This window comes from Aquila chrysaetos, chromosome 12 (genome assembly GCF_900496995.4).
Source record: "Aquila chrysaetos chrysaetos chromosome 12, bAquChr1.4, whole genome shotgun sequence".
In the NCBI taxonomy this organism is placed as follows: Eukaryota; Metazoa; Chordata; class Aves; order Accipitriformes; family Accipitridae; genus Aquila; species Aquila chrysaetos.
Window position 1 is genome coordinate 23,424,307 of NC_044015.1, and position 457,314 is coordinate 23,881,620.

General features: G+C 38.5%; 11 protein-coding genes, 1 long non-coding RNA gene and 1 other non-coding gene across 40 annotated transcripts; 7 read left to right on the plus strand and 6 right to left on the minus strand.

The window, feature by feature from the left end:
- The first annotated feature begins 5,856 nt into the window (after positions 1–5,856).
- On the plus strand, positions 5,857–60,600 carry ARHGAP29 (Rho GTPase activating protein 29). 6 transcript variants are annotated; one of them, XM_030032594.2, is made up of 24 exons: positions 5,857–5,990; positions 8,842–9,187; positions 31,472–31,615; positions 40,360–40,456; positions 40,814–40,886; positions 44,917–44,977; positions 45,458–45,595; positions 45,898–45,962; positions 46,460–46,570; positions 46,702–46,782; positions 47,078–47,266; positions 47,509–47,646; positions 48,967–49,157; positions 50,956–51,125; positions 51,666–51,794; positions 51,967–52,065; positions 53,595–53,758; positions 53,998–54,186; positions 54,337–54,474; positions 56,088–56,320; positions 57,109–57,415; positions 57,587–57,695; positions 58,065–58,184; positions 58,718–60,600. In XM_030032594.2, exons 2-24 carry the CDS (start codon positions 8,926–8,928, stop codon positions 59,617–59,619), a joined length of 4,110 nt encoding a protein of 1,369 aa, XP_029888454.1. In that variant the 5' UTR covers positions 5,857–5,990; positions 8,842–8,925; the 3' UTR covers positions 59,620–60,600. The 6 variants fall into 6 exon arrangements, with proteins under 6 accessions (XP_029888454.1, XP_029888458.1, XP_029888456.1 ...); XM_030032598.2 differs by having other exon boundaries at positions 58,772–60,600; XM_030032596.2 differs by having other exon boundaries at positions 53,634–53,758.
- Positions 60,601–62,731: 2,131 nt separating this feature from the next.
- Positions 62,732–149,558, plus strand: ABCA4 (ATP binding cassette subfamily A member 4). Of its 7 annotated transcripts, XM_030032589.2 has the most exons (52): positions 62,734–63,047; positions 66,527–66,573; positions 68,497–68,633; positions 71,533–71,625; positions 75,973–76,066; positions 76,589–76,730; positions 78,495–78,634; positions 82,625–82,752; positions 86,365–86,562; positions 90,807–90,896; positions 91,281–91,521; positions 93,063–93,202; positions 94,303–94,419; positions 95,188–95,385; positions 99,917–100,122; positions 100,928–101,104; positions 104,041–104,263; positions 106,090–106,311; positions 108,248–108,452; positions 111,075–111,173; positions 115,219–115,443; positions 118,063–118,240; positions 119,596–119,727; positions 121,041–121,180; positions 121,983–122,120; positions 122,385–122,572; positions 123,372–123,462; positions 124,069–124,274; positions 124,683–124,731; positions 125,258–125,499; positions 125,945–126,069; positions 127,377–127,475; positions 128,508–128,697; positions 130,858–130,952; positions 131,866–131,898; positions 133,055–133,160; positions 133,283–133,357; positions 133,818–133,987; positions 134,994–135,171; positions 136,612–136,727; positions 138,440–138,587; positions 140,041–140,164; positions 140,910–141,039; positions 141,945–142,065; positions 142,918–142,980; positions 143,092–143,198; positions 144,200–144,341; positions 144,919–145,053; positions 146,527–146,630; positions 146,718–146,810; positions 147,153–147,402; positions 148,345–149,558. In XM_030032589.2, exons 4-52 carry the CDS (start codon positions 71,560–71,562, stop codon positions 148,465–148,467), a joined length of 7,002 nt encoding a protein of 2,333 aa, XP_029888449.1. In that variant the 5' UTR covers positions 62,734–63,047; positions 66,527–66,573; positions 68,497–68,633; positions 71,533–71,559; the 3' UTR covers positions 148,468–149,558. The 7 variants fall into 7 exon arrangements, with proteins under 7 accessions (XP_029888452.1, XP_029888451.1, XP_029888453.1 ...); XM_030032591.1 differs by lacking the exon at positions 66,527–66,573 and having other exon boundaries at positions 62,733–63,047; positions 115,219–115,350; XM_030032590.2 differs by lacking the exon at positions 66,527–66,573 and having other exon boundaries at positions 62,734–63,060.
- Positions 149,559–149,616: 58 nt separating this feature from the next.
- Positions 149,617–175,142, minus strand: LOC115348983 (very-long-chain enoyl-CoA reductase-like). 4 transcript variants are annotated; one of them, XM_030032608.2, is made up of 13 exons: positions 174,952–175,142; positions 164,012–164,062; positions 163,463–163,514; positions 163,082–163,126; positions 161,645–161,748; positions 159,447–159,562; positions 159,223–159,328; positions 154,639–154,711; positions 154,515–154,558; positions 153,046–153,103; positions 152,226–152,314; positions 151,125–151,170; positions 149,617–151,025 (listed from the first exon to the last, which is right to left on the minus strand). In XM_030032608.2, exons 3-13 carry the CDS (start codon positions 163,476–163,478, stop codon positions 150,898–150,900), a joined length of 825 nt encoding a protein of 274 aa, XP_029888468.1. In that variant the 5' UTR covers positions 163,479–163,514; positions 164,012–164,062; positions 174,952–175,142; the 3' UTR covers positions 149,617–150,897. The 4 variants fall into 4 exon arrangements, with proteins under 4 accessions (XP_029888468.1, XP_029888466.1, XP_040983967.1 ...); XM_030032606.2 differs by lacking the exon at positions 174,952–175,142 and adding an exon at positions 174,417–174,467; XM_041128033.1 differs by lacking the exon at positions 174,952–175,142 and adding an exon at positions 168,486–168,542.
- Positions 174,560–199,639, plus strand: DNTTIP2 (deoxynucleotidyltransferase terminal interacting protein 2). 4 transcript variants are annotated; one of them, XM_030032602.2, is made up of 8 exons: positions 174,560–174,584; positions 189,972–190,016; positions 191,094–192,820; positions 194,338–194,473; positions 195,174–195,269; positions 195,649–195,813; positions 196,951–197,060; positions 199,144–199,639. In XM_030032602.2, exons 3-8 carry the CDS (start codon positions 191,094–191,096, stop codon positions 199,235–199,237), a joined length of 2,328 nt encoding a protein of 775 aa, XP_029888462.1. In that variant the 5' UTR covers positions 174,560–174,584; positions 189,972–190,016; the 3' UTR covers positions 199,238–199,639. The 4 variants fall into 4 exon arrangements, with proteins under 4 accessions (XP_029888462.1, XP_040983965.1, XP_029888461.1 ...); XM_041128031.1 differs by lacking the exon at positions 174,560–174,584 and having other exon boundaries at positions 189,900–190,016; positions 191,094–191,171; positions 191,529–192,820; XM_041128032.1 differs by lacking the exons at positions 174,560–174,584; positions 189,972–190,016 and adding an exon at positions 190,113–190,367 and having other exon boundaries at positions 191,094–191,171; positions 191,529–192,820.
- GCLM (glutamate-cysteine ligase modifier subunit) lies at positions 176,745–189,492 on the plus strand. Its single transcript, XM_041128034.1, has 7 exons — positions 176,745–177,013; positions 180,003–180,068; positions 181,797–181,881; positions 182,648–182,704; positions 183,971–184,173; positions 185,408–185,522; positions 187,270–189,492. Exons 1-7 carry the CDS (start codon positions 176,894–176,896, stop codon positions 187,437–187,439), a joined length of 816 nt encoding a protein of 271 aa, XP_040983968.1. The 5' UTR covers positions 176,745–176,893; the 3' UTR covers positions 187,440–189,492.
- Positions 199,640–204,710: 5,071 nt separating the features above from the next.
- BCAR3 (BCAR3 adaptor protein, NSP family member) lies at positions 204,711–317,967 on the plus strand. Of its 5 annotated transcripts, XM_030034265.1 has the most exons (16): positions 219,836–219,942; positions 241,614–241,733; positions 245,066–245,180; positions 262,996–263,323; positions 279,503–279,542; positions 287,409–287,498; positions 306,055–306,183; positions 307,348–307,790; positions 308,443–308,543; positions 310,339–310,979; positions 313,737–313,852; positions 314,720–314,891; positions 315,070–315,193; positions 316,023–316,235; positions 317,039–317,205; positions 317,687–317,967. In XM_030034265.1, the coding sequence occupies exons 2-16, from the start codon at positions 241,647–241,649 to the stop codon at positions 317,711–317,713; spliced, it is 2,793 nt and encodes a 930-aa protein (XP_029890125.1). In that variant the 5' UTR covers positions 219,836–219,942; positions 241,614–241,646; the 3' UTR covers positions 317,714–317,967. The 5 variants fall into 5 exon arrangements, with proteins under 5 accessions (XP_029890126.1, XP_029890125.1, XP_029890127.1 ...); XM_030034266.2 differs by lacking the exons at positions 219,836–219,942; positions 287,409–287,498 and adding an exon at positions 204,711–204,795; XM_030034267.2 differs by lacking the exons at positions 219,836–219,942; positions 241,614–241,733; positions 245,066–245,180 and adding an exon at positions 256,129–256,220 and having other exon boundaries at positions 262,992–263,323.
- Positions 204,878–204,962, minus strand: TRNAR-UCU. Its single transcript is given in 2 exon segments — positions 204,878–204,913; positions 204,926–204,962. It is a non-coding gene; the product is annotated as a tRNA-Arg (tRNA).
- A 421-nt stretch (positions 317,968–318,388) lies between the features above and the next one.
- FNBP1L (formin binding protein 1 like) lies at positions 318,389–380,059 on the minus strand. 5 transcript variants are annotated; one of them, XM_030034270.2, is made up of 17 exons: positions 379,754–379,973; positions 349,166–349,281; positions 340,888–340,941; positions 339,187–339,334; positions 338,721–338,783; positions 337,001–337,105; positions 336,327–336,455; positions 334,045–334,191; positions 332,100–332,303; positions 329,536–329,694; positions 326,291–326,305; positions 324,223–324,332; positions 323,462–323,594; positions 322,904–322,998; positions 322,251–322,399; positions 321,705–321,863; positions 318,389–320,622 (listed from the first exon to the last, which is right to left on the minus strand). In XM_030034270.2, exons 1-17 carry the CDS (start codon positions 379,775–379,777, stop codon positions 320,615–320,617), a joined length of 1,818 nt encoding a protein of 605 aa, XP_029890130.1. In that variant the 5' UTR covers positions 379,778–379,973; the 3' UTR covers positions 318,389–320,614. The 5 variants fall into 5 exon arrangements, with proteins under 5 accessions (XP_029890130.1, XP_029890134.1, XP_029890131.1 ...); XM_030034274.1 differs by having other exon boundaries at positions 318,389–321,863; positions 379,754–380,059; XM_030034271.1 differs by lacking the exon at positions 379,754–379,973 and adding an exon at positions 339,629–339,898 and having other exon boundaries at positions 318,389–321,863.
- On the plus strand, positions 379,283–380,746 carry LOC121233675. Its single transcript, XR_005933615.1, has 2 exons — positions 379,283–379,347; positions 380,413–380,746. It is a non-coding gene; the product is annotated as an uncharacterized LOC121233675 (long non-coding RNA).
- Positions 380,747–391,606: 10,860 nt separating this feature from the next.
- On the minus strand, positions 391,607–403,919 carry DR1 (down-regulator of transcription 1). The gene is made up of 3 exons (XM_030033174.2): positions 403,241–403,919; positions 397,719–397,882; positions 391,607–393,759 (listed from the first exon to the last, which is right to left on the minus strand). Exons 1-3 carry the CDS (start codon positions 403,458–403,460, stop codon positions 393,613–393,615), a joined length of 531 nt encoding a protein of 176 aa, XP_029889034.1. The 5' UTR covers positions 403,461–403,919; the 3' UTR covers positions 391,607–393,612.
- Positions 403,920–405,573: 1,654 nt separating this feature from the next.
- On the minus strand, positions 405,574–413,417 carry LOC115349221 (retinol dehydrogenase 8-like). Of its 2 annotated transcripts, XM_030033170.2 has the most exons (6): positions 413,128–413,412; positions 411,851–412,012; positions 410,448–410,627; positions 409,313–409,406; positions 407,396–407,579; positions 405,574–406,449 (listed from the first exon to the last, which is right to left on the minus strand). In XM_030033170.2, the coding sequence occupies exons 1-6, from the start codon at positions 413,222–413,224 to the stop codon at positions 406,216–406,218; spliced, it is 951 nt and encodes a 316-aa protein (XP_029889030.1). In that variant the 5' UTR covers positions 413,225–413,412; the 3' UTR covers positions 405,574–406,215. The 2 variants fall into 2 exon arrangements, with proteins under 2 accessions (XP_029889030.1, XP_029889032.1); XM_030033172.2 differs by lacking the exon at positions 410,448–410,627 and having other exon boundaries at positions 413,128–413,417.
- Positions 413,418–413,512: 95 nt separating this feature from the next.
- CCDC18 (coiled-coil domain containing 18) lies at positions 413,513–443,441 on the minus strand. 2 transcript variants are annotated; one of them, XM_041128093.1, is made up of 25 exons: positions 443,207–443,441; positions 441,744–441,891; positions 441,417–441,567; positions 440,985–441,152; positions 439,917–440,026; positions 438,903–439,031; positions 436,737–436,833; positions 435,843–435,964; positions 433,971–434,280; positions 432,485–432,588; positions 432,216–432,376; positions 431,318–431,538; positions 430,442–430,552; positions 429,502–429,633; positions 428,592–428,726; positions 427,937–428,014; positions 426,702–426,818; positions 425,163–425,330; positions 424,569–424,711; positions 423,945–424,108; positions 422,862–423,075; positions 422,170–422,269; positions 420,979–421,095; positions 420,366–420,509; positions 413,513–416,268 (listed from the first exon to the last, which is right to left on the minus strand). In XM_041128093.1, the coding sequence occupies exons 1-25, from the start codon at positions 443,439–443,441 to the stop codon at positions 416,218–416,220; spliced, it is 3,630 nt and encodes a 1,209-aa protein (XP_040984027.1). In that variant the 3' UTR covers positions 413,513–416,217. The 2 variants fall into 2 exon arrangements, with proteins under 2 accessions (XP_040984027.1, XP_040984028.1); XM_041128094.1 differs by having other exon boundaries at positions 422,155–422,269; positions 441,417–441,590; positions 443,207–443,254.
- On the plus strand, positions 443,440–452,461 carry TMED5 (transmembrane p24 trafficking protein 5). Its single transcript, XM_030033173.2, has 4 exons — positions 443,440–443,649; positions 446,091–446,188; positions 446,885–447,068; positions 449,514–452,461. The coding sequence occupies exons 1-4, from the start codon at positions 443,440–443,442 to the stop codon at positions 449,730–449,732; spliced, it is 711 nt and encodes a 236-aa protein (XP_029889033.1). The 3' UTR covers positions 449,733–452,461.
- Positions 452,462–457,314: the final 4,853 nt, after the last annotated feature.

A 457,314-nucleotide genomic window follows, 5' to 3' on the forward strand; every position in this document is an offset into this window, starting at 1 on the left:
CTGGCAAAGAAATATTTTTAACTTGCACTCCATTTTTCTCTAACAATAGTTATGGAACTATGGAGGATTAGGGGTTTTATTTGCTGTACTTGAATTGCCTTCATGTTATGTTAGTAGTTATGCAAATGGCGGGGGAAGGAAAAGTTTCTAGCCACATTTTTTTTTGCATCTGATTTATCAAACACTTAAGCTATTAAAACTGTCAAGAGCACATAAAGGAATTTTTGCTTTACAGATGAGAGCAGCAATGGCCAGCGCTTTCAGAAGGATTTTGGCATGCTCCAGAGCCGCAAGAAAGAAACCCAGCGACAGCAGGGACCTGCACAGCACCCCACAGGCCTGGCATCCCGAAACAGAAACAGGGTAACACTGTCTCTGTATCTTATAATCTACTTCCAACCTTTAATTCAAAACACAAAGCCAACAGAAGCTACCTCGCAACCCCCTTCTCCTGCAAGGCAAATCCAGCACCAACAGCTTTGCTTAACCACCTCTCTCTCAGCTGGCAGGCAGTAACCCTGCTACCCAGAGCACATGAAACCAGCAGCCCGGCTGACAGCCTTTGGCAAGATACCACCTACAAGCAGTTCCCAGCCAAACCTCCTCGGTCCCTGTAGAAAGAGCCTGTTTCTCTACTAACCCTTAATTGTTGGGCTTTCTCTCCCTTAAATCCAGCTGGTACCGGTACAGCAGGTGGAACTAACTGAGCCAGGGTGGTTAGCTTCAGGCCTCCTGGATCCCAAAGCAGCAGGTCGCTGTGCCGTAATTACTGTTGGTTAATAGCGCATTTGGCAAGCTGTGAAGGTTCTGGAAGTTGTTTCCTTCATGCAGTCTTTCCTCTCATTCCTCACCACCCACTGTCCTCCTTGGCAATTGCTAGTTAAGGTGGAAGTTTTTTAAGAAACTGCTTGTTAGAAGTTAGGAAATGGGGTGCTGCCCATGCCAGTGGCAATCCTTTTCCCTGGAGGATTAGCTAATGGAGTTGTTCTGTGTCCAGTTGCATTTCTCATATCGTGCTTCCAGCCTTGCATCATTTTTGAGGAACAGTTTATGATGGTATGTAGCTCATCTTGAGCAGCGCAGGATGTTATATAAAAAAGGGAAAGACAAAGGGAAGAGTTTTAAATTAGATCAGCTGATATAACTGAAAAGAGAAAGCCAAGTTTGGGGGCATCAGGTGTGAGAACAACTGCTGTGCATTAGGCTAAATATCAGCTAGACCATCTGAGAGAAAAAACAGACAATAATTGTGAAATAGAGGAGAGATTAGTGGACAAGGGGACTATTAGCAGGGGGAGAGGTGATTAAGTGATTATCTCCTATAGAAAAGAAAGAGGCCTCTTCATCACGTTAAAAAGCATGCAGGGATTATCTTGGGGGTGAATTGTAATGAGCCATTAAACAAAAACCACGGTTTTTAATACCTGCTAAAGCTATGAATTTCGTTTCCCTTGCTCATCTTTGGAAGTGTTTTGTGGTACGCCTTGAAGATCAGGACTGAGAAGAGAGAGATGGGTGATCCCTGGGTGAGAAGCATGTCTGCAGAAGATGGAGCGCTTCTGTCCTCTATCAGTTGGCTCTGCAGGTTCATTCCAGTGGTAGTGGCTGCTGCAGTTTCACCCACATAGCTCCCCTAAGGGCATTTGGTGCACTGGCTGCAATGGAGGATGTTCTAGGAAGTGCGTGTGAACCTAGGTATCTTGATGGGTTCTCAGGTGGGCAGGTGGCATTTGTTACAGCCAAAATGGAGATCGCACAAGAAAAAAAAGAAATTCTTTTATAAACCGGCAGTAGATACAATGGGGCAGGGGGAACAATTTTTTTAGTTTTCTCAAACTTTATACAAATAATTTTCAGGTTTGAGTTCTAGTTGGTCTTCATTGACTATTCATTAAAACTTAAAACGTAGCTGTAGGCAAGGTTTTGTTTTACCAAAAATGTCACACTATTTCCTTTAACAGGAGCTGAGTCTTGAACTGTTTTCTGATATACAAATGATGTTGGCCTTTTGCAGGAGCCTGTGTGTAAGATTCTTGGAAATAAATGGTTTATGGAAATACTTCTTGAGAGCAGAATTCTGCTTGCTGGAATGTAAGCAGAAGGTGGAAACTTCTACTAAGTTACTTCTGTAAGTAATTTGTTTAAAATTATTTATAGTGATGCTCAGTGTGTGGCTAGAATTGGGTTGCCTTCTCAGGTGTTGCTTCCCTTGCTGACTTGGCAGGTAACAACAGTAACAAATATCCAGTTCTGTACTGAGTTCTTATTGCTCAGAGTAAGATATATACTCATAATTTATGTCTTCCAACTGGTCTAGAATATTTGGCACTTCTGGAGATACACAGAATAGAGACAGTATTTTGAAACTGATTTCTTAACAAATGTTACTTTCCCAGTTCTAGTTACATTAATGCTGCTACCTGGGAATGTTTCTTCTCGTAACAGTGATTGGAAGCTGCAGTGTAGAGCAGCTTTCATCAGGCAGGCTTTTCCTTGGAATTCAGAGGGACTTTTGTGTGAGTGAAGTACTGTTCAACACCGAGAAGGGAGAAGCAGGTACTCGGAGTTTAGTCCAATGCCAAGACTGGGGTTTTTGGGGGTTTTGGTGTGTGGTTTTTTTTGTAAGAGAGATGTGCTATAGCTTTTATCTCACTGTGTACACATGCTCTATCAGGAAAAAAAAAAACTTAAAAGAATCACACAAGTGGCTTTTAATGAGTTAGAGATTTAAGTGGCTGCTCACAGGAAAATTCAGCATTTTTAATGAAAACAAATTTGATTTTGGTGTCTCTTCTTGAAGAATACATTGCTGAGACACTGTGCTATTTTTATTGCCCTGGTCTTCGCTATTTGTCTAATAACTGATTGTTCATTGAACGAAATGATTGTTCGTTCCAAGCAAACTATGATAATTGGATGAAGTGCTGAAAAAAGGTGACTTTAAACAATTTTTCACCTGCTCAACTTCAGTTGCTTCCCTGAAACCTGCATTAGTGATGCTGTCGGTTATACTTGGCTAAAAAGGGGCATTAGCCCTGGAGACTAGCAAAGGATGACAAACACGCAGCAGCTGTCAGACCCTTAATCCTCCTTCTATTTTATCTACTGCAGCAAAAGTTGCAAGCTGTGCTGTACACCTGGCCTTTTATGCAAGCCGTATTTTCTTGAAGGTAGATCTTCTTATTTCCATTTCTCTTTCATATACTTTCCAAGACAATTTAGGAGGTAATCAACACTGTACAGTCTGGTACGTGGTTGCAGCTGTTTTGTGCTAGTCTCGATTCGGGGGGATTGCAGAGGACTCTGTATTCAATTTGGCAGCCAAACGGAAAATGGGGAGGGAAAAAAGCTCTGAACAGCTAAAATGAAAAAGGATAATTGTTTGTTGTTTTACTTTGAGGAAAACCCCAAACTTCACTTAATATTCACATAATGTGGCAGATGTGGGCTCAAATCCTTTTTTCAAAAGATGTTTGAAGCTAGGCCTCCCACAATGTAGAACACTTTTATGTTTTAAATCAAAAGTGCCTGAAACAAAATATTTCAGAAGCATAAAAACATGTAATCCTAGTATTTCTATTTTTTGTCACTCTCAGTTTGACCTCTAGAACTGATTTTTTTTTTTTTTTTTTTTTTTTTTTTTTTTTTTTTTTTTTTTTCAAATAAAAGGTATGTCTACCTCAGAAACGGTGAAAGGACTAGAGCTGGATATGTACTCGCAACAGCTGAGTTTATTCTTCCTTGCATTTTCTAAAATGTGCCTAGGAATGGTGTAATTATGGCAAGATGAAGCCATTTTTGTCTTTAGAAAGAGTGTCTGTAAGGAAGAGAGAGAGTCTGCTGTAGCTATATGCTTTTCTTTCTAACAAAGGTTTGGCAGACCAAATAGTATCCATTGCTTTGTATTCTATCTATTGATAAGTATAGGTGGAATTTCTTGTTTATCTTTTTTATTGCTATTGGACACTTATCTAATGGTTTCAATGACTTTTCCCACAGTAAACCTTTAATGCTTTTTCTGATGATGTGATTGTTGATTGTACTATTTAACTCACATTCCCTACCATACTTCCTTGCTTTCACGCTAAATTAGTTTACAATTGTTTACTCTGGCTTGATTTTGACATCTTCTGGATCAATCACCTGAATGATCAAAATCTTTTTGAAGCTCAGGGCATTGTTTTCTTTGTTTGCTTTTCTCCATACTTAGAAGACTTGAAGAATTGATAACCATTTACTGGATTTTTAAATATACATAATATTTTATTTAGAATTTCTTTAAGGTAAAGAAAAGTTATTGAACAGTGCTTAATATTGACACTAGAGATAAGTAATGTTACAACTTGGTTTGGTTTGGTTCCTTACTTTCAGGCTTTATAAATTCTAATAGAAATGGAATAGAATTCTTCCAACAGAAGAAATTTTGGCATGTATGGAGAGGAAGAATGGACCAAGGAGAATGTTGGTGCTCTGACACAAAATCCTGAATGGGTAGTGTGCTGGAGTGGCTGGGGAAGGAGCCTGGAGCAAGGATGGGGAGGGAATTCCATGATGTAAAGCCTGCAACTGCTAGGGTTGAGGGACTGGGCTAAGAATTAGATGCTGAGGGCTTTGATATGTTATCGAAAGTATGTCCCATTCCAGAGCTTGGGCATCGGATCTAAGTTTGCTGAATTTAAATGGCTTTTTATTAGTGAGGAATAAAGTGTGGGTTTGTAGTTCCTGCCTCTAGATGGAAAAGCTACCGCTGCCATCAGTCGCTGTGAGCTGACGTAACAAAAGTCTGTACAGAGGTCTGAAGGTCCTGATGCTGCTGGGAACTATGTGAGTTTCTGTATGATGCTGCAAATTTCTGCTTTTCCAACTTCTTTTTCTTCTTAACCAGAAAAATGTGCATATATGTGCACGTGCAAATAAAGTCAGTGGCTAAATTATGCCAACATTTGGGCTGTCTGGGCGGCTGAATCCACTCCCATCCTGGGGGTATAGTCTGACGCTGTTACATTTTGATTTTGTTACTGCTTTTATTTTCCCTAAGTAGCCAACAGACCAAAGCGAGCCCAGTATAGTAGAAAAGAAAGTGTGTGTGTGTGCACGCGCGCATCTTACTCACTCGTAACAATACTGGAAGCTGTACAATGAATGACATACAAGATTCAGGAGGAGAAAGCGTGGGAGGTCGAGTATGAGAAATATATTCTCTCCTTTGCCACAGTGTTTCTGTTTCCTGTTGGGCGAATCACTTAAAAGTAAATCCTGTTTGCTAAACACCACGAAGTCTGAATTTGGACTTTTCCTCACTTCTGAAGCTTGTTTTGTGCACACCACTTACACCCGCGCAGCATGCTCGCTCTCCTCGCCCCGAGCCGTGCACGCACATACGCTAAACGCCCGGCAGTTCTGAGCTCCTTCCAGGAGGAGGTACGGGCCGTGCCTCGCACTGAAGCGGCGGCGGCGGCTCGGCGGGGCGGCTGCCGCGGGTGCTCCTCGGCCGGCTGGCCGTCGGCGCAGCGACGACGATGCGGCGGGGGCGGGAGGGCGAATCCTCCCTTCCCGTGTCCCACCGGCCATTGTTCGGCTTATCGGCCCCATCTCGCCTCTCGGCTCCCCAGCGCCGGGTCGGGTCGGGTCGCGCAGCAACAGCAGAGGAAGAAAGCAGACAGAAAAGATGGAAAAGGGAGAGCACACGGGAGAGAAGAAGAACACTCCACCTGGGGCCGAGACGAGAGAACTAGAGGGAAAGGGGGGAGGGTACCAGGGCACAGGCCATGGGCGGGGCAGGGGCAGAGCCACGCCCTGCCGGCGCCGAAGAAGGACAAAAGGAGGGCAGAGGGTCGTCAGGGGGCGGCAGCCGGGAGCGGCGGCGACCCCGCGGACGGCGGCGGCGGCGCGGGCCGCGCTGTGGGGAGGGCGCTCGATGGGCAGCGGGGCGGGAGCGCGAAGGGCCCGCGGCGGCCCGGCTGCTGCCTGCGCTCGGCCGCCGCTCTCCGGTAAGGGCCGTCCCCGGGGGAGGTGGGACGCGCCGCGGCGGGAGGGCGGGGGGCGTCGCCTGTCGCCGCCGGGAGGAGCCGCGGGCGCGGCGGGGCGCGGTGCGGCGCGGCGAGCGGCCGGGGGAGTGGGTGCGGCCGGAGGGGTCCCTTTTCCGCTCCCGTCGGGCCCCCGGTGCGGGTCTCGCCCCTGCGAGCCCGCCTCCCCGCCGGGCGGTTCCCCGGAGCGGACCCCGGGCCCACCTCCGCCCTGCCCCGCACCTCGTGCGGTCTGCCGGAGGCGTCCCCGCGGCCTCTGCCCGCTACCTGCCGCGCCGCCGCCCCCCCCCGCGGCCGGGCGGCTGAGGGGAAATCCCTGCCCGCGGAGGACGTGCGGTCTGGCGGCGGCGGCGGGCCGCCAGGAATGCGCGGCGGGGGCAGGGCGGCGCCCCGACCCCCGCCCGGGGCACGGGGAGCGGCCCTGCCCTCGGCCGGGGGGCCGGCGGCGGCCGAGCGACGGGGCCCCTTCGGGAGCGTCTTACCTTTTTTTTTTTTTCCCTTTTCCCTTTCCTTTTTGGTTTTTTCACCTCCCTCTCTACCCGGGAAATTGTGCTGGGAGAGCAAATTTCTGAAATATCTGGCGCTTTACGGTGGGGTTTTTTTTTTTCCCCCTTTTCCGTCGGGACTGGCAATGGCTCGCTCCTAACCAGACGAGTCTGGAGGCGTTTATAGAAAAGCTGGTGGACGCTTTTCGTTTTCAAAGCCGGAGTCTCCTGAAGAAATATGAAACGCTTCTCAGTAATGAAAGGCATGTGTTCTGTGAGGGAAACTTTTCCCCATCTGCCTTGTAATGCAGGAGGAGCAGACGTAAGGGCTAATATTTGTGAGGAAAAGGTGACTGTTGCGCTAAACTGTTCAGTTTTGGTTCTGCTGCTGCTCCACAGCAAAAATTTCACTCAAGTTTTCCCCGTTCAGAAACACTGTTATCACTCTTGCGATTTTCAAAGCGGTGTCATTATTGTACTACTTGTTGCTTGTCTGAATAAAAAAACCCGCAACATATCTCTAAAATAACACAACTTTAAAAGCGTGGACTTGCTACAGGAACAGGTCTAACACATCATGCTACTTAAAGTTGACTCTGAAGCTGGCCAGACTTAAGAGGCATGTCTTTTAAATAATATGAAAATCTCTATCTCGATATGAATAGATACCACGCTTGCTAAAAGGAGAGAAGGTTGTGTGGCTTTTTTTTTTTTTTCTGGAATTGCAAGGTGGAATTGCAAAGTAGCTTTGTAGCCGTGAGAATTATATGTGGGAACAGAAGAAACTGGCTTAAACATTATGTTTAATGTAAACCTCACTTCAATCTACTTGAGGTGTTTGGAATTGCTTAATTATCTGCATTATTTCTATAGTCTCATGTGTACACTTATAGGTACTGACTTTAAACAGTAAACAGAAATTAGAGCAGTTAATTTGTGTTAAATTCCGAAGTTTTCTTCCCCCTGCCCCCAGCGCACACTCCCTGGAAGGCCTGCCAGATTAATTACCAAAACAACTGCTATGACCACATTTCCTCTGATATTTTTAAATTGCAAAGAGAAATAAAGCAGAAATAATGGAAAAATAATTGAAGTGCGTTAGAATAACGCTTGTTGAAATACATAGTGGGAGTGTTCAAAATGTTAAAGGTGCTACTTCTTCAGTTGGGCTAACCAAATACAAACATATGTGGGATAACCTGTTTCAACTTGCATTTTTAGATTGTCATAACTTTCAATTTTAGGAAAAATAGTTGAATTTGAGTTTTTGCTGCAGATATGTCTGCAACCCACGTTAACTTTTTAGCTGTCCTGTTCCAATTTGGTGGTTTTTTCCTTGCAGTGTTTACCATATAGTGTAAACATGGAGAATTTCTCCTGGTGTTGAGAGAATAATAGCAGGCATTGTGTGAGTTGCTGGAACCATACCTGACTCTGCCACCTGGAGTTTGCGGCTTTGAAATGAATCGCTTAACCTGACATGGGGAAATTTGCAGTGGCATTCTGTTTTTCCTAAACAAAAGGAATGCAGGTAGTTGCTTACTTATACCAATATAATCTCCCCCAAATTTGTGCATTTTTATGGTGGAACTTTTAAGGTGTGCTAAAGCAGAGTAACACCCTTCAGGATAACTGCATTGAGATTTGCAGATAAACTTTGATTCTAAAATACTTTTAAATCTCTTCACTTTTCTACGTCTTTCCTTTGATTGCCTTTCATATTAAAAGATAGCAGGCTGAAAAGCCCACATAACTTCTTTCAGGATGTTTTCCTTTCTGAGACGGACTGTGATAGGCCACAGTTTCTTGCTTGGCACAATCTACACAAAGAAAATTCATCCTATCAGATCAAGGCTGTCTATTATCTTAAGAGACAGGATGCTGAACACAGCTTGGTGGTTGATGCAAGCGGGGATGTTGCTCATGGTCTATATCGCATCGAGTGTTTTTTGCAATTGTATTCAGTTGTAGTAACATTTCATGGTAAAGAACAGGTCTCGGTAAATGTGAAGAACTTGATTCTTAAGGTTTTGGGAATAAATATTCAGGGAAGAAACTTTTCTCACAAAATAAGTATGCATCATAATTAGCTTTTGAAATAATTTCTGCATACCATTGATTTTTGTGCAACACTGTATCTGCTGTACAAATTAAAATAACTTCAGTCAAAAACCTTTGTAATGCTTCAGTTAAGCATTGTGATGTGAAGCAGAATCATCTTGAAAGAAGTTTTGGATCTTGTCAGTACAAAAGTATTGCTTCACATATATTTCTACACTAATCAGCAATTTTCCTTCTCCTCCATCTCCTTCCCCCTCCCAATTTTTAAGGGTTTCATCGTTGGCTTGTCAAATGGACATTAAGCGACGCTGAGTGTTAACTGCGAGAGCTCTATAAGCACAGTGGCTGCTGGGATGTTGCGACAGAACGGTGGAAGTAACAAGCGTGGTTTGGGATTAGCCCGACTGTCTACCTCCAACTTCTTCACCATCTCTAATTCAGGAAATTGGGGAATGGGGCGCAGCACCAAGAGCAGCTCTCTGAGCAGCATTAGCTCCAACTCTGACTGCTATGATAATCCTGTTGTGGATCCAGAATATATCATGCAACTGGTGAATGATGTCAGAAAATTTGCAGATGTGCTACTCTATTTGAAGGAAGCCATTCTTTCAGAAGGTGTGTCAGTTGTTCTTTATTCTTAGTTCTTAGATTATCTGAAACTCTCACAACTCCATTCATATGTTCTTAACTAGTCTTTACTGTGGTTATTTCCCCTTACCCTTTACCTTCCCCCTTTATCCTCCCTTCCTCCCCCCCTCCCCTCCCCCAGCGTGATGATTACGGGAAATGGTGGTTGTTAGTTTGGGTTCTGTATTTCCTCATCAGAACACTGTGCAATCTGTTTCATAATCGTAACAAGGGAAAATAGGCTTTTAGCAGGCTGTCTAGGCTGATGCTAAAAGTTAGTGAGACCATCAACTGATTAGTTTTTAGCTATATGAATGTTTTTTGTAATTCCAAAGAATTCTGTTAATATTTCAGTGATGTTTCAGTTTTCTAGGCTGTTTTGGTTTGGTTTTTGAAAGTCTTATACGCTAGTAGTTTGAGTTTTAAGGTAGAATGTAACTCTGCACTTTTTTCCTCTACAAGATAAGTATTTACCATCTTCTGCCAGCAGGTGGAAACTGCAAATTTTCTTGCTTATGAGGAGTGTACATTATTGTGTGTTACTATTCCTTTAGGGAAATGGTATTAGTCTATTTTTGGTCATCAGCAGGAAAGCTTTTATCGAACTTCTACAGAAACGTTACCATGTTAATAGCTGAAATGACATCCAGAGCAGTTTTGTATAAGATGTCCTGAGTGCTGAACATTTGCAGTCACCTCTGTTTCAAGTGAGTCTGCACACAGCTGAAATAGCTCTGCCAAAAGGTGTATAGAGCAAAAATTTGAGACTAGCGATCACTTCACGTCCACAGGGTTTTTGCGGAGTACACAGGATGAGCAGAGTTATTTGTGAGATGGGGTGTCTGGCGCCTACTGACACTGAAACGGGCATCCTGTAGGAAGGGACTATCAAAATACTGAAGTGTTCTAGTTGCCACGCAGCAGCTGTTAGTTAATGTTCAGTTTAAAATTTTGGACTCAGAAGATCCAAAAAAACTAACACAGAAGACAGGAGTTGTTGTCTTGTTTTATACTACATTGTGGAATTAATTTGTGAAACAGTGTTGTCCATTTACAGGATTGTTAATTTATAAAGGAGAGATGTTTCTTTTCCACAGTTGGGAGTGTTCTTTTTGACCTCCATCCCAAAATTTCATTATATGAGTTCTGTAATATTGGGCTTGCTTATTGCTGGCTGGAGACAACCTGGAAGCTGCGTAGTTTGGATTGCATTTCTCCATCTTATTTATCTCTGGAAATGTTTACAGTTGTCTGTCCAAAAATTAACAAAAACTTACTAAGGTGATGGAACAGACTTCTTACACATAAAATTCTGGCTCATAATGCTTGCAGCTTACCACCATCCTGAGATTAGTTACGTGAATTATTCCAAGGTGGAATCAGTTTCAGGGTTGGGAAATTAATTTCTTCTTTTTTGGACAGCATTAATCTATTGACTTGATGTAGATTTTGTTGAATAGTAAAGCTTTGCTCTAAAGTTTATGAAATAAGAACTAAAAATAAATTCTGCTACTAGCTACAGGAAAAAAAATACTTTGAAGTGTATATGTTGCATCCATCTTCAAGCAGTTCAGAAGTGGCAGATGTAAGTGGTGCGACAGGGTTGCATCAGTGAGCTCTTGTATTTGCCTGGTAAGTGTTCCTAGAGTCTGCTGTAGGTCTTTCAGCCTCTAACCACTATTCCTTCAGTTAGCTTCTACATCTACTGTTAGTTGTAGTATTGCCACTTCGGCAGTTTGTCTAAAAACTCCCTTCTGTGCACGGTAACTTCGCTCTTGACCACGTGGCTCCCTGTTTGCCAGGGCCAGCAACCGCTGGGGTCTGCATCAGTAGGTAGGCTGATTCCAGTGGGGGTGTGCCTTGAATTTTGTACCGACCGGTGGCTGTGTTCCAAGGCAGCTCAGATAACACGAGCAGGGAAGAGCCTAGCCAGTTATTCACCCGTGGTTCACTTAACATTCTCCTGATGTAGTGATACTATCTTGGATGAAAAATCTAAACTGTTTTGGATTATAACATGTATTCGTGTCTAAACTAGATCATAAGTGCCTTTGGATTATACACTTGTGCTGTGTTTTGTACGGTACCAATGCAAGTCGATAGGTAACGTGAGCAAGTTGAGATCTCTTTTAAGGGGAGAAGGTTATGTAACTGAAATCTGTAGATTTCAAGGCTATTTCTCTTTGCATTACTTATGCTAATATAATTTAATTTCTTACAGTAGTCTCATTGTCATAAGGCTGAATAAATTTTGGATATTACTTTTCAACAAAGGTAAACCCAGCATTGTAACTTACTTTGTTTGTTTTCAGATTCTCACCCAATAATGTTTGTTGTATAAACCAAATCTAAAAAACTTGGAATCTCCTTGCTGGCACCAAGTGGGAATCTTGTTTCTTAATGGTACTTCACATAAAAAAAACCCAAAACACCTCCACCCCACTGTCCCCAAAAAACCCCCACCCCTAACCCACAAACAAAAAACCCTCTGAATGTAACTGTAGAGTTGAAAAGTTTGTCAGCTGTTTGGACATGAGGGAGCTGCAGTTGCCTCTTGTGTTGAGTGAAATACCATGTGTTCCACACACTTCAGTTCTTGCTGTCTTTTTTTAAATTGCTGTTTGAATCTAGGCATTGTACTCACTGGATGTAATGATCTGTTATTAGTGATCCAACTTGAGGCATAAGATCGAGATACTTTACCAATGTCTTCATTAAAGAAGAGGTCTGGGCATTTTTTGAACCTAGGTCAATGAATCCAGTCCTGTTTCACAGGAAACTTTTTATTTAATTCTAGTTGATGACAGGCTGAACCTGTAGTGGTTGATCTCCACAAACAGTTAGTGCATCAGCCTCTTGGTCCAGTCTTCAGTTAAATTTCCAGATGAGCAAGATTGTGTCATACGGCAGATATTAGTAAGGATAGTTATACTGTCACCATGTCTTCTGTGTTTGAACTGAAAGGTCGTCTTCATTTGTAGCACTCATACTTTGAGGTCAGAGATAATTGAAATATATTGAGAAGAGTCAAAATAAGTCAATCTTCTTTCCTTTCTGATAAGAAGAAAATGAAAATGGTTCATCAGAAATCCCTGCCTGGAAGGCCAAACTTAAGAGTGTATGTTGAATTAATACCTAGAACACTCAGATCATTACCTGCAATCTGTGCTATTCTTAAGACTGTTTATTTGAGTTTTCAGTTTTATTGATGACATTCTGTATTCTTGATGTACCCCAGATTTAGTTCTTATTTCAGTTTTAATGTACATCCTAAGTACAAACTGTTAAGACATAGTGGCTTGAAAGCTGGTGAGTTTTCTCTTTGTGTTTTGAGTTCCAGTAGTAACTTTCCAGCTATGGGCTAATAGTGTGAGAATCTGATTGTTGCCTTCAGCTTGCACCCCTCTCTGAAAAGGTAGGACGTACAGTGAAGTACAGTCTAAAGGCTGGAGCTGTCTGTGATCTTCAGAGGTAGTGGCACTCAAGAAGAGAAGTAATTTTCCGTGGTAGAGAATGGTTTAGGAACTGAGAATTTGTTTGCTTCCCACAGAGACCGGCTGAGGGTTTAACAACCTGACCACAGTATTGAAAATACTTAAGAATTTGAAGTGTCTGAGGTATACTTAAGGTAAATCCTGTAACTTGAAGAGCTTAATTTTTGTCCCAAAGCATGGGTTTAATGTGTCTGTGAGTAAGCACTGTTGAATTTTGAGGCTGGGTGACATCTACATGCATAATATGTTCTTTTGGACAATAGGAGGTACGGGGTAACTCCTATATACTGTCCAATCTTTTCAAAATATAAGGATGCCTATACCTCATAGAAGTTGTATAGAAAGCATGTAAGCCACTTTTGGGGACAAAATATGCAGGACTTTTCTCTTGCAAACTTTTATTAGAGAATTTATCAGTTCAAAAATAGTATTGCTTATTGTACAGGTATGCAAAGTTGAGAGTCTTTTTAAGAACAGATATTTATGAGATTGGTGACACTGCAGTCTGTGCTGTTACTGCATATAATAAATTCCACTGTTGCTTTAAGCAAATGATGCCACTGCGTGGTCTTTGCACAGATGAGATTCATTTACTCAGGTTTAAAAGGGCCACACAAAAGAATATTTAGGATGCAGTCTGAGTTCTAATTAGCAGATATTTTACTAAGTGTTTCACTTTTAAATGGTAAATAGTAGCTTTTACTTGTATCACATCAGAGATGGGAAAAACATTCCTGTTTCCCTAGTCTGAAGATAATTAGCTACTAGTTTTGTGACATCTGCTTTTTTTTTTTTTTTTTTTTTTTTTTAAGGAATGTAATGTATGCTTCATACTGTAAGGTCTGCCCTTGGGACTGTGGGAAATACCACTTCATTACGAATAGCTGTAAGGGTAAAATTTGCATGTGGTTTAAAAGTGCAGGAGTAATTATAGTCTAATATATAATCTTCTTGACTGTACTTCAGAATATATTTTGAAATTATTGCTTGCTTTATCACAAACTTTGAAGTAATCTTCAAAGTGTGATATTGTGTGCTTCATGTGGGTAATTCTGCATCCTTTTCATGAACAAAAACTTTTTTCCTCAAGCTCATCCCATCTTCAACGAATGTAAATTGAAGCTTATTTGAAAATGTTAATATAACCTTTCTTCCAGATATCTTGGAAAACAGAATAGCAAGACAAAGCCCTTACCTTTCATTGCAGATTTCTCTTTGAGGATCAGATTTTGCTGCCTGGTTTCTTAGAGTTTGACAAGATTTTATTTTTATGCCCCCCTGCTCCCCCCCCAACTGAAGCAGTGGTAAAATTACTGGTGAAGCTGGATGGCCTGGTCAGGAATGGCTGCATCCTCTTTATAATAGCACCAATACTTTCAAAAGGATCAGGAATGCTACCTAACTTGAAATCTGTCAGATCCTTATTTTTGAAGGATAAGATATTCTGCCCAGTGGGACAATTTTAAAGGTGTGTCAAGTAAAATAGTTTCCTCAAAATAAGGAACTTGTAATCTCTAGTGACATCAAAACCTTGTTTTAGCACCACAGAGACTGGTATTAATTGCATGCTACACTAAAAGCCAGAAGCTGTCTACTGAATATAGTGCCTGAGGGTCAAAGATGAATGATTTCTCTTTAGCCCTTCCAGGCTTGATAATGTGTGCTTTTTTTAGTACTGTCCATATTTTTAGTATGATTAAAGCACTGTAGTATCTTTAGCATTTGATTTTTATTTCTGTATTTTCTTGTAGTGTAGAACATTAATGTCCTTTTTCTGAGGCAGTATTTTTGAAAGTCAGTTTGTCCTGTTTTGCTAGGGAAATCTGAAGTTCATTAGCTATTGCAGTGAAGATTACAGATTGAAATTATGATAATTTATAACACTAGGTGTAATTTTGCTGTTTGTTCTTTATTCCAATTTTGATGTTTCTCAATGAAAGGTGCTGTCTTTGATACACCTTAAATTGGATGTATTTACCTGTCTAATGACACCTCATAGTATGAATGCTTGGTAGGTGGGTGAACTGCTCTAAACAAGGATTTGATAAAGCGTTTACCTTTCTTTGCAACAGTCTCTGGAAGGAATGTTTGGGGATTTTTTTGTTTTGAGGGAAGTAGGAGTGATTTCTTTAAAACTTTGTGGAAGATGGTGCTGGTTTTCTGTTTGATAGTATTTTGTGTCCTAAATAAAAAAAACTTTTATGGGAGAAGGGAAAGCAAAATGCTGTCAGGGCAGCTAACTTTCAGGGACCGTGAGAACATAGTGATTATCAAATGCATAAACAATCTGCTTGTCAATTGATTAAATGACCTTCAAGAATCCTTGGGAAAAGGCAGAGGAATTCATGTAAAGCATTGCACATTGTTTCTCTTACTCCATGTAGTGCAAAAAAGGGAAAAACAAACTGTCTAATAGATAATAAATCCTGTTACAGAAATAACAACATTTGAGGATGTTGACAAATAGTCTGAAGTGGAATTTTAATGTTAATTGCTTCCAGGATCTACTGAAGTGTTATATACTTGTAATATCTGAAGAATAATTCTGTAACTTATTATTAAAATGTGACCTTTTTTGTACTTTGTAGCTCTACTCAAACTTGGTCCACAAGGAACTAACTGCACGTTTTAAATGTATTAGCTTGTAATAACATTGCTCATCCTCTTGCTGAACAGAGGTGTTAAGAGGCGAATTCTGACAATTTGTATTTGCTGCTTGGATGTTACTGTTCTCATAGCAAAGTTGGCAGAAGTGACCTTGTGAGCCAGGGTAGCAGGGAAGCCAGGACTAAACCAGACTGGGGTGGGTGTAAGGCAGCTGGAAGGAGTAACTTCTGAGGGTGTTCCTGCAGAAATGACAGGTTTTTCTTCCCCACCAACAGCTGAATTGATGGTACGGTTCTGTAACTGTTGAAAATCTACAAGATGCATCTAAAATCGTTGTTTTCTTATTATAGAGCTTGTTATGTTTAGAGCTCTGTTTTAAACCATGCTAATAGTGTATTTCCACAGCAGCTTAGAGAAGAGACTTAAGTGTGAGCTGCTGCGATCTCAGTGCTTCTTCCTGGCATTGGCAGTAGTTCTCTGGTGACTGCATAGCAAGCCAGTTCTCGGGGCAGATCTGCCTGAAAGCTAGTCCTAGGAAGAAAGGAACTAGTGTTCAGCCGGATCAGTTCCATGAGCTGACTGTAAGGCTGTACTGAATACCAGCAAAAGAGGGAGAAGGCGGCTGGCAAAGGAACAAGTGGCCAGAGGTTAAAATGGAACAAGACTGTGAGGGTCTAGTTGGCATGGCACTCCACCCTGCCATTACAGCATACGCTGCTAAGCCCTGTACCAACTCTTTTGTCTCCTCTACTGAATGCTAAGTTTGACAGGGGTATAGGAAAGGTGGGGGAAGGGGTGGTGGTGGAGACAACAGCAAGTAGAAAATGCCCTTTTGTAGATGGCAAATTAATCAGCCTTCTTTAGCTCTGAGCTTTTGGTGCATTTGAATTTGACAGTCATCTTTTAAACTTGCCTTCCTAAAACCTGCAAATATGCAAAGACATATGTTCTTCCAGTCTTTCTGACCTGGAAGTTCCTTAGTATACCCTTTCACGTATCTCCAAGTAGTAGTCACTTCTAAATATTAGTTCTGTCAATCTGAAATTGAAACTGTTCTTTGACAAATGTGAAATAGTCTTTCAAGCTAAGAGAAGTAAAGGATGTAAATAAGAACAAAGTAAATACTTCCTGAAATTTTTTTTTAACAAGTAAAATTATTACTAGGAACGCAAAGCCAATAGTAGTGATTATTTTTTTTAACAGCTTCTGATGCTTTTTATGGCAAAACTCAGGAAAAAAAATAGACAGGCATGTAAGCTGCTTCTCTTAGTCAAGCTCTAGGTTGACAGCAAGCCAGAGACCTCCTGGTCATTTTCCCATGCTTCCCTTACTTTCACACTGTACTTTCTTCCTGGTCTCTCTCATGAGCAGGAAGCACTGTGATCCCTGGCAGTGAGTCCTGTTCCTGTCCAGTGCCAGATTCCTCAACCTGAGAAGTTCTGCAAAGAAAGCAGAAGTTTGATGTACTCCAGAGAACGCTGTCCGTAAAATTAACTAGTGAAGCCTGAATGAAGGCAAGTCCACAACAATCCAACAAAAAGTAGTTTACAGTCGAAGTTTATGGGAGACAGCCGTAGCTACAGACTGTGCTTTTCCCCAGGAATGTTACACTTAAGCCGGGAGAGAGAACTTTCCACCTTTCTTTCCATTTTACTCCAGATTGTTCCACAAACTGTTTTGCCCAAGTTTCTTGTTTTTCTACAAGTCTGCCATCTTGCAGGCTTTTGTTAGGGAGTCTTGGACTTTCAGATGCTGTGACCAGAGCCAAAGGAGCTGGGCATTTTCTTTTGCTTTGCAGGTTTGCAGTATTGGAGCACCGCTTAATTAATGGGCAGTCATGGAACAATTCTGCTGTTTCCAGTACTCTGAACAAGCAGAGGAAAAAAACCTAACCTCCTCTTGAAGTTCAGTGCAAGCAAAGCCGTGTTCTTCATAGTCAAAGTGTAAGCTGCCTGTTAAATGCAGGTTGCTAATGTTGGATAGTAAATGCTGTTTCTTCAGTTTCAGGGAAGATTGAAGTTATTATTTAACTTAGTGGACCAGCAGATAAGTTTGTGACTGATAGTACTACCCCTCCCCCAGTTGCATACTCCACATTCCTTCAGAACAAATGTTCACTTGTTGCTATAGTGTCTAAGATCAGCAGTCAGGAGGGGGGGGTATGTGTGTGTGTCTTGAAGGCCTGTGAATGCTTAAAATGTAAAATCAAGCATTATGTGCAGCCCGGATATTTTTGTTGACTTAAATAATTAGCATATCTTTCTTTAGGAAAACTCTGAACTATTTATAAGAGAGCACAGGCATTTTTCATTTTTATGGTGCTTCTGAAGTGCAAAAAATGTAATACAAGGCAAAACTCCCTTCTTCCTCCTTTTTGCATTTCTGATGTACAAAATCTCAAAACACTTAAAGAGCCTTAGCTAGTTTGTTAATTGGAATTAGCTTCCCTTTCTGTCACAGCAACTAGGCTAATGAAACTGAAATTGCAAGATTAGCAAGATCAAAGGTGAGTAGTGAGGAAGAGGTTGAATAGTCAGATTTTCTTTTTTGAATGTAAATGTAAAGTTAGGCCTTTCAACAACAAAAATTCTTCTAATACAGTTTGCAACTTAAGAAACTGGAACACTTGGACACAAAAACGTGTATGTCTCAAAGAACTCTGCCCCAACAACTGAAAGATAAGGTTTGATCCATATCCAGTGTGAAGTCTTGTGTTCTTAACAGCAATTCCTGTGTACATGTAGGAGCTTTTGTGCTTAAAACAAAAACCCCTTGCCCTAAATTAGTTTCCTACTCTTGGCAAAATGTATTATAATGTATCCACAGAAATATTCCATCTTCTCATTTCTCTGATGCATCAATTTATCAAAGTTGGAATGTAAAACAAGAACATCAATACAAGTAATTTTTGTATGCCTAACAGCATAGTTATGAGTTGTGACTGTCATCTTAATGATCTTGATTTCATGAAGATTTCATAGACTAAATCATTCCTTTTGCACCAGTTTCATTGGGAGTGTTTGTTCTTCCTATTTATGTAGCTAGATCACAGAACTGAAGCTGACTTGTTTCTTAATTCCATGCAAGTGTTCATCTAATCTGGCAGTTATGGTGACTTGGTTATGTTAGATCTAATGTCTTGTTAATGGATTGGAGTTAGAACTGTGTGGCGGGGTAGGAGATGTGATACAGAGCCTGGACCTTGATCTTTGTAGGTAGCCGTTTCCCTTTTTTAAGTGAAGTAGGAATTTTATGGGGGCTCATTCCATTTTCTCCCTAAAATGCCTCTTTTTGTAGAAGATTGAGGTTACTCATGTAAGGTTGTAGAAATAGTTATGTTTGGGTTAAACTTTCAACTTAATGACATTCATTACAGAACAGTGTAACTGAAAAACAGAGAACTTGAGGATTTTTTTTGTAGAGGCTGTGACTTAGCTGAGCAAGGGATTTTTCCTTTTTACTGTTTTTTCCTTGTTCACTGTTTGAAGGTACTTTCTTGGGCTAATTTTTAAAAATATGTAGGAATTCTTATTTGCCAATTTTGGTTATCTTTATTTTGGAGACTCTGTCAACTTAAGACCAAGGTTGATTTATTAAACTTACCTCTTCAGAGTTGTGTTCTGTGTCATGACTAAACTGCTTTGAGATTTTTGAGCATATTTGAGCAAGTCCAGTTATTGCTTAAATCTGAAGTGACAATGAAAGCCGCATTATTGTTTAAATTTCAAGTGACAATGAAAATATATCTAATGCAAGGAGCAGTGAAAAGCTTTTAAAGGAACTTTAAACAAGACATTTCTGGGGTTAGGGCACTCAGTTTTACATAGTCCTTTTGATTGTGAAGCAGCATTTAAAATGGCTCCGGTTGCTTTGGTCTAGAATGATGATCAGAGAATGAACGCTGGTACTTTGGTGTCTCACCTTGTATGTCTGTATGTGAAATACAGACTTTTTTATTTTTTAATGTAAATGGGTATTGGAGAATGTATGGGAGAAATAAGAAAGCATAAGGTTCAAATTCTGTTGACTTAAGCCATTCAAAAGAGCTATTGTAATAATATAGCATGTTCCCTTTTCCAAATGTGTTGATTGTCTGTGCTGTGTTAAACTTGGGTTCAGGGCCCACAGTTGGGTTTTGCAGCAGTTCATTACATTTTTAAGAGTTCTGTTAGTACTTCTTATCTGTGAGATGTAGAATGACTGTGGTATTATATAGGTTGCTGTGCATACTGTGAATGCTAAAGAGAAAAGGATGCTCTTGTTTTGGAAAGAATAAAGTGTTTCTTCTAGCTCTTGCAATGTCTTAATCCTTTTCTAGTTTTAGGAATCTGCAAGATGTGGGAGGCCTGGTGAGGAAGTTTCAGCTAAGATGCATTGAAAATAATGTTGTCTTTGATTAAAATGAATTGCAGGATTGTAGATCAGTAATTTGCAGGAAGTATATTTGTACAGTGGAGTTGAAGCACAAGCGTGTCCTTTCTCTCACCCCATGCCTTTTCAACAAGAGATTTTGACATCTTTAGGATTTGGGACCAAATTTCAGTTTTGTAGCGCAGGATTTCCAAAGGGTGCTCTTCTCTGAGCATTGTATTGAAATTTTTCCAGTTCATGCAGGTGTCATTGGTTTAGGGCTCTGTGTTATGAACAAATTTAGCACCTCAGTTGATGTTCTACTCTTGGAGTACAGCATATTCTTAGCTCTCTCTGTAAGATCAGATGTTGCTGAAATGGTTATGGACAGGGAATTCCTGAAGGATTAGCTTAAAGCCTGCTCAATGTTCATGAATTCCTGTTGCTGTTTTAGTATTGATAGTGATATGAATGGATTCTTCAGTACGATGCTTAAGTTATTCTGCATTTTTGTTTGTTTTCTGGGGATTTTTTTTTTCATTCATTCATTGTATATAGGGTATATAAGGTACTTTGTTCTAGGTGCTACTGCAACTATGGAATTAAAAAGTCTGTCCAGAAGTTCTTCAATGCTGATAATGTGGAAAAAAATGTTTACTGGAATCACTGCAGTGGAGGTACAGAGAAACAGAACAGTGCTGGTCAACGAAATGGGCTGTGGTCTTGGCGCAGAAGTAGGTTAACCACTGCCAGCAGAAGAGCAGTTGAAGGAGGCAGCTTTTTGGAGGGATAGTCCTGTTTGTTTTGTGCTTCTGTTTGATAAGGTGCAAATTGTTTATCTGAAAGCTTAGTAGCATACATTAATTGTGATAGCTGAGTGAAGACAGTTAGTGAAGGGCCTTGAGAAAGTGACCACGATAAATAGGTTATGCAAGTGGTGAAGAAAGGGAAACTAACAGTAGGATTAAGATTGCAGAGTGGTCAAATTAAATGCTCTCTGGTATTCCTGCTTAAGCCCTTGTTAAGAACAAGCAAACAAATTTGGCAAGGAATGGAGAACTCCTTCTAGCTGTAGCTGGCTTTGGCTGATGACTGGACATGAGATTTTAGAGAAGGTGGCTGAGAACTTAATTTGGAAAGCAAGCAAGAGGTCTGGACTGTATAAATAAATCGGATTCTTAGTAATGAGAGAAGTTTATTGTACAACATCAGATGCTGCGTGCCACTGGATGAAAAACTAAATGCATGGGGCTGCTGTTCAAATATGTAGTTGACCAAGTTCTGCCTGATTCTATTAGAATTTTCACATTCAGTAGTTTTTACTGGCCTGCATATCCTTTGGTTGTTTTTTTAATTTAGCATTGACTAGCTGGAATGACAGCTTCAGTGGTACTAGGGTGAAACAGCTGTGTAAATCCAGAGCCATAAAGCAAAGAGATTCTGTGGTTTGTCTTTTTTACCTTTCTATTGCAAGGTATTTGTGAAGAAATACTACTCAATTCAAAATCCATAGTGAGCTGTGCAGTGGGTTACTGTTGTCTTTTGGGGTGTGCAACTGCGGTGTGGCATCACTTACTGCTATAATGACAGAGTAGTGTTGTAGTGTTCTGTCTCCTCTTCATATGAAACAGTCAGAGATGTTTTGGTGTGAAATACCTGATACCAAAATGTTATATTGCAGAGCGGATTGACTGTTCCTGAATCTAAGAAGTGGGAAGATTTTGAAAGTATTTCCTCTTGAGCATTCAAATGGCCCATCACTCTGTGTTACCTGTGCAAGTTATATAGTCAGGCTTTACTCTCTTGGGTGGTTGTTTCAGCAGGTCTTCAATGCTGGAACTTCAAATAATTAATCCTTTATGTTCACCAGGTTTTAGACAACTAATGGTACGGGCTGCTGCCTTAGTGATTTGAATCCCACTTAAATTTTAAGTTGATTTTGCATACTCTTTTATTTTAATTGAAAAAACAGAAATGGAATACTACCACATCCTATAGCAGTTCATAATTGTTTTAAAAGATCCTTTAAAAGAAATGCACAAAGTAATGCACCTCTTGTTTAACACCATATAATCTCATAATCCTGGCTTTGTGTGGTCTTTTGAAAACTAGGTGGGCTAGCAGCAATGAAATAGCTTCTTTGCTCAATCGGTGACTTAGGCTAAAAGTGGAAGCAGCAGCCATGTAGAACAAATAGTATTTTAGATTAAAAGTAAAGTGAGTTAAAGGTTAAGTATTTTTTTTAATAATCTCTTGATGTGTGTTAGCAAAGGTTAAATTTATTTTCTTTTGAATGAATGAAAACAAAACTTTCATACTAACTCATCTGTGTGCCAGTTTGATATGGTAAGATCAACTTTCTAGGGAAAGGGTTTCCTTTTCCAACTTGTTCTTTTTTTTCAGAAATTTGTGCTGTGAAACTTGAGTGAGTATTACTTCATATTTTATTGGAACTTGAACTGATTTGCAAGGACCACAGTTGCTTAAAGCATAAAAGTGGTTTTTTTCTTATTTTATTTTAAAAGTGTCTTCTATTGGCAGCTGTTCAGTCCAGGGACTACTTTACTAAGTTTTAGTGAAACGCCCTTGAATAAGAAATAAGTAGCATACTACTAAAGGTATAGTTTCTAATCCTGATGGGTATGACTTTCTGGTGAAATGTGACTGATCAAGCTTATTGCAAATGTATTCATCATAAAGAATGTAGTTTTATGTCCACTTGACAATTCACGATTCTAACTTAAAATGTGTTCTGAAAGTGCTGAAGTATTATCCTCACGTAGTTTTATTCTTAAACTCCTGGAAGACCCAGGGAAACGATACAAGCAGTGGCTAAAATGGCCATGTAGTGTGTTCACTCTCATTTGTCAGAAACAGGTAAATAAGGAAACTCCAGCAATTTTCATTACTGGTTTTTGGTCTTTAAATTTGGGGTTAATAAAAGATTAATGTATTCTAAGGATTAAACTGCATGGCTGAACACATCTAGGTTAGTTGACTGGAATCTCAAGGCTAGTAGAATACAAAAGTTGAAGGAATGTAGCGTACGGCATATTGAAATAGATTAATGAAAAGCTGCATTGTGGTAGGTTTTTTTCCAAAAGACTTCCCCACATACACAAATGGGGAGTTCATCTATGAATTTAAATGCAAAATGAATGTGAAGTAACAACTGTTCTGCTGATGTCAGTTGGCAAACCAACATAATGAAAATATTTAACTGCTTTCAGTGTAGGCAGAATTACAGGATTTTGATTATTCTGATGTACTTTGCACGGACACCATCTATTTTCTTGACTTTTTGGAAAGATTTTTTAAGACATCTTGATTTTTATAACTTTCCTTTAATTTCTGGAAATGAATTGAGCCTTGGTTTGCCCTATTTACATAAGCAAAAAGGACTTCTTACGTAAGCATTGACTTTTCAGAAGTACAGAATTGGCCCATAATTAAAATGGGGTAGGAATGTTAGCCGAGTTTAAAAACAAACAAACAAAAACTGCCACAGCTGAAGGTCACATTAGAGGCTAGTCAGCGTGGTTAATGGTCAAATCTAAATGGAGAGACTGATGTATTCTGGCCAATCCCTGATAGCAAATGATAAATCTGAAAGGGCTGTTTGGCTATTTGTGGTACACACCAAAAGCTCATCATGCTAAAAGTCTTACCTGGAAGGCTAGACTAAAGGGGGGATAGTTGTGTGTTTCCTCCAAGAGCAATTTTTCTGCAAAAATTGCAAGCCTGCACTTTCACCCTGTTTTAAGATCAAATTTAGTAGTTTACCAGTAAAGAGGTAACTGACCTGCCAAATGTTAAATTCTTTCTTGTATTATAAAAACATTATTTGCATATAATAAATGAAATCAAACATTGCTACTTTCAATATACTGTATTCAATAAGCTATTTGCAGGAAATTTCCATGCATTCTCACTGAATTGGATCTGTATATTATTCTCGGAAAAACCTCCCAAACTTCAATGCTTTTATGTCAAATGCAGGGGTCTGGGTTACTATTTTTATGCCTGCCTTTTCTTCATTCCTAATCACACTTTACATGTCCTTAGAATTTTCTTCATTGAAATAATTGCTTAACTGTTTATTTTCCATAAATTGTCACTTTTGCTGCAATATAATGTGATTAAGACATTGGTTGCAGTGGATTCTAGAGCACGCTGCCAAAGACTGTATGAATTTGGTGTAGTGTCTTTTAATGATGCCATGACAACAAGGGTAGCCATGATACAGATTAACAAAAAAGCTAGGACTGACTATCTTTCTATTTTGAAAGCTTCAAGTACGATGTTTCTTGACATAGGGATGCGTAGGTAGCTTCTAATTCTGCATCATAACACAGGGTTGAAATGTGATGACTTCACTAGTGCCTTTGGCAGCTTCCAGCCTTGTTAAGAGATTTTGCAAGGATAAATTCTTCCAGAAATTCTTTGAGTTTTTGTTATTCAGTGAATTAAAATGTTTCATTCCTTACATTTGCAGTATGTTTATACAGCCAAATAAAGGAAGAAATATATTAGCTAAGACTGCTGTTTTCTCATCACTCCTGAACTGTGGCCACCAACAAATAAAATAACTACACCACCATTAAAGGAAAAAAGTTCTGTTCCTTTTGTATCTGTACAATTGATGAAAATCACATCTAGCCCATGTGTTTATTGTCTTACAAAAGCTTCCTTGAGACTAGACAGCAGTGACATCGGTCAACTTTACTATGGTCAAACCAAACTGTAAAACAGTGATTAGTTCTTGTGTCTTGAGTGTGATAGTGACCTCTGTCAAATCAGACAAATATGGCAGGCTGCTAATTGTGTTAGAATGCGGCTGATGGGGGAGGAGAGCAAAAATAAAATGATGGGTTAATCTGGGACTGCTTCTCAAACTGCAGATGTAGGAATTAGGTGACTTCCACACAGTTCATTGTTCTATGATTGTTTTGCCTACTCTGTGATGCTCACTGGGAAGACTCATAGTCTGGATCAGGTTCAGAACTGAGTGCTGACAGTTTCCTAGTACACAATATGGGCACTGATGAAGATGATACTAACATGATTTTAGTTTAAAGTTGTTTTACTTTGGATCAGCTTAATTCCAAAGATGACTTGTTTTTTTTCACCTGGCCTAGGTGGCATAACTAGTGATACCATGTAATCCTTCTGTGTAAGGTAATGGAAACAGGTTCTAATTTACCTTAATGCCAAAAATGAGGTTATTAGTAAATAAGAGTTGACAGTCTTTTAGCTGAGATGTTGGTCTTGCAGATTGAAACGTTGGTTACTCAAACTTATTTCTTCTGAATCCTTCCAAGATCGAAAGCGATGAAGAGCTGACTGTTTGCGTTCCATAAGGTGAAAATTTATGAAAGTTCTGGATCCAGATACTCGGATATTGGGGAAATTGCTTCCCAGTTTGTGCGCTTGTTCTCACTACCACCCTGCAAGACTGTTCTGTCTGTTTTTTCCCTTTCTCCTGAAGGAGATTGGAATTTATGCAGATGACGTGAAGTGGCACTTAAAACCAGAATTGAGGCTTCTATATTTCAGTGGAAGTAAAAGGGGAGCTGAAGTACACAGTTCTCAGCTGATCCCAGGAAAGCAGCAATTTACAAAGGGAGTTCTCAAAATGGGGACTAGACCTAGTGAGGGTGATCCTTAGTTTCTGCCACTGGCTATGGCCCAGTGGCTTTGTACACAATGGGCATGTAAGTGTTCTCATCCAGTTGCAGTTACTCATCTTCTTAAACTAGTGGTAACATCCATAGACTGGGTGAGTGAACTCATGGTAGACACTTACCAAAGACAAGGCATTTAATCGTGTTTGTGAGGGTAGATGGAGAAACTGTGCAAAAAATACAAGTTACTTTGTTTATAGTAAGATTTTCACAAGTGAGATGAGTTTATATATATTCCCCCCCGCCCCATAGTCAAAAGACTGGTCTATATATATAAACTTGTGGCCGTAGACAGTATGCATGGCAGGTTGTTCCACACTGGTACTATCTTTCACTGTGTGTAATGTTCTTGAAAGCTACTAAATGCATGAAGTAAATAATCACATCTTTGTACTCGTAAAAAGCTTCATAGGGAAAGCGGGACCTTATTAGGTGATGTGAACTAGAACATTTGCTTTGAAAGTCTCATATGTAATCTGACTTCAAGAATTTTTCACAGATGTGTTACTTTTCAGTTGGTTTATCTAGATCTACCCTGTCTTTCCTTTTCATCAATGACCAACTTCAGTTCTAAACTTTTAGCCACAGCAAAACAACAGTTGTATTAGTGGTTCCCCTTCTCTAACGACTGGTGGAAATTGGGTAGTAGAGGGAGAGCCTGCTGCCATTAGAAAGTGTTTATGTTCTATGTGGAGAAGTGGTAAGCAGAATGGTGCATGCATTTTCTGTATGGGTCTGAACAGTAATGTAGGATATGCAATGGCCATGGACGGGAAAAACCGTATGTTAGTCTGTATTTAAACTTGTCCTGGTGTACGTTTGTTGAAATAAAAAGCTTCAGAAATGTTTGGGCCAACAATAGACCAGGTCAGACAAAAGAATACCAGCCAACTGACACAGCAGTGCCTTTCCCGACTGCATGTATTGTGACCAGCCCTGACTTGGCAGGGAGGGTGACTGGCACTGACAAACTTGATGAGCAAATTTTATTTTGTTTTGCATGAACAGAATCCATAGCTGTAAGGCCATTATTGCTTGCTAATATTTACTAAACAAAGGCTTCCTGTTGAGAAATACCTAAAATTAGAAAAAAAGTATCTTATGCTGTTTTTACATTAGAGATGGATGAGTGGTTATAAGATGAAATGGTTATAAATGAAGTGGTTATAAAACTGAAACCATTGAGGAGTGGGATGATAATGACAGCAGTGTGCTACTGAGATGGCTTGGCTAACACTGACAGGCTTCCCAGCTGCTTTGTTATATCATTCTTGTGTGTTAGGTTTGTCAGCTTTGAATACATGCTTTTTCACTCTATTCTTCTTTCTCCATTTCTACAGAGTATGCTTTCATGTGGTTGCCTTTACATTTTGGAAGAGTTTGTTTTCGGCTAATGTAAATGACAGTTTAAGCCCCAATGAGAGAAGATTTGCAGATAGGCTACTAAGCTCTCTCCACGACTTTTTTTCCCCCAGTTTTAAGGGCTCTGTTTTTTTTTCTTTTGGTAGAGGGCTGACTGATTTCTTCCAGGAGATTCCAGGAAACTAGTCACTTAAGCAAACAGCTGAACTCAGGTGCCTAGAGAGGTCCTCTGTGCTGCAGGATCACCGGCAGTGGCAGTCCTGTGGTCCCAAGTACTAACTACTCTTCTATGGTATTGCAATTTGTGTTATTAAGCTTGGGAAATACTTTTTTTTTTTTTTTTTTTTTTTTTTTTGAACTGATATAGCATCCATTGGTGGAGGAATTTCCTGCTTGACTTTATGTGGAGAAATGGATAAATAAGTGTGTAGAGTGAGATAAGGGATAGAAGAAAAACTGAAAGTAGATATTAATTTTTATGACTGCTTAAGTTAGATTGAATTGCTGCAGGAACTTAAGAGACACATTTCCTCATGCATTCTTTTCACTGTAAACAGTGTTTGCTCTACTGTTGTTTTGGTCTCTTAGCTGTTTTCAGACTCCTTTAGTATTAAAACTGTGTTTCTGCTAATCTCGCATGTTTAGATTGTTTTACTACCTGAGTTTTATAAATCTGTCCTGAACAGGAAATCTCTGTTTTAGTGTCTGTTTGGTGAGTATCAGTTGCTGAATGCAGTGTAGTTGTGGTTCCTGATGACTTCTGCCTCCACCCCTCCCTCCCTAAGCAGTACTTGTCACAGACCTTTTGTCTTCTGAAGGCACAGAAACAATGTTTCAGATATTTTGTAAACAAATAATACAGTGATGGAATACAAAGAAATCTCAGTTGGGTGTAGCCAGACCTTTGCTTTGGAGAGTACAAATAACTAATCTCATGCTTGAATGCATTATTTTAGCAATAGTGTTCTTCTGGATGGTATGATAAACATCTAATTCAACTCAGCAGTTGTTTTCAACTTGCATTTCCCTTTGAAGCTTACTGCTTCTGTTTCAGACTTCAAGAGGCTTGTGTCCCTTAAGTTTTTTTCTTTCTCTCTCTCTTCCACCTCCCACTTATTTTGCTTTTTTTCCCCAACTCAGTTGGTCTGGTAAGATAGTATCACATCTTCATACTAAGAAACTGCATTCTGGGATCAGATATGCTTTAATCAGTTTTCTGAATGTTTTTTTGTTTTGTTTGGTTTGGTTTTTTTTAATGCTTTGACCTAACCTGTAAGGAACCTCAAGAGTCCATTTTATTCTGTAGTGTCAAGCCTGTAGCTGTGGGTCACGCTTAACTCCCTGGAATAATTCATGGAGTTTGTCATATGCCTGGGATGCACTCCTTCCTGAGGACTCTTAAACTGGGAGTAATCTGTAGATTGGTTTGGCTGCTTTCCTGCCTTGTTTCCCCTCCCCTACTTGTTAGGCATCCAAAAGTCTACCCGCCATGTCACCAAAAGGACCTGCTTGTGGAGTATGTGCATGGGTATTCCTGATCACATGATTAGGAACTCTTTTCTCTCCAGCCACAAGTGAACATCTGTGGATCAGAAAACAGGGACGCCTTCATCTTGGCCAGGTAAGAGGTGAAGTTCTGGTCAAATGGTGCCCTTGCGCAGACCATCTCTAGTCAGTTGGCCTCGATACTCATGCCCTTCATGTGAGGACTGCATATATTCTGCTTAGACAGAGACAGCTCATGGGGAAGGTTTGTGGCATACAGCTTTCAGATGCCTCTTTCAAAAGCCTATCTGTTCCCAGTTCTGCCAATATAAATCACTAGTCCCAGTGAAGGATTGTGGAATATTTGTCTGCTTCTGGAGGTTTGTAAGAAGTGATGAGGCATGCCCTCCATAGACTACCTGCTCCTTAAGTATTTCAAAACTTAAGTCTACACGCTAGACATGTTTCTTAATGAACTAATTGGAATTACCTTTAACTATCTAATATTCTATTTCCTGAAAATAACATGTTACTATAATTTTCAGATATATTTTCTATGTTGTCTGATTCACTTTGGCTTTGTGGGCATCCGTACAGCTCTGCTGTCTTTCCTTTTCCCCATTGCCTTTGCCTGGAGCTGCCCAGTACTCCCAACAGCATGTATTCTTGCATTGATGGAGTACAATTGAGGCTTTGATGGATTAAATGCTGAAGGAATCATTAAAATTAACTGATTTCATTTTGACAGCTATAGAATTTCTCCAAGTGTTAGAAGGTTGGAATCGCCATTCTGGCTTAGACTAAAGCTGTGTCTAACTTGGTGTCTGAACTCCAATGACTGCCAAAAGTGAATAGCTAGAGAAAAGTAAAAATGGTAAATTGGACATATCCTCTGAACCCTTTCTGCTTAGGGGAGTCCTTGAGCTGTTGCAGTTATAGTGTTTGTTTTAGTACAATGCTTAGTAGTTCAGTAGACTAAAGAGTGGAGTAGTTGAGTGAAAACAAGTTGTGGATGCAGGTTCAAAAGGAATTAAATGAATTCAAATACAGCAGGTCTGTAAGCAGTTGCTGAAGTGTATAAGAGCAACTGTGGTGCAGCAGGTGTGGGTGCTGCGGGACTGACCCGCAGAAAGCGGCCAGTCTTGTCTAGTCTCCAAAGCAGCATCGCCCGCTGCTGTGTAAGGCACAGGCTAGCTGGACCCATGGCCTGACCTAGTAAGGTGTTTATTGTCTCATTAGTAACCCACAGGGAAACTTAGAAGAACTTGTCCCTTCTCTCCTTGTTTCTGTGTACGCTTCTTGTGCCGCTGCTGTGTTTTGGTAAGAAATTCCACAGGTCTCTTACGTGAAAAATCACTCTTTTGTGTTTTGAATTTGGCTCCTGCTTGCTCTGTTTAATCGTCTGAGGTGCATCGTGTTTAACAGAAAGACATTGGTAAGTGATTGATTCTACCCACTATTTTCATGCCTTTCATGATTTTCTGATACTCTTTCATATCCTCTATAAATCATCTCTTACTCAAGGTCCCAGCTTCCGCTATTGTTGCTTGCATGGAAACTACTTCAAGCCTGGATTGCTTTCCCCATGAAGTTCCAAACTCTGAGCTACAGTATGCCTTTAGATCAATGTGTGTTTGTCATACATTTTAGTAGCAGAGATAGATTATGTACTGAATCATAGCCATGTTTAGTACCAGCCTCTTATTTTTTTTGCCTTTGCTGTGTTTGAGTCCTCAGTTAAAAACCATTATGTATACATGTAAATGAAGATAAAGCCACAACTATGTTTCTCTGATTAATTACTTAGAGCTTTCTTAATTTACTGCTGTGTAAGATGGGTTTTCCTAGAGTTCTGTGTGACCTGTTAAGGATAGAGCTTCCTACTCCCCGCCAGCAGGAAAAAACACACAAAGTGCCAGTGAATGTTAGATAAAGTTTTTGCCTTAGTCCACTTCCTGAGTCAAGGTTTTTCCTTTGACCATGTATAAGCTAGTCTGAGCTGAAAAAAATCTCATTATTTGACACCTAGGGAAATAAAGCCTGGAGCACAGTGGTCCTTAGAAGGCTTGCTTTTGAACTTGATACAATGGCATGTAATTTGTATGTAGTCCCCCCACCTACCCACCTGACAGTAGTGATGTACTGTACTGATGTATCATGTTGTACTTCATTGATTCCTCAGAAAAATTTAGGTGCCTATAGCCTAAATATAATGTCTCGTAGCCAGGACAAAATGGCTCAGGTTTGAAACTGTTCTGAGTAGCACTGGATCAATTTGCACTGTACTGTAATTGTCTGTATTGACCTGTTTGTTATCATGGCCACAGACAACACAGAATTGCCATTCCTTTTTGCTCAGTGGGGAAGTGAGTCAGCTTGTATTAGATCCTCTTTTTCTTTTTCATAAGCTAGACTTTCCTGAATTTGAAAGCTTTTTACCACAACTTGCAACGCAGCACTCTAGTGCATGTGAAACTCTAATTCCATGCACCAGCACCTTTTCCGTAACAGAATGGAAGAGCTTGTGGTTTAACCTATGCCATGGAGGCAACAAGAATTATTTAAAAGGAAAAAAAAAAAAAAAAAAGGCGAGGGGGGTGGATTTAGGGGTGCATAGCAAGAGGCATATGCTGTAGAAACCATTGCCCTATATGTATGCTTGTTTGAGAATTTTTCTGATTAGCCCTAATTCCACAAAATAATTTAGGTGTTCAGCTTTTTTATCAGGACTGACATGCTTAAAGACAGACCTTTTTAGATCTAGGCTTATATACTAAAGATGCATAAGATTTGACAGACACTTGAGTTAAAAACTAGCCAACATTTGCCAAAAATCTTTCTGTAATTCTATGAATACACAGAAATGGTGTTGAATTTGTATCAGGTGAAGAAGTATCAAATGCGCAATCCAAAACTGCTTTTGCTTATATTCTTTTTTTGAATGTATGTAATTATCAAAATGGTGGTTGATGAAATGACATGAGAAAAAGATGGTTTAATTCAAGTCGTCTTTTGTCCTGCCCCATCCCCCCTTTTCCCCCCCCCCCCCTTCTTTTTTTAAAGTATACTTGCTTGACTTTTGGGGAGAAATTAGTAAATGGCATACAACATTGCAAGTAAACTGTTGGCAAATGATAGTATAACTTTTTTTTAAACAATTTCTTTGTTCTAAGCAGGCCTAGCTTCTGTATGGCCTAGACTTCAGTGCAGCTGAATACCATCAGAGTGGTTTGTAATGTGATGAGGCGTAATTCACTGTTTTAATGTAGTTTCTCCTTTGCTTTTTTCAGAAAATCAAGATGGCCTGCATCAGGTAGTACATGAACGCCTGGGGGAGTTGCTACGTGTTTTAAAAGCAGTGATAAATAAACATCAGACTCTAAACTCAGTTGATATTCTTAGTGCTGCAGGAACAGTTATTGCAAAAGTAAAAGGTAAGGAATTACTACCTTTCATATTCTTGCAAAATTGTAATTAGTGACTTGATTGACTCTGCCTTGGAGTTACAGATAGGTTTCTATGTATACAGGAGAAACAGGGTTTCTCTACCTTTACCTTAACACTTGTTTAAAAATACTTTCTCTAAGTGAAAAGTAATATTAAATAGCTTGTTCTCCTGCTGATGTAATAAAATTCTGCGTATAGGAAGCTAGCAGCAGACCCACACTGAATTCCAAAAGCACAAGCTTTTGATCTTGAGCTTTTCTTTACCTGTGTATCACAGAATAATATCACAGAATAATAAACCTCACGTTTATCCACTTAGAGATTTGCGAAAAATCTTTGCTTAATTCTATGAATTTGTAGAGTTGGTGGTGTATTTACGTCAAGTGAAGAAATAACTAAATGAGCAATCCAAATCTGAATGGCCTAACAGTTATAAATGCCACAAACAGTGGTATAAGCATGGTAAAGGTGTCAACAAAAAAAAAAAAAAAAAAAAAAAAAGCCTTGCAGACATAGACATTAATACTTTCTATTGCTGGCGTCTGCTGCTGCAGTTCTCTGCATGTCAGATCGATGCAAATGAAGCACACAATTGCTCCAGCTCCATAAACCATAGCTGTTTCTTCTTTGTGTAGCCTTTGACTGCAGCTCTCCCTACTCTGGAATAAGTAGAGTGTATTATTGTGGACCCAGTACAGTTTTTTTCTATGTGGCATGGAGAATGCTTTGAGTAGGGTTAAACCTCCACCTCTTGCCTGTGTTAGTCATGTGGACCATCTTCCTTCAGAGACGCATAATTTAGTTTTTCTCCTTATTCTAGGGTTTTCCCCCTTGTTTCCTAATTATCTTAGTATGTCTGAACATACACTGCTGATTCAGTAAATAGAAATATTGGTTAAAATGCTAATGTGTTTAGCTGCCTGATTCCTATATCTTGGATTCTTGCAAGCTTCTTATGGATTCTTCCTATTGATACATAGTTTTGCCAGTTTGCTTGATCTGGGCAGTACTAGCAGCCCACCTTGCATTTTCTTCCTGCTACATGTAGTTTCCTATAGATCTGTCCCTGGTATTTGAAATGATCACAGGATTATAACTCTGCAACTTTTGAGAACTTGCTTTAGGGAATTGTACATAACAGTAGAAATGCCAAGGATATTCCTGAGAGGTTACTGTTTGTCTTGTTGATCTCGGGAAGAGTTAAGTACATGTGTACAATGGTAATCAGATATTTATACATGAGAACAGGTTAAATGTTTAGTGAACATAATTCTACATCCACCTTAGACAAGCTGATTCCACGCTTAAGTGCTATGGTAAGATCATTGTGTGTCTTCCACTCCCCCCTAATTTCAGTGAACACAGGACAATGTTCAACTGCTCTTTCTTTAATTTAAGAAACATTGAGGAGAGCTGACTTCAGGTATGCAAGTAAATCAAATTATATCAACCTTTGCTAAATCATGTTTCCAAAAACTATTGCAATAATATCTATCCTTTTTGGACTACATAGTTTATCAAGGTTGTTCTTGATATGCAGTGCCCCAAACTGATTACTGTCTGTACTGTCCAAGTTTACCATTACAGAGTAGAACAGTAGAATTACTTTCCTTGTTTCACATGGTAACATTGTTGATTGACTCCATAATGGTGTTGGCCTTTTGTCAATTTTTGTGTTCGATTTAAAGTGTATGGTAAGTCCAAGGTCACTTTCTGTAGTTCTAGTGCTGAACCAGTTTTCCAGATCTAGATTTATATATTCTCCATCCTACCCCTCCACTTCTGAAGTGGAGAATTAAGCACTTTGTTGAATTACATAATCCATTCCTCCAGAGTACTCGCAGCCTTCTGAATTTGATGCCATACATATTTTCTTCTCTTCTTGGTGGACACTGTTCCATCATACAGTTTCAATAGCACTGAACCCTGGGCAGATGCTTTGGTGTTTCATACATTTTCTTATATATATCTGTTTCTACTTGGTTTGATGAGTAGCTGTTCTTTGAATAGTTATTTTAGGATTTCATTCATTTCTCTTGAGAGCAGAAGAAATAATTGTAGTACTGAGCCTTTTTTTGGCAATACAGATATTTACAAATACTTTCTAGCTTCCTCCCCAACAGATTTTAGTTCATATAATTAATATGTTTGCACTTGAAGTAGGCTACCTACTAACATTTGCATTGTACAGTTCACTCACTGTTAATATATTGAGTTTATGAGGAGCTACAATCATGGAGGGATTGCGTTATTTTAGGTATGAAAAAAACCCCTACTATTAAGAAAGCACTGTGCATATTGTATAATTACAGAATTTTGAAAGTAACTCCACTCTATTGTTTTCAGAATGCCACTTGAAACAAAAGCAGAACAGTTATGTCTTCCAGTTTTCTGTCAGATGTGTTCAAGTGGGTCACGTTGTAAGACCATACTTTAGGTACATCTGAAAAGTCTGTGTTCAGCCATAGCTCACTTGAACTATCTTAAATATGATCTTGTATGATGAGAAACCTCTCAAAGAAAAAAGGCACGAAAGGAGTTGATTTTGTTACGGTAACAGTCTTCGTCTTTGAGCTGGAAGTGGACTCCAAGTTTTGACTTTTTCCCCTCTCTTGGTTACATTACTTTGTGAATAATTTTCTCATTGGCAGTGCTTTGACAGTACTGAAAATCTAGCTTCAGGACTCCTGCTACAGTATCCAAAGTACAATGATGATATGGTGCATAGTGCTGATCTGATACAAATGCATTCTTCCAGCTTGAATAAATAGATAAAAAGTGTTTTCTGATGGAATTAAAAGTTACGGCATGCAGTTGCTGTTCATAGCATTTTCACTAATTTCTCATTGAGTTATTCATCTGTCTCATAAACAGCATATGTTCTGGACCTAGAACAGAGAGGCTGGTGTAAACTGTCTGGTTGTTCTGTGCCTAAAGCAAACACAAACTCACTCTGTGGCAAATTGTTGTTCCTGTGATCCAGTGCTGTGTGACTTGGCCTTGCAGAGTTCCCAAGTTAATTGCAAGGAAACGGAGCTCCGGATCATGCTAAAGAAGGTGGTCTTGGTCAGTCCTGCCTCAATATTTGTAGCCTTTGATACAAAGAGGTACTTTCTTATCAAGACTTCAGTAACGCCTATCAGTGTTTGCTCAGCCACGTATTGTATTCCTTATGTGTCTGGAGATGGAAATGGGGACTTGCAGGGCTTCAGCTCTTTCTGAGCAGTACTTTGGTCCTACTTCTACTTCTCGGAGAACAGCAAAACCTTTGCTGTATGAAAAAGGCCTACCTCCCCCCAGCATAACCTGTGGTAGACGTGAAGGCAGTTTGTCTTTAGCACCTGTTTCGTTTTTACAGCTGGTTTTTGTGTGAGGATCATACTGGTCTGTGTTTGTATTCAAACTGAAGTGTATGACTGTTGGAACTGAGGAAGCTGAACTAAAAATACAGCATGTTGTGGTGAATTGTAAGCCTATCAGACCTCAAGTTTGCTTACGGTAGCCTGTCGGTAACACATGTGTTCACAGGTTTTCAGCTGTGGTTATGTCACTAGAAGTAATGTAACTTTTGAATAAACAGGAAGCTACAAGAATGTGAGGAGCTGGTAGGACAGAACCAGTATCCTTTTTCCTCTTGTCTTCCCAGGCTGTGTTAATGTGACATTACGAAAAGTTCATCTGACTCATCTGTTTCTTGTCATTGGAGGACAGAACTATAAAAAGACATGGAAGCACTCTGTATCTGTAGTCAGATTTATGACTAGGAAGAAGATTAACCTTGCACGGAAAATTTCTGATGTTTATTTAGGAGAGGATGAAATAGAAACAAGCTGGGATTTACATGTGATTTCCTCCCCCTCCACCCCCTTCAGAAATAGAAGCATAGCTGGTTTAGGTTCTAGAAAGACCTTTTTGAATCTTTGCATAATGCTAGGGTTTCAAATCTAGGTTGTATGTAGAACTTCATGTAGGGGCAAATGGTTTTTTTGACAAGTAACTGCCTTTGCTCTTTAATGAAATCAGTTACAATAACTTTGGAACCAGTGATGGTCTGTGACTCTGGCTTGTGAAGTATTCTTATAAGCTTGACAAGTTGCACTGTGATTTAAACCTAATGTCCAGTGTGGACAGACCACCTCCTTTAAATTGCTGTAAGTGGGAATATTTTGAATGCTAGCAAAAATTAGAGTGCTTGTGCCCCTCCTTCAAGGCTCTCAGCCATTTCTCAGGTCCTTCAGCGGGAATGATATGAATGTGCTTGTAGTTCTGCTTTGGATGTCTAATGCTTTTCCTTTTGGACAGATTGAAGGAAAAACTAGCTATAGCATGTTACCTTAATCTTGCTACAGAGAATGATGTTTGGCACAACAGATAATGTCAGACTTTTACCATTTTAAACTGAGGTTGCAGGAAAATGTAGGGGAAAAGAAACTTGATTTCTCTGGTTATATCTTGGACATGACATGGTTCACCGGGCCTCTTTGCTTGGACTCTACTACTTAAACATGCTTACTTGAGTGCTTCGTAAAGAGTGTCTTTTAAATGATCTGGAAGAGTTGAGACTTACTGAAGTGTCTTGCTTGGAACCTGTTTACACTCGTGTTTCTGGAAGTCACTTCCCAGTCTGGCACACCATCATAATCATAGTTGTTATTTTCCCACTCAGTATCTTTAAACAGTTGATGGCCCCAGAGTACATGGTTTTCCTGATCCCATGCTGAATTCAAGTTTGTACTGTTTTTTTTTCTCTAAATTGTACCTTTTGACTTAATTGAATGACTAGAATGAATGCAAATTCCTGGTAAAGCTGAAAATTGCACTTGTCTTGTAGAAATTCCCTGTTTAGGTTTGGGTTTTTTTCTAACAGTTCTGCATCGAAGTTAAATACCTCTAGCAAGGTGAAGTAATTTCAGTTTTGTTGGTGTATCTGTGATGTAAATTCAGAGCAAAATTTATTATGGAGGGAGTAGGAAACAGTTCTTCAAACTTGCCTTGTTGGCATCCAGCTAAAGCTGGGGAGGCTGCCAGACTTGGTAGTAAGTACAGGCTGGTGAAATTATATGGCACAGAGAACTAAAAGTAGAACAGTGGGGCCTGGACAGCCTACTGATTCTCTCTAGCTGTGTGATCATAAGAATACTCTTCTTCTGCCTCTTTCCAGTCTGTATACTACTGTTCTTTACTCAGGTTGCTCCCCACATTTTTTTACACGTTTTTAAAGATGAGAGGTAATAACAGGAAGTATTACAAGTCTTCATTTTGGGAGAAGGAGTGTTTTTTGGTCTTGGTTGGGTTTTTTGTTTGCTTGGGTAGTGTTTTTGGTTTTGAAATAGTTCTGAAAGGTTCTTGAAAGCGTTGTTGGGAGTTTAAGGACAGAAAACTGCTTGTAAAGGTATTCAGTTCCAACAAGTCAGCCAGTTGCTTACTGCTTAAAAGTCAGCTAGTAAAGTATGGAGTGAAGATCTATTTCTGTCTAAGGAAATAGGTGGTGATGTTACCGTATCTGTCTATTAGGTATGAGAAAATTGACCTGCAGAGAGTAAATTCTGCAAGCTGGTGTAGTTTAGACTTGTTGAGGCTCTGCAGGCAGCTGGTAAGGTAGCTTTGCCGCTGCCAGTCCTGCATGTGTCTGTGGGGAGGGGGAAGGAGGAAGCAAGTGGACTCCAGCATGGCCGTGTCCCCTGGGTTTCCTGGGCTGTGCTGTCTTGATTTGGCTGGAAGGGGACAAGAGAGCATCGCAGAAGCTTGTGTGCTGTGGTTGCTGTGAGCTGTCTAAGCATCATCTTTTAAAGGCCCTGGTTGCATTTTGGTCTTGACAGCTGACAGCCTCTTCTTCACAGTTCAGAAGCTTGCTCAAATGTCCTCAGGCACTGCTTCAGCTTCTGGGATTCTGGCTTCCAAAACTTCCATGGCTGTTGGTGGTTCCCCAGCCTGTTCTGTGCTTGATTCAGAAAGCTTTTGATGGCATGACCCAAGAGTTGAAACTTTGCAGTGTCTTGCAGCATTTTGATGAGGTTGCCAAACCCACTTCAATTTGAAGACAGCTTTGCCAGCCTTGGAAATATAGATCTACTTTAATACAAGCTAGGCTTGCGTTTCAGGTACTGGATTCCAGATTTTAATGTATTGCTATCATATGATTATTTTAAAGTTCATTCCATGACATCTAAAGTCTTACTTAAAAGCGTTGTTAAGTTGTATACTTGCTTTGAAATCTGTAGAACTATAGATAGATAGCTGTCCTTTCCAGACTTGGAAAGATTACTATAGTTCATTGTTGTCAGTAGCTATTGTGTGCAGTCAGGATGTCCTGGGGAAAGAGCGTGCATGGTTTAAAGTTGATGTTAAGTACATCAGCATTCCAGTGGTAGTAAGCTAGAAGAAAGCTGTTTGTATTCCACTGAATTACTAAGAGCTTGGACTAACCTTTTTGGGGAGAAGTGGTAATTCTGAAAAACTTGATATTGGCATTCCATTTGTGATGGATCCTGAAAAGAAAGGATTTCTCTGGTATATGAAGTGTAAAGCTTAATGAAACTCTTCCTGGAACAGGAAGGCAGAGTGAAACAGACAGCGTTTCTTTAGGGAGAGGCTATCTAATGTCTCATTAACAAAGTGAAAGAAGTGCTTTTTCTCTGAAGACACTGCAGCTAATGGATATACGAATGTTGCAGTGGTAAGTGCTTTGAATGTATAGACAGTTTTTGTTGGTTCCTTTTAATTTTGAAACAGTTTGCATTTTGTGCTGGCACTCAAATGATTTTTCCAGTCATTAGTGGCTGGTAATCAATAGATCTCATAGTAACTGTTGTTGCTTGATGATTTGGAATCCAAAGTTTAGATTTATAAGTGGTGTTATCTCTGGAAAGCTGAAGTTTTCAACTAACTTGAATTTAAAAAAATAAAGAAATCCACTGCTATTTACAAAGGTGTTAAAAAAAATTTATATTCTGTGGAGCTTTATTGATTCTTATGTCAAACAAAGGTGCCAGAGGCATTTTTTTATGTAATTGCGAAGTGTAGAAGAATGAAGAGGTAGGAGAAGCCTTAATTTAGCAATGAACTGTGGCAACAGAGACAGTTAATATTTTTGTAATACGTGGCAATTTTTTTTTTTTTTTTACTGTAAGCTTATTACAACACGTTTTTCCAGATTTGCAAGTAATTGTGAAAATAGCCCATGAGAAGAATACGTATTTTCTGTAATACCTTTGTATAGAAATAGTTGTTACAAAAATGTTGATCAGGTCTGTTGGCATGTTGTATAAAAAGGAATGGATTCAACTGTGTTAATTTACTAGTTAAAAACTTTTCCTTTCACAAAGGAAGTCTAATGGGGCAGCAGATTACTGTACTTTCTTTGTTTGTTACCCATTAGTGTTTAGGCACCTGGCAGGAAGTTTGAATACTTTTCAAGATTGAAGTCTGTTACTTTAATTTGATAAGAAAATGTGTATAGAATGGGCAACAATTTAATGTGATTTAATTTTTGCTACTTCTAGAAATGATTGCAGTCCATTATTTCCATACTTACACTTGAAATGTAAGGAGTATACATAAATTAACATTGTCACAGTTCTTGCAAAAAGTGATGAATTAGGGGTGAATAGCTGTATGTGTCATTGCAGTATCTCTGAAACAGATGAACATAAGTGTAACTTAGGCATCTAGATATTTAATAATATTGCATTGCTTAAAAAAATTAAACTTTTAAAAAATAAATACTAATGTGAAATTGTCGCTTCTCACAATGTAAAATTGGGAAAACTTCCATCCAGAGGGCTCAGCTTTGGCACAAAGGAGTGTATGCGACTTTTCTACAAAAAATTTCCCAGTCACCAATGAACAAGAAGTTAAGCTGGAAACAGGCAAAAATGGTTGTGCTTTCTGCCTTTTCCTTTCTCTCTCCTCCCGCTTGTCCAGTAGTTGTTAATAGAAACTCTGGATGAATCATTCTTCTTGTCTCATTATTCCAGTTTGTCATGGAAGCATGTTAAAAGCTCAGTGTTGAGTGGCTAAATACTTGTCTTGATAACCAGTTTAAACCATATAGTTTGTCCAGGAGCACTCCTCTTCGTATTTTGGAACAACGATAGTTACGCTGAGTTTTTTCCCCACTTTTAACAGGCAAAACTGAAGGGCTTTTGCCAGACTGCGGAGCTAATAATTAAAGGGTTTTGCAGTGGACACTACCTTTTGGTGGCTTTCTGTTTGTACTCAAGCCAGAAATCCTGTGTTTGGGATGGATACATAGGATCAGATACAGTCGGAGGGGGGGACACCCCCATAAACTACTGCTCCTGTTCTGAATTCTGAAACTTCTGCCCAGACAAGAAACAGTTTTTCAAATATTTGGCTGCATTTCTGAGCAACTTTGGGTGTTGCTGCTGCTGTTGTGTGATTTGACTCTTGCTGGTAAATGACTGTTTTTCTCTTCCCCTCACGTTACCATCGTGTTCCCACACAAAGCTGCTTCTTAAGTGGGAAGATATAGGAAGTGAAAGGGTAGTCTGATTTCATTGTGGGAAGCATCTGGATTGTGTTAATTTCTTTCCTTTAGTGTTTACTTTATTACTAATCTTCTTTAAAACTGTGTTATTTCAATTGTTCAGAAAAGTATAATGTTGCATGTTCTGTAGGAGACTTTGTGTATAAAATTTGTCTTGAGGCCTAGTAAACTTGCTTGATTGACCCCACCTCTCACCCATTGGTTTTAATTTTTTTTCCTAAGCGGTGAACTTCAAAGAAGTTAACGAAGAAAACAAGAGAGAACTCTTCAGTGAAATATTTTCTTCCATTGAAACGTTGGCATTCACCTTTGGAAACGTGTAAGTTGGAATCCAGAAGGAGTTTTTAAAGAGCTCAGTGGAGCTGAATCAAATTAAACAACAACAACAAAAACTTTAGTTTTCTTTTGTACAAATATTATCTGATAAACTAATTTAAATTAATCTCATCCAGAACAAGTTTACTGCTTTGTTTGGGTGTTTTGGGGTTTTGTTTTTTTTCTTAACAAGGAAAATGATGGTATAGAAATTGCAGGGAATATAAGACTACTTCTAAAAATTATTTGCAGAACTTTTAAAGGATATTAGAAACACTCTCTGAATTTTTGTTCTCTGTGATCTGAAATTGCTTGGTGAGGTAAAGTAATGAAGTAACACAATTCTTTGTTTTTCTGGCAGTGTTTCAGACTTCCTTATGGGAGATGTAGACAATGGCTCGTCATTGGGACTTCCTGTATCTCGGAGAAGTCGGGTAGGCTAAACACGTTCTCTTGGAGTGTGGAATGATATCTTTTAAAGGAGATTTTCACTTCCACTGAAACTCTGTGCTTCATGGGGCTGGGACACTGAGTGTTAAAACAAGATTAAACCCATGAAAAAAATGCATTCAGGGTTTTGGATACTTGAATGTATTCTCAGTTCTGAATGCTAGTGATGACTCAACAGGGCTAGCGCTCAAATATATAAATGATAACCTACTGCAATTGTATTTCAGATTTTTAAATTGTTAAAGTGAAAAGAACTAAATACTTAAAAGTAAGATACTTGAATGATTTGCATGCTGAAGTAGTTAAATAGACCTGTTAGACCTAGAAGCTAAAGATTTAATGACCTCTTTTGGGCTTTTAAAGACTAATATTCATTACAAAATAACCTTTTCTTCTTCCGGAGCCCAGTTTGTGCTGTAGCTGTTTCAACAACAATTCACTAAGAGAGCTGAAATAGCACTGTCAACTTATAGGTTGTCAAAGAAAAACATTAGCGTTTTAAACTCCCCTTCAAACACTTCGAAGGTGAGATTAAAAAATGCTCAGTACCAAATTCTGTTATGAATTTTTGTGTATCTAGAAGCAGACTTTCAAGTAAATCAAGTCAAATTAAAAGTTACATGCAAGGAAAATGCAACTGATAATTGGTGTGTATGACAAGCTAAATTGTAGCGAGGTTAAAAATTTTAGATTGTGGGTTTGTTTAAAGGCTTCATTGAAATGTACTTAAGGCTTCGCATTCTTTGACACAGGCTTGATCATAGCAATGCTCTGCAGCTACAGCTGAGTAGTCTTTTTAAATTTTCACTATGTTTGATAACACACATGTGAAAGATGGATGATCACAGAAGTTCTACTTCTGTAGCTGCAGCAAAACTCATGTTTGCAAACAACATGGAGGGGAAGGAGGCTGCTTGGAAAACTGGTTCCAGCAGACTTAGAATCAGATTATTAGGTTGCTGATGAAAAGTACGAAATAAAATAACATAGAAGCCAGCATCTTATGTAACTTAAATGAGATGATTTGAACAAATACTATTTCAGCTATTCAGTTCACCAGCAGAAGGAAGGCGCTGAATTTGCCAACATTTTAATCTTGTAATGGCTTTGCAATGCAAAAGCATCACGTTCCTGGAATGAGATGGTCCAATATATTGTATTGTGAAAGTGAATGCCTGGCTAAAAGATCACTCTTCTGAACATGGGGGTTGGGGAAGACCAAGGGCAAATTAGAATATAGCGAGATGAAGAAGGAATTCTATTCTAGATGCTCCAGAAGTCGCCAGCTTATATTTAAAAGTCCTTTTTTGTAGTGTCATTTGCTTTTCCTAATGTGGAAGGGAACAACTATAAATTTTGGAGCAGGTAGGATAATATGGTTCAATTTCTTGGAAATCTGTCTTAAATTTAAGTGCATTTTCATTCAGGCAGATAAATACACATTTAACAGATGAAGCATTTCACTTTGATTTGCAATTCAGAGAGCAATTTGGAGGCCAACTAGGTGTTGAGTGTTAGGAGTTAAATGCAAAATACTGAAGTAGCTGTATTAAGTTTTCATTCCTGTAGGTGTGTACATTCAGTGGTTGAATGTAGCAGCTAGCTGTATCTTAGAAATATTAGAGCATAACATTTTGGTAGAATTTAATATGTAAATGCTTTGAGGGTTAATTAAGGAGAGAGCTTTTAATTGCCTGTTAAGTTGGGGACCTCCCTTACTGAGCTGTTGAGGATTTGCTCTAAGGAGGGTGGGGGCTGATCTTGCTTCTCTTGACTGCAGGGGAGTCTACATTCTTTAGTTCAGACATTCCACTTGGAAGCTTAAGTTAAATGATATGTATACCCCCTCTTAGCAAATGTAATTGTTCTCATTTTAGCCCTTGTAGTACAACCAGAAGTACAAGGTGGAAGCAAAGGTATTTCTTAATTAAAAACAGAAGAGCTTTAGAATACATTGGAAGAGACGAGACAGGCATGTCTGACCTTTTGTTACTCAACAAGCTATTTGAATGTGATTTGACACTATGTAGATCTGAGAGCATAATAAAGGAGAAGGATAAAATTTTCAAAACGTGTGCAGAGATTTGCCTCTGTCAGGGTGAGAGTTCTTGAGTAATGGGGGAAAAAAGGCAGAAGAGACTGGTTGAAGTTGAGAAGTGAAATCTGTCTAGAAGTCAGGCTTTTTTTTATTTATTTTTGCTAGGCTGACTGGGATGAGTCACTGGATGCTTGAGGGGGCAAGCTATATGGGTCAAGTTATGGTAATAAGTTGTAGGACATAAGTAAAAGTAGTTGTTCATGTACTTGCTTTTAAAATGTGGTATTACATATTTACAGTGGGTGAATATAGATGGATGAATGAGCATTGATTAGCTGCCCTAACTAGACTGTGTGCCTGAATTACTGGAAAGGAGTGAACAGTTCTCAGGACTAAAATGATTTAAGTCTTTTAGAATGGGAAATAATTTTTAGGACCAGAACTTTTAAGTGCCTCCTGAGTTAATATAAAGTATGGGGTTTTCCCTCTTACTTGTTCTTCCCTAACAACTGTATGCCACTTTAAAATCTAATTGAAGACAATAATACTTTATACCTAAATCAGAACTAAATCTAGGAATGTTCAGGCTTTCTGTGCAACCAAATATTGATCCATCTCTCAATTCAGATTATTTTATTTTTTTTTTACCATTTGGTTGTTAGACAGCTTTGGATGGATTTTCCACCTGTTCTGAAAAAGCCCTTCCATTTTACTGAAACTCTCTTTTACTAAACAGCAATTGTACTGGTATTTTGCTTTCTTAGGAATGGAGCTGGTCCTTAGACTGTAGTTGGATTCTGTTCAATGTAATTGATGATTAATACCTTGCATATTTTGGTATATGGAAAGCTGCTTTTGCTGTGAAGTAAACAATGATGATTGAAGGATTTTTGTGTGATTTATGATCAGTTTCCATTTACATTTAAGAAAACAAACAAACAAAAAAGAACTACTTGCATCATTGTTACTGTGCTCTATTTTAGCTGTAAGCCTGAAAATAAAGCGGTACCTAAGTCTAAAATGGAAACAAGCTGTTCTTGTAAAGCTTAAGGCCACTTTGCAGCTATGTCTCGGCCTTGTCTTCTGCCTGCTCTCTGCTTCCGAGTTTTCAAGAGTAGTTTATTCATTTAAAATGATGTAGGGTTATGTTGGGTTTTGTTAGGTGTGTTTTGTTTTTTTTTTTTTTAAAGGGTGTGATGGTTACAAGAGTAGTTTATTCATTTAAAATGATGTAGGGTTATGTTGGGTTTTGTTAGGTGTTTTTTTTGGTTGTTGTTTTTTTTTTTAAAGGGTGTGATGTTTACTAGGTAAGCTTCTTATTCATTTAAATTTGTTCAGCGGCCTGGTTTACAGCACAGTCCTACAAATAGTTCAGCTTGCACAGTTAAAGGGGTAGCAACATGCAGCAGGAGGACAAAGGTAGGGATGAAATCTTGTGCTAAATTCCTTTTATTATTGGATTAAATTCTGTCAGGTTGTACTGATTGTCAGGGCTTCGTTGGCAAGTGTTGCTAGTCAGCTGTTGTGCCTACAGTGCACACCAAGTAATTTAGGAGAAATGGTAACTTTATTCCCTTGAGGAAGAAATACAGGATTCTAATGGCTTGTAGAATGGTGTGTGTTATATGTATATGACATTAGGTCTGTATGAAATGCTTTTTAAAAGATAGGTAGGGATCTAAAAAAATCTGGAGGTCACTTAACCTGATTTGTTAAACAATTAACTCTTTCATCACAGCCTTTCAAGATTGTTGATTTAAAGGTATAGAATGATTCCTTGCTATTTGTTATGTCTCAGTTGACAGCTATGGGAGCTTAGAAGGTATTGTGCCTTAGATGAGAGGGAGTTACAGTACAGTTTGTTGCTTTATCTGCAAAAAGAGAAAGGGGCGGATGATGCCTTTTATTTTGTTAGGCTGTCAGTTCCAGTGAGAGCTTTTCTTTGCTAACTTAATGTTTTGTTTCTTGTACACCAGTCTTTTGAGAATCTTTCTGTGGAATCTGGGGGCTCACTGCATGAGAGGGATGATATTCAAGGTAGGTCATTAATATTAATAAACGCCATTCTGTATCTGTGTTTTCATCTTCTAAAATGTTATAAGTAAGTTGCTTGGTCACTTTTTTACACCTATGCTGCCATTAAAACTTCACTGTAAAAAAATATGCTATTGCAGAGGTTGTATGCTTTTGTGAATGACCAACCTGGGCTGCTTTTCGGGGTGGGAGGGGGAAGAACCACAGCCTGAAGCACTTCTCTATGTCATCATATGATTGGTGATTTGTTGGGTCACTTTCTTAAAGAAAGTTATGCTGACCATATGACTACTTCAGGTAAAATACTGTGGCCCTTTAATTTGTTCTAAAACCTCTGTCAGTCCTGTTTAGAATCAACTAGCATTAAAGACCAACTCAAGATCAGAGCTGCTTAAGCATTCACAGTTGGCTAATACTGGCTTTGCTCTCAGTGTGTGGTCATGTCTAAAATTCACTTCTTTGTGTTCGATGCTTTATTTTCAGGACATCTTCGAGCAGAGGAGGTTGATAGCATGCTCCTAAGAAATGACAGTGGAATTGAATCGGCTCTGTCCTATGCTAAAGCATGGTCAAAATATACCAAGGATGTAGTTGCATGGGTAGAGAAAAAGCTTAGCTTGGGTGAGTGGCTCTTTCTGGCATTTAATCAGCTTTGTCATGATGAAATTAAATCTGTTGTCAGGCCTCTGTGCTGCAGACTGTCAATAATGTGATTTCTAAATTAGTAGCTGTTCCACTGAAGTGGACAGAACTATTGCACATTTCCTGTAATTAAAGGCCTGAAACAAAGTGAAGGTGGGCCCCTCTGTAGCCTATCTGTTAGACGAAAAATGTAAAAAGCATTTATTTAGCATGTGGTACAACTGTTAGTGTAAACAGTAACTGTGATTTTTTTTTAATTTTTTTTTTATTTTTTTTAACAGAAGTGGAGTGTGCTAAAAACCTAGCAAAAATGGCTGAAACCGCTAAAGCTGTTGTTGGACACCAGGTGAGTACATCGTAGGGGCTTTATTTTAAAGTCTTAAATATGTATTGGATGCCTTGCCCAAAAGTAAAACTTTGGGGATGTTGAGGAATGGATTTTTAAGTTGATACAGAATTGATTTATACTGTAAATCACTGGTTAAAACATCTGCTGTATTTTATGTCTTCCCATCTCCTATGGAAATTTGGATATATACATTTATTTTTGTTGAAAATGCAGAATAGCTTTGTAGTTTTCACAATATGCTTTTTTTCTGTCTAATATCTTGTATGCTTTGTGATTTGGACTTGTAGACTTCTCTTTCAGAGTGTTTTCTTAGTAAGATGAAGCATAGCTGAGGAATTACTCCTTTCCTATATTCAGACCTAACTCAGACTTCCACAGACATATAATACCTTACTAAATTAATTGAAAATGTAGTTCAACTATACAGACATTTAGAATGTCAGCATACCTCCACCTTACCTAGAACATTAATGTTTTGTTGTGTGTAATTTTAGGATTATATGCCATTCCAATCAATATTCATTAATGCTTTTCAAAATGATATTGAGAACAATCAACTTTGGCAACAAACAGCTGCTGCTCTCCAGTCTAACAAATTTGTGCAGGTAAGCTTAAAGAAAAAGACAAAGATATTGTTTCAGTTTTTAAGAAGTTCTGTAACAGCACAGATTTATTCAAAAGACGAAACTTGCAGCCTATAAGCCTTTTATGTACTCTATTAATGTTTCCTATCTAGCCTCTTCTCGGAAGGAAAAATGAGTTGGATAGACAAAGGAAAGATATCAAGGAGCTTTGGCAGCGAGAACAGAAGAAAATGGTTGGTATTTCTTTCGTATCTAACAATGTTCAATCTAAAATTCTTAAAAAGGACAAAACTTTCAAACTAGGCTGTTATGCACTTAATTTCACATGTGGAATCTATAGGGCTTATTGGATGTAGTATGTAACTGTCAATTTCATGACATGCTTGTATTTGTATCATTCTCTGACTATGTACTTTGAACTGCAGCGTACAGACCTGTGTGTAACAGCCTCTTTAAACATCACATTAAATAACTGGAAAATTAAAATCATTAAGTCTTTTGTGTCTTTCCTTTTGTTGCATTCTGCAGCAAGAGCTGGAAGCTGCTCTAAGAAAAGCAAAATTGCTATATGCACAGCGTCAAGATGAGTATGAGAAGGCAAAATCCTGCACTGCTCGTGCTGAGGAGGAACATCTTAGCTCAAGTGGAAGCTTTGTGAAAGATTTCAGCAAGCAACTTGAAAAAAAACGAAGGCTAGAAGAGGAAGCTCTTCAAAAAGTAAGAGTTCTTCCTTGCTTTTACAGTTACGCCTACACTGGTTTTACTCAGGCTTTCACAATGGGAATATTCAAGCAAGCGTTCTGTTCATAATTCTTAACTTTAATCATGCTATGCTCTTTTGGGCTTTTATCCTGAATGGGAATCTCCAATTACAAGCATCTTGGTGGGGTTTTTTTCTTGCTTCTAATATCAAGGCCTGTCTGTAGTCCATACACCCTTTATACTTGTGTTTTCTCTAGGCTGAAGAGGCCAATGAACACTATAAAGCAAGCATGGCAGAGGTTGAAGAAAAAAGAAATGATTTGGAAAGCTTTAAAAGTGATGTCTTAACACAGCTTCGGGAGCTTATTTACCAGTGTGATCTTACTCTTAAAGCTGTAAGCATGCTTTTTAAAATATGTTTGGCACAGATATATAAATATCATTAAGACTAAGAGAAAGCCCCATCTACAGTGTTAACTGCTTAAAATAGAAAGTTTTCAAAGGACAGAGGTCAAGCCAATAGAAAAAGAAGGAAAACTTTTAATATGTTTGTGGTGTTCTCTTTCTGTTAGGGGTTTAAAAAAAAGAGGCGGGTAGGGTGTTACATGTCTTGAATGGTTTGGGGGTTTTTATGACCTGTTGCCTTGCAAGACCCTGACTATGCAATTCATGTAAAATCGAAGAATATTGATGGCAGTACTGTTACTCTGTTGCTTAAGAGTACAGCTCCCTGTTTCCATTGTTTTCATTAGTGCATAAGCAAAGATGATTGGCTCATGAACAGAATGGACATTAATGCAATAGCAGTATGGAGCCTGCTAATCTTGATGACAGTCTCAGTTATTACAGGACCTGTTGTGACTAATTTAATGTATTAATTTACTGCGTGTAAATAAACAAAGGATCGTGTATATCTACAGTATATCTACATACACAGGTTTTTAAAAAAGCTTTAAGAGCACATTATGCCAATAGATGTGTACTTTTTCTAGATGAGACAAAGACAATTTAATTTGGGGGGGGGGGGTGGAAACCAAATATATACACATGCTTCATCCTCAAGCAACCTAAAAAACAACCCATAAGACCAGTAGACAGTCTAGACAAACTTGTCAGTTCAAGTATATCTACATTGCAAACTACTTTGCAACCCCAAAGCTGAAGAAGCACCCATGCAGTGTCCCCTTCCCTGGTCTCTGCCTTGTGATAAAATATTTTAGAAGTTTTATGTAATTTAACAAAGAAAGTGTTCAGTTAATCTGTTCTGTTGGGACAAGGAGTTTTGTCCATTTCTTGTCTTAAGGTGATATGAAGCTCATCTAGGTTTGGAACTCCAACCACTTCATCATTGTAGTTGTGACTAGAATTCCCTCCAGAGCATGAAAAATGCCTTTTTGGTAGCAAAAAACCTTGCTGTTTATCTTGATCAACCCAAAGTGGGAAGCCATTGGAATTGCCTTTGCTACCTGGAGGATTCAGTAACCCAGAGAGAAAAGGAATACTGGTATCTATACTACAGATGAAGTTTTTGCAGTTGACTTTCAGGAATCTTGCACAAAGTCTATACCTACAAATGTTACTATTTTCTAGAATTTTTGTAGTCTTATTGTTTAAATAATTTTCTGTTGGGATATTAATTTGGGTTGAGCAAAGTGCAAGTGAAATATCTAGTAAACAATCTACAAATACTGAATTTTTTTTTTTTCTCCTAACAGGCAACAGTTAACCTGTTCCAGCTGCAGCATGCTCAGGTTGTATCTCTTCCAGTTAACTGCCAATCCCTCTGTGAGAGTGCCAAACTCTATGACCCTGGTCAGCAGTATTCAGAGTTTGTGAAAAGTTTGCCAAAGGAAGGTGTTCCTATTGAATCAGGTTCTTTTGAAACCCAGAGTTCCCAGGTTGATGGGTGAGTCCCAAACTACAGGTGGCATTTGCTTGGTTTAGAATTAAATGCTAGGCACATGTGTTTAACCAGTAAAACAATATTTTTGGAGATATTAAATGAATCCTGGTGTTTTACCATGCTTTACCATTCTCTATTTCTTTGACTCATCTTTTGGTAGATTACACATAATGTTGACATTAAAACCTGACTTTAAATTCTGAAGCAGAATGTCATTTTGTGTAATAAGACTTGCTAGAACATTGACAATTGTTGTGCAAGAATTGACTTGTTCCTGTTTTAATGTAGATACTGGTTAATATGAAAAATGTAAATTTTACACTCTGTAGCGTGGTGTGGCAGTGTTTGACAATCAGTTTAGAAAGTCTGAGGAGGTAGTTTTCTTCTTCTGCAGGCCTTGCTGCTACACTACCTTCTTTCATGTTGTTTACATTTGGCAACTTTTTGGCAGGAAGTGTTGCTTGATTTCTGTCTCATGTGACTAAAAAAAAGTTGAGAGTCCACATATCCCTGTGTTATAACTTAATTATTTTTTTCCAACCTGTATGAAATGGCAGTTTTTACTGTTAATCTATTAAAGATACAGCTAATGTGGAAGTAAAGACTACAAGACAAAGACTGCTCCTCCTGTCAGTATGCCAAACACTTTTCCACCTTTAACTTGTTGTAAAATAGTCATCTTGGCACTAAAGTACCATAATATCCATTCTAATCTGTGTGTTTCACAGTTCTACAGGAAAGTGTCGTCATGGTCTTTCAAAGGAAACTAAATACAAAAAACCTAAAGCTTGAGTCAGACTTCTATCAACAAAAGCCAGGAAATTCAAAGTTAAAGCTGAGATTCTTAGTTCTTGTCTGTAAATTTCCTGCCTTTTAAGACTGATTTAGGCTATACTCATAAACTTTGACTTAGGAGGATTTAACTATGCAGCTCCCTGAGAAACTGATGAGCATGAAATTTCACACTCTTTGTGTGCTCTTCCAGCTATTTACTGCTTAAGATTTATAGGAGTGTGTTTTTTCTCCTCCCCTCTCCCCACCTTTTGTTTTCTTTGACATGGCCTTGTGATTCTTCCTGTACTTGAAGTGATCATTTTTATTATTTAGGTCTGCATTTATTTAAGGGACAGTAGCTTGGACAAATGCAAATGATAATGTTTTAAGTCTTTATTTCCTTCAGCTGGATAGGGTAGAACTGGTTAAGGAACAGCTTCCTGACTGCTAAACTTGGCTAGCAGGCCATTTTGTCCACAGGGTGCTTCAGCATTTTAGATTAATTACTGTTAACAGTTTTCTGTCCTTATCTTGAGAGCAGATTTTCACAATGGACTCACTATAAGCTCTCTGGCAGCTTCAAAATATTTTCTGTGCTTTTAAAAAAGCACAGCATTTTAATGCCTGTATGTTTATAGGTGAATGGTCCTGATGGCTGGGCAGAGAATATTTTATGCTTTCTTCCGAAAGTAGGATGCAATAGCCTCTGAATTATTGTGATCTTTAGATGAACAGATTTACTGTTTTTTCGAAGTCCGCAAAACAACAGTCATAATACCTTGCAGAGATGTGGAAAAGCTGATTTATGGGGCAGGGGGGAGGGAAGACTGGGAAATTGCACATGTTTAATTAAAAATAAATTGCCACTTTTTTTTTTTTTAACTTCGGCTTTAATAATTACATGTCAAATATGTATGTTCATGAACAGCAATTAAAGCATTTTTAGTGCCCAGGGATAAAAAAAATACATTGCTTTTCATTTAATTCTATCTTAATCACTCTTCAAATTACTTTATTCTTTCTGAAGGGTTTTTAATAAGCAATCAACCAACAGTGTCCATACGTCACATGGTAACTTATCTCAGTGTTCAGGAGACTTTCCTGCTCAGACCTTAGATGATGTGGGAAGCCCAATTTATCATCGTTCACAAAAGATTGGAGAGAAGAGATCTTCCAGCAGCACAGATATCCAAGGTGGTTCTTCTGTATTTCATCTGGAGTTCAGTCTCTAAATAAAAATACCAGACAAAAACAGGTGCTTGATGTCTCTCTGTCAGAAATGTAGCATTGAAAGGGTTAAAAATGTATTTTTAAAGTTCGAAACCTATAAAAACAGTTATGTACTTGAGCGTAAGGACAAATGGAAAACTGCCTGTATGTATACCTAGATTCTTTGACAAGAAAGGTGAAATGCAATTCAAACAGCTAGTATTGTCAAGTGCAGTGTACTAAACTATTTCAATTAACTGTAGCAATTTAATTCATTGGTTTTGTAAATACTACATTGATGTCAGGTCTTTTGCAAAAGTACAAGTTTCTAGTTTCTGAAATTCTTTTTCTTGCATCCTGAAACTTTTACAGGAATATATGCTGTGTTTTTTTCACTATATTGCATGTTTGTGTAACTTCTGCAATATTTTCCTATTTTTAATATAATCATAGTTAGTCTTTAAATAAAAAGAAAATAATGTAATTTTGTCCTTGACACTTGGAATTTGCGGATTTTCTTTTCAAAAGCAATGCGAGGGCCACCACCATTCAGATCATGGTCAGTTGGCAACCAGAGTGGAGGAATGTGCAGTGATTCTGAAAGTGCGGGGGGAAGCAGTGAGTCACGATCCATGGATTCTCCATCTGCTAGCCCAGGTACAGCTGCCCTCACTGCTATACAATTTTGAAGTCTTTTTCTTTGGACTGTTTTACATTAACGAAGACATCGTTGTTAGTTTAGCAAGGGTTGGACAGAGCCTATAATGAAAATTAGCAGTGGGGTGGAACTGATGCTTACAGCTTCCTGAAAATTTTTCTCATCTGCTAGGGGATTTTAAAAGACGACTTCCCCGAACACCTTCCACTGGTACTATGTCATCTGCAGATGATCTTGATGAAAGAGAGCCACCATCTCCTTCAGACTGCGGTAATGTTGTTTCCATACCTGAAGTCCCCAGAAGATGCTTTTTGTTGTAGAGTGTGGCTTTCCTTTTAATGTGCTTAAGAAAAGTACATTAACAAGGCTGTGATTACCAGCAGCATTGCTTTTCAATACAGTGTGCATCCACTTGAGGTTGAGAACTGAAGAATAATGTTCAGGTCATTTTAATGAGGTGGTGCAGAATTGTCTTCATGCATTTAGATTAACTATATGGGCAGCCTTTGAACATTTCTAGTGTCTTCACCCTCCTGAGGTAAACATAAATGATCCACTATCCATTCCCTCCAGACATTTGCATTTAAAATTAGCTGCATGGCAATGAGGTATGTAAGATCACTTGGAAAATTCGAAGTGAGATGCACAGATACAGAGAGTTGGTAATTTGCAAATTGGAAAAAAGTGGATCCAGATGTTTAGGGTAATAACTGAGATTTTACCCTTTTCAACTTAGATAAGCAAGTCTGGTAATGTCTGTCCCAGATTTCACCAGATCATTTCTAATTTTCAAATGAATTTTGGCTGTATAAAGACAATGTTGCCACAGGTACTAAAACCTGAATAACTGGATTATCAGAAATAGTTCTATGGGATGTCTGCAGTACTTACAAACTATTTCCGAAATGTTTGTGGCACTTGCTCAGTAAAGCCTTTAGGAAATTCTTCAGTTAGTCCTTATTTCATAAATGTATACTTTGCCTTCTAGGAATGAGCCTGTGGTTAACAACACTAATTTAGATCCAGATTTCAAGTATGGCAACATGTTAATGAATGCAAACTTTCACTTGGAGTGGTATTGTTTAGTCAATACTTGAGCTTTTAAGAAGCTTTCTGGGCAATTAACTCTATGTGTTAATTTTAAGTTTTCATCTGTAAAACAAATGAGTTTGGTTCACAGAGTTCTTGATAGCATTTTAAGTAAATTGCTTGAAAAAAAAATCGTCACAAAAAGCACCAGTTGCTACTCTGTTTTAGAATCCTCTGGAAAATATTTTTATGTTATCATAGGAGACTGAGAATCAGTGTTTGTTTTTTATTTTATATGGATTCTGCTGTGAGCGTGTGTTAATTCTTCCCCTGCTGCAAAGTATTCTTTTTTAAGTATTTCAGAAACACTACAGGCCAAACCATAATGTCGTCTTTCATCCTCTAGTCCAGGATTTTGAAATACATAGAATGAAACTTTCATGAATAGTTGCCTAAACTGCAGGGCAGTTGGAATTAAATGTCCTAATACTTCCACATGCCATTAATACTGTAGAAAACTGAAATATTTAAAAATGCAAAACTGATTGTTTGATTCCACTTTTATGTAAGATTATTTGATAGTTAATGTGTCCATTATGTAAACTGTAACATTGTTTTGCTTCCTTGTGATTGAAATGTTTTTGATTACTTTGATAGTTGCTATTACTTGCAGAATTCTGTGTTCTGCAGCATGGTTCTAAAAAATCAGCACAAATACCCTATTCCAGTAGTAGATATTAGAATGACTGTAACAGAGAAATTCTCTCCAGGTTTAAATGATCTGACATCTGAAACTGCAAATTCTCCAGGACCTTTTAGAAACACTAATATGTCCAAAGCAGCACAAACGCACAAACTACGGAAGCTGAGAGCTCCATCTAAATGCAGAGAATGTGACAGCTTAGTGGTATTTCACGGAGCTGAATGTGAGGAGGTAAGCTGAAAAGTAGTTTAAATTGCTGCTTGGGATTTATGTAAAGTCGGGAGTTTTGCATTATTTTTCTGTATAAAAAGTACAAACTTTGTGGCTTGTAGAATCATCATGAACTCAAAGCAAAAGCACAACAGACTAATGAATCTTTCCTTTTGCTCACATGTGGGGTGACAGACAGCAGAGATATTTCTTAGAGTGTCAGAGTGTATCAAACCATGTGCTTTTTTTCCTCCCCATAGTGTTCACTTGCATGCCATAAAAAATGTTTAGAGACTTTAGCTATTCAATGTGGGCACAAAAAACTTCATGGAAGGCTTCACTTGTTTGGAGTGGAATTTGCTCAAGCTGCTAAAAATGTTCCCGATGGCATTCCTTTCATCATCAAAAAGTGTACGTCAGAAATTGAAAGCAGAGCGCTGAATGTCAAGGTATGCTCAAGTTTGTTTATGAAACTTAAGTATGAAAATCTGCTTCTAAAAAAAAAAATCTAACATGTTAATGCTGTGCTGTTGATATCATCTGTGGTTTACACTTGCCTTTCAAATTAAAATAGAGTTGTGCTGGTCTTTTAATTTCAGGGCATCTATCGTGTGAATGGAGCCAAATCAAGAGTTGAAAAGCTTTGTCAAGCTTTTGAAAATGGAAAGGATTTGGTTGAGCTCTCAGAACTCTATGCACATGATATCAGTAATGTTCTCAAGTTGTATCTCCGCCAGGTATGTACTTGAGAGGTCAGATGGAAAACCAAAGTAGTGTAGCATATTTCTTCAGTACAAGAAGAAAAAAAAATCCTTTTCAGCAGTCCTGCAGCAGAAGATTAAATGAGTGCCTTGTATGTTTGCAGTAGGCTTCTTTATGTTCACATGGAGCCTGTGACAGGGGCAGGGAAAGCTGCTGGTATTACAGTCTGTATTCCACATGGGCATAATGTCTTTTTAAATATTAGTACCGTACACAGAACAAGCTTTTCTTTATACGCTTGTTGTGAAGCTTTAATTTTTCTTTATACACTTGTTGTGAAGCTTTAATTTTTAAAACCTTTCCCGTTACCGAATTTACCTGTCTTATGTGAAGTTTAAAACATTCCCATATTCTTGCCTCCATGCGCAGGCAGATGCTAATATATTGCTGTTAATATATGCTAACAAAAACTTCATTAAACACAATGGTCATGATGATGTGTTCATTATGGAGGGATTATCCATCTTTTTCTTTTGAAATGGAGCTTTAAAGCTTCATGATTGAGTTTTCCAAAACAGTTTTAGTATGTATCTGAAAAAATGAGGCTGGGATGTTGCCCAGTGAAATTACTTGAGTCACTCTGAAAACTTGTTAACCCTGAAAGGAACAATCCTTAGCTGCATGGTCCTGTCCTCTTCCTTATGCTGGCTGTCAGAGATGAGCATTCCAATCCTATGATCATCACCATTAAGTTAAGTGCTTTTGAAAAATTACAGATATGTACTCTGCCTACTTATTCAAGTAAAAAGGTAGCACATTATATACATCATACTGGGGTACCAGTTTGAGGCACTGTGTTGTATTTTGAATAGGGCTCATAATTAAAAAAAAAAGTCAAATAACATGTTTTCTTCTGGTCTTATTACTTCCTTTGTAGCTGATCTGTTCGTGTGGTTTTTAGGTAGAAACATGCAGTTGAGACATTTTTAGACAGAATCCTGAGTTAAACCCTATTTAAGACTAATTATTAAAACTAATTATTTTGAGTTTTTATCTAGTCTTCCTACATTTTGCTTTTGTCTAAGCTGGGACAATGCAAATAGGTCAGGTTTGAGGTTTTTGTCTTTTGGGGGCTTTTGGTTGTTTGTTGGTTTTTTATTGCTGTTATTAACATTCATTTTCATACTGAGAGAATACTTAAATCACAATTAAAAACAAATTTTACATAGTCTAAAATCCAATTTAAAAATGGAATATGGACCAAACTTAATACCACATGTAATACACTATCAAAGACTGGAAAAATAAATAACTGCTCTATTATCATGGTATTTGTGCATTGCAGTGTAACACCCTTTCTCATAGGAATCACTTTCTTGAAATCTGTACCTGTATTGATAAGTGCTTAGTCTTGAAGCTATTGCAGGAAAGGGCTAGCAAAAGATTTCCAGAGAAAGGTGTAGGGAGGAGTGTTTTAGTTACCTGGGATTGGTTTTGACAAATTGTGGTTTGAGCTAATGAACATGGATTAAACAATGTCTTCATCTAAGAAAATATGCTAGACCAAAGTTGAAGAAAAACAGGAAGGAAACCAAGGAAGTTAAAATTCAGGCTTGAGTATGTTTCTGAAACGTTCTTATTTCTTCAGCTTCCGGAACCCTTGATTTTGTTTCGGCTTTACAATGAGTTCATTGGACTTGCAAAAGAAAGCCAGACTGTTAATGAGGAATTGGATGCTAAACAAGCTAGCCCCAAATCAAAGACAAGACAGTCAAACTGTATTGAACTGAATAGGATCATCATTAAAATGAAAGATCTTCTGAAACAACTGCCTGTACCAAACTATAACACTCTTCAGTACCTTATTGGACACCTTCACAGGTGAGAAAAGACTTTAAACGCAAACTGAAGTTGAAAAATAAACTGCTACATGCTGTGTAGTAGGAAACCCTTGTACCCTTTTGATGACTGTAGAGGAAGAAGTCATATATGCCTTAAAAGACATTGTTCTGTTGCTGTTTCTTTTTCTAGTGTAATGAATTCTCAGGCGAGAGAAGAATATGAAATAGAAAGAGAGGGAAAGAGCTGAGCTCCCTTATTCTTGATTCACTGCTAGTGCTAGCATTGGGGTCAGCCAGTAGTAACTAGTGGCAGCTGCAGGGACCTAGGTATGATTTAAATCAGGATATGACCCAGATAGGGCAGTGATTTGGTGGCTATTAATGGAAAATTGAAACTTGTATCATGTCTGTTAATAACCATTTTCCAGTTATATTTCACTTGTCCTCCAAATGCTGGATTGTATGATGATGTGTGATGAGGATGTACAAAGCTGATGACTACCAATAAAAATGGGTAACATTGGGCCACAGCTGTATTATTACTGAGAATGAGAGAGATGTCCTTTTCCCCAACCTCAGAAATGCAAATAGCCACAAATAACATTAACCAAATAGGACATAAAAACACCCTGTGTGGGAAGTGCTTAGTCCAAGTTGCTGTTAAATGCAACCTGCACTGAAGATTCTGCCTGCCTACCAAACCCACCTGCAGTTTTTTTATTGTCTTTTAGCCTCTTTTAGATATTAAAATATTATGTCTAAATATTTCTGAAGTAGTAAAACCCCCTAACTCTTGGGGTTTGGGATTTTTTTTCCCTCTTTATGCAGGGTTACAGAACAGTCTGATGAAAATAAAATGTCAGCCAGCAACCTTGGCATAATATTTGGCCCAACTCTGATCAGGCCACGTCAAACAGATGCTACAGTTTCTTTGTCATCACTTGTGGATTACCCTTATCAGGCCCGGGTAGTGGAGCTGCTCATAACATACTATGAAAAGATATTTGATGTTTCATTGAAACCACTTCTGAGCACATCTCAGTCTGAAGAAACTGCCATTACAGTCAGTGTTGCTGTATCACCAGAAGAGAGGGAGCCACAGCAGCAGAGGAAGTCGTTTGTTGCTGTAAAGGAAGTGAGTGACTTTTCTTGTGCTGCTGCAATGTTACCTGTGCCTTCTTAACTTCTGTGTCAAATGCTTCAGTGTTCCAGACCATATTTCTATTAAATCTTTGTGGGTTGGTTTGTTAAGGAGTGCCTTTCCTCTTGAGTTCTCATTTACGTTTGCTCTGACTTTTGTTTACAGGGTATTCTGATAGCTCCAAGTGAAAGCAGAGCTTCAGAAACAGCTGCATTGTTTTTGGAATTGAACAATAGCAAGAATACAGAAGAACAAGTAGATACATCTGTAACTGGTTAGTGTGATTTTATTAAGCCTTGGGGTGGGTGAATAAGCAGTCATGGATACATTAGATTATAGTGCCTACAGCTCTTCAGTTTAGACAGAAGCAAGTGATAAAACCTGCTTATCATTGATTGATATACTGATTATCTTTGTAAGAGGAACAGAGACTTAAATCTTTCTAAAGGCTTTCAAGAAACATGTGTTTATGGAATCAGAGCTTAAAGTATTTGGTAAGAGAATACAACAGTGTTTTGGTTTCTCCCTTTTAAAAAAACAACAACAAAAGACAATTATGCTGTGATTGGATTTCTGAAATCCACTGTGCTACTGCAAACCAATATCCAGCAATTAACATGTTTTGACCATTGTTTTCCCACAGAATGTGTATCATTGCCATTCACTGGAACTAAACCAGAAGGCTCTGGAAAGAGTAATTCTGTGACAGAATCATCAGCTACCAGCATTTTGGATATTAATATTTCTGCTCCAAAAAAGCCAGGTTTGCTAACCTAACTATAAATCTTCTATAAGATTTTTTTTTTTCTGTTTATCTGCCTGTGCTACTACAGTGGTTTGTTTTAATGTAGGTGTGATTTCATCTACTTTATTTATGAATAACTATACATGATCACTTTTAATTATACTGATTTTCAGCTGGTGTTACCAGTTCAGTCATGTCCTGTACATTAACAGTGCAACATTCTGCAACATATTAAAACTGAAAATATTCAAGGATGGGAAAGCACCAGCCAAAAAAAAAAAAAGTACAGTGTCTCTTTGCCTGTTTTCTCCTCAGTGTCTTCCTTGGTTACATCTGTACAGTATGTCCTTTACTGCTATTGAAATGCTAATGTTTGGTTAGAGTAGGATACTCCTAGTATATATACAAGGTATACCTAAAAACAGTTATCCTGTTAAAATACCAACTCTCAAGGGATTATTAATAAAGTTCATATTCTGTTGGCAAAAGTCTTGCCGACTTCTCTTTATATTTGGTGCAAAGATCGTCACATCTATTTGTGTGTGTTTTAGGTGATGCTGTGAGTCCAGCTTCAGAGAGAGACAATGATTCATTTGTTTCTCTGGGTGAAGACAGCTGTAAAATTAACTTATTTCCTGCAAAACCTAACCGTCAGATTACCAAAGTTCCATTGCGGGTTCCAAGGACAAAACCAGCTAGTCGCCCTGTAAGCCTACCTGTAGACCGAATACTTCCTCCATGTGTTTTGAATGAAAGAAATTCACGAAATGCAGGAGCAGTAAGTCCAGAGAAACTTGGCAGAAGCCCTACTATTGAAGAAGTTTCGGAGGTGAAGGCACTCCCTGCTGTTAATACCTGCAGCAGATTTCCTTGTTATGACACCCAGATGCTGCGAAAAACTTGGGACAAGCAATATAAACAGTATGATATCACAGCAAGGACAGCAATGATCGTGACTAATGTCCCACAGGAGAACCGAGCACTTGAGAGTGGAACTGCAGGTGCCTTATCTTCATCGTGCAGCATTGGTAACAATTCAGCTAATGCCATTCTTCCTAGTAAGCCATATTCTGTTTCTGTCAGGTCAGGAAGGACAGCAACAGAAGGGAATGGTCCTGATGCCAATTCTCTTGCTGCCTTCAGGGCACCAAGAACATTACAGCCACCCCCAGGGACATTTTATAAACCACCCTCTAACAAATCAAAACAAAATGAAGAGGGTTCTTTTGCTAAAGCTTGTGCACCAACTAGTGCTAGCTCTGTGCTTCACCAGGATAATACTGTGAAACTGGCTAGGAGCTCTGCACTTCCATCAGGTGATCCTGAACAAAACACAATCGAACAAAAAACTAGCTCAGAGGATATTCACCCCACAGATCTGAAGCCTACTTACCAGAGACTGAGACCAAAAAGGATCCAAGAACTGGAACACAGGGAAGCTCATTTTGTATAGGGTGCAAATTCCTCTTGGACTTTATGCAATTTGTTGATGTTGCCAGTGGACGCTTCCCTTTGCCCCTTTATCCCTTGCCTTCCCTTGAGAATCCCACTTTTGTGCCATATTGGAGTTATTTTTATATATGCAGCATTTTAAAAAGGGGGGGGAGGGGGCTGGGGAATTGTGAAGGAAAAAGTCAAACTTTTTGTGATTCAGTAGCTTTTCATAAAGATTTAATGCATTCCCAGTCTAGATACAGCTAATGAGTTCATTGAATAAGACACTGAGCTTCATTTCATCGTGTGGAATGGAGTGCTTATGCACAGAGAAACAATTGTTGCATGTAGCACTGAAAGGAGCCATTTTTCATAATAGATGTTACAATAAAAATGGAAGGTTTAGTGTTCACTGTCTAAGCATAAACCAAAGCTCATGCTTTGCTCTGTAAAAGCATTTTTTCAGTTTTTTAATCCGTGCAATTAAAGCTTTGCTCCTGAACAGACTTACATACTGGCAAGCATGGTCCATAATTATGTATCATATGTGTATATTTTAGGCAGACAGGGTTATCTGTTGCCAGTTTTCTATGTTGTCACTTTAATTTTTTTTTTTTTTTTGTACAGCAAGGATGCACTTACTGAGCTTTACTATTCAGAAGCAGCAATCAATGCACGTCTGGTTTCTTGTATAGCTTAGCAAGTGGGGCAAATGTGCACAGCCTTTCATTTGGATGCCCTTCTGGAGAGACTACCAGTTGCAGTGGTGCTGTCTTTCCCAGGTGATGAAAAGGCAGTGATTTGCTTGCTATAGATCAGTTTCACCACTTAGCCTGGTGTAACTGAAATGAAGAGCATTGTTTCCAAGTTTTGGTGAAAGAGCTGAAAATAACCAAAAATCTGCATTAGTAGGTGCATCTAATGATTTTCACTTTGTATTAAATGGCTTTTATGTGTACACTGTGTTATATTTGCTTTAAAATATATTAACTTGTTAACATTTCAGTGACTCTATGGCTTCTATATCTGGATTTCTTCTAACTTATTAAAATACAGATGTTTGGCCTTTGCAATAGTATAGTACTCTGCTGCATCTGTCTTCCGGGGATGGGGGGTGGCACGCTTTTCTTAATGAGATTACAATTAGCTTGACTTTTTCTCACATACTATAGAGTGCAGTTACTTTAGCATGGTACTTTCTACTGATAAAAGAACGAAGAAGACTTTCAGATGACAGGAAAAGCAAAGAATCACTTTCCTGTTTTTACAACATAAAATGTACTTGACTTTCCTACTCCATTCACTTTGCCCTTCTTCCCAAAATATCCCAAAATAAATCCACACTGTATTCAGTGGATGTAATCTGATTTTAGTTTCCAGAACAAAAGTTATTAAACTTACAATGCTGAACTTCTGATTCCTTGTCACATTTCCACAGAAGCATGGCTTGCATTTTTGGCAAAGGCCGTGCTACCACTGGATGGTTCTGGCCGTGCTAGGAGCTATTTCTTTGGGGAGCTGCCTCATACTACAGAAAAACTGAAGATGCCAGATGCTCCTCTCTGCCCAGACTGGTACTGTGAGTTGCATAATAAAATAAGAGGAGGGATAAAGGCTTCTTGACTTAGATGGGAGTTTGTTCCCCTTTGCGAGTGGAGGGGACCCCACACAACTGGTTAATGAGCAGAAATAGTGTTAATGAAACATTACAGGCATTGTAGCAGAACCTTATAGCACAGCTGTGAAAGGATGGCGCTGATCAGTATAGATTAGGGCCACAAGATGGCAAATTGATTTCTGAACTACCATTAAATCTATTGTCTCACTATATTTTTGAAGTGTTTTAGCATATGTCTATCACTGAATATGCTAATAGCTTAAATTGTAGTAAAGACTTCGTCCAGTTGGATGGAGGGTCTCCAGTACTTCCCGGAGCAGGCTGCTAAGATGGAGAATTATGATAGCGCATACTAATCTGTGAGAAGCAGACAAATGTTTCTTAACCAAGTCATGATACTGGTTACTACTGGTTGTTAGTTACCATATTGCTCTTTATGTACCATCTGCTTCCATGTTTAGCTAGTGTGAAAGGCTTCTGCTTTTTTAAAAGTGCTTCGGGTCTTTGTTTGATGTTTCCCACAAGCAGGCAGCAACTGGTGGGCTCAGCTGGGAGCAGGAGAGCGCAGCGCCTTTCTGCATGCCTCTGTGTGTTTATGAGTAGGTGTCTCATAAAACCAAATTATTTTATGAAAAAATCATCTCTTTCAAAAGATGAATTAAGCTTGTCCCTGCTTTGTAATGTCTTTGACTCTTTTTATGCAATACAAGTGAGGGAGCGAGCACACTTCTTTTGAAATTAAAACCTCTGAAGCTTATTTAAGAGTTGTGACCCTGCTACCCAGCGTGGTGACGCCACGAGAAGGGCTGTGGCGTGGAGTCCGGAGGGTTCTTCCAGAACCTTCCAGCCAGACCGGGGAAAGGGGCAGCCTGCGGGGGGGCTGGGAGGCAGTGGCTTAAGGGCCAGTGTGTGACTTTTTAATGTGTAAATTTTTGGAAATGTTTGCACCTTGACGTCAAGGCTGTGTTTTGTTCGGGTTGGTGCACCGAGGCCTTCCCCTCCGTGTGAGGAAGTGCCTCAGCAGGCCCCGGGGAGCGGCGGGCGCCTCCTGCCAGCGCAGGACGGAGCCGTGAGGAACCGGCCGCGGCAGAGGTGGGACGTGACAGGCCGCGGCAGCGGAGCCTTAAGCCTGGTGGGAAAGACTTTGGCTTTCTTTTTGACTGGAAATGTTACTGATGGTCCCTATTGTTTCTTCTGGTTCTGATGCTGATTTCCCGAGGTCTTGTGTTTGAAATTGCTTCACCCCATCTGAATTGCAGTAATCACACCCACCCGCCAGAGGTGAGGGGCTCTGGGTCATGCAAAGTGCCAGCACCCTGCGGCTTGCCCTCTGGGAAGGAAACCTTTCTGTGCCAGATTTGCTTAGTAAGTGCGTTTTCTGAAGTGGTAAAGCACTGCCTCATCCCTCTTAAAGCTTTGGCAGAGTACCGACTTCCATAAATTGCTGACCTAATTAATCATGACATCTGTTTGTTTAGCAGGGCTCCTAATGCTACCAGAACTACCCTTCTGAGACTTATCTTTTCAAATACAGGGCTTTGTTCAGATCTGAAGATACACCTTCAGAAATGCCAGCCTCCTAGTACAGATTTTATTGTGCTTGTGCTGATCATATTGGATGTTTGTGAGGATTTTTATTCAGGAGTCCTTAAACTCGTAGGTTGAGCTGTTCTGTATCAAGCAGGGGATTAAAACAATCTCCTTACAACTGAGCAGTGTTATTCTGCAAGCACTAACTGCATCTAAGATATGTGTTTCTTTGCAGCCAAGCTGAACATTCCTTCAGAAACCTTCCTCTTTCCCATAGCACAGCAGTGCTCACACATGAGGTAAGCTTTTGTGGTAAGTTTTCCAGTTTTTTATTGCTTCTATTTCAGAAGTCCTTGTTTGCTTGCAAATCCATGAGTTCTTTTAGCTTTTGTAGTCTAGCAGAGGCCTAAGTGAGTCCATCTGAAAGCTGACATGAAACGCTCTGCCAAGACAGTTAGTGTGCGTGTGCTAACATTGGTAACTTAGTTCAGAGCATGTTTGTACTTTTTAAGTGACACCTCTACGTACCACTGTGGTTCACAGTACAGGGTGATCTCTGAGCACACAAACTTGATTATTTTTGGATGAGACTAAACTGGAACATGTGCTTCAGCACTGTACTTGATGTGCTGCAGCTGCTAATGCATGTTCAGTCCATGGGGCCAGACTGGAGCTTATCTAAAGTAACACCCAGACACATACTGTGTGGGTGCTGAGTCCTCAGCACTCACTATTTCACTGTAACTATGGTCTTACTGGGCTACTCCACTTATCAATATACAGATAGACTTAATATGTTGGGGAAATGGGACAAACCATTTCAACTTTCCCCTAGTGAAGTTGGGGGGGACTGATATTTACAAACAATGCTATTTTATATAAACATGTCAACATAGAATTAAGTTGCACAGGAGGATGCTTTGGAGACAAGCCTTCTGAATAAAATGTTTTATCTGCATGCCCATTTATCTTAGTCGAGAGAGTGGAGTTCTGTTTCTAAATTCAGAGATGTGTGGCATCCTTGAAAAGTGTTTTCACTCACAGGTAGAAGAAAAGGCCATCCTAAACCTTCCAAAATGTGAAATGAGGAAGGTGAATGCTAGGAAAATCCTCACTCCTCAGCCCTTGTGCTGCTGGATGACTGAAGAGTGTCTATGTGAAGTAAACTGGATTATGCCAGAAGTAGCAAACATGCCTTCTGAGTTTGCACTTAGTGTGCTTTGTGCTTGTTTTGGGATGATTAGCCCACTGCTGGGTTTGCATGTTTACAGAATCTGTCTAAGATGCCACATTCTCTTGTGTTTGACATGTGGAGGAGTCTGATTCTGATTGTCTTTGATTCTTAGAAATACACCTTTATAATGGAAGTTTCGCTGGGTCTTTTCTTATGCTCTCTCTGGTTTCTTGTCAGCACTCCCTTTGAACCATTATATCAGCAACCTTGTGAATAATCCAGCTTCCGCTAGTTTCTGTGCACTCGTTTCTTTGCAGCTTGTTCTTTGCTGTCTATTCAAGTAGTGCAACATGTTTCCTCACTTTCCATCTCCTTTCTTTAACTTTTTTACTACCAGCCATATCAAAGAAATATCATTTGACCCCAGCTTGCCAGAACTTCCCATTCTTGTAGTTGAGGTCACTCCTTATCTATTTCGTGGAGGGAGGCCTCTGAAACACATTAGGAGGAGTTTAAAAACCTCAGCTTAGATTTTCTGCAGAAGTTTAAGATAGCTGGGTGCAAAACTTACCTTAATTCAGAAAACCCCAGCTGGTGTATGTGTAGTTTCCTCTACACACACAGGTGTATTTGTTTATCTATGTAAGATACATATATACACGCATGCTCCTACAGGTCACCTGGGCAAAATTGTGTTAGCATTGATTGTGTTAGCTTTCTAGTGAGGCTGTGTCTAGGTACATGCTCTTCTAAAGAACATCTCACCAGTTAAGAAATTGGAGGCTGAAAAGCATTATTCCTGAAAATTAGAAGTGTTGGCCCATGAGCATACCCAGTACACAGGAGTGTGCATATTTTCAAAGGTATCTTTTAATGTAATTTTTAAATTCTCTTATTTTTAGAGAAATCTTTGCTTGTGTTGCTGGGAAGTTTACTAGGGATGTTTTTATAATTTGCTGGACAAACAACATTTAACCAGATTTGACTTTGTAGTCAGAAGTCAGGAATAAGCCTGGAAATAAGAAAACTAATAAAATGCTGGCATTTAAAATAGCTGTTTAAAGTATGGCATATGTAGGTGAGGGGATAACAGAACACGCATACATATGACCCTGTGTATTGCATGTAGATGTTCATGAAGTACATCACAGGGAACTTTTACGTTATCAGATATCTGTTGCAGGCACAATGCAAGACCTATCGCCTAATCTCTTATTTCCACTCATTGCTTTCATTATGTTCTGTTACATAATTGGAATGCCTCCTTTTTTGCTGCTGCTGGCAACAAACTACAGATCATTAGGAAATCCCTAAGTGATAGTGGCAACTGTGGGTAGAGCTACCAGAGAAATCGTGCAGTGCGCTCCATAAACTGAACAGTATTTTCCCCTCCCATGTGACACGATAGGCCCCACATAAGCTTTCTCTGTTTACTTTCAAAGATCCCATGCTTTACAAAGCAAAAATGGGTCACAGGCATAGCTGATGTAGTTGAACATAGAAAACAAATATACCCTACCATCATCCAATTGTGCTGTAAAAAATCTAATTAGGAGAGATTAGTTTAATCTGCTAGAGCTGTCTCTGTGTACATGGGGACAGCAGAAAAAGGATCTATTTTCTTAAAATAACTTGACTTAGAATCTCAGGCTTAAAATGTTTGTTTGCTGAATAAAACTATTAAATTGTCTGATTGCCTCACATGTAGTCATGGTGCTTAAACACAGTCTACAGCCAAGCAGCAGCAGCACTAGTTTCTCTGCTTTGCACTGCCATTAATCAGAGCGGACTTTCCTCTCTGGCTTTATAAAGCCCTTTAGTTCTCTGTCAAGATTGCAGGAGGGTGAGTCTCAGTTGTTATATGAACATATGTCCAAGAGAAATTAGATCAAAGCCACTTGTAAAAGGGAGGTTGCCATGTCATCCTTTGTGAAGGAAGTCAGGTTAAAGTCAGTGGTTTAGGTGGCCAGTCTGTGCAGAGGCTTGAAGGTCCTGAGAATGCATTGGGAAGGAAGCAGTGTGCTGAGTGCAGTGCTCTGCTGTCAGAGCTGCAGTGTGGTCTGGTGTAAACCTATCAATTGTTAAGTTCAGTGAAACAAAGTTTTGTGGAGAATTCTGAAAGCTCTCCCCAAAGCCCTGTGAAGGAGAAAGAAACAGGCAAACGCTGTCACATCCCTTTTTATTTTTTTAAATAATGAAGGCTGGATTGGTGATCAACTTCTACTTGGAAGAACAGTCACAGCGAGGCAGTGAGGGAAGCTGTGATAATGCTTATACAGAGCCATTGCCTGGCATAAGCACTGGTGGGAGGTTTTGCTACATTGCTGTCTCTTTCAACCCTTATAGATTCTTATCTACAAAGAATTCAATGTTCACTCGGTGCTTGTTTGCTTCCGGATCTGACCATACTACTTGGGGGTAATTTATGTTGGAGATGTGAAATGAGCCATTTAACACTACTATGTAACTTGATTTAGTAAATATTAGTTGAAGTAGGACAGAGCTTGTTGAAAACGTCTCTGAATGCATCTCTGGAGGCCTTAATCTGAATACACATAAGGTCATGTTGTATTTAGCTTAATGTATTTCTGTGTGAGTTTGCAGCTTGCTGACATTTTAGAAGTTCTATAAAATATAAAATCGAAGATCAGGTGAGAAGAACGAAAATTTTTTTCTCCTGTAGTGGTGTTGTGAAAGGTACTTTTGTGTCTTGCTGTCTCTATTCTTAGAGAGTGATGGTCCTTGAAGAAATGTACTGAACTACCTGTATTTCTGCACACGCAAGTGTTACAAGAACAAACTTCCCAGGCCTTTCACAAGGGAAGTGTAGCAACAGCAAGGACATTAATTTTGTCAGAATAATTTGTGAAAATGAATGGGGTGAAAAAAAATTGTCTTCTCCAGTTACTGCAGTTCTGATTTGTCTAGAAAGCCCAGAAGAAATTTCCAGTCTCTCAAACATTGTCTCCAATAGAAAAAAACACTTGTGCCACCTTCATGAAACAAGTGGAGCTTAGAGAAAGTATTGAAATTCCTATGAACTAAGTTTTGAAGTAGTAGGAAATATGTCTGTCTTCTCTAAGGCCATATCAGCAGACATACACTTGAAAGAATCTGCTAATAAAATTATGGAGGGTGATAGTTGTTTGTCACGATAATATTAAAGAATTTGAGAATTAATGAACACGTTACACTGTTCTTAACCTGATGGTAATGAGGAAGGCTGTGATATGACAGTACCCCTGGAGCTCAGGCTCCTCGGCAAAAGCAGGAACATACTGTAGGTAATGATTAAATTCAGAAGAAAATGGCTTAAAGAAATACTTAGTTGAGATAAATTCTTGGTAGCTTTTGATAATAAGGTGTAAGAGGATAATAAGGTGTAAGGTGTAAGAGGTGTAAAAGGACCCTTTGCTAACTGCTTTTGACAGTCTGGAGGCCAGGAATCTTCTACTGAAACACCAGGATGAAGTCAGGGAAGAGCTATTGTTTGTTGTTGGCAGCCAGTCAAAATATGAAACCTTACTATACATAATGCTGATTTGCTTACCTCATTTCTAGGCCTCACTGTTACCTCACATAAAGTAAAATATAGAAATATCAGTTTCACTGCATGACTGTCTTCAGCCTCCTGTGCTATCAGCTGAGAAATAAATGGTTAACTTTATTCCTAACCCAGACACCTTTTTGTGGTTCTAGCTGTAACAGTAGAATATGTGCTGTCTAGCAAGGTCTAGGTGATAAAAGCTGTCACATTTCCCTGCTGAAGAAAGAGTGAAGAAAAGGTCTTTTTTTTTCTTTTGGTTTTTTTTTTTTTTTTTTTTTTTTTTTTTAATTACTTCATTGTTTAAAGTTTTTTTTTAACCCTTTTTTTTCCTTCTGATGTTGTCCTGGAGCTTGTAAGATAGAATTGAACTTTGAGAAATTAGATTTTTTTAAAAATTTAAAAATTGAATTAATTTATTTCTACTGATTTAAAATCAGTATTTACATTTATTATACTGTGTATTAAAACTAGCGGTAATGACTGATGCAACCAATTACTTGTTTTACTTTCTTGTCTTCTGTCAACAATATATGAGTTTTCTTCCTGAATGTATGCAGCAAATTGTTCTTCCATGTAATAGTATGAACTTCTAGGAAAAAAAAAAAAGAAAAAAATTTTAAAAATAAGTACTATTTTTTATTTTCTTGAGTTGGAGCTTTGTAAGAGTCTTCCTAAGCTTCAGTAGTGTGCTGGTGATAGAACCAAGTTATTTTTGTTGGCCTTTACAATGAGCCTGCTGGAAAGGAACTCAGTTCCTGCAAAAGGAAAATTAACAAAACACAGATTTTCATATGCCATAGATATAAGCCACATCCCTTGAGCATGTTGCTTTCAGGCAGCAAGCATATGCCATTTTAAATAGTAACAGTCATAATTCGCATTAGCTTCTTAATGAAAAACTGAATGAACAGTTCAGAAGTGTGGGGGGCTTTTTCTGGTTTTAGGAGGGGCTTGATATCTATGTTAATAAACTTTGCTTATTTGGAAACTGAATTTCTTCTAGTGCCTGTGCTGTTTCTAATTGCAGCTGTCTCAAGCCACCACTGATTTTGTGAGCAGGGTGCTGCCTTTAAAGAATGAAGATAGATCTCCACCATGACCAATCACTCCAGAAGTTCATTCACCTCCTGAGCTCAAGTGGACTTCTCAACACATTATTGCTAGGTACTATTTTTATCATGGTCATACGTCATTACTTTATTATAGTGTTTTGCTCAAATTAGTAGAGCTTGAATCTTAACGGCACAATTCTATGTTAGTCTGTCTGAGTAATGCCCAGATAGGAAAGGATATTTCAGGATTGAAAATTAAGTATTCCTTATTTATTCTGTGCTGCTACAGAATCTGAGGCTTATCTGTCCAGTGTCTTCTGATTGCATTATTTAAGGGGTTTTTTTTTTCCCTACACTTTCATCTCATGTTCACCTGTCTAATTCAGATTTCTAAGCCATATAAGGTTAATATACTTTAACGCATCTGTGAAGCTGCTCCATTTAGGAAAGCAAGGTTCTTTACCTTTAGCTCCTAGTGAAGGTTTTATAAACAAAGCAGTCTGGGGAAATATAAATGTATTCTTTTTCACCCTAAAATTAGAGGTAATTCTAAAGTGTGTCTTTAGAAAAGACAAAAATAGAATCTTTCTTTAAGTTTTATATGTTGATTGTACTTCATGTATTAATGCCATAACTTGAATAGTTTGGTTTTAGGCCAAAAGGAAAAGTACTTTTAAATTCTGATGCATTTACCAGAATCTTAACTTTGGTAATCAATCTAGTAGTCACTTTCTTGAAGAGCAATTCCTTTGGCACTTTGTGCATATTAATTAGGTTGTCTGTCACTGAATTACTCCTCTTATAAGAAATATCTCTCCCCACCACTATCAACAAGTGTAAATAGCAAGGTTTAATATAAAAAACCTTAAAAGTTAAATAGCAAGCACAGTCTGGATAACCTTACTTACTGCCCTTTTTTTGCCCAAGGTTATTGGTTTGGGCTTTTTACTACTTATATTTTTAGTCTCAAAAATAGCATTTTTTTCTGGAAAATCTAGCTAACAGCATTTGATCTGGCAATCCTAATCCCGTTTATGGCCTTGCACTGCAAATTTTCTTACTAATAATAGTGAAAGTTACAGGGTTGTGCAGGTATGTATGTTATACATAGCAAGAGATTTAGGAACATGAGCTAAGACTCTCTGTACTGCTAGGGAATCTTTCACTGAGATAGAAACTCTTAATGATGGATGGCTCATTAAAGAGCCAGGAGGAAGAGGAGAGGCCAGGCCATTGGCAGACTGCAGATTTTATGGCCTTGACACAAAGGCTTGAATTTCCTTTCATAGCTGTTGCAGAAAGATTGCAGTGTCCATCTGGGGTTTAGAGGAAGGCAAGAGGAGCTGGAACAAAACTGGCTTTTCCTCATTTGTTCAGCTGCAGGATTCATTCTTCAGCACAGCAGCAGGTTGGAGAACTCTGGGTTATGCAAGAGTGTCAGAAAGCCACCTGACTGCCCATAGTTGGCAACTCTGTGAAGCAAACCTCACTGGAAATTCCAGAGGAGTGGCAGGCGTGCCACACTAATGGCAGCTCCAAGTTGGTGACTGCTGGGAGCTGCCTGCAACCAAAAATAGGACAGCTTTCCATCTGAGAACGTTCTATGAGACATTAGCCTGCTTACATGCAGAACCTGCTGCCACTAGTGAAACTGCAAAAGTATTGACTTTTCTTGGTGGTGCTCAGCTGATTTTATTCCTGGGTTCTAAACCCTTCCAGCAGCTAATTGCTCAGAAGTGCCCTGGGTTGGGTAAATGTCTGAATAAGAACTAGATGTGCTTCTTTTCAGTTAGTGAAGGAGAAAAAAATTTGAATGTTAGTGTCTAAATTTAGCCTTTTCTGTCTCCTGAGTACACTCAGCAATCAAGTAATCAATCTAGGTTGGTTTCCTAGTGTCGGCTCTGAAAAAGAAATGTCTGTGTTCTGACACTTAGGCTTGCAAAGTTGGCCTCCATTACTACATGGTTGGCTGCCTTTTTGCAGAAATACAGCATGGCAAACTCTGGAAGGACTAGCGTTTAGCCAATTTGATACAGAATTTCTTATTCTTCTGTATTCAGTTCTTTGGTCTCAATGTCAAGACTTCAGTAATGTTTCCTCCCATAATGGGTTGAAATAGGCTTCAGATCCCATCAGTGTGAAGCTAGATCTCCCAAAGGAAAACTGGTCCTCTTCTGCATGTCATGATGCATGTTTAGGATCCCAGTATTGTCTATAATATTAAGACCATTTTTCAACGTATCGTGTTAGGCAAAGTCACCAAGCTGTGGGTTAATTTTTTACCCTTTAGCTGGTATTTAGATTTATATGTCAAATTCTGTTTTTCCTTTTGAAGGTAAAAATTCATGGTGATTAAAATTAGTCATGAACCTAGAAAACAGAGCATACAATGGTCTAAATTCTGTTGTGTACCTACTAAAGTGTAGTGGGAGTTGCTGAATTTAAAACGATAAAAATATGAGATCCTGTATTTTTTAATAAAATGGCAACAAAATGGATTTGCTTTTACAAAATCCATTCCAGGCTGTGTTAATCAATATACCTTTATAGTGTCTGAATGGAAAACCTAATTCTGTCTTTATCATAATAACTAAACAGTTTTATGTAAAATCCTGTCCAGCTGTAAATCCATCTTTTCTTGGAAAAAGTAGTTTGAAAGCACAGATTTAATGTGATAAATGATGCAACAATTAACTGCTTTCATTACTTGCAAGTCCAAGTTAATAGCTGTATTCATTGTTAATTACTTTTTTCATTCGAAAGAGATGCTTTTCCTTTCTATTGCTTTTTGGTGCTGACAAATGTGTCACAGGAAACAGCCTTCAAACAAAGGAAAACTGTGATTTTTCATGTGTGATAGTGTATCAAGTGCAAAATAAAATGGTGCAGACAATGAAAGGAACCGATCTCTATGATAACGTAATCTTAAAATAAGAACAGAAAACTGTTATTTTGCTCTGAGGTCTGTTTCAGCTGTCAGCTGAGGAATGGTAATGCATCCTTTGCCACAGGTTAACCAGAAGTGTTGATACAGAAGAATGAGCTTCTTTAGGCAAGTCAGACTTCTACTCTGGAAGAACTGGATCCTCCGGAAAAGACAAAAGGTAAAGTATTAGTCTTTGGATTTCAGCTTTGGACCATGCACTCTACTGGATGAAGTGACTGGTACATTTATCAGCATGTAAAAATCACAAATTCCTCAAAGAATCAAATGTGATCTTTGTATGGGCCTGCTGTCCAGGATCTTGTCTGGTGCAGTTTGCAAAGCTGCTTTTTACAGACCGAACATAGAATACTTATACTGGGATTTTCTTTGACAAATAGTATTGTGTACCAGGAGAAGAGTTGTGGTGGCGTCCTTTAACCCCAGCCAGCAATTAAGCACCATGCAGCCACTCACTTACTCCCCCCCCATCCAGTGGGATGGGGGAGAGAATCGAGAGGGGGGAAAAAAAAAAAAAAAAAAGTAAAACTCATGACTTGAGATAAAGACAGGTTAATAGGACAGAAAGGAAGAAAATAATAATGATAATAATAAAATTACAATAACAATAATAAAAGGATTAGAATATACAAAACAAGTGATGCACAATGCAATTGCTCACCACTCGCTGACCAATGCCCAGTTAGTTCCCAAGCAGCGATCTGTGCCCCCGTCCCACCCCGGCCAACTCCCCGCAGTTTACATACTGGGCATGACATCACATGGTATGGAATATCCCTTTGGCCAGTTTGGGTCAGCTGTCCTGGCTGTGTCCCCTCCCAACTTCATGAGAAGCTGAAAAATCCTTGACTTAGTATAAACACTGCTTAGCAACAACTAAAACCATTAGTGTGTTACCATTCTTATTCTCATATTAAATCCAAAACATAACACTATACCAGCTACTAGGAAGAAAATTAACCCAAAACCAGGACATGTGGGTAGTAATATTTTTGTATTTTCACAAAAAAAGATCTGCTATTAGAAAACATCATGAGCACCATTCAGCTCAGGGAGGTTTGATTCCTAACTGTAGATTTGCTCCTCACATCCAGCTGCTCTTAGATGTGAATCCAGTTAGGGCCCTAAAGTTCACACAAATTTTATCTTTATTAATATGGCTGAATGACATAAGGTGAAAATCAGACAAGTATTTTAAATCCTTTCAAATCGTCTTAGATCTTATGATACTTTGTCTTAGAGCAAATTTATCTATTACTTTCCACCTTATTTCATCGTAGCTCTTTTTTTCTTCTTCTCTTTTTTTTTTTTTTTTTTTTAGAGACAAATTTTCTTAGGATCAAACAAAACCTCAAACTAGGGTATTGGTCATCTGATGTACTGCAACTACTACTGTCCAGCAAAAGAAGTTCCTCTGAGGTCCTATAGAGATAGACTACCTGTTTCAAAATAAAAATAATGAAAAAGTACATTACGGCATCTGTGAGGCTGTAACATTCATGCAAACAATTTTGCTATAATAACAGATTAATAGGGTCAAACTGAACCATGGGATGAGTTGAAATGCTTACCTATGCTGACGTGATTTTAGTCATTAGGAATGACTCGTGTGCTGAAATTTCCAGGATCAAAGGATTATCTGATTTTCTTCACAGACAAATAGAATGTCCCTTCTTTCACAGCTTCCCAGCAGACTGTCTCCCACAGTCTACATTACCATCAAGAGCTGATGCATATAACATTGCTAGCTCATGATTTAATACAGTATGAAAGTCACCAATCTATACTTGAGGTAAATTACACCAAATATAAGGACTCCTTTTTGAAGCTGGACTTCAGTTACCGATTGTCAAAGAGCTGTAGTACTTTGGTTCTCAAGTTCAGGGAAAAAAACAAAAAAACCCCCAAAAAACCCAACCAGAAAATCCACATCTTTCTGATCTTCAAATGTGCGTACTGAGAGAATTGGAAGCCGCTGTTTTTTAATTTTTAGCAAATGGGTCTTCATGTAATTCTTCAGTATTTTCAGTGTATGAAATACTGTTTTATTTGGGCAAATCTGCTCACATGTGTGACCCAAAGTGACTGCTTGGGTTTCAGGAATTCTCTTTTTTCTTGTTTACTTTTTCCTATAGAATTTTCAAAAATGCTATCTTGGTGTTGCCAGAGATCCCTTTCTGTGATGATCATTCCTAGCTTCTAAGCACAGTGATTTAATCCACAACAAAAAAATATTTTCTCCACTCTGAAGAGTAAAACATTTTACAACAGAGTCAGTAGAAGTAACTTCCTTTTCTAAGTATATAAACCTACACATTTATTTGTCCACACAGAGAAACTAGGTAACCAAAACAAAAATCCATAATGTCAAAAGTAGCTATAAAATGTATTTTGGGAAAATAAGTCTGGTTTTTGTTAACCATCATGCAGTACCATAAATGGAAGCATATCCAATCTTCTATTCAAATTCATCATTTATTCTAATCTAATTCACAAGAGGAAAGACTTAGTTACAGATTTAACAGTTGATTCACAGCCAATTTAAGCTTGTCATATTTATATGGTCTTATCACTGTGCTTGGTCCATTACAGGTCCGTCTGGATATTACATTTCTCTGTACATGTTGCTGGGATTTCTGGCTGTTTATCTTAGGTTTCTGCAGGCTTATGGGCTGCTCTCTGATCCTTCTAGTGAGTTCTGAGACACCTGTGTGTCCTCAGGAAAAGGATCACAGGAAAGAATCAGGAGCCTAACAGCGCTTGGTCCGTCCTTATCGCATGACACATTGTGTACCAGCTTGAAAGAAAGCTTCCCTTGTGCTTTAGCCTTCAATCCCTTCCAAACTCATTAGCTCAGACAGAAAGGAATTACTGAATTCAAGTCTGAGGATTTTGTATTTCCTGGGAATGAAGTAAGAATCGACATCTGAACAATAAACCAGATGAACTCTGCAACGAAGATGACAACCAAGGAGTCTCCCCGGTTCTTACCCATCTGAATTTATAGGTGTGTAGTGCTTGTCTCAAATGTCTTATCAAGTGGATGGCAATGGGTGTTAATCAGACCTTGTGGACCCCTGCAGAGAATGGTCTGTAACACTGTATTCTGAGCTGTGCACAACAGCTGTCAAGGAGAACTGTACAATGGCAGGTTTCCTTCTCTAATAATTGTGTCATCTGCGCTTTGCTACTGGTAAGATTTTGTCTGTCTATAAAAATATCAGAAAGAAAGCCTTAAGAGAAAAAGTGCAAGATAAGAAATGTTTGCCTGGTGTAAAGCTTTCTACCTTTTTGCTGTAAGCATAAGCTATGCTTAACTAAAGCTATTAGACAAAGTTACAGTGGAAAAAACAGGGCAGGTCCAAAAACCTGTTCTTAATTATGCTGTGGAGTATCTTTTGCCCTGCATCACTCAGTTTGAAAAAAAAAACATTCACACGTGACCCATCTTGTCTCTGGCTCTGCTGCTGTATGCATTATTGTTACATATTTGGTGCCTGGTCGGGGAGGCAGGAGCAAAGCAAAGGAGGCAGGGAGGGCTTTCCTGTGCATGTGCTACAACCCCGGTTCTGGAGACAGTTTGTCCTGGCTCTTGTAGGAGAAAAAAAGTGCCACGTGGCTGGACACAAAAATCCTATAGCTGGACCTCGGAGCCCAAAGCCTCTGTCACAGGATCAAAAAGTTGTAGTTTCAAACCTCTGCCAAAACACACAGAGACAGTAAAACAAACTGAAACACAGGAGTGGAGGAAACAGACTGAAAACCAGGCAGGATGTTGCTCTGACGTAAAGCAGTGCCCTTGATTTTCTGTCATGACTGGGAGCTGGTGACTGTTCTAAGTGTATTGAAAGATCTGGGCAATGAAGTGGCCTTTGATGGGGTCGTCTTTGTTATTGAATAAGGTGTTTGATCTTAATGTATACATTTCTACCTGTATTAGAAAATTAATAATGTTGAAACGAATGATGACAAAAAGAAACAAAAGTAAAGATCAAAGAATGCAAGCTTATGCTAAAGTCTTTTACCTCTGGGTAAGCACAGTGCACTGACAGCCTACTAATGAGCCTAGCATTGTGAAAGCATGGTTTAAAAAAAACCCCACATTTTTTCTCTTTTGCATCTAATCCTTTTTTCCTGTTTTGTTATAGAGTCATCCACTTTGTATAAAAACTATTTAGACTTATATGTGGTCTATCTGGCAGTTTAGTACTACCTGCCATCTCTTTTTATCTCACTCAGGATGCTTAAAAGTTTCATTAGAAGAGATGGAGAAGATGGAGAAGCTGCTGCATTAATGGTGATGCTTCATGGTGCTCTGATGAAATCCTTGCTATTTCCAGGTGTCCTTTCCAAATGGTGAAACAGGCAAGGGATAACCATGGGCACATGCTGCACTGGGTATTGCTGCTGTGAGAAGGAGCCTCAGCCCTCTAGTCACTTAGTAACACTATACATGGTTCATCTGCAAAATTTATTTTTAATTTATTTTTTCTTTTTTTTTTTCCAGCTTCGTTTTCTGGTGGAGCTTGTATGGCCCGTGTCATTATTTCTTGCCCTTGTCTGGCTGAGGAAAACTAATCCACTGTATCGCCAACATGAATGTAAGAACATAAGATGTTTTAATGCTCTGACTTGTGCTAGATAATGGCTAGAAGTTCTCAGACAGAGATAATGGAGCTGGTTGCCGAGTATTATTCTCCAGTGGCAAAAGAACAGACTTTGCTTCAAGTAGTTTAGTTATTTATAGCCATATGTTATAAGATTTACCAGTGAGGAGGGAAAAAAAAAAAAAAAAAAAGCTCTAGTTTTGCTGTGAGATGCTTTCGGACTTCTTACACAAGGTATCACTATTCTATGAAGTTGTAGGTTTCTGTAATTCTGTTACTGAAAAAGTTACTGCCTCACTACTTATTTAAAAAAAAAAAAGTTATGTCAATTTATTTCAGTTGAAAATAGCCATATTGCTTCTATTAGTGACTTTTTTTTTGCTTAGTAAAAGAGAAACCTGTATGATTTCCATCACATTCCTTCTGTAGTGAGCCAACCCATCATGCTATTTAGATTCACACAAGCTGCATTAGAAAAGACACCTAATCATTTATATTTCTGTTTCCATACTCAAGGTCACTTCCCAAACAAGGCAATGCCATCTGCAGGAACACTGCCATGGTTACATGGCATCTTCTGTAACATGAACAACCCCTGTTTCCGCAGCCCAACCCGTGGAGAGGGTCCAGGTGTTGTGTCCAACTACAACAATTCCATGTAAGCAGTGCACTGAGGCATATTTTAAAGAATTGTTCTGTGGTGTGAATGAAAAGTGAAAGGTGAGCATTTAAGAAAGCACCGGCGTGCAAATACTGGAAGACAAAAATTTTCAGTTCTAGCACATCAGTTTCATTCCAACGATGGCCAGCGAAGTTGAAACAGAGCTCATGATGGTGGGTTTGGTCCTTTTCAAGAAAGAGTTCAGTTGTAGTAGTCCCTAGGGAAGATGTGTTCACTTAGTAAAATCCATCCTTTCTATTGCCTACTGCTTAGTGAACGTCTCAGGACAAATTTTTTTGATATAAAAGTATGAAACCCCTAAGCTTTCTTTTCTCATCACTTGAGTTGTCCCTTCTGTATGACAGCTCTGATGAAGTAGCAGCAAAGGAAAATCTGCGCTGCCACTTCTTATGTAGCACCTGTTTTGGCTACATACTAGTAAGACTTTAACCAGCATAGTAACCTTCAGATACTAAGCTTATTAACAACATAGGATAGAACATTTCTGGACTGTTAGTGAAAAAGAGCTGTGGGAGTGCTTTATTGCATTGTTTGTTATAGCTGAGTCATGAAAGACAACATAGTGGACAAAGACCCTTAGGGTAAAAACCTGTTAGAATAGCTATAAAAAATGCTCCAAATCTCCCTTTGCAAATAGTCCACTTTGGAGCATCCAATGATTAAAATTCATGAGCTAACAATGTCAAGGCCATTAAAGCTCCAGTCATGTGAAAGTCTGTAACTTGGAGTTAACTTAGCATTTGACCTTTTGTTCCTAGTGAACAGAATTTAAAATAGTCAGCTGCACTTTTTTTGTGGGCTACAGTCAATCACACATTGAAGCTACAGGGTTCTGTTTTCTATATGTTCTGGCTTTTCTAGGTTGCTTATTACAGAGCAAACTGTCCCTTTGTGAGTCAGAGTAAATTCAGCTCATTACAGAGGAAGCAAATACATTGTGTTTTATGAAAGAATTTAGTCCTTCCTGTTTGCTGTTTCCTGTAAGCTAAAAGAAGTCAAAGAGGACTGAGATATACCATTCCTTGTATGGAAAAACATAACACCGTTAAAGAAGTGTAATGGCCTCTCCTGCTGCGAATGAGAATTTTTTTGTACTCGTTTATAAACACAGGGCCTGATTGCATCCTCACTTGAACTGCATGTTCTAACCCAGAACCAGTAGGTGAACAGCTGCCTGTGACAGTTTGTCACTCCCGTTTTCCTGCCTTTCCTAGAAGAAATGCTTTGAAGGGACCTGAACACCACCCTTACATTGGAGGGGACTGAACTGGGGAAGGGAAGAGGATTCTGTGTCTGAATGATTCCATGTCACTTACCTGGCTGAGCAGGGCTGCATGTGCCCAGAGTGCCCCATCCAAATGCTGGAGCTGAGCCTGGGCCAGAAGCAGAGCAGATTTGCACCATAGCTGTGAGGTGAATGCTCTCTGGGGAAGGTCCTGTCTCCCCAGAAAGATCAGCGTGGCTAATGAAGAAAGTGTATGAGAGGCCAACCTTCTGCAACACCAGTAGCCCTCTTAAACCTTCTGTGAACTTCCAAATCTAACTGAATCCCACACCACCTGGAACTAGTCTGTATGTCACCACAAAACTGACATTTGAGTTTCAAGACTAAGGACAAAATAGTTTATTTTTTCCTCATCCCTAACACAGAGAAAGTTGACTTCACTCTTCTGTGTGTGTGAAAGGTTCTCAAGAGTCATCAGTCTTAAATTATTGTTGGTTCACTATTTCTTCTTTCAGCCTTGCAAGGGTATATAGAGATGCTCAGGAGCTCTTACTGGAAGCCCCTGAAATCCGTGACCTTGGCAGAATCTGGGAAGAACTGATCATTATGACTCAGTTTATGGAAACAATGAGGACTAATCCTGAAAGAATTGCAGGTAATTGTTTTGTCTATATCCTTTAGACTACTGAATTTTTCCTTCTGACTGCTGACTGGTAGTTATTCTGCAGATTGACAACATTATAATTTATTTCATATGTGGCTGTTACTCTGCTTACTGTTAGAGAGGGTAAGTTAAAACTCATCCAGTGTTGTAACAAACACCTTTCATTTGAGAGAGAGAGGCAGTCAGCTCCATTCTTCCTTAAATAACAGTAGGCAAAACACAAACCCATGGATATCTCACCACCCAAAGTAAAACACATGGATAAAGAGATTTCATTAGTTATTATTACAGTAGAGGCAGGAGCAGTAAGAAAGCATCACTGGAAGATGCAGAGGAATGGAAAGCTAGGAATATGCCTGAATATATACTAGCAGCATAAACCAGAGAAGAGCTTGGAGATACTTTGCTTCAAGTGTTAGCTGAAATAGGTTTGGAACAGTGAAGAAGGAAACACTTTCTTGTTCTGATGATGTGTTTAGAGGGAGAAGGCATTGCACACGTCTTATAAACAGGATTGCAAATTATATGACTTCATTAATTTTTTACTTAACCTGCTGAACTCAAAACTCAATCCTGGGGAAAAGTAGGAAATGGACTAATAATAAATTTTTCATTGAGTATTTGGGCTTTAAGTACAAAATTTGAAAAGATACTTGTATTGTCTTTGTGTGGCAAGGTTTTGGTAGTGGGGGGGTTACAGGGGTGGCTTCTGTAAGAAGCTGCTGGAAGCTTCCCCTGTGTTCAAGAGAGTGCCAGTACCCGCCGGCTCTAAGATGGACCCGCCGCCGGCCAAGGCTGAGCCAATCAGCGATAGTGGTAACGCCTCTGTGATAACATTTTTAAGAAGGGGGGGGGGGAAAGTTGGGACAGACAGAAACAGCAGCCGGAGAGAGGAGTGAGAACATGTAAGAGAAACAACCCTGCGGACACCAAGGTCAGTGAAGAAGGAGGGGGAGGAGATGCTCCAGGCGCCGGAGCAGAGATTCCCCTGCAGCCCATAGTAAAGACCGTGGTGAAGACCATGGTGAGGCAGGCTGTCCCCCTGCAGTCCATGGAGGTCCACAGTGGAGCAGATATCCACCTGCAGCCCGTGGAGGACCCCACGCCAGAGCAGGTGGGTTCCCAAAGGAGGCTGTGACCCCGTGGGAACCCCACGCTGGAGCAGGCTCCTGGCAGGACCTGCAGATCTGTGGAGAGAGGAGCCCACGGAGCAGGTTTTCTGGCAGGACTTGTGACCCCGTGGGGGACCCATGCTGGAGCAGTGTGCTCCTGAAGGACTGCGCACCGTGGAAAGGACCCATGCTGGAGCAGTTAGTGAAGAACTGCAGCCTGTGGGAAGGACCCACATTGGAGAAGTTTGTGTGGAGGACTGTCTCCCATGGGAGGGACCCCATGCTGGAGCAGGGGAAGAGTGTGATGAGTCCTCCCCCTGAGGAGGATGAAGCGGCAGAAAATAATGTGTGATGAACTGACCGTAAACCCCATCCCCATCCCCCTGTGCCACTGGGGGGGCTTGGTAGAGAATCCGGGAGTGAAGTTGTGCCCGGGAAGAAGGGAGGGGTGGAGGGAAGGTGTTCTGAGATTTGGTTTTATTTCTTATTACCCTACTCTGGTTGATTTGTAATAAAGTGAGTTAATTTTCCCCAAGCTGAGTCTGTTTTGCCCGTGATGGTAATTGGTGAGTGATCTCTCCTGTCCTTATCTTGACCCACAAGCTCTTTGTTATATTTTCTCTCCCCTGTCCAGCTGAGGAGGGGGAGTGATAGAACGGCTTTGGTGGGCACCTGGCGTCCAGCCAGGGTGAACCCACCACAATACTCCTAAAACTAAAGGCACCAAAATGGATTGGCTTTAAGAACTGATCTGTCTCATTCTCAAATCCTTTGCCACAGGAATAATATTCTAATTAAAATCAAACAGTCACTCTCCATATACTTTTAATAAGATGTGTACAAATCATCTGATATACATGCTCCACTATCTTATCCGAGGTTTCTAACTAGAAGTAAAAAAGGGACTATCTCATTGTAAATAACAGTGAGACAATCAAAATGCCCCAGAATGCAAACAAGAACCTGAGTATAGTCTGAGTTGTGGTTTGTACACAGCTATAGAAACCAAATCCGTCTATTTAGAGGTGAGGAAAAGCATGACCTGGCATGGGTTTGCAACATATTGCTAAGGTACCACACCTCATGGTTTGCGAAGTTGCCTTTGCATCCCGTATCAACTTTACTCAGCAGTTGGAAAATAGAGTACATTCCTCCCCGCTCCTGTGAAATATAATGTTAATGCTCTTTCAGAATTGGGGTGGGGTGGGGGTGGGGTGTTAATGTGTTTTACTTAAAAAAAAAAAAAAAAAAAAAAAAAAAAAAAAAAAAAAAAAAGAAGTTAGGAATCTTCTGTTTCATGAGAGAAAGTAACAAAGTCAGTTCTGTAGCTAAAATAATAAAATGTGAATTGCCACATTTTTCCATTCAGAAAAAGGTACTGCAGAATTGACTATTTAAGTTCTCTGTGTGTGTAGCTTACTGCTATTGCCTGTAAGTAACAATCTTAACAGAATATTGTTATAGCTGCAGAGCTGATCAATGAAAAATTAAGAAATGTCAGAATTGAGCTTGTTCCTCCTCTGGATTCCTTAAACCAGATCTACCTCTTGAGTCCTCCTTCCTTTTCCCATTTGCCTCTTACACTGACGCATTTGATGAGATTTGTTCCTGTGGTGTGCTTTTTCCTCCACAATGCCTGGGTGCCAGGGACAGCATCAGTGAGAATGAGGGACAGGCCTCTGCTATTGTTTTCAGTGTTTACTGCTTGAACAAATACATAGAGGAGCAACTGAAGAAGTTCTGCTCAGCCCCTGGAGCCCTAGGGCAGAATACGATTATTGCAGATGGAATTGTGGAAGTTAGTTGTCAAACTCTGATGAGACTCTACTTAACTCACAGAATAGAGATGCTCGGCAGCAAATTTGTGCATGTTTATGTGGAGATGTCTAAAGCTACGTTCCCTGTGTCAGTATGATACCTGCTACTCCTATCAGTTTCAATTGCCTGTTCTAAAGACTGGAAGAACTAGTGCTTTTCAAGCATTCTTTGCCAAAGTCTGTTGATGCTATGTGAACTACCTTTAATAAAGGCTGTAGTATTCAATGGACATGAGCAACATTCACTTTCCAAGCTTTCACTTGGACCATACTGAGGTGGAATTCACACTGATACTGATTTGTAACAGAGACAAATTAAAAAACATTGGCACTGTTTGACTTCAAATCAGCAGTATTTTGAATATTGTTATAGATGGGATTAGGGAAATTTGGTGGCCTCTCACATGTGTTTAATTTAATAGTGGGTAGTCTCATTGGTTTGCCTGAAGATTTGTCAGTTTTTAGTTTAATAGTTGGTAATCTAGTTTAATATGACTATTAAACTACAAACAATTTATGCTTCTCTAAGGAAAATGAATTTTTTCTTGTGAAAGATTTTTCAAAGGACAATTTTTGCAATACTATAGAATAAAATTAACTAGCTAAGATTAATGGACAGCAAGTGATAAATTAGCGTAAATGTAAAAGATTGGCTAAAGTTATTTACACAAGGCCCAGAAGAAAGGACACTAACAACGGTAGCACACTTGAATCTGAACATTTAAAATAAAGCATTGCCTCAGAAAAAAGACAGACACTTTCAAATGCAGTCAGGGATGCTGTCAATACTTCCACTGCTGAAGTTCTAGTCTGAAACACCTTTGAGAGATCTGATATGCAGAGTCAGAACATTCAGCATTTTCTGATGATCATTCCCCAACAAAGGATTAAAATTATTTTGAATTTCAAAAATAGGTTTGGACCCCATTAGTCACTATTAAGTATATAAGCCAAAGTACATACTTTCTGCAGGTTTAAGCCAGGGTATGATTTGTTCTTTAACTTACGTTGTTTGGTATCTCACTGATCTCTGCACTCCTTTCTTCACCCAGGAAGAGGAATACGAATTCTAGACATTTTGAAAGATGGGGAGACACTTACTTCCTTCTTGCTGGAAGATGCTGGCCTCCCAGATATTGTTGTTTTCCAGCTTATTAATGCTCAAGTGCGCCCCGAACAGGTGGGTAGAGTATAACAGCTACCAAGCTGTTATCTCTGTGGAATGCAATCTCTTGAGTTGTATATGCAAAGTAGCCTCAGTGACGACCTTGTGCCCAGAATACCTGCTACCTTATAGGTTGGTTGTACAACTTCTCCCTTTGTTTTTTGTGAATCTAGAGGAAGAGGCGTTTATTTTGTCTTTAAAAAACATTTTGAATATGCATTAAATATAGATTATTTGGTCCGATGCTGTTGTTGCTCCCAAATAATGAGCATCAAGAAACGATACTGCCAAGCAATGCATCTGTCCCCATGATTAAAGACTTGGCTCAAAAGCATAAGACAGCTGGGCATCCTTTTGAGACAGCACTCCTGATAAACTGCAGCAGAGAACTATTTGAGGTTCTTAAATTCACACTTAAATTCTCTGCCCCAATATCACCAGAGTAATATGGTGTCTTTATGGAATTGTCCCACATGAATAGGTGGGAGTGGAGAAGGAGACCCACTTTCTTAGATTCTGATTGAATAATAGATCTGCTCAGAAAATTCAGAGTGAAAACTGCAGGTCAAATCCCTCCTGAAGCAGCTAAGCAGGGGACTGTGTTTGACCAAGTTCAGGCTGTTTCTGCCTCTGCATGTGCTGGTGGCTGGGAGCTCTGCGAGGAATGCTGTATTAATGAATGAATGTTGCTGAATCAGAACTCTGGAACAATTTCTACACTGCATTAGTGTGTGGGTGGAAGCAAGTGAATAATTGAGGCTGAAAGACTCAATTCCTCTTTTTCACTGCCGCATAAAACACAAATGCTGGAACTGTGTGTGGCCAGAAAGAGGGAGGGCATTAATGAACTTGAATGCAGTTCCTTTTGTGCACCACAGGTTCCAGCTGGTGTGACTAGTAGCCAGATTACTTATCTGCTGTATTCTTGATTAGTACCAGGGGAAGCCCTCCCCTCTCCTCACTTTGTCATGAAGCAATACCACAAGACAATACCGAAGTAAGTGTCAATTGATACATCTTATTTATTTTCACACCTCCATATCAGTTGAGATGGTGAAAATTTGCTTCCTTGCTGCTCATGACAAGAAGAATATATACAGATACCCTGCTGGGCTTCTCTTTCCCTTTTTGTCCCTAACCTCTTCTTTGCCAGACATCGCTGCGCCAGGAGAACTGTGTGCTGATGTATTAGTGTCTGTTAGCTCCCCAGTGGCATTCATTCATCTACTGTTAAAAACTCTGCCTGCAAGTGTATCAGGACTGAAGTTTTTAACACCATCACTGAAAGTATGATTGAAACCTGCTGGAACATTGAAACTTGGTCTTTTTCTGCTGTATTTTCTGTGCTGATGTAGAAAGAGACGTAGTTCTCTTCATGCTGGAAATTAAAGAAATCTGAACATCAGTTAGAGAGGAAGCTGGAGGAGACCTGGTGTTAAATACCACTTTTGCTGTCCTCCATAGGGTTTTCTTGTTAGCAGTAATCACAGGGGTACAAGATCATCTCACAAGAGCTGATTTACAGCTATGAGGAAAGAAAGTGCTGTGAATACTTCCTCCAAGAGCAACTGATGCAGACAACTAATCTCATAATTTTCAAAAGACCCCAAGAGAATTATTTTCAATAGGAATTGAACACTTGATCTCCCATGGGAGGTAAATCGCTTAATTCCTATAGACCTTCTTGATAAGCAAGTTAGTCAGGCTGGACTTACGGTTGGTTGAGGTAGAAGTTGCAGAGCCATGACTAGAACCTAGATCTGTGGTCATCTTAAGCCTCAGCCATGATAATTCATCTCTAGTACTTCATGCTGCTCTACCCTCAGTTTGCTTGCATATCACTGTACACCCTTTCCCCCGGCTCTGACGGCACAGAGCTGATCAACCTGAAAGCAACTTGTTTACAAGAGCCTGACTGTTGCCAACAGCTGGCTGCAGATCTGGGTCTGAGCTGCCTGGGAGTGCAGGAAATGACACACAGAGCTGAAAGCTAAACCTGATCAAAGAGCCAACTAACTGAAAAAAAAATTTGGACTTCATCTTGCCAGCTTTGGCCAAAGAGTGACACATTGATTAAAAAACAAAAAAGTATTGAAGTTTTCCTCGGAGGGCCTGCTTTTTTGAGTCATTCTAAGATAAGGATAAGAGACTGATGTTAAATCACAATAAGAAGTTCAGGAAAGATTGGCAACAGCCCACTCTACCGGAAAAATTGGAAGGGTAGAGGTTTTATGTTTTTCTAATCCCATCTGTTCATGAACATTCTTGAAATGCAGTTACAGTTTGTAAATAACCTCTCTTTTGTGTGTGTGTGTGTGTTTAATCTTTCTCAATTATGTTTATGTCACAGTTTCCTCTTTTCACAACTATAGGATATTTGCAGATACAAAATTTTAATAATGTTCAGAATCTCTTAGATGGCCATGTTAATTTGCTTAGATAGGAAATAAATGTGTACCTATGTCTGACGTGGAGTAGGTGTAGTGTATTTGTTTTGATCCAAATCAAATGTCTTAAAGACTGGAATGCTCAGCACATTATTTTTCTAAATAAAATGACTTTCTGTGCAGATTTTGACAATTTCTTTTTCTATGCAGCCCATTAAATTCCTTAAGCCTAGTGATATTTTGTCAGTGCATAGTTCTTGTTTGTCTGAAAATCTGTGTTGGTCTCAAACACAGTAGGAATTTATAGTCATCACAGTATTGTGAGCTTTTTTCCTTACAATTTGTACTGTGAAAGCAGACAGAGGATGGGAACATTAGCTTATGAGCAATTTCCAGTGCTACTTTTTATTATATTGCCATGTATTCTGTGCATTATAAAGCAAGTAGAACTGAGTCATAGACTACCAAGAAGAGTATTCCATTACAACAATGTAAATCCCAGGTACTGGGATTTCTTTGGAGTTATTCTGCATTTACATTGGTTTAACTATAAACTAATCTGTTCCCAGTGGTTGAATACTGAAGAAAATAATTGTTTTTTTTCTGTTCTGTGTTTATATTTGAAGTGGTAATCAGTAGATGGGTGTGGTTTAATGTAAAATGACTTTGTAAAGCCTGGCTGTATGCCTGTGCACAGTGACAATGAATAATGGCTGTGGGGAAGCATTGGGGTGGAATAGTCATAACTGAAATAAAATACTGAGGGAAATCAAGCTTGAGAATCAGTGGAACTGGCCTTTTTCTCTTAGAGCAACTAACAGCAAAAATATAACTAGCCTAAACATGAAAGGTAGAGTGATGTGGCACAATCGGTTGGTCCTGGGGAAATACTTTCAAGCAAGCCGTAGCTATCCCTCCTTAACCACAAGGATGGGTAGTATGGCATCAGGTATGCTTAGATGAGAGAGAGAAAGAGAAGATGACTTGCAAGATCTTTTGCAATGAAAGGAAGGATCACTAATGAGAAGAGGAAAAACGTGACTGAAGACACAGTAATCTAGCATAACATCAAGTGAATGTGGTTCAAGACTTAATGCTTCAGCTGACCACATTCTTCTGCCACTCATGAAAATATTAGCAGGGGCTGATATCAAGGTGTCCACTTTTGATAAATCTTTAATTGTTCCTGAGCAGTATAAAGATTCCACAACAGTAAATGAAATATTGATTTTGGTTGCAGTTTGCCTACGGTGTCCCTAGCTTGACCCTGAAGGAGATTGCTTGCAGTCAGATGCTCCTGGACCGCTTTATTATCTTCAGCAGCCGAAGAGGTCTCCCTTCTGTGCACAAGGCCATGTGTGCCTTGTCCCAGGAAAGCCTACAGAGAGTAGAAGATGCCTTGTATGCAAATGTTGATTTCTTTAAGCTATTTCAGCTGGTAAGTATTAACACAATCATCCTGCCTTCTATTGTAATTTTTTTGGCTGATATTTCATTGCCCTTCAAGAATTTTCCTTGTAATACATCACCAATGTTGCAAGTGGTCTTTGTTTATTAACCCTTGCAAATGTAAGGTTATGGATGTGTGATCGTTAACCTACCATCAGCAAGACACTAGACAGTTCTGAGTATGCTTTGGTATGAAACAGATTAAATTCAGAGTACAACAGAACTAAAAGATTCAAATGTAATTTTAAAATCAGAGGTGTGTGGAAGTATTATCTGGTCTTTCCAGTCTGTGTCGCAAAACAGTGTGTGGCAAGACCTACAGGGACATTGCTGAGGGTTCTGAAAATGCCCCATACAACCCATCCTGTCTTCACTCCATCCAGCATGACAGAATTTTATGCTGAAGTCAAAGCCATGATGCAGCTTGAGTTGGGCTAGCCATATGAGCCTTTTTAAAAAAACAAAAACCCACAAAACCAAACAAGTTGTGCTGGCTTTCATCACTTTTTCTATAGAAGCTTTTCCTTACCTGTGTTCATTTTCATTGCCCTTCTTTGTGCTGTTCCTGTTTCTGCTGTAACCTTCTTGCAATGAATTAACCACAACTGCAATCTTGGTTCAGTATGGAGATATTATGCCATTTTTATATTTATTTATTTGTTATTATTTATATTTTATTATATATTTAAAAGTAATAAGATGAATTATGTATTTTTTTTTCTCTATATATATAGAAAATGGCATAGTTGTAGGGTGGGGTTTTTTGCTTTTGTTCTCTGTTCTTTTAATAAAATTTTTCTAATACGCCATTTGTATTCTGCGCACTGAGCTGGTGCTTTCAGAGAACTATTCGTAAAGACTCCAAGGTCTCTCTCCTCATGATAGCAAACTTAGAGCCCATCACTGTGTATGTGTCTTTCATGTTTGTTTTCCCCATGATCATGACTTTGCATTTTTCAACTATGAATTTAATTTGCTGTTTTTCACCTTTTAACTTAATGTCATGAGACCATCACATTGTCAGTTTGCTGTATACAGCAGGCAGGATATATGAGCAGCTGCTGAAGTTACATAGAAATTATTGATTGGACTTTTCTGCCACAGCAGTGTAACATCATGATTAATTTAACATGGATTTTATTCAGCTTTGAGTTGCTCAGAACTGGGAACAGAGGATGCCAGAAGCTTTAATTGACACACCAGCCAAATTACTGTTTGATTACTGTGGTATTGACAGTCATTCATTGTGCCCATGTGATTTTGCCAATCCTGATAAGAGTCTGTGGTGGGCTTTTGAAAGATGCTATTTTCCATTTCTAAAAATATGCTCAGATATTTTCATATATCTGATGCTTGCTGGAAGTAGCAGAGAATTAATGCTACAGTACTTCTAAGATAGATTTTCAGCATTTAAGGACTTCATGTGAATATGCAGACTGCACTTCCCAGCTTTAAAATTAAGCTGATAACGTATCGTGATTTTGCTGCCATATCAAATAAAATGGAAAGATGAGATTTGATGAAGCAGTTGTCTGTGTTTAAAAAAAAAAAAAAAAAAAAAAAATCTCACATGGCAAATAGGAACATAAACCTGAAACCAAAATCCGGAGTTGTGAAAGACGGGGTGTTCAGATGCAGGCTTACGGTCTGGTCTGTTACTGCAAGATCTGTCTGCCAAGACTTCCCCTGATTATTGGAAGTCTGTGTGTTGGAAGGGTATCCACAGCCTGATTCCCAGTGGGTTTTAATGTGCACCCAGCTGCAGAGAAGAGGGATTATCTTTTCATGATGCCTAGCACAATGAGACCACAAGTTGGTAGAAGCTTTTCCCACACTCCCATCATTATAGATGTTAAATAATAATTTTAATATATTTCTTTTTTTTTCCAAGGCAGAAGAACCCCTTTTAAATCAAAATCCATCTCAGTTACTCCTGTTAAACTAAAAGGTAGACTGTGCATAAGCACTCCTTGCCACAGTTATTTTTACAAGGTACTTCTCCACCACTTTGAAATTAGTGTTTCTTGTTGAATTTGTGATCAACATATTCAAGTATGTATGTGCATAAACATACACTCAAATCCTTCATGTGTTCATGTATACACTCTAGGGGTTTTTGCCAGAAATTAAAGCAATTCACATTTTTGATAGCAAGGCAGAGACAGAAAAATAAGACCCTTCCTTTACTGTGTGGCTGGCTCAGCTGCAGCAAGGAAAATGAGCCTCTTTCTGGAGCACTGCTGTTCTTGAACCTGCCTGTTTAGGCTTTATTTGAAGTTCTGTAATTTTGGGTGGAGAGAAGCAGTTCTTCACTAAGCATAGACACATGTTGCTGAAAAAGCTGCTTTGATCAGTATCACTACATGAACTTGATATGTAATCAAACTGAGTGTAAATCTACACTTAGTTATATCTGCAGAATGAATTTTCATTGGATTTTTAAAAATTTTATATTAGTTTTAAAACTCCTACATTAGAAATACCTGTATATTCAAGACCCAGGTTATTTTCTGTACTCTTACACTGTCAGTCACTCTGTACTTCATGGTCTTCAGGCTACAGTTGTATACTATAACCAATGACATACCAGAATTTGGTTTTGCAGAGCTCCTTGTTTAGTAGGGCTTATTTTAGGATGGGCAGCTGACTGTGGATTCCAGAACTGGACCTTCTATTGTTGGAAAGAAACTCTTCAATGTTTGGGCTTTTCCTTTTTTTTCATGACACCATATTCACTTCCAGTGAATATGAAAATAGTTGGATAAATATTTTGGAGGAAGCTTTCATCCTCCTCTGTACTTACAGTCAATAAACATTTCCAACTGTATGCTCTGATATTTAGGTCAGATGAGATTGTAGTTTGTATATAATGTCTGTTGATCCTGTCTTATGTGTGCTTCTAGAGAACATTAATTAGCTGAGTACAAATCCAGTCATTTTAGGACGTTGCTGTTAAGACCTGATTCATACCGAATGCCTCCTGCAAGAAATAGTATTTAGGAGCAAATGTGTAATTTTGCCCGTATTTCTCTTTTCCTCTAGCTACAAGGAGGTTCTTAATTCCATATTTATCCCAGGCTTTTCTCTGGTTTGCTTCAGATTGTTTACAATACCTGTTGCTCACAGTTTCAAAAAGGCCAGGTTAAGGCAAGTGCTCCAAGAATCCTGTATAATCTTTGCAGAGACTGGTTCCCCTTAGGGGACAAAGGAAAACTGTACTTTGAAGCATTTTTTGTGTGTGTATACTTCCTGCCTGAACTGCAAGTGACAGATCAGAACATGCTAACATAAGCTTTCCATAAAAACTCCTGCCTTTGTGATTCCCTGCCAGGTACCTACACAGTGCAGCTGTCTTCTGCTTGCTTAACCACCAACTTACTGAAAGGAATGGCAGGGAATCAGCAGGGTGTATAGCTACACAGTTTTGGGGAAGTCTTTACGGGCTTATCTCATAAATATTACAGTCTAGCTACCTAAAAGTCCAGCTTTATATTTTATTGTAATACTAGAAAAATAGATGCCTGAGAAAGCCTCAAGAGTGCTAACTCCAAGCACACATGTGATTCTTTAGACAACTGACAAAGAAGGATGCAGTGATGCAAGCAAAGTGGTATGTGACAGCATGCCATGGTGTCACCTGTTTCTTAAGAAGCCAGTGATAACTAAAGTGTTAACTTTTGCTGGCAAGGCCATTTGGCCAGTCTGCTGGAGCCTGGAGAAGTAATGGTTTCTGTCAGATGTGACAGACAGTGAGGACTGGACTGTCTCCAAAATCAGGAAATCCCTCAAGTGTAAAGTACCACCACTTATTTACCTTCATGGCAAATGGGGGCTTCTGTATCACAACCTTTGCTAAATTTAGAAGTTACCATGAGTCTGTACATATTGCTGGAAGAATAGCCTCTGTGAGAAGCAGCTTCTCAGAAATCCCAGTTCCTGCATTCCTCCTCCATTTTTGCACCTTTTGGCATGGTGGGCTTAGATACACAGAACAAATCCCAAGCTATATTTTCAGTGGCCTGTGACTGTTTCAGCCTCATATTAGTATGAACACTTACACAGGCTTTTGTGTGAGTCTGCACATGGGTACTGGATTTATGGCTCCACAAGACAGGCTTACAAGGCTCACTGTTCCAAATAACTCAAAAGTATTTGAGCTAGAGATGCCATTTGGATTTTCTTCTCTCAGTAGAAACCATACAGAACTCATCTGTATTTCTGATGTATTCACAGCTTCCCACTGTGTTGGACAGAAACTCACCAGGTGCTGACCTAAAGGCCTGGGGGAAGGTGCTGTCTAATGTCTCCCAAGCAGTGCAAAAGGTAGGTGGTCTAATAATAGATGGCATCACTTTTCTGGGTAGCACGTAGTTCTCCTTTTCCTTTGTTCTTTTTATGTTCCAGTTACCTGCTTTATCAGAAAGAAAATAGACTTGTTTGGGAAGAGCTGATTCCTTAGAAATTCATTCTTCTCTCACTACAAAATAAATGTAGACATATGCATTGGCAATTATGAAGCATATTCTTTTCTTCAGAAAAGACATGAAAGAACAAGAACTGAAAACAGTGCCTGTGACCAGGACAGATGAGATAAAAAGATGAGGTTCTGACTGGATCCATACTTTACCAGTCTGGGCACAACTGAGACCTCACCAGATACTTACCTCCTTTGAGGGTTGCGGTTAACAAAGTCTTGTCTTACTGCAGCTAGCCAGGAAGCCAAGCATTCAGGACCTTTTGATGGTTCTGCAACCATTTGTACAAGATGGAAGACCGGAATCCTTAGGCCAATTGGTGAGCTCCCTGTCTGATCTTTTCTGTGGCTACCCAGAAGGAGGTGGATCCAGAGTGCTTTCCTTCAACTGGTATGAAGATAATAACTACAAAGCTTTCCTGGGGATTGACTCAACAAGAAAGAAATCCAGTTATCTTTATGATAATACAACCAGTAAGTTTTTCCACCAAACCATTACAGAGACTGTAGACAGGTGCAACTTATGTTAGAATACCACTGTTGCTTTTATCAAATAACATTTTTAAGCAGTTGATTCAGGAAATTAGAGACAGGTTAAATGATTTTACATCATACTTACTTCATAGCTGGAAGCAGAGAAGCCCAGGAATTCTGAACTGACAGAAATACACATTTGCTTTCAATATGAAGGCATAAATAAACATCATCGTCATCATAATTAAGACAGTCCCTCTGTCTTATCTTCTAATATATGCTACTGATATCAGGAAGAACTAGATGCTTCTGAAGAAGGTTCAGGAAAATACAGTGCCGCATTCTGGAATTACTTTTCTCCAAGATAGGGGTTTTTTGTTTGTTTGTTTTTTTAAAGTCACTCAACTTGATTGATGGCGTGGAGCACAGGAATTTTAAAATCTCTCCTTTTAAATAATCAATTTGATACATGGTGGCTCTTCTGTTTCTGCATAAAAGTACATATATTTTTGTAGCAGTAACGTTCTACAGCATAATTAAATCTTACATAGAAAGTATTTCAATTTACCAGTTTTTGTTGCTTTGATTTCCTCACTTACCTTCTTGCTATTATAATAGGAGAGACTGCAAAGAGGAGCCAATTTTATCTTTTCTACCATTTGATATTTTACCTTTTTATTATGTCCCCTTCTGTTTTCTCTTTAGTTTTTCTCTACATTTAGAATACCAGCATTTTTTTCTGTACTAACAGTCATATTATAGCTGGTAGTAGATTTCTGTGTCCCTTCTGCTATGATAGATAGGGTGGCATGGTTACAATGTACAGGTGAGCACTTTGGCTGTAGAGAGACTCCTACCTTTCACCATTTGTGTTCATACTTGGCTCTACTTATGTCTGAACCTTCAAAAGACCTGTAGAAAGCCCAGTACTCCATTAATTCAGCCAGGGAACAAAATAGTTGCATACTATCCAAATAAACTGATTACTTCATAGTGCAGGAGTAAGATAGAAATATTTACATTAAAATGTTTAGTTCTAAATTATTGTAGGATCCAGTTCTGAACTGTTCCGGAGTTCAACATCCAAGCCTGCTGGATCTCCAGTCCAATAGTTTATACTGTGTAAGAATTAACCACTAACAGGAGAAAAAACAGCTTTGTATCAGTAAAAACTACAATACAAAGGAGCTAAGTTATTAGGAGAAAAGCAGCTAGAGCTCAAAACTGTTTAGTGAGATCTGGGCTGTCTAGTTTCCTTCTATTTGAAGTACCTTAGAAATAACAGGAACTTTCAAATGGTTAAATTTATTTATGTTTGCTCTTCCAATTCCTATGGTGTCTACTTTACAACTCCAGTATCTACTTAATAGTCTTTTCCATCTACTCAGGTGTTGTACTTCTACATTGCAGAATGTACTTAACCCATTCAGATTCAAAATCCTTTAAACTGTCCATATTGCCAGTAAAAAGCCCTGCAGGACATTATGTATGATAGGATTTGAGTAGGGTTACATAAAGACTGTCTTTCTTTCTGTCTTTAGCACCCTTTTGTAATGCATTGATCCAGAACTTGGAATCAAACCCTTTAACCAAAATAGCCTGGAGTGCTGTGAAGCCCCTGCTGATGGGAAAAATTCTCTTTGCTCCTGATTCACCTTCTGTACGGCAAATCCTAAAAAATGTAAGAAGTTCTGAAATACAAAAATGTATATTTCTAAAAAATTGCATCCTAAGAAGCATCTTTGGAAAAACAGTGACCCAGCTACCTCAACCTAATCAGATTTTCTTCTCAGAACTCCATTTGTTGTGATAGTCATCAGAGGAGGGACAGTTACTCTTTGTTTAAAAAACAGGAGGCAGATCTTCACTGATTCATCCCATCTTTGTCCACACTAAATGCTTTTTCCAGCTCAAGTAGCCTTTTGTTGGCATGATTCCACTTTTGCACTAGTAAAAATAGTAATGTTTATATATATTTTACAGATGTAGGAACATCAGCAGCTCTGTGCCAGTAAATATTTAAATGGGGCAGCTATGAGGCTTGGATAAACTCATTGAGACATAACACTGAGAGATTACAAACCAATAGCAACATCATTGTTTAGTATTATATATGTTGAAATGATAAATAATTTTCACTTCATGAAAATAGGATGGAGCTTGGACTCCAGCTAACTGCCTGAAGTTGGGTGAAATGAATCTGAGCAGTTAAATCAAAGTTGCATATGACCTAGGTTTTGGCCACCTCCTAACCAGCAGTTCAGTTACTCTCAACATCTATGTAAGGGACAGAAGAGCTGCTGTTCGTAGTTCACACAGGAAAACATCAGATTTACAGCAGCCTAACATTTCAAATCTTAACTAATATCTTAACTATGAGAGTATCTGTCTTCTCTAATTGCCTCCCATTTACTCATCTACCCACATCATCATAGTTCTTTAGTTCTTAATGGAGAGATAGTCAAAGGGAAAAAGAGAGGAAGACATCATTCTACCTAAACCCTGAGCATTTAGAAGAATTGAAGTTAACTGGGGTTAATGTGCACTTGTTTTTTCCATTACATATACAACAGAAATTTATCCCAAGTGACTTGGATTTTACAAATTCTTTTTCTGAGCATTATTAACACTTCTGCTATTTTAACAAGTTTATTAAGTATTGAAGGTAAAAACTACATTTGTAAGTTACAGGTTTCACTGTCACTGAACAGCTGGATCATAAATTCTGTTTATTTATCTCCTTAGCTTTCTAACAGTCTTTTCTGCTGTTTTATTCCTCAGGCAAACTCCACTTTTGAGGAACTTGAACGCCTCAGGCTGTTGACCAAAGCTTGGGAAGAAGTAGGACCTCAGCTGTGGTACTTCTTTCAAAACAGCCTGCAAATGAATATGATACGTGTATGTTATAACTTAGCAGGGATCCTCAGTAAGAGCAGCCTTTTATTATCCTTTATTTTTACCAAGGGAGAAGAGAATTAATTTGGAAGGTTTGCCTGGAAGCGTAGCCTTTGCAGCAAGGAATCTGTGGCCTTTAAGGCTTATGGACTGGTTACTGGTCTTGGTTTGAAGGCTAGTCTTAGATGCATTACAGCATCTCTGACAAAACATCAGATCTGGACGCTCTCTAGGATCTGGTTAATGACTTCTTAATAAAGGCAGCAACTGCTACTTCCCTGTCTCTCCAAAATGTCCTTCAATAACAGACAACTTGATTTTCTTGGGTTCTGCATAGGCAAAGAAGGCAGTAGGGCCATGTTTTTGCTGGGCCCAGCAATTTACTACGTTAGGAAATTGTTTATTTTCACATCCCTTAGATCTGACTTTGATCAGCTGCAAGTAATATCTGTGGTTGAAGTTTATAAAGCAGTTCATATCTGAGAAAACATTTGGTTTTTCACACTCTTCTATATTAGATTAGACATTTATTACATTTATCCTCTTGCTTATAAGGAAACAATGCAATAGTCAAGGACATGTTTCATCCATTCTTCAAGTCTCACCTCCAGTTCAGCTATGCAATTGCCCATTTATAAAATTAATTCCTTAGCATACTGTTTTGTACTACTTCATAGCTCAGAAAGAGCTATGGAAATGGAAGCCTTTCTAGCTAAACAGGACACATGAAGAGGATCATTGTAACGAAGCTGTCCTGGTGTGTTTCCTCAGGACTCTCTGAAGCACCCTACAGTGAGGGACTTCTTGAACAGCCAACTGGGTGCTGAAGGCTTAACTGCTGAACACATAATCAACTTTCTCCACAATGGGTCTCCAGGGAGCCGGGAGAAGGGAATGGCAGACTTTGACTGGCGGAACATCTTCAGTGTTGCAGACCAAGCTCTGCGTTTGCTCAGTCAGTATCTGGAGGTAAGGTCAGCCCTCCCACTGCTGGGAATACTTGTAGAGAACATCTTAAAGCAGGGTAGGCAGTACTTGGGGTCTGTGGCAACAGACAAGAAGGTTAAAATCATAAGACATCTTCATTCATTTCAAATTTAATCTCAATATTAAAAGCATGTTTTTAAAATAATACAGCAGTACAAGAGCATGAATACTTACCCTTATGAAAAAAACCTTCAATCTGATGATCCCCAAATGCTATATTCAAAATGTTGGTTGAACGTCTGAACAGACTTTGATGCTGAGAGGCAGAAAGTGAATGCAAAACCTCATGGAAACTTTTTTTGTAAGTACTAATAACTGACAGGCCACTAAGTTCAGCAAGACCAGGACCAGAGAAGCTATTAGTTCTTTGGTAAGTCCCCTTTCAGGTTTTTAAGCACCTGATCAATATTCCATTGAAACCAATAACGGAGTTTCCACTTGTTCTGTAGCCACTTCTGACAAGGCACCTGTGTCTCTTTCCTGGAATCTGTACCCCCCTTCTCTAGGGTGCTGTGTTTTTAGTGGGGCTCTCTGAGGCTTTTTGAGAGCCACAGTGCAGAAAGTGAGATGAAGTTTCATTACATAAATAAAAAATGCTAAAAATGTAGATGAAAATATCAAGCCATTGTAAAAATACTTTGGAAGATACTCTGTGTAAGATGTTACTCTGGTATGGGCAATCTAACTTACTGATGAGTTCACCAGATTCAGATTAAGTCTAGTGCAAAAAAGGCTATATTTTTTTAGAGGGCTAGGCAAACTGCTACATCCATGTCTTCCCAGATCTGGGTAAGTGACACCAGGAGTGTTTTGTTTTACTTTGGTTTGTTTTTTTTAATCCTGCGTATTTCTGACTGTAGGTAAAGGTGTGTTTGCAACTGAACCTGAGATGGGGTGGATTCCTGCTAAGTTAGATAAATGAAATGCTGACTCTTCTTTGTAAACTTATGAGCCCAGGCAGAACTAGTGGACCCTGCAATGTTGCAGATTAACTCTGAGAGTTTAAAAAACTATTGCTGTTGGCAGTAACATTAATACTTGGGAAATCAACACTTAGCATCTGCCATATGAAGGTCAGGGTCTTTATAGAGATTAATTACATCTTACAAGCATCTCTGAAAGAAAAGTATATATTTAGTTATTATTTAATAGCTAAATAAGCTGAGCCTCAAGCTCACAGAGAAAATTGTTGCTAGTTGTAGGCAACAGGACCAAGCCTAGCTCTCTGAATTCCAATCCAGTTCAGTCTAAAAGACCATTCATCCACTGCAAGAAGGCAGGAACTGAGAGTTTATCTTATCTCTCTTTAGCTGTTACAAGAGGGAATAATAAAGCTTTTGCACAAAGCTCTGCTGATTCTTCTGCTGATCTTTTTGCATCATGTTAGCAGAACTATTTCTTACTCAAGCTGAGTGAAATATATTGCTTGCAGCAGGTCAGTGCTTGAACATCCACAATATCGGAGCAGTTACTGTACCTGGTAATAGATCTTTGTGTCCTGAAGTTCTTTGTAATGGGCTTATTCTTTTAAGTCTGCTGTTTACACTGAGTTGTTAGCATTTGAGAACGTTTTCACACAGTGCCAAGCACAATGGGAACAAATAGCTCCCTTTCAGGGACCATCCTACTCCTTACTATAGTATGCAATGAGGAGAGGTGTGCTGCCAGCAACTATCTTTGGAGTCTCCAGATCTCTGCTGCAAGCTGTGGTGCAGCTGAGAATCCCACAAATTATGCAGTGGCTGCTCATCCTCACCACCCCAAGAATTTCCTGTTCTTCCCTTTGATTACCTAAGGCCACAGAACAGCTAACCTGTTTGTGAGAGCTACCTAGTCACCTCTTTATCCTTATTGTCTGGTTTTATCTCCCAAACCTGCTCTTAGTATTTTAGTTTTGGTTTTCCCACCTTCATTGGACCATTTAAAATTGTTAAATAAATACTGGGAGAAGATCTGAAATAAATTTCCCCAAGTGGTTGATGAATTAATTTTGATATAGTGAGGTTTATGAAGGCACAAATTGTGTTGCAGTTCACTGAAAGAAAGCCTAGGTAGAGCATGCAGCCTTTGTTTTGAATGCAATTAATGTTAAGGGAAAGAAATTCTAGCTTTTGGCTAGTAGATTACAATATAAAATCTCTTTTCACTTTCAAATTGTGTGAATTATTGCAACACTGGTGTCTTATCCTATGTTCTTACAGAAGCTTTCATTTCATTCTACTCACACAGAAGATCTATAAGCATTTGTGTTTTCTCTTTCGAACACTTGCTGCTTCCTTGACTGGACCCCTGGATAAGATCCTATACTGCTCCTCAGCCCAGTCCAGACACTGTCTATTCTTCAGTGAAAATCTAGACAAGATCAGTTGTCTGTCAGTACTTTGCCAGTGCCATTCCCACAGATGGCCCTGGAGAACTACATGAGTTCTTCTGCAGCTGCAACAAGTACCTTGAAAATAATTCCTCAAAACAAAGAAACAGCAAATAGTCCTCCAGACACTGCAGATATAGTTCCACAGCAGGACTTTGCTGTGGAAACACTGACACTTTGGCAAGAACTAAACTGAGTTCCAGAACTCAGTTAACTGTGTGGGATAAACATATCCCCAAAAATTTAATACAACCTGAACCATCAGTCTAATTTTATTTCTTTTCTGGCATACAAACCAGAAAGTTTTTCTGCCTTATTTTGCTTTCTGATATGAAATTCTATGTAGTTTAATTTTGTAAAGCAAACTAGGAGAATGAACATTTGCAAAACACCAGGAAGAGTAAACCTACAAAATAATAAAGTTATCAATTTAAGTACTGTTTTGTTTTGCTGCCAGTTAAGAATATATTTTCATATAGATCCCATTAAACTGTAATACTTCAAGTTTTAAAGGAAACAGAGCATGATTTATCACAGGGAAATGTTAAATTAAGGATTCTTTAAGATATCTGCCCATTAAATAAGAAGTTGTCTGTATGCGCACTTTGATGTGGAGTAATTTTTGGTTATTGACCTGCAAGAGATGATCAAGAAGATAAGATCAAACAAGTTAGCCTCCTGGAATTTTTTGAAGCAAGGTAATTCAATAAGTATCTTTCCAGTCCATCAGGGGGTTAAATACTTCTACTCTCTGGTAATGTCTTGTCAGTTCTGAAGGGTGGAAGCTAAATATACAAACATAAGTCTGTAATGTTACAGATAACTAATGATAGAGTTTGTAGTGTTCACAATCTTGTTGTCTTACAATGCCAGTTAGGTAGGAGTTAAATGGGGGGGGACATAAAGGGCTTAGATTTTGATGACTTGGTGTCTTGTATATGGAGTGATAGTAATACATTTCACAATAATGACAGAGACTAAGCAAGAAGGCAGTTTGCTGTGAAGGGTAAACTACATTTTATTATTGAGATAGCTGAAGCATGTTAAGTTAAGCCAGCAGGTTAATCACATGCCAGAATTTGGTAGGGACACAATATTATCAGTAAGATCCATTGACTAGTTGACTGGCATTAAATAGGAATAAATGCCTAAATACCCAAGAGACTTTAAGATTCAAATTTATGCCCTGACTTTCCCAGCGCTTCACTTGACAAAGTGCTTTTCAGCTGAAGTCCATGGCTAATGTGCTTTTCTTATGGATCAGTCATCCTTTAGTTCCCTGGTGTTCACTCAGGCACTTCCTAGGCTGAAAACATGTCCCAAAACTTGAAAAAGGATAATGTTTTGATTCAACTAGACTGCTAAAAAGCCTTCGTGGCCAGATTTATTTTATAGCTCAGTTAATTTTATCTCCTGGATGCAGACTCTGGAAACAGTTCCTGATGTTGGGACCTCATCTGTGCTGCAGCTTTAGCCCTTCCAATTCAGATATTTGCCTTTTTGAGGGAACCTTCCAAGTATAGTCTAAGTGGCAGAGTTCACGTTTCCATGGCTGGACGATTACAGCGGCTTAAATATATTTTTAAAATTTTTTTCATTCTATCTAATTAGTAACTGTGGCACAATAGACTTTGGCTGAACCTAGTACTGGCTATACTTTTTGTACAGGTACATCTAAATTTGCCCTGTCATACTTAAGTTGCAACAGTAGCTCCTGCTTTAGTGGCCACCCTTGCTTGATTTCTTACTTGTCAGGATGGACGCTTCTTGAGCTTAGAGGAGGCGATCCTTAAATATCAGGAATAAGCTGCTTTCAAAATTACTCCATTAACCCACATTGACCACAGCAATGCTAAATCTGAGGTTTACAGTTCTTTTTAGGGAGAACAATGTTTCTGAGCTTGTATTGATAATGCTGTGTGTTTTGAATTTGTCATAAGAATTAGACTAAGACTGGGGAAGCTTTCAAGAAGGAGAGAGTCAACTTTTAATAGTTTCAGCATAAGCTTTTAAAGCTGAAAATAGCAACTACTTCAGATGAACCTACCTCCGTTTTCTGTTTTCAACCACTGATGTTTGCTTTAATGTATGCCTCTTAGTAGTTTATTCCTATGTGATTTTTCTCTTTGTGATTATTTGTAGTGCTTGACCTTGGATAAATTTGAAGGCTATCTCGATGAAACTCAGCTTACTCATCAAGCCCTTCATCTGCTGGAGGAAAACAAATTCTGGGCTGGTGTGGTTTTTCCAGACATAGAGCCTACAACCAGCAGTCTTCCACCACATGTGAAATATAAGATCCGGATGGACATAGATGCAGTGGAGAAAACAAACAAAATCAAAGATAGGTAAGTGGTGGTTCCTTCTCAGTTCTTGCCTGCCATAACACGAATATGAGAGACATAATGATATATAGAACCTGCATTGGATACATGCATGAAATGCAACAATATTCTCCAATAGTTAGTATGTAATGCCGTGCACAATCATCTCTAGTTACAAGTGGTATCACTCTTGTGATAGGCCAGGCAGTGGGTAGGTGCATGGATACATTGCAAAGGGATTGACTCTGCTCAGAATCTATTCAGTAACTATCCAGTAATCTGCTTAAGTTTTTAGTTGGATCCATCACTGGGAGAGGCAGACAAGGAGGTCCTACGTGGATTGTGACCCAGCTGTCCTCCACCTGGATAGCAGAACTTCTCTGCTGTTCCTCCTCAAGTTCCCCTCAAATGGACTCACTTAAAGGGATAGCAGAAATAATTTCTCAGGATTGTCTACATAGAGGAATATAATGGCGTCGTAGCTGTAGTCTAGCTGTTCCGGTTTCATCTCCAAGGATACTGTATTCCAAATACAGTTATTTCTATTCTAGAACAGTTACTGTGCTCCATGATTAATTTATGTACATTTTGGGCCAAAATTGCTATTCTGCGTCAGCGTAGAGAAAATTAAAGGAAACAAAAGAACCTTCGAGGTCATATACTTGCTCAAGCAATGTGGCCTGACAGAGCAAAATCTAGAAAAGACAACTCCAGCAGTGCCCCTACAATTTCAGTAGCTAATATTTATTTATTTATTTATTTTCCCCACCTGCCCCTGCCCTAAAGCCACTGTTTACCCGAATGATTTCCATGTGAATTTTCTTTTGAGGTACTGGGATCCTGGTCCAAGAGCTGATCCTGTGGATGATTTACGTTATATCTGGGGAGGCTTTGCATATCTCCAAGACATGATTGAGCATGGGATTATAAAGACCCAGACCAACGCTGAAGTGCCATTAGGAATTTATCTGCAGCAAATGCCATATCCATGTTTTGTGGATGATGTGTGAGTAAAAGCAGTTTGTCTTAATTCTGATGAATACTTGAATTGCTGGGTGCTTTAAGACTCTCAAGCACCGGTTCTAACCCTAGTCCTAAGGTATATATGCAAGAGCAGTAACTGAGACATAACTGAATGAATTTATTCTTCTTATCCTGTCATAACCCAGACTCCAGAAGCTGCCTTTGCCAAAATGCTACCCCTAATCCCAATCCTGGCCTTTGTTGCATCTAGGCAACCAGTGTCCAGACCTAAAATGAACACAAAACTTGCCCCTTAAAAGCAGCGATTTTCTTCCAATTTTGCATATCATGCAAAATAAAAAAAGGGACTTTTTGGCCTTACTTTTCCAGGCAGTAATAATAACCTAACCTAAACCTTCATATTGATTACAGCCAAGAATCCATTGTCAACAGGGCACCACAACTATAACGCTTTGATCCTTAACAGCATCAGCCCTTGAAGTACCTCTGTGATTACACAGGACCCAGCAAAAATGTGAACTTTTAAAAAGTTTTTATCTAACTAAAACTAAGTCTCATGCTATAGCATATGACCAGTGCCTGTAGCAAAACTGAACACAAAGCACAGACCCATGTTAGAACAAACACTGCATCCTTCAGTTAACTATGCAGAATCCATTGAAGTATAGTAAGCTTCTTTTCTCTAATTACATCTCTAAAGCCCAGCTTTCTTTATATCCAAAGAATCATTTCCTAAAGAAAAATTGAACAGAAAATGCTTGTCCCAATGGAATTGGTACCTCTCTTGCTATCTCTGTAAGTCTTGAAGAATCAAACAACCTAGTCTCTTCAAGTGTATTACCAAACCCTAACCCTAGACTTAATCATGTCTAGATATACCAATACACAAAGCTGTAGTTTTTGGTCTTTGAAGACACCTACAGGCCTTGCAGAATCCCAAGAAATTTAGGCTCTTGTAACTCTTTCTTACCAAAATCCTAACCACATCCCTAAACAGGATTCCATTTATGGAATCTACATGACTAGTATCTGCAATTAAACTGGATATATAGCATTTGTTTCTGTTAACATCAACCCTTTTCTTTCCCTTGTGGATGCTAGTGTTCAACAATAACCTGGTGTCCTCTAACCTTCTCCCTAATTCCTGTCCATGTTTTTATGCAGATTGACTGTTTCTTGTCTTAAATCTCACATAAATCTAGCAAAGGATTCCAGGACTGTGGCTGCAGTTCATTATTGCAGGCACCAGGAGCTTCCTTCCCTGGTGAAGAGCAGAATAAAGAAGCTAAAGAAGAAAGAGGTGGTTTGTTGCTCTGTAATGAGAAAAGAAAGGGACTGTGCTCCTGGGCATGGAGATTTCATGGCTACATGGAGACAGAGGGGCTGTGAATGCTGTGGCCCCCATTAGCACTGCCTGAACCGTCACATGTGCTCCAGATTTTATGAAGTGGTGCCTCTTCCCTGTTCACAGTCTGCCTGTTCCATTGCTGCAATCTGTGCTACTGCAGCTGTCTTGGTATACATTTCACTCCAGAGGAGGAAAAAAAAAGGCACTATAGAAATAATTTCATAGTTCTGTCAGCGTGCTCTGTGCAGGCAAATGCTAGTACTTCAGATAACGGCAAACTGCAGACATACGTAATTTGACCTGTCATACCCATCAGTCATTACCTGTTGTTCTGACAAAATGTTGCCCTGGCAAGCCTGCTGTTTATTTACTCCCCACTGAGAATAGTGCTGAGGCAGAAACCCCATCTGTGCAAAGGTTCTCTGAAGCCTGCAGCAGCCACACACAGTTCAGGGCTGATATCCAAACCCGGTGATGGCCTCTGCAGAGAGCCTGCTTAAGTGAAGCAAGCGCATCCTCATGGTAAACATGTATGTTGTGCTATGCATGGCCTTGTGCTGGGTTACATGTGTCCACCAACAGGCAAAACCCAGTGTAGCCCAGGCCATTCCACAAAAGCATGGCTTTGTGTCAGCAGGCCAGATCGCTCTTCAGGAATTTTTGGTAAAGTGAAGATTTTCCATTTGTTTTGACAATGGAGTAGCTATGATAGCATATGGCAAAAATGTAGTTCTGTAGGGGCCAGATTTAGGAAGCTGAAGATTTTTTGCTCCTTTTTGGTTTTAGCAGATCCAAGCTTTTGAGCTTTAAAGAATTAAGTCCATTTGGGTTTTGGGGTAATTTCATTGAAAAATTGCAATCCCAAATTAATGCAAAATATTTTCAGCTTTTTCACCCCCAAATCTCTTCCTCACCCTGACAGCACACTTGGGGCAGTGCTTCACCAAGGATCATCTGCCAGGGCTGACGAGCCATAGAGTCTGGGGGGAGGGACAGAGAAAGGGAGCAGCACCTTCATCACAGTACATGAAGGGCCACCCACAGCAGCCTGTCCCAGCACTGTCATTTTGGAAGTGGTACTATGTGGGTCAGTCACAGTGCATTCCCTGAGTCATGGTTTGTATGAATTTCAACAGCCTTGCTGGCAGCATCTGATGCTTTCAATGGTTAATTTGTTTAATTCTTTTGCCAGTGAGTTTTAGGAGCATAAAACCACAGTGACACTCCCAAATTGTTAACGTTAGCATATGTCTTAAAATATTCTTTGTACATCATAGTAAAAGTATTATGGCAATTCACTGTGAAGAGAGATGTATTTTCATGAGCCACCACATGTTTTGTAGCCTTCAGTAACCCTTAGAACCTCTTTGTAAAATAGAAATAACATTTATCTGTTTCATGGGAGTGCAGCAACCATTAGTTCTTTACTATTTAGGTAGCTTGTGAAGTTCACCAGCAATGTGTTACTGATGTTCAGACTGAGAATTTCCAGTCCCATGTTTAATAAATGCATTCTTCCCCACTCCTTTTCCTTTTTGTTCTTGCTTTTCATCTCAATATTTCTCTGTTTTATCTGAATTTAATACATTTCTCCCTTCTTGCTTTGGTAGCTTCATGATCACCTTAAACCGCACCTTTCCCATCTTCATGGTGCTAGCTTGGATATATTCAGTTTCCATGACTGTGAAGAGCATAGTGCTGGAGAAGGAAATGCGTCTGAAAGAGGCTATGAAGAACAGGGGTATAACTAATGGGGTGATTTGGTGCACTTGGTTCCTAGACAGCTTTGTCATGATGGCTGTGAGCACGTTCCTCCTCACAGCACTGATTATGGTAAGGATTGCCACTTTCAAACTCACTATTCTGTTTGCACTGCTGATACCAGTTTGCCGTTGAGGAAGAACAGTAGCCATTCATAGGGAGATGTGAATGGCTGCTGGCCTGTTCTGATCGCAGCACATAGCAGGCACATTCTTCTAAGCAGACCTCATGACAGCATCAGCACTTGGTAGAGACAGAAAGATAAATTCACTGGTAAGATTTATTGTGAGATCCCCCACAGAACACTACATCAAGCTGATTACTCTATATATTGTATTTCCTGTAGACAGAGGCAGATCTCTCAATAAATAATAATTGTTGCTTTAAATAGAAGGAATTATAATATGAAGAATTTTAATCTTGTAATTCACCGTATGTGATTCATTTGTAATATTCAGTGCTTGCCTGCTTAGAAATTATGCCATTATTTCAATGGAAAAAGACTGCAAGGACAGAACTTTCAGGAAAGCCTGAAAAAAAGAAAAAAAAACCAACCAAAAAAAACCCCAAACCAACAAACTTTTGCTTCTGTAACTCAGAGTTGCTGTAATTTTTGTAACTTTCCAGGACAGTTTGGATGTTGTCTCTAAGTACTACCTCTTATCTCTGTTACCTGAGAACCAAGCTCCTCCTAGCTGCTACATTTAGTTTCATAAATCTCTAGCATTTCGATAGGGAAGAATGCCCTTGCATCTTTTCTGATGTGGGGAACTGGTATTGGTATAAATGCATAGTGAGAGTTCAATCCACTCTATTTTATCAGCCTGTCCTGATGAGTTGTTCTAGTTCCTTGCAGTTCCATTACAGCTTGGGTGGGTAGAGAAAGCTTACTTTATTTGCTACACTGGTTTAATTAAAAATCAGGAGGTAATTAATACCAGAGAGGAGTGTACTTATACCTATGATTCACTTCCTCTCTTGGATTTCACTATGCCAGTGTGAGGCACCTTAGTAAATACATTCTTATGAGAGATTGTATCACTGTTGATAAAGAAATCAGTCTCAGAGGCCCAGTGGCATGTTGCAACAATGTTGAGACCTATTCATAGCCTTATAGACCTATTTGAGCCTTATATAAGGCTCAAAACAAAGTTGAGCCTAATAAATAGGTCTCAACATTGTTTTTTAGGTGTAAATACATTATAGCAGTCCATGATCTTCTTGATAAGGAGTGTTTAATCTACAAAAGCTCCAAGGAAGAAAGGTCAATAAAAGTTCACCCAGTGGGTGGGTTAGTACACAAGGATCTCTGAGAAACTTGGATTCCTCAGATGTGATACCCTCCTGGAGTTTGAATATCATTCAGGTGCAGAAGCTTTATAATTTTCCTGTTTGTTTGGGGGTTTTTTTAAGATGCATTTTGTCAGGCTTCCTTACATTGTCTTTCCTGCACGTTGAGCAAGTGAACTGAGGAGAAGATGAGAAGAGATCAATGAAAATTTATTATGATAATTCAAATAGTTTTATTTAAAATGTATGAATTTCTAAGCAGGCACATCTTGCTTGGAATCATTTGCTTATTAAGACGGGGACAGAATGCCCCTATGATCAGTTACGATCTTAATTCAGTCATCAAATATGCCTATGAACTCCACAGCCTATTGTACTAACCTGAAGTCACAATCCGGGAGCAGGGATGAAGTTAGATGAAGGATTTGTTATTGTAATGACCTCAGGTGTTGAAACATTACTGCCTCGGAGAGTTAGAACTTATATTAGGTAAGAAATGCTGGCTTATTACTCATTACATGTTACATGTCAATGGCAATTCTGACCTTTTCTGCTAGTTCAGAAAGGGTCATTACTACTAAATTTTTCTGTTTTCTTTTTGCTTACAGTCTGGACAAGTACTACATTATAGCAGTCCACTTCTCTTCTTTCTATTCCTACTGACATTCACCACAGCCACCATAATGCAATGTTTCTTGTTCAGCACCTTCTTCTCCAAAGCAAATCTGGCAGCTGCCTGCAGTGGAGTCATCTACTTCACCTTGTACCTTCCCCACATTGTCTGCTTTGTCTGGCAAGACCGCATGACTGTTAATCTGAAGATCCTAGCAGTAAGCCTTTCACTGATTATATGGTATCTTTGGGTTCAAATTTTAGCTGCCCTTCTTACTGTGCCTGTATGAGTAACAAAGCATTGCACACCTATTCTTCTCTGCTTTTTTGATTCGGAGAGGGGGAGACCTCTGAATCTCTCTCAAATAATTAGGGATTGCAAGTGAATAAGCCTTTAGCAGGCCTAGTGACCAAGAAATATTTTCATGGCTTTTAGAAAATTCAATAAAATTAACTTTACTTTTTGAATGCTAGGAAATTAGCATAATGTTCAAAACACTTCATTGTAAGTCAAAGCAAATTTTTCTTCTGGTATGTTTAATAAATACAAAGGCAATTCATGACATGGGTTTGGTTATCTTTCTTATGTGCTATAACGTAGTTAACAGGGTAATATCTAATGATGAGAAGACCTCAGGTTCATGTTCCTTCTTTACCTGAACATAGAGTTAGGATTTGAACCCAAGTTCCAAAGCTCTGAGAAATATCTTCCATCTAAGAAGTTGTAGACATTCTCCATGCAGTGCTTTCTTCTTGGTTCTTTTCCATTATAGATAAGATACTTAACAATTCAGTGGAGCTGGAAACTTCTTGCTGTTTTTTGAAATGGAACTGTGAACTTACAAAATTATTCAGACTGATTTTCTGTTGCCCAATGAATCAGGAAGGGGAGTGGGTGCTTGAATCCAGTCTCCTCATCTTTGCTGAGCATTCTAACAACCTAGGTAAAAGAGAAGTACTGTCTTCTCCTCTTACACTAGGAAATCTAATGAAAAAGAAAACAAAACACTTTAAAAGCTGTAACTAAGTGTAAATATTGGCTTTCTTAACTGATGTACTGTACAGATGTAGTATATACCATTTTTAGTTCTACCAATTAGGGCAATAAAGTGCAAAACTTGATCCTGTCATTAAGTAAGGAAATGAGTAGGGCTGGCCTCTGACAGGTTCTGATTTGGGAAGAAATCTTGAGACTAGCACACAGTCTAAGCAGAAAGACAACTCTCTTCTCAGCCTAAAGTGAAGGAGGCGGCATCCATGTAAGAAAGGATATTTGCTGGCCACAAGTCATGAATATTCTTCTCTGTTCCTGATACGTTTGGTCTTATATGTGTTGTTCGAAGGTCAGTCTCTGAAAAAGAGCTAATTAGAAAGGATAAGGGGTGGGGTATACATGTGTAGGGAGCCTGAAGAAAAAAAAAAAAAAAATTAAGGACAAGTAAAGTAATTGAACAATAAATATATTGCTGAAAACCAAACATTTTTTACTTAGCACACTATGATAGTGCCTCACTGAAAGCTGCTGTTGGGATCCCTCTTGTCCCCTCATTTTCCTAAGGTCTGGCATTCCTGGCTGAACTACATACCCTGTGAAACAGCACTGTATCACTTCTTGCTCTGGTTTTTTGCAGTCCAACATTGAAGAGGATGTTTGGATACTATAATGGTTTATTAGTTTGTTGTGTGAGAACCAGGTAGCAGACACACCAGGGGAGGGGATGGTTGTGGTTTTCCTTATCCTCAGCATCTGGTGTACTTTCTGTCTTGGTACTCATAGTGGCCCTGCCCCATACACTCAGGAAATGTTTTGTTTCTCCAAGATAGGCAAAGGTGTACACTGCAAACTTCTAGATTCATCTATAGTATTTTCTGAACAGAGATATTAATGGAAAAAAACAAGCTGTGAAGGTTGCCTAGTAGCTAAAGAAATACAGCCAAGGTTGAATTCAGTCTATTATGGCTAAATAGTTAGAATTGCCACTGTTCAGAGGATTAAATATCCCAGTCCAATATAAAAGTTAAACCACTTTTCCCTGATCATTTGTTAGGCATTACCAAGTTTTGAAGTCCAGTCTCTAAAGGTCATCTTCTTTTGTGCTTGCTTTACAAAATGTCCATCTGTCTGAATTGAATGTAATTTTTCCTTTATTCCAGAGTTTGGTCTCTCAAGTAGCTTTTGGTTTTGGTACAGAATACTTGTCACGCTACGAAGAGCAAGGTCTTGGCCTACAGTGGGGTAACATCAGAACCAGTCCCTTGGAAGGAGATGAATATAGTTTTCTTTTTTCCATCAAAATGATGCTTTTTGATGCTTTTCTCTATGGAATACTTTCTTGGTATCTTGATAATGTTTTTCCAGGTATGTCAATTTCTTATTCGTACAAAGTAGTGGTAGTTGTTGTAAACTATGTTAGTCTAATCAGTCTCTGAGTATTTCTCTGTCAGAAAAAGGGTATTTGACATTGTAGACCATGAGTCTTATCCAGTATAGCACCACTGGTTTATTAAGGGCTTCCACTTTCTCTCTTTCTTTTTCCTTTCTCCTATTTTAGTCCTGAAAAGAATAGGAAAGGAGGAAAGAGTAAGAAGAAGAATGCAATTTCTAGTCCTGTTTTAAAATTTAAATAGAAAATAGATCTTCAAAAATATCTGTTAAAGCCCAATTTGTGTACATATTTTTCTTTCGAGAGGTTTCAACCATTTCTAGTGAGAATTTTTAAGATTTTTGAAAATATAGAAATAACAGTTCTAGTTCACATATATACTATGGTCACATTAGGCCAACTGTTCCTTAAAGGATGGTACTATTTTCTGAGACATATACTGTGTCCTAGGCAGCTGTGAAAGTTCCTGTGTGGATTTATTTTATTTCTAAATGGGCATCCTGGTTTTAGTGTGAGTTCACAAAAGGATTATCAGTTTAAAAGTTTGGGAACTTTCTTTGTGAGAAAATGGTTTGTCCTTGTACCTTAAAAGATTATCTTGCTTCTTATTGAATATTGTTACAATATAATAAATGCAGACTCTTATGCTGTCCAAGCAAGTGAGCTTTCTTTTCATTAGTTTATTACTCCCACATGTGAACTGCAGTTCCAGAATGTGTTTCTTGGCAGATCGCTTTTTTTTTTTTTTTTTTTTTTTTTTTTTTTTGCTTGAGTGGTTACTCAGAATTTGAGATATTGCAGATTTTCTAGCTATGAAGGAAAATTAATGATGTATAGGGGGGTAAGATGGTGCTTGTCTGCACACATCACTAATGATAGTTAATCCAAATCAAGAAAAGATAAGGATTTGTTAAATGGTTTTAGATGTGTCTGAGGATATTTTGCTTCAAAATTAAAGTATGACCTATGCTTTGGTTTTGTCCCTACCAAAGTGAGCTATGCTACACCAAATTAATGCCTTTTCAGTTTTTAAAAAATGTGTCCTCACAAAGAAGTTTAATGCAATTTTAATATACTTATTTTCAAAGCTGATTTGCAGTAACTTTACTAAAAGTTCCTATTTGGAGAAGCCCGTGTTGCAACTCTGTTTATTTAAAAAAGAATGGACAATGTACTATTGCCATGAACGCAGCAGGAATTAAACAACATGAGTTTCTTTGCTCATAGATCCAAGTTGTTTTTTTTCAGCCAGCGCTTCACACAAAAGTAACGCCTCCCAGGGTTTCTATTCATTAGCTTCATTTCCTCCCAGTATTTGCTCTGAGTGTCTCCTTGGCTTTTTGCTCCTCTGTTCCTGTGGAATTTCTCATAGCATTTCTTTATCACACACATGCAGACCTACCAAATCAATGCTGTAGTCTTTGAGCTTACTATATGAGTTCCCTAGATAATCCTTTGAACCATACGGTTCAGATCCTGCTCAAGTTTTCTCTGCAGCCAACCACCCATTGGCACACTGGACCTTTGGCTATTTGAGCATTCTGCTCCATAATGGAGTTTACTTGGGTTTTGCATTCATCCTGAATGAGAAGCAGTTGTTTTGGCCACCAGCTTCAAAGGGGTATAATCCAGTCCATAACAAGTACAAGGCAAAACTGCTTATGGATGCAGACAGAGCATTTGTATGCGTTAATGGGAGTACAAGTGGTCGCCTGAAATACAGGGTATTTTTGGTAAGTCAAAAATAAGCAGACACTTTCATAAACAGTGGGTTTCAATATAGAAAAACGGACCATCTTTCAGTGAGCATTACAAATTCCCTTTGCCTATTTTGAGTAAGTAGCACAAGACCAATAACATCTGGGTTCACAAGGATACCAGTTTTAAACATAGCAGCTCAAATCCCTGCATTCTATAAATCAATATGATCCAGGAAAGCAGTGTTGACTTGCACTAGCTCTAGTCTGGCCTGACAAGAACTGATAAAGTTATCGTACTTTGTATTTTCAAAACAAAATCAAGCTGTAACCAAAAAAGCCCATTTCTGCTTAAGAAAAGGATTACTCTGTTGTCACTTTTCCTGCAAGGCTGTGTGCTGAAATAATAGCCAGAGTCTCTTTTCTTATTGCCAGTTGTGAATTCAGGCCTAGGGTATTAAGTGTAAATATAATAAGCTTTTCACTCATGTCAACTCTCAAGTGTTAAGTGGGCCTTAGAAGAAAATCCCTGAGTGAGGCTGGGATCCTATCTTAAGTAGTCAGGGTGTTCCTTAACAGCTGCTGCCTGGGTGGTGAGGATTCAAATTGTCCCCATGTAGGGAGTAGATTCATTCTGTAATTAAACCACATTCTACTTAAGAAAAGGTACGGCCAATCAGATCACATATTTTCTGAATATTTTATTCCTGTCCAAAAGAAAAAAAAAATCCACAAACAAAATCTATTCTGTCAGGTACTTGGTGGATGGTTTGACCTTCTGATATGCAACACTAGGACTGCAAGTGTTTATAATTATAGCTCAAACTTTACCTAGATGAATTTGTGCCTACCAAGGAATGTGTTTATGAAGTGCACTTTACCTACTTATTTTTGCTTTAGGGGACTATGGGCTACCACAGCCTTGGTATTTCCCTGTGCAGGAATCTTACTGGCTTGGCTCTAGAAACCCAAAAGCTGAGAAAACAGCAACTGCTGATGGTAAGTTCTTTTAAAACTTTGGTGTTTAGAAATAACTTCAAAACCACTGATCCGCTTAGAGGTGACTATGTAACGTTTCCATTACCTGGGCTGCTGCAAAGATTAGAGACAGCTATACACTGGGAATCTCAGCAGGTGCCTTTGAACTTTGAGTGGCCTGCTATTATTGGAGTTATTAGACGTCAGTCACTGTTCCATCTGAGAGCCCTTAAAGCATGGGTTAACAAGCAACATCAAACCCCCACTCTCTAACCAACACCTTTTGAGACACTCAAGGAGTTCTTATTGCTCAACACAGTATTTGTGAAATGAGCCAAAATGAAATAGAATGTTGATCTTATTTACGCTAAGGCTCCCCCATTTTTCTAAACCTGATTCTTTTCTATCTTGTTTGACACTAATTTAAGTCTGTTTACTTTGGGTTTGTAAGCAAGATCAAAATTTATGCCACCCTTGGACCAATGTGGATGAGTGCAAAAGTCCTGCTTTTGTGGATTTTTTTTCTGTGCATTGATACTGGAGTAGTTAAGAACAACATGTGGATGATTGTATTTAAATAAGAGTTAATGCAGACTGATGATTAATGTCTGGAATAGAGGCTTGCTGAAGGTGGTGTTTTGAAATCTGTCTTAAATTTGCAAGGTAACAGTGAAACCAATCAAAATGACAGATGAAGAAATAATTTTTTCAGTCTTCTCATTACCATTCTTACCCTTCATCAACTCAGACAGACTGCTGACAAGGCAGTCTCATCTCGGTGATACCTATAAACCAGAAGGGAGTTAATCCTTTCTGTGAACATGTTGATAATACGTTCACTGCTCACATGTTTTGATCAGAAAAGAGGAGGTTATAACATTGGTTTTTGTGAAGAGGCTTTGCCTTTTGGTGCATTCTGAGGGAATAAACAGGTTTTCCTTTAGACTCGCTGTGAGGGTATTCAGAATGGTAGAGGCTTATCTAGATATTATGGAGTCTGTTACCTCCTTTGGCTTTGCAAATGCTGCCCACCAGCTTAGAATTTGACTCTCCAGGAAGGAGAAGGAAAGAGCCAAAGGAGGACTTAGAGCATGTTTATAGATGAATGGAAAATTTCCAAAGACCCACATGTCAGCCACTACATCTCATTGAATTTCTGTGGAATTTGAGCGTATCCTGCACCAGAGCTCCTTTGAATATCTCAAATTTGGAGCACAGTTACTTACAGGATTTTAACGTTTCCTATTTATTTAGTTTAAGCCTAAATTTAGTAGAAATGAAATCCATTTTCTGGTTACCTTAATGCCTCATAAGTTCTGTGTGTTCTTTAATTTATTTCCAATACAAGGCAGACTCATGATTTCTTAGTACCCAAACTAAAGGTTGTGAAAAGGCTTGAAAGCCCCCAAATATTCAGTTGCTCAGGTAGGTCAGGGTTTTTTTTACTTTATTGCCAGTTTTTTTTATTTTATGAGTTTTTTTCATAGCATTTTTTCGATTACTTAGACAAAACATTTTGCTTAAGTGAAACCTAGAGTTTATTTTGTGGGTGACATTACGTCAGATAGCTGAGCTGATCTAACAGTTCACTGTTGAGGAAAAATGGGGCAATCTTGCAGTCCCTTTCACAGCTCACATCCTAGTTCTGCTGATGCTTATCAGTCCCTGGTAAGATTAAGAGGTAGATCCTTCTGGAAGCCATTCCCAAAAACATGAAGGACAAGGTGATAGGAAATAATGAAGGTGGATTTACCAAGAGCAAATCTTGCCTAACCAGTCTGATTTTCTTCTGTGATGACTGGATCAATGGACAAAGGGAAAGCAGTGGATGCCATTTAACTTGACTTTAGCAAGGGATTCAGGGTGGATTCATGTAGTATTCTGATAGCCAAATTGATGAGATACAGGCTGCTTGAGTAAACACTAAAGTGGGTAGAAAATTGACTGAACCGTTGGGCCCAAAGGATTGTGATCAGCAGTACAAAGCATAACTGGGGACCAGTTATTAGTGGCAGGGGTCTGACACTGGACTTAATACTGTTTAAGGACTTTATTAACAGCCTGAGTGATGGGATAGAGGGCACCACGAGCAACTTTGTGGAAGATATCAAATTGGAGGCAACAGTGGAGTGCAGGGCAACTCTTCAGAGGGACCTCAACTGTCTGGAGAATTGGCTTTATAGGAACCTCATGGAGTTCAACAAAAGTAAATGCATAATACTGTGTCTGGGATGGAATAACTCCACAGGACAATACAGACTGGCTACCACCTGGCTGGCAGGCAGCTGTGTAGAAAAGGTCTGGCTGATAACGTGTTGAACATGAGCCATCAAGTGTGCCTGTGTAGCTATGAAGACCAGATGCATCCTGGACTTTATTAGCCAAGAGTATAGCCATCAGTTCAGGGGAAGTTATTCTTCCCTTCTAGTCAGCCCTTGTGAGGCTGCATGTGGTGTACCGTATTGTCCAGTTTGGGGATCCTCATTGAAAGGAAGACATAGAGTTACCGGAGGGAGCTCAGTAAAGAGCCACCAACTTGATTAGGAGCTGGAGTGTATAACATACAAGGAGATGCTGAGAGAGCTGGATCTGCTCAGCCTTAAGAGAGAAAGCTAAGATAGAGCTAGACTTCTCAGATGTGCCTAGTGGAAGCATGAGAAGCAATGGATGTAGGCTGGAAAACAGGAATTCTGATTTAATATAAGAAAAAAATTATTTATTTTGAAGGTAGTTAGAACACTGGAACAGGTTGCTCAAAAAGGTTGTGAAAACTTCATTTTTTGGAGATAGTCACTGTAATCTGAATTGGCCCTATTTTTTTGAGGATTGAACTGAAGATCTTTGGAAATCCCTTCTGATCTAAATTATTCCATTATTATGTCAGCTAGCCTGAGTGTGCTGATACTTATTTCATCCTTTCTTCTACAAAACATTGCCTTGGGTTTTCTCAAGCAGGGACAGTTGGAAAGGTCATCTCTGATTAATTCTTTTGTAGGAGGCATGTGATTCTTACCTAGTTGAAGAACTAAGACTCTTCAGTGCCTCAGGTTACTTGAACAACTGTAGAACTTTTCTCAACACTTATCTTTCCTTCAAGGGTAATATTAAGCATTTTCCTAATTTATCATAACTGGTTAAAGTGTTGGGAAGAAAACTGGATAAGAAAATATCAGATAATGTAAATGCACAGCTGAAAATAAAGCTAAACTGGTAAATTATCTTGGTATTTTTAAAATTTACTTCTATCAGTGCACTTTTGTATCTCCCGCTTTGCCATTTTAGGTGACATGGTGAACTTGCTTATGTTGCTATTTGTGCACCAGGTAATTTTATACAGTTTTATGGGCCAAAATTTCTTACAGCAGAAAGTTACAGTGGAATTTCACAACAAAATTAAGTCCGAGACCATCTGATAAATTACAATTTTGCTAGTTGCACTCTAGGCTTGAATTTGTATTATGTAAACAGTTCCTGCAGGGGCTCCCTCTTCTTACATCACTGTTCTTCCTGCTTCAAGCCTGTCCCCATTAGGGGTTTTATGTGACTGTTTTCCTTCATGGCAGCAAGGTCTAAGACCAAACTGGAAAGCCAGAAATTATTGTACAAAAGTTAACACCAACTCATGCATTCTGGCCTGGACCTAGTCTCTTAATCTAAGTAGCAGTTTAGCAGTTTGCTTTTCATTTAACCTTTTCATTTTGTTTTTCTTCCTCTCACTCTCTGTAAGTCTGGGAAATGTTTGTATGGCCTTTCTGTCCATATGGTGAAGAATTTGGTCTACAGCTGCATGGACAAAATATAAAGCATGTACCTAATATTAGTCAGGGTCTTCTACTCTGAGTCTATAATTGCAAAATTGTCAGTCATCTTCCTTAAATATCTGTTCCTGACCCTGTGAAGCAGATTTTAAGCTACATGGCTGTGAGTGCTGTGTTCCTAACCTGATAATTAATGCTCTTGGAGAGCTCAAGGCTTTGGACTACCTCCTTTTCCTCAAAGCACCTCTAGAGATAAGAGGAAATTAACTTTTGGTTAATTAAATGTTGGTTACATTTGGTTTATATAGAAAAAAGTCTGGAGTCAGAAGGCTGTGTGGATCAGAAGGCCGTGGAGGGGGAAAAAAATGAAAGCAGAACAAAGAAATCTGAAGAACCTGAAAAGCCAGAAGAAAAGAGTGACAACCAGAGGGAGAAGGATGGTAAAAACAAACAATGTAAACACAAACGAGAAAAAGAACCCGGCGAGCAGGGGAAGCCTAAGACAGATGTCCAGGACAAAGATGAAATTAATAGTAAGGAGAGAGAGCAACCTGAGTACTTCTGAGATACTATACTCATTGTACTTCATAACAAACTAGATGTAGGAGTGACTGGAGTCAAACCAGAAGAGCCCAGTAGGCTGCAGAGGATAGCATGCGACTGCCAGAGCTAAGCTCAGGGGAGGCACTGACTCTCCCAGCTACACTCTTACTGATTCCTCTACATTCACAATCCCTCAGACTATTTTAGCCACCATGCATAAGAGAGCTGCCTTTCAGAAGAGCTCTGTAACTTATTTTTTATCATGCAAATACAGGCTGTTTCTATGGCAAGTTAGTGTTCATGCTGAGGGAAGCCTCAGAGACATACATTGACTTTGTAGAATTAAACAGAGCCATGACTTCAGTAAAAATCTTAATGCTGAGAGAAGCGTTCTTCCCTCTTAGTCCCCCTCTCCCCCACTTTTTTTTTTTTGCCTATCTTTAGTGTGTCTTGCATCTGTAGGAAAAGGCTGGTTTCAAAGGGATTTATCTGAAGTGCTCTGTGTGTGTGTCTGCAGCCTTTTCTGATGCTGACATTAGCCACCACCTAAGAATTCCTGAATGACCTGCCTTGTTTTCAAGTCCCAATGTCATCTTTTGTAGGGAGCAGAGGAGTTTTCTGTATGTGATGCTCAGAGGAATGCATGTGGATTCTGTAGCAGAAGTAACTACTACAGACAGCTCTCAGCCCACTCTGACTCTCTTGAAAAGCTAGAGATAAAAGTGGGGTCATCAGAGCTCCTCACGTAGGCACTGAAAATATGCATTCAGGGTGAATGGAAACAGGACAGGACTTCAAAAGAAAAAAAGACAGGCAGAGGGCAAAGGTTATTTCAGCCAATCTTCTCCTAGTACTGCCTTATCTTTGTGGTGCTGTATTTGTCAGCTCCCAGGTTCCAGTTGCTCTATGGCCACAGAGGAAGGGCTTTGCCTGTCACTGCACAAAAAAGCCTGCCTTCCCTTTCAGCTAGCCACCCAGGAACTGGGAGACATGTGGAGAAGCCAGGAGCAGATCTGGTATGGTTCAAGGACACAGTTTCCAAAATGGCTTCATGTAAAAGCTAGTGCTTCGTGTAAGAGTAATGGGATGGGAAATGGAGAGTAGTTCTAACAGCTTAACTCTAGTGCAGTCCTATACTAGCACAGGTTAGCAGAGCAGGGCAGACACACTATAAATCTGTCCTAATTGCCTGATACATTTTAAGCAGAACTTTCACCAAAGCCCCATCCACATCCCCACAAATGCTGCCATCTCTGAAGAAAGACCTAAAAGGTCCAAAATTGCACTGAGGGAATAGTATCAGAATGGAGAAATATGAATCACAAAAAAAGGGAGCTCAACCCTCCACCAGTGTCCTTCAGGTGATACAAAGCAGATACTGGGGGAGATCATCAAAGAATTTGCCTCAGAACTTGTCAGTGAGTCTTATAGGCAAATATGAATTGAGCTCATGATACACGTTAAACCAAGGATGGTACCTCAATTGCCAATATATGTGTAACTATCTAGCCAGAATCTGTGTGAACTTTTGTAAATACAGGGATGTTTGTATTTGGCCCAGTAAGGTAAAAGGAAACCTAGATTTGTTCACAAAGCAAATGAAAAGTTTGTCATAAACATAATTTTATTTAAAATAATGCTACCCATTCTAGATGAATTATTTCAGCTGCTCTGTAGTATACACAGCTCTCTCATCTACAACATATTTGGGACTTTTTCCTGAGCATTGTTTATAATGATAGTCATACAAGCCACTGATGGAGGTGTGGCTGGTTTCACCCAGATGGCATTGGCTGCTCTCCACACAGGCCTGCTGGGTACTGAACAATTTAAGTAAACTGCAATTGCAAAACAAGCCTCCCTACAAAGCCTTAAGCATTCTGTGTAAACAAAAGTGGACAGGGTCTTTAGTTTAAATTTCTCAACTCCCATAATTCACATTGCCCAAGGGTTTAATTTACTTCAAAGTATGTTTTGTCTAGAAGCTGATGCAATAAAACATCCTGATGGTGCTATTTACAATAATACATTTTTAATCCTGAGAGAAAGCCATCCCATGTAGTGCTCATGTTAGGTACTGCCTAAGTCTTGAGCTGGCCTCAGCAAGGGGGTAAATTTCACCTACCAGGATTAAAGGCAAAATGTTTTTTTTAAAGTATCATAGTAAAAGAATGCACAGCTGGGCAGATGATTTGAATGGCAGATTTCAGCCTGGCTAGAAAGACAACCTGCTGCTTGTTTAATGTAATCTCTCAGCCTATCTAAGTATCTACAGTCAACAATCCCAAATAATCTTCCTGCTACACAGTGAAAACAGAAAGCATGTTCAGCTTCGCCTGATCCAATGAGTTACCTCTCCACAGACCATTATGATTCTGGGCTCTGCTTCTCCTGTGATTGATACATGGATGAATCTAAATTGCACTGCAGTTAGAAATCTTGCCTCACTTTGGTACTGGTGTGACTGGAGAATCTGGCTCTGGCATATGATGCCGTATTTTACTGGGTATGTGCTGTTGCTTCTGCGCTTATTCATGTGTCATTATTGGAACTGGGATTAAAACATGTGCTTTTATTCTTTTTTCATTCTTGATTTCTTGTCTTTCAAGTAAATACCTTCTTTGAGCCTGAGCCAACAGGATTGATTCCAGGAGTATGCATTCAGAACCTGGTGAAGATTTTTGCGAACAGGCCCAAGCCAGCAATAGATGGGATGAATATTACTTTTTATGAGGGCCAGATCACAGCCTTCCTTGGTCACAATGGAGCAGGAAAGACAACGACCATGTAAGTCTGTATTTCAGAAAAAACAAATCCAGGGCAGTCCTCTGTTGCTCTGCCCTGAGGAGCAGTCTTCTCTTTTGACTCTTGCCTTGTCTCTCTACCACCCCTGCAGCTAGATTGACGCACAACAACAAGCTTTTTCCAGACGGGGAAATGCTCCCCCTAGGCAAAGAGAAGATATCCTGGATTAGCTAAAGCCCTGGGAGGGAGGCAATGCATGACAAAAACAAGTGAAAGTCTAGAGAGAAGGAAGCAATTCTTTTCCCCAGAATTCATTTCCCGTGGCCAAACTCCTGATAGGTAATGAGGGAGAAGGATCTTCTGGCTGAAAGATCTGAAGATTTGAAAGCCACCACACTCCACATGTTCTTGGTTTCTCTAACTGGCTTTAAGTCAGTCACGTTTTTTGGTCTGTGTGCAAAGGAGTATAAAATATAGGCCCTCTGTAGACAAAATGGTTACATATATGCAAGATCCATGTCCGGATTAAAATGTTCCTCTAGTCCTAGAACCCTAATGTCTCAGGAAGCTGGACTTCAGGTATGTTTAATTTTCTTTATACAGAACTTTATTTGGCAAAGTAGGATTAATTGGTGAACAAAGTATTTCATGAGTCTGTGACAAAGTCTTTCACCAAATGTTGAAAGAAATTAAGTGTTTCATTATGATTTTTCCCAGCAGATTTTTAAGCTTTTTTAAGTAAAAAAAGACACTTATTTCAAATGCACTTTAAATTGCCTTTTAATTTTTTAATTGTTCCACAAGAAATATGTTCGACCCAAAATAAAAGCATTCTAATATGCTGAAATGTTTTGTAAATTTGTTTTTCTATTCTCCTGATAAAAACAAAAATTTCTATTGCTTTGAAGTTTTCAGAACTGAAAAATCTATTATTCGTCCAAATCTAGTAACAGGTTCCACCTATTTGCAATATAACATTCAGCCCCCTTCCATTTTACAGAAAATAAAGGTGTAGGGCATGAGTCAGTGCGACTGGAGACCTCAAAACATTATTCTCTATCTTGGTCACAGCGAGCTTCATTTTAGACCCATTTGTACATAGGGGTGATGTAATGTGCTGAACAAACTACTCTGAAACAGTGTAGCTGACTAAACCAGTTTTTTAATGCAGACCAGAACCTTACAGACAGGTGTATCAAAAATTATATTAGCAAATCCACAAGATTCTCACTGTAGCAGGGCAAGAGTATTTATATGTGTGCTTTTTACTGGAACTGTTTCATCGAGGCCTGTACTAAGAAGTCATCATGCTCCATCTAGTGGAATCATGCAATGCACCTTTCTAATCAGGCACAGAAAGATAGGAGAGTGGGAATTTCCTCATTTTATTTTCCCAGGTCGATACTGACAGGCCTCTTCCCACCTACCTCTGGAACCGTGCTGATTGGCGGTCTGGATATTCAGACTCACATGGACTCCATACGGCACAGATTAGGCATGTGCCCTCAGTACAACATCTTATTCAATCAGTAAGTATCATTCTATACTAGCTTTAAGAATAAGGGTCTGTTGTGGTTTAACCCCAGCCAGCAACTAAGCACCATGCAGCCGCTCACTCACTCCCCCCCCGCCACGATGGGGGAGAAAATCAGGAAAAGAAGTAAAACTCATGGGTTGAGAGGCGAACGGTTTAATAGAACAAAAAAGAAGAAACTAATAATGATAACACTAATAAAATGACAACAGTAATAATAAAAGGATTGGAATGTACAAATGATGCGCAGTGCAATTGCTCACCACCCGCTGACCGATGCCCAGTTAGTTCCCAAGCAGCGATCTGCACCCCCTGGCCAACTCCCCCCACTTTATATACTGGGCATGACATCACATGGTAGGGAACATTCCTTTGGACACTTTGGATCAGCTTTCCTGGCTGTGTCCCTTCCCAACTTCTTGTGCCCCTCCAGCTTTCTCGCTGGCTGGGCATGAGAAGCTGAAAAATCCTTGACTTTAGACTAAACACTACTTAGCAAAAACTGAAAACATCAGTGTTATCAACATTCTTCACATACTGAACTCAAAACATAGCACCCTACCAGCTACTGAGAAGACAATTTAACTCTACCCCAGCTTGAAACCAGGAGAGGGTCCCACTCTGCATGCTTGACACATCCCCAAAGTCTGTGTAGTCTCTTTCTCTTACTGTGCTGGCAGTAGATATGTCTTAGAAGCACATATCCAGCTCTTAACAGTCAAATGGGGTAGGTGTTGCCCTTCTCCAGTAGAAATCTCCTGCATCATTTAGGTGGGAACAAAGAAGTTTCCAAGGAAAATGACAGTAGTCTTGGTGTTGGTGTTTTCTGTTGCAGTGTGGGTTTGCAGGAGTTCAGCCTGGGGATTCATGCACTATAATTTAGGCCTCCTAAAGCAAAAAAATCTGAGCGGACACTTTGCACCCATTTTGCACTACCACCCGACCATTTACTACCTTTGCAAGTGATTTCCAGCTTCACTGCCAGCACCCTGTGTTCATCTCAACAGCAGACTGTCTTCCATAATGCAGCTACTCACATTAGCTCCCATTTTATTCCCATAAGTGGATAGCTTGATGCCTGCTATACCTGTTCCTTTAGTAGCAGGTTCTGCTTTGAAAAGGCAGAGAAAGAGCCTATGACATCTGAGTGAAGTGTGTTGATCCCAAAGAAGATCTGTGATCCAGATTTAGGGTAAACCAGCCTCTCTTCCTTTAGCAAGATAAAGCTAGAGTGAATTTACTGCTGCTTGGGAAAAAATCTGCTTATTCATTTAAATTGCCTTGGTGTCTTTCTGTCTGATTTCACAGCCTTACTGTAGCAGAGCACATCTTGTTTTACTCTCAACTGAAAGGGAGATCCAGGGATGAAGCTGAGCAAGAGCTGGAAACAATGCTAGAAGACATGGGCCTCACCCATAAAAGGAATGAAGAGGCTCAGAATTTGTCAGGTGCCCACAGTATTGTTCTAAGACGCTTTTTCTGCTGCCTTTTCTTTGTCTTCAGGCAATTATTGTTTGAATTAAATGTTTAAGGCCATATTCTGACACATCACTGTGCACTGGGGAGGTCTTTACTCTCCAAAGAGTAAATGGGACTGTACAAATAGTAAAGCTGGCATAACCTGTCCCTAAAGCTTCTGTTTCTTATAAATATACAACAAATTCAAATATACTTAAAGCTGTTATTTTTAAATGAGCATATAAAAAAAATAAATCAATGTAAGAAAAAAAATGTTCTATTATTTCAAATATTATACTATCATGCTGCTCCGCTGTTTGGATCAGTACTCTATAATACTGTATTATATGGTAGGAGTGATTTCTTTCATTCTAAAGGTACAAATCCACATGGTGCATTTGAACACATTTCACTTTCAGATTCAACAGCTCATTTGAATAAAGTCAGGTGTTCTTATACTAGTTTGTCCTGATTGCAACTATAAAAGTTGGCTAGTTTCACCTGAGAACATAAAAATCTCCTATCTTACTGCTTTTGCTTCGGGCAAGAAGCAGAAAATGCAGTGCATAGATGAAAAAATATATTTAAAAAAATAACAAAGGTTTGAAAAAGCTGTTCTGAACTTCAGAAGAAAAATGTGACTACTGATTTAACTTTGCAGAAATATTTGTGCGAGGATGGGTTTTGTTTCACATGTATCAGTTTGTCCTCACACTGAAAAGCAATGTTAATTACATCCCTGCCACTTACGTAACTTATCTCAGATTCCTGGATGTGTCTGTCCTCTGGTAGGTGGAATGCAAAGGAAACTGTCTGTTGCCATCGCTTTTGTGGGTGAAGCAAAAGTGGTAGTCTTGGATGAGCCCACTTCTGGAGTTGATCCATATTCCAGGCGGTCTATTTGGGATCTTCTGCTGAAGTATCGCTCAGGTAACAGGTTTGAGAGTAGAAATTGTTTTGTTTTGTTTTAAAACCTGTTACAGATGCAGCATGTCCCTGCTGTGTAAACTGTCATGAGTAGTGGGATATGAATACAAGCAAACAAGATTCTTTGAACAGACACCTATGGATGTGGCAAACCTGGGACCTGGCTCTGGTGCAGAGAAAACCCTGCATTAATTGCCAAAAAACTAACCACAGTTTTGAGTTCCAGAGAGAGTCCATGCCTTGAACTTTCCTCCTTGTTCCTTCTAGGCAGAACCATCATCCTCTCAACCCATCACATGGATGAGGCAGACATCCTTGGAGACAGAGTAGCCATCATATCCCAAGGGAAACTCTTCTGCTCAGGCTCTCCTGTATTCTTGAAGAACTGTTTTGGGTCTGGTTTCTATCTCACTCTTGTTCGCAAGATGAAAAACACCAGAATTGGAAGGGCTACAGTAAGTATGTAGTTCTTTCCCTGCACATGTGATCTGAAAAATACTTACACGTATTCATGCACTGCACCAAGGTAGAAAGCAGTTAAGTGCTGCTTGAGGCTGTGTACAAAACTGATTTCAAAATGAAGAAAGTAATGAGAAAATTTGATGACACCTCATGAAATTATATGGATACATGAGTCTCTCTGAAAAATCTTCTCTGGGTATATATATATATATATATATATATAGTCAGCCAGACAGGTGAAAATAATAAGTGAATATGAAGCCCTCAGTGGTCTACAGTTCATTCTCATCAGTTGAGTATGTCTAAACTTTTACCAATCAAGTTACCTTTGTCCATATACAGGTCTTTCTGATGCTTGCTTTTGCAGTACACTAGTTGTAAGCATGGTGTAGTCTAGTAACTAGCACAGACACCAGAAGAGTCTACATTTGCCCATAGCTAAACCAGCATCGCACAGCTTGAAAAGTAAGGATCTGGATTGTTTCTGCTGTTAGTAGTGCTTCCAGTCTTAGTAGCAACATGATCTGTATACTCATGGCAACGGCTGATTGCATTTCCCAGGTATTTTGCATGCAATGTAGAACTGACAGATATGCTTTGTGCAGTGGATTTATGGTTTTTGCATTGCTTAATCCAGTCCTCAGCTGACTTTCAGTATAATATGTTCAAGATGCTCCAGTTATGCCGTATTTTTCACTGACTCAAGCTGTTCAAAGGCTGACAACTCTTACATCCTGTTTTGCATGCAACTGAAGCACTTTCATCTTTGTATCTGTTGCTTGTCCATGCTAGTCGCTTTGTAGCTGCGGATCTCAGTGCTCCTGCTCCTGCTCCAGCTGTGCACGCAGTGACAAAGAAGAAGCTCCAGAGCAGGAACTGGATGGTAAGAAGTGGGGTGATTCAGCATTCCAGCACATAGCTATGTCTCCTGTTATGCTGTAATCTCATTTTACAGATCAATGCTGCTGAGGCCCACTTCTTCAGTACTTGTGTCTAACATGTATATTGTAACATGAATTTGATAAGGTTTCTTTGTGGCTTGGCTTACCATTGCTCCTTTTTTATGTATATGTGGTCTCAGGTACAGATGATGAACTGGAAGTTTGTGTGCTTTAGAAGTATAGACTGAGTTTTGAACTGCTCTGCACCAAAGTGTGTAATTTGTTAATGAAACCTGAAGCATATTTAGAGCAAAAGAAACTGGCTTTCTCAGAAAAAGTAATTTTGGCTTTTCTACATTAAGAAAAGAAATTAAGTAGATATTCCTGAAGATTTTGTTGTGCTTTATTAACAGACCTAAAATAGTTTCCTGCTACATAGTTCCAGAGCATAATTAGCAACATAGCCCAGTCTATTACAGAATTAACTGAGATATTTGTGAGTTATGTAATAGAGCAGTCCCCTTTTGTATAGTGCAAACAACAGCTTTTGAATCATGCTTAGCATGGTTAAATATTCATTCTTTGAACACTGTTTTGACTTTTCACAGGAGATCTGAATGAGCTAGCAGAAGTAATTCATCATCATATCCCAGAAGCAAAATTAATTGAAAGCATCGGTCAGGAACTCATTTACCTTTTGCCCAATAAACACTTTAAACAGCGATCTTATGCCAGTCTCTTCAGAGAACTGGAGGAAACATTGGATGACCTGGGACTCAGCAGTTTTGGAGTTTCAGACACACCACTTGAAGAGGTAACAGACAGATTAAAATTCCTGCTGATCTTATCATCAGTCCCCAAAATGTTTTCTGAGACAGTTCCTGTTCTTAAACATGTAATCTTATTAATTCCTAATATCCCCTTCAAAACCTCAGAAAGTCTTTGGGATGGGTGTAGAGAAAGGATCCAAGCCTTACTTCATGTTAGCCTTGTGGAACATGATTCATTAGCCTGAAATCTGTCTTTCTTTGTATCTTAGTTTATTCGTTTCTTTATTTTTTTAGATACTTCATAAGAGACCTCTGATTGTGTAATAAGCAGGACTACTGAAAGTGTATCTAAATTTTTTTCTGTTACGTTAAAGGATGATGTATAGTGTTCCAGAGGTCAGGTTATTGTACCTGTTCTATTCCTAACCAGGAGATGTATTTGTCTATGGCAGGTTTTCTTAAAGGTCACAGCAGAAGCTGACCCTGGAATGCAAAAGGCAGGTATGGATCCATGAATCAGTATTTGATAAACTTTTCTTGGGACTGTTCTGTATTCTGAACACCAAGTAAAGAGGAGCCTCAGAACTTTCAGTCTTTGTATGGTGTTCTTGCCAAAATAAATTTGGTCAGCAAATACCTGTTTTGGGGGCCTGACGTGATATCTGAGAAACAAGATGAAGTCAGCAGAAAGACTTTTATTTTGATTGGATGAGGTTCTTAACTATGTAAATAAAAGTAGAGGGTCAAGCCCCCAGATGTCAATGGTTTTAGTAGTTTTATAAAAAGTACTTTGCTGACCATTAGTTCATAAACTACATACATAATTAACTTGTTCATCCTGCTGAGTAAGAGGAGTGTTAACCTATATGATGCCACTAGATATAGCCACAGTGCAACAGTTGTAATTAAAGCAATCTGGTGATGTGATATTTACAGTTGGTAAAATCCGGAGCTCATTAAAATGTTTATGCTACCCTCATATATGGAGGATAAAGTGTCTTCTCTGCCCCTTTTCATCTTAACCTAGAAGATACTCAAGAAAATGGTTCTACTCTTGGCAAAACTTCTACTGAGAACAAACCAGCTGAACAAACTGCACTGAAAACTAATGACACTTCTCGAATGCCAGTAGGCATAGCAGGAGATCAAAATGAAGGCAAAGGGTCCCGACAGTATAAAGGTTTTCAGCTTGTACATCAGCAGATCAAAGCACTGCTCATCAAACGGTTCCACCATGCCTCCCGCAGCCACAAGGACTTCCTAGCCCAGGTATTGCCTGACTTTTGCTGTTCTTGACTCTTTCCCACAACATTCTCAATGCTGTCTTTCCCAGCAATGTCTCTATACAAAGCAACAGAGGTGTTGCAAATGGGTAACAATGTAATGTAATGTAACGTAATGGTCCCTAACTGTTCTAATTATGATTCCAACTCTTCTGCATCGTATTCTATTTCTTTCTGCCTGGAGTCCCAAGTTCACGATTCAATCACTACTAGCACAGCATTTTATTTTTAACCTAATACATCTCTGTGACAACCAGAATCTTAACCGAAAACATTCAAAATTAAATTGTTGATGTTCAGGAGCTAAGCTAGATCTGATCTGTGTGCTCCTGCTGTCCTTCCTTTGTTTATATATATTATGAGGTATGTACAGTGTCACTCTAATATATTATGTCTAATAACCTAGTGTGATGTTTTCATGTTCCCTGCAGATTGTTCTCCCTGCTAGTTTTGTGTTGCTGTCTTTAATACTTACAGTCATTATTCCTCCGTTTGGAGAATATCCTGCCTTAACCTTACACCCTTGGATCTATGGACAACAGTTTACTTTCTTCAGGTAAGAGGAATCACTGAGTAAAAGTACATCTGTCATATATACCACCTTTCCTTCCTAGCATTTAGGATCATGGGGCCCTGTCTTACTGGGCGTTTCTCACTCTATGTGGTATAAAAAAGGATTCACTCCACTGGAATTGGCAGATTTAAAATAGCGTGAAATTGATGCAAGTGGAAAATATAGCAAGTGGAAAATAACCAATAGTCCTTCAAATATCTTGCTATCTTTGGTACTTCCCTCTTCCTACCTGAATTCATGGGCTTAACACTTACAAAGTTACGTCCTGCCTAACAGGAGATCCAGGACAGTAAGAAATTTGACCGTTTCTGATACGCCATTGAACTACTCCTGTATTCATAATCTTAGAGAACAATGAGATTCAAGCCTACCTGCTGACCTGTGGTAGATTTATTTATAGTTAGTACAGTATTTGGGCAAAGTTATGGAAACAAGATAAAAGCAGAGACTCTTAGGTTTTATTAATGCTGCTGCTTAGCAGTTTCTCCCCACACAATATCCTTTGGCTGGGTCTAAATTTTTTTTGTCCACTAGCACTTTGTCTCCTTTCATTGTTCATAGAAGCTTCAGTTCTGTTCTTTCCAGATCACTGCACAATTCCTCTCTGCTCTCCTGAATACTTGCTTCGCCTTCACTTCCACGTATTCCAAAGCTGAACTTGCACCTGTTCAAAACATATGCAATGCAGAGGAAATTTATAAACAGCGTTTAAGTCCTAGACTAGATCACAACTAGCAGAAAGCAACAAAACTGAAGGCAATAATTCTGAAGCATTTTACTTGAGTTTCATACTGAAAATTCACATGAATCTTTAATTTACATATGGTAGTGTGTTGGAGCAGTTTGATATTCATACTTGTATAACACTTGGCACTAGCAATATTCTGTAGTCTAATGTTATTAGGTTGTTAGTTGCAGACGCTTCACTATTAGCAGCATTGTCTCTTTGGCCTCAGCAAATGAAAATGCGGAATATGTTTTTCATCTGATTACTGAGTGTGACAGGGCAGAGAGGGTAGAAATGTGGATTCAAGCCTTTTTGGAGAATATTGCTATAGGACTATGTCAGAAGTCATCCTTTAATATTAGGAGAAAAGGACCATTGCTTTAGCCTGTTAACTATCTTGGAAGGTTCTGGGGTTTTGCATAAATAAATAAAATAATTGCATTATCAGCATTTGGAGGGGGGCAGTTGGTTCTACCATATGGCTGTCCTTCACCAGTTGCCATGTGTATTCCAGTACAATAGTTTGAAAAAAATTTTATAAAGTCCTTTCTTATTCCCTTAGCAATGAGCGTCCTGGCAGTGAGCAAATGGTCTCCCTCACTGATGCTTTCTTGAATAAACCAGGATTTGGAAATCGCTGCGTGAAGAATCAGCTTCTTCCGTAAGTAGCTAGATAATCTCTCTTGAACGAGATTCTAGCAGGGAATTACTAGTGGAACTTGTAGTGAAACAAGAATGAATTGGCTTGACTTTTCATTAGAGCCAATGCTTCAGATATATTGTTGGCAATAATTCAGGTCAAAAGTAACAAACAAACAGCAAGATAACCAATGCTACTGGATTAAGAATGATTCACAGGGCTCAATGTGACTAGCTGGAAACCAGCTCCTGTAGCCTTGTATTGAGAATTAAGCAACCTTGAAATTTATGTCAGTAGGCCAGTGGGCTCAGACCCAAATCTTCACAGCTTCCCTGACATTTTCCACCTGTGAGTCCCCTCAGGTTCCTCCTGTTGCCACTAGTGTGTTTGGAAGCAATAGCTTCAGCAGTTGCTTAGATTGTGAAGTGGCAATAGGACAGTCTCTATGATTTGAAGCTATTCTCACTCTGAAGTGAGGACAATGTTAGTAGAGCTGTTACTTTAACATTTGTTGTCCTACCCACTTACCCTGCCTGTGAGTCCTGCTTTGGGGGCATTTGTCACTGGCATGCTATGCGTTGCCATTTGTTCCTTTTCTCCTGCCTCTCTCCCAGTCATGATATCCAGCAGCTTGATTTTTCTGGCTGTCCTCCCCTCTTTCTTCCCCTTCCTCTCCTCTGCCTGGTACAGCAGGGATAAAGACGAAACATCAAAAAAATAGATAAAAGAGTCTGCATGAACAAGGAAAGGGATAGTTTCTTCACAAAGATATGTGTCCGCTGCAGATTTCATGTCTACTACTGAGTCAAACACAGTCCTCTTGTTCCTTCAGTGTCCTATCTGCAAGCTGAAGACAGTAAAATTGGCAGAGATGTGGGGAGAGATTATATTTATTCATGTTTACTGAGTACTCTAAAATGTTCTTCTTATTTGTAACTCATGCCATAAGGGCTGAGAGGAGAATGTCTGCTGAGAGTGTTGTGATTTTGTGGATTTGTAAGCTCTCATAAACTGTATCTCTGCATAGCTTAAAGAGACTGTTCCTCTACACAGGAACTACCCATGCAATAATATGCCAACTGCCTGGAACACACCTGCTGTTCATCCTAACCTAAGCAGCCTCCTGCTGAGCCAAAAGTGGAGCCCTGAGAATCCTTCACCTCCCTGCAAGTGCAGCACTCACAAGCAACTCACTATGCTGCCAGAATGCCCTGCAGGTGCAGGAGGCCTCCCGCCACCACAGGTTGTGTCCTTGTGCCATAAATCTTTGTAGTGCAGTGCTGGAAAGGGGATTAGTGTGTAAGTACCTTGCCATGGCAACATACATGGAAGGAATTGAGTACATTTTTAAGGGAGCAAGAATTGCTGGAATTTGGAATTCAGTTTCAGAAGTATTGGGAAATCTTGCACATTTAAATGAAATTTCATTACTATTTTCATCCAAATCGCAAACTTTTCATATAGAAAAAAAATCACAAAAATTTTAACAATTTATCAAATAATTTTTTAAAAAGTCTTAATTTTTTTTTGCCTCAGAGAACAATTCTATTTAGAAGATTGCCTTTCCTTAAAGAAGGGAAGGGAAAGAGGGAGAAAGAAGAAAGGAAGGAACAAAAAAAGTAACGATTTTGAAAAACATGGGGTGGGGTCATCTCATTAAAAATGGAAAAATTAATATTGAGTCAACCCCAAATAATTATTTTTTTACATATCTTTTGGTTCCATTTCTAGAAAGAAAGTTCTAAGCTAGCAAAACAAATGTTTGTATGCATGTGCATGAAGAGGAATAATTTAATAACCATTGATGCTGTATGGAGAAGAGATGAGCTACATTCCCACCTGTTCCTATCAATGAATAATCTTAGTCGTGCCCTTTATAAAATGTGCTTGCTCTTTTGAAGAGCAAAGGAAATTTATAGCCTGTTAGTGTTTACATTTACTAAATGTTTTTCTAACAAGTTAAAGAAAACGGAACTACAGCCACTCTTAGAGTAATAGCTCACTATTTAATATCTCACCATGCACACCATTCAACTTTAATATTCTTGTTTGCCAGGCTGCACACATTAGCCAAATGACTAAAATAATTCTAGTTTTAACAGTAATGTCACAAGCTTAATAAATTTCTGAATCCAAATCCATGACACAATCTCTCAAAAATACTGATTCAGCTTGCTTTGGTTTCTCTATCACTATTCACAAAACAACAAAACAAAGTTGTTTTAGATATCTGTAGAATTCCTGTTTATGAAGAAAAAAAAAAGAAATTAATAAAGAGGTTATATTCTGACCTTATTCACAGCATCCCAAGTTATTTCTGATTTCCAGGTAATCCTTGTCCAATGGATAGCCAAAGTTGAATTCTGCTAATTGCGTGCTACTGTATTTGAGAGGGAAATTTAGTCTAAAACTTCAAATCCAAGTAGGATGCAAAATTAATTTTTTTGTTTGTTTGTGGGGATTCTAGTCCTCTAAGGAAAATGTGTTTATTATAATATTATCCTGATAATTTTGCAGGATATGATAATTTTATATAACTTGTCAGGAAGAAAGTCTCCAGGGAAGCAACAGTATGTAAATAATTGTGAAGTATGTCTGAGCATAGACAGCTCATTTAATGAAGGGACTATGAGGCTGCTACCGGTCTTCCTGTGTATTGTCTAGAATCAGCTAGACATCTGTCATGTATCTTCTGTGTCATCCAGTACTGCCTCTCTGTGGACAAATGTAGGAACTTCTGGAAAGTTCATTAGACTTACTTTCTAGGTCATTACTAGGTCGTTTCAGGTTGCAAGCTTTGCCCTCTGAAACTGCCCAGGAACCTTTTAAAGTATATTCTACCTTGGGATAAACTCAGCAAGTTTGAAGTCTTGCATTTCACAGCAACACTATATTTGCAAAAGACTCACAGAAGCGTCATGTGGCATCATTTTCATTACAAAAAAAGAGAGTAATAATTTTCATTCAAAGTATCTAACATGCTAGTGAAGGTGAAGTTTCATATTAGTTTTTACTTCAACTTGCTAAATCACAGAAAACTACCTGATCTTCATTGGGACCTCAATTTATTTGAAAAGCTTCTTTCTTTCACAGTGAAGAAAAAGCCTTGAGCAACGCTGGCCTTTGTTGCAAATAACTCGGGCCAAGTTTCAAAGTGAAGCGCAACTGTTTTGTGTCAGGCATTGCAAACTTCTGTGATTTCATCATTTCTTCTGAAATCTTAGTAAAGTAAGGATGTTTGGGCTAGAAAGTGAATGACCCACTCTCATTTCAGTGATAATATGAACCTGAGCAATTCTTCTGAACCAAACCTACTTTTGCCATTTTCCTGACAAACACTTACTTAATAGCTTTAGAGACTGTAAAGTTTACTGTGATTGATTAGATTTTCTTTTCTTTCCAGAGAGTGCAGCACAGCACAGAAATTCTTCAAGATCTGACCCACAGAAATATTTCAGATTTTCTGGTGAAAACATATCCCACTTTGATAAAAGGGAGGTAGGTTTGAATCTCTCTTGTTTTTTCACATGCAGTATTTTGTACCTGGCCACGAAATTCTCATTTAATAATAACATAGCACCTGATTTGCCACAGTATTGTGCAGACTTGAGCATCATGTCCATATTCCTGATGTAAGAATTAGGAGATGCTCATTTCAAGAGAGTTAAATTGTTTTAATTATACCTATTTTTATAATCAGGTACTCCTTTATAGGCAGAGCTAAGTTTCAATGTTGATGGAATACCATGTTAATGGTAACTGTGTCAATGGTGAGAAAACTGGTGCCTTGGCACAGCATGATGAACTGCCTTACAGAGATACTAGTTTGTGTCCCTGAAGAGCTGTAGCCACACCAGCATGATGAACTGCCTGACTTAATTATCACTTGCTTCCCAGAAGTGCTAAAGAGCCAAAGGACAATGTTACATATATATACATCTATCCTACTGATAGCTCCTCAGCTTGCCTGAGCATTGTGCATGGTAATTAGCTGTGCAGTGTCCATGGCCTATTATTTTTGATTCAGGCCTTGCTACCTTTTCAATTCCCAGCAGAGTTCTTTGAATTCTCATTATATTAACTTTGTGCTGGCTGCCTTTGACTAATTCCTCTTAGCACGTCATAATTGCTTTAGATACATCTTTTAAAATCAATTCATTATGGATTTAGGATAGAGCCAGTATGCGTCACTTTAGAAATCTTGCTTATCTCTGTATGAGCTGGAGATGAATCATGTCAGAAAACAAAACAAAACCAAAAACCAAAAACCCACTGCAGGGAATACCAAATGTCCTGACAACCCCACAACTCAAAGTAATAGGAGTTCACCTTTCATTTCCATTTAAGCCTGACAATACCATCGACTTTGGTTCAGTGCATTAAGAGACAGGATTCTTTTTGTCTGTTTCAGCTTGAAGAGCAAATACTGGGTCAATGAACAAAGGTAAGAAACAAGTTCACAGATTATGGTGGTAAATAATGGAACAATGAATTTCTGTTTATCCACGGAGCCTCGCAATGTTTCTCTGAATGGTCAAGGGGAATTGTGGCAGATAGTATAGAACAAAGAGATGGCTTCAGTGGGAAACAAGTTGGGGGTCAGCAAAGGTTTTATAAAGACAAGGGGTTATATTTGTTTGGACTACCCCCACAAGGATGAAGGCCAGAGGCACACAATGGAACTATCACAGTTTTATTATCTACAAGAGTCAGACTAATGGGATCTGGGTGATGGAAAGTTACAATACAATACTGCACTACATTGCAGTAGTGCTCTGATGCCCCTCTTTCAAAGTGCAGCAGAAAAATATAAACCCTCCAAAAAAAGGACCTGGGTAAGATGAAACCTAGATGCCAGCCTATCAAATACAGAAGTAACAACCGTGACACCTCATCCCTGGTCTGAATATGCGTAGTAGTTATAAAACAGATTCCACTAGTGCTCCATGCTTATGTAGAGGCATCAGCTAACCCCAGTATGATGTCTACTGCAGATACTAAGCTTGAAAAGATGACTGATTAGCCTGAAGAACATACTTACTTAGTTTTTCAGCAGCAGTAGGAATTCACTTCAAAGGTGGCAGCCAGATGACTGGCTTCCTTCACGGAATATCTGCTTGTTCATGTGCAAACATTACTTTCTATAGGATTTGACTTTGGTTCATCTCATGCAATAGTATTTATCATTATGGAGTATTGGCTGGCACCAGCATTGCTGAATACCTGCTTCTCTCAGGGCAACTGAAATTTTAACTGAGGTCCATGCTGTCCTCAGTCCTCCATGCTGTTCAAACAGTTATATCTCAATTATCTTGATTTAAAGATTTTGCACTGTAGAAAGAACTGTTTTCTCCAAGTCTTGTATCTAAATAATAATTTTCTTGGGATCCTGGCATGAACCCCTCAGAAACTGTTAGAACTTCTATTATTTGTAAGCCCTATAAAGACCTAATACAACCTGTTAGAAAGAGATTGTTATACATTAATTATGTGATGTATAGAAATCAAACTTATATTAAGTGGATTTTTAGTATTTCCATCAATGTATAGAGTTTTGGGTCTGTGGTACAAGTGACTAATGATTCTGTTCTCTTTGTTAGATATGGAGGAATTTCTATAGGAGGAAGGCTCCCAGTCCTTCATGTTTCTGGAGATCAAGTTGTCAATTTTTTAAGTGATCTTGGCCGAATGATGAATGTGACAGGAGTAAGCAAGAATTTTTTTTTTTTTTTTTGTCCCCTTACTTAAGAATTGTTACAAAGCTGAAAACCTGCAGCACTGGATTTCACCCAGACAACTGATCTTTAGCCTTCTCTTTTTTATTTTAGGGAAAAACTTCACTGGCTGCTGCTAAAGAAATTTCTAATTTCCTTAAATACATGGAAACTGAAGATAATATTAAGGTATTTGCTGGAAGTAGTCTGCTAGCTCACAGTCTTTCTTGACATAGGCTTCAGATTGTGAGAATATTGCTAGTGGCATTCTCAGATGCAAGAAGAGCTGAAGTACTATACTTATTATAAGTAACATGGGATACAGTGTTAATGCAAAGTTATTTCTAATGTGAGATTTTTTTAACCATGTTCTTGCTGTCCTAAATACTTCTGAGTAGAACACATTCTGCTAAATTTTAAAATGTGCTTCTATAAAATCCCTTGACAGTGGTTGTCCAACCCTTTTAAAAGCATAGTATGTGAGCTCCTCCTGCTGGACTGTGCCTAGGAGCTATGAATTCCTGGTGCTGGATTCTTCCCTGCTGACAATGTCCACCAAAGTAGATCAAAGGCAGCCAAGTTTTCTCCTGCAGCTCAGGGTTATTAATGAAGGCTTCTGAAATGAATCTGTGCTTTCTGACTCTTTTAGGTGTGGTTTAACAATAAAGGCTGGCATGCTATGGTTAGTTTCCTTAATGTAGCCAATAATGCAATCCTTAGAGCTAACCTGCGGACTGGCCAAGACCCTGAGGAATATGGGATCACTGCTGTAAACCATCCTCTGAACCTCACTAAGGAGCAACTCTCTGAAGTCACTGTGTAAGTCTGCCTGTGCTCTGCTGCTGGCTTTTATCCTTCCTTCTCCTGGCAGCTTTACCACCTCCAGTGTACTCACACTCTGAGGTGAAATAGTTCAATTGGCAGAATGCAGAGAGCTTTCCCTGAAGTTTTATTCTAATCAAGAATTAGATATACAATCTGTTCTTTTCTGTCTCATTATATTCCTATAAGAGTTCATTCCCATCCCGTGTAGGAGCTATGACTATTAGTTATACATGATTACATGTTTTTGTTGATTCCCAAGCACAAAGATTCTGAAGTCTTTGTTCATGCTCCAAAGCCAATAGATCTACTTGTAAAATAACACGGAGATCATAACCAAAAAAAGAATCAGAAATTATCCTTAAGTGACTACAGGTAGGCAGTAGTCGGCAACCTCCATCTTGGTGCCAAGGACAGCACACAGGTAGATTTTCAACAGCATGTAGTAGGGTTGGTGTATTCCAGAATCTAAAAGCCATAATTTCTTGAAAAAGACGCCACTAACAAGACATGACATCCTGCTCATGTCTCTCCACTCATGTCTCCTATTAAGTTCAGAATTCAGTGAAACTGAAAACTCTGCCTAAGCACAGAGGCAAGATCTGCATATCATCTCAGTGTCTGCGACTTGCCTCTTTGAGTCCTTCTTTTCCCAGCTCCCAGAGCACTTCAGCTATTGTGCCTTAATGTCTTGTTTGAGACACACCATACAGGAAAGGCTGTCAAACTGAAATATTTATATATAGGAGTTGAACTGTTCCAGAGAATGAAGGCAAGTAAAAAATCAGGGAATGGTGCCAGCATCATCCATATTTGTAAGCTACAGTCCCCGACACAATTTGGGAAAATACACTAGCACATTTTGAAATTGGAAAAGTCTTCTACTTAAAAAATAACTTTGCTACTTCTAGATCTTAAAATTCCCTCCAGATTCCCCAAATGCTAATATAGTGTTGTGTTGCATCCATTCTCTTGCTCACAGTCCATTCTTGTGCTGTTTTAGGCTGACCACTTCAGTGGATGCTGTTGTTGCCATCTGTGTGATTTTTGCCATGTCCTTTATACCAGCCAGTTTTGTTTTATACCTGATCCAAGAACGTGTAACAAAAGCCAAGCATCTACAGTTTGTCAGTGGTGTGAGCCCTGCAGTCTACTGGCTAACTAACTTCTTGTGGGACATAGTGAGTAACTGCTGGTCTGATTTCATAGCCTGTGATTATTCCTGGGTTTGCATGAACTGGGGACTAATCAGTGAATCGAGTGAAGGTGATTCTGAGCATTGCAAAGCATTCACTTCTTCAGGTGTTTCTCAGAAAGCATGCTAAGGGTCTGATCTCGTAATTACATTATGTAGAAATTAAGTCAGGTGCACAACTCATTATTCAACTAATGAAGCTGAAATTGTTGTTATCTTAGGGTTTCTAGTCCTTACAACTGAATGTATAATAAAGTAAAACTTACCACAGCAGGGGAAAGCCCAGTTGCCTGATGCTAGTCACTCCTGCCCTATAGAAGAACCATAACATGTTTCAAGATATTCAAGAAATCTAAGTGGGGGAGATTCACAGGCTGCTGGAACAGTAGCTGGAGGCCAGACGAAATACTCTAGGGTGTCTAAAATGACATAGATTTATTTGTTTAGGTCACTGAATCATGTTCACTGTGTTATTCCAAAAGGATTTAGACCACAGGCCCAGGCTTGCTTAGACACAGCTCAGCTACCCTCCCATTACTCCTCAGGCCACTTTGTCACAAAGGAGCAAATTCTTTGCCTGGTTGAGACACAGCAGGAGGCTTGTTTTCTAGCCATGCCTTCTCAACAAAGAGAGCAGCCAACAGCTTATGCAATAAGAAAAGCATGAACATGGAATTGAAAAAATTAAAAAGAAAAAAAATTGAAATAATTGAAAAGCCCAAAACTCTTCAGGCTTTGGAAGGTGCTCTTTAAGGAGAAAGTAAAGCAAAGCATTAACTTAGGAAATGAGGGGAAAGAAGCAGGTCTCTGAGTTACTGTCCCCTGCTAGTCACAGCAGCCTCCCAGCAGCTTCCTTGACAGGAATTCTGCTTGGCCATGGCCCTTGACAGCATGATGCAAAGGTATTGGTGTTAGCAGTTCTGTGAAATGCCATCTTCCATTCTGCATGGGGACCTCTGTGCATTGCACTAGACTAGCGCTACTAATACTGAACAGAAAAATTGAGAAGAGCAGTGGCCAAGCATACTCACTTTAGCCTCCTCCCAGGAATGTGGCTCAAACAACTAGCTTTTTCCCTCCTACACAGCCTTTGCATCACCAGAAACTGCACTTCTCTTGCATATACCCAGCCTCTTTCTGTGGGCAACCTGCCAGCAGGACCATGAAATAATTGGCTCCCAAACCATAATCTAAGACACAACAATATATGTTGTATTTTTGATGAATGATCTGATAAAAGATGTCTCAGAAAAATGTCGAGTGCTGCCAGGGACCCACTGATCCAAAAGCTTGAGTGTGACTAGTCTAGCTCATAAATTCCAGTGTTCCTCAATACAAAATCCTTTTGGAATAATGTGTAGGATCTGGATATGTTTGCAGACCTTCTCGGGTCTTACACACTGATCTTCACCCTGTGATGTGGCAGGTGAATTATGCACTGAGTGCTGGAATGGTTGTGGTTATATTCGCTGGATTCAACAAGAAAGCATACACTTCTCCAACTAATCTCCCTGTGCTTGTTGCCTTGCTGCTTCTGTATGGGTGAGTGTTCAAGGTTATTCCTGCATGTGGGGCCCTGTATTTCACATGGAAATGATTTCATGTTATTGAGCCCAGTACTTAGTGAAATCCAGCTTTAAAGAATAAAACTGAGTGGATACAATACAGGTTAGAACTGGATTCTGTCCCCGCTCCAGGATATTTACACACTCTGGCCACATGCTGTAAAAGAAATTTTTTTTGTCACTGCCTTACATTTTTAAGCATTAAATGTGATCCTTACAGGAAAGTATATTTGTTTGCTTTGCTGCTTTCTGATATGTATATTGTGTAGGAATTTAGTGGTTGTTCATTTGCCACATTGACAGCCAATACTAAAATATCTTTCAGCATTTAACCCGAGGGCAAAGAGCACTGAGTCTTCAATACTTTTTTTAACTTCAAATGAGCATTTGTGTTGGCAAAATAGCATTTTATAAGGCTGACTGAAAGTCACTTTCATTTAACTAGTGATCATATATTTTTATCTATAAAATCATATTCCTGATAGCCCTGCAGCTGATGTAGTCTAGGCAAAATGATTGACCAGATCTATTTCTCGAGTTAAAAAGTGAAATGAAGCTTTTCACATCCTCCTATGTATATCACAATTAAGCCTAAGAGGGAACAGTTCTTTTCTGGGCAGACTACCTTTAATTTTCCGAAGTTTTTGTGTTCTTTGAATGAAAATCCTGAGAAAATGCAAAGCATTATCATCAGTTAATTTCTGTAAAATACCCAGTGTTAAAAAATGCTATCAGAATGTTCATTTGTTTTAATTTTTTATTATATATTTTTAAAGTGCAATAGTGGTATCTTTAATAAGTTGTCTGTGGCTCTGTATTTTTTTTTTAAATAAGGTAATTCATGGCTGTGTAGATGGACATTTAAAATGTCTTTGCATATTTTAAAGTATCTACCAACATGAAATTTTCTGAAAAAATATGATCATGTGGCAGTCACTTCAATGATAATTTCATAATTTGCAACTCAAAATAAAAAAACAGAAAGAAATGTAAATTCATAGAATCTTACACTAGCCCTTGTGTCCAGCTGCAGTCACAATGGGAAACAGGATGATTCTTTCTGACCGTGTGTGTATTGTCCTGTTAAGCAATTCAGGTGGTTGTTACAGAATTCTTTCTAGTCAGATTGATTGTTGCTAAACATTGTAAATTTATTCCAGAGGAATACTCCTCTTAGGCTGCTGAATGTGCATTTGCTATGTCCCAGAAATCATGGCACAGGAAGCTCCAAATTAGGAGTAAAAAAAAAAACTATGGTAGAGGAGTTAGAAAAGAATATAAAGATTTACAGAGTTCCTGATTTCTTTGGACAGTTCCAAAGGCTGAGGAGTATCTAGAAAAGCAGTACATTGTATTTGCTTTATCTAACATTTCTTTGTCTCTCCCTTCTGGTGTACAATCCAGTGAGATGTGCAAGGATACCTGTGGTGATAATAACCTTGCTAGCATTAAGTTTTCTCAATTTTAGCCATTTCTATTGCCCTGCATTTTAACAGCAAAAAAGACTAAGCAGAAAAAACTTTTTATCTAGTAACCAAGGAAAGAATACTGTAGTGGCATCTCTGGTTGGTTACACCATTTCATTATACTTGGGATTAGAAGAAAGCTCAACTTTGTGTTTTCATTAGGGCAACTGACATGAGAATACTGAGAAGCTGTTATCATAGTTTTTCTATCTTTTGCATGCAGATGGGCAGTAATTCCCATGATGTACCCTGCCTCTTCCTTCTTCAGTGTCCCTAGCACTGCTTATGTTGCCTTGTCTTGTATTAACCTCTTCGTGGGGCTCAACAGCAGTGCCATTACATTCATCCTGGAGTTATTTGAAAATAACCCGGTAAGTAATGTTTTTGTTGTCACCTGGTTTTAAAGAGCTGTGCAAAGGGTGTCTGAGCATAACCATCTCTAACAGTAACTGTCTTTCTCTACCTTGCCATTTTTTCTGGCAGTAAATGAGTGGGTAACTTGCTGAGTAACTGCAGGGACAGGCGGGCAGAATAACCCAGAGAAGCAACTCAAGGCAACTGATACCTTGGGGTACACACACAAGGAATGACATGGAGTGTTTTTCATCCCTATGAGCAAACTTCTGTACACTTTCACAATTGGGAAGGAGGGGACACGGCACTTAGTGCTTGCTTCTGCAGCTTGGATTGTACAGGAAGATGAAGATGGTAGAAAATCACGCAGTCACTACTAAGTAAGGAAAGACACTTACTCCTGCTAGTTATTGCGTTAGAGGAGATGTTCTGCTTATAGTAGCATTTTGAGAATTGCCCAAAAATGGTTTAACACTACCAGAAAGGTGACAGAAAGTACAAGAATTAGACAGAATACAGTGAGTGCCAAAATTAGTTCTTAGAAAGGCAAAGGCAGTTGATAAAACACTGTTGGCTTGTATGCACTACTGCTACCACCTCTACAGTTGCTGATACCCTGGGCACTGAGACTGATACCCTTTCTACATCTGACAGCAATCCAAGTAGCTGTCATTACTGATAGTGCATTTTCAAACACCATGTGCTGATCAAGCATTGTTGTTTGCCAGGAAGGAGAAACAGACCTTGATTAAGTTCATGGTTTCAAGGGCCAACTTTACAATACTTTCTGTCCCTGGTGTTCCTGCATTCTCAGCCATGCTTCTTGATAGCACACGGTTCAATCTAGTGCCATTCAGTCTGTGGGACAGCAGGACAGTATTGTTACCTTTGAGAATATGTCTCTGTTGTAGACACCGTATCTCCAGAGGGAAAATTGCCCTTCTCTGGATGCAGTGTTGGCACAGCTAGACTGCTACTGGCACTTAATGCTGTTTTGGGTATCTCCACATTGCACCAAAGTCTACTGTATAGTTATGCCCAGACAGTGGTACTTTTCAATATTGTGGCAGCCCTGATTATGGAAATATTCCAGCTATAAATAAAGATGTTACGACAGAAAAATGCCATTCTTTCTTGTTGCTCACAGTTGCTGTTTATAATAGCTGACACCAGAATTGCATGTTACCTCTGCTACATAGAGAAATACTTCATTACAAATATTAATTTCTCTCCCCTTTGACAGTTTTTCACAAGCACCTTGTCTGGTACAGTGTATGCCAGCATTCTGCTGTGCTGTGTTTTAGATTGCAGATGCTTTGGATGTAACTTGGTAAACAATCTGTTTTCTCTGTTGTAAGAACAAAGAACACAGTTTCTCTGACATGACAAAGAACTTTTCACACATGTTGCTATGTTTTCTTAAAGAAGTCTGGTTTCAACTGCTTATTGTGTTGTTTCTGTTTCTTATAGTCTTTGCTGAAGTTTAATAAAACCTTGAAAAATGTGCTGATTGTCTTCCCACATTTTTGCCTGGGCCGTGGACTCATTGACTTGGCAATGAACCAAGCTGTGACTGAAGTATATGCCAGGTTTGGTAAGTAAAGCCAATAAGCAACAAGTTATATCACATGTCCTGACCTTGGATGAGATGATTGGAAGTGTTGTCTTGGAAAATTAGTGGCTATTTCTGAAATTCTCCCCTTTCACATCATCAGGTGGATGAGGAGTATGAAAGTTCAACATCTCTGAAGAAATCACAGCTTCTGATACAGCTGCCAGAACTATACGGCCCAACCAGCAGTCTGTATTGGAAATGAACCCATTTGTTCAGTGCCATACCCTGGCATCTTTTTATCATTTGTTCTGAAGTCCTTAGATCATTACAGGAGGATATATTATTTCATTTCATTTTAATACTTCGGCAGCCCTCATGTTAATGCTTAAAGTGGCTGATGTTCTTCAAATGTATCCCGTTGGGATATGGCTGTCTTTGATATCAGACAACTTATTAAAATAATAGTCATATAGCAGAACTAATCTGTTTTTATTCAGAAAATGTATGTCTTTCACATAATCCATGCATATTTCATGGTATGATATCCAAACTAGTGATATTCAGAGAGGTTATATTCATTTTTACTCCCATGCAGCAGCTGAGCTTGGAGCTTGTTTTCTTAAGAACCTTTGTAAGGCACTGGAAAATGAACACATTGCCTGATCATGATCAAATAAAGTAGAGAGTTTCATCCTAAACCATTATCATTATGCCTTTTGTTCTGAGGAGCAGTGGGTTTTTTCAGCAGTATTTCACCTTGCTTTCTGGTGCTCTTTCTCCAAAGGTGAGGAGCATGTTTCCAATCCTTTTCAGTGGGACTTTGTTGGAAAGAACCTGGTTGCCTTGGCTGTTCAAGGGGTTGCATTCTTCATTCTGAATCTCCTTATGCAGCACCGTTTGTTCTCTACAAGATGGTATGTCTGAAAGCTTGTATTAATGTTCCTTTATTAGCAGGGTGAGTGTCTTTGTTCTTCTCTATGTCACTCTTTTTTCTTTTTCCTTTCTTTTTCTCTGAATTTGTCAGCTTTTTTTTTTTCTGTTTACTTACTTGATTTCATCTTAACTTATTGACATCCTGATTCAAGAAAGCATTTACAAATGTGCATTATCTTAACAGAATTTAAGAATATATTATTAAAGAAATGAGTTTTCTTGAATTAAGACTTTAGTGTAAATTTTTTTAGATTAAGACACTGTAATAGTGAGATTATAAAATTACTTGGAAAGTTTGTAGTGTCATAAGTACTGTCATGAGGTACTAGCCTGACATCCCAAGTCAGGAATTCTAGTCCATGGCACAGGACAGTTGTAGCCTGGACACTATGCAAGCTTCCCCTCTCTGCTTTACAAATGTGGCTCTATCTCAATGAAAGCAACTACCTTCCAGGTGTGAATGGGTCATTCACTTCTGTTCGAGATTGCCTACAAGGGTACTAATTGGTACAATTATAAAAAATACTGTCTTAGAGCGATGTCTACTCAAAAGATCTGTAGAATGACTATCACTCTCTACTGAAGAGCAGCCAAATAGTGAAAGCTGTGGCTGAGGGGCAGGTTATGTCATATCAGTGACTGACAAGGCATGCTCTTTTGAGCAAGCCATTTCCTCCCTTTTTAGTATTTAGAGATTAACTTTCAAAGGTCAGGGATTCTCCCAACAGCAGGAATGCTCCAGCCAATGTCACATTGTGAAGTTTCAATCCCACTGCTTCCACCAGTCACATTTTTGGCAATTGATTAGCCATTGTTTCACACAGTTATTCTAACTGCACCCAGGGCAACTCATTGTTTCTGCAATCAATCTCTTGGGTTTTTCCAGGTTTGCGGAGACAGCCATGTCACCTATTATTGGTGAAGATGAGGACGTTGCAGAAGAAAGAAAAAGAATTATGAATGGAGGGAGCAAAACAGATATCTTAGAATTACAAGAACTGACCAAGGTAGTATTTTGAGAAGAATGAAACAAATGAGTCTAATGTAAATTTATTCTTTCAGAATGTATTTCAGCTGTGCATTCAGATGTTATTGTTTTCAAAATCAACCTTGTGCCTTAGAAAATAGCAAACATCTTAGAAGTCAAGGCTATTTCCTTTGATTAGAAATCAAACCACAGGGAAGTCCAGCAAGGACAGTGCAACCCTCCCTGCTTAAGGTTTGCGGTTTTTTAACCTCACATCATCTGATATGACTGTTACCTATTGAGTGTCCATTTCTACTACTAGTCTTTTCTTCTACAATGCTGTTTTTTCCATAGGTGAGTTTAAATCAAGGTAACCATTTGGTTGCTTTCACACTGAGGGCTATAGTTATTGCTAATTTATCTTCTTTCCAGACACTGAAGGCATCTAAGTTAAGCTATCAGAATGCATGCAGGCTTGAGCTAGAGAAATACAAAGACTACACACATTGCTGGGATCTCATGAATAGAGAACTGGAGTATCATTCTTCAGACTGTCTTGCTGTATTGTTCCACTTTAGTTTGATATGTCAGAGATACTTTGTCCCAGGAAAGCATCAGGTTTGTCTCCTAGTGCTAAAGATATGAAGTAAAAGGCTGCATGCAGAAAAATTGGTATTTTTAGGGGTCATTACAAATTTATTTAATGTGAATAAATGTCTGACTTTGTAGAATGCTTACTCTTTGTTTTTAATTTTTTTATTTATTCCTGTCTTGGTTCTAAAGTTGCCTCGTCCCAATAGCATTAAACTAAAAAAATTCAGAAGATTTTCTTTGCTGCAGATATCTTCAAATAGGAGTTTTCTTTTTGTTTTTGTTTTCCCTGTCAATTTAGATTTATGCAGGTAGGCACAAGCCTGCAGTGGATAGACTCTGTGTTGGCATCCGTCCTGGAGAGGTAGGTTGTTCAATAACACTAGATCACATTCCATGCATCAGTTCAGATTTCATGCCCCTGCTGATTTGCAAGTTGGAAATACTAAAGAATGTGATAAATTTTGTAATTTAGTGCTTTGGTCTTTTGGGAGTGAATGGCGCTGGCAAAACAACAACATTCAAAATGCTGACTGGAGATACTGATGTGACATCTGGAGATGCTGTAGTGGCTGGCAATAGGTAAGTAACTTAAAAAAAAACCTGTGACAGTCCATTTACTGGGGTAGAACTGCCCAGATCATAGTCTCAATGATCCAGCAGCTCTTTTCCAGTTTTATGGCACTGAGAGAGACCACAGCTAACACACACTGGCACTTCATACTTTTAACACTCTGTTGTAAAATCTGTGGGTAAGTTATAGTAATGCTAACACTGGGACAAGGCAATCAGATTGAATGGCAAGAGCTGGCAAACATAAGATAGCCAGTCCAACAGGGTACTTTGATCTGAGCTTTGGGACTTTTCTCTGGCTGTTTCTAGCATCTTTGTTTACACAGTGCTGGCATAATGCCATTAAGTTAATACAGCATGATCTGGTATTTGCTTATGTTAGTTTAGTTCCAGGTTGTGTGTCTTGGTTTGTTAGGTGTAGTTGGGATTTGATTCTTTGTCCGTTGATATGATTTGAACAATAGCTATTTTGTTGCCAGGACATGGTCTGGGGCAATCTGCTCTAGGTGACCCTGCTTGAGCAGGGTGGGTGGACAAGATGCCCTCCAGAGGCCCCTTCCAACCTGAACCATTCTGTGATTCTGTATTTCTCCTGCTCCTACCATCACCACCAAAGTGTTAGCCTTGTGTCTTCCCTGTCTGTTCCCAGTGACCATGCTCTGAAACAAAATTGACTGATTTTTTTCTTCTAGAAATAAACACCTTTTGCAAAAAATAAGATCTGAGTGGCTGTTTGAAGAACTTCTCATTAAGTTAGCCTATACGTAAATGGGAAGATGGGTGAGGGGAAATGGTCTTACACTCCTAATCAGGACTGAGCTGACTTACATGAGAATATATTCCTTGCTATTCTGTACAGACAGGTATTTTAGCAGGATGTTGTATCAGGAAGAATTCATTCTCCTCTTACAAGAGTTGTTGCCCCAGAAAAAAAAAGATTTATTCAAACTGTCCATCTCTGTCTTAAAACTAGTATTATAGGACTAAGATTCTTTTCTTTGTTTCTCCAGTATATTGACCCACATTTCTAATGTCCATCAAAACATGGGATACTGCCCTCAGTTTGATGCCATTGATGACCTACTCACAGGACGAGAACATCTATACTTATATGCACGCCTGCGGGGGGTTCCAGCAGAGGAAATCAAGAGGGTAAAACATTCTTGCTTTTGACTTATACATAGTTACAGTGAATATTTGTGATGATTAACTAGGCTCATAACATGCGAAGGGCCAGAATTTCTAAAGTGGCTTGCCATTCTGTGTGTTGAAGTCCTGGGAATGGTTCCTGTCATTTGGACGGTTAAGTACAAGACTGCACTATCCAATGCAGGTTCTTAGACATTAATGGTACTTGCAAAAATGTGATGTCAACTGTGGAAGGCTAAAGATGCAATTGCTGTGACTCAGAACTGCACTGGTTGCTGTTTTGTTCTTGTCTTTAAAGTTGTTTATGTATAAGGAAGAAAACATGAAGAAGATTCCAGAAGAAAATAATTTAAATTCTTGCACAGATAGGAAGTCTACAGCTGAGGCTGGTTTATGGCTTTCCCTCAAGTAGTTAGAATTCCCCTCATCATCATAAATTTTTTGGCCTCCCCTGCTCCAGTTCTAAAATGAATATGCTAAAACCCAGGGAATTGCCATATCTCTGCCAGAAGAGGGACGTATCAGCAATCCCATCTGTTATGCATTAGCTGCTGTGTGAAAAAGATGGTCTTTCTCATAGGTTGCTGAATGGGGCATCCAGAAGCTGGGGCTTCCTTTGTATGCAGACCACCTGGCTGGTACCTACAGTGGTGGCAACAAGCGCAAGCTCTCCACTGCCATTGCGCTGATAGGCTGCCCGCCACTCGTCTTGCTAGTAAGTGTCATGGTAACATAGCTCTGTGACAGTTCAATATAACATCTCATAAAACTACATGCTAAAGAGGTACAAGGATGTTTATGACAGTCCTTGCAAGCTCCTTTCTGCCCTCAACTTACATCTACTTCAATGTAATTTTGAGTTCTTTAATTTCAGGGATAGACTGGGATGCATAACTATGTTTCCAATGGACCCCAAGTGATTATGAAAGATCTTCAACAAAGAATGGTTTGAGATAAAATCTATAATCCAGACAAATCTGAATTTAAGTCCATGTTTGGTTTCAGTCTACCTTTTCTTGTCAGAGTATAACCACTCATGTAAGAGATGATCTTACGACACATACCTCGCTGTTTTATCCAGCAGAACAGAGGAGGATAGCTACCCTTTTGCAGCCTTTAATATATTTGGAATAAATTATACAAATTGAGACCAAACTATACAAATGCTGAAATGTAGTTCTCATCAAATAGCATAAGTTATCAGATAATTGTGTATCTGAAGGGAAATTCTAAATGCAATTACTACAAAAATTCTGTATTTAGATTATACTGTACCACCTGAGTTTGTAGGCTAAAAAGAAACATTTCAATAACATTTTAATAGCATGACTCCTTGTGCCATTTAATATGCCTTTACATGTATTCTGCCTGTACATATTAAATAGCCAGATAAAATGTTTTCTCATAATTTCTTAAGACAAAATGTTGAATGAAATCTTTTTTTCCAAGATTTTTAAAAATCTTTTGTTACTAACTGGGTTAACTGATTTATGCAGGAGCAGAAAGTTATCTGGTGTAAATCAGGGTGACTTCACTTGCTTCTTGGTTGAGATATGTGTCCTATATGTTTATGTAAGTAAGGTTACTTGGGGAGAGCTCACTCTCCTCTTACACGAGTTGTTGCCCCAGAAAAGGAAGATTTTATCTGAAGTGTCCATCTCTGTCTCACAGCTGGTATTATAGATATAAGATTCTTTTCTTTGTTTCTCTAGTATATTGACCTACATCTCTAATGCTCATCAAAACATGGGAGCCAAACTTGACACAATTTGATGTAACTGCTGCTGCATAGATGTCTTTCTGTTTATTTCTATTTTGGGTCCTAAATGTTTTTATAATGAGATATCACAGATGCTTACATTTTTGATATCTAAGACCCTAGACTGGGAACTGCCTTTGTTGTAATGGTCACTGCATTTCCTTCCCTGTAGCTGTGCCCTACACAGACAGCATTATATTCTTACCTGCAGTTTCTTGTACTTATTTCCTTACTGCTTTGTGCCAAGAAGTGCATTATTAGCCATTCACTCATATGCTTCTCAAGGTGCATGTGCTTTCTCAAGGCACAAATTTTGGTAGGGAAGCAGCTACATGCTAAGGCCCAAACACACAATGACTTGATTCTAAATAGCTTTTCTTTTTCTTATCTGCTTCTCTGACTCTGATGGTCTTATCGTTTGCCTTACAGGATGAACCAACTACTGGCATGGACCCTCAGTCCCGGCGCCTCCTGTGGGACTCTATTGTCAGTGTGCTCAGAGATGGGCGAGCTGTGGTTCTAACCTCACACAGGTAAAAAGAGTTAGAATGCAGAATCCCAGAGTAGCTGAAGTCCATCTGCTGGCTTTTATCTCAAATATCTGTTCTCTGTTTTGAAAGTATGGAAGAATGTGAAGCCCTCTGTACTCGTTTAGCCATCATGGTAAAAGGTACCTTCAAATGTCTGGGCACAATTCAGCAGCTAAAATACAAGTAAGTAGAATATTTTAATGGTGGTGTTTAATGGGAAAACTCAGTGTATGTGACATGTACTGTTCTTAACACAGCAATCCAATCTGAAGAGCTGTTGTTTAAACAGACGCATTTCTGGGTGCAACTCTGTGGTATCCTAGACAATTTGAGCAGATCTCATTTCAACTCTGTTGTGCTACACACCACGTCTGCAGGGCAAATACAGGGCTTCCTACAAAGCTAGATTTTATGCATTATATTTCAGATACTGTTAATGTTTTCATAGTTGCAGAAAATTAATTTCCTTTCTGAATAATGAAACCATCTCTTCATCCAATGCCCAAATCCATATGTGCTCCCCAGGTTTGGAGATGGCTACATTGTCACTCTGAAAATCAAAGCTCCAAAGTCTGGGCTGCCTCCAGATCCTACTCCTGCTGAGCATTTCATACGTATGAACTTCCCAGGGAGTTTACAGAGAGAGAAACATTACAACATGCTGCAGTATCAGATTTGCTCCTCCTCTCTGGCTAAGATTTTTCGGTTAATAATCTCCAATAAGGAAAACTTGCATATTGAAGAATATTCTGTCTCTCAAACAACTTTAGATCAGGTAAGTAAAAAATAAAGCACCCATGAGAAGGACTGTCTGCCAAGAATTAGGCAATGCAATGGGGATGTATCCAAACAACTGAAGGACCAAACTGTTCAGAGTAGAGAATTATCTTGCACCACTTTCTCAGGCAAAATTCCCAGACCCCTCATCAAGGAGGGTGGATCAGGTATGAAATCCGTAACTAATTCCCTGTGTAAATAGGTGCCATTTGAAAGCTCGTAAGGCAGCATTTCCCAGATGACAGAATTCACACAACCCATTCCTTCAGGAGCAACAGTCTGAGAAAGGTCAGCTCTTCAGGATGAGGCTTGCTGAGCTGGGAAATAACGTTTTATTTTAAATAAGAGATTTGGACTGTGTTGTGTCAGAGATACTGTGATATCTAGTTAAATGTTTATATGCGTCTGCCATGCACTTTTATACAGGAGCAATTAGACACACAAAACCTGGAAAGTCCACTGGGACTGTTGGCAACACCCACTTGCTAGAGGGTATTAGTCCCATCTGCCTGCTTTCCTAAGTAGCTGAGGGTGCACATATGCAAAGCTGTGTTTGATAGGAATGCTACAGAGATATTCTCGGCTGCCTTACAGCTTCCTACTAGAATATTCTGTCTCCTCTGTCCCACCACAACCAAACTCACTTATGTTGTGCAAGCCACGGCAAACCTTGCTGAACCCATCTCTTGCTTAACAAAAAATAGAATTTTAGTTGCAAGTAAATGCATCCAAAGGAAGGAAGTTGCAATTAATTTTATCAAAATAAAGAAGGAATTAATGATCCCTCCTGATACACAGTGTCTCAGTTCAGTTCATGTCTATGGATTCCCCTTTCTGTCTCTTCCCTGCAGAGAGGCCAAGAGGATGCAAATGTACAGAGACATTCCACTAATTCATCTCAGTTGATGAGATGGTGATATTTTCTGCTTTCCTCACACAGGTTTTTGTGAACTTTGCTAAACAGCAGATGGAGGATGAGGAAATTCCTTTGCATCCCCGTGCAGCTGGAGCCAGCCGAGAAGCAAAGGTGTCCCCTGCTTTGCATCAGCAGGCAGTTGCATAGACTATTCCTGCAGTCACTAGCGGCTAGCGTGTGCGCAGTGTAAAGATGTGCCATACCAGAGCAGTACAAGGGTAAAACAAAGGTTCCCATGCTCAGTATTATACTGATTTTTTTGCACCTTTCTGAGCACTGTGCTTGCAACAGCAACAGCCCTAGCAACAGCCAACTTCTACTGCTGTACCAAGAACACTACATGCTGAAAGTGTCAAAGGAAAGGCAGGTCCTTGCTATAGAACAAAATCTTTCTCTAACATAAAGTTCATTATAAGATACAAGAAGAGAAGTCTCATTCCTCCTTGTTGACGTGTAAAGAGCATTAAAGACAGTTTCTCTATCTTGTCCTTTCAGGCTGGTAGGTTTTTTTTGTTTAACTCTTACGTCAGCTGCTACCAGTCAGCAGACAGGTCCCAAGGCAGAGAGTATTGCCCAGCTTAGAAGTAGATTCCTGCCATCCTGAGTGCACAGGACTACCAAAGTCAGAATACCAGTGCTGGCTGATGTGTCTAGTGCTGGGAAACTGCTTCATTGTCTCACCAGGCTGCCAGTGAAAACGGACTGTTGTCTCAGCAAGAATGGGAATAATTAATTCAGATCTCAGACTCAGACAAGAAATTTGCTTTAAAAAAAAAAAAGATCTTAATGAAAATGATCTCATACTCATCTTTAAGTTTCTCAAATAGAAGCAGAATGTCAAAACGGAGATTAAAAGAAAAGAGAGTATGTCCAAATCTGCCAGAAGTTTTGTTTTCTCAAACAAAGAAGGAGGAGGCCTGGAAAGATATCTTTGTTACTAAACAAGATAAAATTTTTCTTCTTTCCTGTGACTGGACCTTAAGTGGGTGTAGTGTGAATAGGGTATGTGCTTTCTCTGTGCTCAAAAGGAAAATTTCAACCTGCTTGTACTCCACACTGCACTCAGTGGGAAATCATTTGACATTTAGCTCTTTTTTCTTGTTCATAGTTAAAATAGTGGAAAATAACAATGCTGAAAACAAATTCATAATCATGTATTGCTTCAGTTACCAGATCTAACCATTTCTAAGATATCTTCTCTAAGATATGTCATACAGAAATAAAATCTGGGTCATGTATTTTCGCTTTGTTAGGTTTTTTCTTCAACTGATGTAGATTTTTTTTTTTATATATATATATATATAAGGACATTCTTGCTTTTTACTGTACAAAATATTATGAAACTCCAGCAACCAGCTGTAGTCTTCCTGTTTTGCCATAATTATTTCAACCAATTTCAAAATACAGTCTAGAATTTATTGCGTATTTCACCCTTACAAATAGTTGCAAAAATCTTTCTATACATCCATTATAGATAAATAAATTAATCATGAAATAAAACAGTATCTATGCATTCTTTTCGTATTCTAAAATAGCTTCTTTAAAATGTCATTCAAATAGATTGCAATAGTCTTTTTTTACTAGATTTGCACAAAACCCAACTAAGTCCCACTGAACATCTTGAGGAAAAAACAACCAGGAAGTCCAAAATGTAGCTGATTTTTCTCCCTGGCTCTGAAAATAGGAAGGGAGCTAGCATTCTGAGGACTAGCAGTCACTTCGTGTATTTACAAAGTGTATTAAAAATTATTCAGAGAATGCTGACATAAAATGCTAGGTAAAAGGTCCTTTAGTATCATAGGGACTTGTTATATGAAAACAGGCCCAAAATCACAGATATAGCATAGATCAGCTCTTCTGAACCTTATTTACTAGTATGCAATTTAATAAGGTAGAAGACTAAAAAAAAAAAAAACAAACAAAAAAACCCCAACAATGCAGGATGTTACATCCACAAATACTTCTTACTTCAGATTCTCGTGGCAAGTTAGGGGTTAGACCCAAATCAGGTATTTGAGATATTGCCTGTTTTTTTATTCCAGGAACAATTCATATTCTTTGGTAATGTTATTTGTTACAAAGCACCTGCCTCCAGGCAGCACACTCTCTTCTTCAAGTCAAAGATGACAGATCATGCAATCGTCTTCAGGCCAGCTGGCCACTCTGGCTGAGCTGAGCTCTCTAGTAGTTAGCTGGTATGTACTCATTCCAATGTACTTATGTCTTGCAGAATGCCACTGCTAAATTTGGAGCTGCTTTTCAGCACAGACTTCTCAGTATCTCTGATCCATCAATCTAAATAGACTAGTACAGGAAAATCTAAGTCAATCAGGTTACAGTGAACTGTAGGGGCTTTTGACTACCAGCTGTGCAATGAAGCCTTATTTTTTGAAGGTGCTTCTGAGTTGAGAATTCTTGAATGTAAGGAAGTGTGGCTTTCAAGTGCAAACAATTTCCCTCAGCAGTGGAGATTCAACATGCACCCAAATCCTTTAAACTAATTCACTTATTTGGCAGGAGGTTTATGAGCTTTTTCTTCTTGAAGTTCTGTGCAATATTCAAATTAATCCTTTTTTCTTACAACAAAAATGGAATAATTGGCATTCGAAGGCTTGGATAATCCTTGAATTCTCGTAGATAGGTGCAGTGTTTATCCTTTGCCCAGATTGTCATCTGAATGAAGCAAAGCAAGGTGAACAGCCCCACTGGAAGGAAGGGAGAAAAAGATACGTTTCATTACCAGATTAAAACCAAACTCTTGTTGCTGCCATCACTTCAGGATGAAGTACCAAAACATTACTCACCTGGAACACACTGAGTCATGATAGTGAAACTGATCCAGGTCCCCACCTGTTTTGGCCAAGGAAATTTAAAATATTTCTGGTGACAGCATTTGCATTTATGTCTCTATTGATCAAAAACAACCTTGTCCTAGTATAGGTAAATAAAAAAGCCAAGGTCAGCCAGATCAATTTCTAGTGTTAATAACCTTTAGCCAAAAAGGTGAACAGTGCCTTACCACAAACAAAACCTTCGTGTTTTCTTCCATAGCTATTATCATGACAAAATTTTAAGTATTACAGCATAGTGTCCTTTCTGTTTCTCTGCCTAATTTGTATTTGTCACATCTCCATTAATGCTAGGAATGGTAACTTTCTGTAGTCTGAGGCCAAATGCTGTTCTCATTAATGTCTGTTAATCTCTACTGAAGTTAAAACCTGATGCTGTCTTTCTGTGCAAGAGTGAATTTTACACTGAGTTGCACTGGTTTTAACTGCTTTTGAACTGAGTCAGGAGTTTGGCTCCTGATTAAGGAATATGAAGCAATAAACTGTTTCAAGCTTCTAAAAAAGCAGTCACCACCAACACAAATGACTGTATAACTTAAGAAAATGGGGAAGACAACCTGGGCCTATTTTCTGTTTTCTCTACCACAGTATCTTCTATTTGTCTATTTCCCTGTTTTCTCCACCACAATATCTTCTGTTTGTTTGCCCGCTATCTTCCTGCATACTGTTATATTCGTGGGCTCTCTTATATTATAAATCCACCAGATGCCCCCATGCCCTCACTGCAACACACATTCAGTGGCAATCTCCCTGTTCCTGTCTGCAAAATTTGCACTGCTTTAAAGTGTATCTGTCTGGTCTAGCAGCCACACTGAAGCATAGGCCCAGGGTCTGAGCTGTCAGTTAAAGGTTAGCCCTGTAAGTGCTGCCTCAAGGGAGGAGAGGAAGAACAGACAAGTTCCTGCCTGCAATCTGATTTAATGGGGCCTTGGGGAGGAGGGGAAATGTATTGAGCTGAACTGTTTCAGAGGTTTCTTCCATGTTTTAACATTCCAAAAGAAATGAAAATATATTCAGCAAAACTAAAATCTTAACATCTTGTTTGAAAATACATACCTCATATGTATAGTTAGGGCAAGATACAAAGAAAAACAGCCATGTGAAAGGATTCTTTGTTGGATATGGGATCTTACGGGTTTTGGATCCTATAGATTAGAAAACAAATCACAAAATATTCACACTCCTAAATTTATTGTTTCCTATAAAGACAACCCAAACCTGCCTACTCCTGTGTCTCATCACTGTCAGAGGGACAAGCAGGATCTGGGAAAACAGGATGTCCTCTGGACCCACAAGAAGGAGTAGGATAACTGTGAGGAAATGTTCTGGGCATTAGAAAGTCATCTACATATACCTTTGATCACAGCCACTCCTGTAAGAGGTACCTCAAGTTTTAGATTTAGAAGTTAAGGGTTTTCTCAGATTGACTGCCAAAATCCCATTCTGTGACATAGTTGATAGCTGTAAGATGTTTGGCTTGTGCCCAAAGAACCCTGGCCTGCACAGAGATCTCGTGCCCCTGTAGAAGCCAGTGAAATTACTTTCCCCTGCTAGTGTAAGCTATGCTTTGTTGAGCACTGTTGCCTTTTGCACTACCAGTGTAACTAATATAACTGCTCCCCCCAACACAATCTGGCCCTAACCGATAAAAATTACAGTAACATAAGAAGTGCTGTTTAACAGTCTGGTGTTGGATTCCTTGCACTGTCTGATCTTCCCTAGAATCCAATCTTTACAGTACTGAGCAACCTGCACACCCACAGCAGTCATCTGGTGGGTATCAACGCCCTACGGGATCAGGTCTTTCATGAGGTAGAGTAACTGTAGAAATACCGAATAGCTGCGCAAAAGTGAAAAATGATAGTGCAATTTTTACCATTTCTCCGGAGGTCACTGAGTGCAACATGAATGGAAAAATTTCCAGCTTCACACAGCTGCAAGAAAAAGCATGACAGAGTTAAAAATGTGCTTCCCTTCTATTTACTTTTCTTCCTTTTGTTATTTCCTGGGGTACTTAAAAAAAAAAAAATCAAATCTATTATAAACAAGATTTAAAAAATGGGAGTTAATGCACCATAATAAATATACTTAACCAAGATTGCTCTCTGACAGGAGGATGGAATGTCTTTGTTCAAACACGAGTCTATATTATACTCTGTTATATACTTATGATATTTGCCAGCAAATACGGACTCAAGTGTCCAAAAGATCAAATTTACTACTTATACAATCCCCATGAGATCTAAAGGCCATAAACCAAAGAGGATAAAAGTAAATCCAGGAGATACTTGCTTTGTCTTTTGATTATTTTTATGTCTTCAAAAACACCCAAAAAATTGATCTGGATCGTTTTGGTTTCTCAAAAGTTATTAAAATCCCAAGGAAGATATGGGTTGCACTCTAAGTAAGTTTTCTTCTCTAGAGTATAATTGATATGAATCATGAAATATAATTGACCCAGCTTCCTCTACTGGTTTTAAATAATACTTCCCCAATCAATTATGTAGAAAGTGTATTGAAATGACCCATTTATATGATTATCGACAGTCTCCAGTGTCTGCAAAGCTTATCTATTAAAGCAAATGACCGGTGGTCAGAGCTTCTGAGTTTTATTCCCAGCTCTGTGCTTTCAGTTACGTAGTCTCTCTATAAAATGGGAATAGATTATTAACTCACAGAATTTTCATACTGGGAAGCTACTTTGAGATCCTGCAGTCACTGACAACTAGTTTCTCAAAGCAAGTGAACAGCTGATGTTCTAAACAAGTTAGTTATGCATACATAGGAAAAATGGGTGTATCTTTATTGACTACACTAATCTTGCTTCTGCATGTATGAAATGTTCATAGGAACTGTGAGAATGAACAGACAGTAACTCAAGAATTTGCTTCATAAGGAAAGCTGTAAAAAATTTCTGAAGCCCAGCAAAATGAACCTCTCTCCCTGGAAATTATCAGCAACATGCTTTCTTAGTTGGCCAGTTCTCAGAGTTTTATAACCTGTTGTGATTCTTAACACTCAATAAACAGTTCACAAAACAAACTCACTGGCTTTTAAACATAGTGTCACAAACTGGTTGTTCCAGGATTCTTTTAAAGATTACGAGAGATCATCCCAGCAGATAAATATCCCAGTCTTGGAATAGGTACTGAATGAAAATCTTCCCTTGTGTACAAGATCACATTAAAAACTCATAGATATATATGTTCTGTGTGCAAGTGGTCAGCTTTAGTAGTATGTCCCAAGTGTTCAAGTATCTGCTTATTCTATTCACTTCTCCACTTATACAACATAAGAAATAAAGCAACATGTTTTAGCATTTTATAAAAAGAGCAACAGACCTACCAGAAACATGATCACAGCAAAATTTATCTGTTTTTTCCCATAAGCTATAAAAAAAAGTTTACATGTGATTAGTACTAATATACAAACACATAAGTACTTAAATCAGGACTGTTTTGCTACTTACAAGGAGGAGTGTAAAGAGGATGATTGATATAATAAGCAAGCCAAGCTGCAAATCCCCAGTAATACAAGCAGTTCTGAAAAACAGGGAATTTTTCTTTGTTTTAGTACAGTCCTCTAGGCCAGTATTCACTGTAAGGACCGCTGATAACAATCAATTGGGCTGATCCTTCAAGTTGCTGATAATACAAAAAATGACAATACTAAGTGTGGTAAGGTGGGAACAGAAAACAGGAAATAACACAAAGGAAGTAGTGCTCATAGAGTAAGATTTCCTCCCAAATATCTCAGAGCTGTTAAGTTTATAAACAGTTTGAGAAAGTGTGATCATACTATTGAAAACAAATTGATTTTGTCTGGCAAGCTATTTGGCCAAAGATGAAGTGCCATACAGACTGTATGTTAAAGAGAGACTTGTTTTGCTAACCCCTGAGACTTTTTAAAACCAGATGTAGGTACTGTGCTGTCTTCCCTGCTTATTACTTTGTATTGCCCAGTCTCTCGCCTTTCTTCTCCTCCTTCACCCCACCAGTTTTCTTTCTTTCCATGCTTTACCTTTTCCTACCTAAAGTCATCATTGCCTGATGCTTTCCTCTGTCCTTTCACTGCAATATCTTTAGTTTTGTCCCTTCTGCTGCAGTCCTTGGCTTTCTGTGATCCAGCTTCCATTCTCTAAACTCTGATAACATAGCTGTCGCTAATGGTTGTACTGACTCATTCCTGACCAATCTCAGAGCTTGTTCAAAGGCTTCATCCATGAAAAAAACTACTTACAAAGACAATATCTACCTCTTGTTTGGTTTTCCTGGCCCTGCCTCTTGTGTTTTTTCTTCTGACACTCATTGTTGCTTCAGTATCTTGGTGACAGGTTACCTTCTCCCTCGTTATATATCTGTAGGTAGGAAGGAGGCCTTTTCTTGGCACATTACTCTTCTTCCTCTATGCTCTCACCTCTAGGTGCTATTCACTTGCAGACAGACTTTAACCCTTGTCAACAACTCATAAATTTGCCTCTCATCAGTTGAGATTTCTTCCTTTATGAAACCTAGTGCCTCAGTTTTTAATGTTTTGGGGCATCACCTGGACTTCAGCAAGAACAAAACTGAGCGCTTTAACTTCCTTTCATCACTTTTCCTGTTCTTTTCCTTCCCCTTATCTTTCCTTCCCTCCTATTTTCACTCTTCAGTAAAACACTGATCCTCTTACTCTTTCTGGTGATGCTTATTTCTTGGCCTTCCAATAGGTTCATGTACCTTAGACATTTCTAGGTCTTCCTGCTTTCTCCTTCACAGCTTTCCTTTCCTGCTCACACAGCCAAAATTCTTATCCAAGACTGCATTCTTTCCTGTCCTGACTGGTTTAACTTTTTTTTTTGGCTTTGAATTTTGCAGCCTTTTCCCCCTATATATACCAGAACTGCATTTCTAGCACTAATACCCCCAAAAGTGATGACCTCAGCATCTGCAACCCACACTAGCTGACTGAAGTGTCTGCCAGTGTGTTTTTCTGAAAATGCTGGTGAGGGGTAAGCCCCTCGCATCTGCTGCAAGCAGTTGTGTCAAACATTCTGTTGCATTTCCACTTTCTTTTCAGAGTTAATTGAACCACTGAAGTGCCCAGAAACCTCAGACAAAACGGACACCCTTTTGGGTATGCTGTAACACAAACACATAGTATGTCCTTGCTCTGAGATTATATATTAATAGATAACTGATGAGAAAGAGCAAATTATTAACCAATAATTACAGATCAGGTGGGACAAAAGGGCAGAGAGATTAAGTAACTTCCCTGTGATGACTTCCCTCTTCCTCAGGAAAAGCAGCAGAGCCAGAAGAATGACTGCAGTGAGGAACAATCTAGTTAGTGTCCTGTCCATAAATTATTGCTTTCTCCCTAACACTAGCTTCTTCCACCATCACCTACAATTTATTAACTGCTGTACAAACTTAGGTGGAAACAGTTTCTTGTAATCTTGGAATGGCATCTTATGAAAAACCCTTCCCTAACTTCAGGGCTTGCCATAGTATGGATCATATGGCAATGGATTTCAGTAAAGTAAAATTAAATAAATAAATTATCATGGCACAGCTCCCAACAAGACATGCTGTAATTAAACTGAACAAGTACTATTCGTCCAAAGAACATGATTTACTGCAAGAGTATTCCTCAGTTATAAGAAAAGGAGCTTTAAGATGAGTGGAGTCTGCCACTGCTAAGGTCCTTAGCAGTAACACTACAGATGTCCAGCTGCCACTAGAAGCCTTATTGCTCATACAAAAGCCTCCAGTGAGGTTCAGATAGGAACAGCAGAGTACATGCAGACTTCATAAACTCACTTGAAAGAAAGAAATGGTTTCTGTCCATCTTTCATATTCCAGATGAATAATAAAGCTTTACAACAATCTCTTATAAAAAGATTTTGTGGATCAAGTTCAGATATTGCAGGGATCCCATAAAGAAATTATTCCTAAGTTTACAAAGTTATGGTTCGGATTTTTGTCTTGTCTACTCCAAATGATGATCCCTGTGATGATTAAAACTATTTCTTAATGCCCTGCCTATGTTTATTCATGACCAACATGTACCCTTCTGTTTGTCTCTTTATATTGTTTTCTGATTAAATGGTATTTCTTTAGGTCTAGTGTTTTCTCCAGATGTTTTTATAGAAAGCAAAAATATCCCTTTTTTCCCATGAAAATGTTCAGTAAGACCAGTCATAAGACTAATCTTTGAGGAATTCCACTGGTACCTCCCTATTATCAAAGGTCTGACGTCCTTTTCTGGCACAACCACGATCAACTTTCCTTTAGTTGGTTCCTTTATCACAACACAATTTTTGTATTAATCCCTATCTTATTCAGCTGAAGCCAGTTCTTTACTAAGTTCAGATAAATCAGGTATTCTACCTTTCCATTGCCTAGAAAAATCACATATCTTAGAAAGAATTATACTATGTTAGTATATAGCATGAACAGCTTTTGGTGAACCCCTGCTGCATTTTACAGCATCATTTATTCCTATTTCCATTTGGTAAACAAAGGATGAAAATAAAAAATCTCATCAATTCCTGTCTCACATCTCTGCTTATTGAGATTGAAGTGTCTCTTGTTAAAGATGGTTTTCTACTGTGCTTAGGAAATAAGCTATCCATATCTGCTATGTATGTGATCAAACACTTCAAGTAAGAAGCTTTGTCTACCATCTCTGTGTGAGAGAAAAAAGGGAAGAGGATGTGATATTTTTCTCACTGGCACAATTTTGGAGTAACACCACCAAAGTCAATGAAACTATAAAAGCAAATCAAACCCAAACATTGCTAAGCAGGTAGAAGAAGAACTGTGAACAACTTTAGAGATGAAAGCAAGTGCCACCAGCCTGAGAAGGTGGAAACGCAGAAGTCATCAGAACGACTGGTACAAATGTCAATTTTAGCAACAACAGTTTGTATGGTCTGAAAGGAACGAGTAGTTGTCAGAGATGGCAGTGAGAAAATGAAGATTTATCACACTGTACAGATTCTTTTTCAAGGTAAAGTTGCTCATTTATCTGCTGTTCAGCATGCATTAGCTACTACTGTGTCAAGAACAAGTCTTTAAGAGATCTGCTAGCCTTCTAACAATGCTTGCACTCTTCCGCTGCAGAAAACAGTAGATTGCTAGGGAGGATTCTTTCTGAGGGCCACTGCTCACCTACAGACCCTCCTTCCATTTAGAAAGCATGAAGCTATCGCCAGAACTACCAGAGTGGCTGCACAGCTGTAAGGAGTTAGCCACAAGGCAGAGCTTCAGCAGCTAGGAGTATCACTGCCATAATGCAAATTCCAAGGGATTGTCAAAATACCAAGTGTTAAATACCCAAATGCTGATATTATACTATACATTTTTCCAGTTCTAGATGATAATCGCCTGTCTTCCTGACTATAAAGTGTATTTTTGAATATCTGTGTACTCTGTTGCAAGCATTTGTAAAATAACTACAGCCCATGCATAACCATGCAGTCCACTGTACTACTTCACAGACATCCAGGAAACAGGGGGTCTGCATCTCAACAGCTGCCCTATGCCACAGCCACACTGATAACATCAGGGAGTGCTCCTGCAGGAAAAGAAAATGCAGAACAACCGAGCTTGCTTTGCACTGGATCAAAGGTAAATTAACAGTTGCTTAACAGCAAAGACGGTGTTAGGGCCAAAGATGTAAAACAACTGTTACAAAAAGTAGATTTTTTTTTAAAAAGAGGCAACCCTCCCAATATTGTGCTTGCCTGTGCTACCTTAAAAGTTAACATTGTTAGTAAAACCTTCATGCCCAAGGAACTAGCTGAGTGAAAAGGAAGGGTGTGCTGAAGGTTTAAAATTCTAAAAGAGCGATGAGAATACTATAACATGAATAACAGTATGGCAACATGTGGGTTATACAATAGCGACATTAAGAAGTCTTTTGAAAGAACTACAGATTTATGGGTGAGATTTGCTGTGTATTATTATTACAGAAGCCACACCAAAAAATCTGTGCTGCAGAAGTAGAGCATAGGTTGGCTAGGTTGGATTTGTAAGGGGGGCTATGGATAGATGCTGGCACAATTTACCTTCACAATATTCCTCAGTGGCATAGTCCCATGGGAGAACCGATGAACAAATACTGTTTCAATCAACCTTTTGATGTAGTGGAAAGAATGGCAGATACATGCCAAGCTAGAAACAGCAAGACAAAAGCATTTAAGAGTGCTTAAAAAAACAAGTGTGGCAAGACATTTGGAATAAGACTACAATGCTAACAAGAAATACTGCTCAAGCCTGCAAACAGACTTACTTAACTACTGGATGCGGGCTTGATGTAAACCTCTCATCCAGTCCATAGACAAAAGGCATGCGGAAATAAAACAGAAAATAGATGAACAATGGACCTGTATATTCTATCAAAAATACCTGCAAAAAGAGAGAAAATAATTAGACAGCTGAATTAGATGGTGGTTTTGCTTTGATTTCTTTGTGATAACTAATGCAGTGGGATAAACACCTCCACTGACTCAGGATGGCATTTAGAGAGGCAGGGAAGGAATATCAGGTTTGGGCTTGGGCTATGAAAGTGGTAGACATGCATGTAACTGTTTTGCAATGCATTTGCCTCAGTTGCATACAAACAGCCATTGCCAGTGCAGCTGACACAGTATGGATATGAAAAGATAATCATGGCAGCCCAGGGATCATGATAAACATGCATGCATGTTACATTTACACAGCTCTCACCCTCCTCTTGCCCTCAAAAACTGTTGCTTTATTCTGAGTTAAAATGAAATTTGGTGAAGAATTTATCTTGAAAAAGAGCAGCTTTGTTTCTAATGAATATACTTTGTTTAAACTGGAAACACAGCTTGTAAGTGTTCACAGGTGACTCCATCTGTATGAACAGTTAGTACAGCAGATGTCCCGGAAAACAATCAATTCATTCTATGTTTATACAATCTTTAATTTGAACACAAAGAAAAAAAAAAAAAGAGGAAACTAAAGAAGCTATTATCTAATTTGATTTCATTTCATATAGGTCTGTATTTCTTAGGAGCATCATTTCAAAATGAAGTTAACTTACTTTGGACCAAACATTAACAGTTGAATTTTCCACACTTCTATAAGTGAGGAAGGAAGGTCCCTACCTCATTTATGGAGAAAGAATGGAAATTGATTGCACTTCTGTCAAAAAAAAAAAAAAAAAAAAAAACAAACAAAAAAGCACAACCAAAAAAACCCCACCCACTGTTTTCTAATGTATTTAGAGTTATTCTGACACTCAGAAAAGTTGTGTTATCAACTTCTGTAGGAATCAGCATTTTCTCTGGCCAAGATCGGATTTGATTGTAGATGAGAAGTTTGTCTTTTTTATTTTATAAGACTGAAGTATTTCTTGGCTTATATTTGAATGAAGTAGCTTGAAGGGCAGGGAGAGCAGAATATAAAGGAAAGATTATAGAATGGCAGAAGTCTGGTGTTACTCCGCACTGTGATATTTTGGTATATATTAATGCATTTGTGTCTTGGAGTCTACATCGCCATTAGAAGTTTTGCCTGTCTTACTGGTTTTTTGGGTTGTGTAATCGCAGCCTGATTTATCAGCATTGCATCCAAAGTACTGATGTGAAGATTCAGTCTTGCAGAACATTTGACTTTTTCTATTTTACCTCCTACGAATGTTGTCTTTGCTATTTGTCATTAACACAAGATTTTATTAATGTCTCATAGCTAAGAAATAGTGAATGTGCCTTTAAATTACTGGGTACTTTTCCCTTCGTGCTGTGCTGTTTCATTAGAACTAGTGTAATGTGTGCATCATGGACCTTCTGAAGAACTGGAAGGGTTACTGGTCACCTCACTGCACAAACAGCAGTGCTGTGTTGCCTGACGAGTGAGTTGTGACAGAATTTGCATTTGAGCTGAGACAGTAAATATGTGAGGTCTTTGTGGATGGCTACTAATATTGCAGAAATGATCAGCTGTCATTAGCCTGCCACTAGCATCCTGCGATGCAGCCACATGCAGAGAGCTAACCGATCTTACTTTCATGCATTTTCCTGCAGAAGTCACTTCAGTTACTGACATGTGAAGTTGCTCACATGCCTTTTTCCAGGACAAACTTGTGGGAGTATAATCCTGATCTTTGTCAGGAGAGTTACACAGGCCCTGTGAAGCAGATCCCCCAAAGGCATTTAAACACCTAGTTCCTAGTGATTTTGCAGCAGGCATCTAAATCCATTTGAGAACCTGCACCTTAGTTCAGTAGACCCAGCCTACCCTGCAGCAAGTTTTTCACTGCTGCTCTCCCAGGGAACTAGGCATTCAGAATATCCTGTTGCTGCTTTCCCTGATTAAATGAACGGAAGCAATGAGGGTTCATTGCCTGCATCCACTATCAGAGCAGGCATCATGCAGAAATATTGGAGAGAGATAAAAAGTGATGTAAGGATTAATTATGGAAAAATAGCCATTATAATGGCTCAGACTTGAAGCATAGCTCACCGTAGTCCATCCTATCTGTGGCCCTAAATCTTTAAAGTATAAGGTAGCAGTTGTGCCAACAGGGAGGTGCTGCAGGATTTCCTCATCCCTCAGGGACTTTCCTTCTGAGAAGGAAAGAAGTAATTACATCTCAGTGAAATTCAAGTGAACTTTGATAGCATACTAGCTTTATATCATGCTTTAACTGATCTGTGAGATTCTTTGATGTGACATGGGTTTACTGGAATCTCAATAAACAAATCAAGAATGTTTATACTTAATTTTGATTTATCCCTGTAATCGCATATAAGCCTGGATCCTCTATTCACACCAAGACAGTTAGGAGAATTCTCAATCCTATGTGCCTGCCTAATCTAGCAGACTTGCTACAGCAGAATTTGTTGATGGGTCACTGCCCTTTAACATAGTTCACTGACCTCCTAGTCAGCTGCACCTCCATCTCTCTTCTCTCTCTTCCTCTTTTCTCATTGCTTATTGTCAGGCAAACAGAAGCTAGGATAAGCTGAGATTGGAAGGCTCTCCCACAGAGGATTTCATTGCCTCCTCTTTTCCCAACCAACCAGCTAGGAGGTGATTCCACAGGACTTGAGCTAGTACTCAAGCTTTTAATGCCTAGATTTGGGGGAATCTCCAGAAGGCCAGCATTTTCTCATGGCAAGTCTCACAACATAAGTCCATGGAGGAGTCTGACAAGGTAGATCTTTGAAGAAGGAAATAAGATACTCATATGCCTGTTTTCCATGGACAGATCCTACACAATGAACTAATCTTCACCAGCATACTTTTAAGGGACTGTTTAAATAAAATTATGTGTAATGGAAGCAAAAGAAGAAAGTCCTACATTTTATACTGAATGCTAAGATGAATTAACACAGTTTGGCTATTAGACTTTCTTTTGTGCACCCAGGCCATGTACTAAGGCTTCTAGTAGCAATACCTACAACTGCATTAATGAAGTCAGCCAGCTCGCATCAGCTTTGTCAGCAAATCCTACATCCATGGCAATGTGTTTTGCATTATCTTACCTCAAAAGAACTGTAATTCCTGCCTGAGAGCAGAGGATTATGTGAATTGATACTCTAACTAATAGCCCTTTTTAGTACTCCCAGCTGAGCATCACTGTGGAGATCATTTCACTGCAGCTAAGGGAAATTAGTATCTAGATTCTGTGCTGCCTGTCTGAAAGCAAAAGTGCTCAGTAGTTAGAAAGTGCTCTGGAACAATGTGCAGACTCCTGAGTTAATAACCAAGCACCAGGCACATGGGTGGAACTCTGTTCAATACTTTCAAAGAATTAAATTTGTTCTCTTCAGCTTTCATAGTGCTAATTCACATAGCTGGAAACTCATTCTTAAGAGCTAATACCCATGCAAAGTACACCTTTTATGCCAGGCCCCTGCTCAGAGCTTTGTTACTCTAGCTCTCACAAGTACTTACTTGGATCAAGTTTTATCGACTGTCTTGCTGGATACCACCGAGGATCTGTAAGACCATACAGAATTGTGTGATAGACAATGCTTGTTTTAGATCATCCACTATTATAATGAATGCAACACAGCAAGATAAGATTTTGTTAAAGATTTTTAGGAATATTTATTCAACATGAATATCTGTGAGAAATTATGCAGCAGAAAAAATACAAAGGTTTATCAGGATAGTATGAAAAAATGATACTGAAATCTCACTGTGATCGCATTCATATGCAGGTTACTTCGCATTATGTGTGTGTACATCACATGTTTCAAACTATGTGATTTTCTCCTATTTATATACTGGATATTCTGATGTGATGTGAACTGCTGCAAAAATTATACTCACATAATTTATGGAACATCAATCTGATCTCCCTAATTGTGGCATTTGGTTCCACCTAGGCAACAAAAAATATTGTATATGTAAGATGCATATTTTGAAAGACAACTGCTAGGTGTAAGACTATACAAGTAGAAATGTGACTCAAACAATATAACTGTAACTTTCTTACAGATGGCTAGGATTGGTATGGATGATTCAAAGCACTTCTTACAGGAAAAAGGAAGGACAATTTGTGGCATCTGTTTCAGAGGCAGCTTCTCTAGCAGTGATCGAGAGTTACTACAACAGCATTGACAGTCTGACGGCTTATGAGTGAGTAAGGCACAACTGGCACCATCTTAGTGAAGCAGCTGAAGTTGTGCTCTTTGCCCAAAAGCTCCTTCTGCAAAAGGGTTGAAGTACTCTATAGTCAGTATGAAGTGTGCATAATCGTTGCCTCTTCAGTGGCCAAAGAAAGGCTATCAGATTAAATACCCTTCATAAACACTAAATTAACTTAAGTAAGTAATTTTTAAATAGTCACCTAGCATTTTAAACAGATATTTGGTTTACCTTATCTAGGTAGCATAGCTGTTTCTTTGTCTTCCAATCAAGGATTTCCACCTGATAGGACACAAAATGATATTTACTAATTATTGGCTAAATAATCTTTAAACTCTTAGTCGATTCCCAAATTCACAACCATTGTTCAGAGTGAGACACCATTCTTCTCTGATCTGTGGACTGTGTTAAAAACACTTCTGCTGTGCTCAAGAGACAGCTTTAATCATAGCCAGGTTCTCAAAGCACTCAACTTGCAAAAAAAAAAAAATATTCTTGAGAAATAAATTGTCTTCCTGGATATATTCAGAAGCAGAATTAGCTAACTTATTGATCAAAACACATTGATCTGGGTTATTTTCTTACACTAGAGCAAAAGGAACAAAGAAGGGATAGAGAAGCTTCACAGGAATTGCTCAGGAACAGAATTTTTATGATTTGTAAAACTAGAAAGGCAGTTTGAGAAAAAAATTTAAATGTGCATACATATGCATGTAAGCAAATATTCTGACTATATACAGCTTGAAGATTAATGTGCATTGTTCCCAGAATAATTGAATTGTAAAGAAAGTGGAAAACATTGGTGGACATAATGAACAGATGCAGCTAAAGATCTGGACTTCACAAATCCTTAAAACGTTGTTACAGGAATACTCAGTATTACTCCTGCCTCTCAGATCACCTGTATTAGTAACTACATATTAGCATTTTATATTCCAAGCAATGGTTTAGCTACAGCTCTGAGAACAAAAGAGCAGTTTATTTCTGTGATCAAATGGCACTTTGGCAAAAGGTTGATTAAAATTATTTTAATCAATAGCCAAGCAGAAAAGTCCCCAGAGTTTTCAAAGTCCAGTTGCAGCAGGCTAGCAAAACCTAAACTACAGTGATGGTGTTTTAATTTCATTTGTTCTCATCAAACACTTTGTAATGGAACTTTGTGGTATAGCTAAGAGTAAAAGCTGAAAGCTTATCTGTCACACTAAATGACTGGGACTATCATTACTTAGTACCAGAAGAGTTTGTTGGGTTTTTTTTTAAATAAACATCTAGCATTAATTAAGTTCGGTATTAACTGGCCAAGAGGGTAGATTAACAATAGACATTAAATATGATTCCTTACTAAAAATAGGAGTCACAGTCCTGTATCTTTCTAAGAGGGTTGCTTTGAAGAGATCACTTGGTTAAAGTATCTTATTTCCTTCTTTTACTTGTCCCAAATTTTCCTTTCTCTATTGGTGCAGCAATGGAGCACTTCAGCTCCAGCCAGAAGTATCAAATCTGATCTCCACGAGGAATACTAATGCAGTGACATTTTCTACATGTGTATTGTAAGCTCTAAGTGGTACATCAAGGGTGGTAAGCACTTTTCCTCCTTCTTGATACATAACGAATGTGTGACAGATTATTGGGATATTGTATGTTTCCCCTTCATTTTTTATATTTGAAATAACACAAATTTCAAGCTTTAATGTCTTTGTGGTACATCTCCATCAGAAAGCAAACAAAGTGGATTCCCTTCCCAGAGGGCTATTCTTGAAATACAGCATTCTGACTCTTGCAGTCCACAGAAAAAGTACAGTGGGGGCTGTAAACCATTTTTTGTCCCTTCTGATGCCGAGTTGCTACAAGGGTTATTGAAACCTTTGGTGTACCTCAAAGCTCTTGTGTCAATGAATACCATTGGGCTTCCCTACGGACTGCAGCAGGGCCCACAGCTTTAGCAGTCTCCTTCCTGTTCCGTACCCACTCCCAGCATACACATATTGGATCAGAATCCCCCAGGAGCAGTTTTTGTCTGTGGCCTTCAGTGGCTGTTTTAGAGAAATCTTCTCCAGGCCAATTAGAAAGTGGTTTGGATATCTTTCTGCCACCTACACTCTTTTAACTGGGCTATTCTCATTATGTACAAGGCCAGACTGAAAATTATAGAGCATTTTCTTTTGCTCTGTGGTTTTCATGGGAGTGGCTGTACAGAAATTTAGGTACTTCTGTGAAACTTTGGAATCAGTGTGGAAAACAAACAAACAAATCATCCAAGATCTTCTGTGCTGTTATTTGGGTCCATTTCAGCATGTCTCTTTAAAGTGCCAAACTGACATACCTGCCTGTACTGGCCCATTTCTTCAAATACCAAGAGGGAGCCTACAGACATGTCGGATCCAGACTCTTCCTGAAGGTGCACAGTGAGAGGCAATGGACATCAGTCGCAATATGGAAAAATCCAATCAGATACAAGGAAATTTTTCCACCATGAGCTTGGCCAAACATTGGAACAAGTTGCCTAGAGGGGATGTAGAATGTCCATCCTTAGAGGTATTTAAAACTGGACTGGACAAGACCCAATGCCTTTTGATCTGGTTTTATCTGCTTTGAGCAGGAGTCGCACTACATGGCTTCCAGAAGTCCCTTGCAACCTAAATTATTGAATGTTTCTATTTTGGGGGTTTTTTTTGGGACACTTATTCCTGAACTTCAAACATTTCAGTTAATTTCATTTACTTTCAAGATCTAAGCAAATATCAAACATTCCTTCCCTTTTCAGAAAGACGGATGCAGGAACACAGTGTTAGATTCCACTCCAGCCCATAGAAAGTTGTGCAATGACAGAGTGAAAACAAGGTGACTGTTTCCTCTAATTATAATGCCTCTTAGCTGTATCAGAACCCCCCCCCCCGCCCCAGTGTTTAGATGTTCCCTGCATAAGGGACAGAAAAGCCTGATCCAAGGCAAGAAATGTTATCTTTCCTGAACATAATGGCCAATCACATGAACCCACGTAGCACTGAACACAGTGTTTCCAGTCTTCAGGCGCAGCACCGAGTCAGTTAATGTATTGGTTGGCAACAGTTTTTAGACACCCAGCAATCTGTTCTTGGAACATTTACTGATGGGTATCATCCCTTTCAAACATAAATTGTTTGGCTCAGAGAACTTTAATTTCTATGTGTTTTCAAAACATTTAGCACAATAGGACACTGACTGTTGGCCTGCACTAGTGCAGTATGACTTACAGTCCACTTATTTGGTGACTTTTTAAAGGCATTTTAGCTTCTCTAAAACTACTCTGAGTAGAACTTAATCAGTAGGCAGATTTGTGCAAGATAGCTATGTCTTTTATAAGTGACTACAAATATATATCTTCAATGTTTAGAAGACATTTGTTGTAGTGCATAAGGATTAAAGATTGATAGTGTCTTTAAAAACAGAAAAATTCTTGATTATTATTTTTTAAAAGAGGTCAAGGGCAAAGAATAATCAATATACAATATAAGCAGAGAAAAGTACATTCAACTGTTAAACTTTTATTCAGAAAATAGAAGGGGAAAATAAAAGGGGAAAAAGTTTATTCATAGGGGAAAAACAGTTGAGCAAACAGCGTTTAAAGAAGAATTTTTAAGATGCAGTGTCCCTGCAATAGGTCAAATTCCCGCAGCTTAAAGCCATATCAAATGCTTAAGGATCAACAGATCTTCAAAAATTATGTGATAACTATTAGGGAAATACTGACACACTTATCATGTCTCTGCACCTTGGAAGTTTTATTTGCAGCCATTTGTACTCAGCAGATTCAGTAAACTAGCTGAGTGAGATTTTGTGAACACTGACGTAAGCATATATTGTATTGATTTCTTTTGGAATTACTCAGTAAAAAAACCGCTTATTTTACAATCTAGGAACAAACCAGCCCAAGAAAGAGTAATGCAGAATGCATTCTCCCTGAACTATTAGAGTGCTTACATAAGTCAGGTTCCTTGAATTTAACACTAAAAAAAATCCATTTTGGTTGCCACGGTCCTAATTAAATCTTTCTAAACATTTTGTTTTTCCTATGGAATTAGTCATTTTCTCTATCTCCTTAGACTTTTCTGGTAGAATGTGTTGTTCCTGAAGGAAGTAAGCACGCCTTAGTGTGATCTCACACTACAGCATATCAAGAATAACTTTCCTGAAGTCAAGAGAGTTAAGCCAAAGGGAAATTACTGTAAGTGTACTTACACTGAAAACTGTGTTTGTGCTGCTGCTACAACTGACTCAGTATGAGACTTCCCTTGCACAGGAATGTACAAACTGTTGCAGAGGATGAGTCTAAGGATCCATCTAGAATGGTATCTTTCTGATATAGCCAGCAGCAGGTGACTCAGAAAAAGTAATAAAACAGGGCAAGAATGTAGTGACTGGGGGGAGGGGAGGAGACAGACACAGAGATTGCGATTTTCCTGCACCACAAGTGCTGTCTTTGTATTTAATAGCTTTTCATGGATTTTTCCTCAATTAGTTTATCCACTCACCTTTTAAACCTGTGTAAACTTTTTGCATGCACAGTGTCCTGAGGCAGAGAGTTCCATAGCTTAGCCACATGCTGTGTGAGGAATTCCCAAAGCAGAACCAAGGCAAACGTTTAACCAGAAAGCAAAATTTCATCGTCTTACCTGTGGAGTGCTGTACCTTATTCTGCAAGTAGTCCAACTAAGTGAAGCCTTACCTCTCTGAAGCAATTGGCTCATATTTCATGAGACTAGAATCTTATTACATTATTTCACTGTGTATAAAGAGAAGAGATACAGTGACACCCATATTTGAAAGGTTTTATACAATTAATTTTCACTTTTGTAGAATTTAGATGTCTAACATTTATAGGTTCATAAGATATACACTAGGTACTTACTCCTCAGCTTCCTAAGTTCTGCTCCTATACAAGCTAATGAGAAGCACTGTCTGAACTGTGCTGAAACTCATAGTACATTTTTATTTCTTCCACCTGTTTCAGACTTGTTAGTTAGGTGTGCATCTAAATCCTCGAGGACCTTGATCCAGTAAGCACCTTTATCCCAAGGTCAGCACAATGCACAGCATTTAGATTATTCCTGAATGAAACTAAACTGTCAGCAAAGGAGATAATCTAGTTCTTCACGCTTTATATGTAATGATTAGACACACTGACAGGAGGTGGGAAAATTACTTTAGACTGTCTTCTGCCATTCCCCATCCCTCCCACAGAAGGCTTGGCTGGCTTGGGCCACCCAGCAAGGAATTAAGGATTCAAGAGAGAACAAAAAGTACAGGCAGGAGAGGACAGGAATGTGTTCTAGTGAAAAGGGCTGTCTCCTACCAAAGAGAAATCCTGAATTCCTGTCTCTCTGGGCTGCTTCAAACACTGCTCCCTTCCATTGTCATTCTGTTCAGCATTTCCCTACAATGGATGCCTTTTGGGATACCACACAGTGAAGGGGTAGAATTGAAGTAAACTTGGGATATGTTAACCAAATTGTCATATCCACTCTTGGAGCTGGGTGCCTAACCTGAAGGCATGGCAAACCCCCAAGTCCCTTTGCAGGCCTGGACCTGAGGGTGGTAACAAACATAGAGCTACAAATGGTTATCCTTCAGAAAGACAAATCCAGTTATATAACTGACAGGAGATAAAATGAGTTGGTGTAAGAATGGTCGGGAACGAAAAGGAAAGTGTATTCCCTTGGAGCAGGAGGCTGGTTTATTTTTCACAAAATGGAAGAGCTGTTAGAGGTTTGTGCTTTCACAGCGAATTCTGGCTCTTGAAAGCATATGAAAGCTTTCCAGCTTTTACTAGCACGACATCTTCCAGGAGGATACACAAGATGGGAAAGGAACCTGCACCAGTTAATACTGACTCAGTGGGTATTTACTTACACTGGCTAACACACAGCCACACATTGCCAATTTCCCAGGCATACTGAAGAGTCACATCATTCACTGAGTATCACTGTCACTATGAAGCAGACTGGAGTGCTTCCATCTGAGAACCTAAGCCAGCTTTGACTCAACACCAAGTAGGCATCCAGGTTTTTCAACACCACTGCGTAGCCTTTTCCATGCGCAACAGAGAATATTGATTGCCTCAGGGCTTTAGTTTATGCCCATCATTTTCTACAATGACAATATTTAGGTAGAAGAGGTTTATAAATTATTTGTGAAATCACAGTAATTTCTTTGCATCAGTACTGTGATTTGCAATGTTGACCCTCAGTATCTATAGTTCCATTACTGCTCTTCATGGATCATTTGGTGTATGGATGTCAAAGTGTATGTCCAGTGTATGCTTTTGACATGGCATTGAAAAGGCTGAAGAGAGACATTTTTTCCTTTTATTTTTACCTAGAGGTACCAAGGATGGGTCTGCTGTCTTTTGACAGGGCAAGAAGCCCTGGGAAGTTTGGAGCCCTTATACTGACAGGTGAACTCACAAGATTTGTATTAATTTTTAAATATATACTTCAAAGAAGTCTACTATTTTTTCAAAAATCAGACTTTTGATTTCAAATGTAGCCTTCAAATTCTGAGTAGCTCCAGGTACTTCCTAACAAGTAATGTTTTGCTATCATATTTTCCTATACAAAATTAAAAGTTTCTCTCTCAAGCTCTGTAGAGAAAAAGGACAAATTGCCATCTTTTAAATGAAGCAGCACAACTGACTGTAGAAAGTGTTGGTAAGTGTGTGGAGAAGTGGTGAGGGAAGAGAAAGGGAGAATGTTTTTCCCTATCTTCTCATCTCTTTCTGTGATAATAATCTTACGTGTTACTTGTGAAAACAGAGCAGACATCTTCAAATAGCAGGGCAATTTTCAGTAGTGTCCCTTTAAATGACGGTTCAAATATCTCATATGTGGCCTTGTCTTGCTCAGGCAGCTCTTGGAGGATACAGAATCTTAAAATCCTCTGCAGTCCTGCTTTTGGCACTTGCTCTCAGTGCTCTTACTTGATGAGGCTTTAGACAGCATAGCTCTGAGTGGGAGAAACCTTTGTAACAGGAGCTGTGACATCTCAGCAATGCTAGCTAGGCAGCAGTCACCCCCACCCCCCCTTGCATTCAGAGGGTTTTCATCACAGTCAGAAGGGGGGAGAAGCTTTAAATGCCAGCAAGGGGGGGCCAGTACGTTATTGCTTTTAGACTGTACTGCATATGTCAGTTCAATCTATCCTCAGGGAGTGAAGACTCCAAAACATTTTTGGCTATCACTGCTCACAAAAGGCACTTCTCATCCAAACCAGTTAAAGAAGCAAAAGTACAACTGTCGTTCTTACGACACTAATTTTCTACAGTATGAGTGTATTTGTTCAAGCATCTTTCCTCTAGGAAGTCAGAGCACCATACTATTTTCTTTATATGAAACGGTTTTGAAGACCTAAACCTGTCAAGTAGAAAGAAAGGGTAGAATTCATTAGCCTAACTTCAGAGCTCTCTACTACAGACATTTACATCTGAGCATGTCACATAGATATCCTTTGTATGGAAAGAAGAAAAGCAGGCACTTGTAGGATAAACTGTATCATAAGCTCTGAAATATATCTAAAATAGGTCAGAAGAGTTGTTCTCTAATCAATTTGGAGAAATGACCACTCCTAGAGAATATTAATTACCTAGCTATAAGTGTCTATCCTAAGTCTCTAAATTTTCAGAGGTGAATCTCCTCAAATTATCAGATGCAGTACTTTCAGGTATGCACATATTTCTTTGAACTGTAGTTATTCTTGCTAAGCTTCTCCTGAGCTATTAGTGATACAAAAGCTGAGGTGAAATTAGAAACATACCAATACCTGAAGTAAACAAGACCTATTCTAGCATTATTACAGAATAAGAAATGTAGAGGCAGCCATCAAGATACAGGTCTAGGAGTACAGGGACCTGACAGGTCTAATACAGGCATCTCATGAGCAGAGGGAAATCACTCAGCCACTCTTTTTTTTGCTGTCCATCCATTAGGTCCAGCATACTTTGGCTTAATTAGGTGGTTGCTCATAATTCTTGGTACTAAGTTTGAACACAGCCAATTCAAAATAAGGAGTAAAAGGTATTTCCAAAGCTGAATTTGCCTTTCACTGGCTTATGAAGTTACTTTAATACAATGTTGCCTATTTTTTAAGTGTTTCTGTTTTCAGCTGCACTGAAAAAGACTCTCATAAAGAAAAGGAAGGGAATTAACAGCCAGCATCTCAGCGCTCACAGTCAGTCTGCTGTTCTTGCCCATCTTTTTGTAGGTCTGTTCACCAAAGAGTAATTTTATTCATGCATAAGGGAGAGGACCTTCCTACACACTCAGGAACCTATGAAATTGACTGTGTACTAAGCCTGATCAAAAGCACAAACTTAACAAAACAGGAAGAAATATTCCACCAATAAACCTCTGCTAAACTTGTAATAGTCATATTCTAAAAAATTCAGACAGTGACAGTTTGGTGATTGTAAAGCGCTTTGTGATTCTTATAAGGAAGCACCACAGAAGAGCAATAAAGGGTAAATGGTTTAGAAACGTACAGGTAAAAGTACAGAACTATACAGTACCTCAAACAGGGAATGCTAATGTTTGTAGCACCAATAGAAATCCCCCGCCCCCAGGAAGCAATGGGAGAGGTGGGACACTTACCTTCTCTCTTTTGATAGCTCAGTTTTGAATGCATGGTGGAGAAATGCAATTCAGAATTCAAATTCAATGAATTTGTAACAGAAAGCAAATCAGTGGGGAGAACAGCACAGAAAGTCCTGTGCAACAGCACTGCTCAGTGCTACCTGGGCTGTCTTTGTCCACGTTCTACACCCTGAGTTAGCTCAGACAGACACTGGATGAGCTAGGCAAATCTGTTTCCACCCATTATCTGTTGTACAGAGAAAAGGACTAAGACATACAAGGCTGACATGTAAATTCATGAGGCATTCTGAGTTTGCATTAGTGTTGCTTAGACACAGGCTCTTGATTTAGGACTCAAAAGACCTGTATCTGCTGCTATTGTTCCGCCTAGCAAGATGGAACAGGTCATTCCACTTTTGTGTGTTTCCCCATCTGCAAAATCAGGCAGCAATAAAGACATCCATGCTTTTGAGGTCTTCTAGTGTAACAAGTGCTATTCAGAAGTTCAGTACGGCTAAGGCAGAAGAGCAAACCTGCAGACCAGACAATGACCGAAGACATTCAGGAGGGTAATACACATGTGCCTGCCCCTGCGTTTGGATCTCACAAGAGTTTGGGACACTGGTAGAAATGCAGGAGGTAGTGAAAAGCTTTGTTGTTTTTCCTAAAAACAGGGAAGTCAACACTGCAGAGCAAAAGGCATGGTGCAGGTGCCTACCTCACCCACAAGAGCTAGAGCCAGCTTATTTTGCTGAATTGTTTGTGAATTCCAGAACACTTTTATAGCTTTGAAAAGCAAAATCTGAACATTTAGGTCATGGTAAGTAACTAGAGGAGCAGCTGCTTTTCAGATTGTTTTGGATTCTGTTGATGTTATAACAACAATTTTTTTGCATGGGGGGAGGAATTGCGTTCATTTTTAGGTGAGTCGTGTTGGAGAAACTGAAGTGTAAGCCTGCAGAAACACATTGAGGATTGCTGCCATTTAGCTCGTACCGACCTTTTTGTAATACAAGCCACTCAAGCTTTGTATTATCCAGCCTAACTAATTCCAGTGAAGAGTCGGTGTGGCTGTTTATGTAAGTTGATGAGACACATCACCCTTCACACTCCCCAGGTGCATGTTACACTGCACTTTCTGTAGGCTCAAGGAGCTGACTGCACTGAACTCCGTCCAGCTGTTTTTCATTTCTCACTCAAGAGTCGAATGCACCGCGCTAGCACAGGGCCGGTGGAACCTGCCCGGGGCGGGGGCCGCGGGCACCGCTCAGCCCCCGCTCCTCCCCGCCGGACGGTCCACGCTGCGCCGCCGAGGGCAGCCGGGCTGGGAGCCGTCCCCTCGGCCGGGGCACCTGCTCCCTCGCCGGCTCCGCGCCGGCTAGCACTGCCGCCCCGGGGGGCACGCCCGCACCGCGCCGGAAGGCTCGGCGGGACGGCTCTCGGCGAGGCGCACGGCGGCTGGCGACAGGGTCTTCCAAGAAGTTGGGGACAGAAGGTGCCGAGAACATTCCTCGCCCTGGCTCTTTCCCTACGGCTGGGATGCGCTGCCAGACCCACCCCGGCAGGCTGACCACGGCATACCCTCGGGAGGATCCGCGGGAAGCCCAGAGCCGTTGATCCGGCGCCCCCGCGGACCGCCGAGAGCCTGCCTGGAGCCCGGGGACACCCCCCCACCTCTCCGGGGCCACGTCCGAAGACCACCGGGGACGCGGGGGAGAGGAACATGCCCGGGGAAGGGAAGGACGGGGCGGGCGGGGGCCGCTTCAGCCCCCTCGCCCTGAGGAAAGCCCGGCGAGCGGCGTGCCCACCCCGGCTCCCTCCGCCCGGCTCCAGCGGCGGTCACTTACCTTGGCAGACCCGGGAGCGGACGGCTCCGGCTCCCCGGCGCTTCGATGCAGATGGAGGGGGAGGAGAGAGCCGTCCGCCGGGACCCCGGGCTCGCCCCGTCCGCCGGCGGCAGGACGCTGCGGGGCCGGGCCCGGCCCGGCCCGGGCTCGCCCCGTCCGCCCCGGCGCCGCGCCGCCCGCACCTACCTCGAAGAAGCCGGCTCTGCCGCCCATCCTGCGGGCTGCCGCCGCGCCGCCTCCCGCCGCCGCGGCACCTTCCCCGGGTCCCCGCGCTGCGGCCAATCAGGCGGCGCCCGCCCCCCGCGGGGGGGGGGGAGAGGGGGCCGGCGGCAGCGCCGGGCCGGGGGAGGCGGCGCCCGGACCCCCGCCGCTGCCCGGCGGTGCGCCTGGGGCGACTGCCGAACCAGTTCCGTGTGAAGCCAGCAGCGGCAGCCCGGGCAGCCTGCAGCGGCGCGGCGGAGCGCCGGGACCTCGCACGAGCCAAGTTCTGCAGCTCCCGGCGTTCAAAAACCGGGAGAGAAGCGCAATAGTCACCCCCCCGCCCGGAGTGACGCTTCAGCGGCATTTCATTCAAACAGGCAATTTATTTTTCTTTGATTACTGCAGGAAACCAATCGCATTTTTTGCAGATCTGAAGTAGCTTAATGAGATAACCTGCAAAAATACAACTGACCATGAGGTAGAAAACCTCCTTCTCTCTTTCTCTGATAGGTTACCTTACGTTTCAGGGGCGACTGGACTGCCAACAGAACTCTGCTGAGATGCCGCCTTCTCCTGTGATGCCTTCCTGCCGCCACTGAGAATTAAATGCATGACATAAAGCGGGACAGAGGCTGAGACTTTTTTTCCTCCAGCCAGTCTTCATTACCTGATATCCTTTTTCCAGAGCTAAGGTAATTCAATATCAGCAAATTCTACAATGCTATAAAGGATGATTGCTTTTTCACTGCCATAAATTTCCATTAGAGAGAAAGATTTATGCTACGCACTGTTTGAAAACCTTCTGTAGTCTCCAAATGTAACCTGCTTCCATACAATTATAACCATCAAAGCTACTTACATGAAATATCAAAGAATAAACTTCACCAAAAGAAAAGGCCTCTACTGGAAAGCCGGAAGGCCGATCAGAAAGACCCAACAGGACAGAATTCGCTACTACAGTAAATGTGCGTAAAGCTGTGAAGTTGTATGGAGGTGTACGCTCCTTCTCAAGCCAATTACGAGTCTGGATGGTTAACCCTTGGGCCATGTTAGACCTTCTGGATTCGCATGTTAAAGAAAAAACCAAAATTACTGCTTTTCCAAATAGGCTGACATTTCTTTCAGTATATTTCGCTTCCAGATGCTCTGTATTCACACAATGAGGAAAACATTTCAAATACATGAAAGTAATCCAATATGGAAAAGTAATCAGAACACAAATATAAAGAACATTTAAACTAACCTTCTGTACCAGAAAGCCATCAGGCAGTGCTTCAGACTGACAGAAGTTATGCAAATTGGTTCTCTGTATTAGTGCAACATGCAGCCTGGGGAAGGAAAATCTGTTAGGAACACAATTCAAATTCCTGTGCTGACAGCAAAATTACAATTTGTGGCTTACTGTTCCCTTTAACTGCAGTTATGGGGGGGAACCACCCCCCACCACCACCTTGAATCTCCAATACAGAAGGACTTCTATGTCCAGAGTGTGGCTTTCCAGAAGCCACCCGGTCTTAAAACAAATCCTCAAACCGTAATCCTTCAAGTTTCACCCAGTGTGTCTTCACTGAAATCAGCTGGTGTAAAACTGGAGTTGTACCCTGACATTAAGTTTTATGTTTCATCAAAACGTAAACATCACTGAACTAAATAAGCATTTGGTTTCCTTTTTGGGGCCTTCTACCTCAGCATCCATCAACGACTATCTGTGACTTAAAAGCGTCATGACTAAAAGTCAGACAGCTGCATTAATTTTGCAAAGCAGCTACCGAAGTAATGTTTGGAGGTGATGACACCGGGCCCACCGGAGTGACTCAGGGGCCGGCACAGGCACGGAGCCCCGTCTGGCCCGGCAGGCGGCTCGGGGCGGGTTCCCCGGCCGCCGCTGGGGGCCGAAGCGGAGGGGCGGGGGGGTGAAGGTGTTACCGAACGCCGGGCCGCTCCCACCCGGCAGAGCCACGTACACGTGCCCCGGGCGCTCCTCAGGGCGCGACGCCAGGGCCGGCTCCCGCGTCCGCTGCCGCCCCCCCCGCCCCGGGCCGGACCGACACACGGACCCCGGCTCAGCGGCCGCCACGGCCCGCCCGGGGCGGGGCAGCACCGGCCACGCTGCAGGCCCCGCCCCGCGCTCGGAAGGCCCCGCCCCGCCCCGCTCCGCCTGCGGCGCCGCGGCCGCCGCCCAGGGAGCGCTGCCCGGTGAGGGCAACCGCCTCGGGAGGGGCGGCGCGCAGGCGCGTGGCGGCGCTGGCGCTGCCGGGCTGGTGCGGTCCTTCCCGCGCTGGGCCCGCCCCGCCGCCCATTGTCCTCGTGCCATGTGACCGGGGACGGTTACAAAGCATCCCCCCCCCGGCCCCCGGGCGCCGTTATTTGTGCTGAGTCACGGCGCGGCGCTGCCCGGTGCCGCAGGTGTCGCGGGGAGTCCGGCGGCCGCAGCAACAGCAGCAGCAGCGCCCGGCTTTCCCATGGGGACGGAGGGCGCCCGCGCCCTGGTGGAGCGGGCGGCCGCCCTCACCCTGCAGACCGGCAACCTCCTCAACTGGGGCTGCCTGCGCAAGAAGTGCCCGGCCACCCCCGCCGAGGAGGTGAGCGGAGCGGGGCGGCCCGCGGAGCTTCCCCTCGGGGCGCCGCGGCGGGCGCTCCCCCTGAGGCGGGGGGCGGGCTGCGGCGGGCGCCTGCGCGGCGGGGGGGGGCCGGGGTGGGCCGTGCCGCAGCCGAGCGGCCGGTGCGGCGCCCGGAGGAGCGCCGGGTTGCCCCGTCCCCGCCGCCGGCGGGAGCGGGGACGTCCGAGCGATCGAGACGTTACCCGGAGACGGGCTCGTTCTTCTGGCCCTGCGCAGCCCGGCCCGGTGTCCGTCCGTCACCGAGGGGAGAAGGGTTTAATTGCCCTGACGACCGCCTCGGCGGCGCCCGCCCTCCGCGCTGTGTGCGCCCGTGGCCGTACCGCTCGCGAGGTGCGCGGTGGGAACGGCAAAACGGGCTGTTGTTGTCGTCGTCGTCGTCTCTTTCGGGTGCTCTGGCCCGTTGGGAAGTCGGCCGGGCCGGTCCAGCCTGCGGAGCGGCACCGCGGGGCTGGCCTGGCCGCCGCCAACCGCCGGCCTGGCGGCGGGGCGCGCGGGGAGGGAAGCCGGCCGGCTGGCCGTGCTGGGGAGCGGGGAGGCGGCCGGGGCAACCCGCGCTAGCGGCGGCGCAGGGGAGCCCCCCACGGCCCCGGCAGCACTCTGCTGTGTCCGAGTCTCTTTCGGAAGGAGCCGGACCGCGTTTCTGCTCTCGGGGGATGAAGGCTGAAAACGTTTACAAGTCGAAGTACTGTTTGTAACGGCAAAGCAGATCCCTGATACCTCTTGAGCGAGAGGAGGGTATGAGTAGGTCTGAGCTTGCGTTACAAGTGAGGAAAACTCTCTTTTCTAACCTGAAATTAATGTAACTTCTTGGTGGTGACAGGTCTCAGGAAAATTAGCCGTTGCTGTCTTCTTTAAAGAGTGTAGCTGTCATTCTTTTTTAAAAAGTTGAAAGAACTTTTAAATCACCACTTTAAAACTGTTACCTTTAGCAGTATGTGTCAACACTTAGAATAGTCCTGATAAAATTCCTGGAGATCCTGTGGCCATGAACTTCAGAACCACTGTATTTACTGTCTTGTCATGACACGGTAAGCTGAAAACAGTCATTTAATAATGAGAAGAGCTATGCGTTTGGCTGATGATTGCTGTGTAGTGGCACTACTGAAAATCTAAAACTTGGTGACTGGGAGGATGATGTAATGAGAAGGAAGAATTCATCATACTTTTATTTACTTGTCGTGTGGTAATAACTTTTTTTATTTGGCCTGGTTGCTTATTACAACATTCTGTGATCTGTGAAATGGGGCTAGATTCTGTAGCGAAGAGATAGCTGTATTGTAATGGCCACCCTTGTGTGAGTAGTTTCTGGAGGGTTGTTTTTAAGAGTGGCCAGTGTCCATAACTAATCAGTTAAGGTATTTAAATTCTTCTATTTACAGGGAAATCTGCATTTAAACATAAGGCTGCCTGCTTTCCAGAGTTGCTGGAATTCCAAAAGCAAATAATTGGCATTAATTATCAGAAATAAATTGGCTTTTAACTCTTTTGTTTGGTGTACTTAGTGTGTGCATAGTTCTCTGTGGCAGAATGTAAGCTAAAATTTTGCAAACTGTGAACCCTAATGTTAGGAGTTTGGGAATGTAGCTGTATTTGGAAAAGCTGATCAAAGCAGTCAGATACACTGTGCTTTTCACATGTGTTGAGGGCAGGGGAACGGTGTGCTTTGGAGACAGAGGCTTGTGCATACAAACTGCAGTAGAAATAGAAAGTGTAACAGCTGCAAAGTAGCAATATATAGAATATACATATTTAGCACTGTCTCACTTTCCCTCAGAAAGGAAAAAATAAGATTATAAGTTGCATCAAAATAGGCTAAAGAGTTCCAGCATTGTGGATAGCTATTTAGTGGGGGGGAGTCAATTCTTGCCTTTTGACTCAGTTATTTTTTTCATGCCATTGTAAATGATTGGGAAAGAAGGTATAGAATTTGCACTCACTAAGTATTATTACTGTATTATGTCTTAAACTTTGTGATAGCCATTTCTAGTAGGGAAGTTGGCTTATAGTTTGTGCATGGTATTATGAGCTCTCTGAATTAATGTTAGGTGTCACAGGAAACTGCTATTTAATGGTACAAAAAGTAGGTACCTGCGTAATTATAAAATATATTGCTAAAAGTGAAGTAAAGCAGCAGCTCATTAAAGTGGTCCTACCTGTGGCAGATAGCAGTCTTGACAGTACATTTCCTTAGCCTGCAGAGTAACAACTCCCGAGATTTATCAGAGGGAAGCTAGAGCATTGGTACAGCTGAAGCACTGGTACAATATGCAGTTAATTAGCTGATTTAGACTTAATAGTTATGCCTTACTATGTTCAAGAAAATCCATGATCAGAATCCTAGTCAAGTTAATTTTGCATCTGTGGATGCAGGAAAAATGCAAGTGTGGGGTAGAATCGGAAGGTTCCCCTTTTGGTAAAGAAGGACTTAAAAGCATTAGTGGTTTGGCACAGTGGAATAGGTAGGCAGTAAATGAAAAGGATCAGATGCATCTTGGAAAGAGAAGTATTTAATATAATGAGTATTTAGTGATTGATTGTAAAGTCTCATTTCTAACAATGTCACAGCATGTATGCTATTATGTGAGTACATTGTAACTTAAGAATCTCTATGCAAAAAAACCCCAAACCAAAACAAATAAAAAAACCAACCCCCCACACCCTAGTTCTTGCTTGCTTAGTATTGTTCTTTCCTTTAAAGATGGCATTGGTCTGGGAAATAAATGAAATACAGTACTTGTGTTACTGCTAAAACTCTTTGTGAAAGAGGAGAGGAAAATATCTAAGTAAACTAGTTTGAACAAGTTTCAGGTGGAAGCTATGAAGGAAGAATCTTCTGAGGTTGAAGGAATTGTGTCATTAGTTCATCTGCTCAGTCTACACACCTATGAATCATTGTATTTCTATGCAGCTGTAACATACCTACACTTCAATATGAAAAAATATTTTGTAGGTGCGGGACTGCATTCAGAAAACACTGACTGAATGGAGCTCAAAGATTGGACAAGACCTAAATCAGGTGGGAGAGGTATTATGCATGTTATCCATGTTACTCATGAAAACAGAGAAATATGTAGTTGGTTACACCTTTTAAAATATAAATGAATCTATTAAATTTCTGTAAAAGTATCTGCAGCTCCAGATATTTTGAAAGAGTATTTCTCACCCCCCCCTTTTTTTTCTATATTTAGTAAATTTGGAGAGGTTAAGAAATACCAAAGTAAAGAATCCTGTTGATGGCAAGTAAGACAGTTCTTAGCAAAATAAAAGTGCTGGTCTGTAAGATTTCAAGTTAATTGTTGCGGAAATCACAAAAAAAACCCCAAAAACCTGTGTACCTTAGAAGTTTGCTGGCATGCTTGTAAAGACTCAATGGAGAATTATCTAAACTATGGAGATGATAAACTAGATAGCTAAAGATCATCCTGTTTGGAGGGAAACTCTGAAGCGTAGCCTTGGTTGTCTCAGAAATATTTCTGAAGATGCAGAAGTGGCAATTTTTCCCTTAAGAGCTAAGGACTTGCACATAATTCTTAAAACCACAGTCCTGGGCATCTGACATCAAGATCTTGGTGTATTTGCCTGCTCTTCTTTCACAGTTGATTCTGAAATTCAGTGAAACAGTAACAGGTTCCCACTAAATACATTATTTGCTCTGTGAAATATTAGCATGTTTCATTTAAAAAAAAAAACACAAACCCACACCAAAAAACTAGAAAAACTTTCATGACCGTTTATTTGGGTTTTGTTACCAGTTCTTGTGTAATGGCGGCATCAACTGCACATTGCTGCATTCCACACTGGAGTGTGGTGAGGCAGTTACTGCTGAATGATTTGTGGAAGATCTAATGATTGCTCAAGAAGAGAACATAAATAAACATTTGCCTCTAAGATGTAGTGATCCATTTAAAGTTAATTATTTAGGGTAAGCTCAGTTTTACTGTCAAAACATGTTAACTGCATAATTCCAAATTCTTTTATAAGTTATATTGGTTTGCAGTAATTAAAAAAAAAAGTTAACTTTTGTTTAAAATGCTGACTGTATGGAATAACTCAAAGACTCGCTTGAGGATTTTTTGGTAGGGCGGCAAAAATTAGCACAGAGTTCTTGGTTGGGGGTGGGGTGTGTGTGTGTACAGTACAAAAATCTCACGTAGGTAAAGACTTAAAGTCAGCTTGTGCCAGCTGACATGAGATGGCAGCCTAGACTTAAATGAGGTCGGAGGGTGAAGTCTCTGAAACTTTCCTAATGTTTTGTTTCAAAATTACTGTTTTAAATCTGTATTTTAGAGCATTTTCACTGTAGGCTTTTCATAGGCTTCACTGAAATTACAAGATACTTTATGCAAAGATGTTCACACCCAACACCGAAACCACCTAATTCTGATCATGGGTTTTTTTCAGTTGGTCATGGGGGTTTTTTTAAAGCAAGGCATTTTGAGTTGGCACAGTGATCTGTTTACACCAGAAAATCAGAACACTACTAAATCTTATTCCAGTAATTCTTACCAGTAATTTCTATATTTTATATTAGGGGCATATAGGGCCTTTCATATAGCTTCATTTTCCTGACCTGCCCTTGGAGATCAAGAAGCAAGGGTTACTTTCTTTCTGTCATTGCATTTTTGTACTATTTTTTGTTTCTAACTGTTGTAAGTTTTGGGTTTTAAATTGCTTAAAAACATTCTTCAGGAACCTACTGTCTCCTCTTGACAAGTTGTTCCTAAGTCTCATGTACTTACTACAGGAAATACTGGAGGTTCTGGAATGTACTGTAGCTCAAGCTATAGAAAAAATAAATCCTGAAGAAAGGGATGAGTTGAAAGTATCAGGTAAGAACATAGTAAAAAATCTGCTGGCATAAAAATATTTAGTATGGAGTCATTAATAGGATGTTCATATATGTATATTTTTTCCACCATGTTTTTTTTGTAATTGCAAAGTCAAATGACATCAGTGCACACTGTCATACTGTGAGTAATCGAGAAGTTGGGTAAGAAAGACTTTAATTCATATTTCAGGTTTTAAAGCAGCTCGGCATTTTTCTAGTTAAACTTACATCCCCTCGAAACATTTTAAATGTATTTTGTGAGTCTTTGACTTTTCTGAAGCAAAATATTACAGATAATACTGCAATTAAGAAATAGCATTGGAAGCACATTTATTTGCATAATTTTTCCAGGTTGAATTTGATGAACTTGAAGGAGGCAGTCCAAACTAACACTAGTACATTTTGAGTCTCAGTAAGTTGTGAAGAGGTCTGTTTGTACTATTATATTTGGGGTTTTTATACAGGTTGTTACAGTTATTGCTTAGTGTCTTGATGCTTAAGTCCTAGCTTTACAGCTTATTAGATCATCTAACTGGATTTCTTGTTCTGAGACTGCACAACAGCTTTGAAATTTAAGAGAACAGTGTCTTTATTGGGAGTCATCTTTCAGAAGGTTGTTTTTTTCCAATTTTTTAAGTAATTGGTGTATATTCTAAGAACCCTTTACCCAAGAACTCATAAGTAGTGTATATAGCAAAAGTAAATAGCTATATATTTAGTAATAGCTGGCTTGTTTAGTTATTGATTTTCAGTTTCTTCAAAAATAGCAAAACTCTTCGTCATTGGATCAAACTCTTCATCGATCAGAGATGCAGTTGACCTGGGTAAGTGTGAAACTCAAACTTCTGGTAGGGTTTCTTTACTTCAGTATTTAGAAATAAAATTAGAACCTTTTCCATCTAAGAGGTGTATGTAGTGACTGTCACAAGTATATCCTGTTTTTCCTATTAAGAAAGACTTAGGTTGTCAAGTCTAGTTACATGTTGGTTCAGTCAGTAAACTTATTAAATGTGGATCATTGTAACCTTGGGTCCAAAACCTCAAATCTGATTCCTTGCTCCAAGCAGGAGCAAGTTTTTATTCTTTCACACAAAGCTTGTTAAAAAGTGAATAGCATGTGATGTTTTAGTAACAGTGTTACAGTAGTTCTTACCAGTTGTTGTTAGTCACCAGTTGTTTTTAATATGATGAACTTCGCTACTAACTGTGTAGTATTCCAGAGATTATTTAGGAAATAAAACAGTGCTGCAAGCAGCTGATGAAATAGTTACGTTTCCTTGAAAATACAATAAAATGGCTGTACTGATACATAAGTTTTGTTAGCCTAAGGTAGCAGTAATTGTGAGCAGCAGTGAACTTTACCACTTTGGAATATTGTTGGGCATAAGGGGTTACCAAAGATCAAAGTGTCAGATATCATTCTTTTCTGTTGATACCCCAGTTAATAGCCTCTTTATTGTAAATTGTAGTACCATTTTTTAAAATTACGTTGATAGAATCCTGTTCCAGAAGGAAATAATTTATTTAGCTACTTAGTTTTATTCTTTTTGCTGTGAAGAGGAGGCCTCATGACTTGCATCTTTCCTAAAGCTCAGTGATACTCCAAGACTTGCTACTTCTCTCTGGCAATTTAAATCTCCATATTCAGTGTGCTTTTAGTCTAACTCCTCACATATAACAAATAATTCTCCTAGTCCATGCCCTGTACTTGAGTTATAGTTCGGAGTGAAAGTTATAAATTTTGGAAGAAATTGAGAGTGAAGGAATCAAGAATTGTATGTCACCACTGTCTCTAGAGGAAAAATTCAGTTTTAACATTGAAAAGGAGAAAAAAGCGTCACACTTTGTTTGGTGGGGGGGGGGTTTGTTTGCTTGGTTTTTTTTTTCTCCCGAGACCTACAGTTGTAACTTGGCCTTCAGCTGTATGTTTGATGGTTTGCTAAAAACTGATACACTCAGAATTTCAAACAGTGAATGGGAAACTAGTAGAGTGAAGCAGAATGTGTGGTTTTTGCTGAATTTGAAGAGTCATGCTGCTTATGTTTGTATCTTACAAAAGATTTTGCAGCGTTTCTGTTCTTTTTCCTCAGCGTGTCGTGCCCTTGGAGTTGCTCAGTTAGACTCAGTCATTATTGCCCCACCTCCTGTTGAAGATGGAACTAGCCTCTCCTTGGAGTATTTGCAACCTTATTGGCAAGAACTTGAAAATCTAGTTCAAAACAAAAAGATTGTGGCCATAGGTACCTCTGACCTAGATAAAACACTGTTAGAGCAGCTGTATCTGTGGGCACAGGTGAGAACAAACTTCCTACTTGTAGTATTTCTAGGACAGAGTAACTGTTGTTTTGTTGGCTGGCGCACTGTTAGATGGGTTTATATATAAAATATTAATTAGCCCTGTTATTTTCAGCATCTTGTGGATGGTCGCCATGTTGTTCAAGGTAGGGGAGGCTCAAAGTGTGACTCACTTTTTCAGCATGCTTATGTACAGACCAGCAAAAGCTGGAAACCACAGGTCTGTTCAGTAGCAGGTTCCTTGAAGAACTGAGGGTTTGAGTTTTGAGTGCCTTTATATTTTAGGAAGGAGTACTAACAGTACTCTTAAACCTTCAAATTTATTGCAGTGACTCTGAAAACAGCTGTTTTCACTTTAAGCTGTGTTATGAATGGAGGGATTTCCCCTTGGAAAAATGCTGCTTGAATGCTAAGCTTAAATGTAAAGAGGAGGACAGACCATGAATGAAGTGGCACAATACTTTGTTGTCCAATGTGACTAATTGCCTCTTAACTTTTGAGTGATGGAGGTCTATACTAGTATGTGCCCATGCTCATGTAAGCTTGTGGATTTACTGTTTCCTTATTAGTTCTTTCAATACTCCTTTTACAACATTTCTTTTGTGGTATGTGAACATACTGTATCTGCATAAGAGGTCCTGCTGAGAGTCCTGATTTGTGCTCCTTGCTGTTTTGTGTATACTGAGAGGAGGATAATTGAGGGGATTAATGACCACCTGCATGGTGATCATGAATGCAGTTTGTGATGAGCAGAGAAAGAGTCAGTGGAAGAGCATCCTTTTTAACTTAATCTGATTTAGACACTTATCTGAAGGCATGGAAGACAGCAAATTATATATCCTTTACAAAAAATTGTCTGGATTTTTTATTTGAAGTCTTTTTCAAACTAATGCCCCTATAATGGTTTTACCTGGGGGGGGGGGGGGCAGAAACTGCTGCTGTTTAGGGAGCATAGCAGACAGGAAGCTGGAATGGTTTAGTACTCAACTTGCTGTGGCAGCACCTGAAGTTAGATCCTATTTGTTTTGGGCTCTGTACTGCAGGAAACTGCAGATGTAGGAGTTGCCTGTTCAGCATGATGCAGAATTAAATTAGCCTTGTTCATACCTTAAAACAATGGTCAAAGGCAAACTGTTCAAAGCAAAATTTCTGTTCTAATAGAGGGTATGGGGGAAACAACTAAAATAAGTACATTAATATTTTTTCTTACAAAATTATTCTGCTATTTTCAGGTGAAACCAAGTAGTAATCAGGTGAACCTAGCCTCCTGTTGTGTGATGCCACCTGATCTCACAGCATTTGCAAAAGAGTTTGACATACAGCTGTTAACTCACAATGACCCAAAAGGTAAGGCTTTGCCAGATTAGTGAACAGAAGACTTCTAAATGCATTTATTCGGTACAAAATCAGGAATAATCTTTCTCTGAACTTCAAAGTTCATTGCACTTGAATCCTGAACAAAGGATTCTAAAAGTTTCTCCTCTATAAAATATTTCTATTTTAAGTTCTTGCTTCTTTTTCAAGGAAGGGGGGGGGAAAGGCAATCTTGCAGCCTTGGATAGTTTCTTGAAATCATTTTAATCAGAGACAATAAAGTAAATAGAAGAACAAACTACTGAGAAATTTGTGCTACATATGTTCAAAAAATAGCTTATTTCCACAAAATGTAGAATGAAATGGCAGTTGTATTGCTGAAGGCCAGTAAATGACAAATGAAAATCCACTTTCCTGGAACTTGTCTGTGAAAAAATAGCTTGCATAGAAATGTTGATGGTCAGTTGATTTTTTTTTTTTTGAGTAGTTTGGTAATGTTAGACATGCAAAATCACTACATGTTAAGCAGGATTCTTTCGAAGTAGTGACTTCTTAAAATAGCATAATTACAAAAAGAGTTGGTGCAAATTCTTCACCTGTTTTGTACAGTGATTCATTTACCAAATGATTGAAGGACTTAGAGGCTTTCCTTTAGACTCTAGAATTCTCAGTTACCAGCTCCCTAGAATATTCTGGGATATTATATTAGTTTCTCTCCAATATCATCTAATCTTCTTCACCATAACGATGCCTTAAATATCTTGCTGGAATTGTAAGCGAGAAGTCTTAAACAATATTTAGTTCATTCCTTTCCTACCTTCTTCCTTATGACCAACTGTTCATGATGATCATACTTTTCCTTCCTTCCCCTTTCTTCCCATTCTCCCCCTCCCCCCAAAGAAAAAAGTATATGAAATGTTATTTATGAAGTATGTGCTTTATAGTACCACTGTTGCAACTAATGAATTTCATCAGTGCTTGAGCATGTACCAGCACTGCTCTGGCAGCGTGCAAGATGAACTGCCATTCAATCTGACAGTTTCCATGTCCTGTTAAGTCCAAAGTACAACTTGCAATTTAATAAATACTCTCTATTGGGAATCATGAAATGAAGAGGAGGAGGATGTGGATAGAAAACAAAGCAAGTAGTGATTCCTTTATGCATTGTTTGCTAAGCTTAACTTTTCTGTAATGGTCAGCTGAAGAGTATTGAGACTCTCTTTAGGGAACACTCTTCATCTAAGAAATTGTTCCCTTGACTGAATTTCCAGAAGAAACTAGGAGGATTTGTACTTGCCTGCCTTTTCTGCTTTGTGGCATTCAAGCCCATTTTTCTTAATGCTTTTTGGGCCTGTGGTTATTATGAGCCCAGTTATGGGAGATGCTATAAATGTTGAGCTTCCAGTGACTGCAGAGGTAGCTGAGAATGCTCAGTACTTTGCTGATTTCAGCCTTATGCTTTACACACCCCTGGCTTGTCTAGCTATCTTCTCAAATTTAATTGTCATTTTTTCCTGCTAATGGCTCTGCTGATCATCTCCATTTGGTATTGTAGAAATCTCAGTTAATTAGTTTTGTGGGAAATACTGAATGTTGCAAAAAAGGTGTCCTGAAGATTTCTTCTGTAATATTCAACTGCTTTTACCCTACATGCGTTCTGGAAGAGTGCATCTGTGGAGTATCTGGCACTGCTTAAGATTTTTGACTGTAGGAAAATGTTGCTTTCTGCGGCTGTTTACATGACATTATTTAAAGCATGAATATCCTTTTTTAACTTCAGAATTACTTTGTGAAGCAAGTTTCCAAGAAGTTCTTCAGGAAAGCATCCAGAACACGAAAGCACACGAGTGGATTCCTTTATGGCTTCTCCGGTATTCAGTCATTGTTAAAAGCAGAGGAATTATCAAGTCCAAAGGCTATATCATGCAAGCTAAAAGAAATGCCTCTTAAAACACTTTCTTTTTCTTTTTTTTTTTTTTTTTTTTTAAATGGCTTACTGTTTTAATTTCTTGGGGATGGGGGGAACATTGCTTTTTTTATAGAAACACTTTTACAGCAGTTGTAAAAAAGACCAAAAGTTGTAATTATTCAGTGTGATGTCAGCAGGAGTGTCTGCAGTGTTCTAACACTATTTTTCTTTCTTAACCTATTGACCAGTTAATTTAAAATATGAAATATTTTGGTTTTGTTGTTTTTAATTGAAATTATCTATAGAGAAACAGTTTAAAGTATTTTTCTTTGTATGACCAGTTCACTGTAAAATTATCATTATATTTTAGCTGCCATGAGGTAGTATAGAGAAACTTATATATTTTTATTTTTTAAAAAAATGAATTTCTCTTAAAAAAGAGTTACTTATCTGGTAGGTACATAGATTTCAAGCATTTGAGGACTAGTTTTTATAGAAAATTGTCATCTTTTATGAAAAATTACCCCAAAAAATTCAACTGGTATCTCATTACTTGGTATGTATATATAGGCAAGTCAGCTGTTTAATTTGTGTGGATGGGAAAATTGGTTTATTTTTAATACAGTGTAAAAGACCTCCATGTTTTAGAAAAAAATGCATCTTCCAAATTATTTTCTGACTGTTACTTGAATTCCTTCTGGCTTCTTTGTGCCTCAGTATGCTTTGTTTAGTGTTTTCACAAGTGTGATGGCATCTTTACTGTTTGAAATAGAAAATGTATTATTGTGTGAATGTTTAAAATAAGAATTGAAAACAAGTGATGAAAAAATTTGTTAATTGAATATTGAATTGTGCCTATCGTCTCAACTGTGGCTTGGTTTTTTTGATACTTACGAACTACGCAATCAGAATCAGCCAAGTCGGAACAGATAGTAAATGTTGAACCTGTTCACTATAGGATTGTGTAAAATGGATGACTTCTTTTGGGGTTGCCTAGGAAACTTTGTTGCTTGAGTGCCATTCAGAAATGATGCGAGCAAGGGTTAGCTTGAAGTTAGGTATATTTCTGGTCGGCAGTAGCTTAGTTCACTGGCTTTTGAATCCTAGAGAGGTTGCTGCAGCTAAGGCAAGGCTTCTGGTTTAAAGTACTCTTTCTGTCGAAAAGGCCTTTTCATTTCCTTGGCCTTTAAATCAGAACAGATAGCAAAAGTTCAACTTGTAGTTTAGCAGGAGCTTGATACTGAGTGTCTAAAATACTCATTTTTCTTTTGATTTCAGGCAGGAGCAGGACTTCGTACTAGTAGTACTCATTAACTTGTACATGTTTTGATATTTGGACTGTAAGGGAATGAATTTCTGCCAACATCTTTCAAATGTTGTCATGTAGGCAGCTAGTGGAAATTGAATGCCTGTAGGTAGCATCTAGAGTGCCAGCTTCCTATAAACCATCCCACTAAGTTAAAAGATTAATCTTTTTCAAGACACCTTTTGAGTCCTCAAATATCTTATCTGTAGATGGCAAATACTGGGAGATTGTCCTGGACTACTTCAGTTCTTTTGATAAATGAGACGGGGGAACTGGAACTAGTAGTGCATCAATAAAAGTTTGAATTTTTTTCTCCTAACCAAAATGTAGTCTTTTTTTAATGTCGGGTCGGTCAGTGTGTATCAGTTTCAGAACTACATGAGTTTCATTTCAAACTTTCCTACCAGCTTTGAGTTGTGTGCTGATGATGATTAACCACTGTCTGTAAATTCTGTCTCTCTGTTTGGCTGTTGACGTTCTGTATTGTATCAGACTCGCATGTGTGCTCTGTTTTATAAATTGAAATGCTACAGAACAAGAATTGTGCTAGAACACTGTATAGGCTGCTCTAATGGGATAATTATTTATTTCCTTTCTGTAAACTGTTAACAGTTGGCTTGCTGTAGAAGAGTACCCTTTAAGAGACGCTAATCTTATTTTTCTGGAGTCACCAATAGTGTAACATTTTATCAGGTTATTTAATTATTTTGTTTCGCATCAAAGTGGAAGAGATGGGATTCCTTTCCTAAGAAACTTGAGAGTTTGAATTAAAAGTTGAAATTCTTGTAGGCTTTTAGTCTGTGCCTTGTATGAATGCTCATCATCTCAGTAACAGTCTTTTGCACTGTCATAAATGGTATTTTACACTTTGTCAGAAAACGCTCTCGAGTGCCCTGCGCTCTGGGACTTCATCCTCTCCTGGCAGCCGTAACGCTCTCCCCCACCCGCGAGCGCCCGCTCCCTGCGGCGCGCTGCGCTGCGCTGCCCTCGCCGCAGTGCTTGTCGGTACGAGGCCGACACGCCGCGCCGGGGCGCGCCGCTCGCTTCTCCTCCGCGCGGGGGGACCCGCGGCCCGCCCCGCGCTCGGGCTGTAGACCCGGCGGGGGCGGCACGGCCTCGCTCCCCTCCCGCGCGGGGCGGAGCGGAGGCGGCCGCGCTCCCGCCCCCTGCGCCGCCGGAAGGCGGGGGCCGGCACGCCGCGCCTGACAAGATGGTGGCCACCAGGCGGGCGGCGGCGCGGCGCAGGGAGCAGGGGGCGCGGGCCGGGGGAGGCGGCGGCGCCTCCGGCCCCGAGTCCGCCGACGCGGCGGAGGTGAGAGGAGACGGGGGTTGGGGCGCGGGCAGCCGGACGCCACCCGCGGTGTGAGGGGGGGGACGGCGGCGCTGCGGCAGCCATCTTCACACGCGCGCGCGGCCTCGCCGTGGGGGCCGCGCTGTGCGCAGCGGGCGGGCGGTGGAGCCCGCCGGCTCCCTGGGGCTGCGTGGTAGCGGCCGTGTAGCCTGGACCGGAGCGCAGCGAGCGGCGGCGGGGCGGGGGCAGCGGTGTGCCCGCCCGCCGCGCCTCCCCGCCCTTGCGGCAGCGGCTCCCTGCAGCAGCCCGGCCTGCGCGGCGCTCCCAGGCTGGCCCGGCCGCCGCCTTCCCCTGTCGGGGCTTGTCGCCGCTGTAGGTTGTTAAGCCATTTAATGTTAAAGGGGAGGGTTTGGTTTGGGTTTTTTTTTTTTTTTTTGTCTTTGCACTGCAGTTATTTTGGCATTTCTCTGTGGCTTTTCCACTAGGCATGCAAACACTCGCGTAAATACCGATCGTTTAGGTAGCACGGTTTATGTTGATCCAACGTTGTTCTGTGTTTTGGGAAGACCCTGCTGTTGCAGAGTGTTTTTTCTTTCCAAAATTTTGAATGGCCTTCCGGGTGACTTACAAGCATCGTTAAAGGAGCAGATTATACCTAGTGTTGCAGTTGCTGTAAGGCCAGTCTGCTCCTAAAGGGGCTAAAATTGCTTACGGAAACCATTTTGGAGCATGGTCTGCCAGTTGCTAGGCTTCAGTGTTTTATAGTTGAGCAAATCTTTGAATGTTTCTGAACATCACTTCTGCATTTGATTCCCATGACAGCTTGCTAGAACTTTTTAGAATTAGAAGATATCTGCTTGTGTTTGTTTATATATGTGTGTTTCTTCTCCTGCCTTGACCAAAAGACAGAAGACAAGAAGATAAGCAAGGGATGGTTTCTTAACGCTTCCTCCACGTAGACGGGGCTACACAGAGACATGTAATATGTTGTCAGCTTTAGTAGACTTGTTTAAAAAATTGTTAGTGATTTGTATAGCATCCTTTTTATGGGGTTATTTCACCTGTCAATAGCACACTTTTTTTCTACTCCTTTTCTAGATGGAATCCGCTGAAATTAGTAATCCTGTGTCTATGAGGATGACTAGAAGAAGAACTAAATCAATTCGTAATCCAGAGGTAATTCAGGAGTCTCAGTTTGAAGAGTTGGAACTTGGAGAAACAAAGTCAGATGTCAGTGATAGCTTAGAGATACAAATTACTAGAAATGAGAACACAACTGTTCATTCAGCACTGTCAGCTGCTGAACCGCAAGCTGATGGGGATGTGTCAGAAACAGAATCTGTGTCTGGTCTTCAGACACCTTTGTTTGTAAGAGTAACAAGACGACGACAAATTGTAGTTCCTTATCAGCCAGATTCTTCTGACAAAAAAAGACATGACAAGACAGCTTTTCTAAATAAGTTAAGCAGGGTTCTGGATGAAGATGATGTCTCTGAAGCTGAGTCTTGTTCCTCTGCTGTTTCTGGTGTCCAGATGCCTAATGTTACCAGAACTACAAGAAGCAGGCAAAGCAAAAAGCAATTGCAGCCAGATGCAGTTCATGAAGCCCAGAGTGAAGATATTTCTGATGCAGAGTCATGCTGCTTAAGTTCTCGTATGGAACCATCCATCACTACCAAACGAATTACTAGGAGCATGCAAATGAAATCACAAGCAGAAAATACTAAGCAGACTGAGAAAGGAAACAGAATTGTTTCGGAAGATGAGAACTTAATTGAGGACACTGTTAAATCTGAGCCTGTAATAATTTCTGATTCTAAACCTGCTACAGAACTTGTCTCTGACACAGAAGATGCTTCCTCTGTCACTGAGGATAGTAAAGAACCCAGTTCACCTAAAAGTAAATGTTCTTCCAAATCTGCCATTACAACCCAGAGTGAAGACATGAAAGAGGTTTTGAGTGATGTGACACCCAGCGGTCTTACAAAAATGAAACGAAGTAACACTGAATCGCCTGGGAAAAAAGCCATAAAAAATACAGAGTCTGTTGGGGTAGATGATTCGGAGGAAGCATGTAGCCAAATACAAGAAGAACACAGCAAAATACTCGTGAGGAAGGGGAAATTAGAGCGTGTGGATCTTTCTTTGACGGATTGCATGAGTCCCAAACAATTTTTAGAATCCCAAGGGCAAATAACACCAAATGAAAGTAAAAATATTCCTGAATGCAAAAGAGCAGATGCACAGCAGTCTTTCACCCATGCTGATAAATTAAGAAAGGGTGAGCAAGCTAGTGCAGTGAGCAGCCCACAAAAGGACATAGCTGTTGCACAAAGAACTGATAGTGTTGGTAAATGCAGGATGCTTGAAGTCAGTGTGGACAGTGGTGAAGACCAAACAGGAGAATATGCTGAATCTGTATCCCACAGCAGTGAAAGATCAAGCAGTGGAAACGATTCTGTTGCATTGTTTCTGAGCAAAGATGAAAGTGATAAATCCGAAAACAGTGATGTGGGAGACGTTGATACAGTTGAAGAGAATCTGTGTTACAAAGAGGCAGATGAGAGGACTCCTTCCCTCAACAAATCTTTAAAAACCAGTTCACTGCATGCTGAGGGGCTTTTTGTAATTGATACTGAGCCTGGCATGAGTTCCAACCAAAAGTATTACCTAGATCAGGTAGACCAGAATAGTGATGCTGAAAGTAAGCATGAAGGAAGTGAGAAAGGTGAAGAATCCTCAGATCTGAAAGAGGCTGAAGAGGAATTGATAGATGAAGATGAGAAAGATGACGATGATGACTTGTTGAAAAATAAGATTGACATGTAAGTATCTTTCTGGGAATAACTAAAAAGAATCTGCATTTCATTCAAGCATATGCGTGGGATATGTACATTAAGTGCTAAATGATATGGAATAAATGAGGGAGTAGTCTTACCATGTAAGTCATATTGACGTGGAAGGTAGGGTTGCACCGATTCTAAAATACAAATACAGTCCATAAATTGAGGGTTTGGGGATTTTTCAGTTTTGTAAATAGCATAACAGAACTCTGAAATATTTAGGCATCTGGAAGCCTTGTATGTGTTTGGCTTAAAAAACAAAATGTGAAACTGGCTTAAACTGGTCAGGCTGGCTTAATTGCTTATTCAGGTCAGTGTTCTTAATTGTTGATTTTTTACTTTGGATATAAATAACAAGAAGTCCAGTAAATTCCTTACACATTGCCTAATTAGATCGTGCTTTTTAATCCTAAACAGTTGCATATACTTCTATATTTTCAGTTCTTGTGCTGTGGGATGGTGACACTTCCAAGTGAAATCAGCCCAGCATACAATCATAGAGTAATTTAGGTTGGATGAGACCTGTTGAGCTCTTGTAGTCCAACTCCTCCTAAAATCCCTTTATATGCTTCATACGTTTAAAGCATAATATTCTGTTTAGGTTGGATAAATAAGTCTTAATTTTCTAAAAACCTTCAGGTATGCCAGAAGTCTTACAAAAACTTAGCCAAGCATTCGGTGTTAAGGCTTTATAGAAGATTAGTCACAGGTTAGTTACAACAGTAGAAAGTTGTAAAGGGCTTGTATTAATAAGCATTCAAGCTACAATAAATACCTGTTGTACCTCTTCAGATATTACCATATTTCTCCATAATACTTTATAGCTTTTAAGCATGGTTATAATCAAAAACCTCTTTTTGAGTCAGCCATCGTACATTGTTTGCAGATACATTCCTTTGGCTGCCTGAATGAAGTAATGAAAAAAAATATGTCTGAAACTTACTAGCTTTGAAATGTTTAATAATGTTATTCCTAGCACTGTTATACAGACAAGGATTTAAACATTCGTACGATGAATTGTAGCTTCTTCACACTTTTCACTAAGAGTTGACAATATTTTTACCACCCATATGTTTGTCTTTTGTGGGTTTTTTTTTCTCTTTAGCTAGCAAACTTCTCAATGTATAGAAGGAGGATGCTGGTCATGAGTTCTTTTGGCAAGGTTAAGCGAATTAAGAATTCAATTTTATAGGAGATGGTAATATCTAAGATAAGAATACAGCATTAAAGTTAATATGAAAGATTTGTGAAGTGATTCCACAGGTACTGTTCTTTAATAAACTCTCACTTCATATAATGGCATGATTTCCCCCCCACCCCATATTGTCACCTCTAAATTAGGTATTTCTTCTAGATACTGGGACTTAAAATCATTGCAGAACTGGACCTAAGTGGGAAGAAAAAAAAATATTTTTTCTGTTTATCTTTCTTGGAGGACAGTAGATGGTTTAGCTGCATGCTTGTTACAATATTCTAATCATTAACTATTTCTCTCTTAGTTTACATCTTTCCAGCAGCATAGACCCTGGTTTGAATATCAAGAAGCTTGGAGGCTTATATATTAGTTTTGATGCAAAAAACCAGAAGCCTAGATCGAGTGTAATTAAACAACTGAAGGAGAAAAAGAAGGACCAGGTAATGTGCTTACAATTATGCAGTTAGCTGTGACTACTGTAACACAAAGATGTTAATTTAGTAAGGTTGATTTACTTGTTTTTAAAGAAGTATCCTGTTTTACGGTTTGCTGAGAACTTCCATTGTTTTTGGCCAAAGTGTGGATTTACGTTTGGTTTTAATGGTAAGAATTTAAATATATGTGATAACTTCAGAAACTGAAAAGCAGTGCAAATACCAGCATTATGTTGTAAAATAAAATGAAGTTAATTATCCCTGCAGTTTTGCCTAATGGTACACGAGCTGAAGGTCTGCTAACAAGATATTTAGTCCATAGCAAGAATGAATTTCAGTAAATAAAGGTCTATACTCTTGCTAACACAGAATTAGCAGTTTTATTTCACAAGCACCCTTTGAGATAAAAGGAATGTGTTATTTTCGTTGAGACTGTTTTCTTAGGCTCATCCATGGTAGCCCTCTTTATTCTGGAGCATTTGCTGTCCCACTTCTTCCAGAGCTAGCCAGCTGCTTTCTGCTGTTGGCCAGAGTTCTGATCTGAATATCCCTACTACTTTCATTGTGGATCAGAGAAGCTCAAATATTGTATTACAATGCTTGCTTAGATTCTGCATGATTCCTTTAGTAGGTTCTGCAACTACAGTTAAGCAGTAAAATTTGTATCACCAAGATGTCTGCCTAACGTTAAAAAAAATTCTTACAGCTCTTGCAGAAGAGTATAATAACTCCAGATTTTGAAAAAAAGGAATGTGTCCCACCCTTCAGGGAATCGCTTCACCAGCTAAAGAAGCAGCGCAGGGTAAGTGAAGAGCTGATAATGCCTCCAATAACAAAACAAGCTTTGGTAGAAAGCCCGGTGCTGGGACTGTGTGCATATACAGGCCTCACTGGAAGTGGAGTGATGAACTGCAATTTAGTGTCTTCCTTGAGCCATCCTGTGAAAAGCCATCCTTTTAGACACCAGGACAGTGAAGTGAAAGATGATGTGCTCAGATGGTACAAATCTGTCATTAATAACAGTGCTGATGACCTTCTTATTATAAGGGTCATAAAATAAACTTTTTAAAGGTACAGAGTTATGTTCTAAGTGCTTTACCCATCTTTTGGAGGGGAGATTTCCCTGCTCTGCTGTCCTAGTTGCTGAATGCATATTTGTTATTCTTGGTATTGCATCCTAGGCAGAGCGAGAGAAAACAACAGGTGACGGTTGGTTTGGTATGAAAGCTCCAGAAATCACAAGTGAACTGAAAAATGATCTTAAAGTTTTGAAGATGAGAGCTTCGTTGGACCCTAAGCATTTTTATAAGAAGAATGATAGAGATGGCCTACCCAAGTATTTCCAGGTGAGGAAGCAGCAGAAGGTGACATTGTACTGCTGAAGTTTTGAACAGCTATTCTTATTCCCTGCCTATTTTGTAGGTAGCTTCTATGTTGATTTAATTGCATAGCTTAATTATTAAAGCGTTTTGATTACTTGGCTGCAGTTTACAACTGCTTAACTCTGTATTACATACATATATATGCTGGGGCTTTTTAATTTCGGCTGATCTCAGTAGTGAACAAACATCTGACTTAATCTGTAATTTGAACCCTCAGTGGACTAGATCTTCACTGCTTTTTTAAAGTATTAGCCTTTTTTAACAAGTGTGTAGAAAATAACTAGCATTTATTTTCTTACTAGCTAGTACAGTTTGAATGGAGACGGCTAGCTTTGTGGTCAGCCAGAATTTCTGCTGCTGTAGCTCTCAGCTTTGAAGTGGTTTGCATAAAGAAAATAATTACTGCAGAAACTATAGGAACAGGCTTCCATCTACTTAGGCCTGTTTGAATAGTTAGCATGCTTGAATAAATTGTTTTCATTTCTTAAAGCATTACCACTTCACTCTAAAGGGTGGGTCTTGTATGGTTTGAAGTTTATCAGCATAGAAAAACTTAGATGGAAGTATTCCACATAATGAGATCTGTGCAGGTCTGTTTTCACTACGTGAAACACGTACTCCATGTATCTCCGCTACTAACCTGAATCATCAGAACCGGCTAACGTGCCAGCTGGAAAAATGTGATGCATACCAGAGTGAAGCTCTTGTATTAGAGCTGGATTAACTGCTATGTCGCCATCTAGTGAAACCACCACAATGACAGAGTTAAGATGGTCATAAGGGTTTCCTTTCCCTCCTTGGGAAAATGTTTAAAAGTTAAGAACTGTTTATGAATACAAGTGTTGATGCAGCAGTCCAGTGTTGAAAACTGTACAGTCCTAAAGCTCAGGCCCTCCTCTGTGCACTAAACAATGAGACAAAAACTGACTCTGCATACAATACATAGCTTAATTCTTTTGATATTTTGCACTTTCTTATGATACCATTCTGATCTTCTCTGTAGGTGTCTTTACACTTGTTGCTGAGGATTTAAAAAAAAGGGGGGGCAAAATAATCAACATCTTACTGTACAGTAAGAATGTTTTCATTTCTGTTTTCTAGGTTGGAACTGTGGTTGATTCTCCTATAGACTTTTACCATAGTCGAATCCCTAAGAAACAAAGGAAGAGAACAATTGTTGAAGAGCTGCTTGCGGATTCTGAGTTTAGAAGGTATTTAAAAACAGTTTTGTAATTCTAATATGTGATGTAAGAGAGGAGTATTTTTAACTATATAACTTTTTTTGTTGTTTTTATTCAGCTTATATGGTTTTTTTATACTTCAAAGAAAACTTTTTAGTCTGTTTTAGCACTTCAGCAGCATTGCCATTGAGAAGATCTAAGGGACAGGATAATTAGACTGAAACAGCATATTTTCTCTTCATAAAAGGGTTTTATCCAACTTGGGTCATCTCTGTTGGCAGCTGCTCTTAAAATAATGTCAGTGTTGCAGAGATAACATATCAGCCCTATTCTGGTTCACTTCTAAAATAAGTGTCTGCACAGGCTTACACTAAAAACCAAGGGCTCTAAATGAGCGTGTCGTGGTTTTAACTCCAGCCAGCAACTAAGCATCATGCAGCCAGTCACTCATTCCCCCACCACCCAGTGGGATGGGGGAGAGAATCAGTGGGAAAAAAAAAGTAAAACTCGTGGGTTGAGATAAGAACAGTTTAATAGAACAGAAAGAAAGAAACTAATAATGATAATAGTATTTAAATGTCTATAATAATAATAAAAGGATTGGGATATACAAGTGATGCACAATGCAATTGCTCACTACCTGCCGACCGACGCCCAGTTAGTACCCAAGCGGCAATTCCTCCCAGCCCCACTCCCCCCAGTTTATATACTGGGCATGACATCACATGGTATGGAATACCCCTTTGGCCAGTTTGGGTCAGCTGCCCTGGCTGTGTCCCCTCCCAACTCCTTGTGCCCCTCCAGCCTCCTTGCTGGCTGGGCATCAGAAGCTGAAAAATCCTTGACTTAGTCTAAACATTACTTAGCAACAACTGAGAAACGTCGGTGTGTTATCAATATTCTTCTCATACTGAACCCAACACATAGCACTATACCAGCTACTAGGAAGACAATTAACTCTATCTCAGCCGAAACCAGGACAGTGATTTATGCCTATGCATGCACTTTTTTTTGTTGTTTAAAGACTGATTAATTTTTCTTGGCATAATTGATAGAAAAGTGCTGACAGTAATTCTGTGAAAGTTGGTATGATTTCATTTTATGTCAGTCTGCCACCTGTCAGAGAAATCAAAATTGTGCTAGAAGCCTTACTTGAAGAATATGATTGGATTAATTAATGTCTGCCTAACCTACAATTTCTGGAGTAGATCCCTTGGTTGATCTATTTTGATATTGGTTATTACATGATGTTAATCTGCACTTCTTTTTCCACATAATGACATGTTTTCTTGGAAGTAGTACATGATTTGGGATTATAAGGTTAATGTTGTCAGGCTTGTAAATTAATTATTAATGTTGGGAAGGCAAGTTAGTATAGCTATTTCTTAACTAGTTTTCTGGCTTGACCCGATTTACAAGGTGTTTATTAGAAGCTATTTTTAAAAATTAATGTATTTGAAATTTGATCAGTTAATTTATGTTGTGGCTAATTAAGGGCTTTAACCAGATACTTTAGCATTAGTGTAGATATTTGTCAGGTTTCAGTGTTGCAATTAAAAGCCTCAGTACTGCTCAGTGTGCAGTGATCCATTGTGGTAATGGGTGCAGGTACATAAGAATCTGTATTAGAGGTGCTAGCAACTCATATTCGGTACGTATATCCTGTTCATTGTTTAGTGTTAATCTCAGTTTTCAATCTTGAGTAGAGTAAGGTGGATTATCTTTGAGTTTGCTGAGAAGACAGTATAAAAATGGGTATAATTTGTCCATAGTATTATCAAAATTGATGAGCCTTCCTCCTGTGAGCAGTAGCAGTGTTTTAGCAAACTGTCCAAAATGTGATTGCATGTGCAGTGAAGAACCCCCTGGTTATGCCAAAATTAATGATTCTTCAATCAAATTTACTTCCAAAAAGAAATTTACCTGCATTTATCATTAATCTAAGTGTTGATTTCCCTTTACCTACTCGTAAGTGTATAAAATTAAAGAAATCTGACTAGGAAAACACGAGAGAACTCAGTTTGGCAAATTATGTATGTAGAGTACTTTCCATGTTATCTTTTCCTGAACTTTGGTTTACTATGCTTAAAAGCAAATTATCTATTTTGTTCAGATATAATAAAAAGAAGTATCAGGAGATCATGAGTGAAAAAGCAGCTTTTGCAGCAGGGAAGAGGAATCGGAAGAAGAAGAAATTTCACAATTAAGACTTGAAGAAAAATAACAAGCTGGAACAACTTACTTGTTATAAAACATTTTACAGAATGCTTCGGTTGTGGTGTTTTTTTCTTTTTTAAGATTGCAGGTCATGTGCAAATTACTGTTTAGGGAATTTGTTGCAGTGAGAATTTGATAGGGAGCTTTATCAAATTGTCAGGTATCTAAATAATTTAGATTTTAAAAATAATTTTTATTTAAATTAAAGTTTATGTAAAAAGATAATGATATGAAAGCTTATTGTTAAATCTGAGCACAAAATCCAACTTGGATTGTGGTCTTTTCAGGCTTCAGTTTTTATATCAGTGAATTAGTGAGTTCAGTTTAAAGTTGTGTGTAATTCACCTTGGCACCCGTTACGTACCAGAACAAATTTTTCCATGTCTTGTCAAGAGGTGCTGCTGGCCAATTCTGTAATAGAAGGTATTGAGAAATAGTTTGGTTGTGAAGAGTTCATTTCAATACTGACCATAACAGGATTGAGAATGTCCTGGAATTTAGTGTATACACATATACTTTTAAAAATACATATATATTAAAAATATATAAATAATATATATAATTTATAAATAAATATAAACAAATGGTAAAGATATAAATTACTTCTTGTTTAATAAATAAATAATGTAAATATGTATTATTTATATATAAAATTTTAATAGTCATATGTTGCTATTATTAATTTTTACCATTTGATAATTGTCTGATGATCTTTCTGAAGATAACTTGACAGTGGGGTCCATTATCTAGGGTGTAGTGTGCAGATTGTGGTCTGGTAGCTGACTTGGAATAGTTCTTTGGATAAATGAATAGGGTGGGTTTGGAAGGCCTCTGCTAGAGTTATAAAACCAGAGATGGCATCAGCTCAGTTCCCATTTAGTGATGGTTCATAACCTTTTGTGATTGTTGGAACTGTTGTGGTGTTTGCTTGGTTTTTAATGACGTGGTTATTATATTGCTGTTACAATTAGTGTAACTCAGTTACTGCCCTTAGGTAGCAGAAAAGACAGATAATAGAAGAAATAAAACTGCCACTACATCATCTTAGGTGGATTGGGTGAGAAAGATCTAGAAGTGATTATCAGAGGACCAGCAGTGTTGATTGTTTTCTTACCATATTAACACTGAATTTTGAAGGTTGCAGATCTTAAATAAGCAGTATGCTTTTGACCACTGTTCAGCCATGAAATTTTCTACTGCTGAGAATGAGAAGTAGTTGGGGTTTTTTAAGGATTTGTGCTGGAAATAGCTAAAATGAAATTATCATCATGGTATATATTGATCACCAGCTGAAGCTTGAAAGAAATTTTCCCCTGAAGTTGACCATAATGTTTTTTTGCTACTAGAGGGAGACTGGAATCTAGATTCCTTAAAAAGTCTTGACTGCCTGGAGATGAATGGCGTGCAAAGTAACCTGAATTCATTGGGAAGTAAGAAACACAATCAAGTCGAACCACCTGTCCCCAAGTTTCAGCTAACATACAGATGCTATATGTATGCTAGTATCTCAATTCTCTGTAAATGATAACAAAGCCAATAAAAACAACTATGGTGTCTTGTTCTCTGGATGAGACATGGAAGCAGAAAAAAGTTAATACTGAACAGTGAGGAAAGAAAACAAGGCACCACAGTAGTTTTCATTCTGTTGCGTCCTGGGATGTTGAAGTGCAACATTGGAAAAGCAATGTACAACCCTGAAAGACCTTAAAAGAGAAATGCAAGCTTTAGTGTTAAACAGCAAGCAGCAACTCAATGTCGGTTGGTCAGGCTGCTCAACAGAAGTTACAGAAGTTTCTTCATGTACAATATAGCTAGTGAGGAGTTTGTTTTATGTTCTATAACCTTTCCCTTCCTTTGATTTTTCTAACGTCTTCTGTTTTGCCACACACTCTGCTCAGCAAGTGCCCGTGTTCTGCTGTGTGAACAAGAGGTGACATGTACTGGACAGCGTTTGTTGGGCTGCAGGGTGGTACTTGCAGGTTGTGTTTGCCAGCTTGCCAGTCAGCTGTTGCCTGAGCTTGTGCTTCAGCCTCTTTTAGTTAAGGCACTAGTTAGTGTACCTTTTCTTAACCACCACTTTTCATAAAAGCATAGTCAGGTAGTATTTTGGACTCCTCTACCTTTCAGTTAAATTTGATTGAAATAGACATAAGGTTTAAGTTGCTGTGGAGGGAGTAAAAACAAAATCCACTGTGAGATTGCCTAAGCTTATCAGGTTATCAGATTTCTCTGAAAATACTCAAATACATCAAAAAGTTCTTTGTGAAACACTAGCATTGTTTGAGAAACTTTGCCTATCAATTGCAAGTAATACTTTCTTTTAATGGCTGTCAGAAATATTTGTGTTAATTTGTAATTCTGCCTTTATTGACTTAAACCATTATTAACAAGAAATTTCCCCAAGATTGAAGGTCAGTAGGTACTGTGTTCGGTTTTTTTATATATGCACCTGTTGCTGTTTTGGATGTCACTGGAATGTTTTGTATAGACAGTAATAATTCCTTTCTTCTGTTTCTTTATGCTGCCCTTGGTTTTGCCAGTATTCCTTTTTCTTGTTGTCCTTGGGACAGACACTATGCAATGGTTGTACAGCCCAGTGAGTTCACAGGCCGTGTCCTAGATGTCGCAACCAAAAGACTCTAATGAAAAGGGATTAGGCTGACGGTGGCTGAGATGTTGCTGGTGTGGTGCCATTAGTAGGCGTGGTTAGTTTAGGAACAGAAGTAAAATACTTCTCACTTTTCTTTGTCATGCTCTCATTGTTCACACTTCTTCCTTTTTCCTTCTTTGGGTGTCTTTAATCTTCTCTCTGCAATCAACTTAGTCTCCTCAAAACTGAAGATGTCTTCTTGTCATTGCTGTTTTTCATGTTATAAAACTATTTTTTGATTTCTTAATTTTTAAAAAGTCCTGTCTTTATCACAGGAGCTTACCTAGGTAAGTCCTGCTGAGACTTAGAATCCTGCCATAACACAGGTTGGAAGGGACCGTGAGAGCTTGTCCTGCCCCAGCCTCCTGCTCAGAGCAGGGTTAGGCCAGGTTGCTCAGGGCTTTATACGTTTGGGTCTTTAAAACCTCCAGGGATGGAGACTGCCCATCTCCCAGAGCTCCACTGCTTGACCCTCCTCACGGCAATAAAGCTTCTTCATATCCAGGCAGATATAAGGATTATTACAGATTATTAGACTGCCTCTTTGCCTTCACATTGCTTTCTTTTTTTAATTACTCCATAAATCTCTAACAAGCAGCATCTGTCCAATTTATGTTGCTTGTTGTAATTCTTGAATTTTTTTCTCCTGATTCTCTTAATGCATTCTGAAATACTATGTTGTCTGTGCAACATTTTCCTCAAAACCCTCTTCGTACAAATACTTTGTGGAATTGTGTCCCTATACTTTTCCACTCGGGTTCACATTAGAATCTGTTACACAGCCGGTATTGCAGGAGAGCTGTCCCCATGCTTACTTGTAGGAAATGCCCTGCTCCTTGAACCTGCAATTTTCTCTTTTACTTTTAGACCGTAGCCCTTAATTAACTTCTGCATTTCTAGAGTATTGATTATGTAAATATTGCTTGCAACATGCAAACGTATATATAAAAGCCTCTGCCTTCAAATTTTTTTTCACTAGTATCGTGGTTTAACCTCAACCAGCAACTAAGCACCACTCAGCCGCTCACTCACTCCCCCCACGCTGGTGGGATGGGGAGGAGAATCGGGGGGGGGGAAGTAAAACAGTAAAACTTGTGGATTGAGATAAGAACAGTTTAATAATTGAAATAAAATAATAGTAATGAAAAGGAAGATAACAGAGAGAGGAAACCCAAGACAGACAAGTGATGCACAATGCAATTGCTCACCACCCACTGAGCGATGCCTGAGCAGCAGTCGGCCTCTCCTGGCCAACTCCCCCCAGTTTATATACTGAGCATGACGGTCTATGGTATGGAATATGCCTTTGGCTAGTTTGGGTCAGCTGTCCTGGCTGTGCTCCCTCCCAGCTTCTTGTGTACCTACTTACTGGCAGAGCATGGGAAACTGAAAAATCCTTAACTTAGGATAAGTGCTACTTAGCAACAACTAAAACATCAGTGTGTTATCAACATTCTTCTCACACTAAATCCAAAACACTCTGTACCAGCTGCTAGGAAGAAAATAAATCTGTCTCAGCTGAAACCAGCACAACTAGGAGCTAAGCAAATTTTATGAAGCTATCCTTAAATACAAAAAGTAGAAAGGGAAATAGTATTTAGACTCAAATGCACTGCTGGAGGTGACTGAACAAGGAGGAACATTTTGTCTTCTGTCACATGATTTATTTGCTTTTTATAGGGTTAATGTAGAGAGGCTTCGGTTTTGCTGTTTATCTGCAGGTTCTGAGAAAGTTTGATGTTTCTGTAAAGGGCTATACATATTTTATCGCTAGATGGTGGTCTTGAGTGAGTTCCTTTGCTGCGAAATGGTGATCGTCAATGTTCCTGACTGTGTTTCATTTTCAGTTATGTGGATTTTTCCTTTATTGTTTTTAAATAAACATTAGTACAGTTTGAAAAAGCGGCTGTAGTCACACATGCAGGATTAAAAATAATTTCTGAAAAAAACCCACAAATTGAAGAAAATAATTCATGAATAAAATAATCAGCCAAATTTATAATTTAGTCAATCCTGAGCAAAATCAAGAAGGCTTGTTTAATGCTGCTACTGTTGTTTTACCACCCAGGTTTTTTATTTGATTGCTGCTATTAAACCGGCTCTTCTAGCTGTAGGTATGTGTAAGTCAGGAAGAAAAGATGGTATTAATTCAAGCGTTAAATGCTTCAGTTTTGTCTGCTGCGTTTTGTGGGCTTGTTCCATTGCTTGAAAATAACTTTAACCAGAAGGGTATCGTGGCCCATCACTGAAGTGCCTCCAGGAAAGACGGTCTTCTTTTTCAGGTAAAATTGCTTTCCGAAGACTGTCTAGAGACCTGACAGCATAACCAGGCCGGTCTGCAGGTACTGACACGTTTGCCAGAGTTGTTGCTGTTGCAGGGGTTTGCCGGGTGGCTTTTCTTTCGTACGTATTTTGAAAAAACTTGTGTCGTGGGGAGCGGAGCGCCGGCCGCCAGGCGCCTGCCCTCCTTCCCGCCGCTGCAGGCGGCTGACCGCCGGGGCGGGCTGCGGCGGGCGCCGCGCCCCTCGGCGCTCCCTCGCCGCCAGCGGGCGGGCGGCGGTCGTCGCCTGAGGGCAGACGAGGGGACGGGGAGGAGGCGAGCCCTTCTCCCGCTGGCTTGGAGGCAGACGGCCGCTCGCCGCGGCGTCCGTCCTCGGCCCTCCACCTTTCTCGCTGGCGGTGAAGCATCTTAACGTCGCTGGGGCCTAGCGGAGGTTCGAGCAGAGGCGGCCGGCAGGTTGCCGCCCTCGACGGAGGCTGGTGCCGTCGTCTCCGCCCGCTCCCAGCCTTTCCCGTTCTCCGTCCGGCACGCCGGAAGGCGGCCCCAGAGAGCCTCGCTGACGGGAGCAGGCAGCCGGGAAGCGCCAGGTCGGTCGACCGCATTGCTCCGGCGGTGAGGTAAGGGGCGGGAGAGAGCGGGGTAGGAACGTCTCAGACAAAAGGGGAAGCGGGGAGGGGGGGGCGGGAAAAAGGGCTGCTACGACTCCGCCGGGACTCGAACCCGGAACCTTTGAATCCCTTCACCCTCTAGAAGTCCAATGCGCTATCCATTGCGCCACGGAGCCACCTGTTGGAGTTTTTGCACGCCGCCCATAGAGGCTGCGCGCAACGCTCCCCGGCCGGCGCCCTGCGGCCGCGGCCCCTCGGGGGGGAGCCGGGCTGCGGCGGGGCCGCGGGCGGGCTCCGGGCTGGCCGTTCCACGCGTTAGCCGCGAATACTTCATCTTTTTTCTTTTTAACCAGTATGAATAGGCTTAGTCTCATACGCCGCTGTATAAGGGAGTCTCGAGGCAGGCTCTACGTGCCGCTGGAGCGCTGCCCACGGCCGGGTCCTGGGCGGGGCCCACCGCTCCCCGTTAGCGCTCGCCGTAGGGATACGTCGTTATTTCTTGTGGAAGACTGACTCTTTTTAAGTTCGTCAGCAATCGGTATAAAATATTTGTCGTCATCCCATTTGGGCGTTTTCAATATTAATCCTTACGTTTGGGTGAATGTAATTATATTCCACAATTGCCTTATATTGGGGAACTGTTCCTCCAAACGTCCATGAATTTGCATACAGAAGTCTTTATTGGATTTTCTCTTTTTACACAGATGAAGGTGATACATTGATGAATTAGGTCAAATGATTTTGCTCTAACAAGTACGAACATTTCTCATATGGCAATTATTCATAACGTGCTTTTAACAGCCCTCCACTTCTGGAGGAAACGTGAACATTTCAGACAAAAAAAAAACCTCAAACCTTTCAGTCATAGCATCAAGGATATGGAAACTATGCAGGGTCAGTTCCAAGGTTATTTGGAACCAAGTTATTTTAACATTGGTGATTTCCAGCATTGTAGGTTCTTAGGGACAGTCTAAACATGGAGGTTTTGTTTTTCTTTTTAAACAATAGCATCTGAATTAAGGGAATCTAGAAAACTGTGGTTATGTTTACTGGGCATGCCATGCACACTGCAGTGTTTTGCTGGCTTTCCAGTGCCACATGAGACAAAAAAAAAACCCGTGTGAGAATCTGAAAGACAAGACATAGGTGACCGGTAAAAAAGCGTCCATGCAATCTCTGCTAGACACTGCAGCAACTTGCTGTGAGTCAACAGGCAGAGAAATAGGATGTGGGAATCACACCTGGAAATTAGTGACTGAGAATGTTTTGGAGACGTTACAAAAAACTCTTGTAAATGGAAGGAACAAAAAAGAAAATAAATTAGGGAAATAATATTCTATTACATGACAATAGTTTCAATGTGGGTGAAAACATTACAGTACACTTGGATCATTGTTCCAAGTACGGTGAATGCCTATTACTAAATCCATTAAAGGGAGCAATGACTGAACTGTATCTCTTCTAAAATCACAGTAAAACCCCCGGTGGATTCAGTGAAACAAGATTTTTCCCTTAAAAGCTGTTAATTATGGTCTGAAACAAGTCTTTGACGTTATTTTTTTAAAACAAGAGTAGGCATATTAGAAACCCCAAAAGTATGAGGTTATTCTTTCTTTAACCCTCCCCAAAACTGAATTCTAAGCCTATGGCTTTCTGCTTCTGGGGTGACTCCTTGGCTCGGCAATCCCGCGGCTGCCCCTGCCAGGCTCGGGGAGGGGGCGTGGGGCTGCCAGGCACCAGGTCACACTGGAGGGCCCAGGAGAGTGAGCTGGGGCCTGAGCGGGCAGGACTGGAAGGAGATCTGCTCTGTAGTGCCATGGCGTAGGTTATGCAGTAAAACGGTTGTGTGAGAATCTCATGTTTCACTTCATGATAGTTTAAAAGTATCAGTATCCGTAAGAGTGGAGAAAAATGTGAAAATAAGTGCACCCTAAAATCTGAGGAACCAGGAAGCTAATCAAATTGATGTAAAATAAGCAGATAAGGATACACAATCCACTAGCCATTGCATCAAGGGCTGAGATACCGGGTGTAATGAATAACCAAGGTCACTCAGGTAATGAAGGCATACTGGTAGTACACCTTGTGATTCCCATGAAGGCAGCTAGTGTGCGCCTGTGGTCAGCAGTGAGCCAAAGCTCATGAGCTGGCTGATTATTAAATAGCTCCTGCAATTGCTGCCCAGAAACTGGGGGGGGGGGGGATTACTGGGAGGGTTCAATAGTTACAGCAAGTACAATATTGAGGTACACCCCCCAAGCTAACAAACTCTTGTGGAGCCAGAGCAGTTGTAAACACAGACCAAGGATCACCAAGTTGTACAAGATTCAGAGTAGGTCTGGTTGAATTTACAAGCTCAAGGCCCATATGGTCTTGCCACAGCTGTTCTGTTATGGACAGAACTCTTCATAGTGCTCCTGGCAAACGAATGCAAAGTGTGGCAAGTTTAATTTGAGTCCTCAGGGCCCTCCACTGCATAAAAGAAACAGAACTTTTGTTTTTAAGAACTGAGTTGATCTTCAGAATAATAAGCTTTTAAATGTATGTTTGTGCAACTCAAATAAACCACTTTTAAGTAACTGAGAATTGCCATAAACATCTTGTAGTTGAGAATACCTGGGCAGATTTATTGTGGGGTGAAGTAAGTGTCAGTACCTCACTAATGTGATTTGGTAACATGGTACCTTTGGACAGCACAGCACTAAATGACTGCAGATAATGAAGAATCAGAGTTTGCTGTGAGAAGACTAGTTCTGAAGGTGTATGAGTGAAGAATCCTGACACTCTTATGTTTGTTATTTTCTCTCATATTTTCGTTTTGGTTAGTTGGTTTACACAGGTGGGTAAAGGCTGGCTGTTGGTTCTGTTCATGCAGGAGGACTGACTGGGGAAGTGTTTGAAAATTTTCCAGAGATATTTCAAATTATTCAAGTCAGTTTCCTTTTTTATTCTGTAAATGTAGGCCCAAGGCAAAGTCCACCTTTGCTTTTGGACAGCAGATGGAGCTGCTGCATGAGAAACAGGACAGCTCTTGGTTCATGAACTGACGAAATGTGGTATGTTAGGCAAAACCGGCAGATCAGATTAACCTTTGCCGGCACCTGGACCTGGATCGGTCCTTTGGACTTTCCCTTTTCTGGGACCGGCTGAAGTCCACTTCTGTAGCAGGCTGGCTCCTTTTAAACTTTATGCTCTGTTTCAGGGAGTAGAAGTTTCCTGGACTACAGTTGGTACTGTTTTTAGTTACTGGCACTTAGAAAATTTTTGCTGAACTCAGCTAGGTGCCATTTTGCTAATTTTAAATAGGAGGACAAACTGAGGTGGGAATACCTTGACACAAGACAGCAAGTGCGTCAATGGCAGGCCAAGAATAGCACCGTCCTATAGCACTCTTTCATCGATTAAAAAAAAATCTAGAAATTAATTATGAAATGGAAGTGTTCTTTGAGAGACTTTTACAACTTGGGTTTCAGCATTAATTTCTGTCATTACAAAAAAAGAAAAGCACTATGTACTGTCTATCCAGTTAATTTTGGTAACGTTTGAGCTTCAGTGAATTTATTAAAAAGGCAATTTGCAATTTACAGAACTTCCACCATCTGTACCATCATCTTTCTCTAAGAACCTTTATAGTAAATACACTTGTTGAGAGCAAGAGGTCATAAAAGGCTGCAGACGAAGAGGTTGTCATGCATAGATTACCTAAATGGGACCCTTACACAATCTGTACCTTTCAGGTTCTTTTTTTTCTCTCCGTTGAAGTGGGGATTATTACAACCCTACTGCTACAATGATTCATCTGTGTAGTGCAACAAGAGAAAGCACTCTTGGAACTAGCAGGAAAAATGCTGGCACGCACAGGGCACGAGGATACTGAAAAGGACTCTTTCAGGGAGGGTTTCTTTTGGTAATTTACAATTTGATTTTTTTTTTTTTTTTAATTTCTTAACATGAAGATAAATGCTTCATGTTGTAAATGCTTCTGCATCTCTGCCTTTTTCTCAGTGGGGGCTGTAAACTCCATGTGACTATCAGGGCATTGGAGAATTACCCCTCTTTGTTTGTCAGGCTACCAGCAGGAAGACTGCTGTTAGGAACCTCTTCCAATTATCTCATTTATGGCTGTTGTTGGACTAATACATGTTCTGTCCTCTCAAGTATATTTGGGTAGGTGGGAGTAATTCCCAAGGGCAGTGTCTTGAGGAGTTGGGGGGACATGAGCAATCATGCCAAATCACTCCTACAAGGGAGTACAATGTTAATTCTACAGATAATGTTAATTCTGTGTAGCTCTATTAACAGATCAGATGCTGCAGAGCTAGCTGTGAGATTAATAGAGTCTTTTGATGGAAAAGTTTGAACCCCTTTCCTCATGTTGCATAAGTAATTTTTAAATAGTAATTTTTAAATACCTGGTGTACAGTCATTGTTTTCTGTGATGATGCAATTGGTGAAGAGCCTAGGAACTGGGTATCTCTTGCACTTCATTCTTATTTGCTCAAATTCCTTCTAATATCTTCTTTTGGAATTAATGCAAAATTATATTTTAATCATTCATATTTACAGTTTTATTATGTAATGTATTTATGTACCACACATCTGTTATTAATTTTTATTGGTTTATTCTTTGTTTCTATGTTATTATTATTTTATTTCTATATTTATTGTTATATTTTCTTTAGAAAGCAAAGTACATAAAACCAGGTGTCTACAGTGACTTTGGTTTTGTGAGGGTTTTTCCCCATGTTTTTCCTGCTTCCTGAATTTGTACATCTGGAGGCCATTCACTGCAGTGGTACAGACTGACGGTCAAAGGAATATTTTTAATAAATGCAGATTATTGCAGTCATGGTCAAATGTGATTTCCTCATATCACATAAGGATGAAAATCATGACTACAAAGTGGTTTTCATCCTTAATTCCCATTGACGTCCTTTGCGATATTGCTATTGACTGTTTTCACTGAAAATAATTGGAGCATTAGCACCTTGCAGGAGATCCTCAATACTTCCAGAAATCAATTTCAGTAATCACACATCCAGATTTTTTAATTTTTTCTTCCTGGAGAATTGAAGCAGCAAATGCTTGACAAACATTTACTGCAAGAGTGTTCCCTATTAGTGCCAAACCTATGCAGAGTCATGTGGAATCTCTCTGAGCTCTGCGACAGGGCATTTGGAGAAGTCCCAGCTAGTGTCTCTTGCCAAAAGTGGAGTACATCTGACTTCCAGGGGGATGGGAGTCTGTTTCAAGACAATTTCAATGTTTTCTGTTGTTAATTGGATCTGTTTTTTCATCAGAGGGTATCAAATTTTGTTGCAGAAATGCATAAGATTTGTGTCAAACATCCTTCAAAAACATTCAAAGTGATGCCTCCCTTTCACTATATAAAGCTAGTCTTAAAAAGCTCCCTTTTTGTTATTTTTAAAATCACATTTTATGAATATTTTTCATAATTTTATGCTTGTTTTCCAGTGGGAATGTGCTTTGCAGAATTATTTCTTGCTTGGTGGGTGGGCCTTTTATACTCTGAAATTTTTTGTCCATGTTCTATTGCTTCACACAGTGAGAATTAGCTGCTAGCATCTTTTCAGTGGTGCTGTAGAGTTCTGAATTTACTCATCTTGTATTCCACTGCATTTCAGAAGCATAACTTTTTGTGCATTTCTGTTGCCAAAGGAGAACATATGTTATTCTGAAAGGATGTTCTTCTTTTGCTTTTTATTAACATTTCACGTTTGGTAATAAGCCCAAGTTTCTAATTTCTCAGACTGTTTCTCATGCAGCTCTTTTCAGTGTCCTTTTGTCTACTTTCCTCAAGTTGTATTCTGTGCGAAGTACTCATCTGTGATGCATTTTGAATGAATTTTTTTAACTATAACTACCCTTGATCTTTGGCCTCCCTGTGTTGGGATTTCTGTTTCTATTGCAGCTCTCCATTTCTGTTTCACTTCTGTTTCTATTGCAGCTCTCCATTTCTGTTTCACTTAGTTCCGGGGGGGTGTGTGTGTGTGTGGGTGTGGGTGTGGGTGTGGGTGTGGGTGTGGGTGTGGGGGTGTGTGTGTGGGGGGGTGGGGGTGTGTGGGGTGGGGGTGTGGTGTGTGGGTGGGTGTGTGTGGGTGTGTGTCTGTGTCTGTGTGTCTGTGTGTCTGTGTGTGTGTCTGTGTGTGTCTGTGTGTGTCTGTGTGTGTGTCTGTGTGTGTGTCTGTGTAATCCTAGACACATGATTTCATTCACCTTATATTTCTGTAAGCATTCGTTCTTCTTCATCTTAAGGTTGGCTCTTTGGTATTACGAAATTTTATCTAGTCTTTTTTTATGTTATTTGTAATTTTCAGAGCAAACAAAGTGATAAGCAACACCACCTATTTTTGTCTCGAGTTAATCCTCAAATTTATGGGGAATGCACCTCAGTTTACCTAAAGTGCTAAAGCAGTGTTAAAGACTACATCCTTAGGTTAATAATTATCAAAGACAAAGTTGACAGTGCAAAGTTTTGTTCTTGTCTTACATTTTGAAATCTAGGTGTAACCATCTGGGCTTTTATTTTTTTAAATTAACGTCAAGCCAACAAATATTTACACAGTTGAGTTGTTCCTTTAAAGCTTTTCAGATGACACTATAGCTCAGCTCCTCCTATGCAGTTCAGAAGAGAAAGTATGTATCTGTGGTCTAGTGATTTAATCCTGAACACCTGGATTCTTACTCCAGCTGTGCAACTACCATGCTGTGTGACTGTAGGTGGTCTGCTCCATTTTCTGTTCTGTAAAGTATAGACAGTAGATGCTTTCTTATTCCACGTGTTGTTGTGCAAGTTAGTCATCTGCAAGGTAACTTCAAAGTTTTGAGATGAAACTTCCACTGGAAATGCCTTATTATTATGTACCTTATTTTGTTTGTCACTTTCAATATATCAAACCTGAACAGCAAAAGATATCTAATAGAATCTACCCAGATGGCTTAGCTGCTTTTCAACAAGTTTCCCTTCTCCTTCGTACGGGTTTACTCAATGCTATATTGGGTGATGGTGTTCTCCTGTTGCCTGTTTATTCAGTTGCTTCCTCAGCTCAGTTATTTGGTTCTTCATTGTGTAAAGATGAAGCAGTTGTATTGTCCAGTTAAACTTGTGACACTGATAAAGATTATGCTGCTGCTGCCGGAGTTTACGTAGAAAACAAGTATTAGAAAACCAACAGCAACTATACAAGACTTTCTGGAATAAGAGGAGTAGGACATGTTTCTCTAGCATACATGCTAAGGTATAGTACTTTGAGATTATTAATATATAAATTTTGCTCATCATCAAGTATGCAGATTAAAAGCAAGAATTTGAATACACAATTTGAATGGTAATGAACCTGAAACAATCTAAAAAAATCCATACCTTCTCCTGCACTGTTTAAATGCAGTATTTGCTTTCTCTCCTCACCCACATCCTGTGGGAATGATGTGCAGCGTTTAAGCAATGGTGCAGCGCAGTCATCTGGTTCGGTGCAGATAACAGGAATGTTTTGTAACTAAAAACAGTGGGTTAACTTCTGCTTTCATTTGAGTCATTCTGAATCTGAACTAACAAAACCAAGCCAGTGGAGTTATTTCAAGGCTATATCAATGTAAGTAAGAGTACAGTTTGGCCCAGAGTGCCTCGCTTTTTGTAATGGACAGAGTTGGCACGATGCTTGCTTTAACAGAGAAAATGTAGGTGATTTTTGTCAACCTTTCCTTTGAAGATGTCCCTGGTTAATAAATCTAGGCTCTAAGTGTTGTCATTACCTTTCTTTCAGGGGAAAAAAGCTTTTAATCTGCATTGATTGGGACCTGCTCTGAATAGGGATAGGAAGATAAATGGCTAGACTCTTGTCTCTTTGATGAGGGATACTTTAATATTATGGGATTTACTGCTCTTTTTAAATTTCCCAGAGTGTGGCACTAGTACTGTGTGGACTATTTTTCTTGACAGCTAAAAGTTATTGTGGGGTCAGAGTGTCATATCAACTGTTTGGATCATCACCAGGTAGTAAGTGTGTCCTTAAGGTTGGCAGTGTGTAGTCAGTGCCATTTCTGGAAGGAGCTTGCCAAGCATGTTCTAAAAGGATGAAAAGCTTTTATTCTTGATTAAATTTTGCTTTTCACTCAGTTATGAATATGAGTGACTGACTCAGCATACCATGTGAATACTGACTCTGATCTAATTGCAGAAAAAATACTATTTTAAAATTGTGTCCTTTTGTCAGTCTTTTAATTACAAATATTACAGAGGCTGGGAATCTAGCCCAGAATTATATATACGCTCTTCTCCTCCCTCTCCCAACAAGTTTTTACTAGATCTGTTTCAAATGTATGTTGATTTTACTGTACTGGAAATTTTCAGCAAAATTATCCCTCTATGATTTTTAGAACTAGCAAATGTGGATTTTATTTTAAAGGTTTATTTGTAAATATGCTTTATCTAATTGAATATTCACTTAATGGAACTGTATCACAGTTTATTAATTTGACTTTTGTAGCTAAAGTCAGTCTGCAATATGAGGTAACGGACTGGGTGCTAGGAATTCCCAAATTCTAACCGTGTGTTTGTCTCAGCCTTGCAGCATGGCTTGGCAAGCCATTCACATTTTCTTGTAGCTAAAGTGAGGGTGATACCCAGCTCGGGTGTTCTGCAGAATTTTAGCTCCATAATATTTCTGTGGAATTGACTAACCCTTCAGTCAGTACCCATAGCCCTGTAACTCGATGCTGAAATTCTTCATCTTTCTCACTCTTTTAGTCCCGCTTGGCAAGTGTGAAGGGAGTGTGACTGAGCACCTGACCCTGCACAGGCACAATTGTGCAGAGAAGGTGCTCAGCAGCTCATGGTTCGCGCACACAGTGGACAGGGAAGATGATGAAGTGCCTGTATTACAAAGCAGTTATCTGGATACTCCAGCTCCTTTGAACCAAAAGATGTGGCTGCCGGGACATCACTACTGTCTTAGGCCTCTTGCATCCCTATCTGCCAAGTGGGAAACAAAGCTCATCCCATTTTACAGGAGTTATAGAAACTTCAGATTTACTTCTTGTGAAAATGAGCATTCTCTTTTATACAGGTAGAAATCTGGAATTATTTTTATAGTAAGCAGTCAGAGAAGACTTCAGATTTTTTTCTGATATAATTGATACTAGAGTGTAGGTCAGAGATGCACAGGAGTAGATTGAATCTTGTGTCATAGGGCAAACAGAGACCCTGGAAGTTATGCATAGGCGAGACATGGATGTGATGAATGGTATGAAGCAGAAGTGGGTCTGTGGTCAGTGTAATGACAGAGGTGATACTGTGATGAAAAGGAGTGGTATACCTTTTTGATACTTTGCAAGTAGAGCAAATGGGACCGAAGGAGTTTCAGATTCACAAGTGGGTGATGTTTACCATATGGGTTAACTTCGAAATATAATTTTCAAATTTTATAAATTATTATCCACAACACTGTCAAAAATTCTGGTTTAGAATTTACAATTGTATTACAGCTGGCTATTTTCTACATGGATTAGGAAAAATTTTCACATATTGAGTGAAATGTATTTACTATATTACACGCATTTTTCAAAAATAACATAACAGTCTTAATGTTTGGGGTTTTTTTAAAGATAACTGGACAGTATTTGCTATGTGGGTTATTGATAATGATAGGCAAATGTGGAAGCTGTGATTTTGATTCTGTTTGGGTTGCAGTCTGCTGTAAATTCTTCTCTGATTAAAATGTGAGGAAATTCACTTTAACAGAATTAAATTAAAGGCTGCCAGCCAAATGCTTAGTTCTAGTTGTTGCTGTGACCTGAATATAAAGAACATAAGCAGCTCTTCATGTGAAATGTCTTTCTTTTTTCCTTTATTTCCAAAAGAATTTATTATGAAATCTTGTTATGTGAATATATATTTTTTATGAGTAAATAACATATCTTGTCAATTTTCTATCACATCTCCAGTTTGTAGAGCCAAGAGGTGTGCAATGATCAAACGATCTCTAACAACAGCTTTTATCATACTGAAGAGTACATATATTAAATGTAAAAATCCCACAAGAAGAGTGAAATCCAAACACATTTCTGCCCCCCCAAAACCCTCGTCTATCCTCTTTAGGTCTATGTGGGAAGTATTAAAAAAAAAAAAAAGTTGTTGCATCGTAGTGAGTACTGATAGAATGGATCTGGTTTTGGTGGAAAAAAATGGAAGCTTCTGTATCCCTCCAATGGCATTATTATAAACAAGGTAGTTGTGCTCACTGTTATTTGGAAGGTTCCCAAATTCTTTTACCTGGTACCTTGACCCCATACATAACACATACCATAGGACATCAGCCTTTTGAGATCTAGCATAAGCAAATATGACATTGAGTGACCACGTGGCAGGGATTCATTTTCTCACATAGAATAATTCCTATTAAGAGCCATACCATAATTGATGGCATTACTCAGAGGGACCATTCAGGGAGCGTCTAGGTGTTTAGTGCTTCTCCCTGGGCATGGGGGTGATGTGGCCACCTTGTGGGAGGTGGGCTCTGGCTAAGGAGCTGACTGAGGAAAGGAGCTCTGAGAGGAGGTGAGCAGACTTTGTACCATCAGGGAAGAAAGAGGAGATCAACAGGAAATCAATCCCAAGATGGAGAGGTCTGGAATCTTGTTATTTCTGGCAACAAAAGAGAAGTCTCTTTCTCTGCCTGCAGAGCTGCAGTTGCAGAACAAGTGTGGTGCCCTGGGAAGAGGTGAGCATGAACAAAGACCATCGGAGGAGGCATCAGAGCCAGCTAAGCCTGAACCAAACATCAACAAGAAGAGTAAGACAGCTGATAGGTACTGGAGATTTCCATCTGTAGGAAATGGAAGCATCCATCTGCTACCCTGATGTGATGTTTTGGGATGTTTGCTGAGTGCTGGGGTATCAGGATACTGCAGAGACACTGTTAAGGCTTGTCTGGTCCTTAGACTTTTGCTGCACATCTGCGTGGGCACGAAGGACATTCAGGAGGGACTGTGAAGCTCTGGGACTGAGGGTGAAGGTTACAGGGGCCCAGGTGTCTCTTCAGTCCTTTCAGTGAGCAGAAGAGGCTTGGACAGGAGAGAATACTCCTGAGGAAGGGTTATCATAATCTAAAGAGAAGTGATGACGTGGGATCAGCGAAGAGGTGTCCTTATGGTGGGGGAGGATCTCGCTCCTCCTTTGTGAACGTAGCACAGCTGGGGGCTTATCTTAAGTGCCTGTACATAGATGCTTGCAGTATGGCAAGCTAACAGAAGGAATTGGAAGTTTGTGCACAGCTGGAAAACTAAGATGTCATTGGGATTATGAACATCAGAAATAGCATAGCAGTTACCTGGAATGTATACATTGATTGTGACTTTCTTAGTAATTTCTAGCCTTTTAAAATTCAATTTCATGATATCAAATCATTTTGTAAAACAAGATAGACTGCAGCATTCCAGTTGTAAGTAGACTGACACGTGGTTAAGTGACTTGGTCAAATACATCTGCTAGTCACTAGCAGAGCCAGGCCAGCTCTGAGATACCTGGCTGGAGTTCTGCTCTATCCTTCTTTTTCTTATTTTCCATCCAGAAAATTGTATAATGAAGGTGATTATATAATGTAGTTTGACTAATATTTTCAGAACTGTAGATCTGCCAAATTTATTGCTGGTTGCAATAGAAGATGCTCATTATTTGAGGCAGATTTACCATCTTGTACTGGCCAACTTGAAATCTGGCTAATTTCTATTACAGTTGCAAGACTTAATTTACCATGTTTTGAAGGTAATAGATGTATCTGAGGAAAGTGAAAACAGCAAAGTTCCCCATACACCAATTAAATTAAAATTTGCTCCCAAGAATCTTCGTCAGAATGACTACGTAAATAGGCAGCTGCATTGTATAGTGGTATATTGTAGTATAGAATATTATAGTTTGATCAATGCTTAAACAGTGACAGATGTTAAAAAAAAAAAAGCTTTGTATCTGTAAATACAGTAAATTTGTTTTGGAAGTAATTTAGAGATTGTGTAAGTGAATGCCATGTTGCTGTTTTGCAGTTAGCTTAAAAGCAGAACACTGAACTCAGAATCTTTACTTCTGTAATCTATCAGTAAAACTTTTTTCTCTGTTTTAACAGCAGTAGTGGAAGAACATGGAACTAGCAAGTGATTTTTATAGCTAATCCTTGCTTAATCGTTGTTCCATATTCTTCCTTCCAATTTTTGTCTCATAAAACCAGTCATTGAAGTTAATGCAACTTATCACCCTGCAGAAGTTACAGTATGAAAAAACAAAAAGCTGCACATCAAAGGCTCTTCTGTGCAGACAGTGCAGACACAAAGGCTTCTTTGTGATGAATGTGCAGAGTTAGCTCTGCCACTCTAAATCAGCAGTGAATTTTCCTCAATTCTAGCATTGAAGTAAAATAATGTCCTTTGTTCTTTTAGAGGGCTTTACTTTTATTTCCAATATGCTGGCAGGCAGTAAGGATTGACTTAACAACCCAAAAAAATTCATTTCCTGTGTTCAGAATTGTGATATACATTTATATAAGTTTATCTTGGTTTATTCAAGTTAGTGGTAGGTACCAGTCATTTCTCTGCAGCAAAGCGAAACAAGCAGCTTCCAGAGTCAGCGATATCTGGAAATTATAGGAATCGCTGATAAGAAGATCTCTTATTTTTTGCCATCACCCTCCATGGAAATAATGTTGTTGTTGTTGTTGTTATTGTTGTTATTATTGCAATACATGACTGTAGTTAATTTTGTAAATATTCGAATTTGCAACCACTAGGGTGTGGTATGCAGAAACATAGTCTGAAAAAGCCAAAAGAAATACCATCGCAGCCCCCATCCAAAATTACAGAGAGATTCATAGACGTTCATAACTAAATAGAGGTTGAGGGACATTTCAATCAGATTTTCATACAAGTGGCCTTTATTCAATAAGCTTGCTACAAAATTATCACTTGCCTTTGTTAGTGTTGTGATGACAAGGTATTTATTGCATTGTATGTGGAAAAGTGGGAATATGGCTTCTTAATTTACCTTCAAGCATTAATCCTGTTTGTGGCTAGTTTGGAAGGGAAATGGGCACTTTTTGTATTTGGTATTAATTGCTATGTAATTGGTATTAGTTACAGCGAGGCCTTACATTTTTTGACTGACAGTTTTGCATCTTGTTTTTCAGCAATACAGTTACCTACTAGAGATAGTTGTGTCGTTTATGTTACTAATCAGAATGAGAAAAGAGTGAAACAGTGTTTGGTGAGAAATAGTATCTCTAGCCAGGCTGGACAAGTAACATTCATACTGGGTTAAAATGGAATAGTGGAACCTGGCAAAGGAGTTACTGGAATCCTTGGAAGATGTGAGAGTACAGTGGAAGGGCCAGGCGAACAAAAGGGGCAGAGGAGAAACATAAAGACCTGGGTGGGCTATGGAGAAAGAGAGTGATGTTGAAGGTGACAGTAAAACTTTGGTAGGGGGTTGGCTTTGGTTTGAGATTGTTCTTTCAGGGTCTTCACTTCTGCAGTGCAGAACGGGCTTGGGGTGAGTCTGCAGCTAACCCCCAATACAACATGATAAAATCGGTCCCCAACAGCCTGTACTAGTTTGCTTCTTCATAAAATCAGAAATTCAGGTTGTTTCGCAATCTCTGTGCTGGCAGAGCTTGTGTGATATATATCTGGCATGGGAATTTACACCTGCAAGCCATATGTGGCTGAACTGTAATATATTTACATAAATGATAAAATCATTAGTTTTCAACTTACAGATTTTAACATTCCTGACATCATACCTCTCTTCCTTGGAGTTACACCTAAAGGCCGTCTAGTAACCTGTTGGTTTGCACCAGGAGATACCAGTTCATTATGGACCCAGTAAGAAAGACACTCACACTGTAAAGTATTGCTTAAAATACCATTTATTGGAGCTAATGCTGTAAAGAAAAAGGATAGTGTAGATAATTTTATGTCCTTCCAGATGCTGAGTTCTGTGGTATCAAACAGGTCCCAAATCAGAGCCCAGCACGCCGGGCAGATCTTGTCCATGGAAAGGTCATCCAACATTTTGGTCTTTTGAGCTCTTACAGGATTTTCTTAAAACAATTCTAGTTCTCATTTCTACTATCAAACAGAAAGCGGGTTCACTTGAGAACTGTTTGCTGCACTTTTACATAAAGACAAGGACACACAGGTGATGTAATCGCCAGTACCGAGCGGGAGCTGCCTGCCGGCTCCTCTGGTACAGCTGCCGGCCGGGTTTATCCTGCAGCCAAGGGAAGTGCGCTGCACAGCACAGGTCTGACAGCCAAGCTGTACGTGCAGCGCAGCGCTGGCCTGCGCCTGTTAGGCAGATCACTAACTCCTCAAAATAGTGGTCATCTGGTTAGGATCGATACACCTGTGACTGAAGAAGAAATCACGTGGATAAATAATTGCAAAGTGATGCAATTATACATCTGGGTTTGGAGACCATAAATATTTTCAGGGCAGATACACAGCCTAGGTGAGCGGGGAATGATCCTAACTGAAACTCCTAAGTGGCTTCCATAATCAAATAATAATAATACATGATAAAATATAATGTGATGCCTGGAGTAGATAAGTTTACCTCTCCCTATTAATCTATTGAGTTCTGGACTGGTGGAGGGTGTTTTGAGCTTGTGCATAGTTTCACACTGATGTAAACATGTCAATTTTGTTGTTGTTGTCTGGGGGGTTTTTTGTTTATTTTTTTTAAGTTTTTCTTCTAGTTTATAAGTAAACTTCTTTTGAAGAAATTTTTTGTGAGACATATTTTTTAAGAAATAGCCTGCAAAACTCTCAGCTGAAAGTAGGAACTTCAGTATTTCATAATGGCTCATTGGCAAATAGTTGGCACATTTTTCACCTAGTAGAAAAGTAATAATAATAATTAAAAATAAGGTGTGAAAAAGTTCACTCAACACAGTATACAGCTTCTCCTTGATTTAGAGGGAAAAAAAAAAGAAGAAACTCACTGCTCAGTTACCGTCACTGTGATTCATCAGCTGCTGTCTCCTAGGCAGGTCCGACTGCTGATTGGGCATAGGACTTCTCAAGGTGTGTCTTTTGCCAAGAAGCTTTTGCATTTTAAGAGTACATAACAGACCATGATAACCTCCTTCTATGGTAAGAACTGTTGTATGTATATTTTTTAATCAGTACCGTCTTATCGTTATGAACAGTGCTCACTGGTTAATAATAAATAATTAGGTGTGCTAGCAGATGTTTCTAAACCAACTTTTTGTGGGTTTAAATTTGGAAAGATCTTAATCTTGGATCTTAATTGTGGTAGTTATTCCTCAGTATGCTAGTACTCATTTTTTTAAATTTGGAATTAAAAGAGATTTGATTATATAATAGTAAGGGGTATTCTCAAATAAAAATCTTCTTTGTAATAATGTAAAATTTTGAGAGAGAAATGTTTATAATAAGATTTTACATGGTCTGCATTTTTCATAAAAATTGTATGTGTTAACTATTTGCAAGTTAAGTAATACAAGGAATCTTTCTTCTCATGTTGTATAATGTTCAGGGCAATTTTATTTTTTTCAGACATCTGAATTGGTTTTACATGGTTTTTTGTCAATTTATCAATCTAAATGATTTGAAAGATAAAATAAATCTTATTTTAACATACCTTTTCAGCTGCCTTTGAAAAAATAAGGGAGAGTCTTGAGGAAAAATACAGGATTATGTTGAATAAATTTTTGTTTTGTAATTGATAGTTTTATGTCTACTATCAAACAAAAAGATTCAATGATCGCTTTGAGAGAGACACAGAAGGATTGAAAAGATTTGAAACATGCTATGTAGACAAGTTTGCATGTAAATGTCTGTGATCTAATAGTGTTGGAGTATGGTAGAAAAGGCTTAGGAAAACAGCAGCTGTAATACCCAGTCAGTGTAATGTCTGCTTTCCCCACTTATACCGCAGTAATGCTTAGAGCTCGTTTCACATGACTGTACTTGTTTCTGCTCTTGGAAAAATGTTGCAGTCATGGCACAAGCATCAGCTTCTTTGTGAGGGATGATACAGTGAGCCATACTAAAAAGAGGTTTTCATTTTAATATTGCAGTAGTAATGATCTTATTTTTAGCAAATATATAACTGATAACAACCTTTTAATGATAAATAACTATTTTTAAGCAAAGAGATATTTAAGAAGTAACTCTTTCACCAAACTGTATCAAAAATACAAGGATTTTCTTAGATATTCACACAAAGATGTCTTGCTATTAAGTTACATGGATTGTGTTCTAGTGCTTCTGCATATTTCTTATTTTTGGAGCACCAATTTTGTGCTTTAGAATAATAGGATCCTGTTCTTTACGTACATCAGGAGAGTCTCCACAATTAGTAATGTTACAGAGTGGATTTTTTCTCAGAATTTTGACGCGGCACCAGTCAACACCAGAGGGTGCCGAACTGCAATACAAGATTCACAAATTCCTAGTAAAATAGTGTTCTATACATAATATACCTTTTCTAAACATTACTGTTTTGATCTCTCTCAGCCTTTTCTTGTTTGTGTGTTCACCACCATGACACTGTACTGCCAGGATGCCCCTGGTTCTAGGTTTCCTTATAATGACAGCAACACATTCCTCTCACTAGCAGCTGGCACTGTCAAAGATTTTCAAGTGTGCAGATACACTTCACTTAGCTACAGCAGCAATTTATGTCATGTCCTTGTCTTGCTTGTCATGGCTTTAGTTCTATGTGTGGGGGTCAGAGGCAGTGGTTTCTATTTCTATATGCCATGCTCTCAGCAAAGAAAGAAGTTAGTAAGAACTTCGAAATGCATTAATCATTCTTAGGCAAGACCTCATGGTGCAATTAATTTTACAGTTCCCTTATTTATGTGATGTTTTTGTCAGGGTGGGAGCTTTTGGGATCCACCCGTGTTCCTCTCTTCAAGCTCATTTCCTCAAAGTCTTGCAGCTAGTGTGCTTGGACACAAGGGGAGCCAAAATGCGAGTACTATTGATAGAGGCACTTGCATTTTATGAGCTTAGAAATTTGACTTCAAGAAATTAGATATTCTGCCTTTGTTGCTTGGATGGCAAAAATTATAAGATACTCTGACTGAGTGACATATATTTTTAGGTGGTTTTTACTTTCAAAAGATAAAGAATACCATACCTTATAGTCCCTAGTGTTGAAGAACTGCAGTGTATTCCTAAAGTTGGTTTTAGTTCATCAGTCAACCAGGAGAAGATACATGTATCTGGCTAAAGAATACTCTCAGACACTATTTGTCAGACTTCAGTCAAGGAAAATCGTTCAGCAGTCTACAGTCATTATACTGGTGGACCGGATTAGTGAATGTCATCTGTGTGCATGTGCATTTGATCAAGTGCTCATAAAGAAGCAAATGCTTCTTTGTGCCTTCCTCTTTGGTCACACAGTAATAAACTGAGTTCAAATAATAAACTGCTAAGTCTAAAATTCTTGAAAGCAACCATTAATTTCATGCCCATAATTTTTTTCTCTGACCCAGCAGCTGATTGCAATCACCAGTGCCAACGTTTAGACACTTACCTACCTGATTTGTTGCATTGAAGATACATATCTAAGTGCGTTATTGGTTCTTGCAGTAAGTTACACCTCCAAATTGTGCACGGATTGTATAATCCTTTGCAGTGGATTGTATGATTGGAATTATAATTAGATGCCAGGCTGAGAACTCTTTTTGTCATATAAAAGGGTTTCTGAAAAGAAGGAAAATAATCTAGTCACTGTTGAGTCTTTTCTGTATATTTTTAATGAGAGGCCTGTTGCTTTATTTGTTGAAGTAGTGTCATCAGATTAGTGCTTCTTTTTTAACTGTGTCTAATCTCATTTGATTCAAGCATCATGGAATAAAAAAAAAATCAACGTAGCATAAGTTTGTTTTGAAATAAGGGGGGGTAGCAAATCATCAATTCATCATGTTTAATTAGCTAACAGTGATTTTCTGAAGCTATTAAGCAGAATCTGAACTAGCAAATTGGATGTAGGCTTATTAATTTATAGGGAAGTTCTGGTGTGGAAACTGGAAACTTTAAGTATGACACTGTTTTCCTTTATACAGACACTTTCTTTTTAATTTAACAAATTAGAAAACAGTTTGTCTATATTTTCAGTAGCTCCTTCAATAATATGAAGCATTCCTTTTAGTCCCCTTCCACCAGGCGATGAAATCAAAAAGATTAATATTTGCCTCCATCTTTGTATCATTTGCAGGAAATAAAAGATAATAAACAGTTCAGAAATTCCTTTACATATCAATATATCAAATGCAAATCAAGTGAACTTTGCAGTGTTAGAGCAGTGACCTTCAACCAGACTCTGAGTCAAGAATTTCTGTTTCCAAGGCTTCTCATTCTTGCTGAGTATTTTCCTGGCATAATGTATGGATCTTTTGTGGTGTGGTGTTTGCTGGAGAATGAATGAAGGCCCTCTGGCTCATTTATCCTACTGTCTCACTTGGGATTTGAACTATGCTGCCAGAAAAGAAAGGCCATTGCTCTCACTTTCAATTCTAATCCCCTTATCATTAGGTTTGCTATAGCAGTTCCCTGTTGCATGAATATTTTTTCAACTATAGAACCTAGCGGTAGTTTTGGAGAGGCAGTAAAAGTTGAGTGGTTTTGAATAATAGCTAACATTTACTGAATATTGCATGGTTGTGCTTTTGAAGCTCTCCATTGTCACAAACATTTTGTATCTTAGAATGAGAAAAAAGATCTGTATTTTTAATAATTTAATTTCAATTCCGCTGTACACTGTCTTTCTTTTTGCAGTTTGGTTGGTCTCTTTTTGTATTGTCCTTGGATCAAACAGTTGAAATTAGAACTGTCTGATATATTGTCATAACACTGATAGAAGAGGTATAGTAGCCTGAAAAACATTGTGGGCTGTTTTGAGTTTTTTTTGGGGGTGGGGTGTTTGTAGGTTGTTTTTGTTTTTAAAATAAAAGGACTCACTTTGTATGCAGGCAGATACCATTTCAGAAGAGAAATATTGTTATCAAATATAACTGTCTTATACAACTGTCAAATATAACTGTTCCAAATCAAGAAAATAGGAATTTCCTTGGAACAGATCATGGCTTTTTTGTTCACTACATATAAGACACATTGATAAGAGTTTATACATAATTATTAAAAGTCTTTCCTTAACAAATTATTAAGTTGAATTTATAAGTAGACCCAAGAGGGGGTAATTTCAGTATGACCATTGAAATTGCACATAGGTTCTGGTTTAAATTGTGTATTTACAGTATAAGTACACTTGATTTGTATGTGAAGTTCATTTTGCAGATCTAGAAATATGGGTAAACATCTAATCTGGTGCACAATTTGTTAATGGAGTAAGGAACAAACTCCATTTCAAACATTCTTTAGTGGGAATACATGAGATTTTTTGTAGTAAAGAATGATCTTTAGTGCAGTTATCTTTAACTGGATTATGTCACAGAATTGCCTTGTATTTATTAACCTCCTGTTAGGTCTGGATAGCTTGCTAAGAAAATAATATAACACTGTTTTGACAGAATGCACTTTTTAGACATAGTTTTGGGGAGAACAGAATAAATTCTTTTACAAATTTTCTTTCTTGAATTAATTATCCAAGAAATGGCAAGGCTATAATCTGTATAGTTTGTAACCTTATTAATTGATGTTATTAGAGTAAATAGTTATTAGTAACTTTAAAGAAAACCTATTATTACTTACCATAAAGTTGGGGATTTTTTTTCATCAAAGTTCCCCAAAATATCACTATGATTCTACTGAATGTATGAGCTGGCTGGGGCATCTCTGCACATTATGTCACTGACCGATAGCTGAGGTAATTGTCTCAATCTGAGAAGAAGAGTTAAGGAGCATCAACAAAGTTGGCACAGAAGAATGTGTGAAAAGCCTGACACTCACCTGTAGGGAGGGCTGTTGTTATTGATGTCCTGTAACACTGGTCATGGAATAGCTGCATCAGTTCTCTAAAATGGTAACTGAATATCCCATTCTGTCGGAGATCTACTATGTTGATCTCTGTAACAGTACTTACTTTCTCCAGAATGAGAGACATCTAGGATTTTGAACTTTTGAATAATAAATATTTAGATACTGAATACCAAAATTATTTTTAGAAATATTGATCCCTACTCCAGAATCCCTAATTTCCATTGGCATCTCTGTTTGATGCCTGTCTCTTAGACATATTATGTACCCATATCTTTGAGGACTGATATATTTGTGATTTCTTCTTTAGAAATCAAGTCTGATTGTTTTACTGTTATCTCTAAACAACTAACAAAACTTAAAATCCTGTTATGGCTTCAGCTTTTTCTGAACTTGCTGCTGCTTTGTTGCATTGGCAAAGGACCTTAAACCAGTTACTTAAAGCAGTTGTAAAATGGCATAGCTCATCATTCTGGAAAATGCTAAGTGGTGAAAATCCATTGGAAGCTTTGTGACACAGTGGACATAATATAACCTGGAAAAAGTGGCAGAAACTTCAATGTCTCATTACACAGTTAAAAGATTAAAAATGGGGAGATGATTAACCCTACATTTCACTGTCAAGTAGTGGATTGATATATTTTAGACTGATCTGTTATTTTTAAATCTATGATCCATTTGCTTCTCCTAACCTCAGTTGTATTTCAGCAATATACTTTCCTGTCCTTTTCTTACCCTGCATCACAACTGTTCAGAATATTAACGATTTTTTAAAAATCCACACCTCTGCTGTTAACTCTCCCTTAAGACCTGACAAAATAAAGCTAAGAAAAAAACTGCCTTGAAGAAGGAATCACTTTACAGGGATTCAGTCAAAAGACCATACCAACTGATGTAATTCAAGTATGGATTTTTTTTTAACAATGGGGAGAAAAATTATTTATTTAAAAAAATGGAAACCTATTATCTAGCCAAGTGTTGATCTACTTCTAGAGCAATTAACATGTTTATAGACTCTTCCACCAGTAAAACTGCAGTATTGCTTGTGTAATTGTGGGGAAAAAACCAAGCAAACAAACAAGGAAAATTCTAGTCATTCTTGCATTTCAGTTTTTTCTCTAATCATACTTCACTGTAGGCTTCCAGATCTTTGTTTTGGTCTGTGCTAGATTCCTGTTCTCTATTCTCTTTACTCTCTTTACTAACTTCAGCTTAAAATTTTCTTGCTGTCTTTTCATCTGTTTTAGCTTCTGTTTTTCTTCCTCTTTACTGCATCTCACATTCCTCTGGCTGTGCCTTTCTTATTAATATGAAGTTTATTTCCTACTTTTTGAAAATACTTTTAGAAAGACTTCTCTAGAAGTGGAAGAGTCTATGTACGTGTAAGAGGGAAAGGGAAAAGTAAAAGCACAAGACGGTTTGAGGAGGGGGATAAAATAGAGTTGTTTAGTTATACCTAGAGAGAGTATGACTTCAGAAAAACTGCAATAAGATTAAAAAAGATCAGAATTAGCAAAAACAGTTTAGGAAACTTCTCACATTACTGTCTATTTAACAAGCCCTCCAGGACAGGAGATGAGCTAGGTTCTGGTTTAGCTTCATTTTTGTGGAATACTCCTGCTGATGTGCAAGTCTGTGTTACTTCTGTATGCAGATTTACTATTGTATTGTAAACACTTCGAATGTCTTTGAAGTAGGTGGAGTATAAATGAAGGAAAATATATCAAAGGAGAGCTGCTGTTACTACTGAGCAGAGATGTAAATGAGCTGTTTCAGTCTTCTTTTGCTCTTCTAATGACAATAATAAAGCTTTCAGACACATGCCAGAGGAAAAGTGTAATGAGTTAAACTTCTCATTCTCAAGCACTCCTTTCAGGTTGTACTTGATACAGAATATAATTTGCAATGAGGAGTTTATCAGGTAATTGCAAGATTACAGACATAACACAATTAAAGGCACAGCAGTACTGCAGGTAGAAGCCCAGTGCTTCACCTGCAGCGCGTTGGGATTTTAATGCAATCAAAGATACACTTGTGTCACTCAGCAGGTGTTCATATATGGGTGCAAATTCAGGGCTTGGCTGAAGTAATAAGCTTTGCTCTGAATCGCAGCTGAGTTCCTGTAAGTTACACTTGAGAACCAAAGGTCTACTTGATGGTGTCCTACACTGCAGCAGCATGGATCATCCTGTCTCTGCGCTGGTGCTGTATCATTGCAGGAGATTGCTACATAATACGGTGAGGCAAGCCTGGAGAGCCTTCTGATGAGGCTCAGTGCACTGCACAGTGTTGATGGAAGCTTGTTATGAGGAATGCTGCAGTACAGAAATCAGCAGGTAAGGAAAGCTCAGTGGTGATAACTGAGAAATCAGTAGAATCCAGCCTTCATTTAAAGGTGGTTCATGGCTTGAATGCAGCAACACTGCATTAAGGAGTAGGAGGGAGACAGGAAGGGGGACAGGAAAGAAATCCTTCGGGCTATCTGCAGAAGGACCAATATAACTGTTGTGTAGACAGACTTGGTAAAGCATGAAGTTTGCTACGACAAAATTAATCAAAAATACTTTGAACAAATTTGAATTGGCATCACGAGTTTAGACTGGCTCAGCATTTTGAGTTATCTACATGTGGTGTGTTTTATCTGTCTCTAGGAATCCTGGCACTGCCTTTACTGTATCTTCAAAGGGAAAGGAAATAGTTCTTTGTTTATCAGACTTGCCCTGTGTTCACAAAAATATGACTGGTAGCTTTTTTGCAAGTAAACTCAGTTGATTCACAGAAATTCCTGCCTCACCACCAATGTTTTCTCCAGCTAGAACCCAAGTATCTTAACATTTCAGCTAGCTATCCCTTTGAGACCAAAGGTGTAGCAGAAAAATAAGCTCTTGCTTTTTGCACATACGATCAGATGCTAGAGTTTAGTAAGCAAAGGATCTAACTCTTGCAGGCAGATTGATTTACTAGGGAGGTTGATGAGATTATGACCCATGCTGCCCTTTATGGCTGAGCTCCCCATAAAGCACTTTCTGAATTGTTGCAATTTTTAGCCCAAGTTTTAATGATACTCAGAATTTTTTTTATTATTAGCATTGTATCTCATGCAGGTTACCTAGTCTTTTGAGTTCTAGCCCTAAATGTCATGTATGCAAGGACATTCTGTTTAGAAGAGGGAGAGAACATCAATCTAAAATTAAAATAGAATTTAGGTTAAAACTAGATTTGTTGCAGCCTTGTGCCTGGTGCTCTATAGATCATTCTCACTGAATACAATAGTTTATTGTAATAAACCTGCTTATTTGCACTTGATGGTCTTAAAGATCTTTTCCAACCTAAATTGATTCTATGATTATAGATCATCTTCAGGAAATGCACTCTTTCTTTTCCTGTGTAATTATAAGTTGATTAAAAAGAAAAAAAATCAGCAAGTGATTTTACTTTCTGAGGGGGTTGAATTTACAACTAAATTATTTTTTATTTCAAAGTTAATTATTTCTGTTATTGCTTATTATGCAGCTTTATAAAGTATATCTGGAGATAGCAGCTAGTATGTTATATTCTGCTCTAAACCCCTAAACAGTTCTTATCACTTCATTATCTTTGCCAGGTAACCAGACATCTTAAGCAGTAGATGGTTTTGCCATTCACTTGCTTTAGAAATAATACCAGGTATTTTTCTAACAAAATATCATTTTCTATGATATCAGTTTGCTATGTTTTATAAGGAAGAAATATTTTTATTTCAAAGTAATTTAATTTACTGTAAAAAGTTACAAAAGAGGCCTTTTATGTTAAATGAAAGCACCACAGCTTAGCAGGAATGTATTTTTCCTGTTCTCTTAAATCTTATCGTTAAGTACATTTTGTCACTAAGCTTCTTTTTGTTGGTTTTGTGACATTCAGTACATGACTAGAACAGATATCCAAGTAATCAATATGAAATGTTTTGTCTAGTGTCTTTTCATCTTACATTAGGGGTTGTGCGTGAATTTGTAAAATGAAAGTCAACAAAAATGAGTGCATAGATGGCTAGGGAAATGTACCAGGAATGGCTTTGCAGCTTGGGGTACCAGACTAATGGGGATGAGAGAGGCAGAGAGAAGGAAGGAAGAGACGATTCTTGTTAACTACACAGTTCAGAAGTTTAGAGCAGCCAAGCGGAAAGAGTAAATGTATGTGAGAGCAAAGGCAGGTTGCAGAGAGGCCCAAGACTGCTAAGCTATTGCAGAAAAGGAGAAACCAAGCTCAGATAAATTGAGACTTTTGTTCTAATCCATTTCAATGTAAAATTAGCTGGGTTTGCTCAAACCACCTTTATCAGTGTCTCAAGCTAAAAAGATTGATTTAGCACTGGTGTATGTGAGGAATGCCAACAGTCCCTTATTCTGTTATACTGCAATAAACTGCAGTATAGGGGCATAATGAAGCACAACTTGAAAAGAGAGCATGTGTGTGTCCATTGGTCATAATTTAGCAAACATACACCTGTGCTCTATTTTGTTATTATTACTGCTGCCAGTTTGATTCTTATCACAATTCTAATTTGGTAGATTAGATAGCACTCAATTCCTAGAGTTAATTGATCATGTGAATATCTCAGCCTTTTAAAAAAAGTTACATTATTTGTAGAACAACTTGAAAGAAAGACCTACATTTACCATAAAAGTTCAAGCAGCAGAAGGCAAATAAAAAGCATATTGTTATTAAACAAAAAATTGTGGGGCCTGATTCGGGAGTTCTGTGTGTATGAGCAGCCTTAAAAAAAAATTCAGCAGTCCTGCTATTTGCTTCCCATTCTGAAGGGCAGAAGAGGTGAAGACAAATCTATTTATTCTATGATAAAACATTTCAGAAACCTATTGCAGTAGTAACTAGTAGTTAAAGAACTTGAGATAGGCTTTTTACTTGAGTGGTCCTGGATCTGCACATTTTTTAAAAAAGCACACTGTGCAGGGGGGCAGTTGTTCTGTTTGTTTTGTAAAAGAGGACCATTTCACGTATCCAGTTTAGCATTTGACCGTGCAAACGGTAGGCTTGGTGCTATGGAAGGAAGTAACTTCTGGGTTAATATGGCTGAGGAATTGAAAGGAGCAGGACTAGAACGTTTTAAATTGGATTAGTCTACAGTGAAATTTTAGCTTGGAATCACACCTGTAATTCATTTTCTCTCGATCCCCTCTCCCCACAGAGAGCTTAGCGTGCTAGCTTTAACCAGATTTCTGATAATATGGCATATGCATTTACAGTCTATTACCATTGGGTGCATTATAGGCTCTGGCTGTTCAAGCTGAGAAGCAGCTGTGGAGTCTTTTCAACAGTTCATACTGGCTCAAGTTCAGCATTGCACTAACGATTATGCTGCTTGTGGTTGGCTTCAGATGCAGGTAGAATGAATTCCCATTTAGCTACAAAATACCACGTAGACATACAGAAAGAGGAAAGACTTACTAGACTGTAGTGATCAACACTTTCTGTTGAAGTGCTTGATGATCTTAGTTCTAATTATTTATTTAACTAGAGTCTGCATCACATAAATACTGTTAGAATTAGCCCTAGTCTTCAAAATATCTGCTAAGTTGCATGTACTGAATGAATTTGGAGACTTGTACTAGTCTGTTCTGGTGACATGCTAGGTTCATTAATACTTGATCACCTGATTGCTGTCAGATCACCTGCCAGGGCAAATCTGACCTGCATCAAGCATGAACATTTACCATTTCTGTCAGTCAATGAGCATAGACAGTACACTATTCGTGTTAACGTTAGGCCAGTAGTGGAAGGATGGACAATACTAGTCTGGGCATAGGGAATTGCCAATACGCTAGAGGAAGTATTGTTGAAGTCTGCAAGAGCAAAGCGACACTTCCAAAATATTTTGAACTAATTTGCACTAGTGGAGCAGGTTTGTGCCAGATCCACACTCCAAGTGAAATGCAAGAACATCCAATGCAAGCACGGAATCAGACCAAAAGTGTATCAGTCTCTTCGTAGGAAAAGCTTATGCTTATAAAAGCGTGGTAGGAACATAAGTATAGAGGGATACTTATTACCCCAGGATATCATCACAGCTGTTGGTAGTTTATTGTGTAAGGATTTTCAGAGATTTTGGTTGTCTCTGTGTCTTTGTTTTAAATGGTTTTTGATTTCATTGTTTTGTTTTCTCTGCACATACTGTCTTTTAAGCTTATTTATACTTTTGCTATGCCGAACATCTGTGACAGTATGTTCCCCACTGAATAAGATTGTGTGAAAAACGGCTACTTCTGTTTTAGAGCTTCTGCTTAATAATTAAAAATACATTGGTGTTATGAAGTGGAGAAAGTTGCACTTCTGTTATGTAAGGAAGATAAATGAAGAGTGGTTAGTCTATGCCTTCCATAAGCGGTAGATACAGAATGATGAACCACTTAGTTGTTTCTTGTAAGCTACTGTTGATAGATATTGGCTACCTACAAACTGAAAATACATGGTTTGAAGTCTGACATACAGATAAAGTAACTCAGTGTTTGTGGTATTATTTGTGAAATGTCTGGAAAACAGAACTGTATCACAAGGAGAAAACCAAAAAGGTATATTCCACATGACTGAATTATTCAGACACAGTAGTCTGAGTAGACGTTAAGGTACATGCTTTAATTAGCTGTGAATGATAATCTGCTGTGTGGTTGCTAAGTCAATATGTATTTAAGTCCTGATAGGTATTTCGTAGACTCTTTATCTTTACATAAACATTGGCCAGAACAGCATATACAAGTTGAGTAATGTTTTGTGTTTGTCTCTCTGTAATAGATTTGCTAAATGTTGGACTGACCTAAAAATCCAGGTTAGAAGTGTCACTTCAGTGCCTAGCCTGCCAACAATATTTATGCTAATGGTTTCTTTTCAAAGAATTCAGTATCCTTACGTCCTTCACAACAATTTGTCAAAATTTTACCCAAAATATTTTGATTATGATAGCTTAAAACAATGATTTGAACAAGGAAACATGAAGCAAATCAGGGATTAAAATAAATGAATGAGAGTATTGATAGTCTGCTCAGTACATTGTGTGATACTGCATATTCCTACTAGCTCTGTCTGCTCTGAGCTATTATTCTAAAAACCACTCCTCTAGGTTCAGGCTGAACAGCATGTGTAATGTCTGTGACAGTTTGAGCCCTTGGAGATGGAATTGGTTGAACAGAGTAGTCTATTCAGATAGATGTAAGGGATTCATTCACATGGAAATCATTCCTGGCACAGTTGATGCAAAGTATGAGTGAAAGAGGAAACAAAAAGGAGCCACAGAGGGCTGCACTCCCAGCACCAGTAAATCAGCAGAGCTTCATTGTTCATGATACATGTAAGTTACTTTACATCTCATCAGTCTCACCCAAAGTTTTAAGGGGTAGTGGTGAGACATAGTCTCACAGTAAAAGATTACTTTAAATTGATTTGAAACCTGATTCTCATTTATGTGTATAAATAAACCATGTTATGCCATAATAGCAGCAAACTTTAAAGTGTAGTGATTTTCATCTTCCTTAAAAGCCTATAGACGTTTTTCTATAGTGCTGAAAAGTTGGATGAGTGTAGTTTAAATTGGTAAAGAGGGTAGAAAAAAAATGCAGAGCTACCTGGTACTAGCAAAAGCCTGGTATTATACCTAGAAAACCTGTATTTTTCTGAATTTTGCTGTGTCAGATGTGCTTCCACTAGGAGGAGTTGTTATCATATACTTACACTCTAAGAGTATCAGACTTGTGCTTTAATTATTTAACTCATTTGATGGAAAATGCAATTACTTATAGTTACAATGTGAAATATCTATAAAGTTCACCTATATCTGACTGGCTTGTTGTTAACTGCTAATTGCTATCAATAAAAATATGAAAGGAGGCTTGCAGCTTGTGATATCTTACAAGCAAACTTATGTTTGTCATTTGCATTTAGGGCAAAAATTGAGTGCATTTCCTAGAGATTACAATTTATTTTCAATTTCATGTTTTCTATAGAAAATTGTGATAACTTGAGAATTTCAGAGTTTTAAATTGTTTTAATAGTCACAGTTAAGGGAAAAGCTTGAAAAGAAGTGCCAGGATGTCTAGAAAGCCCAAGAAAGAGGCAAGAGGGGAAAAGGTTAAATCTCATATGTGCACAGTCTTAGGATATTTTGTTTAGTTGTTTTTCGTTTAACATTTATGATGCAAATATTGATTATGACTTAAAAATATGGTCGTTTAGAAGTTATAATGGGACATACTTTCATTTGTATTTTAAATTTAATGTGATACAGTTACTGCTTGGATTTAAGTGCTTCCTTTGATCTGTTTGCCACACAAGTGTTGCAAGATGGTGGTGCGCTTGGTGACACACAGTTTTGCTTTGTTTCTCATACTGTCTCCCAGTACTCATAATCTTCCATCAAATCATGAAATATGATTCTAGTAAAATGTATGTTTTGGTAGTTTTTCAGCAATACAGCTTCTGCCTAGGCTTCTGTGGGATAAAGAGACAGAGACCTTAATCAAGCCTGTCCTTTCACTCAGAGAAGGGGACTGCTTAAGATGTATATCAACTTGGTATGTTTAAAAGACTTTCAGATTGTTCTAGAGCAAAAGAAAACAGATGATTAAACCTCTTGGGTATCACAAACCAGAACTGAAGTTTTCTGTGCACCTTTACTATTTCTCTTGTCTAAGGGCCTTCATTTTTGCACTGAATCAAACAGCTACAGTGACTTGTAGTGCTGCCACTCCCCAACTGTCTTCCCCATCCCTTTGCTGTAGTTGTTTCCATAACACAGTTGGCAGAAATAAGAAAGTGTGTGCCTCGCTTGCTTTTTTTTGCAGTCCAAGATGAATTAAAAGGGTGTATGTTTATGTGCAGACTGTGATCTGGATGGCAGAGGAGTCCATAACCTGCAGCAGAATTTGAGAGATTTAATGTCTCAGATTCACACTTTTGCTGTTTGACCGCTTCCACATCACTGCTTGCTTTGTGCCAGCACAAGCTTTTCGGTGGCTGCACAGTGAAGGAAATAAGAGACCTGATTTGACTTGAAATAACAACCCCGTCCTCTGGGTCATTTTCTCTGCCAGATCAAGTCTCTGGTGCCCTTCCCTAGCAAAAGCTAGTGCTGGCACATAAAAGAAATCAGTGCAAGGGAGAAGCAAGCATCTTGAGTTGGAGGCTAGTAATAAATGTTAGCTACATAAACTGGCTTCAGCAGTGCTGCCACCAGACATGTAACCATAGCTGAAAGCAACTGAATGCTAATGGTTGTAGTCAAATGAATTTGACAGAGGAAAGCAAAGCAGCGTTTAGACAGTCTGTTGGAATATGAATACATCTCTATTCGTTTTTACATCTTTTAGTCACATCTCTTGAAAGCACAGTAGCTAAATTCTTGATAGAACTGTAAGACAATTGTTCTTTTACAATATATTAAGTGCACATTTGGTATAGACAAGGTATTTCCATGTTTGTGGACAACAGATCTCCTTATTTTATGTGGATGGTACAAGTAAATATCAGTTTATGTTAGCTTATGAGTTTTTGCTATATTCCAGAGTCTCAGTTGAATTAATTTTAATGACATCTGGGTAGAAGAAAAAAAGGAAAAATAAGATTAAACACAAATAAAAAATGCATTATCAGTTAGCCAAAGCACTTGGACCTTTTTTTTGTTTTGTTTTGATCCAAAACAAATTTTATTTTTCAAGTTTTTTGATTTATCTGCCAAACTAATAAAATTTGTTATTTGCCTCTTCAGCACAGAAGGCAAAATTGAAAATGCAAATATACTTCTAAATTTTTTGAGAATATGATATACAACGTAACAGTAGTTTAACACAGTTTATGTCAGCCATTACTGTATACTGCCAGCAGCATGGTATGCACTGTGCAATTGCATAGTGCCTTTGGAGTGGTCTAATTTATTTGCTTAGGCAGATAATATTTAGGATGACGGTTGCTTCAACTCTACCAGCTTACCCCAAATTACTTAAAACCCCAGTAAATATTTGTTTGCATTCTCCATACATACAAATGCATTTATTTTAAATAGCTGATGTGACTCACTACACAGGAATGTCAGTCTTTGAATATTTTAAACTAGATATCTAAAAGAGAAATTCTCAATAATTTCTTGTATGTATCAGTAAAAATCACCACCAATCAAAACAATACAGTGGAAAAAGTATAAATGTAGTGATGATGAAAATTCAGCTGTGTGATACTATTTATGAAAACCTTAGATTTTATAATAAAGCTAACTGTAGCTAACACCTTTCTAGCTCTAGCAGATAACATTTGCACTGAAGGTTCATGTTCAGTAGTTTGTCCTTTTGGTTTTCTTCCTTCTGTTCAGTTAATCTCCCAGCACAGTATAAGATTATTAAAATGAAGAAAGTCAGTACATTAGATAAAGGTACTCCAGATCATGGTTTAGTGGGCATGGATGATGGCTGGACTCAATGATCTTGAAGGTCTTTTCCAACCTAAATGATTCTGTGATTCTATGATTCTGTAAGTGGTTTGACACATATTTTAGGAATTGCTAATTACTATTGCCTATGCTCTTTTGACAATGGCCTTCATTTTATAGATATTTTAATTATAAGACTACATGATTTTTCCTTTCTGTTGTATGAACAACACTAGAAAGGAGTCAACTAAGTAAATTCCTTATGTTCTTTTTGTGGTCAAGCTTACTGAGTACCTGCTCATGTACCCCTGCCCCCCACCATGTATACTTCCAGTTTTTTTCTGAGATCTACTCAGTTGCCTGTTCCACTTCCTTCACGTGCTGCCTTATGGGAATAGCTTGAACTCCTATTTTCTCCTTTTCCAGTGTTGTGATAGCACCTTGGCTCTTTAACTACTGTTTTAACTCTGCATGCTTACATGATACTGAGAATAGTCGTATGTCAACAGGTGATTCATAAAATGCAGAAGGCATTAATAGTTTAGGACCAGACTATATGGATGTAATTAGTTTCCAAGAGAATTAAGTATGTATTTCACTTTACTAGGCCACAGATTTTCTGAACTTAAATTGCATGTCTTTATGTTGTCTTAAGTAAAACAATTGGATCATCCACTCTTTTTCCCATGATTTTCCCCTTCTTGTGTGTTTTCTACATGTTATAACAGGGATTTATCAGCGGTACTACTTTGATCACTTTTATTTCTTTGTTTTATTTTGTTAAACCATCATAATTGTAAGAACATTAGCCTTTTCTTACATTAAGTTCTTATGCTTTCTTTTTCCCTTTCCACCCTTGATGCCCTCTGCATGTAGTTTGTACATAGGTCATATACCCATCTATGATATTTTATGTAGGTAATTCTTCCCTTGTAAGATCTTTTTTGATGGAAGTCTAGAGATGGAATCTGACTGTAGTAATTATTACGTAAGTAGTTGCCGTCTATTATTCCTTCTCATGCAGAATTAACCAAAACTTCAAGGTTTTGCATATTGTTCCTATCTGAAGAAAAAAAATGGGGGTAGCTTATCTTTGTCATCCAGTTTGTATGCAATGTACCAAGCTCTCTTTCTGTGAATACAAGAGGATTGACACAGTAGGGAAGTAGTTTTTTAGTCATAGTTTCCCACTCCTTGCAGCCACAGTCCTTGGCCCAAGAAGTGCTTTCTCTGGACTGTCTAGTACACAGTTCCAGTATGTTTGATCAGCATCTGACACTTTGGTTCTGCTGATGGATTGCTTTTCAGGTATTTCTGCTGCTTCTGTCTCTTGCCCTGTCTTGCACATGCCCTTCCCTTTTTGCTAACAGAAAAGATGGAGATGGCTTTATAATACAGTTTTTGATCAGTGCCTTACCAACCTATAGTGTTATTAGATTATAAGAACGATGCTCAATTCTTAACTAGAAAATTTCTGGTTTTCATTTAAGGCAGTAGGCTAGAACAAGTCTCATCGAAATTATGGCAGTTTACCATGCCTGTATTAAATTCTGGAGAAGAAGGTTATTTTTATCACTAAGATGCTATCACTGCTGTAGAGATGAAACAAGCTTTGGGTCATTGATTGGTATCTTCTGACTTTCCCACTCTGCATTTAGTATTCCTTTTACAGAACAGTCAGCTTCTCAGATTTTTCCAAATTACAGAGATTTACTGTCTTAAACTGTACTACTGACAACATGCTTTATACTTGGGAAATTGTTTAAAGGCGGCAGAAGAGAAATAGAACTATGACCTGGGCTGCAGAAGAAAAGGTAGTTCTTTTGTATTAAGATGGTAAAATCTCTGTGAGATGGCATCACAAGCATGATGACTACTTCCAGCTTTTCTAGTTTTTCTTTCTACTGCATTGAGAAACTGGCACTCAAATGGCAGAAAGTTTCTGCCATTGAAACATGCATTACAGTTGAACATTCAAGAAATACCTGTCGAAATTGCTTAGTTAAGCATAAATGAGATCAGCAGAGAGAGCAGACCTTTGGTCAGTGTTATTACTTAGTGCCATAATACAGGTCCTGAGGTGTACAGAATGTTGTATGGGAAGGTCAGCTTTATTGAGGCTGTAATTTAGAGGGTTTGTTGATTTCACTGATGCCAGAGGAAGATAAAGGTGCATCTGAAAATGAAAGTACATCTGAGTATTTCTGAAAACAAAACTGATGGGCCCTTGATTCAAGGGAGCTAGTTAGGAAGGCATGCCAAGTTCAAGTGATTAAAATCCTTAAGAAAACTCTTACTCATGCAGGTGTCCAATAAATCAGTTTTTCCTAATAAATTATTGTGTCACAGCAGGAGGCCAGTCTTAATTTGGAAGTACAATACAAGTCAATTTTGCTGAAGTAGAAGAGGCACAATAGGAGAAACTACTTTCCAGATGAGATGAAATTGCTGGCTCTGCTGGCTCACCTGAGTAACTTTGGGGACAGGATTACACAATGATACACGGCTTGCTCCTTGTCATATTACAGCCTGAATCCCCAAGAGAGACTGAAAAAGGAGCATGCATTGTTGTCCCTGGAATACTTGGTATATCCAAACAGTGATTTGGAGTTACTCAACCTTGATGTCTTTGTAGTACACACATACCCACTTTTCAAAAATTACAGTGAAGCCAATTTGACGAAACGGTATCTGAATTAAGAATCTGGTATTACATATCGCTTACCTTGTGTCTGGAGTATAACAAGCCAGCATCATCAGCAGCATCTTTTGCTAGTTCTGGGATATTGTGATAGAGGAAAGAAGAAAACCAATGAATTATCAGTATAGTAAAGCATTGCAGTATGAACAGTTGGATTTTAAAGCTACATATAAAACACCTTTCTCTGGGCTTTTGCTTCAAATGTGCCCCGATATGTATGACTGCAACTGTGAGCATGTTTTTAAGATAATACAGAAAGCACTCCAAAAGTAAAAGCTAAGTTCAGTTCAGTAGATCAGAGTGCCACCATAGGAACCTCCCATTATTACCAATTTGATAACTTTTTGGCAGCAACTTAATTTCATAAAAGCCTCTGAACAGCTGGTGTTCAGAAACAGAACTGTACAAACCTTGGTTGGATTTGAATTGTTTATTTTGATGTAAAACCTGAAATTGTATAAATTATGCGAGTAGTACTGCAAGACCTTCCACATAAGGATTTCAGAATACTATAACTTCACTCTTGAACTTGTTAAGTAATAACAGAAGAAAAAGTCTCACTGAATAAATAGAAACAAGTCATGGAGCAACCATGGTTTTATCCCATAAAAATCTGGTGACCTGACTAAACCTATGACAATCTCTTTATTGCAGGAAACCTGAGATGTACAGGAAGTTATAGTGTTTAAAATGGGTAAATAGAACATAGATCTTGTATTGGCCTCCAATACATGCTGTCATCTTACGTTTTTGTTTCCTTCCTTCCTCTGGAAAGGAAGGATATTCATTATTCAGTGGGGAAAAAATATGTGCCCGACATCTGCCACACAACTTGCCAGTGTGGTTAGGATGTTAAAAAATGTTGGTGTTACCTGCCCTAAGCAAGAGTTCATCCTATTTTTGGAAATAAAAATAATTAGTGTAAAAGTAGAAGAATAATAGGAAACTCCCTCTGCCTAAAACCAGTTCTCATAATGATATATTTAGGGTCTTCCGCAATTTATTTTGTAATTCTGTTCTACTCTTAACCTTGATCAGGCTCTGAATATATCCTGACCACTAGGTTGTACCCTGTATCCAATTAACAGTGTAATATTGGTTAAATAAGAGATGTTTGAGTTACCTTTTTTCACCAAAACTGCTATTAGCAGAAGGATCAGAAAGGCAATTAGTTATCTTGTGGCAGAAAGGAAAATTTTTTAAATTTTTTTTTCCCTTCAGCTGTAGGAACGAATTTTTCATTAAAACAATAGGGAAAAATCTACACGGGTGTCAGCAAAGACTTAATAGCACATTAAAGTATGTCATAAAATAATCACATTCAAAGGTGTAAGTGCAGTACATTTGAAAACAATGCATCTTGTATCTCTTAGTATCCTGTCATGTAAGGTTAACGTCATTTTCTGCTTGCACTTGAATTTCCTTTTGTATGGGAGTTTGGAGGCAGGGCATATATTAGGGGGTTTGGGGGGGTTATTGTTTGGGTTTTTTTCATTTGGTATAAATTAATAACTGAGTAAATGCAGCTGGCCAAGTAAGATTAGATAGCCACTGTTTATCACTGTATTGTTTAAAGAGAATGTTGCTCTGTGGAAATTCTGGGATTCCTTTCATGCTTAGTGCAGAATTTCTCTTTGTTCCGGAATGATAAGTGTGGTGACTCTCCACCAATTCTTGTAGATGTTTTTTAATTGTCATGTACTAGCATGGAAGCTAAGTATTCAAAATTAAATATAAAATTTGTAGTCTTAAAAAATACATTCCTAGTGAAGTTGTTAAAACAGTTTTGAAAACAAGTTCCTTTATGACAACAGAATTAAAGTCTGTGACTGAATTAGAAGTGTATGAACCAGAAAAGAGCTATTTGTCCATGGTTTTACTAATGTCCTAACCAACTAGCTGTGTTTTCCTCTTATCTCTCTCAAAATTTTGTGCCTTTCATGATGACCATCTTGCCAAGGAAGCCAATAAATGAAAGATTTCAATGGCTGAGCTTGTCCTTGCCTCACGTAAGAATGTTCTCTGTGGCTTTAATGTTCCTCAGATAAATTCTTTTGTGGTGTGTCCATTAAATGTTGAGATTTTCTAATCAATGCTACTCCACAGGATGCTCTTAGTTACTATAATGCCACCATTCTTTAAATGTATACTTGTCATCCATAGCCTGCAATATTTTCACAATAATAAAAAACCTGCAATAAAGCAAGTAATATAGCGGAGTATCCTGGTGGAGAATAGAGGGATTTCATAACATGATTTGAAAATTAGCATGTTTGTTCTTTAATAGATCATGAAGTGATGAATTCCAGGATTAAAACTTCTGCAGTGTAATGGTGTAATGGTCCAAAACATTGTGTGTCTTACTAATGGTACTTTTTCTAATTTAAATGCTTTAAAAATATTTCTAGGAATGTACTGTGCTTTAACACAGGTAATACTGCTACTGTGGCCTGTCTTTCTGCAGGACAGTATTTTTGGTTTTGCAATTTGTATTTAAAAAAAAAGGAAAAATAAAAGCTTCAACGCTTTTCTAGTGTTCCAAGAATTATAAAAATGCTAAACAGCTTTCTCTATCTGACAGAAAGCAACACTGGCTCTTTGCTGACTGTAACATGTCAGCCTTTGGGCAGCTTCTTGTCACATGTTCACAGTAGACAGATGTGTTGAAACAAGTGGTTTGTGGCTGGAAAGTCATAATTCCAGTTGGTTTATACAGAGCTAATGAGCAAGTACTTTTCCTGAAGTATAGATAAGAGGAAAATCTTCAAATAAAATAATGTATCAAAAATGTGTGATTAAAGACAGCACATGTCTGAACATGAGCATTTTCTGCTTCTGGCATCAGTGCTTTAACAGGGAATGTTCAGGTCAAGTTAGAGATTTAGAATTGGGTATCCTTGAATTTATTCAGGATATGCTCAAACTTGCAGATAGAAATATCTTCACAAACTCAGCAATTCTTTGGAAGCTTAAGTATCTGTTTATGTAGATCTTGCATAACTGGTTACATAGAGCAGTGATGTTGAGATAATATTTTATGTGTCTATCTTGTCTTCCTGTGTCTATCATGTGTCCATCTTAATGTCTATCTTCTATGTAATTTTAGCAACTGAAAAAAAAGTAACAAAAAGTATTTTTATTTACAGATAATTCAAATTCAGATGACATCATGATGGAGACCAAACTGTAACAATCTCTCAGTTGCTTTTGTTGTAGAAATACTCTGTAACAGGTTGATTTCAGCTATGTTCACATCTTGGACAAACACCCACCACAGAGTCTTTTTCATTTTGACTGTCTTACGGAATATGCAGTTTCATTCTCTCCCTTCATATTCCAACAGATAATACTGCTCGTTTTGCTATTCCTCTTCATTTTATATGTTTTGTCAGATGTGTTACACATGTAAGAAGAATGGCATTATCACTGAATGGGCATATTGAGGAACATTCTCTTTGAATATGAAGACTGTGATTCATCTTCCAAAATATTAATTCAGCTGTGAGAGCTAAACAAAATACAGTCTTCGACATGCCCTGCTTGTATGAGGATTACAATGAAACAATGAATTAAATGTAATAATATTAATGCATAGATAACGACCTATTACCAAGTGGCCAAGAAAGCATTAATCTCTTTGGCCATAATGGTAGAACTTCCATGCTATTAAGTGCTTTCTGAATTGTTCAGTCATTTAACGTTCCCAAGCAATAGTATTTGTAATTGGGTTTTGGTTTTGTTTTTCAGAGTCAAAGGCATTGTGAAGTGAGGTAATAGATAATGAAGTATCTACCCATTTCTAACTGGCTGACCCAGCTTGGTCTTGCAGAATATTGCGCACACTTTGAACAATATGATGGCATAGAGGTAAGAATTGTTTGTTTTTCAATAAAATTCTTGAGAAAATGTCGAGCAAGGTGATATAATGCAAGTGATTAATGTTCCGTGATATCATGTTGGAGCAAAAAACCTAAAGGCTGATAGTTTGGTTTTGTCTTAGGAAAGGGGAAAATAAAACCAATGTCTTTTGTAACTGTGTACTAAAATTCACAGAGAAACAGAGTCACTTACTGGTGAACTAGATAAAATTGACATTTTACTGATTCTGATGCTGCTTGTCCTATATCAGTCTTCATTGTCTCAGATTGTAACAAATAGGCATGTTCACCAGAGCAAGAACACATAGATAACTTTTTTTCTGCAAAAGGTAACAAATAAATTTATTTCTTAAAATTCAGAACTAGATAAAATATGAACTTATGTGCCAATTGTTATGTGAAGTTGTTTATAGGTAAATGGATACTATGTGGCTTAAGAATAATCTTCTCTATTGAACAAATACCACATTACAGAAGGACATTACATCAGTCATCTTGAAGATACCTAGGAATTTATTTAGAACTTCTTAGGAAGCCCTTTTCCTACAGGTCTTACTTGATCAAAATTTCCTCTTTATTGTCCATTTTGTGTTTTCACTTCTTATTATCCATGTACAAATTTATTGACACTTACATACTGTATCATCAATTAAAAGCTGCTTTGATGTGTTTTAATTCTGTCTCGATGTAGTCCTAATTCAGAAAATAAAAATACAGTAAGGATTCTCCTCAACTCAAAATATCCTTGGATTCACTTTTAAACAATTTTTTTACACATTTTTTTCTTGTCACTAATCAAAGTTTCATGAAGTGGCACTAAAGTTTATTTAAAATTGGCTTCTGTGTCATGTCTGTGCTGCTTGTATACCAGAGTTCTTAGTGAGTGTCATGGTAATCTCATAATCCAAGCAAAATAAAAATAAAAGGATTTTAAATACAAGTAGAATTTGTCACAATTAGGAAAAGGACAGCATTTTCTAGTTTCCCAAATAGACTCAGTCAATTAGACTTAGAAGCACATTGGAAAATGTTATGTGATTCACACTATCATTGTAACACAGAAGACAGAAATACAGAACCATGGGACAGCTGTTTTGACAGTCAACAAACAAAAAAAAAAAACCCTGCAGCAAAGACAGTTTACAGCTTATCAAGCCTGAAAGCTGCCTGTAAAAAGTTTTTGCTGAAGTGCAAAACTTAAAAATAGGCTGGTGCATCATCCTGGATACAATGGACTTTTTTTAAGTTCAAGGCCATGAGTCAGAATTTCAGTTCTGCAATATCTGTAGATTACAAGTGTTATATAATTTCTTAGTTCCTCAACCAAACTGAATATTTTCCTGAAACAAAACTTTAATTTGAGAAAATGCCTGACTTACCCTGACTTCACATACTTACTAACCTGCTTAATACTAGGCACATGCTTCAGAACCATGTTGAGCCAAGCTTCTAAGTTCTTGAAAGTCTAAGTAATTGCCTTTGATGTCTTCTACTTTTAAAAATAATTACTAATAACTATTTACACTGGGGTTTTTATCTCTGCAGTAGAAGGTATGATTATATCCATTTTGCTGAGGAGGACAGTGATGCACAGTTTCTTGAATTAAATTGTTCTTAGCTAAGTAGTAAATTCATGGCAGTGGAAGACAGAGTTCTTGGGTTTCAGTCAACTGCTCTAGCCAGTTCTTAAGCCAGACCAGAAAGTGCTTATGGTTTTGAATGAAGAAAAAAAACTTAAAGGTGGGAGACTGTTCTCGCTGACAAATAAAATTTCCACATATTAGTGTTGTCTGCTGCAAAATGCAGCAAGTTCTTTAAAGCTACTAAAAAAGCCCAACCCCAAAATGGGTCTATAAAAGCTCCCCCTGTGTTATCCTGAGCGTATGCTGTTCAGTACTGGAGTTAACACCAGCCCTTTTTGTGTTCCTGCTGACAAGCTTTTTGCTAAAGTTTGAAGAGCAGGCATATTGCATTTGTACTTCATGTGTGTTTTTCCTTGGAGGATGATTTTGGGCTTGAGGGGGGAGGGTGTTGAGTTTTTCTGAGAGAAGCAGAGGGAGCCTCTGTCACTGTTGCCAAGGCTGAAGAATCCTTTCTACTGAAATGTGAATTCATCATTAGTACCAATTTTTGTGTTTGGGTAAACCTAGAAAGGGATAAAGTATGTATAATAATTATTCAACTCCCTTCTTTCATGTTATTAGATACATATGAAGTATCATTTGAGAAACACATTTTCAGGCATGGCTAAATTTCCCTAACAGATTTTGAAACAGTTATAACTAGTGACATAAAAAATTGAGGCTTTCAGCAGTTAGAGGACTACTCAGTCTAAATCAAAGAATATCATGCTTTTGCAGAGGTTTTAGTTTGAAAGAAAGATTTTAAAATGAAAATTTCAAAAACAGTGGCTCACTTAAAGTAGAAATTCTGTGTCGATTGTCTTATTTACACAGTGAAACAATGTGATTTCTGTAGTTTAGGGTCCTAGGCCTGACTCGTCAAATCTCCACTAGAAAAGGCCACTTTTACTAATATGATTTGCCGGTAAAAAATGGAGTACATCCTATGGATATCTCTTTATCTGATTTATAGTGAAAATACAGAACAGTAAAAATAAACAGAAATACATTTGATCATAAATTTTCTGCTTTGGATGTGTTTTCTTTTTGCTCTGAAAGATGTCATCATCAAATGAAATTTTGTACGTACTTATAAATCAACAGCAAATTGAAATTTTGTACTGACTTATAAATAATGCCTTGAGTTATTCAGCAGCTTATTTTGAAAATAAAACAGTAATGATTTTGTGGAGAGAAAGGGGAATAAAAGAGAACAGTTCAGGTTTGATTATCCAAATGCATTATGTGGAAATTCATGTTCTTCAAACATTGTTGCAACCCATGTTATCTATTAGTTACAGTGAATATCCTCTTGATTATCCAAAACCTCTCTTTCCAATATTATTACGCCCCTCGGTTCACTCTGAGATTTATCTTCCTTCATTATCTTAAGTGCAGTTGGCATGCTAGCCCTTTTGTTTTTGTTTTTTTATTCAAAGGAGTCGTACCTTTTAGAAACTCTCCAGCTATCTTGACCAGCTTTGTTTTGAGAAAAAATGTAGAGACAATGAATTGATGTTTTGTAAGAAAAATTCATCCCTTCAATGACATAGCTTATCATGACAAAGGGGCTTCATAGAACACATAAATATACTTACGTTTGCTTGTGGTATCAGAAACAGCAAACCTGTGTGAAAGAAATTTGAATCCTCCTGGACTAACAGGTATAGTATGTTCCTTACTCTGGCATTTGCTACAGGACTTACTCCATCTTACAGAAGTTGATCTTAGAAAAATGGGAATTGAAAATCAAGTCCACCGAACACACATCATTTACAATATCCTGCTGCTTCAGGAGGTAGAAAAAAAGAAAGGTAAGATTTCCATGTTGTCTCCTAAAGTCTAAGAGCATGAGTTAAGGCAACCCGAGCTTTCGTGTCACAGAGATGATAAACTAATACTCTGATTGAGCCTAGGATACTGCTCTGAATACACATCACAGGGGTACTTTACATAGACAATAAGAAAACAGCTAATCATTGATCTTTTGGCAGGGTTTTAAAAAAATAATATAACCTGTACTTTTTTTAGAAGTGTAATTTAGAAAAGGCTACACTGTCATTTCACTTTCTATTGCTCTCAGTCTTCAGCTTAACGAGATACAGTAATGTTACCAGCCCATAACTGATGGAAGACTGTGTCATGAATGTCTTCCTCACTTGGAAATATCATATCAAAAGGTCTAAACCAAGCTATTTTGTGCGAGTGCCACCTCACCCCTAGTGAGGAGAGAGGAAGTGTGCTTACACAGGCAGTCCTGACCCTCCTTTTCCATTTGGACTTTGCTATCAATTAAGACTTGACCACTACATCTTTTGTTGCTTTTATGATGCTTTTATCAGTTCAGTACCAAAATTCAACTGAAGTTCATGAGAGTTGGAACAAGCCCTGTAAGATGTTCTATTCTGAGTGGAAGGATATAGTGAGATGTTATTCAGCTATGACTTAATTGTACAGGATATTTTGAGAATGGTTAACAAGATATGAGTATTATGCAGTCTGCCCAATAATTCTAAAGATCACTGCCTGAGGCTTTTACAAATTTAATGTGAAGCAGTGATTTATTTGGCTAACATTCCTGCTTTTACCCTCTCTTGGTCAAGATAAAAAGCTTTTAGAGCATGTGTAGAAATCGAATATTCATAAAATGTGTTTAGCTACTTTTAACTTTTCAGAAGAAACTAGAACTGGTTATGTACAAGTAGATCAGGGTATTTTCTCAATGTTTTCTGAGGAGTTCAAAATTGGTTTAACAATTACATAACTTCTGCAGTTTGTTGGTTTAACTTTCTTAAAATATGAATTTAAATATGACATTTTTGTAACTGCTATTGTGAACAGATTAGGAAATTATTCAAGTTGATTACTGCAGTGAAACTAGACATATTTTAATTAGAATCCATTTTCATGTGGCTCTGGGACTGCATTTTGTAACCTTTTCAGGTACTGGAGTGAGGAATATGTTAGTTGTCAATGTAACATTTTTTTCAGAGGAAAGGACTGTTCAAACTGTCATTCACATGGTAAATTGATTTATAGGTAGTTGTGTAACATTTCAATCAACTCACTGGAACGTTCCAAATTCTATTAATATAGCTAAAACTTGGGATTTTTCGGCTTCAGATATGTTGAACTAAATCTAATCTTGCCATACTGCTGGTGATTTCAGTTAATTTGAATTTGAGTCAAACATTTTATCTCCAAACGGGAGTGTATATATGTCACCTTGCAAGGTGACACATGATGCCATTGGTTTTTTGGGGGGTTTTTTTTGGCAGTTAAATACTAGAATTCTTTAAGCTAAGTTCTAGTAAAAGTAGTAGTGGTTCATATTTTTATGGGCATTTATCTTGGTGAGCAGTGTTTTTGTTCACTCTCTGGTTTTGGCTAATGAAAATATTTAAGTGTATAATTATGTGCTTGAAAAAAGGGAGCCAAATTGATCACTGAGTTGTTCTGTTTACACCAGTGTGTTTACATCCTAGACAGCTTTGCCTATTGTATTAATTCTGGGAAGGCTGCAAAACAGATCCGTTCAGTCAGTCATACATGAGTGCAGACTGGTTTGTTTTCACAGTAGGGACTAATGGTTGTTATCTAGTCTCCAGCCTATTATGACAAGGTTTTGTTTTGTGTCTGTCTTTGATAGAATGCTGTGTCTAGGAGCAAAGTGCCTCATCAGTTACACTGAAATGCTTGTTTTCCAGCACTGAACTGGACTGAAGTCAGACATCAGAAAAAACATATTTTTTTTTTTTTTTTAAATCTTCCATTCTATTAAATAAATACTAATGTCCTACTAATGTACTTACCAGTACAGAGCAAAGGCTACATTGTTCTGTTTGCTGTTATTTTGAGCTTTAAACAACAACATTGTATTTGCTGCTGGTTCAACAGTTTCTAGACAGTGCTTGATGTGATAAGCCACTTTAATATGTAAGCATTGTCACAAGGTTAATTTTATATGACTAAGCATTTCTTTGTACAGTGAAGTTAAGTTTTGGAAAACTTTGTCAAAATATTTTCTGTTTTCTAAAATATTACCTGGTTCTGAAATTGCTTTGAACAGAACATGTCTCAGTACCCTAAGATTTGGATTCATCCTGTCTAGCTACTTGGGCTGTGTTTCCACAGTAATTAATACCAAGATCTGTGCATTGACATAATGCTCAGCAACACATTTGACCTGGATCAAATATGTGCACATGATGACATATCTGTTGAATTAGGCAGAGTACACAATACAAAGTTCACTACCTTTATGCTTTTACACTATCTTTATGCCAGCCAATGGTAGGGAAGTGATTAGAATAACTGGTTTGACGTGAGTAGCATTAGCTAATCAGTAGAAAAATAACCATTCAAAATTGTCGGACCTCTTCAGTCCAGCAGAATTAATTTTGTAGTGGATCAGTGCTTTGAATAATGGGGCTCTGATATTTTTGATCAATATTAGAAGACTGAAAGGCTGCTGTGCCATTGACTCTTGACCTTAATTGAAGCTGGGGCTCCAAAATGCCAACCTAAGCAGTCCGTGCCCTCTTCAGCTTTCCTTTAGCTGCTTTTTCCCATCTTTGTATCATTCCTTTTGCTTTCATTAAAACTATCCTGCAGCTGCATGGTGAACCCATTGGGAAATTTATCTGGCTGAAAAACAATGTTTTTTTCCTCTCATGTTCATCCAGATCAAGTCCCCATGCCAGTTCACTGTTCAGCTGCACAAACACTTATACAGGTATGAATGGCCCAGGAAGAGACAGCAGAGGTGAGCCCTGGTGGCTGAAACACCCCGCTGCCTACAGTGAAACCACAGCTGAAGGTGTCCTACTAGGAGGCAAGTCACTCTGTGCTCCCTCTAGGTATTAGAAAGAAAAGAATTAATTCAGCAGATAATTCAGTCCACTTTCAATGTGAATTATCTTATGTAGGTGTCTATATTTTTTTTGTTGATTGTAGAAATATCCCAGGATGGCTGACTTCCTGGCAGATCACTCAGCAAGAGCTGACAGCTGGTGGAATGAATTTAGGCCTAAAAGCTACAACTGCAGTTGGCCTGGAACATGTTATCTCTTCTTCTGAGTGCAGCCTTCTGAATTTCAAGAAAGTGTTTGTTTCCTTTTTTCTAAATCCTGATGATCTCAAATATTTGCTTAGGGCTTATCACTGTATTTCATTTCCTTGCAAATTGAAGTACACAAGTGGAAAAATGTTTCCAAGTTCTGCAAATTTTCTTCTTAAGTGCAAAACTGTTACCAGTTCTGAACATGCTTCCTACCACTGTTAGGTGAACAGAAGACCACATGGCTGTGTACTGAGTCAAACTGATGGTTGCTCAAGTCCAGGATCTTGTATCGTAGTGGCAAAGTAGATGTCAAGTGAAACATGATGGAGCACACCAACCCGTAGTGATACTTTCTCAGCCTCTAAGCGTTTAATCTAACAAGAACAAAGTTTCAAAAAGGTATGAATGTGAACAGCCATAAATACTCTTTCCACAATTCTTTTGCCTGTGTCTTGACTTACCTTTTGATGTGCACTGCAGCACATTCTGGATCTTGGTGTCCTGCCATCTAGGCCAGTATCCTTTCGTGTATTCATAGCATGCTGTGACTGCTTTGAGATGTACCTTTTGTTTTCTGTTCCAGGGAAACTGTAGAGTCAGAGGGTGGGGCCTGCAGCTTGCCTGGGCTTGTCCCAATATGGAATCAAGATGCATCCAAAATTCTGGTACTAAACCACTCCCAAGTAGAGCAAAATATGGGCTGTGCTTCTGTCTGTGCTTATAGGAATGTTCTCAGCAGCTGTCTAGCACCTTTTTGTAGTCTTAGAATTGTTTGTTTGGTATTGCAAAGAAGCCAGGAAATAACATATCTTCTAGAAGTAGCTACTTCTGGAATGAGAGAAACTGATGACAAATTAGGTGTAATCTGACTCCTGTATTACACAAAAACGTCTTCCTTCCCAGAGCATGAGGCATAGCTCTCTGTCCTGTAACAATCAGCAGGTCAAGACAGACATCCTGAAAGTTACAGCCCTGTACTTATAGAGTAGTGCTCCAGGAAGAAGCTGTGGTTTTCTCAGTATTCTCTAATACAACTAAAGCAGGGTTTGATGCTATGTGGGATTGGGGGAGAGTGATATATAATCATGTTACCATATTGTTCTACAGTCTTTAGAAGTGTGGTTTTATTATGATTTCTTATGACCTATAGTAAAAGAATAAATCATACTTCAGATGTATTGAGTAATCCCACTGTGATGTGACCAGTTCCTTCAGTGTGGTAGAAATGTTACCTATAAAGAGGGTAATGTAAATACATAAATGCAAGTGTCTATTTTGCTATAATAAAAAAATACCTTGGATATTGCCAGACATGGAAGATATTTCTTGGTTCCTTTATAACCATGAATTTAAATATAGAATTATTTTGGAAAGCTTTGTATCATTTGACTATTGAAATGTTTGTGTACATTTGTAAATATTCATGATGTACTTTTCCATACATCATTGGTTGAGTTATGAGTGGGAAGATATATAGAAAACTAAGTGATAGGAAGGTTTTTTTATGAGGTGTTCTAAGAGTTAGAACTTTGTTTTTCCAGTACCTTCTTTTACTGAGCTGAATTCTGATTAATACCATTTTATGGCTTAATGTGATTTCATTAACATCTTAAGAGTGTTTTCCTGTGAGAGGCTAAAGGTATAAAGAATCTTTCCTTTTTGTCTTGTACAGGTTTTTCTTATACAGAGAGATTGCAGTTTTAATAGGATTTATATTTAGATCTTTTATAATTTTATATGTCATACAAAGAAGGCAAGCTTTAATAGATTTAAATAAAATATATGCATTGCCATAATTTATTGTGGGTCAATATAAAATCATATGCAAAACCTGAATTAGATTACATGTAATTAATATTCCATAACTTTCTGTTTTTGGTGGGGAGAAGAGATTTTTGCATTTAAATTCTTAAATAACTGTTTCTGCATATGTTGTATTTCTTGCCCTGCTGCACTAAATATGAAGTGCTTTCTTGCCATGTGGGTCGTCTTGTCATTCATTATATAGAAGACCAAAAAGGTGTGCTATTAAGAAGGAAGATGAGCAAGCAGTACAGATCCTTGCTTGTGCTTGGGACATTATATAAATAGAGACAAGTCCATCTTCAAAGAAGGTGTAAAATAACTGAGGGACTTCCTTGTGTGTTTTTATTAGAGGGCCAAAATAATTAGCATAAAGCCGTGACTGGTTTTGCCTTGTCAAACCCAAATATCTTGCCTTTGTCACTCTCAGATAAAGCCCTTTTACTCATTCTGGGTTTTTTTGCTTGTCTTTGAAACGTTACAAACACAACCAGAGTGCTTTGGAGCAGTAGTATGTAGTGTCAACCTGGCAGATTCCAGACTAGTGCTAAAGTATCCTGGTAGCTTTGCCAATAAATGGAGAGGAGGCTGCTTTGAACACTTTCATCTGCATAACAGTTAGAGGTGGTATTGCTGCCTGTGTGGTCTATTTTGCTCTCACTGAGAGATACAAGGGTTTGAAGGTTTTTGCCATTTCTGTTTGAGGAGGTCAGAAATGTAGATGCTGTTACAAAGTTGTAAACATGCACCTCTGACTGTACCATTTCATCTGCTGAAAGTTCCAAATTCGTTTATTGCTGCTTTCTGGCCTTCTGTTTATCCTTGTCTTTACATCAGTTATATTCTAAATGAAAAACTCCCCAACATCTGTCACATGCAAAAAGAGCCTGTTAATTCTGTTGTATTTGAGTCTTTTTACAGAAACAGAAAAACAGAAGCTTACCAGGAAATCTTATCTCCATAGTAACAGTTCTTCCACTGCTAGAAGCAAAAGAGAGAAAAATAGACCCCCTGGTAAAAAGGAATCCATAAAACCGTGTGAATATGTGCAATAATTTATTTTTACTAATTGTTGTTTTGTAAAGATGATACTCAGTTTTCTTGTATTATATCTGACAAGGGCTATACTTAGGTTTTTTTGGTTCTAGCAGTGGCTGATACCAGCTGACTCAAAACACATGGAATTCTGTAGCTCTGAGAACTTCTGATAGCTACAGTGAAAATTTTTTTCCAAATCCTTCCAAAAGTTTTGGCTTCTTTCTGATTTAAGACTTAGAATAGTGGGCTGCAGGTAAGAGGAATTTAACAGTAAACCAATTCCTATTGGAAAATATTGATTTGTCGGAACTATAGGTTTTAGCTAGTAGTAAATGAAGATCAGACATCTGGTATTGTCTGTACCAAGTTTGTACTCTTCTAGGTCTGCAAAAATTGAATGTGCTGTAGCCAGAAACTCCAGCAAGCCAGAGCATGTTCATGCTCCAGTTTGTCACTGAATAAGCTAAGGTTTATATAACTCCTCAAACTCTCCTACTTTACTACAGCATTATTTCCAGGATCTGCTATGGGACGTTTTTGCTTGCAAACTTTTCTGAGGCTTTTCACAAGGCTTCTTGACTGACTCAGATAGCTCTTTGGGAGTTTCTGAAAGACCTTGTGTCTCCAGACCCAAGACAGACCAAATAGCAAGACTGGATGTTGGTGTAGCTTTATTATGGAGGTCTGGATAGCTGCTGACTAAACATGTCTGTTTCAGTTGGCAGCTGCGGGGGGACCTTAGAAAGCACAGTTGCCATAGCTCATAGTTTTCAAACTAAATATTGTCAGATTTCAGGTACTGGAGTGTTTTCACTTCATATTGTCATTCTAATTTGGCCTTGATATATCTTTGATTAATTTGAAAACAACCAGCGAATAAACTTGATTTCCTAGCCAACAGTTATGCTGATCATTACTTTTTCTATGTGGCATCTGTGGGAGTTGAGGGAATGTAGCATTTTGTTTGTTTGGGTCCTTTCTCTTCTAAGACAAGTCTGCAGTAGAAAACTTGCTTTGACTTTTGTTTATCAGGGAATCTACAAGAACTGCTGTGTGAGCAATCCATGCATACCACGTCCTCATCTTGTGTAGTTACTTCTGCGTTTTATCATTGCAGCTGCACAGCAGTGTTTTTAGAGCAGATGTAGTTTCTCCTGGTTATTTCAGGAAGACTGGAATTCTGATGTTTAAGATCAAACTGAAAAGTTCCAATGAATCCTCTTGTTTTGTCCCATCATTTCTTTCGTTACCAGTAAGCGAGGCACATTTTGAAAATGGTGTCTCGAGAACTGGCAAGTACCCAACTCTTGGCACGATTCAGGTATGCAAGCTACAGAATCGCAGATCTTGGGACCTAGGTCCCAGTTATGTTCCTCCTCACTCATCTGTTTAGGTAGCTGCTTGTGTAGGTGTCTTTGTGCTAGGTGGAAAGATGCAACTGTACCTACTCCCCGCTTTCAGAAAGCGGAAGTCAAGGTGACCGTAGAAGGCCACAGCAGTGTGTGACGTGTGGCCAGCGATGGCCAGCACACTGCTGGTTTCTCAGCCTCCCCTAGGCTGATGTCATAAAGGACAGCGCTTCACCACTAACATCTCTGTGGCAAGGTGATACACAGATAGCATGATGCCATATAGATAAACAGACGGTTAAGGGGTGTGGCAGGTCAACATGGAATGCTGATGGGGATGGCTTGACAGAGGTGCTGTGCTTGTTTCAGGACATTGGTGCTTCCAGCCTTCATCCCATATCTCAGTAAACCCATTTCCAAAGTAGGTATAAAGTATGAAAACAACAAAAACTTTGCAATGAGGACTCTAATCTAGCTTAATTCAAAGTAATTCACAACGAATGTTGCTAATGTAGGCGGTCCTGTGAATTCTGCATTCTTACAGCTTGCAGGCAAATTCCCTTTAATAGCTTTGCATTAAGTGTGTGCAAGGATGGCTTGTGTAAATTGTCAGATGTGAAGACAAAGACCAATTTTCAATTTCATCTGAAGACAGAATAAAACTCCTAGGAAAAGGATGTAATGACTCATGCAAGAGTAATCACAGTTTATGCAGGGCTGCCCAGCTACCAGCCCATTACTTAGCATGCAGTCATGTTACTAAGGAATTTACTACTCCTTTTCTGGTTCTTATTCATAAAACATGACAATGAAGTGTGACATTGCTTCCTATGTAATCACAGTGTCTGAAAATTTTCTGAGTTTTAGAATCAGCCAATAGAGACCATCTTAAGTGCTAACTGATTCTGAGTTTTTGGCATGATTTTAGATGTCTTTTACCTGAACTGTGGAAAATATGGTTTGCATAGAGAAGTAAGCCATTTTCCTTTATGCAATGAGGAAAATAATAGTGTGCACTTCTGTAGCATCTTCCACTTGATAAGCTGAGAAAATACTATACATTCTTTCCTGTGAAAAATATCTACCACTCTGGTGTATGTTACAAAAATGTAAGTATAGGTCATAAAAGAAGTGGTCAGAATACTAGAACTAAAAGTGTAATCCAGGTATCTCGACTCCTCTTTCTGTATTCTCAGCATAATTCCATTTTTCTTGCACAGGATGTATTAGTGAGGCATTTTGGTGTCCAAGATGGGATCGCAGTCTGTTGGTTTTTTGGTTCCTTTCTCTTCCCCCTGCTCTTCCCCTCCTTCCCCCGGGTATATTTTGAAGAAAGATTGTGCCTGAAATATCCAATGGGAAATCTCCATAGATTGTTACTTGTGGCAGTGAAGTTCTGGAATCTGTCACTGGGCCTGAAACCTTTCTGGTACCTCTCTGTCCTCAATACTTACCTGGTTTTGTATAACTGGTGATGACAAAAGCAGAGTGCCATCAGCTATTCAAGATTTGTGAGCTTTCCTAGTTCATCAGTAGCTCAAATGTCATTGCTTTTGGTGAAAAACTTAAATGAAAAAAGATTAGAGGGGTTTTTTGTGTGTGTTTAGGTCTCATTTTATGTGAAATTGGTTTGAATTTAGATCTTAACTTCAAGGTTCTGTTCAGTGTCAGGATGATGTTATAATTTTCTGTAATTTCAGGGTGTTTTGGAAGTTGTTATTGTAAAAGGTGCGTGGCAATACCAACAGTGATACTACTCATGACTGCCTTAAGGAACCAAAGTGGGGTTGGTATGGGAAGGGGAGCACCAGTCAGAAATGCCACTGTGAGCCTCCTTTACCTCGGTATATTAGATTAATTTTCTAGTCTTCTTCCCTTACTGCATATATGAGCGTTCTCTGCTTTTATTTTTCTTCCTCTTTTATTTTACACTAAACTTCATCTTACTTGAGCTTTCTTATGCAAAGATTCTACTTGTATCAATGAAAATTCCCAGACTTTTCCAAGAACTTTCCTCTCCCAATACCTACTTCTGCAACATACGTGATGGCTAAAGAATCATGTTTTGATGAGCTAAATGTTTCTTAAGCTCTAGCTACACTTGAAAGGAAGGTCCAGTGCTGTTTGTCTTGAATTGCTTCATCATCTAAAAAAATTCATTTTGCTGTAAGATATTTTAGATAGCTCAGATTGCAAAATTCAGTGTTCCGGACAATGCATAAAACCCCAAACTGCAGAGAGATAGATGTCCTAGTTCTACCTGGTACCCAGAGATGTCACTGTACTAAGTCACCATGTGGAATTTTAATCCTGCTGTTGTCACCATTGGATGTAGCTTAACTTGTTTAGAGTGAGAATACCATAGTTTCATTTATTTTTCATGGTTGGTTTGATAATACATAGAGGTCCTAGAAGATGAATAATCTGCTCCTTAATGACATTTATCATTTAGATAGTTTAGGACCACAACTTCAGCAACATCATGTGGTCAAGCTCTGAAGCAGATACATCAGAAGAAGCTTATTAAAGCTAATCCTGGTAAAAATGGAGAAAGAAGGTGAAAGGATTGGATATTAGAGTGAGATGAAAATAGTGCATGAGGAGGATCTCCCAGAACAGAAGAACCATACAACTAGGAGGGATCAAATATTTAATGTCAAAATCAATTAAATGTTTGGTTAGGCAGAGAAATATTTGCCTGTGCAAAGCTAATGCCGATAGGATAGCTGTGAAGAGGTTTGCAGAATGTTGGCTTATGAATTCTGATAAGAATTTTGATAACACTGAACAGTGTTATCAAAATCGCTTTGGACAACTGGAGTAACTGCGGCAAAACCAGAGAAATGTTGGCCAGGCAGCCTGAAAGACTGAGCCAACAGGAAAGAGACAAATGCAATGTTAAAGAAAAATTTGATCTAGACGGTGCTGTAAGAGTCAACCGAGTGTGCCTTCATTTCTGTTTAAGCGAAAGCCCTTTGGCTGAGTCAGTGGTACAGCTGAAGGTGCCTGAGGTAATTTGTTAAAAATGAATGTTCTGTCTATAAGTATCCGATTGTTTTATAGGGTATACTTTACAAAAGGAGGTTAACTAGCCATCTGTTCTGTCAGTAGCTCTCGATCCTTTACAGCTCTTTGACCCTTTGTTTTAGGAAAATGGGTTTTATCCCACCAACCTGTCGCACAGATAACTTCAGGTAACGCGGTGGGGTGAGGGGGGAAGTCCGCTCGTGGAAGCAAATTGAGTGTGTAAAGTAGGTAACAGGCTCTGAATTGTCCGTGAACAGGGTGGATTTAGGAAACCGTTGATTTTTGCCGCAGCGCTAGCTGGGGAGACGAAGTCATGGAAGTCAAGTTCTTAGATCCACGGAAGAGGGCAGGGAGAGGTCACCGCACGTAAACGGCTTGCGTGCCGGCGGTTCGGCGGGACTCAGCCCGACTCGCCTGCGGAGGGGTGGGGTCGGAGAGCCGTAAATCACGGCTCGGCGCTGCCTGCGCGGCGCGGCTCAGAGCGCCTGCGGCCGCGGCGCTGCCTGAGCGGCGGCACGCAGCGCACGGCCGCGGGGGGCTGCGGGGGCCGGCCCGGCGCCACCTCCCCGCGCCCGCCGGTGCCGCGCTCGCCAGGTGAGTGGCGCCCGGGAGTCGGTCTGGTTTGCTGGGGTGAAAACGGGAGAGTGGCGGAACCGGGTCCGTGCTTCCGCGGCCCGGCGAGCGAGCGATAAGGCGCCCTGAGGAGGCTCCGGTGGAGTCGCCCTCGGTTTAGTTATCGCGAGCTGCTGCTCTTTAGGGCGGGCTGGTGCAAGCGTACGCGCCGGCTGCTGCCGCGGCACGGCCATACCTCGGGCTCTCCCGAGAACGTCCCGGTTCGCTTACTGGAAGCGCTCCGGACCGCTGGCGTTGCGCGTCCGGCCTCCGGCCACCCCTGCCTCCTGCCCGGCTCCGCAGCCGCGAGGGACGTGGACGGGACTCGCTGCCAGGAGATCGCTTGGCCGGGACGAGACCTCCAACTAATCCCCAGAAGGCCTGGGAAGAAGCAGCAGTGATCAGACCGGTAACTGCGGGGACAGCGTTGTCCTCTGGGGCAGAGAATGAAGAGCTGGGTTTTGGTGGGGGTGCGGGTGCGTGAGCGTCCCTCTGTCCCTCCACCTCTGTCGGGGCAGGGAACGGCGGAGCAGGGCGAGCCCTGACCCTGGCGGCGGTTGACTTGCGGGCTACTAGAAGTGCCATGGCTGTGGCGGAACTACTGAGACGCTTAGGTTTTGTGGGAATGGATCCCGTGGAAATCTGTTAAATATTCTTGAAGTATAAAACACTGGTATACTCGAGGCACCGAGATACTTCACTGAGTAGAGAGAAGGGAAATGCGCTGGTTTTTTTTTTTTTTTTTGGTCAGTTAGAGGACCTTATGTAAAAGCGCTTCTCTCTGTCCAAATTTGTAATTTCCATGAGTTGGTTGTTAGCTCAAAAAAAATTAAGGGCGTACTTACTGCTGAAAAGGTTTTTTAAATACTTCATTTTCAGTTAGAGCGGGTTGTTTTGTGAGGGTTTTTTTTCAGTAACGTCGTGGGAACAGAGGAGCAGACAAAATAATAAATGACTTCCTATACTAGAGGAGGAACAAAAGCTTGTGTTTTGAAGCATTAGCTGAAAAACGCTTAGATTTGACTGTAACCTTGGTGAAGTCTCCTATTTCTGCCAGCAAAGTGGGGAGAGAATGTTTATTTCAAGTCAAGGCTTCATACCGTTCAGGATTACTGAGCTAACTGATTGGGCACTTAAGTTTCTGAGATAATTTCATAGTATAGGCCAAATGAGGAGGTCTCTACTTATTAGTGAATCCTCTTCAATGATTGCTTTTTCATGGCATTTTTTAATAGATATCAAGGCATTCTATGTGTGAAAACTCATGAAGTGTGGGGTTTATCTGTTTCTCTCATCTCGACACATAGAAATTTCAAAGATAATTTATCCTGGCCTGTGGGCTTTCTGTTGCTCGAGAATAATAGTTAAAAATATTTTAAATAGATTGTCAGATTACAGTGCAAGGATGTGTGTGGGGTAGAAACTGTATGACGTATATAAGGGGAGAGAAAGAGAGAATGAACATTTTGATAGCCCTTCAAGACCCTTTGGAAGCACTGACCTGGCTGTAATCTTGTGGGAGTTTTTGATGTCTGACAGACTCGTGTTTTTTCTGATATTAGCTTAAAGCCTTTGAACTATTGCGTATGCTTTCTCAATCTATTTCTCCGTATCATAACAGGCTGTAGGTTCTTGAACCTTAATATTCTTCTCAAAGTCCTGTGACCTGTTTGCTATAGCAGCTACTGCATCAGTTAATCTTCTTTTTTTTTTCTTTTTTTAAAAAGCAGAAAATGCTTCTAAGCCATTTTGGGAGCAGGAATCCTCTTTTCTTTGTTATACTAATGAAGGCAACTACATTGCTTCTAGGGAGACGATTAACGTGAAATCTACCTTGAGTTTATAGTGGCTATGGTTTTAACTGTATTTCTTCCTATGTTATGTTAACTTTAGTGCCTTTGCAGTCCTGGGTTTTCTATTTCCCTAACTTATTCTCTTACCACACAAAAATTAAATCTGAGGAAATTGATCTGGTTTTCGTCCTGAACTTGACTTTCTTCACCATTAAGGTTGATCACTTTACTTCCTGTGTGCATCTGCATAGTGCATGCAAATGTGCCGAGTAACTTAGCAGGCAGAAAAGAGTAATACATCTCCCACTTGTAATTTATTGTTACTGGTTTTGAGCGGGGAAGGAGGGGAGAGCAGGTGGGTGGGAGGACGTTGTGAGGAGCTTTGCTGTGTCAAAAGTAAGTAGGGTTTTCACAAAAGTTGACTCCATCTTGTAAAGATCTGAGAACATAAGGCAGTTGTTCTTCAGCTGGGTGTATTAAACCATGTTCAAGCCCTCTTAGTGTCACAGCGTATATAATGATAAAGACATGGTAAGACTTCGAGTAAAGTATTGTACTGTTGGTGATATGATAACACCAGGTATAGAGTTCAGAGACTTTAATCTAACAGGGAGAATCACCCGGTCTGCAGATCAATAAGACTTTGAGAGAGTGTGAATCTTTTAATGTCCAAAACTGGTTTAGATACAACTCAGAGTTTTGAGATAGCTTGAGAATCTGATTTGGAACTCTGAAATTGCTTTTCTGTTTCCTTTTATGAGGTTTCCATTAGCATGAGCATATACAACCTTGGACTGTTTGTTATCCCATTCATGAATCTCTGAAGCAGAACTGGAGCTTTTCCTTTCCCTCACTTCCCCTCCTCCAATGTATTGAAACAATAAAGTAGCATTGCCACTAGTTGTGTTATGTTGTGGTATGGAGGGGGCACTTATTCCTGTATCAGGTTGAATGAACCATCAGAACACTTCTGCAGACTGTGTGAACATCAGAAAGTTTTCATGAAGACAAGCTGAGCTGGAAAGTTTGTGTTTGCATCCCAAAGCTAAGAGGACATGAATGGAAGGATATTTTGTATGTTGTTTTGGGGAAGTGAAGGTTATTTGTTTCATTGTTCGTATGGTTCTTTTTTGGTTTGAGCAATGATGTGAAGACATGCACACCCTATTGGATTAGAGCTCGGTGCATGTTTGGTCTTGCCCACCAGATATGTATTTTATTCTATGTCCAATCTCGTACTGTTTTCCTAAATGCCATGTTGATTTTAAAGACTTCTTTGTTTGTATTCCCTCACCCTCATTCGTAACAAAAAACTAGAACACATCAGAAGTTACCTGGAGACCTTTCATGCCCTCCAATTCTCTGAATTCACAATCTGACTCCTGCCAGTTCCGTTCCCATATTCTTTCCCAAATTACAGACTAAGAAAAATGCCACTCTCTATATAAATAAAAATTTGCCTAGCATTTTTAACATTATATTGGCATGCATCAATCTTGTTTGCATCTGGTTAGGGGAAACCTGTATGACTTCCAAAGTGCTCTGTTTTGTTAGATGCTGCATTTTGACAAATAGGAACCAAGTAAATTTCAGTTCCCTTTGGGCTGTCATTCTGCAATAATTTTTACCATTTTCATTGTTGATTGCATGATGGCAGATGTTCAAAGCAGGCTGTCTCTTAGGGAGTAAAATTTTCAGGGTTTCTATATCTAGTAAAGTCAAACATTCTTTGAATCATACGCTAAAGTATTTGAGACATTCCAGAGTCTTCAGCTGAAGAGGCTCCCTCCTTGCAGTGTTAGCATTCAATACGAGAAAAATGTATGGATAGTTTGGCAGGACTTTTGTTACTGAGCTAATTGTTGTAGTTCTTGGTTTACATTTATGAAGGATACACAGTACAGCAGCACATAGGCAAGCAGATACATTTATGGGTAGAAGTTAGCAGACCTGTTGTTTTGGGGTTTGTTTATTGGTTTGGGTTTTGGGGGTTTTTTTTAAGGGGTTTTGCAGGGAGGATTGCTTGAAATATTATCAAAGCTTCTGTATGCACATAATTATGGCTAAGTGTCTTGCAAGTTCTTGAATGTAGCTATTTCGTACTAACTTTGGAACTCTAACTTGATTTCTCAAAACAAAACTCAGGTGTGAATTTGAGGATTGGGTATTGAATTTGGAAATCATGGGATGTTACTGAGTGACTTAAAAGGTGTAATGATTAAGACATAACTGAGGGAGTTTGGTTTTCACTCTTAAGAAGGGCTTCTTGGGACGTTAAGTGGAAAATGCGGTACTTCAGAGGGTCGTTGTTTATTTGTTGAAAATTCTCAGACTGTTGGATAGGAAACCTACTGGATTGCTATAATAATCCTGTGATTTGGTTAGGAGAGCGAATTCTCAGCTTTCTTTATGGATCCTCAGACATGAAGTGGTTGACAGGTTACTGTCATTGTAGGCCTATTGTGGACTTATCTGGTATCAACTATTAAACCAAAGCTTTTGTTGGTTATATTTATACCTGCTTGGGTTTGATACTCATTTGCATGAAATGTCATGTGTTCCATTTCAGCATAGTGGTGGTAATCTTGCAGGAAAGCCTAAGGAAAATCTCTCCGACTGGATAACCTGCACTTAAAAAGTCAGAATTCAGAGGTTTGGAGATGTTTCTTTATAAACCAATAAGAAAGTACAATTATTAAGTACAGAATCTCAGCAGCCCCCCAAAAGAGAATAACAATGTGTTTGTGCAGTGTGAGCAAGCTACCCTCCAATTTTTCAGACTCTATAAATGGTGTTTATTGCCTTACTATAGTAAGCACATAAAGTTGAATTTTCAAATGATTGTGTGAATTCTAAGAAGCTTCCCCCCCCCGCCCCGTGTTGTTTGAGGTAATTTTTGTTATTCCTCTCTAAAAATAAAGCTGAATTTACTGGAAACAAGCTCTGTCAGTTTGCTTTAGCTATAGGAGGTTGTAGCTTTGTGGTAAGCATTTGCATTTTAGATTTTCCTATCTCTGGGCCAGGTGTTTTGCTTAGAACAACTGTAATGCAAAACTGAGTTTACAGCACTTTTTAATAAAGTTATTTTGAAATTAATTATGTGATATCTTTAATACTAGTCAGCAGAAACTGTGTCCTCAAACCACATGATAAATGGAGAGGTGATTTAGTATTTCATATCAAGGGCCTATATGATAGTTTATGGCAGATTTTTTGTGAGCATGTGGTTTGGTTTCTTCAGGATTTCGAATTGTATTTGGATCTGTGTAACTAAAAATGTCAGTTCTTATTAACTTCTCAGCTCTTTTCTACTCTTTTCAACAAAAAACCTGACCAAAGTCAAGCAAATTCTCCCTGGGCAGAGGTGCTGTTTCCAGAGGCTTTTCTACTATAGTACATAGTAGCTGTGCTCAGACAGAGCCTTGGCAAATTGAAGACTTAAAAAAAAACAACAACCAAACATTATTTATCATCTGTAATTAATGAGTATTTATTGTAGAACCTTCAATAAGAGACAAGTGGGAAGGGATTTGTTGTTCAAGTGTGGAAACCTTATCCAGCCTGTGAATCTCTGCAGTGCAGCTGACAGGAAATAGCAGAATTCTTTCATAAATGTGAGATCAGCTTTGGTGTTACTGTAAAACTAAGCCTGTTACGATAACCTCTGAGTAGAATTAACAGTAGCTTCAGTGCAGCAACACTTTGATAGTACCTGTGATGCTGAAGCTGGAGAAGGGAGCAGGAGGGCTGTAGCAGCAGCTCTGTTTTCCTTGCAACACCTGTGCATTCCCCAAAACCAGAGGAATTTTTGTGCAGCTGTAAGCAGCTGACTTCCAGGCTGCTGGGCCATCAGGGTGCTACTCTTGTTTTTCAGCATGAAACTTGACCAAGGTCAGAACAGATTCTCCCTGTCCCTAACTGTTATTTCCAAAAGCTCTTCTGCTTTCTGGTTTCATACCAATCTCTGCTGCTCCTGTGGCCTTTCCAGTTTTTATAGGAAGCACGTGGTTGACTACCACCTAGGTTAAATAGTGTAGGACTGGTTGACCTTTAGGTCTGTGTGTATGTTCCATAGAGTGGCTTTTGCAGGCTAATATAACTGGATAGGATAAGGCGGCCTGTCTTCTGTAATATAACACTATAAAGTGAGCACAAGGCAGTGTGTTTTTGAGGAACAGAACAGCAATCCGTTAATGTGCCTGAAGTGTTTGTCTCATGAAGTTTTTTGTTCACGATAACAGAAAAACCTGTACTGTACGGCAGGCTATAATTGATTGTACAAGAGACTGACAGCTATGCAAATCCCTAATGTCAACAACGATTTGAACCAGCAGGCTGTGCATGCTGAAGAAGAGAATTCCAGTAATCTGCTCCTGCCCTTATCTCTTGGGTAGAGCTGTTTAGTGTACAGCCTGTTAGAAATACGTGACCAGTTCTCTGCTAGATTTATTACTTGAGCAAGACTCTTCAGAAACAGTTTTTTCCTCAGAGTGCACCAATTACTGGGTTTAGAAATGTATTCTTCCAAACCAAGCTGTAGTGACCTTTATTTTTTGCCAAAATGTTCTTAAAACTTTGCTTTTTGTTAATGATTCTAAGTTGATGTCTGAGTCTTGAGAGGATATGAAGGAGCAAAAAAGAGGAGCTTTGTGGATAAAAATGGAGAATTGCTCAGGGCCTGCTCTTGCATGTGTGTCCAGATTGGTTGTTTTTTTGTTGTGACTTTTCACATGTATAAAAGTTAATGCATATCTGTGCTTGACGTGCAGTTGGGAGTAATGTGACTGTATTATAATACAGGCTACATCTTGAGGTATCTGACTGCCTCAAAGCAAAGTAGAAGTTCAGTTCTAGGTGCCTTTGTTAGTCATGCTATTTAACTTCCATTAAAGTGGGGGCTTTGATGATTGATGCACTATGATAAATCTTGGGTTTGTTTTTCCAGAACCAAAAATGATAGCTGCAGGAAAATTTTCAAGTCTTCCAAGAAATGGCCCAGTGAACCACCAGTTCTCATTAGCTGCTTCCATGGACCTTTTGACCACTAAACCTTCGCCAACTGAGCATCGCTCAGACTCCTTTCAAGACATCTCTATCCATGGCACTCTCCCCAGGAAGAAGAAGGGGACAATTCCTACTAGGTCTTGTGATATGTTTAGCCACATGGGAACATTGGCATACACCAGAACACAGCGGCAGCAGCCACCTTTTGTACAGGATGTTATAGAAGAGTATCCTCCGCAAAATGGGAAGAGTAACAAACTTCATGTCAGGTACCTTTTAAAACCTTAATTTACATGTGTTTGTTGCATAGGAATTATTATGTGTTTTTTTCCAGACCTCTAAATGTCCAGTTATAGGTGCAGCTGTTTATTATAACTCTGCATTCTAACAGAGGTTGATTTTTCTCCCTAGTACTCAGTTTAGGTCTTGATGGAAGAAGCCAAACAAAAACGGTGTGAAACACGTGCAGGGTGGGGAGGGGGAGGAGTGAATCTGATGCATAGATTGCAGGACTTCTGAGAATTTATCTTCTTTTTTTTTTTTTTTTTTTTCTTACTGAATAGCTCAGACTTCAAAATAATTTTCCCTTGGCAATAAGATCAATCAGTATATGGGCTGTTAAATACTCATGCCTGTTTAAAATGTCCTTTTCTACTACTCTTTCTGTGAGATCTAGTGATTTGGATTTTTAGTCTTTCTTTTGACATCTGTGTAGTTCTTAAAAATAATTTTTAAGGACCAGGTCTTGCCTCTGAATGTTTAAAAGGTATAGCATTGCAGGTACTATTCCCATGGAGGAAACTTTAAAAGTCACTTAATTGCTTTGAAATGACCCTTTACATTGTTCTAACAGAGCAGTTTTAACCAAGAAGTCAAACTGTTCAAACTTGGTTTTGGTTTGGATTCAGTGCTTATATGGATGGAGTGCAGAGGAAAAGGATAGAGTGGTGTTCCAGCTGCCTCCAACCTAGAGCTACATGTGAGCTGTTCTTTCTTGAAGACTCAGTGGAACCCAGCGTCTGCTGAACTAATGGCAAATTATTCCTGTTTATTATTCTTGCCTGACTTCCTGGTTATAATATCCATGACTCTTGAGAAAGAATTATACTCTCATAGCTAGCATTTCTTTTGGGAATCTTTTATTATCACTGATATTTCATTGCTTATAAAAAAGTAATTAATTTTGTAAATGTCCTTTTTTTGTTCTGATATTGAGGTCTATAAAATGGGAAAAAATTTCCAGCTAACACAAGAAAAATTCCCTGTAATGCAGTGGATCAGTTAAAGGCACAAAGATGAGAGACTGTTAGGTTGCTTGGGTGACGGAGCTAAAGGTCGAGAAAAGATAACCAAATGACTTCTGAATTAGGATTTATAGCTTGCTATGTCCATCACTATAAGATTTCCTGTTCTCAAATCTTGTGAGGGAAGGACAGTTCTAATTATGTGGGGTTATGTGTGTAGAGTGGGTTTTGTATGCTTTTTGCTTGCAGCATACAGGATCAAGCTTTCTTCTCACTTGAAAATAAGTCTTTCTTCTCTATACCCCATTTACTTTAGAAGAAGAAAGGGCCTCAGTGTGTTTAGTATTCCTCTGTCACTGATCTCTGAGATGTACCTGCTTATATGAACTGGCTTTTTAGCATAATTTGCTTCTTTGATTTGCATGCTTTTAGAGAATGCAAGCAGCCAGGACTGCTGCCATAAAAAGAATATGGTGGTATACACTGAAGTTTTATCTTATGTCTTCCTTCTCAAGAGCAGCTGCTAAACATGATTAGCAAGAGATGTTTTCTTTTCTTGAGAGACCAAAGCCTCCATATTAAATGTATTTATACTTGTAACTGATAACTTTCCTTGTGCTGTGAAGAACACTGTTGCACAAGCAATAAGAGTAAGAACAGAATACTTGAGAGGAAAATGTCAAGAAGTTCTGCCTAATCAGAATTAAAACATGATGCTTTTGAAATAATAAGAGATTCAAAGGATGTTGTTAGTGCAGCCTGTTAATAGAATTTGTGTCTTTTGAGTCATAGCAGCAAGTGCTGTTCCTGTGTTTGATCTTCCAGTTGCTTTGCTAAAACACACACAGAATGCTATGGTAACAATTTCTAACTTTGGTTTCTTTAATTTTTACAATGGATCTTTATACATTCTGCTTCATGACCTGACAGCCCAGTTGTGTTAGAGCAGAAGACAATACCAACTTGACAGTCAGCAAATACATGACTTCTTCAGTCTTCTTGAGATGACTCTGCACGTTTCATTAGTATACTTAAAATTGAGAGAGCAAGTCTGATTTTCCTGTGGTAAGCTTTCTGCCATATATATTAAGGTATATATTCTAGTGCTTGCACTCACATTGAAATTAGTTGGGACTAATAGTATAGGGAAGTCCATGTTACTTTATCAAAAGAGCTTATCAAAGAGCTTTATCAAAAAAGCCCTGTAATATTTTTATTTCAGTGTAGGAACTTGTGAAATAGTATAATATTACATGGATATTCTCATTCAGGAGTAAATCAGTCTTTCATTGCTATAATGCTGTTTACAAAAATTAAAAGTGTGAACACACATTTTAATCAAACTTTTTTTATGATGCATTGTTCAACACAAGTGCTGTATTTGATGTCTGTGGACCAGAACTAATAGCCATTAGGGTTACAGTGTTCATGTGCACATGGATCTCATTATACCGAACTGTGACTCAGTCATGTCATAGTTTAAGTTTGATTAATTCTAATTTAAAAAACATAACTGTGAAGATATTTTCAGTAATTCAAAATGAGTAATATAATCTTGTGGAACAAAAAATAAGCCAAAGCGAGGAGAATAGGAAAAAGATAATTAATTGTGTCATTCCCTAATGGAACCCTTCTCATTTCCGGGAACTTTTCTCATGTCTTATGTTACAACTACCTAATTGCATTACTCTGCAGCCAAGATGAAGTGTATGTATAGTAATTTATTTGTAGGATTATATTATGTCAGGATTTTTACAGCTATATGACCAGAAATAGTACATCTTTATGGAATTTCTAGTATCTTCTGCATTAACCTGGAAAAATAAAATTCTGATGTACAGAAGCACTATTCTAATGTTGCAGTAACTAATTTATGCAGTTCCGGGGGAAAAAAAAAACCAAACCAAACAACAAAACACACAAGAGATGAAGTCTCTTCAAACCTGATAATTGCTTCTGAAAACTTGGAGAAATTATTTTGTCAACTTTCAATACAATAAGGTTGTGTTCTCTTCCGTTTGGTTTGGGAAGGTACACCTGTGCTAGTTAGTTCAAGGGGGAAAAAAGTTTTCTTTCTTGAGAAAGCCTGTATCTGATTTTTAGTCTCTTGGAAATAATTAAATGGTCAAAGTTAGAAGCAGCTGAGCTCTTGAAAGTTCTTGAAAGGTAATTTTATTGGCTAAAATAAGAATTCTCTTCTTAGGTTCTTCTTAAGTGAAGAACATTCAAGAGAGAATTCTTATTTTAGCCTGTAAAACTGTAAAGCTGCTTGTGTATAATTTTCTTTATTATCTGATATTGACAATTAAACCTAAATAAAGCGCAGTTGGAATTTCCCTTTGACACCTGGTCCATGGGTTATCTTTGTTTAATTATCTTCGCCTTATATTATGATACCTTTGTTTAAAAGAAAAATTGTTCAAATGTATATCTGTTGCTAGAACCTGTAGTCTTTTTTTGGCCTGTGTGTTGTGGCTGCCATCAGGAAACCCAGAATTTGCAAGCTCTTTTTAATTATTAGTTTCACACTTGTGTGGATGAAGAAGGGGGTCAGGCCAGACATCTTTCTTGCTGCTCTTCCTGAGGCAAAGAGTACTGGCTGTATTTGCTGTATCAAATGTTTCATTTCACAATGCTCATACTCATGGTCTTGTGCAGCTATCTTGACTAGTATCTGTCCCAGGGAAGTAGAGTAGTTCTTGTTTCTCTCTTCTAGTGTTTCGGGAAGGGTAAGTTGTTCTTCCCCCACCCCCAATACTTTCCTAGTTTTCACAGGAAATGCTAGCTCAATTATTTGCATAATTTTAGAGTCTTTATAGATCTTACAAGGCATATTTCATTTCAAATAAATGAATATTGGAAATGTCAAACTCACTGCAATTCTTCTGTGACCAAGCATGTCACAAGTCTGCAGTCCTTATTAGGAAGATTTGTCGTACCTACATTTGGGCAAAAATCAGAGAGATGATGAGTCATAGCCTCATGTTGTTAAAAGCACAAACTTGAATTTAGATTGGATTAATGGAAGAAATGCTGTCACTTGGAACTACCTGTGCACTTGGATGATTATGGTTCTCCCTGACTGACATTCCAGTTTAACAAACTTGTGGCATTTTCATGCTTTTTCCTTAATGCAGCCAAATATCCCTCAGATAAACAAGACCTAAAAGCAATACAGGACTAGCACTATCACAGCAAGTTTGAATGTAGTGATGAAGGCAGATGTCAAAGACCAGTTTCAACATTCTACACCATTTCAGCTGGATGTCAACAGTACCCATGTAGTCTTGGATTAAGGTAGTAGTTGTCTCTGTGGGTCTGGTACTGGCTCTGATACGAACATACTTAAATGTTTCCACATTGTAGAGATGCAGGGAATTTGAATTTTCTGGCAGCTGACAGCTATAGTATTCTGTGTTCCTAAACTTCCCGTCCCGCCCCCCCCCCCCCCCCCCCCAAAAATCTAACAATCTGATTCCAAAAGACATGATTCTCATACAAGGCTTATATTTTGTTTCAATTTCAATAGAGATGCATATATACTATTCATTATTGGTAAGCCAACCTGCATACCAGGGAAAGAAGAAAGAGGAGCATAAGACATATTCTGAAGGTTTTTCTTCCAGTTGGGGTTCTGAGTTGAAATGTGTACTTTTACAAGACACACAAAAATCCATTTCATAGTCATGCGTGCTGCTGCATGTATTCTTCAGTACTTAGTATAGAATAAACATCAACAAAGACTTTTTCCATGGTTAGGATATTCATAGCGTTTCTTCTTATGTGGATTCTCTGACTAATAAATCTTGAACCTTGTGCCACAGTCGTCGTCTTAGCAAGTTGTCATGGAGGAAGTCATTCCCTCTGCTGCCTCTAGCCACTTATTTTTTGAAACTGTGAGAAAGAAATATATTTTTGATACCCCACTATCAAACAGGTCATTAGTTCCAAAGTTGTTTTGTAGAGTGAGAAATAATGCAAGCGGTATGATTGTTTCAACATTCTGTTCTTAGAGAATCAGGCTAATAAAGATGTGATCTTCACAATCAGTTTAAAGCATGGTGAAGGAAAAAAAAAGATACTCCTTTCTCAATACTGGTAATTCTTCTATTGTGTGCAAATTAATAGGAAAAAAACCCCAGCCTGTATCCCTGTTGAAACAAACAGGCTTTGCAACAAAATTAAGTGAAATTCAGTTTAATAACAGCTCTGGTGTGAAACTGTAAACTGTCAATAGGCCAGAAATAGGATCCAAATTTGCACAAAGTTGGCATTGTTGTTTTTTTGTTTTGGTTCGGTTTTTGTTATGTTCGGTTTTTTTGTTTTGTTTTCTCTTCATGGTGCTTTGAAGGAATTTAATACAAATTTCAGGATGGGTAATCTAGCACTGTAGTAAAATCAAAGCTAGACACAATTTCTTATGAATAAGGTTATTAATTTTTCATGCAGTTTGTAGAGTAACATCCCTATGTAAAGCCTTTAGTGTTTCATGTGTGTCCAGCTCAGACTTTTTTAGAAAAGATACTTGACTGATAAAAGTATGTGTATGAGAAATTTAGCATTTGATGGAAAGAAAGATGAGTTAATTTTGTCCTTGCCCTGTATGGGTAGTATGGGACTCTTCTTTGAAGAGTAGAGCTTTGGATATTTTAGGAGAAACTGTGTGGTCACACATTTGCATTAAATCACTACCTTCCCTCTGCTGAGCCTTCCCCTAGGAAGTGTTGAAGCGCACCATCTGCCAGAAAAGATCACTCTTAAGTTTCCATGCTAATTAAAGTCTTCAAACAAAGTTTACATTAATTTATACTGGCTGTTTCCCGTTATACAGGATGTTTATGAATATATGCTGGTTTAATTCCTGTTTACTAGCTGTCTTTCCAGTAGCCATTTCATCTGTTCACACTTGCAAAGACAATTTTTTGTTCAAATTTCCATTCTTTGTCTATACTGACATTTAAAAAAAAAACAGTAGAGCTGTATTCTAATTTTTTTTTGGAATCGAAATACTTGGTGCAGTTCTCTAAATTACATATAGTGCCCTGGATGCTTTGTTTTATCACTGTTTGTGAGAGGTTCTGACCTACCAGCTGGTCAGAATTAGATCCGCCCCCTGTTTTTAAAGCTTTACTTTTAACTGTCTATATATTTAGAAGCATAGAGTTGTAACTACAGAGCTATAATTTTAATATTTTTCTCCTTTTTTTCTATGTTGATTTTGTGTTTTCAAGCCCTGTAAGTTCCTGGCTATGCTCAAAGTCCTGAATGTGTAGCTACAACACTACTTCTGTTTTTATTGATGTGGCTACAAACTATTCCTTTTTGGAAGTAGATAAGGCATAACAGTTTCTTTTTACTTTACCAAAATATCAGACATGAACTGCTCGTATCCAACGTTTTTTTAAACAAGTTTCAGGCATGCTACAGAGGAAGAATTGAATCTGGTGGAGGGGAGTGTGGGGGGCAGCTTGTGGTTAGCCTGATTATTTCACTGAGGAAATGGGCAAACCAGTAGCTCTAATGTCTTCCAGTGCTCACTAAACCCTATTGCAAAAGATCAAAATGTGGCAAATAACCTGTAAACTAAAATGTATTTTATAGACTAGCCCTAAGTATCTACATACAGATGCTAAGAATACACTTAGTTTCTGTAGTTCTGAAAGTATGATAGGTGTGTCCAACTGTATATTTAGCTAGACTTTCAGACTGTTAGTTTAAGTACTGGTCAGCAGACTTCTTTTTTGTCCTCTTGTTTTTCTACGTCAGCTTTCTTCTCCATTATTTCAGATAAAGTGCTATCATCTAGCATTGGACTTTCTATTGCTGCAGGAGAGTGTTATTCTAGAGTAGATTATTTTATCTGGGCACTTAGGATGTTCTATACTCTTCAAAATTTCTGATCTTCAAGGCTCTGCAAGTTTAGCTGGGTGAGACTTGCATACTTGTCTCATCTGATATAACTGTCCAGGAAAAAAATAAAAATCAGTTCAATTTTAAACTTTACTAGTACCACTGACATTAATAGGGTAACTTCATCAGCATAAAGTTAAGCAGGCTCACTGTCCTCTGCAGGACCTTGTCCTTGGAGGGCAGTACATTTGGAAATTAGCAAGGTGTTAGTCTTGAGGTACAAAGACATCAATGTCTGGATTCCGAAACTTTTCCTTTCCTTTTAGTGGTATTACCACAATAGATGAGTGCTGCTGAAGTCCTTGAATTGACAGTTGATTTATGAGGGAAAAGAACTGGCAAGGCAGTACTTGGTGAGGAGCACACTGAGGATTTGCTGCTTTGTTGTCAGAATTTGCAGCCTGTTTTCTTTCTCCAGGTCCTGCAAATTCTGTTTTTCTTTGGGTTCTGAGAAAGGGGTGGATCGGGTATTTAGACAGCATTTGTTTTGTTCTAACTAGTGATTTTGAAAATATTTTTTGTGGATAATTTTAGTTTGAATATGTGTTACTTTTTTATATGAATACTGTGTGTGCACTTAGAGCATGTGGTTAGGTGCACTTTGAAAATTAACTTGATAAAATTTTATTTTTATTTTAAGATTTGAATATATCAAGTCAAATAAGTATTTTACATGTTTCCTGTGTGGAGAAGAGTAAATAATACTGTTTGGGTTTATAGAATGCACTGTAATTCTTCAGGTATGAAAATATTTGCAAGATTAACAGGAAGAAGAGCAATACCTTTGGTTCTCTTTAAATTTTAGGGTAAGGGGGGGAGGGAAATTTTTATAAAACCACAGAATTTTTTAAGTAAAAATAGTTATGGTTTTGATATAATGCCTGAAACTTCCTCTTAGCATGAGTTTTGTTTTCCAAAAACCCCTGAACCAGACTGTTTGTGAGTTTGTGGTTGTGTTTTTTAATAGGACTAAGGCAAGTATGGTGTGAATTGAGGGCTACTGAATATCTCGTTGACTTTTTCCATGCACACATAAATGGTGTTTCAAAAGGAAGGATTCCTTAGATGTTGCCAAAGCTTCGTCTTTTTGTCCCAGAATTTCCCATTCTTTCTCTTGATGTGTCCTGTTGACATGTGCACCTGCAAATCTGACCTCTGCTGAGCAGATAGAAGCTGGTAGATGTTTGTGGTAGAAGGAATGCTCTGTTGCATAAGCAGAGAATAGCTGATGTTCTCTGCTTGCATTCAGTACCAAATCCTCTTATCCTTTAACTTTTGGGGCTCATTTCTGTTTTGGCTTGCCTGCCTTTCCAGCCCCTCTGTCCGTTGTTGGGGTCAGATTCTTCTGTTACAAAGTTCTACTCAACGCTTCACCCCTTTGGTCCCATTTGATGCTCACATCTGCTGTCTTTGCTTGCTTGACATAGACCTGCAGAACCAAAGCTTCACTTCTTGCTTTTTATGGAGATTTGGGAAACCTGGCTATAGGTGAGAAATATAAAAAACCTGCCCATGTGGGATCCTGGGGGAGGGAAATCAGGGGAATGGGACAAAATGTCTCAAGAAGAGAGACCATCTCTCCAGCATTGGAGATTAATTAAACCCCGCTTAAGCGGGGTCCTTCAGCTTCTGAGCAGAGGAACTGAAGTGCCATGTGGGATGGGCACAGTTGTATCATTGTTTGAAATTAATTGTGGGATCAGGACCTTATTGTTAATGAATAACTTGCCAGGTAAACTAGAGCCCAAATTTCTCAAAGCCCCAACCAAAAGGAGCGTATGTTATTTTTCAAAAACTTTCTGAAAACTTCTCTCTCTTCAGGCCATTTCCTCTCTGGGCAGAGGGCACCGTATGTATTGGAAGGTTTCTTGAATTACTCCTTCCATCGCCCAAAGTTTCTCTGCTGGCTCTGCTGTTTCCTGGTCTCTTTGGTAAAGATTCTGGAACACCCTATTCACTTGTACTAAGTACTATATTGCTTCCTCAGCTTGCCTCCTGTCCGCATGTGACCATTTATTTTCCTTTCTGCCCCTTTTATGCCTTAAATAAAGATCCACTTTCCATGACTACTGCAGGGCATAACAATAGTATGTTGGTACCTATGGCTAACAACTAACAATCCTGCAGATAAATGTGAAAGTGACTGTTTTCTTTTCAGTCCCTTAATGAAGACAGGTAGAAAGTATGTATTTTTATGATAGGTTGAGAGATACCTGCTGGCCTCTGAAAGTATTATAGAAGCTACAGTCAGTTCTGCACAACTCTTCTTCTTCCATACCCTTACTATCTTTCTTAATACTTTAGAACTGCTTTGTTGCACTTGACAATTTGTTCCTAAAGGTATTTTCAGTCTTTCTGTTCTGTAGCTGAAAAAAAAGGTGTAGAGACAGTGGATTTTTCATGTCTGTTCTGGTAATAAGATAATTTGACACTTTGACGTTTAAAGAACTTCAGCTACTGCAGAAACCAGTTAGCTTAGCACAGAAATATACAGGGCATGAAATTAAAATCAAGTATCCCTAACGTTTGCTAACTAGCTCCAATAAAGGAACAGTACTTCTGTGCCCACTTTTTGCCACTTTTATGTGCTAAGGTTGCATGTTCTCGGAATCATTTTCTGAGCTTCTTGCAACTCACCAGGGCAAACTTCTCAAAATACGATCTATTTTGATGATGGGAGGGTGGGGAGGGGAGATGAGCGATCAGTTGTAATACAGGATTATAGATTTCTGTTAGTTAGCAGGAAATCAGTGAAATTGAGTAGAATATCCCCAGTGTAGTTAAATGTCACATAGGGGAACATATTCCTAATGCTCACTTGCAATAGCCAATGTAGAGAGGCATTTGATGCAATGAGCTGCTTAAATTGGGGTAAGGGAATACACAGGGAGGACAATTCTTCCTCCCAACATCATCTTATTCAATACTAAAGCAAAGGATTAACTTTCCTATGCTTCAGTGCAAATACACATTCCTGAAAGACATATCAGCCAGGTGACAACCATGCTTTGTGAATAAACTGTACCTAGATTTACATGAATTTCAGATGAATTGGAGTCTGTGATTCCGCTGAGCATTTGTCAGTCTTTTAGGAATATGCATATTCATTTTGCAAGGTTAAATTATTATTGAACACTTAAAAATTTGCAGAGCTGGCTTCTGAATACAGCAACTAAAGCACTGACTGTGAAGCGTTGCCAGCTGAATGTATAAGTCAACAGACAACAGCACAAGTGTAAAGAAGATTGTAGAAACAGTGACTGCTTTGGGTAAGCAATAATCTTGCTGCCCAACCACTACTCTCACAACATTGTAACAGTCTTGGGAATAGAAGATTTAAGAAGGACTTTGAAGAACAGAGTTTTGGCTCTGGAACTCCTAAATGTTAAGGAAAATAAAGGAAAAAGAACGGGGGTGCCTAGTCTCAGCTTTTGAACAGGTTGTAGAGACCAGTACTTGTACGTGTTGCAGAAGTAGAAATTGATTTGGAAAAGGTAGAAAAAAGGGGGTAGATTTTTCTGCTGCGATAGGTAAAATGGAGCAAGTTGGGAGGATGCAAGAGATTGAAGTGGTAAAAGTAAATAGCTGTAACATTATCTCTGCAGGGGCATTCTGAACAAATATGAAGGTGTTGAGATTTCATTTAATTCAGAGAAAAGTACATTGTATCTTTTCTTGAGTTCTAATTACTGAAGAGTCCCTACTGTTCTTGTGTGAACTGCAGGTCATTATGCAGTTAGTCATAGCAGTTTGCACTTGTTTCCACTGGTGTTTGAATGAGTCATGTCCATGGTGTTGTGCAGCTGTAGACAGAAGGGTGGAATGGCCTTAGGAATGTAGTAGGAGTGTGAGTGTGAAGCAGAAGCTGCTGGAGGATAAAATCACTGGATCTTTTACTCTAGTTTACGGTACAAATAACATCAGTCTGCAGTACATATACTTAAACACAGTACGTCTAGCATGCTCAAACTTGCATCTTCATACTTAAGTAGTAGTGTATTTCTTAAATCTACACAGATGGAGAGATTTCAAAGACACAAATTGAAGAAGGCATTTGATCCCATCTGGTCTCTTTATAGCAGTTCCATCTCTGTAAGCAGCCATCCAACAGCTTGGTACATTTTCAGTTTCTCAGGCTGCCTTTGAGCCTCTCTTGTCTTCACTCTGATTTGGCGTTGGCACTACTGAGAAAGTTGTTCTTCTTGGGATCACTCTTTCAATGTAGTAGAAAGGAGATACTTTAAAATAAACAGGTCACTTTAAAATAAACAAACAAACATACTTTCATACATCAAGTACTGACAATGTGTCCTAATGTTCTTCCCACAAGTACATTTATAAAAGTGTGGAGTAGCACAAAGCTGCTTCAGGGCCATTCAGCAGTTTCCATCACTATGATAGTTGAATGATGGTGAGGATTTGGGCATCTCTGATAATGCTGTTGTGTCTACGCTTAAATTCTCTTAAAGTTATCACAGATAATTTATAATTGTGGCTGATATGTCTGTGAGGATGCCAAAGGCCTGGAGAAAGCAGATGCTTAATACGGCTTAGTCTGTCAAAGTCTGTATGTTGCAAGATTCTTTACAGCAGCAATGATGAGAGGTGGTAATGTACAATTTTTAGTAGAAAGGTGGAGGTTTTCATAGAATCAACAGCTAGAGATTACAGGTTATCTGCTTAAAGGTTTTTTATTGAAGCAGTGCTATAGAGAACTGTTGAACAAACCTCAGGGTCTGGAAAAAAAAGACTGACTGTTTCTGAGTTATTGAGATTCTGGCTATTCTCCACCCACTGAACTGAATAATTTGTGTTGGGGTTGAACTCCAGGATTTGGCTTTTCAGTTGTAGCATTCATTGTAAGTACATAACAATTTTATAAAATATTTATAAAAGAGTGACTGGTTACTCAAACTTCAATGTTTTCTTTACCAGATTTTCATGTTTGGTTGCTCATTGTCTTCAACTCAATGCAGGATTTGAAGTTGGCAGTATGGCAGTATTTAGTTTGTCATACCAGAAGTACGATTCAAGTTGCTTATAGGATTTTTTTTTCTTCCATTTAGTTCATGACTGCTGATGTTGACAACTTCAAAAGGCCTTTTTTTTTTTTTTTTTTTTTATTCTTCCCACACATTTGGCTGTCATTTAGAGGTGTTGGGAAGTGAAAGAATAACATCCCATAACATCTGAATTCCATTCCCTTTCCTCATCTCAGTCACCTTTAGCTGTATCTTGAGGGAGTCTACACATAACAATAATCCCTGTTTTCTGAGAAGTTACATTGGTTCTCACAGTGTTCAAAGGTATCAGTACTTGCTCATAGGCAGTCACTTCCAACCAGTATGACACAAAGCTCTTCATTGTTGCAACAGATTTTGTTTTGGGGGAAGAAGAGGGAAGCAAAGGAGCAGCTTCACGTTCTCTGTTGTCTTATCTTCTTCATCTTTTCATAGGGGTGCTGGAGCTCCATGCCTGACTTTCAAGCTCTGTGTATTTTCTTGGCAGTATCAGTAAGAAACCCATATGTGCAGAAAACCCCTATAATTCTAATAAAAATGTTGTAGCTGGACTGAAAAAAAATTGAGATAGTTTCAAAAGACTAGTAGGGAGAGATTAAAGGGTTGTATGTCTGCAAGATCAGCCAGCAGAGAGAAAGGTGTTGTCAGATGTCAGTAAGGATGCTCTGGAAAGAATGTGTTTCTGGCTAGGACAGCCTCAGAATGATGAAGGTTAAGACTGTCATGACTAACTGCTTTCTTTTAGTGATGAATCATTACTGGAGGAGTGTTTATGCTACTACAGTTTCTACACAGAGCTTGTGCATGTGGTGGAGGGTCAACAGAGGACTTACACTACTGGGGAGAATGGCTTAATTACATGTATCAGGTCAGGCACTTTTTTCTTCTTTTTTTTTTCTTTTTTTTTTTTTTTCTTCTTCCTATGAGCAAAAAAATGCTGGAAAGGGATTTTGTTTTGTCATGAAATGAGGTGATAGATTTTGGCAACAGCGTGAATACCCAAAATGGATGTGGGAGTGTGTTTGCACCCCTTTCTTAAATTCCTTTCAGTGACAGAATGAGTATGAAAAGAGCACGAAGTCAATACTGTGTGTCCCACTGCAGCCCTTACCCAACACCTTACCTTAAGGTGTTCTGAAAACTTCTCCATTCCAGGTCACATCTTTCTGCATTAAATATGCTTTTTATCTGAATGGAAGTAGGGCTTATCTGATTATTAGGAAGCCAAAATGTGTAATAAAACCCAATCTGTGAACCCACAGTTTACACAGTAATGGTTGACTTTTGTGCAGACTCTAATACATACACATTGTAGGTAAACAGATGCAAATGAATACAGCTGTAAAGTCAAGCTTATTTTGAAGACAAACATTAGCATTACTTGAAACGTAATAAAACCTGATTAAAGATGAAGAACTTAGTGTTATTGAAACAAACTTTCAGTTGAATTGATTTGAGAGATGGCAAAGCCTGCAATTACCTTTCATCTTATCTGGTAGTTATCTGAAAGTATTAATTTTTTTCTGCAGATCATCTAATACAAGAAGTGAGAATGTGGGTTCACCATTTTTATTAAGATTCCTTGAAAAGGAAAATGGAAAGGAAAAGAAGTGCTTTATATTTTTCTTAGGGTCCTGACATAGATTTCCTTCACTGGGAGCATATGGCATAAAGGAGCACATTGTCATTGCTAACAGAAAGCTGAGATTCAGGAGTTAGTTTCGTGATCTAGTTATTTGGTTAGATCCTAGTTACTTGGGCTAACCGCTTAATCTGTTTTTCTGCATATAATGTGGCAGCATTATGGTGGAATCGAATGACAGGAAAATGCAGTAGTTAATCTTTACTATTAGTTACTGCACATCAATGAAAGTTACCATTCCTTGAAAATAACTTCAAAAAATTTGCACAAAGATGAAGACTTCGACAACAAGGTAAGGTGGGGAGAGAGAGGAGTAGATCTGGTAGGAGAAAGGTATCTGAGGTGAATAGGGCTACAACATAAACATTGTTATGTATAACCTGTGCTTGTGGTGAATTGCAGGGTTTTCCACATTTTGTTGTGGAACAGCCTACCAGATTAAATATTATAATACTTGTGAAGACATTTGTTACGCTGTCCATTTCCTAAAGCCAAAATTTTCAAAGCACTTTTGCCATGTGGATGCTGAAGGAAATGTAGGTCACTTTTTTTCCCCCCTCTCTCTTCTGGTTTTCCTGCTTTATATAGCAGTAAATAGACTGTTTTGTCTTAAAGTTTTTCTGCCTCTTTCATTTTGCTTTGGCTTGATCTGTCCTAAAGATCTTTTGTCTTGTACCTGACAGTGGGAACAGTGGCGTTCATTCATAGCAAGACTAGCCTGCAGGAGTGGAGTTTGTAAACGGAGAGCATAACAAAACGTGCTCACTGCTGAAGTAAGCAAGTAGACCAGTTGTTAGCCTTATTGCTCAGGTTCGTTCTTTTGGAGTGTGTTGCATATGCAGTGCTGGTAGACCCTTTGTCCTGAAAGATTCCACAGGCAAGTGAAGAACTAAACTGCAAAGTTTTTCCAAAGCATTCGGTACTGGCACAGCTTCGCGCAGATCATTGTAATGTGCAAAGAGTTCAGCCATGCTTACTGACTTTGCTGAACTGATTAAGAATGGTATTTTATTTTTTCCCAGACAAATTGCAAAGTGTTGAGAAGGAAAACTTTTTTCTGTTTAGAAACTTCCTTTTTCTTTTTGCTCTGTGCTTCACCCCTGTTTTCTCTGGTATGCTTGTACATATTTTATGTGCATACAGTTACTGAGCTGCCCCTTCTTCGTTTATTGGCTAGGAAAAAGTTTCATATGGTCCAAATTCTATTTCCATTGAATTTGGCAGTATTGTTGTTGTTATTTTTTTTTTCTTAAACTAAGCTGGGAATAGAACTTGGCCCTTGATAAATATTGGGATAATGTGAAACAGTAACCCATGATACAGCCTGAACAGCTGAGCACCATCATTTATGGGCAGGGCTAAGAAGTGGGAGGGCTCTGTGTTGCCTCTGTATTGGTATTCTGGATTAAAAGCTGTTAGGCAACCAGACTAAAAACTTGAGTACAAAATAATAACTTAGTTTCAGGTGATATACAATTACATTCAAAACAACATAGGGAATTTGAAGACTGTATTCTGGGTTGGTTGATTCCAGTGTAACCCAATTTCTACATATCTGAAGCTGCTTATTAAGTTTCCAGTGTTACATCATCGTAACAACTTCCACCAAACAGGAGACTTTTTCTAAATTTATGGGGCATATGTTGTCCATGTGACAAACTTGATTGCTATAACAAGCTCCTGATGTCTCTGTAAGTTTGCACTATTTACATTGTGCCTGTTATGTGTTTGAATTTAAGGCATTACCATGTATGTCATCCCAGGTTCTGTAGAAAGCAACCAATCATGTACTGCAAAGTCTGTTAACCCGCTAGTTCTCAAACAAAAACAAATATACAAAACCCTTTGAAAATACATGTTTATTTTATTTCTATTTATGGAAAGAATTGTAATTGATCACAGGGCTCTTCACTTAGGCTTCTGTGCCCTTTGTCATCTGTATGTATAGAAAACCTGCAAAGAGATTTTTTTTTTTTTTTTTTTAAATAGGGCAATGACTTGATTATCTGGCTTTCAAATAATTGTAATGTTGAAATTATGATAGTTTTGAGAACTTTTTAAAAGAGTGCAAGAACCATATTTATTTTTCCAAATGTAAAATAAAACATTCTACTATCGCAAATCTCTGAATTATTTGCTTTGTTTATATAAAAAGTGAATGGTTTACTTTCTATTTTCTTGTGTTAGCAATGCCCTCTCAATGCTATCAGTAGCAGCAGCTTAAATGGGAAAACATACAAGCAAAGAAATAAATTTCGAAGCCAATGGGAGAGCGCTCTCTCTTAAACTTATTTCAGATGTTTTAGGTGGTATATAAGTATCTTCAGCCATCTGTTGAAATGTCAACATTATTTTTGCTTTAACTTTATTTCCCAAATTAATTACTAGTGGCTCCACTGCGTGACCTTCTAGAAGAAATCAGTGATTTATGTATTTGTTAAAATTTAGGTAGCATAGGCCACCTAGCTCTAACACACAGTTTTTAATGAGGATTTTAACATGACCTAGTAGCCTGTTGCTCATATGAATGCATCTTTTCAGTATGAGATTATATTTGGACTCACCATTTGTTTTTTTGTTTGTTTTTTTTTGTGTCCTTTCTTCCTCCCTCCTTGCCTCATTTTCTTACAGAGATCAGAATATTCTGGATCCTACTTTGGAATATGTTAAGGTAAGGTACCATTTCTTACCCTCAAAATATTTTATTCAGTGTATAACCAGCACTGCCAGGGCATTTCCAGTCATTTATAGTTAAATAGTGCTTCTGTCTATCTTTTGCTACAGAAAAACTAATTATATATGTCAGACTATTTTCTGTATGCTTCAGTGAAGTACTTGTGGGCATTGTGCTTTGGGGGTAGGTTGCATTTTTATGTTGGGGCCTCTTTTCAGTTACACAGTGACTACCTATGATCTTGCCTTTGTTAACAGATGAAAAGAATCCATATTTCTTGCTTATGGATTTCTGGGGAAGTAAAGGGACACATCTGAAAAGATCATTAAAATGTCAGATTTAGGCTTATGGTTTTAGCAATATACTTATTACAGTTAAAAAAATCTCTTCTCATCCAAAAAGTAACTGGAATCCTGGCAAAATTGTAAGTTCTGTTTTCCTTTTGTATAACGTCAGAGTGCTGGGGGAAAAAAAAAAGTGTCTTTTGTTAGAGTAAATAAAAAATACTCTGGAGCATTCATAAGTTTTATTCAAAAATTAGTCCTGGATTGGCAATATAGAAACTTTGGAAGAAGCCTTAGGGATGTGGTTCTGTACTGGGAGTCTCTTGCAATGCTGTAATTTCCAGTGAATTAGTACCTTTCAACATGTTTCATTTCAGTGAATATTGTTTCTCAGAACCTTGAAAGAATCTGGCTTCTATGTCATGTCTCTCAACAGTGGGCTGCTTTAATTGTTGGGCTTTGTGCCCTGTCTTTTAGAAGACCGTAATCTTCTGAAAGGTGTCTGATAAACACAGATTATCCTCGAATGTAGGAAATTTCTGTAGCTATTCATGTGGGCAGCCTGAATTTCTCAGACACCTGCTTCAGGTTAGAGTTCGGGTGACAAAAGAGACTGAGGAGAGCCAGTCAACTGGGTTCTGCTGCTAGAATTCCACCTGTGGGTGTTCATAGTTGAGGGAAATGGAGAGGTGCCCAGGTTAGGATTCAGGTTGATCAAAGAAGTAAACTAGGAGAACGTAACGCAGTATTGAGAGGAAACTGCCAAAGCAAAGTGCCGAGAATTAATTTGCCTGAAAGTGTGGAGGGGTCCTCTGCTGGACTTTCTGCCTAGGGTTGGGGTGGAGGTAGGAATTAGGATTTGGAAGAAGAGAAGGGAAAGAGCAGAACTTGAAGGTCCATGGGAGAGGGGGCTGCCAAAGGACTCTGAGGACTGCTGCTAAAATTCTGCTCTAAACAGCTAGCTCAGTGTTGCAAGGTCCCTGGCCTCAATCCCAACCTAAATTTGGGAGATGGTAAAGTAGCAGAGACAGAGAAGGCCAAAAGCCTTCTGAAGAGTACTGTAGAAGAGGGGATGCCAAAGGCAACAAAGTGGTGGACATGTTAATTGCTCTATTTAATTTACTGTGTATCTTGCACTGTGCTGTACGGAGTACGTTGTTGCAATTTTAATAATATGGCCAAGTAGGAGGCAGAGGTTTCATGTGCCAATTCATCAATATGTGTGTCTTGTCTTGTTGCAGCAAGTTCTATATTATAAATGTGGTTTCTGATCTTTTCAACTTTTCTAGTAGAAGCTTGTCTTGGACTCTTGTCAATAGCAGTGGTGCTAAGCTTAGCTATTAAAACTTTGATGTTGGGGAGGAAAGCCTGGGGAAGAGAGACTTATGAGGGAGAATGCAAGGGTTACCATCCCCTTCTTTTTTCCTTCCTCTTTCAGTTTTTCCTCTGTATATCCCTACCTTTAGTGAACTGTGAGTTTGTCCCCAGTTCAGTGGTATTCTAACAGGAATTCTAGACAAGAAATCTTAAACTACAACTTTGAAAAATACACAGAAATTGCTTTCTAATAAATATAGCCCCAAAAACCATTTTTTGGCTGTAAAAGTCCAGGTTACTAACAAAACTGATTCCAGAAGTGTATTCTTACACAAAAAATGATCATTAATGCCAAATAAAGGAGGACTCTTATGAATAATTTGTTATCAGTTTACTGTGACTGTAAAAGATGTGGCTGAATTCATAACGACAGGATCTTGGAACCCCCTTTGCTGGCTTAAGTTTCAGCAAGTATGTGTTCATTGTGTTCTGTAACTTACCTTATGGTAACTGTTATATTAATGTTTATAAATTTTCCATCTCCTTGAATAAATTATGATGGCAGTGTTAAGTTGGGTATAAACTGCAGAACACTGACCCGCGCAAGTTGCAAAGCTGAAAAAATAGATCTCACTATGCTTGTACCACCATTGCCATTTGCACAAGTCTGATATATAATGTGTGCATACTTAGTTTGAGCTAGCAGGGTTGGTGCCAGTTAGGTAGGCTTTGACAGATGTTGCTTAAGTGGTGAAAAAAAAAACCCCTTTAAACGAAGAAGAGATACTAAGAGAAGAGGGAGAAAACAACAAGAGCACTTTTGGGAATCCTGTTTTGTTGATTCACGATATCGTATTTCTGATGCATAGGAAAATACAGTTAGTATTGTCTCTAGGCAGAGTAGTGTTGGTTGACTGAAAACACATATAAATGTGAGTATTAAGCATGTATGATGTATCACGCGTACATCAAAACTAACACACTAGAACAAGCTAATTGTACACAAAGTCTTGACACTGATTCTTGTTTCTCTGATCTTGCTGTTCAGACTGTAAAGAGAAGCGAGACTTTGGATTAATTTGCCTCGTGAAAAATTGCATTATCTTAAATTTGTGCCATGCACTACTTTCAAGTTGTGTTAGGGTAGTCTGGTTGCTGCTGATTCTACCCAAGAGTTACAGTCCCAAGCAAAGTATACTGCGTCAGGGTTCTGAGGGCACTAATTGGCCTTAAGTGTCCTGACCAGCCTCACTTAGGACCTCCACCCACACCCACTGAGCAAGGGCTCCATTTAAGCTCAGACTGGGGTCTTCAGGCCCTGCCTGAGCTGTGTCTTAGGTGTGCCTGCCCCTAGCCCTGTTCCTGAAGTGCTGTGTGGGAAGCCCTGGATGGACCTTGGACCTGGCCTGTTAGCCTGAGTTGTCTGAGGCTCACTGGACTGTGATAGGACCTGCTGGTGTCATCACCCTGCTCAGCTTGCTTGCATCTTGGTGCTGTGGGACTGCACCTTGTTGGTAAGCGTGTTGCCCACCCTGTGCTCCCACATCGCCTTCCCTTACGGAGCAGCCCCACTCTTGCCGCTCCCTGACGTTAATTGCAGCCAGCTGTTTTGAAAGATCCAATATGATCAAACACGTGCCATCGTCGTAACTGATGCACTTTATCAGGCTGCACAGGCATACCTAGTCTCCTTCAACTCCAAGAAAAGCAGCTAGTTTTAAACTAGCTAGATTTAAAAAGTAATTTTAAAAAGGGAAAATGGACACAGAGGTGATAGTGCGCTTCACAGTTGCAAATTAGCACTGTTTCTGCAGCGATGCAAGCATGCTACTTGAGTTTCTTGTGAGTCCCGTAAGAAAGATAATGAATACTTGTTCAGAATGTGTTCCTGCTGGGGAGTGGTCAACATCTCTTCAGAACTGAACTCTACTGTAAATGGAATGTGGAGGATTCATTCAGGTTTGAGGAAAAGTAACACCGTTATTTTTTTGATTCGGTGTGCTCTGTTTCACAATGAAAAGAATATCATAGTGTTTATTGTGGCAGTAGTGACTACAGGCAGGCATTGCTGTATAGAGCAGAGAGACTGATGATAAGCTTAGAAGCTAAGTGTATCAATTTGCGTTTTATACAAACCTTTCCTTGTTAGAATCTGGTGACTAAGAGTAATATAAAAAATTACTTGTATTTAGAAATACTCTGGAGAGAGGAAAGGCAAAATAAATTGTTTTTTCTCCTGTTTTATTCTGTTCAAGACGCAAGACAGAAAGCACCATTATAAAATTAATCCTTTGAAGGTGTGCTTTTTAGAGAATGCTCTCTGTAGATGCACTATGGTTTCTAATACTTGAATCTAAATTACAGCTCACAAATGGCAGTTTCCTGCATCTTGAATGTTGATGTATTAGTTCATTCAGTATATAAGGAGACCTAATTATGCAAAAGTTCTAAGGAAAAAAAAAGTACTGATTTGCTGGAGTCTGACTACTGAAGTGTCCATATGGCTTCAACCCTTCCTTTGTTTTCACAGTGTTGCTGAAACCATGGTCACAGTTAAATGGCTCTTTCAAAAAACCCTTTTATGGTAGAAGTGAAAACAGGCCAGACTGCTTTGAGTCAGGCTGCTAACCAATTCATGAAAGAGATTTACGGACACAATGGCACGTTGTACATTCTGTGAGATTTTTACAAGTTTTATGAGCCAAATAATAGATCCATTGGTAGTCTCAGCAGGTTCTTCCCACACCCTGAGTCTGCACATCCACAGAACAGACTCCTGCAGGAGAGAAAGCATCAAGTGCTGGCAGATTTGAGTGTGTCAGAGAACTTGTGATGCTTTTTGATCAAATTAATGTGAACTAAAGATAGCTTTCTGTCCCATTCCTATTCATGTAAATACTTTAGGATCTTTTTATGGAAGTCCGTGCTATAATCATTAAGGCTGTATCAGGGTGGAAAGAAAGAAAAACAGATTTCTCTCCTTTCATGGAATACGTTCAAGCATTTCCTGTGGAAATAGTGCTAATAATTACAGAAATATTTATCAGCAATGAGTTGATGAGTGTTATTATGGCCTGAGGTTTTGGAGTTGTATTTTAATCCATTAGCAGAAAAATTACAAAATTTATGACTGATTGTCTGCTCAGCATGGTCATGAGGGAAGTTTATATTTAGATTCAGACTTGAAAAAACTGTCACTGGTCTAAGGAAGTTACAGCTGCAGAAAAGCATTATTCCCTTGTGAAGTTCTACTGAAGGATTCTTGTTTGTCTCTGCCCCATAGTGTTCATTTTCCCCCTATTTTTACTCCTCTTTGATTTTGTGAGAAAGCAAACTGTCATAGAGATCATTGTCATTTATGGCAGCTTTTGTGAGCGGAACCAAAAATAAAATTTTGATGACATTTCCAATGTGTTGGTGGTTATCTGTAGCTTCAGAAGATAGGACAATATTTTGTGGGTTTAATTGAACTTCAGGGAACTTTGGTCAGGTGATGAGGCTCATTGATGCACAGTTTGTATAGTTAATTGCACAAATTCATGATATTGTGGATGCCAATCAAATACATGTGTGGGTGTTTGACTCTCATCATTCTAATGGCTGTGCCAAGAAGATAATATGGTAAGAATACTATACAAAGCAAAGTTTGTATGTGTGTATGTATGTTTGGGAAAGTTTAGAAAAAAAAAAATCTGTGTCAGCATGATAAGTAGTGACAGTTTGGGAAAGAATTCTTCCTGATGACATTGAAATTTCATTGCAAAGAGCCTTTTTTAGACATGGAAATATATTTGAGAAATCCCCACCCCACTGGAAAAGTTGCCAGCTACAGCGTATACCTGTTCATGAGCTGCTGCGTATCACTCTCCTGTGGAGACTTGCCTGTTGAGATGCGAGTTCTGACTTGTGAGCAGAAAGTTTGTTGGGTTTCTGCATTGTCTGACAGCGTTATACATTGCATATCTGAGCTTGGAGGAATGCCTGACACTAAGGCACCAAATGATCAGGAGGTTCTTTTTGAATCTGTAGGTCTATTTTTTTTAATATTTTTTTTTTCCTTTTTGCAACTGCAGCAAGGACAACAGCATCACAGAAGGTGGAATTATCAGATGGAATATATTTTATTGAGGAGAAAAGGAGTATACAGCTGACTTTGACTTTACACATCTCTTTTTGTCATTACAGATTTGTCATCCAACTCAAAGATCATTATTGGTGTCAGTGATGTTTCAGTCAGAGATATTTATCTTTTTTCCCATGTTTCTCTATTTAGTAGCAACTGAACCTTCACAAACATCACTCCACAGCAGTTGCCTCTTGTATACAAGCTGTATAATTCAGAAAGATAAGATCCTGTTAGAGCTAAGCTAATGTTACATACATGTATTTATCTGTCTCACAAAGAAAATTTCAGGTTTGATGCTTGATGGGTAGTTGCTAGTTAGACACTGCCCTCTGCTGGAGAAAAAACACTGTAAGTATTTTTTAAATCAAGTCATGGCTATTCAAATCACATTTTTCATAATAATTTCATTGTAACTTTCATAGTAATAAAAAGTCTGTAGCCTGACAGTTGGAAGTTGGTTGCTTTTTTCTCCAGAGGCACAGAATGGGGGAGAAATATTCCCACCCCCACCATTAAGTTACAGAAGTAGGTCCTAGAGGGAACTTGAGAAATTTATTTGTCAGGGTGTCACTGACGTTCTTAGAATAGATGTTCTGATTTGTTCAAAACCTCCAGCAAAAGAGCTTCTGTAGCCTCCCAAGATAATCTGTTCCACCTCCCAAACTGGATTAGTCTAACAGTCTTTTCATGTTACTGTGGAAAAGTTTTTCCTAAAATGTGATATAAATCATCTTTGCACATACAGGTGACTTTTTTTTTTTTTTTTCCATCTGTCTTCTTTTTGTTACCTTGATTTAATTTTCTAGTGGGATAAGTTTTGGCTGTTGCAATGATATGCAACAGAAGATACAGTATATGTTGGACATATCATCTTGTCTTGTACTTTTAATCCTGTTCTGGTAGTAGTCAAATTTTGGGCAGTAGAATTTTTTTCCTCAGCCTTATACCAGGCTTGTTTCTTATAATGTGTGCCCTTTCTCTACTTAGAAGGGGCAACTAGTTCTTCAAGTATGTATGGTACTTATTCCTAAAAGCTTTCAGCAGCCCAGGAAAATTTCAAAAAAAAGACTTAAGGAGTTACATATGTAGTTGAAATTCAGCAGCTCTCAAGTAGTTAATTCCCCTAAAATCATTATAAGAATCTTGCCCTATTTATTTGGCGTTAATGAAAACTTGCTTTACTTGATAGAATGCAGTTATCCATAGTTAGTGATGGGATCTTACACCCAAGTTTCAGTATTTTCTCATGTTGGATTTTGTTTGGCCAACAGGCTAGTCTCTGAAAAGATGCTTGAGTCAGCAGTTCTGTAATCTTTTGGGTGCAAAGAGATGAATAAAATGTAAGCTGGCGTTAGCAGTAAATATGCAGGAAGTATGATTCTACAGCTCTGCAAGACAATGCACTCTTCAGTCTGCTGTCCTAGTTCATGTTTTCCTAGTAGAGAGATTCCTAAGTTAGGCTGTTACTGTTTGGGGCTTTTTGTTCTTTCCCAGCCCCCAGTTCCTGAATGACCTGATTAGCTCTAAGATCTGGGTTTTTTTGTGGGTTGGGTGTTGGGGTTTTTTTGTTTGTTTGTTTTAGGGTTTGGGGTTTTTTGTTTGTTTGGGGTTTTTTTAGCATACTGCGAGGAGGGATTTTTTTTTTTCTTTGTGAATGATAATACTCATTTGAATTCAGTCAAGTGGATAGTGGCTTTATAATTATTCTGGCCTTTATCGTGAAGTCTTTTAGAAGTAGCTCTTACATTCCCTTCTTCTGATGCTGAAATGGAGTTTAGAGTATTTTGCTTGTGGGGCATCTTTTGTAACGCTGAGTATGCTTTGGTAAACCTAAAATGTTGACAATTCTTACAGCAGCATGCATTCTCTCTATTTGTCTGCTAAGGGTTAATCTTACATCTGTCCTATCATGAATTTGACCCTGTTAATGTCTGTATTCTACTTCTTGTATTATTCCTCATTAACTCTTAAATTATATCTGATTTGGAGTCATCAAAAGCCACTACATGCACTGAGATTGCACTGAGCTTTGAGTTGAAAACCATCTATAAAATTACTTTGCACTAATTTCCTTGGCACTAGTAGTAATACTAGTGGCAGTAGATACTTAGTTGATGTTTTCAATATCTTTGTTAGATGATCAGTAACTACTATCAAGCCTCATTCACAGGTGAGAAACATAAGCTGGAAAGGTCTGAGTCTGAAATACAGGATAGAAGTTTTGAGGTACAAAGAAATATTCTTATTTATTCTTAGCGATCTTGTGAAACTTGGATTTAAAAGAATTACCCTCTTTCTCCAAAATATTAACGCCTGTGGTTCTCAAATGCTGACAGTTATACGTTGCTATTGATAATATCCCCAGGTCAAAATGACAGTGTCAGGGAAAGGAAACGCTAGTAAATGGTGACATGCATTTACTTTTCAAAGAAAGGAGAAAAAGGGTGGTTTTTACTTTTAAGACATTGTCTGCTTCACCTTGATTTGTGATCTTTTTTTATTGCAAACAGAGTTACTATATCTTCTATCAGATACTGTGATTGTTGAAGTGACTGATCATTTTGACAAACAGTGCTTTCCTGTACTGAATTAAGCCAAGGTGTAATCCTGGACCCAATCCATAGCATTGCTGTAGGCACCGTATTGCCTCATTTGCCAGAAAAGAACATGCCAATTCCCACAAAAGTGGTACCTGTGGGTAAGAGCAACCCTATGCAGAATGAAAGAGATCTGAATATTTGAGTGGAGAGTAAACAGTAAAGTGCATAAAACTTAATCTACTTGTAAAGTGAGTTTGGTTTTCTTTCTGTTTTCAGTTTCTGTGCAAATACTTGTGTCAGTTGACACAAAGAGAAGAAAAAGATATCTTTCTGCCTGTGTGATGGCATGAGCTGGAATTCTTACAGGTTACAGTAGGCCTTTATACACACACCTATTAATATATGTGTGTGTGTGTGTGTATATATATATATAAAAGGTATGAATGCCACACGGAATTTTACTCCTTTTCATGTGAGAGATTTAAACTGGTAATAACAGCAGAGATCTAACTACAGTCTACTATCTTTTGTGTTGATCTTTTCTTAACTATTGCTGAGCTGTGTCTCTTGCGTGGAATACTTATTTTTCTGTTAATTTGGGGCCTTCAGTATTGTTCCACAGGAACTATGCCTTAAAGATGATAGTTACTGGTGTTGTTGGATCCTTTTCATAATTTTGAAGATGGACTAATAGCAAAAGCTGACTGGGACATGAAAATACTTACATTCAACTCCTTCATAGCAATGCCTTACTTAAGTTGATTTTTAAATGTATATAAGCATATGAACCACAAGGGGGAGTGAGGATATAGTTTGTGGAAGGCAGGTTATTAATAAGCGCTTTGGGTACTCTTAGTGATAAACCCTATGGAGGTAGAGCTCCTAATCTCTTGGAGCTGTGTTTACAGATAATAATTAGAGTAAGACTGGTACATTGTGTGTGTCTGTACATCTTGCCTCTTTTTGGAGACATACTGTTTAGACACAGTTTGGCCTGTGGAGAGGGCAGCAGAAGGAGCATCAGTACATTTCAGTTGGGATGCAGTCTATTAATGTGTGCTGTCAAAGGAGCAGGTTTGTCTGAGATTTTTGTATGTTAGATACTAATTAGGAACTAAGCACCTACACAAATGAGGGAGTATCATGTTATGTTGGCTATCTAGAATACCCAGAGGTCATTTGCCTCCATGCCCTCAAATCCTTCTGTTAGTAAAATGTTGAAAGGGAGGTATATGAGCTGAGGTGAGCTTGCTGCTTTTGTTTCATCAAGGTGTATTGTGCAAAAATATGGGAGGGAGACAGGCCTCTTCAAACTCATACATGCTGGTAAAGACTTTTGAAAAACTGAGCTCTGACAGAGCCCAAGTGACTTGTGAGTTTTATTTTCAAGTGCTACACATGTAAAATCTCCCTTTGTATAAAAGGGAAGCATTTTAGGTTATTCAGGAGTTGTAGATAAATAGCTGATTTTGGAATGTGTCCCCTTACCCTGGTGAAGTAACAGAATTTTTTCATCTTTGAATTATATTTGGAATTGGTGTAAACCTCAGACAAACAAACACTTTACTTTGACAGGACTTGGGAGGCTTTCAAAACCAGAAATCTGAAGTTAGCGATTGTGTTAATGGCTTCTTTTTATATGCAAGAGAGCTCTTGTACCCTTTCCAGCAAAGCTAAAGTTAGACTAATGGCAGCTAAGTCAGCAGGAAACAGAAGAAAATATGAGGCATAAGTTGTGAACTAATTCTAAACAAAAGGAAATTAATGCCTTTTCATATTTTCTTTTTTTTTTCCAATCCAAGGAATAAATTGAAGGAGAGATGGGTGAGGCATTACAAAATTGCTTCATGTTTGTGCATGGGTTGGCAGACACTAGGTGGAGCTCAAGAATATGTATACTAGTTTTTGGTAGGCTCAATAAAACCTGTCAGTGGCTTCTCAATAGGAAGATGGCTAGTAGGAAAACCAGGCCTATTGCCAGATGACTTTAAAGTTTGTATGTTTTAGTTATAAAAGATGAGATTTTTTTCAGAGGTATTTTGATCTCTTAAAGTGCAAATTAGGACCCAGTAGGAAGCTCATAAGCAGGTTGGGTGCTTATTTCTTGTAGCTGCCAATCTGGGTTTTTATGTAAGTCAGATTTTCAAAGAGATTTATTCAAGCAGCACTGAAAACTAAATAGATGCAAATTCTGTTTTCTCACTATTCCTGTGCAACTGCAGGATATTTCTGACTTTGCCTCATGGAACTGCAATAGAGAGGAGGAAGAAATTATGCTGACCTCTCCCATACCACACCCGTGCAATGCAAACAACTGTGATTACAGTTGCAGCTGTATCTATTGATTTATGATCAGAAGCTGCACCAACAACAGCCTGCAGGAAGCGATGTTATAGAAGAGAACATGAAAGAGTCAGTTCTATTAAGAATTGACACAGGAATGGTAGGACATGAGCTGGGTGGTGGGACTTTATGTGCCTGTAGCCAGTTGAGTTAGGAACAGGTGAAAGTCAGCAACACTTTCTGACAGTGTTGTCATCCCCTTTCTTCCACTTATTCTACACTTTAAAAAGTGTTCAGCTGTAAACAGTTGGGTACTACCTGTTTTTGGAGGCATCCCCCAAAGAACTTGTTTGAGGCGATGGGCTGTGTCTGAAGGACTAAGTACTAAGGCTAAATGGTAGCGGGCATTGTGAAGATATTTGCGTGGACACATTATTTATCAGTTGTTGTCCCCCATTTCCTGACTGTTTCTTACATTAGGAAGAACAAGTAACTAGTTATTTGTAGAGAAAAGTCTTAGGTATTAAATGAAGAATGTTTTAATCTGAAGACTTAAATGCTTTGATCTTCTTTGGGTTTTTTCTTTCAAATTTTATTCCTATTGTACTTTATTACAACCTTACCAGTGCCATTTTACAGCCATAGGTACTAACAACCATAGTTAGATTGTTTATATGCACTGTGTAATCCATACGTATTTGTATTGCATATGACATCATTAGTCCAGCAACAGTGAGCAGCGTGCTCTGGATTGGCTGCGTGCTGTATCAAATCAGATTTATGTTGTTGACCCTTGTACGGTACACGGTGCCTTCTTTCATTTACAGCTGGCTTTCTGCCGCGATTGTTTACTTCCGTTTAGTGGACAGAAATCTAAAGCATTACATGTATTTCACTGAATATTGTTAGGCTGATTTAAATGCTTAAATGATTTGTTGATGTAGTAGTAAGTAACAGTGGCAAGCCACCAGTTCCCTCATCTAATTTAGTCTGAAATTATTTCTCTGTAATATGAAATCATAATTCTGTGTGTGAATTATAAGCACTTCCATGAACATGAGTGGTATTTGGTTCAGAATAGCTTCTTGTAGATCTGCAGACTGTTTTGGTAACTTCAGACTACGTGTGAGTTTTTGAGCGTTTATATTTTTATGGAGTTTGGTTGCTTTCCTTAAGCCACTTATAACTTTGAAGCCAAATAATTTATTTTTTTTTAATGAGAGAAAAAGAAACTAAACCCTCCTAGAGAAATTATCCCTGCTTTCTGTCTTGTTTAACCTGTGACAATTAAAGCAGCCTAAGAGGATTCCCGCAGAGCAGGTTCACACTATCTAGTGTGAAGGCTTCAAACTCCTGCATATGCAATGTGCTGTGAGTGGAGCTGGACACAGTTTAGGTGTGTCAGGGGAACAGTCCCAATATGCAGTGCTGGGTAAGTGTAATTTAAATCACACCATGAAAACACCCTAAATAACTCTAGTGGCTTTGTAATAACACAGATGGGGTTGGCAGAGACACCTTAATTTCTCTTCCTGATGGACTATTAGGAACTCAACACAGAATATACGTTCAAGTGTTCTTAAACTCGTGTGGCCTTGAATTCCATGAACTTAGAAATCCTTTCTTAATAAACTTAGTTGTCAAAACTACTCTAGCCAGCCATCCTTAGAAACAGATGAAGGAATTGTCAGGTATTTTAAGATTCTTGGCAAGAATCTTTGAAAACAAAGAAATGAAGCTGATGGTTGATCTGTTGATGCTGGAGAACATTAGAAATACATCTATAGATTGACTGAGAGAGATTGTGTTTAATGTTTCTAAGGTGCAAGAAACAGATGGTTTATTTCTCATGTGCAGAGTCTAAGAACCCAAAGTACCAGCAAAAAGTTGCAGGACAGGAGAGTGAAAATGTAACTAAACCATCCTTTGTTTCTCTGAGTCAATATTTACAACTGTAAATCTTACCTATGTACGAAGTGTAATTTGGAGCAGCCTGAAGGCTGTTCTCAGTCATGCTGCCTGAAAACAGCTCCATGATAGCCAGCAGTGCAACAATTATCATACTATCACCCAGAGGTTTCTCATCTACTCTTTGAAATTCCTTCCAGTATTCTTAATTTTCATACTGCTGTATCACAGTGTCATGCAAAGGTAATGGTTCTGACTCTTAAGAATGTGTCATCCATTCATTGAACTATATTTGCAGGAGTCATGTTAACCTTCAATAAAAAAACAAAAATCCCATTAGTTTTGTTTAGAAAAAATTAGATTCACTATCTAAATAAAGCACCCTCTTTCCTGCCAGTTATACTGTCGATAAAAAGTGTCAGCAGCTGCTGTACAAAATTGTACAGTATTATTTTTTAAGGTTCATTATTTCTGGCATTCTCACAGCATACATAATTTTTGATTCTTTACTTGCTCTATTACAGACAGGAAATAAGGAACTGGCAATTACCATTTGTAATTTATGCCCTGCTGTTCATGTTGAGCTGTGGATGTAACACTTAAACTTTTTTCACTGCTGCTTAGTAACAAGCCTTTCAAATGAAAAATAGACATGCCCACATTGAATACATATTAGGCCAGATTTACTGTCCAGATTGAGCTGTGCTATTCCCACTGAAGGGGGGAGATTGTGCCTACAATCTAGGGAATCTGTTGAAGATGTACCCATATTATGTCCCTTTGCTCTCAGTAGGGAAAAGACTAGAGGGGGAATCTAGGTCCTGTTGAAAAGGCTCAGGAAGACGATTCATATGCAAAAACTTCATTCTTTGCCTCCCTTGAGTTTTTACTACTTGTTTTGGGGGAAGGAACCATATTGAGAATTATATCATTCAAACTAGACCAATAGAACTATAGCAGTAAGAATCCCTGGGTAAACGAGTCATACAAGAAGTTGCAAAACTAATAGGTCTTTCTGTAAGACACGAATGTATGTGTAAAGTTATCAAGGCCTGGGGAAATATGCGTGTGTTAGCTAGTGAGCTACAATAATGGTTGGATTTGCAATCTAGAACTTGACAAAGTAGGAAAACATGAATACATAAACGATACTGCATCCTCTCTCTTGTCACAAGTACCGTATCATGCCACTATGGGGGTGTGGGTGTTGTTTTTTCTTTTTATGAAGTGCTTCATGTTGAACTCTTATTAGAACTGCCACTCCGACCCACAGTTTTTTGTAAAGTTGGGGTTTTTTATTCTTGGTGATGATTGAGAACGTTTGTCTAAATTTGAGTGTAGGTTTACTCATTGCTAGGTCATAATACTTCTTGTCCCTTTTACCCATAAAGAACTCCTCTGCTTTTTGGAACTTACTTCTAATTATTTTCAGAGCAAAAGTGGCCCAGTAAACCAGTTGGTTTCTGCTGCCAGAATAGATCAATTTTGAGTTACTTGTGATAGTTTCTGTTCATGATATTCCACATGAAACCTTGGTGTATTGTGCAGTGATAGTAATACTTTCTCACCATCAGTATAAAGCAGAAATGCCTTGACTGATGCATTCTTGAATTTCATTTCCCTTTTTGTTATTTCCCCTCCTCCCCCCTTCTGTAAATTGGCTTAGGGTGTTATTGTAAGAACTTCTTGATTAAGATTCTTCAAAAATACAGTCCTTGATGAGATGTCCTCCAACAGTACCAAAAAACTCCAGACAAGAAGTTACAGTTGAGGCTTTTGTGTTTGGAGTTCTGCAGGGTATCTTTTCATCTTCTGTTCTCTGGCTACCTGCTAAAGCAATCCTATGGATTTCCGCAAAGTGGAAAAAGAACTTAAAGTAAATTAAAATATGCTGCAGCATAGAGTAGAGAGAAAAGGAGGATAGTTTTACATACTTAGTATTTTATCTACTCATTCATTGTCTGAGTTTGTCATAAACTACTTGGAGAGGCATTTCTTCTCCCCAGCTATAGCAGGGCTTCATCTTCAAAGTCATTATTTTCAGCTTCTTTTCTGAGCCACTCTTTCATCCTTTTCCTTGCCAGGGTAATCACTTTTCAGTCCATTTAATGCTCTGATCTTTTATTTGTACGGAGTTTTCCTTTTCTCAAGTCACAGGCATAACATCTCCTATTCATGGCCAAGTAGTCTGACTAGCTTTATGAACATTCTGGTTTTGTGCTTACCTTTGTGCTAGATACCTGTAAATCTTAGGTGGTCAAACAGGTAAGAGAACTTTGCACATCACATTTCCTTTTCCTTGTTACCAAGACTGAGGTTTCCTTTTCTTTTTGGATAGGCTCTCCATCCCACTTGCCTTGAAAGGCAGTGTACATTTTATGTCTTTTCTTTGCTCAGTGCTGCCGCTTGGTTTATGTGCCAAGTCCTGTTGCTTGATGAAGGTGCTGAGGGCACTTCAGGTTGTTCAGTCAGTGTGGGAAGGAAATACTCTATTGTTAGGTGAGAAGTATTGCCTTGCAAGTGATACCTGAGGATATCAATAAGCGTTTAATATATGTGCCCTCCTAATTATGGAATATATTTGTTGCTGATGGAAAAAGACAAGTAACTCTTCCTTTTAACCACTGTTTGGGACTAATTTATTCCTAATCTGAGGTCCGAAACAGTACCATCCAAGTTATAAGTGACTGATCTCTTCAAAGTTTCTGGTTTTTAAGTGTTACAGGCTTTCTTGTACCCCACAATCCAGTGCATTTTGTTTCCTTTCACCAAGTCTGTCAATTGGGCTGCTATGGAGGTGAGGTCTTGTCTCTAACAGCTATTATAATTAGCCAAGTTATTTGCCTTTTTTGCCTTTGTTCTTGAGAGTGCCTTGAGGTATGTAGGATAGATTCTTTGCTGATGAGTGGTTTACTGGTCAGTAAGCTATGGACTATGCTGTCCAAGAGAACAGAATCACAGGCATAAATAAAACTGCTGCTTTTTATTTTGTTTTAGTGTTTATTTTCACTTTGCCAATCAGAAGTGTTCTTGAATTCAGCTTTTTCTTCCTCTAGCAGTTTGCACAATCCCATGGGACTATCACCAAGCTAAAGCTGTCCACTGATAGCTTGAAATACTAGAGGTACCTTGGTTGCACCACTAATACTGACCATGCTGACAGTGTTGGTTTCTTCCTGTTTGTTCCAAGGGCTGCTTGCCAGAAGCTTCCTAATTAAAAATAAACAGATTTATAATTTCCCTTGGTTACCTAAGCTCTAAGGATGTAATTCTTATTTGAGTATGAAGAGTAACAGTCGTCAAACAGTAATCAACTGCTTTTCCTCTTCTTTTTTTTTTTTTTGTTTTATGTGTATATTATTGATGGTGCAGATAGAGGCATTGCATGATTGAGCTTGGAGCAACTGATTAAGCCTTCATCAGCACAGGGAGACAGTCAGGTATTGTATCTCATCAAGAAGAGAAGTTTGCCTTGAGCTGGTGGCTTAAATACATCTCTGAGTCAGGGGATGCCAAGATAGAGGAGCTAGGATTTCACTGGTGAGTGAAACGGATCACATGAGGATTCTGGCACTCTCTATATGGCATGCTGGAAGCAGGCATGCCAGTGGCTGCTGAATTGATAGCATCAGCTTCAGCTGTGGAAAGTGTCCGGACTGTTATGTGAGTAGGGGGGTGTAGCAGCTCTGGCAGGCAGTGGTGATACTAAAGAGCTTGCTAAACCTATGAAAACTGCTAATAGTGATCATTTATCTTCCATCTTGAGGAACCACAAACAGCAGAACTGAAAATGCCCAAGGACTATAATGTTTTTCAAATGCTGATTGCAGCACTTTGCTGCTTTTATCATCGTAAGTCTATTACGATGAGAGTCAAGGTAGGTGCCCTTTTTCAATAACAGTAAATACACAGTGTGCTAGTCAGTAATGCTGTTAGGTTTTGTTAGGAAGTGTTTGTTTTTATACAATGGTTGGGTACAGTGTGTTTCTGTTCTAAAGAACATCTTTAGAATTCACCATTCTCTCAGAGAGAAGCTTAAACAACTTTCAGTTTCATGAGCTTGAAGCTGACTGTCTTTATGTTTAGGCACTAAGCTAAAAATGCCTTGGTTTGGGACTTGCTGAAGAGAATTTTAGCAACGTTTCAAGCTTTCAGAATTTAACTTATCAGATCACTTGGTTCCCTAATTTTTTCACCTATTTACTGAAAACATAGGCAATTGTGCTCAGGAGCTCAGTTTTTTTAAACACTTCAGCCAATTTTGGACTTGTCCTTGTGTTTTAGAACTTTTTAAATTACGAAATTCACAAAATCATATACTCATAGAATGGTTTGGGTTGGAAGGAACCTTTAAAGATCATCTAGTCCAACGCTCCTGCCATGGGCAGGGACATCTTTCACTTTATGCAAAAATGCACTATATGCAAAGAAAAAGCCTTTATAAATATTTTGACCCAACTTACTTGAGCTTACACTTACGGAAGTGTCTAAGTGACTTGGGAATTGAATTGTAATCAGGTGAGGTATCTACTTTTGGGGATCTGTGAGCTACACCTAAGCTTTCAAATCTTTTTATTTAGATTTATGCTTGAATTGTTCTTTGAATAACAAAGTGTCAGCTCTGTAAGTCACTGTGTAATATGTATAGATTTTCTGGAGCACTTGAAATGAGGAAGGATGCGAAGGTTGCTATCTTCTGGCCTGTTGGCTTTCAAACTTTGATGGAGGCACTTAAAAGTTGGGAACAGCTGCCCCCATTCTCCTTCAGTGATTTAGCCTTTTAACTGTCCATTTCTGAAAGTGGGGTGTGGGGCTCAAGTCTTTGGACACACTGAAAAAGTGACTCTGATCAGACTGTCTTCTCTTTCTCACTGGGACAAATGTCAGAAGTTATCATCAGAATACAGAGCTAAAGATGCTCTCCTGTTACTGTAATTAATTTTCATTTTCATTCCAAATTTAAAGATAAGGCTTAACTCTTCTGTTCTAAACTTTAAAAATGACATTGGATTTTATTGTTGGCTGTCAGAACAGTTATAAAATCATTGTTCTTGACCATGCATGCCCTTTGTTTAACTTGGCACGAATTTCTAATACCTAAAATAATGGTGGTGTTGTCATGGCAACTTTCCATTTAGTCTAATCCATATAGTCTCTAGAGAAACTGAAGCATTAATACTGTTTGCTGTATGGAGGGTAAAAAATAAAACCTTTTATGTAGAAACAAATTACAGCTGGGCTCTTTCAAAAATAAGGTTCTATTTAAAGAGATTTGCAGCATTTAAAATAGATTTGAATGCATGTGTTCGAGCATGCAGATTTAGCATTAGTTGAATTTGATGAACAGCTATTTTAAGAAGTTCTGATGGTAGGAAACTGGGGTGTGTTTGCTGAAGAGAAAGTGGCTGTAGGTATAGAAAGAGCTGGTGGTCGAACCAAGGAAGGTCTGCACCTTGGGGCCAAATGATGTATGTACCGTGAAATGCCAAAGTGCCTAGGATGGGATGAATAACTGAGCCTAAGTTGTCGTCTTAGTGTGTGAAAACATACCGCTTCAAGCAAAATCAGTTTGTGTAATTAGATGAGATAAATTCTTAGTTTTAATAGTAGTTACAATTGTGATGAAATACCAAATTGATCCATAAATAAGCATGCTAAAGTCCACAGCTACCTCTGAGAGATTCAGATTTTTTGTTGCACTGAGATAAATTCATTGTAATTATGTTGTCCGATTCAATTGAAAACAGTATGTGGCCATGCTCCGAGATGCCTCGTTGTGTCCCATCAAAGCACAGGAAACAGTACAGCACTTGAGTACTCATATTTTGCTGTACTTAATTTTAGCGTGTGAAATTAGAATCTCAATAGCAGATGTTTGATTTGTTTTCCCATATGTTAATAGAAAATATAATGATCAGTGTGGAATATCTGAACCTGGATCAACTCATTCTTCAGTCATGATGTGTCAGTACCTTTTACAATCCCATTTGGTTTTAATAGCTGTTTACAGTTTAAGTCAGCTTCTATATTTGAAGAAAGTAGAGGAAACTTCAAGGTGAGGGGTTCTTATTTGTGGTTAAAAAAAAAAGAAAGTGAAAAGAGAATTCTAAATCGTGACTTATGCCACTTCCAAGCCAAAATACTGTTCTTTAATTTTTGCATTTTTTGGAAGTTAAGAATTAAGTTATGACTAAATCAGTGATAAACAGTGACTTAAAAAAATGAAGAGGTCTAAATTAATAAACTTAACTTTGCCACAAGACAGGTTTTTTTTAGTTCTAGCTAGTATGGTTGTCATGATCGGAGGAAAAGACCTTGAAGTTCAACTATTTTCATTCTTAATTCTCTGCTATGATTCACCCTCAGCTGAAGCTGCACAAAAGGGGAAAGCCACTCAAATTATCAGGACTGCCAAGTTTTAAAACTTCCAACATGTTGATCTAGCTCATTACTGGGTAATGTACTAATGTTAAGAATGTGGCATGTGTAAGAAGCCTTTTATAAACAGCTACTTATTGCAAGTGCCATCTCTTATCTTGGATGAATTGCAAACACTTTTTATAGATAGTAGATCTTAATTAATATTTCTTCAGTATGTGATGATCTAAATCTGTTTCACTGGCATCCTTGGGCTTCATGTATCCAGTTTCAGCATGTATGTGGAAGCAGTTGGATTTGATAACATGAATTTACAAGTCATCACCACCCAGCATTATGGGTCTGCCTTTCTGATGTTAGATTTGTTGTTGTTGGAGAGGGCCAGCTGGGAAAAGACTGACTTACCAAAATGATGTGAAATTTTGTATAGCTCCCTGAACTTTGCTTCCCCATTGTCTTGCCGCTGAATTTGAATTTTGATGAGTCTTACATAGTATAACTGTCTTCAATTTCCCATGGTAATTTTATACAGTTTATCAAACTTTCACTGCAGGATGCCCTCTGTCATAAATATATAGATGGCACAGGGACGACTGGTGCTCTGTAAATGATTCCTGTTCCATGGGAATGGGAACATTCTCCAGTAGATATTTATGCATTTAACTTCTTGGTAATACCTTTCATTTAGGTATTTCTCAGATTACAACAAAAAAACTACACAATTTCTAAAATCCTTTAGGTTTGGTAGTCAAAATCCCCAGGGTCGCTGAATGAGGAGATTAGGATTTAACTAACTCTAAACTCAGGATTTCTCAGGATCCGTATTCTAGAAATGAGGCTGTCCTCCTAGCTCTGAATGTGGTCACCTAGAAAATTAAGGAATTGTTATCCATGTAGTGTTGTAGTGGAAGGTGGATGCAGAGTCCGCTAGAATTAAATCTTTCCATTACCTTCAGTGAACATTAGACTGAACTCGGTACTAAAAGTCTTTCTTTATTTTCTTCCTCCCAAACAAATATCTCACTTACTAGTTAATAAAAAATGGCTTCTTTTCTGTGAATGTCAGGCAGGTTATGTTATTCAAAGTGGCAGACTGAGAACATGCACATGATGGAGTTTATTTGATTCTAAAGAGCTGTCATAGTCATAATGGAAATTTTCACGGTGATTTGTTATCTTTTCATCAGTAACCTCAAAAATTGTCACCTGTTACCTAAACAAGCACACAGAAGTCTTGTGGCTTCAAAATTGCCATTCTTCTGCATTAATTAATCTTTCTAAGTAGTTTTAGATTTCTCTCCTGTATCTTGGGTATAGCGAAAGTTTATATATTATTTATTCTATTTCTCAACCGACCAATTAGACCACTAGAAAATAAAAATAAATTCCTGTAGAAGTTGGCAGTCATCTGTGCAAAGAGACTTTTATCATCCATTTTGTACCTCCCGTTACTTAACATAGCACTTGTTACAGTCCTGTCTGAACTTTGTGCATTGTGGAACATTAGAGAAAACTGCCCCTGTGAAGAACGCTGCCACCATTGTAGTTCAAAATGTCCAAGTTAATCAGAAAATGGTTTCCTAAATTTAGGAACTCCCTTTTGTCCATTAGTTCTTCCTCAAAAAAACTGTTTTGGAAATAACTCTGTCCATGTGTTCTTGTCATTTTCTAAGTTCTTGGCTAATGATACTACTTTTCTGTACATGAGAAAATAAGGACCGATAAGAATGTTTTCAAAGGAAGATGGAGAGTCTGGTTCCACATGCGTATTATTTTAAATGCCTAGTACAAGTCTGTTGGTTTTGGTGACTGATTAGTAGAGTTACAAGTGAAATGAAATACATTGTACTCATTATAAATAAAATTAAAACATATTATAAATTGGTGTGACTGTATATTTTAAAATGCTTGTACTCCTAGTACCAGACAGGCAGTCTAATGAGGCTCACAAGAGCACAGGGTTAGAGGCTTCAGGGATCCCTGCAGCCAGTGAAGTATATCTTGATCCAGAATTGGAACTTTGACAATAAAATGTTCATTTTCTGTATGAACAGGTTGATTGCTCTCTAGTGTTTTGGAAATAGAAGAATTTCATTAATTCTTTCACTTTTCCAGATGTTTTTAGTGTCCTGTGTCTGTGTGTCCCCTCCCTTCTTTCTCATCTCACATCTTTGTCTTGCCTCTTGGTATTTCCTGTCCCTGCCCCAGCATCCCCTTCACATTTTCTGTTGATTGGTCTTTTCTGTTAAATTATCCACTTGGCTAACAGCTATGTAAATGTCACAAAATTTAAGTTTTTGCTGAATCACAGAGTATGTCCCATTTCTCCTCATTTATTGGGAGATTCTATAGGACCTAGTGATTTTACAAGGTCAGAAAGTTGTAATTCAGAGTTCATGGTGCACTTAAGCAAATGTAGCAGGCCTCCAGTGTTGGAGAAAAGATGGATTTGGCAGAAAGCTGTAACGGGTTTAGTTTAGATAGATACAGTACATTTATTAAAAGTTTCGGAAAGGTACTGGCTTGACTTATTTCCTCAATCAAATCACACTTCAGTTTTCACAGAGCTGTTCTCATTTATCCCTAATAATTATCTCTTTTCTTTTTTTCTTGAAACCTTCAAAGCAACAGGAAATCAGGTGGTTCCAAGGCTGCTTGTTGGGCTAATTTAAATATCAGCTGGCAGAGCTGTGCAAAGCATGGGAAAATGATTGAGACTGGATGGAAATGTAGCCACCTGTAGTTATGTACCTGTAACAGTCCTTGGCTGTGCTTTAAGTAAATAGTACTTTGCCAGAAGGATACAAAGAGAGGTGATATGAAATTCTACATTATCAGAACTGAAGGAGATGACCTAGCATGACAGATTTTTGGACTGCTGTCAAACTGTGTCTAAAAAGTCGAAGTCTTTCCCTCATAATTCAAGCTGTTTAAAAAAAACAACAAACAAGCGAAAAAACCCCACTTGATCACCTTAGAGAGGAATTAATTAATAACAATTGAGGTAAGCCACAAAAGCTAGAACATGTAAGATGCAACTTTGGGTATATATGTAGAAACCCGTGTGACTCTCCTCTCAGCTATTTTGATATTCTATTGGTACATGTACTTCACTGGAGGTGTTGCAGATGGGAACTGGAGAAAGAATCCACTGCCAGTAGGCAACAGAAATAACTGTGAGACTTCTATTTTGTTTGCCACCAAACTCATACAGTAGATTATTCAGCACAATTAAAAATTATTCTAATCTAATGTGATAAATTCAGCTAGGATGGTTGACACAAGAGCTTGATACAGCGAGTTTCCTTTGGAGAGTGCCAAACACTCAAAGGAAAGTGACCCCTTGGATGTACAAACAACAGATTATTGTGAGAAATTCCCATTAAAATGTGTTCACAAGTTTCATAGGTACAACATATCTTAGTAGGTCAAGTCCTTTTTAAATTTACCCTAAGTAAGATCATATTTTGATGTTTTACTTCCTTAAACTTTGATATTTTCCAGGTTTTGGTACACTAGATTAATATTTGCCTGAAAGAAATGTAAAATAATATGTAACATCAAGGGTAGCTTCTTATATCTGTATGCACAGTCTGCTTTTAGTTGAATGGCCCTGAAGAAGAAATCCTTTGTGAAATATAATAAACTTGCATGACATTTATTAAAAACACTAAAATAACTGTGCTGACTGGAAATTTTTTTCCCCCTTCTAAACTCTTGGCTCTCTAGGTTTTCCATTGGGTATGTAAGTAGGATTGAGGGCTTTTGCTGGAGGTTGATAATATTGTATTGCTAGATAGTTTTGTATTTTTCTTTTAAAGACCTGTTCACAAAAACTTGCATGGCAGGAATATCTTAAAATAGGACCAGGACTGGAAACAATGCAACTAAAATGTGAACAAACAGTTCTGGAAAGCACATACTTAGGGGGAGTTCTTTGTAGGTCAGGAGAAGCATCTGTATTTGAAAAGAGTTCTGATGACTTGATTTGCTTTTATATTCCAGGGATCTCTGACATGGTTGTTACTATTTGGAAATCTTAAAGAATTTAAACTGGAAGTTTCCCTGTGTCGCTTCAACCGTGTTTTGTTGCAGAATATACTTAAGTCTTTAATTTTTGCCCTAGATTTTTTAAAAATTTCTTTTTACCATCCACTTCACTATCTAGCTGTAAATGTAAATTCAGGTTTCTGTCACTGGGCAGGAGCCAACAAAGTGTCTTAGACAAAGGCATAAACTGAGGACATAATACTAAATGAAGGTTTGTCACTATGAAGTTAGTGCGAATTTACCGCATACCATTACTGCCCGTTAACTTTTGGGTGCTATTGGGAAATGCAGCTGAAGTATCTGCATCACGTTGTGTGGAATAGGTCACCTTTTCTTTTAAAAGAAGCCCATTGACATAGCTAATTATGCTGTTCTAAGCTTACACTCTTCCTTATTTACAGACTAACATGCTTGTGCAGGCTGTGCCTGGAGTGATTTTTGAGCCCCTGCTTGCATGGTGTGAAGTTCAGTGTATGCAGAGATTCTTGCAGGACCAGGGGCCTTGGGGTATAGCGTTTAGCATAGAAAGGCATAGGCTGGTACGATTACACAGTTCATCAGTCACACTTCTCCTTTAATGGATGTAGGTTGTATAAGAAATCAGTCTCGGCCAACAAAAAACTGTCCAGGAAGACATGCTATTACTAAACTTGCTTACTTAGGCAGTTTCCCCCCTGTGTATTTTGGGATTTGTGCTAGCCACAGGAGTTCTTCCACTAAGTTCAGAGTTGCATAAGGGTTATTTAAGCATGTTTGCTTCGTTGCAGGAGATGGCTGACCTCTGGCAATCAGACTATGCTGAGTGTGGTAGACCATGGTGGAGATGATTTTTAACAAACCAATAATCATGAATGTTAACAATTTAGTTGGTTTGGATTCCTTAAATGTTTTTCTTGTTGTGTTGCTAGATGTGATTCAAGTGCAATATGTGTCTCATTACGTTCATTCGAGTAGTGAAAAATCCATTTAACCACCAGAAGAAATTCTAGGTTTCTCTGCTGCTTTGTAATTCGTGTGTATCTGTAACTTGATTATCCTGTTCTTTTAAGATAATTTGTGTCAGTACAACGGATGAAATGAATCCATACTCAAAGACCTATAGCTCTTTTTGCTGGCTAAGAGTCTAGCTCTCCTAAGCGAATTCAGTTATTGCATTTGTAATGCGATAGTCTGTTCCATTTACAATAGCTTTGCCTACCACTGGGTTACGGTGAGGTGCTTTTGGAATGATGGTAACAATTTGTACAGTAGCTTTGGGGTTTTTTAAGATCTCTATTCAGTCAAAAGCATCTTTCAAAGACTTAAATACAATTCACATTGAAGTAGTAGTTCCTTTCAGAAGATCAGCAAAATACACAGCTATGAATATAATAGATTTGTATACCATTACAGCTGAACGCTGTTGTTTAGATTGGGGGGGAGTACTTTAAAAGTTTTCCAGCCGCTTCCTTGTGCAGTCAGGGGAAGGGTGCTCTTGAAAGGTCTACTCTCAATTTGTGTGCTCTTCACTCTACCCTCAGCTTATGTAAATGCTATAATACTCGCTATCATTCTGTAGTAGTGGTAGTGAAATGGCTAACTGTTAATTCTGGAATCGATGCCAGTCGGCTTTAAATGGCTTCCAGCCATTTCAGTTGGGAAATAAAGGTGGCAGGCATGTGCTACTAGTCCTTTAGCTATGTTAGTCTTGTAGGTCACAGAGGTTTGGAGTGTAAGGGGGATTTTTGGCCTTACTTGACTATGTTTTGATACTTTGATATGCCTTTGGACTTGAGTCCTCACTAAGCCTCTTCTATGACTCTTTCTACACCCAGTAACTTAATCTCTTCACATTGTACATGGTTTTATGAAAGAGCCCTTGCAGTGAAGGTCTTTTTTTGTGGCCTGGTTTTTTCCTGCACAGACTTTTCTTCTCGTAAAGCTTGGGAGGAGTTGGTGAAAGACCTTGACTGTACAAAAGCACAAAGGATTTACTCCTTGTTGAAAATGATTGTCCATTTTGAACCACGTTTGTATGGATGAATACCACCCTGATGTGGTTCACAGAAGCAAAACTGAGGTGAAAAGTGATTCTTTACCAGGTTGTTTTTATCTGTTGCCTTCCTGTATAAGCTACTATGCTTATTTGTGTTTATCTAAGAGAAGCCTTAGCTTTCTGAGAAAAGCAGAGAGAAGAGGAGACTTTATCTTAGAATTTCTCTGGGTTCCCAGCATGTTTAAATAGTCTTGGCAGCAGGATGCCTCTTCTGGCATTATTCCACCAAAAATCTGCTGTCTAGTAATCTGTTGTAATTCAGTCTGCTTGAAATTGCAGGGAGGATTGTTGAAAGAAGTGCTAAATGTATGCCACCTGCTCCCACGGTTAGGTGCTGTGAGTATTCAGTCTGAAGAAGAAAATGCTATAGACAGCAGTGTTCACAGAAAGAATAGGATTGGTGGGTGAGCATTCCCAGTTCTTTTTTAAATAATGTATGTGTTGTATATTTACATCATTGTGTCAGTGAAGGGAACCTGTGAGCTTTGGCTTATATCCAGAGCTAAGAAAAAAATCCATAATGCACTGGGGCAAAACATTGCATTTTAGTCTGCTCTCCAACTGGAGGCCTCTCTCCCTCTCTTTTTAAAAATGTAGTCTCTTTTAAGAGAGGGTAGACTCTGATTCTTTGATCAATGTAGAACATGTTCCCTGCAATGAACCTGCTTCTCTTGGCTATCTTAGGCTTTGGAAACTCTTCAGCAAGAGTAAAGATGGGCTGGAGTCCCCAGCCCTTAGAGAATCTAAGGAAGTCCAGAGAACTTCCTTCCACTGAGGGCTTATGAAAGAGTACATGACAACTCTCTAGAGAAGATACTGCACCTTGCTTTGTTAGCAGCACTGCATCCACAAGAAGGACTAATGAGCCAGAGTGGTCCAGCATGGAAGCTGTACTCCAAGAAGAGATGAAGATGGAAATTTTCCAGAGAATCTTACACTAGTTGTATAGTGGTGATGGAGATACCTCCAAGCAGATATCATGCTTTTTGTGCTAAGGGACAACAAGAGCTTTTTTCCCTTAAGAAGGGAACATCTTGGACATGCAGATTTAATGACCATTAGAAGTAAGCCCTTTAAGGCTGAAATTTTACTTTGGCAAACTGTTTTTTTAGTGCAACAGAAGTATTGAACAACTGTGTATGTTCAGGTTAGCCTGTCTTGATGCATTTGGAATGTTCTTAATTGGATGGGTTCAAAGAGGGGGGAGGGGGAAAGAATCCGAATTTAAAATGGCAGTTTAAACGGGGAAGAATATCGGAGCAGGGCAGGTCCAGCTCCATTTTTTTGGGTATAGTTAGAATTCTTATGGGAAGAGGAAGTAAGAGAAGTGACTTTGTAGGTGTGTCATTATTAGCTTGGTGTACAGACAGAACACTTTGGTCTGTTCCGTGCAGTGTATAACAATCGCGTTATCTCACTGACTGCTGGATTTTGCAAATATAATCTAGAGAGCGAAGTCAAGCGAGCCTGCTAAAAGCAGCACCTGCATTCCAGTGGCTAGTGCAGATCACGTGATGGAAGTTATAAGCCAGGTAAAATGTTAATCACTAAACTTGGCACAGTAGAAGCTTTTAATCTTTTATTGCAGTTTTCTAGGGAGAGGCAAGTTATGGACAACAGCCCAGAAAAACTGAAGAAGGAGTTAGAGGAAGAACTGCAGCTAAGCAGTGAAGACTTGCGTAGCCACGCCTGGTACCACGGACGTATTCCTCGGCAGGTATGTGGTCTTTGCATTGCCAAATGTGCTTTGAGCCTTTATAGACAAGCAGAATTGGACTGAAGTACTGTACACATCTCTGATATCTGCATTAATTTAGAAGAAACGTATTGCTTATTTGTGTGAAAACCATGGTATTTATCACAGCTCGGCATAAAATGAGGCTGAGGAAGGATTCAGGGCAGATGCTGGTGGAAAATACAGATATTTCAGGATTTGTGTGCACTGAATAAAGGTGGGAATGGAATTTAAGCTTTACATGAGAATACTATCCCCACATACCGTTCAGACACACTGACGTTAATTTGGTTCAGTATTCTTAACCAAAGTTAAAATGTTCGTGCTTATTTTCTTTTTTGCCCTTGGAATTTGGGGAGGGAAAAAAACGCACAACAAAATCTATGCAATAACTTAACTTTGATCCTTACAAACGTAGTTAAAAATATGTTAAAGCTGTCGTTGGACTGGAGCTTAGGTTCCCAGAGCACCTGGAGCTCCCCCTGCGGGCCTCCCGCCGGTGCATCCCCGGCTCTCAGCAGGGCGGCGAGCTGCCTGCTGCCCTTCACCTGAGTAAGGAGAGCAGGCTTAGCAGCCACGTACACTGCTCTTAATCTTAACTGCTAGATGCGTAGTTTATCACAGGGAAGGACTAGCTCAAAACAGAAAAACAGGATTCCTCTGACTCTTCCTAGTACTATGCAGTATTCACCAAGAAGAAAAAATGAAAGCTTCCGTCACTCAAGGTAATAATGAAAGGACAATTTCTGGGGCCCTGTAGTAATGGCTTCTCAACTTCACTGTGACTGTCTGTTCAGATGCTTGAAACTCTAAAATCCTGAGTCATCGCTTTTCCCTTCATGCCTTATTTTCTATTAGCAAACTAGAAGAAATACATATGCAAAAGTGGGTCATGCTTCTGGCTGCTGGGCATTTTCTCAGAAGCCCCTCCAAATCTCTGCTGTGCGATGAGCTCTTCCTTTTAGAATTTGAGACGTCATTCTTCTACCACACTTCATGCTTTGCTTTGTATTTCTGGCTTTGTCTGTCCTCCCAGAGCAGCCAAATTACGTTCTATGTTTAAGACACTTTTGTTGTGATGTGTTGTTTGACTGTGTTTTTTCTGATTCTGAAAGTATTTTTTTGTATAATTCTTTTTCCTCAAAGGTGGCAGAAGGCCTAGTTCAGAGAGATGGAGATTTTCTGATCAGGGATTCTCTTTCCAGTCCTGGGAACTTTGTTCTTACCTGTCAGTGGAAAAACACCTCTCAGCATTTTAAAATCAACAGAACAGTTCTAAGACTCAATGAAGCCTACTGCCGTGTTCAGTATCAGTTTGAACTTGAAAGTTTCGACAGTATCCCCGGCTTAGTTAGATACTATGTTGGGAATCGCACACCAATATCAAAGCAGAGTGGAGCAATTATTTTTCAGCCTATCAACAGGACTGTGCCTCTCAGGTGTCTAGAAGAAAAGTATGGTGTAACTCCAATCCGACAAAAAGAGCCAAATATCCCTGAAGGAAAAACAGAAACTGCAAAAAGACTGAGTCTTGGTATATCCAGCATGCAATCCCCGGAGCAGAGCATACCCAGAGGAAATCTTCTGAGGTACTTGAATTTTGCTGTCCTTATGGAGGGAAATGAGGTAACTCTATCGGCTCCCACTGTAGGCGATGTGAATTTTCACCTTGAAAATTCACACCTGAGAGGTGTGAAGTGAAGGTGTTTCACCTTCACTTTTAGATGGAAGACTAGGAGTGAGGGTTTGCTGATTTTTAGCAAAGGATTTTTTAGGCCCTAAAAATCAGCAAACCCACAGAGCGAGAGCAAATGTAGACTCTGGAAGCGCAACAGCAGTGCAGGTTGTTCTTCAGGGACTTGGCAAATCTTGACTAGTATAAGACAAAGGATTAAAATAAAATCTTGCTGCTGCTCCAGAGAAGTCTTTGCTTCCATATTTGACTTCTGCAATAAAAATACCAAGTGTGGGATAATGGATCCTAATTTCAGCATCCCAAATCAAATCTTCCATTCTCAACATTCAAAGAAACACCCTCACGAATGCCACAAGGTCACACGTATTATAGCCCATTTCATTGCTACCGCAACAGCATGAAGTGTCCTTTTTATTCTTAGAAGCTGCCCAAGTGGAAAGCTAATGATCTTTGCACTGATAATGATATTTTCTGGCAATTGGGTATGTATGTTAAGAATGTTGGATATATTGATATGGCTTTGTTTGCATTTTTGTTTACCCTAGAAACAAAGAAAAAAGTGGTAGCCAGCCAGCTAGTTTGGATCACGTTCTGGAGAAAAGATTCCCTTTAAAGGCTCACCAGTCAGAGAGCTATCTGCTAATAGGTATGTTTTGTAATTAAATGTTTCACACTTAGAATCTGTGTATGCCCAGGTGGTCTGTTACACTTAGACCAAAGTGAGACTGTTGGGTGTTCTGAGCACTGTATATACAGTTGCATTTAATGGCCAATGTAAGCTGTGTTAGCATACTGTTTGCTCTTTAAGTCATTGGAACAGGGTTTTTATTTACAATGCACCAGCTAGTTGAGTACCTTAGCACACAACTCAGCAGGCTTCCACACCAAAAAAATGACAGCTACAGTTGGCATTAATATCCTTTTTGACAGTATTACCTTTCCGCACTTGTGCTTTACAAGAACTGACTTGTTTCACTCCTGTCATTCTGACAGAAGTCTATTAAGTAGAAGCGGTGTTCCATGGAAATCCTGGTAACTGCTTTTTCTCAGGGTAAAGTATGCAGATGTGGTGGTGTTCCTCACCAGGAGAAAAGCATTACTCTTCCCCCCTCCGCTGCACCATCCCTTTTGCTTTTCATTCCTCTTGCTGCTGTCTGGTTCCATGGCCACTGTCATTGCCTTCCTCCAGTGATACAAGGTGTACCAACACTTGATCAGTTGTTGATTGTGGCTTTTTCTTTCTCAGATTCTTCAGAAGTTTAAGCAATTGTTTCCATACTAACATACTGTGTAAGGAAGCTTGCAATGATGCATCTATTCCCATGTGGACAAATTCTAATGTTTGACTTCCAAGGCTGCTAGTCGTTTTGAATATAGTAGCTGTTAACATTTATAGTGCCTATTGTGGAAAGACTTCTGGAGACAAAGATAATATTAAGTATTTGTATAGTGAGACTGTATTTTGATAGAAAGGGTGTGCTCCTGTTTTTAACAGTGGGATGGACAGACATTCATAAAACAAGTTTCTGTCCATCTGTAGTTGAATTGATTATCTTATTCCAGTCCATGGCTGCAAGAACTTTTCTTTTGGTACTGTAACTGTTAACCTGAAGAGTACTGCTGTGCATTTTGTCATGGGGTCCTCTGAGCAGGTTCTGGTAGCATACTGCTTATGAGTGGTGACAGGCTGTGATTTGCAGATTTTGTTGTTTGCATAAATTGAGAGCCAGCTGGAAACAAGCAGTAAAGCCCACATGATGCAACTGGCCACTTTGCTGTAGATACCAGCAAATGCACTGAGAACTGCAGATTGGGAATGTCTGATATAGGGTTCATACTGGATGCCGAGGTTTGTGTATGCAATGAGTACAGGATGAGGCATAAATACACAGAAGTATATGGATGTGTTTCTCCAGCTCTTCAAATCAGCTACTGTTTAGCAAAAAGATTACCAACCCTGAAATTCATTCCTTCCATACCATATTGCACGTTCAGACTTGACTTTGGGAAACTTTTCTTTCATCTCAAACTTGTCACTCAGAAATGACTCATCTTTTATGTGGTGTGGCTGGAAGTTTCTGTTTTTATAGCCTAGATCAGGTTACAAAGAAACCTCCTATTCCAAGCCATGGAGATTATCCAGCTCTGACAGTATAGCCTATGTACGCAGCAGGGACTGGAATTATTGTCAGCATTACCACAGAATAATATTATGGTGCAGCTGTTCTGTGTATCTGGGATTTTGGGAGGATCAGCAAGTGAATGGAATTTGCTGGCTAGCTCATTCCTCAAAATATAATTTCATATACATTTTTGTCAGTGAATAATTGACATGATCTGACAATATTTTCCTCAGGAAATAGCATTAAGAGATGAACCCTGGGACAGGCATCAGGAATTGCATGTGTTTTGGCCTTCTAAAATACCATTTTCCCCTGCAGGCTCAAGACAGCCATCTCGATTACCTGAAGCAGATGCAGACTCCTGTCCAAGCTCTCCTGCATTTAGAACAGGCAGTGAACCTTCTCTGAGGCCCACAGTTGTTCAGAAAGTCACCTCCGAGTCACAAGTAGGGGAAGCTCTTAGAGGATCAGACAGTCAGCTCTGCCCGAAGCCTCCACCTAAACCCAGCAAAGCACCCCTGATGAAGCCCCCAGATTCTCCTTTGGCTTCCCACAGTTCAGAAGGACACTATTGTGAACTAAGCCCTGCCAGAGATCCTGCAGCAACAAAACAACATTTATGTCAGAAAAGCAGCTATGTGGAACAACTGACACGAAAGGAGAGGGGAACACACTCATTCAGGAACTCTGGAACAAACTATTTGATCCTGGAAGATGACCCTACAATGAACTCTGCAGATCCTTTAGAAGCTTCAACTGGAATGGCTGAAGAAGACGGCATCTTTTCTGCACCTGTTTTTGAGACGGTGTCTAGTTTTAAACCAAATGATTTTGAATCCAAACTACTTCCTGCTGAAAACAAGCCATTGGAAACATCAATGTTAAGAAGAGTTAAGGAGCTTTTCACCAACAACAATCCAAAGATTATTGCACAGCATATTCTTAGAATGGACTGCAAGGTAAAAAAAAAAAAAAAAAAAAAATTAACTTTGTCACATTTTATTTTATAATGTGCAAGTTTAGATTTTTTTAAAGAACTGATTGGAAAAGATTAATGGGTAGGTTTGCAGCTAATGTAATAATGTATTGACTTGCTTGCAGGAATTTTTAGGATGGTGGTTTTCTTTTTTTTCCATTTGAAGAATGTCAACAAACCCTTTGGACTAAAGGTTTCCCACCATCCTTGACTTCAGACTCAAATTCTCAGTGTTCCATACATCTTTTTTCATCTCCTATTGGTTGCTGTATATCTGCAATTCAGCTTTTCTTCTATACCGGAGGAAGAGCTATCTATGCTGTAAACCATTGTGGAAAGAACTACTCGTGACAGGAAGTAGCTTGCAAGGGCAAAGAGTAGACAGACATTACCTGGTTGCCATACTGCTGACCATAATATAAGATGTTCAATGGAACTAAATATATTTAAACTTCTAAAACTAGCTGCTTTTCTAAATCTTTGTTCTGAGTCCCTGTGTTAGAGCTGGATAGGTGTTGTGGGAAAATAGCTGTCAGGACTTCTGCATTTCTCTCTTGTGAGAGAACTGTATTGCTAGTGGAATTGTTTAGAAAAACCTAAAAGCACAAAGAACTATTTTTCACAATGTAGACTTTGTTCAGCTGACAGGGCTTGGAGATCAGCTGTTGGATCAGAAATATGGAAAGACAAGAGAAGTCATCTCCTAATGAGATGATGACTTTGTGTAATAAAAGAAATGCAACTGCAGTTGAATCTGTACCACTTTTCTGGGACGAGTGCTGTACCTCCCGCTGAGCAGCTACAGGAGCCAAGTGTCACGGGCTTTGTTGGCTTTTGGTTGTTATTTTTTTAAGAGCAGCTTGAGAAGCAACGCACATGGCTACTTACTGGGCAACTCCACTGCAGACAAGAAAGGAAGTGGGAATGGTGGTGCTCCGGAAGAAACGGTGCCTGTAGCACTCTGCTAGTGTGCTGTTGCACTGATTCACACCATAGGTCTGAGATGGGGGCAGTTCACCGGAGCAGCAGTGGGACAAGTTTGTGTGAGTGCCTGCCAGCTGCTGGGGTGCTGCCAACAGCAAACACGGCTTTCCCCCTCAGTAGCAGTGTTGGCTGCTGCTAAGTGAGGCTTCCTGCAGACATGGTGACTCAGAAACACTCGGCTCCACAACCGCTTGGTCTTTCCAGAAGTGATAGATTGTGGCTTCTTTACTATGGTTCAAAGAGTAGTAACAGCATTCTCTAACATTTTAGTTCCAAAATTCACCTTTTCCTCCTTTAACCTAGTAACAATAACCAGAATGACTTTTAATATATTGTTAAAGAGTATGTTGCTTGAAGGCATAGGATATGCATGCCTTAGAGAAGTAGTGAGGGGTTTTATATATATATTATATTCAGTGAGCTCATTATTAGCCTCCTGATTTTAAATCCTATAAACTTTGGAATGGGGCCAAGGAAACTGGCCTGCTGGAAGTGTGGGAGCCTGTACAATGAATTAGGAGTCACTGGAGTGTTTTACAGAAACAGATTTTTGGATTTTGGAGCAGGAACAGTGACTAGCTAGGACATGTAGAGAAGTCTATTTTAATCTTCATCTCACAGTGCTGAGAGCCAATGACTGTCATTTATTGGTAACTTGTTGCATACTACTGCACGGCTTAGAACTGCGTGATACAATGAGATTGGCATGTGAACTTGGCCAGAATAAATGCTTTGTGCTGAGATATGTGATAAGGCTGAAGTTCAGAGGTCTTCTCATGGCATCAGTAGCTCAGTTTGCCTTTTAAATAATGACATTTCTAATTATGAAAGAAGCACCCATATAGTAAGTGATGGAGTGAAATCTGCCACTTGCATGCCTGAGAGGGCTTTTTGTGACACAGGAGTAGAAATCACTGTGTCTCCAGGGGATTCATATCACTCCTGCATCTCTAGAAGTGAAACAGGTTTCTCTGCAGTGCTAGACTTTGTACCAGTGAGGCTTGTTGTGTAGCCCAGATTGCTTTCATCTTTTCATAACCAAGAAAGCCTGCTGATGGGTGTATCATGAAAGAGGAGGCAGGTTGGTTTGTAAATGTGTCGACATACAGGCCTTAAACCAGCAGATAATCTCACATTATCATAATAATGTGGTTTTGCTTGTAATTAGCATATATAATTGTTATTGATATAACCAGTAGCTAATACTGTATGTTTAAAAAGCAAAGACAAATTGGTGAGGGTGTTGGCTTTCACACACTGCCTTCATTAGGCACTCAATATTCAGTGTCCTCCTTAAAGTCCTTTTATTAATGAATCCTTCTGAGGACCCTGTGGTGTTATCCAAAAACATCCTGAGCAGTCGTCTTTTTAGAAATGAAGGTGGCGAAGTAAATGTGTACATCTTTAAGGCCAAAGAGCAGTGCCACCCTGACAAGGAAGAGGCCAAGAGAGCACCACATTCCTTGGAGCTTGCATATGAATCTCCTTCTGCAAGTAGAGGATGGAAGTTTGATAAAGCATTTTGGTCACACCTTTTATATGTTTTCTGATGGCTGAATCATGCAAAAAATATTTTATTGGTCTTTTTGTGTAAGGTAATGAATGTGCACGTTAAGTTTTTCTTAGATGGCTGTATTCTAGTGTTGCACGCTGTGCACTTAACTCCATATGCCCTGCACTAACCTGGAGGACTTCTACATGGCTAGGCTAAGTTAGTTAGTTTCAAAATTCATGCACAGATTTTTGCACTTGACAGGTGGCAAGGATACTAGACGTTTCTGAAGAGATGAGGAGGATTATGGGAGTGAACTCTGGTCTTGAACTGATTACCTTGCCTTATGGACATCAACTGCGCCTTGACCTAATTGAAAGGTAAATGTTCCTGTTACTCATTTCCAGGGCAGATGGCCAGAAGATCAGAGCATTGCTACATTGTACTCTACATCTCCTCAGAGAATGCTCTCCTGCACGTTTTCTGAATTCATGTGTACAGACAGAGGATAATTTAGTGAGATGGCATATGACTTTTTTTTGCATACGAAAAATTCCTTAACATCATGGGGCAACTCCATACATGTAATACAGGGAAAGGGGAATTCTATTGAAAGCAGGGTCCTCAGAGCTGCTGACACTCTCAGCTCTCCTTCAAGAGCTCAGGTAAACTAAAGTTCAGGGGACCTATAATCTAGCCGAGCATGTGTTTGTGGAAGAGACTGAAGGCAGTAGCCTTCTGCAACTGGGGAAGAGGCTAGAGGATCTAGTAAAGTAAAAAATGATCAGCAAAGCTTTCTGTAAAACCTCTGTACAAGTTCTGGGGAACAATTAGGGTTTTTTCTATCCCTGATCTAGCTTTTCTACTTCTCTGATTCAGATTGCAGTACTTTGGTTGCTGAAATTTAGGGGGAAGGTCCCAGGGTTTGAGTGTGGACGACAAAGGGAGTTGGGGTAATTTTCCCGAAAGTGTTCATTCATTCACTGCCTGAGCAGAATGTTGTATAGTAGGAATATATTAAAAAAATTTATTGAATTTGTTAAAACACAAATTCAAAGCCAACGTGTATATATATTCCATATAATGGCATTACTGCTCTTGATACAAAGATGTTGTTGGCAAGTTTGCCGGGCACACTATCGTATTGAAATATACATTTGAATTGATTTTCTCTGAACACATGTACAGCATAATGTATTATTAATGTAATAATTTGTAACCAGTAGTATAAATTGTTTCACTTACAGGCACAATACCATGGCAATAGGAATAGCTGTGGATATTTTGGGTTGCACAGGAAATCTGGAAGATAGAGCAGCAACATTAAATAGGATCATCCAAGTTGCAGTGGAGCTGAAGGACTCGCTGGGGGATTTGTATGCATTTTCTGCCATTATGAAAGCACTGGAAATGCCACAGGTAAAAATCTGTTTCCTTTATGTTCCAAAGCATGGAGTTGTTCGATGGTTTATTTAACTTATGCAATTTCTTCAAGACTAGAGAGATCATCAGGACAGAAACTTTGTCACTAGCAGTGTACTTTTCCAGTGAATTCCTACAGAATCAATAATGGGTATTCTTTACTTTATATGAACAGGTCACTAGGTTAGAACAAACCTGGACCTCTCTAAGACATCATTATACCCAGACTGCCATTATGTATGAAAAACAGCTGAAGCCATTTAGCAAAGCTTTGCATGAAGGACAAGAGGAGTGGAATAGTGAGTATGAGTTTCTATTTAGCCTTTTAACTCTCCCACTACTGGCTTCCTGTGTAGGGAGACGAGGCAGCTGCTGTTTTGATAGCTGTGCATCGTATGTTAAAATGTCTATGTGAACTTGTATAATGCAGTGTAAGACAATGAAATAGAAGTATGTGCTTGTGTGCATGTATGTACCCATGCAGAATGTAACAAACATTCTGCCCAAACCCACGCTCCCTCTTTGTGAGCGGAAACTGAAACACTGTGCCTCATCTTGCCTCAAAGACAGGAAAAAATCTCCTTCTTCCTCAGACAAGAGTTACTTGTGACAAATTTTGCTTTTTATTTGCTTTGCCTATTGCATCAGAGGATGAATCCTCAAATGCAAAGAATGGGTTCGTCAGACAATTCCTCTGATCACATCAGGTGCTCCAGCCTCAGATTCTTTGCAGCTCTGGTCTCCAAAGGGGTGCAAGGTGGAGATAACATTTCTCTGAACATCTCACTGAGAATGGGTAAAGGAGGAAAACTTTTTAGCCTCACAGAATTTACTGGAATGACCCAGATTTTAAATGTGTTTAAAATCTCTGTGTGCTACTGTCTAGTAATTCAGCAGCACTTTCTCCTGTAGCAAATTCAGTCTTCCAACGCTAATTTGTCTTGGCCTTCTCCCCCAGTCAGTTCACTGGAACTGGTAGGAGAGGCGTATCTGAGGTAAGGTGTTAACTTGAAAGATGGAAGACAAAGAGTAGTTTACTTTGAAAAGAATACTGCAGTTACAATACCTTCTTCAATTAGCAGGTTTTATAATGTCTGATGATATGATTTGTTTGTTACTCTATCCCAGAGACTGTCAGTGCTCCACAGAACAATGTAACAGTGCCACTGCTGATGCCTCTCATTACCTTGATGGAGCGACAAGCTGTCGTTTTTGAAGGCATGGACCTGTGGGAAAGCAGTGACCAAAGCTGCGAAATAATGCTCAAGCACTTGGCCATAGCTCGTCAGATAGCACAGAATGCAGAAATGTACAGCTTGACTGCAGAACAGATGCTGGAAGGTAGGGAGCACTAGTAGGAGAAACTGCTGCATGTTAATAGAATGTGTGGGTTACATCTGAAGAATAAGGTCTGTCCCTAAGTGCCACTAAAAGTCAGTGCAAGAAACTCTTCTCCTCTTTCCTGGGAGCTGAGATAGTTGCAAATGTCCTGCAGGAAACTCAGTCTGAGGACAAGATCAATATTGTTTAAAAGCAGACAGTAAATTATTCATCGCTGTAGTTCTCTAGTAAGCAATAGAGCGTACATTTTTGCTAAGCATACTCATACTCAACTGAATAGAAGTACAGTAAGGACCAAGGATAACTTCCTGTCTTCTGTACAGTTTGAAATTCCTACTCTTGATTTTTGTGAATAAAACACCATCCATCGTAATAGGATTCTTTACAGCAGTGCAAGATGCAACACTTGACAGCTCGCAGCCAGAAAGCAGCAACATATTATAATGTGACTGACTTTGTGTTTTAAATTTGCAGTGAAAAAGTTGAGGGGAGGGAAATTTAAGTAGTTCTGCAGGCAGCATGTATACATCAGTAATTATATTTGCGGTCAGGCTATAATGACAATTCTAGACCATTAGAATTGAGCAAAAAGGATAGCATGTCCCTAGAGCCATTTGTGTGCTACTGGAATGTCACAAATGGAAAGGATTTTCACTGTTTTACTAGCTTGTTAAAATCATTGTGCAAAAGGAACCAGCACACTAAAGCTTATCTTATTAGGAGGGAATACAGTTTAAAGGCCATTTCTTCTGAATAAAAAACTTGCCTGATGGCGATATTGTGGGATTCTTTTTACTTACTAGGTTTCCAGCCCGATGAAGAGATGAGTGAAATCTTCAAGACAGAATTTCAAATGAGATTGCTCTGGGGCAGCAAAGGAGCACAAGTTAATCAAAACGAAAGATACGAGAAATTCAGCCAGATTTTAACTGCACTTTCCCGAAAACTGGAACCTCCTCCAGTGAAGCAGGTGGATCAATTAAGTATATAAGACTCTGTAACCACTATTTAAATGATATACTTGAAATAACCTTAGTTTTCTTTTGGTGATTTGATACTGCACAAACTTCTTGCATTTCACAACGTTTAGAATTTTTAACTGCACAATGCACACTTGCTTTAAAACTACTGATTTCTAAACAAATTATTTATTTACTGTGTCACCAAGTCATTTAGTGATCCTTTTAAACAGTTAGGTTATCCCTGTAAGATAGTCTTACAGCTTTCTGTATTTCCCCAGAGTTGCAATGTTTTGATAACGCCTCAGAGTAAGGGCACTGGCATCTTAATATTAAAATGAAGCAAATAAATAGTGTAAATAAAATGATAGATTAAGTATGTGACTTTGCAGAAAATTTGTTGTATAATATTCCTTTAATGAATATGAAACACTGTACATAGAATTGTGAATTAAAGTGTATCTTCATGCAAAATAATTTGCATATTTGCAGGTTGCAGAAACGATCCTTTATCTGTGACCACAACAGAAGGCTCAAGTATCACTGTACCTTTGAAAGTAGAAAATTAATTGTGTATGTGTTGGGACATCTTACTTTTTAAGACAGCATCTGTAGTACTTTTTGGCTTTTGCTGGAGCCTGCACAACAGCTATGCTGCCAGGAATGAATGATGAAATTGCAAGAACAAACAATCCAGATAATTAAAATGCTTTCAGATATGAGTAAATGTGGGTGTATGTATATATTAAACTTGCTTCATTTACTGAGGTGAATCACTTGGGTAAGTAGTATTTTTTTTTTTTTTCCTTGGATGAAGGCAAAGCATAAGCTGTTAGCACTTTTCTTAGGAAATCAGCATACACGGTGTTTATATAAAGAGTGCTTTAGCAGCACATTCCACTTTGTCACAAATAGAATTGGTGTATAAGCATTATCCTCAGAAGTTGTATAAATATTTAAGCAAGAACTATGGTTAGAGCTGCATGTGCTGCTTGTCCCTAAGCCTATCTCTGGAGTGAGATGTTACAGCATTTGAAAGTATCTGAGTAGGCCAACAAAACCAACACCAAAATGGTGTCATCTGTTCCCCCATCTACAATCACAGCAGAGGTTCTACCACCATAACAAGAGGTTACAGACCTCATGCTGAAAGTCTCCCTGTCCCTTCTAACAGAAAAGAAACAGGGAAGCTAATTACTTAGACCATGAAAAGATTTTTTTTATTCCATGAAAATATTCTCAACAGAGAACACTATTTTTAAACAAAGCATTTAACATTTAGGAAATCAACATGTGCACAGAAAAGGATTAAAAATTACTGGAAAATGTAAGATTCTTTAAGACAACTCACGTTCAGAATTTTAGAATGATTTATAACTAGCTGTGCAACTACAAATGTTTTTTTCCTATGTTTAATAACCCTCATACAAGTTGCACTATCCCTCATGAAAGCAACCTGCCTCCAAAGGAAGCAAATCCTGGTTTTAGAAAAACAAACAGTAGCGTGAAAAGAACATTTAGTCCTTTACCAGGAAGTGTTATTACTGACCTGCAAGGCTGTTAGCCAGGCAAACCACAGGCCCTTTAGCAGAAAATACACAGATCACATTTCCTCCTTTTCTCTAACTTTAAAATAAAAAAGCACTAAATTTAAAAAATAAGAAAACCAAAACCCCCAAAATACCAACAAACTCCCAAACCCAAAAAACTACCTAAGTAGTTTTGTCAGTATTGAGTAATGTCACATTATTATATAAATAACCCTGTATACAAGCTCCAAAAATCTAAACTTTAGAGTTTAATAGCCCCCATAATACACTAGGTCAAGCTGTGTAATAGTGGTGTACATAACAAAAGGAATAAACCTCTACACAAGTCACTCAAATTCAGTTTTACTGGTAGTACAGTTCCTAATAACACTGAAATTAAAAAGAATCCAGCACTGCTGCATCCAAATATTGCTTCAGACCCCAGAAAAACAGGATGTTTTGATTATTATTTCATTTCCCAAAACAGCAGGTGGCTGGGTTGACAAGCTTGCTTTGATACAAGTATCCCTCCCCCCAACATCTCTAGTCTAATTCTTATCACCCTAATAAATCAGATATTATGTATTTATTAATAGAACCACAAATGGGAGGCAAGACAACATAAGCTATAGGGGCACTGCAGACAACTATATTTACACGTATAAACATATCCAAATTTCAATTGTTTACAAGTAAAAGTGCACATAGATCATTACGAAGTATCACGCAAATTTCAACTGGTCCATACAATGAAGCATCACCTGGAAATGGACTAGCACTGTAGTAATTAAAATTGGAACTTCATAGTGAAAACTAAAAGACAGTTTCCGTAAAAATATTTAAAAAAAATATTAAAGTTAAATGAGGAGATATGCGTTTCAATGTATAAAATTCATGATGCACCACGTATCCAGTAAAGTAGAGCTCTAGAAAACACCTACCGTGGCTACCTCAGCAGCTGCAGCACTGTGAAAAGAGCTGAGACACAAAGCCCTTTGTGGGATACTGTAAGTGGTAGTGTTGGCAAACAACAGATTTAGGCACTCTAGTTTAAGGCAGCATTTGAATGGCAAGTGGTTGACTTCTGAAAACAGTCATTAGCTTGCAGCGGTGAATCAATCTGGTGGTGTTCCAGGTTTTCAGTGCTCACAACAGGTTACTGAAGTGCTGAAGGTGGACCACAGTTCTAGGAGTTTCTCTCAGTTGCATTGTAGGCTAGAGCCGAGATGTATTATTATTTCCCCAAATCAACACAAACACATTACAGTCTCTTATCAGTTATGCCAAAAACTGGAATGTAATGATGGTTGCAGTGGTATAGTTATAGCAGCATACATGGATACTGGGATGAAACTCTAGGGCTGAAGATATTTAAAGAAAATGATTTGTTACAAAATAAGACAAGCAATGACAGCAAGGTGTTATGCAGACATGCCTGACTGCCCTAGGCATGCAGGAGGAGGTTAACGGCGAGCATGGAGGTGGCACAGGCAGACTGGTAACTGGCATTTGGTTCTAAATGACTGCCAATTAAAATGAGTTGGAAAAGAGCATAACTGAGATAACCAAAACATAGCACAAGCTAAAATATAGTTTGTGCATCTGGGACAACCTAGGACAATGAAAATAAAGCAACTGTAGGAGCAGTAGCCTTTTTACTCTGGTAGTGGAACTCTATTTTCCTGCACAAATTGAAGAATTTGTAATACATCCTTACCTATGTATGGAGATGCTAAGATGTTAGTGACTAAATGTATGTCTGCATGCATTCATGCAACTAGCTTTTCCCCTTGGGCCTCCCAGTCTAGTACCCCACCCCCCCCCCCCCCCCCACCCCAGCAGCTGCATGTAACCTCCTTCAAGATCTCGCCCATTTTCTCAGAAACCCGCTTCAGGAACCTGCAGTCCAAGAGGAAAAAGAAAAGAACAAAGTTACTGAAGGCCTTTAGAAGACAGAGAAGCGTGCTCAGTTCTAACAGGCCATTCTCAGTGGCTATGCATTAGCCTTATACTTAATTCCACAAAGTCTCATTAGAAATACAAGCCACAGCTTTTAGATTAGCTTCCACCCCCCCCCTCCCCTGCCTAGTAATCAAGTAGTGCAATGCAGTTTCCAATCCTCAGTGATTTAACAGTGAGGGGAATTACTGCACATTTAAGACCTTGATTTCACACTAAACATCATGCAATTCAAAGACTTAGCTTACAGGCACAGATTAAGAATATAAAATCATTCCCTTTTCAGGAGCGGAGAGAGGTTTCAGTGAGACATCAAGCATTACATGTGGTCTCTTTTTTTTTTTGTTGTTCAAGGTATCTAGAGTTAAAACAATGATGTTGTGTCCAATACACAATATTCTACATTACAAGTACTGAAAAGGAAGGAGAGAGGCAGGTCAGTGGACTTTCTGTCCTTCTTAATCATAATGTTTTTTCCTGAGTATTTTTGTTGAGCTTTCAGAATCAGAAAACATTTTCCTGTTTAAGAAGTGAAAGCTGCCAAGTATTTGCTAAGGAAGGAAATTAATAATTTTTAGTAAGTGAGTTCAGTTAGCTATTAGAGGAAAAAACCTCTGTTTAAGCATATAGTTTAAGTCATAAAACTGGGAACAGTAAATCTTAAGAGATCTTTAAAACCTACATAATATTTCAGTTCTCTATAAAAACAAAGTATTGTGTAGAACAAGCAGGAATCCTGGTCTTTTTCAGTTTAATAGCTGAAGTGGATTTAGTGCTTTGTAAAGCAGGAACACTATGATCAGTTAAAGCAGAAGACATTGGTCAAAATTACAGACCCATGTAAGATGCGTAATTTAATGTGGTCACCTCTGAAAAAAACTGTAGCAAACTCACACTGCAAACGACTTCTGATATTCTAATGCTTTCCATCAACCTGTGCAACTTACTATTTTTCTACTATTCTCCCTGGGGAATGCACAACTGAAAGCTGCCAGTTTACTGTTAGATATAGGTTACTGCACCTTTGCTGTTTTTCTCTAGCGTTACATCTATATATGATGTTGGCACATAGCCTTCCTCTCCATTATGTCTTCGAGCTCTTGTCCACCCATCGCCTTTGTCCTCCTCAATAATGTACAAAATTTCCCCCTCTTTCATTGCTAGAGTGCCTTCATTATGACCTGGGAAAAACAAGAGGCAAAGAAGTCTCAGTGTTCAGACAGAATTTCAAGTCACCATTCTCCCAGGGCATAGTTTCCAGATTATATATAAACAGGAAGAACCAAAAATCTGTGCAAGAGAACATATGGTCACACAGGCTTACAGACAAAAACCTAGTCCAATTTGTAAAGCTGAGTATTTGCCAATAGCTGTGTTACTATTTATCTTAAAACAGCACAAAAGTACTGCTTGTGAATTAAAGTGATTTATAAAATATTTCTACTGATCTTATAAGCAACTGGTTGCTCATACGGTTCATTTACTTTACATCATTTTACTTGTCTTCTCTATAACAAATAATCCATGCCTTATAGTCAAGGAATTATAGTGCATGTTGTTAACCTTACCATCAAATGGATATATGGCCTTGCAATGTCCTATAGCAGGTAATGGATCATCATCTTCAAACTCATCATCAAATTCATTCGGATGTGCATGTTGCTGCGGTGGGCCTCGAACTTCCTGATTTGCATCATCCGTGTAACTCCCTTCAGGGCTATAATGCAGTGATTGGAGTGTCAGGACTCTGAACAGAGTTCTTGGCTCTAAAACTCAGAACATATGTGCATCACAGAAAGGGCAGACCATGGATAGTGCTCTGGGAATGCCTGTTAGCAGTTTTTGTATTTACTGCTGGAGGTGATTTTCTGAAAATACCAATCTAAACAAGGCTTGGACTGAATTCTGCTACAAAACCAAACATAAATTTGACATACCTGTCTCTACAGAACATGGAAATCTGGTAAGCCTTATGCAATGGAGTAAGATAGCTTTAAAACGCACTGCTAGTTAATGAGTGGGTGTTTTGATTAGACTCACTCTTTTTTTATGTTACCATAATGACATGAAGTGACCTGTAGAATTCAGAACCAGTAAGCTTTTCCTTTAGAAGGACATGAACTTTCAGAGGATAAGTAACAACCATCACCTACTGTTAACTATCAAAGAGATGTACTGATTCTAGCATATGACATAAAAGTGATAGAGATAGAATAGTGACCTCTCTCTGCCCTGTGTTACAAGGTGGTTGATATCACTGCTGTGCCGCCTGTCACTTCTGGCTGCTACTTTACCTTCAACTTCAGAGAGCCAGGCCTTGGGGAAAAAAGACAAATACTGGTGTCAAAGAAAACTTGATTCTGAACCAACAAATACCATTTAACAAATGCACTTTACTGCATACAGTTTACTTGTCAGTACACAGCCACATAGAGACTACATTCACGTGTCAAGTCTTGTAATTACTTCACATGAAGCATGAACCTATCCCTTCCATACTAGTCTTAAGGAAAAAACATAATCTTTAATCACATATGAATTTCAGAATAAGTGATTAATAAGAAATTCTTCTAAACAGCTTGCAATTTGAATAATATACATCCTTACTCTAACTAGATGAACGTACTTAAAAATATGGTACCCCACAAAAAATTGCATCAGGAACGCTTTCTTAAATCAAGATTAATAGTTTTTCTGGGTGCTCTGTTTATAACCCATAAGGCAAACTACAATTTTACCACTCATTTACATTTTCCAAGGAATTGTTTGAGAGTCTAACCTCATTCTTGTGTATTTCCATCCGAAGACGGTCCATGTTGCTCATCGTCTCAGTTAATTTTGGTTGCAAACTGCCTGGATCACCCATCTGGGGATTTTTTTCATAAACATCCTTCATCTTGATGAGGGCATCTCTAAAAACATACAAAACCCAGCAATAATTGTAAAAATTACATACATCAGTACTGATTCATTGAAGCTAAAATAATGTTTACGTGTATGAGATCCTGACCTATGATTAGATACTAAGCAGACATGAGGAACTGCTGCTCCCCACATCACACCTAAATCCTTTTCCCATTCTGTCATCTTAGCACTTTGCCTGCCTTCCTTGTGTTGTGCACAGGCACACAAGGACTCCCAACTGTCGACTCTTCTCTATCCAGTCTAAATACTGTTTCCCATATTGTTTGTTATATACAATTTCCTAAATATTAATAATGTTCTGTTCTTAATGCACTAAGTTGCACCCCTCTTGCTCAACAGACCTACACACTGATAATTTTTTTTTTTAATGCATGCTTTTAGATCTAATGCTTCCTATTGCAACATTAGGATCAAAATGTGTATTAGAGTAAAGCAGAAGGAAGCAATGCTAACAGAACCTACATACAATAAACCATGAACTAAAGAAAATGCTTTGTAATAGCCTGGACTAGTATATTCTCTCCTAGCTTCTGAGCACTGTTGACTTAGGTAGAGGACTTCAAAAGAAACAGACATAGAGAGAACCATGACAAAAACTCAAAAAAATGCATTCACTTTTGGTCTGTTTCCTTCTGTAGTTCTCTGTTAAGTTCATCGATTCTCTGTTGCAGTTTCTTGCGTCTTTGTTCTGGAGGGAGATGGCTGAAGTCTTCTAGTGCAGGGCCCTGCAAGTAGAAATACTATTAAACAAGTAACATGCACATATCTGGACAGCTGAACTGACATACCCACACACGGACAGTGTTCACTGGAAGCAGGATGGGCCGCCTTAAAAACTCTACTTGACATACAGCTCTATAAAAGACCGCAACAGAATAAATGCACGTTCTTGCTGCCAGATCATAGTCATTCATTGGATGTTCTTTCTGCCTTCTGTAACAGTTGGCTCATAGATGTAATTCAAAATTTGTAGACTTAATTATTTTTCTGAAAAGCTGAGCCATGTACTTCCTATTACATCCACTGCACTTAAAGCAGATTTAGAAAGGACAGAATTAATTACTACAGAGTAATTTCAGTCAGAACAAAAATCTAAGATGTGTTAATACACATATGATTGATTCTTTCTCTGGAGCCTGTGTTCTACAGTGATTTGGATGCTATCGAAAGAAAAATACTGTATTTTGGATCTTCATTCCTAAGTAGTATTATAGTTTTCTTCCGGAAGTTCAGCAATCTTGCTAGAAAACATATTAAAACTTAGAAAGTTCTGAGGCATTTTAACCTCAAGGAAAACTAGTTCACAGAGCACAGAAAAAGCCTTTATAACATCAAAATTTTGACTGAAATTTGTTAGTCCGAATCAAAACTTGCTCAAATATTCCAAGTTACCTTTTCATTATAAAAAATAATTTTTCAGGGAGGGAAAAAGCCTCTTTCTAAACTTTTTTTAGTTGTTTTTTTTTTTTAAAAACCAAAACCTTAGGACCACCTATTGTTATGAGCCCAAACCTGCAAAAGTTTGATTGCAAACTTGTGCCAAAATTATAAACAGGATGGAAGGACTTGGGTGGGAAAAGCATGGGAAGAGATTTTTATGTATCTTATGAGTTTGTTCTGAAAACTCTTCCCCTCAGGGTGACAGACACTGACAGTGTTAAGGAAACATGGTACACGTCTTAATAACAGAAAGTTAAGTTACATTATTTATGTCCTAGTTGCCTAAGAAAGTTGGCTTTAGCACAAGAAAGCCACTTGCCATTACAGTAACCCTCCATGGAGGCAAACCGAACTGGACAGCATTTCTTTTGTCAAGAAGAAACAAGACTGTCAAGATTGACACAAGCAGCCTTAGGCTCAGGTGCCAAGTTTCTAATACCCCCTCTTAGGATCCTCTTGCCCCTCAACTTCTTGGTTCTTTTGCACTTGTAAAATCATCATCTCATTGCTTTTTAAGAAGGGAATACAAGACACCATAAAAAGAGGGAAACCAAGATATGTTTCCAAAATAAAGCAGAAGTGTTTTCTTTCTGGAGGCAAAAAAATAATTAAAATCCTCACAGGTGCTTTTACGCACTACAGAGAAACAAAAAGACAATCACATCCCCTGTATCATTCTTTCTTACAGGTCAGTTAAAACCAGAGTATCCTACAGCAATAATCAGAAGAACAGAAGTCTTTTTGTGAATTTTTACTGATTTACACTGCAAAACAACAATATTCATCAAGGTGTGTTTTTTATTTCATGTAACAGCTTTCTAATATTCCTAAGCATAAAGGATCACCTCCCCTGTAATTTTTTGGTTAAATTCAAAAGAGTGAATTTTGCAGTATTCAGTATTTCTCCTTTACACAAGTTTTGTAGTCTTTTCATATACCTATTTTATGCTGCTTTAACAATTTTCCTGACAAAGAGAAATCACCCAGTATTTCCATCATGACCAACTCGTGAATACTGGTCAACCCTAAAATTCCAAAACCACAGATTCAGTTGCAGCCAGATCACAAGTCTAATTATCTTACATTAAGCATGGATGATTAAGAAGACTGTGTATATGAGTGGAAAATCTGGATGTATTTCAGCACCTGACTTAAAGCAGTTATGATATGGAAACACTTTCAAAAGATTACTTTCATGCTATCTTAGCAGAAGTACAGCAGACAGATCAGCACACGGGCTTACCATCTTCACCGACCACTGCACAGTTCATTTGAAAACAGAAAGAAACGGGAAATTATTCACATGCAACGACCAGTTATGAAAATGATTAATGCCTAACAATGTATCTTTAAAATATTACCAAAGGATTAAAATTTTAATTTCTATAAAATACATTTTACTATGAGCACAAGAAAAGCAAAATACAATAATCAGAAATGCACTTCTGCTTTAAGAATTACCAATTTCCTTATGAAATTCTAATACACAACTTCATTAAACTACTTTTGAATTTTAGTGTTTTGAGTAATTGCTAAAGAACTTCTATTGTAGGAGAAGAAACAAACACACAGCCAACATTGCACAAAATAGCAGAATTTGATGATGATGAAGGACTGGTCAGCCATATGCAAATCATTTGTTCATTATAGCTAACAATCCACTACCATCACTTTTACAAACTTAACTTTTACAATATATTTACTTTGTTACCACAGTAGAACTAAAATAAACAAAGATCTTTTTCAAGTTTAGAAGTTAGCAATTTTACTTTCTGAAAACAGCATTTGGGTGATTGCTGCTATCCTAGAAATGTTTTAGTCCAGATAAAAATAAAGACATTTAAAGAATTTATCCTTAGAGGAAGCAAATGAAACATGGGATGTCAGGTGTTGTGTCTTGGGTTTAACATTCACAGCATTTTGAAGATCTACCATGCTTGCAATGACTTTGGATAACCCTTTCCAGAGAAACACCAAGGAACCCAGAAGATATGTATCTCTGACCTCATTTATGACCTTCAGCAATTGTTAAGGCTGTTGATTGGGGCACACACACAAAATTAGAATTTCTAGCAATGAGGAAAGTAAAGCACCTTCAAAAATGGTACTTTGGTAGAAGCCTCAATAAAGTCCAAAGATGTAAAATGGCTATAGAATAAATGTCTTGTTCCCTCCTTTAGAGTCTTCCAAGAAAATACAAGTAAGGTTTACATATCACTGTTGATGATGCATCTGTTTATATATCAAGTGGCATGGAGCAAAGACCTCTCATAAGCACTATCACTATCTGGAAATGTTAAGATTTCAAAGGATAATAAGCAGCATGTAGTAGCAGTACTAATAAAGCAAGTTACACCTGCTTAGACTTAAAGACTTTTTTTCCAATAACCTGTTCTACAGCTACTGTTTGCTGCTGTCACTGTACATCACAATAAGAAAACCTAATGCGTGAAGCGCAGAATGAGGGCAGTATGGTTTTGTGATCTCCAGTGTCGAGTGAAATCTTGTACAGGGCACGTTAAACAACATAACCGGTACACTTACTGTCTGATATATGCCAACTCATGGTTAAATCTCGGTAGAAGCAGAATCAAATTAAATACCATTTAGTAGTTCTGCATGTCAGTACCACTTGGACATCATTTTCCAGGGACAAAACTGTGGAAAACAGCATCATGTTTTCCAACTAGCAACTATTAAGCCCTAAATCAAGATAAGCCCTGAATCAAGATATATTATAAAGATAAGACTGATCAATGAGATAAAAAATATCTATTGGAATTACAGTATACATTTAAGTTGAAAAGGCACTCAATATGTGATAATGTGATGTCTGTTAAAATGCTTGCAAGGAATTTCAAAATATATAAAAATTAAATGTTCATCCTGAAGGTTTACAGAGATTAACTCTTTAATATTGTGGGATACTTGAGTTAATCCAGATTTGTAGGATACTAGTGATCCTTGCCAATTTTATGGAATACTATTCTGTATTAAATTCATTCACTTTTACAACATGAACAATGAATTGTAAGAATAAAAAAATCAAATAAAAATATGGTTTCATTTTCCATTAGCATTCTGTAATTGTTAGATAATCTTTTGCTTCAGTAAGGGGTTCTAGAACTACTGATATTACAAGGTGTTGATTTGTGAGCCAGGAGTCAGTACATTTAGTGACCAACAAAAAGGAGGTGTAATCAAGACCTGTGCCATCTCAACAACTATCTAATCCAGCTAGTTCCTCACTGAGTACTAAAGACAGAACATTATCTTCATGAACAGAACAAACTGTAAGTGACTCCGAAGGGGAAAGGAAAAACTGTCCTCCAGGAATACTTAGAGGACTACAAGAATTTTCTAAAAAATGGTGGTGGTAGAAAGGGTATTTCCAAGATATCTGGGGGCCTGAAATAAGGTGCCACAACATGACTTAAAGAAAATAAGTTCCAAGTGTAACTCACTGCATTTCAGAATGACAGCAAGGGAGCCTCTAAATCATAACTTTACTGTACTGTGACATTGTTGTACTTTGATCTCCACATTATGTCAACAGTAGTCAACCATTCTTGATGCACATGAGATGACAAGTCAATATTGTTTTCAAATATCAGAAAATCATGAATTATATATAATCAATTGCATCCAATTATCTCATTATTTGGATCAATAAATATCATAAAACATACATAAACTGGGCAGCTTATGCTTTCACAACAGGAAAGTGCCAGTACATTTATCACTAGTACTATAAATGTTGCTAGGAAACCACTTAACATTTCCCTTTTATTATCTTCCAAACGAATTCTATTTGCAGAATATGCCACTGTAAATCAGTAGTTGAATTGATAAATCTCAGAAGGTGGCATTTGGTAGTAAATTTTCCAATAATTTTACCCAAAAGAACCTTGGACAAACAAGAACAATTTATTAATCAGAAAATGCATTGAAATTGTAATGGTTCAAAAATCAGTATTTCAAAATCTGCAAGCACCATGTGCTATAGCATTTGATGCACGAAAGAAATGAAATTTCTTCCTTCTTAGTTCAGCGTCTTGTAATCAACTATTATTTCAATTAAAAGTCAGCAAATAAGACATCTGATCTGTCAGATGTTTTTTGGGGTCACTATATACCCAATGATAAATTACTGCAAAAGTATGTTACATGATGGTAGGAAAACATTTGTGAATGTGAACAACAATGAAGAAAGGTATCAAACACATGCTGAGCACCCTCTTTATAACACCTTTCTTTTAGGCACAAGTATTTGGAATGCGATAAAGAGTACTTCTATTTTATTTTATTTTTAACCTGTTGGTAACTTCTGTATAATATGAAACAAAGTATCCTAAAAGTGACCATATAGCTGAAGTGTTACTTTTAACAAAGTCAGCCTTATAATGAGGGTGAAGAGCATTAGAAAAGCCACATCACAAACACACTGTTCACAGCCCATCATGCATTTCAACTTGTTATCAAACTTACCCCTCTTTTGAGGCTTCTGAAAGAAGGAATTCTGGGCTTCCCTGTTTTTATGTCACTCATGCAATAATGCACTGGTTCAATGGAGAATATGGGATACTGGGACCCATTAGGAGTACTGGTTGTATATAAACTAGTAGGGGTTAGGGGTGGGGATTGTGGCTAATGTGGAAATAAAGAAAGCAATAAATAAGCCAAATGTTCAAAGTGATTTTAAAATGAAAATTCTGTCTTACAAAAATAAAATTTCCATCCAACACAGAAACAGCTTGTAACGTTCCAGACACATTTACACTATAACTGTATTGGTTTTAAAAGGTTTCTGTCATGAACTAATCTTCAGAGTCACAAGTTGGTGCAGAGAATGAAGGAATATTCAAAAAGGCTTCAGACTCAACACTTCCGCAAGATCCCAAAGTTGCCTGTCTCTTTTCTTAAGAAAAAGGAAGTTCTGCTTGTCCCAACTTTAGTTACATCCATCCTGGAAGCTTGTGCATTCCTCCTCACTCTTTCTTCCTATATTTTGATGTACCCTACCCGCTAAGCTAAAATAGAAATATTAGGTACATCTCTGGAGAATGACTAAAACAAAAAGTATACTCAATCTCTGTAGTCAAGCTGGACTGACACAATGGCTGCATGGCGTTCTTAATCAATATCATGAGAACTTCCTCCACTTTCTTCCTCCCCTTTTTTCAAATTGCTTCTCATTTTTTGCATCTCATACCTCTGCTGCTTCCTCCCAGTTCGATTTTTCTGTACTATTTCCTCTGCTGCACAACTGATTCCCTTTCCAAAAAGACTTTTATGTCTTTGACAACATCAAAAAATAGGTAAATGCATATCTGGAAGTCAAGACCAGCCATAGTTTCAGCTAAATGAAGGCACAAAGGCCACCATGAATACCCCAGCTACAAGAAATCAGCATATTTTTTTATTATCTAATTTAAGAATATATTTTAAAACCTGTAAATAGTATTTGGAACTAAATATGTATCTCCTGATAAGTATTTTGCTCCCCGCTGCTGTTTTGTAGAGCTGCCCCTCCATCCTCCCCAAAAACAGGTGAAAAAAGGGGACATAATCTTCCATTTCCTCCAGGTCCTTAAGGAAGAGATGCATGTGTAGTATGTATACACATATATGTATCTGTGATTCCATACAGGAAACAGTAAGGCTGACGCTCTGAATGCTACATACAAAGTGAACAAACTGGGGAGAAGTAAGAGTAGGGCAAGTCCTGTCACCTTTCTTCAGCTGTCATCATACTAAGGAATTTCTTACAACTACAGTAAATGCCAAGGGCCAGATTGAAAAGCAGTGCAGATTTTCATAGCTTCCCTCTCCACAATTCTCTGAAAGACATCTTGTTGTCAAACTGGTAATCACGATCTGATTTGAGAACAGGCTGAATCTCACCCACCTCTGCAGCCAAATGCAATAAATATGCTAATACATTAATGCATTTAAACTATTATCAATCATTAATTATACTGCATGAAAAGTAAACAATCAGTTTTCATTTTAACACACAGCTGCAGTTACATAATGTACTGAGGAGGGAATAAAGAATCAGCTATATCCTTTCTTTCTGTAAATATCTGCTTTCCTGGAATACTATCAAGTGGAAAATAAATCCTATCGCTAACAAGGTCTAAGAATAGTTTACTATAATAAATGGCAGAAACTGACTTGGAGCATTAAAATAACCTCACAGAAACTTGTGGGAATCATTAAAATGACTCACTGATATGCTCCAATACTAAATAAAGAGCTAGCATAAAATTTAAATATGTATATGCTTCATTATTCATTTATATAGCTAATGCATGTATTGATAATATTTTTTGTTGATCCATGAAGGCATCTTGCACAGAAAGTGTTAATTGAAACTCATATAATAATACAAGAAAGGAGTAATTTCCCTGCTTTCAATTTTTTCTTTAGCATAGGAATATTTTTACCTAATTCATAGTAATATTTCTTCTGGGACATTTGCCTATATGGAGCTTCAACAGTATGTTTTATTAATGAGGTATTATAAATGTTAATGTTTTCAGACAAACCTCAGAAGTTTTCAAAACTAGCAGCAGGTATAATAAAAAAATCTATATAATACGCCTATATATAAACATCTACAAAATGTGACATTTAGAAAGGGGTTGGTTTTTGTAGTATAAAAGACAGATCTGAAGTCTGCCCGATTCCAAAGCATACTCCTCCTCCCCTTAGTTTTACATTCACAACACCTTTTCTGTGCAATTGCAGAAAGTCTTTACGGAAACTTAGAAATGTTACAGAAATGTGAAGCTACTTTCATCAAATAACTATGAAAAACATTCCCAAGCACAAATCACTAGAATAAAACTTCCCCCAGTGAGGACCTGATTTTTAATATGATAAGTATCCAACCCTTCTCAAACCTTCAGATCTCCTTACACATATTTTAAAAGACAGTGGCAGGCAAGGGGGGAAGGTTATTTTAAAATAAATAAATAAATTGCTGCTTCCATGCACTCTAGATCTTCACATTTTGATTTTCCAAATAGTAATTTCTTAATTGTTACCTTTGGCTTCTTTCCAAATAGCCACAGCTTTCCTTTAGCCTTGCCCACTGTAGTTTTTGAGTCAATTCTCATTCCTTCCTGCTTTGGTGTACTGATGGTTCCATCGGAGATAGTTCTGTAAATATTCTGACTGTAATCTTCAAATGGAAAATCTCCAGGAGGTTCAAAACCGGATTTGAAGCAGTCTATCACTAGCTGAGAGTCCTAAACATAGTACATTAAGGAGTTTAAAAAGCAAAACAAGCAAACCCGTGAAGAACCAGAGAAAGAAATATATGGAGACATAAATTTTCCCTTTAATTGCAGAGATGCACAGATGGGAAAGTGAGAGCGAGCTCAAAATGCATGCTTTTGCATAGATCGAGTTAAGATAATAGAATCATAGAATCATTTAGATTGGAAAAGACCTTCAAGATTGAGTCCAACCATCATCCATGCCCACTAAACCATGTTCTGGAGTATCCTGTCTACGCGCTTTTTGAATACCTCCAGGGATGGTGACTCAACCACTTCCCTGGGCAGCCTATTCCAATGTCTGACAACCCTCTCAGTAAAGAAATTTTTCCTAATATCTAACCTAAATCTCCCTTGCCACAACTTGAGGCCATTTCCTCTCATCCTATCTCCAGCCGCCTGACAGAAGAGACCAACACCCACCTCACTACAACCCCCTTTCAGGTAGTTGTAGAGAGCGATAAGGTCTCCCCTCAGCCTCCTCTTCTCCAGACTGAACAGCCCCAGTTCCCTCAGCCGCTCCTCATAAGACTTGTGCTCCAGGCCCCTCACCAACTTGGTTGCCCTCCTCTGAACACACTCCAGCACCTCAATGTCTTTCCTGTAGTGAGGGGCCCAAAACTGAACACCGTACTCGAGGTGCGGCCTCACCAGTGCCGAATACAGGGGAACAATCACCTCCCTGCTCCTGCTGGCCACACTATTTCTGATACAGGCCAGGATGCCGTTGGCTTCTTGGCCACCTGGGCACACTGCTGGCTCATATCCAGCCGGCTGTCAACCAGCACCCCCAGGTCTTTCTCTGCCGGGCAGCTTTCCAGCCACTCTGCCCCAAGCCTGCAGCGCTGCATGGGATTGCCATGACCGAAGTGCAGGACCCGGCACTTGGCCTTGTTGAACCTCATGCAATTGGCCTCAGCCCATCGATCCAGCCTGTCCAGATCCCTCTGTAGAGCCGCCTTACCCTCAAGCAGATCGACCCTGCCTCCCAACTTGGTGTCATCTGCAAACTTGCTGAGGGTGCACTCAATCCCCTCATCCAAATCATTGATAAAGATATTAAACAGAACGGGGCCCAACACCGAGCCCTGGGGAATACCACTTGTATGTTCTTTTTTCTCAGCAGTGTTACCATGAATGTAAATCAAAGCACACCCTGCTATTCAGAATCCAGCAAATACTCCAAACTTAAAACAGGACATGCTTTAGCGCCAAACTACTACTCCACTTTCCAATCCTTCAACATTAGCACTGAAATGAAGATAACACTAAGAAACTATATGTAGTAAGATATAAATAGGGAAGAACCCGTATTAGAAGTAATAAGAAAGAAGTGCCAATAGCTGCAATCAAACAGGACATAGAGTGATACCTTGTTAACACACTTTATATGATTTCATGCTACCTACCGGAGAAAATACCAACCATGTTGGTATTCTAGGATATTTCAGGATAACCAAAACAATGTGTCCAACATCACATACAGTGAGAAAGCGTCAAAGATCTTCAGATCACAAGAAAGCAATAAAACAGGAGGAGAACAGACACCGAAAGTGGAAGTGACCATTTAGGCTAAAACTGAAGTCACAACACTTTTCAAGCAGACAAATATTTGACAACAGAAAGATAAACGTACAGGGTCCCCTCTCCGCAGCTTCCATATCAGTTAAATTGCTCATGCACATTTAAAAAGTTGCCCAATTCTACTTACTCTATGTTCATCAACTGATTTTGCTGCAAGGATCATCCCTTCTAAACACTTAGAGATAATCGGAATAACCTTGCGCTCAGAGTCAGCAAAGCCTTTATAACATTCGCTAAGTTTGATAGTCCTTCTTTCATCCATTTCTTGAAGTTGCTGCAAGCACAAAGTAAGATAAAATAAAGCTTTTATTTGCAGATTTTTCCCTCGATCCTGATGTATGCAGTTACTGTGGTCACCACAGTATATTACAGAACTTCTGTGCTTTCCCAGTATTTTTATTTGCTTAATAAAACAGAACTTAATAATTAAGTTAAAAAAATCAAGTCCCTTCAGACATAGACTTAAGATGCCCAGAACACTAATTACGAAGAGTTGATACTTTCTGATTTTTAAAAATTACTTAAAGGACTGGACTTCCTTTTCATTATTCTTTTTTAAAGCACATGTACAGTGTCTACAGCCACCTATTTAGTTTCAAATACTTGTTTCATGCAAAAATGAAAACTACAGTAAAGAAATTTACTTATTTCTACATCTCCTCACTCTCTCCTAGTTCCAAATAATTTCTCTCTGGTGATAAATATCTCTATCTTGCTTTTATTTTTACACTTTCCAATAAAGACCAACGATTAAAAAAAATTAGGAAGAATTAGAAATATTAAAGTTATATGCTGTTAAGACATGCTCTCTGATTTGAAATACAAACCATTTCCTTTAGAAGTGTGCAAGAAAACGAAGAAAAGAATACCATTACATAAGATTTGTAATAAAAGTCTACTGGAGCACAACAAAAAGAACAAATTAAAGAGAAATAACTATTAAGATAATAGCCCTGGACCTTTCACCTAATTGGAAGTGGCAAAAAAAAAACCCAAAAGAAAACAAAAAGCAATAGTACATATATCAATAGGTTATCAAAAACAGGATAAGAAGTTGGATCTTTCCTGTATCTACTCTAACAAAGGCAGATGTCTCAAACAGCATCCAATTTCACCTCTCTGAAACAAAGCAACAACCTGGCCATGCTACTAAATCCCTCTCCCAAGGTTTTCCCACAGAATGTTACCAAATACTTGCAAGGAAATAATAAAAACGTAGTCCCAAAAGAAAGTAGGACTAGGCCTTTCTGCTCTTACTGGAGATTCCAAAATACTTAATTAACATCATACAATGATAGTAGATTTTAACCCTAGAGAATTAAAGGCAATAAACCAAAACTCTGGTCCAAGCTACAAAGATGATTGAACTGTTTCTCCTGGGAGTTGACTGCAATTCCTCCATCAGTATGCTAACGTCAGATCTACTGTAGTGCTGCTTAATAGTTGAAATATTAGAAAATTCTTTAATAAGCCAAGGCAATTTTCTCCTGTGAATCCTAGATCTTCTAGTAAGTAATTTTCAAAAATATAAACTCCCTTGTGCTTCTTGGAAAGTATCAAGCATTCTTAAGTTGGTACAGCTTCAAATAAAGTCACTATTTTCACTTTCCATTTCTTCACTCCATGTCTCAGAATCAGTTTCTACAGTCACAGTATTCTCCCAAATGGCTCAACGTACATGCCAATACACTTCTGAACTCTCCCTCACCTGATGCCCCCCAACTACTTTACTTTAAAATAGTTTTGCCAAGTCTCTGTTTTTGAAAGAATCTTAAAAAGTATCTTAATAGTTACATGAAGCACCTTGAGAAATCCCCTTTTTAGATGCAAAGTATTGATCTAATTTGACCTTTAACTTTTTTTTTACTATTTTAGAGAGTTCTGTGGATTGCAGGTAATATTGATGAAGCAATGACCAAATGGGGGCAGGGGCTGAAGGAAGGAGTATTTTTGCCTCCAATCCACCCATTTTATACCTGTACATGAGATACATTAAACTATATAGTCACCATTAGCTATATGTTTTCCTTCATCTGCTAGAGTCAAACCATTCACACACACACAAATATCAAAAAAACTAGTGATCAAACCTTATTAGAATGATTGTTTTAAATGTTTGCTCTCACCCAGATGCCTCAAATGTTTATTTTTCCATACCTCTTCAGCAATATTTAAACAGTCTATAAAATATAAAATCTTCATAGAAAATGCAACAGAATATTTTCACTACAAGTCTAAGCATAATTACTGTAAACAGTAAGTCTCATGATAAAATGCAGGCTGTATCAAGATTATGCTAATTTCTTGATAAAATTATCCACTAAAATCCCCAAAATAAAGTTTTAAATTTTAAAATCTACTTCTCCCTTAGAAGAAGATCAGACATACTTTCTCTGTTAATTATTTTACCTTATAAATCTGAGGAATGACAATGTAGTAGTGTTTGTGCTGTTCCCCATTAAAATTCTGTAGTTGTGCAGCATATTCATTTTTGTTTTCATCAGCCATATGTGTGCGCAGGTTTAACTGTTGCTTAGCCTAGTAGGAAAGTGTTATCAGTTCAAACAAGTCTTGTGCTTTTCAACGACACACAGCATTATTTTAATTTATTTTACCAACTATGCAAAAACACTAATCACAAGTTATCAAAACTGGCATCCTTATTTATAATTGAAATAAAAAGAATGTGAGACTTCATGTACAGTGACAGTCTACAGACCTAATTTGTTATATACAGAGAGCTCAATGATCACTTTAGCTCCCTTAAGCCACGTCGCTTAAATTCATATCCTAAAAAACACAGAAGTGACTGAACATATATACCACAAGATACCAAATACCAATAAGCCTGCCTAAGATAGTCATCATCTCAACAGCATCACCTCGAGACTAATGAAGCATACTCCCTCTCTGTGCTGCCTTATATTTTACTGTAACTTTGATTTTGCACATAATAAGCAAGCATATTTTATACACAATTTTGTACACTCAAAGAATGTTGTTCCAGTAGTGACAATAAACATGCGAATCAAATACTTTTTGTAATAAAGAAAGAGTGAAGAAAGAAATAGCACCACTCTTACCTTCTCAACATCAGCCTTTGTCGCATTAGTGTCATTGTCCAGTCTTTCATAGCTTTGCTGTGCCTTCTCTGCCTCTCTGCATTCTCTCTCAAATTTCTTTTTGCTCTACAAAAGCCACAAACTTACTGCTTCAACAGTCACTATCCCCTTTTGGTTTTGTACAGTAATTTTGAATTCTAAATATCAAAGCTTCCATTTAAGTATCTTAAATTCACTATGTACCTTTAAGTAAAGACATTGTTCTCACAGAAACCAAGTCTCAAAAAATTTCAACTTTTCTATTTAAAACTTATTTCCATGAAGTACGAGCAAGAAAACAACTGTAATTATGCTATAAAATATCAGATAATCAAAATACAAAATAACCTATTACAAAGATCCACAGTTAATTGTAAACAGACAAGTCCACTTTCTAGCCTGACTTTAATAACCTAAATAAAAGTTAGAGGGCAGAAAACTTAAACCTGAACTTGCATGAGTAAAGTTTTCAAGTTCCCTTCTTCAGTGATCAATTTTAATTGAATAAATTCAACTAAATTATTTTGAAGGCAGTCTGAAGGATTTATCTACGTCACGAGATCTTAGCATATCCATCCATTATCATCAGTATTCATATCAACCGGCGTAGCTGTAAGCAGCACAGACAACAGTATTGCACGTACTTGATCTTCAATATACCTGGCTGTTTCAAGACAACTGCTGTTGGGAAAAACTGTTGCAGCTCAAGTAGTTAGTATCTCTAAAGACAAACTGGCAACAGAGATTGTGAGAGCCCTGCTCTCCTGCTTCAGTGCAAAGTCAGGCAATTGAGGTTAATGTATCCCTTAAAGGCTGTACACATTTAAAAGACTGACTTTGCACTCAAGTAAATACAGTGCACACAACACAACTGATTGTTTGAGGTGAACTCTGGGAATTATCTTGGTGTAGGGTGAGAGCATCTGAAACTACCACATCTGCTTCTACTCTGATCCTCGGACCACAAATTAAACTCTTTGACATGACACTGAAGCAAGACATTGCTTATCTGGGTCCACAACAACAAAATAGAAATTCACCTTTCTGGTATTGCTTCACAATAATCTGGATCAAAGATATAATACATTTCTGAGACACAAAGCCAGCAGAATATCAGAAGGCATCTTGAACACACTTGGTTGAATTTTATATTTTCTCGTCTTTAAAACCAGGTCTCAAGAAAAAGGAGCTTATAATCTGTTCCAGAGACATTCACTTCCTGCATTTCTCTGTTAAAAAGTAATTCTACCTCCTGAAAGTATAATAGTCTATAGCAGTATTCTTGAATAGACCTCACATAACAAGCCCTCAAACTCAGGTCAAATACAATGACTTAAGATTTCATCTTCATATAAATATAATTTGTCATTATTAATTACTCTCTAAACAAAAAGTAGCCTGTGGAGAAGCAAACAAAGACAACTACACCCAGGTTAAAAACATATTCCTTTACGCTGGATAAAAGCCAAGGCTTCACTCACACACACACACAAAAGCTGTTTACAGATTTTTTTTTTATTTTTTTTTTTTATCAGGGAACTCCAAATACATTGAACTGTACTTCAGATGTTACTAAGTCTGATTTGGACATTCAGAAACATAGCTAACATTAAAGTCTAAGCAAGACAGATGACAACAGTTCCATTTACAGACTGTATATTATTAAGTTGGACAGAAAAAAAAAAACAAAACACAAACTCACATTATCCATCTGTTTCCAGCACATGTCCAGATACTGTTGAGCCTTTCGCCCTTCCTGAAGATGCTAAAACCACCACAAATAAGTTTAATTTACATAACTTTTTAGTACTATTACCATTAATTAGTCCCTGCTCTAGTTGACACACTATGATGTGCAGTATCTCCCACAAGTTACCAGTACTCTTTGGAAGACATTACTAATCATATAAGAACAGTACCCCAGGTGAAAATAACACTGGCAAAAAAGTTACTAGTAAGCACCGTCTCCCAAAAATCTCAGTTCTTAGGTTTACTAACTGTAGTAAACCAGTACATAAAAATACAGAATAACTTTAAGTATGTGTTTTGTAAATGCATTACAAAACCTACTTATTGCCAAGTTCATTAAATTTGATAAACAAATAAATCAATTTTTTAAAAGACATCCATTTTGATATTCTATTATCAAATCAAAATACAGAAATTACCATTTTTCTCTCAGTTTTTAGATCATGAGAATATCTCATCAATTCTCCGTACACTCTGTGTCCCATTTCTTCTGCAACTACTTCTCGTTGTCCTGCATAGTCATTCAACTCATTAAGGATGTTAAAAAAGGCAATACACGAAGTAAACCTGACAGAAAGCACACACACACAAACATACATATACAAAAAGTGAGACAGTTTTTTTTTTTTTTTTTAAGTGGACTTCTTTTAGTACAGTCTGTACTCCTGATTAAATTAAAAACAAAAATCATACATACTTTACGATAAACCTTATCTTAATGATCATTGAATTATAGTAGAAATGCAAGCTGGGAAAGCCTACGTTAAGCCTAGCATGTACTATATGTTGCAATGTCTCTTCAAATACATTTTATAAGAATATGGATTTTTGTGGATGGAAAAGAAAGAAGAAGAATACTACCTGGAAAGCCCTGTAGTATAGTGGTATCTCCTAAGCTGCCAACTGAGAGGCCTGAGCTTGGGAACGGATACATACATCCCTAGGCTTGGAGGCTGAACTTGCTGCAGAGATGATGTGCTTGGTAGTCTTGAGGGTGGAACATGCCAATCATACCACTCATATGCATCCCGATGGATGATCTACAGAACAAGTTTGCTATCAGCTCTGGAGACAGCTGCCTGTTTGCCTGCCCACCTCTTGGCTGGAAGTAAGGTGCCACTATGGCTGGCACTAAAAAGGGGGGAAGAGGAGGGGCAAAGGGTAGAAAGTGTGTGTGGAAGGGAAGAAAGAAAAAAAAAAAAAAAAACAGGCACCACATTAAAATATACATCTTTCTCTCTTTTAACTGTGGAATACTGCCATCTCCGTAGGCTTGGCTCTGGGGAATTCAAATGCCACCCTAGCACTAGAAATCCCATTGCCTGTGGTCCAGGATCTTTAAATAGTCAAAAGAGCTAGAGGACATCCTACTGTGAATTCTCAGGCACTCTGTGCACAATGTGCTCTGGCTGCAACCTGAAACTTGCCCACTTTCTTGCCTTCATAAGAGTTATCCCTAAAGGAAAAAAAAAGTACTGTGTTTTTTCTAAATAAATTAAAAAATGGCTATGGACATGGACAGCAAAACAAGCACCTCTCTGATAAATAATCATAAAGTTGTTTAGTACACATTGCTCCTCCGCAGTTAGACATTCATTTATTTTGTGTCTGGAGTCAAAGTCAGTCAGTAGTTTAAGAGCTCTTCTTGCCAAAAACATGACAGTTTTGTGTACACTCAAGTCTCAGCATACAAATGTATAGCTGCATTTGTATCGCCACACAAATGCACTGAGAAACTCTAAACTAAGCAAGAAAACACAGCCTAAGGACATATAATTGCTCTTCTGTAAAAAAAACCAAAACAAACAAAAACCCAAACCTACTAGACTGTACATAGCATACTAAACTTCTGCTTTCAAACGTCCAGCTAGCTAAAGATTAATTTGGAACGGAGCAAGTACAACCTGCCATGTTTACTACTTTAAAACACTAACAGAAGTAACCTCAGGTTTCATGCTTAAGAATTACAGCAGAACTATAAGAAGCCAAGCACAATTCTTTTGTTGTCTTAGCCAATTACATACTTTATCTTAAAAAAAAGGAAAAAAAAATCCATAAAAGGACAGAGTATACTGTAGTCCTTGTTTCTTATACATAGAACTTGAAATGCACATTTTTACCTGGGTTCCTCATCTTTGGGTGAACGTTTAGGACAGTACTTCTTAACCAGATTTCTATTAAGGAAGAACGAAAAAAAAATGCTATTTTAGAGTCTCTTTTGAGAAGAGAAGACATATACATAGAAAACCGCATGAACAAATTATTTCTTTTTAATGACTTAAAGGAACAAATCTATTCCCTCTGTCATCTTATAAGGGTCCTTTAGACAACACAAGGCAGAAATCTATGGCATTTTCCAAGTTTTAAGTCACTGACCTAGAACAATATACTTGTAAGTATTTTAAAACCCCTATTGCACAGTGACTAGACATAAAATAACGAGTTCTTCATTTAGCATCCTTTTCACACACACAAAAGAAGCTAGCAGACAAGAAAAAAGCACATGTATGATCACTGTGTAACATATAGATAGCGCGCACTGTATGCTATACCCATGAGCACAAAACTCCATGCCTGAATTAAGCTTTGAGTGTACATTCAGGTCAAAGGTTTTAACCACAGCATCTCCAAATCTTCAATGAGGATATTTCCAGAACAGAACAGGCAACATCTCTTTTCAGGAAAGATGTTACATTTTGCCCTATGACCAGTGTTGTAAAATACCAGGTTTTTAGAAACCAAGAAAAATCTCTAAAAAACGATCCATGGCACCAGCACTTTACACAGTATCACAGTCCAGTTTCTGAGAACACTGATATGAACTCATTTACTTATCATACAATGCAGAAACAGCACCTTAAGAATCATACAAACCACATCACCTACTCTACCCTACAGCATAAGGAACACAGGCATACACTGCTTACACAAACAACTGCAGAGTATTTGCAGTTACATATATTGCTACAAATACCCCAAATTCTGTGATGAACATGAAATGAAGCCACACAATTTTACAGACAGGAGGGATAAGAGGAGAGAACATCCAGTGATTTTTCAAACTCTTATCTTCCTGTATGTCAACCTTTGCTTTAAACTTCCGAGTATACATTTTTTCCAGCACAGCATTCTGCCTTGACTTTAAAAACTGTTTTTCTGACAGCAGTGACATCTTTTAAAATTCTTGAAATTCAACAGGATACATGTCAGTCTTGGGGAAAAAAAAAAATAAATCCGTAATTTCCTTCTCATTTTTAGGAGCTGAATGTTCATACCTTCAATTGGTTGAATTTTTTATTCTAGCAATTTTCAAAATTGTCAGGTTTTTACATGAAACAGAAAACCTGAAATTACAACTCTACTACAGTTCTTTTCCTTTCCCTGTGAGAGTTTATCATTTTACAACAAATAAATAATCCTTTTTTGTACGAAAGAAAAACAGATAAGACATAGGATTTTTCTCAAATTGCTTACCCTCAACCTTTGTGCTTTTTGAGGTCAAAGCAGTGAAACATCTCAGTTGCTGGGTATTTTTAAAAGCAGCAAACAGTATTTAAAGACAGATCTACTACTCAAATTAAACAGAGCAGTATTTAAATATCAATGCCCACCCTCACAGAAATCTTCATCTTTTCCAAACATTAGAACCAATTGATCGAAATCTTGCTAGTAACGTTTACACTGTGGACCAGATTGTCTGTTATGGTATCTCTCATTTAAACTACGAAAGTAATATTTTTAAGTGTGAATTAACATCTCAGCAGAAGATAATGCATGTCAATTTTTTGCTTTAAAACCCACAAATAGAAGCAACACAATACTGGTAATTTTTTTCCCCATACATCTCTAAATAATCATACCTTCCGTTTAAGAACAAAAAACCCCAAACAACAAAACAAGTGCACACAACTAAATCATTTTGTTCAAGAGACAGAGTATTTGCCTTGAGCTTGTCAGGGAAGACTTGTCAAAGTGTGTTCTGGAAGTGGACCTGGATTATGCAAAGAACACTTCTGTTTTTTTAACTGGTATGAAACAGACTTCATTCAAACTCCTGCATTGTGTAAAGGGATGATATTTTGTAATGAAACTATTTTACACATCCACTCAAAGAACAAATAAAGTGTAAACCAATGCAAACCTAGCAGAGCTGCTTTAACAGTTGTCTTTTAATTGGCCTCTGGATAAAATTCTTCCATCTGTCTGTCCAGTAGTAATTGAGACAATTGGCCATTGACTTCTTAGACTAATTATTAATATAGCCCAAAAAAGTTTCCGCAAAAGCAGCAAAGAAGCGGACTATATAAAAGCAATCTACACCCCCAACATTACAGAAAAAAGGAGAGGAGGAATAAGAGAAAAAACTATGAAACAAAATCTTGCATGCATGTTTTGTATCTCATTCACACTGTCCCTGCGTAACTTTGGTTGTTACAAACTAGGAACTACCTTATCATTAAAACAAGGGTGCTAATCCTGCTCTCATCTAAAATAACCTTGTGCAATTTCTCAAATCGATTTATCTGGAAGTCTATTACCTCTACAGTACAAGGGTACAAGTAGTGAGATCATATTCAGTCATGAAGTATATACCAAAATATGAGCAGGGAGTTGGTGTGGAAATAGCAAGCTTAGACCCTTTGTCTCTTTCCATACCCTCAGAGACTACAACCAAAAAGAACAACCATGATAAGATAAGTCCTTTTTACATGAATACATACTAAGAAACAGAATAAACACTAACTTTTTAAGAAGTACCTACAAATTTTGTAAGAACTTTCTCACTGAAGTTAAAACAAGAATCTCTTTTCGCTATCACCAGAATCCACTGCCTATTGTAACATCCTACTTTGTAGGGATTAAACGCAGACATTTTGATTGGAAAAATGCATAAACCCAAGTAAAAGAAAAAAAGAATAATCATCTTCACTAAGTAACTTTCCCATGTTTCATTTTCCCTTACATTTCTGCTTTGCTCCTCAGTGCTTATTAACGAATGGGAAACTCCTAAAATTCACCTTATTATATTATTCAGAAGGTGAAATGCATAACAAGCATACAATGCTGTAGCTAAGCAACCACGCACAAGCCTTTTCAAGGAAAGATTTTCAGAGGTGTTAAAAATGAGAAAAGAAACCACTTACTAAAAACATACGGTTTAAAGTGGCAGGAGAGAAGGGTCACAAATATAGATTATTTACTAACATGCTGATTTCTGTTCTGGTTTCATTTTTTAATGCAACTGTTGACTAATTCTAGGAAGACAAAAATGTCATATAATCCTTTTTCCTAATAAAAGTCGGTTTCATCAATCTTGTCTACCTTAGGATCACAGGAATACACAGTCTTGAGACACTGTGTGATCAGGATTTAAGGTTCAATAACAGCACAAGGTACAATAGCCCAAGTCAATAAATATGAAACAACAAGCAAATGCAGAATTTAAAGTTCAAAGAAAAAGCCAGTGTTCATGCAAACAATGAAGCATAAATGGTTTTTCCAAGAAGTGAACACTAACACTTAGAAAAAAACAGAGAAATTAGATTTAAATCTTTGAAAACACGCAGGTTGAAAAGCAGCTAGTGAAGAGTGCATTATTTCAAAAGAGGAGCCAGTTGACACTTTAAGGGGGCATAATGTTCTTTAACATTTATCTAAATATGTGTATAATCCTCAGGATCCAAATATGGACCTGTACTAGTTTAGAAGAAAACTGTAGAAGTAATTGCAGACCATCAGAACTGAACCAAATCTACGAGATAAATTGCTCTAGAAAATTCCTTAGAAAAGTGTAGATTGATGACACTTCATTCCTCTGTGGAAGTACAATTTAGACTTCTACCACACTCTGTCTAACAGCCATCTGGAAGCAGATTCCATACAGGACTAACCACATCCAACTGTGCTGCTCCTGTCATTTTATCAGCCTCTCTTCTCAGTATAAATTGGTTGCAGGCCACCACCAGTGAAATAGCAGCCTGAACTGTATTACTGATTTTTAACAGAAGTACCACCTCAGTCACATAGCCAGAAGTTTCAAAAAGCACCCTAGTTAATAAATGAAAATTATTTATAGTCATGTACATAAAACATCTACATAAAATTTCACAGACATTTGCACAAAAATTGTGTTTATCAATTCAAACGAAAGTTTTCTTCAGTCAATTAATACAGATCGTAAAGAACGGGAGCAGCATCATCAATATGGTAGAATTTGTATTAAGGTAGCAGCTCAGGTACTGCGGCATCTGCTTATCCTAAAACTCTACAGACTCTATGTCATATTACAAATGAACCTGGGAACAAACTTTGAAGTTTTCTTCCGTAAGTTACTAAAAAAAAAAAAAAAAAAAAAAAAAAAGCAGCACTAAGTACTTAAAGGCATTTCATATTTATACTTAAAGTAATACTTTCAATAGAGTTCTGATGGCTTCAGTGATTGCATATCAATATTATGGACTGGGTGAAAACAATGACAATGAACTGTATTTAGTAACATGTCATCAGAAAAAGTTCTAACTGAAAAGATGAATCTTAAAAAATTGTAACATGGAATTTGAGTTCACAAAGCCAAATATCCTCGGAACCATTAAGAAGTCGTATGTTTTGGCTTGCAGAAACATCACTAGAAAAAATCCTGCCACATCCATATTTGGATAATAATCAACAATGTAAACTCTCAGCTCCAATCAAAGGAAGAGAGATTTGAGAAATGAACACATATGGTGATAATCTGTGTCCCTAACTTCACGTTTGAGCTTACAGCCATTTTAAATAATGTTTCCAAGATTGTGCATATAAAAATGTGGTAACTACATCTCAATTTGACTAGACATATGCATATATTAATATTGTATTTAGAAAAAAGAACACTTATACACAATAGTATGCAGAAGGAACATGAAAAATACATTTGCTCAGATTAACTAGACATCTCCAGAGATCACAATGTACAATTTTAAAGGGAAACACTCAAATAGTTCAAGAACAATCATCGCTATTTTCTTTAAATTGACAATAGAGAAGCTGACCAAATTCAGAAATCTTATTCTGCATGGCAGTTTCACCTATAACTGCAGGTATAACTTGCATTACTGCCTAACATCACAGGAAGTGGAACTCCTCTGTCTTCTCAAGTGTCATGATGCTTCATACAGCACAAGAAGGGAGTGAACTTCCAGAATTATTTTGTGTGATGATGTGGAAGTAAACAAAACAGACCTTCACCTCACCCCTTTTAAGCAACAATGCTGACCAAAACCAGCATCTGAGAACTCAATTACAAAATTCAGCCAAGAGCCCAGTAACTTGGCACATATTAAATCTATCTTTTCCAGTTATAAAATAAGAACAAATTAAATGGTCATATAATTAAAATGAAATCTGTTAATCTACAATGTATATTGCAGTATTTTTGTCCTGATTCATATCCCTGTAACTCAGTAACAGCCTATAATAACCTTCACAATCCTTGGGGTACCACAATACATTAGCTGCGACCTAATCTACATACAACTTGAGATTTTCCTTTAAGTTAGCTCAAAAAAAATGAAGTTATAGTTGCTTTTTTCCAGAACAAAGTATGCTGCAGACAAACACAAGCTCTCTAGACAGTTTTTTTTTCCTCTGCAGACATTTGAGGATTCCTCAATGGTTTCAATTTTTCTTACACTTCTCAGTATCAAGAATGGCCTATCAAAGAAGAATAGCAAGGAATGACTTGCAACCTAAAACCAGCATTTGGACAGGATTCTCACAAGTTATCATTTCTGGAATTACTCAGTGAGCATAAACTGCAACAACTGCATACAGTAAGGATATAGTGAGTTCACTCTAACAGTTCCTCATATGCTGTACATGCATCACTTGTCATCTCCTAGAAGACTTGGAACAGCTGTTGCACCTGGGAAAGTTTAATCACTAAGCTGTGCCAGTATACAAAAAAAAAAAAAAAAAATTATCAAAATGCAAGGGTATACACAAAGTGAATATGAATTTCTGCCAGGACACAGACTCCAATTTGTGAAAACTGTTATGAAAAATTCACTCAAGTTTTCATCGTTGGGTTTAAGTCTATGAGAATAAGATCCATCAACAATCTCAACAGAATGTTCATGGGCCACACTGAAACCAAGACAGAAAAAAAATATCACCATACATCACTAGCATTATCTCCCTCATTAAACCTGTTTTTTCTTAGTCTCCCATCCAAGTACTAAGAGAGCCATAGGACTACCAAAAAGTGACCACTCACCGTACTGTTTATACATCTACTAAACAAGGGCATAATAAATCTCAGTTATAAGCTTCATTATGAAGAGATTCTCAATACTCTAGTTTTCAGATTGCATTTCATTACAGAAGGAAAAAACAATGATTAACTAGAAATTTCTATCAGAGATATTAATATCTCACAGGCCATATGCTGCCAGCACTAAAATCCCCCAGAACCATAGTCCATCCCCAAGATCTTCTCTCTCAGAACTTCTCAGAAGCAAGCTGCAGGATGGCTAACTTTTTTTTTTTTTTGCTTGATCTCAGTCTCCCTGGGGCCTCATAACTGTTTTACATGGTTAAAAACAGTGAGTGTCCTCAAGAGCAACGATGGCTGAAATCAAGTTGTTACCACAAGACAGTTCACTACCAACACTACTAACAATCAATTCTCCCCCAAGGAATACACAAGAATATCGAAGAGTAGCTTCACAAACTGGTCTACTGGCAGAAAATCAGTCACCCTCTCGTGTGCGTGCTGTCCAGACCCTCCTTGGCAGCAGGCAGGAAGTGCATGCATGCACTGTACAACACGCGTGCAGCAAGACCTGTGCTTCCCAAAACTGTCATACTTACTGCACATGGACAGTCAGTCCAGTCATCTGACAGAAGGGTTACTTGACATAACTCTTTCGTTTTTGAAAGACACTTTGAGAAAAATCAATAGTTTTACCCAAAAGAGTAAAATGCTGCACAGAGAAGATTTCCGATTGTCAGTCAAATCCTGAAGTAATAATGCGGTATCACATCTTGCTAGCTGTGGAATGAACCTTTAAATATAATTAAGCAAAATGGCATTTGTTCATACTATTTAAGGAAAAGATCTGGATAGATTCATGCAAATAAAACACATTTCCATTTTTAAACAGAAAACTGAAAACAAATCAAAACTGGGCTGTGAACTGATGCTGTGCATTCTACAAACTTTCCTTTACCTTCTGAAGTTCTTCTACACAAGCTTTGGAAAAGTGGTATTTATTTCCTTCCTTTTAAGAAAAAAATTCCTTCAGAAAAGTAATGGGGTATTATGTTAGATGAATATACAAAACTGGAACAAAAGAAAGTGATAAAGAAATCAAAAAGGAAATGAGCAGCCTAGACAGAAAACATCCATACCCTCAGCTGGGAACCTCATTACTGCATTTATGAGGAAGGATCCCTCAACTCTGTAATAGGTGACAGTCTAGTTTGCCAGTGATGAGATAAGGGAAGACACCACAGGAGAGAAGCTGCTATCAGTTTCTGACAAGGGCTAGGCAGCAGCTTCAGCTGAATCCCCAAAGGAATGCAAGACAGCCAAGATTACTGTGAAGGCCAAGTTCATGGGAGTGTCTTATTTTAAATCTTGTTCTTCAAGCACTGTGTGCACCTTTTGGTAAAAATCAATCCTACTTTATTCTGAAGAATGTGCTTCTCTGCCATTTCATTGCTGCTACTCTTCTTGTACTATCTTCATATGATCCCTGAGGGGAAATTCCTATTGGACCTAAAGGATGTTTCACTTGGCACCAATAGAAAGTAAACTGGAGAGGTAAGACAAAGGGTGGTTGGGTTACAGTCTCACCCAAAGGGACAAGACCAGCTACAGAAAGGGCACGCTTTAAGGGCAGGAAGATCTGCTTTCTCAAGTTCTACTCAATGATTTCAACCAGATTTCTCAACACAATTTAGTGTAGCTCTTGCCAATTCAACATGAGAAATTAGTTAGTAGCAGAGGCTTGAAGCTGGTTGAACACACACACACACACACAAATGTAGATATGGATAATGCACTTTGCAACAAACATGTTGATAGTCAGTGGAAAAATATTACTGTGGTTTTGTTTTGTTTTGAATCTTAAAATTTAAGTCTTAAACCTTTTTAGTTCAAAGATTTGAATGGTGGGTGGGAAGAGAGGGAGGGAAGAAGGCAAAAACAAGCAAGAAAGTAAGCACACACCCAAAGATAACTTTCTGTTTTGGACTCGTAAAGAAAAACTTGTCTGTCATGAAAAGAACTAGTGATCTAATTCACCCTGTAAATGAAAAATGGTCATTAATCATGACATTACATACTTGCCCATCATCTGATACAGTGATTTTAAGTAACTGTTAAGATTCTTTTAAAAAGAAAAAAATCCTTACCTCAGTTGTTTTGCATAGTTTTGCTCAATTTCTATCCTTTCTTTTACGAATTTTGCATATTTCTCCAAGAAGTCAATGCCCCACTGTGTATGCTTGTCCAAGTTATCAAACTGATCCTTTAAAAACAAAAGGAAATAAAAATACCCAGAATTACTTAAGAATCACAACAGCACCAGAAACGACATACAATTTATTTATGAGTTGTGCTGGGAGAGAAAGCTTGCTATGTGGACAGAAGTTATTCACGTTATAAATCGGTCGTGTGTGTATGTATACATATATACCAGAGCCATATACCAGAACAGTAAGCTGTACTCGCAGGCACAGATCTACCCTCTTTCTGTAAAAACAGCTCTAAATACTTGCATTTTAAGTTGTATGCAGTCTTTGATCACTTTCACAATGCAAATGTGTCTTTTTCCCCCCCTAGAAATCCTTGAATTCAAAAGTGGATCTTTTCCACCATGATAATGAAGACATAACCAAAGATCAGTATTAGGTAAATAAGGGACTGTTCCACAGAAGAGATGTGTTTGGCAGTTTTAAAACACAAGAAATTGTAATTTCATTGGATACAAAAAATTACTTCCACTCTTATGATTACCCACTGAAAGAAAAATAATATAAATTATAGCTGCATGACTAAGTTGGGTGTAGTCTGCATATGAAAAACATTTATTAAGCAAATCTATATACACAGTTCACGATCAGCTCTAGCAAGAGATTCCAAAGAAAGCAAACCTGTCCTTAGCCATTAAGAAAGTTATAGCAAAGCAAAGGCACAAAACAAAGAGAAACAGTCCAAAATAAACCACACTTCCAAAAAAACTTGGGGGATTTTTAATATATTAAATCATCTCCAAAACCAATCTTTCACTGTATTCTGTACTTATCAACAGGTAGAGGATACACTAATCGGAACAAGTTGAAAATTTAAAAAAAAAAAAAAAAAAGTGGAAATATGGGGGTTTGGAATTAGGCAGGAATGAATAAACGTACAAAGTATTTTTAGTCTAGCACATATTTGTATTTTACACTAAAAATCTGCCAGAGCGGAAAAATTAAGGATTTTCAGCTTACGACAACATTTACAGTAAATTTTTCTTAGCAGTTACTTAGTAATCCAGAGAGACATGCAACTGCAACATCAAAGTTTGTGTCCTGTATATACTGAATCCAAATACACGTCACAGTAGATTTCAAAAATAAAAAGTAGAAAAAGAAAAAAAGCTAAAGAAAGCATTTAAAGGCAAAGTTTATTTAACTTACACAAAAAACTGACGGGTGTTTATCAGAAGCTGTGTCTTGCAGATTCAGTAACTTGCCTGAACCTAATGAATTATGTCGACCTTTAGCATTAGCAATTTAAGTTCAATTTCAACATGCAGTAGGATGATCTGAAGTTAAATCAAAAACCACCATAAAATGCTGCAGGGCTTAAGACTCGAGGAAAACGTATTCACTAGAAGAGATACCAAGACAACACAACTATATACAATCAACAAGAATAATAAAAAAGAACATAACGGGATTAAGGTTGCTCCCAAATCTTGCCTTGCGGCTCTTAGTATCCTACACCATGGACTAACAACCATGGCCATTAGTGCCTTGAACACTTCAATCCAATGGCATGCAAGTACTGCCAACCAAAAGCACTCATCCTGTTCCACTACCAGCCATGTGCTGCCGCCTCTGCATCACTCGCTCTACCAAAACCACAACCACTTTCCCTGATCTGTTTCACCAGAGAACCATAGAAACAGCCAAGAAATAGGAGAGGGACTAAAGACAAGATTTTAATATATTTAGGAAGCCATGGCCTATTTCTCATATTGTTCTGATGCACCCACTTCACACCAACTGGACGTTTCCACACTAAATATCTTTTGTCAAATGAAGTGACATTCCTCCTCTTGTTTTTAGAAAAGTTGCATATGCATTGTTTGTGTGTGGGAAGAAGAGACTGTTACCATGCTGTAGTATCAAACCACTGCTGCATATATGCATAAAAATACGTTGCAAATCTCAAGAAGCCTTTCTTTTTTATATTCCACTCATTTTTGTAATTACTCTGACAACATTAACAGGGCATCCAGAAGAAGTTTCCAAAAGGTGCTTTTGGCATGGAGCCAACATCCAATACCATTAAGAACAACTAGCTTCCTTCAGTGCACAGCAGAACAAAGCCTTTGCTGTCCTACTTAGGCTCCTTAGTCCACAAAGCTCTCATTTGCTGCTAAGGTTTCATTAACATTACGGAACTCCACATTACTTATGTTTCCAAACATGTAACCAGAGAGGATAGCTTTCCAAATATTTTGTTCAAACAAATAAAGGACTCTATTGGTCAAAATTAATTCTCTGCTACTAATATGAAACTGGAACGGAAAAGAGTACATTTGACATGCTATTCTCCCCTCACGCTTTACTAGAAGTATTTCGTCACAGACCGAGTGCCAAAACCTCTTCCTTTCCTCAATTCCTCCTCTTCATCTGATTCTAGAAACAGCATGCTCTGTGCAAAGACTGCTTTGTAGGATTATTCCATAGCCCCTCAAGGGAAGAAAAAATTTGTTCCCTCCCTGTATGAGGAAGATGCATAGAACATAACAGAACAACCTGAATGGAGTAAATCCCGTGTAAGAAAAAAATTAAAACCCATTAGTAACTTCACCGCTCTGCAGACCTTTATGTTAATCCAGCTCCTCCACCATTATTGACATCTATGAAACTACTCATGGATGTATTAATGATCTCCTAGATAAATAACGGAAATCCTAATTTAGTGGGCCATTAGCCCACATTTACTGGAATTAACAAAAAAGTAGTAGTACATGCCCACTCTTTTGAAGAGCGAGACGGCTTCACAACATCAGTTTGTTCACTGCCATTTTTTGGTCAGCAATTATATTATGCATTATCTTAGAATGAAGCATACAGTATGAAGGATAAAAAAAAAAAAAACAACAAACTTTCAAGAAGTACCCAAGCATTTTTTGAAAACCGGCTTATGAATGACCAAAGTTGGATCCCTAAAAAAATAATGTACAGATGATTTGTAAATTTGTATTCAAAACAAAAACACTATAATAAACTCTCAGATAAACATTGATTCCTCGGATTAAATTACTGACAATGCCTCGTAAGTTCTCTGTAAGTCATGTATGTACTGTAGAACAGAGCTCTTGATTAACAGATAAAGAAAATATATTAAGCAAACTCATCAGCTTCACAATTTTTTAAATTCTCTATAAACAATAAACGAGTGAATAGAAGTCCACAGTCACAAAAATCACCTTACACTGCTCAATGATGACACTGAGATAAATGGGCAAAAGATAAAGGCAACATCAATGAATAAGCAGAAAGGAATGGCCTTTTCAGAAAGGCTTCTAGAGATGAGTCACAAATTTACTCGTGGTCCTTTCAACTCCTCTCCAGAAGCATCCATGTTTGAGCTCTGGGCCTTGATTAAGCAATCCTTTTCATCCAGGAACACAAGCAGAAAGTCTTCCACACTATTACAAAGGAAATCATATTAATGCAGTGAGATACAAGCCAAGCGGTATCTGGAAGGGCGGGGGGGGGGGGGGGGGGGGGGCCACAAACGTCAGGCAATACTGTACAGAGGAGAAAACGGACCAAATAGTTGCAATAAAATTTAAGCCTGGAATTCAAAAATAAATATATCAGTGTATTAATTTGGCTGGCTCCTTTATAAGAAATGTGAAAACTGCATCAACTAAAGATCAGCAAAAGGCAATTAAAAAAAAAGAGCACACCCTACATACAATATCTGGCTATCTACTACCTTGATAGCAAAATATGTTCTCAGCAATATTCCAAGGCAAATACATATTGCTGTTTGTCTAGTAACTCCCCACACCCCTTAGCAGCTGAACATGCAATTTTTGTAAAAAACTTTATTAAAACTGCAGCCGACTATTATTAAACTGATTCATGTCAGCTAAGGGATGGTGGCCCCAAGTAGAAACTGCCCACTCAAAAGCTGGAATGTAGTCCAAATTCTCTACATGGTAAACAAACAAATCTGACACTTCACAAAAAGTTTATAATAGGTCAACATAGACTATTCCAAAAGAAATGTTACCTCCCTAAATTCTAATTCCAGATTATTTACTGGAACCACAGATCAATGTTACAAATACTTCAGGTATGCAGTTCTAAAACTTAGATTTTTGCACATATCAGGAAGCTTTACAACAGCAGCTGAAGCATCAAAGCAAGGAGCCAAGCTGAATCAAATCTGTGCCAAAGAAAAAAAGCCTTTCCTGGGTTAAACTCAAGATTTGCTCTCCCCCTCTTACAGACACCTGTTTTTCCCCCCCGAACAAGCCTCAAGAACCAATAAAAAGAAAAACATGGAGGATCTCTTCAGAGGGATGAACATGGAGGGAATGCTACAGCACAAATACCAAACCTTTAGTCTTCCTAAAGCTATCAGTAGCTAGTCCAGACACTGTTTTATATGGGAGTTTCAAATAAAAGGCATTAAACCAGATTGAGATTTTTAAAGGGTTAATGTTCCCAGCTTTCATCAACTTTAGAAAGCATTTCTACTTGCATGAAAAGCTAGGATTGTGGTATCAAATTCTGTTTAAAAAATTTCTGCTTTACGAAATGATTCCTTTACAATAAACTCTAGTTTACTGCATCAACATAAAATTGCTGATTAGTCTCCATTCCACTGACCTCCATCTTGAAGATCTCCAGACAACACGGTTGAAAGCCTTAAGAATCATATTAAACACAGAATTACATCAACTTACAAGTTTAAGCAACCTCTCTCAACTAATTACTAAAATTAATTAAATCTGCAATATCTTTAAAATATATTATTTAATAAAACATTTTAGTTAAAATCATGACACTGTGCATTAATTATGCTACCATCATTTTACTCTCTTTTGACTCAACCGTACATCATTATTTCCATACTTTTATCTGACCACAATTTTAGTCTGCAGTTACTCAAGTGATCTTATTTGCAGTTTTGAAGCACTGGCACAAGATTAGTTTTTTCCCCAATTCTTTGTTCTCCAGGCTGCATAGCTTCGCCAGTTTAAAATTCCGATTGAGTGAGTGGGAGATTAAAAGCTCAATCCCATATTTTGCTCTCTAAATTCTTAACACTTATGCAGTCTGGTATAAGGAAATATAAACTATGCCCTAATGAGATTCCATGAAGAAAGTGTTCAGAGCCCAGAAAAACAAGAATGAGGTCTTGTTCAGGGAAAAAAACCCAAAACATTTGGCATCAAAAAAGCCCCAGTGCAACTATGGATAGAAATGGTGTATTTTATTATCATTTTAGGAAAAGCAATAAATTACTTAACCACACACCTGCAAGTCCACAGTAATCCAACTGAGAAAACGTGACTGATTATGTAACTCAACATCGATCGTAGCAGTTGTTTACTCAATTAAAGCCCATGAGGGTTTCTCAAATTAACCTGAATTACGGATAAATTTAAGTGATAGGTTAAATTCTGCATAACGTCCGTCCTTCCTGCATCAGCAGTACTGCAGAAGACAAAAAAACGCAACTCTATTCAAGTATTTTAAGTTACAAAACATTATAAAGTGACTACTTCACATATTAAGATTTTATCAAACTCTTCTCCTGAAATATCTGAAGTGTATCCATGAAACATTATGCAGCTTGCTTTTTTCTTTTCTTTTCTTTTTTTTTTTTTAAAGGTAGATCAAGGCCTTGAATTAAGTTCAAATGATTCAACATTTTACATGAATGAGGTTACTCCAGGTAAATTCATTTATTTAAAAAAAACAAAAACAACTTGCAGTGTTTGTACAAAGAACTACTTCATGTGCTACATTAAAAATTACGGGAACCATAATCGAACATAAATATATTAATGAGAAGTTACCAGTATAGTATAATATACCTTTCCCAATCTGTCTTCAGGACAAATTAGATTATAAAATTGTATTTTAATTAGAGTATGTTACACTAATCTACTTCTGACAATACATTTCAGTTTTTCTGATCTTTGAAACCTCTTCAGTGCCTAATTGTTTTTGTCTTCTACTTTTTGTCTCTATCTTTATGCATTCCTGCTTCCTTTTCTATCCTAGGATAATAGCTCTTCTATTTTACTGTCTGCACTGATTAGTACTTCCCTCTCTTCCTGCCTGCTTGTTTTTATAATTATCAATTTGGTCTTCTGGTCTTTTTTTCTTGCAACTGCAATGTACTTCTTCCTAACAGGCAGACAAGAACTGTTTCCAGCTAAACAGTAGTTTGGGTTTTTTTAAACATCCTGTTTTACATCCAAAAACTAACAAAGAGCTGTTTCTATATCAAGAACAAAACAGAAAGTGTCTTGCTTTTCTGCTTTCTACGAGTTCTGCATGTAGCTTCCAGACTAACCTGCAAATTGTACCTCATTTCTCTCTCAAACAATGTATGTATCAAAGTAAGAGTGGAAAAAACGTGGCGGTGAGCAAACTTAAAGGCTAAGCATTTTACAGACTAGAAGATTAAATATCAATGAGAAGGTTCAGAGCAGCAACATCAAAAGCCATAGCTACACTGGAAATAAAGCAGAGGCACTCAGAGATTAAGATGAAAAAAAAAGTTACAGGTGCATATACATAAACTAAACAGTACTTCACATTTTAATTTCATATTAAAACAAAAGTTCAGTGTAGACTGTACAGGCAGGACAGTATGAAGACAATCTACTAGTCTTTTGCAGACATGAAAAGGAAAAATAATTCCTAAAAAGAACTTCTGAAAACAATTTGCTGTTGGAGCTATTTTGCTTGCAAAAATTAAGACACTGGTGTTAACAGTAAACTGTATGTTGCCCCTTGAAAATATTTAAGTGAGAAACTGCTAGAAATGCAGACTTGAAGTGCTTAACATGCAAAGGGAAAACAATGGGAATTAAAAAATTAATTTTAGCTGCATGAAAGACTACTTCGCTCTAAGGAATAAAGAAATAATATATTCATGGCATGAATACAGTATGAAAAAATCCATTTGTCTGTTAAACTTTTGTATATATTCCTAAAAAGCAATACCACTGCCAACTTTGATTTTAAAAAGTCAATGTGTACTATTAGAGAAATGTTTGCATGATAAAGTGAGTGAACAACTTTAAAAGTAGTACTGAACCACTGGAGATGTAGCCATGCTGCAAGATAATGTATACAGCAAGTTGGGTTTCTACAGTGAAGCTAAAAATGGAGAGCCACAATTGAGGAAGAGAAAGACAAAGTCTATGCTCTTCTCTTTAAAGATCTCCTTAGACCAGCAGCAAAGGAACTACTTTGGAAACTTTTGATGGAAAGTCAGGTCTGGCAGGAGGGGGTGTCTTGTTTGGCAGCTAACAACTTCAGAGGTGTGACAGACACATTTATTTTCCAGGAAAGGGCAGGAATCTACCACAGACAGAACAGTAGTAGAAACATTTTGTGACTGCTTTTGGAATTAACAGCCAGAACCACAACAGAATCAAGTTCTGCATCTGGAGATCAGCAGATCAGCTGAAAGACATTAGAGACTGGCATTAGAAATTACAGGTGTGCACTCCAGTTCACCCATGCCACTGAATCTATCAGCTGGACTAACCATTAGATTTTAACAATGTTAGTTTTCTACCAGCAGAGCAAATTAATGGAAACAGCTCATAGCTGGGACACTGAACACCAATGTTAAGACAAGAAAGGAACACACTGCCACAGAGGACATCTCAACAACCACTATTTTGTCCAGCTTATGAAGCACCTCCAGAATTCTTCAGTTAATTGATGGGCATGTTCATATGAACTAAAACAGTGTATTTAGCTCAGTGTATCAGGATGCAAACTTAAGTAAAGAAAAATCCAATTCTTCACAAGTTTACCTATGGGTCTGCTTTCTGTTTCTCTTGGGGGACTCCAGCTCTGTCTTCCCCTGGCAGGCTCACCACCTGCCTCACTCCGCAAGGAGGGCAGTTTCCTAAATGGACTGTCCCCTCCTCAGGAAGTTCTACCACCACAGTGTGTAGTAGCCAGAACATGGTTACAGGCATCCTTCCTCTCTGCTGCCCATCACAGCCTCTACACATTGTGCTTGTCAATGAAGGGGGTTGTTTGTTGTGGGTATGTATCAGCTTTAATTTAACACCTTCACCTACAAGTTAGTAAGGAGGTAAGATACTCTGTCCCAAGCAAACAGAATGGACTTCCTTACCACCACCACTTGAGAAAAATATAAACACACACACATATGAAGCAGGTATCACTAACCATACACCCCTGCTTGTAAAATACAAGCATACATAAAATATATACCAGGAAATCCTACTTCGAAAACTGGATCAGAGATCTTTAAAATATTTAAGTCTTACTTGCATTTGAACCAAAGCTTAATTCTGAAACAGGATTTCTCCATTTAGTTCTACTTTAAGCTTAATTCCCACTTTAACACACATCAGACCATTTTCAAACAGCTCTGTCCAAGACAATAGTAGATCACAAATCATATAAATGTTTTCAAGCATTATTGGATTAAAATAGTTGCCACTAACACAGGGACAGTACTATACTTGCCTTGTAAATACAAAGGATATAATTATGTCCATCCCCCTAAACACCAAGAAATCTTATTTTCACCACAGCCAAGCCAGAAAGCAGGCACTTCCTGCATCTTCTAGGAGTGGTTGAATGCTGACAATAAAGAGACAGAACCATAAGTGGATTTTAGTCCTAGTTATGTCAGTTGCAAAAGGAGCGAGGAAGACTTTAAGTTTAACCATAAATTAAGTAAGTATGATATGATGCATCGCAGTAAAAAAAATATTACTGTTTGTGCAATGCTTAGAAATGCTGTTCCTCATTATAAGAATACCTGAGAAAAATCCCACCTTTACAGCAGCACTGGAATAACAGAGTACAAAGCAGTGGGGCTGTACATCAACAAAGCAGAACACTGAATTCACTGTATGACCAGAAGCCACGCAAGGCCTCATGTGAAGCAGAAGTTCCCTACAAAACCAGTGCATTTACTGCATGACTAACGTTAGCCTGCAGAAAATCTGCAAGAACAAAGTATCTGGCTTGCAAAACAATGCTGCAAGATTTTTATTTTTGAAAAATTGTATAGAGAATCATTTCGTTCTTCAGTTAAAAAAGATTATTACATGGTTTGACACGCAATGTACAAGGTGAATATTTTAGTGTATGACTAAACAATCCACTGGTGAAACTACTGGAAACTTTAAAAACTTTTAAATACCTCTCTACAAATGACAGATACTTCCACAATATCATTAAAAATGCATCTACAGGAGACTGAATGAGCAGGCAGCCCTGACACTCTCCAGTTCTTGCATATGTGACTTAACCTATTTTTGCATTCTAAAGGATCTGTTTTCTAAAAACTTGTAGAAGCAGGAAAGAGATCTTACCTTCTGCTAACTTCTTCAGAATAGGGTTAAGTTCCTGCTCTGGCCGGTCTGGCATAGCATCTAACAAGCAGAGTATGCACTGCTTTTTTCCTCTCCATATACTATGGGAGTGAACTTAGAACGGTGTGCTCAAGAAAAGGGAGTGGTATCGATGTTACAAAGCAAAATGGTTCCCTCAGAGTAGAAGGTTATTATCCTGGAGGTATAATGACAAGGGGAGAGGTACAGAAGAGACAATAGGGGAAAGCTAAAGCTTTTGCAAATGGAATATTATTACAAACCATCTAGATGGCCCTACATCACAAATTCAGAAGAAAACAAATTCCACCAGCTTTGCTGCTCATTCTGTTGCAATGAGCCCACATCCGCTGCTTTGCAGGACACAGTCATTGCTTATCAAGTTACATCTCCATCCCTTACGTGTACATGCACAACTCTGTATTACTGCATTACAGTATGTCCAGTTGCACTACCATAAAACCCAGCTTACACTGCACTATTTAGTGAGTTTTACTGAATTGAAATGTCACATAAGTAAAATAACTATTAGTTTGCGTATAACTTAGAGTCTATACTGTAGACCATACTCTAGTTCAGAACTGTAACAGTCATAGCTCTGAATTCACCAAAAAGCCAAGATGACTGTGATAGCAAGCGATACAAATTTAAAACAAGGAAGTACTTTCTGCCAGCTGGGGAGGCAAAAAAGAAGAGACAGTATCAGCTTCCCTGTCATCCAGATATCACTTCCCTATATTTATCTGCTCTTATGCAGACCGTTCTGAGGGTACCACTTTTAACTGACTTAAAAACCATAACGTGTTTAACAAGCAGGGTGGCGCACATCCCATGCAGACAAATTTGGGGTGTTTCACATTTAAAGATGCACATTTAAGCCTTATCTCAGTGGAATAAGTAGAAAGAAAAAAACCTGTTTGGTATGGCTTGAATCATACTGTTTATCATTCTGACAATTAGGAAAAACATAGTATAAAAATATCTATACAGAATCCAGCCACTGAGTATGAGCAGCAGAACTTCACCGTTTCAACACACACAGAGCAAGGTATATCCCTTATAACTTTCTTCATATGTATTTAATACAGATGCACATTATTTAGAATATTAAACTCAAGTCAACAGTTCATTAAACAAAATATACTTCACAGCATTATTCCTAAACAGTAACTGGAGTAAATGATGAACTCATAAAACTTACAAGACAGGAATAAAACAAACATATCCTGGTGTTAACTTTTAGATCACTGCTCACAGTAAGTGTAATTAAAATACCCAGTAAACCTACAAGAACTTGGTACTGAAATAATACATATTGGAACTTCTGGTAAATGTGAATCTTCTACCTTTAAACACAGACACAGAGATCCAGACAGAATCTCCTTATTTAGCATAGCTCTGATAAGCTATTTCAACTACTCTCTCTATTCCTAATGTAGGAACGTACAGTGAACGCTACAGGAACATAAGAAGGCATTTCCTAGTGCTATCACCAGCTCCCATCAGATAGATTTAAGATGAAGGCATATACTTTACATTCGTTGCTATTGGTATTCAAAAGATACAACTGTGCTATACAGATTGTCAACAAATGCTTGCTCTTCTAAATCACTCGAGTAAGATACCCATACACAGGTGTTCTGATCAGCTCTTCAATTTTATTAAACTGAATCACCAGTCTTTTGTTGTTTATGAAAGGCTGCCAAGTATTAACAGAATTAATCACCACGGAGTCTGTTCTGAGCACACTCCCCATTAAATGGGAGCAGACACTGTTCAATACTTCAGAAGATCAGGGATCCCTGGGGACTGGTTAGGTAAACAGTCACAGAACTGGAAGGCTCGTCTGTTAACTGATTCACCATATGCTGTTTGGTTTTGTCAACTCCATAGATTAGGGGATTTCTCTGTAAAAAGTCCTACTCTAAGGCGAACTTCCCTTAGAAGTATTCCCTTAGAATCACCTGTGAGTATTTTAGTGTTCAAGAGAATGAATATACAAGCCACATCTTTTCCCCTTCACAAATATCTTGCAAACAACAGTAAATGCTTTTCAAAATTCATTGTAAAACCAGATCCATACACTTAACAGGAAATTAACATGGCAGTAAATTAGAGCCTTCCCATCTTCTTTGGAACTTCATTTCAGATAAAGATAACACCCTGGGGATTGGGGGGAAAAAAAAAGAAAATAAAAGAAAAAAAACTGAAAAAAACCACCCCAAACCAAAACACAAACACTACACACAACCAAAAAAAAACCCACCCGAACAACAACAAAAAACCCAAACCTACCAAAAAAAAAAAAAAAAAACCACCAACAAAACAACCACCCCAAACCCGCAAAAATCATCCTCTATTCGCAATGGAATCTACGGCACTCATTGTTTTTACAGCAAAATTCGTAGTAACATTAACATAACTAAATAAAGAATTTAAACTAAAACCAGATGTTACTACTGGCATCTTCAAAACTATGGAATTTTTCAAGGTTTTGTGATTCAGATAACTTAACGTTAAAATGTAACACAATTCTGCCGTGTATCGGTTTGTCTCAGTATTAAAGATATGAGCCTAGAAATATACAGTAAAGTCCTCTTATATTTCACCATAGACTTCAGAATCATAACCTGTATTGTAAGAATAACATTAAAATTATCCATAAAACTTTTTTTCTAGTAGAAATGTACTTTCTTTGCAAGATCAAATACAAACACATACTGTTCCCCTTCCAGATTAAGAAGCTATTTTTCCTTCTCAAATACTTAAATTACAAGGGAAATGATCAGAGTGATGTAATTTAACCATAAGCATATGCACTTCCATTAGGAAAGTTACATTTTTAAAATGGTAAAAAACCCCTATTACAGCGTAATTGGACATTGAAATTGCATATAGAAAAACTGAGTACAAACTTCAGCGTACTGAAAAAAAACCCCACGTTTTTAAACTGTCAAAGCTACGTTTCTCATTCATTCCAGAACATATACAAAGCCCAAACTCAAAACAGCTCAATTTCATACTGTTTCTGTAAACCAGCATAGCAATTACATCAGTATTAAAAAGAAAATGGGCTCCATAAATATATTCCACACCACTGTAGGAGCTCAATACTGAAAGCAAATCTATAGCATAATCAGTGCAAATATTTCTGAAGCAAGAAGAATAGTACTCATGTTCAGGACAGAAATGAACATGGAACCACAGGGTCACATCTGGCAAAACTGACACCAGACCATGTCCATTTCTTTTTTAAGAGCCAATTTCTTTTTGAGAGCCAATCAAACAGCCAGTGTAGAAATTAAAAGGTACTTCGGCAGGAGCCTACCTTCTGCAATTATTTCCTTCCTGACTAAACTAATAAAAATACAAGGGTATTCACACTGAAATACAGTGGAGATCAGAAAGGTATAGATAAACAAGCATCAAATCTAGTGACTGAAACAGAAGCATCTTGGCCACTTTTTCCTCTCATAATTTCTCAGGATCATCTTTTTAATCATCTTCCAATCTAATTTTTTCATCTCCTGTCCATCTACCACTCCCCTTTTAATTCATTCTTCAAGCATCTTTTGCACAATTTACCTTACTGACATAACTTCACTGTTTACTCAATAGGTAGATACCGAGAACCTTCTCTCTCCCCTAATCAAGAAACACTTTGGGAAACCAATTTAACAGCAACATTTTAAGCACTATGTTAATTCTCTACTTCATGCAAAGCAGCAGTTCCACTAATGACAGCCACAGAAAAACTGCTACTGTAATAAATAATTAGTAGGTTTCTTTCCTAATGACTTTTCAGTATTACCAAATCAGAAATAATAAAGAGCAAAACAGTAAAAAAAAGTGCTCAACAATATACTGGAGATGTAGTTGAAAATTCAATTGCAGATCAGCACAGTAATTCACTACGAATTACAGTATTTCCCTTTCAAAATTCACTTCTAACCAAAGAACCCTATAAAACTAACACTCCTTACTACACATCGAACTGTAAGTAGAAGAAAGTGGCACAGCCTTTTTCTCACCTTAAGACATGGAACCTCTCCTGTATCGTATGTCATTGGCATATCATGTTCTTTATGTCCTATATGGAAAACCCAACTATTTGTAATTTCAAATCTTCAACATGAAGTGCTACTCATGTCTTTACTAAGTACTTATTTCACTAAGTCCTCAAGGAATTAAAATAGCAAAATATTAAACAATAAGTGATAAATCTCGGTAAATAATGTTCTAGGAACTGTCATAAAATGCTAAATAAATTCTGAGAAATAGCCTCAAATATTGAATAAAACATGAAATAATGACAAAACCACAAAACCGTTTCTTTTACAATGAATAAAACTGTTATGTCTTTTCTTATTACATTGACTATAAAACTGAAACCATCTAATTGCATATGGGAGTTCTAACTTTGTTTTTTAACGTTATGAGCTTGATTAAAAACCCAGTGAAAATCAATGTTTCATATCTGGGGAGCCTTAACACTTTATATCCTAGCAAAAACATTTTCAAACAAGTGATTAAAGCCTGGCAATTTGTAATCAAAAACACATCAGGATTTTGTGGTAGAAAAAAATGCAAGTGCCTTTTCCCTAAGTATCTCTTTTTTAATTCCATAAATAACTACATATCAATGTGTAAAACTATGCCTAACTTTTAGAAAGAAAATAAATAAAAACAAAATAAAATTTAATTAGTCATTTTCTTATCCGTGTCAATACCTGAATTCAGTGCATCTTTAGCATATAATGGGAAATTAAAGACACTCCCCAGCCACCCATTTTTTCTGAAGAGAATGTTTTGGGAAGGAAGCAATAAAATCTCAAGAGTAGAGTTCAAAGACAACTACATATCACTCCTGCAAAGGAGGAGAACACTGTCATAAATGTTTTTTATTTGTAATTATTGTCCAGATGAGCCTCAGATAAACACTAAATATTTTATATGTTAAAAAGATCATTTATCAAAATATATTTGAGTAAATTTTTAATGTTCTTCTGTGTCACATATATCACATCACAAAACGGTCACATGAAGGATTTATTTCCCAGATGCTTTAAAATGCTTGATAAGAATAAGCAAAATTATTATACTTCTGCAAGAGCAGAACAGGCAAGGCATGTTAAAAAAAACCACGAGGTTTACTGTGACAGCAAAATTTGTTTTCATATCATAAAAAAACATAAAGAAAATATTTAACTGATAAATACAATAAACTGAAACAAAGGTAGCAACAATGAATCAAGTAACTAGTCAAGAATATATTCTTATCTTAATCTGTCCGCAGTATCCTGAAACATCTCTTTAGCAATTAAATCCTCAATACAAAGTTTTCACTTCAGAATGCTAAGTTTCTTCCATTTTGTTACTCTGAAGCAACTTCACTCTTCTGCGAATTTAAAATAACCTTGTACCATCTAGAAAGATTTATACAGGGAGAGAAAAACAGAAAAGAAAGAATACTGCTTACAATTTGATCTTCCTATCTAAAGTCGTCATCCAGAGAACTACATTTTAGCCCAAGTCATTTAAATGAACGCGACCCTGATAATAATGGCATGAAACACAGGTTAATTCTTGGCATTTCTTAAACTGCAAAAAGAAAACCTATACTGTAATAAAATTTATTTTCAGCTCCAAAAGTTATATTGGACTTGGTTTTACTGTAATTTTTAAAAACTCAGTTTTCAAATTAGATTATACATATGCAGGAACCAACTCATGTGAGATGTGTATTAAGGCTGGGCACATTTTGCATTAGTCCATTAGTCTGGAAATACTCACTTGATATCAACCTGTTACAATTAAAAATCCACTCCTGATAGTAAAATTAAAGTTTCGGGGGGAGGGGGTGGGGGGGTGGGGGTGTTTTGTTACATACAAACAATCCAAAATTTTTATGCCTCTCAAGAATACATAGTAGCACAAACCCACAATGAATACATGAATCTCTAGCATTCCACAAACCAGATCATTCACACAACAATCAAATGTATCATCCAGTTCATAGAGGCAATCACTAGTAACAAGAGAGCTATTTAAAAAGAATTTAACACTCTCTAAACTGCTGTGGTTCTCAGCATCCATCTTTATGGTTGTCACCATCATTAGTTTCATTTGTTCTACTTGCATTTTAAAATCATGCTGAGATACAATATACTAGTATCTTAATAATCGCACTTTTAACTAAGCCTATATGAAATGTTTTGATTGATGTGGGACTTTGTTGCTCATGACTACTGCAAACATCTCACATCAAGGATTCCAAATTCAACAAACTAAAATGTTAAAGACGTTTTTCACCATGCTGTGAAATAGTTTTCCCCATTTCAACAAACTGGAGAGATTACACAATACATTTGCATAGTCATCTCTGATTTCTGAACCTGTGTATCTGAGTGTTGTGGTTTCAGCCCAGCCGGTAACAAAGGACCAGGCAGCCACTCGCTCACTCCTCCCGCCCCCCTCCGGTGGGATGGGGAGGAGAATCAGAAAGGAGAAAAGGAAAAAAAAAAAACCAAAAAAAAAACCAAACGGAACCTCGAGGGTTGAGATAAGGACAATTTACTGAGACAACACACGAAGAGAAGTTACAACAACAGCAACGGTAGTAATAAAAGAATAGACAAAAGGAGTGATGCACAGTGCAACTGCTCACCACCCGCAACCCGACGGTCCACCACTTCCCCCACGGAAAGCCGAGAGTGCACCCCCCAGCCCGCTCCCCATTTATATACTGAGCATTATGTCACATGGTATGGAATAGCTCCTTGGCTAGTTCAGGTCAGCTGTCCTGGCTGTGCTCCCTCCCAGGTTCCTGTGAAAATTAACTCTATCCCAGCTGAACCCAGGACACTTAGAAACAACTCTATTCATTTTTACAACTATAATGTGTAAATTAATAACAATTTTTTTGCAATAAAACAGGTGTAATACATGAAGAACTCAAATGGAAACAAGCAGATTCCCAGTAACTACAGCAGAATATCGAACAGCAATAAAACTGGGCCACAACATCAATAAATGCACAACTAGTACACAAATACTGAGGTGAAATCAGGCACATAAAATCACGGAGAAAATACTGAATAAAGGTGTTTTTCCTCAAGAAGTAACTTAGGATTCCTATTATTAATGTACGGTAAAACAGCATACCAAAAGTAATGCAAATAAACTTGCAGCTGAAACAGTAAACTGTTTCCAGCTAGATGACTGTAATTGGATGAGCTGTACTACCTTCTGTGTCAGCTGGTATTCAATAAGGCCTTACTGGAAATGTCTTTTCATATACTGTCCTTAAGGTTTAAAGCCAAAAGATAAACTCATAAACTGCACATTTAAGCACTATATAAAACATATCTACCATTGTTTCCACACAAAAAAGTTAAAGCAATGACAGCTACTGAAAAGTGTTCTTCATATGGCAATACTGATTATGAAAGCCTGCTGAAATATTAACGTGAAAGCTTTCGGTAACACCTTTTTAAGATGTTGCAGATGTTTTATACCATATAACAGCAATGATAAACCACAGCTCATACAAAGCCCAGAAGAAAACTGCACACATCAGGAAGCTTGCTGTACCCCAGAAGATTACCTTCTTACAAATAGCTTTACATAACTGGTACTTCTTGTTAACTTGCCATGCTCTTTTTTCTTCTACTTTCCTCATAAAATAGAAGTTCATACTAAGCAGAAGACAGAAACTAATGCTGTTGAAGCAACTGAATGAATTGTAACTCTGAAGAGATAAAAGCTTATGAATAAAAATAACACAAAGAAGATAGTCTAAACAAACTAAAAAAGAACAATTAAATTGTTAGGAACTTCGAGAAAGTGAAGAGAAAATGATATTGTTTTCAGGAAAAAGGAAAGCAGAATCTCATGGGGAAAAAAAATGCTTAACATGTTAGGGTGCCATTTCCTGGTACAAATTTACTATTGCACTAGCTTGTTTAGTGGCAGAGAATATTGAAAGATAAAGGATCCAACTTCAAGCAAAGCCTCAAACCCTTTACTTATGACAGGAATATAGAGATTTTTATTTAGATTTTTCAAGTGTCCTCACCACCACTCTACAAAATATAGTAGCATCTCAAAAAAATAAAGATTTCTTGCAATGAGGTTAAACTGCATACTGTACTACTTTGAGATAATTGAAATCAACTGTAAATAAATGAAAAATTTGCCAAGTGGTCTTGAAGAAACACTTTAAAACTCACCATCTTACTTAAAGAACAAAACCCCCTTTACATCATATGAAACACTGTTTTACGTTGATTTCTTTAGGACAGATGAAGCCTGCAAGTGTTCTGTCTTTCCTTTGTATTTCATTATCGTGACCAACAAGACAAAAGTTTACAGAAGTTTAAAAATATGCATCAGTCGTTCCTCAATGTTTAATGAAAAAAAAATATAACCTGAACGGAAGAGAAAGTATTCTACAATAGACATGCAGTGAAATTAATTACTGAAGTGTCACCTATAAATCCACTGAAATTATTAACAAGTAAGAGGAATTAACAATGGAAGAAACAACATTATGGAAAGCTATACTGTCTTCCTAACAGAGTAACTGATACCAGTCCTGAAAGTATCACAGGCAACATCCAAACAACTGTCAGATTAACCTGGAGATACAGGAGCATGATCCTCTTCCCACAAATGAACAGAAGTCAGCAAAAAATTAAGCCTCTTTTCCAATGACCTAATGACGAAAAACACTCATGAAAGCCACAAACTTCAGGTTTGACTAACGATCTGATTATGCCTGCATGAAAAAAGTTTGAAATACTAAGTACAAAGTACCACAAATAGTCTATCAAGATCATAAGAAACATTTACATACAAGGTCTTTGTTAGAAATTGACTGTTCTCAGTTTCCCAGCATCCAGTATAGATAAACTAAAAGCAGTACTCCCACCTGAGGTCTGTATAAAGAAGAAACAACAGCTCTCCTTTCAGAATTAAAACTCAAGGTTGAAACTTGTGTTTGAAGCACTGATATTCCATTGTATCTCATTATTGAAAAAAGCATGAATGTTGGCCATTCAGTACTACCACCTTCAGTTGATTTCATAGTTTCTCAAAAATTGCAAGGCATTTTACACAAATGATGTCAAGATGTATTCATTACACAGCTCACAATTACAGCCTTGCAATATAAACCAGACAGAACATGGAAAAATGTTTTATCTAAGAATTACTAAGCATAAATACCACTGGCATCTCATCTTTAAGACTTTATTTTAAACCTCTAAGAAAATTACTTCTGTTCAACTAGTGAAGTTTCAGTGAAACTAAATGACATGCCCTCAGAACCGAAGTTATTTAAAGTCACTGGGTGCTAAGCCATCCAAGCACAAAGAGCAGCTAATACACTCCACCTGCCATCGTTTTTGTTTGCACCCTACTAAGGTTTTAACATACAGAGCCAGTTCCTGGTTTTACAAGACTCCAATTCCAATCCCCTGATTGGATGCTTCTTCCAATAAAAACCTCTTAGTTACACACGACTACTCCTACCTCACTACTTCCCTCTCAGGAATGCAGAAGATAAAGCTGAAACTCAGGGAATCACACTTGTATCTATCGTGCTATGCTGGCTCCCGAGGTACTGCAACATTGTTCCTGGAAAGTGATAATCATGACACTCCCTAGCAGCAGTACCAAAGCAAAAATGTTTCTTAAAAAGCCATTTTGGAAAGAAGTTGCACGTTTTATTAGAGACAGATCAGTCAGGAAAAAGCTACTTAATATTAACGAAGCCCCAAACTCAGGGAGATAGGTTAGAAAATCTAGGTTATATGAATGCAATACTTCAGCAGGAATAAGAACACGACAAGGAACACAAAAGGCCTTGCAGCTTTTACAGAACAAAGCAGCAATCGAGCTAAACCAAAACAAATAACCCACAATGCCTATTTTCTTAGTCTTAACCTAAAGACTTAATCAGACCACCACACCTCTTGCTACAGGAGTAAATATTTGAGTATCGTGCCAAAGAGTCAGGATACTTCACAAAATTGCCTGGCTTGCCTCACATGGTGACATTTCTATTTAAGTTTCATAGAACTGTACATTCCCCTCGCATTACTTCTGAAGTAGAAAAATCCCAGGCATTTGGATTTTCCTGCTAAGTTACTATTTATTTTCAAGAAACTAATTTTTCCTCTTCTAAACATGCCATCTTCTCAGATGAAACCTAACCAGATATTCCAGTCTGTTTTTTCCCATTTTATTACAACATGCCAAAGAACTTTGCAACACAAGTTCATCCTTTTCTTCCCCTCCTCCAAATTTGTAACACCTTCTTGATCATATTGCACAGATCTCAAATGTCATCATCTACTGTTTAGCAAATTTCCCAGATAATAAAAAACACAGTTATGAAGATAAAACTTTTAATTGGATTAATTCTAAATCATTTGAGAGTAAAATTTTCACCATTCATAAATCCAAGTACTAATCTATAATCTATATAATTGTTCTACTAAATCCCAGTTTACAGCAGTCAAAGCTCATAAGCCTGAAAAGAGATCCCATTAAATAATTTTTAAAAGTTAACAAAACTTCAGTAATTTTTGCTGATATAAATAATGCAGCGCAGCAACTACAATCTACAGGTAGAGCCAGGAAGCTTAGATGCAAAGCGGTAACTTGGGATATACTGCACATTTTACCACACAAACACATTGGAGGGGCTGGGCAGGGTGAAAAATGGAAGACTGTCCTGTAAGATTACCTTGAAGAATGCCTTAGTACTGCAATATCACTAGAGTATCTGCAGATTTAATCAGCTTTGCAATTACTCCCTCTCAAAAAAATCCGCTCTGCAAAGTTACTGGTATACAATGCTTACTCTCAAGCACATTAGTGAGTTACACTGATCCTGTGAGACATTTGATCATAAAATGAGCAAATATTGGTAAAATTAAATATATAGACAAGTATCTGCACTATTAGGGTCTAAATAAAAGTAGATCTAAAGGGGATGAGGGAACCCATACTTGACTCTTCAGAACAAAATTGTTTTTTCAGTCCTCATTAATGGACCTGCATAGAGTTTTCCATTTACTAATCACAAATTTGAACTTATTTTCAGAGAAAAACTAAGATAACACGTTTCATTAAAATGCAGATAAGGTGCATCATCTCTCATCAGTTACTGCACTTTATTGCTTTGTATCTTTCATAAACTAGGGTCTTAACCTTTAACTTTTCTTTCACTTGAGCATTTGACTTCTTTCCTGAATCTCAAATCTATGTTCTATCCTAAGAGCTGTTAACAACTTCTACATCCTTTTTTTTTTTTTTTTTTTAAACAGGCTCTTTCTAACCATTCCAATAACTGCACTCTTTATCCATTCTCTATCCATCTCGCTTCTCAATTACTGCAACATCCTAGTCTCTGATATTGAGAGATTACCATTTCACCCACATACGTTTCATGAATGTTATCTCTCCCTGTCTCTTTGCATCCTTCTCTCCTGCATCAAACATTAGCTTCTTAACCTTACTTTCAAGAGCATTGCTGGCTCATTCCAGCTCTGTTACCTCATTATAACAAAGGATTACTGTTTGCTTTTCATGAGACTCCAACGCACCCTTGTACATTTCAACAAGTATTTCCTGCATTCTCTTAGGTTGCTTATGTGCTAATCCCCTGCAAACATGACAAAGGTCCACCCCACTGCTACCCTTTGCTTGCAAGGCTTACCAAAAGAAAGTTACGATGCTGCAGTTGAGATCACTGCCCATCATGCTGAACAATATTGAGTTTTGCACAACTCTGTCATTTGGCATGATCAGTAAATGACCCATCTTCTGCTGGAATTGAAAGTTAACTGAATTGGGGATGGTCTTTATACTCTGTGTTTGTGTAGAATCCAGAACAACACAAGCCCACTATGTGAGTAATGGTTCTAGGCACGAAATAAATACAAACATAAAATACACTCCAACTATTTATTACAGATGTTAAATACCCTAAATATTCCTCTAATTGTGGCTGACTTCACGTAAATAAGGGAAAAAATTGCAGGACAATTAGATGTCATTACAGATAGCTGAAAAAAGGAACAATTTATCCATTTACAGGGGAAAAAAAATAAAAAAGTGTTGGGCATTAGAAACATTACAATTTCCTCTACCAGAATATTCCTCTGCTGCAGAGAAAGCCAGCTGCGCAGGTATTGTCTTGGGTTCACACATATCAATTATTTTCCTACTCAGAGCCACAAGAAAACCCTATGCCACCTAGAGCAAATGCTTATTTGAAAACATCATTAGAAAAGTAAAACATTATTTACCTTCTTTGAAAGAAATTAAGCATCTAGGGGAAAAACAAAGTGTCTAAGAAGCATACCCACATCCAAAGAAAACTCCCTCAATTACTCTGTCAACCAGAATTTACAAAGTGAGGTTTTTACATCCACTTGAGTTGGGCACCGATCATGAGAAAGAATCCAGCAATCAAATGCTGTCTTTCCAAAGGATTTACAAAGCAGATAAAGATCCAAAAGGCACACCCATCTTCATCACCTTCACTCAACATCTGGTTCCCCGACGCATGCCAAAAGCACGACTGCCTCTCAACTCTCCAGAGCAATTGCTTTCATATTTCAGAATTTCTTCAGTACTTAAGTAACACTCCAAACTCAAATCAGGTGGATGTCATTTCCTTGCATAATGCTGAAAAAATATTGTTTACTTCATATGGAACTACAAAAAAGCATGTTGTACTATTTCCCGTGTACCAGCCAATGAGAAGTAATTTGCACAGTACCTGCCTCCTAAACAAACACTTGCTAAACGTAAGCATTACATGAACAGATACTATGATAAAATGGTGAATTTTCTTGTTAGTATACAGCAGTTTTTACCCATTCAAGTGAAGAGTTCTAAATGGTTACTGCAAGTAGACAGTCTGATCACAGAATCAGGACAAGTTATTAGAATTCCTTGCTTTTTGTGTTTTGCTTCTAACATTTTAAAACACTATATTGCTTTGCACTTACACACTAAAGAATGCTGAAGTATTGTACAAATGCAGGTACTGTTACAATATTAATTTGATTAAAAAAAAAAAACAAACAAACTTTATTCCAATTTTACAACCCAACTAACGGAGACAAAAAAGTAAGTTTACTTGCCCAAGACCACACAACAGTTCCACAGCAAAGCCCAAGAAAAATTCAGGCCTTGCAATATTAGCTTTTTAGCTCACTGTAAGACTGCACTTCTCCTTTGAAAGATGTAAAAAGTAACAAAACTAGGTACAAATGTACAAACCACAAGCCCAGAAAGCAGTTTTAGCAGTCTAATGCCCTTTTTATCGTAAATGACAAAGCAGAAGCAGAGTTCTGACTAAAGAAAAAAAATCAAAGAAAAGGTATTAATGAATCTCACATGTAACTATTTCAAACTTCAATACGATTGAAATTAACAGAAAAATAACTACACCTGAAATGAAACCCTTTCTTGTTCTTGTCACCTAGCAGGAAATACAATACTGCTGCAACTCTCCTCTTGGAATAGAGCTTGTAGTTGAGAATAAACAGCAACTCAGACTAACAAATTTATTGCAGATAATTCCATAAACAAAGTAAGTGTAGCGGGTCCGCATTTTAATGAAAAACAGAAGGTTTTCATTATTATAATACTTTTTTTTCCTTCTCCTCCCATCCAGCTGAAGCACTGACATGCATCCAAAGACAACCTCTAAACTTTCTGCCAAGAGAGCACTGGGACTGGGGTACGTAAACTCACTAGGGGCAAAATGAAACAAGCTGATTGGAATTTCAGCTTTCACTGGACAATTTGTTCACCAACACAAGGAAAAAGCTGAACATATCTGGACTTTGGGGAATTCTTTTTCTACCAAAAAGAATTCAAGCGGCTGAAAAAGTATGCACATGTGGCTATGAACAATGAAAATTTAATCTGAAATGTGTTAAAGAGCTTCCCCTCCACAAAAAAAAAAAAAAAAAACAAAAAAAAAACAAAAAACAAAAAACCAAAAAACCCAACCAAACCAAACAAAAACCAAAACCCAGAAAACCCCTGCATTATTCAATTACTAGCTTTACACCAAGCATGCTAAAAAACCGCTCTGCAAATGTAAGGACTGAAGTATTCAACCACTGTATTAATAATAGAGGGTCTCACCCAGATCAATCCAGTATAAGAACTAATTTAAATACACAAATTAACTTTAGATATTTTAGACTTATTTCAGTAGGTCTATAGCATCAGTGACAACTCTACACAAGCATTAACACAAACCTTCTGTCTTCCAGTATCTACTTGCAAACTGTTCAAAGCACAAATCATACCTACTTGGACACCCCTCACCAAGAACAGAAACTGAACACATTGACAACAGACTTTTCTCTACTCATGCTTTTCTCCATCCCAAGTTCTGACAGATTTGCTGTTCCAAAGGATCATTATTTTGACAGATACATCTTTAAAGAAATCCTCTGCTTGGTTGAGATAAAAGATCTTGCAATCTCAAACAACTTCCTGCTAGTCTCACTCAGGAAATCGAACTGCCAGCTGGAGAATTTAGAATCTTGATAAAGGCAACTCTCAGATTTTGTATTATGAATAAGGACTGCCCCCACATTTTTAAAAAGACAGAAATATTATTCCAGTGTTCAGCATTTCCAGATTAGTAAAGTCCCATGTATGTTTGTACAAACTTCCTTGAAGAGCATATACATTTCCAAGTACATATACAAGTGGGGCCATAAATAAAAACAGATGCCATTTTAATAGATATCAGGTCATAAACGGTTTTCAAAACTGAAAAAATACTTTCTAAACAGATACTCAAGGGCACAAAAATGTATGCATTCTTAAATTAAATTATGTTCAACATAAAAATCAAACTGATAAAGTCTCAAGACAATGACTCACACCTTCCTGGAAAAATCAGTAAAAAGGTCAGATGTTTATGAACCAGACAATTGCTGGAAAAATACAGACAAACATTATTTCTAACTAAAACTCGATACAATTGTTTTCATTCAGGAGCCTGAAATAACTACACATTCAACAATCAAGTACTTGATCCTTACATAACTTTCTATTTGGAAATCTCAGAGGTCTTCACAAGGATGCGATAAGCTGGACAATACTCCTTGTGAAAGACTGTAACCTCACAGAGGTTAAGCATTTTATCCAGTATCCTACCCGTGACAAGAGGCCATCACATGCATCTGGAAAACTCTGTAATTTCACACTTTAGCCACAAGACACATTCCTTGCACACATTTGCAGACAACAACAGCAAGAACACTGAATGGAAAGAGAATCCATACAAAGTACTGCTTGCAATCTTTGGGTTAAGTTGAAGGAGAAATCTGGGAAAAACACATCTACGTATTAAATAGAATATCGCCTTCAGCGCAGTATATGTCAGCACACTGGAAAATGAGTTTATGGAAGATTAAGATTCAAAAGCACAGAACTTCCACATGGGATATGGTTTGATATTTAGAATTACTTTCAATGTTTTTTAACCGTTTAAAAAATTATTTACTAGTATTAACAATGCTAGTGACTACAAAACCACACGGTTATATTAATTGTAGAGAAAGGTTTCTCAGTTTCAAACTGCTTTGAAAAAAACCTTTTATTTAGCTAAAAAAAAAAAATCAAATTTTCTAAGCTAGTGAACAAAAATACAAGAAATTATTACAACAGAAATACGCTACATAATACTTAGCTACTTTCTGAAGTTCACTTTTTGATATTTACATTCTGTGGATGTTTTCCGTATAATTAAACTTGGCAACTTTTAAGATTAGACAACATCACCATGCGATTTATCTTCTTCTACAAAAAGAGAATATATGATTTTAATACAAAAAAGAAGCAATGTCTGAAACAGGCATCGAAAGCATAAGAAAATTTTTTACAGCTTTTGAAAAACTACTGATGCAACTGAAAATTATTTAATATTTTTGTAAATAAAACTTGGGTTTTGGCATGGAATAAATTTTGTTTAAGGAAAGATTAAAAAGAGCACATCACCAAATATACTTTGATCTTTCTTTGGTCCAACGTAACTCATTTCTAGAATAGTATTCTCAGTGCCAGTGGTTTCTTAATTATAAAAGATAGTGTGCTTCTGGCCCCAAGGAGCTCACAACAATAGTATCATTAAATCTTCTATAGCCTTTTTTTTTAATCATGAAATCTTAGCACAAAAGCCCTCAGCAAAATTTCTGCTTTAAATATTTATCAAGAGGTGAGAAACAGATGGCTAAACTGGTTTTACAGACTGAAAATGTTCTGACATGGTATTCAAACTCTTCTTCTGCCAACTACTATTAAGGGGTTCACAGAGGTTTGAAAGACAGAATGTGCATCAAAAGTTGAAAAACATCCTTCCTAATTTTTTTAAAGAGACAGCACAAACTCTTTAATTAATTTCCAAGGAAGCCACTTCAGAGTGCCAATCACACGGCTTCACTTGTCTCTCTACTCACTAAGCCAAGAACTTCATTATCAACCATCCACCCATCTTCAAAGCTCAGTGAGCCATTTGCACTAAAGCAAATGCACTACATATTCAATTTAACTGCACAAAAACCCAAGATGACAATAACCAGATACATTCTGTTAAATATTCTATGTTAATGTTATTTGTACACGTTACGCCCATCACAAAAAGAACTCCAGATGTACAGAAACATACACACTGAACAGATGCTCATGCTGAGTAGATTCTCTAACATATAACAATCCATCATTATTACCTCTAAATATTTAAAGTTACTAAAAAAACCCTATTTTAGTTCCATTCATCTATTCTTGCCTTGGATATTGCAGCACAGTTTGATAGAATTCAGACAGGGGCACCTTATAGAGCAAGTATGCAGGTCTGCCCAGGACTTCAATGTGTAAACCCTCTTACTGCTCATGAGGTGAACATACACATGCTGCATTTGAAAAAAGCATGTTAAAAAAAAAAGTTAAAACTCTGAAAAGTGTATCTAAATAAACAGCAACAATTTTCTATTACTAATGAAGTGTAGCAATGCTACTTTACTATTATGTGTCCCCTTTCATCACATGATTATTGCTTTACACATATTACCTAGGAAAAAGTTAAATATTACAGATAGTAAAATTTAGCACACAACAGTCAAATTCTCAGAAAACACAATTTCAACTGGATTACAGAAGACTAGACTCCCCAGCTCTCACTACTCTGTTCTAACCATTAAGAGAATATTATCATGCAAGGGAGTTCACCAAAGTATCTTAAGTTGCTGCGTGGACATGCCATAAGGAATATGCTGCAGAGTGACTACGAAGATAAATGCACCGATGAGAATAAAACTATCTGTGGAATAATACTTTCAAAACTGATCAAAATTTTTTGGTGCGATGAAAAAAGCATAAAAGGGGAACACATTTCAAACAGCGCAGAAAAAGTTGTATAATGAAACAGTTCTAATGACAGGCTTAAAAAAATCAACATATATTTTACTATTATTAATTCCCATTATGCTATACAATGCTATCAAAGGAAACGCAACAGGGAGCATGCCGTTTAGCCAAGACATACTGAAAAGCACAAAGTGCCTCTCTACTCAAGACACATATGCTTTGGCCAATGCACACCCGCTTCAGAGAATGGTGGTGTACTTATAAAAATAGTTGCTTGAAAAACAAAAAACCTCATAATCCACAAACAGAAATAGCAGCTACAGAATTTAAAGAATTAGAAAATACTGGTCCATCAAAGAAAATCCTTCCCTTGTTATGTCCCTGATATAACCATTTAATTAGCATATACATCATTTCAATGCCAGAACAGCCACACTAAATAAGTAAAACATAAATACCAGACACGAGTTGCTTTCCTAATACCCTATTTTTTCTTCTGGCTCTTTATTTGTCTCTAAATTCAACCATGCATGCTTTTTACTTTATCAGAAACAGCATAAAGCCTAAAACTCCAGAAAAAAACCAAACACCCAGAACTGTGAATCAGCATAAAATACCAATAATCAGCATGAAGAGATACAATCTGAGAAGGCAGAGTTAAGGAGATATTAAAACACCTGATACAAAATAATCAAATTTGCCTCAGTGAATCAGCAAAGCCTACATACATATTTGCAAACGTTCTGAAAAGCTATCATCTAGATACCAGTCTTAATCCTGAAAAATTCCACTGGAACTGACCACAGGTGCAAGTACTAATGAGGGAGAGCTTCAGGCTCAACGAGGTCTCCAGAAAACCTATGCAAAAAAGCTCTCTGCAGCTGGAGACTCTTAACACGGTGAGCTGCTAGTGCCGTGCTGCCATTAGCAAACCCAGTGCCACTTGGGCTACTTTCTGAAGCTACACTGATGCTAGCAACAGGGAACAATGAAGGAAAAGCTACAGTAGAACACAAACACATCTAATAGTTTATTTACTCCTTGTTCAGAGCCCTGTCTTTGAAGCTCCACTAATAGTGGTTTTCCTTGTGTTTTTAACCTAGATTTAAGGTAATTTTTAATTAATTTAATTTTGTGCCAGATTTAAAAGAAAACCAAACAACTTTATTTGCCCAACACTAGTTGTTAAAACAATTAAACATTCAATATTCTTTTCAATCAGCAAGAGAAGCACTGAGTATTTTTCCAACGAAGAAAACCTAATAAATTTAGGCTTTATAAACCTAATAGGTTTTTTTTTTAAAAGTATGACTAGATTCAATGGAAAAAAAAAAAAACATTTAAAAGGTACACTTTAATGTAAAAACTTGTATTGTCAGTGTCTAGTTGTATAGTTACAAACAGACCATTTTACACATAAAGTTACCTCATTAGCATAGAGTTGCAGGAATCTCCTGATATCAAGCAAAAAATACATTACATTTTTCTGAAATAAAAGTGTTGCAGTGAAACTTTTAGCTTAAAATTCTGGCATTATTTCTTCAAACTAACATATAATAATTAGTGACTTAGGAAAAAACCACCAGATAGTAGGTCTAGATCAAATTCAGCTAGTTTCATGACACTGTGAATGAAATGCCTGTCATTAAAAGCAAGTCTGAGGTCAAAATCCACCTTTTTGTACATATTTCTTAAGCACATAAGGACGATAAATACTTTCTTACAAAACCAAATACAAGACAGACTACCAAACTTTTAACTGTCATTTACAAGCTGAACAAAGAAAATTAAGAAGCTTCCAAAATGAACAGAGTAAGCTCAAACTCCGCTTTCTAAAGAGATACATACCTAAGTGCATACAGAAGAAAATTCAGTTCTCTCCTAAAATGCAAACCCCCACTCTTCCAAAACACTGACCTACAACCTCTCATCTGAAGTATATACAAGCATGAGCTACAAAGACACACTTGTGCTGCCAATATAAATCATGGCTTTTACCTACTCCTTACTGTAAATATTACAAGAGTTTTATATTTCAGTTTTGTTACAGCAGTGCTATCAGTACTTCACAAGTGTATCTTATCTGAATTCTCATCATGCCTATAAATCCTAGTTAAGTACAAGGTACTGTACAAAACACTAAAGTAACCCCTAAATATCTTTAAATCAGGCTTCTCCATGAAGTACACTTGATGCAATGCTATTACATCTTCATTTTGCATAGCCAGACACAACTTATTCAGGTGGTTTCAGGAGCTTCACTGGCCCAACTCCTATGCCCCACCCACATACTCTGACTGCAATGCCACAGCCTGCCATTGACTCCCCAGCTCACTTGGGCAACCAGTTGTCTGGTGCTGAGCAGATCTTTGCTCCTCTAGAGACTAATAGCCCTATACTAGAAACTACTGATAAAGGAATTTAATTCAACTTCAAATTTAAAAAAAAAGTATAACGCTAGCTCCAAGTTAAGAGTTCCTGAACAGTGTTCAAGCTGCAATGTTTAACTTTCTGTAATTTTTTTTTTTTCTGAGCGCAACTGTCTGTGCTTCAGTCTTTAAAAGCAAATAAACAAAGAGCAGGGAGCATTTAAAACGAGGACAGTAAACCCTCCTTGGTACTGTTTTGTTTTTTTTTTCTTAAGCTTTCCCACGATCAGTGTCAGCTCCAGTTATAGCAGCAACAGTAGGAAATCTGACAAGAGAAAATAAAACATCCCACAACTGCTTGCGAGCAGACATCACTGTGCTTCACTCCGGCAGACTCCCCCGGGAGAAGCCCCTTCTTTACTGCCCTCAGCACAGCCAAAAAACCTTCGGAGGAGGAGCGGAGGTTTAAGAAAAGATCTAACATAACACAGACACAGGCACACAGACGCTGTCTGTCTCCTTGCTGCCAGTTCTTCGCATTTAAAAAAAAAAAAACAAAACAAAACAAAACAAAACAAAAAAAAAAAACAAAAAAAACAAAAACCCAATACAGAATTAGCCAATGTTCTGGGGTCCTTTTAGAGACAAAGCTATGCAATAGCTGCTTCCAATTAGGGGCGACAGCTCAAAACGCTTTACTCGTGAGAGCAGTCCGGCGGTTTTCGGGAGAGGAGCAGCCCTGCCACCGCCCAGAGGGTGCCCGGTGCGGGCCGCGGCCGCTGCCCCTGCCCGAGCCGCCCCGGACCCCGCCCCGAGCCACCCCCGAGCACGCCGCCGGCGCCAGCCGCCTCGCACCGAGAGCCCTCCCCTCCTTTCGCCTCAGAGGAAGGCGGGGGGCGCACACAAAGAAGCCCGACCTGCTGTGACCGTTACCGGGCGAACGGTGAAGGGCGAGGCGGGCGGCCCCCCCACTACCCCCCCGCCGCGGTGAGCGCCATGGCCGCGCGGGGCGGCGCGCGCGCACCCACATCCCGGACGAGGCGCTCCCCGACCCACCGCCCCCGCCGAGCGCCCGCCCCTCCTCAGCTCCCCCTTCCCCAACGCTTACGCCACCTCCCTCCGCCGCTTCCAGCGCCTCGTCTCCTGCCGCGTCCCCCCCTCACACCGCCCCCCGAGGCCCCCCCCCCGCCCGACCCCCCTGGCCGGTGCCCGCCGCTTCAGCGCCGAACAAAAGCGCCTCGACGGCCGCCCCGGCTCCGGCCGCCCCGCGCCTCCCCCGGGGAAGCCGCCTCAGCAGACAAGGGAAGGCGGCGAATCCCAGACACAATGAGAGGCGAGCCCAGACTCACCCACAGCTCCGTGCCCCAGCTCATGGCTGCTTCGCGAGCAGTGCCGGCTCCAGCAGAGGCGACGGCGGGGATGAGGCGTCGGCCGGAGAAGGGGTTCCGCCGGGCAGCGCCGGTGCCCTCGGTCACCGGGGAGAGGCGGCGGCGGCGGCAAGGAACGACGTCGCTCCCAGCTCCAGCTCCGCCTGGCTCGGGAAGGGGGGGAGCCGCGGAGGAGACTGGGAGAGGGGCGGGCCCGGCTGAGGCGGCGGGGGGACGGGACGGGACGGGACGGGGTGAGGCCGCCGCTGCGGCGGCGCCACGCGCAGCCTGGAGCCCCTAACGGCAGCGGGGGGGGGGGGGGGGGCGGCGTCACGGCGTGAGGCGGCTCCCGTTGCTGGCTGCGTCGTTACTCTTTAACGAGGAGAAGGGGGAGGAGGAGGAGGGAGGGGGCGCCGGGCGGGAGGCGGCAACGAGGCCCCGGGTCTTTGTATGCCGCCCGGCTGCGAGGCCTCCTCGCCTCCCCCCAGGAAAGCGCTGACTCACGCCCGGGAGAGGCGCGGGAGTGCCGCCCGCCTGTCCGCGCACCGGCGGGGTCGCGTACCGGCCTTACCTGGCACGGTGGCAAGAAAGAGCAATAAACAAGGAAGGAATTTTTTTTTTTTTTTTTTTTAACCCCACAGGTGTGTAAGTAAATCACGAATTGAGAAGTTGGAAAGTACGAGGCTGATACCTGAGGAAGAATAACCTCTTTTTCATGGAGTGGTTGGATGAATCATATCATTGAATGACTGTAACAGGGAGTTCCCTCAACAACTAGAAGAGGAAGAATGTTAAATCCTCGTCAAAAGATTATTTTTTCCACCAAAGTGTCTGTTATGAAGCTACCACTAGAAAGCAAAGGCTTTGAAAGCCACCCCCGAATTACCTTCTCCTATCAAGGCATCAATTTCTGGATTTTCCTCTCATTTTTACTTGAAGTCATTCTTATAGGCCGCAGTAAAACCTCAGTGAAAATACTGCTGTCTTAAGTCTCTATATCATGGAACAAAAATTACTTAAATCCAATAATAATTTCACTTCCAAGTCACATTTTGGGTAATGTTCCTTTGCATCACACTTAATTTAGGTTTAGTCCTATTTTCCACATGAAAGGAAAATGCAAGTTCTTCTAGATGTATTAGAATAGTATTAACATCAGAAATTATCAAAATAAGCAGATGAGATCACAGATCAACAATGTAATTTCTGGAGTTAAATGTTTAAGCTCATCACATTACACAAGAAAGGCACTTGGGTCTGTGGGGATCCACAAAATGAGTAACTAGGCCACATGCTGCGGTGGCCTACACATATGTTTTAGCAAGCCGGTGGTCACAGAACCCCCGAATTTTAGACTCTGAATATTAAATTCCACACTTGGGCACACTTCAGTTGAACTCTGACACATTAACTCAGTTTGTAGATTGCATGTAGTACTGAAAATATTCACCAAGCACAATACATGTTGAGGATTCAGGTAATGAAGCAGAAATAAATGATAAAAATTATGAATAAATATATATTTTAATTCACTCAACTTACCTTTCAGGAGTAGGAAAAAAATAATTTCCATTAAATGCTGTAAACTTCAATTGAAGTTTTGGTTAGCTACCAGCTCACCACACACCTTTATACAATTCTTCCAAAAATACAATCAGATGATATAATGAGATAACCTGGTTCAAAACGTAATTAAGTAAAAATTAAAAGAATTTTCTCATCTTACATACTTTTTAATATATATCATTTAAATTAATACCTATGCTATAATTTGCTGCATATGTAATAATTTTAGAAAGATGGATTTCAAAATCTTTAATCATGCCTTAATCCATATTCTGCTGTGTCCTAACCAAGGTTTATAAATGCACCCAACGATCTGGGCACCTTTGGTGCCTGATTTGGCACTTTCTTTTTTTAAGTGTAATTTTGAGAAACAAATGAACACTGAACTTCAAAACACTGCGGGGGAGAGTCCTGACCATTTAAGTGAATTAGAAATTTGCTGCTAGCTTCAGGAGAGCCAGGATTTTTCAGTCTTTGTTCATTTCAGGAAAAATCATCTTTCCACTTGTTTCAGCTTAGATATCTAAAAATGAACCCTAAAAATAACTTTCAAGTTAAAATTTTCAATCTTAGAAGCCCCAATGGGGTACTGAAACTCAGTCTACTGGAAAATGGATCCTAAATTCTAGATCTATGGATCCAGAAGCTTTGAAAATCATGCACTTAACTTGGCACTCAAATTTTAAATACTGGACTTTCATTGCATGAAACATACATCAAGAGAGTTTCAACATGTAATATACATATATATATTTGTGGTTGGTTGATTGATACGTGAACCCTCAGGTTCTTTTGCTTAACTCTAATTTAAGAACTAATTACTCCTATTTCTGCAAAATGTGCAAGGCCAACATTCTCAACATGTCAGGATTTGTTTTCAGTTCAGAGCAATGCAACAAAATTGAATGTTTTACGGTGATCTCTACTCATTTTAGGAGAAGGAAACTGCAGCCTGTATCACAGGTACATAAATACTTAGCTTCTCAGTAGTGCTTAAAAAGCCTAATTCTAGCTAATGAGAGGTTTTCCCAGGACAAAGACAATTCCTTCTTTCCATGTAGCTCTTTTCAAAGAACATCTTTGCAAGCCCTAGGTTAAAGCAAGCGTCAGGAGCCGGACAATGTTGCAGAGATTCTGGGTAACTTCACAACCTCCAGAACAGGTTGAGAGGCCCCTCTGAACTACTGTGTAAAATAGGATAGGTGTTACCACAGCAGCCTCTGGACTATACCTACCTTTTAAGAGTGTATCTGAAGAGAAGCAATCAAAAGATACTACTGAACAGGCTTTGAACAAGCTAGCACCGAAATAGGAAACTGTATCGTTGCATTAGAGCACTTCTGCAGTCTGGCTAATTATTCATGTTCACAGGTTAACAATTAGACTTGGGAAGTAAGGCTGGTTAGGCCAGAAGCTGTACATATTAACATACTGTTTCTGGGACCCAGCCTAGAGTTTCTGCATGGAAGCATGATGAGCCATTTAACTGTAACAGTTCATTCACAGCTAGCTCAGATCTTGGACCTTCATTGTGCAAAGTAGAACCACCCCTGGAGAAGTAGCACAAAATCTGACTCAAAGGATACTGTTTACAATTATCTGAGATACTGCTGATAGATATTGTTTCTTCAGGTAAAGTAAATGAAACAGATTGGGGAGAGTTGGACAACATATATGCACTATAGGGAAATGGAAGAATGATTGCTTCCAATATTCCTGGAAAGGCAGTAGTATTTCTTAATCTAATCTGGACATATTATTTTAAAACGTCAAAAACACAATGTAAGCTTTTAAAGTCCGTGTAATATAGGATAAAAACCTTCATAATGCCTTTTATACAGTTTTCATATTACAGGATTAAAAAAAATTCAAGTGCAAAGGCTATTTCTTGCCAACAGATTTCAGTGGCTTTATGAGCATTTGACTTGAAATATGGGCACCACTGTTTTCAAGATTGGCTTCTGATTTTTAGTTTGCTTTCAACCTGTACTTCTTCAAAACCAGAAGTACATGTATGTATCAGGTACATATATGGAAATGTGCATTTCACCTTTACTTAAACTAGGAGCCATCTCTTCATCAGTAAAGAGAAGATCATAGCTCATTTCAACAATAATCTACAAAGGTAATTGATTGTAAGTTAGTTAAAAGACAAAAAGCATTTAGGTAAGTTATCACAGAACCTGGAATTCATAATATATTAAGACCATGTGATTAAATCAAGTTTTAACTCATTAAAAATAAAACAGAAGTCTTAGCAGCATAACACTTACCATTTCAGCTTAGCGAGAATTCTGACATCAGTCATCATTAGGCCCTTTTCCTGCTTGAGTACACTCTTGTTTTAGGAGATTCCGATACATATACACTGAGCTACACTCTCCTCCAGTTTAGCAGTTCAGGATGTGAAATGACCTAGCTGTGAGATGAGGAGAAGAGTCTACTCCATCTCCACAGGATATTGCCAGAAATGTTATAATTAATCATTTAGAATTTTGACATTGTTTCTGTTACCAGGGATTGCAACTGGCCCTAGGCCTAGCAGTAATTAAACAAATATTAGCCTACAGATTTTCATTCTTCTAGTCACATCCTTAAAAACACTAGTCAGGGGGTGGGGGGTGTGTGTAATTAAAAAAGAAGTCTCACTAAAGGGACTCAAGAATACACTAAAGACATATTTAAGTAATTTTTTTACACACAGCAAAGGCTACGTGATAAATTGCATTGTTCCAGTATCCTTGTAAACCATTAGCATTTTCTGGAAGATGATGACAACTTATTTTTAGCTTAGAAAATTTACTATTATATTTAGCTGTTTTCCCCATCATTGACTAATTAATGCAGGCTTTAAAAGAAAACTGCCTCATTTTATTTTTAGACTGAATCCACATCATTCCAGTTATTACAATAGTTATGTATTTTGTTAATTCTGTTCACTTCTCAACAGAATCTACTTGAGTTTACAAGTGGACCTAAGGATATTATCTTGGCAGAAAAACAATCTGCATGATTAATTTGGAGTGGCAGAAAAGCTGTTTGGCACTCCCTATGGGCACACTTTCTGAAGAGAGAAGCAGCTTAGCTTTCCATTGCCACAAAAATCAGCAGGACCAAACAAATTACTTCCAAATATCTCTCTCTCAGTGTGAGGTGCCATTAATCCTTTTCTCCGCTAGCCAGCAGTCTCTTTGTCATATTAAAATTGCATTTTTAATCCACAAAGAAAAGGAAGTGTTGCAAAAACCATTAAGTATTACCTCTTTTTGCTTCAAAACCGAAAGAATTTAGCTCCCTCCTCCCTTTACACATGTATTTCCTCCATCACCAGTACTTTAAGTGCTCTAATTTTAAAAAGTAGTGATGTTCATAATGCCTCCATATGGTGAGTGGGTAATCATTACTTTACAGCTCAGGAAATACTTTGAGACAAAAGAATAGGTGTCTTGACACTTCAGCTTGTGCTGAGTTCTCCACAGACTTCCTCTGCCTCCCAGAGGCTGGTTATTTAACCATAACCAGCAGTATGCAAAGAGTTTGTAGCTGTGCATCTGACTAGATGCTTACTTCCAATGGGTTTCTATTTCAACTATTAGGCAAAATAAAGTTTTACTCTGAAACTGATTTTTTTTATTATTATTAAGCAGAAAATTAGCAGGAAACTATATTAGTTAGACCACACCACCCCTGCTTCAAGGCAGAAGGGAAACTGCACTTAGTGCAGCCTCAGCCACTGCTTAGGGTGACCCGATTCCAATTTTTCTCCTATCTCTGAATCTTTTCCAGTCTGTACTGAAATGCATTTTATACAGCAGAAGAAAGGTACGTTTCTTCTTTTTCTCTCATCTCAGCAAGCAACACAGAAAGACATAACCAGTGATCGGATAACAGAACTGAAAGGACACTACTTACATCAGCTATAAATAGCAGGAAAATGAGAACTTCCATCTGCTTTTATGAAATATCCTGTGTTCACTCTTTTTGCCTGCACTATAGCCAAGAGCACATCTTTCCATCCCATATGTAGCAGAGGAAATGTGGTGTCAATCAGCAACAACTAGCAATACTCTTAAGTACAAACACCCTCTTATTTCACAGTAATTTGCTTTTTTCTGGTGAAGCAAGACTATCACATAACTCAGCATTTCCTTTCGATAACATACAACTGTGTCCCAACCTGGAGGCTGGACAATTACAAAATATCAGGGAATACACATAAATCATGATATCAAAATGTGATTTTTTTCTACTCTCTAATGCTTGCATTACCTGCTTGAATACTATAAATCCATTGGCTTCCATTGCACATACTTTCAGAATTATATCAAATCATAACCATAAATGCCAGGGCTTTGCTACCTTAATTTCTGATATCTCCAGTTCACCTAACACGTCTTCTCCATTCTCCCACCAACCCCACCCATGCACATTTCCTTACATTAAAAGAACATTGAGCTGTATCTAATATGCAGACTTAGGTATAGCTATGGTGAATTCTGATAGTCAAAATTTTTCATTACCATATTATCTACAGGCATAAAGATTATTACTTTTGGGATAATAACCAAAGACTTGAATAGTAACTGCTATCTGCATCGACTAGCTAGCAGCTTTTGAGCAGAGTGTACGGGTTGACATACTGTATCAATATTGGAAGATGGAGTCTTCTGTCATGGTACTAATTCAAGCTGTAGAAAAATTAATAGTGGATGAATATGTAGCTACGGATCAGCACCACCCATTTTCAGACTTGCTAAAATATTTTACTATCATCTGACTTTGAATTATGACCAGAAACACAAATATATATGCAGTTATGCAAAATCTGACTTAACATTTGAAATAATCACTATCCTGGGTTACTCGTTAATCTCATTAAAGGAGTTTAAATTAGAACTGGTTCATGAATTATCCCACAGACTGTAAGGTTCGGTTAACAGGTTTCAGTAGTTTCAACACAACCAGCTGAAACCCTTTTCCTGAACTTGACAGCCGCCTGCTGGCAAGCAAAAGAACAAGCTGTATAACATAATACCAACCTGCTTCTGCTGTAATCAATCAGATCCTTTTCATCAAATAGGGTATGAGTTACATTAATTTGAAACTGAGAAGGCTAACGATCCCCTGATTGTCCTGTCTTCCATACAACTGCAGGTCTTGACTTCTCACCTCTAAGGGACTTAATTTCAGTGGTCAGTGGTTTAATTTCAGGTGTCCTTCCCTTGTTACTTTTAATCTGTGGTGGTTCTTCCTTTTCTCATGAGAAAGTTGATGTCCACGTTGCATAATACCACATTTAATTGGTGCATGAAAAAACTGCCAAAGGATCACAATCTGGAAGGAAACTCGAGTAATTCACATATCCAAGAAAACTCTCCCTCCCACTATTGATCACTTTAAAAGAGGAGGAATCAGTAAATAAATCAACAATAGGAATGAGAACACAAGTGTGCTGTGCATAGAATAGATATCCCACTAAGCAAATCAATTATCTTTCTGTATCTCCCTCTTGTATTAATAAAGATAGCTAAAACTCTGTTTATCATTCTTATTTGTTCCAAGTGAGATTCTGATCAGATACTAACTGCAGAAATCTTCAAGTAATCCCAAAGAAACAAAAGCAAAAATAATCACTTGTTTAGGAAGGAATTTCATTTTTGTGACATTACATTTTTTGGACCTCTAACTAAATTTGAAAACCAACGCCTGCTCTTTGGACTTAAAAGGCAGATCAAATCTAACAGGTAGCCAAGTGAATCCTAGTAAGAGTCTTTACACACACACCCTCCCCCCGCTTTGTCTTTGCATATTCTTCCCTTTGAGACAAGGCAAGATGCGAAGAGAAGAATATACACAATTTCTTAAGACTGGTTTTTTCCTTCCCTAACACACTCATCTTCTAGTAGCCAGGGTTTTTCCCTTTGGATTTACCGCTGCCTCGGGTACTCTCCTTATGTCCAGATCTCCTCAGCTGATGAATTTTTGAAAAATGAAATACACAGAACATGAGGGTTCAGTTGTGTTGCTACTACCTTTGTGTCTTTAATAGCTAGTCCACAAAAAGAAGTTATCATGCCATTATTTCCTGTGACCTCTTTTTCACACCAAAAAAAATGCACCATTTTCAGCACCAAGTAAAAAATTTCTCTGAATTTGAGGACTAAACTCCCCCTCTGGGTTGGAATATATACACCACTGAGGCAGGTTACAAAAATATATCCGAACACAGATACATACAAAAAACCTATTTCAGCGTTCAGAAGCTTTATATCCTGCATTCATAAAGGAGAAACTTTTAAAATATGCTATTGTAACACAGTCAATAGCAGAGATTTCATTTTAGGGCAAGGTCCAATTCTCAATCACTTTTTCACATGATTAAAACAAAAACAGTTAAAGCAATCAATGAAATGCCCTCTCCCTCCAGGCTTGTCTACAACTATAGTTCTTCCCGCAGGACTGTGTGATTCATGCCCTAGATCCTTTTCATCTATGAAGAGAAGCCAGGTCATAATTCTCCTGAGAGAAAAGTTTGAGGGGTGATTTTTGTCTCAGAACATCAACTAACACTTTTTAAATAAGCAAAATAACATTATTCCACATTTTGGAAAAGATAACTCACTAACAGCAGTGACAGTTTAGCCCTGTGTTTCCACATCCTGCAGACAGAATAAATACCTTTTTCACATTCAGTCAAAAATTGCCCCTTTCATTTTCATGATACAATATATAAACTAATATAATTTGTTTATAAAGCTTTAGTTTTCTTTAAGTTTTATTTAGAACTATATATTTAAAAACAATTCTGTAAGCATGTCAAAAACAGTAATATTTTTGTAGAAATGAAAACATGATTGTTTCCAACAGTTTCAAGTTTCAAAACATTATAACATACTGAAAACAAGAAAAGAACAAGTTATTCATAATTTAAGGGTAATGAGTTTAGCTGCATACAACTTACCCAGCAATCCCAGACAATTAAATTACCACAGGTATAGAATACGTAACACCATCAGAGAACGTGGAAGGTGTATGTAAGTGCATATTTAAGAAGCAACTGTCTTTAAGTTTTGAATTTTACCTGCCTGAAAAATAATTATCTATGCATGAAAAGTTGCTGTTAGCTGTTTGCATTACAATAGAGAGAAAAAAAATAAATCTTTATTGCTCACATTCCTCCTTCACCATACAGATCTTCTAACGTTTTTAGAAGTGAAGTCTTCTTTACTGCAGGATGGGATGGTGAAGACTTTCAGATTTTTTGCACTACTAACACTACCACTGCCCTGATAAATTTAGTTCTCTTCCATGGGTTACACTGCTGCCTAACTGAGAAAATAAATTCATACCTGCAAGAAAAAGGACATTGAATTTGATTTCCAATTCACCTGTGTTTTTTCTCTCTGTAGGCAACAGAATGAAACCTGAACACAACATTAATGAAACCAAGTCCTGGCCTATAACCAGCAACCCCAAGCACTGTGCTATTACAAATAAATGCTTTCATCTCTAACAATGACTTTTATAACAAGTCTGTTTGTTTTTCCAGTTACTTGCTCTCTAGATGAGTCACCTTTCCATGAAGTCTGACATGAAGATAACATCTTTTTCCTCTAAACAGTGCACCACCTTTTAGTTCTGTAGCATGTGAATGTGTTAGCATGGACTGTTCAAATACCAACATTATTACACTGGGCAGTGTAACATTGCCTATGCATAATTAATGCTTGTACAATGCTTTGAAGATATAAAGAGTTTATGATTACTGACTAGTAACAGTATTGAACTAATATAAAAACTGGACTAATTTCTACTGAAATGAGTGTGAAAATCATTCAAAGTTACACCATGCGATACTACTACTCCAACAACATTAGTTACCCTAGGTGGGGCTGAGGGAGAAGGGGAGAAATCAATTACTTCCTTTGAAACAAGAAAAAAAAACCATCTCAAGTATTACACAAATTAATGACATGAACATTCAGCCTTAAAATTAATTGTAGTCTTTACATAATTTAATATGCCTCTTATAAATCTTCACCCCAGATATGTAAAGTGTTGTAGCTGTTCACATTTAAAACTCAGGAAAAAGGAAACAGGTTGTAGCAAGCACTGTCAATCCTTACTTGAACATTTGGTTCAGGCTGTGGGATAGAAGTCTTCATGTTGTATTCCTGTAGTTGACATGACAATAAATCATGGCCATGAAGAATTAAAACCAAATATCACCTTCCCCAACACATGCAGGAGCATCATCTGCTACATATTCTACCCTAGGTTATTCAAGTTTATGCTAGACTCATCCACCCAGCAAAACCCACGCTTATTGGATTCATGAATGATTGATGTATGGGATCTGGCATATCCAATTGGATTCACTGTCTAACCATTTCGCTGCAAAACCTCCACTCCCCAAGTCTTGGCTCAGTTGCATTATAGCACAGTACCACAGAAAAGAACAGCCTCCAATTCAAGCATTCACTGGATCTGTTTCTTTCCAGGAATGCACAGCTCTAGCATACTTGTTGCCCCATGTATTCCAGAACTGGGATAACTACTTCAAATGCCATTATTAAATTCTCAAAATTACTGATTGCTGTAGCTATGTCTGCATGGAACTAAAAAGAAAAAAACTAATTTCAATCAGGAAAAAAAAAAATATTCAAGCTAAGCACAAACATCTTTTGAAAAGGAACGTATCATTCCTGATTGCCAGCAAACCTTAACTGGCCTACGCTAAGCCTCACTGACGTTCCTTTTCATCAGTGAGTTACACCCAGCATACCTAGGTCACAGATGGCACATTCATTGAGTAGACTTTTAGCAAGTCCAAGGGATCAAAGAGGTACTAATTTATCTGTAAGCAAAATCCATCTTAACACTGGCCAGTATCCCACTGATGTGCTCCCACTGTGTAAGCTGCAAAGTAAAACTTTTCCATCTTGGAGAGATTAATAGTGTAATACCGAAAGTAAATTTAACCACAGCATTCTTAACCTTTCGTGTTACACTCTTCCACATTGTTTTGTGCATGGTTTACACAAAATCACAATCCACCACTGGGAGACTAAAATGAGGTGTACATTTCAGAGCAAGGGTTTTGCTGTTCCACAACGATCATTAAGTCACTTTATGCCCTTGACTTGGCACTGTTTCAAAATTATGAAAAGATCAACACAGGCATTATTACACAGAGTCCTCCTTAATGGAGGTACTTTTACAAAACCTGAAGAGCACCATTTATAATTGTGGCTTTCAGAGACTTTTTCCATTCTTGCAGAAATTCCTTTCCAGTCTTTCAATACCAAACTCAACTAGCCACATTTAAGTAGTGAAATCCAAATACCATTTTAAGTATTTGATGTTTAGAATCCTTAAGACACTTCCTTTTAAAGTACCTCAGTGTAGTAAATACAATTATGTTCATTATCCACAATGTCATGCAGACATACACTTTATTAAAGTAACAGAAAAGAAAGATTATGCAAGAAAGTCACTTAGTGAAAAGCACTCTGAAACAGACTAGCAGAATAATTATGGAAAACCCACAGATAATCTCATCAACTCAGTATTTAAGAAACAGACACATCCTTATAGTGTTTCTTCTGAGACAAAGTAACAATACAGTTCACTAACCAAACTTTACACTCTATGTATCTGGTGTACCAAAAAATCAGTGGTACCACAAATCCAGAAATCTCTTGTCTTCACTGAACAGGTAGTGCATGGAAGCACAACAGGAAAGTAATACAAAATTCTTAGTTTGTTGAAAGATCAGTGAAGATTCTCCCCCTGCAACTGCCAGAGTTTACTTTTCATACTTGAGGTGCAATGGCTGAACAAGTAAAGTAGTCTCTAAACAAACTATCTACATGAAACTAATTCAACAGGAGACTAACATATATTCGTATTTCCCCAGCATCTGCCTGTTGTCTTTCACTTTGTTAAACTGAAAGTATTTCAGTAGGTTATACCTGATCTACAGGGCTTTTGTCCAACTTTTCAAGTGAAGAAGGTCAGGTTATAAAAAATGCATATACACAAAAATGCAATTCCCAAGAGGAAAGAGAGCAGGTCAAGCCCAGAAATATTGTCTGCAAGCATTAACCACCCCGGTGAACAGCAATGCCATCCAACAGCACTCAGGTTGTAAAGACTTTGGTCACAAGAAGTGTTCAGTGGGTCAAAATAACAGCAGAGTTAAAGTAGTCTTAACTTTTTTCTTTATAAATGCAATGAAGACAGACTATTCATTAAATATAAAAGCAGTTTTATAAAAACACATCAGAATTTTATTGCTTGAAGAATACAGCATATGAAAAAGCACAAGAATGTCCAAAAGAAAGGTCACAAGGATCCAAACATATTACACCATACATACCAGATGCAGGAAAATGTTAACCTGAATTCTGCATCAGAAAAGAAAGGTGTAAAAATATACCTAATATTATTTAAAAGGAAAAGACTCATTTAAAATAGAAAGTGTGAAGGTGTTACAGTACGAATTAGAAAAGCCAACACTGCACATTAACATTGTATCACTAGACTAGATTTTCTACCTTTGGTACTTAAACCTTTACAGAAAACCACTTCCTTGGTCAAACCTTGCCTAACATATCTCATATAGTAACCATGAAAGGTTTTTTGTTTTGTTTTTCCTTTTTAAACTTAAACATTCAAACAAGCACTTTTCGGCGTTTTCACTGCATTAATGCATTTAAGGAAGCGTTCATATTTATTCAATATGTAACTTAATGTATCTCAAATTTAAATCAAAGTCACTATGTGACTGACATCTGAATATGCGCCAATTGTACCTTGTTCAGATCTTTATGTAAAAATGGGCACACCATTTTCTGTTTGCGTCCTTATGTAAACAGACTGCTGCAGCCCTCAAGAATTCTAACTAGAACAACTTGCTGAGGACATAAGTTAATAAAACAATCCATGTTGTTAGAGAGCTATGGGATCATCTACAGCAGCATGCAAGTGGCTTTTCTAGTCTGCTCAGATTAGTGTACCAGAAGATATGCCAGTATTACTTCAAGTAACACATTAAAACTCAGCAATGGACACTACTGTGCTTTATTTCAACACAAAGAACAGCTGCTCATCCATTAATCAACAGAATTTTCAAATCAACTATCAAAAGGACTACTGTATAATTTCTGTTCCATGTATTGCTGATCACTCTTGGGGAATAGTTTATCAAAAACCTGGACTTACCTACAAACCAATTTGAATGAAGAAAACGCTAACTTTCAACAAGGTATTTTAGTAATCCAGTGGCAATCTAGTCTGGAGAATGTTAGCATTATGCTGACAACAATGACTAATCAAGGTTAAATAAATTCCCTCTTTTATGGTAAGCATGCTCTTAGCTTCAGCTTTTGCCTTCTTAGGCTTGAATACTTAATCATTCCCAGTTATATCAGTGGAACTAAAACAATTTTGTTTCATCAAGCTCCAGCTTTATATTTCAACAATATGAATAGATATGGACTACGAAATACCATCAACAACAGTTAACATTAAACTGGAGTGAAATAATAGAAGAGTTAGTTCTTCAAACCAGGCAGTCTTTGAAGTGAAATATTCAGTTAGGACTGTCAAAGGATGTCATAATAAAACCATGGGTTTCTTTTTTTCACCCCTATACAAAAAAAATGACTGACTTTGTACAACTCCTATTAAACATACCTTTTCCTAGCTTGGTGAAAATGTATCATTTTCAAATTTTAACAAGTGTGGTATTTGAGCATATATAATATTTATTGCCACATACATCCTCATTTTAAAAAGAACTAAGAATTCAGACTCTTACTATGCTGAACTCTGCTTTTTTCTCATTAACAGATTATACCTACTGTACCACTCCCCCAAAAAACAATTAAAAATTCTAAGTAAGATTTTATAGTTTAGTTAAAAGGGAAGAAATGCAAATGTGAATTTAGAACTTTTTGTATAAATCTCACTATATTTTATAAACTTGTTGTTTATTGTAACACTGTTTATTGATCAAATAAATGACGCACTGCTATCTAAAATTTCCATATACACCATTAAAAATCCAAAGTTGATATGATACTGAACCTTAAATCTTCAAGAGTTCAAAAAAAGACAGTTTATACATGTACAGCACACAACAGCAGACACCCCTAGAATACCAATTGCCAGTCCATGATGCATACAAACTTACAGGTAAGCATTCATTTCACTGTTTTCATTGTGCAGGAAAAATATTTCTTAGTAAAGACAAACTCAGCTGGTGAATTTCAGATATCATCTTCATCATCTTCATCCTGAGAGGATCCTGCCTGATTGGATGCACTGGCTGAGGCAGCAGCAAGCTGTGCTTGTTGAGCTGCTTGTTGCATCTGTAGCCATTCCTGCTGCGCCAGTTCTGCTTGCTGTTGTCTAGCCTAAAGACATGAATTTAATTGTTAAGTCCATACATAGCTTGTGAAGAATCTCTAGAGCACCTTATCTTTAAAAGCAGTTTTATCTGCACCTGCAGATTCCTCTTGTGTAATTTTTATTAATTGTACACATAAAAACACATCTAGAAGTACCTCATTATTTGTACCAAGATGTTTACCTATATTTTCTCTTCCTCTGAAGAGGCCACCATTTGGAGGATTTACAGTTACAAAAGCAAGAGGCAGGAGCTAGCGTACTTAAGTTCCATTGTAAGGATTGTCCTGAACCACTTCCTAATGGAAAAACTGAGGCAAAGCAATGAAAACTTTAGGCTTCAATTTCAAGGGATCTTCACATTTAATCACAGTTCAGAGATGAGAACAGCCCCACTTTGTTGATTACAAATACTAAAACTTGCAAGTATGAACTCATCCAATTGTACCACGAAGGCACACATAATTACAAAAACATAGAGAAAGCCATTATCTTACTTTGCTAAGCAATCTTTGGAAAACAGAGAAATGCAAGGTCTTCTCAAATTCAGGTATGCAGATTGAGGATGACTTTGCTACAGAAAGGTAGAGCCCTTTACTGAAAGGTACAAGATGTTCCAACAAAACATTTCAAATAGTTCAACTGGTGACCTCTGTGGTCAGTGAGCGTGGTGCTTAGTTGCTGGCTGGGCTTAAACCACAACACCTCTAATTTTTCTGGCCAGGGTTTTCAGTTGCTTTTTCATCAACTACTGTTGATTTCAACAGTATACTAATCAATTGTGTTAAAGTTAAAACTTCAATTTCTATTTTGAGTGAACATCAGGAAAAAGTTCTGAGAATTAAACGTCTTCAAACTTCTTTACTTTTCTACTTTTACAAGTCATCACTAAGACTGTAATGATTTCCTTTCTAATCCCATTGCACTCACCGAATTTTCCTATTTTTTTCCAAAGCATCAACAAATTTTACGGTTTTGCAAACTTCAAGATGCCAAAAGATGATGCTTTGGAAAATGATCAAAGGCAGTTTATCTACTCAGCGAAGTGAAAAAATGGGAGTCTTCCCTTCTTATAAGAACTGTCACATTTCCTCAGTCTGTTTTAGCATTAAAAGAAAACACTTTTACAGGGGTAGAAATCTCTTCTCAATGAAGACTTTTCAGTATTTCAAACTTCAAGTGGTCGTGAAGTTACAAGGGTTGGAAAACAATTTAAGACATTGTAAAGTTCTAAACAAAGCAAGACAGCAGCATTTGTACACATAGGAGAGGCATAAATATTTATCACACACAAGATAACAACAGGGCTCCCTACTGACCCTGCTACAATTAAGTCTACTGTACACTCAACAAGGTGATACACATGCATGCACCAGGAATCAGAAGGCTCAGCACTTTACACTGGATGGATTGTTTTGTCAGTGCTTACCCTCACTACCATATTTATAAAGGTATCGCTTAGCCATTTCAAAAATGGAAAAAAAAAAAGAAAAAAGAAAAATTCCATTGAGTTGTATTGACTAAGAAGCTTTATAAGCACCTGGTGAACTTAACTTACTTATTGCACAGATGAACTTTTGTGAGGAACCCTCAAAAAAAACCCCAAATCTGTTACGGCCCTTGTCTTGCACAGAAACTTACAGACATGCATGGACATTGGGATGAGACATTCCCCTGACTTCAAATATTTACCATCAACCAAGCTATAGGCATGAAAAATTCACAACATTAACAAGCAAGTATTTTAAAACTAGAGCAAGAAGTCAGCATTAGTATCATGCTCTAGAATATTAACAAGATTAGCACAAGTAAATGAACATGCATTTGTGTAACTATTTTTAAGAATAATTACAGTACCTCCAACAGCATATCACAACTAGTCTTTTTGAAAAATGAGACAGCCATCTTTGAATCTATGCAAAGATTGTCCATATTACAAAAGACAATTCTGAAAATCGTTCATACAATCTTGTCAAACTTGCATGCATTGCCTTAATTTAGACATTAAGGCACAGTACTATAAAATTTAAAAAGAACATATCTCAAGGGGTCATTCCTTAGAGAAAGTGTAGCTTACATAAGGTGGCTGTCCTGGTTTCAGCTGGGATAGAGTTAACTGTCTTCCTAGTAGCTGGTACGGTGCTATGTTTTGAGTTCAGTATGCCAAGAATGTTGATAACACCGATGTTTTCAGTTTTTGCTAAGTAGTGTTTAGTCTAAAGTCAAGGATTTTTCAGCTTCTCATGCCCAGCCAGCGAGAAAGCTGGAGGGGCACAAGAAGTTGGGACGGGACACAGCCAGGGCAGCTGACCCAAACTGGCCAAAGGGGTATTCCATACCATGTGATGTTATGCCAAATATATAAACTGGGGGGAGTTGGCCTGGGGGATCGCTGCTGGGGGACTAACTGGGCATTGATCGGCAGGTGGTGAGCAATTGCACCGTGCATCGTTTGCATATTCCAATCCTTTTATTATTACTGTTGTCATTTTGTTAGTGTTATCATTATCAGTTTCTTCTTTTCTGTTCTATTAAACTGTTATCTCAACCCATGAGTTTTACTTCTTTTCCCAATTTTCTCCCCCATCCCACTGGGGGTGGGGGGGAACTGAGTGACCGGCTGCATGGTGCTTAGTTGCTGGCTGGGGGTAAACCACAACAGTGGCCATGGTTTCATAATTATTTTTTTTTTTAAAGTTACTCAGGAGCTAGTACTCCCTTAACACACCTTATTTTTTGCTGCTTTTTTATTTTGTATACCATGCTAAGTTATTTGAACAAAACAGTAAGTAAAAAACAGGTATCAAACTGACTATTATTTGTAAATCTTACCCTTAATCCAGAAGCAGCTGTATTGGTCTTTCTAATGTTAGTACAATCAAACAAAAGTTACGCACACATGAATTTATCACAACCAGTTCACTGCATGCTGACAATAGGTACGTGGTTTGCTGAAATTTTAAATGCCTTAAAATTCATCATGCAATTAATCCTAAAATAATTGGCATGCTGTAATATGAAAACCAACAGCTATTAATTGTTTCAGCAAGATACAAGTATAGAGAAGAGAAGGTTGCAGTAATCAGACATGGTAACACAAATGAATATGCATTTTCACCAGAGGAAATCAAGCAAATTGAGACAGTAAGACTCATGCCTTGGGTAAGAGGAAAGAGAAATCCAATATAATTTTCACATCACTTAAGTTTAAACAATGGTCGTCTTGTCAAACTAAGAGAATAGTAGAGAGAAAGATGGTGTAGAAAGACAAATGAAATCAGCTTTTAGTCATTTAAACTTGGAGATATTCACAAACTATCTGGGAAAGCAGGGAGGGGAGAAGGCTGGGATGAAGGAGAATGTGTGTGTGTGCACGCACACAGTATTTGCAGGCAAATGCTTTTCCTATGCCTGAATTGCCTCTCTAAAAATTTATGCATGAATTCACTCAATTAGAGTCTTGCCAAGAGTAAAGGAAGATGAGAAAGGACAAATTAGAAGTTTTCAATGACTAAATATTTCTTTCAAAGCCTAAGAAATAACATTTGTGCGCTGATGGACAGAAACAGAAAAGGTATTTTCACTTTTTAATGCATCAAAACTGATAATTTCCTAGAACACCAGCTGTCATTCTTTTATTTCCTCAGCCAAGTAATTCTTAATGTATTCTCTACACTAGAATGGAAATACCTAAGTAGCAGCAAAAACCACGCTTTTTAAATCTACAGCATAAAATTTGTTTGTATACAAAGTCCTACATGTCAAATCACAGAACTAAGAAGTAGCAGCATCTTATTTGTTGACTTTACTTTCCCCAACTCAAACAGGCCAAGCTCAATAGCATCTCAGATGCCACAGCAATTCACAAGGAAGGGGATACTTCTTGAGGTCTGCACATGTTTTTGTGGCACTAGATCTGCAGCATTAATTATTCCAGCCTCATCAGTACAAGTATTGCTTCACTTACTTTTGCAAATAATTCCTGTTGCTGCCTTAGAAGCTCTTCTTCCGGAATGCCAAGGTTCTCCAAGCGTGAACTGGCCTTTCTTCTCTTTAGTGCTACTGTTTTGCATTCTTGTAAGACTTCTTTTACTTCACTGATATAGGAGCCAAACCCCAAACTTTCTAGTGCTAGAAAGAAAGAAAAGACATTGCTTATTTTTTACAAAGCTTTTGATAATATATATCAATTTCTTTATTTTAAAGATAAAAAAAAAAGAATTAAAAAGTTTGATCACTTTTATATCATCTGGTGACCAAAATCTGCGTTCTTGAGAAGATCTGACAGCTATTTTCCCTGTCTCTTCTCCCATGCCATGGAAGAGCGTATGTTTTCAGGCTAGAAAAATTAAGGTTAGTCAAGTACAACCAAAAAAGTCTGCACTCGGAGAGGATTCAGGGCTTTCAGATACATTTGGCTAGAGACAGGCATTATTCTTCAAAAGACATCTTTCTCCCATCTTCTACATATCAGAATCAAGCAAAATTTATACAACTGAGAAGTCCTTCCTATCCGAATCATTAACCTTTAATCTCTCTGGGATTCTATTTTTTCCAGTTTTGTTGCAAGTCTTCAGTAGAAGGTAAATTAGCAACCTGTAACAGCAAAAGTGATGCATGTAAAATGATTACAGATCCTTCATTAAGGCAGAAATAATTAATACTACTTTAGACCTATGAATTTTAGCTTTTGTCTTTTAATATCTAAATTCATATTTCAAGTGCCAGGAAGCTAAAAATGCATAGTTCACACATAAAGTCACATAAAATTATGCATGAGCTCTTTATTGGTTTATTTCTCAACAGAAACCCTTTTATTTATCACCACATGATAATGCATTCAGAAACTAAAATCTTGCACTTTTATCTGCCCAAAGCAATCTGAAATGCAGTTATATCCTGCAACAACAGTTTTTTTAAAGAATGCAAAAGTAACAGGAAGGATTATAAAAAACCCAGGTAGAGCATGTGACAAAAGGCACTCTCTGTTTCCTGATGACCATTTATTTCAATATGCTTACACACACACACAAACCCCAAAGTGGAACCTATTACAGTATATGCTAGAAATATTACATAAACACCAATTATACTAGAGACAAGTCTCAGTTTAATAAAACACCTGGTTTATTTCCAGTATTTACACAAATCAGAGTTTTCTTTACGGAATGATAGTTGTTTTAACCTTTATCTTACTTTATTTCAATCTTATGTCACAAGCTATTCAAGAAATAGCACTAAAATAAACTGCACAACAGCAATCAACAACGTGTTATAAACAAGCTCTTAGTTACACTAACTCAGTCTATATTCTAACATTAATTTTGTAAGCAACATCTTCCTACCCATAATTACGGCAGCATGCCATTGTATCATACACCTAAACAACCACCCAAAGGCATTCTGCAAGTTTTCAGCTTCCAATCTGTACTCAAGGAGACAATTAATACACTGTGTTCAATAGGGCACTACAGTGCAGCTGTCTAGTCATGCAGGACTACCATTCCTTTAACAGGTAACATTTGGCAAATGAATTTACGTAATACCTATTTCTTAAGAAAAATAGTTAAAAGACAAACTGGTTTAGAGATAATCAAATTATTTCAGAGACAGGATGCCAGTTCAGCCTCAGCCCCCACACACACACTGGAAACACTTTCTTCAATTAGCCCACAGTTTCTACAAGAATTACCAAAAACCTTCAGAAACCTGTTTAATCCAACCTCAGCACATAGGAGACAAATCCATGTCTCATGGTCTAGAACTGGTTATCTAAGCAGTCTATAAATATTTAAGAACTCATTCAATTTTAAAATGTAAACAGTATATACAGTAAACGAAAGGGTTTTTTTTTAACCAAAGTATAACATTTTAGAAACTCTACAAGTCTAATATCACTAAGACAAACCATCAAAGCAAAAACATAGGTGTTCATCAAAAGAACGTTCACAGTGATCAGGGTTGGCCATCTGCAGCATCAGAATAAGAACTGCCCAATCTGAAGTCAACAGCAAGATGGGCTTTTTCAGAAATTTTAAATGGCCCTTAAAAAAAACCAAATTAATGGAAAGAACTTAGTTATGTATTGAATATAGCACACTAAAAAAAACAAATATCCAAAAAAGAACATGTGATATAACCAAGACAGATTTGTACAATTGTTCAACATAATAAAGCTATGAAGAACCATATATGCACCATAGGTCTAGTGCATCAAAATTCTGCTGGCTGTGAAACAACTTAAGAAATGTACTACCTTCTGGAAACACATCAGAGCTTTACAAAACACATGCATGGAAGGAATACGAATCCCTTTATACCAGCACAGTGCTGAAGTGTGGGACAAGTGATTACTAGTTTAGCAGAGCTACTGTTCCACCAAAACTCAGAGTCCTATTTCTTGAGTCTGAAATCTACATGTCTACCCAGATTGCTGAAAAATTGGTACCTTACCAAAGTTAGAATGATCACACCAAATTTAAACAACTGAATCCCAAAACACAGATTTTGGGGGGGGGGGGGGGGGGGGGCGGGGGGGGCCAGGGATGACAACTTCTCTTATTTACAAACAGCAAATCACAACTATCTTTTCCCCAGTTTCCTCCCACTCTTAAAGACTGCATGAAGGTGCAGATCTCTGATTAATCAGTTAAGCATAATTAGTTCTACATTTGTTTTCTATACAATCAGGTCATTCATATCTGAGATTTTTAACTGTCTATGCTCCTTTGAAAGAAAAATAACTTCCAAAGTAAAATCCCAAACATTAACAGTTGTTTGGGTTTTTTTGAACATTAAATGCTAATGTAAACACTGTCAGTATCTTAACAGCCCATGAAAACAAGCTACAGGATTTGCCATCAATCCACAGCCTACCTTACTGCACAACAGTTCTATGTAGACCAAAGTAATCGAATTCATAAAAACGGTGATTTAACATCTCAACAATTTTGGAATTCAATGGAAGTTTAATTTCTCATAAAAAGCCTGCTTTGTCACAACTCACATAACTATCAAATGAGGCTATTTTCTGTTCCAGGATGGAAGGATATTAATTTGCTTATTAGAGTCTCAGACTCACAGCTGGGTTCCTGATGGTGGGATTCAGCAATAAACATGGAGACTATCTCCACTTACGACTATTACATAGCCTTGATGCCTTTGGGTAGTCTCCAGGGAAGCTACTTTGTGTTTTATCGCTAGTATTGAGTGCTTGGCATATTCTGAGTACATGTATAAAATCAGGTCTCTCATGGGATGCAAGAAGCCTCTGCTTTCCTTTCCCTATGCTGTTAACACTGTGCCAGTTAAGTGTTTTTGCTACCACACAATGAAACACGGCAGGGACTTTATTTATCTGAAGCACAACCCAGTGGTAGGGGGAAGAGTTCTAGCTCAGCAGGTGGCCACACAATCATTTTAACAGTACAGCAAAGGAAAGGGCATCTTAAGCACCATTGCTGCCAAACACGTAAGTACAGTGATGAAGTGCAGCTTCACATTACCTCTAATACAGTCACAATGGCAGGCTGTCACCAACTGCAAAGCATCTCTTTCCCCTTCCTCTTTGTCAGTGAAATACCACTCCTGCTCCTTGCTCCCAGTCTAGTAACTTCTTGTTTACAGGAACAGTCAGATCAGCAAACTCCCCTGACAGAAAACTGTGTTCCCCTGCTACACTCTCAAAAAGCCACACGGTCAGTTGTATCAGCAATTGCTAGATCCAGATCTAGAGAGGGTACAGAAAGATTCTTCTTGGCAGCACCCTGTGTTTAGATTGGACCAGGTATGATGCTATGACCATTAGCCTCATTTTACTCCTAAATGAACTGGTTTAAGCATTCGAAAGGAACAAGATATCTGGATGACTACAAACAATGTATTTCAATTACTTAATTTGTTAGCATCATTGTCACAGAGCTACATTAAGAGACAGCCAAAATAGCAAGTATCTAGAATGTATGAAGACGGATGAAAATGCGGGAATACTATGCCTATATACACACAATCACTGCTTCCAAAATTAGCGATCTAAAGCCTCATACCTCACAGAGGGATCATCTGCCAACCGACCAGCATGTGGAAGCAGCTAATAGCACATACACCTCCCTAAAGATAAGAACAGCAGAAAATCCAAGAACAACTCCTTCTATCTCCAGAGCATTACAAAAATGAATACATCTCCAAAGTTTTCCTTCGCAATACTTGACTAAGAAGTACAGATCTAATTTGAAAATAATTTTTCCCAACTCTAAAATCTGGTAACACAAAGACATAGAACCCTGTGAAACACTTGGTTTGCGACCACCTGCTGATGATATGCACACACGTGCACACACATTTAGTGCACTAAAACAAATTTTAGTTTAAATTTGTCTTCCAAAAAACGTAGACTAACCCTAGGGCAGCAACAGGTGAAATCTCTTCTGAGGACCACCACTACGGGGCAAAAAATACTTTCATACATGAATTCCTTGTTGTCCTCAACCTTAAAGATCATGTCTATTCCTGGGTTAATAACTGAGCTCAAACATTTTGGTGGTCATTTGAAAAAACCATTCATGTATTATGAAGCATCATACCCAAAGTATGCTTCCACATGCAAGCACAAGTTTTACTCTTTACATCCTGAGCTGCTGTGATGCAGTTGTTTTGCTAAACTTCCAGGTTTACAGGTATTTTATTTAATATTAAAGCTCATACACGCTACATATTTTCTTCTGCTGTTTATAATCCAGTCAAGTACTTGAAATTCTTCTGGTGAGCAAGCTGATATAGTCCAAAGGAATCAGGTTTGGGGTTTTTTTCTCGTTTCAAACAGAGAATCATTACCAAAAAAGCACATCTTTTTTTTTTTTTAACTAAGTTGATGCCATCATGGTCCTGAAAATAGCTCTACCGCAAATGCTACTGTTAACATCTCTACCAGGCAACAGGATAAAGTACTCTTTCAGTTAAACAATCGGACTCCAAGGATAGCCCTAGAGGAATATTTCACTCTCTATAGGAACAAGAAAGGACAACTCTGGATTGAAGCCTGGGCTCCACATACTCAACCATAAGTCTTTCATCACTCTCCAATTAGAAAGAGATTTAATAAATTCAATATATTAATACATGCTGTAAAAGGAACCCGCATAACCGTTCGAAAAAGCAGAGCTCGTTCCACAGATACGAAAAAGACGAATGGATTCAGTGACCTCACTCAAAGCATCACGGACGTCTCCGAACCACAAAACGAGAGCTGGTCCTGAGCCCACTCAACAGTCGTCCTAACCACACAAAGACAAACCTTCCCTTGCAATGCGACCGACAAGCCGGACAGCACACACTTTCCCTCCAGACCCTTAAAAGACCCCTGCCTTTTGTCTTTTACATAGCTACAAGAAACCACAGAGAGAGTTCCGAGTCGCAGAGGGACAGGAGTGACTCAAAGCCTGAATGACCCGTGGCGCACCGGGCAGGAGCGCACCGCCTCCGGAAGCTCACCTTGTATGACATGCTCCGGGGAGATGGTTTTCTTCTCCGATTTGTTGCAGATCTCGTTGGCCTCGGAGGAGATGAGGTGGATGAATTCAGTGCAGCAGTTTACCACCAGCTCCCGGGCATCGTTTGCCACGCGGACGTTGGGGAGCGTTTCTTTGATCATCTTGTTGATGGCAGCCCTGGGGATGGTGAGGTCGTCGTCGTTGCCCGACGACGAGGCCATCCTGGCTGCCGCTGGCTCCCCGAGAGGCGCTCGGCTCCCGCGCTCACGGGCTCCCCCTCAGCTCCCGCGCGGGGCTCCAGCGCGCGGGGAGCCGGCGAGGGGCGGGCGGTGCCGCGGGAGGCGACGCTGCGGGGGGGGGGCGGCGCCGCCGATGGACGAGCGGGCCGGGCCGGGCCGGGGGGCCGCTGCCGGGCCGCCGGTGCGCGGGGCCGGGAAGGGCTGCGCGGGCTCAGGGCTCCCTCGGCCGCGGCGCCTGCCACTGCCGCCTCCACCACATCCTTCGGGCGCCGGCGCCGCCGCCTTATGAACAGCCTGAGGGAAGCCGAGCCGCCAAATTACCCGCGCGCAGCACGGCTCGGTTCGGCGCCCTCCTCCCCCGGCGGCGGCAGCGACGGCAGCGTCTGGCCCGACGGTGAGGGCGGCCGCGAGGCGGAAACGGGCTGACTACGGGCTCGACCTGCCAGGGACGTCGCTTCCGCCGGAAGCCGGAACAGCCTTCCGCCGCCTGGCCCCGCCCGCCCGGCGAGCGCCGGAAGGGCTGGCGGCGCGCGGCCCGTGAGGCGGCGCCACGTGCGGCCGGCGGCAGCGGCCGGGGCTCCGCCGCCCTCCCGCTGCCGGGCTGGGGCCTCTGCGCGGGCGGCCTCGGCCTGGCTGAGCCCCACGTCTCCTTCGAGAGCTGCTGTCTGTCCCCGCCCGGGCTCCCCCAGCGCCCGCCCGTCCCCGTCCTTCCCCTCGACGTCTGCAGCGGCCGGGGGTCTTACACCCGCGGCGGGCTCATTCCCGAAGCAGGGCGAGTGGCCGGTGCTCGGCTCGTCGTCTGCGGTTTATCCACGGGTTACAGTCATGGCTGGACTCCCTCAGAATCCACCTACGAAGCTGCATTTTCCACTTTCATCCGCTCCACGAGCAGTAGTGTAAGGGTTGTGTGAAACAATTCACCAAACCACACGGGCTTCTGCGGAAGGCCTGTTAAAACCTGCGGTTGTGGTAGCTCCTTGCTTTTTTGTGCTGCAAAGGGAAAACACAGGATAAAACATCCGAGCCCCAGGTGGCAGGCCAGCAACAGCCACACCCAAGCGATACCGGGATGCTCCAGCCGCTGCCCTCGCCGCCGACAGACTGTCCGAGCTGAAGCCCTGCACTGAGCCCTGACCCTCAACAGACAGCGATGGGGTCTCTGCCTGCACCTCAAGCTGTGGAGGTGCGAGTGGCCATGCTCCCTTCAGCCCTGGCAGCAATGTACCGTCACTTAATTCCTGCCTCCCCAGTTGTAGCCTACCTGCCATTCCTACCTGTGCCCCATCCACTCACTGATGTTGGGGTGCAGGTACCAGCCTGGTATTTTGGAGAAGGAGGCGCGAGTTACGGGTGGAACACAGATGAGGCCTGCAGCTGTGCGCAGGGGCTGCTGTGGGCGCTGTCCTGCAAGCACTCCCCTGCCTGTGGTCCTAGGGAGGTCCCTGCGCACTCCCACACCTTGGCCCCCACCAAAAGGGTCAGGACTGCAAAGCAAGCCAAGCATTACCTGAAGTGTTCGGTATCTGCGGGAGCTGCCTGCGCAGGGACTGCTGCTTGGCTCCTCCAAGCTAGCCTTTGGGGAGAGGCAGGGCAGGGCAGGGCCACTGCAAGTCCCAGCACAGAGTTAGACTTACACTAAATGAGAAAGTAATGAAGGAAAGAGAAAGCCAGCTCCTGTAGCCCCAGTGAGCTCTAGCCGGGCCCTCCGAGTGAAATGGGGACTGCTGCTGGCACATGCTGAGAAACTGCAGCCTGGAGGCCCGAGGGGCACTGGGCCTTCATCTCAGCCCAGGGCAGCACCAAGGCAAAGCTGGAGGTTACAGAACAAGAATGCCATGCTGTTTGCAGGAACAGCACTTAAATCCAGGCCCCCAGCTTGGCCTCAGCTGGCTTGTAGGACGAGGGTGAGAGAAAGAGAGGGAAAAGACCTTCTCATGCTAGAATTTTGGTTTAAGATGTACTTATTAGGATAGCTTGGGAAAGGAGAGCCTGTGGCTCAGCTTCAGCCACTCAAGGCACTGAAGGTATTTAATGGATTTAAATTGCTTCTTACCAGTAATATTTTGTTATTTTGCGAAAAAATAGTACCAAGACAGTAAGAAGAAATTTTATTTTAAGATGCTTTTAAAAAAACATTTTATTGTCTGCTATGTGCAACATACCAGTAACCATTGCAGATAAAGGAAGCATTCAGAATATTATAACATATATATGAATAATAAATATGCTACTCGTGACATTTTAAGACTGATGAGACTTTCTCTTATGTTACTGGTGGATAGACCTGACTTCTGAAAATGAGAATGCTATTGTGATTGAGAGATTACGATACTAATTCTATTCTAGTCTAACAGGTAAAAAGATAAAATATTTATATGATATTAAGAATCTAAATAATTTACATACAGTACACATCTCGGTATGTATTAATAAGTGAAGGGGATCTGGATAATACTGAATACACAAGTATCAGTAAATGTTCATGTTCCCATGAAAACAGATCTCTCTAAAAAGCAAACACTAAACAGAATAAACGTATAGTTAGAAGATTTTAATTTCAAGGTTCTGCAAACTGTAAAGTTCAAGATAAATGCATTAAGCTGAATATCTTATCTAAGCTCAGATAAACATCTTGAATGCCTTTTCACAACTACAGAGCAAAGACATCTGAATAACAACATACTGCATTATCAGTAGCTACAACAAGTAATTCCAATTTGCCTGTATATTCTCATACTTATTGTGAGGGTTTTCCCAGGTCAAAGCTCTTTCTACTCCTCCACCTTAGCAATTTGATAAAGTTAAGACTTGCACTGAAAATTTTGTCATGATGAAAAACCATTTTGTAGAATGTATCAATGGGTAGATCTCCATTTGGATCTGCATATTTCAGAGTCGTCATCGGAGTATACAAGGTGTTGGTCTGATGGCGAAAAGGTGGATTTTCTGCAAGAATTATCTTTACTGTATGCTGTCAAGAATGAGAAACAGAATTGTTAAAGAACCTTTACCAAAATAATAAAGTAAAAACTTAGTTTTCAGTTAAGCAGAGGAAAAGTAGAATAAAGTGCTAGAATTATGTAAAACCCTGGATGTAGTTTTATTAGAATTTAATCAGAAATTTTTCTTAAAATGTTTTTAAGGCCATAAGAAGTACTTCTTATTTATTCTTAGTCCTATTTCTGTTTATTTATACCATGGTGATAGCACCTGACACCAAAGTATCCTGAATAGTCCTCCAAAATTATGCCTATATGCCCACAATAGGTAGATCCTTTCTTTTACAGATCTGGGAAGGGTCTTCCCTATCCACTGGGAAAGGATCAGAACAGTGCACTTTGCAGCAAGGTGTGGGAACCTTCAGCTGACACTGAAGCTATTCCTTAGCAGCAAGCACCTGAAATCATTGTCCCCTTCCACAGCCTGCCTAAACTTGTCTTCCTGCGGGAAGCCCCAAGCACCAGAAACTACATCCACGTATCTTCTATTGTGCCTTGCTGGTCTGGGGTAGCTGAGTGAACTTTGCATTAGCGGAGGGATTACTAGCGAGACGGAGAGGAGAGCAGCTTTAAACAATGGTGGGAACCACTGTGTAGATGTATGGTAACACGGCAGAATGCCAAGACTTCACCAGATGATGTGTAAGTGCATCTAATACCTCAGTGGTATTTAAATTACAATTCACAATTGTCTTCCACACTTCAAAATGAACATTCTTTTAATATTCTAAAGGGTTTTGTTTAAAACTCTCGAGATTCTCTTGAGTTTTTAAAAATAATTTTAAATTGTGTAAATTACATTTAATTAAATCTAATGCTTCTACCAAAAAAACACCAACCAACCAGTGCATTCATAAATCACACAAAAAAAAAAAAAAAATCAAGAAAAAAGAAGATGGAGAATTGTTGATGAGTTACCTCCGCAACATCTTCAGCACTTTGTCCCAGGCTCTGGAAAATTTGTTTGTAATTTTTAAGGTAAATATTAGTAAACATCTCAGCTGTTTCCTCATCTGCAGCTGAAAGATCCATCTTCATTCCATCTTCAAACACTTTTCTTTCAAACTCTGTAACCACTGGGCCTGGTTCAATCAGACTTAACCTGTTCAAAAAGCAAAGATATACTGGTTATTGACTATCCTCTGTGGGAAATACACCTCTCTATCCTTCTCAAAAAAGAATATTGAAGAATTGCACTGAGTACATGTTAGCAAGCAATATTAAACAGTACATTCTGTAAAGGCAATCCATACCACATCATTGCTCTCATGCTCCTACCCATCCACACGTAGTAGTAGAAATCTGTGTAGCTTAAATTTCAAGGAAGTGCTGTAACTTAATTCATTGCAGAATTGAGTGCAGTTCTTACCTGCTGTCTCGCAGCTGTGGAATCTAAGGATGATTTATCCATAAGAACTTATCAAATATTAAGAAAAATAATTAAAGGATGATAACAGAATTCTTTACTTTCTGGACAAAATCCTGCATAGATTTCTTTGTTACAGCTTTCCCATGATAATACTAGACATAGCTGAAAGAGAGGGAGGAATTGCCCCAACACGGATTTTCTTCATCAAGCTGTCAGTGTTACATAATTCAAGATGCCTCCACAATATTATAATAAAATATAATATTGAGAATTTTGCTGTGGGTGGACAGATTTCGGCTGCTGCCAAATGTGGAAAATTTTATTTTGCTCAGTAGCATATTACAGCACGTCACTGAGATACAGTTACTGGTCAGCTCTTTCCTCGTTCTTTTCTCAGGCAGTAATTACTCCCAGCCACAATGTTTATCAAAACACTCTTTGGGATAGGACCTCCTCCTAGATTTGAGTTCTGGTCAAGCTCTTCTTTAGAACTAAATCAAGCTATTAACCTTGACAGCAGAATTCCAGCTGCTGCTGGAATTAAAGGCTTTTCTCTTGCATCACTCTTCACATTGGACCATGGACTTTTCCCATTCTACTTTCTTTTTTTTAACCTCCTTTTTGCTGTATCTTATACTCTTGAAATCTTATTATGAATTCTGGTATATCCTGTGTATCATTACAATATATTTATTCTACATCCCTCCCAACTTTTCAGAGCGGTATGCAAAACCACAGTTTGGATGCTGCCTTGTCTCTGAAATCCCAGGACAGCAGCTGTCTCTTCTCCCACAGAACAAAGGCTAAATGCTTAGGAACACAGAGAGGCAGTGGATATTTAACAGTTGTTGGACTTCACACAAAGAATAGTAGCAGAATTACAGGCATGTAAATATACATGTGACAAATCAAACCCCAAAGTCCCACAGACGATGAACGGGACCATTCTCTTAAACACTGTCTTAAACGTTAAGAAATAGTACACCACATTCTTCTCACTTTCCTCCCACCTCCTGTCATTATAGGTATCTCACCCTGTGTTCCATTCTGATGGATTTCCACTTGCTCTCACTCTCTGTCTCTGATGAGCCCTTGAACTTTTTTATCTGTGAATTGCTTAAGTCTGTTATCCTTTCTAAAGGAAAATATTACAGGTTGATATTATAATTTTATTCTTATGATACTGTATGCAAGAATCTGTTTTTGGAAGCATTACGTAAACTGTATTTTATCCAAAGCTAAACAGCCTTTAACTGTTCAAGAGAACATGTTTATTTTAACATCTAGACCTTTTTATTTGCTTATGTAGTGTGAAGAACGTTTCAATGCCTTTTGTGATGTACAATTTCCATGGGTTCCTCAATCTGTTTCTCCTAGATAGCAGCAAGCTTTAAAAATTTGTTTGCTAGCTCTGAATATATTTAAAACTATCTAAAATACAACTTAACCAGTGGATCAATACTTACTGCAGTTTGAACTTGAGTGCTTGGATAGCTAAACTTTCGCAAAATCCTTCCACAGCAAACTTAGATGCAGCATAAACATCATTAAATAAGATACCTGAAGGAACAAATAAAACATTCTCAGAATGTGACTGTTCAACATACTGATAGTTTAGTTTTAAAAACTATTGTATTTTCCCAAAATTTCTACAGTCTTGCTGGGAAAACATTAGAAAAATTCTTGTGTATACTGAATCTAAATACTGATTTTTTGCATATGTTCTCAAAATTGCTTATTCTAGGAAAGGATGCTTGATTAATGCTTTTCCTCCTCCTAGCTGATGCTCTGATCTCTTTGGATGATGTATGAAAGTGTCCGTACGTGCAATACCATCTGCATTATTTATCAGCAAGACTTTAATAGGCTATAGATGAACACAGAAGCTGAGTGCAGGAGATACGATTATGCAAGAAATCCAGCTTGCATCTGAGTGATTTAGAAAAAGCACTACATCAGTCCATTTAGGTGGATGGTAAGTATTGTATTAAACAATAACAACTCTTGCAGGACCCTCGTTCACCAGAATAATCCAGGTAAAATCAATGCCACTGTTGTAATACTTGAAACAAAGAGAGCTAGACTGGATGGAACACAAGAGTAGGATCATCATTATCTGTGGCTAAAATTAGACTCTGTGGAGTTTTATGAGAGGAGAAACTTTACAAAGAGATCGTACATTTGTCCAGGACATGATTAGATTTTATTCCATTATTATTGTGCAGGGTGTAGTAAGCATGTTTACCTGTTTGCATAATCTTTTCCAATAGGAAAGAGACAAGTAATGTTACTAAGCCCTGTTTTCTAGATAATAAAAATAATAAAGTTTTAAAAAATTAATAAAAATAATTAGAGTTTGAGTTAAAACTCTTAAAAAAAAATTCTCTCAGCAGGTTTTGTTGTTAAAATGTCTTGAGAGTAGTTGTGTAGCAATATACTACCCAGATGCATAAAAACCATCAGGTCTAAGTGCTGTGCATTTTATAGTTGGAACTCCAGTGTTACAAAGCATAATAGTTAGATATGCTAGCTCCTAAAAAGAGTAAGCTTTAGATTTTGAATACCGAACAAGTTCAAACAAACAAAAAAAACCAACTTTGCCTTGTATTCCCATAACACTGCTTATTATAACTATATGCCCGTTCTTTCTCCTCTTCATGTCAGGCAAAATCTCCTTCAGGAGTCGAACTAGTCCAAAGAAGTTGGTATCCATCACAGTTTTCATTTCATCTATGGTCTGACATTCAATAGGTCCAATGAGCCCCATTCCAGCATTGCTAACTGCACAAAATGGAAGACAACAGTGAGCAATAACCTCCATAAACATTAATTTGTAATCTTTACTGGAAAGCATTTGAAAGTAAAATGAGGATTAAGGATTAAATGATCCTTAAATAATCCTTAAAGAAAGGATTAAAAGATGTTATTCTGTCACTAAAGCTTTGCAAATACATTTGACATTTCCATATTTTTTTTAATTATGCTTTTAATCCAATTTATCTGATACTTTGCAATTTAACTGATTTATTTCTGATTAGTCCTTTTTCTTTAAATTATAAAAGGGTTACAGGAAATTGAGCCAAGAATTATCTATATTTGTTTATAATTCAGTATTAAGAATTAGAGGCTACTGTCAATACCCATTTATTCCAAAAGGTGATAGACCAGGCCATATTTTGGTCTGCTTTTTGTTTTGTTAACATTCATATCTTCAGGGAAAAAAAACAACAAAAAAGCCCCCCAAAAACCCAACAACACACTTCCATTGGTTTTTATTTGCCTCCTGGATATTTGTAAGTGGGGAATGATAGATAGAACTGGCATCCTACACTAAAACTAGTATGTCAAATTAGAGTATAATACAGTTTGCAGAAGCATCTTGTTAAGCGGTGCCTTAATAATTAATCAAAATAAAGGCAGGTCCATCATTTTCTATTAGAGAAGATTTAGTAGTTGATGGTGTAAGCAATTTCCACCTTACTAAGATATTAATATTTATTTTTAGCAAAAAAATATGAAAACACTTCTTGTTGAATGATTTGTAAAGTACAATTACAATTGTCAATACTAAATGAAAGTACCCTTACTTTCTTTGCATTTGTTCTTTTACTTGCTAATTCCCAAATGCTCTTACTTTCTTAGTACAGACAGCTGTTGCCTTCATTGTAAGCAGGGCTATGCTTCATCGATAGTACAGAATGTCTTGTACATGAAGATGCCAATTTAGGCAAAAGTTCTCTTCTCACATTACTAAAAACTTATCCAAGACACTTCTCTGTGATCAAGTTTCTCCTTTGTAAACAGGGAAAACAAGCTTCCCTGCTTCATAGAAGCATGGTGAGATCTAATCCACTCATGGCTGCATGAAGCCTTAAGAATCTCTAACACTATATAATTATTATTACTTTGATAATTTAAAAAAAATACACTAATGAAACTTCTCCAGGGTATTTGAGATAATAGACAACTGATATCTGTTCATAGCATACACATCCTGTACTTGCCTAGGATATCAATCCTTCTGTCAGGGATACTATTCACACAAGTTTTAATAGACTGTTCATCACAGACATCCAGTTGTTTAATTTCGAGGGTTTTGCCCAGACTGCGACCTGCAGCTTCCTCGAGTGGCTCTTTCTTGGCCAGATTCCGCATTGTGGCATACACTGCAACACACCAGAAGCAAGTTATCAGAAATAAAACCTTTTCTGTGGCAGTCTTACTGAGAAATATTAAAAAATATTGGTTCTACATGCATATCTTAAATATCTGTGACAAAACCCAGATAAAAACTTAAAGTAGAAAGCATCTATTTTCAACATTGTCACTGATTTCCCAGAGTCTGGTTCTGAACTCTTCAAGAAATTAAAAAAAATTAAACTGCTATGCACAATGAAGAACATGCAGAGTACGAAGATAGTGTTATCACCAAAACTTTAAATAATGGGTATCAAGTTATGCTGCTGAATCATTTTTAGGTACCTAAAGCCTAAGTTTGGATTCCAGATGTCCTTTTTTTTTTTTTTTAAATCACTATCAACATGTTTAGCATAACAACCATAATTTTATTAAAAAGTGGAAGAAAGATGCTTCCTTAGGTTGCAAAAATGTCTATTTTTGCAATCTACTTCTCAAAATAGAAATTAGTTTTATCATTATTGTGGCCTAATTACCCAGAAAACTATGAATCTACACTCAATCAGTTAGCAGTAAAATACTGTGAGAGTATTCGCCTTTCCATCCATTTTCAATCATACTAAATATCTCATCTTGCAGCAGAAAGACAAATGCCGGCCCCTTTGTTCACCCTCTTATGCCTACACAGGGTTGGAATAATGAAACATACTTTAAAGAAAAAATGGCAAATTTAAGAACTGTTTTCCTAAATTCATTTATTTGGTCCTCAAATGGGCATGTACATTTCATTCAACAAAGATTTAGCAGCCAGAAGCAAAGCTAACTACAACTGTGATTGTATATTCAAGGTAGCATACTACAGACATTTTCAGCTATTTGTTTTTATACTACTGGGGGTTTTTTGTAAACTGCTCAGTTCAAGTAGCTGTTCAGCTTCAATACAGGTACAGAAATATCATATGCTTACAGAAAGCAGTGTGTTTTCACTGTATTGTATTTTCTTGACAGTAGGAAGGGGAAACTAACAAGAAACAAGTCACCAAACTGAATAAAATCACCTGTTAAATCACAGAGGAAAAAAAAAAAAATAGTACTGCCTTGAAGAATATATTTTTATTAAGATAAATAACAGATACATTGTTACCTTTAAATCTTTTCTGTTCATCTTTTGCCATTTTTACGGCTAATGCCAGTCCAATTCCTGAGGAGCAACCTGTAATGAGGACATTTCTTCTTGCCATTCTTTTCGCTGGGTGGTTCAAGCAAGAGTTCTTGTTCAGAGGAGCAACAACCTAAATGTAGCTACAGTATAATGTCATTGGCCTTTAATGCTATCTACAGCTTTCCTGAGTCAACAAATCTGAAAATGCACACCTGGACCCTGCATGATTAAGGGATAATCTCCAACTAGACAAAAACAGAGGCAGATGCTCCTGCATGAGCTTATAATCTGCATTATCACCATGGACTATATTTAATACAAAATTTGATTAATCTTTAAAGTGAGACATTTGTAAGCTACGTGGATTTTTATTTTTTTTTAATAGTGGAATAACCAGTTTGCATACTACTGGCAGGAAAAGCATTGCCACAATTACAATCAGTCTGTAGTGTTAAGTCCTCCACTCATGTCTATGGAAAGTAAACTGCACCCAAAATGGGATCCCTCTGCTAAAGTTGTTCAGACTTCCTACACTTACAGCACCCTCCTCATTCTTTTGCATCAGAATGACAAATGGATTTCTTCCCCGATGCCTTACTATTGTAAGAATCCTAATAGGCTTTACAGAAAAAGTAAATTGAAAAATGGGATGTGGATTTGGAAAGAGACAATTTGTTTAGACAGATTCCTCACATTTCTTTTTGGCACTGTTCCCAACCCAGAATAGACAAAATAAGCAAGTATGCTGGCAGTGGAGAACAGCCAGGAAGACGAACAGACCAACTTCACTACATCCTTGCTAACACTGAAATATCTTTGAACACTTTCTATTCTCCAATGGACAAGCTGGGGCAGGGAGGGAGGGATATCAGAAATAGCATGATGTCTGACTCAGTTTTAGTTTGGGGGAAAAATATTCCACCAACTTTGCATATAAACACTGAATTAAACAGAGGGACATCTGGACTGGCAATTTGGTGCAATTCGCATTTAACACAGTAACTGTAGGCATACTACATTCAGAAAGAAAATCAGTCTTTCGTGAAACTTATAAACCATCCTGAGTAACAGAACAAGAATCACCTTAATAAGCAATTAGCTTTCCGAACAGCATTCAGCTAATTGCAAAGCCATTATACACAGAAAAATGTTTTCCAAGATTCAATAACCCCATATTAATGCAATGCAGTTCAGAAGAATGAATTTAGTGTTCCATAGATGTAAACTGGTTAGTAACTAAAGAAGAGTAGGACTCTACAGAAACATTTAACTGAAATTATGATGTTAGGAAAAAAAAGCCCCTCCTTTCCAAAACAAATAAATTCACTTGAACAGTATAACAAGTGGAATTGTTAACTTCTCACACAAGCAACAAAATAGCAAGACAGCATCTAAAGTTAAAGAGAAAATGTAATTATGATTCTACTTATTTATCAGGTTCGACCCACAGTTTTACCAAAGTTGGTATCCAGATACACAATTTTAGTGCAAATGCAATTTAGCTGATTCAGATATTAGGCAAATTGCTTTTGCTGCTCATGCACATTTATATTTAGTGCATGTAGGAGGAGCAAGCGAGGCTTTATGCAACAGTACGTTAGTGGAATTCCACTAGTGTTGTGATGCAACTGTAATTACAGATTGGTTATATTTCCCACTTGAAATCCTGGTGTGAAGGGCTTACGTGTTCCTTTGCTTTAAAAAAAATCTGTCTGAAATTTGATGCATAGATTTCTAGCCTGAAGGCAAACTGATCTGCCTAAAGAGAGGAAAAAAATTTAAAGTATTTTAATATTTTTCAGCTATTACACTAGTCAACCTAATAGTAATGTTTTTCATTTACCACTACATAGAGAAACAAATAGCTTGATTTAAAACACACAATATATTTATTTCCATAAATTTCCATAATTTCCATTTTTTGCTACATCATAGTTTTCATAATAGCTAAATAAATAATCTGAAACTGCAGAAATACTTTAGAGGAGTGTATCTTGACCTTGTCAATGGTAGCAAAATGTCTGCCTGGTTTTGTATAACCACTTAAAGTAGAATGGTTGCATTTGTGGAACATGTTTGCATAAACAGGGAAAGACCTACCTACTACCTAAGGAGTTTAGCACACTTCCACCTGCAGAGTTGCTGAAATACAACAGATAGGTTTGTTGGCCAAGATACTCTTCTAATATATGGAACACTTAACTGAGGTCTCATCTTTAAATTGCAATACATTCAGTTCTGGTCCTCTGCTTTATGTCAAATAACTTTACTAACTTGATTTTCTGAAGTATGAATCACATGTCTTAATACATGTAAATCATGTTTGTATTAATCAGACTCAGATTTAGGCCTCATAACCATATTTGTAGTTTCTGAGGCTTTTGTAAAGATAAAAGTGTTAGAAACAGAGGCCACTAGCCATTTGTACTAGCTGAATTGGGTAGTATTTTTTGAAAATTGGAAATAAGTATGTTTTAGAATGCATAGTTATGATGCCATTTTAATCAATGGTAATTTTTGTATGGATTTTGGTTTGGAAAAAAAAGAAGTTCAAACTTTATGGCCCTGTCCCATACGCCTTTGCATCTGAAAGGTACTGCTTGGAGTAAAGTAAGCAGGTTTTGCCAGTGTCTATGATCAAATCAGTGTCCTAAGACATCTTACAAACAGGTCAATTTTAATAAGATATTGTGTCTGCAACATTGTATGTGTACAAAAAAAAAAAAAAAATTCCCAATCAAAAATTGTTAATAAGGTAATACCATTGTGCTCTTAATTGGAAGTTAGATGTGAAACACAAGTACATGGTTTAAAATCCTTGGGAAAAAAATGACAGCTGAAAAAAATTTCTGCAATTCAAAATACTTAAAAAAAAAAATTTATTTCTCAAAAAATGAATTAAGATGTTATTATATCAAGGCAATAATCTGAAAAACAGTTGGAAAAATAAAAAGGTTGTCATTTGCGTCAGTACAAATAACCACATTCATTATTTACAAACACAATGTTAAAATTTCCTCTTTGAACGCACGATTATGATGCCAGCAACAGCGTTCCTAGGTTGCTACTTGTTCAATAGACAACACTCCTTCCTTCATAATTCTTGCCCCTGAAACAAAACATCTGTGATCAGAACATTCCTTTAAACTTCTGCACTCAATTTACCATATCTAAATCCATTTGTACCAAGACATTACTTTTCATTATTAAGATTTATCTTACAAATTCAAGAAAACTAGCTGCAGGTCTCAAGTCCATGGCTTCTTTCTCAAATTCTGCCTCCTAGACTGAAGTTATTAATGTTATTAATGCATTTTTTGTTCACTGTTCTTGTAATTGAAGTGCATTTGCTTTCAAAATTAGCATAATTTACAAATTTTTCAACATATATTAAGTTATAGTAGATAAGTAGGAAAATATTATGCAGAATATTTTGAGAAGAAATCTTCATATACAAACCCCTATAAAAATTTTGTACAGTTTAAAGGAGCACTGCCTTTTGAAATAATGCTTCTGTGTAAGGCTTAAGGTTTCACATTGAACTGCATTTTTATGTTTAAGTTCCTAACAACTTAAGTTTCTAACAATTCAGGAAGTGTTTGTAAAAACACTATCAACAGTATCAAGGTATCAAGAGGAAAAAAAGCCTATGATTTTTACCAATACAAAGTGAGGAAAATCTTATCAACATTAATGTAAGTATCCTGGATTTTCTACCGTATACAGAAATAAATGCAGACAAACACAGTATGTTTGGGGTTGGGGGCAGGGGAGGCAGGGTGCTGTTAATTTCTAGAGGTTTAGGGTTTTTTCCCCCCCCCTTTAAAAAACAGGCTCACATGCTGGACTTCATTATTTGATAGTTCATTTATAGAAAAATCTGAACAGGAGTATAAGGTGATCAACAAACTGGTCTCTCTAGTATATGAAACACAGCAGCTATGTTTATGTTAGCCAGCACTGTGGCACAACAGAGGCCATATCAGCCACTAATATTTCATAACATCACATCATACTATGGCTCTTGTTAATTATAAATATAAAAGTGATTATGTATCTATTCATGTTTTAGCTAGATGCTTATTCTTTATGAGGAACACTATAAGTAGAGTACAAAGGCATCTGTAAGTAGCACATAATAAGCTTATAGCTAATGAATGAAAGATTATTACAATAATTTCTAATTATTTTTATATTATGTCTAATTTTATAAAAATTTTGTAATTTTTTTTTTAATCTATCTTTGTAATCCCTAATTTCTTCTTACTTCACTTACCATTTTTAACACAATTTTATTTCTCATTTCAGTAAGGAACTGTGGCCACAAAAGATTAATTTGCTATAAGTCAAATCTGCCCTTTTCTTTTTTTTCCTAAATAAAGGAAATTACTTCAATTTCCCAGAAAAATCAAAAAGCTACTCTGAATGTTCAGTAAGATGTTTCCAGTTCCTTTATTTGGAATACTTACAAATTCTAAGGGTAGCAGAGTGCTGTATTGTTACAAGATCCTCACTGCAGATTAAAGCAGAGTAACAACACAGAACACTTCAACTGAAAAATCTGTGACCTGGTTATTTCATGAGTCCCAAAAGGGCAGAGTGGACCAGGACAGAAATCAACCCTAGCTAACAATTCCTTCCCTGAATTAATACATTTCCTGTAATAAGCAAGGAAGGTAGTGTATTAAGGGGAAAAAGAGTGAGACAGACTATACCCCTGGGTAAAACACAGACACACAAACACACCACCCCTTTTCCCCAGAGAGATTAGGTAACTGAGTTTTTAGAACTAGGACAGAAGTTTCTGTGGAAGATTGGTCAGTCAGTCTGCAATGTGTTACTAATGGAGAAAGCCTTTTCTTACATCATGTTAATATACACAACTTTTAAACAAAGCAACCATATCATATTCTAAGTGGAGCCAGAACAACTCTACAATGTATTTCATATTTTATGCAGAATGCTTCCAAAATCCAGTGTTTTATGTACTTAACTACAATGAAAATAAACTTGACATTTCCTTCATTCCAGGTCTCTCAAGGAACATGACTGGTGTAGGTCTATTTTCAAAGCCTTTCTTGTATCATTCTTGGGCCTCCCCCTACATGGTATTCCTTAGCAAAAATAATAACAAGGAAATTTGTCTGGAAGGGAAGGGTCTAGTCAGCAGTTGTACGGGGGCTAGCTAGGAAATCCTTTCCTTCAGAATCATCCCCAAAGTCTTAGGAAAAGTTGGAAATATGTTAATGATATGTGTGAAAGTTTGTGTGGCACAGTTTTGGTATCGGGGGGGGTTACAGGGGTGGCTTCTGTGAGAAGCTGCTGGAAGCTTCCCCTGTGTCCAACAGAGCCAATACCAGCCGGCTCCAAGACGGACCTGCCGCCGGCCAAGGCTGAGCCAATCAGCAATAGTGGTAGTGCCTCTGTGATAACATATTTCAGAAGGAAAAAAAGTTGTGGCAGGCACAGAAACTGCAGCCGGAGAGAGGAGTGAGAACATGCAAGAGAAACAGCCCTGCAGACACCAAGGTCAGTGAAGAAGGAGGGGGAGGAGATGCTCCAGGTGCCGGAGCAGAGATTCCCCTGCAGCCCGTGGTGAAGACCATGGTGAGGCAGGCTGTTCCCCTGCAGACCATGGAGGTCCATGGTGGAGCAGATGTCTGTCTGCAGCCCATGGAGGACCCCACACTGGAGCAGGTGGGTGCCCGAAAGAGGCTGTGACACTGTAGGAAGCCCACGCCAGAGCAGGCTCCTGGCAGGACCTGTGGATCTGTGGAGAGAGGAGTCCACGCTGGAGCAGGTTTTCTGGCAGGGCTTGTGTGCTCCAGCCCACGCTGGAGCAGTGTGCTCCTGAAGGACTGCATGCCGTGGAAGGGACCCATGCTGGAGCAGTTCGTGAAGAACTGCAGCCCATGGGAGGGACCCCACGCTGGAGCAGGGGAAGAGTGTGAGGAGTCCTGCCCCTGAAGAGGATGAAGCAGCAGAGACAATGTGTGATGAACTGATCATAACCCCCATTCCCCATCCCCCTCTGCCTCTGGGGGGGGGATAGGTAGAGAATCCGGGAGTGAAGCTGTGCCCGGGAAGAAGAGAGGGGTAGAGGGAAGGTGTTTTGAGATTTGGTTTTATTTCTTATTACCCTGCTCTGGTTGGTTGGCAATAAATAAGTTAATTTTCCCTAAGTCGAATCTGTTTTGCCCGTGACGGTAATTGGTTGAGTGATCTCTCCCTGTCCTTATCTCAACCCACAAGCCCTTTGTTATATTTTCTCTCCCCTGTCCAGCTGAGGTGGGGAGTGATAGAGCGGCTTTGGTGGGCACCTGGCATCCAGCCAGGGTCAACCCACCACAGGGTAGCAGCAGGCACTGTCCTGTTCTCAACTGTCATAAATAACCTTTAACAGAAATCAAGATGGAAGAGCTGACACTGCTTTAATTTGCAGTGAAAGAACTTTCATATTCAGCTGCTACACAGCCAAGCCCCCATGATCTAGAATATAGATCAAATGCCTTTGGTGACTACACAGAAAGAAGACTTCTCCAATACCTTATCCTAGGGAAAGAAATAACATACAAATGCAGCATAATCAAAATGGCAGGAACCATTTCAGTTTTGATGTTTACCTTTAGCTGGCAAGCATCTTTTAATGAACTTATTTCTGCAGAAAGCCTGTTTATCTCAGATGGCACTTGTACTTGTAGTGACTGATTCATGCTCCAAACCAAAGATTCCTATCATTCATAAAGTAAAATTAGCTACCTTCTCTGTTCTATCTGTGTGCTCCCATTCACCATGCCAAAAATTTCTCTCTTCTCGTTCCTATAAACATGCTAAATCTCAGTGCTCTTTTGATGCAATTATTTTCATAGGATAGCTACCCAAGTCATAAGAAGCTCTTATCATACAGCATACTGTTTAATTTCATTTCATGGAAGACCACACCCATAGGCAGAACATCAGGTTACTAAAGATAACCAATATTAAAATTTCTCCACAAAGCAGACAATTAAGAGTGTGCCATTAAATTTGTAATTTTTAAATAATTAAACTGGTTTAATTTTAGGGAATTAAGATTCAGCAAACACCACGATATACAATACAACTACTTGGGGATAAGTAATGACACTTATTCTAAAGAGACACCATATCGTTTCTTCTAGGCAGTTATGAGAATGGCATTAAAAAGTAAAAATTTTTTGTGTATCTAAGGAACATTTTACCTTTTCAAGAGCTTCTAGGCTCTGTTGTTTTCTTTCTATTTTTTTCTTCAGCTGATTTATTTCTTGATCTCTCTGGAGCAATTCAAACTCTTTTTCACGAAGCTCATCTTTAGAACACTGAAGTTTCTTCTCTAAGCTCTCAATCTGAACAGAAAATGCAGTTAAATCAGAACTGATATTTTACTGAAATCAGGACAAGTTAAAAAAAAAAAAACATCCCAAACAAAACTCACCAATACCATCAGTATTACCTCTGGCTTTGTATTCTCTTGTGAATTTTCTATTTTATTTTTATTTTGTCAACATTTTCCTTTATCAAATGGATAAAGGACCAGCAATTTGGGAGCTATATTGTATCAAGGAAAAAAAAACACATTTTCATTTTTATACTGGTATTTCCCTGCAAAATTTTTAGTTTTAATTGGCAACATAAAATATTTTTCCTGGTACACTATTAAGGTACTCCCTTCCCTCTCTCCTACAATAAGGAACCAATTTTACTGTTCTAGATTAAACCTGGCCAGCTATTGTGTCCTAGGACGAGACTTTCTCAGAGAATTAGCTGCCCTTTGTTAGGGAAACTGGTTTTTTTTTTAATTTAAGCAAGAATTACCTGTTTATTGCATTCCTTAATTTCTAGCTCTGACTTCTCTAAATTGGACTCTAATCGAATTATTTGTTGTTCCATTTCTCCCCTATGTTCACGAACTGTCATATCCAACTGTGTAATCTAGAGATAAAAAAGGAAGAAAAGACAATATTTTATTTTGAACTAGTATGCGGATTTTAAGAAGCAATATTACAAAATATGACAGCAAAAGGAATGAAACTAATCCTTTGTAGTCTCAAGAATATTGTCTCAAGCAATCAATATAAAAATGCACCCTATCTTGTTTAAAAAAATAGGGGCCAAAACAAAGAGAATAGGGGAAAATCGGGGAAAAAGTCCATAACTGAGTATGTTTGGTTCTCAGGTACACAGAACACAAAACTAGTTCTCATTTTAAACGGAACGTAATGAGTAGCTTAGTATACTAATACATCTTGTTAGAAAGTGCCAAATTTTGCCAAAGAAAAAGAAATCCTATCACTTTGATGAATTCCCAGAGCAGCTCACAGGGTACTGCGGCAAGAATATATTGGAGGGTCTGGCCTCCTTACAGTACCAGTTCCTTGAACAGTTTTTTGGTTTTTGTTTTTTTTTTAAATCCCCACTCCTCCTTCTCTCTGCACCTCAAATATTCTTGGATATAAAGGCTGGTAACTCCTGCAGGAAGTAGCTATTAGAAGGCTTATTGTAAGTGACAGAATAGTTTTTCTATGATGGAGATAAAATCATGAAGCCAGACCAAAAGACTGAAAGTATTTCAAGTGAGCTACAGAAATTTATTCATAACAAAGATACTGTTTCATATTTAGATGCTGATTTAGAGCTAATTAAATATGCTCCAGTGCAAACAAGGAAAGGAATCTATCACCTCCAAGCACACTTCAGTGCAGATCTTTCCTTTGTTTTAAACATCAAGACAACAACAGTTGTCCTGTAACTTTATTACTAAGGAAGAATTACGCGACAGGTTTTCACGAGGGAACACAACCTGTTTTCCTTAGGGGAACACCACCTGATTTTCCTGGTACCATAAGGCTTCAGCAACATACAACTGGTTTTGAGGTTGACACTGTGGCTATATTAACAGTACAGTTTGGAATAATGTGTGAAGGCAATTAAACCTAGTGGACTTTTTATAAGTTATCTACTACATAACAGGAATAACTGTCATTAACATACTTGAAATGGTCTGACCTGAGCTGCCCTTTGTTTCAGTTCCCAATTCCTTTCTTTCAATGCCTGGTCCATGTCAAGGAGTTCTTGCTTTTTGTCTTCAATTTCTCCCTTGCAGTACCTGAAATTCTCATATGTTTCATTGCTTAATGCACATTCAGTTGCTTAGGTTCAAGTATCCAGCTTGAAATCATGAGATCTATTACTTACTTAAAGCCAAATTACTCTAAAACGTGAATCAACTAATTGATTGCAAAGGACAAACCCAAATGAAATAATTCTGTTAACTATATTCCAGGTGGAGAGTTCCCAATAACTTCATTATTCAAGTTATTTAATTGGTTATCAGGACAACACGTTTTAAAAAAAATAATAGTACAGAAGGAAGTAACATTAATTCATGGTCAGAAAGGAAACAGGACAATTTCACTATAAAAGAAAGCAATTCCTCTTACAATTATTTCACAATTTTGGGATTCAGAAGATAATTTTAGCAGATTTTAAAACAGAATTCCCAAAAAAGAATTCAGCACCACTTTTAGAAATTTAAAGTGAGCTGAGGAGCTACTGTATCAAGTTATCTTACAGCCACAAACCACCTAAAAATTAGAGAGCTGCTGAGAAGATAAAAAAAAGACCATCCAAACTACTTGCTACTCCTAACGAAAAACTAACACAACTAAGTTTTCATGATGGAAAAGATAACAGCTTACCTGAGCTCAGTTGTTAGATCCATGATAGCAACATGCTTCTTCTCCAGAGAGGACTGTGCATTCTGTAATGCATCTTGCAATTCCTGAAGCTGTGTTAAAGTGATTTTTAATTCTCCATGGGCATTCTCTAATGCAGATTCTAGTTCTACTATTTTCTGTAAGGCTTCCCTGTGGCAAGTCTCACTTTGAAGCAGCTTATCTTGTAAATCATTGACTATTTTACACACACACAACACAAAACACAAAATGTTTAATCATCAGTAAGTCAGAGTCTTTATGCAACACCGCTGCCTACTAGCACTTGTGGTCATAATCAATTTTCAGTATCACTATTTTTAGGAAAATCTAGAAAAACAGTGACTTCTGAGGTTATACAATGTTTTCATGTCACCTAAGTCCTTGCTGGTTTTATTCAGCTCATAATCTATAATTGACTTGAAATATGAGGATGTACCTAAAAACATTTGGCCAAGGAGAAAGTACAGAGACAACATAGTAACTGAATATGTAGTGCTATGGAAAATGCAAGCAGAATTGCTAGTAAGACCTCTAGGTAAAAGAATGGTAAAATTAAATGGAGGAGGAGGGGTTGGAAAGTTTGTTATTTCCATAGACTCTCTTGTGTGGTTTTCTGTTTGTTTTAAAGAGCTGAATTTTTGTAAATAGCATGTGCCTTTTAAATCTACATGTATTGTTTGATTACCACATTAAGAATTTGCACTACCAATTTACAGATAAAACTACTTACTCATTTCACCTGGGGTAAAGGTACCTCCCACAGAAGTGAGACTTTGCAAAAGTACATTAAAAAAAAGTTTGTGGGTTTTTTTGAGGTGGGGGTGTCTGGTTTTTTAGTTTTCTTTTTTTTTTTTTTCTTTCTTTTAAAAACTATGGAATTACCAACATATTAAAAAAAAAAAAAAAAAAAAGAGTAACCTCTCCATCAAAATTATCATATTTTTACTCTCATGGACTTGATTATAAAACAACAGCGGAAAAAGGAAAAATTAAAATGTCTACTCTAATACATACAGGGAAATAGCATGATGAAAGGAAGCTTGAGAAACAAAATAGCGAAATTACCCTCATTTGCCTTTTCATTGAGCTCTGATCGTGCTTCTTCCAAAATAATATCCAACTGATTTATCTGCATTGCTTTGTCTTCACCATCTCGTTTTAATTGCACTACTTCCTTTTCCATACCAGTAAGTTCACTCTTGCACTGATCCATCTCCAATTTCATTTGTCTAAATAGAAGAAGCAACCAAAACAAAATGAACCTTGTAATAACAAAAGCAACATATGTATGTCCTGACATGCTCTAAGATGACAAGCATTTGTGCATAAAATAGCAATAAAAACATCATGTTAAGTAGGCTTTTCTTGCAATCAAAACCATATTCTTTAAGACTACCAAGCCCTCCTAGAATCTAGTATCTAGAATTACAAGCAACTTGATATATTTATGAACTGAACTGCATTATGAAGTGCCATCTGAAGGCTAAATAGGTTGCTGGGACATTCATTAACTCCACTGGAAGACTGTTCCAGAAAGTCATGCCTCTGCTAGATACTTCCCCTTCTGATTTCCAGTCTATGCTCACACAGAGACCAAACTGTATGACTACATAGCTGAATACCACTTCAGACAGCAGTCTTATTGATATGTCTATCTGCAGAATATACCTCTCAGTTATTCTAACCTACCTGATTGTACCATTAAGTTCATCCACTTTCTGTCTGTTTAAATCTGCTTCCTGAGCAGCTAGGCGATGTTTCTCCTCTACCTTTCTCAACTTATCTTCTGCACATGCTTTCTGCTTCTGAAGCTCTTGTTCCAAATTGGATACCTATTTAAAATGGTATTTAAGAAGTGTTGGTACTTTTAAATTACATACCAAAGAAATATACAACCTTGTCTTGCAACTCGCATAGCAAGAGTTTTAACACAACAGATTTCTTTACAGTCTAAAATTGTATATAGTTTAAGACTAGAACTTTGCAGTCACATTTGAAAGACAAATAGTTCCTAGAAAATATAACAAGATTCAACTTTCTGAATTTCAATACACCTCTCCTTAATTGCAGTGTAGGGTTTGATTTTCGAAGTACTTAGCCCCTCTAATGCTAGCTAGAGTTTCTGATAGCACAGAACCTGGTTTAAGACAAAACCAACCACTGAACTCTTTACCAACTCAGTTACCAAAGAAACATTCAGATTTTAAAGGTATTACAAAAATATATTAAAAAGCATTTAATGTAGAAAAAGTCTTTATGTAGACACTTCTCACTATACTGTACCTGTTTTTCTATTTTAATTTGGTTATCTTCCAGCTCCCCATTTCTAATAGTTTCTTGCTGTAACATTTGCTGCTGATGATGCAAAGTTTGCTGTAGGAGAATATTTTGTTCATTTGTGTCCTGAATATTCTGATCTTTTAGTTTTATTTCTTTCTGTAAATAATGAACCTGAAAACACATTTATTTTCCATTACAATAAAACTTTTTTATTTGCACTTGCATCAGCTATTCTCTTCAGTCTCAATGAGCACAGAATCACACCTATTATTCATAAAACTTCTGGCTCTGAATTTAGTTGCATTACAGTTTCAACAGTACATAACACATCCCATAATTCATCACTGAGTTGTGCTTTATAAAGTGAGGACAGAAGTAATTTATCAGCCCCAGTTTTTTGACTTCTTGCTTTCTAAATATACCTAAACCGGTCAGTACCTTAAAAACATACAGAACAAAGATTTTTCATTTCTAAATTACGGAACTACTTTTGTTTCTGTCACTCTTCTTTATTTCTCAAAGTTCTTGTTTTCCCCTCGAGATTCTGTTCTGAGCCTCCCCTATTTCTTTCTGCCTCTATGACAATAGTCATTTCAATAAAAAACTTTTCTGAGTGCCTAACTTATCACATGTTGAATAGTCTGATCTCTCAGTGATGAATACCAAGAATTTTCTCAAAAAAAAAAAAAAAAAAAGAAACATTCTTTAAAAAAAAAGAAATTAAAAAAGAAAAAAAAAAAATCACTAGCTGCTCACCCCAAAGCGGAAGTAGTGATTCTGCCACTTATGAAAACATTGGTCACAATTACAAAGCCTCACTTGCTACCCTTGAGTTTCACACAGTATCCCATCTCTTTATATGCAGTGTAAGAACAACAGATTTTAGGGCTTAGAAAGCAGCAGTAAATATCACAGGCTTATGCATAACACAGACCATAGATTTCCATCCAGTTACTCCTGTACAGGGTCTAGTAATCTCCAGTTGTCTAGAGCCTATCTCTCAGCAGGTAGGGCAGCACCAACATGAACAGCCTGCTATGACAATTAGTTCATGTGGTTAGGCATCCCCACAAATAAAAATTCATACTAATAATATTTAAACTTAATTCTTCCTTGCTTTCATGTAGTAGCAGAAAGTGTGATAAAACTCAGGGGCTTGAAGTAAAAATTTTCTTATGCCCAGGACTTCTTCCCCATTAAGATACTTGGAAACACAGATCAATTATGTGCACCTAAGTTTATATTGCAATAGTGCTGTCTCCATTTTTTTCCAAGATAATGCCTTCTTTCACTTAATTCTGATTTTGTTACTGCTTTCAACAATTCATTTATCTTGGTACTTCCTTTCCCTAAGCTTATCCAGTGTTTCTTAGTTATGATTTTCCCCTTTACCCTCACAAATGTATAGTCTTTTCCCAGCTTGCTTCCTATTCACAGTTCCTGCTGCAAATGTTTTGTCTCTTAATTCACGGAGTTTTAGATTAAATCATTCCTAACAAGTGTTCTCTGCAATACAGAAGACTTGTTAAAACAAGCTGTTACCTCTTCAGACTTTTTTTTGAGCTGATTTTCAAATATCTCCTTATTTTCTTGTGACTGATTCAAATACAGTGCAACTTCTTCCTTACACACATCCAGTGCTGACTCGAGTTGTCTCACCTAGTGGAATGTAACAGAGTACTTAATATTGCATGGCATGGTTTTTATTAACTAGTCTAAAAAAAGTGTTAAAAAACATCTTTGTGTAAAATTTCTGAAAAGCTACATTTTTATCTAAAAAGTATTAAAACGGGCTTGAAAGATTTTTATAAACTTTAAAACTGAAATAGTTCAGAAATTAAAATTATTTGTGAAATTAAATTACAATACTTTAGACTGTGTTTAAATCAGATGAGACTATCAGTGATGAGAAGATATTCCGGTATTTGTCAGTAACTAGAATTTAAAAGCAAACATATGCCCAATACCAAATCATTAATCCACATTTTATTACATATAGAATTGTATAAATAAATTTGGAATGATCATCATATGTGAATTGTGACAAGCCTTTTTCAAAAATAATATTCAGATCTTAATACAATTCCTCTCAGAAAGCTACTAAGCAGCATTTTTTTTTCTTTCTGCACTGAGGGACAATGCCTGAGTTCTGCCAAAAGGGAAAGGAAAAGCTTTTAGCAATGTTAACACTGTTAATCTATTTTACCCTTTTACCATTAATTTGGATTTGAGTAATCTCTAACAAATATCTTAGAACCTTGATCAGATAAAAGTTATGATGAACAAACCCCCAGAGGTCTTAAGCCACAGTAATTAAACTTTTCTGAAGTGTTTGGTTTCAATCCTAAGACAACTTTTCCCATCAACGAGAACTATGTTGAATTGAACTATGTTATAGTATCACATATATCTAAAATTATGTTGTATCTAGGGCAAAAACCCACATAACATTATCTTTGTTAGACAGTGTTTTACTTTAAGAGCACAAGCAGCACAAATCTGCCCTATTTGTAACTACAGTAATTTTATAAAGCAATTATGCATTGCATAATCTCTTACTGAGGGTTTCACCATACTACTTTTAATTCAAAAAAAAAAAAAAAAAAAAAAAAAAAAAAAAAAAAGCAAAGACTTCAGCTTAATGACTTCTGAAATATTTACATGAGACAAATTTCTATAAAGCTGCCTTAATGTATTTTTTCTATTCAGGATAAAAGAAAATACACCATTACTGCAAACTTTAAAACTATTAATTGAAAATTAGAGAGCTTACTAACTTTGATTGTTTCTTCTGTTAGCTGACTTTTCAGCATCTTCAATCCTTGATCTTTCTTGACATTTTGATTTTCCATTTCCTGTTTGTACACATATTTTTATTCAAGAGAACAAAATGTAAATATAGTAACAGCAATTCAACTAATAAAAACTGATACTAAGAATCAGGGGAAAAAAAATATCAGTGTATTTAAAACACAATTGCTTGTATACTGTATTTGTGTACATCATACTCTGAAGTTAATTTGGTTCTTGATAGGTATCCCTTCATATTCTGCAGCAGCAGGAATTATTAAAAGGAATAAAACATTGCCATAATAGAACATTCTTGGGTTTCCACCTAGTGCAGAATAGATGCAATTGTTCTTTATCCAGATCTCTTTCCTTTGATTAGAGCTAGAAGCCTAAGGTGCAAACCAGAGGCATAAACAGAATGCTGATGAAGAAAATAATGAAAGGTCATTTAAGTTTGTACAATGTATGGTAGTAGTAGCTGGGGACTACACTAGATTCAGCCAATTACTCAAACAAGAATTAAGAAGCAAAAACATAAGTATTTTTCATTTTCTCCAGTTTTTCCATGTGTTTATGGATATGCTTATCATTATTAGTCACTCGTTTGATTTGCATTTAAAGAAAGTCAAGAGCCAACCCTACCTCTCTGCTTTCTATCAGGAGCCCATCCAATGATTCAATGCGATGCTGTTTATGTATAACATCTTGTTGCAAAATAGATATTATTTTCTCTTGTTCAATGAATTGTTGATGTTTCTTCTCCAGCTGTGTCTGAAGCTGCCCGTAATTAATGGTTTATTATTTTAATAAGCTTTTTCAGAGAATTTGTGCATCTAAATATGTCATTCAGTTCTACTCACCCATCACTTTAAGAATAAAAAGCAAATACATTCCTGCGATCAGCAGTATTGCACAGTCTTAAAAAAAAATAAATCAAGAAATCCAATACACTTAGTATTTTAAAGCAAGAGGAGAATCAAGAGAATGAGGGCAGGCAGAGTGCAATTGTCTGTCAGTAAGACATGCATACATTCTTTAGTAAAAGATGACAAGCTTCTTGATCAGCTAGAAATAGCCGTGGTTATATTTCTAATCACATGAAGCAATAGAATTCTCCTCTAAAGCCTGAAAAACCTACCAACAGTTCTCCCTGAACACAGATGCTCACAAGGCTCAGGCTGGCAGAGGTTCAGCAAATGAGAGAGTACTGTTAGAAGCTGTCATGGTTTAACACCAGTAGGCAAAAACACTATACTTTTTTTTTTTTTTGCTAGGTGTTTGGAGCAAAGAACAGTAGTATTCTTCCTAAGTCCCTATTTCTCTTCAGTTGAGCAGAAAAGAGGATATGGGTATCTCGGAGGGAAATCACGAGATTGTGTAGTGTTAGATGGAAAGTGAACTAAAATCAAGAAATGTTGGGAGAAGAGATAAGTTTTTAATAAAACTTTTTAATTGGACATCTGCCTCAGAATTACTAAAAAGACAAATTAACGTAGGAAAAAAGTTACCAAGTATATCAATCATACATACTGGCACACACAGAAGGTCTTACTAGTTCAATCTGTTTCTCCATCTCTTTGTGCTCCTCAAGGTGAACCAACTTTGCTTTTTCAAAAGCAGAAGTTACTTGCTCATGTTCTTCACTGATAGTTGTTTCCAACTCATGAATGCGTCTGTTTTTTCCCTGGGAAACAGCAACAACAAAAAGGACTTAATAAAAATATTTAGCTGTGAAATTAAATAGTGTTTTATTTGATGACCAAGTTCCTAGATTTCATAAAAGAACAACCCAGAAAATACTGGTTTTACACAGCATCTCAAAGGATGTCACACCTGTAACATAGGTAGAGAATCCCACTAAATGCAGCCACTACACAGAGACAAGGTGTCTGGCAAGGTGGACTACTGGCACAGATTATAGCAACTGGAGCAGGGAACTTCTGACAAAGACAAAAAGAAATTCTGTGTTCACATAGATAGATGGAATCTCTAAAATACAGGTTTTCATTTGAAGGGGACCACATACATAGTTTCCTTTTCGAGCAGCCTTAGACCACTTCCCAAAACTAAAAAAGTTTGCGTAACAATACCCAGGCCAGAATTTACAGTGCTCCAAGTGTTAGACCACCCTCTTCACTTATTACCATTTAGAAGACTTTTTTATTCACAGGTCTACATATATTTCACTGAAACAAATGGCAATGCTACAATTGATTTCAATAGGACCAGATTTTCATTGCACATATCATCACAAGGAAAAAGTAACATGTCCATTAATAACTTACCATGTTCAAAAGCAGGAAAAAAAGGGATGTTTTATTTGAAGCAAGATTCAGTTTTTAAAAACTGCATTGTCTAAAAACTGCAGATTGTTTAGCAGAACTGAAAGTCTATCCATTTTGAATACGCGGAATAATACTATTTTAACTTAAACTTTAATCTCCATTTATGTCTTTTTACATAAATGTAGTTTCTCACTGAGAACACTTTACCATGAGTTCCTGTTCCAACTCAGTATTTCTTGTTGCAGCAAGAGAATAAGCAATAGTCTTTTCTTCCAACTGTTTCTCAAGCGCAGAAAGTTGAGAAGATTTCTTTGTTACCTGAAATTAAATATGGCACAGAACAGCATGAAGACAACTGTTTCAGGTTTATTCAAGTATTTGTATGTACTTTCTTACCACCAATTCAATTTCAGCTACTACTATTTCCTAGTATTTTTAATTAATTAATTGTTTGTTTATTTTTTTATGATCTATTAAAATTTATTACTTACAGAGAAGAATTCAGAACAATTTACCTCAAATTTATCCAATTCATGATCATTATCAGTGCCATATGAGGGAATTAGCTATTACAGATTTATAACATTTATGGCCATTATTAGGATATACTGCAAATCCCAATGTGCTGGAATTCTATAAACACATTAGCACCAGAATGTAAACATTAGCATTTTAACTTACTCAACCAGAGAAGAGCTAGCTGAAGCTTAATTTCTTTCTTTCGTGCCTCTCCGGCAATGATGTTAATCTCTGGCAACTGTCCTAACATTTAGTGAGGAAAAATACAACTGTTCCTTCAACACCTATTGCTTAAGATTAGACATTAATTCAACCATACCAAAACAACAAGACTGTGCATATTTTCCACATAACAAATCAAAATAGTAGTAGTAAAGCCCACCAACTATATATCAGCTTTAAAATGAGATTTCTGACAACTAACAAATATCCCATTTTTCTTAAATAAGCCAGATTTTAAAATTAATATGGCAATTGCAGTTCTTCCATAACTTGTCTTAACTATCTTTGATTAGTGAACTAAACAAAAAGTGACATATTTTTTCAGTGCTGCTAAAAACTTACTTCTCTCTCTAAGCTACTAGTTTTGGAAGCCTTCTTCAATAGGTCTTCCTGTATGATTTGAAACTGACTGGCTCTCTGAGCCATGCTGGTCTTCAAAGACGAATTCACATCATCTGCTTTTGTCAGTTTAGTGCGTAACTCTTCTATCTCTTTCTGGAATCTTTGCCTCTCCTTTTCAAATTGTTTGCTGATAAGTTCCAACTGTTGACATTTTCTCCTCTCTCAAAGTAAGAAAAAATAAATTTAAGATTAATTATAAAAGAACATACAAACCAGCACTCAAGCAAATAATCGTACAAACCAAAGAGAGGAGAAATATAATTTAGTGACAGCATATTGAACTAACACATATCATATTCAGAAACAAGACTGGGTTTTTTTTTTTCCCCTGTAATCTAACTGAAAGCTGTGATTCATGAAAACAAACAACCCTCCCCAAACAAACAAACAAAAAAAACCCGACAAAAAAAAAAAAAAAATTGAAGACAGCATTATTATAGGTGTCTTGAAGTCCCATGGAGCAGTCCCAATAGTAATCACAGAAGCAATTGCAGAAATTCTGCAACAGCAGGATACAGAGAAAAGAATGAAAGAAAATATGGAAACCTTAGCATAACCTGCGTAAAGAAAAAAATACATGGTTCTATTTCAACACAGCTCATAGCTTGGATATTGCTGAACAAGTAACTTAACTAGCAAAAGGAATAAGAATATTGTGCCTGGAAAACATGACAATTTCCAGAATTCCAAGGTGGCAAAATGCTCCCTCTTCAACCAAACCGTATCTGTTAGCTCAGAGATATATTGAAAAAACACTACAAAAACAACTTACCACCAAAAAGATTCCCATTCTCTGTATTAATCAGACAGAACTGCACAGCTATTTTGGTAAGCTTACCTCCTTGACGTCTGATCAATTTGACAGGCTCTGCTTCCAGGCCACATAACCTGCTATTTTCTTGTCCTTCATTATCATTAGAAAGATGCTCAGCTCCAGTACAGATAGTCAAGTTTGCACAAGGCTTCTGAATTTCTGCTTCTTTCATTGCCAGTTTAATGCTATTATAAAGGAGGAGACAATTATTTAACGTTCTTTCTACATGCTAGCTCTATACCACCTTATTATCTGCCTATTCTTGCCATAATTCAGTAACCAGAAAGTTATACCTTAGATCTGCAATCAAAGGTTTATTCGATTCAAAACAAGATTCGGAGAGAGCTTCTTTTGTTGAGGAACTGGATAGCTGGTGTTTCAAGTGGTGCCATTTAAGCTAAAAGTTAAGGGAAAACCAAGATCAGTGCAAAATCGACTTTTTGTTGCTTCATAGCGTGATTAATTCATGTGTTACACTAGCATATAAAGACATATACACTAGGATGTTAAAAGTTTGGATAACTTGATCATTAAAATGATTCTCGTAAGTGCTTGCAGAGCACTGCAGGTTTGTCTCACATTAGCAGAAGTTATAGGCATTAAGGTCCTCTGAAACTGAGACCATTCCTTCAGGTATCTTTGTACAGGTACTGAAGCATGAACATTTTTGCTATGAAAAATTAAATAAATGGAGATACCATCAGTAATTCCACTGTTTGAACTTCTTACACATCATGCTTCCTTTCAGATTTCGATGACTGCATTTAATACCATTTTTTCCTCAAGTTACAGAGGGCTTCTGAATATTTCATTCAATTACTAGAATAATCCCAAATTTTTCCAGAAAATGTATTTTCCAAATGGGCCCAAAAACAATTTTTAAGGCTCTTCCAAATAAATGGAAAATCTTCTGTTCTATGGTCAGAACAGCCCAAAACATAATTTTTATCCAAAATTACTGTATTCTCTTCAGCAGAGCTCACTTTGGCAATTCCAAAATCATACAGAAAGCATACTTATCGTACAGAAAGCATACGTTTGATTTTCTTTTCATTACAGGTACTCAGATTGATACTTCAAAAATAACAATACCTGATGCCATCTGTACTCCTGACCTCGTATGTCTCTCTAGCCCTTCCCAACTTCCCAAACCGTTCCTCCATTAACCCTAGTCAGTTCACAACTTTGGGTTTTTTACATGACTCTCCCAATCACAGTCAGTTTAGTGATAAACTTCACCAATACAAGCTTCAGGATCATAAGCCAGGGTTCATCCTGGTAAACAAAAGTTCATTTGCAGTCAGGGAAGGTGTGCCTTCTCTTTCCCAGAAAAAAAAAATTCCTATGAACACCTCTCCTGCTCTAGTTTCTCCATTGCTGAGGTTAACACATCAACTCCAGCTGTGTGATGAAATGTGTCTGCTGTATGGGAAATGTCATACTGTCCTACTGAGAACCTCTGCGTCATATAATAGGACATCATCATGTTTTAGAGAATATACATACATCTGAAGAATCAAGACATAGAACAGAGGAACGGAAAATGTAGTTTTAAATGCCTGCTGATTAATCAATTTGAAAGCATCTATTCCTTGTTCTTGAATGAGAAGACAAAAGTAAAATATTTAAATTAAGAAAACATGTCATCCATGCATCTTGAAAACCAAAGATATTTTACTCAGATTATTTCTCAAGAACATCACAGGATTTCCATGCAATGTCAGTTCAAATTGTTTAAGAGACACAATACAATTTTTAAGGATGTATCAGTTACTGTACCTCTTCAGACGTACTTAGAGACAACTGGGAAATAATGGTTTCTAGTATGTTGAGCTCTTCCCTTGAGTCTTCAATTTCTTGATGGTATAGTTTCAAGCGGTTATGTTGCTGTGCAGTAAGTGCTCTCAGCTCTGCATTTTCACTTATTAGAGCATTTTTCTCTTTAAGCACTATTTCTTTTTCATGAAGTTCACTCTCAAGCTCAATGATCTTCTGATCAGACCGAGTCAGCATTGATACCACGTCAGTGTTCTTTGCCTCTAGAGTCTTAATTTTTTCTTTTGTGCTATGATTCTCTTCCTTTAATTGCCTAAAAAAGTATATCCATTTAAAAGGTATAGCTCAACACAGAAGATTTTCATTATTAAAAGTACTAGAAGAACACACCATAACTACATTGTTTTACTAGTTTCATCCCTCTCAAAATCTAGGATTAGCTCTATACAAAGGACAGAAAAGTTTTCACTGCTTTACTAAGCTTTCACTGTTCCTAAGGACCAAGATGCAAACTGCTATCAGCAAACAAATGGAGAGAATAAACTACTGTTCATTCTTAAGCAACTTAATAAAGTTTTAAGCATTATCAGGAGGGTCACTGGTAGGAAATAGATGAAGGTGGCTTTAACTGTGCTGAAGCCAAGGAAATTTAAGAACAAGATAAAATAATGACACCTAAAATCACAATGGATGAAGATAACGTACTAAGACTGAGCTAGTCTAGCATTCTGCTACCAACAAGAGAGGAAGGGTTCCTATTTCTTCTCTCCCCTAATATCTGACTGCACAGCGAGCTAACTGTATTTTTAGTCATCACAAATTATTTACTTTTTTAGGTACCTGTTGATTTAGTAAACTGAATTAGCTTAGCAAAGGTCCTGATGAATGTCAAACCCAGTGCAAGTTAGCAGACAAAAGAGGGCAGTCTAGAGGAAAGACGCCCATCATCAGCAGAAAGCTATTAAACAGGCTCAAACTAGTGTAAGGGTGCTCAGACACTGCCCACCCTTGCCAAAATGGTCTAAAGAACAATTGTTAAGACAGGAATGTGAGTCTGGACAGCGCATGTGAATGGGATACCCAAAACTGTCTGAGGTGGTGTTTGTCCAAACCTAATAATGCTAAAGATAACCAGCTGATGGTTGTCTTCCCTCATTAAAGTAATGAGGGAATTACCAAAAGACTTCTGAAACAAAGAGGGGGTTCAGCTTGAAAAGAAACATACAAGGAGCATAAAAATGTGTAACAGTGGGAAAAGACCTTGGAGTAGGAACAGAGTAACAGTCCAAACCTGGTCTGACACTTCCAGTAGTTGCAGTCAGCATCACAACCTCTGTTCAGGCCTGACTGCAGCCTCCCCAACGGATGCCAAGAGTATGCTTCACTCTATCTAGGGACTGACAATATGGTGTGCAACAAGTAGGGACTCACACCTGGCAGTGTAAGTGAACTCATAGGGTGCTTTCTCATTGACATGTACATTAGCAGACTGCAGGCAGCAGAACAGATATATATAAAGCCAGAGTACCCACATCTCCCACAGAAGCAGTGTGCGAGCAAGGGAACCTATGCTCCCGGAACGCTTGGTGGGGTGTTGCGTGTTACTGTGAGTATGTGGCAGTGTGTGGGATTAGAACTTTTAAGGATTAGTTATAGAAAAGCATTTAGAAATTTGTAAGTATATGCTAACATTTTTTACCTGTTTAGCATTATGGTTTGTCTGTTGTACTGCTGATACTGATCCTAAGTGTTCACTGATGCTGGTCATGATTTGGTTTGAACTATGCAAATTGAGCAGCATGTTCAGAGTGGCAGTTGTAACATGCAATTTCTTCTCAAATAAATGTACAGAAATTTTTAAAACCTTTGCATTACCTTAATTGCTCTTCTAGGATGTTTAGATCCTTTCTGTAGCTGACACACTTTTCATTCATCTTCTCTTTTTCTTTTTCACAATTAATTAAACGTTTTCGCAAGACTACTTCTTCAGCTTTAACCTTAAAAAGCAATTTTTTTCATTACTGCACAACAATAATCTAAGCTTCCATGGCCAACAGGCTTTTTTAAAAGAATACTATAAACACTTTGCTGTTTCTTTTTTTCTTTCAGGTAAGCCTATAGATAGTTCTATTCCTCACTGTTGTAAAGAAAAAGAGAGGGGCAAAGAAGTTTTCTTTTTTTCTGTCATTTAGGAAAAAACTAATGTTATTTTGGTTTAATATTTTAGGGCATATTTGTGGTTGGCAATCTCCTTCCATAAGGAAATAAGTATAATCAAATAAAAATTCTCTGTAAGAGCTTACTGCCTCAGGCTTGTATTTTCTCCTCCAAAAAGGCAGGAAGCATTAACAATCTTGACCACTGGAACTTTGGGAGATTACTTCATTTTCATCTTAGCTTTTCTCTAGCTTATGTTTCATTGAACAGGTTATACAGATGGAGTCAACAGAGTCCTTCTAAAAGGATCACATACTTTTAAAATGTAAAATTCCCAGCTGGCAAGCAAGAGACAAAAAAACCCCACCAGCAGTATTAGGATACCTCAGTGACGTAGACCGTCCAGACTGTGTGAAGACAGTTTAAAACTGGGTAACTGAAGTTATCACCACAAACAGTTGCTTACCCTGTCCCACCTCACTTAAGACTTTGCCACTGACAAGCAGAAACAATTGACCCATTGGTGAACCTGTTGCTGTTTGCTGCCCAGCTTATTGGAAGAAGCAAAATCCTAATAGCATGGCAAAAACAAGTGAAGAAAAAAACTCCTACCTTTTCTAATTTTTCAGTTATTTTCTCTTTATACTTTTTGAAAGATCTTGTCAGCTCCTCCACATTCAACAAAGCTTCATTTCTTTGCTGTTCTGCTCTGCAAAGAAGCATACCAATTTTAAAAACCACAAATTTCAGTCATTATGTAACTATCTCCTCCAGTTACTAAGAACAGCTACCAAATTAACTGCTCCAGGTAACTACCTTTCTTCTTCCAACTTTCTAAACCTTAAATAAAAAAAGTTTCACGAGGCATGAATTAATTTTAAATATCATCTTTGCATATTAACATAAACAAAACTCCAGTAAGACTAAGAATGTAAAAATAAACACTTTTGATTCCCCTTCAAAAAGAGTTTGATTCAAATCATCCTCCTGTCCCTATCAGTAAAAGCCCATTTTAGGGACTGGCATAGCATGCATGATAAGGAAGCAGAAGATAGGGGTGCTCCTTAAAATTCCAACTGCTTAAGGCAAACTAGAAAAGATTTTGATACTGAAGGGAGCTCTCGTGATGGAATTATGCAAGACTGGTGGGAACTGATCAAACGATAAGTTATTTGCGGGATACTGGAGAGATGGAATCAATAATAGTAAAGGAAGCTGAGACTGGGATGATATGAGGTGAGCAATTGTTCAAAGCAGCAACCCAGACTGCCTACTATTTCGGTCTATTACTCCTCACTACTCCTCACACCTGCCCCTCTCTTACTTTCCCCTATCATTACTCACTAGGGAAGAAGTTAGAACAGTAACCTCCTGACAGCTCAGGTATGCAGTCTGTTCAGGACACCTAACACAGGCACACAAGAATTACTGCTGCTTAATACCATTTGTTTCTCTCTCTTCCACTAAGAGAACTGTGGGGAAGGGGCAAGTGCCTCATCTAAGTACAGCCAACCCTCAGATCAGTGTTTCTCAGCCTGAGGGCCACTGCCCATTTGGAGATGGCAAAAGTATTCAGAGAAGGGGATAAAGGGATTTCAGTATAACAAACAAAATAGTGTTAGCCTAAAGCATTTCAGTTTGCTTGGCCAAAGAATAGTAAGTGGTTGTAATTACTGATTAAAAGCAAACCGTAATAATTGTTAACACTAACCATAACACCGTCTGTTGCCTTTAACACCTGGCATAAGCTCAGCTTTTCTAAAGTACCAAAATGTTTACATTTGCAACTAGTAAGTAAGTACAGCTAGCTCCAACCCCACATGCTCTGAATGAACAGTGAACATCAATCAACACATTTCTTCAGAGTAGCACAAGCCCCACAGTATTTCCATTTGTCTAGCTATAGGAAGGTTAGAGCTAATTTCATGGGTATGTAGACAAGCCAAACAAAGGGTTTGCTTTCAAAAGGCAGTGCTACGTTAACAGTTGGACTCAATGATCTTAAAGGTCTTTTCAACCTAAACAATTCTATGATTCTAATAAAAGTTTTCATGAGTCATTAATTCAGTTAATGTTTGCCCCAGGTAATGCAGTTAAATGAACTGGGCAGGTAGGAATCTTTTTATTTATTCCTCTCATTTCTTTAAAATTACATTTTGGAGGTGATAGGATTGTATACAGTAACTTCCAACAGTCAAAAGGAGTTACCTAACCCTCCCCATAGCCACACAACCACTAGGTTAAAGGAGGCAATAGGAAAGGGAAACAGGGATTGGGATGGAATTACAGCACCCTTATCAATAGTACCATATAGACAGGTAAGATTAAGGATAACGTAGAAGTGTCCTCTCGATTAAGTTGTGCTTCTACCACTTTCCTCACACGAACTCCAAAAATACAGCACTCGGTACTGTTGAATACTGAGTGCTGAGCATATGCTGTAGGTTCTTGCAACACAAAGTAAAAAAAAATAATTCAGGAAAAATATATTCTAGATACATTTCAGCTCTCCACTGCAGTACATCTATTCTGAGGGGAAAAAACAGGTGATAAACTGGTTAGTGGTGTACGATATCAGCCTGCAACTATCAGCAAATTTCAAGATCTAAAAAACACCTATTTAAATAGTAATTATCTTCACAAAGAATTTCCTCATTTATTTAAAAATATCCATAAAGCAGAGAAATAATTTGATTCCATGAAGTCAATATCTGCCAATGGAAATAAACACTTACACACTACTATTCTGTATTCTATTTATTAAAATTACTTAGCTACCTCTTTCCTTGCTTGCTTCGTTCAATTAACTCCATTTTCAGATTTTTATAGTCCTTTTTATATCTTTGCAGCATATTTTCTCTTTCCATTCCTGTTTTCTGGCTTTGATCTAGTTTATCCTCTGCATCTCTAACAAATAAACAAAGCATAATTAAAAAATAGGAACTTTTTTGTAAAGAAACTAGATTTTTGTTGTTGTTCTCTTCATATGAGGTTTGAGAAGTGCTAATCAAACATGCTGCAACTCTCAAAACTAGGTTCGGAACACCCATAGTCTCCAGACTCCCCAGGAGTATGTCTGCAGTCTGGAGTGGTGTCCAAACCTCATCAATAGGCATCAGATGTCACGACTGCCAAGGACCCAGATGGCTGACTTTGTGTCATGAGATCTGAATGTAGAAATCACCGTTTTTCTGGCAATAGGTATGACTGGTCAGGATACACATGTGGGAAACAATGCTAAAACATAAATTAAATATAAGTACTTTTACTTGTTTTGTGAAGACATAAATTGAATATTATATAGCATGAGGTTGTAAGATAAACTGACAGCCAGGTACGTCTTCCTGACAGCCTCTGGACACTGTTTACAATAGCTTTATTTGGCCATTTGCCTTTATTAATATATTCATGAAGAAAGGATCCTTTACGCTACATGCTGCACAATCATGTTTGAAAATATGTATGCTTGTTTACTACAGAAGATATGCAGTCATGTAGCATACAATCACTCTAGTCAGTTATAAGGGCACATTCACATTTAGTGTACATTATAAACTGGTTTATTTTACCAGCCTTTCTTGGTTTTCTCTCTGTTTCTTGAAGTACATTCCCCATATATAAGATATCAGTACAAAATAAAACACCTCCCTCCTCCTATATATGGCTCCAAAATGAAAGTTTCAAGCCCCAGATTACATGACCCACACAGTACCAGTTATTATGTCATCCTGAAAGAGATTGGACTAGCAAGCAGACCACAATAAAATGTTGATTTAGCAGTACACTTACTACCTCAGAATTTTATCTTGAGCTGAAACTTCTGCTTCCAAGTTTACAATCTGTTCTTTTAACTTTGGAATGCTGACTAAGTGTGTACCTAAAGTCGATTCAAGATAACAAATCTGAAATACAAACATATTTGGGGTTTCATTAACACTTGAATATATACCTCCAGGTGAGACGCATAAGAAAAATCTGCTTACTGAATGTCATGGTGCTCTTAACCTTCCTGTAGAAGATGCTTGTTCATCTACACAAACTGACCTCCAATCTTCTGCTCATTTAACATCATTCCAGTTTCCTAGCACCACTCCAGTGTGATACACTGTCTAGCAGAGTGATTTCTTTATATGTTGATCTTGTCTCTTGCTTTTCCCCAAAAGTTTATATTCCTCTAGTTCTTTCCATGCCAGACAGACAAACATTTTGTTTATCTACTTATTTGTACTGTCTGGGAGATAACATTTCTCAAATAAAAAGCATTAAGCATAGCTATGTTTTATTAATGATACATATAAACCAAATATTATATAACTGTCCCCCAAAAACCTGTACATACAAGCGTATATTAAATCAGTAATGATTTGATACAATATTTCCTTCTAACTCACCTTCACTTTTTCAAAATAATATTAATCCAACCTGAAAGGTCAACATCTTTCATTTCCTAGACAAACAACTACTGTGCCATTATTATTCACATTAATCTTAATGTAGCTCAGACACATGAACATACAGTACTAAATACATCACTGAGCTATTTTCTTACATAATGAATTCTTCATTCTGTGACTTACTGGCTTCAGATTGAACTTGGGCACATGAATAGATAGAATTTATAATTAATATAGTTGTTTTGCTCATGAAGAAAGATTCCAAACTATTCTGTTCCAAAATTAATGCTGAATATTATGAAAAGATAGAATATTAAGTTTAAATATTAAATTTAGATAGATGAAGAAAAGACAAAAAAAGAGCATGTTCTGCTTGGAATTACAGGCTCAAAAGTCATGGTCACTGGGGCATTTGGGGCTTGGTGGTTTTGGTGTTTCTTTTGATGAATACACTGAAGATACATACTCTTGTTTTTGACTGCATCAATTCAAAGTTCATTGCTTCCACTCTGTTCTTTAGGTAATGGTTCTGAGAAGCCAAAGATGCATTTTGCTCATGAAGGGCATCCAGCTTCTCCTTGAGATGTTCATTTTCTTCCACAGTTTTATCAGAAGTTGTGGATACTGAGTAAGACTAGACATAAAAAAGGGGTTTATATATATATATATATATACACACACACATGCACTTATATATGCATATGTAAGCAATATATACATCAATGGAAACTCTGCAGAACAAATGTATTTCAATCATATTATGTTTAAGAATGCTCTGCGATATAATTGCCCAATGCTAGAGCGTATCAACTCCAAGCCCTACAAGCAAAAAAATATTCATAAACATAACAAGAGAAAACAAAAGTAATAAAAATGAGTAATGAAGTACAACATTTACTTTGGATTTTCTTTGAAAATCCTGGCAAGATGTTTTACCAGCATTCTTCTTACAGTTGGAAAAGCCTTGATAGTTGCAATTAGGCTGAACAAGGTCCTCCAGAGTGAAGTCTACAGCCTCATTGAAGCAGTGGCCATAACAGTCACTTGTACTAGGAGGGAGAATAAAAAGTTGCTACACCATTTTTCTTTATTATTTTTAAATTGCTCATAAAGAGTACTCAAAAGAAAAGCACAAAAGGAGCTACTTGCAATAATCCATTACACTGAATAAGACAGATTTACACTACAAGAGACGGGCTGTTCTCATTCCCAAACACACTCATACCTAGAAAGCTCTTCCTCTACAGTTTGTAGGTTTTTTTCAGTTCTCCTCAGCTGATTCCGTAATGACTGTAAATTTCCAAGCAGGTCTTCATCAGCAGCACTTTTAGAGCAAGTCCACATACTGTATTCCGTTGGTACCACACATATGGCTAATATAATATTTAATATTAAAACACTATTAAATGTATGTGAATACTACTTGCAAAGATACTCTTAAGAATACAGAAATAAGGCAAATAGAAAAAAAGGAAAGGAGAAAAAAACCAGAAAAATACAAAAAAGGAAATACTGAATTTCCAAATGCAAATGTACATTTCACACATTACCTCTTCCCACATTCACTAGATAAAAATTACTCTGTACAAACTGTCTTTCTTGAGAAAGAGTTCTGTATGTATTCATGAAGTAGGAGAAGCTTCATGAATTGGCACTGACGAAAACTGGAAAAACCTGCTCTACACTAGTTGCCAAAAATCTCTTGTACAAAGCATCTCAGTTACTTTAGAAGTCCCATACAACTGGCAGGGTGCCTAAATAGGTAACGGGGCGTACACAACGAATACGCAAAACTTACCTCGCTGTCCAATGACCAGCGAAATTAAAAAACATCAGAGCAGCGAGGACGCGACAGCGCAGAGGAGGCGAGCTCCTAAGCTGGGGGGGGGGGGGGGGGCAGCCTTCACCACAGCAAATAAGCCTTTCCAGATCGGGTCTGAGATATTTTGATGGGGAAACGGTCAGAGAATTCAGAGAAACCAACGCTCCCGGGCGAGGCGCTGCCGCCGCCCGCCCTTCTCCAAGGTCTCCCGCCCTCTCTCCACGACGGTCCCTCCGGAGCTGGCCGGCCACCCGGCCCGGCCGCCATCCCTCCTCCGCCTTCGCGCCGCTGCGGCCGCCCCCAGCCACGGCTGCCCCGGGCGGCCGGCGCGTTCCCGGCGCGGGGACCAGCGCCAGCGCGGCGACCCGGCTTAGCGACGGCGGCAGCCGCCGCTCCTGTGGGGCGCCCGGCGGCGGAGGGCCGGCGCCGCGAGGAGCCGGAGCGACGGGGCCCAGGCGAGCCGAGAGCTGGCGGTATCGGGCGTTCGCCCGCCTCAGCGCTCTCCGACCGACGGCCCGCGGCCGCCAGCCAGCCGCCCGCCCCGAGGGGAAGGGGGAGGCAGAAAGGGGCTATCCCTCGGCCCTGAGGAGACCCGTGTCGGCAACAGCCCCGCCTCGGAGCCGCCCCCAAGCGCCCCGCTTTCCCCGCCGCAGGAGTCCCCAGGGCCGGTCCTTACCCCACTTCAAACAGCGCGGGCCATGGGAGACAAGGCCCGCCTTCTCCGCGAGGCCCTGAGGGCGCATGCGCAGCCCTCCCCTTCCCGTTGCGCAGTAGGAGCGGCAGCTGCGCCGCCGCCGCCGCCGCTGCCGCCGCCGCCGCTGCCGCCGCTGCTGCTGCTGCTGCCGCCGCTGCCGCTGCGCCCGTACCTTGGAGGGGGCAGCGCCTCCCGAGCAAGGGGTACACCCGACCCACCGCGTCTCTCTGCCGCGGTGCACTGTGGGCGGGCGGAGAGCTTGTGCTGCGGTGGCCGCGATTGGGGGAGCGGCGCGAGGGGCGGGGCCGGTCCCGCCCACGCCCCGGGGGTCGGTCCCGCCCCTCGCTCGCTCCGCCCGCGACGGCGGCTGGGCTCCGCGGACGGAGGGCGCCGCGCGCTGCTGGCATGGGGCCGTTGCCGTGGCGCCGGCTCCGACCGCCGCCGCCGCTGCTGCTGCTGCCGCTCGGGTGCTTCGCGCTGCTCCTGCCGCCGCCCGCCGCCACCGAGTTCAGCCCCTCCCTAGACAGCGACTTCACCTTCACGCTTCCCGCCGGCCGCAAGGAGTGCTTCTACCAGCCCATGCGCAAGGAGGCCTCGCTGGAGCTCGAGTACCAGGTCGGGCGGGGCGGGGCCGGCCGGGGCCTCCCCGCGGGGTGGTCTTGAAGGGAGCCGGGCGGTCCCGCATCCTGCGGGACGGCGTCGCTGCCGGTTCCTTCTTACCCGGGCGAGGCTCCGCCAGCGGCGGCAGCTCCTCCGCGCCTTCCCGGGGGTCCCGCACCCCTCGGCCAGGGCCGCGGCCGCAGCCGCCTCGCCGTCCTCCGCCGGCGCGGCCCTGCGAGCGGGCAGCGCTCGGGGAGGCGGCGGGGTCCCGGGGCCCTTCCCCGAGCGGCGGCCCGGGTGAGCCCCGCCGGCCCTCCCCCAGGAAGCGGCGGCGGCGGGAGGCGGCCCTGCCGCCCGCACGTCCTGGGCCGGGCCGGGTGGGCGCCCTGCCTGCGCTCGCCGCCGTGCGCGGCTCTGCGGGCCCCGCGTAGCGCCCACAGATCCCCGCCGGAATGACCCGCTGCTGAGAGCTGCGTCTTTGGGAGGGAAAAAAATACACGTTTGCAGCCTTTTTAAAAATTATTCTGATGGGGGTGGGGGGGTTTACTTTACAAGATGTCACGTTGCCATCCTTCAAAACCGCAAAAATGTAGGAAATTAACGGCCGTGACCTTGTGCAGTAGCTCTGAAGCACAACCGAAATTGTTGCTGATGCACAAAACCCTTACGTACCTATCTTTATGTTGATATTAAACACCTTTTAGCTCGATGGTGAAAGTTTTTCAAAAACAGTCTTATTTAACTAGACTAGCGTTAAGGTCTTGATGCCCTTCTTGGGGAGAGTAGAGTTCCCCAGATATCTCTGGGAAAGGTTTTTTTTCTTTCCTTAAAATAAAGACTTTTTTTCAGCAGAACAGGCACAGTGACAGGAAGGTCCAGTGAATATTTTCCCATCCTGCTACTGTGCCCCAGAATTGGCCGGGATCTGTCTCTCACTTCCCCCTCCCTCCCTTTTTTTCTCCTCTGCTTCCCAACTAAAACCACAAAACTGAAATTCCTGGTTATTTTCTAATTATTGTTACATGCAGAACTGAACAAGAATGAAAGATTGAGGTGTTCAAGCTTTGTTCAGAGCCCTGTCTAAGCAAAACGGAAGTCTATTTTGCACTGACAAAGTAGGATTTTATTTTAATCATAATCAAAAATTTTATTTCAGAGAGAACAAATGTGCATAACTGAATTTATTTCTACACAGGCATAAATTTCTCAGCACTACTGCTAACAGTAGCGATTCACCTTTCTTTTTGAATGTGTAGAAAAGGAGCTCTGTATGTTATTGGAAATAGATTTACTTTGTATTTAATTATCCTAAATTGTGAGTGACTAAAGCAGAGGAATATTTTAATGCAGGATGCAGGTCATTATCCAAAGACATAATGCAATAAACACAATGCTGATACAAAGTTTTGTTCCGGGTGTTTAGATTGTATCATAGCCCTAAAGGTATATCCCTATGTATAATTTTTAATTTAATCAGCTGTTAGCTACTAATTTTCCTTGTCCTTTCTCTTTTTTTTGGTAAGTCTCCAGTGTCACTTTAAGTCGGTGTAAACTTTGCCCTCAATTTCAGCAGGAACAGACTGCTATATTCGAATAGCTCACTGGAAAACAAGCAAACAAAAAAACGCCCTAGTATGGATCTAAGTAATGTCATAAAAATGAGCCCTCTCACCCCCCTTATGCAGCTACTACCTTCCCTATATAGAATTTCTACGATACAACAGATGTGGTGATACAACTGTAGCCATGTTATACAGTTAAAGCGGCACAGCTTTGTAATACTGTATACACTTATTATCAGCTTAGGAGGCTAAATGCCTTCAATTCCTTCTACCTTTGGGAAATGAGAATGCCCTGGGAGAATTCAGACCTTAAATCTGCATTAAAAGTGAGAAGGTCTGTGGTACAGCTTTGATTGGCATAAGAAGTCTAGTCCCGTCTTCTACACTGTTAATTCTCCCAACAAAGAGATCTTAGGGATTACACTTCATAGACTGTTCTTGTACAAATACATATGCATATATACATAAAAGTGACAGACCTTTGTTATAAAATTTCTGAACTAGCACTGGTACTTACCCATCAATGATGTCTGCCATAGAAATACTAGATGTGGCCATCTGCTGGTATTCTTACAGGTTGTCTAACCCTGCCCATTGATAAAATTGTATGCATTCTTAAAAACAGTTAGGGACGGTTTCAATATAAGCCCAGCCTAGCATGATTAGATCATATTTAGTTTAAGATTTTAAATGGCTAAAATGCTTTTGGGTTGAACCAGTTTTTAATCTGCTTCCAGTTAACTTGGTGTGAACTCATACAGACAGATTCAGCTTTCAGATTCTTTCTGTGTCTGTTCCTTTACCTAAAAATGTTTGCCTTCCCTAAAAATGTTGCCATCAGCAATGCAAACAGGAATTCTACTGGTTAGAGGGGTTTTTTTGTTTGTTTCACAGGTTCTAGATGGAGCAGGATTAGATGTTGATTTTCATCTACTGTCTCCAAAAGGTGAAACTCTAGTTTTTGATGAAAGAAAATCAGATGGAGTTCATACGTAAGTTTAAAATCTTCAAACTTAGAAGTGTTACATAAAGTACTTTTCTGGTTTCTTTAACAAATACACCTAAAACAAAGGTTGAGTACTTATTATTCCTTAGTATTACAAAAGACTTTCTAATAGGACAGTTTGAGAACACCAAGTACCTTTTTATAAACACTGAATGCTTTTTACGTGGATCTTACCATGAAGGGAAGGATATTTTTGTTTTGATGATAGCTGTTAATGGTTAGTGAACAAAAATAATTATTGTGGAGTTGAAAAAGGTCTCCGCATCTAATATCAAAAGATCTTATCAGTCATATAAATAATAAACTGAAAAGTTTCCTATTTTTTCAGTCCTTTTATCAAAATATGTAGTAATTATTGTAATTTTACTACACAGTATAAGAATCCTACTCATATTATAGCTTTTTTATAACAATTAATAAGGATTTAAAATCCCAATAGGGAAAATGAAAGAAAGCTGCTGTCTCCATCATTTTAAGCCTTTAGAGTCAGTGGGATTGTTTTCCTGTGACTGTGCAATCTGTAATGTGTCTTTAGAGTTTTTTAATATAAAAAGCATATTCAGTTATTTCTAAGTGCACAACTGTCAGTCTTAAAGAGGAAAGTTTGCTTACAAAAACTCGCTTTTTGAGAACTAGCACAAAAAGCGTAGTTAATTTAGTGACATTTTGCTTACATAAACAGGGTGGAAACAGAAGATGGGGATTACATGTTCTGCTTTGACAACACATTCAGTACCATTTCTGAAAAGGTGATTTTCTTTGAACTGATCCTGGACAATATGGGAGAAGATGGACAAGATCAGGAAGACTGGAAGAAGTATGTTACCGGCACAGATCTCCTAGATATGAAACTGGAAGACATTCTGGTTAGTATTTGATCTTTAATTCTTTTCATCATAAGAACATTTGGAAAAAAATGCAATGTTTTTTAGCCATTCTGCCTTGGTCTGGTTCATCATGCTAGAAGCTATTCCAGTTCCATATATTGCTTTTACTGATACATGAAGCCTAGCATCATGGATCTCTTGCTTCCATACAGAAGCTTGAGAATATTTTCAGAATAGACCCTTAATCAGCAAGAAGAAACTGCCTAGCTCTCAAAGTCACTGTTTCCAATTCAGCTTCCTTTCTTCCTACTGTAAAGTGGGACATTTTTCCCTAGCAGTAATGAAATATAGTATTAAAGTATTGTTTAATCCCAATGTAGTTGGAATCACTGCATAGATTTTTATCGATGTTTGAAAATGAAGTACTGTTAGCCTCTTCTTCCTGTCTTTGCAGAAGTACCCCAACCAGTATATGCATTAATATTTCTATCTTCAATAATTTATATATTACTTTATTAGGGTTTTTTCCTCCAAATTCTATTTCATCTTTTCAAACTAATAAACAGGACAGGAGTTAATATGTACTACGCTGCAGGTTCACCTTTGCAAACATTCTATGAATGGTAATGGTTGCTTAAACTGTATGCTGACCTTATTTCATGCAGGATGAAGACTACTGCCAAGTCAAAGCTTTTATTTCCTTTCATGATCATTAAAAGTTGAGATTATTCTAGAAGTAGAGGTGTTTCTGTACCACTGTTCTTAGTGCTTGGTAGGATGCAGTAAGCCATTGTTTGTTTGCTTGTAGCTACAGACAACAGGTGGCTTTAGAAAAAAAACCAACAAACAACAACAACAAACCAACATCCACAGACAGTTACTGAATACACTGGTGTAGAGAATGACATTGTTTATATTCTGTTTATTGCAATAAAACAAAATGCAGATTTTAAAACAACACAATCTTCATGTTTAAGATCTTTTATAGGTGTACAATACACTCTTAAATAGTTAAAACCAAACATGGAATCTCAAAAGCTGGCCAGATCTTTAAAATTGGCAATCAAGACAATTAGAAGAAACAAAATTTATAGGTGAAATTGTGAAGAAAATCCCTCTCACACTAATCACAAGCAATACTTGGATGGATGTGATAGCTACTTGTGTACATCCTGGTATCTCTTCCAAAAGAAAAAAAAAAATGCAGAACTTGTCTTTATTTGAGAGCCTTGCAGATCTTATAAAGTAGGTAATTTTTGCAAAGTTAACATTAGTATTTGATGCCATTCTTTACTTAGTCAAGCTATTACTTTACTTGCAAGTTCTGCAAGGACTTGCATAAACACGTAGTAGTTTTTTTTAAAGATAAACAACATATTTGCTGGGGAAAATGAGCAATTGTGTCTTATTTTTAAAGCTCTTTCATAGTGTTGATGTTCCTTATTGTGTAACAGATGAACTTTAGTATCGTCATAAAATTATTTGGCTTCCAAAAATAGCTCTTTTGAAACATTTGTTAAATATGCAACAGAAAATGTCCATAGAGAAAATGTTACTGCTGTGGTAACTCCCCCCCCCCAATTTATAGTCTCCTGTTACTACACATATTATTCTCCTCACTAAAAGTTACTTCAAGGTCCCATAATTGTATCAAGAACATAAATCAGCACTTCATGAGATCAGCTTTTAGGCTGTGACTTTCTATTATGTTGTAGATGAAACTTTAACAGATCATAGGACCAGGTGTTTACTTCATAAATGCAGAATAAGGAGTGGATCTTGAGCTGCTGTTGTTATGGCCAGAGTGTTGATGTACTTCCTCCTCTGGTTTGATGAGACACACTGTGTGTCCTTTGTAGGACCTCCAGTTGTCCTATTGACAATTTATTGTCAAAATTCTGCTTTATTATCAAAGCTGAAGCAGCAGATTATAGCCACTACAGTGAAAGCATAAAAAGAAGATGGGAATATAACATTACTGTACTATTATTCTTTTGCTACAGCTATAGTCTGATGGCAGTTTGTATTAAAAAGTGCCTGAATTTGATTATCCAGCAGAAAAAAACCTACATTTATCAGCTACTACACAACTTGTTTTGAGACTAGTTCTGTAGAGATCACTGCACTTTTACTTGTCTGAATATCTGGAATCACAGTTCCCCAAGATATATAGAATATTAAAACTGATTTTAGGTTTGATTTCTCTTACCTCCCCAGCCTGTAAAAGGGAAAAACCAAATTACTGTAGAACCTTAATGCTATGTGAATTAAGCCTTTTTAGGTGATACACAATAAACAGGCTAGACAAATTATGAAAACTGTGATAAGGTATATATTTTAAAGTGACACTAACTGTCTACTTGACAAGAAATTAAATGACAGGCGATAATACGGTATTGATATTTTGTATGTGTTGCAAGCTATATATTTAATTAATTCAGGTGTTCTTTTTTCTTCTAAAAATACTCTCTTGTTACTTACCAGGAATCCATCAACAGTGTCAAAGCCAGATTAAGCAAAAGTGTCCAGATTCAGACTCTGCTCAGAGCATTTGAGGCTCGTGACCGAAATATACAAGAAAGCAACTTTGACAGAGTGAATTTCTGGTCCATGGTCAACTTGGGAGTAATGGTGGTGGTATCAGCTGTTCAGGTTTACATGTTGAAAAGTCTCTTTGAAGATAAAAGGAAAAGTAGAACTTAATATTCAGTATGATCATAATAATAGAACAGGTATGGGGGGGAGAGGTAGAGCAATGAACTACAGTAAAGAAAAAAAAAAAAAAACCATGACCTTTCAGATTCTTTCAAACAGGCAGTAGATACCAAGTTTTCAATTCATGTTGGGTTTTTTGGTTGTTTTGTGGTGGTGGTCTTGTTTCTTTGTTTTGGGTTGTTTTTTTTAATATGAACAGAATGCCTTGCCCCAGGCTCTTCCATTTTTGCAAGTGCTACTATTTTTTTTTTCACTTGTAGCATTTATTAGTGATTGTTAATAACTAACTTATGCATAGCGCATAGGATGCTTGGTACATATGCAAAGTGATGTTGATAGTGTCACTTTTTTCATGTTCACGAAAAACTTTAAATGATAGCTTAGACATTGGTTTATTTGCTGTTAAATATTGCATAAATTTACATATGTGCCTAAGTGTTTACAGGATTAGGGCCCACAGGGGTAGTCTGTAGTTACTGTCATTTATCTTCAAAGTTACGTGTTTTTAAAATCCTCAGCTTTTGTTATATCATGGAAAAACACTGGGCTAACGTGAGAACAAAATGAGAACTCTTTTTATATACAGATGACTAACATCAGCACTTTCAAAAAGCACCATCAATGTGAAATTGAGTCAGTGTTGAAAAGAATTAGAGAAAATAGGTGCAATTCCTGTTCCTAAATCTTTCTGTCCCTGTACAACCTCATTTTCCTTTTTGGCTGTTACATGAGATAAAGAGACAAGTGACTGTATGGTATACGAACAAATGCACACACACCTTGAAGTATGTTTGCAAACCCTTAGTTACTGTAACCTCATGTAATAGATGATTTTCAAGAAGTCATTTCTCATATTATTCTTTCCCTTTAATAAAGGGGGCGGGGGCGGTGTCACAGTATGTGAAAACATAACATTAATTTTTGTAGTCTCGACATCCCTCTTATTTGCGTTTTTTTTGGTTTGTGGTTTTTTTTTTTTTTTTTTTTTTTTAGTTTTTGTCTACTACATCTACGACTAATGTAGCAGTTAATAGGGTGATTAACATAGGCATGAAAAACCAAAGCTATTCACCTAAACTTTCCTTTTTTGCTCACCCTCACAAGTCTTTTAGCTGTATAAGTACACTCAGTTCATATGAGCAGTGTTTCTGTAGCTATTTATATGAGTAAGGCATGAATTACATGAGCAATAAGTACAGGCTTCAAATTTTAGGATCAACTGGATATCAGTAGTAGCAGTTAACTAAGGCAAAGCTATCCTCAAATCACTAATTTGTAATTTCTATATGAAGCGGCTTTTAACAGTGTAGTGAGGGTATGGAGAATTTTTGCCCAAACCCCTGGTGTGTGGGAATTAACTTTTTTTAATAGTTCAGAGTTAGTCATTTTTACAATGTGCCAAGTCACTGAAGTTTCCTGTATAAATATGTTAAACTACATTTCATCACAAAAGTGTTTTTAAAAAGCACTTCCTTAAAAAACACTTTTTAAAAAAGTATCTATGTATGAATATTCTGCCTGGTGTTGGGTCATCTGGGTATGAAGAGCAGAATTGCAACTTTGAGACTTGCTGTGATTAAAAAATTATTTTATGGAGATAAAACAGGGTCAATAGATGCATGAAGAAACACTTTGTTCAAATGAAGCAGATGCTAGCAAGGGCTACAGTACATACAAACAGCACTTCAGCTTCAACTTCAGATAACTGGACCTAGCAATAATATTTCTAAATAGTTTTTATAAGCAGAAGTACTATTCCTTACAGAAGTTGTTATAGAGGGCTCCAAAGGCTGTTGAGCTACTTTTTCTTTTCTGCAAAGCTGTGTCCAAAATAAGATTGTTTCACTTAAGGGTTCTGCATATCTTCTTTTTCCACATGATGCTTTCTATTCTAAACTGCCTGGAATTAGAAAGCTTATTTCTATGGTTAGGACAAAGTGTAGGAAAATTAATTTTTTCTGCTAGCGTGGCAAATAATATTTTTCTGCCATTTCCCTGTATATCTCCCAGTACCAATATACCACATATCTACATCAGGACATAAGCCAAAGCTCACTGAAGTCAACTTCCAAGGTTTTGATCAGGTCCCTTCAGGACAGGCAAGTAAGGTTTGTAGGGCTCTGCCCCTTTTGCTAGAAGAGGAGATCTATCTTCGCTTACATCACGATGAGTATGATGCTACAAACCATCTGCAAAATGCTGAACCAGCTCTGTGAAGCTGTTAACTAAGACATCTACCTCTTAAATCAAAGCTACTAGATTCTAGATTTCACCTTAGACCTCCAACAGATGAAGTCTGCCACATTTTCCAAGGGCACCTTAAGGGATTAGGTTCCCCAGCTGCTCTGCTGTGCCTCTCTGACAGTGGTTATACATCCAGTGGCAAAACAGAATGGTATATTAGCTTAAGCTGCTAATGAATGCAGACTTCTGTGATCAAAGACACAAGGCCGAACTGCAGCAGTTTCTCCAATTCCAAGTAGCAGTCTCTGGTAGAAGGAAAATAACACAACAATTGTCAGCAGAGTTCATCTGGAAGAAATTATTATTTTGCAACTAAGAGCTCTGCCTGTATTTTCTCCCCATTCAAGGTTCATTACAGAAAACAAATACAACAGGTAACTGTGCTTTGACTTTGGGAGCAGGACTATGTTTATCATAGTGAAGGATTTGGCATTTAAACTTGCAGCTAAATAAAATTCCATTTAGATTTTGAAGAGTAGATTGCTTTTGATTGTATAAAATTTACAAAGGAGAATATAAATTAATTTTTTAACGGATTTTTTTTATTCAGAATTAAATGTTTTAAGACTTGCAGATGTTGAATAAAATTATGCAAAACTTGAGATTTTCAATAAATGAAGTTTAAATGTGTGTTTGTGTTCTTCATTTTATAATGAAGGAAGAATGCTTTACCTATGAATGCTGCAAAATATGAAGGTGCTAAGCTAACAAGAACTTTTAGTAATGCAGCTTTTTCATTTCTTCCTCATACAGTGTTCAAATTCTGTTCTTATTCACTGTAACCCAAAATCAACTTTACCAATGCAAATAACTTAAGATTTACATAGGTGTCAGATCAGAATGACACCAACCTCTGATCTTTGTAACAGAAAACACATTTAAAGTTATCAGATGCATGTCAGGTATGAGCCTTAATGTTTTGGGTTTGTTTTTTTTTTTTTCCAAGATTTGCACCTTAATTAATACTTATATCCCATATTGCACCTGCAGTTTATTACACACATACAGACAGAATGGCATAGCTTCCAGTTATGCAGGCAGCAAGGTTAAGAGAAATTCTGGGAAGAATAGTAGGTACTGTCTTGTGCAAAATTATAGTAGAGGTCAGTACTACTACTGAGACTAGTAAAGTTCTGCATTCAAAGCAAGAGACAGTAAGACCCTCAGGCCAGCGTAAGTCAGGACAGCTTGGTATTAAATCAGTACCTGTGACTTTGGGAAACTATTTGTCTAGCTGAGTGTTACCTGTTAGTAACTACACCAAGTCCCAAATTTCTCACCTTTAAAAAAAAAAAGGCGAGAGGAAATACCTCAAGGAACAGATTATGGGAATTTGTAAGCTTGTAATACCACAGAAAGACAGCATCAAATTAATACTTAAAAAACAACTTCACTGCTCTAACCCAATGGCCATCTGTCCTCACAAACCCTTTTTAGAAAGGATTTTACAGAAGGTAATTTGGCTTGATATGTTGTTGTAACTTGTGTGCATGTTTGTCCATTTCCAGTTAACAGCAGTACATAAGTCACATGAAACTATGAGAAGGATTAAAAAAAAAAGTATTTTTAGCAGCGAACATCAACTGACATCATCTGATGACCTGTTGAGTGCTTCCATTATTTTCCTCCTTTAAAGAAAATTTATTTCACAGTAGAAGTATTTTCATTTCCGATCAGGTATAGTCAACATTAAAAATAAACACCTAGGGAAAAACATAAGGAAAACAGGAAAGTAGCATCACAGAGTATCAAACTGTAGCAATTAAGAATCCTATAATATAAATGACTACTAGTTTTTAATATGTAATAATTTCACATTCATAAGAGAAGATGCAAGATCCTGAGACTAAAAGCTCAAAATTTTGGAGCATTTTTTTCAGCTTAATCGAGTAATACACATGACAAATCCAAGCTTGTTTACCGTTTCGTAAGACTCCTGAGAAACCAGGCCTGTCCGGAAGCCTGCTAACCACATTGTTCACATAGTGAAACAGGAACTTCCTTTTTGTACTGTGTTTTGAATTGATGAAGTAGATACCATAAAATAGTAAGGCACAATGTTATGTTGCCAGGTTGGGCAATTAATGGTAGAAAGAACAGTGGTTTGACTTGAAAATCTACACACACAGTGAAAACTATCAAAAGCCATTTTAGACAAAGGCATCAGAAATGCACGCAAAAGTTCCCCTGCCTGTTTCTCGAAGTGCACGCCATGAGAAATGAGACCTTCTACATTAACTTCTTCCTATGTACAAGACAACGCTCGTGTACCTCAGAGTGGCACAAGTCCATAGCATCTCACACACTCGGCGGTGCAGCACTTCCTTGTTGAACTCGGCTTGCTTGTCAGGTTGCAGCACTATCCTCAGAGTCCACGACCATGTGGTACAGTGGAAAGACTACCTTGTTAAAAATTTTATTCAGCCAGCCACAGCAATTACTTTTTTTTTTTTCCTGAGTATTTTTAAAATAAATATTTACATGGCGATCTGTCTTAAAGACTCATTATCCCCAACAGCTAATTAAGACAGCCTGGAACTAAGTAGATTGAGCTATATCTGATGTCTTTAAAAACTAACAGTTCCTGTGCCTGCCCTAGTTTCAAAGACCAATTCTCTTTAAGACTGTTTCATTTTAAAACTTACCAACTTTTGGTGCAGACAGGAGACCTACAACTCTTAGTTATTGCAGAGGAATGGCTTATGTTAAACCCTTCCCTTCCACACTGTCCTTGCTCCAGTAGTACCCTATCACAGAAACTTACTATTCATACAGGAAGAATCCTAGTACAGAGGTAAGCACCATATTTGTAAAGTATTGCAGAGCAGATCAAAAGCTATATGCCTTATTGTATGATTTTGTTTTCAAAACCAAAAATTTACTTAAGGTTTATCACAGGTAAAAATAAAACAGTAATAAAATAATAACAAAAAAATTAGCAGTAAACACACCTACACTGCTGAAGTTTCACCAGAAGTATCTGATTTACATCATCTTCTCTCATGCTATCAATTGCTATAGTTGAGGACAGTTAATGAGACTTGAAACCCATGCAGCTCACAAGTCCCTTTCATCTCTTCACGTGTACCAAGTTTCTGGAAACAGATATCCTTCTTCACTCTGCATCTGCTACCTGCCAAATTGGAATACAGGTGTGTAAGGAAGGCATAGTGTTGCCAAGATAAAAGTTCTAAAAGTATGTATCTATAGTCTATCTTTATTTCAACATTATGTTAAAGGACCTAATATTAATGATCTAATTAAGGTCATTTTTCTATTATGCTGGAGGATATCAGGAAGTGGTAAAAGTCAAGTTAATGTCAAGTGAAAGATACCCATGACTGTCCATACAAAAAACTTCTGACAGTTTAATCAATCCCAGTTCCAAAGTGTTTATGAGAAGACTCTAGATTAGATTACATTTTCTGGAGGGACATGAAAAGGGGCAGAACCAGACCCTACCTCCCCACCCTCCAAAGCCCTGAGCATTCTTCAGCCATTACTCGCTTATGCTGCCTCTCCTGAAATCGTTCTTCCCAGTCACTTCTCTCCCACAGGATGACAGCACAAGATTGGGAAGAAGGAAGCAGGCTGAGGTGCCAAGTGGCCAAACAAACAGGAATTCCCATTCTAAAGCTTCAGCACTTACCTCTGAACGACTATGGGGCAGGTGAGCACCTATAATACCCGGGCTCATTACCACAAGCAGAGAAGAAAAAGCATGGGAGGAAAGAAGGCAAGGACTGAATTAGCAATTTTTTTTTTTTTAACAGTCCATCAAAAGCCATCTTTTTAATAAGCATTTCACAGCCCACTTACAGACTTCCTTAAAAATAACTTCCCATTGTAATTAAATACATTCAAGTTGTTTCTCATTGTTAATTCTCAGACTTGTGATTTCTACACATAAGTATACATATTACATATATATACATACTTTTCTGCAACAAGTCAGTTTGTCAGAAAGGACAGTTCTGAGTGCGGATTTTGTACAAAAAGCATCACTTTCCCTAAACAAGGAACTCTGCGTTATCCTGATCAATTCTTAGTTCTACCTTATATTCTTCCCCCTTTCAGACTCACCTTTTCCTCCTGCTACAAATATATTTTAACATCCTACAGCTTGAAAACCCTTCCCATTGTTTATTCATTATTTCCCTTTCCCTGAATTTCTCTAACCACTGTTGATCATCTCTAGAATTTTCCTCTTAGTGCTTTCCAATCTCTGCTATCATGCCACCAACCAATTTGTGAAGTTATGAATACCGACTTAGAGCAAGCAGGTGAAAAACATGAAGTAGGCAACCTTAGTAATGTTCATGAATGAAAGAAACACATACATAGCAAAGCAGTAACTATCACATTGGATGATGACATGGGTGAATGCAATAATAGCAACAGTTTTGCAAGTACTCATTAGGGAATGGCAGAGCACAAATGAAGTACTTTGAAATGGTGCTTACAGAAGAATAAACTTTATTTAGAGCAAGATAGAACTATTAACTAGCTTCTCGCTATAAAGCAGGTTTTGAAGCAAGTGACCTTATTAGATTAAGACCGAAGATGTAAAGATTTTAAGTTAATGCTACCACACTGGGCATTAAGTAAACAGAAGACTAGGAAACCAAAACCACATGGAAGTCAATCAGTACCATACACGAAATAGCTAATAATGGGAAGAGAACAGAATATTGTCAAATTCAGAAGCCAGAAACATAAATTAGAACAAGTGAAAAAGAAATACACACTGGTGAAATAATACCAGTGAACAGATTAGAAGGAAGATGATACGAGAAGAACAGTATGAGCTACAGCTGTATTTGAAAAACTAGTATCTGCAAGGCAAAATATTTTGGTATCAATAAAAACCAGAACAACTGTTGATGTTATGGTATATGGACCTCATTGCTGGAATATGAAAAATTCTGATAAAAAATAGCAGAGATGAGCTAGCTGAGAGGAACGTTAAGGAATTCAGAAATGCAAAACAGATAAAGACGTCACAACAATACAAAATCTTCTCTTTCATTGTTGCTGAACGATAGAAGTGAAAGACTAGCAAAAGCATCAAATTCCAAGCTCATTCTCAGACTGTGCACAGCTTCTACTTGTACTCATCTTTTGCTTTTCTTTCTACTGTCCTGCACTATCTTTTCTAGAAGATGGTCATTCCCCTTTCAACTTTTCTTCAGGGACTCCAAAGGAGTCTCTTTCCCCGCCCGTTCTGTTCTTTGTACCTCACCTATAGATGATCCGATTTACACATCAAGAAATCGACTTTTCTACAAACTTTAGGTTGACAAGTCTGATTTTTTTCTTCAGGCAT

Bases quoted from the DNA above. Each gene is read 5' to 3' on its own strand.
- ARHGAP29 (XM_030032594.2), top strand. From the start codon at position 8,926: ATGTTGCGACAGAACGGTGGAAGTAACAAGCGTGGTTTGGGATTAGCC. The intron at 9,188-31,471 runs GTGTGTCAGTTG...TGCTTTTTTCAG, and splicing joins GGAAGCCATTCTTTCAGAAG to AAAATCAAGATGGCCTGCAT. The intron at 47,267-47,508 runs GTAAGAGTTCTT...TGTTTTCTCTAG, and splicing joins AAGAGGAAGCTCTTCAAAAA to GCTGAAGAGGCCAATGAACA.
- ABCA4 (XM_030032590.2), top strand. From the start codon at position 71,560: ATGAGCTTCTTTAGGCAAGTCAGACTTCTACTCTGGAAGAACTGGATC. The intron at 78,635-82,624 runs GTAATTGTTTTG...TTCTTCACCCAG, and splicing joins TAATCCTGAAAGAATTGCAG to GAAGAGGAATACGAATTCTA. The intron at 143,199-144,199 runs GTAAGTAACTTA...TTGTTTCTCCAG, and splicing joins GCTGTAGTGGCTGGCAATAG to TATATTGACCCACATTTCTA.
- LOC115348983 (XM_030032605.2), bottom strand. From the start codon at position 166,154: ATGTCTGTAGGCTCCCTCTTGGTATTTGAAGAAATGGGCCAGTACAGG. The intron at 164,063-166,103 runs GTATGTCAGTTT...GTGTCCTATCAG, and splicing joins AAATGGGCCAGTACAGGCAG to GTGGAAATCCTTGATTGGAA. The intron at 159,563-161,644 runs GTGAGCTATGCT...CTCTTTTTGCAG, and splicing joins CACAGATAGGATGGACTACG to GTATTTTTGATAGAATATAC.
- GCLM (XM_041128034.1), top strand. From the start codon at position 176,894: ATGGGGACGGAGGGCGCCCGCGCCCTGGTGGAGCGGGCGGCCGCCCTC. The intron at 177,014-180,002 runs GTGAGCGGAGCG...AATATTTTGTAG, and splicing joins CGGCCACCCCCGCCGAGGAG to GTGCGGGACTGCATTCAGAA. The intron at 180,069-181,796 runs GTGGGAGAGGTA...TACTTACTACAG, and splicing joins TTGGACAAGACCTAAATCAG to GAAATACTGGAGGTTCTGGA.
- DNTTIP2 (XM_030032601.2), top strand. From the start codon at position 189,915: ATGGTGGCCACCAGGCGGGCGGCGGCGCGGCGCAGGGAGCAGGGGGCG. The intron at 192,821-194,337 runs GTAAGTATCTTT...TTTCTCTCTTAG, and splicing joins TTGAAAAATAAGATTGACAT to TTTACATCTTTCCAGCAGCA. The intron at 195,270-195,648 runs GTAAGTGAAGAG...ATTGCATCCTAG, and splicing joins AGCTAAAGAAGCAGCGCAGG to GCAGAGCGAGAGAAAACAAC.
- BCAR3 (XM_030034265.1), top strand. From the start codon at position 241,647: ATGAAGTATCTACCCATTTCTAACTGGCTGACCCAGCTTGGTCTTGCA. The intron at 279,543-287,408 runs GTAAGGTACCAT...TATCTTTGTTAG, and splicing joins CTACTTTGGAATATGTTAAG to ATGATCAGTAACTACTATCA. The intron at 306,184-307,347 runs GTATGTGGTCTT...TTTTCCTCAAAG, and splicing joins ACGGACGTATTCCTCGGCAG to GTGGCAGAAGGCCTAGTTCA.
- FNBP1L (XM_030034274.1), bottom strand. From the start codon at position 379,777: ATGAGCTGGGGCACGGAGCTGTGG. The intron at 340,942-349,165 runs GTAAGGATTTTT...CTTCCTTAATAG, and splicing joins AACTATGCAAAACAACTGAG to AAATCTGGTTAAGAAGTACT. The intron at 339,335-340,887 runs GTAAAAATGTGC...GCTTTCTGTCAG, and splicing joins CCCAAAGATGAGGAACCCAG to GTTTACTTCGTGTATTGCCT.
- DR1 (XM_030033174.2), bottom strand. From the start codon at position 403,460: ATGGCCTCGTCGTCGGGCAACGACGACGACCTCACCATCCCCAGGGCT. The intron at 397,883-403,240 runs GTGAGCTTCCGG...CTTTCTTTCTAG, and splicing joins CCCGGAGCATGTCATACAAG to CACTAGAAAGTTTGGGGTTT. The intron at 393,760-397,718 runs GTAAGTGAAGCA...TCATGTCTTTAG, and splicing joins AACAGGAATTATTTGCAAAA to GCTAGACAACAGCAAGCAGA.
- LOC115349221 (XM_030033170.2), bottom strand. From the start codon at position 413,224: ATGGCAAGAAGAAATGTCCTCATTACAGGTTGCTCCTCAGGAATTGGA. The intron at 407,580-409,312 runs GTAAGTATTGAT...CTTTTTGAACAG, and splicing joins GCACTCAAGTTCAAACTGCA to GTTAAGTCTGATTGAACCAG. The intron at 406,450-407,395 runs GTAACTCATCAA...CATTCTTGACAG, and splicing joins GTGCTGAAGATGTTGCGGAG to CATACAGTAAAGATAATTCT.
- TMED5 (XM_030033173.2), top strand. From the start codon at position 443,440: ATGGGGCCGTTGCCGTGGCGCCGGCTCCGACCGCCGCCGCCGCTGCTG. The intron at 443,650-446,090 runs GTCGGGCGGGGC...TTTGTTTCACAG, and splicing joins CGCTGGAGCTCGAGTACCAG to GTTCTAGATGGAGCAGGATT. The intron at 446,189-446,884 runs GTAAGTTTAAAA...TTACATAAACAG, and splicing joins AAATCAGATGGAGTTCATAC to GGTGGAAACAGAAGATGGGG.
- CCDC18 (XM_041128093.1), bottom strand. From the start codon at position 443,441: ATGCCAGCAGCGCGCGGCGCCCTCCGTCCGCGGAGCCCAGCCGCCGTC. The intron at 441,153-441,416 runs GTAAATGTTGTA...TTTTATGTCTAG, and splicing joins ATTTTCAAAGAAAATCCAAA to TCTTACTCAGTATCCACAAC. The intron at 439,032-439,916 runs GTAGTAAGTGTA...TTTATTTGTTAG, and splicing joins GCTCAAGATAAAATTCTGAG to AGATGCAGAGGATAAACTAG.